At 39.3% G+C, this 526,415-nt stretch overlaps 4 protein-coding genes and 2 pseudogenes across 7 annotated transcripts; 3 read left to right on the top strand and 3 right to left on the bottom strand.

The window, feature by feature from the left end:
- Positions 1–19,537: 19,537 nt before the first annotated feature.
- On the bottom strand, positions 19,538–27,861 carry CYP7A1 (cytochrome P450 family 7 subfamily A member 1). Its single transcript, XM_070392320.1, has 6 exons — positions 27,782–27,861; positions 25,630–25,870; positions 23,711–24,288; positions 22,313–22,443; positions 20,756–20,931; positions 19,538–19,885 (listed from the first exon to the last, which is right to left on the bottom strand). The coding sequence occupies exons 1-6, from the start codon at positions 27,859–27,861 to the stop codon at positions 19,586–19,588; spliced, it is 1,506 nt and encodes a 501-aa protein (XP_070248421.1). The 3' UTR covers positions 19,538–19,585.
- Positions 27,862–44,648: 16,787 nt separating this feature from the next.
- Positions 44,649–73,073, top strand: SDCBP (syndecan binding protein). 3 transcript variants are annotated; one of them, XM_070392287.1, is made up of 9 exons: positions 44,649–44,726; positions 58,700–58,765; positions 63,001–63,079; positions 64,326–64,435; positions 66,671–66,829; positions 68,620–68,795; positions 70,197–70,368; positions 70,930–71,021; positions 71,951–73,073. In XM_070392287.1, exons 2-9 carry the CDS (start codon positions 58,715–58,717, stop codon positions 72,003–72,005), a joined length of 894 nt encoding a protein of 297 aa, XP_070248388.1. In that variant the 5' UTR covers positions 44,649–44,726; positions 58,700–58,714; the 3' UTR covers positions 72,006–73,073. The 3 variants fall into 3 exon arrangements, with proteins under 3 accessions (XP_070248388.1, XP_070248386.1, XP_070248387.1); XM_070392285.1 differs by having other exon boundaries at positions 66,668–66,829; XM_070392286.1 differs by lacking the exon at positions 44,649–44,726 and adding an exon at positions 47,589–47,716 and having other exon boundaries at positions 66,668–66,829.
- Positions 72,439–118,890, bottom strand: NSMAF (neutral sphingomyelinase activation associated factor). 2 transcript variants are annotated; one of them, XR_011468239.1, is made up of 32 exons: positions 118,744–118,890; positions 107,451–107,540; positions 106,000–106,078; positions 105,842–105,909; positions 105,725–105,761; positions 101,345–101,395; positions 98,682–98,753; positions 98,331–98,378; positions 98,174–98,226; positions 95,961–96,090; positions 94,059–94,130; positions 92,058–92,166; positions 90,986–91,162; positions 89,744–89,823; positions 89,100–89,190; positions 88,943–89,006; positions 85,925–85,976; positions 85,696–85,816; positions 85,168–85,299; positions 84,372–84,414; positions 83,908–84,071; positions 82,358–82,457; positions 81,011–81,069; positions 80,617–80,684; positions 79,782–79,849; positions 79,245–79,368; positions 78,336–78,419; positions 76,562–76,712; positions 75,956–76,058; positions 75,542–75,651; positions 73,525–74,398; positions 72,439–73,337 (listed from the first exon to the last, which is right to left on the bottom strand). XR_011468239.1 is itself a non-coding variant. In XM_070392284.1 (31 exons), exons 1-31 carry the CDS (start codon positions 118,800–118,802, stop codon positions 74,304–74,306), a joined length of 2,754 nt encoding a protein of 917 aa, XP_070248385.1. In that variant the 5' UTR covers positions 118,803–118,890; the 3' UTR covers positions 72,439–74,303. The 2 variants fall into 2 exon arrangements, 1 of the variants encoding a protein (XP_070248385.1); XM_070392284.1 differs by having other exon boundaries at positions 72,439–74,398.
- A 56,870-nt stretch (positions 118,891–175,760) lies between these two features.
- Positions 175,761–178,528, top strand: LOC138993546 (splicing factor 3B subunit 2 pseudogene; annotated as a pseudogene).
- Positions 178,529–206,579: 28,051 nt separating this feature from the next.
- On the top strand, positions 206,580–207,297 carry LOC138993489 (ferritin light chain pseudogene; annotated as a pseudogene).
- A 4,042-nt stretch (positions 207,298–211,339) lies between these two features.
- On the bottom strand, positions 211,340–507,738 carry TOX (thymocyte selection associated high mobility group box). Its single transcript, XM_070392145.1, has 9 exons — positions 507,316–507,738; positions 358,784–358,849; positions 339,452–339,694; positions 260,005–260,286; positions 246,668–246,898; positions 234,769–234,849; positions 221,761–222,147; positions 214,084–214,235; positions 211,340–213,697 (listed from the first exon to the last, which is right to left on the bottom strand). The coding sequence occupies exons 1-9, from the start codon at positions 507,415–507,417 to the stop codon at positions 213,661–213,663; spliced, it is 1,581 nt and encodes a 526-aa protein (XP_070248246.1). The 5' UTR covers positions 507,418–507,738; the 3' UTR covers positions 211,340–213,660.
- Between the last annotated feature and the right edge of the window lie 18,677 nt (positions 507,739–526,415).

The raw sequence follows: 526,415 nt of genomic DNA, 5'->3' as shown, positions 1-526,415 counted from the left end.
AGTTAAGTATTACTTGAATTTTTCATTGGATGAATTATCTGTCTTATATTTAGCTAAAGTTAACTCCATCTATGCTTTTCTCCCCATTTTCCTCACTTTGTGAGAGATGTCTAAAATGTGTTTTTCTGTTTCAGTTTTGATCTCTAGACGAAATTCTTAGTCTCTGGAAGTCAGTACTGTTTAAGCATATCCAAGCTCATAGCTGGACTTAACCCGTTTTACTCAGAAAGCAGAATTCTGTGAGGCCAGGCTTTGCTAACCTACCCTTTGTTGTTGTTAATCCTCACCCGGGGATATTTTTCCATTTATTTATTTATTTATTTATTTATTTATTTATTTATTTATTTAAAATATATTTTATTGATTTTTTACAGAGAGGAAGGGAGAGAGATAGAGAGTTAGAAACATCGATGAGAGAGGAACATCGACCAGCTGCCTCCTGCACATCTCCCACTGGGGATGTGCCCGCAACCCAGGTACATGCCCTTGACCGGAATCGAACCCGGGACCCTTCAGTCCGCAGGCCGACGCTCTATCCACTGAGCCAAACCGGTTTTGGCACATTGATTTTTTTAAAGTAATTTTTTATGTATTACATATGTCCCTCCCCCTCATCCCTCATTGATTCCTTCTAGCCCATCTCCATCCACTGCCCCAGGGCTTCAGCACCTTATTGTCTTTTTAGAGAGAGTGGAAGGGAGGGAGGGAGACAGAGAGAAACATCTATGTGAGAGAGACACATCAAATTGTTGCCTCCTGCATGCACCCTGACTAGAGCCAGGGATTGAGCCTACAACTGAGGTACATGCCATTAGGGAATCAAAACCGGGACCCTTCAGTCCTCAGGCCAGTACTCTATCCATTGAGCCAAACCAGCTAGGGCAGTGGTTCTCAACCTTCCTAATGCCGTGACCCTTTAATACAGTTCCTCATGTTGTGGTGACCCCCAACCATAAAATTATTTTCCTTGCTACTTCATAACTGTAATTTTGCTACTGTTATGAATTGTAATGTAAATATCTGATATGCAGGATGTATTTTTCATTGTTACAAATTGATCATAATTAAAGCATAGTGATTAATCACAAAAACAATATGTAATTATATATTTGATATGTGTTTTCCAATGGTCTTAGGCGACCCCTGTGAAAGGGTCATTCGACCCCCAAAGGGGTCGCGCGACCCACAGGTTGAGAACCGCTGAGCTAGGGCTAACCTAGCCTTTTATAATGCAGCGTTATTCATAATCAAACAAGTCACAGAGTCAAGGCAGACTCAAGGGGAGGGGAAATCACACACACACCCCTCAAAAGAGAAGAGTATATTTCACCTTTAGTCTGCCACAGTCTCATTTTCCAGAAACATCACTCTCACTTTTACCTAAAATGACATTTCAAAAAGCCAACATAGAGTCTAATAACGACATATGCAGTGTTTTATCTAAGATACAGGAAGATTCTTGTTTTATTTTGGAATTAAGGGTACCCAGACATAATATGTAATGATGTAGCACAATGGTAATGTCTTATATGGGGGATCTATTTTCCTAATGATATGCCTTCAGAAAATACCCACTCCAGGTTAGGATAAGTTATGTCATTAGAAGTCGTGGGTGGTTGGATAGGGAGAAAAATTAACCCTATCAAGAGTGGTTAATATTTGTATTCATATCCAAAAGTAATACTGAATGCTACAAATAATCTCTCAGGGTCTGGTAGTGGTGCTTTATCTGCATTAATAAACAACTAGTGCTTATTCTTATTTTCAACCTAGCCTCTTAACTAACATCTGAGGACCATCTAATAGCAGTTAATCAGCTGCGTCGCCTATAATGTTTAAGCTTTGCAGGTAAAAGCAGCAAGTTCCAAAACAACTTGACAGAACTGCTCCATCTTTTTAGAGCTGCAGGTTACATAAATTTGCTTTGCCAGCTTTGACTGACGTCACTATCACGTGAACAGATGCCTAGTGGGAGCTTCCCAGCAGGTGTGCCAGGAACGGATGACGAGAGTGCAGATAGTCAGCACTTGGCAAGGCAGTTAGTTGGATGCTAGAACAGCCAGAGGCCATGGACCAATGTCCTCCAGCCTCAAGCAGGCCCTTCCAGTTACCCACATGCGCCTAAAATAGAATTATTTTCTATGTGTACCTTGACAGGGAAATTTAAGAACCACTCACCTGGCTAACAGCTATCATCAAAATTTTAAGTATCCAGGTTGGATGGTCATCTATTCTAATAGCTCGACTAATTTATAACTAATATATGTGTTTTCTAACAACAGCAAAGTTCCAAACATTTTATCTAACCTGTTTATATTTTTGAATTGTGATAAAATGTGCATAACATAAAATTTCCCTTTTTAACAATTTTTTAAAATTTATCTTTAACAATAAGTATTACAGATGTCCCCCTTTTTCCTCCATTGTTCCCTTCTAGCCTGCACTCACCCCCATCCCCACCCCACCTTGCCCTCTGCCCCAGGCCTTCACCACACTATTGTCTGTGTCCAGGGGTTATGCATATCCTAATATGCAGATCTACCAAACAGCAGAACCACTGGTCGCTGTGACATGCACTGACCACCAGGGGGCAGACGCTCAACACAGGAGCGGCCCCCTGGTGGTCAGTGCACTCCCACAGCCAATCTCCCGTGGTCCCTCCCCCCAGTCGGTGGGCCCCAATAGGGACTGGGCAAGATGGCCCCAATTGGCCCCGATTGCCGGCCAGGCCCAGGGTCCCCACCCGTGCACGAATTCATGCACCAGACCTCTAGTATGCATATAAGTTCTTTGCCATGTTAACCATTTTTAGTGTACAGTTCAACAGTGTTAAGTACATTCACATTGTGCAACCAATTTCCAGAACTCTCTTCATGTTACAAAATTGAAATTCTTTACCCTTTAAACAGCTCCCCATTACCTTGGCAACCACCAGTCTGTTTTCTGTCTCTATAAATTTTACTAAGTACCTCATATAAGTGGAATTATACAGGATTTAGCATAATGTACTTAAGGTTCATATGTGTTATAATATATGTCAAAATTTTCTTCCTTTTAAAGGCTAAATAATATTTCATTGCATGTATCTACCACATTTTGTTTAACCCATTGATGTTTTTATTATTGATACAAACTTACTTGACCATCTGGAGTAAGATCAGGGTATACAAAAGCCACTATATTATGATTCATTTTTATTTACTAGCCCTCTTAAGTAAATGCATCAGTTCATAAGTCAGCCACAATATTTGATTTATCTGTCTTGGCAGTGTGTAATGGATGTCATATACTGAAAAGGGGCAAAAACTATTAGAACTTTAGTCCAGGCCAAAGCACTTGAGTGCCTGTGAATGAAATACCTTTGATGGTTGGATTCAGTACAGGATTAGATTAGTGAAAGCTCTAAGTTGCCAAGGATTCAATTGGTATCTTATAGCATCTAGAGAGAATCTAAGGAGTAGGAGGGAGGATTTATTAGAACCACATGAATAGCTGGACCTGTGAGCTCAAATGTCATCAGGATTTTCTCTCTCATATCTATTTGTCTCTTCTCTATCAGCCTCAGCCTTCTCTCTATGTGTATAATACCTGCTCTATGTGATTCCATCTTCACTGTGGAGCAGTGGCTGCTGGGCTTCCTCTTTTCTGAATGGGAGTTTTTATTGCAATCATCCCCAAGCCTTGTTTCACCATGTCCTCAGCAGGAAGTTAACACAAGCAGAACCTCGTGGTCTCAACTTCTTATGTGTCTTTAATCATGCAGCTCTACACAAGATGCTCCTCTGCTTAAATTGGGACACTTACAATGTGTCCCAATAAACCAGTGGTTCTCAACCTTCCTAATGCCGCGACCCTTTAATACAGTTCTTCATGTTGTGGTGACCCCCAATTTCATTGTTACAAATTGAACATAATTAAAGCATAATGATTAATCACAAAAACAATATGTAATTATATATGTGTTTCCCGATGGTCTTAGGGCGACCCCTGTGAAAGGGTCGTTCGACCCCCAAAGAGGTCGCGACCCACAGGTTGAGAACCGCTGCAATAAACACATCGTAAGTTTAAAATATCATAAGTTGAATATGCATTTAATTAACCTACCAAACAGCATGGCTTAGCCTAGCCTACCTTAATCATGCTCAGAGCACACATTAGTGTACAGTTGGGCAAAATCATCCAACATAACAGATACACTGTAGCAGGGGTGGGAACCTTTTTTCTGCCAAGGGCCACTTGGATACTTATAACATCATTCATGGGCCATACAAAATTATCAACTTAAAAAATTTGCCTTCTATATTCGGTCAAACAATTAACTCACCCCTAATGCCTTGGCAGAAAATAGGGCCAGACCAAATGATTTTGAGAGCCTTAAAAGGCCCACGGGCCAGAGGCTGTTCCCTAGCCCTGCTAGAGTATGGGTTGGTTACTGTGTAATCACTTGGCTGACTGGGAGCTGCAGCAACTGCCGATGTCCAACATCACCAGAGCGTACCTTACCGAATATCGACTATCGCTATCTCAGGTGAAAATCAAAATTCAAAATTTAAAGTAAGGTTTACACTGACTGCATATTACTTTCCCACCATCCTAAAGTCATACAGTGAACCATTGTAAGTGGGGGACCATCTGCATTGACTCCTTTGTCCCAGTCTCCCTCCCCTGTCCTTCTTCCCCAGTTGTTTTCATGGATGGCTTAGGGCAGGAACAAAAGACAGCACGCCTCCCTTTCTTCCTGTATGTTTTGTCAAGCCAGCTGGTGTACACCTCAGATCTTTCCTCAGAAAGAATTCCTTCATTTAATCAATGGCTAGTGACTTGAGATGTAGCCTTTGGCTTTCCAACATCTTCAGCATATTAATGCTGGTCTTTAGGCATCTGGTCCTGCTGAGACTCCACACATTCCAAAATTAATAGTATGTCTTCAGCACAGACCCTGCCTCTGAGAGAAAACTGCTCCCATCCCGTAACCAACTGTTACTAAACAGCTTCTGCTCTTCCTTTCAAACCAACAATAGAAGGTGCCGCCACTGCTGGTCGTTGTCTGTGGGGCAGTTGGTGGGGTGCTCATGCCTGCCCTGACCTGGTGCCACCTGCTCACCTGCTTCATCATCCCACTGCAGTCCCGCTCTCGTAAGGGCCCATCGGGGCCGGGAGCCCCTCCACTGCTGCCTGCTGCCAGTGTTGCGTGGCCAATGCCCACCATGTTTCGCACCGCCCCCTAGTGGTCAGCGCACATCATAGTGAGCGGTCAAACTCCCAGTCAAGGGGACAGTTTGCATATTAGGCTTTTATTATATAAGATTCTCCAGAACACATGGATTGATGGATGAAGTAAAGGTCTTAAAGTCTTTAACATTCTCATACTGCAATGATTTGAACTGCACCTCTGTGCCTTCTGTGATGATTGTCTTTAAGAAGCTGGAGGTGGGTCTCTGGCTTCTCCTCTTCCTACACTGTCCAGCCTCACAGGTAAATCATGAGGGCGCTCTCCATGTTTTCTTTGCTGGCAATTGCATGGTTTTCTGGCTGGGAGGGAGGCATAGCCGTACCCTAGTCAATAATGACTTGCAAAGATATATTTACTTTGGCTTCAGTTCTAGCAGAATTCTGTAACCTTGGGCTAAAATGGACAGTTCTCAAATATATTCTTTCTGAAGGGCAAAGTCAAGAGGTTCCCCACCCCCTATTTTCTCCTTAGGAAGAGAGACAGGGAACCATCAGAAACAGGACAAAGCTTCTGCTTCTCAGTTTCTGAGAAGTTAAACATGAAGGACTTTGCACAGTGAGATTGTTGGTTCATCCAGTCCAGTGTTTCCTTCACCTGAGACCTCCGCCATAAGAGGAACTCTGACTGCGCTCTGCTTGGGCAGCGATTTAGAGTTCTGCCATCCTTTCCTTATTTTTTTTTTTTTTTGAGGAAAGATATCTCAATCATTTTTATTTTTTAATGTTTTTATTGGTTTGAGAGAGAGAGAGAGAGAAAGAGAGAGAGAGATCAATTGGTTGCCTCCCACATACACCCCAATCAGGGATCAATTTGAAATCTGGGTTTGTGCCCTAACCAGGAATCAAACTGATGACCTTTTGGTGTACTGGATGATGCTCATCCAACTGAGTTATTCTGGCTAGGGCAGTGGTTGGCAAACTGTGGCTCGCGAGCCACATGCGGCTCTTTGGCCCCTTGAGTGTGGCTCTTCCACAAAATACCGGCTCTTCCACAAAATACCGACTTCTGCTCATGGGCCACAAAGTTTCGATCGCACTGTACGTGTGCACCCACACGTGGTATTTTGTGGAAGAGCCACACTCAAGGGGCCAAAGAGCCGCATGTGGCTCACGAGCCGCAGTTTGCCGACCACGGGGCTAGGGCAGTTCTGTCACTCTTGATGAACCATTTCCTTTTTCCTTCAGTCCTAACTCTCCTTGGATAATGCATTTAACAAACATATTGCCAACTATGTAAACTAGAACTGAAAGTTCTCATCTTTATCCCCATAACATTCTGAAATCTAAAGCATAAAGTAAACACTTGTAATCATAACTAAAACTTCTATAAAGATAACTTAATATTATGCAACATTTTAAACACTCATTTACTCCTAACAGCTCCATGAGGTCAGTGCTTTAATATTACCTTTTTAAAGGTAAGGAAATCAAGGCACAGAGAAATCAAGATCATGAGGCTCATATGTGGGCGAGCAGAGAAGTGAGTGCTAGCGTTTCAGTTCCAGAATCCAGACTCCTAGCTAGTGTGTTAGGCAGCCTCTAAGATGACCCCCTATGGTCCCTGCCTTCTGGTGCTCATGGCCTCATGCAGGAGCTGAAACTGTTGACTTGCTTCTAACAATTCAAATACAGCAGGAGTGATGGGATAGTACTTCTGAGGTTAGGTTATAAAAAGACTGCAGGGTCCATTTTGGAAACTCCCTCTTGCTGTCTCCTGCTTGACTCACCTGGGGGTAGCTAGTGGCCATGGTGTGAAGCAGCCCGGAGCAGATGCCCACCCAGCTGATCTTGCAGATTTCTAAGGTCTGCCAACAACCGCAGAGTGAGCCTGGAAGCAGAGTCCTCAGCCCCAATCTGGCCTTGAGATGACTGCAGCCCCAGGAGAGACCTGAGGCCACAGGAACCCAGCTCAGTTCGTCCGGACTCCTGGCCCACAGAAACCACGAGTTAATGTTTTTCCTTTTAAGCCACTAAGTTTTTGGGTATTTTCTTATAAAGCAACAATACAACCACTAAACTATACCGCTAGGTTTCTGCTTATTTGTTATAAAGTATGCATTATATTACAATGAAAAGTTGCATTTCTTAAGAAGGCCTATAGTTTGTGAGGGTACTTCGCTGTTCGTGGTATGTGTGATGATTGCTTACTTCAAGCAAGTTCTTTCTTTATGTTCAAGCAGAATTATTTCTGTAACAATTTCCTGGTGGTTAATTTTTTTAAACTTATCAAAGACTTTCTGAAGTTCTAAATCTCTTTACTGCTTCTGTTATCTGTTTCCTCTCCAAAAGAAATCCATGTATCATGCATACCTTACTGGAATTATGTGGACAACTTTTGTTTAATGGGGAGTAATCATGCCCTATAGCATAGGCTCCCACCTACACCCCAGCTTGGACGGTATGGAAGTATTAGCCATAATTACCCTTTCCTACCTTCCCTAATTGGTCCTTTCACTATCTTTATTTCACTCTCTTTTTACTTTAACCTCTTCTTTATCTGTGTGTGAGTGTGTAAGTGCATGAGTACTTCTGTGTGTGTCATGTATAGGAAATCTTTTTATAGTCTTCTCATCTGGCAATAATGAACATGTTCTGACCATGATTATTTTTTCCCCCTACATTTCTATAAAAATATAAAATTATTTTCATCTGGGTTCAGTCATTTTTTTCAAATACTTATCAGTTTAGCTTAGAAATACTGAACTGCTAGCATATGATCTTGTCCATCTAATTTGTACATTTCATGAATAAATTTGAGCATAAGAACCTCTTAAACATCTTCTTCAATAAAAATAGAGGTCAAGGGTGTATTTATTCTGAGTCATCACCCTTTCTTCCTCAAGTCTTTGCCCCATAATCATGAGAGGACCCATAGAATCCCCCTTTAAGGATTTGCCAGCACAATTTTGGATGTTTAGAAAGGTCTCCCCACCATGCATAACACTTAGTACTCTGTGGATTTGCCAACTGACATTTGTGTACAGGAGCATGGCATTTACCTGGTGAGTTAACACCAGGCCATCAGCCCAACATCAACATCTTAATTATTTGTGGCAAGTATATTTTGTAGAGGAATTTTATGTTACGGTTGTATTTATCTCTAAGTGCCCAGGGCTACTTAATCTTTTACTGTTATTGCCCTCTTGTTACTTCTTCTCAGAGTCCTTTGACTTGCATCATTTTTTAGTTTGCCAACTAGTCTGAAGATTTTTCATTATTTGAAAATACTTTTTCTCTCTTATTTTATACTAGAGGCCCGAAGCACGAAATTGGTGCAAGGGGCTCAGCCCCCCGCCACAGCCCCCGCCCACCACTGCCACCTTTGCCTTGGCCCCTGCCTGCCTCTGCTGCCTTTGCCTCAGTCCCTGCCGCTGTGGCTTCATCCAAAGGTCGTCCAGAAGGACATCCGGTCTAATTAGCATATTACACTTTTATTATTATAGATGAATGCAAAGTATTTGTGTGTGAGTGTGTGTGTGTGTGTGTGTGTGTGTGTGTGTGTGTGTGTGTTAAACATGCCACATTTGGGCAACCACATCAGGGTGTGTGGGTTTTTTACATTCTTACTGATTAGCCTCACCACTGCCCTTAAGTGACTTTAGATTCAAAGGCTATCTGACTTATAGAGACACACTGATGGGTACACCATTTCACCAGAGGTAACCAAGGTACCAAGGTGAGTGCTTTGCAAACAACTATTGACTCTAGTTCTCCTGCCAAAATTTCAAACACCGTGAGACAGCATTGGAAGACATCCAATGCGAGTTTGTAGCTTGGAGCACTGAGCACTAGGGTTGTTTTGCAGGATTCATATGGCACACAAGGGTTGATAAGGGCAAGAGTTTTGAAAATAAGGCAAACAGTTTCAGAAAAACAACCCTTGGTGTTTTGTAGGTGAGCAGTCAGGTAGAAGGGGCAGCCTGAAGCAGGGCTAGCCTCTAAAGTGCATTTGTCCTCAGACCTGACTGCAGGGTCTTAGGAAGACATCCTCACCCTCTATCACCACCTGCCACTTGAAATCCTCTAATACAGGATGACGTCTGTTTATTCTGCACTTAGAGTTTACATTTTGAATACCCACCCCACCCCCCAAAAAGGTATCATGTTACTTAGATCTGCCCTTCGGTATGTGAGGTATCGGAATTAGATCTTCCCGGGATTTCAAATTGTAGAACTTGAATCTGAACTCCTTGTGGGCAGGGACTGGGTCTCTCGTCTATATAAATCACCATGTACCATGGCTAGTGCAGCCTGACCACTCAGCAGCCCTCAACTCCTTTGTGAATGAAAGATGGACACTGCCCTAGCCTATTTCACTCAGTGGATATTGTTGGCCTGTGGACTGAAGGGTTGCAGGTTAGATTCCAATCAAGGGCACATACCTTGGTTGCAGGCTCAATCCTGGCCATGGTCGGGGTGCGTGCAGGATGTGTGCAGAAGGCAACCATTCAATGTGTCTCTCTCGCATTGATGTTTCTCTCTGTGTGTCTCTCCCCCTCCCTTCAACTCTCTAAAAATCAATGGAAAAATATCCTCCTCGGGTAAGGATTAAAAAAGGAAAAAGGAAGAAAGAAAGATGGACACTGTGAGATGAGGAAGGGGCCACCAAAAATAAGCCTCACTTCATGATTGTGCCTTGCCTTGCTCTGAAGTGTCAGACCAAAATGATGTTGGGTTAGTCCTGCCGTTCAGTGGGGGTTGTACTGGATGCATGAATGCTTTAGGATCTGGGGAGTTGCAGCATTTACCTGTTAGGTTCTAAGGGACCCACTGCTCCATGTAAATACAAAGTACCAAAGGAGGCTGAGATTTGCTCTGTGGTCCCTATAGTCCTGCACTTACCTGCTTACTCAGTGGAAAACAGGAGTGGGGTAGATATGTATAGATATTTACGCTATCTTATTCTTGGATTAGAGTGAACAAATGAGTAAGTTGACCACAAAGCAACAAGGGTCAGGATTAGACCAAACCAAGTTGTTGCCTATGTTCTCACAGGAGAGCTGAGCACTGAGTGGGAGAAAGGGCTCTTAGCCTCTCCTTCCTAGTTCTGAGCAGACACCAGCCATTTCTAGAATGTGCCCCTGAGGGCCTCACTCCTACTTCCACCACAAATAATTGATCAAAGAATGCCGGAGATGGACTTTGGTAAATGCACTTGTCCTTACGTTGTTGCCTTTCAATGTTTGGGGTGACTCTCATGGACTGGCTACCGGTTTGACTTTGATTTTTATTCCAATGGAGCTGGAGTACAACACAGAGAAGGAGGCTGAGAACTGGGAAGTAGACCTTAGATAATCCACTTGTGAAGTTGTTCCAAAGTTTTGGAGAACGAGCTATGTAGTGGACTATTGGGGTTGAGTTAGCACATGGAACCTGCTAGAATTTAAAAAAATATCTTTATAAAAGTAAATGTCAAGGACAATCAGAAAAGAAATAGAGAAGGAAAGAATCATTTAAAAAGTGAGGCAATTTCAATATTAGAAAAAGGCTGGGGTATGCTAACATTTCAGTGACAACATAGTGCAGATTTATGTCTCATTGATGCAATATCCAGTGCGAGTCAGAAGGCCCTTCTGCTTGTCTCTAATATATGATATGAGGTGATTATGGCAAGGGAAAAGAGAACTGGCCGATCTTGAAGGAGGTTTTTAAAGGCAAGCTGGGAGCCTTGCCGGTGTGGCTAGGCTGATTGAGTGTCATCCTCAGCACCAGGAGGTCACCAGTTTGATTGCCAGTTAGGGCACATGACCAGGTTGCAGGCTCAGTCACTGGTAGGTGGTGTGCGGGAGGCAGTCCATCGATGTTTCTATCTCTCCCTCTCCCTTTCTCTCTCTGAAATCAATAAAAACATATTAAAATAAATAAATAAAGACCCACTGGGAGTGGCTTCTAGCACTTGTGACCTCATCCTGTTAGCCAGAACCCAGTCATTTGGCTGCAACCTAACTGCACAATAAGCCAGGACCGTAGTTTTCCCAGGTTTCTAGAAAGAGGATGTAGAGATGGAATTCATTGAACCCACAGCATTGTCTCTACAACAATCCACTCTCTAATTGCCTCACAATGATTCCTTTCTACTCAATGACAGAACACACTCACCCCTTTCCAAGGGACACCCCCTAGGGGCCATGAGTCCCATATCCTGCAGAAAGTATGGGGGCTTCCTAGCATAGACTCCATCAAGTCAGAGGCACCTGCTCTTGATCTGGAGATATAGGAACACACTCAGCTGATGAACCAGGGGGAAGTAGGGGTAGGATAAGGCAAGAAAATACTCCCGTTTAGAACACGAAAGACTGGGAGACACACAGTGATCACTGCCCTGCCGCCATTCTGAAATTCCCTGTGAGACACAGGGAAGACCTTCTGTAGGTTGGGGAAGCTCTTTGACTGGTCCTGGGTCACACTGTCTGGGAGGGAATCCCTTGACCATTGCTCTCTGCTTGCCATGTCTGAAATGGGCACTAGGAAGTGTGCCCTCACTGGGGGCTGCACAGCCATCTCAGCCAGCTTCCTGTTTAATGCTTGTGAAAAATAGGATAAAAGTGCGCTTCACGGAGCCTATGTGTGATGGCATTGGGATGTAGGGCCCTCAGCCCTAGAAAAAGTAAAATTCATGGCAATGAAAATTGAGCCTCTTTAGTCACCCCCCACCAACACACACACAGAAGGCCAAGTTCCATACCCCACTCCACCGTCTACCCCATGCAAAAGCTCCCAGTTCTCTTCTTCCCAACCATCGCTCTGTGCTCTCTGCCCTGTTTGCTTGGCTCATTGGCAGGACTGCAGCCTCCGTAACGTTCTTCTTGTTTCCTTTCACTTGTGTAGACCAAATTGTGCCCCACCCCAACTCCTGTGTTGAAACCCTAACCCCCCAGCACCTCAGAATGTGGTTATATTTGAGATAGGGACTTCAGAGAGGTAATTAAGCTTAAATGAATTCATATGGTTGGGCCATGATCCTATTTGACTGATTCATTATAAGAAGAGGGAGAGACATCAGGGACATACATGCACAGAGGAGGCCCATGTGAGGACTCATTGTGAAGATGGCTATCAGCAAGCTGAGCGAGGCCTGAGGAAACACCGGGCCTGCACACACCTTGATCTTGGACAGTGAATTTCTATGGTTGAAGTCACCCAGTCTGTGGTATTTAGCCCTAAAAAACTAATACTCGGATCTGTCCCATTTTCTCAAATTCTTCTCTACATGCCATTAGCCTTCTCCCTGGCAGCATCTCACCTTTAGTGAGTGACACAGCTGTGAGAAAAGTAAATAAAATGAATAAGCTTTAAGGTACAATTAGAAATAACCTTCTGCTGCTTGTTTTTCTCAGCTGCAAAATAAGTAAGTAAGTATTCATAACTTGGAGACTCTAGGATTCTAAGCCATCTCCTTTGAAAGTACCTAGATAACCCCAGAATCTTTATGTTCCATCTTCCATCTCTTTTGAGACATCTGTTTTCAAGGTGAATTATTTCTTAGTTGATTTAAAATATTCATATTCCACCATGTGATCTTATAGATTAAATTAGCTTTTGTTTGTTTCTCTGGACATTTAAATCCCACTTATAAAATGTAGTTTCTTAAGTAAAATATGTTTGAGTTCTAAATATTTATTCACAAGAGAATCTTTGGAGCATCTGTATATATAAAAGCCTAATATGCTAAGTGTCTGGCCATTCGGTTGACGGTTCTACCAGTCACTATGGTGCACACTGACCACCAGGAGGCAGACGCTCCAACTGGTATGTTAGCTTGCTGCTGGGGTCTGGCCCATTGGGACTGGGTGAGACAATCCGGACTGGGCAAGATGGGCTGGACACGCCCTGGAGCCAATCTCCTGTGGTCCCTCCCTGGCCTTTAAAATATTTCTTCTAATTAATTTCTTTTTAATGTGTAGGAATTCGTGCACTGGGCCTCTAGTATTACTTATAAATTGGGACTTTCTAAACATGGTATAATTGAAAGAAGTCATAAATCTTGATGCTATTTGGCGATCAGCTTTAGTTATTATGAGACAAGTAGCTTGACCTAATTATAATAGGAGCAGAAATCTAAGAGGTGGCTGACATCACAGCTCCATCCTCTAGCCCTAGAAAACTGTAATATGAAGGGGTGACTTCATCATGCCACAAGCCAAGGCTTGATTATAACCAAAAATAGGCCTAGACCCTCAGCAGGCTGAACATTTCTGAAATTTACTTCATAAACAAATAGAGTGTAAATATAGGGTATTCATTAAATTAACGACTGAACAGAAGGGCAAAGAGTTCTGTCTGAAGCTTGCTTAGCCTCAGCTCCACTTCCTGTGTCTGACACTGCCCTCCCTGGTCTCTCTGAGATCTGTCAGCAGTTTGCTCAGCTGTGCTCCGAGCTGAGACCCTCTGCACCTCCACTTTATTTTAGCAAATAGTAAACTGCCCTATCACGCAGTGTGGGCCTGGGCTCAGGCTAGCTGTGTTCTCAATTCTGAGTGTAACTCTTTCTCAATATTTTAATAGCATGGGAGATCAGTAGAGAGAAGCAAAAAAGGTTTGCTAGCAAAGCAGCCAAATAAAACATGGACAACTTGTTGGAGCTTGGACTAAGACAAACAGAGACCCCAGAGTGCAAAATGCTCCACACAGATCATTGATTTACTTCATTGCTGTCTTCAGGCGTCTGAGCTCCTACTATGTGTAAGACACCGATTAGGAGCTTTGGTGGGCCATAGCGTTGACTAAACCACTAACAATCTGCTTTTGGAGCTGCCATTCCCTGGAATCGCTCCAGGAAAGTGATGAAGTAAAAGCACTTCCAGCCAAATTTCTGAGAAACTGACTGCTGACTCTGCTTGATTGTCATGTTTTCGTGGCCAAAGCACACCCAGGGACACCTGCCCTCATGCCTCAAATTACTCAGGTATCTCCAGGACAGCCAGCCCTTGGCAGACACACTGTGTTACTTGGAGTGCTGGGTGCCTCAGTGCGCGTTTTCACCAGGTTCCCTGGAACTTCTCTGTAACCACACTCTCACCAACACACTCTCTCTCACATGCACCAGGCCCTCTTGGTTCCAGGGGATGCGCTCTCCAGTGCCCACATGGCTCACGGTCCTGTGGAGCTCCACATATGAACTAATGGACTTGCATTAGCTTGGATGTTGAACTACACCTGGCTGCAACATGAGACAGAAACTCTGGACACTGACCTTGCTTTTGACTTTGCTAAACTCCCAGCTGCCCCTCTTTCAGGATTGGCTTGGGGTAAAGGGGACTTGGAAACACAAAAAATGTAACTTCATGCAAAGAAAGCCTTTTTCTACATCCCACCCTCCCATCGGGGCTTCTAAAAATGTCTATTTCAGTGGTAATGCAAGAACCACATTCCTACTTCTGTCTGGGAAATCTGGCCCATTAATTCCTCCTGCAACATAACCTTATAGATAAAGATATGGACTTCCTGGAATCTGTGAAACCCAATGCCCCTGGCTTGGAAGATGAAGTTCTTAATGTTAAATGCACCCCAGTTAATTCAGTGGTTATAGTATTTGCCATGCAAATAGGAAGTTTCTAGAGCCAGGCCTGTCCTGGAACTTGCTGTGCAACCTTTCTAACACAATCATTTCTCTTTCACCAAATGTCAGATTCTAATTCAAATGACGGCTTAGACTAGATGACTTTGAGTGACCTATGATCCTCTATGAAGCCTCAGTGCTGTGGGGTAACTTGATGTCACTCTCTACATCCAAGTGTCTGAATTGGTATCAGCCAAGGTGGTGTGGGGAAGCGGCTGGTGAGGATGGTATTGGTGTTCCATTATCTGTTAATGAGACCAATCCCAATGAGCCATAATCCCAACTATTTCAAAAACATCCAACACTGCCCTAGCTGGTTTGGCTCAGTGGATAGAGCATTCGACTGCAGACTGAAGGGTCCCAGGTTCAATTCCAGTCAAGGGCACATGCCCGGGTTGTAGACTAGATCCCCAGTTGGAGGCATGCAGGCGACAGCTGATCAATGATTCTCTCTCATCATTCATGTTTCTATCTCTCTCTCCCTCTCCCTTCCTCTCTGAAATAAATAAAAATATATTTAAAAACAAAACAAAACATCAAACACTGATCCTAGAAGAACAAGATTTATTAATTCCACAGTTACAAGTCCACATTATTGGTGAGTTAGAGGAGTATCTTCCTGTGTGTGTGTGCAGGGGTGGATTATAGTTTAACATTGCAATATTGTCTTTGATTATGCGTTCGCTCCTCACCGGCTCACAGTCATTGCAAGGCGGGAGTCCTCAGCTTCTTGGCAACTGGGAGCAGTTGAGCGTGGCAGCAATGGTGTCCTCGCCCTCTGGCCAGATGACGCTCCCAAGCAGTGGAGACTATAGGACAGAAATGACATCATGGATTTTTATCTCATTGACGGGAGTCAAGATAGTGTGTCACTTGGACTTTCTACAGAGTGAAGAATGCTGGCTCTGGAATCAGAACATCCTGGATCCCAATACTCCCAGCTCTGCCACTTGCCAACACTGTAACCTTAGGTCAGTGACTGACTTAACCTTTCTGGCGTTCCCTCTCTCCCCTCAGTGATACGGGATAATAGTGACAGGCGCCGCAAAGGACTCACGAGGAGCAAATGAGATGACACATGCAAAACGTTTACTAGTAAGCCTGGGCCTGGATCATAGTAACCCTGAGTAAATTTATATATATATAATCTTTGAGGCCTAGTTGATCCTACAACAGGTTATTACCATTTTTTCTTAATTTTAGGGCCTGGTTTCAAATGGAGATCTCTTGCCTAAATAAAATGGTTCAGCCTTCAGTAAAGTTCTAAGTTGTTTACAAGAAAATCATGTGTTATACTTTTTTAATGTCATCTTCTCACATGTGTTTTTAAAAGGTGGAAAAGAGATCTCACGCACTAGTGCATTTTTTTAAGTTGATAAAATTATAGCATCAAATAGGCTTTGAGATTGCTATACCACGGGGGTTGGCAAACATTTCCTGTAAAGGACCAGATAGTAAATATTTTAAAAGGCTTTGCACCTCATGGTCTCCACTGCGATTGCATTGCAAGAACAGCCCTAGACAAGAGCACAAACAAATGGGTGAGCTTGTGTTCCCACAAAACTTTACTTCTGGATGTGGACATCTGAATTTCATAGAATTTTCATACATCAAGACATATTCTTCTTTTGATTCCCGCCCCCCCCCCCCCCCCCCATAATTTAAAAATGTGAAGACTGTATTTGGCTTTCCATCTACACAAAAACAGGTGGGAGGGGCACCTTTGGCCCATAGTTCTATCACTGGCCAACCCCTAGTCCACAAGAATAAATATATGCAAAGATGGCCCTGGCCAGTGTGGTTCAGTTGGTTGGGAGTTGTCCTGTGCACTGAAAGTTTGCCTGTTTTATTCCCAATTGGGGCACATGCCTGGGTTTCAGACTCAATCCCCGGTAGGGCGTGTAGGGGAGGCAGCTGATCCATGCTTTTCTCTCACAGTGATATCTCTCTCTCTCTCTCTCTCTCTCTCTCTTCCTCTCTCTCTAAAAATCAAAAAATCTTTTTTAAAAAAGATATGTATGGGTGCCTCCAGCAAGTTATGAAATAGACTAGAAAACCACATCAGAAATTTAGTTCTAAACCATCCTATATAACAAAAGCATAATATGAAAATCGACCAAACTGCAGAATGACCAGTAGGCAGGGGGCGGGACCAGCAAGCAGGCAGGGCCAGGCCAGCCAAGGCACATGCCAGTGGGCAAAGGGAGGGAATGGCAATGGGTGGGTGTGGGGGGGCAATGACCAACAGCAGTGGAGGGGCAATTGGGTGGGCTGACACTGTCCCCTGATTGGTCTGTCTGGTCGCCTCCCAGGGGAAGCAGGCCTAAGCCATCAGTAGGACATCCCCTGAGGACTTCCAGACTGTGAGAGGGTGCAGGCGGGGCTGAGGGACCCCCCTCAGTGCATGAATTTTTGTGCACCAGGCCTCTATTTTACTATAAAACAGAATTTTGTTACTCTTAAACCACATCTAAATGAGTTTAATTTTCTTGATGTAAAAAGCTATGTAAGTGATAATTCCATGGTAATATGAAATAGCAAGGTTACAAACCTTTAATGAATTTTATGAGGTACGATGGGGATTTTTGAGTGAGTGATTATTTTGCTTTTTCTAAGAGATGAATAATGAACCAAATTGTTGCAGTTTATTGAAGGTGAATGTTTTAAACATTCTGAATATTTAACCACTTAAGAGCAAGGCCAGTCCTTTCCTCAGTGGCAATCAGCTATTGCAGGCCTTTCATGCCTGCAGCTCCTCCTCTACCACAGCCTGTAGCGCCCCAATCCTCCTGTGCTGCAGTGAGGGGGTAGGTGGGGGTGGGGAAGGCTGCTCAAGCCCAGACAGAGCTTTGGGTACTGGACCAAGTGACCAGGACCCACCCAGCTCCACCCACCATCACATGACTTCACCCAACGGTCCTCCACCCCAAGGCACAGTGACTACCTTCTGAGGCTTGGAGTCCTGTGCCCTCACTCAAGTACCCTCCCCAAGAAAAGATGGTCGGTGCAGGGCTGAGTGTCATGACTCAGAGAAATATACTGAAATCCAGGGACGTGAGGCAGGCACGTGGGTGTGGGGGTGATGGGTCATTAAACAGAGGCAGAGAGACAAGAGCGAGAAGAGCCATGATGTGCTGGCTCCAAGGACTGGAGACTCCAGAGCCATCTTCACCCTTTGCACAGGTGAAGGCAGACTGGGCTTTTCTCTGCATGGCCCACAGGCCAGATCTTGTCTCCACAGGGGGAAGAAACGAGGAGATAGGTCCAGTACAATGAGGATTTTCTGCAAGTCATTATAGGAGAAAAACTTTCTCAAATGCATCATCTCCTTTTTGCCACTGAGAGTAGGCACTCCAAGAGAAGACACTAAAAGGCCCTACTGCAATGAGAAGACACTAAAGAGCAAAGGAGAGAGAGATATCAATCAGTTGCCTCCCATATGCGCCCCAACCAGGGATCAAGCACACAACCTAGGTATGTGCCCTGATGGGGAATCCACCTTTTGGTGTATGGAATGACACTACAGCCAAGTAACCCACATGGCCAGCGTCCTATTGGGCCTTTTTTAGTTCTTATACATACTTTTATTAAAGTCCCCCCCGCTACTGTCCCTTACTGCTGTAATTCTGACTGGAACAAACTTTGGTTACTCCAAAAAAATGTTTAAGCATGCACATTCACACTTTTATTTTTGAGTGGTGAATCATTTCAAAATTATCAAATGTTACAATATTTTCTTAATATTTGTAGTATAAGAGAAAGGTAAATATAATTGATATATAAATATATACAGGAATATCAATAAAAATATTACAGCTGATAATTCCCATACTTAAACTATTTTACCAAAGCATTGTTGTACACTAGTTAAACACTATCATATGGACTTAAATTATTTTTCTTTCAATTAAGTCATTTCAAGATAAAAAAGTAATTTATTCAAATAGAATACAATGTAAAGTCAGAAACTCTTCTGATGTTTCATATCCAAAGCTTTTAAATGGTCATTTCCATCCAGTTTTAATTTTAAAAACGTATCACATGAGAGCGTCATTCTTTTCATTGATGCATGTTTAGTAGTACCAGAAAACCTCCCTTCCCTGGAAAATAAAATCTTCTCATTAAGATGGAATCAAATGAAAGTATAAATAAAATAATTGAAACCTGACATAGACATTAGATTTTCTAGAAAGAGTAAGTGAAACAAAAAGGGAAAATATTAAAGCCATTTTAATGTTATCAGGACAACAGATCATTATTTTAAAATTCCTGAATACTGGATCTAAGGAAAACTTAAAAACATGTTCTTTTCATTAAAAAACATAATCCTTTAAAATATCCTTTATAATACACATCTACACCCGAAGAGTTCCACATCTAGTCGAAAAATGATGCAGTTTCACTAAAACGTGAATTTATAACTTTTTCACAATTGTTGGGTGGTTTTTATAAAAGCACTTTCCTTAGGAAAAAAAATCTGCCAATTGGAAAATCTTCATTTGGGAAAACGAAAGACTTTTTCCTCTGAAAATAATGAAGTTTAGTCCCTGGCTACATGAGCTTTCATTAACTTATTCAAATGAAAACACATCATTGTGCTTCTGGAAACTAGATTCTTTCACTAACACAATCTGAGATAGCTTCTGGAAACCATCACCAAAATGTTAGGATTCACAAGCAAGCACCAGTGACCAGCACGACACCACTACATGCATCTCTCCAAGTGGACGGGGGAGTGGTGGCATTCCACACGCTGTCACATCAGCTAATTTCCTCTTGCTCCCAGCCGTGTATTCACAAATGTTTGAATTTATATTTAAACTCGACGTCATTTAATGGTGGTAAAACACCCAAACCTGCGCGGGACTGGTCCAAAGGGGGACATTTAACATTGCTCTCCACAAACTCTAGTTCAAAATAGGAAAGCATCAGAATCAAAAATTGCTTGATTTCCTGGACAGCAAATAATCTTCCAGGACATATCGTCGCTCCTGACCCAAAAGGCATGTAGTAATATTTTAATTTGAGTCCATTGCTGTAGAAGGTGGTCTTTGTCTTCCCATTTTCATCAAGATAGCGATCATACTTAAATGTCTGCAATGAGAATACAAAGAAAACAAACCGATAAGCTAGTTTTAAATAAATGTATCTCTTTCTTGACCTGGACACTCCAAAGGATAATTTTCTTTTTAAAATCCAATTTATTAGTAATTTAGGAAAAACCCCACCATGAATCAGAAAGCCATAAAGAACCAGAGCTTAACAAGAACTGATGGGAACAAGAAAGGTTTATGATGCCTCCTGCCCTGCCTGGGTGACTAGTTGCTCAGTGAGGCAGAGCTAGAAAGGACAGTTAAACTCAAAAACTAGAAGAGTCGGTATATTTATTATTAGTCTCTAAGCCTCTAATTTCCTGAATTTGGGAGCAGGCATTTTTCAAGGAAAAGCAGAGCATGTGTGTGTGTGTGTGTGTATGTGTGTGTGTGTACATATATATTTATACATATTCATACATATTCATATATATTTTAATTGATTTCAGAGAGGAAAGAAGAGAGAGAGAGAGAGAGAGAGAGAGAGAAAGAAACATCAATGATGAGAGAATCATTGATTGGCTGCCTCCTGCACACCCTCTACTGGGGATCATGTGCCCTGACCTGGAATTGAACCATGACCTCCTGGTTCATAGGTCAATGCTCAACCACTGAACCACACCAGCCTAGTGGCAGCAGCTTTATTATTATGGCTGCATATGTAATCTAGCAGAGATTATGTGATGACAAATATCAGAAAAAATGAGTAATTTAGGCCATTGTCTAGGTTTTCCAAAATATATGAATATTTGACATAATAAAGGGGACCTAGGGTTTCCATAATTAAATCAATTCTGTAATGGTAACTTCCTCTTTATTTCCATCTGGGAGATATCACCTTGCTATTGTACTTTGATGAGCAGGCACTTACCAAAGGGTCTGGGTAGATTTCTGGATCTAAATGCATTAACTGAGGATACAGAGCTATGATGTCATCTTTGCGGATATTATAGGAACCGTCCTGGAGGTGCAAAGTGAAATCCTCTTTAGCAGTCCGGATGTTCAGGGAGGCACTGGAAAGCCTCAGCGACTCCTTGATGATACTATCTAAATAGTTTTAAAGGAAGAAAGGAGGTGAGGAAAAGAGGAAAAGTCAGGGGAGGAAGGAGGGAGAGAGGGAAGAAGGAAGAACAAATTAAGTATTTAAAGGCCACATAATATAGAGTCTGAAATACTTCTAGCAGCTAAACAGACTGTGGGAACCTGGCCAGACACAAATTTCCCACTTTTTTCTGTTACCACTATGCTGTGATCAACCACTCAGTTTTGTCTGCATGTATCTTTTAATCTGATAATCTGCATTAATAATCTTTTGAGAAGATATTTTGATGAATAGAAACTAGACTTTCATAATTTTATAGAAAAAATATTCTTATTTATACATGTCACTAGACATCTAATACAATTGGGAAAATCGACAAATCACTTTTCTGTGAATTAGTCCAAGTTCATCACTTTGGGGATTTAATCTACTGATAATACTTTAATATGGAAATGTTTTTCCATATGTTTAATGCAGCTTCAATTCAATGTTTACAAGAACCCATTTTTATCTTCACACTAGTTGATGATGTGTGACAATGCCCTGCTGCCTGGTAAAGACGTCAGGGACAAACAGGACCACCCTGTCAGCAGCTGAAACATACCAACCGACTGAGAAGGTCCAACCTGGCCTTCCAGCCTCTGTCCTTTTAATTGTCATGTTTTGGGTGCTCCTCACAGGATTGTGTGTAAAATAATAGCTTATTAGCCATTTCTTTTACAAATGAGGAAATTGAGGGCCCCAGAAGGGAAGTGACATGTCTGAGGTCTCCCCTGAGGGAGCCCACTGTGGAACCTGTGCTTCTTCCCCCCAATCCCTTCCACTGACACACACGGCCCCTAAAAGATAGCTTGGTTTCTTTCCTACAGACAAAAAGAACAAAAAGAAAAGTCTTTCTTACTATAATAGCATATTCTTTGTGTTTCTATAAAATATGGAAGCAAAAATAAGAAAAATAAACTTCAGTCCCATTACTTAACCCATGCATCTATTTGTAGTTTCTTGATGGTGCTTTTTTCCCCCTCTTGATTTCATGAAAATGAATGATATGCTCCCAATTAACTGTAAAATTAGTGTAAAGGTAATTACAAAAGAGCGAGTATAGAAGTGCAGAGATATGGTTGCGAGTGTGGGGTCAAGAGTCCCATCCACATTAATGTTGTAATTGGTTCCACCATTCCATCCTAGACAGCAGCCTAGCCTCTAGGTGTCGGTCTCCTTACTTGTTATATGGACATAGTAACAGTCTCTAATCCTAGGATCAAAAGAGACAACACATGGGAACTACTTAGCACAATGCCTAGAACAGGCACGTGCATAACCTATACTGACAATTCCTGTTAGTAGGAGGCAGTAAGTGAATGTAACATAGTAAGTTAAGCGTACCTAGCACCGGCATGTCATTCAGTTGCATCTGATTCAAACAAATAGGTTGGTCTTCTAAGCTGATTTTTTGACCAGCACTCTCTAGTGTTTTATTCACTTCTTCAGTAGCTGCTTTCATTGCTTCAGGGCTCCTATTAAAAGTTAAGAGAAAAGAAATGTACATAAAATAAATTTTTTCTAGACCAAAAACTCTGCAAGGTTAGGCTTTTTCCCTATCTTTTAAATGGGTGACCAAGCTACCAGAGAAGGTGGGAAATGGCTATTTCCTTAAAAGGACCTTGCTATGTAGAAGTAAAACTTTGGCCAGATTTTTATGAATAAATGATTTCAGTAAAGATTAAATGATCAAATTAGTCACTGACATAGCAACTGAGTAGACAGATTGCATCCAGCATAGCAATTGTAAAGTCCTGGCTAAATTGTAAATGCAAATTTAAATTTACTCCTAAAATCTGTACCGCAGTTTCAGGCAGAACGACAGCTCTTCCATTTATAACTATTCTAGCACCTTGACTTGTGAAATGAATGCTGCTTCATTTTCATTCACGGAAATTGACTGGCTCCTCAGAGCCCCGGTAAGGAATTTGCATGACATGATTGCAGCAAATGACTCTCAGAAATGCTTGACTGATAAGTATTTGTGAGGTTGCCATTACCTACATGACATTATATTGATGTTGTAACCTTACTGTAAATATGTGACTATGTCCCGGCCAGAGCCCTCTCAAGTAAAAACTCTGGAAGACATTTAGCACTTGAGACAGATTGGTAATGGGTTTTTAAATCTGAAATTGTTTTGAGAATATTTTTTTATATTGCACACATAAAAATATCAGCCATCAGTGGAATTTGGCATTTCCGATCCTAGGGAATAATAATTTTATATCTACGTGATACGAAACATCCAATTTAACTGAAATAATTCAATAAACCATTTGAATGCCAAAGTTCCAAAACAAAGACTTTGGAAGGAAATCACGTTTGTGTAAAATAAAATGTTACATACAGTTGTTTTTCTTTTTTTGCTACATACAGTTTTAAAAGGCAAAATCTAGCTAAACCCCATCAAGAATAATTGATCCACAGCAATTTTAGTTGGTCAAATAAATAGTAAGGCAGAAATGACTGAATGAAAAAAAAAAATTGCCCTTTTGTCCGGAAGTCAGTAACCACTTAAATATACTTTTATGATTATGAAGACTGAACAGCCTGGGGTTAAGAGCAAGGGCTCTGGGCCCAGGTGGCCTGAGTGGACCCTGCACCAGCCTATTCCTCTCCCTGGGAGGCTCTCTGCTTCTATAAGGCATGTTTACCAGTCACAGCTGCTTATGTTTTTTTAATAGCTGACTTTCTGCCTCCTACTGAAAGAAATAAAGAACTGGAGAAGTTGCTAGTTACCTCATCATTTGAAATAAGCTCCAGAAAGTGGCCGGAATGGTGTTTGCTTGTGATGCCCACAGGACAGCGAGTTGCGTCTTGGCCTTTTCCGTGTCGTCTAAGGTGGAGAGCATGTCATTCAGAAACCTGACCAGTTCTGACATGTGGTCTCTCTTTCCCAGGTTCTCATGCCTTAAGCCCTCAGCCAGTTTTTCCCGGGCATGGTGTGCGGCCTTGAACACATGAATGGGGAGGCCTGCTACCAGGGCCGGAAAGATTTTGTCAAATTCCTTGAAGTTGTCGAGTTTTTTTAGAATAAGTGCCTTTTGTGCGTCTTGTCCCATAAGATCTCTGCCAAAGAGCGTTAAGTACCCAGCTTCGAACATCACTCGGTAGCAGAAGGCATACATCCCTTCTGTCACCCAGGTAGGCATCTTTGACTCAGGTGCAGCTGGAGTTCTCATGATAAGTTGCAGGTTTTCCATCATGGCTTCCGTGAGGGAATTCAAGGCATCGCCCTGCAGAGTTCTGATGAAAGCTTTGTTTATGTTATCAGTGGTATTTCCGTCACTTGGGTCAATGCTTTTGTGCCCAAATGCCTGGCGATAAACAAAATGTGTGGAGAAAAAAGAAATTAAACCTGACCTAGTGCTAGTAAATGGCTGAAAAGCAAATTAGGTACTTTCATAATTGGGAAAGTTTCATTTTTTAAAAAGGGGGCATGGAAATTGGCCTCTCCACATACTAAGTTTCATAACATTTTACCAGTAAATGGCCAAATCGTACCCTTTCTTTATGGCCAAGTTTAAACCCCAGCTCCTCAGTGAAACTTCCCTCCACCGCTCTATTTCTTGTTTTTATTATCTAGCCCAGTGGTCGGCAAACTCATTAGTAAACAGAGCTAAATATCAACAGTACAACGACTGAAATTTCCTTTGAGAGCCAAATTTTTTAAACTTAAACTATATATATAGGTAGGTACATTGTTATTAACTTAATTAGGGTACTCCTAAGCTGGCCTTTGCTAAAAACATTCTCAATCTGATTGAGGTTCGTTCACTGAGGTCGACCCCTTCCAACTCTCCCATCCACACTCATCTCGTATACTTGTTTCGTCTGTCTCCTTTTGTTCATCCTCTCTATATGTCCACCCCCAACTTCTTCTAACGCCACTTCTTCAAAATAGACTCGCCCAGGCCGAAAACCGGCTTCTGCACATGGGCCACGAAGTTTCAATCACACTGTATGTGCGCACCTGCACGTGGTATTTTGTGGAAGAGCCACACTTAAGGGGCCAAAGAGCCGCATGCGGCTTGCGAGCCATGGTTTGCTGACCACTGATCTAGGACATTTATTTGTATCTTAATTTGGTACTAATCAATAATGGTTTTTAATCATTAGTTCTCTTTTATATTCTTTGTAGATGAATTTTAACCAGACTTCAAGTTACTTAGAGGCAGACACCATGTCTAATATTTCTTTGCAGGGACTCAGTTAATGTTCATAAATTGTTTTCTCTATAAAAAAGCCTCTTACATTACATCTAAGTGATGCCAAAATATCTGGTCAATTCCTTAATAAGATTAAACAAAGGTATGGCATGAGTGTGGCAAAACCATTGTTCCATGTTCAGTTCTCACCACATGCATTCTGGGTGTTGTATAGACATGGTTGACATGAGTGAGTTTGCAATATCTTACTTATACAGTGTCATCTGTCTCAGTAAAATATTTAATGTTTATTTCACTCTCATTAGCTGGTTAAGAAATTACAAATCTATACCTATTTCAACTTTTTAAATGACTAGCACCAAGAGGTCCTATCTAATTTGATTATAAGACTCTCCTTGTTCCTCAAAATGACTAAGTAGAGTGACATATTAAAGAGTAGAAAATAAACAGCATGTTGTATAAATGCGGTCTAAATGCAAAAGTGGTTACCTTTGCAGAAGTAGTGAAATGAAATTTTTTCCAATCAAAGTATTTCCCATGGCACAGCACTTTCTGGTATGACAGGGGATTTGTGATGAAGTGGACATAGTTTCCCATCAGTTTGCAGGTGAAAACAGGACCATGTTTCCTTTGGTTTGCTCTGAGGAATTCAAGAGGGTTGGCACCAAATTGCAGAGCACATCCCAGGTAAGGGATCAGCCCATTCTCCAGAGGAGGTTCACCCATTTTTCTGTAAGGCACAACAATATGATGGTTATGGAAAAGTACACAGCTTTATATTTATACCAGGTTTTTAAAATTTATACTACTGACTTCAAACTTCAAAACTACAGCTTATAGCTATGTTTTAGTGTTGATGGGGCCCTGCTCTTCTAGTAAAATACAGTGGGGCCTTGACTTACGAGTTTAATTCATTCCGAGACCGAGCTCGTTAAGGAGCTCGTTAACTCAAATTACTCTATCAACTCAATGCAAAACATCGGCCCAGAGACAGCTGGTATCTCAAAAAACTCGTTAGTCGGGACACTCGTAAGTCAAGGCCCCACTGTAATGGGTTTATATTAACCTAGTAAGATGACATGTTGGTGAAAATGGTTACCAAATCCACCCATCCATCCATCCATGCTTACATTCCACAACACTTACTGAATACCCACTCCATGCTAAGTACTTTCCCAGTACTGAGGATCAAAGGCTAAACAAGGCCAACAAGATGATTGCTCTCAGTACAGAGATCAACCTACATTCTAGCATTTATATTTTTTCTAAGTGTCATTTGACCAAGTATTGGATTGTTTTCCTTAAAGATATAGAATACTGAATAACAGAAAAGATTGCAGAATTAGAGTTTTCACAGTATTCATCGTTTAAAGCTATTATACTGTGGTGATTGTTAAAGATAAGAAGAATCTCATTTGAGAAATTAGCTTATTATAAAATAAAATTAAATAAGATACGTATTAACAGAATCATCCATTGTAATTCAATAGTCTTTCATGCTACTTTAAGTGTTTTTATTAAGGATATAAAGATTCCTGAAACTAATATAATTATGTCAACTGTAATTGAAAATTTAAAAAAAAATGGCCCTAGCTGGTTTTGCTCAGTGAATAGAGCGTCAGTGAGCAGACTGAAGAGTCCCGGGTTTGATTCCAGTCAAGGGCTTATGCTTGGGTTGTGGGCTCGACCCGCAGTGGGGGGCATGCAGGAGGCAGCCGATCAATGATTCTCATCACTGATGTTTCTATCTCTCTACCTCCCCCTTCCTCTCTGAAATCAATAAAAATATTTTTTTTAAAAAACATAAAAGAAAAAAAAACCTAGAAACTATCAGGCCTAAATTAAAGCATTTTAAGGAACAAAAAAAAGACTTTTTAAAAGTATACAACACATAACAATCTACATAGCTGAAGATATGCTGTGGGCAATTCTATCTTTGGAGATTGACATAGAGAATATTTACATACTCTCCCCCATATCCCTAAAAATACTCTTTGAGCCCATCAGAAGTTAAACTACGGCTATGCATCTGACTCTATTTGTATTTCTTGCATTCTTGAATCCATTATAAATGACACAAAAATAAAAGCGATGTCACATACATTTAGCAGTTTCTTAATTCATCATGGTCAAATATCTTTACTAAGAAAAAAAATAATAGAATGATCAATGCAGACTCTGTACTCTTGTCTAAACTTAGGCTGAGTCTATATAATGCACAAGAACTAGCTGAAAAGAGAATATTTATTTAGTCAGAGCATCTTATTTGAAGCACGTGATAGAAATCCTTTTCATGGCAGATCCCACTTACCATTGTATCCTTACTAATCCAGATTTCCTCTTTATATACACATATAAAATACAGAAATCTCATACATTGCTGTCAGTTATGTTTAACAAGTTAGTACATTTTTCCATTGCCATTGGTATGCCAAAACTAAAAGGAAAACTATCATTTCATTTTATCTTGTTAGATATAATTAAAAAGATAACACTAAAAATTTAAAGTAAAATTTTTTAATTTGAGAAGAAAATGTTAGTGTATGTAAGTACAGAAAGTCAAATTTATTGTATAACAATGAAAGTAAAAGAACAATAACTGAATGAATTTAGATGCAATTTAAAGATAAAACTTTTTTACCTTCTCCTCATTCCAAGAATAAGCCAAAAACAACAGCAGATTGCTACCACAATCCCCCAGATCAAAGATACGCTCATCATTTTGCAAATCTAATGCAAAACCTCCGAGGAGGAGACTCTGAATAGAAAAGTAAGGATGTAACTGAGCAGAAGCTGCAGCTAGACTTTTATACATGGTAAAATCTTGCACTTGAGTGACCAAAGCAAACAATTAACCATTTGTTCATCCTATTAGAAAAAAAAAACTGGCCTTGAACTAAGTCCACAGGTATCTGAAGACGTTCCAAAACAATCAGAGACCTGCAATACTTGATAAGTTGAAGGTCTCTCAAACACATGTTGACTAAATGTTCAGACCTGGGAATGACAGCTAATATTACAAGGTTTGTATGCTTGTAAAAAAACAAACTGTTTCAGGATGAACCTATTAAATAGAGATATAAAACATAATAATTGAAAGACAAATGAAGATTAGTTATTATCAAGCCAATGATTTGATCTGTTACCTTTTGAAAAATAAATCAATTTAAATGATTTACAAGAGATACAGTGGTCAAGTTCAAAGAAAGAAAACTGGGTGAAATGTTTCTGGGGCTTCATGTTTCAGTGCTTTTACAAAATTATAGCTATTTTACTAGATATAGTAACATGTTACTTACCTAACATCATGAAGAAAGTATCCCATGTAAACGGTTTCAATTAAACCATTTATGTAAGCATCAAAACTTTATCAAACATTGCGGGGGGGGGGGGGGGAGCTATAGGAGGGTATGGGGGGTAAAATGGTGATAGAAAAAATAAATAGCTATTTTAAAAAACGTTATCAATCATATATTTCTAATTGAAAATGTGTTTATTAATTTTTATAATTGTTAACACAATTTTATATCAAATAACTTAAAACTATCTGAAACATATCTGGGTAGAAAGTGAAAGTCAATTCATAATTTACGCTCCTAACTATCCCTCACTCAAAGGCAACCACTGTTAACTGTTTGGTATATATCCTTTCAGACTTTATTTCTATGCACACATATGTATTGACTGAGCACCTATTCTGTGTCAAGAACTCTTCAAAGGTATTCTGGTTACAGGTGTCCATAAGATGGACAAATTCTCTAATAGAGGCTCTATTTCAGTAGAAACAGATAATGAAACATAAGTGTTATGAACAAAATAAAACTAGGTGTGGAGAGCTATTGGGAGATCAGATCAACTTTAGATATGGTGATCAGGAGGCTCTGCAAGGAAGTGATGATTAAGATCTGTATGAAGCCTGGCCGGTTTGGCTCAGTGGCTAGAGCATCAGCCTGGGGACTGAGGGGTCCCAGGTTTGATTCCGGTCAAGGGCATGTGCCTTGGTTGCGGGCACGTCCCCATTGGGGGGTGTGCAGGAGGCAGCTGATTGATGTTTCTAACTCTCTATCCCTCTCCCTTCCTCTCTGTAAAAAATCAATAAAAATATATTTTTTTAAAAAAAGATCTGTATGAAAATGAAAATCAGAAGGAAGAGAATTTCAGGAAGAGGGAGCACCAAATGCAAAGGTTCTGATCAAAAATGAACTTGGTATATCTAAGAACCAGGAAAAGATAGATTAAAGCAGACTGAATGAGAGGAAATGTGGATAAGATATAAGGACAAAAGGTAGTCAAGACCTAGTTCATACACAGGGATGCATTAGAGTAGGGAGAGATAGATTTTGGAAGGCAACCAGTCAAAATACTATTTTGGACCTTTTAAATTTGAGAGACCTATTAGATATCCAAGGATCAATGTCAAATTGACAGTGAGCTCAAGAGTCTGAAGCTAGGGAGAAAAGCCAGGGTTGGAAATAAAAATGTCAAGTCATCAGCATTTGGGTGGTATTTAAAGCCAGAAGACATTATAAGATCACCTAGTCCTAGGGAGACAATAAATCCTGAGAAAAGAATAGAGCCCAACACCAGGCCACAGAGCATTCCATTAATTGAAGTAAGGCAAAGAGCAGAAGGGGAGATGGATAGGAAAGAACCAGGAGGAAAACAAGAAAATATGATGTCTCAGAAAGAAAGAAGAGAATGCATTTGAAGAAAGATGAATGACTATATCATATGCTCCTCTGAAGTAGATAGAGTAAGAGGACAAAGAAATGGATTTGACAACATGTAGCTAGCTGGTGAGTCACAGAAACACACACAGATGGGGTATATGAAATACCTTTTTATGTCATGTAGAACAATGAATACATATTGTGGACATTTCCTGTGCAACACATATCTATGTATAATAGATATACACCTTCATTTTTAATGTGTGTATAATCTGCCATTGACTAAATGTACTATAGTTTACTGATTCCCTACTGATGGATATTTAGTTTGTGCCCAATTTTTGGCCATAGAACCCATAGATTTATTTCATGCTTTTTTCCCCCTCCTTAAACAGAGAACACAAATCATTTTTGTGTAATTTATGATGATAATCATTAATATCAATCACTGTTTTCTTAATTTCATTTACAGATTTCTCATTGTTAGTGTATAGAAATAAACTGATTTTTGGATGTTAACTTTTGCATTCTATAACTTTGCTCAACTTTTTTATTAGCTCTAAGAGGGTTTTTGTGTACATGTGTATTCTTTAAAAATTTCAACATAAGCAAGATTATATTTCCTGAAAATAGAAATAGTTTTCCTTTCAAATATGTATATTTTTTATTTCCTTTTCTTGCCCAACTGCCCTGGATATAACTTCCGATACAATGTTGAGTAGAAGTGGCAAGAGCAGATGTCCTTGTCTTGTTCCTGATCTTTGGGGTGGCGGGGAGGGAGATTTAGTCTTTCACCAGTAAGTATGATGTTAGCTGTGGTTTTTTTTATAGATACCCGTATCATGTTGAGGCAGTGTCCTTTTATTTCTTGGGTTTTTGTTGTTTTTTATTTGTTGTTGTTGTTGTGTGTGTGTGAGGTGTGTGGTGTGTGGTGTGTGGTGTGTGTGTGTGTGTGTGTTTATCATGAAAAGGTATTGGGCTTTTGCTAAATAGTTTTTCTGCATCTACGAGGTAATCATGTGGTTTTTGTCCTTATTGTATTATATGGCATATTTCATTGCTTGATTTTTGTATATTGAACCATATTTGGTAATGGTGTGTAGTGCTTTTTTGTGTGTTGCTATATTCAATTTGCTAGTATTTATTGAGAATTTTTGCATCTGTATTCATAAAAATATTGGTCTGTAGTTTATTTTACTTGTAATATCTTTATCTGATTTTGGTAACAGATAACAGTGGGTGCATAGTGAGTTGGAAGTGATCCCTCCTTTTCTAATATTTGGAAAAATGGTGAAATATTGTTATTTCTTGGTAGTAGAATTAACTAGTGAAGCTATCTGGTTCTGAGCTTTTCTTTGTAGAAATTTTTTAAAATTTCAACTTCAATATTTTTTCTTGTTATAGGTCTGTTCAGATATATTATTTCTTCTCGAGTCAGTTTTGATAGTTTGTGTCTTTCTGCCATGTGTCCATTTTATCTGGGTTATCTGATTTGTTTGCATACAATTGTTCTTAGCATTCACTTATTCCTTTTCCCCTTCTTATTTATTTAATGTAGTAGTAATGTCCCCTCTTTATTGTTTATTTTAGTAATTGAATTTTCTCTCTCTGTATTTCTCTCTCTCTCTTCTCTCTTTTGGTCAGTCTATCTAAAGCCTTGTCAATTTTGTTGATCTTTTTAAGGAACCAACTTTTGGTTTTGTTGCTTGTATCTTTTTGTTTTGTTTTGTTTTTAAATATATTTTTATTGATTTCAGAGAGAAAGGGAGAGAGAGAGAGAGAGAGAGAGAGAGAGAGAAAGAGAAACATCAATGATGATTGAGAATCATTGATCGGCTGCCTCCTGCATATCCCACAATGGGGATGGAATGTGCAACCCAGTCATGTGCCCTGACCGGGACTCAAACCCTGACCTCCTGGTTCATAGGTTGATGCTCAAACACTGAGCCATGCTAGCTGGGCTCTATTTGTTTTTCTATTCTCTATTTCATTTATTTCTCCTCTGGTTTTTATTATTTCCTTCCTATTGCTTGCTTTGGGTTTATCTTGCTCTTATATATTTTTTGTAGCCTTTTAAGGTGAAAGATGAGGTTATTAATTTGAGATCTTTCTTTTTTAATATAGGTAGTTATAAGTTTCCTTCTAAGCATTGATTTTACAGCATTAATTTTTGGTATGTTTTTTATTTCATTCATCTCAAAATATTTTCTACTTTACTCTGTGTTTTCTTCTTTGATCCATTGTTATTTAAAAGTGTATTTAACCTAGCCAGTTTGGCTCAGTGGATAGAGCATCGGCCTGTGGACTGAAGGGTCCCAGGTTGCAGGCTCGATCCCCAGTAGGGAGCGTGCAGGAGGCAGCCAATCAATGATTTTCTCTCATCATTGATGTTTCTATCCCTCCCTCCCTCTCCCTTCCTCTCTGAAATCAATAAAAATATTAAAAAATAAAAATAAATTTTAAAAGTGTGTTATTTAATTTCCACATATTTGTAAATTTCCAAAAATTTTTTGTTATTGAACTCATTCCATCATGATTAGAGAACATACTTTGTATAATTTCATTTTTTTAAATGTATTGAGGCTTGTTTTATGGCCTAACATATATCTGTCCTAGAGAATACTCCTCATGTACTTGAGACTTTGTATTCTGCTGCTTTGTATGGAGTGTCCTATATATGTCTATTAAGTCTAGTTTGCTTATAATGTTGTTTAAGTCTTCTAGTTTCCTGTTGGTCTTTTACCTAGTTATTCTGTATGTTATTGAAAGTCAGATATTGAATCTCCTAATTATTGTTGTTGAATTGCTTATTTCTCCTTTAAATTCTGTAAGTTTTGCTTCATGTACTTTAGGACTCTTCTGTTAGGTGCCTATATATTTATGATTGCTATAATTTCTTGATGGATTGATTCTTTTATCATTCTAGAATATCTAGCAATAATGCTTATTTTTTTCTATTAATGTGCATTTTTAGAAATATGTTCCAACCATAGCACAAACCAAAAGGTCATATAAAAATTAGTTAAATTTTGGTTTTGGGGAGTTTTTTCATTTTTGTCTCTAATGTGCTAATACATTTGTGCGAGAATCTGTTTGGTCTCCTGTTTTAAGAAGTTAGGCTCATATCACCCTCTAGTGGACAACCGTGTGCACTGACACTTCCTCTGTAGTTAAATTGGAGAAAGCTGTAAACCAAAATTACTTTCAGACTTTTAAAGAATAAAAGGCATTTGTCTGAGCAAAATGAGCTGCAGCCTTGGAGACACAGATTTAGGTAGCAAACTAAATTATTTTCCACTTTGACTTTCTCTTTTTATAGAGAAAGTTCCCACCAAAGTTCCCAATTTTATACAGATGAGGTTCCCAAATTGTGCAGTCCAAATTATGCGGTACTGATTGAGGCAAATGAGGATACAATTTGTGTAGTTCTGTTTGGACAGGCAGGTCTCAGTCCACTGGCAGAAGGAGGAAACCAAGGTTTTCCGGCAGCGATTCACTCAAATGCTTAATAAGTGGGTTACGGTGCAGGGACCTCAACCTGAGGTTCTTCCTGGTACACAGTGAGGTGCCTCTGTCAGCAAATGCTGCTAGAATCTTTTTATTAATAACATCTGAGCCCTGGGTTGATCACATGGGAATTCCATCTCAGCAGATAAATTCCTCCTCAGGGTTCACAGAACCATGACCTAGAATTCTAGAAAGCACTGTATAAACCCAACTTAAAGAAACCGAACTCAGTCTCTCATATCATATTTTGGAGCCAGCAAAACCTGGTTCATGGATCCACACTCACCCACTGAGCCCACACCAGCCGGGCCAACCAAGCCACTTTAAAATGGGATCGGAATGCCATCCCAGACAGCTCCTTTGCATGTCTGACACCTCAGACCTTTGGAATGTTAAAACTGGACAAAATAACCTTTCGAGTGGGCTTCAAGCAGCATAGTATTCCAAACTATTTGCAAAGCTAACAGAAAAACAGATATGACTATGGGACTGAAAATGTAAAACATTCCTTATAATTGGCATCGCTATGTTACTTTATCTAAACTCATAGACATTCCTTTCTTCTATTCACATAATTATTCCCCTTCCCTTTCTCATAAATATACCTCTGCCTTCACCTCCTACCTGGAAAACTGAGTTTCTGCCTGAATCAGTGCTTCCCAAATTTTTGTGAATCTCCAATAAATACGTGTTGCCTCTTCCTTTGGCCTTTTATTTTTAGGTTAACATTATTAACTAAAGTTCATAGCTTTCATTGGGGTTCACCCTTTGTATTGCACCGTTCTATGAGTTTTGATGAATGTTCAATGCCATATATCCACCATTACAGAATCAGATGGAGTAGTTTCATTTCCCTAACCCCATGCCCTGCTCCTGCTCCACCTAGTCAATACTGCCTCCCCTACAAATCCCTGGCAACCACTGATCCTTCTACTGCCTCTATAGGCTTTCCTTTTCTAGAATGTCAGAGTTGAAATCATGTATAGTATGTAGCCTTTTCAGATTGGCTTTTTTCATTTACAATATGCACTTAAGGTTTCTCCATGTCTTTGCATGGTTTAATAGCTCACTTCTTTTCATTGCTGAATGAAATTCAATTGTATAGATGTTGTGAAGGTTCATTGTGTATGTCAAGTCAACTGGACCACCAGGTATCAGATACTTAGTTAAACATAATTCTGGGTGTGTCTGTGCGGGTTTATGGATGAGATTAAAATTTGAATCAATAGACTGAGTAAAGCAGATAACCTTCCCCAATGGGGACAAGCCTCGTCTGATCCAAACATGTCAGAATAAAACAAAAGGCTGACCTAGAATTCACTTTTTCCGCCTGAGGGTCTCCAAGCTGGGACATCAGTTTTTTCTGGTCTCAGACTGGAACTTACACCATCAACTCTCCTGGTTCTCAATCATATATATATTTACATATATTTATGTTGTGTTTTTCTGAAGAACCTGACTAATACAGATGTACCACAATTCGTTTATGCATTCACTTATTGACAGACATCTGGGTTGTTTCCAATTTTAGGCAATTATGAATAAAACTGCTATAAGCATCTGTGTACCGTTTTTTTGTGTGAACACAAGTTTCTAATTCACTTGGGAAAATACATAGGAGCAGGCCTAATGAATAATATGGTGGACTATATTTCGCTTTGTAATAAATTGACAAATGCTCTTCCAAAGTGACTGTACCATTTTGCATTCTCATCTACAAAGAATGAGAGTTCCTGTTTTTCCACATTTCTGTCAGTCTTTGGTGTTGTTAGTTAGAACCAGTTTCTAATAGTGCCATAATGTATAGCGACGATGTTTTAAAACTAGAATCCACTGGTGGACAATTGGGATTTTGTACTTGTCTTTCTGCGTGGTGTTTGGATTAAGTGGTTCCTTTGAGTACTTACATCTTGTTGATGAGAAGAACTTACAATAGGGTCCTGAACATTCTTGTGCTTTTTCTGTCCCCAGGTGTGACTGTGAAGAAAGTGGCAATATTGCTGTAAAAAGAAAAAATAAACAAATGTAATTTTTGGTGGTGCACTCCAGGTAGGGCACCCTTCCATAACTGGGCTTGACTCCGTGTTCTGTGACTTACCATGAATTCTTAATTTAACTTTGCACATTATATTGTCATGTATCTTTTAAAAAAAAACACTATTTTTTTAATTGGTTTCAGAGAGGAAGGGAAAGGGAGAGAGAGATAGGAACATTAATGATGAGAGCAAATCATTGATTGGCTGCCTGCTATAAACCCCACATTAGGGATTGAGCCCGCAACCCAGGCATGTGCCCCAACTGGGAATCGAACTGTGACCTCCTGGTTCAAACCATTGAGCCACACTGGCCGGGCCTGTCATGTATCTTTAATGGTAGAAATCACGTTTTACTTATCATTGACTCAGTTTCTAACATATATGCTCAATATATATTAAGTATTTTGAAATAATACTGTGCCAAATAATGCTGATGGCCTCACAATATCCACTCCTTTTTTAATAACAGAACTTTGGGAAATGTGCTTGTCTACTGGACAATATTTCTTAGAACCTTCTGCAACTAGGTATGACCAATGAGATGTAATGTAAGTGTCCTCTGAAGCTTCTAAGAAGGCTTCCTAAGAGGAGGACTTGTGGCTTTTCACCCATCTGCTCCTCCCCCTTCCTACTGTCTGGGATGTGGATGTGATGGCTGGAGCAGAGCAGCAATTTTACTTCATGAGGTGGTCTTCTGGATTTCTTTTATGTGAGAAAAATCAATCTTTATTATGTTTAAATCACTTTATTTTAGATTTCTGTGTGCAGTGGAGCATAATCTTAACCAAATCAAACGTATTTTCCTTGCTTGTACAGAAAAAGAAAGAAACATGGAGAGATGATTGAGGAAATGAGGGGAAAGAGCAAACCCAAACGGTGGTAGGATTCTAGGGGTGGTGTATTCCCTAAAGTCTTTCAAATAACAAAACTGAAGGTCTGTTCTGTTATCACATGTTTCAGCAATGTAAATGAGCTCAGACACAGGGTAAATGGGAAATAATATCAGGGTCATAATGCTGAAGTTGTATTGATTCATACACAATTTTCCCCAGCATGTGATTTCCAAGAAACCAGGAGCAAACCTTCTCCACAATGAAAGAACAAGCCTTAGCAATATGTAAACACCTTAAGAAAGAGATCCTACAGAGCTTACTTCCATTAGAGAAAGCAAAGGCCGGGTTCGTGGTTTCAAGAAGTGCTGTGCATTTATGACATTAAGCTCTCTGATGAAGCTGTGAAGACAGATGAGGAAGTTGCAAAAATATTTCTCTCTGTATTTAAAAAAAATGATGAAAGTTTCTGATTCAGGTTTTTAATTTTGATAAATCTTGTCTTTTGGATGTAATGCCCCTCGGTCTCAAAGGAGAAAGCGCAAACCCCATGTCAGAGGCCGCTAGTGGAGAGGAACTGAGCGCGCGCGCGCGCGCGTGTGTGTGTGTGTGTGTGTGTGTGTGTGTTTGACATAGATGTTTATTGCTTTTGTTGGTCTCTTATAATGAGCAGTGTGGTGTGCCCCAGCCCTATTTATCCCATATGTCTTGTTATTTTTAGTGTATGCTTTTGTAGAGTGCAAAGCTTTAAATGAATGCATGTACGATTTTATTAAAAAAACTGTACTAAGAAAACAATAATTCCATCAGAGCAAACGATGACTAGGAAAATATTTCTCTTTCACATCTTAACACCAATTCTTCAGTCAAGATTGGCTTTCTGATTTCCTTTCCTCTGTAATTTTACTTTCTTTTATCATCTAGAATAAAATTTGAAAGATGCAAAGCTTTAAGCATTTTTACCTTTCATGATCCTTTTCTCAGGAAGCTAGTAGAGGAAGTGCTTTTCCAAAATGAGCGAGTGAAGGAGGTGCTACAGGAGTCAGGGATTCAGCCTAGAAAGGTGGCGTGAGGAGGAGGATGAAGACGATGGGAAGTCCTGGTAAACAGCTCTGTGCGGCTGCTGAAGAGCAAATCGCTCAGATGAAGCTCTGAGAGGGAGGTTCCCGGGGAAATGGAAGTGAGGGATATGCTGGAGTTACATCCAAAGGTATTTTAGACATCTTTTGGGGACACCAGGAAGAATTAGCTACAAGACCATAACCAGAGAGCCAGTTCTAACTGGATTTGAGAAACAATAGCTATGATAGTGCTTGCCCCTCCCACTATGTAGAGTGGATTACACATCCTACACTGGCTCTTAGAATTTAAGAATTAAAAAATGGATGTCATCCTGTTACTTTTCAAGAGTTCCAGTAATAAATCTGTAGTTTTAATCAGAGATTCACTTATACTAAGCACATGGAGTGCTTCCTGCTTTTGTCCCTTGGCATAGCTCTACTTCCCAAAATCCTGGTCAGGAAGCCCCATCTCTGCCCCTCTCACTCGGGTAAATTCTGGTCCTCAATGCTGTTCTTCCTGAGTATCCTTACCCAGACCTTTGGCTTCAGAATAACAACAGCACCTACTTCTCCCAATTTTCTATGTCCGGCCTAGAGCTCGCACCTGAAAGATTCCCCTGCTCATTTTACACAGCTGTTTAACAGATGTTAGGTTTATTGTGATGTAGGCCTTCCTTATAGAGGGTGGGCCTTCATAGAGTCAATCACTGGAGAAGAGGCCAATCCTCAGAGAGGAAACTAGACCTCCTAAAATACCTGCAGGGTGAGATAAGGAAATCCCGCCTCTTTCTGGCCTTTGTTTTGTTGTCTTTATAGGCTATGGCTTCCTACCTAGTGGTTTTGAATTACTTCATTGTGTAGTCCTTTTTGAAGGCATTTTCAAGGACAAAAGGAATCCTAACTTAAGGTAAAAATGAAGCCCAGCCAGTGTTGCTCAGTGGTTGAGCATTGACCTATGAACCAGGAGGTCACAGTTAGATTCCCAGTCAGGACACATGCAGGAGTTTCTGGCTCAATCCCCAGTAGAAGGAGGCAGATAATCAATGATTCTCATCATTGATGTTGTTATCTCTCTCTCTCTCTCTCTCTCTCTCTCTCTCTCTCTTTCTCTCTCTCTCTCTCCCGCTCTTCCTCTCTGAAATCAATAAAAATATATTTAAAAGAAAGAAAATTGTGGGGAAAAATGTAACAATTGGAAATGCTATAAATGCAAATAATGCAACTAGGTGACAATCTGTTCAAGGGGTACCTTTGAGCATGGCTAAAGAGGATAGGTGAGCAGGTAAAGAAAACTGTCACCTCTCACTCTTTGGCCTGGCAGCTGACATAGTCTATTAACATTGATTCTCACAGAAATCTTCAGTTCTGAAGAGTTAAAAGGTGAAAAACAATGTGGGTCCTAGAAACAGAAAAATAAGGAAATTCTAGAAAGTTTTTCTGTTCCTCAGGCATTGTGCCAGGCATTAAACACCATTTGAAGTATAGCCCCGGCATTCAGGAAGTTTCTGTGAGATGAAGTAATGTACAAAAAGGACCATTTCTGTTTACAAGTAATATTACATGGTAAGGACAAAAACAAGAGCTGAAGGATGAGGGTGGGACCCAAAGGTCAAATTAATGTAATCACCCCATTATCCACACAAAAGAAACTAAGCGAGTGAAAGAAATGGCAGTAACTTTCCATATGAATACAGCTCAGACATTATGCATCTTCCTGGCCGTGTAAATACAACAAATATGAACATCTGGAACATGTTTGGCCATGTGTAATTTGGAGCAGAGCCTTTGGCATTCTTTTTAAGGGTGTGTGTATTCACATCTTAGAGAGGAATCCCAACTAGAATTCTACAGTTAAAAGCAAATACAATTTTTAACAGACTGAAAGAGTACTGTCCTGTGTGGTAAGAAACACCAGCCAATGAATTCTGGAACCCAGGGCCACCCAAATGTCAATGTTGTGCTTCTCCTGTGAAATGTGCATGTATTCAGAGAGTTCAATGATTTTACTTTCTTAACAGGACCCAGATGCTCTTAAGTATTCCAGGTAGTATTAAACATTAATGTAAGTGGCCACAAAATATTGTAGTTAGTGTTCCTATGGTGATCATTTTGACCCCTGATGTAGAAAGAGCTGTACCCTTTTACCAACATGGCTATTTCAACTGTACTGTAGTAAATTCTCATATATTATCAATCACCTCTCTATATTTTCTGTTATAGGGATCTTGCATGGAGTAGGCTAACATATTTAAATTTCTGTCCTTGTAAGTGTCCATGAAAGTGTTGGCATCAACTCAACACCAATGAGAATCCCCAATTTGGGATATGGTGAAGAAGGAAACTTTATTCAGTGCAAACAACTCAACTGTGATACGTCATAGCTGTGAGGAGACCCTGGGGCCAGGTGGCCCTTGGGCCAGGCCCTCTCTGGCTAGACAGGTGTGCTCTGCTCCCTGCTGGTCTGCTCTGCCCAGGTCTGGTCTGGTCTGGTCTGGTCTAGTCTGCTCTGCTCTGCTCCTGTGAAAGATCTTTGGTATTTCAGCAGCAGGGGAAACACAGTCTTTAGTGTTCTCTGGAAAGGAAAATTGCACTCAAAGCCAGAAGAGAGCTGACTTATACAGACAGAAGTCCCTGCCCTGTTCCCTGATTGGTTTTTCCTTATGCAAATAAGGATTCCAAATCCAAATCCTTGCATTTGATTGGTCCAAAAGACTATCCTGATTGGTCAAAATGAAACTGCTCTGACTGGATGGTTAAGAAGCTGATGGTGATATAGCTATGGCAGCTCCGATTGGATGGGGAAAGCCTTGGTCCTATTGGTTAAAATAGGATTCCAGGAGCTCCATTATAAGGGCTGGTTCAGATTACCGAAAGACCGTGCAGGTAGGTGAAGTGCAATTTGCCTGAGAGGCCCCTGTGTAGAAATGGCTGCTAGGCACTGGGTTTTTTGTTTCATTTTAATTTAACCCAAGCCACCAGGAGCTCTCCTTAGAAGGTCTCTTTTTTATTTCTCAGGCTCCACATAAATATTACTTATCACTAGAGGCCCAGTGCACTGGGGGTGGGGGTCCCTCAGCCTGCCCTTTAGCAGTCTGGGAACCCTCGGGGGATTCCGACTGACGGCTTAGTCAGACATCCTTAGCGCTGCCTAGGAGCCTCTCCGGCCACTGCCACTGCGCTTGCCAGCCGTCAGCCTGGCTTGTGGCTGAGCAGTGCTCCCCCTGTGGGAGTGCACTGACCACCAGGGGGCAGCTCCTGGGTTGAGCATCTGCCCTTGGTAGTCAGTGCACGTCATAGCTACTGGTTGTTCCACCATTTGGTCAATTTGCATATTACCCTTTTATTATATAGGATGATGAGGGTGAAAGAAGGGAAGAAAATAGAGCCTTGAAACAAAATAAGTGACACAATTGACAATTGAAATCCCCCCCCACCTTTTTTTAAGTCACAAGTCACTTTACCTTTGCTTGAAGAATTTTTGATAAGCTCACACAATATTTCTATTTTGTGGAAGGAAGGATTTTCTAACTATGGTCAAATTTATTTTAATTTTTTATGAGAGCAGAATTCAACACACACCTTTGAAAGGGGAGCCAAATGCCATACTATAAATTAATTTAGCTTATATCTACAAGCTAAACATTGGTATGTCAACCAACCATATTTTTATCACCTGTCAAAGGTGTAGCTTACGATTGTGATGGAATTTTTAGTATAGATGACTACTCCCCTATGGCAAACTCATCTATGTTGAAAGAACTTTTAAAAATAGCTTTGTAAACACTGTAAATACCTGGGGGAAATGATCATTTAGAAACAGAAACTATTATTATTGCACAGGATTGTTTTATTATAAAATAATCAGCTACACCTATCCAAACTGAAAAACTGATATTTACTAAGGAATAATTATTTACTTTCACAAGTGTTATGGCATTACAAAATGACTTATTTCAGTGTTCTTTTTAAATAGGGAACACCTACTTAAAAATGCATTTAAAAAGTGATTGAAAAAATATAACTTGCAGTACATATATTTCTTTTCAGAAACCTGTTGTCTTCTAAGTGAGATTCTCTAGAATTGCATAAACAAATTGGTTCTAGGAATGTCAGCTGTGGAGTGTTTTAAGTGGTGACTTCATTGTTTAACAAAACATTGCTCATAATCTTGTTGATATGAAACCCTGAGGAGAGAAATGTGTTCCGGAATAAAGGCTAACATTGTAAGTTTAGGGCAGTCTGGTTTACAATGTGGCTGAGATTTCTAAAAGGAAGAGGAAGTTACATAATTCAATAGTGCAAGGGACTTGCAAATGACTGACTGTTTTTTGTTTTATGGTAAAATTAAATCTTTAGAAATAACAACAATGCTAATTACAATAGTACTATTCACTATTATTATTTTAGGAGCCTTAAATAAGACAAATTTCCCAGTTCTGAAAATGTAATAAAAATGTAATTATTCTCATCTTTACTCCTACCCATAAACAACATTATAAACAAGGAATAGATCCTTTTAAATAAGAGTACTGTACTTTTCTCATAGCATGGAATATTAAAGATATTTTAATATTTAATTCTCTAATAAAAAGGCAATCAATTTAACCTTTGATTAAGCGTGACCTACCATGGTAATTTTACAATGTATTTATATTTGTGGAGCTATTTTTGTATCAGACCACTGAAAACCCCAAAGAAAGTAATATGTTCTGGAAAATAACTAATTAGCATCTGCATCTCAACTATGATCATAGCTTGGGCCTAAACTAGTAACATGTTGATCTTATTATGCTTGCATAAGGATTATTCAAAGATAAGTCATGTAGAGTGATATGATTACATTTTTGTTCTTGGTCAATTTGCTTTTTTTTTACTGCTTTTTACTCTAATTTCTTATCATTAATTCATCTCCCACACCCAGAAGCAAGAATTCCCCTCTATGTTCAAATATATTACTTTTCTTGGAGACATTCCTCCTAAAGCTCTCCAATTTCAAATGGGACTGCTGCTTTCTAGGCCTTTCGTGTAGTTGTCATCCCAGGTTCTTCCTTCAGCATCGTCCTTCCACTCTTTTTGCCTCTCTCTCGTGCTGACACCTCTGTTGTGGGAACCTTCTCGTCCCCCTATCCTTTTTCTTGTGTTCTTTTTTTATTTTTCGAACTATAAGAGAAAGCTTATTTGGAAAGACACAGAGGTAGGAGAAGTAAGCTGTAGACCAAATAGGCTTAGGAAACAAGTTACAGAGGCAAAAGGAAAGCCCTTGGAGTTTAGGAGAGAGTGGCAAGGAAAATGCACCTGGGGAAGGGGGGTGGGGGAGGCATGGACATGCTCCCTAGAGAGAGTCGCCTGTGTTTTTATTTTTGTGATGAAAGTACATGTTTACTGGCCATTTACTTCTTGACAAAGGGAGCATGAGAGATAAATCATTTGACTCCTTTTATATATAAAAATATCTTTATTCTATTACAACTGAATGTTATAGTTTGGCTCAGTATAGACTTCTAGGTTAGAAATAATTTTCCCTTAAAATTTTGAAGGCACTGCTCCATTGACCTGCAGCTTCAAGCATTTAAAAAAAATTTTTATTTATTTACTATCTTTTTGTAGTTTTAGTTCTCCTTTCTGGGAGATATCATTGAGTTTATCTTCTAAACCTAGAAATTATTTATGTCTTTGTTATAATACTTTTAAGTATCAGAAATCTCTTTTTACAATGTAATATTTTGAACACTAGTATTGCTTAAAACTATCACCCTGTTCCTCTTTTATGAATGCAATACCTTGTTTCTCTCTTTAAAAAAAGATTAGTACTGGATTTTTAAATATTTTGTCACTGTTTCCTCCTATTTCCTTTTTTTTTCTGTTTGTTTCTTCATACTACAAACCTCTTCGAATTGTTGGGAATCTGTAGTATCTGCTAATTTAGACTTTTGGGGCTTTCCCTAACAATAAGTAACAGGACTAAAAACAAAGGTGGGGCATGTTAAGGGAGGACTTCATTATAAGGTGATTAGGTCAACTGTCAGAATCCTCAGGTTTTTTTCACTTGAATTTCCTAGAGAGGTATCATTCAATCTGCTGCCTGTGCAGGTGCATGGGATGACTGCAACCTTAAGCCAATGAACAGATAGGAAAAAGGGATCAGCAGTGTATAGATTTCCACTCATACTCCTTTTGCTAGGGCGTTAGTCTACTGTTTTCTGCAGATAAAGGTGAGGGACACATCAAGGTGATTCTGCAGATCAAGATGTTGACAGGACTGGTTCCTTTTGGAGTTTCCAGAAGAGAATGTTTCTTATCTTTCCAAGTTCTATAGCAGGGGCGTGGAACATCCGGCCCTCCTGCCGTAAAGGCCGGAGAAATCATTTGGTCTGGCCCTGCCAAGGCAACCGCAGGTGGGACTGGAAATTCAATAAATCTAGGAGCTTTCTTCATAGCAACATAAATTTATATTAAGTGAGTTATATCAATTGAATGATATTACAAATATCCAAGTGGCCCTTGGCAGAAAAAAAGGTTACCCACCCCTGCCAGCCCTGTTCTAGAGTCTGCCAGCTTCCTTTGGCTCGTGGCCACATCATCTCAATCTCTGCTTACTTCCTTACATCTTCTACTACGAATCCACCGGCCACCACTGGGAGGGCAGCTGCTTTACCCGTGTATTAAAGCTCTTACGGATTCTAATAAAGCTACCCGCCAGTTCTTTGGAATCAGTCCCGAATGCAGACTGTTGGGGCTTTCCCTAACAGTAACTAACTTGGGTAAACTGTGCCTGTTTCTTTGTATGCGAATGCAGATGTATCTCTGTCATATAAATTGATGTTAAGGACCAAATTAGACTATAAATCAAGGCCTTAGAACAGTGCCTGGAACATAGCCCTCAAGAAATAACAGTTTTTTAGTTTTTGCCTAAGGACACAGCTATTACTTTTGCGCACTACTACACAAACAGCCAAGGACGGACAATGAGTGATAAAAACCAAAGAAAAAAGGTATAGTGCGAAGAGGGCAGGAGTTGAGAACAGTTAGTGGGAGGCATGTTTTTGAGCCCAATGGTGGAAATCCAAGGCCGGCAGAGAAAATCGCCAAAAGGTAGCTTCCCAGGACTCTGTATTGGATGTGATGGGATCCACGTGACCCTGAGCTCAGACCAGCAGTGAGCGGTGGCACCTGGACCCTGGGCACAAACTATACGATTGTCGGGGTGGGGAAGGTGATGAGCTTAAACGGTGGCAGCGGGGATGCTCTATTTCCCAACCCCCGGACAGCAGAGGAGCCCCGCACCGGGCCCTGCTCACCCTGCACCCAGCTGCCCCGTTACCAAGGGGACGGGTCACCTGACCGGGCGGAAGGCGGGGGCGGCGCCGTGACGCGCCTCGGGGGCGGTCCTCCGGCGCGCGCGGCTTTTCTCCCCTCGGGCTGGGGAAGTCGGTGCTAGTGACCGGGGGCAGCGGCGGCGGCGAGCGGTTCCCTGCGGCCTCGGTAAGCAGTCCTGGCGGGGAAGGAGGGACGCTCACGCCGCGTCCCGGGCGCGGGGACGTGGGGACCCCGGGTCACTTAGCGGAGACCGGCCGGGTCGCAACGGTTTTCGGGAGGCGGAGGCGGCGACGCCCTCGCCGCGCTGCGCTCCGCGCCCTCTGTGCGCTCAGCCGGCCCGGGCGGAGGGGAAGTTTGCGCGCACCGCCTGCCCGCGTCCCTGCCGGTTCCGGGGTCCCAACCCGGCCGGGCGGGGGGCCGGGGACCGAGCTGCAGCTCGGGGACTGTCTCATTCCGGTCCCTTTCGACCGTTTTTGTTCCTGTCGGAGGAGAACGAGGCGCGGGCCTGCTTCCTCGGGAGCCCGTGGGCCTGGGGGCTGAGCCTTCTCACCTCCGCGGGGCTGGTCGCGGCGCCGGACGGGATGAGGGGTGTTTGCCGAGGGCGCGGCCCCGATGGGGGGCGGGGGAGGCGGTGCTGGAAGAAAGGGAGCCGGGTTCCAGCCGGGTGTGTTCCGGGAAGTGTCCCCGAGGTCTGACTCAGAGCTTTGGGGCAGGATTTCCTGGTGAGAAGGGACCTTTCCCTTTCGCTCAGTGGGATTATTTAACCCCGAGTCTCCTATGCGCCGGCTTTACTGAAAGGAGTTTCTCGGTTTCTCCGCCTGGATGCATTATCCGCACACACAGTCACTGCCGCTTTTCCATTATGTAAGCCCATCACTTAGAAAGTCCGTTTGGTTTACCACACTCTCAACATTCACTTGCTTCAAAGAAAACACACACAATTGGTTAAAAAGGAAAATGACATTGAAAGACAGCTGCAGTCGGTTCGCTTTATCTCAAATATGTAGACGTGATTCATTTAAACTCAAATTTGTCGTCTTTAGTTTTTATTTGCGGTGTGGGTAGACAGTAAAAAACGTGTTTTGTTTTCTAATTTTATTGTCTCTGCTACCAGCTTAGTTCTGTAAATCACTTTCCTCGTGGTGGATGGAAACATCAAATGACTTGTGCCACAAAATAAAAATAAGGAAGTGGAACGTCTTTTTAAATGTTCAGGAAATAGTCACTGCATTTACCTAAGTATAACTTAGGCAACATTCATTTTTAGTTATGTTTGTGCATTATAAGGATGTAAAAAAACTATGATCCAAAGAGGGAGAATTTCCTAATAGTTGGCTAAGTACACTCAAATGTGTACTGTTAAATTAAAAAGAAAAAAACCACTTCCTTAACCGGAACATGACTCAACTATTTTTTTCCCTGTTTTCGCCAGATTTAGGTACCTTTTTAAGGTAGTATATGCCAAGAGTTTTTAAAAAAAAGATTCCCCCAAACAACTTTTAAAAATACTTCCTACACCCGGTAATAGTTGTATTAGTACGTTTTAATTTCTTTCTAATTGCTGCAAGTATTTTTTGTACAATTCGTTTTTGAGGAGGTAAGCAACAACGTGACTGAAAGTTAAGCAATAAAGTTAAGCAATGGTATATAGTCTCCCATTTAGGTTCCCCAGCCAACCATAATCCCCTTCTGTAGGAGCCAACCGTTTTTGCATTTCTTAGGTATTTATTCGGGGATATTTTGTACCTATATAAGCAAACATCAGTGTATTTCCACCCCTTCCATTTCATTCCCTTTTTTGTTATTGTGGTAAAATACATTGTAACGTAAAGATAACCATTTTTAAGAGTACAGTTCAATGGTATTAAATACATTGATACCAGGCAACTATCACCACCACCATCCATCCCCAGAACTTCATCTTGATAATTGAAGCTTTATACCCATGAAACTAATTTCCCATTCCCCCAGCCCCGACATCAGCCATTCTACTTTGTGTCCTTATGATTTTGACTAAGCACCTAATAGAAGTGGAGTCGTAGAGTATTTGTCTTTTTGTGATGTCTTCTTTCACTTAGATGTCCTCAAGGTTCATCCATGTTGTAGCATATTGCAGAATTTCCTTCCCTTTCAGGGTTGACTAATATTTTATTGTACATATATGCCACATTATGCTTATCCGTTCATCCTTCCATGGACACTTGGGTGACTTGTAAGTGTGAGCAATTGTGAATATTGCTGCTATGAACATAGGTGTACAAGTAATCCCTCAGACCCAGATTTCAGTTCTTGCAGGTATATACCCAAAAGTGGAATTGCTGGATTACATGATAATTCTATTTTTTGTTTGAGGAACTGTCATATCGTTTTCTGTAGCAGCTGTAGCAATTTATACTCCCACCAACGTTGCATTTCCATAGTGATTGGTGATGTTGAGTATCTTCAGGTGCTTATTCGTCACTTCTGTATCTTGGGAGAAATGTGTATTCGACTTTTTTTTGCCAATTTTGTTTTTTTGTTGACTTTTAGAAGTTCTCCAGATATCCTGGATATTATCCCTTATCATATATATGATTTGCAAATATTTTCTCCCATTCTGTGGATTGCCATTTTACTCTGTTGATAGTGCCTTCTGCACAAAATGGAAAATTTTTCATGAAGCCCAATATGTCTCGTTTTTTTTTGATTACCTATGCTTTTGGTGTCATATCCAATAAATCATTGTGAATCTTTTGTCCTATGTTATCTTCTAAGAGTTTTATTGTTTTAGGTCTTATATTTAGGTTCTTGATGCATTCTGAGTTAGTTTTTTTATATGGTGTTAGGTAAGGATCCACCTTCATTGTTTTGAAAGTGTCCTAGGTGTACCGGTTAATAATGGTGGATTTCGTAATCAAAGAAAACACGATAATTTCAAGAGAAAAATCAAAAGTGCTTTATTCAAAGTAATGTGCATCGCTAGCTACACATTTCCCCCATCTTTCAGGTAATTTGTGGATACTGTCCCAATAGAACTTTTCTTGTTTTGAGGCAAACCATTCAGAGACCAAATTTTCCACTTCTTCATACGTTTTGAAGTGCTGCGCAGAAAGTGCGAGTGCCATTGATCGGAACAAGTGGTAATCGGAAGGAGCAAGGTCTGGTGAATACATCAGGTGGGTTAATACTTCCCAGGCAAGACCTTTTAACGTGTCTTTAACTAGTTTTGAAGTGTGTGATGGTGCGTTATCATGAAGCAAAATTACTTTGCCGTGTCTTCTGGCACATGCTGGTCGTTTCACGATCACAGCTGGTTCAAATTGGTTATTTGTTGTCGGTAGCGATCAGTATTAACGGTTTCACCTGGTTTTAGAAACTCATAATACACCACACCTTCCTGATCCCACCAAACGCAGAGCATTGTCTTCTTTCCGAAGCGATTTGGCCTTGCAGTCGATGTTGATGGTTGACCTGGATCAATTCATGATTTTGTGCATTTGGGATTCTCAAAATAAATCCACTTTTCATCGCCAGTCACAATTTGATACAAAGAAGACTTTCTTTCGTGCTGTTGAAGCAGCATTTTACTGATAACTTTTTGGTTTTCCTTTTGTCTTTTGTTCAGTTGATGTGGCACCCATTTTCCTTCCTTTAAAATCGTTCCCATTGCCCTAACCGGTTTGACTCGGTGGATAGAGACCGTCGGCCTGTGGACTCAAGGGTCCCAGGTTCGATTCCGGTCAAAGGCATGTACCTTGGTTGCGGGCACATACCCAGTGGGGAGTGTGCAGGAGGCAGCTGATCGATGTTTCTAACTCTCTATCCCTCTCCCTTCCTCTCTGTATAAAATCAATAAAATATATTTTTAAAAAATCTTTCCCATTGCTTGTAAATGATTGGAAATTGTTTGCTGAGCAACGTTTAATCTTTCTGCAAGTTGTTTTTGAGTTTGACACGTATCTTCATCCAATAATGCTTGTAATTGTTGGTCTTCAAATTTTTCGGTTGACCTGGATGTCCTTTGTCTTTCACATTGAAATCACCACTTTTAAAGCGTTTAAACCAGCATTCACAAGTACCTTAAGATGGAGCACGTTCACCATAAGCTTCCCGAAGTATAGGATAACTTTTTCTTCAAAATAAAGTAATGAATTAAAACTTCCCTCAAATGCTCTTTTTTTTTTTTTTGGCACAAAATTTGACATTTTTAAGTGTAAAAATATCTATGATGTTAACACCTTCAGCAAATTTGACATGAAGTTTTATAGCTTGCTGTCAATACAGCAAAATAGCATACATATCAAATCGCATATATGTCAACATATGTGTAACTCCATCTATTGAAGAAAATCCTCATTATTAACCGGTACACCTGGTATATCCAGTTTTTCCAGCATCATTTGTTGTAAAAATCTTGTGTTTTTCTCATTGAATGGTCTTGACACCTTTGTCAAAAATCAATTCACCAAGTGTCTGAGGGCTTATCTCTAGGCTCTCTAGTCTCTTCCATTGATGTATTTGTCTTTATGCCAATATGTACCATACTGTTTTTATTATTGTAGTTTTATAGTATATTATGAAATCAGGAAGTGTGATCCTCCAGCGTTGTTATTTTTCAACATTGTTTTGGGGTACCCTAAAATTTCATATGATTTTGGCTTTTTTTTCTGAAAAAAAGTCATGGAGATTTTTATAAAGATTGCATTGAATCTGTGGATCATTTAGACTAGTGTTGATATTTTAAAAATACCAAGCCTTAATCGATGAACATGGGATGTGCTTCCATTTATTTATATCTTCTTTAATTTTTTTCAGCATTGCTTTGCAGATTTCATTGTACAGTTCTTTCACCTCTTTAATTGATTCCTAAGTATTTTATTTTTTGATGCTCTTGTAAATTGAATTGTTTTTGTAATTTCCTTTTTAGATAGCTCATTGTTTATGTATAGAAATGCATCTGGTGTGTGTGTGTGTGTGTGTGTGTGTGTGTGTGTGTGTGTGTAGTTCAGGGTTTTTTATACCTTAAACATAGAAGATCGTATCATCTGTAAACATAATTTTTACTTCTTTTCCAATGTGGATGCCTTTATTTCTTATTTCTTTTTCTTTCTTTTCTTGCCTAATTGCTGTGTCTAGAACTCTGTTGAATCTAGGTATTTTATTTTTGATGCTATTGTAAGTGGAATTGTTTTTGTAATTTTTAGATTGCTTATTGTTTATGTATAGAAATGCAACTGATTTTTGTGCATTGACTGTATCCAGCCGAGTTGGTTTATTCTAACAGCTGTGTGAGTGTGTGTGTGTATGTGTGTGTGTGTGTGTAATCCAGGGTTTTCTATACCCTAACATAGATGATGATATCTGTAAACAGATAATTTACTTGTTTTCCCATGTGCATGCCTTTCTTTTTTCCTTTTCTTTCTTTTCTTGTCTAATTGCTGTGGCTAGAACTCTGTTGAATAGAAGTCGTGAAAGTGTGCCTCCTTGCCTTGTTCCTGATCTTACAAGTATTCAGCCTTTCACCATTGAGTGTGGTTTGCTTTGGATTTTTCATATATGGCTTTTATTATGTGGAAGTAATTTCCCTCTATTTCCATTTTGTTGAGTGTTTTTTATTATAAAAGATTGTTGAGTTTTATCAAATGCTATTTCTGCATCAATTGAAATGATCATGTGGTTTTCCCCCCATCCTTTTGTTGATATGACACACTATTTTGATCATCTCACATGTTGAACGATCCTGCTCTTACAGGAATAAATCCTACTTGCTAAAGATACATAGCTGTGTAATTCTTTTAACGTGCTGTCGAATTGTTTGCTAACATTTTGTTAAGGGTTTTTGCATCAATGTTCACAAGGAATTTTGTAGTATTCTTACAGTACCTTTGTTCTAGCCTTGATATCAAGGTAATGCTATCTTTGTAGAGTGAATTAGGACATGTTCCCTCCTCTTCATTTTTTAGCAAAATTTTGAGAAGGATTGATATTAACTCTTTTTAAATGTTTAGTAGAATTCATCAGTGAAGCCATCGGGTCGAAGGCTTTTCTTCGTTGGGAGATTGTGATACTGACTCCATCTGTTCACTAGTTATAGGTCTATTCAGATTTTATGTTTATTTGTGATTTAGTCTTGGTAGGTTTTGTTTCTAGGAATTTGTCCATTTAGGTTATGTGGTTTTGGGGGCATATAGTTGTTCATAGTACTCTCTAGTAATCCTGATTTCTATAGAGTCCATATAAATTTACCACTTTCATTTCCAGTTTTAGTATTTGAGTTTTCTGTTTACTTCTTAGTCCATCTAGATAAAGTTTATCAATTTTGTTAATTTTTTTAAAGAACCAACTTTGGTTTCATCTATTTTCTCAATTCTCTGTTTCATTTATCTTTGTTTTAATCTTATTTCCTTCTGCTAGCTTTGGGTTTAGTTGGTACTCTTTTTCTAGTTTCTTAACACAATTGTTCGCATATTTATAGTACAGTGCTGTAAATCATGCTTTTCTCTCCAGTTAATGATAATATATTGAACCTCTTTCAATATAGTGTATATAGAACTTCCTCTTTTATTTCTTGTGTCCTGCTATTACAGTCAGTGCTTCAGTGAATAAACTTCAACATTTGTCACTTTATGTGCAAATATATTTGTAGACTAAAGACCTGAAGTGATATTGCTGGATTGGAAGGTATTGCATTTATAATTTTGGTAGATGTTGCAATGTCACTTTCTATGAAAATTATACTAGTTTGCACTTTCATGCGTAATGTGTGTTTCTTAAAGCCTTATTATCAGAGAATGTTGTCAAACTGGATTTTTGCCAGTTCAGTAGGTGTGAAATAGAATCTTTTAGATAAAATGAAATTCTTCTTAGAGTAGACTTTATATGACATATTAAAAGGAAGAGTTCCACTGTTCTTCCATGAAATATGTGTCAGCCTGGGAACTATTTTAACTAGTGCCCAGGTAATTCTGATCTGATGCTTAGACACATTTAATAAACATTGCTCTAGATGACCGTTTAGGACTTTAGCGAAGTATACATGTTCTTTGACACTATATATGAGCCATCTGAATGCTTATTAATTCTCAATACATTAGAAAACACAGCCATCACTGTTTACCATTGTGGTCCATTGAACATTTTAAAAAAATACTTTAGGCCATTTTATGAATAATTTTGCAGAAGTGAAAATAAAGAGATAGTAAAAAAAAAAAATTAGTAACAGTCTGAACATAAGAAACCCAGATTTTTATTATAAACTAGAGGCCGGGGCACGAAATTCATGCACTCGGGGAGGAGGGTCCCTCAGCCTGGCCTGCACCCTCTTGCAGTCCGGGAGCCCTCGGGGGATGTTCGACTGCCAAGGAGGCAGGAGAGGCTTCTGCCACTGCCGCTGCGCTCGCCAGCTTTGAGCCCGGTTTCTGGCTGAGCGGAACTCCCCTTGTGGGAGCACACTGACCACCAGGAGGCAGCTCCTGCATTGAGCGTCTGTCCCCAGTCGTTCTGCTGTTTGATCAATTTGCATATTAGCCTTTTATTATATAGGATTTTTCTGGTTTTGAAGGTATCTCTAGCTGAAATGGGCGACGTCTTTTGAGTACAACTAATTGCTCAACTGTCATGAGTGAATTTGGAGCATATACATCTTGTAAATACAATTCTACATACATCTCTAAGATGTTCTAGCTTATATTATTTTTGGTTCTTTACGTACTCAGTTGTCAAAATAATATACTAATTCTAGATTTCAAATAAATCTCTAATAGGTTCTGACATTACTATCTGGTAATTTTTCTACTTGAATTGTCAAAATGCAGTACTTTTGCAAACTTTAATGGCACATCATTTTATTGAGAGGATGATCATGTGTGTTCTATATTTGCAAGTAATTTTCATTTATATTTTTTATCAACATCAATTAGAATAATAAGTGCAATAAGTTTTTAAGAATATCTCTACTGTTTTCTTTTACTCACCTTGTTTGAACATCGCCTTCATTTGGCCACTTACAAATCATATCACGTAAATTTTGCTGCACAAATATAAAAGATTGAAGAAGATGGTAATATCCTTTTGTTACCCTACTGCTTCCTTGCTGGCCTTGCCCTGGCAACATCTGGCACCTTTCATGTGTCAGGTGACCTCCAGGTTCTTGACTCATGCAGGAAAAATTTTAAGACACAACTCTAGGTGAAAGTGAGAGTAAGTTTATTAAGACCTAGCTCAGTGAGGTAAAGGAATGGTCCCTGGGGACAGGATTAGGGGGTAACTCCAGCACCAGCTGCCACTGTCTATTTCTTCCCTGGGTGCAAGCTTCATGGGGACTCTTAGAGCTTAGCTTAGGGGGTGAGGCTGTGCTCAAAGAAGATAGTGCACTTTCTTAGACGTGTGGGTTTCTATAGGCAGGAATATTATGGGAGGTCCCAGGAGAGGATCTCAACAGAATGTTCATTGGATTTCCTGATGTGTAGGTTAGTCTGCTGATGTATAAAAATTAGCATATAGTGGGATCAGGGGTCATTCTCTGGTTAGTTTCACCTCTATCTAATTGTGTGTTTTTGTTGTTGTTGTTATCTATCTTTCTGACTAAGGTTATTTAAATCACTGGCGCTTAGATATCTTTGGTTTGGGAGAATAGATTTAGACCACCTGCTCTTAGATATCTTTGGTTAGGGGGGATGTAGTTTTGTGATTTATCAGCCAACTGTTAATTGCTCAGCCTCAGTTTTCTCATTCTGCTTGCCTGGGAACATTCCTAGTTTCTTACTAACCTGTCCCACTTTAAGTAAAACAGATCCCAGGGACTTGTTTCAGAATATTGCATGATAAAGTTATTCCTTCTGAATGACTGTCTGAATGAAAAATCATTTCTTTTATTAATTAAAGCTATATTGTTTATGTAATGATTCTTAAGTTGAGGAATTTCAATTTTAGGCTTTCGCCACATGGAAACTCATATTTTTATATTTATATGATTATTTTTCTCATCAAAAGAGTCTAGAATACATTTCCTTGTCTCTTTGTGTTCATCTTCTGACTTGTCTAATAAATCTCTTCCTCTTTCAGTTTTCTCACTGCCATCTTGGGTGAAAAATTCTAAATTCTCTGCTGTGTTCAATGAATACTTTTTAGAAAAAACAGCTACAAACATGGTATCTCTACACTTTACCTTCTTGGAAGAGGAGGCAGTACTTTGGGCAATACAAACTGAAGGGTGACTGTTTTAGGACCTTAAGATGGTTTTATGGTTGTACTTTAGGTTACTACCCCGGTATACATTTCCATGATTTCCTATGCAAATTAAAAAGATTTTGTACTGTTTTATTTTTGCACTAATTGAAGCTAATAGGTTACTCCTACGTTTAAATAGGGAATAATTTGACATCCTGGATTCCTGTGAAAATGATTTATGGGAATAGAATGTTTAAGCACTTTGCTGTTGAGGAGTTAAAGCAATTAGCTTATAGAAGATTTTTTTTAAAAAAGCAAGTGTGTCCTAACTTTTCTACCTTACAGAAAAGATTTGTTGATTTACTAGATCAAACTTTAAGCTGAGACCCTGGAAAGCAAATTAAGTTGGTGGCAGAGCTGGGGCTAGAACAGCCGTGGGCAAACTACGGCCCGAGGGCCGGATCCGGCCTGTTTGAAATGAATAAAACTAAAAGAAAAAAAAAAAAAAAAAGACCATACCCTTTTATGTAATGATGTTTACTTTGAATTTATATTAGTTCACACAAACACTCCATCCATGCTTTTGTTCCGGCCCTCCGGTCCAGTTTAAGAACCCATTGTGGCCCTAGAGTCAAAAAGTTTGCCCACCCCCGGGCTAGAACTTGGGCTGTTAAAAATTTTCCTTTATTTTTGAAATTCAGGAATAATTGACTCATATTAGTTTCAGGTGTACAACATAGTGGCTCAATATTTGCATTACCACAGTAGGTCTTGATAACATCTATCACTGCACATAATTACAAATTTTTTCTTGTGGTGAGAACTTTTAAGATGCACTCTTTTAGCAACTTTAAATATACAGTACAGTATTAACTATAGTCATCATGCCATATATTACATCTCCAGTACTTATTTATCTTATAACTGGAATTTTATACCTTTTGACCCCTTTCACCCATTTTGTCCATTCTTACCCCTGTCTCTGGCAACCACCAGTGTATTTATAAGTTTAGTTTTGTTTATTTTTCACATATAAGTGAGATTATATAGTATTCGTCTTCATGTGACTTATTTCACTTAACATAATGCCTTTGGGACCACATGAAGCATAACATCTGCATCATCAGGGTACAAGAAGAAGAGAGAATGTAAGGGATCATGAACCTATTTGAAGAAATAATGACTGGAAACTTCCCTAACCTTGTGACTTCACACAAGTCCAGGAAGCACAGAGAGTCCCAAATAAAGTGAACCCAAAGAGGGCCACAGCAAGATATATCATAATTAAAATGGCAAAGGTTGAAGTCAAAGAGAGAATCTTAACAGCAAGATAAAGACAGTTACTTACCTTCAAGGGAGCTCCCATTACTGTCAGCTGATTTCTCAACAGAAACATTTCAGGCCAGAAGGGATTGCAATGAAATATTTAAAGTGATGAAAAGCAAGTACCTGCAACCAAGGCTACTTTAGTCAGCAAGGCTGTCATTTAAAATTGATGGAGAAATTAAGAGCTTCCCAGACAAGAGAAAGCTAAAGTAGTTTGTTACTACCAAACTGGTATTGCAGGAAATGTTAAAAGGTCTTCAAGAAGGAGAAGAGGATTAGTTAAAAGATATAAGTACATACCTATCAGTAATCTCTTCAAGTTTAAATGGCTTAAATGCTCCAATCAAAAGACTTGGATGGTTAAGAAAACAAGACCTATATATATGCTGTTGACAAGAGACATACCTCAGAATGAAAGATACACTCAGACTTAAAGGTATGAAGAAAGTTACTTTATGCTAACGGAATGGGGGGAAAAAGCTGGGGTAGCAGTTCTTATGTCAGACAAAATAGACTTTAAAACAAAGGCTATGGTAAGAGACAAAGAATGACAGTACCTAATGATAGATATAACCCCTGTAAACATTTCTTTACCCAATATAGAAGCACCTAAATATGTAAAGCAAATCTTGATGGACATAAAAGGAAATATTTACAGTAATCAATTACACTAGGGCATTTTAACACCCCATTGACATCAATGGGTAGATCTTCCAGACAGACTATCAAGGACAAGGAAATGGTGGTCTTAAATGATACACTAGATCAGATTGATTTAATTGATATCTTTAGAGCATTTCATTCCAAAGAAACAAAATAAAATATACATTCGTTTCAAGGGCATATGGAACATTTTCTAAGACAGATCATATGATAGGACACAAAACAAATTAGAATAAATTTAAAAAATTTATTCTAATCAAGCATCTTCTCTGACCATAATGGTATGAAATTAGAAATTGATCACAAGAGAAATACTGAAAAACACAAAGACATGGAGGCTAAATAATATGTTACTAAATAATGAATGGGTTAACAGTGAGATCAAGGAAGAAGTCAAATGATACCTGGAAACAAATGAAAATGAGAATACAACAACCCCAAATCTCTGGGACACAGTGAAAGCAGTCCTGGGAAGGAAATGGATAGCATTACAGGCCTATCTTAAGAAACAAGAAAAACCTCAAACTAACTTGGCATTTCAAGGAACTAGAAAAAGAACAGCAACCAAAGCCCAAAGTGAGTAGAAGAAAGGAAATAATAAAGATCAGAACAAAAATAAGTGAAATGGGGTCTATAAAACAATACAAAGGATTGGTGAAACCAAGAGCTGGTTCTTTGAAAAGATAATGTTGACAAACCTTTTTTTTTTTAAAATATATTTTTTATTGATTTCAGAGAGGAAGGGAGAGAGAGAGAGAAACATCAGTGTTGAGAGAGAATCATTGATTGTTTGCCTCCTACACGCCCCCTACTGGGGATTGAGCCTACAACCTGGGCATGTGCCCTTGACCAGAATTGAACCCGGGGCCCTTCAATCCACATGCTAATGCTCTGTTCACTGAGCCAAACCGGCTAGGGCAATGTTGACAAACCTTTAATCAGACTCATCAAGAAAGAAAAGAGAGAGGACCAAAATAAAATCAGAAATGAAAGAATAGAATAAGAGACACCAAAGAAATATAAAGGATTGCAAGAAAATATTACAAACTATATGCTAATGAATTTGACAATTTGGACTAAATGGAAACATAGTCTTCTAAAACTGAATCAGAAAGAAGCAGAAAATATGAGTAGACAGATTTCAATTGTTGAAATTGAAGCAGTAATAAAAAAAACTCCCAACAAATTAAAGTTCTAGACCAGAATGGTTCACATGTGAATTTTACCAAACATTCAAAGAAGAATCAACACCTATCCTCAAAACTATTCAAAAAAAATTCAAGAGAAAGGAAGACTCCCAAGTTCATTTTATGAGGCCAATATTATCTTAATTATAAAACCAGATAAAGACACTGCAAAGGAAGAAAATTATAGGCCAATATCCCTGATGAACATAGATGCAAAAGTCTCAACAAAATATTAACAAACCAGATCCAGCAATACATAAACAACAACAAAAATCTGAAATACCCATTTCTCTTTTTGGCTTGAGTGTGTTGGTATGTGAGTTATCTCAGAGTTGGTCAGATAACTTCAGTTAATATTTGAAAAAAAAAGCTTGTATGGGAGAAAATTTAGAATAATTACTCAAGTTGTATTTTTTTTTTTTTTAATATTATTGATTTCAGACAGGAAGGGAGAGGGAAAGAGATAGAAACATCAATGATGAGAGGGAATCATTGATTGGCTGCCTCCTGCACTGCCACACTGGGGATCGAGCCTGCAACACAGGCATGTGCCCTGACAGGGAATTGAACCATGACCTCCTGGTTTATAATTGATGCTCAACCACTGAGCCACGGCAGCAGCCGGGCTACTCATTGAGTTTTGAAATGAAACACTCATACAGTTCATTTCTTACAAGTAAAATGTAATCTTTTAGGTTACTGGCAGAACTAAAAATAGAAATAGTATTAGATTACCAGCAGGTACTGAAGGAGCCTGGCTGGAAAAAAATCTCTTTCTCCTCCAGTGTACCTTCAGTTCTCTACTGACAATGCTGCCAGCTGGGAAAAGAGCAATATGTAAAGGGCCCATCTCCATTGCCACAGAACAGCCAGTAATGGGTGGGTGTGGATATAAAAGGTAATAAACTGGTAACCACATCAAGAACCTATGTTAAACCCTATACAGTTTAGGATATATTGTTATATTGGGTTTAAAGAAAGTGCCAGGCATTCATCTCAAAATAGCTAAACAGAATTTTAAAGTATATATCCATGTAATACTTTTTAAAAATGTTTTATACTACTACAAAAAACAATTCATGGTGACTAAAAAAAATTGAATAATGTAGAAATATTTAAAATGTAAAAATTTACCTCTTATTCTTCAGGTCCTTACTCTCCATTTTGTTCATGTCTTCTGAAGATAAAATTATTAATAGTTGTTGTGCAGTGTATTTTCTATATGCAGTTAGTTGACCGTTGATCAATAAGGGTGTTAGGCTCACAGACCACTCTTGCAGAAGAAATCTGAATATAACTTAAGCCGGCCCTCCCCATATTCAGTTTCCAAACTGCAAATAGAAATACAAATTGACCTTGAGAGGTCAACTGTACATATATTTGTATATTGGGGTGGGCAAAAGTAGGTTTACAGTTGTATTAATACAATAATAAATAAATAATAAAAGAATAAACTGTTTTGTGTATTCACAGCTGTAAACCTTTTGCCCACCCCTGTATATATGTATTTTTCCCTTGTGATAGAGGCTTTATATATAGGTAAGCTAGATAAATCACATAACCCTTCTTTCTGATTTCCCAAACTTTTTAAATGAAGGACTTTTATCTGAAGGGAAGTTTAAAATCTCTGGATATAGTTTGATAGTAGTGGTAAAGGAGGGAGAGGAGGTTTGGTAGCCATTAATCAGTAAGCAGTTTTTATATAGCCTGGATGTTCATATTTTCCCATATTTTATGTGTATTTTGCTAGTTACGGGTACTATTTAAGTTTGGTGAGAATTAAATTATATAACTTTTTCTTTGTTTTTTCCTTAGAAAAATCCTGCAAAAATGTCTCTGTACCCATCTCTTGAGGATCTGAAGGTAGACAAAGTAATTCAGGTACGTTTAAGTTGTTTAAGTGCTTTTTCCCGTATATTACGTCATGCATTTTAGTTGCAGGTAAGGCAGAGCAAGAAATTTGAATAGATGTATTTGTTCATGTTCATGCATCATATACTTTTTTCAGTTTATTAATTGCAGACTACATAGTTATAGAAACGCTAGCTATTCCTTTTTATTTTGTTAATGGGCATGGGATATTATTTCTTTAAAGCTGGACTTAAAACTACTCACTGATAGGTATATTTTATGACTAAAATTTAAATACAGCATACATAAGTTGGTATGATACACTCCAATTTTTTGATGTAGTTTTGGTTAAAATTTGAATGTTGGGATCTTCAGCTTTGATCAATCTTTAAAATAATTCTCTTCTCTCTGAAGTTAAAAATTACAGAAATAGTGAAGTATACATGCTGCTTATAGAAGAATAGTGATGTAAAAGCACAAGGAAAGTGTTGCGATCTATATCCTTTTAGATGTAGGCAGCAGACATTTCACACGTTCAAGCTCTAAATAACTGTTAGAGATTACAGTATTATCTCATTAAGTCAGTGATCCTTCATGTAAGTATTAGCTCTGGAGGCACGTTTCTGCTTAAGAAAGTTTGGGGATCAAGTCTTTCTATTTGTAAATTTTTATTATGCTTTTTTTAATGGGTGAGTCTATCTTGATTCCTGTTTACTTTCAATTTTATATCTTACAAACTTAGAATTTTTTCAGCTATTGTTTATTGTTTTGACAAGATAACTCAAACTCCTGTTGTACTTTATTTCTAAAATCTTTTTAATACGATATTCTTTCTGAATTGTTTGGTACTTGAAAGCTTCTTATTACTCTAAAGATTATTTTACTTGAGACCTTGATCTCAGTTTATGTGAAGTGAGATTTACTTAATTAGTTAATGAGCATAAAAATTTTATTTCAAACTTGTGGGAAGTCTTAAGCAACTTGAAGAATACAAGTGTTTTTAGACAAACTGTTAGCCTTTTGAGAGTGAAAAACCTTGGCAGTAATAGTAACATATGTGGCTGAATTATTAGCCTTGAAGTAATGTAATGTAATTAAATGTGGTGGGGGAGGTCAGTGAACATATTTTTCATCATAGATCTACTATGGATATTAAAGTATGGTTTGTAAAATCTCTCAAATCCATTGTTCAGCTGCCAAGGCTTTGATGCCTCAGTTTTAAGTGGCATGTTCAGTCATCTTAAATGCTCTATCATTTCTTCCTTTTTTGTTGGTGTTTTTCTCATGTGGTTTTTATTTCCACAAAGTTCATCTGAACACACACATTTTCTTTTTGAAAAGTCCTTATCTGAAATATTTAGCCTTCAAAGAATAACAGGGAAGCCAGTACTGACATCAGCATTAAGTGATAAGGATTTGCAGATGGATTGGAAAGAATCTGTTTTCTTCCTTTCTGTTCCATTTTATTGAGCTCTAAATTAACCATAGTTGACTTTGAGCAGAGGTTTTTTATTTTGAAAAGAGCAGAAAAAGAAGGAAAGAGTTCATATTGACAAATGTTAGAAGGCTATAGTCTACATTAGGCTGACCTACATTAAGCAGCAAATTCTGTGGCTATTTCTGTTAGAAGACCTTTTATGTTTCCAGCAAAAAACTGCTTAGAGATAAAATAATGAGTAAAGAGGGGGACATATAGTTGTTGTTTTTTTAATTCTCACTGGATTTAAAAGTATTCTTTTTTTAAATTTTTTTATTTTTTGCTAAAAGTATTACAAAGGGTATTACATAAGTGTCCTTTTTTCCCTCCCACCCTTGAGAAACCCCTGCCCTCCCTTACCCCCCAGTGTCTTATGTCCATTAGTTATGCTTGTATGGATGCATACAAGTCCTTCGGTTGATCTCTTACTCCCCTCCTTATTCTTAACTACTAAAGTCTTGGGCAGTTTGTGTGTGTGTGTGTGTGTGTGTGTGTGTGTAGTTCTTTTTACACAGTAATTCATACTTGGGTTTATTTTTGTTCTTGAGATGCCCCTGGAAAGGTATTTATTTTCTAATCCTCTAGCCTTTTACACCACAGCAAAGCTAAAATGCAGCTGTAAACTGGCAGTTCATATATAGTAAACTATTCTTACAATAGCCATTAGTCTGTGTCTTTCCACATCATATAATTCCTGAACCTCTCTATTCATTACAAATTCTTAACAGGAGCCTGTGGTTGCTGTACCTATATAAAATAAGCTGTTAAGAAACAATGACAGAGATCCAGTACTTAGTTTTCTAATGCAGTGAGCAGAGGGGACAATGACAATGGTAGCTTACAAGCATGGTCTGTCCACATGCTTTCTGTAATGACAGAAACAACATGCCCCAGCAGGAACTGTGCTCGTTGGGGGCGCCCCCTTTTAAATAGTTTGAGATTTCAGATGAGTGTAAAAACAGTTTGTACATTTAAAGACTCATAGTCCTTAGGCTCTTGTACCATCTTTCTTTTATTATACCAGATGACATAATCATATTTGGTTGCAGAGAACTTTCTATATACGGGATGGGGCAAAAATAGGTTTACAATTGTGAGTACACAAAACAGTTTATTCTTGTATTATTAATTACTGTATTTTCCATATGAACTGTAAACCTACTTTTGCCACACCCTACATATTCTTACATATTCTTATTTCAGAATTCCTTAGGAATAGTAGCAATGAATGAAAGAATAGAAAATAATAACCAATCTAAAAAGGAATAATTTTTTAAAAAAATATTTTTATTGATTTCAGAGAGGAAGGGAGAGGGAGAGTGGGGGGGCGGAGGGAGAGAGAGAGAGAGAGAAATATGAATGATGAGAGAGAATCATTGATAGACTGCCTCCTGCATTCCCCACACTGGGGATTGAGGCTGCAACCCAGGAATGTGCCCTGACCGGGAATGGAACCATGACCTCCTGGTTCATAAGTTGACACTCAGCCACTAAGCTGTGCTGGCCAGGCTATCTTGTCATTTTTTGTGTCAGTGATAAAGTACATGTTTTGCATACTTTGTAATATTTTTGTATTTAGTATAGTGTAGCCACTTGTTACACTTGCTAAAATGAAGATAAAGTTTATTTCAGTAGAAAATGCCACAATAAATATTAGCAACTTAATATTTAAAATAAATATTTAAATATGTAGGTATTTTTCTGATAAGACTTTTATATGAATACTAGAGGCCCGGTGCATGAAATTTGTGCACTGGGCGACGTGGTGGTGGTGGGGGGGGGGTTGTTGTGTGTCCCTCAGCCCTGCCTGCACCCTCTCCAATCTGGGATCCCTCTCACAATCCAGGACTGCTGGCTCCCAACTGCTCACCTGCCTGATTGCCCCTAATCGCTTCTGCCTGCCAGCCTGATCGACACCTAACTGCTCTCCTGCCAGCCCAATCGCCCCCAACTGCCCTCCCCTGCCGGCCATCTTGTGGCTGTGGGTGCTGCCATCTTTGAGGGTGGGGAAGTCAATTAGCATATTCCCTCTTTATTGGCTGCGGGCACCGCCATCTTTTTGATAGCATGAGGGTCAATTAGCATATTTTCTCTTTATTAAATAAGATGATTGAGCTTTTTTTCTTATGCAGATAAAATATTTTAAAATTCTTAAAAGAACAATGAAAATATAAAATGGGTGGTCATGCATTTTTAAAATATTACTATATTAATTTGCTACATCAAACTATATGGAATGATGCTTAGTCAAGTTTTTTATGATAGTGTTACATATTTAGAATATGAAAAATATTTTTATAGATTTTCTTTGAAAAATGTATTATGAAATGTTTGAAACTAAACTTTCTTGAGTATAACTTTAATGTTTTAGTTTCTTTTTGGGAATAATGAGTTAAACTTATAAATAAGAACTAGAAGCCCGATGCACAAAATTCGTGCACAGGAGGGGGGGTGTGTCCCTCAGCTTGGCCTGCGCCCTCTTGTAATTCTGATCCCTTGCTCCTAACCACTCGCCTGCTCGCTCCTTACCACTTGGCTCTCTGCTCCTTACCACCGCCGCTGTGCTCACCAGCTGTGAGCCTGGTTTCTGGCTGAGCAGTGCTCCCACTGTGGGAGCGCATTGACCACCAGGGGGCAGCTCCTGCATTGAGCATATGCTCCCTGGTGGTCAGTGCGCATCATAGCGACCGGTTGTTCTGGTTGTTCTGCTGTAAGGGTCGCTGGGCTTTTATACATATAGATTTTAAGTACATATATGACATTGTTAGAATTTTCTTTTCTTTTTCAGGCTCAAAGTGCCTTTTCTGCAAACCCTGCCAACCCAGCAATTTTGTCTGAAGCATCTGCTCCCATCTCTCAAGATGGAAGTAGGTTTATACTTTGGATTCATTCTCCTTAAGCAGAAATTTTTAAGCCTTCTTTCTTTGAAATAAGAAATCCAAGATTTAAAAATTTTTATTTAGCATAAAATTGGTGGTTATAGCTTTAGTAGTAAGAAGAAAAAAATGTTTATTTCAAAGCCTAAACCTTTAATCAAGAAAGTGAACTATGAATATGAAGATGTGTTTTATGGCTTAATGAAATTAAGTTAATTAAATTTTAACCCTCATAAGTTCATAACTTGAGATTGATGCATTTATGTGGACTGTGCCCATATTGCTGCTCTTAAACTGTCTTCTGTCTTGGGGGTGGAGGGGTGCTGTGAAATGTCCAATTGCCTTGCCTCTCTTTGGGGTTGAGGAGCTTTCCCAACTCCTAGAATCTCTACTCAGTCTCCATATCCTTCTCTTTGGTCCCCTTTCCTTCTAATTTCATGGGGATTCAGGAGAGAACCCCTAAATATGACAAGATACAAAAGGAGTGTTAAGTACATATTTGTGGCCTCATAATATTTATAACTTTGTTTCTTTTAGAAAATCCATTTTATTAAGTTACAAATAAATCATGTACAAAGGATCTTTTGGAAATAGTACCTACCTCTACTACCAAGTTAAATACTGTTAATATTTAAATATACTGTTTCCAAGATTTTATTGGAATGTGGTTAATTTTTTTTATTTTTTTTTTACAGAGAGGGAGAGGGATAGAGAATTAGAAACATCGATGAGAGAGAAACATCGATCAGCTGCCTCCTGCACACCCCCTACTGGTGATGTGCCCCCAACTAAGGTACATGCCCATGACTGGAATCGAACATGGGACCCTTCAGTCCGGAGGCCGATGCTCTAGCCACTGAGCCAAACCAGTTAGGGCGTGGTTAATATTCTTAAAATGCTATGACACTAAATCAATTTAAAACGTTCGATTTTATTTTAATTGAATTATTTCATAGCCATGTTTATTAAATGAGTTATAAAGTAACTGCCTCAACAAGTAGACATCTTGCTCAATTATTCTCTACTGGAGAATCAGTGGTTGTTCACAGAATTGCTAATCAAATCAGTTTATTTTAAGAAAAAGGAAAGGTAAGATAATTTATTTGGAAAAATTATTTCTACTCTTAGGAATTTTTAGAAGCCTAAGATTATTAACATAAGTAGAAGCCCATTCTAACAGTTTTCATTTTGAATATTCTAATGTTTTTTTCTTTATTCACTCATTTATTTATATTAGATCTCTATCCTAAATTGTATCCGGAGCTTTCTCATTACATGGGCCTCAGTTTAAATGGAGAAGAAATAGAGGCAAATGTGGCCATGGTCCCTGGAGCACCAACTCAGGGGGTATGTATAGTGAACTAATTTTGAATTGTATAAAATCACACTTTATGCATAAATATAAGCTCTCATCTTTGTGGTTAACTCACGGATTTATAACTTTGACATTGACCTCTCTTCTCAGAAATTTTAGACTCCCTTCTGAATATTCTAAGTAGTCCATTTCCTTTGTGCTCTTCCCACTTTTCTAATTTATTAGGAGTTAAACAAGCAGGTGCCTTGACTAGTCCATTCTCCTTTGTCTTCTGCATGTTTCTTATGTTAATTTTATCCATTCCAGTCCTACTATAACCGTATTCAGAGCTTCTATACTATACTTCTACCCTAGATTATTATAGTAGCCTCTTACATCTTCTCTAGCAACTTCTTATAACAAACAGTACTAAGCTGCTGCTCGAGTAATCATTATGAAGTACAGGTCTATCCTATTTGTTTGCTCACAATTAAATACCTGATATTTATCTATCAAATATTTATTGCAAACTTGCTTATATCAGTTAGGGTGCATTTGTAGAAACAAATCACAGTAGATATTTTATCAGCGATAATTTAAGAAATTAGACAAAGAGGTTGAAGCATGGAAAAAAGCAAAAATGGAATATCATTGTAATTGCGGAAAGTCGTTCCACCTCCTAGGATTGGGGTAGCATAGGGAAGAGGATGTAGTTAGCAGAACCTAGAAGCCTGTGGGAAGAAGAGCTCCAGGGAGCTGGGCCTCAGACCTTGGAGGAGAGGCAGTGCTGGTACCTCTCAGAGGTTGCAGCGAGGCTGGTTCTGGGAGTGTCAGTAAGTTCTGGAAAATGGAATTAACTGCTGCTACCAGGGTTAAGCTCTAGGACCAGGCAATGACGACAGTACCCAGAATCAAACAAGACAGAGCACTTGTCTCTCCTCCAGCCTTCCAGTCTCCCTCTAGTGCTTCACGTGGTGGATGCTAACCTGAAACCCGCTGACAAAGCAAAACGTTATTTGCACAGTTCAACCCCCAGCATCACCAAGTAGAGTCTAGAAGGGTGGGTTTGGAGCTAACAGACATATTTTGTTACCTGTCACTGCCTACGCCCTTGACTACGCAGTCTATCCCTACACATCTACAAATATTATAACTTCATATGAAGCAATAACTTTATAGTGTTCCCTTAAAAGATGCAGTTCTTCATAAAATTGTGGTTCAGTAGGGGGAGTGCAGGAAGGAGACAGCCTATCACGTCTCTCTCTCCCTAACCCTTCCTCTAAAAATCAGTGGTTCTCAACCTGTGGGTCGCGACCCCTTTGGGGGTCGAACGACCCTTTCACAGGGGTCGCCTAAGACCATTGGAAAACACATATATAATTACATATTGTTTTTGTGATTAATCACTATGCTTTAATTATGTTCAATTTGTAACAATGAAAATACATCCTGCATATCAGATACTTACATTATGAATAATAACAGTAGCAAAATTACAGTTACGAAGTAGCAACGAAAATAATTTTATGGTTGGGCGTCACCACAATATGAGGAACTGTATTAAAGGGTTGCGGCATTAGGAAGGTTGAGAACCACTGCTAAAAATCAATTTAAAAAAATTTAAAAAATAAGAAACCAATTTTGGTCAAGAAAACTTGAAAACAATGAGAAACTTGAAATATGGTACCTGGCACAAGTCCCTGCTATTCTAAGGCAGTCTGGTTTGTGCCTACCATTGGCTAATCCACAGATGTTTATTAAAGGGGATGAGAAATAATATTTGTGGTGTGCAGCACTCACGTAACATGCCCTTTTCTTTAATCCTCACAATGGCACTGTTGAGGTAAGAACGTTGGCCTTTTATAGAAACTTTAAAAGGGTAAGGAGTTTGCCAAAGATCAGACCATATAAAATAGAACCTCTGGAAAATGTTGCATAAGTTTCAAAAGTGCCTTTTAAGTTCTAGGATCCTACATTTGAGTTGAAGGCAAGCCAAAGTACATATGAAAAATGGCAGTGAATTCAGAAGGCAGCAGGCAGACAGGAAGGCATTGACTCTGTTGAGGTGATAAATGTGGGAAGAAGTGACCTGAGGAATTGGTAAATAAAAACCAGGGTCATTTTTGCATGAATCAAACCATCTGAAGGAAATAATTTCCAGATTACTTTTTGGGAAACCACAACTTGAGTATATTCAAGTTACTCGTTTTAGTTTTGTTTTTTTTTTTGTTTTTTTTCATGGAGAATGTTTGTAAATACTGATACATTGTGTATCTTTTTGTCAGCAGTTGGTAGCAAGACCTTCCAGTATGAACTATATGGTGGCTCCTGTAACTGGTAATGATGTTGGCATTCGTAGAGCAGAAATTAAGCAAGGGATTCGTGAAGTCATTTTGTGTAAGGATCAAGATGGAAAAATTGGGCTCAGGCTTAAATCTATAGATAATGTAAGTATTTTTGATGTCTATTTGTCTAAATAGCTTATAGGACATTAAGTAATTTGTGTTGGAATAATTTAAATTGAAATGCTTTAATAAATTATAATGGTGTATTTATAATTGAGAATACTTTAAATCTAACAAACTTTTCCCACTTGGAGATGCCATATTTTGAAGAAGCAGAGTTGGGACTTCCAACATTACCTTGAAGATTTTTTTCTTTCTTGAGTCCTCTTCTTGGAATAAAGTTCACTGGTCTGTATATAGTATAACATAGTTTATACAAATAGAAATCTGGCATTGAAATAGGGCAAGGGATATGGAAGTTAAGACAAGACTGACCAGTGAAAATCAGTGGTCTTGTGATGAGTATTTTTAAGCCAAAGAATGATTAAGTTGTTATGAAATGGTTTTGCAATTCTGTTATTGCCATCCTTTAATTTGAATTTAATAGGTCATTTTCTGAGCAAAGGTGACTTTCTAATTAGGAAAGCCATTACTTTACCTTTATAATTGCTTCTCATCTCCCCTTAACTGTACTGAAGAAATTAAACAGGGTTACTCTGTAAGGAAGCACTCAGGATTGTTAAGGACTTGCCCTGATGTATGGTTTCGGGTATTGCCTGATTGGGTTCCTTTTTAGTATTGAGACCTCAGCTCATTGTGTCCAACCTTTTCACATAGAAAATGATCATGGCACATACTATTGGCTTATGACCGAGGCTGACCTTGGCAGGAGCCCCAACCCTGCCTGCCTGCCCAGGGGCTGAGGACATCGATGCCTTTGAACATTCCTAGCTTATTGAAGACACATTAGGGTGCTTCTTTGGGAAGCTCTGACTTCGCTCTCCTTTTCCAGTGAATGAAGTATTTGCTGTCCCTTGTGCCAGGGTTTCTTCTCTGCACCTTCCTTTGTTCTAAAGAGACAAGATATTCTTCATAGGCCCCTACCCCCCACTGCAGTTATCCTTCCAGTGGGTTTGTACATTTGGACAAAACTCCGTTGTCAGACCACTTACAGATGCTGCCTAGTTTTCCTGAACCGCCTAAACTGAAGTCGCAGACACATGACAGAGGTCAAGTCTGACCCAGCTTAAGATGGTAGAAAGGGTCTGGTCTTGTAGATGCTTTCATATTGTGTCAGATTCATTCTTCTATACTTGTTTATATTTTATTCATCTGAGTTTGAGTTTATAGAAGTAAAAATATCTTAAACATATTTGAGTTTTCTGTATTTCATAGTGGATTCTTTATAAGAACTGGAGTGGTATTGAATGTGCCCACCTTTTTAGGCTGTTAAATAAACCCTACTCTTAATTATGCATAATTTAGCAAGTGGATAAAGGAATCCTTCAGCTCAAAAAGTGAGGACCTTCTATCACTTCTAAACTGTAAAAGAAATCACAAAACTTTTAACACTTGATTTGCTTTCCCCCTAAATAATGATCATGTGGCCAAAACCTATTCAGTATTGTCAGACTCGGATGTAACATCTATTATAGTAAACCTTTGTTTTCCGTAGTCTTTTTATTCCAAAATGAAAGGAGTGATTGAGGATGGGTAGATGGGTCATGAATTGAGGTATAAATTATTACTGAGATCTGACCTTTTTGCCTTCTTGGGATTCTTGCCTTGATAAAATTTTCAATTTCTTTTTGGGGGGTAACACATATACTTATGTAATTTTTTTTTAAATTACTAAAGTAGACTCCTAACCTAAACAGTTGGTCCTAATTTTCCATCATTTTAAAACTATCATAACAGTGCTAAATGACCAAAGTTATTTTCTTATTCTCTAGGGCATATTTGTTCAGCTTGTCCAGGCAAATTCTCCAGCCTCATTAGTTGGTCTGAGATTCGGGGACCAAGTGCTGCAGATCAACGGGGAAAACTGTGCAGGCTGGAGCTCTGATAAAGCACACAAGGTGCTCAAGCAGGCTTTTGGAGAGAAGATTACTATGACTATTCGTGACAGGTAAGTTGACTGGACAGTTCAAATGGAAATTTAAGACCAGTTTCCCTTTTTCTTGGGCTTTTTGGATTCTGTGAATATAATATTTATTTTGTTGCAGAAAATAATCAAATGTTACTGATGAGCTTTAGAGTCTTAAAATTTGTGCGGTGCAGATTTTTTACATAGTTTGGTTTTTTTTTAAATAGTGTTCTGGTTTTGCATACACTTTTATTTCAGAGCTTACAGAAATTCATCCTCTAAGAAGTTACTTTCCTATCTTAATCTGTTTCTGTAGAAAATAGAAAATGGACATTGGAAAAGTGAGCAGCATGCATCCTGGGGCTCACTTTCTAATTTACTACTTAGACACCCAGTCTCCAGGGTGGAAGTGCCAGGGTCCCTGCATAACTCCAAGTCTCTACAAGTTCCAAAAACAGACCTGGCTTTTTGGCTGGTTATGAAGCTCTAGTTGTCAGGGTGGGAAGATGGGACATTTTATTTAGCAGTTAGTCCGTTTAAAATGGAAACATTTAGCACGTGAAATCTGGGCGTCCATTTATTTTCTTGCCACAAGCCCTCACAAGTGTTAAGGGTGGGCCTCTGTCATATTGTTAGTTAGCTTTAGAGTTTGTCTTCTAAAACAATTATTTCTTGTGTTTCTAGTTTCTCACATGTGGAAGGTACTTAGTAAACATTTTATAGATGAATGCCATTTTTTGCTTTATTTCTAAGGAAAAGAGTAATAGTAATAACGTGGACCAATAGGAAGATATGACTGTTCTGAATTTTATGAAAAGACAGGTTTATCAGAAAACCCATGTAATGACATGGCAGCAGAATTATAGAAAGGTGAGCAAGTATAACTGGCATGGTAGAGCTGGCTGCCTTATTGTAATAGCTACATGTCTTCCTTTCTAAAAGGGAACTTTCTAGAAGCCAGTTAAGTCTTGGATACTTCAAAGAAGGAAATATTAGTAATTTAGGCAAACCATAATGGATAAATTAAAAGAAAAATACAGTCGACCCTTGAGCATGAGTTTGAACTGCGCGGGTCCACTATGGATTTAAATTAATATGGGGACCCGCGCAGTTCAAACCTGTATGGTACAGGGTCAACTTTTTTGAGCCACTGTTGGCAATCTGCAAATGAGGATGGCCGACGATAGTTAATGCAGAGTCAAAAGTTCTATGCAGGTTTTTGACTGCTTGGAGGGTCAGTGCTCCTAACCCCCTGCATTGTTGAAGGATCAACTGTAATCTTTTATGCTAAGATATTCTCTGAATGTACAATATCACAGCCAAATTTAGTTGCTCCTATTGGAAACACTGAGTTTATGATAACAAAACAACTAGTATGGCAGAATAGAAGTCCATTAAAATGTTTACTGTGCAATTTTCAATTGAATCCATTATGTTTTACAGGCCCTTTGAACGCACAATTACTATGCATAAGGATAGTACCGGGCATGTTGGTTTTATCTTTAAAAATGGAAAAATAACATCCATAGTAAAAGACAGTTCTGCAGCCAGAAATGGTCTTCTCACAGAACATAACATCTGTGAAATTAATGGACAGAATGTCATTGGGTTGAAGGTAAAGAACTTGTTTTTTGTCTATTTAGATGTTGCTGTTTTCATATTGACCTCCAAAATATAGCAATACAGTGGTAGATATGTGATGGTGGAATCTGGGGCTCTGCTGTGCTGGCTATACTCAGGCCACTCAAAGGAGTTATCTGGGCTATTACCAGGAATTATTTATTGTTCCTGTAACAAGGGGCTGGAGTAGATGATCTCTGAAGTCCCTTGAACTAGAATTTTATGGAGACATAGGCATTAAAGGTTTGATGGCATTTTTAATGAATGCTTGTACAACTTTTTCCAATTTGGATTATGGGCAACAAGTAATAGTTTCTATTCAAATTCCTGAATAAGACTCTTTTAAGATCTAAAGGATTTCATTATAACCTGCTTATTTTATGAATTTTGGCTGAGGGGATATTGTAATAATCTTAAGATTGTGATTCTACACTAAACTTGGTAAGGAAAACTAGAAAAAAATTGTAAATACCAAGAGTCAGGATTTTAGAGAGATTAGCAAAACATAAGAGGACATATTTCTTTAAGAAGAATAACAATTTTATATTTTCAATAGGACTCTCAAGTTGCAGACATATTGTCAACATCTGGGACTGTAGTTACTATTACAATCATGCCTGCTTTTATCTTTGAACATATTATTAAACGGTAAGTAGACACAGTTTTTTAACTTGATGCTTATGCTAATGTGACTTAAAAGCAAGCACAGTACATATATATTAATTCCCAAACTTTTGGTTCTTTACCTAAGGGGTGACATTGGAGTAAATTAAAGTCATAGGATTTGGTTGGTAAGGATGACCCCTTACAATTTCCTAAGCTTGGAATAAAATTCATTACACACTGGAAATTTTGACATTTCCTACTAGGAAAAGGATATACGAGCAGATTTGGGCAAACTTTCTCTTCAGCTTCCAAAAATGGATTGGTTGCACGCTGCCTATAGTTCCTCTGCTCAGTAGAAATTTACTCGTGGTTCATGATGGCAAATTCTTACTGGATGTTAGGAGTCACAGTTTTTACTCTCTCAGGCATCTCAGGAGGCAGGTAACGGGAAGACTAGAAAGGAGACTAGAAAAGGGGCAGCAGCATGGGTTACCTTCCCTGGAGCTTTTAAAATCCTGGCTCTAGCAGAACTGTTTTTGCCAACTTAGATCCTTTTTTTCAGGATCTATTTTGCATATGGAAATAGGCGCATAATAATATTGTTAGTTTCAGCTGCTAGGTAGAAAGCAGCTAGCTACTTTTGGGGTATAAAAAAAGGAGTTACTGTCAAATAAGCGATAGCTGTCCTCCAGTTTGCCTCCCAGTTCATAACAGCATTTTTTAAAAAAATCATCAGCCTTAATATACAAAAATATACAAAGACTTACTTGTATCTTATCTAACTTTTCTAGCCAAGATACAGATAGCTTTTCACAGTGGACATTTGCAAAACAAGTAGATTACATGAGACCCTTAGATCAGAACTCATTAAAAAGAACCCCCCGCCCCCCAATCCCACTTGATGCTTCATGCTAACAGCTGCTAAGTTTGAATTGGAGTTTTCTTGGATCAACATAATGACTCTCTTGTAGGATGGCACCAAGCATTATCAAAAGCCTGATGGACCACACCATTCCTGAGGTTTAAAAGCCACGACACAATGGAAACTTGGCTGAACTTCTCCAGTTTACTTCTTTGGCAACTTCACTCGATATTATGCACAGGAAGCTTCCTAGGAGCCAGAGAGCATATGCTGCATGAGGTCCTTTCTGTCTTACAGTATGGCTGGGAATCTGTTTGATCTGATAATTGTTCAGACTTCAAAATAGTTGTAGCCTTATCCTGGTTTTACAGATGTGAAACTCTCAATCAAGAGACTTACTTTCATAGATTAGTTTCTCTACTGGATACCTGATGCTTTTACAAGCCATTATGATTAGAATGACTGATGCAGGCTTAGCTTTGTGTTGGAGCCAGTCACCTTTGTCCTATAAAACAAGTAGTGCTGTTACTTTAGCTCTATGGTATATTTGCATTTTTACTGTTACCACAGGACATTTAGAATGATTGCTTTCGATAGTTGTTTTGTTTTTTTTAGTTATCTGTGTGTAGTGTGTTTCTGTAAACACCAATTAAATAACACTGGTTTCATTCCATGTAGGAAGCATTAAACAGTGTATGCAAGTTGTATTAATTATCATTAAATTTTAACTACCTTCACTTAATATGCTTGAACTGCTGCCTTAAGCATCTAGAAGAAAAGCCAAAATATAACTATTGCTGCCTTTCTAACACCCATAATGCAGTTCCATATTAAACTGACATGTACGTTAGCCCAGAACAAGAGCTATATATATAGCGTAGCTGCTTAGTTGCATTTGAGATTTTCTAGTTATAGTCATTGTGTAATGAATGCAACTACTTCTCATAGTTCCTGGTATCATTTTCTGATAAATGAATTACTATATATTTAATGTAAAAACTCTTAATACTAAGTAGAATAAACTTTTGACTTTTTTCCATTCATAGGTTATATAACTTAACTGCTTTGGGATGGTCTTACAAACCATGTTGTCCTGGTGATTTGTTCTATTTCCTGACTTTGCCCTCAAAACAAAATGGCATTGACACTTTATCCTGATTTTTTTTTCCTCTAAGGTTTCTGCCTATTCCAATTAAATATGTATGTATAAATAAAGTCAAAATTTAGCCAGACTGTCTATTGCATCTTTTGGAAACTGTCCATGGCTTTCACTAAACTAGTACATGACCTAGAAAACGGGCATGTGAAATTCACCTGGGACCTGTGGTGGGAGTCCTCTCTGCAGCAGCTGACGTCCAGGGGTCCCGAGAAGGCCCTCTGCTAGGGAGCAGCGTGTCAGGAAAGGTGTTTCCAGCTGAGAAGCTGATGGACAGGTCTGCAGCCCTCAAGGTGAGCACCAGGAACTCGGGTGAGGCTGTAGATCCTCCCTAGCGATACTTGAGACCAAGTAATGTTTAATGGCACTTAAAACTGACTGAAAATTCTATCATCCTAGTCTGACTCAAGTTTTCTCCTATGCCATACTGCCTGCAAGATAAAACTATTTGTAAAGAGTATAGAAAAATTTTAAATCCTATATTACTGTGGTTTAGAAAAGAAAAGTGTTACTGCCTTGCAGCTTACCTTGTTTGAAATTTAGCAAAGCAAACCAGTGTTTCCCAGTTTGATGATCTACTTTGCTGTCTGGACTTGGATCTGAAGATGGTTCCAAGTGTAAGACCAACATTCACATCACTAAGTATGGTTTTCTAGGAGGATCAATACTTGAAGTTCTTAAAAAGTCCTAGTTTTTGTAATAAGAAAATGAAAACGTTGCATTACAGAAAAATATTTTTAATGTAGAAAAGATGAGCATTTAATAGTTATCATGAAATAAACTGTTCCTATACACAGTAAACTTACTGTTGTAAGAACTGCTATTCCTTCCCCGGGTCCTTACAATCTGGGGACAGCAGGTTATAGAAAGTAACCACACCATGAAAACACACCCAAAACCCAGTGGGCAGCAATTGTGTAAATCAGGAAGACAAAATAGTGACTCAGTAGTAGAGAATACTGCACATTTTCTTGGAAAATTCTAAATTGTTAAGTGCTTTCTGAATGTTCCCCAGCCCAATTTAGCATCTCTGCCACTCAAACCTGTCTTCTGACCATCGTCATACTGGGAGGATCATCTGCCTTACAAATGTAATGTTCCTCCTTAACAGTGCTGTACCTTTATCTACCTTTCAGGATGGCAACTAACAATTTTCAGTGACGTCACCATGACTTAGAAAGTTTAAAACCACAAATTTCTTATGTGGTAAAACTTCTAATACTATCATTGCACTTTCACCAGTTCATTTAAAAGTTTGGTTTAAAAACACATTAGAGTTCTTAACATTCAGGAGAGGAAAAGGCACTTAATACTGCAATTTCCAGAACATAATTTTTCTGTCTTCCCCTCCTGTGATGATACTGCTACACTGTTCATTCATCCATATACAGGTCACAGCACCTACAAGGAAAAGACACTGGTTAGGTATCGAGTTGATAGTGTATCTTTGGGGACTGCCTAAGAAGTGCTGTACTCTTTTATCTGATAATAACTGCTTAGTCCGAGGAACTTGTGAGGAATAGAAACCATTTATCTAAGTAAAGCTAAAACAACTGGGAATTATGGGTACAGGACAGAATGCAGGTATTATGTACTAACAAAAATCAGGAAGCAGATAAGGGAAAAGGGAGAGAATTGGTGTTAATCTAATGATTTACATCTTTTTCTATTGGAAAGAGTAAAAATGTTAAAGCTAGTAAGTTGGGGGAAAGGCACAGATATATCACTTTATAAAGTTAAGAAGCACTAACCCTACAAAACTGGGTGACAGGGAAGAGAAGAAGGTGAGAAGTTACTGCTCACAGTGGGAAGGTAGCAGATACTTTTAACCACTGACACTAGAAGAATTCAAAGCCATAAACCTTCCAAATGATCAGGAGAAAACAATGCAAATGTAAGCAAATATAGTGAATCTCCAAAAGATCTAAGTGAAAAGACATATGACACTATTATGCACTCATGCAAATACCCTCTCAACAATGAGACACACCCTGGACTCAAACTGGAAAAGTCCTCTAAGGAAGACAAGTGCGGGGCGGTAAGACAGTGGTGGAAAGTTGACTTAGCTTTTCTCATTGTAGTTCATTACTTTTATATTGTTTTTAACTATTAAAAAATAACATAGCTTTTACAATGGCTTTTAATTCTCCATATAGAAGTTAATGTAAAAACTTCCTTTTTGGAGTCAAATGTCTATCAACATAAATCTAAATTCTGAAGACCCAAGAGATACAGGCCAGCCAGGATGCTGGAGGGGAATGTTAGAGCCCAGAGGGCACAGGGGCTGAAAGAAAAGCAGGTTTGAATATTAACTGTATCCTGCTACTTGACTGAATTTGTTTATCAGATCTAATAGTTTTTGGTGGAATCCTTAGGATTCTCTCTATATAGTACGTCATCTGCAAATAACAGCTTTACTTCTTCCTCCCCAGTATGGGTGTCTGTTTCTCTCTCCTGTCTGATTGCTGTGGCTAGGACTGCGGGAAAGCAGGTTTGAGTTCGATATTTTGGGAAGAAAGGTCAGGCTAACTGAAAACCCCTTACCTTTATGTCCCTGTATTCTCTCACAGAGTTTTCCTCCAAGGAGGTCCCAAACAAGCAGTTCACCAGACTGACTTCCGGATAAAACAGTATTTCCATCCCAGATAAAGCACCTGCAAGAATAATCTCTCAATATAAAAGCCTAATATGCAAAGTGTCCCCTCGGGAGTTCAACCGCTAGCTATGACGTGCACTGACCACCAGGGGACGGCGCAGAACAAAGGAAGTTCCCCCACCAGCAGCCACTAGGGACCCTATCCATGCATGATTTTTGTGCACTGGGCCTCTAGTTTAGAAAGAATCATTTCATTATTCTTCATGAAGGAAGAGCTATATTCTGGCCAAAGTAAGCCCAAAGGCACATGCTCACAAACTTGTGTGTAAATGTCTTCACCGTTAGTAACCCCAAAAATGTACCTCTGGGGCTTGTCGGAAGTCATGGAGGAGATAAGCATTCCTGTCTGCACATCTATTACATTCACACAGCTGTCTTCTCCTGTGCTGAGGACATGGCGACTGTCTGTAACACCAAGGGACACAGATAAAAGGTTATAGCTTCAGAGCGTAGATTATTCTGAGATTTTATTTCCGAGTCTGGTGGCCTAATGTTCATTCTCATTTTCCTTGAGCTCCTTGTTTTACTTAACCAATGACTATCCTCTCTTTGAAATGCTTCTGTTTTGGAGCATTTGAGATCTTGCTCGTCAGCATGTCTCATCAGTTTGGCTCAAATTCTTAGGGACAAAAACAGAAATGCGGTGTTTCTAAGACACTGGGCAGATGCAATTACAAATCTTACAAACTAATTTCTCTAGTGAGTTGAGGAAGAAGTAATAATATCCAATACAGTTTTTCTACTCGGTACAAATGCCACAAGTATACTGTATTCTGCCATGAAGAAGCTCTAGCTATAGGCAAAACTACTTTTATCCGCAAAGTGTTTTTCTTTTTACATTTTTATTTATTTCAAAGTAATAATTCGAGTTCCCCCAGGATCATCTGCATTAAAAAGGACAATACTACCTGGGCTGAAAGCAGTGTCATACACAGTCCCAGAATGGCACGGAATCTGGTGCAGTATGGTGGCCGTCGTGAGGTCCCAGATAGTCACCTTGCCTTCTCTGGTGCCTGAAACCAACAGTGTGCTTGCAGCATTTAAACTGATGGTATCCACCTGAGCAAGAAAACATACATATTCCCTTTAGAATTAGGCTCATAAGCTCTGTTTCCCTAGGCCAGTTCAAATATGTGGGCATAATGATACAGATTAAACTCTATGGTACAGTGTCCTGGTGTAGTTAATGCAGATGTATTTAAACATCACCTACTGAATAATAACTAATCTCTTCGTATGCTAGTGAATAAAATGAAGTGTTATTTGGGGAAATGTAATGCTATTTTAAAATAGCCTAAACTTGTCAGTCTAATTCCATGAATGTTAAGTTGGAGAGATTTGCCAAACTGCCTGAAACACAGCTGATTGATGATTTGAGGAATTTGGGGGGGGGGGGGGGGGGTAATATCTCAAGGTTATACTTAAATATTCATCTTGAGTTACATACTAAATATTTCTTGACTTCAGTTGATCTGTCAACCATGCAAACTAGGCATCAATTCCCAGCATCAAAGAAAAGGCAGTACAGTGGGGCCTTGACTTACGAGTATCCCGACTAATGAGTTTTTTTGAGATACGAGCCGTCTCTCAGCCGATTTTTTGCTTTCAGTTGCAAGCTCAAAAAAATTCGGGTTACGAGCCAGCTTCAGATACCCCACCGCTAGTTGGCGCAGCGAACGTCACAGTGATTTGACATACGAGTAATTTGAGTTATGAGCTCCGTCACGGAACGAATTAAACTCGTAAGTCAAAGCCCCACTGTACTGGGAGCGAGAACCTAGTGGGAACCAGTGGAAATAGCAACGTGAGAAAGGGACCAGGTGCCAGCCTGGTTTTGCCCCTGACTGCACACACTTGGGCCAAATAATAAGGTCAGTGTCCTCTGTGGTGGATGTGCATTATCCTAGAGCAGTGATGGCGAACTTATGACACGCGTGTCAGAGGTGACACGCGAACTCATTTTTTTGGTTGATTTTTCTTTGTTAAATGGCATTTAAATATATAAAATAAATATCAAAAATATAAGTCTTTGTTTTACTATGGTTGCAAATATCAAAAAATTTCTCTATGTGACAGGGCACCAGTTAAGTTAGGGCTTTTCAAAATGCTGACAACGCCGAGCTCAAAAGGTTCGCCATCACTGCCTAGAGAGATGGTCCCTTCTACCTTCTGTGTCAGAAAATAGGAAAGATGATGGGGCACATCTTGTTGGCCCAGATACTCTGAGGATACCCAGATATTCAGTGTTGTGCTCAGGGAAATAGCAAACGGGAGGAAAAAGGACAAAGTAGACTTGGAAACCCAAAGAGTCAACTTGAAGAAAAGAACTGAGAGTCTATGATCAGTAAGCAAAATAACACAAAGCAAAAGATCGTAAACACGTAGGTAAAATCAAGAATCTGGCCCCCAGACCTAACCGGTTTGGCTCAGTGGATAGAGCGTCGGCCCGCGGACTGAAAGATACCAGGTTCGATTCCGCTCAAGGGCATGTACCTTGGTTGAAGGCACATCCCCAGTGGGATGTGTGTAGGAGGCAGCTGATTGATGTTTCTCTCTCATCGATGTTTCTAACTCTCTATCCCTCTCCCTTTCTCTCTGTAAAAAAACAATAAAATATATATTTTTTAAAAAGAATCTGGCCCCCAAGTTCCTGCACTCTTGTTGCTGGTACTCAGTACTCACACTAACATCATGTTCCAACTCGGCCAGTAGGTCAAACTGGTGTCTCTTGGTGCCTGTCATTTCTGCAGGAACACTAGACCACACCTAGGATGGAACAGAGTGCAGAAGATATTTGCAAACATGAATATAAGAGCATGTCTAATACATTGAAGAACTCTCGACTAACCAATGTCCATTGAACATGCCCCAACTACGGAAGCTGCCTAATACTTCTGTTTCCTCTCCCTCAACCAAGAGGCGGCTGGACCTGTGTCTATTTCCATACCTTGCACTTGCTGTCAGAAATATGTAGTTTAAGCATTGTTTGAACTAAGAAAATACGAGTGCATAAGTGTAGTGCCTATTAATGTCTTGAGAAGACTCAAAAAGGCAAGGCACTAAATTACATCAGGTGCAAGCAAGAAACTTATCTACAAGAATGGGAGGAAAATATTGAAAAAAATTTGAAGGAATTCTAATGGTTTTAGGTTTTTGCTTTCTTTTTACACAAATGCAGATTGGAAACCAAAGATGATGAGTACTGGTCTGGTATTCATATATGGTCCTACCTCAGCAGGATAGTGAATAAATGGGCATTTGTATGTTTTAAGTTTAATAAAATGCATTATCTCTTAATGATTCCCCACTTTCACTTGACATTTTCTATTTAACTGATCAATTGCTAGTCCCAATTGTGTTAGATAAAAGGTATTGCATTTCTCCCAACACCCAGTGGAACACACAGCAGAAAAATCATGAAAAGTTCCTATTATATTGAAAAGTGTACATGTTAAAAAAAAAGCAGTAATATTCAATATCCTTATATATCACTTACATGCTTTGTGAAAAATACTGAATTGAACACGTTAACAGTTGAACGGTTTATATTTTTATTATCCAAACATTGTAAGTTAGAAATTATATATAAACCTTCACGGTAGAATCCCACGATGCAGAATACAGCCTGTTGTCATGCCAACAGATCTTGCTAACAGCATCATCATGTCCCATTAATGTGCCTTGACTCCTTCCAAATGCTATAGAATAAAAATAGCTAACATAAAAGATAACGAGAAGTATTAAAACAGCATTCAACTTAATTTTAAGCCTCTTAAACACATATTCAAGAAACATTATGTTGTTTTATACTTACTAAGGCCCACTAGAATTACAAATTACTTGTTCTCATGTTATCATAAAAATACTGAAAATTTTAATTTAAAACTAGAAATTTCCAGGTCTAGCTCTTAATATGATTTCACCTCAATTTAAAACACAGAGAAACAGAGTCCAATTGGAGAAATATTAGACTCAAATAATTATGTTCAAATCCAACAGTTTCATCCTCATCCAATATGTGTTCCTTTTTAAAAACAGTGTCCTGCCAATGGGGGACTCCTTTGCTGCTTGGTGTCCCAGAGGCAGTTACATGTGAGTGGAATGACAAAGAAGCATGCACATACATACACATTATTATCCCAAGAGGAACTTATGACAGTGGCATCTCCTGGTAAAAGTAAACAAGACGATAACGCCTGAAATACAAATGATTCGGCATTAATAATTACAGTAATTAGTAAGTCCCCAACATGGCAAAACCACCATACAAGATTCCCCCAAAATTAGTGCTCAGATTCTGTCTGTTAGCCTTTTGAAATAGACAAAGTTTTTTTCAACTGACTAATTCCAGATGCCATGTTTCCTCCCAATGGCAGGGAAGTCTGTATGTCAAGCGTGCGAGGACCTGCCTAATGCTCAGGGCTCTGCAAGGCCCCGGAGCACTGGAGGGACCCCCTCAGCGGTAGGAAGTCACGGGGGAGGGTGGCCTGGGGACTGTCAAGAATGCGAACACCCTCTCAGGATTACAGATTCATATGGGTAAGGAAAACTCCCAAAATTCTTCAGGGAATTTCAAAATCTTTCAGGTGACTGACATTAACAGTAAAACGCTCTTTCAGAATCACTGGGGTTCTAGTATTAGGTATCCCACCAACTCAGAAATGCATTAAGTTATTTTAGTAGCACATACACATTCATCCGACCGTTCCAAAAAAGGAATGATTTATTATGAAGAATTCTGCTGGGTAGCAGTTCAAGTTGTTTAGGCTACCAATGAAATCACATTATTATGAGAAAGAGGCAACTTAAAAAAAATGTAAATTTAGAAGTAATCTAAGGCATTCTGTCAATATCACACAGGAATCAACAACTGTTTTGGGGGAAACAATGTCACTACACGAGTGTGTAGAAAACAAAGTGCTACATGGATTTCTAGCATAACTGTAAATGAAAATGAACTCACCATATCTGAAAATGATATACTTCTTTGTAGCATTTTGGATTCTGTAGAAAACATTTTCAAGGTGTTATCTAATAAGGAAAAGAAACAGGTAAGAAGGACTTCCTGCCTCTTACAGATGATGACGACGCCGCCTTCCTCCCCAGCAAGCAGGTGGGGAACGAGCTCTTTCCGCCCTTCCCCTTAAAGTTTGGGAAGCCTCAGCCACAGAAAGGCATTCTTCATGACCTTTTGGCAAACCACAATGACACTGTATGTAATATGCCACAAATTAATTGCTCCGAGTTTATTTTATGTGGGGGCAGCACATGCAAGTACAGTCAGTCCCTGACCTGAGAGTCACGAAGCTTGGACACTACGATCCTCGGAAAGCCATTTTTCAGGTGGGAAAACATACCTTGTGACGTCGTAAAGACTGATGAGCCATTGCAAGAGACCGCTATTCCAGTAACCGCCCTGTTCGAAAACAAAGTTTTATGAATGGCCTCAATCATGCACTAGGACACTGGTCTCCTTCAAGCCCTTGGTTTAATTTTACCAAGTTTCTGTGATTTTTTCCTTCACAGCTTGCCTGCTGCATCTGTCCCACCTGATACCTGCCATTACCAAAGCATCACTAGGCAACTTCTAATTTTGTTCTGGCAGGACTTGTGGCTGGAAAACATTCCCACTCTTAGCTTCCTGAGCTGCCACATTCAAAGTGTAACACATTTCTGACAGCTGGAAAACTGCTTCTTCAATTCCCTTTTATTTGACCATCACCCAAGGACTGAAACTCTTATTTAAAATCAGTTCCCCGGCTTGATCACTGAATTGAATTTACCAGCGTCTGCGCAATGATGAGACCACCGTCCAGACAGAACTAGTCTAGCACATCCTGTTAAAGGTTCACTCGTGTCTTCACTGCCTTGGATTCGTGCCATTTAGAGAGGTTGAGAAAAGGCCATTGTTCCAATGAATAAGGAACTATGTATTCTTTTCAGGAGGCTGCACTCTGATTTTAAACCACTAATCTAAAGTAAACTGGCATGTTTCCCCCATGTGATTTCAAAATGTCAGACAGGATGTCCACGGTGGAGGAGCAGGACACAGCCTGGTCTGGGTCTGTGTTGTTGTTTTTTTCATCTGTAACAGGATGGATCAGGTGACTTCAGTGCCTCTCAAGTCTTTCTACCAAAGTATAAAAATATCCTTAATAGAGGAAGACAGGGAACACTTGTAACCCCTCCAGGTCCAGTAGGAAGCCCAATGTCTTGGAAGTACAGGTATTATTTTTAAAATTCTAGGTGGACCAACTATAGAAATGAGAACATGGGAGGCCGACACAAATCCATTTTGTTCCAAAAGTTCCCTTGCCACATTGACATCAGGTGGCTGATCACTATAAACACTTGAAGGAGATAAAAAAAACAATCAAGATGACATTGAAAGAGAACTTTCCCCTTGATTCAGCTTAAAACAATTTTTTAAAAATATATTTTTTTTTTATTGATTTCAGAGAGGAAGAGAGAGGGAGAGATAGAAACATCAATGATGAGAGAGAATCACTGATAAGCTGCCTTCTGCACACCACCTACTGGGGATTGAGCCTGCAACCCAGGCATGTGCCCTGGCCAGGAATTGAACTGTGACCTCCTGGTTCATAGGTCGACGCTCAACCACGGAGCTACACCGACCTGGTTTAAAACAATTTCACCCCAGGCCAAGGCGCCAACTTCTGTGAGGACAACACAGACATTCTTACTCTTTGTGGAGTTTATGTTGCTCGTGCAACTGCAGTTTGGCTATGTTATTCCAGGCCAGTTTTTTGCTTTCTTCAGTCAGGTCCTCAAAAGACTCTTCCCCTGGAGAGAGCACATTAGATTATTGCCAAGTGAGTCAACTCCATCACTAACAAGCATCACAGATAACACGAGTCACAGTGTCTTCTATTAAAATAAAACAACCAAGAAAACAAAATAGCCCACCAAAATGTAATAGCTTTGAAATATGTTAGCTCCATGGTAGTTAAGGAAAAATAATAAAGTACATAGAAATAAAGTAAAACCATTTGGAGAAAGATTTAAAAGTATATTTAAATACTAGAGTATTTTGTTACTTTTATCAATGTTTGCCCCTAATTTAAGAATTTCAGGAAATACAAGCCCGAATAACCATTTTCTTGTCAATAATATTTGCAAACATCAGACGGTTCACTAAGAATGCTGCAGTTGTTTTGGTTTTGCGGGGGAGAAAGCAGAGATGAAAGCAATGACTCCAAGTGCTCCTGGACAGGACCAAGTAATCCTTCACTTCTGTTTTTAGTAGGGCTGGCACAATTACCCTTTAAAATAATCACAAGACAGTGGTGTGAGCCCGGTGAGTAAGCAGAGAACGGTTTTAAGAGGCGTCACAAGATAATCCTATGATCTTTATGACTTAACTCTATGGGGTTATCGCCTTGAGACATACTCCCAGCCAGCCCTGGGTCATGTGACTCTAGTGAGCTATTCCTCCACAGCTGAGAGCATGCTCAGCAGTGTGTGCCTACAAAGTCTGAATGTGCCTGGAACAGAGAGCAGAAGTGGCGATAAGAAGTGATTTTGCTCCCAAAGTTCCATATAATGTAAAAATCCTGAGAGCCAGGAGGTTGGAGGCTGTTTTAGGTGAAACATAAAACACTAAAACAAGGATAACTGAATGAAAGTGTGGGAACATTCCACCTTTTCCAAATACGAGATGTGAGGACAGTGTCAAGTTCGTCTTAGCACCTGGCATATGCCTGGCACAGAACAGGTACTTAGCAAGTGTTTGTCAATTGAATAATACAATCAAATAAAGAAAGCAGAGCACCTTGAATTCAAGGTCTGTAAGCTGGGGATGGAGAGGAGAATGAGAGATGGTGGAAATAATTTTGGGGAAAGAGTGGGGCGGAAGGTAAGGTGACGGTTAAAGCAGCCATGGCCAGGATGTATCAATAGGAAGGGAACAGCTCAGAATCAAACACCAACTTGGAAAGGCACAGAGAAGAAACAGAACCATAACAATCGCAATAAAAATCCTGCCAGGTTTCAATTACCAGAAAATAAAAGTACCGTGTCTTTAAAGTGAATAGTTAACAACAAACAAAACACCAACAAAAACAGGTGGTTGGGGTTTTGTTTTGATTCGTTGTTGTTTTCAGGAGAACCGCAATAAGATGGTAAAAATATTATCTCTAAACAGCACAACATTTGTGTTTCCTCTTCACAATCATTAGAAATGTCTTAAAGAAAAACGAAAGGTGCTCACATTTATTCTCTTTGCAAAATTTACCTGGAGAATCTGCTATGGAAACGTTATCACAGGAGGTTTGGGGCAAACTTTTGACGTTTTCGGTGATCCTTTGAGGATGTGGTGTCACAAAGAGCTGTTTTGGTGTCTGCCCAAATTCCAAGATTTGGGTCAGCATGGCTACTTTCTCATCAGGATCCTCGATGCTTTAGGACAGAACACAAATAATGCCATGAGCCCCTAGGTTCCCGTCTCCTGAAAGCACACATTTCAGATGGTACAGATCAACCAGAGAGAGTTTCAAACACCCACTGTGTGTCAGGATTGTCTAAACCTTAGCACAGATTTTTAAAAAATTTTCTGAGGCTCAGTAACTCACATAATAGTAAAAGCAAGATACAATTCACTGTAAATTTTCCATATCTTAACATTATCAAGTAAGCGCATCAACCATTTAGTTAAAGAGGTATTTTGTTCAAGTCGAAGCTCCTTATAGACGTAAGTACCTGTTCAAGTCCACACCTCCTTCATAGGTCAGGGGATGAAATACTGGAAGGAGAGAAGTAAAGCACCAGTGAGAGATGTACTGTTGAGTTACACACTCTGTTCAAAATTTTAAAACCCAGTGACAACTTTAAACTTTTATTCAAAGTAACTGATGTTCACTTTGCAAAAAAGACTAATAAGATCCAACTTTTCAGTAAATATCAACTTGAATTATCCTTTGCTGAGCAGAAATCTCACTGGCAGGTCAGAGGACCGGTTACCTCAGTGTATTTCTCAGTCAGCTTATCTTCCCCTGAGGGGAAGCAGGTCATCCGGCCCTCTGCTCTGGCTGTGAGAAATCAGGCCTGAAATCAAGCTCCACTTCCTCGTCATCAACCCTGAGAAACCTGCAGGCAGGTGAGAATCAAGACCGATGAGGAGGTGTATTACTGCTGGTTTCTTACAGCTCAATTCAAAGGAAACTCTGTAGCCCTTCATAGCAACTGAGGTCGCTGCTCCATCATGTTCTGATTGAGTTTTAATTGAAATTATTGAATGGGATAGCAAGTACTTGCTAAAATTAGAAGACTTTAGAACAAGACCTCTTGGGATCATGCTGAAATAGATGTTCTTTAGGCAAAAGGACTTCCTCCTCTCTCACTTAGTATCTAACCCAGGGTCGCTGAGCCAGTAGGCACTGTTTGCTGATAGAAGTTTCTGCTGAAGGAATAAGCTTGACTGCTCTGCCCTCATTTTGTTTTTTGTTTGTTTCATTTTCATCAAACACTAAATGAACTTTCAATGACTATTACATACCATTATGGGCCCCAACAGCCTCGCTCCCTTTTTGCTTGTAGCCAAACACTAGGTCAATCCACTCATGAAGGTGCTCGGACACATAATTGCTTTCCAGGGCCTCTTTGCTCTTCTGGAGAAAGTCCTCGGGACCTGGGAGATTAGACTCTGTCAAAACACGGCAGCGTCCACCTTACTTTCTCTCACTTCTGTCCTCTACCCACAGGCACATAAAGCTTCTCGGATAGGCAGGAGGCACATATTTCTTAATGACATTTTGCCCCCATCATATAAAATATAAATTTTGTGGCGAGAAAAAGTGGCAAAATCATTTTCCCAACATTTAGGTCTCTCAAATATATGTCAATATTTTTATAGCCTAGATTCATAGAATATTTTTTTATCTGGAATAGAACTGATATTGCCTCATTTAGGTAGAGAATGACACTGTTATTTTTCTTAAAATCTAGGCAACTAAGTAATTAATCACACTGAAACTGCACTGTCAGAGAAGGAATTTCTACAATGCCACACTGCTGAGGTACTCACTCCGTGCCCAAGGCGGAAGTTCCACATCATCCACCATCTGCCCTCCTTGTCTCTTCCCCAAATCCAACTTCAGACTATTGACTAAGAAGCTGACATCATCACCATAGAATTCTGGAATCAACTGAAGGTGCCAGGTGAAAAAAAAAACAAAAAAACAACAGCAACAACATTTTTTAAAGCAGTTAGAAAACACTGGCCCCATGAATCATTAGCTTTTTAAACCACTTACCTCTTTAAAATCTGTGGCACCATCCAAACAATTTTTCCAAGTTTCTGCAATACTAAATATTAAAAACAAAAAATTAAACTGATTTTAACTCAGGGGTATAGAAACAGCAACCACAGAGCTTTCTCTGCACCTAGGTGTTGTTCTATACTTTACCTATATTAACTCATTCTCTTGTTAACGCAATCCCTCTTTCACAGAAGAGAAAAATTCCCCAGGCTCACATAGGAGACATGGGAGTGAGCAGGGAGTCAGAACAAGGCCCAGATGGAATGTCTCAAAGGCCATGCCAGGAGCCTCTGCACCCATATTGCCTCACTGAAGGACCAATGGAGGCAGGTGCTTAAACACTAGAAAATTAGCACAAGTATGTCAACAGCTCATCTCAAAAAGGAATGATAAACAAGTGTAGAGCTTAAACAAAGATTGGAAAGACACAGACTAAAGATGAATAATGAAAATTCTCTCAGTGTGGACAGATGCCAACTGAACTTTATTTTCCTCTTTTTGTAAAGAAGTATTACTTTTATAATTAAAAAAAAAGTTATTGGGAGTCGACCAAGATGGCGGCGTAGGTAAACACCGGAGACCGCTGCCGCAAACAACCATTTCAAAAATACAACTAAAAGACTGAACGGACATCACCCAGAACCACAGGAAGGCTGGCTGAAGAGAGACTCTACAACTAGAAGGAAAGAGAACAGCAAATCGAGGCTCAGAGGCGGCGCAGTGTGGAAAATACAAAGGTACCGAGGTGCGCGCGAAAGCGGGCTGGTGGCTGAGGGCGCGGTTGTCGTTTTCTGTCGGGACTGAGTCTCAGACTCTGGGCTCCAGATCCGGGCGAGTCTCTAGGGACCCAGACTCAAACGGGAGAAGCGGGATTACCCGGCATCAGTTGGAACCTGAGGGCAGCTTTCTCTCCGAGGTTTGCAGCGGCTGCCGGGGTTCTGAGAAGCAGAGCCTCTGGGAACGGGACTGAGCGTGGCCATAACTGCTCCCTCCGCCCGCCCTGTTGATCCCGCCCCGCCCAAAGCCTGCGCACAGCCATTTGCTGATCGCCTCAGGCAAAGGCTGGATTAGCGCCTCCCCAGAAGACAGAGTTTTCCGCACAGCTGATTACTATAGCCAGCCGGCCTGAGGGTCAAATCCCCCTAGTGTTAACTACAACAATTAAGGCTTGGCTAGAACAAGACTGCGCACAGAGACCACAAGGGGGTGCACCAAGAAAGCATAAAAGATGCGGAGACAAAAAAACATGACAGAAATGGAGGATATGGAGCTAAGAATCGCAATTTTGAGGGCTTGCCATAAATTTGTGCAGAACCTCACGAAAACTAATGAGACCCTCGATGCTACGATAAAGAAATTAGAAAGTAAGCATACACGGACTGAAATAAAGAATATTATACCCAATAGCAGACCAGAGGAGTACAATAATCAAACCAAAGATTCGACAAAAAACACCCAATTGGAAAAGCAAAATGAAAAAAGAATCCGAAAGTGTGAAGATAGTGTAAGGAGCCTCTGGGACAGCTTTAAGCGGTCTAATATCAGAGTCATTGGAGTGCCAGAAGATGAGAGACAGCAAGATATTGAAAACCTATTTCAAGAAATAATGGCAGAAAACTTCCCCCACCTGGTGAAAGAAATGGACTTACAGGTCCAAGAAGCGCAGAGAACCCCAAACAAAAGGAATCCAAAGAGGACCACACCAAGACACATCATCATTAAAATGCCAAGAGCAAAAGACAAAGAGAAAATCTTAAAAGCAGCAAGAGAAAGAGGCTCAATTACCTACAAGGGAATACCCATACGACTGTCAGCTGATTTCTCAACAGAAACTTTGCAGGCCAGAAGGGAATGGCAAGAAATTTTCAAAGTGCTGAATACCAAGAACCTACAACCAAGATTACTTTATCCAGCAAAGCTATCATTCAGAATTGAAGGTCAGATAAAGAGCTTCACAGATAAGGAAAAGCTAAAGGAGTTCATCACCGCCAAACCAGTATTATATGAAATGCTGAAAGGTATCCTTTAAGAAGAGGAAGAAGAAGAAAAAGGTAAAGATACAAATTATGAACAACAAACATGCATCTATCAACAAATGAATCTAAGAATCAAGTGAATAAATAACCTGATGTACAGAATGAACTGGTGATTATAATAGAATCAGGGACATAGAAAGGGAATGGACTGACTATTCTTGGGGGAAAAAGGGGTGTGGGAGATGCGGGAAGTGACTGGACAAAAATCATGCACCTATGGATGAACACAGTGGGTGGGGAGTGAGGGTGGAGGGTGGGGTGGGAGCTGGAAGGAGGGGAGTTATGGGGGGAAAAAAGAGGAACAAATGTAATAATCTGAACAATAAAGATTTAATTAAAAAAAAAAAAAAAAAAAAAAAAAAAAGTTATTTACAGACCCACAGGGAACTGTTTTCAACTCATAGCAAAATTATCAACCTATGAACCAAGAGGTCATGATTCGATTCCCGGTCAGGGCACATGCCCAGGTTGTGGGCTTGATTGCCAGTGTGGGGTGTATGGGAGGCAGCTGATCAATGATTGTCTCTCATCACTGATGTTTCTATCTCTCTCTCTCCCTTCCTCTCTGAAATCAATAAAAATATATTTTAAAAAATTATTTAGAATAATGAAATAATGTTGGAAACACTCTAAATGTCCAACAATAAAAAACAGTTAAAATACATTCTGGCATACATTAGGATGTGATATAATATTTTAAAATATGAGGCGTTTTAAAAAACTTCTAATAACATGGGGATAACTTCAAGATCTAATATGGATACAAAAAGTGGGACAAAAAGTGTATTTAAAATATGTTCTCACATTTACACACACACACAACTAGAAAAAGCCTGAAAGGAATAGATATAACAATTAGTGATTTTTTGCATATCTTTACATTTTTGGCCCTATATACTAGTTTTTTAAAACAAACATATTGTGCATATATAATTAGGAAGTTTAAAAAATGGTAGGTGGGGCATTTATGTCAAACCTGTTGAACATTCTATCTGCATTATCAAATCTTCCATTCTGCAGGCACAGCATATACTCTGGTGCTGGAGGGGGGAAACCGGAGGTAATGAGATACAGATTCACTGAAGAGTCCCCGTGAAATAACATTGACTTGGGGTAATGATAAAGAACCTTACCAATCCTGACAAGATAAAACAGCACGTAACCTGGGGAAGAGTAGTGACTGCCATACATGAACTTTGGCTCTGGCATCTCCTGGTAGCGTTCCTATGATATGTGAGAAAAAAAGACTACTAAATGTTGGCTATAAAAATAACAAGTGACTCATGTAGTAAAAGCCTAAAAGAAATCACGGCATGAGTACATTATACTCCTTATTTCTTTCTTAAAATAGGAAAAGGAAAGATAAAAAGAGGGTGGAAAATCTGAATAAATACAGCATTCCTGTGACGTCTTTTGTTTTTCTTGGCGCAGTGGTAACAATGTTGGGACTGGATTGAATGGAAGATGGAAGGGATTTTATGTGTCTCTTGTGCAATTTACCAGAGAGAACCCTCCATGAAAAGTAAGTTAGTACACTGGTAATCAGGTCAGCCTCCTACTTCCTGAATTGTAGGCAAAAAAAATGCAAATGGTGAGCAGCTATATTCATTGGGGAAGGCAGCAGGCAGAGCGGCGGGAGTAAGAAAAAAAAACAAAACATGATCCCTCTGGACAATGTTTGCCCTAAGCCTTGATGAAATGAGTTTCAGTTACTATAAAAATATAGGCCATGGTTCAGGAAGTTCCTTATAGACCAAGAATCCTTAAATCCACGCACCAGTAGTCTCTCCAGTCGCTCCTTATTTAGGGCCCCTACTGGTTTCCCAAGATCCCGGAAGGTTCCTGGGTTTGACAAATCTACATAAGTAAATAAATTTTAAAAAAATTAATTAGAATAAAGCAAGCAAACCTACACTTAATAACATTACCTCCATGAACTGATTCACATGCACACATTTATTTCCACAAAATAAACAGTTTTAAAAAACTGAGACAGATCCATTAGAATTACAGTATTTCTGGTAGCTACTTATACAGCTGTAAAGGTGAGAACTTTTGAGTTTTAATTTAGCAACATCCATTCAAAAGTGATTTCCAGTTTGAAAACATCATAAATATGGATTTTTTTTTTTTAAAAAAAGGCCTACTGAAACAAGCTATATTCCAAGTAAAACAAAAAATAAAAACAAAGTTTAAAAGCCCATTATTCTTCTACTAAGATTTACTTTGTAAGTTTGAATTACAAGCATAATTTGAGAACTGGGGACCTGAATATTATCAGAGAAATAAATTATCATATTCCTAGAAAATCTGTTATCTCTTTCAAGTACAGAGTTCAATAAGTGAACTGTCCAAAGAAATTTATTGTTCACAACATATAATTTTTAAATATTAAAAAATAAAATCACAATACAATCACTATTTTTGTTAAAATAATTTAAGAGAAGTACATATACCACAAAATTAAAATGGCTACCTCTCAGTAATGTAATAATTGATGATTTTTCCTTTTAAAAATATTTTAGTACATTCTAAATGTCATATAATGAATAGTTATTAGTTTGGTAATCACATTTTAATGTAAATTTTAGAATAGGATAATCTGAGATAATTTTCAAAGTACAGTATTTCAAAACTTGGTATTTATAGATAGTATTGATAATGTGGCTTAAAATTATAAGCATATGGGGTGGGGGTGGCCAGGGAGAGGTCAATGGGGGAAAAGGGAGACCTATGTAATACTATATGTAATACTTTAAACAATAAAGAATTAAAAATTATATGCATATTTTCTGGACATGTCCTTTAAGAATATGTGAGTACTATTTTTTGGGTTAAGAAAATTAAGAGACAGTGGAGAAAACATAAACAACACATATAATTTATATTAACACTAAAATGACAACTAGCAAGCTTTAGTAATAAAGTTAAAATGGATTCTAATCTATTCAAAGATCACATGGTAAGTCTACAAGAGAATATTTTTCTCTCCTTTAAGAAGTAGCTTTGAGACATTTACCCAATTCTGAGCTGCAATAATCACTGATGATCCACGGGAACACCGGGTACTGCGACAGGTCGTTGCAGCTGCGGTCGGCCAGGTTGTTGAGGTGCAGCAGGTACTGGTAGTTGGAGAGGTGCCCGCGCTGCCACTGCAGCGTGTAGCTCTCGGCCGTGCGCTCCGCGACATGGTGCTCTGAGGAGGACAGGCCGCAAGGTCACCACTGAACTTGGCAGATGTTGGCTAAGCATGTAAACACTAGCTACTTTAAGTGTAGTCTTTTCAATGCATTTTTTGAAAAATGCATTTTAAGAAAAATAAAAGTAGGGTACAGTTTGTTTTCGCTATAGATCTCAGAAATGGCTTCACTGTACACCAGAAGAGCAAACGAAATTAAGATGGTATTAATAAAATCCCAACATCTATTTTTAGAAATCATTCTATTCTAGTCATCTAGCAACTTTGTAAACAAGAATAATTACAGTCAGCCATACAGATTAATATATTTATGCGTGAAAAGAAAAATACAGGTGTTCCCCCTAACAAGGGTGGGAAAATTCACACTTTCCATGCAAGACTGAGGAAATACTAATTAAAAGCAAATTCAGTCCCACGGGTACTATATTGAGCCTCGGGGTTCACGTGTTTCTTTGTGTTGTTTTCTAGGTTCAGGATTAAGGCCACAATTAATGAACACAAACATATGACTGGAGAGCTCACTGCCTCTCACATTAAGGAACTGAATCGTGGTTTTCATAAACTAATATAAGACATGACTGGACATAGAAATAATTAAGTGGAGTCTTTATAATCCATTCAATTGGTGTGTTAAAATCCAAAAAAATTAAATATTTTTATCAAGTTTTTAAAACGCACAATGAACTATTACCAAAATTCAGTTATGTTTCCCTTAGTTTTTTAAAATGCCATCTTGCCAACTGTAGTTACTATGGAGAAGCAATGGATAGAACCACAGAGAGGCGATTCTAGATCCAGCATTTTTCTTTTTCCTTCTCTTATTTCCTATCCCGGTTACTTAGGAGTTGAACTACCTTCGTACGAATAGAACAATGAAGGGTGAACACCAGACCTAGATACGTGGCAATATAAAAATAGAGTTCATCTCTATCTTGAGGGTCGTAGAACTTTAGGTAGATGTCAGAACACAGGTCATCTTCTGTGCAAAACACTTCCAATCCCTATAAATTCAGAAAGAAAAGAATAAAACAAGTAGCATTTCATTAATCTTACAATTGCAATATAAGCTATACAATCACAAAAGCCTTCCAATTAAACATCTACATTTTTAACTTGTAGCTCTTGTATTCATATTCTCCAGCTTTAAATTTGATTCAGCAATGCATATACATATAAATCTCCTGAGAACAAGACTTGTATCTTTAAATTTTGTAAATCCCTTTTAGTGTTGATTATTTTTTATTGATAATAACTTTTGTGAATTTAGTATTTTGAAATTCAAAATTGGCTGATCCATGTCTTCACACATCTTCAAATATAAATGTTTAGCTTTCTATTATAATTAAATTATTAGGCCAATCTAACAAACCGATAACTGAATAGCTATTCAACTAATAGCTTGCAGTTATTTTTTTAAATATGTTTTTATTGATTTTAGAGACAGAAGAAGAGGGAGAGGAAGAGAGAAACAATGATGAGAGACTGCCTCCTGCACGTGCCCTACTGGGGATTGAGTCAGCAACTAGGCATGTGCCCTGACTGGGAATAGAACAGGCAGGACAATGCCCACCCAACTGAGCCACATTGGGCAGGGCGACTTGCAGTTATTAAGAAAACTATGAGCTTTGTGAATGTTGTATTGATAAGCCTGAGATAGGACAGGAATAGACAAAGAAATGACAAAAGCAGACTTGTTCTTGGTTCAAATACAGGCTTTTACCATTTACTAGTTAAGGAACAGAGGAAATTAACTCTTAGAATCTCAATTTCTTTATAAAATAGGATATCATCTACTTCACAGGGACTGTCATGATAATAAAATATTGTACATAAATTGCCCAGTACACAGAAGACACTTAATGTCAATTTCTACTATTTTTCTGACTGTGTCTTTATATCCACAGAATGAGATTTTCAATAGTATGCGTCCATAATTCTCTATTAGCACTAGAAATGAAGAGTATCCTTTTAAGTTAAATAGGTAGAAAAGGCAAATTTCACAAATATGAAACAAAAATGAGGAGCTCAACATGCAACAGTGCTTTGGTAATGCTACCTATCAGGTGACTGGTTAAGCTTCAAAGAAGAACAAATGAATTTATACTGATGTCAAATTAAAACACCCTGGAATCACGCCTTATGTGGGGATTGGTTTCCAAGGTCAGCATGTAAGACTAACATAAGTATGGACATATGCCTCCCTAGGGGAATGGTAGGTTATTTTGTTCATTTCTCTCCCTTCCAAGCTGAAGGCTGAATTACTCTAAGCTAACTGAAGACACTACACACCCACGAAAGAGTTAATTTTGTACTAGCTTCCGAATTTTACTCTGAGATCTAGCTGCTATGAGCAGACGGTGCAAGTCACACTGGATTGCTCTGCATAGATTATCCTTGCATAACCCCAGGAACTCTGAGTACACAGGAGTGAGGAACTCAAGGCAGTGCACCCCATCCCTCTTGCTCTTAGAGCCAAAAACATTCCCCACGGCAGCCTTCTTGTGAAGAGAAAGGGGTTATTCTTTTATAAATTTCTAGCTCATCCAAAAGAAAGAGCAGCATGACCCAAAGTCCACTTACTTACAATACAGCATACTTACACTTCTCAGACAGGCCATATACATTAACTAGAGGTCCGGTGCACAAATTCGTGCACAGGTGGCATCACTCGGCCTGGCCAGGGATTGGGGCCGATCGGGACTGGCAGGCCAGGGGGAGGAACTGTGGGAGGCTGCCTGGCCGTGGGAGGTTGGCCATGGGAGTCCACTGACCACCAGGGGGCAGCTCCTGAATTGAGCCTCTGCCCAGTGTATTATTATACATTAATAATTCACCGGTTAAACTGAAACTAGGACAATCATTCACCTAAAACTGACATTCCACTTGAACTCACCAAAGGCATGAGGCCGTGCCTCCTTTTGTAAATGCGGCAGACGTCTTGGAGTGTGATCTGGACCACAGGTTTCTGTAAAAGTAAAAAGATTATCTCAAAGGTCAACATTCTGACACAATTAGAAGTTGATCTTTAGTATCAGAAAGCGGAATCAAATGACCAAGTCTTGCCTTCCTGATGTGTTACATGGTGAACAACTGGAAAGGGAGATCTTAAACGAGGCGTATCTGGTTTAACACTCCAGCCTGCCCTTTTTTGCTTTGTGACCTTGGACAAGTCTCCCTACTTCCATTCAGCACCAAAAATATGGTAATGCGTCCATCTTTCAGGTTATCGCAAGGTGTTAAGTGTTATAAAATGCTAAAGGATTGGTCTAGAGCCTGGCCGGTGTGGCTCAGTGGTTGAGCATCCACCCATGAACCAAGAGGTCACTAGTTCGATTCCCAGTCAGAACACATGCCTGGGTTGCGGGCTCGATCCCCAGGAGGGGGTGTGCAGGAGGCAGCCAACTGATGATGTTTTTCTCTCATCAATATTTCTCTCTATCCCTCTCCCTTCCTCTTTCTCTAAAAATCAATAAAAACATTTTTAAAAAGAAGGATTGGTTATAGATAACCTCTCAGGAATTATGCTATTCTTTTATAGAGCAATGGTTTCCTTAGTCCTCACTCATCTTATTTTAGAATCTTGCCTTTTGTCTCCTTAAAAACTATAGTGTATTAAGGCTCACAAACAATTATAGTATAAGGCAGGGCTTCAAAACTTTTTCTTTCATAAGGAGGGTAATTTTCTTCTTTAAAAACCTTAAAATGCTAGTAAGATGAATGAGGTTAGAAAAGGCAATGAGATTGGCTAAAAGGTGACAAGTTTATTTTCCTATTTCTGAGTGGAAGGGATCAATGCTCATACTATGAATCCTGAAGCTATGGCACATACTCATATTTTTCCAAAAGTTTTTGACCCTGAGCTATGGTAATAGTAGTGGGTAAGCCAATTTTATTGCATGGCTAGAGAATGCCCATCAGCAATGAGTACTGCTTCTATTGGAGGGTTTGGCAAGCGTGCCCCACCACCTGGTGGACAGAATTATTATAGCATTATCTTTCACTTAGAAAAGGATTAGAAGTTTCAGTGCCATATAATGACTGCCATATAATGACAGCCTGGAGTATTTCCAGGGTATAGCCTGTGGCAGGAGACACTCCTGTTCTTTAAACTTCCCTGCTAAATGGTCCAATGGCACCATTAGAGCATATTAGGATTTCTGTTCTTTCAGTGAGCCACTCCCAAAAGGGGCTAGATCTAGATAAAGCAACCCGTCTCTATAACATGTAGTGTGGAGATCTGCGTTATTTTCGGTTATCGGCCTAGGAAGTCTAACGTCGCTGTGAAAGGGAGACTAGTTCCACCGCCACAGAGGCGCCCTGCAGCTGCCCCCTGAGCATCGCTGCGTGCGCCTGCTCTGGCGGGGCCAGGACCACTTCCCACTGCCTTTTTGGGAAAGATTCAGATTTCCTGACTTGGTAATAAAGGAAAAACAAGAAGTACCAACACAGGCATATATGTAAGCAGATATACAGAAAACATTTCTTCTTAATCTTAATGTATTTCATTTGTCTCTTGCAGAAGTGCCTCCGAGTAGAAAGGTAGAACGCTCTCATGACCCTCTATTAAAGTCGGAGGAGCAGGCTTTCTTTTCACAGCACTGAGAGCAAGTGACCCCGAAAGGAAAACAGATCAGAAGAGCTCACACCCAGATTCCTCAGGGAGCCTGTTACAGACACAGGCGGGGGAGGGGCCGGGGAGAACACTGTGATGGTGAAGTCAAGCTCACAGGAAAGAGCATAAGGTGAAGGGCCCAGTGCTAATGGGGTCTCCACCTGCACTGCAGTCATCACGTACCGGGTACCCATTGAGGGGCTGAAAATACAGGGTGGTGTCAGTGATGCACACATGTCCGGGGTTTGTCACCAGAGGGGTCACCATTTCTGCTTTGCATTCCATGTGCAGCTTTTCAGAAACACTTTGGAACCTGATAATTTCAGCAAAAGCAAAAAAAAAAAAAAGGAATCAGAAATCGATCTACTTTCTAGGTTTAACTTTACCTAAGAGAGTTACAGTGTGACTTTGCATAAGATTTGTCTAAATACCGACTTTCTACAAAATAAATAGTAATATAAATCAGTACTGCTTCTACTGGAGGGTTTGGTGAGCATCACAAAAATCGGTCACAAATAAAACTGACATTCTTTTAAATGGTATAATGAAAGTGCCCGGCTAGCTCAGTCGGTAGAGCATGAGACTCTTAAATGGTATAATGAAAATTCAATTTTTAAAAAACAGGTAAGTTTATGTACTGCAGAAGGAAAGACAGAGAAGTAAACGAAGCCAAATAACCCATAAGCTTAAAATAAACTGACGTAGAAACTACTCTTAACATTTTTCTATTTTTTCTGTCATTAAGGCCTACTTTCATAGTCATATAGGCCATTTTTGCATAGGTAGCATTTATTTCACACTACACTTCATAAGACTATGAATACACAATTACAATAACGTGAATGTCAGTTCCGAAGTCCAGCTGACCCATGATCAACACAGTTTGAACTACAAGGATCCACTTACCTAATGATTTTTTTCAATAAATACTGTAAATGTATTTTCTCTTCCTTATGATTTTCTTCATAACACTTTCTTTTCTCTAACTTACTTTATTGTGTAGTATATAATACATATAACGTACAAAATATGCATTAATCGACTTTATGTGATCAGTAAGGCTTTGGGTCAACAGTAGCTATGAGTAGTTAAGTTTTGACTATGCGGGGGTTGTCACCCCTAACTCCCACATTGTTAAGGGTCAACTGTACATTCTTTTGTGGATTTACTACAGTAAAACTAATCAAATAAAGATGATTTCTCGACTAGCCCACTGTAAATTATTTAGACAGTCAAATAGAGAATAGGTTAGTATTAAAGTATAACTATCTTCAGAAAATACACTGTACACTTAGAAAAGCTAAGAGAATCAATAATAATTTAAAAAACCCACATTAGACCAATAAAAATGTAGTCTCTTGGGCCCCATAGTATACCTCCGGAAGGTACCTATCACAATTTGAAGGGCCAAGAAAGACTTTCTGGAAGCACTGACAGATAAGCTGAAATCAGAAGAATCAGAAAGAGTTAGCCAGGTGCAAAAGAGCTGAGTACTCTTAGCGGAGGGAACACGCACTAAGTCCCGGAGGTGAGAGGCCAGGTGGCTCACTCAGGGACTGCATGCAATGCAGAGCTGGAGCATGGAATCCAAGAGCAAGCAGTGACTGGAAGTCGTGAACAAGGACTAGAACATAAGTGGACTGTGCGCCAACTAAGATTAAGATTTTACCCTGAAGGCAATGGGCAGTCTTGAAGAGTTTAAACAAACCAGTGATACAATTAAGTATATTCTTTAGAAATAACATATATTTTATTTATTTATTTAACTTATTATTTTTTGTTAATTGTCACCCAAGGACATTTTTCCATGGATATTTAGAGAGTGGAGGGGAGGAAGAGAGACAGAGAGAAACATTGATGGAAGAGAGGTGCATCATCGATTGGTTGCTGCCCCCAGTGGCCTGCAACCGAGGCACATGCCCTTGACCGGAATCAAACCTGAGACACTTCAGTCCATGGGCTGACGCTCTATCCACTGAGCAAAACCAGCTGGGGCAGAAGAACATATTTTAAAAGTACAATAGTTACCGTGGGGAAAAGGGGATTGCAGAAGGGAAGACTGGTGTCAGGCAGACAGGCTAGAAGCTGTCACAGTGTTCGGAGTGGGAGGTGATGGTGGCCTGGACTGAGGCAATAACAGTGGGAAAAGACAAGTTGACAGACAGGAAGGATGTTAGAGAGCCTCACCTACTGGCCTTTCTGACTGACAGGTGCCAGGATGGAGAGAGTGGAGGAAGCCCCTGACCCGGCTCCTGCACTGAGGTGGGCCATTCCCTCAGATAAGCAGGTGTGGGGTGAGGAGGATGACAACATCAGTGTGGCCATGCTGAGCGAGGCAAACAGATGAAGATGTCCACTGCTTTTATAACCAGTAAGCAAAATCATTAAACACTTACCTGTTCTTGTCAAATGATGTTCTCGCCAAGCGTGACTGCAAAATAGCTGTTATCTATGAAAACAGAACCATTTATAAAGTATGGATATAAGTATTTATAAGTAAAAATCAATACAAGTTAATTCATAATAAAGATACAGATCTTCAGAAACTCTTACCATAGCAGTTTGGTCCCCTAGTTTGTCAAGGCAGGATGCTCTGTGAAGCTACAATATTATAAATATACATGAATTTATTTTTTCTCTCAGACGATATAAAGATATTTCCTTAGAAGCAATGAAATAACAGCAAGCATTCTGTTACTTAGTAACAGTTAAGATCGCTTCTGATGTATGTATGGCTTCTTCCTAATATACAGTTTTCAAATTCAACATCAAGTAAATCTGATTCATGTTTATAAAATAGATTAGGGTTTCAGTAAGATGTATAAATATAAAATTTTTAAGTTTCTGCCTGAGTTTGTTTTGAATTCTCAGCCCAGTAAATGCCTGAGTTAGGCACTGGCTTACCTGAAGCAACGTCTCCACAACATCTTCCACTTTCCCTGAAACATCCAATTCAAAGACATATTCCATTCTGCCCTACCAAGAAGAGAAAAGGATAAAAACAGAGGAAGAGATGAAGCATGTCCAACCTCGAGTGAAGAGCATTTGCAAATCCCTGGCTGAAGGCCACACGCATCCGCCTGGTGTGTCCTCCCTCACGCCACCCAGAAAGAGAGCTCCGGGGAGCAGGGCCCATCGGATTTACTGCTCTATTTATTCTGCACTTGCTTCTGCTAACTTTGGGCTTAGTTTGCTGTTCTTTTTTTAGTTCCTTAAGGTATACAGTTAGATTTGAACATTTGAGATCCTTTTTTAATGTAGGTGCTTATCACTATAAACTTCCCTCTTAGTACTGCTTTTGCTGCATCCTGTAAGTTTTGATATGTTGCCTTTTTGTTTGTCTTGTGATATTTTTAAATTTCCCTTTACATTTCTCCTTTGACTCACTGGTTGCTCAAGAGCGCCAATTTCCACATACTTGTGAATTTGCCTTCTGCTATGGATTTCTAGTTTTGCTTCACTATGGTTGCAAAAGATACTTGGTATGAGTTCAATCTTCTTAAATTCATTAAAACTTGTTTCGGCCCTGGCCAGGGCGGCTCAGTTGGTTAGGCATCGTTCCATGCACTGAAACGTTGCCGGTTTGATTCCAGGTCAGGGCACATGTCCAGGTTGAGGGATCAGTCCCCAGTGGGGGATGTGCAGGAGGCAGCAGATCGATGTTGTGCTCTTGCATCAATGTTTCTCTCTCTCTTCCTCTCCCTCCCTCTCTCTAAAAATCAATATAAAACAGAAAACTTGTTTTGTGACCTAACATGGGATCAACCTTGAAGCATGTTCCACGTGTACTTAATGTGTATTCTGCTGCTGGTGGGAAGAATGTTCTCTATGTTTCTGTTAGGCTCATTTGGCCAATAGCGTTGAATCCTCCGTTTCCTCATTCATCTTCTATTGGGATGTTCTATCCATTATTGAAGTGGGGCATGAAGTCTACTATGGCTGTGTTGCTGTCAATGCCTCCCTCCAATTCTGTCAATGCTGGCTTCATATGTGTGGGTGCACATATTGAGGTTGGATGCCTATATGTTGTGATGGTTAATTTTGTGTGTCCCATGCTCTCCTTTTGCCTTGCCCCCGAGGGAGAGTCCGTGTCGCTGCACAGGCCTCTGTGTGCTGTCCTCAGGGCCTCGGGGCAGCAGCGTGATGCCCCACGCACTCTTGCTCTCAGTGGTTCCAGGCTGGGTACTGTCAATGCTCCAAGGCAGGCAAGACAGAAGCCAGTCCCTCAGGCAGCTGCCCCCGAAGTCAGAACAGTGGACATATGGTCCAGGGTTGTCGTTCCCTCCCCAGGGAGACAGTGGGAGCTGGGCATTGCCTCTCAGTCCCATGGCGCTGTGCTGGGGGCGCTACCATTTTCCCGCCAGCTTCAGTGAGGCTGACCTGCGGTGCAGCAGGCTCTTCATTGGTTTTGAGTTGCTCACGAAGGGAACTGGTCCGTGGATGTTGTTGAAGTCTCTCCATGACAGGAATAAGGGTCTTAGGCTTCCTACCCGACATCACCGTTGATGTCACTACCTCCCCCCTTTTTTAAATCTGAGGATCCTTGGCTTTCTAATTCACATTGGAATAAAAGACTTCTTTGCTTCAACCTCACTCATTTCCTTTGACCTAATTTTTCCACAGCCGGAGTGCAGCTTTGCACTTCAAGGTGGCTATCAGGAGAGCCTTCAGAGGGGGGGCACCCCAGGCAGTGGTTCTCAACTTGGGAGGGGGGCGTGTGGTGCCACACACAATGGGGGAAACAGTGTATTAGGGCTTTCCGTGGGTGGGAATAGGCTGTATGAGGGACAGCCCTACCCAATAAACACTTCCTGCCCCAAATGCCAACAGCACCACCTCATTACATCTCAGTATTTGTAGTTTTGGACTAACTGGTGCATGAACTACTCCTTGTCTATAAAACCCAAAGGCCACCACATACGTAGCTCATGCATCCCACAGGCTGCTGGCTGAGAAACTGTGGGCTGGCCTGAACTGGCCTGAGATCAGCCTGTGTTTGCCCAGAGAGGGCGACTTTTCCTAATTCACAGAGGTGTCAGCGTAAGGAGCACTGGCCCTGACGCCAGGTCCTGGTAGAATTATCCCTTTACTATACATTAAGCTGCAGCATAAGGAATGAAATAAAACACAGAATGGTTAAATGTAATTTCTAAGCTTACTTAACAGATACTGTATTCAAGTCTACTCATAGCTTCTACCCAATTAAGAGAATTTATAAATTATTACTGAGCTCTCAAATAAGGGTATTAAAACCCATATTTCTCAAAAAATAAATTCTCAAAAAAATGTAGTAATCTTAAAAATGATGTATGTTTGATTTCAATTTCTATTCTAATAACCTAAGCTTTTTTTGTCTATTAAACACTTTTTTAAGTCAAAAAGTTCATTGAAATCTCTTGGACTAAAATCTGTGATTCTCTTGGGTAATTTTGTCATAACTGTTGGGTGACAAGCTTTGAAATACCCATTATTATTATATTTTAATAAAGATATTAACAGAGTTACAAAACCTTATTGTTCAAAAGCACTATATTAATTCCTGGGAATAAATAAAAAGCTTTACTTACTCTTTCTATTTTATATGGTGCAACAATGTTGTGTTCTTTAATGAAATATACCTGAGAAAAACAAATCAATATTTGTAAAATAAAAATTTTCATAGTCATACATTACTATAAATTCAATGATGAACTGAATTTAAATCATTGTTACACAATCTCCACTTTCCAAAATCACTTACATTAATATCAGTGCAGGTTTAAGATTCTGATGTTAAAATAACAAATATTAAATTAAAAAGAAATGCATCAAGGCAACAAGGCATCACTGGTACCAAGTAACCAAGCAGACAGGTGAAGGAAGCTAAGGTAAGTGCCGGTTTTCTAAAAAAAAAACGGGTAAAACAAATCACTGGGCATGAAATACATTCATTACCACCAAGAAACTTGTCTTCCCTGGAGGCGATCTGGTCGCACCGTGTTCTTACCGGTCACCTGTCCTTACCCTGCGTGTTAGTAACTGTGTCAAACAAGCAACGCCATCTGCCAGAGCCAGCAATGTCCTCACACGGGTACCTCTCTGCCTGCCTTCTCTCCTGCTGGGGAGGAGGGTCTGCCGGCTCCCAGACCAGGCACCCTCCTTGGGCACAGATATGAACCGCCCCCTCCAACCCAGCAGCCATTCACTTTGCTCCCGTGATGATACACTGCACTCTCTCCCATTGGAAACAAACCACAGTAAAAAAAAAAAAAAAGAAAAAAAAAACACCTCTCCAGGGGGTCACATCCCCTTGCCATGTCTCCATTCCTTTCTGTGGTAAAACTCTGTGCAAGAGCCACTTCACTTTCTCTTGGGTCCAGGACAGGTTTCCACCCAACCACGTGACTGAGAACATTCCTGGAAGGTCACAGAAGATGCACAAGATCTCCACGTCACCAAATCCAGCAAGCGTCCCTCTGCAGGGCGCCCTGGACCAGCTTCCCAGAGCATGTGACAGAGCTGATGGCTCTTCCCTGGCGCAGCTTGCACTTGGCTCCCCAGGCACCTGCTCCTGGTTCTCCCGACCTCACCCGCTGCTCCTTCGGTCTTCCTTCCGACCCTGCTCTCTCTCTCTCTCTTCCCTGCCTCTGAGGTTACAGAGAGCGGCAGGGCCTCCCCAGGCCTCTCTGCCCACACTCGTCTCTGAGAAACCTCATCCAGTCCCAGGGCTTAGAAAGGAATCTGGAACCTGCTGACCTCCAGCTTCTCTGAAGCCCAGACCGGTGCTTCCACCAGTAAATGCTGCCAGACTTCTCCTCTGAGAGGTCACATTCCAAGCAAAGCTGCTCCTTCACCACAATAAAGGGAACGACCACCCACCTCGCCAGTCATTCCCCACGGTTCTCCTCTCACTTGCAACTAGCCCAGCGCACACCTGTTAGTTTTTTCTTCAGAAGTGACCACCCTCGCCCTTCTACTGCTACCATCCTGCTCTAAAACGCCGGGTTTCTGACACCAACGGGTCTCCTTGCTTCACACACACTCGCCCCAACGGCATATCCTCCAGCTGGCCTCCAGAGAGACCTACAAACACACAAGAAGAGAGCGTCCCTCCTCTGTCTAGGCCCTAGGCCAGGGGTGGGCAAACTTTTTGACTCGAGGGCCACAATTCATTCTTAAACTGGACCGGAGGGCCGGAACAAACGCATGGATGGAGTGTTTGTGTGAACTAATATAAATTCGAAGTAAACATCATTACATAAAAGGGTACGGTCTTTTTTTTTTTTTTTTAGTTTTATTCATTTCAAACGGGCCGGATCCGGCCCACGGGCCGTAGTTTGCCCACGGCTGGCCTAGACTCTAGGGACTTTTCTTTGGTGTTTCAGTCTAACCCCTGACTGGCCCCAAGGCCCTCCGTGACCTGGTCTCTGCCACTGCTATCACCTCCCTTCCCAGCTGACTCCCTCGGTCCCGGCTGCACCCACACCCTCACTGCGCCTCCCAGCTGCCGCCTCCCAGCTGCCAGAGATACTCACATCTCAGGGCCTCTCCCAGGCTACTCTCTGCCCCCAAACATCATTTCTTATGATGGTCGCAGGGCTCGCTCCCTCACGCCTTCTGAGAGGAGGGACGACCTCATCTAGGCATCCCTGACCATTCTATCCAGAGGAGCACGTGTCGCTTGTCGTATTCTATCCCTTTATCCCATTTTCATTTTCTTCATGACATGTATCGCTGCCTGACATTATAGAACATAATTGATTCTTGTCTGTTTTCTCTCATGAAAAGTAAAATCCAAGGGGAGAGGAGCTCCAGATATTTTGTTCTTCCCTATATCTCTAAAACCTTGAGTATGATACTTACAGGGTGCATGAATTACAACTATTATTCACACACACACCCCCTCTTTATTCTGCCAGTAAGAGAACATTTGGAAGCCAAACTCTCTAAATCCAAGGGACCTAACATATAGTCATCCCCCCTTTCCAAGGTTTCACTTTCCGCGGTTTCAATGACCTACAGTCAACCTTGGCCTGAAAATATTAAATGGAAAATAAACAATTCATAAGTTTAGAATGTGTGCTGTTTTAAGGAGCATTCTGAAATCTCACACCCTCCTGCTCCACACCGCCCAGACGTGAATGGCCCCTTGGTCCAATATAGCCACACTGTACACGCTGCCCGCCCTTAGGCACCAAGTAGCTTCCTCGGTTATCAGGAAACTGTCGTGGTATCTGAGCGCTTGTGCTCAAGTCACCCTTATTTCACTTACTAATGGCCCCAAAGTACAAGAGCAGCGATGCTGACAATTCAGAGATGCCAAATGAAGCTGGTAAAGTTTCTTTAAGTGCAAGCATATGATGCATAGAAAAAAATATGGCATATGTAGGGTTCAGTACTATCTGCTGTTTCGGGCATCCACTGGGGGTCTTGGAATGTATCCCTCACAGATAAGGGGAGACTACTGTGTTTCTGAAACACTGTGACCTAATAAATAATAAAAAACATAAAAGTTGTATTTCTAGGTTGTGTACTTAACCAGGAAGCTTTAAATGATACTTGAGAGAGTAGCTTGTGCCTAGTCACCCCCTAGTGTTAAGCTGATTTTGAGTTTGTTTAATATAAGACCTCTTCTACAAACTATTAAAAATAGGTGGAAGGATTTGGGGGCTTTATTTCTAAGCCCGGTTATTAAAATTTTACCAAAATGTGTATTTTTTTCTAGCGGAAACCAAGAAAGTACTTCTTCCTTTTGAGATACAGACCTTCTAGAATAAGGCAAAGATGCAGAATGATACTGTAGAAGTAAGGAGAGCACAGGGGCAGCCCAGAATTATTAATAATGGTGTTCCTTCCCCAGAGTAATAGATGGCTGTAACTGTTTTTCATATATGCCAGTTACAAAGCATAAAGTCCAAGGTAGCCTGTGAAATGTTTTCTTCCTTGAAATCAATGGAATCATGGATACAGATCCAGAAAATCACATAATCTGATATCTCCCAGCTTTTATAACAGACTCGTCAGTAGACATGAAAAAGTGTTCCATGATCAAAGGTTCTGGCGATGTGAAAACCGCTGGGAGCACCCTCTGCCCCTAACCATTCGCCTCCTGGACTCTCAATGCACTGCTGTATGTTAAGGCTTTTGAGTCAAGTCCCGAGTCTGTGTGTCTTTGTTCCCACAGCGTTTCCTACACTTACTTGATCACAGACAGATTTTTCTTTGAACACTTCAAGGAACTAGGGCTCTCACTGATAGTTGAGGCAACATTGATCTCCTCTAACCCTTTCATTTTAAAGATGAAGGTGAAGTCAGAGGCAAAGGAAAGTGGTAGACGATCTCTACTCCATTCTTATTTCCAATTTTTCAAATATCTACAGACAAATTAAGTATATAACAGGAGAAGAGCCCTGTTTCACTTTATTTCTGTATTGCCAGTATTAGACACAGTGCTGAGTGCATAAATGCATAAGAAGTGACTTTGGAATGAATAGCAAGTCATGACCCCAAGCGTCATAATTATACAAGGTTACACATCCCGAGTCACTGCCTTGGCTGTCAGCGTGCCTCAGGCTGAGATCATGTAAGTGGTGTGCTGGCCTCCACCTTCTCAATGACGAGGAGGCCATAGGAGGAACCACAGTCCTTTCATTTCAACCCTCAAACATGGCCAGGACTCCTAAAGATGAAACCACAAGCCTGCAGGTTATCACACACTTAGTAAACATTAAGGATCTCATTAGGGATCCCATCTTTTAAAATATATATTTCTCAATGATTATTTAAAAGCATTCAAACATTTATTCCAATGACCTCAATTTGAGATTCCTACAAATAATTATGCTTAAGCCCACATGTGCGTGTGCGCGCTTGCACGCACACACGTGTACACACACACACACACACACACACACACAAGCAAAGTGTTCATTCAGGTTAGAACAAAACATTTACTATGTTACTCTTACCTGACTGAAAATGAGTGAAATCCCCCCAGATTTTGCCCTAAAATGCAGATAGAAGTTATTAAACATATATACTGTTTTGGTAGGCATGAAATCAAACAGTTAGTGATGATGACATACTTTGCAAAATGTCTATTGGTTCCATTTTCTCCATGTTTTCCTATTTTTATACAATCTCTCAAAGGAATCTGGATAAAATCGAGAGAGAAATGTAAAAATAAGCAAAGGTAACATATACACAAAGAATAGAAATGTCTTATGTTTTACAATGCATTTACCTTAATGATGGGCTGGGATATCGCATCTGGTTCAAAAATAACAGATTTTGAACATATTTTTAAGGAGCCTCTGACTCTCCTAGAGATAAAAGTACAAAGGATTATTATTAGTGAACAGTAACAAAAGTCACAAAAGAATCATAATACATTTTAAGGAGAGAGTAGTTGGCTAAAGCATCAACTAATAAAAGATCAACAACAAAATTAAAGAGAAGGGTATGAAAGGTTGAAAAATATAGCAAAATAATTGTCCTCATCTCCTAGAGGTTAACAAAACCTGCATGTATTCTAATTTTGGTGAGCTCTGTCCCATGCACTTCATTTGTATGATGACATTTGGAATTCACAACTACACTGAAAGGAAATGAGGATCAGAAAACTGATCCTTAAGACACACTGATTCTACCCTGTCTCTAGTAAATCCTTTTGACTTTTAATTCACTATATCTAAAAGAACTATTCAGAAGGCAACACTAAATATATAAAATTGACCATGTAAGAGATTTTTTTCACTTATCATAATGGAAAAATAAATAGTTTGAATTTATCCCATAAAGTGCTTTTAATGGTGATTTTGGGGTATGTGGGAATTCAGGAAAAAATTTGATTCATAATTATAAGCAATTTTAAGGACTATCAAGAATGCTTCAGAGGCAGTGCACATGTACTCCATATCAGGAGGCTCGGTGGGTTCAGGTGATGCCAACCTTGACGTATCCACTATAAAATTTCTCAGCAGCTTTTCACCTGCTGGTTTAGCAGCCATTGAAGATTCTGTCTATATCAGCAGTTAGCAAACGTTTTCTATGAAGAGCCAGATAGTAAATATTTTTTTCCTTTGCAGGCCATATGCATTCAACTCTGTCACAGCATTCAACTCTGCTATTGTAGCAGGAAACCAACTACACACAATACATAAACAAATGAGTGTGTGTGTCCTAATAAAACTTTATTTACAAAATAAATGTTTTTACCTAAGAGCTGTAATTTGCATCTACCTAATGAATGTATCTTCATTACTCATTGGAGATTGAAATTTTTATCATTCCTCTGTGTTTATTGTCCAGAATTTCTTAACAAAGAACATTTTTAAAATTGAAGGTACTGATTTTTATACCATTCTGTGTTTTATGATCATTACTTTATAACACCATAACCCAAATAATTGAGTGTTTAAGTACAAAAGGGATCAAGAAAAAGGTGATGGAATGAATCAGAGCCCTAGCCAGCTGATCTGAGGTACTCACAACCTTGAAGGAATTAGTACACACTGATTCTTAGCTTTGGAAAATATTCGAAGTATGACAACAACTTATAAACCCCCCTCTTCTCATTACATTTCCAATACGAACGAAGGGATGAAAAAAACTCCATGATCATACATTTAATTTTAAAAACATCAGACAACTGAAAGGTTTGCTAGTCCATAGAGATACCAAAATCTTCCTTACCTTTCCTTCTGACTGCCCTTATGCTGAATATGATGAGCTGTATGCTGCTCGAAGAAGTATTCCTCCAAGTTAAGAAGGAGCAAGGAAAACCTAGATTGAGGGGCAGGAAAATACCTCATGTTTATTTTTTTTAAGTATAAGAAAGCAGAATATTTAAAGCATCCATTGCCAAAGCGCTTTTCCATTTATTAAATCAGCAAATGCTTATTAAGGGTAGATTATATGCCAGACATTCCTCGCTATCCAGTAGGGAGGAGACAACACACAGACCAGCTGGCTATGCCAAAAATAAATAAATAAATAAATTTTTTACCAGGCAGATTTACTTTTTCTTTAGAAAAACCCAAAATTTCATGACATAAAATTTATTCTTGCCTGAAAAAACTTGGAGCTTTCCCACCTGAGGAGTTTTGATCCTGTTTCCCCATTTCTTCCCCACCACACAGAAACCCTCAAACATTAAGACTTGTGATTAGATGAATTTATCCTGTTACTCCTACAATAGCCCCTGTAATAACCAATCTAACGCTTTGTACACAATGAGTGTTTAATAAATAAGTAAACTGAACTGAATGGAATTCAAGATATAGTTCTTTTTAAAGTTTTGAGTGCTTTAAACTTTTAAAAACAGATTAAGATAAGGAAAAGTACAAATTTAGTTGTATGGCCACAGAAACAAATATATGACAAAGAACTGCAAACAAATGTTTTGTCTTATGGTAAGAAGCAGGAAATACCAACAGCATCTAGAGTTACGGGGAAAAGCTTTCATGAAAAGTGTGGGACTTAAGATGGGTCTTGAAGGTCTGGTGTGTGTTGGAGGAAGATATTTAGATTAAACATTTATTTCTGTTTCCTCTGGAAACTCCACTTTAAAAAGGGGAACAAAAACACTTTTTCAATGGTAAAACCCACAGACTAAAGAAAATTACAGACACATAAAAGCAGATGAAAGACCTCAACAAATTAGTAAGAAATGGAAAGCAGAGAGGAGGAATCAGGAGTGATCTGAAACCAGAACAGCAGATGCCTCCAGAGAAGGTCCGAATTAGGAGAAAACCAAGACCAGTCTCAGGTCTTCCAGAAAGTCCAAAGTTGCAGGTTTCAGTCCTAAGGAGGCAGGATGAAGCATGGGGTGGAGGACGGGGAGCCCGAATGAGGAGTGGTCTAGGTTCCTCCCCTGATGGTTATCCCTATCGCACTCTGGCACATGGTTTTTCTATAGAAAAACTGAACAAGAGGCTTCAAACTACACATCAGCACAGGGAAAGCAGGGCTATGGAGCAAAATGAGGGTGATTAAGCAAAACAAACAAACAAACAAAAACCAGGAAGACAACACACAGACCAGCTGGCTATGCCAAAAATAAATAAATAAATACATAAATAAATATAGCCAGTCAGATTTAGTATTTATAATCATTACTTTATAACTTCCAGCAGCAGTCTGTTGGGTTGTTTTTGGGAAAAAACTAAATAGCAGGAGAAAAAAGACCTATGGATTTTTGAAAGAGCCAGGTTCTCTACAACATCATCCCATAGAGAAGAGCAACAGCTAAGGCCTGCCCAGAGTGACACGGAATTACATACTTCACACTTAAATATGAATGGACAATTCACGATCACCAGCCTCTAACATGAAAGAACTAAACCAAAACAAGCAGAAGAACACAATTTGAAGGACTGAAGACAATGTAGAGAACAGAAGAAAAGGCTAAAGGACTATAATATCCTTACAAAGAAGAAATTACACCCATGAAATAAGATATTGCTCATTAAAAAAATCTGAACCAAAAGAAAAATAACTCACAATTAAAAATAACAAGAACAGGAACCAGTTTAATATCGTAACCAGCAACTCTTATTGGCCTGTTCTACATTTTAAAAACCATGAACAAGAGTTAATCATAGGCTAACCTGCTAGAGCTCAATGTAAAATGCTCACTATTAACACTTTTATCGGGATGATCATCTAGTAAGTTATGTAATGTCTAATCATTGTGGTGTACACCTAAAACTAATGTAATATTGTATGTCAACTGTAATTGAAAAATAAAAAATGATACAAAAAATGACCAGGCAGTTATAAATGACCCAAATAACACTAGAAATGTGTAAAAATACAATAATTGAACTTAAACTAATGGAATAGACAGAAAATTAGGCAACTAGACAGAAAATTAGTAAATTAGAAGATGGATTTAAATAACTCACAACACAACACAGAAAAATAAATATTAAAGAGTAGTTAAAAGGCATAAAAGAACGAGGAAAAGCAGTATTCCAAGAGCTAAAGGCTTGGCTCCAGATAGTTCCAAAACTGTATCAGCTTCAGGACCCCAATCAGTATGAATAGACATCTCTATATAGACAAACATCAAAACACTGTAAAGAGATCATAAAAGCAGACAGAGAAAAGACATTACTTACAGGGAACAATTAAACTTAAATGATATGGGTTTACTGCAGGCTGGTCTCCCAGAATAGACACACAAGCTACATAGAAACCTGCGATGGTCTTGTCCTGGCCAACCACAAGGCTAGGACCCCAGTGTCTTAATCTACCAGAGAAAGGGCTGGTGGTTTTTAACCATGAACGTGGATACAACGAATACTGCCCCATCCTGCCACATCCTACAGACCCAAGTGCAAGGCCAAGAGAGCCCTCAGTCAAGCCAGGAAAGGGGTAAGGTCAACCCACAGCCACAAAAACTGAGCTGGACATGCTGAGCCAAGGTTCCATCGCAGGTTAGCTTTCCTGTATCCTAGCCCAGGCTAGTCCTTGGGATCCAAGTTTCTGCTGGAGTCTGAAGCCCGTCCATGCAGGGCAGCTAAGTGCTGCAGCAGGGGGCCATGGCACATGTGTTACTAACCCTTTCTCTGTTGAACTTCCTCCCTGGAATGCTGCTCCAGCAAACATATTCCCTAGCCTTCGTTTGCACAATTTTCAAAATGCGGAATGAATTATACATCTAGCAGAACTGATTTTTCAAAACAAGGACAGCATAAAGACAGGTTCATACAGACCAAAGCAAACTTAGTTTATGATCACCAGACCCTTATCAGGGGAACTTCTAAGGGCTATTCTTCAGGAAAGAGAAAGTAATTCCAAGTGGAAGATGTGATATGCGAGGAAGAATGCTGAACTAAATACGCATGTAAAACAGAGAAGCATTAACTAGACAATTCTACAGCAGACCCCACCCCCCATGTTGGCAATTTCACTTTCTGTGGTTTCAGTTACCTGTGGTCAACCATGGTCTAAAAATATGAAATGAAAAATTCCAGAAATAAATAACTCATAAGTTGTAAACGGTGGCACTGTTCTGAGTAGCGTGATAACACCTAGTGCCTTCCCCCTGGGGCCAGCTCAGAACGTGAATCATCCTTTGGACAATCTTCTCCCACACTGACAGTCGCTGAGTAGTGGTCTCAGTTATCACATCACCTGTCGTGGTACTGCAGTGCTTGTGTTCAAGTGATCCTTGTTTTGCTTAACAATGGCCCTCAAATGCAAGAGTAGTGATGCTGGCAATTCAAATATGCCAAATAGAAACTGTAAAGTATTTGTATGTATAAGAAAAAACATAGTACCAATATACTGTATACAGGATTCGGTACTATCTGCAGTGGCAGGCATTCACTGGGTTCTTACATTGTGTGCCCCCCTCCCTCCCCCCGATAAGGAGGGAAAACTGAAATGTTTAATTTATAGTTTTCATATACAGATGGAAAATTCTGGACAATGCCAGGTTATAATTTAGGATGGGACAACAGGAGTTAACTATTCCAAGGTCCTTATATTATTACGGAGGATGGTAAAAAGAATGATTAGCTTCAGTATAAACATTAAAATTCCAGGGTAAGCACTAGAAAAACAGAATATGTAACTTCCATATGCTTCAGGAAAAATGAAAGGGAAAAAGCAGGGTTTTAATTCAAACTAAGGAAAAAAATAAGACAAAATTAAAGAACAAAATAAAAAAGTAAAAATGGATCCAAATATATCTGTAACAATAATAAATGTAAATGAACCAATCTGACAAGACAAATATTATCACTACCCTAAGCTTAAAGGGTGTTGAGTGAGGGATACACCCAAGACCTGAGTCCCCAACTCCTGCCTAAATTTGTGCTTAGTCTAGTTATAACAAAAAAAAAAAAAAAAAAAAAATCCCAAATACATTGGACCTAGAAGAATTTTCTTCAGTTCACCAAATGTGACTGCGGCCTACCCACAATGCCTCGACTTGCTTACTTCCTCCCCTCATTGGACTAGTTCCTACAGCATGCTCCATGAGCCCCTTCTGAGCTCCCATTAGTCTTCATCATTATCCTTTGGATGCAAATTCATACATGTGAAGACATACAAATGAAAGGAAGCCCTAACTTCCTTTCCTCCTGCTCGCACATGGCCTTCTGGGAGGTCTTTCCTGGCCGCACTACCTGAAGCCGTGTATCCCTGCCTTCTGCTCACACTGGCAGCCCCTTCCCGGCCTTGTGTTCCCTCCCCAGCAGTGATCATTCTTTAACACACTGTACCCTTTACTTGCTTGTCTATTTTCTGCCCCTACTAGAGTATAATATCTCAATTTTTAAAAATTAAATGGATAAATCATAAAATCCCACCCCAAACGAAAAAATTATCAGAATAAATTATTTAAAAGTCCAACTATAAGCTTTAGAAAAAATATATCTAAAACCTTTGGACACACAAAAGTTAAAAGTAAAAGAATGAAAAATTCTAAATAATGCAATTAATCAAAAGAAAATTGATATAGTTATATTAATATCAGACAAATAGAAAAATATCATTACTAAAAGTGTTCATTATATATTGATGAAAGACTCAACTAAGAAGATATATAAATTCTAAACTTATATAGATTTAATAACATATCCTGAAAATATATGTAGCAAAGATTGATAGAAATACAAGGTCAAGTTTGCATCATGAAGCATCTCCCAGTAATTGATTAGTCAATCAGAAAGAAAGTAATTAAGGAAATAGAAGATCTAAATACAATTAATAAACTTAATATAATGTCTTTCAACCCATCAGCAGTCCTGATTCTGCAATTTATCTCCATTTTCAACACTTGGTATATCCCATAAAGACATTTAAAAAATAGGATGATCAGTTTTAGAAATAAAACAAATGAGTATAACAAACCACTTTGCTCTCTAACAAGTATAATGAATACATAGTCAATTGATAAAATAAACACATGAAGCAAAAGACACTTAATGTCAGCCAAGAAATTTAATATCAGCATAACCAAGAGAATTACACACACAGAATGTTTGAAGCAAAGCTGAAGTCTAAAAAATGCCTGTAAAACTATTAATATAATATGTATGCCCAATATAGAATTCACGATCACGAATGTTTTATCCTGGAATGGCAGCTTACAAGCCGTAGCTAGGAAATTCGTTCTATGACACTATAGAGAGAAAGCTCTGCCTCTTCCCTGGTAGGAACGTGCCTTCACTATCTAAATCGCCACGTCACCCAAGAAGAAAATAGCTTTAGTCCACCCACACCACTTCTAGGCATGAAGATAAAAAGCACTGAACTATTATCCTATCTTAAATCTTAAAACAGAAATATTTTAAATAGCAGCAGTTTGTAGAATATCCTCATCTGCTAACCCACTGTACACATGGGTGTACAACAATTCCAAATGAAGATATATAATTGTCCTTTAAAAATGTTTTCCCTTTATCTTCTTTAACAACTGCAAGGGACATTAAAAAAACAACAACACACACAGTAAAATCAATATGGTTCCTGCCATCTAAATTGTAACCAGGCCCTGGCCAGTTTGACTTAATGGATAGAGCATAGGCCTGCAGACTGAAGCGTCCCAGGTTCAATTCCGGTTGCAGGCTCATTCCCCAAAAGGGGGAGTGCAGGAGGCAGCCAATCAATGATTCTCTCTCATCATTGTTTCTATCTCTCTCTCTCTCTCTCTCTCTCTTCCTCTCTGAAATAAAAATACATTTAAAAATAATAATAAAAATAAAATAAATAAATCTTAACCAGGATACTAGTGTACTTAATTTGAATCGCCAAGTATCTCTTTGTTTTCGAATACTGAAAATGATCAAAGCATCTCTTTATAAACATCACCAATAAATGGCACTACTTACAGTTGTTCAAACCAGAAACCTGAGTACAACTGCTTTGTTTAGTAAATAAAAATGAACCACACCTAGTTAAATTTGAATTTCAGATAAGTTAAAAAAATTTTCAGTATAAATATGTATCAAATATTGCACGGGATATACTTATTATAAAAGATTATTCACTGTTCATCTGACAACTCTAGCTGGAATTCTTCCTCTATTACCTCCTACACAATCCACCACACCAAGACCTGTCAATGCTACCTCTTAAAACTATAAAAAATACATCCACTTCTCCATTTCTTCTACCACCACCTTGATCTAAGCCACCAATCCAAGAATCTGCCAGTCTCTGCTTCTACTTTGTAGAAACATCACTTACTCTAAATGCACTAGCATCAACTTAACAGCAAAAGAAATAAACACTAATTTCAAGTTTTTTCTTTTCTGGGGTCACTATCTGGTAGCAGTAGAAATCTAAAATCTCTAAAGCAGCATGAGAAGGGCCAATGAACTCATAACTCTGAAGAGGTGAGGCCTTTCATAAACAGTCCCAAGGAAAGTAACAGTTCTCTTGGATATATGCCTGAGCCAATGACCCATAACAATCATTCGGCAAATTGGTGTTTATTGACACCAAAGGATTGAGCCATGAAAAATCTGTGCAAAAATAGTAAACTTGGGGCTGAACAAAGTTCGTTGAAATATTCTTGTCTTTAGGCATGAATTCTAAGATTTATAAAGAGACTGCTTGATTTTAGCCCACATCTGATTGTGAGACAGGTTCCTGTCATTCCTGATAGTCTAAGGACATCATCCTGGCTCAAGTCCACCCATCCCAAAGTTGCAAAGCCATGGGGCAGCGAGCATTAAAGAATTAGGGTAAATGAATTTGGCAATGTAGCAGGATACAAAATTAACATCCAGAAATCTATGGCCTTTTTATACACTAATAATGAACTCACAGAAAGAGAAGCGAAAAAAACAATCCCATTTACCATTGCGCCAAAAAAATTAAGATACCTAGGAATAATCTTAACTAAGGACGTAAAAGACCTGTACTCGGAAAACTACAGGACATTGAAAAAAGAGATAGAGGAAGACATAAACAAATGGAAGAACATACCATGTTCATGGGTTGGCAGAATCAACATCATTAAAATGTACATACTACTTAAAGCAATCTACAGATTCAATGCAATCCCCATTAAAATACCAATGGCATATTTCAAAAATTTAGAACAAACTCTCCAAAAATTCATCTGGAATAAAAAAAGACCCCGAATAGCCACAGCAATCTTGAGAAAGAAGAACAAAGTTGGAGGGATCACAATACCAGATATCAAGCTATATTACCAAGCCACGGTTCTCAAAACTGCCTGGTACTGTCACAAGAACAGACATATAGACCAATGGAACAGAACAAAGAACCCAGAAATCAACCCAAGCCATTATGCTCAATTAATATTTGACAAAGGAGGCAAGAGCATACAATGGAGTCAAGACAGTCTCTTCAATAAATGGTGCTGGGAAATTTGGTCAGATACATGCAAAAAAAATGAAACTAGATCACCAACTTACACCATACACAAAACAAACTCAAAATGGCTAAAGGACTTAAATGTAAGACAGGAAACCATAAAAATCCTACAAGACTCCATAGGCAGCAAAATAGCAGACATATGTCGTAGCAATATCTTTACAGACAAAGCTCCTAGGGCAATGGAGACTAAGGAGAAAATAAACAAATGGGACTACATCAAAATAAAAAGCTTCTGCACAGCAAAAGAAACCATCAACAAAACAACAAGAAAGCCCACTGCATGGGAGAACATATTTGCTAATGATATTTCTGATAAGGGTTTAATCTCCAACATTTATAGGGAACTCATACAACTTAACAAAAGGAAGATAAACGATCCAATCAAAAAATGGGAAAAGGATCTAAATAGACACTTTTCAAAAGAGGACATTCAGAAAGCCAAGAGACATATGAAAACATGCTCAAAGTCACTAATCATCCGAGAGATGCAAATCAAAACAACAATGAGGTACCATCTCACACCTGTCAGAATGGCTATCATCAACAAATCAACAAACGACAAGTGCTGGAGAGGATGCGGAGAAAAAGGAACACTCGTGCACTGCTGGTGGGAATGCAGACTGGTGCAGCCACTGTGGAAGACAGTATGGAGTTTCCTCAAAAAGTTAAAAATGGAACTCCCATTTGACCCAGTGATCCCAATTCTAGGAACATATCCCAAGAAACCAGAAACACCAATCAGAAAGGATATATGCACCCCTATGTTCATAGCAGCATAATTTACAATAGCTAAGATTTGGAAACAGCCTAAGTGCCCATCAGCAGATGAGTGGATTGAAAAACTGTGGTACAGCCCTAACTGGTTTGGCTCCCTGTATAGTGCATCAGCCTGCGAACTGAAGGATCCCAGGTTGGATTCCAGTCAAGGGCATATACCTTGGTTGCAGGCACATCCCCAGTAGGGGGTGTGCAGGAGGTAGCTGATCGATGTTTCTCTCTCATCAATGTTTCTAACTCTCTATCCCTCTCCCTTCCTCTCTGTAAAAAATCAATAAAATATATTTTTTTAAAAAAACAACAACACTGTGGTACATCTACACGATGGAATACTATGCCGCTGCAAAAAAGAAGGACCTTTTACCATTTGCAACAGCATAGATGGAACTGGAGAGCATTATGCTAAGTGAAATAAGCCAGTCGGAGAAAGATAAAAATCACATGATCTCACTCATATGTGAGATATAAGGATCAACATAATTTGATGAACAAGAATAGATCCAGAGACAAATGGTAGGGGAAGGGGGGTGGGGTGGGTAGAGAGCAACCAAAGGACTTGTATGCATGCATATTAGCACATCCAATGGACACAGGTACTGAGGCGGTGGGGGCTTGCCTGGGGTGGGAATGGCTGGGGCGGGGGGGGGGGGGGGGGAGAGGGGGGAGGGTGAATTAGGGAAAAAGAAGACAAATGTAAAACTTTAGACAATAAAAAAATAGATAACCTTAAAAAAAAAAATTAGGGGAGCCCTAGCCGGTTTGGCCCAGTGGATAGAGTGTCACCCTGTGGACTGAAGGGTCTCGGGTTTGATTCCAGCAAGGGCACATGCCCAGGTTGCAGGCTTAATCCCCAGTAGGGGGCATGCAGGAGGCAGCTAATCAATGATTCTCTCTTATCATTGATGTTTCTGTCCCCCTCTCCCTCTCCCTTCCTCTCTGAAATCAAGAAAAATATATTTTTTAAAAAAAGAATTAGGGCAGTCAGCAAGTAGCCCTCAAATAAATATAAAATACCTGGCACCAACTTTTTCAGACTACTGGGGCTCAGAAACAGTTGCTGCCTCCTCCCTGATGAATAAATGTTTTGGTTGTGAGAGCTAGTTCTACCTGGTTCTGCTAGCCTGTCACATCTGATCAATGAATCCCGACAAAGCCGACTATACACAGAAACGTAAGTGCAGACTTGTGTGACACTGCAGAGCTGTACAAGTTAACCAAATACAACTCAAATTACTGCCATGGAAATACCTGGCGGATCTAAAGAAAACAGCTTTTCCTGTATGTCCACGAGGCAATGGAATTGTTACAAATGACTCTTAGATCATAGAGCACGACCGGCAATTCAAAGTGTTTCAAAGTTCTTACAATGTAAATGTGAACATTCACGTATTTAACACAGAACACCAGAACGTCCTACTGTGGCTACAGAACAAACTCTATTCAAGCTCTTTCCACGTGAAACAAGCATTACAACCGAAGGCAGAAGAACCTCTGCAGGTGTGAGTACTTTATGGCCGCTATGAGGGGATAAGCAAGGCTTTCTGCGGATAAAACCCAATCGTACTGCCAAAATGTTATTGGGAGCCATATCCAAGGTGATTTTTGGTGTATCTTTATCTCCTTTTCTACACTTAGGGAGACAAAATTTCAGACTACGGATATGCTGGCCAGGCCAACAGTAGAGACTGGAAAGGAATGTGAACGTTTGGTCCAAACAGGCCCAGGCGACATCTGTAAAACAAGGGTGGGTGCTGCAAGCTCACACAGACCTGGCTTAGAGCCTACACTTGCAGGTATCAGCTGCTTTGCTGGTGTCCAACTGAGGTCACACCGTGACAGGCGAGCAGCACTGCGACATAACTAGCTCCCACTGCTCAAATAACATGTGTCCAATAATTCAGCCCCACTTCCTACTGCCCCGGGGTCTCCAGGCCCCAGGATGAACCAGTTGTTTCGGTGGCCACCAATGCTCTGGGAGGCATACTTTGGGGCAGAAGTGAGCTTTCTTATGAGACACTTCCCCCGGAGACTGAGGATCAGGAACTCCGACAGGGCACTGCCCTGCGGCTCTCTGAGCTCCTCCTGGGACCCCAAGTCCCTCCCGGGTGCGGAGGGGACTGCAGTGCCCCCCACTAAGCTGTGTAAGGTTCACCGGTTAAGAGAGAACACGTGGGGGTGGGACCCTGGCTTTTCTCAGAATGAGGCCTTGTTTGTGGCCCTCCTCCTGGCCCATCTGCTTCACAAAGTCTGAGCAAGTGCAAGTCGGCAGCAAAAAGCCCGTGCTGCTAGGCGGGTAGGTCTACACCCCACCCCGGCGCAGCCTCGGGGTCACCGATCCACGAGCGGCCCGGCTGGAACCCCGCGGCGCCCGGGCGGGGGCTGCGACCTCCCCCGGGTCTCTGGGGGCGTGGGGACGGGGGGGGGGGGGGGTGCAGTGAGAACGCGGAGTGTCCGCCGAGCTCGCTCCCACTCCCCCGCTCACCTCCCCCGCTTCCCCGGGACGCAGGGCGCGCGCCGCGGAAGCCCAGGCGCTCAGGTGCAGGGCGCCCCCGAGGAGCCCGCCCCGCACCCGCACCCGCGCGGCCTCTTCCGGGAGAGCCGGGCCGCGGCCGCCGGGTCCGCAGGGGCCGGACGGGCTCCCCGTGGGTTCCGGTCCGGCCTGGCTCCTGCCCCGGCGGCCTCAGCCCCGATCAGGCCCGGCCTCCGCCCCGACGCCGGGCTTGGCCGCGGCCCCCTCCCGGGCGCCGAAGGTGCTGGCGGCCGCTGCTTCGGAGCGGGCGCCACGCCGGGCCCCTCGCTCTCCGCCCGCAGCCCCCCCACCCGGCCGCGGTGGCCCCGGGCTCACCGCTCCTTGGAGTAGAGCTGCAGCTGCTGCTCCTGCTGCTTCTTCCGGATGAACGCCATGGAGGGCGGCGGGCGCGGGACGCGGGACGCGGGCCACCCGCCGCCGCCCGCCCGCTGCGCAGGAGCCGGTCTGGAGGCCGCCGGGAGGGAGCGCGCTGCCCGCCGGCTTCCGTGTGGGGCCCTGGGCGGCCCCGAGGCCCACGCTGCGCCCCGGCCCGCGGCGTCCGGCCGCGCTCACCGCATCTCCGCGTGGGGACTCGGGCGCCGTGACTCAGGCGGAGGGGGGCGCGCGGCCCCGGGGCTGCCCGGCGCCCGGACTCAGCTGGGACCTGCCCTCCACGCCGGACGCTCGCGGCTCCGCGTTTAACCTTTCCCCGTGCGGGCGGAGGCCGGCCCTTAAACGATACCACTTGGCTGGCCACGGGCCCTCAGCCTTTGGGAATTGAAATGCTAATTGGGTGCAAGACTTCTCTTTCTCTTTCTCTTAACTTTATGGAGCTATCACTCACACACCAAGCAACTCACCCATTCGAAGTGTACCGTTCAAGGGTTGTTAGTCTATTCACAGATGTGTGCAACCATCACTGTCATTTTGGGACGTTTTTATTACCCCTCCCAACTAATACCCTTCAGGCATCACCAAGTCCCTCTCCCCCGCGCTAGCAAATACTCAGCAGCTTTCTGCCCATGAAGTTGCCTAGTCTGGACATTGCGTGTACATGCAATCATACAATATGCAGCCTTTCTCTGCCTGGCTCCTGTCAGTGAGCATAATCTTCCTAGGCTTAGCCGTGCATCAGTACTTCATTCTTTTTTTATTGCTGATGAGTATTCCACTGTATGGCTAGGACACGTTTTGTTTATCCATTCACTAGAGATTCTGGGTGTTTCTACTTTTCGGCTATAATGAATAATGCTGCGATGTACCCGTTTTTTATGTGGACATATGTGTTCATTTCTATTGACTACACACCTAGGAGTGGAATTGCTGGGTCATATGGTCACTCTCTGTCTAAACCAGCCGTGGGCAAACTACGGCCCGTTTGAAATGAATAAAACTAAAAAAAAAAAAAAAAAAAAAGACCGTACCCTTTTATGTAATGATGTTTACTTTGAATTTATATTAGTTTACACAAACACTCCATCCATGCTTTTGTTCCGGCCCTCCGGTCCAGTTTAAGAACCCATTGTGGCCCTCGAGTCAAAAAGTTTGCCCACCCCTGGTCTAAACATTCGGACAACAATTTTTCTCCAAAGTGGTCACACCATTTTACATCTCCATCAGCTGTGTATAAGGGTTCCAGGTTCTTCACATCCTCGCAAAGACTTGTTAATTATAGTTATCCTAGTGGGTGTGAGTGGTGTTTCACTGTGGTTATAACTCCTTAATATATCCTGAGTGTGATCCCATGATTGTTTCTCTTTGAGGCATCCTTTAATAATGAACATTTAAATTGTGTAGTAGCCGACACATCTCTAATATTGCCTTACAGACCGGGTTCTACAGGGTTAGGTTTTTTTTTTAAAAGCTTTAAGGCAACTGTGTATTTGAGCTCTCTAGTATATTGTTGGACTCTAATGGGGAAATGGGGGAGCCAAGAATAAAAGTTGGGGCTGGGTCTTATTGAACTTGGAAAAATGATATGCATAATAGTGAGACCCATTAAAGTTTTCTGGAATGAATGAAGGCGCATGGGTCCCCTGTGACTTGGATTGAGTCTCTTCCATGTGACCAAGTGCTGCACAGAACCTTTAACTGTAAAAATGTTATCGGTGGGATGCCCTCTGTGTCCCTACCTGTTACTGGTGGAAGTGAGATGCTTGGGGTGCCATGGGAACAAAAATTTCCTGAGGCCGCCATGAGAGGATGTGGTATCATGGAAAGCTTTATTGATGATGTGGAATTAAGGGAGTTCCCCTTCAAGGTCCAATCTCCCTCCATCCCACCATGGAAAAAGTCCAACTGTATCTTGAGCAGGCTAAGATCAAAGCCACCGCCCAGAGCAGTGATGGCGAACCTTTTGAGCTCGGCATGTCAGCATTTTGAAAAACCTTAACTTAACTCTGGTGCCGTGTCACATATAGAGATTTTTTGATATTTGCAACCATAGTAAAACAAAGACTTATATTTTTGATATTTATTTTATATATTTAAATGCCATTTAACAAAGAAAAATCAACCAAAAAAATGAGTTTGCGTGTCACCTCTGACACGCGTGTCATAGGTTCGCCATCACTGGCCCAGAGCCTTCGCTCCATATTAAAGCACAGTCCAGCCCAGCATCTGGCTAGCTTAGCTTGTGCTCCCAGCTGCAGTCCATTGTGTGTGGGGTCCACATGGCCCACAGCTTCTTGGGCCAGCTGACTATGGAGGAAGTATGGGCTAGTGTGGGTCACAGAGTCAGTGAGAAACAGGAGCACAAGAGAGAACTCCTTTGTCTTGGGGTTATAACCAGGAGCTTAACCAATGAACTTTTTAGGATTTCGTGCTTGCAGTGGCCCTCCCCCTCCAGCCAGGTTAGACTGACAGACAAGCATCTTTCCTACATCACCCCAACTTCACTGCATATACACCCATTCCCTCATCTCCTCCCCGCCGCCCCCCTCCCCTGCCCCACAACAATCCAGGAGCAGGGAAGGGAGGTGTCTGAAGCTGCAGCTTCTTGGTGAAGCTGCCCAGATGATCATGCTTACAATGTCTGGCCCTCCCTTTGCTCTATTCCTGTTATCAATATCAACTAATTATTTGCAACAGTAATAAAAAGATGTTAGAGACATTAACCCAGTGGTTCTCAACCTTGGCTGCACATTAGAATCACCAGGGGATCTTTTTAAAATCCTGATTTCTGGGCCCCATCCTCCGGAAATTCTGTTTCTTTGTTACTAATGTTGTGGCCCAACCCCATAGAGTTTCTAAGAGCTGCAAGGCCCCATCCCTAGGATGGCCCTAGCCTATCTTAAAGTTCTTGCCTGAGGAAGCTCAAGGCTGCCCCCAAATGTACTGTTTGTTCTACCCAACACCAGACATAGGCCCCTGACTTCTGTTTCTTAGAGCATTGACTAAAAAGGGCTTACGAATGTGAGTTCTTTCTCTGTATCTTTGAGATATATCTCCTGCAACTCAGGAGTTACATATACAAGCCTTTCCCATGGACTGGAAAGCCATTCCTTTGGAATGTAATCATGGGGCTTCTGTCTTCCAGTCGCTGTGGGAAGATAACTGCCAACTAGGAGATACAGGTACAGCATTTGCTGTGATCAAGCCTTTGTCATTTTTCACTTCCCAGCTTTGTCTTTGCAGAAGAGGGGGACAAATTGTCCCTGAAAGGATTTTCTTGAAGACCTCAGAAGATAGATGCTTCTGCTGTCACAGAGTTTGTGTTTATGGAGAATTAAGAGAAAACTGAGGTGGTAACTCTCTCATCCTCCCACCACCAAATCATCCAGCCTACCAGCATCTGTTCCCTTGTCTTCATTTCTGTGATTTTGAGGTATATTCGCTCCTATCTGAGGCCAATTTCTTACTCAGAAACTTAGCCTCTGTAATTATCCGTTCTCTCTTTCTTGCTTTGTCTATTTCTCCCTTACTATCAAATCATTTCCTTCTGAATATAAATATAGTTTCAAAAAAATGGTCCCTTTATCCCCCATCTTCCTCCAGCTCCCCATTCTTAGCAAAACTTCTTGAAACATCTGCCTACACATGCTGTCTCCATTTTCCCACCTTGCATTCTTTTCAATTCATTCCAATGGTACTTCTGTTTCCACCATGTCACTGTAAAGGTTCTTATCAAATCACAATGTCTATTGGCCCATTGGTCACTTTTCTATCTTCAATTTTCCCAAACTCTCAGCAGAATTCAGCATAGTTGACCATAGCAATCAACATAGCTCCTTGTTGGAAAACTTTCTCCCCCAATTACTTCCAAAGTCCCACAGTTCCTTTGCTTTGAAATCACCTTGCATTTTACTCTTTCTCTGTCTCCTTGGTTGGTTTCTCTCCTGCTTAACTTTTTCATGTTGATTCTCTGGGCTTGCTGTACATGTCATTCCACCCAGTGTCATTGTTATCAGTGGGGTATCCTCTGTGTCCCATCTGTTACCCATGGAAATGGAGTTCTTGTGATGTTGCAAGGAAAAGAATTTCCTGAGACTCAAACGGGAGGACAAGTGATCTCTATTTCCATGAAATTAAACCCCCAGGTTTCCAATGTGTTTCCCTCCGTCCCGCCATGGGCAAAGTCCAATCTTGTCTTCAGCAGGACAAGAATGAAGCCACTGCCCAGAATCTCTGCTCCGTTATGAAAGCACAGTCCAGTCCAGCATCCTGTGCGTGGAGTCTGCACGGCCCTGGGCCATGCGGCTGCTTAAGGCCACACGGCTATGACAAGAAGACAAGTGAGTGCGGGTCACGGAGCAAGAGAGAGGGAATTCTTTGTCTGGGGATTATTACCAGGAGCTCAACCAATTAATTCATCAAGATTTCACATGCTTGCAGTGTCTCTACCCCGCTAGCCAATCCATTGTACCCCAGGCTAGACTGACAGGCAAGCACCTTCCCGACATCATCCCAACGTCACTGCACATTTGTCCATCTTCCTCTTTGTTCCATCCCTTCTCCCCCGTGATCTGTAGGGAATGGGCTGGGAGTTCCCCTGAGAGTGTGAAACTACCCAGGTGACCCTGCTTATGATGTCTGGCCTTCACTTTGCTTTTTTCCCTTTATTAATATTAATAACTAATCACGATAGCACCATGATTGAGATGGGGTCGGGGAGAAAAAGTGGGGCAAAATCTTCTGTTTAAGTGTGTATGCATTAAATTGAGTAGCAATCTTCCAAGTCTTAACATGTAGAGGCCTACCACAGAAGACAAAAGGAAAAAAAAATCTCAGGATACATTGCAAAGGAAAAGATTTCGGAAGAGGCTGCGTGAAAGATTACTTTGAATTGTATGTCCCTCTGGAAACAGAAGTTTTGGACAGAGCATTGAACTTCCAGCAGGCTTTTCTCAGCCTGAAGCCAATCTTACCTTGATCTTTAGTTGCTGAAAATTGTAGTTTGAGGTAATATTACCTACCTCAAATGAAGGTGATTGCACATCCCAGGAGCTACAGTAAGCTCTGGGAAAGATCTCATCTCCTCACACCCCCACCCCAATTCTTGTCCTCATAAAAGACAGAGCTTTGTTCTCTTGAAACAATTTTAATTCAGAGCTCTTTCGCAATCATAAAACACATCCTCGAGCTCTCAGTGATGTTTTTATTTTCACTTTACAGACTAAGTCTTAAAGACTTCAAAGAGCTTTGTACTCATTTCTTTTTAAAATTGCATTTGATTGCAGATGAGGATATTTATGTACCTCCCATTTGCTAGGTGTCAATCACTAGGTATCAATGTCTTCATTCTGTTTTAAGATAAATATCTTTCACTATGGCATATTCCTGAGGTATGCTTAATTTAATTTTAAAAATCTTATGAAGGCAGAAACATTTAATTGTTGTCCCTTATGTTTGAAGTGGTAGCATACATGTGTTTTACCTAGAAAAAAGGGACAACCACCTTTTTCTTATATGTTACACTTTCCTTCCATTATGCCTGTAAGCTTCCTGTCTTCTCCCTCAAATGTGTTTTTACCTTTCGCCCACCATTTCACCCTGATGAAATTCTACCCTAATTTTGTTAAATTGATGAGAGAGAGAGAAAGAGAGAGAAACATTGATCATTGACTCTTGCCCCAATGGGGATTGAACCTACAACCTGGGTATGTGCCTTGACCAGTAATTGAACCAGCCTCCTTCTGGTGTATGGGACAGCATTCCAACCAATTGAGCCATACCACCAGACAGGGCCTACCTGTACTTTACAGTTGCCACTCAAGACTTTGAAGTCTTCCCGGATGCACTCAGGTGGAATTCATCTCACATGCATTCACTCAGTCCATGTAGTTTACTTTACACCAGTATGTCAGGTACCATGGCGGGTAGTGCCTTCACAAAGCTCACGGTCAGATGGGGATTTTCACAGTGATCTCATTCTACCTTAAATTATTAGGGTCTGTCTCCACATTTATGTTGGAAACTCCTTGGGAACAGGAACAGTGACTTGCTGGTCTTAATACCAACACCACCTCTCGCCACAGTGTCTTGCACTTAGTGGTTGCTCAATAAGCATTTGTTTAATTTTGCACTTTCTTTTGTCACCACTGTGCCTATTAGGATTTGTTGCACTGTAAGTAACAGAAAACTCAATCAACAGTTGAGTTCCTCTTCTCACTGGCATTGTTTGGACGGCTCCGTAGTATGCTATGACTTTTCTCTTAGGCTTGTAGCCAATGGTCACAAGAACACTGTTTCATCACCGTGATCGCGCCTGGCCTCTGTGCAGAAATAAGGAAAAAAGAGTCAGCCTTGTTTGTCCCTTTTACCAGGCAACCAAAAGCACTCAAAGAAACACATTCCAGACTCCCACTTACATCTCATTGCCAGAACTGTTAATATAGGCAAGTCCGTAGCAGCAGTGGAAGCTAAGAAAACAAGTATTTAAATCTTGCAGGCAGTATAGTGGAAAGCAGCCATGCAGAAGGAGGTAGGGAATGCTGTGTACCCATTACTAAAATAAAAATTAGCCAAGGATTCTACATTGATAGTTCTTAAGGAAGGTCACTTTTTTTAAAAAAATAATTCTTTATTATTGAAAGTATTACATATGTCCCCCTTTTTCCCCATTGACCCCCGCCAGCCCCCCTCCCTCCAGGCCTTCAGCACCTTATTGTCTGTGTTCATGGGTTATGCATATAAGTGTACAAGGAAGATCTTTAGTTGATTATCCTACCCACCCACCCTCCCCTGCCTTCCCTCTGAAATGCCACACCCTGTTCCATGCTTCCATGTCTCTGGATCTGCTCCATTCATCAGTTTATTTTGTTACTTAGATTCCACATGAGTGTGATCACGTGATACTTGTCTTTCTCTGACTGACTTGTTTCACTTAGCATCATACTCTCCAGGTCCCTCCATACTGTCTCAAAGGCTAAGAGAGTCTTCTTTTTTACTGCTGCATAGTATTCCATGGTATAAATGTACCACAGCTTTTTTATCCAGTCATCTACTGGATAAAAATCTAAGCTATTGTACATTGTGGTGCTATGGACATAGGGGTGCATACATTCTTTCTGATTGGCGCTTCGGGTTTCTTAGGATATATTCCTAGAAGTGGGGTCACTGGGTAGGAAGGTCACTTTTTGAGATTATTACTTTCTTCTTTATTTTTCTTCAATAAATATTTTGGCTGTTTATTCTATGCTAGGAAATGTTCTAGATGCTTAAGACACAATTGTGAAGAAAAGAATGACTAGCTCTATGGAATTTACATTCTGGTGAGCTTGACAGATTTAAAAAGCAAATAATAAGTACCAGGCAGAGGTAAGTACCATGAAGAAAAATGGAGCAGAGTAAGGGATAGAACATGAAAGGGATAGGTATGTTTTAGAGAAGGGATGTTGCCTGTCAGAAAGTAGTATAGATTAGGTTGGAAGGTAATTAATCTTTGAGCTGGTAAATGAATGAATCTGGAGACCTGAATGTGAAGATCTTAGGAAAAGGCATTCCAAATGGAAGCATTAAAATATCACAGTTCTAAGGACAGTTCCAGTTATCTACATGATTGCTAAAATTTGTGGTTGTTGTGATAAACTGACTGATTTATAAATGAATCACTTTAACACAAATGAGATTTCCTTACCCTATAAATAATAAAAAAATACAAAAGTATGAAAGACACTTTTGTCCTTTGCTACAAGAGAAAAATGGTACTTTATTAAAAGAAAGTTAGAAGGAAAATGAATGGAAATTGATACAAGGAGGTAAAATTTTTGGAGCCATTCTAGAGAAACTAGCCACTAAAAAACTTGGTGATAAATAGGACTACAGACTACAGAAAGACTAACATTTCCTACTTGGCCAACAGGATATTTGAAATAAGAAGAATAATAGTTGGCTAAAATAAAACCTCAAGTTTAAAACATTCTTTAATTCTGTAGTTTTTATAAAGTATACAATCAGTGTAAATAACCAGGGAAAACATATTTTTTACCCATGTAATTTCTCAGCTGCATGTTGCAAACCAGCTGGGTCATGGCCATGGCCATGGCAATGGTGAGTAACAGCAGCTCTTGCACTGACAATTTGTAATGTGGATAATTCACATATGGAGAACGGAGAATTTGTTTTATGTAATTTAATTTTCCCTTTCTACCCAGCAGGGAAATAGTCTGCGATATTTTCCAGAGAAAATGTTCCACGGATTATGATTCTAGAGGTACAGTATTTTAATGCTAGTTAATTGAGCCAATGATTCCCTCAACACTCAGGCTCCACTAGCTGCACACAGAATGCTAAATGGGCCGTAACAGCACTGGCCCAAAAGGGCTGTTGAAGTACTCCATTGCTACACACCGTTCTGCACAATGATAATGACTCGATGGTGATCCAGATGGATGATGATGGCTAGAACTTACTGATGTTGCTGTACCACTGGCCATTTGTTTTACTACTCATTCACTTAAGTCCTGTCACAGCTTGTCTAGTGTCTCATAAATTACTAGTTTAAAAAATATATATATAAGCCTTTTTAAAAAAATTGGGTTAAAGGGTCTATTCTCTCTGAGTGAGAGGCTATAGATGAAAAAATATTGATTTATAGAGATTGCATTGTGACAACTGTTATAGTGTTGCATTCAAGTTAATTTTAGGACACAGGTGTAGATGATTGTGGTTTTGGGTAACTAGTATCCCTTGCCTCTTTTTCATACTAATTTTCTTTTGAGAACTATCTTATTGCACATTGACTTGAATCTGGTAGAACATTCTGTTAGTTGAATGTTCTTGCCTCACCAAGCTAATGACTTGGCACATAACCCAAGCTTGATGGGCCTTCCATGAAATTTAAATCTTGAGCAGTGTCAGAGACTGAAGATGGCTGAATTGATTTATTCTAGCGTCACTAACCAGAGGAAAGCTGTTCTTGCTGCCACTTCATTCCTGCTGCTCTTGTTCACTAGTCCCTGGAGTTACCTGAATTACTGCCCATAAAAACCCTGCTTCTCCAGCCTGCCCATTGATTCTCTGTACTCTTCATATCTTTCTAGAAAACGTCCTTTTTTGCTTAAGGAAACCAGAACGTAAACATCTAGTTTTCGGCTTGCAACCAAAGAACCCCAATATAAACAAGTGTCCATACATGCGTTACTACTATTTAAACCTGCTAAAAGGATTTGTAACTCCATGCTACCTAAAGAGTATTAACCTTAGCCATTTGCAAGAGAGCTGGCATAAATACCCCAAACCATCATCACTTTACACAACTCAAGTATCCATGAGAACAAAGGACTTAATTCAAGAATCATTGTAGAATACTTACTCTGTGCCATGCATTCTGCTAAACCCTAGACCAGACATTGGAAATGTGGGGATAAGGAAAAAAACGTCTGCTTGTCTTCAAAGAATGTATGCTCTAGCAGAGTAAGTAAACCTACACCATTACATAAAACCAACATGGTAAGTGCTACAATAGAGGTATGAACAAAGGTTATGGGGGTCCAGAGGAAGCAGCAATTTCCTTCTGCTTCAAGGAAGAGTTAGGCCTGAAAAGAAATTGGATTTCTTCAGCTAGAGAGGGAAAGGAATGTACCTCAGACAGAGGGGACACAGAGGAAGAGTAAAAAGACAGATCATAAAAGATCATGGCCTGTTTGGGGAACAGTGAGAAGTTTGTGGTGGTTAGAGTGCAGAATCCAGGAGGCATGAAGGTGAGAGCAGGGTGTGTGAGCATTGATGCAGGCTTGAGGATGAGTTTAGGTTGCATGCATTTGGCTGTGGAGATACTGGACACAGTTTTGGATTGGAAAACAGAACCAAGTGAATGATCCATCCTATATTTTAAGAAGATAACTCAAGGAAAATGTAGGCTGGAAAGAAAGGAGACAAAATCACTACAGAACGTACTGGAGTAGATGATGATACTACTAAATAAGATAAAACACACAGGATGATGTGCGAATCTGTGGGAAGGATATAATGATTCAGTTTAGGACAGGATCATATGAGCAGCCACAGCAAACTTCTGAGCTACTAGTACCTGGAATGCATGCCGAGGAAAGGAGCGTGTTAGGGGGACCCAACTCTCCTGGGAGGCAGCTAGGAGACAGAGAGATGGCTCTAAAGACACTCTCATCCATCTCCAATGTGATGCGTGGTTCGTGGCAGTAGGGCCTTATTTTCACTGCCACTAATAGGACAGGGCCCTGTGTGTAGTAGGCATGGAGTTGACATTTGTTCAGTGAATTGGTTGCCCAGGCCTTGAATCCTCCCTTTTTTCCCTCTCTTTCTTTAGGCTGGCTGTAGATAACTCTAATTCACATCAGCCACAAAAGCTAGACACAGTCTCTCTCTTTTTTTAATGTTGGTAATAGCTCAGCTTCCTGATTTTAAATTTTAGTAGAGTTAAATTTGAGCAGTTGAGAATTACGTAATTACTTTCATTTTTCTTCCATTATTGTTATTAATTGATACTAATTAATAGGAGTGGTCAGTCGTTGGGCCCTACTGGGCTTAGTTCATTGGTGTGAGTTATCTGGGTAAAAAATAAATGTGAAGGCCACATTCCACCTACAGACTGGTGGCGGGTTCTGGGAACTAGAGTAAAACACTGTTTTGTGTAGTTATATCTCTAGTAGCTTGGTCTTTGTTTCTTTATTTATAAACTAGAGGCTCAGTGCACAAAATTTGTGCACTTGGGGGGTGGTCCCCAGCCTAGCCTGTGCCCTCTCACAGTGCAGGAGCCCTGTGATCTATCTCCCCAAAGGGGTAGGCCCCACCCACCTATCCGGGGCTTCTTGATGGATTGCCTCCTGGTAATGGATTATTACTACATGAGGGCATCATAGTGTGAGAGCGTGACAATCACATAGGCTTTTATTAGTATGGATAGACTGTTTTCATGGAAAATGGATATATATATATATATATTTTTTTTTTTTTTCTTCATTCCTGCTCCTTAAGCTTACCACTGTGAAAATTAAGCCATCAAAAGAGTCCAGTATCAGGAAAATGGTTTTTGTTTTCACCAACATTTTATCATCCAACAGATGCTAGAAGACAACATTCTTGGAATGACATAATTTCCAAAAGTTTTCATCATTAGTTACTAAAAAGTCACACCATCTATATTGTTGGTGATACCCCCTCACTCTATTCATCATAACTACCTGCTCTTACAGTAAACAATGTGAGTAAATATATATAATGAGGATATTTCAAACTTTGGAGTTTTGCAGGAATTATTTTTGAGTAAATATATCTTGACAATTGTAGATGAGAGCATCAAAAGTCTATATACAGAGGACCAAGTTCTGAACAGCCACATTCACCTCAAATTCACTTATCAATTGATTCAAATGTAATAGTGACCATGTTAGGGGCAGGAATAGAATATTGGGGACTAGATATTAGTTATAAGAAATATTAATCATGTTCTGTTAACTGATTGTTTTGTTCTGATTAAAGAAAGCACATTCTAACCCAGCTGGGAGTTATACACCCTCAGGACCTGGCAGTCAACCTTGGACTTGGGGGTCAGCCTTGGAATGTGGTCCATCTCCATTCAAGAACTGCCTGTTATCATAGAAAAATTAACAACCTTGTTGCCCAAACAATGGAGTCTCCCCCTAGCCCCCTTCGCCCCCACCCCCCTCCCAATCCACCTTGCCTACTTTCCCATGTCTGTGATTCCTGCTTCCTCATGTAATCTTTGTCCTACCCAATATAAGCAGCTGGCTTAGGGGGGGGAAGGTGGGGAGAGGGGGGCCTGTAGAGCAGATTTTTGTGGATGACCTTCTGCTCTCCCATACTGCTGGCAGTATTGGAATAAATGCTCACAAATGCTTAATTGGCTCAAGGGTCTTGTTGGCTGTGCAAAGGGTCTTCTGGATTCATCTCTCCTGGGCAGTGGAAGCCTTAGACGGGCTTCAGTTCATGCTTGAGAAATGCTGTGACTGTATTTTTCATTTACCATTTCTTTTCCATGTTCACTATTGCCTGGCGAGAAAGGCATTTCTAGCCTTATTTTACAAATGAGGAAACCAAAGCTAAGAGGCTAAATAATTTCCCCAAGTCACACTGCTGGGAAATGGTTAAGCTGGCATTTTAATATGGGCTTAACTACAAAACTCAGGCTCTCTCCACTGCCTCATAGGCACCCAATGCTCTGCAGGATTTTCAGAAGCATGGGCAACACTGGAAAGAAAGGCAGTTACGGGGTGAATGGTGTCCCCCTCAAATTCACATGTTGAAAGTCTAACCATGGATATTTCAGAATGTGACCATATTTGGAGATGGTAATTAATTTAAAATCAAGTCATTAGGGTGGGCTTTTAAAAATGTAGATATTTTTATTGATTTCAGAGAGGAAGGGAGAGGGGGAGAGAGAGAGATGGAAACATCAGTGATGAGAGAGAATCATTAATCAGCCGCCTCCTGCAACCCGAGTATGTGCCCTGACTGGGAATTGAACCATGACCTAGTTCAGAGGTCGGTGCTCAGCCACTGAGCACTGCTGGCTGGGCAGGGTGAGCTTTATGAGAAGAGGGGTCCTTATAAGAAGAGGCCATTAGGACACAGACATGTAAATGTGAAAACAGGGAGAAGGCAGCCATCTACAAGCGTAAGAGAGAGGCCTCAGAAGACGCCACCCCTGCGGATACTTTGATTTTGAATTCTTAGCCTCCAGAAGTGTGGGAAAAGAACTTTCTGTTGGTTAAGTTACCGGTTTGTGGTGCTTGGTGATAGCAGCCCTAGTAAATGAATTCAGGGAGTTTGTTGTCACTGTGTTTGTGCTTCTTTGCTGTTACTTTATAATTGTTCTCTTTTCATAGATGCCCATGGATCTGGCAGATTTCCAATAAAATATTGCATTGGCTACAGACAGTGCTTTGTACACTTGGCCTTCTCCCCATGATTAAAAATCACCTACTTAATCCTCAAAACCGTGCCTTCCTATCATATGATGATGTATAGCAGCGGTTCTCAACCTGTGGGTCGCGACCCCTTTGGCGGTCGAACAACCCTTTCATAGGAGTCGCCTAAAACCATCCTGCATATCAGATATTTACATTATGATTCATAACAGTAACAACATTACAGTTATGAAGTAGCAACGAAAATAATTTTTTGGTTGGGTCACAACATGAGGAACTGTATTTAAAGGGCCAGACGGTTGAGAACCACTGATATAGTAAAGGATTATGCCCTTTAAGCTAAAATTCTGCCAATAATCAATGTTAGCCAACCAAATTGAGGTAAAGCCTTAACTCAGTTAAAGATGTTAAGAATATTAAGACATAATTAAGGCTCTTCAGTTGGGATGTATGTCTTAAGAATTTCGGTTAAAGAGGTTAATCAGGAGAGAGATTTCTGATGAAGGGAAACTTTGGACATCTTTTGAATCATCCTCTGGAGTTCATGCCTAGGGCTGACTGAAAGGAATAGTTTGGCAGATGGAGGGGATTAATTCACTCTCCGTAAATTTACTCTCATTTACAATCTCCTGGCTTGTTTGACTTCACTAATTGAATCAATATTTCTTGTGTGTTCTTTCCTCTTAAAAAAAAAACAAACACAAAAATATAGTACTAACCTAATGCCTTTAGGCACTTGTATTTTGTCTTCTGAAGACGTTTTAGTGTTATAATTCCCTCAGCCACTCTGTAATTCTTTATTAAGTTTTAATGTGGTTTAAACTCTCCATCTGTAGACAATATTATATTTCCCCCTCTTTGCCAGCAGCTCTAGTATTTCCCTGTAGTCTGTTTTAGAGCTCCTTCTGGTGGCTTAAAGCTATTATGACACATCCATCTGTAGCATCTGCATCCATTTCATCTCGCGGTGATTGCTAAAACCTGATCATCAAAACAAAATAATAGAAGCTATGTTTGCAATAGAATGCAACAACACGATGCCCAACTTTACAAATTAAGAATAATTACTCAGATTGTGATGGTCAGGAAAAGGACAGGAGAGTTTTGGGAAGCAGGTTACCACCATTCTAGCAAATGGCCATTCTTCCTCCTGTCACTACAAAACATATTCTAAAAGATGCAGTTTATATTTCTATTGTTTGCTAATTTTGGCTAAATTTTTGGAATGGTGGGGAGGTGGAGAGAGGCCTTTCATTTTGTGTGATGTTTTAGCTCATTTAATGTCTCTTTTTAGAACAAGCATATTAGAATGGGGCAATATGACTAACTACTAGCTCCTTTCAGGACTTTTTATTATTTGGTGATGAAACATTAGTAGAAAGAGCTCAATTGCGGTCACAATTGCTCATCCACAATTGTCTTTTTTGGGGTGAAAACGCATGATGTGAAATTTACAACCTTAACCACTTGCAGGTGTGCAGTTTCTGTGCATTTCTGACTTTGCATCTTTTCCTCCCTGTCCTCTCATGCCCTTCTCTTTGGCATTTCATACAAACTATAAAGTAAAACTCAAGTACTGATATTAAAATGAAATAAAACATGTAAGGATTACAACTGGGCTACATCATTATGTGACCAGAAAACCATGTGAAAAACTAAAAACAAAAACCAAAACAAAACCACCTAGATATATATCAAAATGAGTGTTTTTCTTTTCAAAGTTAGAACATTGGGAAGTTAAAAACTTTTGATTTTTATCTAAAACTAGAGGCCCGATGCATGAAATTCATACAAGAGTAGGCCTTCCCAGCCCCGGCTGCCTCGGCCCTCGCAGCCCCGATTTTGAAAAATACTTAAAAAGTTAAGAATAAATAAAATTATGTTTTTTACTTCAGAGAATATAGAATTTTAGTTATATTTTCACTGTTGCAAATAGTCCATCAGAAGCAGACTTGATTTTTGGAGACTGGCAGAGGAGAAATGGTTAATAACATAGATCATCGGTTCTCAACCTGTGGGTTGCGACGCTTTGGGGGTCGAATGACCCTTTCACAGGGGTCGCCTAAGACCATCGGAAAACACATATATAATTACATGTTGTTTTTGTGATTAATCACTATTCTTTAATTATGTTCAATTTGTAACAATGAAAATACATCCTGCATATCATATATTTACATTATGATTCATAACAGTAGCAAAATTACAGTTATGAAGTAGCAACGAAAATAATTTTATGGTTGGGGGTCACCACAACATGAAGAACTGTATTAAAGGATTGCGGCATTAGGAAGGTTGAGATCCACTGACATAGATAATCAAGCTGAGTCATACTTAGGTCAAAAATAAAACTGAACAAATAATTCATGAGATGTCTCTTTCTATATAACTTGTAAATGTATTTTTCTGGGCAATTCCAAAAGATGAAGTTAAAAAAAGTATCTTGGGATATAGCGGCATTTTTGAAATAAATAGGAAAATGTGCGTGAGGTATGTAGAAATTACGAAGTATTTAAACTTATATTTTCTCATCTGATCATGTCAAACTAGAAAAGTAGATGAAATAGATGTTATTATTAATGATTATTGTCCTCAACATGCAGATGAGAAGATGGAGACTTGGGGAAGTAACATGTCTTCCTCAAGGTACTGTAGTGGTTTAATGTGGGAGTGATACATTCAGGTGTAGAGCAGCAAGTCCTGTGGTCTCTCAACTCCACCACCACCCTCTAGTGCAGCCGTGGGCAAACTACGGCCCGCGGGCCGGATCCGGCCCGTTTGAAATGAATAAAACTAAAAAAAAAAAAAGACCGTACCCTTTTATGTAATGATGTTTACTTTGAATTTATATTAGTTCACACAAACACTCCATCCATGCTTTTGTTCCGGCCCTCCGGTTCAGTTTAAGAACCCATTGTGGCCCTCCAGTCAAAAAGTTTGCCCACCCCTGCCTAGTGACTACCTACTCAGGGAGGCATTCTTTGAGCAATAGCTTATGGTATTTTTGTTCTTTAATGAAAATTAAATACCTCCTCATCACAAACCTATCCGTTTTGTAAGATTCAGAAACTATGTGCTAGAGGAGAAAAAAGACTGGAAAAATTTTCCTCCAAAATTGTTAAGTTAGTCAGTAATACAATTTTATTTTCTTCATGAAACAATGAACATGTATGCATTAATAATCAGAAAAAAGTATTACTTGTAAAATCAATTCTAAAAACTAATTGCTAAGTTTACAACTTCCTTCCTTTTTATTAAGATTTTATTTTTTTTATGTTTTAGGTTCACAGCAAAATTGAGAAGGTACAGAGATTTCTCATTTACTCCTTGACCTCACATATCCTATATAATAAAAGCCTAATATGCTAAGTGTCTGGTCATCTGGTGGGTCAACTGTTCAACCAATCAAAGTGTAATATGCTAATGATATGCTAAGGCGCTATGAGGTGCACTGACCACCAGGGGGCAGACGGTAGGTTAGCATGCTGCTGGGGACTAGGTGATGGGGACCAAGCAAGATGGGCCAGACACGCCCTGGAGCCCTCCCGTGGTCCCTCCCTGGCCCAATTGTGCACTGGTGGAGTCCCTCGGCCTGGCTTGTGCCCTCTCACAATCTGGGACCCCTCAAGGATGTCGGAGAGCCAGTTTCAGCCCAATTCTGAAGGCCATTCCCCTCACGGCTGGCGAGCAGCAGCATGAGCCTTTCCGCTCTCTCGCTCGCAACTGATTGGGTGAGAGCACGCAGCAGGCACAGTAGGGCTGGTATGAGCAGGAGCAGCAGGTAGGAGCTGCAGGTGGTTTGGGACTGCAGCATTTCAGCCTGGTTTCAGCCTGATCCCCACAGGCCACCCAGAGGGACCCCACCCATGCACAAATTTGTGCACCCGGCCTAAAGTACATATATAACCTCTTTCATCATCAACATCTCACTCCACAGTGGTGTATTTGTTATAATTGATGATCCTACATTGATGCATCATAATCACCCAAAGTTCATAGTTTATATTACGTCTCACTCTTGGTGTACATTCTATAGGTTTGGACAAATGTATGATGGCATATGTCCATTATTATGGCATCATGCAGAATATTTTTACTGTCTCCTCACCCCCAAATCCTCTGTGTTTTGCCTACTCATCTCCCTCACACCTCCCAACGCTGGAAACCACTGATTTTATTGTCTCCACAGTTTTACCTTATCTAGGATGTTATATAGTTGAAATCATATGGTATGTGGTCTTTTAAGATTGGCTTCTTTTACTTAGTAATATACATTTAAGGTTCTTCCATACCTTTCATGGCTGGATAGGTCATTTCCTTTTAGTGCTGAATAGTATTTCATTGTGTAGATGTTCATAGTTTATTTATCCATTCAACTAGTGAAGGGCATCTTGGTTGCTTCTAAGTTTTGGCAACTATAAATAAAGCTGCTGTAAACATCCGTGTACAGGCTTTTGTGTGAACATGACTTTTTCAACTCCTTTGGGTAAATACCGAGAAGAGTGATTCTTAAGAGTATGTTTAGTTTTGTAAGAAACAGCCAAACTGTCTTCCAAAGTGGTTCTACTACTTTGCATTCCCCAAAGCAAAGAATGAGAGTTCCTGTTGTTCCAAATCCTCATTAGCATTGGGTGTTGTCAGTGTTCCAGATTTGGCTATTCTCATAGGTATGTAGTTTTCTTTCATTGTTGTTTTAATTTGCATTTCTCTGAACTTGCAGTTTCTTTAAAGGAAGTTTTAGGATATTAGAACTGAGCTTTTGGTTGAAGATCAAAAGGAGATTTTTTTTGGTTATAAGTTCTTAAAGATGTGTATAAAGGAAATGATTTTAAACTTCTTATTGAATAAGAGCATATATAGTGGGGTTGGACTTTAGTAATCTTTAATCCATTTTTTAAAACCCTTTTGAAATTCTAATGAAAATTGTGAACTCTCTCACAGGAAAATGTATGTGATCTAAAAAATGTGCCTATAGTTTCAGAGAATTTGTGGGGGTATCTAAACACCATCCATGGGCCATGTATTACCTAATTCCTGTCTTCCCCTGCTCTGAGATTTCTGTCAAGTACAAAAGTTCATTTTTTCATGTGTTAGAATTATAACACCATCATAATGGGTGCAAGTAAGTTAATGGAACTTTTCTATGAACCAAGAAAATATTTCTGAATTACCATGTAGATGAGACTATTTTTATAATTTCTTTGTAAATAATTTCCTGAATGTGCTAAAGTTTTCTTAAGAACCGTAATCAATCTATGTAGTACTACATTTCCTTCCTTTTCTCCTCCCTGCCTCCCTTCCCTCCATCTCTCTCCAGAAAGGACTTAAGGCAGTTTACAGACATGCACTAGCTAAAACAAGGCACATGTAAATATATCTAAGTGAGTAAATTTGGACAAAGAGAGACCCAAAGTAGGTAACATTAGTTGAAATAATGTCGGCTTTAAAGCTCTATAAGTGTATCACCTATTGAATTCTGAGACAACACAGAGAAGGAAATGCAGTGTTTTAGCCAAATCAGTGACCATAAGAGCTAATGGGTGCTTTAGGAGAGGCACATTTATTTCTGGTGCTAAGTCCAGAGAAAATGTGTTTTTTGTTTTCTTCTTTTTTGGGGGGGTAGGGGGTGGTTCTCATCAGGAGGGCAGGTGCAATGAACTGAACAAGGTCTTTAAAAATATCCATACAGAAAAAAATATTCATATAGTAAATACAACAATACTCAAGGCTACTTCTTTTTGAGAAGAGGATCTCAATAGAAATTCATACTGTAATGCTTAACTAGTTCAATAAAAGCAACTTTCTGGGTGAAGAGTCTAAGCAATATGGCCCAAGTATCCAAAACTAGGACACTCTGGCTTCAGGCCAAGAATATATAGATAGGAAGAGTCCAATTGCCTGACCTTTGGCAATCTTACACAAAGATAGTTTTTCCCAATGACTTTTAATTAATATTTTTAAAAGATCTATCAGACTAATACATGCATATGGTAAAGTATCACATAGTAGATAATAGCTTTTACACAAGCAACAATCTTCCCCTAGACCTCCCCACCCTCTAGACTCATTCCTGAGGGGGCAATTATCATACTACTAGAGGCCCAGTGCATGAAATTCATGCACAGGGGTTGGAGGGGATCCCTCAGCCCAGCCTGCATCCCTCTCACAATCCGGGACCGCTGTCTCTTAACCGCTCACCTGCCTGCCTTCCTGGTTGCCCCTAACCACTTTCCCTGCCTTCCTGATTGCCCCTAACCACTCTCCCTGCCTGCCTGATTGCTCTTAAACACTCGCCTGCCTGCCTGATCGCCCCTAACTGCTCACCTGCCTGACTGATTGCCCCTAACTGCCTCTGCCTTGGCCCCTGCCACCAAGGCTTCATCAGGAAGGACATCTGGAATGATGTCTGGAAGGTTGTTTGGCTGTCTGGTCTAATTAGCATATTATGTTTTTATTATTATAGATGCTTAATTCTTCTAGTGGGTACATCTACAACCCTAAATAAAGTACTATTTCTTGATTTTCAAATTTTAGATAATCTCTGAATTTTAACTTTAAATTTAGTGGAGCTATACTATTCATCTCTGATTGACAACTATTTTCAGTTTCTCTGGAAACTTATAGTATTCTATTTTATATTCCATCAGTATGTAATTAGCCTCTCTATAAGATGAATATTAGTACCTCTAAATTTCTCCCCCTTTACTTCTTTTCTTTTGTAAATTATACTTTTATGTTCACATTGTAAATATTGCTAAAGGTTGCTACCATTGTGTTATATTAAGTAACCTTGTTTTTCTTCATATGCTGACTTACTTGAAAATCAATAACCTTATGGTAATTAAATTATTATTCACTTTTTAGACCAAGTGGTATACTAGGGTTATATTTCCTTCTTAATGGGTCACAATCCATAAATCACTTGAGGAAAAATGTTCTTAACGTTATAGTCAACTGAATTTCATTTTTTTTCTAAGCATGTAAAATCATACTACATTTAAATTTACTAAAATGGATCACGGTTTTCTTTTACAGCTTTTGATTTTGCCTAGAGTTTTTAATAAATGTTTCTTTCTTGTTACAAAATAATAGTATTGAATATCCTCACATTTTCACCCCCTTTCAGTTGGCTACCTGCTGTTTTAGGTCCCTTAGCTTTGGCTCTCCTTTCTCAGGGGGAGATCTCCCCCATAACCTTTTCCCCCTGCTCCCATGTGGTCCATGTGTTCTATGAAGCTGCTGAACAGTGCCACCTCTGACTTGTATTCACTGATCAACCTCTTAATAGTTAACCAAACCCTATGTCTTTCTCTTTCTTGTATTTTCTTCCATCTTCAAGTAACTTGCTAAGGAAGGGTATGAAGGGGTTACATTCTCTAAGTTTTTGCATGTCTCAATATGTCATTATTCTGCTCCCACATGTGATTGGTAATTTGGCTGGGTACAGAATTTTAGGTAAAAACCCAGTTTACATCAAAATGTTGAAGGTCTTGCTCTGTTCTGCTCTCACATTCAGTGTTCTAGATGAGAAGTCAGGCATCAGTCTGATTCTTGAGATTTTGTAGGTGCCTGTTTATTCTCTCTTGGCAGCTTTTAGGAATTTCTGTTTATCATTGATTATCTAAATTTTATAGCAATGTGTGTAGATATTTCCCCCACTCTTTTCACAATTGCATTAACTTGGAAGATCCTGTCCTGGATTTATTATTCAGATGTTGAGCCTAAGTAAATCATTTTCTTATATTTCCTCTCCTATTTTCTAGTCTTCTTTGTTCTTTTTCCTGTGATATTTATTCAACTTTATCTCCCAACCTTCCATATTGTATTGATCCTTTGTGCCTCTTTTCTCTTATTCTACGTTTTTAGAGGGCTTCTTTACTCTTCTATTATGTTTTACACACTCTGCTTTTACTATTAACACTCAAGATTTTCGTGGCCAAGAGTTCTTTGTTTTCAGATTGTTCTCTTTCATAGCATACTGTTTTGTTTTGTTTTCCCCTTGAGGGGTGGTGTAATAATATCTCAGTTGTTTCTGTGTATATAAAAAATACATTAAAATATTTATATTTTCTGAATTTCTCTTTGAATTTGGCTTTTCTGATGCTGGGTTTTCTCTTATTCCTAATGATCCAAGATTGACATTCTCATTTAAGAGAAGGCTTAGGGATCCTCAAATGCCAAAATGAGATCAGATATTTACTCCGGGCAGCCAAAACCCACACAAGAAACTTAAAAACTCTCCAGAGAGCATTCATGTTTTTAGTAAATAGTCCTCTGGATTGTTTCCCAGAGTTAAATGCTAGATTTCCTGAATATGTTGAATAGTTAGGCAAGCTGGGGCACTGAAGGTTATATCCTTGTGTCCCAGACCTTGAATAAATTCTCTGTTTCTCAGCCCTACTTCTTACTCCTGCTCTCTGTCAGGTCTTCTGACTCTGAGCCCAGAGAGTCATCTATGTTCCCGAAGGCCGATTTGTCCCATTTCCCTCACAGCACCCTTGGAGCATATTCCCAATGGTTGCTCTCTCTGCTGTGTTTCATCTGACAACACATTCCATCCACTTTACATGGTCCATCAATTTGTTGAAATTTCTTACTTGCTACTGAGCCTTCTCATGTCCATCGATATTATAGGGATATTATAGGATGATTTTTTTTACATTTCTCTAATTTTATTTCATTGGGTTCCAGGAGGAATAGAGAGATATGTGATCATTTTCTTTTCGTAAGTGCTCAATGGCAGTCAGTTTCAGATGATGCTCTGTTATGGTCTCAGTTGAGTTTCCCCAAAATTCATAGGTTGAAACCCTAGTTCCCAAAGATGTTTTCTGGAACTGGGAAGTAATTGAGGTTAAATAAGGTCATAAGGGTGGAGCCCCAATCCAACAGGACTGGTATTTGTATAAAAAGAGCAAGAGATAGCAGAATGCACATGCACAGAGAGAGGGCCCTATGAGGACACAATGAGATTGATCTCTGCAAGCCAAAGAGAGAGCCCTCAGGAAAAAGCAAACCTGATAACACCTTGAACTTGGACTTCTTGCTCTCAGAACTAGTCTATGGTATTTTGTTACAGCAGCTTACATGTTCTTTAAAAAGCACCTATAATATAGTCTATATTACCAGGTACGTGCTAGGTTCATTTCACCTGACACAGTCAAATGAAAGTGAGGAGTCTAAGAAGGACACTTAGGGAAGAGAAGGCCATTATATTTCTGGAGAAATAATTTGGGCTGTGGGTGAATGTATATATATATCTGTATGTATTAGTAACTGGAAGGCTTTGTTAAAGATCATACTAAAAGCAAGATCTATAATGGAGAAAAGTGATCAGCATGATCACTAAAAAAATTTTTTCATGCAAAAGATGAACAGCATACTAGAAAACTAGACAAAAGATAAGAACAAACAACTTACAAAAGAAGAAATACAAATATCCAAAAACAGATTTAAAAATTATAGCTGGTGTAGTATACTTGTACCCAAATAATACCATCTGGAACAGAACTGACTGCAATGCTACTTGTCTTGGAATCATTCCCACTAGCTTTTTGTGTGTATAAAACAGCCATTGCCTATGGTACACTTCAGCTAATAAAAGCTAGAAGCAGAAAGGATTACATACTCTGAGCCGTGAGCTCTGCCATACTAGTGAGGGCTATGCCAAATTACATATAGTTGGCTAAATGTGAAATCCCTTGGCCTCTAAGGTATTTACTTTGTGTTTGAAAATAATTTTTATCTATAATGGTAAAAACTGTATGCAAGTTATAGTGTTGAACTGTGCAAAGAATCAAAGATAGTGCATCACTCTGCATGCTAAAATGCAAATCAACAGCAGTTGTTTGAAGTATCTTAGGAATTGTTTGAAGATATAAAATGTGTGACAGCCGAAACCGGTTTGGCTCAGTGGATAGAGCGTCGGCCTGCGGACTGAAGGGTCCCAGGTTCGATTCCGGTCAAAGGCATGTACCTTGGTTGCGGGCACATCCCCAGTGGGAGATGTGCAGGAGGCAGCTGATCGATGTTTCTCTCTCATCGATGTTTCTAACTCTCTATCTCTCTCCCTTCCTCTCTGTAAAAAATCAATAAAATATATATTTAAAAAAAAAAGTGTGACAGTCAGCTTCTAAGATGGCTGTATTCGTTAACTATGGTTGTTATTTTTTAAAAATATTGCAAACCTGGTGACTTAAAAAAAAATAGAAATGTATTTATTCACAGGTCTGAAGGCCAGAAATCTGAAATATATCCCTGGGCCAAACTCAAGGTGTTGGCAGGCCAGGCTTGCTTTGGAGGCTCCAGGGGAGAATCCATTCCTTGCCTTTCAGTTTCTGGTGGTTCCTGGCATTCTTTGGCCTGTGGCCACATCTTCAAATTTCTCTCTGCTTCACATGTACATGACTTTCTCCTCTGTGTGTCTGTGAAAAATCCCTCTGCCACTCTCTTATAAGGACCCTCGTAATGACATTTAGTGATGTAGTACACTTGGAATGTGCAGAATAATGTCCCGATTTTAGGATCCTAAACTTAGTCACATCTGCAAAGACTTTTCCATAAGGTCATTTTCACAGGTTCCTGGAATCAGGACTTGATATCTTTTTTGGGGGGTTGGGGTGGGGAAAGGTAAGATTCTGACATAAATTATATTTTCCCCCCCACACCACCAAGCAATTTTCAAACACCAGCTGGGTGTCCTACAATTCAACTCACGTCTGACTCTTATGGGCCAGTCCTACAAACTGCCTTCCCTCTCCACCCCCACTTCAGAGGCCAATTCCATTTCTAGGTTGTTACTTGTGCTTCTGACTGACTGGCTATGGAATGGAAGTTCCCATTACCTCCTGCCGGGAGCCGGTCCATCCTTGCTGTTTCAAGGGACCTGGCATATATGGCATACTGTTCTTAATATGTTTGCTCACCTTCTTGGCGCTATGTGTTTTAACCAAGGTCACCTCTCCGAGAAAGGTTGTTTCCTCAGGTAGGGATTTTTCCCTGAAGTTAGGGAGGGGATAAAACCCCTTAACTAAGTGCCAGGCGGGTAGTTAATTACTTTAACTACAAACAATCACACTTAAGCTACAGAATCTTTACTCCCTGGAATGGAGATAAGAAACGCCCTAACCTTTGGAATAGAGATTGATAGGATTGGAATCAACTGGTATAAATACAGATGTAACAAGACAACAGGAAACAGAACCTAGAGACAGAACCTAGAGACAGGACTTGGCTGGAGATCCTAGACAGAACCTAGAGACAGGACTTGGCTGGAGATCCTAGACACAGAACCTAGAAACAACCTAGTGAGAGAACCTGGCTGAAGAACCTAGACACAGAACCTAGTGAGAGAACCAGGCTGAAGAACCTAGAGACAGAACCTAGAGAGAGAACCTAGCAAGAGAACATGGCAAGAGAACCTGACCAGAACCTGGCTACAGAACCTGACTGGAGATCCGGGCTAGAACCTGGCTGGAGAAATGGCAAGAGAACCTAGAGCCAGAACTTTGCTGGAGGTCCTGGCCAGAACTTCTCTGGAGGTCCTGACCAGAACTTTGGCTGGAGATCCTGGCTAGAGGTCCTGACTAGGCTGCTGATCAACTGAAGGCTGTCTCCGAGTCATTCCTTCTTCGCTGACTCCATCCACACCTTTGGGGACCCCTGGACCTGCTGGGGTTGGACCCCTGCAACCTCCTGCTTGGGTTTTGATCAATTTGCTAGAGCTGCTCAAAGAACTCAGAGAAACATATTACTTATGACATTACCCATCTACACTAATAAAATACAAACATGCAAATTGATCGTACCTTCGCTATGTCTTAAGCCATGCCCACCAGCCAATCAGAGCGACTATATGCAAATTAACACAACCAAGATGGTGGCCGGCAGCCGTGGAGCTGAAGCGAGCAGAAGCTTGGTTGCTCCAGTGATGGAGGAAGCCAAGCTTCCCAGCTGGCTCTGAGCTCCACTGAAGGCAACAAAGTTTCAATATAGAAGGTAAATAAATCCCAGAATAAAAAAAAAACAAAAAAAAGGAGAGGCTGGGAGCTTCCGTTGCCGGGGGGCTTGGCCAGCCTGAAAATGGCCCTCAGCCCCTCACCCAGACTGGCCAGGCACCCCAGTGAGGACCCCCCCCCCGCACCCTAAAGGGGGTGTGACCTGCCTGCAAACACCCATCAGCCCCTCACCCAGGCTGGCCAGGCACCCCAGCGGGACCCCCACCCTGATCCGGGACACCCTTCAGGGCAAACCAGCCGGCCCCCACCCGTGCACCAGGCCTCTATCCCATACAATAAAAGGGTAATATGCAAACTGACCCTAACAGCAGAAACACTGGGAATGACTGGTCACTATGACACACACTGACCACCAAGGGGCAGACGCTCAATGCAGGAGCTGCCCCCTGGTGGTCAGTGCACTCCCACAGGGGGAGCTCTGCTTAGCCACAAGCCAGGCTGACGGCTGCCAGTACAGCGGTGGTGGTAGGAGCCTCTCCTGCCTCCTCAGCAGCGCTAAGGATGTCCGACTGCAGCTTAGGCCTGCTCCCCACTGGCAAGTGGACATCCCCTGAGGGCTCTCGGGCTGCCAGAGGGATGTCTGACTGCCTGCTTAGGCCCAATTCCCCAGAGATCAGGCCTAAACCACCAGGTGGTCATCCCTCAAGGGGTCCCAGATTTCGAGAGGGCACAGGCCAGGCTGAGGGACCCCCCGAGTGCACAAATTTTTGTGCACTGGGTCTCTAGTTTATTATAAAAGGACATATAGTAACTTGAAAACAGCCAGATGAAAGAGATGTATGGGGCAAGGTATGGCAAAGGGGCACAGAGCTTCTATGTTCTCTGAGCAGGCTACTCTCTCTACAAATTCATGTGTTCACCAACCCAGAAGCTTTCTGAACACAGTCCTTTTGTTTTTTTTCTAGAGGCTTCATTACATAGGCACGATTGATTGAATCATTGGCCATTGGTGACTGAGCTCAATCTTCAGTCCCTGTCCTCTCCCTGGAGGTGGGGTGGGTGGGGGGTGGGACTGATAATTCCAACTCTTTAATCACATGTTTAATTCCTCTGGTGAGCAGCCCCCATTCTTAGGTGATTTAAGGGCATTCCAGAAGTCACCTCATTAACATAGCAAAAGCCCAAAAGACACTATAATCCTCTCTTAGGAGCCCTGTGCCAGAAATAGGGATGAAGACCAAATATATATTTTAATCCTAAATCACAATACCATACAGGGGCATGATTCTGCTTGTCACAATGGCCTCCGAGAACTCCTGTTTCCTAGTGTTCATAATCTTGTTTAGTTTTCTCCCACATTGAACCAGGGTTGGTCTGTATGACCAATAGCATACATGTGGATTCTTTTTTTTTAAAAAAATATATTTTATTGATTTTTTACAGAGAGGAAGGGGGAGAGATAGAGAGTTAGAAACATCGATGAGAGAGAAATATCGATCAGCTGCCTCCTGCACATCTCCTACTGGGGATGTGCCCACAACCAAGGTACATGCCCTTGACCGGAATCGAACCTGGGACCTTTCAGTCCGCAGGCCAACGCTCTATCCACTGAGCCAAACCGGTTTCGGCTACATGTGGATTCTGAGATTAGCTAAAATAGACTGCAGCTTCTAACTCAGGTGCTTCTCTCCCTCTTCTCTGTCTCACCACTCATCATCCTGGAGGAAATCAGCCGCCATGTCTGGAAGACAGTTGGCAACTCTGTGGAGAGGTCCATGTGGTGAGGAAATAAGGCTCCAGCTAACACCCAGGGAGGAAATGAGAACTCTAGCTAAAAACTATGTGAATGAGCATCCTTGGAAGTAGACCTTCCAGTTCCGGTTAAGGCTTCAGAGCACTGCATCCCAAGCTGACAGCTTGACTGCAACTTCATGAGAGAACCTGAGACAGAACCACCCAGGAAGACTGCTCCCACATCATGACTCTCAGAAACCATGAGATAAGGAGTGTTGTTTTAAGACACTAAATTGTGAGGGTAATTTGTCAAGCAGCAATAGATAACTAATATATAAAGACTAGATTAGTGTGCAGCTAGGATTGGTGGAAATCCATTAATATTGTGATGGGCCTCATAAATATCACTGCAGTCTGTATTGTTGTCCAACAATTGTATGAAATATATCAAGAGTTATAGCAGGAAACTTGCCATGATAACAGGGGATTTTAAGCAGCAAAAAGAACAAAGACCAATATACTATACAATGCTGGGACTACATTGTCAGAAGGACTATGCTATGATGACTCTGTTTTCTTATTTCATTTGCACTTCTGTTTTCTAGAAGGTATCTTTTGAATGAGTATACATGTCATCTAAAAATGCAAATTTAAACAAAAATGAGATACCATGTATTACCTTTTTAATTTGTAAAGATGAAGACAAATTAATACTTGACCTTGATTAGAGGCATTTCGGGTAGGAGTACAAACTAGTCTACTATTTCTCTGGAGGATTTGGTAATGTATTTTGGAAGCCTAAAAATATGCTTAACCAACAACTATACTTTTAAATACTTTAAAATAATCTTAATAATTGAGTCAGTTTATTTATTGTAGCATTGTTTATATGCTTGAAATAATTTAAAAATGAAAATAATCTAAATATCCAAACATGGGGGCTTGGTTAAATACATTGTGACATATTTAATGCTATAAAATTTTCTGTAAGCACTGCTTTCACTGCATTCCCCAAATTTTGATACATCATATTGTTATTTTTACTTAATTCAAAATATTTTTAAAATTCTATTGAGAAATTTGAAAAGATCAACAAAATCGACAAACTGTAGCTAGTTTGACCAAGAAAAAAGAGAGAGAACTCAGATTTCTAGAATAAGAAATGAAAGAGAGGACCTTACTACTCACTTTACAGAAATAAAAAGAATTATAAAGGAATACTCTGAACATTTATATGCTAACAAATGGGATAACCCAGATAAAATGGTCAAATTTCTGGAAAGACACAAACTACCAAAATGGGCTCAATTAGAAATAGATGATCTGAATATATCTAAAACAGTGCAGAGATTAAATTAATAATAATAATGAAAAATCTACCTCCACAAAAAGAGCTAGATAGCTCAGTTGGCGTGGCTCAGTGGTTGAGTGTTGATCTATGAACTAGGAGGTCATGGTTCAATTCCATGCTTGGGTTGCAGGCTCAATACCCAGTAGGGGGTGTGCAGGAGGCAGCTGATTAATGATTCTCATCATTGATGTTTCTATTTTTTTTTCTCTCCCTTCATCTCTGAAATCAATAAAAATATGTATATTTAAAAAAGAGCTAGATGGCTTTAATGCTGAATTCTACCAAAATTTTAAACAATTTTAATGCTAATTCTTTAAAAACTCATCCAAAATATAAAAGAGAATAAACACTTTGTAATTAATTTTATGAGGCCAGGCAAAGACATCAAAGGAAAACTACAGATCACTATCTCTTAGCATATGAATGCAAAAATCCTCAACAAAATACTAGCAAACCTAATTAAGCAATATATAAAAAGAATTATGCAGCATGAAAAAGTGAGATTTATCTCAGGAATGCAAAATTGGATTAACATCTGAAATCAATTAATGTCATGCATCCTATAAATAGAATGAAAAACAAAAATTATATTATCATCTCAATAGATGCAGAAAAAGAGTTTAACAGAATTTAGCACTCAATCATGATAACAAACTCAACAAACTAGAAATGGAAGGATTCTTCCTCAACCTAACAAAGGACATCTAAAAATAATCTGTAGCTAACATATTTGACAGTGAAAAGATGAATGCTTTCCCTCTAAGATCGGGATTAAGGCAGGAATGTCTGCTCTCACCACCTCTATTCAACATTGTTCTGGAGATTTTAGCCAGTGCAATGAGGTAAGAGAAAATAATGAAATATATCTAAATTGGAAAGGAAGAAATAAAACTATCGTTCACAAATGACATGATCATATATGTAGAAAATCCTAAGGAATGTTTAAGGGTAAAAACTATTAGAACTAATAAATTCAGCAAGGTTGCAGGTTATGAGATAAACATGTGAAAATCAGTTCTATATCTACAGTACATGCAATGGACAATAACATGAAAACAATTCCAATTAAAATAGCATAAACAACATACTTAGGAATAAATCTAACAGAAGAAGTGTAAAACTTACGCTCTGAAAACACAAACATTGTTGAAAGAAAAAAAAGAGGATCTAAATCATTGGGAAAATATCCTATGTTAGTGGATTGAAAGACTGAATATTGTTAAGATGACAATACTCAAAGATTCATTGCAATCCCTATCATTACCCTAGCTGATTTCTTTGTGGAAATTGACAGGCTGATTGTTGTTAAGTGCTGGGGACACAAAGTGAATTTCTGTCCCATGGAAGCCAGACATATAATGATGAAGACTGATACTTAAATAAATTACGCCACAGTGTGTAAGTGTTAAAATGGGGTGAGAAGTCTGGACCAGGGTGGCTCAGTTGGTTGGAGTGCCACCCTATGCACCAAAGGGTTTCAGGTTTGATTCCCAGTCAGGGCACATACCCAGGTTGTATGGGAGGCAACCGATTGATGTTCCTCTTTCACATCAATGTTTGTTTCTCCCTCTCCCTTCCTTTCTCTAAAAATCAATCAATCAATCAATCAATCAATCAATCTTATATAATAAAGATGTAATATGCAATTGGTTTTTATGCTGTGAAGTGTAACGACCCAATGCGTCATGACCAGATCAGCAGGAGAGTGGGGCAGGGAGCTACAAGCGGGGTGGGGAAGGGGGTGGCGGAGAGCTATAGGAGGGGGCAGGGCAGCAAGCTATGAGGGTGGGGGGCGTGGTGAGCTACAGGAGGGTGGCAGCGAGCTACTGGCGCATGGATTCATGCGCAGGGCTACTAGTAAATAAATAAATAAATAAATAAAATGGGGCAAGAAAAAAAGTCTTTGAAACTCTAGCAGGAATAATTCTCTAGGATAAATACAGGACTATAAATACTAGGATTCCTTAAAAAAAGAAATAGATAAAAAAATTGGGCATACCCCAGAAGACAAATGTCCAATGTAAAATCCTGGAGGAAGATAATAATATTATTCCCACTTGACTTATTAAAACACTGAATGTAGAAAAATCACCTAATTTGTACTTGACCACACAACTAGGGAGTGGCAGAACATGGATTTTAATTCATTTATTCTGACTTTGGAGCCCAGACTTAAAAAAAAATTATCTTTATTGTTGAAAGTATTACAGGTGCCCTCTTTTTACCCCCATTGACTCCTTCCATCCTGCTCTCGCCCTCTCCCCAGGCCTTCTCCACACTGTTGTCTGTCCATGGGCTATGCATATATGCATTTAAGTTCTTTGGTTAATCTTTTCCTGTCTCCTTCCTCCCCTTCCTTCTGAAATAACTTAGTCTTTGCATGCTTCAGTGTCTCTGGGTCTATTTTGTTCATCAGTTTAATTTGTTCATTAGATTCCACATACAAGTGAGATCATGTGATACCTGTCTTTCTCTGACTGACTTATTTCATTTAACAACCCATTAAAAAAGACAACCCATTAAAAAATAGGTAAAAGACTTGAACAAGCTCCTCAAAAAAGAGAAATAACAATAGCTATGAAGCATATAAAATTATTCTTAACCACATTGATAATCAGGGAAATGCCAATTAAAACCAAAATAAAATACCACTATTATACAGTTGATTGTTTAAAATAAATGATATAATAATAACAACCTGGGTCATGATATGGACCACCAAAAGTTCTCATGGATATGTAAATTTATAGACCTGCTCTAGAAAGTCTGCTGGCATTAGCTAGTAAAATTGAAGATATGCATTGCCCAAGACAGGAATTCTATTCTTATGTTTATACCCTTCAGATACACCTTCAGAATTGTATGATAAGAGGCACCAAAACACATGTATGACCACATTCATAGTAGTATTATTCATAATATTCTCAAATTGGAAGAACCTAGATGTTCACCTACAGCAGAATTGACAAATAATTTATGCAATGGAATATTAATTAGCAAGAGAAATGAGCACATTATATACCCTTCAATGAGCTCATTATATAACCTTCAATGTAAATTAATCTTAAAAATTTTGCCGAAACCGGTTTGGCTCAGTGGATAGAGCGTCGGCCTGCGGACTGAAAGGTCCCAGGTTCGATTCCAGTCAAGGGCATGTACCTGGGTTGCGGGCACATCCCCAGTGGGAGATGTGCAGGAGGCAGCTGACCGATGTTTCTCTCTCATCGATGTTTCTAACTCTCTATCTCTCTCCCTTCCTCTCTGTAAAAAAAATCAATAAAATATATTTAAAAAAAATTATAGGTAGGTAGAAGAAGCTAATCACCTACACACACACGCACACACACACACACACCATATTCTATGATTATATACTTTGGCAAAACTAAAAACTTTGTTTATGGTTACTTAGTTTGAAGCTAAATTATGAACAAAAGAGAAGGGGTAGCCATGGGTCTTTTGGGGTTCCTAAGAATGTTATATTTTACAACTTTGGTTGTAGTTACATAACTGTTTTATAATAATTTGTTAAATTATACATTTATTTCTGTGGGAAAAAACATATCCATTCAGCCTTTTCTGGGCAAATAAAAAATTTGCAGTGCTACAAACATATTTAGTAAGTGATATCGTGTGCTTAAGTACTTAATTTTTGTAATCATTAATATTTAGACATTTCTGATCTTTGATTGAGTCATATCTTTTTTATTGTAAGTGTTGTAGACAGATTTTTAACAAAATTTGTTGACAATGACCATCTGTTATATCAAGTTTTGCAGAAAATGTGGGCCAATTTCTTTTATTATAAACATATGTAATGTAAAGCTAAAAGTCAAGATTTTCCTTAATGTATTTCCTTTTCAGTAAATGCCCCCAGGCATAAGAGGGGCTGAAATGTCTACTGTCAGATTGCAATAAAAACATTCAGAATTTACTTCTTCGACGAGTCCACTTGATGGCACTAAACTAACATAGAATGTGGGCTAATCCTCCTTAGATGTTTGAAGCATTAATCTAAAGGTCTTTTTTGGTTCAGAGCTTTGGATCTATTCAGTAGAAAAATTCTTAGAGAATTAAAGATGGCTTTGGGAATTAAAGAAAGATATATTTAAACTGTCTAGGACAAGCAGAACTTTTCATGTCTTCTTGTCTAGCTTCTTCCACATCTCCAAATTATGAACCCTAGAAAAATAAATAATTTTGGCTCTAGGATTTTAGATCAGACTTGGTACATGTATATATATTGCAAGATTTTAAACTTAACTCTTTTGTGGGGAGAATTAAATGGAAAAGATTTTGCCCGTGTATCTTAGTCAGCTTGGGCTGATACCACAGACTGGGCGGCTTAAACAACAAACATTTGTTTCTCACAGTTCTGTCAGCTGAGAGGTCCAAGATCAAGATGCTGATAGATCTAGTGTTCGGTGAGAGCCCATTTCTTGGTTTGCAAATGAATCTTGTCTTCTTGTATCCTCACATGGCAGAGAGCGGAGACTGGAAGCAAGTTGTGTCTCTTCTTATGAGGGCACTAATCCCATTCTTGAGGGATCTGTCTTCATAACTTAAAGGCCTCACCTCCTACTACCATTACATAGCAGATTAGGATTTCAACATAGCACTTTTGGGAAGACACAGCCATTCAGTCCATAACGCCATGGTTCATGTACTGCAAAGCAGGGACAGGATGGGGCAGACCTCTGTGCTGGCCGTGAGGACACTGTGAACCAGGCCTGGGTTCTGCAGTTTAAGGGAGATATTGCTTTCTTTCTTGAGGGAGCATCTTTTCTTGGATCTTAAAGTGGACGTGGACTACTTTGCTAGGACTCCTCATTTGTAAACACGGGGAATTGATTCTTGAAGCGAATTGGTAGACAGAAGAAATGAGAGAGGCTACTGATCCTTTTGGGCACATTTACTGAGAATTGGTTTCACATTACATATGGCTATAAAAAAATGTCCTACATGCTTCCTGAGTGAAAAAAATATTGCTTTATGTGTATCCAAAAATTGATACTGCAAAACCATTGACAAACCTATTGGTACTACATGGAATACCAATACCAATCATAAAAGAAAGCTACAAGGATTTCTCTTCTTTTCCTGATTTGTAATAAAGTAAGGCATTTCATCTGAATTCTTTTAAAAATTCCCTGCAAGGGCTTCGAAGTCCAAATACTGGTACCTTCTGTGTGGGGACTTAAGGGGGCCATTTGCCTGTCAATAGCCACTGCAGGTGATAGGCTTCTTGAGAGCAGGGTCTGTGTCTTATTTCCATCTCTATTCCAATGACTCAGAATATGATGATTGAATTGTCATTCTGTTCAATCTAAGACCTGATGTTTTATTTCCTTCCTTTCTGTGAAGATTTGATTGTCCAGTCTGTCCACATTGAATGAAGGCCAGCACATCTTAAAGGTAGAAAAGCTGACAGAAAATGAAACACATTGTGTGCATGGTGTTCAATCTAAATGTTGTACTTTTTAAAATAAAGCACCGCTCTGTCCTTTCCTCACCACTTCCTCCCTCTTGTGCTGCAAAGGGTCAGTTTTTTTGTCCATAATATTCTATGTAACACTTATTTCCTTCGAGAATCTGAAAAGGTTGTGATCACTCCTTCAGCATTATTTGACAATTTTAGTTGTCTATTAAGTTTTTAAATGTTTCCCATAAGAAACAAACAAACAAAAAATAAATGTACTACATTAATAGGAATTCAAAAATAAGTAGACAGGTCTTTTAGACTTTAAAATATATAAAAACAAAACAAAAGCCCACATATGTAAAAAACCGAAAAACTAACCAAAAACCTGATCCTTTTTTATAATGTAGGACTCATCTCATCTTTATGTTTCTTGAGTCACCAGCCATTTGTCAAAATGCCAAAAGCAATATTATGCATAAGAGGGATATTAATTTTAACCTTAATTCAGCCAGAAAAACTCCGTGAGCCATTTGTATTTCATGAAGCCCACACATATTTTCTGAAAATATTGGAATAAGAAAACATCACAGTGTATATTTTCATTTTAAACTGTATGTAAGATACAGTTTAAAAGTTATGAATCAAAACCTCCCATCTTCAATGATAGTCTCTCGTTATATAGAAAAATAACCCTCACAGATAAAATTCAATATTGCCATGATATGCTTTGATGAATTTCTAAAACCTAAAATAATTTTATTGTGCAAGAAAAGAATGGCTAAGACTTAATGGTTTTTATGGGTCTTTCTGCTTGGGTATAAAAATATTTTTAAATTTTGGCTCTATATGTTTCTCTATTTTTTTTTATGTTTTAATACATAGAGTAGAATATTACTCATTGGCTGAGTCTGTAAACTAACAAATATTTGAATTTGTGGGTGAAAATTGAAACATGAAATAATCCCTAAACACTGGATTTAGTGAAGACAAATGTCTCCTGACTTGGATGTGTCCTTAGTGCCCTAGCATAATTTCTGGAATGTAGTAGGTGCTCAATAATCATATTGAAAGAAGGGGCCACTAAATACTGTGCATTCTTCTTTCTCTTGAGTTTTTCTATTTATTTTTATGTCAATGCCATTTTCTTAGTTCTGGTCCTCAGCATCTCTAGTCTATTTATTGTACTAACCTATTAAATTGTCTCTCTGATGACTGTTATGTTTTCTCTTATTCATTCTCTACAATATAACTTTGATTATTTTTAAAAATGAAATTAGATCATCATACTAGCTAACATTAATCCATACTATGTGTCAAACATTTTACATGTGCCATATAATTACATTCTTGCAGAAACAGTAATAAGAAGGCATTATTATTTCTGATTTCAGAGATGAGTAAACCAAGGCATGGAGAGGTTAAGTGGATAGGCCAAAGTCAGTTTGGCCATTGCAATTTACCTTTAAGTGATACTATACCATCTGATTTGTTAGGGTGACTAATGATCTCAGTTTTCCTGGAACCGTCTTAGTTTAGCACTGAAAGTCACGTGTCATAGGAAACTCCTCTGTCCCACGTAAACTGAGATAGTTGTTCACCTTACATATAGTATAAGAACTTTATAATAGTACTAGTGGCCTCGTGCACAAAATTCGTGCATGGGGGTGTGTGTCCCTCAGCCCGGTCTGCACCCTCTCCAACCTGGGACCCCTTGGGGGATGTCTGACAGCTGGTTTAGGCCGAGCCCATAGGGATCAGGCCTAAATCGACAGTTGAACATCCCTCTCGCAATCCGGGACTTCTGGCTCCTAACCGCTCACCTGCCTGCCTGCCTGCTTTATCGCCCCTAACCACTCTGCCTGATGGCCTGGTCCCCCCCAGCTGCGGCCCCCCCACCCACTGGCCTGCTTGCCCCCAACTGCCACCCCTCCTGGCCTGCTCGCCCCCAACTGAACCCTCTGCCGGCCTGCTCGGCCCCAACTCCCCCTCCCCACCGGAGTCCTGATCACCCCCAACTGCCCTCCCCTCCTGGCCTGATCGCTCCTAACCGCTTCTGTTTTGGCCTCGCCACCATGGCTTTGTCCAGAAGGACATCCAGAAGGTCTCCCAGTCTAATTAGCATATTGCCCTTTTATTAGTATACTTTCATTTCTCCCCTCCCAACTTTTGTGCTATTTTATCAAACATTTTACTTTTTCATATGTGAGAAACCTCATACTACATTGCTAATACTGTTTTTATTGATTTCAGAGAGGAAGGGAGAGAAAAAGAGAGAGAGAGAAACATCAATGATGAGAGAGAATCAATTGGCTACCTCCTGCATACCCCCTACTAGGGATCGAGCCTGAAACCTGAGCATGTGCCCTGACAGGGAATCGAACTGTGACCTCCTGGTTCATAGGTTGATGCTCAACCACTGAGAAACCCTGGCTGGGCCATTGCTAATATATTTTTTTAAACATTCACTTATTCTTTAAAGAAATTTAAATCATATTTTCTTTATCCAGTACCTAGAAATGCTCTCAAGGCAGGAAGCTGGGCAATTGTAGGGTTAACTTTATCTGTGATCCTTCTCAAGGATTCTTTGTTGCCTGTCTACTGTCTGATAAGCCATTATTTTATATTTATTTGTTTATTGGCTGTTTGAAGTGGAGGAGAAATTTTGGTCTCTGCTTCTTCTTTTTTTAGCTGTAAGTGTGAGTCCAGCCTGTGTTGAAATGCGTGATCATAAAAAGTTTGTTCTGCTTTTTCTGTGCCCCATACATTAGCACACAAATTTAGTGTGACTGTTCACATCTCTGAGCTTACTTCAAAACTGTTTTCATCCAGTCAAGTTACCACGTTTTTGTTTATGTAGATATGATATAAACAAAAGGACTGAAATTAAATGAATAACTATGAAGATTAGCTACTGACCAGGATCAAGAGAAGGAAGATAGCTTTCAGTTTGCGTATTTATATCCATTTTACCAGTTGCTTCAATGGAATTTCAAAATAACTACATTTAATTGTGAAAGTCCTTTCAGATGATCTAAATGTGATCTAGTTAGATAATAAAATAAGAACACATCTGAATGGCTAATATCCATTAATATGGGTAAAATCATGACTCATGTAACTCCACTTAGAGTTCAACCAGTGTTTAGTGGATACATTCAATGTGCCAGACACTGAGCTAAGTCTAGAGATACAGATGGATAATAGATAGCCTCTGCCCTAGAGAAGCTCACAGGGAGACAGAACTGATAAGTGAGTTGACAACAGGATAAGGGCTACAATTGCACTAATTATGGCTTGCTAGGAGAGAACTGAGGTGGGGCACCACACAGCTCAGGAGGGTGTGATGGTTGTGGTTGAGAAACTATAGCTGGTGCCATGGGTTATCTGCTCCTCTCTCCTTCCTTGCTGGAAGAGTTCTGATTTAATGAGGTATTCACTCTCCACCTCCATAGTGAGGCTAGAAAGTGAATGTTCAAGTGTCTAAGCCCATCATAGCCAATCATTGTACTTCTATGTTTGCTTTCAATGACTGGTTTAGGTGTGGGCATGTTACACAACCCTGGGAAGGGAGATGTAAAAGCAATTCTACAGATGGGATGTTGGAGAAGCTTTTCTCATGATAGGAGACGTGCAAGGAGAAACTTCTCTCCTGGCTTTGGTCACGATTGTGTGACAGCATGATCTGGGCTGTGACATCCATGTTGTGGTCATGAAAGGACAGCTTGAGAATGAGCTCTAACATGCTGAGGATAGAAGAGCAGAAATAAGGAAACTTGTTGGGTCCTTGTTGACATCATAGTGTTACTGAATTACAAACCTGGAATCTTCTATCTCTATCTTTTTTTTTTGGTACGTGAGATAATAAACCCTTAATATTTAAGCCACTTTCAGTTATTACATTACATGTAGTCGAAGGCATCCCTACTGATGTGAAAGGTTTTCCAAAGAAGTGAAGCTTGGATAGTAACTGAAAGGACCAGAGATATTTGTTCTTGGGAATTAGCTGGATGGAGGAGAGTGAGAGATGGCCACCACTTGCAGAGGGAAAAGTTTATGCAAATGTTTAGAAACACAAAGAAATATGGAATGCTTGAGAAAGTGCACGCAGTCCTACTGGATTGTTGTCCTGGTAATTCAGGTTTTCTCAGCTGGGCAGAATGTCTTTTGCACTTAGTAGGCCTCCAGTCACTATCTGTTGCCTGATTGCATTTACAACGTTTTCCTTAACTATATCAAATTTGGTCCAAATATGCCTATTGATATGCCAGTGATTTTGCAGGCACACATGGCAGAATATGACTCTCATCTGTGGCAAAAACTAGATTGTCTAGACCAGGGGTGGGCAAACATTTGACTCGAGGGCCACAATGGGTTCTTTTTTTTTATTGTTTTATTAAATTTTTATTGTTCAGATTACATTTGTTCCTCTCCCCCCCCCCCCATAACTCCCCTCCCTCCAGTTCCCGCCCCACCCTCCGCCCTCACTCCCCACCCACTGTCCTCATCCATAGGTGCACGATTTTTGTCCAGTCTCTTCCCGAATCTCCCATTCCCCTTTCCCCCCCAAGAATAGTCAGTCCATTCCCTTTCTATGTCCCTGATTCATTATAACCACCAGTTCATTCTGTACATCAGATTATTTATTCACTTGATTCTTAGATTCACTTGTTGATAGATGCATGTTTGTTGTTCACAATTTGTATCTTTACCTTTTTCTTCTTCCTCTTCTTAAAGGATACCTTTCAGTATTTTGTATAATACTGGTTTAGTGGTGATGAACTCCTTTAGCTTTTCCTTGTCTGTGAAGCTCTTTATCTGACCTTCAATTCTGAATGATAGCTTTGCTGGATAAAGTAGTCTTGGTTGTAGGTTCTTGGTATTCAGCACTTTGAATATTTCTTGCCATTCCCTTCTGGCCTGCAAAGTTTCTGTTGAGAAATCAGCTGACAGTCGTATGGGTATTCCCTTGTAGGTAATTGAGTCTCTTTCTCTTGCTGCTTTTAAGATTCTCTCTTTGTCTTTTGCTCTTGGCATTTTAATTATGATATGTCTTGGTGTGGTCCTCTTTGGATTCCTTTTGTTTGGGGTTCTCTGCGCTTCTTGGACCTGTAAGTCCATTTCTTTCACCAGGTGGGGGAAGTTCTCTGCCATTATTTCTTCAAATAGGTTTTCAATATCTTGCTGTCTCTCATCTTCTGGCACTCCTATTATTCTGATGTTGGTACGCTTGTAGCTGTCCCAGAGGCTCCTTACACTATCTTCACACTTTCGGATTCTTTTTTCATTTTGCTTTTCCAGTTGGGTGTTTTTTGCTTCTTCGGTTTGATTCTTGTGCTCCTCTGGTCTGCTATTGGGTATAATATTCTTTATTTCAGTCCGTGTATGCTTACTTTCTAATTTCTTTATCGTAGCATCGAGGGTCTCATTAGTTTTTGTGAGGCTCTGCTCAAGTTTATAGCAAGCCCTCAAAATTGCGATTTTTAGCTCCATATCCTCCATTTCTGTCATGTTTTTTTGTCTCCGCATCTTTTATGCTTTCTTGGTGCACCCCCTTGTGGTCTTTGTGCGCAGTCTTGTTCTAGCCAAGCCTTAATTGTTGTAGTTAACACTAGAGGGATTTGACCACCAGGCCGACTGGCTGTAGGAATCAGCTGTGTGGAAAACTTCAGTCCTCTGGGGAGGCGCTAGTCCAGCCTTTGCCTGAGGCGATCGGCAAATGGCTCTGCGCAGGGTTTGGGCGGGGCGGGCTCAACAGGGCGCGGGGAGGGAGCAGCTATGGCTGCTCTCAGTCCGTCTCCAGGGGCTCTGCCTCTCTGTCCCCGCAACCGCTGCAAACCTCGGAGGGACCGTAGCCAGACAGTCCCGCTTCTCCCATTTGAGTCAGGGTCCCTAGAGACTCGCCCGGATCTGTAGCCCAGAGTCTGAGACTCACTCCTGATTGAAAACAACAACCGCGCCCTCAGCCACCAGCCCGCTTTGCGCGCGCACCGCCGCACCACCGTACCTTTAAATTTTCCACACTGCGCCTCCTCTAAGCCTCATAATGCTGTTGTTTTTCCTTCTAGTTAAAGAGTCTCTCCTCAGCCAGCCTTCCTGTGGTTCTGGGTGCTGTCCGTTCCGTCTTTTAGTTGTATTTTTGAAGTGGTTGTTCGAGGCAGCAAACTCCGGTGTTTACCTATGCCGCCATCTTGGTTTCTCCACAATGGGTTCTTAAACTGGACCGGAGGGCCGGAACAAAAGCATGGATGGAGTGTTTGTGTGAACTAATATAAATTCGAAGTAAACATCATTACATAAAAGGGTACGGTCTTTTTTTATTTTATTTTAGTTTTATTCATTTCAAACGGGCCGGATCCGGCCCGTGGGCCGTAGTTTGCCCACGGCTGGTCTAGACTCTCCTGACAGGGTCATGATTTTCCACCAGTTAGATACAATACTCAGGACTTCTACCTCAGAAGGCATCCCACTGAGGAGAAAAGGAGAATGTGAGGCATGTATATTGTGTGCGGATGTAGCAGAGATGATGTGTGCTCAGATCTTGCTACTTTAGTGTCTTCCAGATTGTAGGATAGGCGTCAGTCACTGTGATGTATTGAGAGTATTCCCAGAAGCTCTGCCTGGAGTCTGTTTCTTCAGCCCTCCCAACAATTTTGTGAAGTGTGTATACTCCTTATTCAATTCTCTTTGTTTAAGCTCATTGGAGTAGGTGTCATGTCTGCATTTAGGAAACCTGGCTGACACAACATGGGAGAGTCAGCTCTGGAATGTAAAGACCTTAGACTCAAAAGACAGGTGGAGCAGATCAGAGTCATTTTGCTTTGGGATTACAGGATTACAATTTGTATAGCGATTAATACATCCTACTGCACTTTTAAAGCACCTCACTTTTGTGAAATTTAGAGGGCTTCTGTGACATTTATAGGGATTTTATTATGTGTTCTTTTGACAGATGAAGGAATTGAGCCCCCTCCCCCCTGGGAAGTTAGATAAGACAGAAATAAAGTAATGATCATTGAGATCAGAATTCAGGTTTTATAACGCCTAATCTAGTGCTCTTTCCTCTTAAGTGGTCATTTGAAGAATGGGCAGCTCTACAGGGAACCCTACTGGAATTATACCTTTGCATTACTGAAAAATGGCCACATGGTCAGGCCTTTCTAATGAAGATGCTGGACCCACTGACATGTAGGCAAAAAGCATTGTGGCCCATTACTCATCCTTTGAACCATCTAGTCTCACTTTAATAGCATGTTTAATGGAAGCCTGTCAGCTAAATGAGGAGTACGTCAAGTGTTACTATCACTTCCTTCACTACCTTCTTAGAGAACATTTTGTGGCTCCATGAGTGTAATGGAAACATTTCTATTGACAAAGAAAAATGAAAAGTTGCTCCAAAGGTTCAAACAAATTCTTAATGTATGTTTAATGAGGACATACAAAAGCTGTGGTAATAAAGTTTCTAATTGCATTACTATCCTAATGCAAATTTTGAAGGAAAAAAACGGCTCAATTTTTCATATTGTGTTTTGCTTCTTCAACAGAGAGATATTAAATGCTTTTCCTACAATTCCTAGAAGTGCTAAAGATAGCTACAATAAATGTTGATGATAAGAAAAAGATGTGAGCTACGTAAATAGGGAATATTCAGGCCTGCACAATCCAAATTTAACTGGCCAATCTGGTGCTCTGCCAACTCACCACATTTACCAATTTTGACTATAGGAATTGTCAGGAACAGGCAATTAACTCTCCCCTTCCCCTCTTCTATCAGTGTTTCCACTTCCTACCACTTCTCTCCTCTCTTCCACCCCCATGTATGAGATTTATGCACAAGAAATAACTTAAGACTCTTGCTTAGGACAGGTGAGGGTGCTGACACTATAATAATCACATATATATGAAAATATGAGAAGACAAGTATATCTTTATGGTTGCATAAATTACATACACATCTCTGTGTCTTCTGATCTTTGCTGCAAGAAACATTTTTAGTGGTGGTTGGGTTGTGAGGGAAAGGGTAGAAATAACAACATATATGTTGAGACTTACTATAGTCCAGGCATTTTCTCATTAAAATTTCACAATAGCTTCTGAGATAATAACACTCATTATCACTATTATTTTACATATGAAGAATGTACAAATTCAAAGATTGAGATTTGACTGAGATAATAAAATTAGAGTTGTGAAGTCTGTGCACTTTGCCATAAAACCATACTTACTGTGCTGAGTCTTACTGACAAATTGGCTCCAAATGAATTCAGTATAAAGTTGCAGGATACAAAAATCAGTTGCATTTTTATACACTAATAAGGAACTATCTGAGAGAGAAATAGAGACAGCACCCCACTTACAATAGCATCAAAAACAAGAAGATATTTATGAAAAAAATTTAACCAAGGAGGTAAAAGACCTATATACTGAAAACTATAAGACACTGAAGAAAGAAATTGAAGAAGATACAAATCAATGAAAAGATATCCCATGTTTGTGGGTTGGGAGATTAGTATTGAGAAAATGTCCATACTATCCAAAGCAATCTACAGATTCAAGGCATTTTGGTCAGCTAAGGTTTGAGAAGGGCACCGACAACACACAATGAGAAAAGAATATTCTCTTCAATAAATGGTGCTGGGAAAACTGGATAGCCACATGCAAAAGAATAAAACTGGACCCCTATCTTACACATTTCACAAAAATTAACTTGCACATACACTCCCATTTTGGAGCTTTCTCCTCTGGTCATGGGAAATACTCCTTCCTGGGGCATGGCTGTAGAGTTGTCTCTTTCATGTCCTCATATCTCTGACACATCAGATGTGAGCCAAGACAGGGACATCTCAGATGTTTGACCACTTGGGAGATAAGTACCACATTCTTCCTTCCGGATTAAATTTTTTTTAGAACCAACTCTCCTTCCTAGAGGTAAATTCTGATTTTAAATACTTTTTCCCTCCCGCTAAATAGATACCTTGGATTGAAGAGCCAGGACTTAGTTCTGTTCACTAAAACCTATCCACTCGGGATCGGGTAAAAGTCCCTCCCTTTCCAGCACTTTTTCTCTCCCCTCATCCTTCCCAGTCCTATTACCCCCTGGTTGGTAAGTCACAAGAATCTGAAATCAGGACATCAGAGCTTGTTCAGTTTTTGGCTGATTATTGCGTGGGTCTCAGTACTTGGGTTGGCTTCCCATATCACAGGGATAATAAACCCTAGAACCATCTTCCACTTACACAGCAACTGACAGTCTCAGCAGAAAGCCTCCCGTTGTTATGGCGCTTCTTTACCCTCCCACTGTTTCAGACTTTTCCCCGAGAACAATTACAGAGCCTCTTGTAATAATGCAGTCTTAGGAGGGTTATTATACCAGATTAGACAGCCGCCTCTCATTCTGTTTAATTTTGCAGTTATTCAACACTGAAGAGAAATTTCCTGATCCTTTTTCATATTGCTTACACATAGCATAATTAAGGGAGAACAAAAGAAAGCTGACTTATTTAATGTATATGTTTAATTTCATCTAAACTACATATTTACAATGGTAAGATATAACATAAAATATATATGTATATATACGTATATATAGGATATGGCAAAAATAGGTTTACAGTTGTTTGTATGGAAAATAATACAATAATTAATAAATGTAATGCAAGAATAAACTCTGTTTTGCATACTCACAACAATTAACCTACTTTTGCCCCACCTTGGGTGTGTATACGTATATTCATCTTGTGCTATATCTATAGTACAAAAAGCAAGAATAATAATTTGGAGCACCTGTCTGGAGGCTTAACTCATTTTTGCTCAAGAGCCTATCTAACAAAACAGGACATGCCGTGGAATTCAATCACAGCGAGTGAGTTTAGAGTGCGCTTCTGTACTCTCTCCGTTCCGGTTTTAGATTCTGCTTGATTGACTGCCTGTCCTGTGGAGGGAAGATGCTATCAGAATTTACTCCTCTAAAGATATGCTCCTTCTTTATCACAAATTCCAAGGTTCACTTTTTACTATGACTTCTGGAGCAACCGTAGGATGTCACTTTCAACTCTGATGGCTTCTCTGTGTGAGTGTAATGTAACAAAGAGGATAAACCAGATCTCACCCTGTGTCCGTATTGGCTTAGCTTATCATGGGCAGCAAAATTAAATAGCAGTGAGAGAAGAATTCATTGAGTTGTTGCCTAAAAATAATTTTGGGCCAAGGAAAGAAGGTTTGCTGGCATGTTACCGATTATTTCTTGTTTACACTTGGCCTTCTCCCGATGACTATGACTTTGCTCTGCAGGCCCAACTTGCCTCAGGGACATGGTGAGTAGCAGTAAACATTTGTTTCAGGGTGAGTTCTTTCATTCCTCTGCCACATGCACAGTGGTGGTGGTGGTAAATGTTGTGGGGCATTTTGATATGACCTTAAAACAATCCAATTTCTCAGTCCTGAGGAATCAGGGAGCCGCGTTTCTTTCAGCCCTCAGGCATTTTTCTAAGTCAGTTCCAAAAGCAGAGCATGAGTCCCATTGAGAAGACTATCTTTAATAAGAAACATTTTTCTAAGAAATATGTTTAATTGATTTTACTACTGACACTTGAGAATCTAGAGCCAACGACAACGAGTATCCTGCAGAACCTTGGAGTTGACAAGCTACAACCCAGTTATGCTCCCGATTCCTCAGTGAGATTTGCAGGATGAGAATGTACATGTCTCCACAGCTTCTGAGAACAAACATGTGCAGGGTAATTGGAGCACAGTTGTTTGGAACAACACATAATTCATCCAATTCCAATTATCAAACTAATTGGGCCACAATATGGTTACCCCAGATAATTTTAGCATTCATATCAAATTGACCTTTAACTACTGATTTGAAGACTCTGTGATCAGCTTCTATGGCAACCAAGAGAAATACAACCAAGCTGTGATAGATTCAGCTGATCTTTATAAGCCTTGTGGTGAAGTACTGCTAAAAATGCCCATTTGCAGAAAGGCACAGATGTTGGCAATGGTCCATATGAGCCCCGCTCTAGTGTAGAGAATTTCATAGATTCCTTCAAAATCATTAGGACCACTATCTCCTCCTTAATTAACACAAATCCTTACGTCATGTTCTCTTTGGCAGTCTTTCTTTGTTTTTCAGTCATTTCAGAAAGGGTTTTAACATCTACATTTCCCACAAATATTCTTTAATGAGTTTCATTTTTATTCTGCTTTTTAAAATTCAGATATAAAAGGCATTTTCATTATTAATATCCTTTTCACAAAATGTATTTCAGTTCATTTTGAGCAGTCATCCATTTCCCCCCAAGTTTGGGTGGACCATCTCTGCATCTGGATTCTAACATAGACTAAATAAAATCAGGTGATGAGTACGTTTAATCACAGCTGTTCAAAACATAATTATCACCATCACCATCAGCAAATGTTTTACCATACATTACACATGAGGAAAAAATTCCTGAGTAAAATGAACTTACTTTTAAGACATATAAGCAGCCCTAGCAAGTTTGACTCAGTGGATAGATTATCAGCCTGTGGACTGAAGGGTCCCGGGTTCAGTTCTGGTCAAGGGCATGTACCTTAGTTGCAGCCCAGGCCCTGGTTGGGGCTCATGCAGGAGGCAACCAATCGATGTGTTTCTCTTACACTGATATTTCTTTCTACCTTTCCCTCTCTCTTCTACTCTCTCTAGAAATAAATGGAAAAATATCCTTGGGTGAGGATTAAAAATAAAAGACATATAAGCATACTCAAAACCTAAAGTTGGTATGCTATTTAGAAACCTAAAATACTATTAAATTTTTATATTAAAATTCTTTTCTGCAAAATTATCTATAGCTAATGTGGCATATATAAGATTACTGCAATCCTTCTTATGTATATTATTATTTGCTTCTCTTTTGATTGTGTTTTTTTTTTATGGAGGAGGGTAGGTACATAAAATTGTATTTTTAGATTATATAATTTGTTCCGGGTTTTCTATTTCCATGCTTTTTATAGGAAGTATTACATTGTGAGCACCAAATTCCCTGACTCTGTTTCAGCACTGATAATATTTCATCTAAGATATGACTGCTTTTTCTGTCTTCAGGTTTGATGTGGACCATGAATAATAAACAGCTTCGTGGTTCTGGAAAGATAAGTGCTTCTCTCTAGTTCTGCTGTACAATGTGGGTTCTCTCCCTTGTGAAGAGATGAATACAGTGACATGGACAGTTCTTAGCATTTTCTTTAGTGTCCCACAAGCTCAGCATTTTAGCTTCTGTCAGTATTTTGACAACCAAGAACACATTTGTCTCCAAAACCTTTGCTATTTTAATATTCTTCTCGGTCAGTTTCTCAACTCATCTCCTCCCCAAATAAGCAAACCACCCTCCCAGATGCTGATCGGAATGGATCCTATATATTCTATCACCATCATATAAACATTGTTTTAATAAATGCGTAAACATGTAGCACAAGACCCTACAAATTTGGAGGAAGCTTCGGTTCTAGTTCTTGAAGAGGTCAAATCGTAGAATTTCTTGTTCATAATCAGAGATTGCCAGAGGGACATGTATAAATGATACCTCTGATCTGAGCCCACACAGGTAAGATGTCCTTTAGAACTCTAACCCGAGTTCTTACTTGCAAAGTAGCCTGGCCTTGGGGATAAAGATTAACCATTGAAAATTATCTGGAAACCTGACCGTATAGCTATTCTGAGTGCATTTTTAGAATTTATAAATTCTCTTTTGTCCGGCCAGTGTGGCTCAGTGGATAAGTGTTGACCCATGAACCAGGAGGTCACGGTTCAATTCCTAGTCCAGGCACATACCCGGGTTGCAGGTTTGATCCCCAGTAGGGAGCATGCAGGAGGCAACTGATCAATGATTCTCTCTCATCATTGATGTTTCTCTCTCTCTCTCCCTCTCCTTTCCTCTCTGAAATCAATAAAAACATATTTTTAAAAAATTGCCTTTCGCAATCATCAAAACAACAAAAGTAATGATGGCTTCATTGGAGGTGACTGGCCTCATTGCACGTGGGATGATGGTCACCTCCATGGAGAGGAACAGAAACGAGAGATCTGCTGTGTTTAGCACACAGCAGTCTCCCTGTGCTTCTGGTGGGGCAGCGAAACCAAAGAACAATGGTGAGGAGAGTGGCAACCCCATGCTTGGTTAAGTCACTGATTTTTTACATGACAAACCAGGCCAACTTAGTACAGTTATCTGAGAATATCAGCAGTGGTTTCCAGAAAGTATTGTTACCACAGATGTTACTGAAAGATAATCAAAAGAACACATCTAATTTGGGGATGTAGAGGACTTATTTCTGTTGCTGATTCTATCATTTGAAGCTTTCAAAAGCTGAAGGCTTTCATGATTAAGCACATATTATTCTCCTGGAAGATATTTCTCTTTTGGCAGATAAGATAATGGAACAGAGCCACTGTTTGTCAAGAGGAGTTACTATGTCATTAAAAAGCCTTTAACACAATGTTTTCTCTTTTCCATGCTGGTTGGAAAGATTTGAATGCAAAAGCACAGATACAACAATAACAGTACAAAACCTAAATTGTCCATGGAAAAGCTTAAACCAACTTAAAATTTTCCATTTGCCAAATGCTCTTCAGGCAATTTCAATGTAATTCAAAACAGGCACTCAGTAGCCACAGATGTGTGTTGCCTCAAAATGGGCTTTGCCTTAGTTGCATCCAATTTCTTTCTAAAGATTGTCTCTATTATTGCAGGAGAAAAAATACACCCAAAATCAATGACAAGCCCTAGCCAGTTTGGCTCAATGGATAGAGCATCGGCCTGTGGACCGAAGGATCCCGGGTTCGATTCCGGTCAAGGGCATGTACCCCAGTTGCAGGCTTCTCTCTGCTCGGGCCCTGGTCAGGGTGTGTGCAGAAGGCAACCACTTGATGTATTTCTCTGACATCGATGTTTCTCTTTGTCATTCCCTCTCTCTTCCACGCTCTCTAAAAATCAATGGAAAAATATCCTCAGATGAGGATTAAAAAAACAACAAAATCAATTATAAAATTTACATAATTAAATTTTTTCTTATTAATCCTAGAAAATTATTACAATTTATCTCAGAGAATCCTTAGAGTTTTAGCCTTAAAGTCCTAATACTGTATTTTAAAACAGGCCTGGCTGGTGTGGCTCAGTTAGTTGGGCATTGTCCCATGCACTGAGAGATTGCTGGTTGAATTCCAGGTCAGGGCACATGCTCGGGTTGTGGGCTGGATTCCTGGAAGGGGGCATACAGGAGGCAGCCGATCAATGTTGCTCTCACATCCATGTTTCTTTCTCCTCTCTCTCTTTCTCTAAAATATCAATAAAACTATTCTTAAAAACAAAACAAAACTTGACAAGAATGCCAAGAAAAGGCCTTTGCAGTGTGATATTTAGAGTTCTGAACTCAAGGAAATGATCTGAAACACCACTAACGTTGGGGATAGGAGGGCCTTCAATTTTTGCTCATTTGTACAATGAGGCCATCACAACATCTCGTGTCTGCCAGAGCACAAAAATGTGCCCCAGGTATCTTCCAGAAGATACTTGATACTTCTAGGTGCCACCCTGAGATGTCTGTTCTCTCAACATTGAAGCCCCTTGATGAATTTACAGTTTAGAAGATACCTGAATAGAGAAAGTCATGAAAGATTCCTGGGGACCTTTTTTGGAAGGAGGAGTGAGGATGGAGGGTGTGGAAGAGGGGTGCTCATTTCTTTTTTTTTTTCATTGTTTTAAGGATATACCAAAATGAAATTTTCAGAATATAAGTCAAGGTATGATTGGAACTGATTATGCTTTAGCTTTAGCTTGTAGGTCATTTGCTAATTGTCCTGACTACAAACGACCTTTAAGGGACATTATGTGGAACAAAATAGCTTATTATAGTGATACACAGAGATTCCTACAAGACATTTTAGTACTTAAAAAAACATGAACCAGCCAAGACCTACTGAATATGTTTTGGAATTACAGATTTCTGACAGTGTGTAAGAAGCCAATCTTTACACATCAAGGTTCCTTGATAGCTTAGAATGGATTCTCCATTTTATGCAAATTAACACCCCTATCAATGAATGGGATCCAGTTGGTCTTATTGGAACAGACTTGGAGGGAAAACAGACCAGACACATCTGTCCTGGAGGAGATTTCTCTAAAACCCTGTATACTCTCTACCTGATAGAGTAGAACATGCATGATGCATTCAAGCTTTTAGGCTGTAAGAGAGGAAGACTTCCACCACAGACCTCACTGAGGATGTATTAAGGGTTTAGGATACTATATTTGGCATTACAAGGAAACCAGAGCTAAGTTGATAAAGTTCATTATAAATCAGACATAAGCCATTGCAAACCTTGAAAAAAGAAGAAAACTCCACCACTGTAAGTTCTGTTCCTATGTTTTGCTCACTTTTGTATTATAGCCACATTTTTTGGCACAGTACTTGATATACAGGTAGCACTTAGTAAATGTTTTCTGAATTAATGTATGAAATGATCAGCCTATTCACTGTTCTTCTATGGCCTCACATTGCAACATGTTCATGTGCTCACAAAAATCTTGCTACATAGAGTCGTACCTTCTTTGTTTGAGTCCTGCTATTTTCGAGCAAAAATGAGGAGGCACATTAGTTTGCTATTAGTGCTGTATTTGTGAAAATTTCCATAAGAGCACACAGAATTCTGGGCTCTACTGTGGGAGCTACAGGCTAGCTAACTTCAGAGTAAGATATTTAAGGAAAGCAATCTTGTAATTATGTTAGCAAAGATTTGTAAATAGAAAAGAGCTACAGCCTGCCAAAGTATTTTTAAGAAGAGACATATTGTTGATTTGTTCCACATTTAACAACTAATGTAAACAAGAAAATTCCTGCCTTTTGTCATTTGTCAGACATTCTGTCCTCTAGAATAACAGCAACTTCTTTGGAAAACACATCTGGTTTCTGAGCCCAGGCCTGTCCATCAATAGAACAGATGGTTTTGAAAGAGAGACCAGGAGGAGGGACCATGGATTAAGCTTCAGGCATTTTTCTAAATAGAATTTCCTTCTTGGCAATTCAAAGCTTGAGATATTCTCTGAATACCAAAATTCCATTTCATGTATTTACAATGTGACGTGGAAAATTAAAAAATAAAAATAGGAGTGATGGTGGGAACACAGAATTGACTGTCACATTTAAATCCTTAAATTCATAATTGAGGTTGTTTAATCTATATGCTAGAAGAAAAAGTGTCATAAAAATACATTTGTCAAGTTTCACTTTGACTTCCATCTTCAGTAAATGGCTTAACAGCTCTGGTCTTAGCATACTCACCTTCAAAATAAAAGGTGGGGTCCCAAGCTTCCTATCAGCCTTAGCATTCTATAATTCACATATAATCTGATGGAATTTGATCTGCTACAACCGTTCTGAAGAACTATATATAGCACATACATCAAAAACCCTAAAAATGATAATATGTTTTGACTCCGTAATTCCATTTTCATAAATATATCCTAAGAAAAATAAATGGATATATATGCAAATATGTAAAGGCTGTTTTTTCACAGATAAGTTTCTAATAAGAAAATTTTGGAAGCAACAAAAATACAAATTCATAGATGATTAGTATGCAGTATAAGTGCTTATGGTATATCCATAGCTCGAAAAACAAAAGATTTTCTGTCACTAGATGGCATGGCCAAAAAAAAAAAAATAGTGAAAGTATCTTGGACATACACCTAGGATTCTAGCAAAGGAGTCATCAAGGTGGGATCCTGCTCTAGTTGTTAAACATCTTGGGATTTCATGTTGGGCAGGAATGTAGGGAGTGAACTATGGCTTGTCATGAGATTCACTCACTGGGCTACCACTGGGTGTAGCCTGGGTATAAGTGGAGATTCAGGTAGGCATAGCATGGTATTGAAAGAGTTCAGCATTTCTGTCAATAGCCAGCACCAAAGCATCCAGATGTGTCTTCTCAGGTGGGTAGAGTATAGACAGTGATGGGCCAGTACACTGTCAATCAGTGGCAAGGGTCAAGGATGGATGGGATTCAGAAACAAAGAAGGTGGCAGGGTCGGGGACAGGAGAAGATAAGAAAAAGATGGACCACTGTATACTATCTGTGAATGGGGTACATGGAGTGAGAAATACTGTGGAGGTGTGGGAAAGTGACTTTGAAAATCAAGCATAAACTCCCTTTTCTCAGAACAGGTGATGGGGGAAATGAGCGGCCACTCAGACTCAACTCAGAAATCTCACTAGCTGGATCCACAGCTCTACTTTGTTTAATTGGAAGAGCATCTCCAACCTGTGTCCCTAATAGAAGGTCTTGCAAGTGGGAAGCCTGGTAGCACTATGATCCTGTAGTGTGGCCTCTGATCTTTGCTGCTGCCTTCACGGGGAGCATCCTGATACTGTAGCCCTGGCTACATTCGTACAGTCAGTCTGGACAGAAACCAGTTCAAGAACACAAATGGAGCCAAGCAAAAGTTGGTGAGATGATGAATTTGATGGTTCCTTTTTAAATACCAACGTGTTTTTCAGCCCAATGAGGTTTTTGATTTTATAGTTGTTTTTGGACCATCATGGAGGAACAATATGTTTTTATAGGTGTCTACTACATATACTTCCTTCTTTACTCTAAGGATTTGTTTAATTCAACGGATATCTGTTGAATACCTACCATTTGCCCTGGACTGTACCATGCTCCAGAGAAATAAAGATGAGTCTTATATAGTTCTTGCCTGTGAGGTGCCCTCTGTTTAGTCCATCAGTGGCAGAGTGACTATAAGTTTCTAGACACAGGGACCATGTTTTCCTCTGGATTCCCACACGATCTACTGATTCACACATTGCCTCATCTACCATTTCCATGTTCAGTGACACAGAGACTTGACTTAAATATGTGGGCTGCTGCTATAACAAATTTTAACAATGGCTTAGCACGTATGATATTCTGGGCCCTTTCCTAATATTTTATGTTATTAAATCACAGCAACCAAACGAGGCAAGTACTTTTGTTATTCCTGAGCACAGGGGTTAAGCATTTTCCTCAAGGTCACAGTTACTAAGTAGAAATCTGGGGTTTGAACCCAGACAGTCCCATTTGAAAGTATAAGCACTTAACAATTATGCTACATCCTATCAGTAGCAGGAAAAAGAAGGATATAGTTTCTACCACTGAGGAATTTGTAATCTGCTCAGGACAATAAAGCTAAATTGCTGAGAATAACAGTGGATGATAGAGCATGTGATGTCTGCTGCAGACTGTGAAAGGTGTAGAGGTTGAAGAGGGGCGAGTCTAGTAGCAGGGAAAGGCTTATTGAAGCGTGTCTTGGGAAATGGGTGGGATTTGGGGAGACAGAAATGCAAGAAGGTCCTTGGTGGAATGGCGCTAAGTCACGTGTGAGTGGGAAACACTGCCCAGCGCCCTCTACAGGCCAGTACTTGGTACCAGTCACTGGGTCGTGGGGGAGGGTACAGGGAAAGCCAGGATGTGGTTTCTCTTTTTTGCCCTCGGGGACAAAAATGTTTCAGACTAACATCTTTTATTCATGCAGCACTATTTCTGAAAAGCGAAAAGTAACCTTCCAGGGACTTTCAATTTTAGAAAAGAAAATCTTTTTCTCAGAATTTTCAAAAACTGGTAGGACTATTAAAGTTCTCAAACATTTGCGTTTTAAAAAATATAATTGCTGTCCATAATGGGCTCAATGCATTTTTTAAAATCTTCCTTGATGTGTGCAACATTATGAAGAGTCAGAGCAAAAGTAGTCACTACCACTAGGACTATACTTATGAAAAACACATTCAAACCAGATTTCTTCTTTATTTTAAACTCAAGTAAGAGACGCGTGACAGTTGTGGGTTGTGATGACGCCAAAGCATTTGTTCAATTCGATTCACTGAGGGGAAAGTAGGCCAAAGCTAGTGTTACAGCATTAAAAATAAAAAGGGAAAAGTAACATGTATAAAGTACTTCCCACATGCCAAGATTTCTATTAATTTTTCATGCTCTGACTTCTTTAATATTTACAAATACTCTGTGCTTATCCCTATTGTACCCATCAGAAAAGTGAGGTTTTGAGAGGCCAAAATTCCCTAGTCGCATGTGTACCAATGAGAGCCCAGAATCGAATCCAGACTCTCTGCTTCATTGCCTCCACGTTCTGAACCACATTTGGCTTAGTCCCCGGAGGCAGCCTGGTGTGACCCACCATGATGTGATGGCTGCCCCCAGGGCAGCACGGAGACCCTTGGGTTCAGATTCCCTCCAGTATCTCCTTCTGCTGTGCAAATACCAGTGTTTTGGGGGCAGTGAGTGAAGTCTTCGGTGGTGGGGATCAAATATCTGAGAGATTGTACTTTTCAATATTCCCTTGTGTTTGTGCTGTTATACTGGAACATTCAGCAGCCTACTCAAGATTTCAGAAAGAAAACCCAGCCAGCGCTCGGCCTTCTCACTGCTGGACTTTCCCACAGCGTCTCCACAGACCTCATTGCAAGATGTGGCCTGCAGGTAAACAGAGCAAACTGAAAGTAGCCCTCCGAGTCCTCGAATTTCTCTCAGACAGACAGTGCCTGGATGTATTAAGAGCTGGTTGTGAGTGAAAGATGCAGCCCTTCAGGCTGGCTGTGCCTTATGTCCATGGCCCTCTGCAAGGGCTCTGTGAATTCCGAGCTCCTGGAAATTTATCTGTGTCTCTTGTAGTCACATGTATTTTGGCACCTTGTAAAAGAGTTTAGGACATCGTGGACATGAGAAATTGGAGAGACTGATGGCAAAAGAAAACAGTAAGTTGGGACAGTTAGTAAGACTTCAAAATGAAAGGATCATCCAGATTAAGTTGAGATGTCCTAATGGTTGTTTCTAAAAGGAACTTCTACTTCTGATAAGACATTTCATGATATATATCTATCGCAATAAAAGCATAATATGCTAATTAGACTGGACATCCTTTCGGATGTCCTTCTTGACAAAAGCCTGTTTTGTAGCCGAGGGATTGAGGCAGCCACAGTGACCACAAGAGAGGGATCCAGGCAGCCACCACGGCTGTGAAGGCCTATTCTTTCACAAATTTCCTGCATCGGGCCTCACACACGCACGCACGCACGCACAAACACATTGAGTGGTCATATTATTATGACCACCTGACGTTTGTAGGCAAATTAGCTACAATTTTGTGCTGAAGTTGCTAGAGGGCCAGACCATTATAAATAGGGAAGCAGGTTGTTTACCACAACAGAAGTGATTTTTTCCTGAAGATATGGGTAAACAACGTGATTTAACAGCCTTTGAACATGGGATATATATATATATATATATATATAGTATATAGTATATATATATTTCAGGATATATGTATATAACACATTTTAATGTACCTTCCCTATGGGGCATTTATTTTGCAACTTGGGGCTTTGATGGTTAGTCTACCAGGGTTTAGATCCTGGTGTCTCTTTCTAGTTACAAAATATAAATTTAAAAAGATCAAACAAATTGATATTATCTCTTAATTACCCACCCTAAGTGTCAGTTCCACCTGTAAAGTGGAAACAATAATAGTACTGTACCTACTACCTCATAGTTTTTTTAAAATTAAAATACCCATGTGTAAAGATGCTCAGCACGTTGCCTTATTGCTTAGCACACAGGAAAAAAGACATAGTAAATGAAGTTGTCATTAACGATATGATATTGTGACCATTAAAAAATATACATATGTTTATCTCTTTAGTAAATGAGGTCCAGTCTGTAAATCTGGAGTAACTGTACCCTGGTGCCTCTTTTGCCTTTGAGATCTGGGCTCGGGAACTCTGTAGTTCGAGGCTGCGTCTGTCCATTGTGAGTTTCCTGGTAGCTGACATCTCCTGGCTGAGGCCCAAAGCACAAGAGTCAGCTGAATTTTATATGACAAGTCTAGGGCATCCATTTTGATATTTATATATGGATGTTCTTAGGCTAGATTTAAAATCTTTTATTTTGGCTTTATTTTCTTCTTTTAAGTAACTTTATCCACTAGAATGAACAGATTGGAATAATTCGGTTATCATAAGATCATCAGTGGCAAATAGCCTATTTTTTTATGCATGATATGATCGCTCTTGGAAAATGAAACTGACCTCAAATTTGGGGCTTACATTTGCTTTTCTGACATTGTGTCAACTTAATCATGAAAAAACAAACCAACAAAAAACAACAATACCACAAAACCTTGGCCTGATTTTGGGTAGTAGCAGATGCTAATTGTAAATATTTATCTTCTTTGAACCATTGTAGTTTTGCTTCTTTATCAGAGCTCTAATAGTAGAGGTGGGAAATTCATGCATGCAAATATTGTTTAAGAAATGGGAAATTCATGCATGCAAATATTGTTTATGAATATGGGCAGCTCTAGATCCATTTTTAATGAACATGGAACAGTTGGCTTTGTATCTGGTGGTGTGGAGAATAACACCTCCAATCTGCACCCTAGGAGACAGCCAGATGACTTTATCAATACAATGGTTTCACTAACTCCAGGCACCTTCCAGGCACCTGGATTTTCATCAATGGTTCAACTCACTGGTAGCATTTTATTCCCATGACTTTCAGAAGTTAGATATCATTTGAGCTACAGTGGGGCCTTGACTAACGAGTTTAATTCACTCCGAGACCGAGCTCGTTAAGGAGCTCGTTAAGGAGCTCATTAACTCAAATTACTCTATCAACTCAATGCAAAAAGTCAGCCGAGAGACAGCTGGTATCTCAAAAAACTCGTTAGTTGGGACACTCATAAATCAAAGCCCCACTGTAGTTGGGTTTCGAACAGCATCTGGGAAATAAATGCAAGTGAAGTCTTGGAAAGCACATTTGTTAGTGCTTTATTTCACCACTACTCCTCTTTCAAGAGGCGCATCAAATCTTGGGAGCTTGTGATGGCTGCCATGAAATCTAAGGCTTCCCTTTGGCTCACTTCCTATTGGTCTCCAGACACCTTCTTGATTTCCAGTGGGATAAGTCTAATCCTTCTGGAGAACTTAATGAATAAATTGATTATTCCAAGTCAATCTTTCATATTTTTATAAGTAGGTCATAATTATATCTAACATTTATGTGATTTAAGTATCTCTTAGAAAACTCCTATCTGCTTTCAATCTGAGCCAAGTACTCTATTGTTGGAAAGGATCTGTATGGAAACAGACGACTTGGCTTTTAGTACAAAAGCCACTAGAGAGCTTTCGGGAAGTTCACTTGTGCACTTGAATCTTTTGACACTCACTCAGTAGGTGAACTTACATGGAAGAAAGCCGTGTCTAATAGGACTGTCTGATTCTATTTATTTCCGTTATTATCTTGCAGGCCTGTTTTTGGCAAACATTTATTTAAGTTGCTAGTCTCCAAAAAACTGGGTAATTCTATGCAGACCACTTCAAGTTTTCCCTAAATACCTAAAAACTGACATTTTCTATGCAGTAAATTGGGTTTTTACCTTTGAGAACAACTAGAAAGATAAGGAGCGTACCTCTCTTCTAGTCAGTAATTTAAACATTTTTAGGTTTTATTTTAATAAAAAATTACCTTTATTGTTGAAAGTATGAAAGATTTCTCACCCCTCTTCCCCCCTCCCCATTGACTACCTAGTTTTGCCGGAAGCCGGTCCATCCTTGTTGCTTGACAGTCGATGCAGGGAAGAAACATCTGCACAGCATATGTTTCAAGGGACCTGGCATATATGGCATACTGTTCTTAATATGTTTTCTCCCCTTCTTGGTGATATGTGTTTTAACCAAGGTCACCTCTCTGAGAAAGGTTGTTTCCCCAGGTAGGGATTTTTCCTGAAGTTAGGGAGGGAATAAAACCCCTTAACTAAGTGCCAGGCAGGTAGTTAATCACTTTAACTACAAACAATCACGCTTAAGCTACATAATCTTTACTCCCTGGAATGGAGATAAGAAACTTGCTAACCTTTGGAATAGAAATTGATAGGATTAAAATCAACTGGTATAAATACAGATGTAACAAGACAATAAAACACAGAACCTGGCTGGAGATCCTGGCTAGAGAACCTGGCTAGGCTGCTGATCAACTGAACGCTGACTCCGTCCACACCTTTGGTAACCCCTGGACTTGCTGGGGCTGGACCCCAACATAGTTTTATTCTTAAATGTTTATTTAAATGTATTTTGGGAGACAATCAGACACGGTTTTATCGCAGGCATTGGCTGCAACCTTCTGCTTTTGGCGTCCTTAACGCGCTGCGGCTGGGGAATCAGTCTTTCCGAGCTCCCGGGAAGGTAAGTGTCCGGGCCTCTCACACTGGCTCCGGGAGTTGGGAGTCGGAAGGCTAGCGATCTGCGCTTGTGACTGCCAGACGTTGAAAGCAAGCCCTCCGGGAGGGACCCACTTTCCCCGCAGCCCCGCCCCTGCTGCGCCCACCCCCAGCGTCCCGGGGCATTGGCCGGGTACCGTACTACAACTCCCAGAAGGCTTTGCGCCCATGGCAGCCTGCCAACCCGGGAGGGACGTGGCATACCGCGCTGCTGGAAGTTCTGGGGAGTGGGCCCTGAGTCTGGCGCAAGGTTCCGAATTGGCCCAGAGCCTTGCTGCGGCTGAGATGGCGGCCGAACATCCCGAGCCTCCCAAAGGAGAGTTGCAGCTGCCGACGCCACCTCCTGGTCACTATGGCGCCTGGGCTGCCCAGGAGCTTCAGGCCAAATTGGCAGAGATCGGAGCTCTGATCCAAGCAGGGAGTCGTGAGGAGCTAGTGGAACGGCTGCAGAGCTACACCCGCCAGACTGGTCTTGTACTGAATCGGTCGGTTCTGAGAGGTGAAGATGGGGACAAAGCAGCTCCGCCTCCCATGTCAGCACAGCTCACTGGGATTCCAATGCCACCGCCACCCATGGGCCTCCCCCCTCTGCAGCCTCCTCCACCACTTCCACCAGGCCTTGGTCTTGGTTTTCCTAAGGTAGTTGGACCCCGCCCACCAAACTTGGGGCCCCCACCTCCTCTCCGTGTGGGTGAGCCTGTGGCGTTGTCAGAGGAGGAGCGGCTGAAGCTGGCGCAGCAGCAGGCAGCGTTGTTGATGCAGCAAGAGGAGCGCACCAAGCAGCAGGGAGATCATTCACTAAAGGAACATGAGCTCTTGGAGCAACAGAAGCGGGCAGCTGTGTTACTGGAGCAAGAACAGCAGCAGGAGATTGCCAAGATGGGCAGCCCAGTTCCTCGGCCCCCACAAGACATGGGCCAAATTGGTGTTCGCACCCCTCTGGGTCCTCGAGTTGCTGCTCCAGTGGGCCCCACTCGTACTGTTTTGCCCATGGGGGCCCCGGTTCCCCGGCCTCGTGGTCCCCCACCACCCTTTGGAGATGAGAACAGAGAGATGGACGACCCCTCTGTGGGCCCCAAGATCCGCCAGGCTTTGGAAAAGATCCTGCCCCTGAAAGAGAGCCGCCAGGAAGAGATGAACTCTCAACAGGAGCAAGAGGAAATGGGAACAGACTCATCCCTGGGTCAGTCAGCATCAGAGACTGAGGAGGACTCAGTGTCCATATCCAAAAAAGAGAAAAACCGGAAGCGTCGCAACCAAAAGAAGAAGAAAAAGGCCCAGTGGGTATGAGGGGTGTCATCTGAGAGTTCTGGGGACCAAGAGAAAGAGTCAACCCGGTCCTGTGGCTCTGAGTCCTCAGCTGCTGATGTTGAAATTGAGTATGTAACTGAAGAACCTGAAATTTATGAGCCCAACTTCATCTTCTTCAAGAGGATTTTTGAGGCTTTCAAGCTCACCGGTGATGTGAAGAAGGAGAAAGAGAAGGAGCCAGAGAAACTCGACAACCTGGAGAACTCTGCAGCCCCCAAGAAGAAGGGCTTTGAGGAGGAGCACAAGGACAGCGATGACGATAGCAGCGATGACGAACTGGAAAAGAAGCCAGAAGCCCCTAAGCTGTCCAAGAAGAAGTTGCGCCGAATGAATCGCTTCACTGTGGCTGAACTCAAGCAGCTCGTGGCTCGGCCTGATGTTGTGGAGATGCATGATGTGACAGCACAGGACCCTAAGCTCTTGGTCCACCTCAAGGCCACTCGTAATTCTGTGCCTGTGCCACTGGTGTTTGAAGCGCAAGTACCTGCAGGGCAAACGAGGCATTGAGAAGCCCCCCTTTGAGCTGCCGGACTTCATCAAACGCACAGGCATCCAGGAGATGCGGGAGGCCCTGCAGGAGAAGAAAGAACAGAAGACTATGAAGTCAAAAATGCGAGAGAAGGTTCGGCCTAAGATGGGGAAGATCGACATTGACTATCATGATGCCTTGCATGATGCCTTCTTCAAGTGGCAGACCAAGCTGAAGCTGATCATCCATGGGGACCTGTACTATGAGGGGAAGGAGTTTGAGAAGAAGCCAGGAGATCTGTCCGACAAGCTAAGGATTTCCTTGGGGATGCCAGTAGGACCAAATGCTCACAAAGTTCCTTACCCGTGGCTGATTGCCATGCAGCGATATGGACCACCCCCATCATACCCAAACTTGAAAATCCCTGGGCTGAACTCACCCATCCCTGAGAGCTGTTCCTTTGGGTACCATGCTGGTGGCTGGGGCAAACCACCAGTAGATGAAACCGGGAAACCACTCTATGGGGATGTATTTGGAACCAATGCCGCTGAATTTCAGACCAAGACTGAGGAAGAAGAGATTGATTGGTCTCCTTGGGGGGAGCTGGAGCCATTTGATGAAGAGTCTTCAGAAGAAGAGGAAGAGGAGGAAAGTGATGAAGACAAGCCAGATGAAACAGGCTTTATTACCCCTGCAGACAGTGGCCTCATCACTCCTGGAGGATTCTCATCAGTGCCAGCTGGAATGGAGACTCCTGAACTCACTGAGCTGAGGAAGAAGAAGATTGAGGAAGCGATGGATGGAAGCGAGACACCTCAGCTGTTCACTGTGTTACCGGAGAAGAGAACGGCCACCGTTGGGGGAGCCATAATGGGATCGACCCACATCTATGACATGTCCACGGTTATGAGCCGTAAGGGCCCGGCCCCTGAGCTACAAGGTGTGGAAGTGGCTCTGGCACCTGAAGAGTTAGAGCTGGACCCCATGGCCATGACCCAGAAGTATGAGGACCATGTAAGGGAGCAGCAGGCACAAGTGGAGAAGGAAGACTTCAGTGACATGGTGGCTGAGCATGCTGCCAAACAGAAGCAAAAGAAACGGAAAGCTCAGCCTCAGGACACCCGTAGGGGCAGCAAGAAATACAAGGAGTTCAAATTTTAGGTCCCCCTCACACATCCAGCCCTCCTTTAGGCCCTCTGCTTGGTTGTCTGGGCTTCACACATGGGTCCCCAAGAGCCAGCTCTCCCACATTCCCAAGGGCTGGTCATTCATGTTCTTATTTTAGACCTGTTTTGTAAGTAAAGCTGTCTCACAAGGAAAAAAATAAATAAATATATTTTGGTTCTACTTATTTTTCATTATTATTTATGCAATTTTTACTTCTCTGACAAAAAATGAGTTTTGCACATTTTAACTTAAGTCTTCATGTGTGTGTATGTGTGTGTGTGTTGTATAAGCCAAATGATAGCAGTTTTATTTGTGTTTTTGGCTGAGAACTAGGAGACAGACACTGTCTAAGGATTCTAGACTGTTCTCTAACCCTCCTCCCCTGCAAAACAATCTACCCTTAAAATAGTCATCTGGAAGCTTTTGGATCTTACAAATTGATTGATAGAATATTTAATCGCTCCCCCAATATATGTTTACATACTAATTATCTAAGTTTCCAAGTTGGCTTAGAAAGACTGAAATAAATGCCTTTCTCAGGGCGGGCTTCTGCTCTGACCTCCTTGTCACGTGAATGAGTTCATACATCTGCCACTCTAATATTAGAGTTTCGTATTACAAATAACAGGCACAAGTTAAAAAGATGAAGCATCCACATTGAAATACCATCGCATACCTATTAGGATAGCTGCATGCAAAACCCAGAAAATAACAGGCGTCGGTGAGGATGTGCACTGTTGGTGTAAATGTAAGATGGTGCAGCCTCTTTGAAAAACAGTATGTAGGATCCTCAAAAAGTTAAAAATAGCATTACCATTTGACCAGCAATTTCAATTCTGGGTATATATTCTGAAGAATTGAAAGCAGGGACTCAGTATTTGTACACCCATGTTCATAGCAGCATTACTCACAATAGCCAAGCAGTGAAAACCAACCCACATGTCCATTAATGGATGGACAGAAGAATAAAATGTGGTATGCACATACAATATAATATTATTCAGCTTTTAAAGGAAGGAAATTTAGATGTATGCTACAACATGGATTAACCTGGAGGACAATGTAAGTGAAATACGCCAGTCTCAAAAAGACAAAACCCATATGATTACACTTACATGAGGTGGTAGTGACATCATAGAGACAGAAAGTGGATGGGCGGTGGCCAGGAGCTAGGAAGAAGAGGAGAATGGGGAGCTGTTTAATGGATATAGAGTTTTAGTTCTCTAAGATAAATCTGGAGATGGATTGTACAAAAACTTGAACATATGTAACACTACTGAACACTTAAAAATGGTTAAGATGGTAAATTTTATGTTATGTGTTATTTTTTTTACCCCTATCTGAGGATATATTCATTGGTTTTTTAGAGAGAGAGGAAGAGAGGGAGGGAAGGAAGGGGGAAAGGAGGAGGAGGAGAGAAAGAGAGAAACATCAATTACCTCCCAGACTTGCCCTGACCAGGGATCAAATCTGCAACCTAGGTATGTGCCCTGACCGGGAATTGTACCCACAACCCCTTGGTGTACAGAACGATGCTGCTCTAACCAACTGAGCCATCTGGTCAGGGCCATATTATGTGTACTTTACTATAATTTTTTTTAAAAAAGATGAAGTAAAAGATAAATGTGAGTTCTTAATTTTAGATTTTTTATTTTTTTTGCCTCCAGCAGATCATTTTTACTTTCCTCATTCTGTGGGCCATTATTTTTAAAGTGTGTCAACAGGCAGATGGTGATGGACACAGGTCCACACCCTCAGGTCTCCCTTCAAGAAAGGATGCACCACCAGCAGCAGGGAGTGCTCAGTGGACGGTACAGCGGTCAGCCTCTCTGGACCCACCTATCCGTGGAGCACCACCTCGGTGAGGTGACATCCTTCCTGGGGCAGCCTGCACCAGTGACTGAATGTGACGAGGCATGAATGTGAGATACGCTGATGGCCAGCCCTCGTTCCAGACTTTCCCACAGGGGAAGGAGGCTTGGTCCTGTCTGCATTGCAATTCTAGTTCTTTCTCTGCCCAAACCTACTTTTACTTCCTTCCTGTAACAGGTGTGGATTCCTAAGAAAAACTGTGCACCCAAAATCCATCTCAGCATCAGATTCTGGGAAACTGAACTTGCAACAGAGATCAAGATGCTATCAAGATTCTGTAACCAGATTCTTTAATTTCTAACCAGAGTGAGCTAATTTTTAAGTTACTAAGTGAAATGATGAACGCCATTACGTTTGAAGGATGAAACAAGTTTTGAATACGAAAATTGAGGCCTTTTTTTGGTGAAGAAAGACACACACATGAACCAAACTAACATTAAAAATTATGCCACAGAATGAACAGAAATGTTGTCTCTGTCAAGACGATGGTGTCTGTAATTCAGGTGAACCTATTTTCCATAAAGCAGGCACGATCAGACATTAATATTTGCTTGCTTTCCCCAGAAGCACCCCCCACATTGTAAATGTAGACAGTGATCAATGTGCCTGAAAGAAGAGGAGTTGTGCATAAATATCCTAAGACAATAAACAGGTTAGTACTTCATCAGACCAGTTCATGGTTATGGGGACAGTAAGATTAAATATGTCAAAATACGAACTACCAGGCAGTTGAAAATCTTTTAAATATAGTTACTCCCTTTTGAATAATTATAGTTAAATCCTGCTTCTTCTTCCTGTCTCTGTGAAAGTCCCAGAAATCTTAGAATTTCTTTTTAAAAAAAATAAATTTTTATTGATTTCAGAGAGGAAGGGAGAGGGAGAGAGAGATAGAAACATCAATGATGAGAGAGAATCATTGATGGGCTGCCTCCTGCAAGACCCCTACTGGGGATCGAGCCCGCAACCCAGGCGTATGCCCTTGACTGGAATCAACCCAGGACCCTTGAGTCCACAGGCCAACCCTCTAATGAGCCAAACCAGCCCGGGCATGAAATCTTAGAATTTCTATGAGGAATTTCACACATCTGAGGAATCTTTCTAAACATTATAGTCTCGGTAATGGGTTTTGTGCTCATGTATTTTGAAATCATGTTTACACTCAGAAGAGAATTATAGAAATTATGATATAATTGAATTCCTACCTCACTTTGGCTTTAATTATTTGGATGTTATAGAACTTCCATGTGTAGAACATTCTTAAACATAAATATATTTAAAAACTTCAAAAACAGTCAGAAGTCAGTTGTTTGTAATCATGGAAAGAAGAAGAGATATAGAAATGTGAAATAATTTGTAACGCCAAATTTATTAAATTTCCACTTGGTTATTGAATGAGGTAAAACATAAATCTCCCAGGTAGCTCTAAACTGTGATAATGATAGCCAATATTTATTGAACACATACGATGTGGGTTTAACTAGGATTATCTCAGTATTTCCTCAAAACAACCTGCAAAGAAGGAATTATTATAATGCCCGTTTCACAATAAGGAAATACATAGTTTAGAGGATTTAAACAACTTGCCTGAAGTTATAATGGGAATGAAGTGAAAGAAACAGGAGGGAACCCACGTGGCTGGCTCCAGAATCGGAGCTCCTACATGTGAATGTAACCAGCCAATTCACCAATTAACTGTTTAAGTGATGCTTTGCCTTGTACGAACTGGTGGTTTAAGTGAATGTTCTGAATCATGGAATTGTATTACTTAGGAAGGACAGATTTCAGTGAGAAAGTGACAAGACACTTCAATTAACTTTTAAGATTTTTTTCCCATTACAACAGATATTTTTCAGATGAGTTCTAGTGAATGACTAGTTTATTGGAAGAGTTTACTGGAGAGAATGGTGGGGCATCAAATGACTGATAAACTAGTCTCGCTTACTCGGGAGATTATTGTTCTAATTTCCTGAACTTTGACATTTACCCAAATCAATGTCTTGTTGCCTGAAACATCATCACGGAGCCCAGAAACAGCAAACACATACCATCTCTCTTGCCTGTCCTTCCATCTACTTTGTGGCAGACAGAACTAACAGATCAAAGCACCCACCGAGCCCAGATGTGGCCAGGAATTCATTTTGGCAGAGTCCACAGTCAGCCATTTCCAAATAACTAGAGTAAAACTTTGTCAGTACAAAATGTTTTTTAGTCCTCTGGCACTTGGGGGCTGGAGGAAGGGAGTTTGAGGTATAATCAGTGATTTTTTTTCACACCTTTAAACAGTCCCAGTTTTCTCTTTCCCTCTTACATTTTCTAATCAGAGTTGTACCATTAAGGAAGAGAGGTTTTAGGACAAGAGCTATTCTCTCCCCTCCTCTTGAGTTCTTATTAGGTAACCGGACAATTAAAATGATAATACAAGCTCACTTATGTTGATAAGAGCTTAATATATTGGTCTTCTGGCTAATACATTTGCAGTATTAAAGGATCTTTCCCCCCCACTCTTGGCATAAATGAATATGTGCTAGACGTGTTTTAGGTGATTTCAGAATCAGTGGCTCTTGGAAACGAACTAATTGCAATGTTGGTTACTTCAGAGAGCTTGCTCAACAAGCTAAAGGGGACAGTTATTTTGAGACAAACCTTTTGGCAAACCTCACAGAACCACTCATCCAAGGTCCCTTTGCTTATGAGTAAGAATGAACTGTGGCTTACAACTAAATAGAAATAAATGTTCTCAGCAGGGAACAGTCATTACTAATTTAATGAACCAGAGTTCTGGTTATAGCTCTGTGAAGGATCATAATGTGTAAATTTAAATAAAACACCATGGCTTTGGTTTTAAGTGTTAATATGTAAAATATCACTCTCTTTCTGACTTTAAAAGCAAAATGTGTAAAATTTGACTGTGTCTATCAAGTTCACTCACTGACAGGCCCTATACAATGGGAGACCCCATTAAAAATGCAAACAGGACTCATTGGTCAGTTATGTTCCTTTTGTGATAGGACTGATGCCTTTAAATAGCAAAAATAAGTTTAGCCCTAGTCGGTTTGGCTCAGTGGATAGAGCATCGGCCTGCGAACTGAAAGGTCCCAGGTTCGATTCCAGTCAAGGACACATGCCCGGGTTGTGGGCTCGATCCCCAGTGGGGGACTGGCAGGAGGCAGCCGATCTATGATTCTGTCTCATCATGGCTGTTTCTATCTCTCTCTCCCTCTTCCTTCCTTTCTGAAATCAATAAAAAAATATAAAAAAATACATTTAAACATACCCTTATATACACTTGAATATGACACCTTTTCTTTAAGTTGTAAACCCAAGCAATAAAACATCCCATGAAATTTACTAGAGTACCTCATGTAGACCTCTTTGACTGGCTCCATCCATTCTCCTTATGTATGTCTCTGATATTTTCCATTGTCTGTAAACTCCTAGCATGTGGGGATGTGGTCACCCTGTTCATTACCATATTCCCAATGCCTAGTTCCATGCCTGGTCCACACTTGGTGTCTAAGAAATATTTGTTGAATAAATAAATGAAAGACTTTTTGAAGAGTATAACAATTGAACAAAAGCTCTTGTATTAGGACTTCTTTTCTCATAGTTAATGAGTTTAAGTTCCTGAACAACCAGTTAGCTCGATTTTTTTCAATTATCTTAGTTTAATAAATTCAATTATCTTATCTCCAGGGGAATTCTACTTTAGCAGAACTGAGCCAGCTGTCTTCAAACTGGGATTTAAGTCCTTCTGGGGATGGAAAAGATTTTCCAGGTGGTCCATAGACAAAGATCATTTAAGGAAATCATTTTCAGATCTTCAATTTCCACATATATTCTTTCCTAAAATTAATTTTCCTGAGGGTACACACGCAAACCACTGCCATTATCATTATCATGTTTCTTCTACCTTACACACGAAAAGGCATGTTTCTCACTCAGTACGGATCTTACTATGGTGTGTTATCTTGGAATGGAGAAAGTCAGGTGACCGTAAAGATGCCATCAAAACAGGGGCATTCCCGAGAATGAAAGTAGGCTCTATAAATAATTAACTTGGGACAACAATGTAATGTTGACAAAGGTGTTTTGAAGACAACACTATTATAATTCCCCGCCCCCTTCTGAGTATACTACTTTCAAAAAGGTGCCACTTAATGAAAGAGTAGCAGGTAAATTAAATGTTAAATGTTGGTAAAGTTTTTACGGTATTCTCTGATATTGATAAAGTGAATGAATCTAATATGACAGTGATATCTAAAACTTTGTTTAAAAATGAGGATCTTATTGAGTTGTCAGCTGATAGGTCAAAAGAGATGTACAAAAATGTTTATATTAAAATTATTCATAATAGTCCAAAGAGTAATTAACCCAAATCTCCATCAGCAGTAGAATGGGTAAGTTGTGATATAGTCATACAATGAAATCCTATGAACAAACTATCACTACATACAACAGCATACATGACTTTCACAGATATGATTTTAGCAAATATACACTCTATGATTCCATTTTCATGAAATTAATTGATAGACAGAACTGATTTATGGTGTTAGAGATTAAAATAATGCTACCTTTGGGTGGGTTAGAAGCTAGGAGGGCCATAAGTGAGACCACAGGAGAGAAGGAAATGTTCTATATCTTGATCTGGGTAGTAGTTATAGAGGTCTATCTATATTCACATTTTCATTGAGCGGTACCTTTGAAATTTATAAACTTTATTGAAGTTATACATTAATTAGAAAGAAAAAAATGGATTTATTTAATAATAAAGATTTGCTGACTCACACACTGGTAGGTGCTGGTGATACAATAATGAACATAATCTTAAGAAGCTTATAGTTAAGATAACCATATCCTAGTTAAGCACTTGTTTCACCATAATGATTAACATGTATTTGCATTCTCCAAAGTGTCCTGGTTTTGGTAATAAATTACACTATTTCCCTACGTTCCAGTTATCTATCACTATGTAACAAATCACCCTCAAAACTTAGTGGCTTGAAGGAACAATAATTTTTATATGGTTCATGATATGGTGTGTCAGGAATTCATATAGGACTGAGCTGGGTGATTCTTCTCTTTATTGGCCTTGAATATAGCCACTTTGTGGTGTCCAACAAGCAGATGGGCTGACCTGGAGGGCCCAGGATGGCTCCACTCACAGGTTCTGGCGCTTTGGTGGGGATAGCTAGAAGACTGGGGTTAGCTGGGCTTGCTGACTGGAGCGCCCCCATGCGGCCTCTCTAGATAGTGGCCTCAGAGTACTCAGACCTCTCCTGTGATGGCTGGCCAGGTGGAAGCCATGTGGATTTGTATGAACTTGCCTTGAAAGTCACATGGTGTATCTTCTGTCTTACTCAGCTCACATTCAAGAGGTGGGAACATAAACTCCATCTCCACTGGGAAGAATTTCAAAGAATTTGTAGCCATTTTTTTTTTTTTTAAACCTCAATGTCCTAGTTATAAACCAGATCCAAAGAGACTTTACCCAACGCTACATTCTCAATATCTTTTGCATCCTTTTTCTCCTCTCCATCTATAGCGTGACTTCATTTGGATTCTCACAATCTTCCATCTGTACTATTAGATAATACTCTGAATTGATCTGTTCCTAGTTTCTCTCTCTTTTAGTTTACCTTATGGGCTGCTAACTAATGGCCCACTCTGTGTCTGTCAAGTATTCTTCAAAGAAAAATATTTTTAAAATCCCTCTTTATTTACAAACTAAAATCCCAACTTCTTTAAAAAAATTTTATTTATATCATTCTCATCTGAAAGTATGTTTAGAGAGACAAAGAGAGAGAGAGAGAGAGAGAGAGAGAGAGAGAGAGAAACCTATTGTCTGCCTTCTGTACGTGCCCCGACCAGGGATCAAACCTGCAACATTTCTGTGTACTGGATGATGCTCCAATCAACTGAGACACCTGGCCAGGGCTAAAATAAAACTTTTTCTGCCATTCAAAGCCCTTTATTACCTGAAGCTAAACTAACTTCCCAAACTTATCTTCCATAGCCCCTTTTATGTACTTTAATATTCAGCCAAATACCTGTTTTAAAAAAAATTTTTTTTTATTGTTGAAAGTATTACAGATGCTCCTTCTCTCTCTTCCCACCCATCCTGATTTTTAATGTTCCTTCTCTAGATGCCCATTCACAGCCTCAGTGCATTAACTCTCAGTTTCTTCTTTCTGAAATGATCTCCTCACTGACACTCCCCATCCTTATTTCCCCTGCCCCGCCCAAATCGAACAGTTCTCTAAGGTCCTGATAAGATGCTTCCTCATTTGTTCATTCAGCCAAAAATAAATAATGGCAGGGCTTATTTGTCAGGATCTGTTCTAGGCCCTGAAAGCACAGAGGTGACGAGCAGACAAGGTCTCCATCCTCAGAGAGCTTGCAGATCCCTCTTTGGAAGTCATTTTGTCCCTTGATGTTTCACGAAAATTCATTGGTTTGTTTCTTATATAACTTTTACAGGTTGTGTAAGTGGAGTAGCTAAATATCAAGGTCCTGAAACTGTGTGACCTTGAGAAAGTTTCTTACCTTCTTTGGGCCTCAGTTTGTGTTTTTTTTAATGTTTTTATTGATTTTTAGACAGAGAGGAAGGGAGAGGGATAGAGAGATAGAAACATCATTGAGAGAGGAATATCATTAATTGGCTGCCTCCTGCACACTCCCCAATGGGGATCGAGCCAGCAACCTGGGCATGTGTCCTGACTGGTAATAGAACTGGTGACGTCTCGACTCCTGGGCCAATGCTCAACCAGTGAGCCACACCAGCTGGGCTCAGTTTTCTTTTCCGTGAAGTGGGGATAATATAGTACCCATCATATAATTGTTGTAAAGTTCAAACATGTTAAATATAGAACACTTAGAACAGAGTTTAGTAAACAGTGCTCACTAAATAAGCTTTAGTAATTATTACCATTGTTATCACCTTCATCATTCTCAGGTGTATGTTTTTCCTCCTCTCTTGTCCCCTTATTAGATTGTAAACTCACTTTTTTTGGAGCTGGGTAATACATAATATATTTTTATGGTGTTTTGGGAAGAATGGGAGTTTGTAAGTCAGTCAGGCAAAGATATTTGTGTCCAGCTCTGCATCTCCTTAACTGTGAGATCTTGGGCAAGTTACCTTTTTGTACCTTACTTTTCCCATATTTAAATTCTGAATACTAACGTCTAACACACAGAGTTGTCATAGGGATTTAATGAGGTCATATTTGTAAATTGCCTGGCTTAGTGTCTGATACACAGAATGTGCCTCCCAAATGATGATGATGATAATGATGATGATGAGTATAATGATGATGATGCAATTATAACTCTGAAAATTCCTAGTACCTCCTCTACTTACGATGGTACATAACTTGGTAAGTATCCTTTTGGACATTCTATTGCTTTCATAAGCATTATTTTCTCTCATTAGGATTATACTATGTTTAATTAATCTTCTATCATTCACCATAAAGAGTAGTTGTTTTTAAATTTCAACCCATATGGATTTGCTTTATCTTTTAAAATGGTTACATAGTATTTCTTTAAATATGTGTAACATAATTCATTTAATCAGTCTTTTATAAATGAATATTCAAGTGTTTTCCATTTTTCTCATTATACACCACACTATAATCAAATGAATTACATACACACGCTTCTACCTTATCTTTTATTTCTTTAAGATAAATGATTAGAATTAAAATAGCTTGGATAAAGAAAATTAACTAACAGATTTTATGCATGCTGAAAGATTGGCCTCCTGGCTAGTGTTACCTATCACTCCCACCAATGAGGACCACCCCTGTTTTAGACATCTCTGCCCACACTAGACTTGGATCAAGCTTTTATATCTTTGTCAAGATTTATTTTTTTCATCTATCCTTTTTAAGCCATAAATATATTTCTTGTAACATAGGCTTTTAAAAACATATGTGTTTTTATTTCTTCTAGACTATGGGCTTCTTGGGGGCAACCACCCTTGTTCATTTTGGTCATGTCTACTTGTCCGTGGTCCATTTCATTGTAATCTAGAGCCAACACTCTCTTTCCTCAGCAATTAGGTGCTGCAGATCCAGGGCTTAGAGTTGGGGAGGGAGATGGTTTCAAGTGATTAGAAATTAAAATTCATATTTAGAATTTCCTTTCCTTTGAACTATAGCTCCTTTCTTTCCTGTTGGCATTTCCAGAGTAAGATAGATTTAAGGCAGCTGGGCGCTGCACCCACAGCTCAAGAGAAGGATGGAGACAGGATGAGGAGGAGAGTCTGAGAGGCTGCCCGGCAGGCACAGAGGTGACTTCCAGTGCGCTGTCCCCCTGTCCTCTTCCCAGTCCACCTCACTGCCTCTGACCAGCCAGACATAATGCCCTCTGCCCAGTCAGTGTGTGAGAAAAGGCTTTGGCAAGGGTGGTTTCAAGAAGAAAATTCATTTGGGGAAAAAGTGAGAGAAGGTGGCTGATGATGACTATTGGAAGGTTTGGAGGGTTCCATGCTGCCCCTCAAACAACAGTGGTCCAGAAAATGATATAGAAGACTTAGAGAGGTTTCCATATGAGAAGAAGGAAAAGTTAAAAAGAACCCACTCAAGGACTCTTATGCCACTTTAAATGTGTTCAGTTCTCAATATTTCATAGAAGTCCATCCTAGCTAATAATAATGATGCTTCACATTTGTACAGTGCAGAGTTGCAAACTGGAGGTCGCTGGACTACATTCAGCCTCCAAAGATTTTTTGTTTGGCCCAGGCATCTTAGCCAGATAATTTTTAGTGGTTACTCAGATTCTGAAATCACAGAAGAGCTGGCTCTTTACCAAAATACTTCTGCTTCTTCCTGGGCACACACTTTGATTCACTTTCCAGCTGCAATTGCAGTAGTATGTGTCCATGTGACCAAGTTTTAGCCAATGAAATGTGAATAAAAATTTATGGGCACCTCCTCCATCCAGGTGTGGCCTGTAAAAGCCAACCATGGGCGACGATCCTATCTCATCTCTCTTTCCTTGGCTGTATGTAAATATCCAGGACAACCAGTTAAAGATGATGGAAACTTAGTAGTTGGTTTTCCCAGAAGGACAGCGTGGAGCAGAGCTTCCTTACCCGCCCTTTACTCTCTGCATGACCCTGCACCAACCTGGAACAAGATTACGTGCGCAAGAAATCAGCTTCTGTTACGTTTGAGCCATTGAGGATATTGAGGTCCATCTGGAACAACAGTCAGATGACTGTTGTCATGAGGTGGCAGTGGTCATGAGGTGGGGGCATGGATGGGAAGGCCAGGTGGGGCCTGGTGAGCCAAAAGGTGGAAGGAGGCTACTGAGAACTTGTCTTGGGGAGCAGTCTGGAGGCAGGAGCATGCTGAGGCTCCACATCCCCTCTGCATACTCCATTGTCTCATTGGACTTCGCTTATGAAATCCAAAACAAAGATAAAATTAGTAAGAATCACAAGACAGTGACCACAGGGCATTAAACCCCCAAGTGTGGGGCCCTTCTGAGTGTGGGTCCCTATACACCTCACAGGTAGACGCCTGTGCAGCTGACGCCTGTGCCTGACTGTGGTTCTGCCCAACCCTGTCACCACTATAGTCTATTTATTTGACTGTTTGTCTATTATCTGTCCCCTTTCACTGGAAGTAAGCTTCACTGGAGCAGGGACTTTGTGCCCATCCCACGTGTGTTCTAGTGCTTTCAGATGAAGATGGTCGCCTTTAACATCTTGAGGGGGATGGATCCAGTGAATAGTGGCTGTTTAATTAAACCCTGGAATGCCGGTACATGAAACTTAAAAAGTGCTGTTTCAGATCCAATGAAAGGGTATGTGCCTTTACTAAACGAGTCATAGGATGTGGCCAGAAGAACCTCCATGAAGGTAGAAAAAAAAGTATAAGAAGGTTTAAGTAAGATTTGAGTAATTTTCAGAAGAATATGTTCATGCTACTCAGAAATTTTTAAAGCAATGTAGAGATGTGTAAGGATCTTAACCATGAGACCTTCAAAACAAACTGCCAATAGTGTAACAAACCCCGAGGCCACTGCCAGAGGCTTAATCCTGGGTGGTCATGGCCTTTTTTTGGCCTCCCCCCCCTCATTTCCTGTGCTTTACTTCAGAGTATGGCTTAGTGCCCTGGGCATGGCCCTCTGAGAAGGTACAACAGAAATCTAAAACATGATTTCCATCCATACGTAACTTTCAATCAACCTCTGAGGAGATGAACTCATACAGGGGTAGTTTTCACTGAAGTATCCAACTGGAGTTTGTAGATGAGCCGAAGCAGGACCAGAGTTGCAAGATCAAGTCTGTGCCCAGAAGGAAATGAGCAAACCCTTTAGTGACAGGGAGAGGGCTGGGCCCAATGCACACAGACAGGAGAAGCCTATCGGAGTCTCCTTGGAGACAGCCAGGCGTCTCTGCCATATTATCTAGCTCGTGATTTGGTGAGTCTGAGTTTGCAGCAATAAAAATATTCTAAAACCTATTAAGCGTGTAGCATGAACTAAAATCAGTTCCTAATATTTTCTTTTAGTTGATGTTTCAGCTCCTAAAATTCCTCAGACATTATAGAAGAATTAAACAATATACTAAGACAGCAAATACAGATGACTTTCCCCCTTTTCAATAATTGGCTTGAGTGTTAGAATAAATTTTTGAATTAAAGAAAAAGGTCCCAGGCATCTTTCTCTTATAAAATTCTAGGTGTTTCAGCTGTAAGAAGATGTATATATCTGTCTTAAAAGTTCTCATATATCAAGTTTAAAAATAAAAGGAGTGCCAGACACTAGGCAAAGCACTAAGACCAACTAGGAAGATTTTATAGAGAATAAAGAGAAATTGTTCTTTACAACAGAACGGGGAAAACAGAATGTACGTTTCAAATGTTTTTTTTTTAATTGATTTTGTTTTTAAAGAGAGGAAAGGAAAGGTATATATAGAGAGAAAGAAACATCAACATGAGAGAGAAACATTGATGGGTTGTCTCCTTTATACTCAGGGATCAAACTGGCGACCTGGGCATGTGCCCTGACTGGGAATTGAACTGGTGACCTTTTGGTGCATGGGACAATGCTCAACCACTGAGCCACATCGGCCAGGGCTACAGAATGTAAGTTTTAGACAAAACCACCCAAGAAACAAACCAGCAAGGGGAAGCAGCTTTAGTAAACCAACATATCTGAAAATTTAATTTAGATGTAAAATCAAATTTCCTACTTCAGTCTCGTTGTAATCATCTGGTGACTCCAGAGAGATCTTAAATCCTTCTGGATAATCGCTTACAAAGTACTCAGTATAACTGGTGAAGCATATAAACCAGGTGAGGGTCTAATGAGCCAAAAAATTTGTTGATTCTACAGATTCTCTTCTTTGGTTTCGGGGGAGGGGAGGGCTTGGATTTGTGTCTTTAGGGGTATGTTAGTCAGGGTTCTCCTGAGAAACAGAACCAATAGGGTGTGTATGTGTAGATATATATGGTGAGAGGGAGACAGAAAAAGTGAAAGAGAGAGAGAGAGAGAGAGAGAGAGAGAGAGAGAGAGAGAGAGAGAGAAAGAGAGACAGCAAACAGAGGTAATGGCAGATTTACTTTAAGGAATTGGCTCACACAATTGTAGGGGCTGGATAGTCCAAAATCTGCAGGCAGCCAGTAGGCTGGCAACTCAGGGGAGAGTTGATGCTGCAGCTCAAGACTGAAGTTAGTCTGGAGGCAGAATTCCTTTTTCCTTAGGGGACCAGTCTTTTCCTCTTAAGACCTTTGACTAATTTGATGAGGCCCACCCACATTATGAAGGCTAATCTGTTTTATTCAATGTCTACAGATTTAAATGCTAATCACATGTCACAGGTAGCTTCACAGCAATATCCAAATGGGTGTTTGACCAAAAAGTGGGTGTTGTGGGTATTATGCTGACACATAAGTGACACATCACAAGGGATGCAATTTTCCTTCAAGCAGGACCTTCACTGAGCAAAGGGGGAAAGGTGCTCCTTTCAGGCCTTTAGGGGATCATAGCACCCAGCTCTCTGCAGTGTGGGAGGGTCAGTGGCCTTGAGGGGGATTTAGGCAGAGGGAAGACCCAGGCTGCCCCTGAGCCTGGGAGCAGGTCTTGGTTTCTCTACCCTTGTTGGGTACTGGTTGGGGAACAAAGAGAATAAAACTGGCCAAGGAGCATCAGGGCATGGAAAGAGGACAGAAGTGGAGGGGAGAGCATGGCAGGAGGAGGAACACATTTCATTAAGTTTTTTAAACATTCAGAAGTAAAGGAATGAGATGTCCTAGAGTTGTTCTAACAATTGAGAAGTCCCTCCCTCATACTCCCTGTACCTCTGAAGGTCTTAGGCTGGAGGCTTCTTTCTTGGATGCGGGGTACCAGTCAACACCACAGAGTTGGAGGGTTCTATAACTGAAGGGACTTCAGAATCCATGAGTTCAACTCTCTGTGTACTCGGTAGAGAAAGTAACCATTCCACAGTCATAGCTGGTCACCACAGTGCTGGCTTAGAGTCTCTTTTTGTCTTTTTTCAAGCTTCATTTTCTTTTCTTAACCTCTTGACTGCTTCAAACTGCCTTTAAAAAAATTCAAAGCAATTCCTTCAAATTTCAAAGTTCATCGTTCCGTGTTTGTCCTCCTTATCAAGGAAGCTAATCAAGTTGGTTGGAAGTACCAACCTATGAGTCAAATAACTAGTCATCACTCTGGGTGGCTTCTGTATTGGCTCGGGCTATTTCTTTGAAGTTGGACATAAGGAAGGGCATGTGGTATGTAGACAAACACTTCAGGGTGATAAGAACCTCACAGTTAAGCCATGAGTGATGGTGAGCAGATGTTTCCCTTAGGCAGCTGCTCTTTCCAGAATGACACTTGGATTTGACTACAGCCAGGCACAGTTTGCTGTCACCTTGGCAGCGCCTTGTAGTAAATGGCCACATGTGATCTACCTGCCACGACAAATCCCATCTGGCACCTTTCAGTCTTTCTTTTGGTGGCTCAGCCTGCTGTGGTGGAAGTCTTTGTTTTTGTCGTTGAGTAATTTGAAACACACCACCTTGTAAACAAGCCTTCAAGAAAAGATGCCAACATACTCTCCTTCCTTCTGACACTCTTTTGAGTCTTTCTTTTCACTCTTACTGTTGTTCAAATCACACACATTTTTTTATACATGATGGTTGAAAAATGGTTGAAGCAACAGATGACTATTTGTCTCCTGGGCCTCCCGGGGTTCTGTTCCTTGGCCAGTGAAGGGATATATTGGTTTTTTGTTGCCCTGGCATTTTTTTTTAGAAGGTGTGAATTTTGTGTGAACAAATACAGCCGAATGGCATTTGAGCTTTCATCATTAGAACACAAAACTACTGCCTGCTGGAATTTTCTTCATTCCACCTCTAATTTCTCATCCTGTATTTTAGGCAGCTCTGAGACAGTGGTGATCTGCAGAGCAACCAGAATCTTGTTCCACTCAACCTCAGTCAGAGCGGAGTGGTCCCCATCAGCTCCAGAAACCTATTGTTTCCCTTGGTTTCAGAAGGAAAAAGAAAGGCAGAGAAGCTTTGGGTTTTCCTTGTGCCTCATTCGAACAAGGAAAAGCTCTCATGCTTCTTGCTGACTCCTTTTGTGAAGACGGGAATACAATTTAGTATGGGGGCCCCCCTCCCCCGCCAGCATGCGGTCATTACCCACTATGACATCTGTGACCTAAATCTGTGCCTTGCTCCATCTGATCTAGTAAATTTACTATCCTACATAATAAAAGCCTAATATGCTAATTGTCGGGTCGTCTGGTTGTTCGTTCAACCAATCAAAGCATAATATGCTAATGATATGCTAAGGCTGCTCAACTGCTCTCTATGACGTGCACTGACCACCAGGGGGCAGATGCTTCGACTGGTAGGTTAGCTTGCTGCTGGGGTCCGGCCAATCAGGACTGAGCGAGATGGGCCGGACATGCCCTGGAGCCCTCCCGCATCCCTCCCCAGCCTTGATCATGTGCTCTCTCATAATCCAAGACCCCTCGGGGGATGTCGGAGAGCCAGTTTCAGCCAGATTCTGCAGGCTATGCCGAGGGACCTTACTGGTGCATAAATTCGTGCACCAGGCTTTTAGTTCATAAATAAACTATCTCTCCTTGTTATCATTTCTTTTTTCTTTCAATTTGTAAAGTTAAATTGTGAGTGTATTGGGATCAGGATGTCACCTTAACTCTAAGTCATAGGATAAAATAAAAGATAAATTAGAGATTACTTGTGAGCCACATAATTCATGTTGATCAGAGATTGCAAAAAACCCCCAATCCATTTTAGAATATGGACTAGAGTCTTTGTAATGTGATATGGGTGAAAGTCATACTGATGAAGGTAATAGTATTGTGCAAAGACAACTTTTCAATGTAGAGCTTCCATGCCTTTTAAATTGCTCCTCCATCAGTTTTGCTTTCCTTGATGGCTTCTAATATTTTTACTCTACCTCTTCAACGAGATAAGCACTGGTTACATTACAAAGCCATAGCCAATCTTTTAGAGAGCTATCCTTTAGCTGTATGGTGTGATGAATTGAGAAACTCTAACTTGAATGCTAACTCAATGTGAACAAATCTTTAGGCATTTCCTTTCTGCCATTTGTAAAATGGTGTCTACTTGTCTACAGACTGAAAAATATCAGTTCTGTTTGCAATGGAATACTTCTGGAGTTCACAGAATGTCAGGAGACAAACTAGGAAAAATTCATGTGATGCTTTTAAAATGTTTGTTACATAGCTCCATCTATCCTCCGTCTTTTTGGTTTATCTTTGAGACTAGGACTTAAGTGAAAATCAAACAGCAAAATGAAAGGGATGCACTATATAACTCTAGAGACTTTAAACTAGAGCCTGACAATCCTTCAAAAGTAGGAGAAAAATAGATCCCACAACACAAAAAATACATCTGACAATGCGCTGCTTGCATCTAGGCATTGCTGAGAGATGAAGTAGTCTTGAACTGTTAGGTGACATCATGGTCAGGCATTGTGGTCTGGATGTTTAGTGTCTATGAGCATCCTCTACTCACCAGAGGTCCTTTCTTGGAGTATGCACATAGGGATATTTTGATTTATGTCCATGGTTATGTTTCAGTTTTGGTGCTGTTTGCTTTAGAGTGAATTGAAATCATAGATGGGAATATTCTGTTAAAGTTCAAATTATTATGGAAATAGAAAGTTTTAATTATAACCAAAGGCAGATCAAAATGGAACTTTCAATTTCTGTTGGTTAGTATTCTAGGAATTGTCTTACTGTCCCATAACAGAGTGGTATGCCTGATTTTTGTTGCATTGAATTTCTGTAGAGAATATTCTCCCTGTTTCTTTTTTAAAAACATATTTTTATGGATTTCAGAGAGGAAGGAAGGAGAGAGAAAGATAGAACCATCAATGATGAGAGAATCATTGATCGGTTGCCTCCTGCACGCCCCACACTGGGGATGGAGCCAGCAACCTGGGCATTGCCCTGACCTGGAATCAATCTCTGAACTCTTGACTCATAGGTCGATGCCCAACCACTGAACCATGCTGGCCAGGCAATTCATCTTATTTTTGATGACAGAACCCTATTTCAGGATGTGTCTCATTGACAGGGTGGTGAGGAGGAAAATTCCAGCAGCTCTAGCATTGACTGAGACTATTCAGAAGCTTCTGGAGCATTTTGTTGAATATGTTTCTCAAAAAGCATCTGCCGTTTCAACTGTCTTTCTGATAGTCTGGGACTCAAGATCTCCATTTGCAGTGCGGGCACATTTAGGAAGCACTATGTATAAATGGAAAGAGAAGGCCAGAGGCAAAGTAGAAGGCTTGCTGCTAGTGGCAGTTTGATGGCTCCATTTCTAGAATTTCAGATTGCTGTGGCACCTCATTCCTGAGAGCTGTTCCTGAGCATGTCCCTAGGTTATAAATTCCATCAGGTATATAAAAGTGATGCATTTGGGGATAAAAGCTATGCATTTGGGGATTTGTTATGCTATGCAGGTAAGAGATTCCTCCTAGAAATCAGTGTGTATTTATATCGTTAGTCAAATAGAATATTAAATTCCACAGGAGCAAATGATTTCAATTCCTAAAGGACTCTTGGAGGTTAGCTAGACACCCTGAACCACCCTGAACAGCTAGGGGAGGACTGTCACCTGTTGAATGCATGTGGTTTTGCAGCTCACTGTTAATTTCCACGGTCCAGGCCTGTGACTATGAGGGAACGTTTTACATCTGCCAGTGACAAGACCCATGGGTCAGTGCTAACTCCTCATCTATTTAGAGCTTGCTGAGAGTTGCTTTTAGGAATTCAAAATAGACTAGGATCATGTGTGGCAAATGCTATGTAATAATTTCTGGTTTCTTGAATTTCACTCATTAGTTTCAATTTCATTACTAATATATTATGGTTCACAATTTAAAAGGAAGAATTTATGTGCCTAGAGCAAATTTAAAAGTGGACTCAAGATCTATTACTCTAGCAGTGGTTCTCAACCTTCCTAATGCAGCGACCCTTTAATACAGTTTCTCATGTTGTGGTGACCCCCAACCATAAAATTATTTTCGTTGCTACTTCATAAGTAATTTTGCTACTGTTATGAGTCGTAATGTAAGTATCTGATCTGCAGGATGTATTTTCATTGTTTGCTGCGACCCACAGGTTGGGAACCGCTGCGAGTGTCTTTCTTCCCTTGAGCTCACAGGGCTTTGTGGATGATTAAAAAACCTGTATCTTGAAGGGTACTTTTTGATTACAAGGCACAGAGGGCTACCGTTTTTGACTAATTAACTTTAGAGAATTCCTGTTGTAAACTTTTGTCCAATCAGGAAGAGGTCTGGTGGCCAACCACGACACTCCTTATATGCTCTGTATGTGGCTTAGTCCTTAAATTTTTACAAAGCCTGGTGAATTTCCTTCCCATGGGACTCTCTGTTTCTTACCAACATATTTGTTTAGTTTTGGGGCTAGAGTTCTTCTGTGGTGTGTGTGTGTGTGTGTGTACACAATATCCCCAATATGTATATACACACTTTGAATAATTATAAAGGCAATGCTTATTTAAAAAAGTTGGCAAAAACAACCTTATAGCACAAACACTTTTTAAAATAAATAATGGTAGCCTAAAACTGAATATTTTATAAAGTATTATAATATTGTTTTGTGGATAATTGAAATAAAAATTCTCATTGAATGTACCCATTTATCTTTTTTTGCCACTATTCATACTTTCTTACCAGATTTTTAAAATTGGTATTTAAAGCAAAGTATTTCAAAAAAGCTGAAACCGGTTTGGCTCAGTGGATAGAGCGTGGGCCTGCGGACTGAAAGGTCCCAGGTTCGATTCCGGTCGAGGGCATGTACCTGGGTTGCGGGCACATCCCCAGTAGGAGATGTGCAGGAGGCAGATGGTCGATGTTTCTCTCTCATCGATGTTTCTAACTCTCTCTCCCTTCCTCTCTGTAAAAAAAATCAATAAAATATATTAAAAAAAAAAGTATTTCAAAAAAAATGTTTTCAATTATATCTCTTGAGCTGAGTTAAATCATTTCTTTATTAAGTTCATTCTATGTGGTTTATTTTCCATGTCAGGTAAATGACATTATTTTTACAAGTTTTTTTTTAAGTTATATTTGCAACTACAGGTAATGTATTGAACAGAGAAACCTAAGCAATTTGAGTTAAGCTATTCACAGAGAGTCTGTGTTGAAGAATATAAAATAGAATAACCACTCTTGATCGTAAGAAATTTAATTTTCTAGAAATAAAAAAATACATGAGCCTATTTCTGTGTGTATTTTAACTTCTATAAGTATAATGAAAATAAAATTATACTAAATTATGAATGGACAATCAAAACCATTTGTTATTTTCAATAAGGTATTAGTATTACCTTTTACTATATATTACCTAAAATTATTAGCTTTGTTTTTCCCTAATGATTTCAGATGAGTAAGATTTAATCAAACACATAATTTAGTAAACATATATTAAATACTTTTTACAATATAGTAATAGTGCCTCAATATTTTCCTATTTTGCTAGTTGTATTTTAATTTTGCATGTAATATTTTTGACATTTCAGTTGTACATTTGTATGTTGTCAAGCCTTTTTAAAATTTTTTAAAAAAATATATTTTATTGACTTTTCACAGAGAGGAAGGAAGAGGGACAGAGAGCTAGAAACATCGATGAGAGAGAAACATCGATCAGTTGCCCCCTGCACATCCCCCACTAGGGATGTTGCCCGCAACCAAGGTACATCACATGCCCTTGACCGGAATCGAACCTGGGACCCCTGAGTCCGCAGGCTGATGCTCCATCCACTGAGCCAAACTGGTCAGGGCAGCCTTTTTTATGCTTAAAAAGTCCTTTGCATTCCAAGATTAAATAATCACCTCATTAAAAAATACATTTCATTTCCAAATTTGAGCAATAGGTTGTTAAAATGTGTTTTGGGGACACTGTGTGTGTGTTTGTGTGTGTGTGTGTGTGTGTGTGTGTGTGTGTATATATATATATATATATATATATATATATATATATATATATATCTCCTATATCATATACCTATGTCGATCATGCATCTGCATGATCTATATCTATATCTGGGTGTGCCATGCTGGTATGCTCAGGACTTTATGAGCCTTTTGGGGTGTGCATAGGCAGACAAAAGCCCGGAGAGAGGAGGTGATTTTGAAATGAGTTTAAAAAATATGCCTGATTTAAAATCTTCTGTCAGGTCTGGGTGTGGCCCTAATGGCCACAGAGTCTCAGCCTCTGTCTGCTTGAGGGTTTGTAGCCATATGGTGACAAAAAAAGCATTTTCCCTCTTAGAGCAGTTTGTGATCCTCTGTGGAACTTGGACAGTGAAATGCATTCTTAAACAAGAGGAACACACACAGCACTGAGGAGTCTTGGCTCCGAGGCCTTGGCTGCAGAGGACTGCCAAGTGCTAGAGGGCTGTGGTGTTGTTCTGTGATGTAAAAGGTGGAGGTTTGCAAACGGTTCCAGGGCTCGCTAGGTCCTGCAATTGAGTGACACATTTCCAAATATAATCCACATATGCAGTGTCTTAAGTCCGTCCAGAGCTTGCTATTAACCCCTGAGACGCTGGCATTCTTTCCTTATGGAGGAGGAAACAGAGGCTCTGTGAGGTCAACCAACTTGGCTGTGGTTTGTGCGGCTTCTCAGTCAGGTGCTCACGCTCGCTGCACTGGCCCTGTTTACTCTGCTGTTCTGGTGTGACTGTTAGTAGTACTCCCTTTTCATTCACACACATTCCTGGATTCAGATGACATGTGGTCTTGCTTTGGGGTCCAGGCCTCCCCACTCCAAATATGAGCTTCCTCTAATGCCTTGCAAATGGTCTTTATATGTTACTAGAGGCCTGGTGCAAGAAATTTGTGCATGGGTTGGGGGGGGATGGTTCCCTCAGCTCAGCCTGCACCCTCTCGCATTCTGGAATTGCTAGCTCCTAACCTCTCACCTGCCTGCCTGATCAAACCTAACCACTTGCCTGCCTGCTTGATCGCCCCTAACCGCTCACCTGCCTGCCTGATCTCCTCTAACTGCTCACCTGCCTGCCTGATCACCCCTAACCACTCGCCTGCTTGATTGCCCCTAACTGCTCACCTGCCTGCCTGATCACCTTTAACCACTATGCCTACCTGCCTGATTGCCTCTAACCGCCTCTGCCTTGACCCCCACCACTGCAGCTTTGTCTGGAAGGATGTCTGGAATGACATCTGGAAGGTCATTCAGCTGTCCGGTCTAATTAGCACATTACACTTTTATTATTATAGATAGCTTGATGAAGGCAGGTGGCCTTTGTAATCTGGAATGGTCCCTTCCACTCTGAGCAGTGTCCTTGACTCTGCCCAGACCAGAAGCAACCGGCATCTACCACATTTTTCACTAAGGTTTTTTTCCCCTCAAACATGTAGGATCACAAAAATATGACTGGAAAGAAACATTGATGAGAGGCAGAGAGCTGTAAGTTTTTATTAGGTTCATGAAGCTGTCTTGCATTCTCTTGTAGACTCAGGGTGCTTGGACTTGTGCTGATGTTTATAACTGAGCTATTCTGTCTGGTGAGTGATTAGTAGTTTAGATTCTGAAAGCCATCTTCACCCTTCTGCCTGATGAGATACTTGTTGGGTTATTAATTGGCCTAATTTCAATATTGCTGTGTTTCAGGGGACAGGGAGGTCTAAGGAGAGAGAAACAGCTGGGGAACAGCCATTAGGTTAGCAGTCAGAATACTGCTAACACTTATGGATTAACTTAATCCACACACTTATGGATTAACTTTGTCTTATATGGGCATGGTTCATAATGCCTCAAAGCAATTACAATGGTAACTTTAACCTTGCTGATCACAGAACACTGTAACAAATGTAATAATAAAAAGTTTGAAATATTGTGAGAATTACCTAAATGCGACACAGAGACATGAAATGAGCAAATGCTGTTGGAAAAATGGTATAAATAGACTTCCTCAATTCAGGGTGCCATTAACCTTCAGTCAGAAAACACACACATAATATCTGCAAAGTGCAGTAAAGTGAGTATGTCTATATATGTAGCCAGAATCAGTATAGATTATTGTATTTCATGTTTTTAAGTTCACATAATTGATACCAAATGGTATATAACATTCTTCAACTTGTTCCCCCCCGTCCCCCCATTCAACATTGATGCTTGTATCCCTGGTTCATTCTTTAACAGCTGTATTCCATTGTATGAATATTCCTCAAATTATCCATTTTCTACTAATGAACATTTAAGTTATTTTCAGTCTTAGCTATCACGCACAATGCTGCAATGAGCATTCTTTTTATTTTTCCTTGAGCACACATGTGAGAATTTCTTAGAGGATATCCCTAAAAGCCACCCACCACTCTACCTCTCCCAGATGTCACTGGCTGATTCCAATAGTTCTTCTTTTTAAATTCTTCTTCCTCACTCCTGTTTGTATAAAATATCCTGTCACTCAAAATCATCTGCATTCTGTTTTTGGTTGAGCAATTCAGCTCTTTCTAGCCCTCGCACCTAAACTCAATTCCAGGTTCATCTTTGCATATGCACTGTCATTATGACATTCTGCAGCATAAAACCAACTAACCAAAGCCCTGTTTTCTTAGGACCCAGCCTCCTTAGAAGGTAATTGAAATTATAAAAGGAATTTGATTTCTTGGTTGCTTTGGGGAAAGGACTCCCATTGGTAATGATTTACTACAGCTCTTTGCCAGGGACTCATTCTGTTCTTGTGAGATTTTATCTAGAAAAATAAAATACAGAATTCATTCTCTCAATGATCATTTATTGCACATGTTTGCCTGACACTGTACTAGGCATTGGAATGAATCAGATCTAATATGAATAGGATCTAAGGAACTCTCAATCTATTCAGGGAAATAAACATTTAAATAAATACAGTGTTTTTTAAAACTTTCTTCCAAAAATAGAACAGAGTTCTGTGGAAATATTGAGAGAGAAATGTTCATTTTATTGAGAAGTTTATAGAAAAGAGACAGCAACAGAAATAATAATTTCAAGGTCCAGAGCCTGGTAGTCTAATGTGGTTGGGATTGGCAAGGAATTTGGTGGCCAGATTTTAGAATCTTGGATGAAAAATTGAGAAGCAGTAGCAAGTAAGGTAGATTGGTGCCAGATTTTGTGTGGTTGTATTCATCAGGCTCAGCTGTTTAAAGTTTAGTCTATATTCAGTGAAGGAGTCATGAGAGTTTAAAAAATGAAGGCTTTATAATATCATATTTGGGTTATAAAATAGAAACTCACAGGCACCTGTAAGCTTGGAGACCACTTAAGTAACTGTGGTGGTATTCCAGTGAGGAGAATGTAGACGGGGAGGAGTAACTTGAGGGAAAACGGACAGAAAGTAATCCAGGAAATTTGAGAACCAGTCAGGGTTTACCAGTGTCAAATATAGAAAGGGACCTACCTTTGTGAGGGATGAAAGGAAGAAAGAGTTAAAGATAAGAATCCTAGCTTGGCAGGCTAAATAGTTTACATGCCATTCTCCAGGAGTTTGAGAAGACCTTTATTGGAAGGTCATGAATTGGTTTAGGTAACTTTTAATGTCAAGTGGTTAAAAGAAACCAGATAGAGTTGCCTGTCTGTTGTCAGTAGAACTATAGTCTAGTATTTAAAAGACTAAAGGAAGATATTTGGAGGAGGTTTTAATATTGCAAAAGCAGCAGGAAAATAAAAGAAGATGAATGCAAAATATAAAGCATATGGGATTACTATGGATATTTTTAAAGAGTAAAGTCAGTAGTGGTGCAGCAGGAAAAGCTTCAGTTGAGTGAATGGAATTTGGTTTGGTGGACACTGCTAATTTTATTGCAATTATCTGTTCTCCCTGTCTTCCTTACCAATATAACTCTGATTTTATTTAAGGGGCAATGAGCATGTAGGGAGAACATGTGAGATAGTTTTGGCCAATAAGATATAAGTGGAAATCTTTTGGGGATTTCTGGGAAGTTTTTGGTTTCCTGACAGATATTGCTCCTTTCATCTTTCCCCCTAGCTGTTCCTCCTTCTCCCTTCCTAGAATACTAAAGGAGGCAACAGGGATGAGGATGGATGGGTACACGTTCAGTATGATGGGAAAGATGGCATTGTTGAGCACTGGACAGCCTACCTGCCCCTAAAGTTCTTATTGTGTAAGACTGTTCAAGAAGCTTTAATTAGATAACTTAGAGATATATTCGCTGGTTGTGTTTTCATTTTCAGAAGCTGATTCCTCACGTTGGTATTAACCCCAGTCATTGGCAGCAGAGAATCTCAGAGTCTTCAAAGTTGATGGTAAGATTACTTGACGTTTCCTTATATTATTAGTTCTTGAACACCTGCCTCAAAATCTCTTGGGATAGCAATAAAAATGCAGACATTAGGACACAACTCTAGACCAACTAAATCAGATCATCTGGGAATAGATCCTGGAGATCTATTTTTCATACACTAAGGTTTGAGAAATACAGCTTTAATGTATTATTCCTCTATACCACTCTCAGATTCGTGCACGTAGGCATGCAGTCTACAACTATGGTCACCCAGTGAAAGTGACTTTGTGTCCATTATATTGGGGCTAGATGGCTATGCCTATATCTGAATGGGTAAAGGAAATAATTAAAGGGCTAGTTGAAAACCTTGTGGTCAGGCTTGGATGCTGACATGCTCTAGCTTGATGCTATTAAAAAAAATCAATATTTGGTGCCTTTAACATCTCTGAAGGAATGGGAAGTCTTGAGGACTAATGAACAACTGAAGGGGAGATGAGAGGAATGAATCTTCTCATCTCTCTGGCCATTGAGCCCAAAGGCACCCATGATACTTCTGGGGAAAACAAAGTTAACCATTTTCCCACAGAGGTAAAGAGGATGGCGTGGAGGGTAATTGGAAGCCAAGTTGGTTAGTTGACACCAGCTATGTTTTGAGAAATCAGTCGGTTTTCACACTACCACATAGTTCTTGTTGTGAGTCCCTAGAGTAAATTATTATATATTTCCACCTGCCATTTTAATCCTTAAGTAACATCAGGCAATTTAAAAAAAATTCTTGTCTTAACTAAGGAATGGAACATAGAAAATAACTAGCAACCAATATTGTACACCGACTCTGCACAACCACCACAGTGGGTGAAGTTTTGAACTTGTTTATTTGCAGTATTCTGAACAGTCCTTTTTTTTTCAGTATGGTGTGCTGTCCAAATGAAAATATTCTCCAAAGTAATGACCTCAAGATAAAACCAAGATAAAGAACTGGCATCATTACGTTTGGCAGGCATAGGCAGTACTTATGCTCAAACTGAAATGATTGAAACTAACCTCATGGAAAAATGCAAACACTCAAAGGTTGTAAGAAAAGATACATAAATCAGATTTGTAAAGCAATCCTGATGTCACTTTTTTAAAAAGTGAATTCCCTCTTAGGGGACTCATCAACTTTACTTGAATCCAAAGGTTTTTGGGTGGCAGGGATGATTAAAGCCTGAGACATCAGCAAAACTCCTTTATGTCTACAAAAATGAGAAAACAAACCTTTAGGCAAAATGCTAAAAATAGGCTCATTTTGGTGAAATGAAGCTGTTTGAATAAATGAACGTAATAGTTTTTATCTAAACCATCTGTGGTGTGAAATGGGAAGTCATACAGAAAAGTCCTTAGAGACTTCTGATTGCTCTACATTTGGAAGAAGAGGAGGAGGAGAGAAAATAGAGTTTCTCTCCATTTATCTGAGAATTAACAAAGTGATCAGCAAAGTGACAATGGAGGCCAACTTGTGCTGGCTGCAGGCAGTCTGGCTCCCCCAGCTGTCCATGTGTTGAAGGTGAATGTTCTGCGAATGTGAGGCCAGAAACATTTCAAGAAATTGATAGGCTAAAGCAGCAGATTCTTTTAGAGAAAAGAAAGTAGTGGGGGGGAGAGAACCTAACTTAAAACAACACCCCCCACCCCCCTTCCCTGGGATTTAGTGTTGTAACGGACTGTCACTTCTGCTATGTTGGTCTGCTGAAACCACATCATGAAACCAGGTGTTAAAAATGACCCAACTCAACAGCTAGTATGGCTTTGTAGATAAGTATGTTTTGTAATATTTCCCGGAAATTACAGTTTTATTTAGATACAGCAATCTCTTCTCTTCTTGTATGACTCTCTTGCCAAAGACCAGATTTAGGTTACTGCGGGTCAAAAAATCCAAAAACAAAACAAAATTCAAAATCCTCCACAGAATTGGATACAATTTGAGGAGAGATGAAATCTAAAGGATTTTCCCAGACTTGGGAAACTGGATAAAACTAGATTAAACATAAATCTTACAATGATTATTGGCACAAGCTACTTTCATGTGGTATATTTCTACGTTCGAACATACCAGTATGCTGAGTTTCTGGGAGGACTTTATCGGCAGAACACAGGCCATGGGGATAGCTGCCTTTCATTCATTGTTCTCTTTGATTCTTGTGTAACCACAGTGGAGTCCTCAACAAGTCATTCGACCTTCACTTAGTTTATTGACTTTATCATAATTAATCTTTGAGTTAGTTTATTCTATCACCACCCACATTGAGTTTACTCATCTGAGTAACTGAAGAATTATAGGCCAAATGAGAGGCAACAAACCTATAAAGCAACGAAGAAAAGCTTTCTGCCAAATGTTTTCCTGCAAAACATGATAAAAATGGACCTAAGTGATACTACTGCCCCCTTCTGGCCTTTCTTAGATTTTATTCAAAACAATATTGATTTTTTTTTTTAAATAAAAGGTTGATGCTGTATTTTTCAATTTAATTAGCAACAGGTGTGCTTTGACTCCAGCGATGGAGCTGCCCCTTTTGAGTAAGGCCTATGGAAGTGTAAGATCAAAGAGAGAGCGTGCAATTCTGCACAATCCGGCACCTGGCCTATTCTTGGGATGGGTAGGCCCCTACAGTGGTGGCTCTTGCCCTAGAGCAAGTATGTCAAACTCAAAAGCTAACACGGGCCAAATAAATGAGGCATGCGGCCCATGGGCTGCAAGTTTGACAGGCTTGCCCAAGAACATGGCAACAGACCTAGAATACTGTATGATTTGTGGTCATAGATGAATTTTTTAAAAATATTTTTTTATTGATTTCAGAGAGGAAGGTAGAGAGAGTAAGAGATAGAAACATCAATGATGAGCGAGAATCATTATCAGCTGCCTCTTGGACGCCCCACACTGGGGATACAGCCCGTAATGCAGGCATATGCCCTGACCAGGAATCGAACTGTGACCTCCTAGTTCATAGCCTGATGCTCAACCCCTGAGAAACACCGGCCGGGTAAGGACAATGTCTTTTAAACTCACATATCTAAGCTATGATAACACTTCATTTATTTCTTTGGTCACAACCGTGTTAGTTTTGACTCACAGATGAATTTTAAAGCGAATTCTGTTCTCTAGATGTTCCTTTGTCTGTAGCCTGAGCATCAGCAGGACCGGGAATTAAAGGTCTGAGCAATGAGCCCAGCTCAGTGGGGTTCCCTGGGACTCAGTAAATACATATCTTGGCTTTTGTTCTAAATAGTGAGTCACTTCATTTCTCTAATTATAAGAGCTGACTTAGGATCATTTCTTATCTACCTTTCACCCACTATCGTGGTACATGGAAAGGATTAGGGATAGAGTTCTTGGATGTCTGAGGAGTAATGGCAGACTCTTAGGGCTGAGCAGTATGGTTTGTCAAGGTCAGAATTGATCTCAATTCAACTGTCCAGCATCAGACTGCACCAATACCAAGGACTTAAAAAAAATGTTGGGGATAGTGCCCTCGGTGGTCCTGGATCTGTCTCCTGCTTCCACAGTGTTTGGACCGAACAGACCCAGGGACGCCCCTTCTTCCAGCCTCAGGCCACGCTCCTGTGTCTCATCCCGTCACCACCTCAGAACCACCTCCAAGCCAGCACACACACAGGTTTTTTCTACCTTAACTCCTTTTAGCCGAACAACCACGAGCTCCCAAATTCGTCAGCATCATTCCACCGAGGTGGAGGCTGCGGTCAACCGCCCGGCCAGCCTGCATCTGCAGGCCCCACACCTACCTCTCTCGGGCTTCTATTTCCACCATGAGGATGTGACCATGGAGGGCGTGGGCCACTTCTTCTGCGAGTTGGCAAAAAAGAAGTACGAGGGCTCTAAGCGTCTCTTAAAGATGCAAAGCCAGTGCGGTGGCCGCATTCTCTCCAGGACGTGTTGAAGCCTCCCCAAGGTGAGTGGGCAAAACTCAGGGGGCCATAGAGCCGGCCCTGACCTTGGAGAGGAACCTGAACCAGGCCCTTTGGGAGCTGCAGGCCCTGGGTTCTACCTGCGCACACCCTCACCTCTGTGACTTCCTGGAGAACTACTTCCGGGGTGAGCAGGTGAAACATCAAGAAGATGGGCTACACCTGACTCACCTCAGCTGGCTGGCCGGCCCCCAGGCTGGGCTGCGCAAGTATCTCTTTGAAAGGCTTACCCTCCAGTGCGACTAGGGGCCTTTGGAGTCCAGAGGCCTTATGAGGGGTCCCTCTGCATCCCCTGGTATCTGTCTTTTGCTCTAGCCTCTCCCCGAAACTACTGGCCATTCTTTTAAGCACCTGAACCCCTTTCCCATGCATTGGACCAAATGGAAACAATAAAGATTTTTGCAGCAAAAAAAAAAAAAGTTAGTTAGGGGGATAAACATTGACAAACACCTGCCTTAAATAATCATTCCGAAAGCTTAGCTCCTAGGCCAGTGGTTCTCAACCTTGGCTGCACATTAGAATCACCTGGATGAGGCCCAGAAATCAGAATTTTAAAAAGATTCCCAGGTGATTCTAATGTGCAGCCAAGGTTGAGAACCACTGGCCTAGGCCAATTTCCTCCCCTCCCTCCCTCCCCCGCCCACTCCCTACCCACAAGGTAATGGAAAGTGCCGACAATGAAAGGGTTAAGAGACCACTGTTCTTTTAGATCTGCTCTGACAACTTATTCCAGCCCGATGCAACTGGAAAAGATTGAGATTAATCCTTGCGAAAGCAGCCCTATTGGAAAGATTCCTGTGCCTTTCACCATAACACGGGGCTCTTTATGGCTTAATGTTTAACTGCCCTGGAATGTTATTCTTTCCATTGACTTTATGACTGTACTTAGGTTTGAAAATACTGGGTCTCATTCCAGTACAAAACTCAATCTGCCCTTTCTCTCACAGACTTCAAAACACCCAAACCTGCCTTGTTCTACAGGTTTCCACTGAATCAAAATGGGAGGTGCATGTTTGACTCCAAGGGATTTGTCCTCTCTCAGCATCTTGGTAGAAACCTTAGTTCACAGGATCAAGATCCCTGGCCATGAGGAAGTTTTCCTCAGCATCTCCCGGTGGGGTCTTTTCCCAGCGCGGTGGCCGGCAAGGCATGTGCCAGGCTGGGGAAACAAAACATTTGTTTTGGAAATCTGCTGCCTCTAAACCTTTGATCGCTGCTTTCTAAACTGTCTTGAAAACCTTTTGCCTTACAACAGTTGCAAGCTGTGGTTTTGTGTCTGTGCGAAGTGACTAACAGCACCACCATTCTCTGTGTGGGGAATGTGTTCATCTAGCACCCAAAACACCCACTGACTTCCGGCACCTCTTATCAGCTAAGCCATCGGCCAGGAGCTGACATTTCAGCATTCAGAAGCTCCCTACCCCCAACTCAAAAAAAAAAAAAAAAAATGACAGGAGGAGAAAAAGGCTCATTTGGCAATAGTTTGCGCTTGCTGTTTGGCCTGGAGAAAGGCATGCAAAGTGGTAGAAGATTGTTTAGTAACAGCTGGCGAGCACCGGGGTGTAAGGCTGATTTTCAGATATGACAGGCACTTACAGGAATGCTGCCAGATACAGCTGTTTAAAAGCCTTAATAAACAGCAAGTCAATACTAATCTTTGCCAAATTAATCTTTTCCCTGACAGCCCATCAGAGCAATTATGTTTAGGCTTATTGTAAACACACAATTGTCAAACAGGGACGCTGCAGCCCTTAAAACACTATACTTTGGTTCATAGTCTTCCTTTAGAATTTTCTTTTTCTATAGAATTGTAAGTCTTTCTATTTTATTTTCCAGTCATTTTTTTGTTTGTTTTCTGGTCTCGTGTCAGTGTGAATGAAATCTCACTTTCAAACGTCTTTGCTAACAAAATGTGAAATTGTGACAGTGCTGGGCAGTTGCTGGGGGGTGGGGGTGGGGTCCCCTTAATAAGACACAACTCTGACCAGCGCTGAAATAGGACACGTCATTGTTCTCAGCTCCCTGCTGGTCCGGAACCAGAACTTCATCTTCACTTCTTACCAATTTCAATGTCACCTGGCTCTGGAGATGTCGACTGAGGGAGAGATGAGAAGGCAAAGTCTAATGTCAGTACACACGTGGGTTGGGGAGTGTGTGAATGCTGGTTCCCAAGTTACCCCTGCCTCCTGCAGGACTTGTGTAAGGATTTGGAAACTTCTCTGTTCTGTTTTGGAATCTGGTTCCAATAAACCTGGGGAATCTTTGGGAATCTTAGAAAATAGGGCCATTACTTCTTATCCTGGTGTCATTTAGATAAAGTCCAGGGAATGCACTCTTTTATTTACTTCATTTCACCAAGTCACACGAACACTTGGCAATTACAAAAAATAAATAAAATAAAAAGTCAGCACCCTGCTCATCAGTGTTGGATTTAGCATTCCATAAACTGCCTCTTGAAATCTCTCTCCTGCGCTCAACCCTCCCACTTGTCTAGCACCTTTTCTCTCCTTTGCTTCTTACTTTCTCGATGTGACTAGTGGCTACTATATCTTCTACTTTGTAATTCGAAACCCTTGTTCAATTATGTAGACTGAAAAAATAGGGCACAACTCATTTTGAAATTCTTTTTTTTCAATCTTTTTGTAACCTTAGATTTCTTAATGAAAGTTTCCATTCTTCTTCACCTCCTAATGCTCATCGGCAATATTTAATTCCTTTTTGTATTGAAAGGGTTTTCAAATCACCAAAGAAATAGCACACAATTCCTATTGAGGATCATCTGTGATGTGTCATTGATCTTTCTAGATATCATCGCATTTATTGTGTACCTGCTATGTACTATGACATTTCAAATTGCTTTGAGGTACAGAAATTATTCTATTTTAGGGAAACAAAGGGTTTGTACTGTTGGATGGCTCACATGAATTCACCCATTAGGTGACTCAGTATATGACATGTATTTTGGGTTAAAATTTATGATGTGAATTCTGCACTTCTCCTCACCACTATTTCCATGTTCGATCATCAACAAGAGAGGTAAGTTCCTCTGTTTCTATCATTACCTTAAAATGAGAATTATGAATGGAATAAGAAAATGCAGATCAAATCCCCCTTCAACCCTGAACATTAAGAGAACATCTGTGTGTAACAAACTCTTTCATGTTCTAGCAGAGAATCTATTTATTACAAATTTCCACAGAATTTTTTTTTTGCTATAACAAAGAAATAAGAATGTTTATTGGGATTTACTGGAATCTGGTAATTTAAAATATTCTTTGTTAGATTTTATGTAAATGTTTGGATTGATTTGAGGTGGGGCACCTTGTCAGCAACCATAACTGATTACTCCCCGCCCCCCCCCCCCCCCCCCCACTATTTTCTCCTAGGATTTTGTCATTTTTATACACACAAGAGACAAATACAGGCACTTTCATATGGCTCCATCTAATCACCTTTCAAATGGGGGTGGGGGTAACTTTTTGCAAAAGGCGAGAGGTCCATGAAAAAAGAAAATTGGTGTTGATGGGCTTATTTTTAAATTTTAAATTCATAAATTAAAAATGTCTCTTAGTAATGAATCCCAGTCAGGACACACTGTTCTTTGTAGTTATGGCTTTTGATGGATCGCTCGTGTCCCATTCAGACAGGACTCGTTCCCTTTAAGGCAACAAGGTGAACACTATGACAGAGACCAACTTTTATCCTTAGCTAGGTTCACTGACTTGGTTAACTAGAAGTCACTGACTAATTTTCCATTGTCAGCTCATTCGCATTTGAATGGGCCTTGGGCTTTTGGATTCCTCTTTCTTGTGTAAGGTAGAGACACAATTCAACCCTCTCCTACCCTTCCTCATACATAGTTTTCTTTCTTCCTTTCAAGTGAGTTACAGTTTTGGTTTTGTTAAGTTGGTAAAGATAGTTTATATTCAGTATTATTGCCTAATTTATCAGAATGACTTGATTCGAGGGGCAGGGGTCCTGCAGAGAGTACGACAGGGCACCCCATCACTATTCCTTTGAGTCTCAAGCTACAAACTGGCTTCCTTTCTAAAGTGGAGGATTTCTCAGGCAACACATCACCGTACCAGGTTGCTGAGAGGGCACTGTGCTTCAGGAACGACCATCTGTGGCCGTGGAACCCGTGAACCCTTGCTGTGCCTGATGGCTTCTGCCACCAAGTTTATTTGCGATTTCTCCTCTACTGGGTCTGTCCTTTAGAGGCTGATGGATGTCCAGATAGAATATGGTCACACATGGCAAGAATTTTTATTTATGATGTATTCTCTTTTATTTACATTGGTTTTGTACTTTTTTGTTTTTGGTATCGAGTGTGAACACTTTCTCTACCCTGGTTGCACACCTGTTCTAGAAACGCTGTAAAGTGTAAACAACATTGTACTTTCCTGTACAAACCTCCTGTCACAGTCAAAGCTTGCTGTTCTCATCCCAGTAATTACCTTCTCCGTTTAGACTTACTACAAGCGAAAACTCCACTTTCTTATCATATAATAAATAAAAGACATTAGGTAATTAGTGGTGCTGGTATATTTCTGAAATACTAAACAGACAAACAATAAACTGTGAACTTAATCACATGAGTTCTTATACAGTCTCAAGACAGGAAAATTAGAGCTCTCAGCTACAGTCATTTTAATAATCACACTGGATCTGCATTATTTATTAGTTATTACATGCTCAAGTGATTCAAGGTTGTACAATGCCTAAAATCATTCCAAAGCAAGCATACCCTTTGTCTTTTTAATTCTGACTGGATTACACAATGCATATATTTGTATTTAGTTAAATCGTTAAGTTTAGTTCACACATTTCATGAAAGAAACATCAGCCATTCTCTTGATTTCCAACCAGACTAGCTTTTAAAAATACAATCCCCTGTAAGGGATTAATTTGCTAGCTCTTTTTGATATAAAAGCTATGCAAACCTTCAGCCAGATTCTCAATGTTTTTGGTTTCCTAGAAAATCGCTAGTACCCTCAGAATTCCATTGGAAGACCCAGGAATTCTGGAAAGACAAGTAGCTTGTAGAGACACAAAAGACGGTTAGAACCTCAATTTCTATCAGTATCTTTCAAATTTGATGTCGCCCCCGCCCCCCCCGTTTTTTTCTGTTTGATTACTCACCTTTCATTTTCAGATATATTCTTGACAGTATGCTTTCCCTCCCTTCCTCTCACCTCTGGCTCAGTTCCTAAATGTTTCCTGGATTTTGTGAAAAACATGCAGCTTGAGGAATTTTGGATGATTCGACTTTAATTTTTATAATGTTTTTTGGAGGAGGGCACTTTACAGAATTGACTATAACCAGCTGAGAACCAAGAAGCAACCCTTTCAGGTCAAGAACCTGTCTGTTTGGTCTTGGAGCTTGTGTGACTTGTAGGGTAATTTCTCTGTTAAATTGTATGAAGAAAGAAAGTTCTTAAATATCATAGTTTTTCATTTGCATCAACCAACGAAATGTAAAAATAAGGATTAGTTACTTTGATTTGTTGCTAAATGAAAAGTAGGTTTGGCTTTATTCATGTCACCATAAAAACTAAATAATAAAGTATTCACACCAAGCGTGAATTTTTTTTTTTTGCCAGCAAAAGTTAAAACATCAAAGAAACCTCTTTCAAATACTAACAAATTTACTTACAAACACCTATATTTATTATTTCATAAATAGGCGCAACAGGTTCCATAAAAAAAGATTAAATACAGACACAGTATGAAGAAACAATAATACAGAGCCATATGTAAAGGTTATAATTTAGCTGTTTCCAATCTGTTTCTGCATCTAATAAAATACCAGGTAAGCATTTGGCAGTTTTATACATAAAAGGACTTAAATGACATTTACTAACCATTACACAAAAAGTGATACAAAAAGCAATTCTTCTGCAGTACAAAATAAATGTGTTTGCGCTTCCCTTAACATTAGTTTCTTTTTGTCTGATCAATGAGACAAAGCCAATTTGTTTTTAAATTAAAATCATTTGGGAATACGTTTTTTTTTCAAATATTTTGAAAATATAGAACTATTAGTCAGTTGTTTTAAAAATGAAGTAAAAATATGAATGTTTGCCAATTTAACCCCTATTGTGAAATCAATAAACTGGAATGAGCCAGTTTCAAATTACAATTTAGCTACAAAAACATTCACATTTTATACTCTAGGAGAGTGTGACATAGATGCTATTTACAAACTTGCTATGACTGCTACATCAAGCCATTTAAAAAGTCTTTAGTAGTTTCATATAAACACCCATTATGAAAACCAATGGAAAATCCAGGACTTTTATCCGAGACATCTACAGTTGCTAAGGCAGTTACTATAGCGCAGCACTTCACAGCAAAAAACCAACATAAAATCTGAATGGTCCAAATTTCCTTCAGGGAAGAAGAAAAACAATGTCCATAAAGGATTAAAAAAATAATAAAGAAGCATGACTATTTCTTCCAGAGTGGGTGACCCACAAGCTCAAATGGTCCTAAGTGCTTAGCAACTTGTATTTTCTAATAAAATGGAGAATTGCCTTGACTGTACAAAGCAACCCACGGTGAAGACTTCCCTGAATTCCTCAGTGGACAGAAGAGGCGTTCAGATTTTCAGGTAAGGTACAGTGCTTTGTCCCGCTGCATGCCCCTGTATGAAGAGGAAACAGACAAAGAATGTCTTGTTACACACAGGTAATCTCCCTACAGGTGACCTCGGGGCATGTAAGCCTATCTATTTGCTATAGCTTGAAGAATGAGGAAGTGTGTCCTAGGAAAGTGCACTATTAGTTAACCTACATCTCCATCTCCAGCGAACAGGAATCTAAAGGCAGTTATTCTCGGTACGGCTAGTAGAGTGCTTACTCATTTCTGGAGCGGTGTCTTCCGCTTTCAGGAATGAGGGTACCATTCCAGATAATCTTTTAGAAAGCAGCAAGAAAAGATAGATCTTTCTTTCCATGGACGAGGGAGCAGGGCACGCTGGGCATGCAATGAGAGCTGCCCACCACCAGGTGGCGGTGAACGGCCGCTTACCCACTACTGCAGTAGTCGTTATTCCAGTCCACGGGCTGGGCGGCAGGGTTTCTGCACCCAGAACGCACGTACTCCATTGCTTGGGTGACCACTTGTGCAGCTGTGGATGTAGGGTTGATTATAGTCTGATAGTCCGGTGGAAGAGTAAATCCCTGAAAGGGAAAGCAGTCCACAAATAAGGATCGAAGTGCCTTTTTAAGAAGAAATGCACCCAAATATTTAGCCACTGTTTGCAAACACATCACGGCCTTCTTGCTTGTTCTCTGCGAGGGCAAGTTTATCTGAAGGGGCACAGAAAACTTAAAACAAAGGTAGAAAAGAAATGCCTACATCCTCATTGGTATCTTTCCTTCATTTAACCATTTGTTAGAAAACCTTTAATTACACTCTTGAGCAGATAAATTGAATTAAAAAAACCCAATTTAAAATATAGAGAAGCCAATTCAATCCACACAAAGGGAAAAGGACCCAAACCTCTCCAAGTTTATATTTTCTATCAAACTGAAGGATACATTAATAGTTAACTCCCAGAATATGCAACAGAATCTTTTTTGAAGGATTCAGGCAGCAGGTGGCTGAGTGTTTTATTAGACTACACCTATTCATATATTGTTCTCAAAACCCTTTTTCTTCATTCATTCACAAAGGGACCATCTGCCTCTTCTTTTATTTGTACTTTTTTTTTCTCAGCTAAAAAATTTCAACCAAAGCTTTTTAACAGTTGTTGGACTAATATAGGGAAGATTCAAAACAACTTGCCATTGAAAAACACAGAGAAGGAAAAGTGTAAGACAGAGCAAATAATTTTAATTGAAAAGTCTATTAACTGGCAAACAATAATCAGACTTCAGGAAGATTCTTTTAATACACTGGTGCGGTGAAGTATTGACTTTTAATCCTTGCAAAGCTATTAAAAATTCAAGGACAGAATCTCTGAAGAATATATTTATATCTGGTAAATAAAAAGCATTATACACTACAATTTATTTTTAGCTTATCTGGTGAATTCAAGAGCAGCATAAGCAAGCTTTGCTGGAAATGACCAAAAAAGCAACTTAATTAATCTTGTGGTCGTCTCTTTCTATGGCCAATTTCATACATGGTTTTTAACCACTGAAAAAAAAATCAAGATATTTTAAAATGAACCATTCTCCATTTAGTTGCAGGGAGCTTTTAAAGGCATAATATTGTTGAGTTCTTGCCTTTTTTTTAAAAAAAAAAAACTCAGCAGAATGGTCAGAGAATTAATTTCTAACTAAAGATATTTCCTTAGACTTTTATCATGTATGAATGTTCACTAGGACATTCAATGCCCTCTTCTACTCAAAAACACCTATCATCAAATGTCCTCAATTCTCGATATTGGCTTTAAGATACTAATTTATTTTCGGTTTAAATGATAAAGACTTCAAGCCAATGTTCACACCAACTCCCATCAAAGCTGTGGATGAAAGACAAAACTTTGAAAAATTGGAAACAAATCATCGAAAAGTAGGGAATTCAGCCAGCCTGGTTATTTGACCTCACACAGACTAAAGGGAATAGAATTAACAACTGGTTTATGGGAAATACATTTGTTTATGTGGACACCACTTGCAGCTCAAGCTATAAGCGTTTCCCAAAAGAGCAAGATGAAAAGTAAGAGGTAGTACAGGCTGTGGGTCCCTGGTCCTTCCTCTCTCTCCAGAACACTCCCCCATCTGTCTCGCTTCTGCGAAGTGTACTCATTTCATTATGGTCCTTTACTATTGTCTTGATGGAGCCATTGTCCAGCTTTCTTGACTTTTTCTCCTAGTGTCTAGTGTGATGCTGGGCAAAGAGCAGCAAAAAGCTCCAAGAATGAATAGCCTCCTGTTAACTTCCATTTCAGCCCCTGTCTTAAGAGCTGGCCAGAGGGACTTGAGATTCAGAGTGCTTGCCTTGCTCACTGGATATTCACAGGAGTACCCCATAGTAGTGGCTCAATAAACAATGTCTTCCAATGAGTACAGTTTAACACAGAATATTTGAAGTTACTGTTGGAAGGCATGGGGGAGTATAAATGAGTAAATGCCAGGGCTTTCCTATCTTTTTAATGTAAAATTCTCCATATTGGATTTTAGCACAATCAACATAATGTAACCTAAAAGTAAATGGATCTCAAAAACAGAGTATTTGAAAACTATCTCGAATTAGTTAAAAGTATGGGAACATATGAAAAAGAAAAAAATAAAAACAAACCAAACCACTTCCACCTAACCCTGCATAATCAACAATAGAAACCACCATTGCTTCCTGCCCGCCGCCTGCCCCCCCCAATCCAATGAAAATAGTTTCTCAAGGTTGGGAAGAGAACATCTGGAGAACAATAATTTTTAAGTTATTAGTTTAAGATTAAATGGGTAGCTTTAGTTTATAAAACCCAAATTAGCCCTGGCTGGGTAGCTCAGTTGGTTAGAGTGTTATCCTGATATGCCAAGGTTGTGAGTTTGATCCCTGGTCAGGGCATGTACAGGAAGCAACTAGTGGAGTCATAAATGGGTGGAACAACAAAATCAATGTCTCTCTCTCTCTTTCTTTCTCCCTTCCTCTCTCTGAAAGTCAATAAAGATAAAACAAAATAAAACAAGACCAAAATTATGTGCTATCTACAAAGTTCAAAGATTTAAAATTCAGCTAACTTCAGTGCTTAAAGTTAAGATCCCTAATATGAAAACAAGAGAGGGCAAATGCAAGCAAAACCTGAAGTAAATAATTTTACTCGCTTTCAAATTAAAAAAAAAAAAAAAGAGGAAACATTCTCCTGAACACTATATACAGAGATGCTGAGGTCAGACTTAGAGCTAAGAACATTTTTATTATTGATGTAAATATGAAACCACAATGATGATATAAATTTTTGAAAAATGTTGGCTGAGCAGTCTAATTAAACAAGACTGAATAGTTTGCATTTTAATGCTCAAGAGAAAAATCACCAACTGTTTTGTAGCATGCCTGGAATTTTAAATTTCATTTTCTGGTGCCAGATTGAAATAAAAATAGGAAACATGATAAAGATTAATTTGATGTCAGAAGGGACATTTGCTCTTTAATTAGATTTCTGTAGCCCTAGCAGTTTTGTTGTGCCACCATAGCAAGTCCTACAGAGCCTGCAGCACAACCAAACACTGATCCTCATATCCACACTTTACTGGGAACTAATTTCATTTCCTGCCTGTCTGGAGAGGTATTTTCACCAGGCATCAATGTGTTTGTCTTCACAACTGATTTATTCATCAATCTCAATGTGACTTTTTTTAAAACCTTTAAATTACACCCAAATCCTAAAGAAGCTGTTTATTACACAAGGAAATTGAAAATCTGTCTGTGTGATATCATACAAAGATTATTTTCTTAAGGTTATAAAGGAAGTTGACAGATATTAATGATTTTTTTTCTCTTGACCTCATTCGACAATACAGTGAACAGAAAAAAAAGGAAGAAAAACTGGACCAAAACAAGCTGGTCTATGGATTTAGTGTACAAAATATTTCTCTAGAAAAAAAAAAAAAGAAACCATTATTCCTGGTGGACTATGCAATCATTCTGTAGGATACATTCGTTTGCAAAAGGATAATAAAATAGCTAAAGTAATACTGAAATGTGAGCCATTATTTAAAAAATACAGTAGCTTTTTCTAACTTTCTTTCTTTTTCTTTGATGTGTGAATATGTGAACATGGCCCCATGCCCAGGAAGCAAACATCTTTAGGATAAAGGTGCTTTGGTTGATGCATCGGACAGGTGTAATTACATCCACAAACTGGCTCCGTGACCACAGGCTAAGGACCAACTTTGATGACTTGGACACTGGCCCCTGTACCCTGTTGTGATTGTAATGAGTTGAGGGACATCACGGGGTAATGGACTCTTGGATCCTGGTTTTAGGATGAACAACTTGTTGGGGAGGCCTGTCCTTTTACGTGGAGGACCATACTCTGCTGACCTGCCCATGAGTGTGATCTCAATCCCATCAGCCTCCCTTTATTCACTGAGCTCCCACTGGCCATCTCTCCATGTCCTGGACCAGCCACACTCCTCCCCAGAGTGGTCCTTCCAGTCTGGAACCTCTTCTCCTTCCTGCTCTCCTGGCATTCCTCCCACACCCTTCCTACCTCCCAGTATCTTCAGGTGTCTGTGTCAGCCCTGGAGGGGAACTTGCTTCTTCATTCCAGCCAAAGGCTCTGTCATCCCCACATGCACCCTGCAGTTTGTCCTCCTCTATTATTTTTTTCCATGAGACTTTACTAATTTATCTGTTTATTACCACCTGCTACCCATCCACCTCTGATGTGAGCTGCATGGGGGCAGAGGCCTCCTTACCTGTTCTCACTGATCATTCAATTTCCAGAGCCTAGACAGTGTCTGGCACACGTTAGGGGTTCTATTCATCTTTTTGGAATAAATAAAAGTTTTAAAAACTTCCAGGGGAAAAAAAATAAAATAAATTAAAAAGACTTCCAGGGAAATAAGGTTCTGTAAACTACCCTATAATTTCTTCTAATGTTTAAACACTTTTAGAATTCGTTTTAAAAAATGCTCTCATTTGTCCAACATTATTTTATTGACTACCCACCAGGATCAAGGCATTGTTAAAAGTGAGGCTAGTCACTGTAGTTTTTCAGTCTCCACATTGGGTCCATGCCATTTTGTCTTCTCTTACTAATGTAAATTGAAATCAGGTCTTACCATTTTGGTAAGGACACGTTTTGGGATACAGTAATAGAACTGACTTAAAGATTGATGAATAACCTACTCAATGTGATTCGTTCTATTTTTTCCTATTCAGATCTCTTGGATTTTCACATGTGGTCTTATGTAATTCTGAAATGTTGAAAACTAGTCAGGGTCATGACCAACTTACCTAAGGTATTGATATATATATGGAACCATTTCTAATTGGATAAATTAGAAAAAAGGTGTCCTTTCTGGATAGAGCTCTACTCCTCAACTTGTTGAGGGGATTGTGACTTCCATATTCTTTCCCCTGAGAAGAAACTGCCCTGTAGTACAGTACTGTGAGCAAAGAATGAGCCCCGAGCTGCCAGCAAGTCCCCTGAGGCAGGATTCAACCCACACAATGGAAGGTTGTGTCTTTTAAACTATTAATCCTTCACAGAAACACTATTGGTTCCTTAAAATGCAAGGACACCCAGGAGGGTCCCTTTTATTATAAGTGGTGTCTGATGGAAAGACTGGAAATTTGACCCTGTCAGCATCAGTTGCTGTCCACAAACACCACTGTGGACAAGGCAAGTGGTGGAAGTCGGTTTTCCTGAGTCTTCTTCCCTAGTGAGCCAACAACTAGTTTGTTGAGCATAGCTAAGTAAGTTGTCAGAGCTTTATCAATATCCTTGGCTTAGAGACCAAGGAAGACATCCGCTATGCTCTCCATAACCATGTTAATCTTAGAACTAACTAGAATTTAAAGACCCTCCAAAGTCTAATAAGACACAGATTTTCTAATGCAACACTGGTAATAGTCTATAAGAATGATTAAAAGTGAGAGGCAGCAGGTCTAGCATTTAAGAATCCAGGCTCTGATTTCTGAATAGACTGTAGTGTGAATTCCAGCTCTGACCTTATGGGCACATTATTCAACCCTGCCAACCTGAGTTTCCTCACCTGTAAAGTGAAGATAATGCTAGCAGTACCCACATTATAAATTTTCTGAAATTAAGGATAAAATAAAGTAATATATTAAGGTTTGCTATTGTCAGCTCTCAGAAATTCTGTCTATAAATACAGTAATAAAAATGAATTTGAGAGTACTTATATTTAATTCCTCTTTCTGCTTCCTCTCCACCCTCTCATAGTCCAATGAGAAATTCCTCTACTAGGTACATGCCCAGTAGAAGCCAAAAATGACACAGAAAAAAAGAAACACATGCATAATAGAAGCCAAAAGGGGAAATGCCTAATCTGAAAAGAAGACTGAACTGGGTAGGGGGAGGGTCCAACACAAACCTGCAAAGTTCTAAAAAATAAATTGATTAGGAAAAGGGCCTAGCACAAGCCCATGAAAAGAAACATCGATTGACTTAAAAAAACAAAGCCCAAAATAATATAATCAAAATGTAACAAAGGTCTCTCTCTCTGTATAACACACATTCATTGCTCACACATTCTCTTTAACAGCGTTGAGGGCCTAACAGCCTCTCCAGCTGAAGCATGAACTTTGAGAGCGGCTCCCAGTGCAGGCCCGGCAGCCACGTGGACCCAAACGCAGGCCTGGGTACAACAACACAACACTGGAGCCAGCTGAAAACAGAGACTAAACTACCCAAATGGGAACAGAGACTAAACTGGACTCAACATTCACATGGACTGAACCATTAATAGAATTTCTAATTCTAGACTTAATGAAGACAAGACTCGACTTCTTCCACAGCGTGATTGATGGAAATAAGACACTGGAACCTGGGAATAGTCTTTTATTTCTATCCCAATAAATCTTACCACTACACCTTATCCTTCTATACAAGGGCGCCAAAAATGCTTTTCTTGGGACTCCATAAAAGGACCCCATTTCCACCAGCAATACAACTATAGACTCAAATTCCATAGAGGCCTACATATCAATTCTTTTCTTTTTTTAAAACTATATTTTTATTGATTTTAGAGAGGAAGGGAGCGGGAGAGAGAGATAGAAACATCAATGATGAGAGAGAATCATTGATCAGCTGCCTCCTGCATGCCCTTTACTGGGTATGTGCCTGACTGGAGAATCAAACCATGATCTCCTGATTCATAGTTTAATGTTCAACCACTGAGCCACACTGGCTGGGCTAGATATCAATTCTATAGGAAGGCTATGTTTGCATACTTAACTCTGGCTCTGGAAATAATAGAGTAATTTATAGCAGTGAGATAAATTTTATATGTTTGTAGGTTTTACTTTGACCTATATTTTAAAACAAGTTTTAATGATTTTTAAATGCTTTATGCCCAGTTTAGTTTACACCATTTGCTCCTCATTTTCAAATTTTAAAATAAAGCCAAACCCCAAAGGAAAACTTAATTTCAAAGAAAAGTTAAGATTGCACACAAATGGTTTCGATAACTGGGGCGTGGGCAGGGAGTTTTCCAAACCTCTTATATTTTCTAATGTATGCAGAAGCCAGGTATCCATTTTAAAATAAAACTGGCTAAAACATTCATTTCTTAGGACTTTTAAGGTTGTATCCATTGATACTTCTGGGCAGAAACAGTGTGCCTGATTTCATTTTACAGCATTTACTGGACTCAGCAGTTATGCCTACCATGAGTTCCTTATATCTGAGCAATATTGAAAAAAACAGTATAGCGGTCTCAATCCCAAAGAGATCTTTAGTAGCAGTTGGCATCTCAAAACAACAAATGTACTTTACTCAAGCAGAAAACAAGGGCGATTAGAAGGTGAAGCAACATGGACATCATGAGAAGGAAACCAGTGATTATGAAAAGCAGCAGCTATCAATTATCGTGATTGTATAATGCTGCTCATACTCTCCACCTGTAAATTATATTTTTCAGAAAGCAGATATTTGTTGAATATCTTCAATTCTCTCTCCATTTAAATAGAAAACACATATCCCCCTCCTTGACTGGAGGAACAGACCGCACACCCCCTCCCCGCCGCCAGCATTTCTGAAGGGGAGTCGAGAGCGCGAGCACGTACCTGCTGCATGGTGGGTGAGTGTAAGGCAGACTGGACCTGCATGGGGAGCTGGTTCCCAAGGGACTGCTGCATGGTGAGTGGCTGGTGCTGCTGCATGTTGAGATGCTGGTGAAGAGGTGGGCTGATCTGGAGGGGAGGAGGGGGGGACACGGCCATGTTTGCTATAGACACAGTCACTGGCATTTGGTTATTCGGCTTGGGGGCTATGCTCCTGGGGAGACTGGGGTGCATGGCAGTTAGGTGAGGACTCATCCCTGGTTGTTGGTGATAGTGGGAACTTAGGTACAGAGCTGAGTGGGCCTGGCTGGGCCCGTGGAACACTGACGGCTTTGAACTGATCAGCTGAGGAGGTTGAGAGGTCTTCACATCAACAGGTTCGCTGTAGCTCTGTTGGCGAAACAAACAAGAGCAGAGTTAAGAGACCGACCCACACGGTGTGATGTCTGTTAACAAGATGTTCTGTGAGTTTATACCTGAACTTCCATGTGACTCAACACCCATTGCTATTCTTTTTTTGTTTTGTTTGTTTTCTGTTTTGTTAATCCTTACACAAGGATATTTTTCCATTGATTTTTTAGGAAGAGTGGAAGGGAGAGAGAGAGACAGAGAGAAACACTGAAGTGAGAGAGACACATCAATGGTTGCCTTCCACGGTGCCCTGACCAGGACAGGGGATGGAGCCTGCAACTGAGGAGGTAAATGCCCTTGACCAGAATCGAACCCAGAACCCTTCAGTCCACAGGCTGATTGATGCTCTATCCACTGAGCCACACCGACAAAGGCCTCATTACTATTCTTGACCCTCTTACCCAAGAACTCCGCCGCCATTATTTGCAAGGAGGTTCTTCGATCTCTGATATAAAATCTAAAACCATCTATGATGACTTTTTTTCTTTGTATAAATGCTAAGCCTTAATTTGGTGGCTTTTCTCATCCTCCAAATAAAGAGAGAAAGATCAGGGTGGGATGGATGCCATCATTGTCCTAATAGGAAATGCATGCGTAGCTCACTTTGAAAGTAATTCAGTGTTGGGAGTTCTTCTATTGATTTTCTGTTTAGTTTTGTCTTTTTTCTTTTTGTGTTCTCAAAGAGCCTTGGCCTAGATATTTGCACAAAGAAATCAAAGCCGGTTGATGGAAATGGATATGGAAGCAACGAGTTCTAAAATACCTTTCAGAAGTCACATAAAGCCACATTAATATATCTTCAAAGTAACCATAGAACTCATCTTGGTTTTTAAAGAAGTTGATGATGAATTGTCCCCCATAATGAACTGGATAAAAATAATCTCTCTTAGAAATTTTAGACTCCCATCATAAATGAATATAATTTTGCCCTAATTTTTTTCATACCTTCATAGGGTCATTTCCTAATAATCTTTTAATTGGCTGAAAAAGGAGGCATATCAGTGGAAGCTGAAAAGAATCAAGAATCAGCCCTGAGGCATTTCTTTTTGGGCGTGAACCCACCTCCTACTTTGGCTGAGAGGAAGAGGCTGATATAACAAATGGTGAAAGGTGAAACCAGCTGGAGGAAGAAAATGCTAAAATGTCCTCCTGGGGAAAACACAAGGTCTTGATGATGCATAGATGCCCTTATCCTGCGCCCTCCGTGTCACGCTTATTCATTCTGTAAGTCAGAATGAGTTTCTTGTTCCTCCCAGCAATGGTGGGTCCTTCTGAGTTCCTCCTGCTCTGTGCGGCTCCGTCAACTGACAGGTACGCTAGGCAGACTGGTTCATCGCACGTGATGACATGAAACTCAATGTGGGAGCATCATGTAGGCCTACAACATTGCTAGCAGCACAAGTCATTTCCCCTCAATAATGCAGGGGAATTAAATAAAACCACAGTAAGAACGATGCTGCATGTGTGTGCTGACTCGAGGAGGGTAGGCTGGTTAAATGGACTACCACCCCACATACTGTTTCTACAGGAATGACACGACCGACATCTGTAAAAACATGCCCAACCATGGAAATGTGAGGTCCCATGAGACTGAATACTCCATGCAGAGTCTATAGTAAGGTGTATCCAAAGGGTTCAGGTCCCTCCAAAGAATCCTCTCATTGTTTCTCTCTGTCCATGTTGATGCAAACTTCCGAACTAGGAATGGACATTCAGATGCCCTGTCTTCTGTAGCAACATTAAGAATGTCAAAAATTGTTCACAGAAACTTTCAAGAGGAGGCTTCAAACCAAAGAAGCATTATTAATTACTAGAGGCCCAATGCACGAAATTCATGCAAGAGTAGGCCTTCCTTCCCCCAGCTGCTGGCACCAGCCTCCCTCTGGCACCCGGGACCTGGGTTTCCCTCGCAGCCCTGGCTTCGTCTGGAAGGATGTCTGTAAGGGTGTCTGGTCTAATTAGCATATTATGCTTTTATTGTTATAGATAGAACCTAAAAGGTGTTTTCCATTACAAAATTAAGTCAATTTTTTTGCTCCCATTTAAAAAAGTCTTGTTGTTGCACAGAGTAGTGAACAATTCAAGGAAAAGGTCAATCAGGTTAATTCAGGCCATGTAAACACCGACTAGTTCTACATCAGAATAACATGTACTGGGATGATATGCCTCAAACATCATTCTGTACATGCCAAGACGATATGTGTTTATTGTGTCTGTGTGTTTAAGTCATCAGGGAAAGTGTTTTCATTGTGTTTGCATTCCCTCTTCTGAGCCTACTGCACAAGGGCTAATTTCATATTTAGTCACATACTGTGGCACTGTCATTCAGGAAATAAATGATTACACAATGAGCAGAAAGCTATCACACTTAATGCATGTTAGTGCATCTTTACTTTTTGCTTTATAGATGTTTTAATTCAAACAGAAGAAAAATCACTCACATTTACCATATTCTCAAAACTATGAAATACATGTAATGGTAAAATTTTTTTATCTCGGTAGCCAATAATTGCCTCATTATCTACTGATCTGGCATATAGAGCTTTAGATACGTAGCTTGCACTTGCATATACACCTGTGTGTATGTAAACCAAACGTACAGAAGTATATATGACATGTTGTTCAGACAATCGTATAATCATCCCAAGAATTACAATAAATTTATAATCACATACATTTGTTTATTTAAATTAAACAACTTAAGGAAATGTACTTAGGCTACACTAGAAATGACTAATCCTAGTGAGTACAGACACGTAGCAAACAGCAGGCTGGCTTCATGGGTGGATAGCCAGTCCTGGCAAGCAGTTCTAGGTATAACACCAACTTCACACCCCAAAGCACATAGTTTCCAAACTGTATTGAAGGGAGTTTGTGGAAAAATAAATATCTTAAAACAGCCAGGTTCCATGAGAGAATGTGTGGAAACAGCACTGGGTTAGAGAAGATTAAGGGGGTGCCTTCCAGCAGGACTTCTTAGAACCTTCACTCTGCGAATCTATGTCTTGAATCTATAAGAACCACAAAAGTCTTCTCTTAATGGGTCACTTCATGGCAATAGTTTTCAATGAGAAATATTGGTGCAGGAAAATTAATAAATCACACACACATAATTTAAATTGGCAAATAGAACACACATTTCAATTTAAATAGTCATGTTTCTTGCCTCAAACTAACTTTTTATTGCCTCACAATGCATAGTGAAATTTCGTGCATCCAGGTACAATATTAAAATAATCATTATTTTATGTTTCCTGGAATACGATTTGCATAGTGAGTTTCATATTCTAGGCATAGGACGGTGACAGTTTCTTGAAGGGTTTAGGCAGTTGGCAGCTTCCCAATTAGAGCCTAGAAGAGCGAAGGTGTAGACATGCTAATGGTTTTCCTCAATGGTGAATCCAAAATAAACAATGAGCCAAATTCTCCCAAATTTCACTTTTTAAATAACAGCATGTGGTCCACCACATTGATGGATGATAGATAGATGTAGAGGTAGAAGTACAGACTTATAGATAAGTAGAAATAGATTGCAACCTAATCTAAGATACTTGATTGCCAACCTTGTGAAGGCTCTTTTCTCCTGGTAAACACAAAACCTTTTGTCTATTCAGCCATTTCTTTGTCATCTATCTTCTCCCGACTAAGGCATGAAAAGATCAGTAATGCTAAACCGAAATAGCAGTAACTTTTAATCACTGGAAGGAATATGGGCAAACTAGCTAAATAGATTTAAAAAGGAATGATTTAGACAATACTTAACCATAATTTGTAACACAGAAGGAGAAAGAATCTTGGGAAGTTATGTGATTTCTCTTCACTTTCCAAGATATTTAATGTGACAAGATAAATAATGTGTCTAGGCATGTGACTGTACATGGCAGGGGTTTTCTCCCTGTTTTCTCTCTTTAAAACGAAGTCCTCCAGTCTTGGACCCCTCTCCATCGAGGAAAGGACCTTTCTTACAATAGTGATTTGTATCTCTGCATCCCATGCATCTGGCACGGTGCCAAGTACACAGAGCACACCAACATGTTTGATGAATGAGTGAATGAGTCTTCTTGAGCAATACTCCACACAATGACTGTTGCCCTTGCTGAGGCTCCTGACAAAGCATGCTGCTCCTCTTCCCAGGCGGGGAGGAAAGATCTGAAGTCTTTGAAACCTTACCGAATATCAGGGTGATAGTCCACTTTCTCCTTTGCTCTTAGCATAAACCACACCCTCCCAGAAGGGATGAGAAATGATCACCCTTAGCTCTGGCCCTTGGTTAGGTACTCTGCTCTTTATTCCCCACTGGATCTTGGGTGGTGCAGGCAACAGAGAAGTTTACTGTGCTCGACTCATATTTTGAGAATTTGCGTCTTGATGTAAAGGTCCACTCATTCAGACAGGGAAGAAAAACCTACTTCTAGCTTCATTTCTGATTAATTCTTAATCAGACTAATACAACAGACCATCTATTAATTAGAGTGCTATTTTATTATTTTGGAAGATAGGAAGAATAAGTTCATTTTCCAGAACAGTGCCATGAATTCATAATCTGATTAAACGGGAATATGAAGAAATCATAAATTTAATATACTCTTACTCTAATTTTCTTCCAATTAAACTATGAGAGCAAGGCTACAATTTTGCAAATTAATTGTATATGAATATCTTTATACCTATCATTCATAACTTAGAACTATTTTCTCATACAGACTAAAGAATTTAAGATTGTTTTTATTTTCAAACACATTAACTACTTTCATTTTAGGGGGTGTGTGCTTTGTGTAGGTAACCTGATAAATGGGATTTTACTACTGTACACACAACTGAAAAATCAACCCTTAAATCAGACATTTTAATGCAAAAATGGTGTTCTGGCTATCAGTTTCTGAATAAGTTCCACTTCCTGTTTGCTTTTGAAACCATTATTCTGAAAGATGTTCTCTATAAGCAAAATGAGGATGCATGTGTGGCAAGAAAGACCATTGGGTCTTCTCAGTGGAATCTTCCACAAGAGATACAACTTTATAAACCTTCAGGTACTTCTTAGGATCCAAGTTGCTGATTATCCAAGATAGTTTTGGATTTACTCAGTATAATAAAGATAATACTGCAGAGTGCATAAATGCCCCCTCTCCCCCGCCCGCCATTCTGGGATAATAAGTGCCATAAAAATAAAAAAAAAATTGACAAAGCAATTGTTATTTAAAATAGCAAAGTATAAATACAAGACATAAAACTCAGTGGAAGCAACAATATAGGAGTTGCTGGACCAAATCAGATTAATCGTCCATCTAATTTGATTCTTGTTTTCAGCACTGACCAATACTTGATGCACTGGAAATTAAAGAAAATTTATGCACCGACTCAACTGTGCATTGTTGCTTCTGGACAGAAAATTTTTCTTGGTCCTTGCCTGTGATTAATTTACACCTTGAAGCATGAGATTTTATTATCTTTAAATCACAGTTTGGGCTTACAGGGCTGCACATTTTATGTTAACAGTCATAAAATGGTCCATCCCATTTTCAAATTCGGACTTAATATTTGTCTTCATGGCATGAATTCTATAAATTACTTCATCCTGTAAAAAGAAATTATGTCTTTTTTTTTGTTTTGAACTTACTGGCCCTTAATTGAACTGAGCATTGTGATTTTTTATGATGGGTCATGGCAACAGATAACTTCTGTAATTTAATTCAATACTGTCCTATACTGTACATTAAAACAAAAACCCAGCTTCCATTGCCCTCTATAAATTTGGTACAAGGTAGAGACAAAACCTCCTCTCTGGTGTGTGACCTTAAAGTCATGAATCTGATGTCGTTTAACAAACCAGAACATATTCGCCCACATGACGTCCCCTTCCAGGTAGGCACTTCTGAGAAGGTGGACGTTTCTTTCAGTAAAGGCTGCTTTTGCTTGGAATACTGGAGAACTTCCCTACTGGATTTCTCTTCAGAGCCTGTGGGACACTGTTTGACAGATCCTCAGACAACTCTTTGTTGTTTGATGGTGCGTTTGATTTTGGAAACGGCTAATAGTCACTTGGAGCCAAGTCTGTGGATTACATTTGAGTGATGTTTGGGGGAAAGAACGAGGTGTGAAAACAATGTAACAAGATTGACTTTCTAAAGGGGCTCGCAACCTTTTCGTGACTGCAGTTCTGAAAGGGGGGTTTCAGGACTCTTTTTGAACTCGGGGAGCAATAATAAAATAAGTTTGTGGCCTCCCAAGGTGACTACTTTGAATCCAACACTCATTTCGAGAATATAAATTCTGGTCCATGTGGTAAAATGAAACCAGTTCCAATTGCTTTAAAGTTATACATTGTTCTCAACGTAATAATTTAGACCCTTGTCTATGGAAAAACTATATATCCTTACGCTTTCCTTCAGAGGCCAACCCCAAGCGACCTTAAATAGCAAGTAAAACTGCTCCAGCCAGGAAGTCCTAGCTTTCAAAACAGCATATATGCTGGGCCCTCAGACTATTCTTAGTCTCTCCTACTAAAGACTCATAAAGACCATTTCAATTTCGAAACCTGTGTAGATGAGTTTTAAAAATATCTAGACCATTTCTCATCTTTATAAGGGGATGTATCCTGAAACAAATTGTTTCTTGTTTTAATGCCACTTACAGTGTTTCTGTACATCAAAGCAGCCTGGCAGACAAATTGAAAATGTGAGCCAGCTACATTTTCAATCATGCACACACTTTTCCTAGTTCTTTGCACACTTACCAAGGACATTAAACTAAAATTAGTAACAGCAACAATAAAATAGCTGGTAAGAATATTAAGTGTTTCCCCGTATTCAGGATCCCAAATCATGCAGCTTATATAGTTTTTTTTATTTCAGCCTCATGGATGTAGGTCCTATGAGCGTCTCTATTTCACACATGAGTAAACCGAGACTTCAAACAGCTGAATAACTTGCATGAAGTCATGCAGCGAGGAAGCGGGAAACCTGGAATTTGAACCTGGATCCACCTGCCCCCGCTGCCTGTGGACCCTCTGCCCTCTGAGGATCCCTCAGTGTGACCTGAGTGGCACTTTCGAGGTCCCTGATGCTCCCCCTTGACGTCCTGTGGAAGCACAGACGTGGAAGATACCTTACAGATCTCCTACGAACCTTATTTATAAACCCTTGTTTCCTGCTTTTAAACTTCTCTATGGAAAGAAATTGTCTACCCAAATAATTCAAGAGTTTAGTAATTAACTGTTCAGATTAAAGTCCTCTGGCTTCAAATAGCATCTTTTTTCTTGTTCTGGAGCCAGATAAAATGGAGCACCAGTAACCCTTGTCCTGTGTTGAATGCCTGCCATGGGCTTGAACGTGCTTAAGTCTTTGTTTTCCAGACTTAGAAATGTCAAACCCTCTCTTCTCAGCTACTATCTTCTGCCCTTTACCTTTCAGTCACTTAGTTGTTGTTGTTTTTTTAACTTTCAGTTTTCGATGACATCTAACATACAGTATGATACTCGCTTTATGTGTGCAAGTGATTAGACATTTTCATACCTTACCAAGTGCTCACCTCAGTAAGTCTAGTACCCGCCCGGCACCACACACAGCTGTTACAATCCCGACTCTACTCCCTCTGCTGCACTTCACATCCGTGTGGCTATTTGGATAACTGGCACTTTGTCCATCTTAATCCCTTCACCTTTTTCACCTATCCCCTAACCTCTCTCCATCTGGCAACCATCAGTTTGTTTTTTGTCTCTATGAGTGTGTTTCTGTTTTATTTCTTCGCTTATCTTGTTTTTGAGAATCCACATACACGTGAAATTGCATGGTATTTATCTTTCTCTGTCTGACTTATTTCACTTAGCATAATTTCAGTCACTTTCATGTCTTTTTCTTCTGAAATCTGTCCAACTTCCCTGTTTAAATTGAATAAATTATTCCAGAGTCTGACCAGTGTTGTGTTTCAACACTCCGTGCTCTGTTCATGGGTCCTTCAATTCCGATGTGTTTGCCCAGCAGGGCGTGGCCTGTGGCTGGGCGGCCTGTCACAGGCTCCCTGTGGCCAGGCCAGGCTGCTGCACAGCTGGGAGAGTGTGGCACAGAGTGATGCTTTCTAGAGTGTCTGCAGGCCCCAGGCTCCTCTGAGGGCACTGGCCTTCTACCTCCAGCTTCCTTTAAGCTAGGGCAGCTGTCCTCTTAGCTGTCTAATATATAAGAGCTGGCATAGACTTTTATTGGAGATAACAAGAGGTTGTAGTTCTAAGATATAAACTGATGAACAAAAATAGATCCAGAGACATAGAAGCATCAAACAGACCGTCAAACCTCAGAGGGAAGGTAGGTGAGGGTAAGGGGGAGATGGGTAAGAGATCAACCAAAAGACTAGTATGCATGCAGATAAGCATAACCAATGGACACAGACAATAGGGGGGTGAAGGCCTGTGCTGGGAGGCAGGAGCGGGTTGGGAGAGGCCAGTGGGGGGAAAAGGAGACCTATGTAATACTTTCAACAATAAGAATTTGAATAAATACATACATACATACATACATACATACATATTTGGTAATCACTCATGATAGAGAAAACCTATAAGCTTTGGAACAAGACAGCAAGGAGTCTGGGTCCTCAATCTGCCACTCTCCTTACTGTGGGCGAGTCATTTAATCTCCCTGCCCAGGGACTGTCTAGAAAATGGGTCTAAATCTTATTTTGTAGGGTTATTGTGATGATTCCTAGGAATTTACATAAAATGCCTAGCACCGTGTGTGACACATAGAAGCACCTTGGTAGCAAGACACTCTTCTTTTTTTTTTATTTGTGTTATTGGAAAAAAAATTCAGTGTCCTTCTGAGGATGTGTCAGCACCATCATTTTGAAGTTATGACAGTTAGAACAGTCATTTATTATGACAGAGCTTTTTTATTTTTGGTAGATTTCTATTTTATTCAGACCTGGAGTCATGTTAATGAATTTGTTGGATCAGATGGTCTAAAGCAGATTTCCACTAAAACATAACATGAAATATTGAAAGGAGAGGGACACTGTTAATCTTATGCCTCAGTTTCATGGTGGAGCCAGGCTGTTTCTATTTTTGATTATGTTCCGTAAGAAGCAGCTAATTTTAGACTGCAGTGGCAAACCTTTCAAGTCCCGTGAAACGTTCTCCTTTGATGTGCTGCATTCAGCTCGGTGCTCTCAGCACCTAGCCCCGTGCCTGACACGGAGCAGGTGTCGTGCAGCCCTGGGCGGACGCGGAGTGCGGCCTGGACTGGAAGCCACAAGCAGCGGCAGACCAGACCCTGCCGCAGATTAGTGAGGGGAGGAGCGATGGGCCTAGGAATGCAGTCTTATTTGGTGGGACAAATGCATTGCACAGAAAGCAAGCACCCAAATATGCAGCTCTGGAGGAGTAAAGCAAGAACTTAAGGGCATGATGCTCCCTGCCTAGCAGAGTGTTTCCTTGGCCAAAGTGACCTCAGAAGAGAGAGTCAGTGCTCCGCCATGGCTCCTGGGACGGGGGGAGTGTAAGAAAGCAGGTCAAACACTCTGTCTGGACCCATGAGCAGCACGGCCCAGCACAAGGACTGAGAGTGGGGTCAGATAGCTGAGGAAATTCATTCACATAAAGGGACCTGCTAGAAAGATAAATCCCATCATGCCATCCCTACTGAAGCTCAGTCAGTGGCTTCCCTTTATTCTGGATAAACCCGGTTCCTTTCAATGTCCTGCAAGGCCTTGGTGAGTGGCCCCTGCCTACCTCCCCAGCTTCACTTCAAACCAGGCTTCCTCTGTCATCAGCTCCAGCTGCATCGACCTCTCAGTGCCCAGAGCCACTTTGTCCCTGAGCCTTTGCACCTGCTGCAGGCCCCCCTCAGCTCCCTCGGGGCTGCAGTTCCTGTCTGCCTCTGGCTCTCAGCTCCAAGGTCACAACTTCAAAGAGGACTTTGCAGTTCATCCTGTCCAATCCCTTGCTTTCTGTCTTTCTGAATGCTTAGATTCTCAAAGATCTTGGTCATTTACTAGCTTACGTTTTCACTCTTGGTCTCCCAGACGAAAGAGAAAATTCCTTAAGTGCAGGGGACGCATTTGCCTGGTCCCCACTGTGCCGTGAGCCTGGCACAGTGTTTGGTACAGATCACATGCCCGGGGGCTGCCAAATAAACGTATGATTGAGTGAATGGGAACATAAACTGGCTGGTGGGTGTGCTTACCTGAAATGGTCACTATCAGTATCATGGAATGTTTTATGACGGCACCTTTAGATCTTTCAGAATAGGGAAATAATTTTTAACATACTAAAAAATTATCACAGAAAAACATGTGCGTAAGTATAAATGGCTATTATTTTCCTTGTGACAACTTAAAATAGAAATGGTTTCTTTTCATTTCACTTATATGTGGTATCTGAAAAAACACACAAATGAATTAACAAAACAAAGCAGAAACAGACTCATAGATATAGAGAGCAAGCTGATGGTTACCAAAGGGGAGGGGCATGGAGGGTGGGTGAGAATCTGATATAATAAAAGGGTAGTATGCAAATTGTCCCCTCCACTGGGAGTTTTCCGGGAGTTCGACCAGGGGGCGGGGCTGGCCAGGGGAAGGGAGGGAGGACCTGGCTGGTGGCAGCAGCAAGTGGCTGTGGGAAGGGAGGGAGTACCCGGCTGGCAGCCGGCAGCTGCTAGGGACCGTACCAGTACATGAAATTCGTGTACTAGGCCTCTAGTAAATACATACATACATACATGCATGCATGCATAAATAAATAAATAAATAAATAAATAAATAAATAAAGGAACTAAGTACTGTACATGTCAGAACAGTCACAAGAACAAAACACAAAATGAAAAAGAAACAGATTTTTACACACTTCCATCTCAATGGGAGAGTAGGCTGGTAAATTTTCTGTACATGCCTACAAGGTTATACTGCAAATATCCACTCCCTTACAACATCAGAGGGCCGCTTTTTCTAACCTGGAGAGGGTGTTTGTAATTTCCTTCAATCTGTATACACACAATAGATGGCTGTACATAAACACACATTCAACAGTTCCAGCAGAATTCCTGCTGCCAAAGAGAAGAAAAACGTCAGAGTAAGCTGTAAAAAATCTGCTTGGGTTTTTAAATGTAGATATGGCAATTCGCAGCATTTATACAAATTGCCGTGTACTGAGGTTTGCAACTCTGAGAATGAATAGTAAGAAAAGTTGCAGCTAAGAGTAAATCTGAGGGCACTTGTTTTGAAAGCAAAGGCTTAGTCAGTATCACAGCATTCTGGCAATCCTCATAGCATTAACCAGAGGGTTTTGTATGGGGTTTGAGGCATTATGGATTGATTTTCTTGGGTGTAAAATGCTCTAACTCTCTATTTAAAATGCTCAAAAAGAAAATTTCATCTTGGATGAAATCTTATTCCACTTTTTTTAAAGTCCTCTTTACATTTTGGGCACATTAGTTTGAATAATATCAGTGTGACTAATTAACCCAATGGCTGGATGGATCTAATAATTTATATCTTATTTTTTTGCTATGATTTTGTACACATTCTGTGACTTCTATAAATATACAGAAATGTGAGATAGTATCAGCAGAAAATATAAATAGCTTCTAAAGGAGTTAGATAAATTAGGAAGTGCTAGTTCTTTGGTGAGAGAGTACAGGAGAGCTAGAAATTTTTAGGTTAAGTAATAAATAGCATGTTTTTCCACAATGTCATGGCTTAGAAGTGGAATATAAAGTTGTATTAGGCCACTGGCACACTGCAATTTTTATCCACATGTATTTCTGCTCTCTTTTCTGTTCTGCATCAGTATATTCAGCATATATTTTCCCCTATAAAAAATGAATTTATATAATTACTTTGGAGTTGTTAGAAGGACGATGGCTATTTGTGGATAACAGAGAAAGTATTCTTCATGGGTGAATAAAATGAATTCCAGAGCCCCAAGGCACACTGAACCAAATAACAGCCAGATTTAGGCTTGAGATGACATAACACCAAGCACCTATAAATACAGCCCCATCTCACTGAGGTTGCCTCCCTGAGAAATCTATAAAGGGAAATACATCTTTAATAACCTGAGACCAAACAGTCAACTCTTGAGTATTTATAACAGAAAGGACTAGAGTTTAAGATATTTTAAAGCATAAAATATTTTTAAGTGGCATTTTTCAGTTTCAGATGAAATAATGCAAACATTTTTTGGGGGGAGCGAGGACTGGGGAGGCCAGCTTACATCCTAATGATGCTGTAATGAGGCTCAATTTCAACAGTTGGTATCTCCTCAGCAAAGGTCAATGGACGGGGTACGAAGCGGGAGGCAATTTAAGAGCAGGATGCAGAGAAATAGAAAATTGGCTGAGGATTAAGGATGCGCTGTGACTAATCCACAAAACCAATAATCCACAGGTGGACAATATTTCATAGAAGGCTCGGAGGATACTGCTCCGGTCTTTTAGGTATCAACACATATTTCCATAACATACAGCTATATCGCTTTGTTTAGGATTTACTTTTTTTCCCAACAAAGAAGATTGTGCAGAAATGCTAAAGTGATCTTTTATGCCTTTAAATGACCATCACGGTCTGCAATAAGATGGCCACAATCCGACACAATACCACACAATAGCACGTTACCTTGGATACAAGGCTGGCTCTGTATGCTGCTAGTTGCTTCAGGTACTCTTTCTTTGCAGCCTCGGTTTTCTTTTTATAGACCTGTAACAACAACAAAGAGTCTTAAATTAGAAAGTGCATCTGCTTTTGTTCCCAGAGATGTACAATGCAGAATGATAATTGCATGCACACACATGCACACTTACACACACAGAAACACACAATTATATTATATTAATATTATATTATATATATATATATATATATATATATATATATATATATTCAAAGATTGTGTTCTGTTCCTGAAACAGATTTTTAAGAAGCATGACAATAGGCTAGATAAGAAGAAGATTAACAACAATAAAATTTTCCATTTTACATAAAGCATATGAAAGGATTTATCTGGTTTACTTTGAGAGTAGAGGTAGTTGGCTCAGAAAGATACGATTGATGAAGGTTCCCAGGGAAACCACACACGAGTAAAGAAGCCATTCACATTTATATATGAGCAGATAATCCTACAGTCCATTCTAACCCTGATATATACGTTCCATGCTCAATATAAAAACAAGGACAGAGTTTAGCGATGACCAATGATGTCCAATAAGTAAATCAAAGGTATTGGAGCTGGCAGGCTCATCACTATTTAAAAATTTTGAGCCTTAAGGTTCTATTTCAAAGCCTCAGGAATTGGCGATAGAGGTCACAGACACATTTGGGGGTAGGATGGGACCCTGAGTGGCCGAGGACTGCGTGCATGCCCTGCCCTGCAGCCTTCTCTGGTCACGTCCTTTCCAATGAAAACACTGATGACATGGATCTGTGGACTCCTCATGGTGAAAAGGTAAAGATGTTCAGAAATGAATTTCAGTTTGCAAAAGTTTTCATTTCTCAGAGGGGATCATCTTGAAAATAAAAGTAAAATCCTCTTAAATTGAGCAAAAGTACTGAAAAAAGACTTGCTGCTATTCGAAAGGTCACCTCGCTAAGCTAAACGGAAGGAGTCATTAGAATCGAAAATGAAAGATTAGCAAAGTGAACACACATGGTTGTCTGCTACTATTATGTCAATTCTTTCAAGCCTTTGGGAATCATTTTTTAACCATCTTTTGAAATCAGCCTTAAAGAGCAAACTCTTTTTCATCATTGACTGTGTAAACAGAAGTGTATTTTTATCAACAACTATTTTAAATTTCCCACATCTTGAATTTTACAGCAGGGAAGGAGGTTTGGCTAATATTTTTCATGCTGAACTCAAAAACAGACACAGATTAAGGACTTAAAAGTGGCTTTGGAATTAGTCCGACCAAATATCTGCCAAAGTTGGCAGCAGAGGTCAATTTATGGTGCTGAATGCCGAAGAGGGTATGCGGAGCTCAGTCCCCAACTGTGAAATTCAAGATCGAGAGAAATATTATTTACTCATGAATATTTTAATTAAAGGAGAACATTTTACTTAAGGTAAACAATTGACTGACCTTGTGAACAGAATTATAAAGGTCCCTATGAAATAAATGTGCTCTTCTTTTAGGCAGGTCTGCAGCCTAGACTTTTATTCTTGGCATTGTGATGTAATGAAAGGCAATTTAATAAGACAATTAGGAATTCATACAATATTACCATATAATCATTGTGCCATCCTTACTAAAAATGAAACTCAAGAGACTTAAAAGTTGTTTTTTTTTTAAAAAATAAATAAACCAATAAATTCTTTGGCTTAAGAACAAGAGTATTCCAAATTTAGTGAGCTAATTATTGGAAGTCAAATGCAGAGTCTTTTTTGGAAATTTGCACGTGTAAACAAATAACACTAGGGTACAGCAAATGCCTTTGAATAATATGACCCACCCATGTATATGACATGCCTCGTTTCAGCCACAATCAGAAACCCAAAGCTCTCTGCTTTTTATTGATTTGTTTTCACCTTGAGAGACAGATCGCTGTTTCTAGTCTTTTCTTCAACCATCTTCTTCGAGACATAATTTATAATTAACGAGCTTAAGCTGACAATGTTTACATTTACGTTGAATACCTTAAAATATTTCTAGAGGATTTCTCTCCCACACACATAGAAATCCTATTTAGGACTTTAAAGCAAATATTTATTAAATACTGTATATTGTTGATGGTTGTAATGCATTTGAATGCTTGAAGCACTTATGTTTTTTTTAATATGCTACTCCATCTGACCCCCAGGCAGCTAACTGGGGTGGGCTTAACTTCCAAAGGCAAAGAGAACACACCCACAGCATTGCCAAAAGCATGATTTTCTTAGTAGCAGCAGATTCAGACAGGTGGCCAGATGGCCTGATCGTAGCATCTATCCTCGTTCTTGCATTCGGTTTCTACTGAAACAGCAACAGTGTGACTAAAGTGCTACCCCAACACCTCACAAAGTGTTAACTTTCCTGAAATTTGTTGATTAACAACCATAGGAGAAAGGTGGCTAGCAATGTATTTCAGGCTGAATATGTAACCCCTGGTTTCACTTGGGGATCGATGTTGTTACGAGATGCCTGACTAGCATTCAGAGTGCCCTGTTTTCTACAAATGGCTCCCTATTGGCTATTGATGATTGGCTATGTTGGATCATCACACAAGTGCCTAAAGACCACTTTACTAAAGAGAAAACTCATCACTTCATGTTACGTGGACTGATGGATCCATTCTTTCCCGAATAACTGCAGATATTCACAGGCAGGATTCAAAGGGCAGTAATACCAGGAGGTATATGTCCATCATTGAGTTTAAAGGAGAGTAGCCCAGATTGGAATTAAAATCTGAGTCAAGTTTCCTCAACAGTAGTTTGGGCCTCCACCTTTGAGAACTTTCTAATAGTTCCAATATTATACTATATGTCTTCCTAACATTTTATGAGAATGCTTTTTCAATTCCATATTTGTTGGAAATGTCTGAAGAAAGACCTCAAATGTATGAGAGAATGATAAAAATATGTGCATATTCAACATATAGGTGAAGTGGGGAAATTCTTACTTTAGAACATATTTAAAAATCATCACTAAAAAATTTCTCAAAAATGTTTCAAAGCACCCTAGCCATCTCGGCTCAGTATTTAGAGTGTTGGCTCATGGACGGAAGGGTCATGGGTTTGATCCTTGTCAAGGGCATGTACCTTGGTTCCAGGCTCAATCCTGGTGCCGGTAGGGGCACGTGCAGGAGGCAACCAATTGATGTATGTCTCTCACATAGATGTTTCTCTCTCTCTGTCTCTCCCACTCCCTTCCACTCTCTCTAAAAATCAATGGAAAAAAATATCCTCAGGTGAGGACTAACAACAACAAAAATGTTTCAAAGCCTCTGTTCACGGAGGGAGAAAGTCTATTTACTAGTAAAGAAACCAACAATGGTGCTGACTGCCTTTGGCAATGAACAACCCACGGCGGTGATCAAACCTTCTAACCTAGGAGGATGGGTCTGATTTATATCAAAGTTAAGTTTGGGAAAGAAATGGTCTCTCTCTCAGGGAAAGACAAATATTTTAAAGATATGTGATTCATACAGTAAATATTAGTACTCAGTTGAGCTACAAAATGGCTTCCAAATGGTCTACAGCTGTTTGAAATAAAGTGCAAAGTTGGCCAGATGGGGATTTAAATATCATAATACATCATTTATCATTTTCCCCAGCTCATCCAAACACTTTTGAATTCATCCTGTCCTAACTTAGTTATATGCTGTGGTTTGTTATTCTAAGAAAGCTACCATATCCGATCTAAGGTTTGCATCTCAGTGGTTAAACTAAAACATATATAACGGCTAAACTAAAACATACGTAGATAGACATCAAATAGCATTTCTACAGAATCCGTATCCTGTTCATGTAATCTAGTGATTCACTGAATCATTTTTGAAATGCTCTAAATACCAGCAGTACACATGTTTTCACAGGCTAATCATCCCTAATTGAAATCAGCAGTTCAATATGAGTGACTATAATAAACTCAACAAGAAAAAAATCGAATACACTCTGTCATTGTACTCTTTAACTTTCTGGTCTTTTCCCAAACAATCCATCCAACTAATACAAAAAAGCAAACTCTTATAAATACCACTTAATTCCTTCTTCCTTCCTTCTTTTCTGCTCAGGCTCTCAGTTAATCTCTAGTCATACTTTATTTCAATGAAGCTTTTATAGTAATAATAAGAAAAAATATATAATTCTTCCAATTTTGTATTCTTCTCAAACACTATAAAAAATTAAAAGACATTTTTTGGAGGTTGACTTCAAATGCAGTTTTTTTACGGCACTACAAGTTCATATTTATAGAAAATGCTTAGAAATACAGTTATGGATTAGAAATAATAATTTAGCCACCAGTCCCTGCCATATCCTTTAGAAATTAATGTTTGTAGCTCCTTTCAATGCTGTTATTATTTAGGACAGTTAGAGAAAGTACATTTATATTTTATATAGAACTCAGTCCTCAAATGCAGTTAAATTTCCATCTTGTGTATATTGCTCAGCATTTTCCTAAGCATTCCAGAACTCAAAGAACTTTAAAAAGTAGTATTCAGAGGACTGAAAATATTATACAATGTGAGAAAAATCTTGCTATCGATTCTTTTTTGGAACATCTGAATCCATCTAAAAGGCCCACATAATAATGCTGTGATCTGTTTCTGGGATGGTAGGTATCAGAAACAAGTTCCTTTTCCGTTAAAAATAAAAAGGCTACAAAATATATCTGTTTATTTATTAAATGAGGATGACTGGGGCAAGTATGATGTCATTCATTTAACAATATATTGAATGTCTAATATGTGTCTGGTGTGGTGTGGGGCACTGAAACTATGGATTGAAAATCAGCATTAAAAATATGCCTCTGTTAAAAAAATAAATTAAAAAATATGCCTCTATTGTATGCATTTTTTTGTTAAGCACTTTATATATATATTGTGTTTAATTCTTTCAACAAGAATGTTTAAATGGTATTTATTATCCCCATTTCACAAATAAGAAAACAGACTAGAGTGGGTAGTCATTTTACAGCAAGTATGGCAGACCCAGGGTGGAAAACAAATTGATCTGGTTCAAAGTTCTACTTTCGTTTACTCAGGGGCTCCTCCTAGTGGCGAGACAACTCCCTTGATGCCTCTCAGACATGACAGCAGTGGCCTGATCTCTTTTTTACAGCGGAAGCCCCAAGATACAGGGCAGTTCCTGGCACATAATAGGTGCTCCTGGGGATTCATTATTGAGGATATAGTCACTAGTCTCAGCTTTTTTCTTCTGTGAGTCATGATAAGCATGAGTGCTCCTAAAAAACTACTAAGTTGCATCTTCCACATCAATGGAAATAGAGGATTTGATACACAGATACACAGCCCCACCAGCCCAAACATTTTTACCAAGAATACATAAAGCGCCACTGACTTGAATAAGTGTTTTGTTCAAGTTTTCTCCCTAAGAATGTCATGAAAATTTCGAAGTGAAATGTTTACCCCTAAAGGAGCATAGGGTATTTCTGTATGTGGACACGTATGTGTATGCCACATGCAATAATCCCATTTATGTACCAACCATTATGTGTACATACCTGCATCTTAGAAGGAAAATATGCTCACCATTTCATGTAGTTTTAATCGCTCAGTTTCAAATTTTTATGACTATGAACTTTTCTTAGTTTAGAAAATGAACAATTATTTTACATATCCTTTACTCCTAGTTTTAAAAAAAACTGGGAAAAGGCATACTGTTTATAAGGAAATGGGCAAGATAAACACGTGTGAATGCTATATAGTGCAACAGGACTTTGGCTAACCTTAAGTCTTGTTGACATAAAATCCAAATGTTACCCTAAGATAAGGGGGAAAGGGAGAAAAGGGAAATGGTGGCAGCACGTAGAGAGTGGGTGTGTGAGCACCAATGAGGAGTAAATGATTGGATTCCGTGGGCTCGGAGGATTTGTCAGCTGCCTCATAAGTATAATTCTGGCTCTTCATATCCCTGCTGCTTCTAATTTAGCAGGACAGGCTCATAATTGAAGCAAATTAACTATTTACACTTGCCACTTGTACCAGGGGAAGAGGACACAGCAGCGGGAAAGCATGAGTAGGAAATTACATTCTTCCCACTTGTGTCAGATCTCCCCTTATATAAACACATTAACAGCAATTTCATGAGGCGTCAAACATAGGAATAAATACGGGGGGATAAAATAATGAGGTGTTGCTATTGAGCCGAACCGCTATTGCGAATATCCTTGGATATGAATTATGCATCCTGAAAGAAGGCATATGTTACAGTATTCAAACAGTTCCCTGCAAGCGCTCTCTGCTCATTAGGCTCTGGATCTCAAGGTAAATCTACTCTCCTCTTCCATCCACCACATCACTAGCATTTACAAAAATACGCTCGCTGGGCCCCGTGGGCTGTGGTTTCTCCTGACTACATCAAACTCTGAGCAGGCCTTCCACTCCATTTTTAGCCTAACAGCATGTTTATTTAGTTCTTTGGCTGGAGCTTTAAAGCCATTTAATGTAATGTAAACAAGAACATTTTGTTTGTAATTTGCTAAACGTATTACAGCCCGACTGTGTCTCCAATTAGGAACTTAAGGTTCATTTAGTCATTTACATCTGGTTCTGATTTAAGGTGACTTTCCTTTTCCACTTACGAGCTGACTTTCCCTGGCTGAAAAGGACCCAAGAACCCTTTATAGCTCTTTGGACCAATCCCTTCTGCTTCGAAGCTGGACGGACCCTTTAATTGAGAAGGGCTTGATTTGTTCTCTGTTGTCCCTGCGGACCTCAGATCCTAGGCTTCGATGACCAGAATCAGAGGATCCAGAAGGAATGGAGATGACACAGGAAATTTAGCTGGAACCTCATAAAAAAGATGCTGAGGGTTGCCGAAACTCCAAGGAGTACTAACATAAAGGGCGTGATACTGTCACAGCATTGTTTTTCTCCCTCTGTAGTTCCAGGCAGTGAAAGAGAAGTAGCAAAGACCAACATCACAACCACACTTATGTTTTATTTCCCTTTCTCCATCTGGTGCCTTTTAAACAACTTAGCATGCTTCTGAAATGGGCTCTGCATTGTCTTACGATTCATTAGCATTTAAAACTTCCGGTTGGCATCCCAAACACAATTCTGCCCCCACCCCACATTCAGTGCCATCTCCCCAAGTATTTAAACGGAGGGAGTTCTGATACGTGAAGGTTGTTCAGTGGCTTGGGTAGGAACGAGTCACAAGGGATGTTTTGTGTTCCTGGAGGGTTTTTATCGCTTCTTTCAGCTTTCTTGTGAGTTTTCTTCTCTGAGAGATGCTTCACAGGGACCAAAGTCCATATAGTTCTGAAAATAAAGACCTGCGCTCTGCAGCGGCCTGTCGGATGGGTCCGCCCGCACTCCACAATGAGGCAGCGTGTGATGTATGCACACAGCGGCTCTATTAGTCATGTTCCCTCCGGCTGCTAAGAAAACGTTCAATTGTAATCTCACTAATGGTTGTTTTCCCTTAAATATTATAATTTTCAGAGCCCCCTAATAAGCCATCAATAATTTTGTCCATTTCCCCCAGTTTGTGTTTCTCTTTGTGGCTGTTCCTAATTGTGGGCTATTATGACAACAGGATTTTTGAACAATGGTGGCTCATGAAATCCTAGCTTCCTGCTTGAACCAGCTGCCTCCACCATGCCGGTCGCGTCACATGGGGCTGTTGTGTATAACATGCGCATTTGTCCTAAGTTTTGAAGTTTAACGGTCTGCCTCTCATCTGCGCGAGCAACATGCCTTTACAAATACATAGCAGCCTGCGTGCTCCCCAATTTGAATACTGAATGAGAGTAAAATACAATTAATTTAAGTTTGAAACAGAGATATTACATTATGTTGGCACAATGTGTCAACATAAAGGGAAAGAACAGGTGGTAATACACCATAATAACACTTCTGGATATTTTGCTGAAATTCTCTGGATGCTCAAATGTGCATCTTAGGAGGGCATATTCGCTTTGCTGGCAATTCCTGCAAACTGTCAGGGAAGGGCTGCCATGTAACAGCAGAGCCGTGGCCCGTCGATGCATATGCTCTCCGTTGTAAGCGCCGTGTCTGATTCCACCTATTGGACCCTCTTTCTTCTTGTCCCTGGGATGGGCCTGCATTCTGTGTGTCGTAAACCCATACTTTTTTAAACCACTGGACTTTGATTATGGAGTTGCTTTATAATACCCATTGAGTTATATAAGGTTAACCATTATTTAATTTCATCCTTTACTTATAAAACAAATTCTCCAAAAGACCCTCAACTATTTCCACTAAGAGAGAACCCAAAGTTACTTATTAGGCTTGAAATAAAATTCAGAAGAGAAAGAGGAAAACATTTTCCCATCGTATGTCAAAGCTTTAAATGATCATTGTGATCACATCTCTATTAGAAAGTTTCAGCCCCAATTTTGAGAGGCAGAATGGGGCCATGGGAGTAATTTCTCTTTTTACCATGACAGTCAAAAATAGTGACTCTTACATTCTTTGGGTCTGTAATTACCTTATACCAGCGATTTTCAAAGGGTGGGCCACAAGAATTTTAAAACATGCAATACCTGACTATTTAGCCAGGGGCACTGACCACGTTCCTTTAGATTGTCAAATTTCAAAAGTATCAACAATCAACATAACACTAGCCATCCAGTGTGAATGAATCGAAATTATACCTATTTTTTTTTATCAGATTGTGCCACAGAATTTTAGTGATTAGTTTATGTGCACCATGAGATGAAAAAGGTTGAAAATAGCTGCCTTATATGATCAGATAAAAAGACAGTGAAATGGCCCTGGCTGGTGTGGCTCAGTGGTTGAGCCAGCCTATGAACCAGGAGGTAACAGTTCCACTCCCGGTCAGGGCACATGCCTGGGTTGTGGGCTCGATCTGCAGTGTGGAGTGTGAAGGAGGCAGCTAATCAATGATTCTCATCATTGATGTTTCTATCTCTCTTTCCCTCTCCCTTCCTCTCTGAAATCAATAAAAATTATATTAAAAAAAGAGAGTGAAATGTTATCTTAATGTTCCCCTCTTGCTATAATAAAAATAAAAGGCCCCATTGTAATAGAATTAGTGGTTAAACCCTACATATTTATATTTGCTGCCTTGAGGAATTACCTAACTCTCACAATAAGAACATAAATCCTTAAATGTCTAACCACTATGCTGTACACCTGAAACGAACATAATATCGAATGTCAACTGTAATTGAAAAATAAAGAAAGAACATTATTCTTTTCCACCAGAAACATGGCTACAAGTACTGACTTTTTATATTGCTAACGTGAAGGACCAATCATGGGTTAGGAAAGGCCTTTATAGACCTCTGCCTTTTTAAAACCACTGATCTTAAAACCACATGACCTCCTCTCGTGAGGGGGGTGGGATAATTAGGAAAAGGTACCTGGGGTCAGAAAGATAATAAGGAAGGGTCATATGGCCAGTAGTACAGGCAACTGGTTGCTTGAAATACAACTTTGACAAAGTAGAAGCTAAGGGAGCACAGAGGCGCTTGGAATAACACTCCCTGCTGAGTGACTGGGTCAGGGGTGGGGGAGAGGGGCTGAGTCAGGGGTGGGGGGGAGAGGGGCTGAGTCAGGGGTGGGGGGGAGAGGGGCTGGGTCAGGGGTGGTGGGGGAGAGGGTCTGAGTCAGGGGTGGTGGGGGAGAGGGGCTGGGTCAGGGGTGGTGGGGGAGAGGGGCTGAGTCAGGGGTGGTGGGGGAGAGGGGCTGAGTCAGGGGTGGGGGAGAGGGGCTGGGTCAGGGGTGGGGGAGAGGGGCTGAGTCAGGGGTGGTGGGGGAGAGGGTCTGAGTCAGGGGTGGTGGGGGAGAGGGTCTGAGTCAGGGGTGGTGGGGGAGAGGGGCTGAGTCAGGGGTGGTGGGGGAGAGGGGCTGAGTCAGGGGTGGTGGGGGAGAGGGGCTGAGTCGGGGGTGGGGGAGAGGGGCTGAGTCGGGGGTGGGGGGAGAGGGGTTGGGTCAGGGGCTATCAAAGCAGAGGGAGAGGTATGTCTGGAGTGTGTGGCATCCTGGGTGGAGCAGGGAGGGATTGCGATCACAAAAGCCAGAGCGCAGGAGCGGCTTTGGGACTCCTGGTCCAAGTGCATGGTTTCCCATTTAGCGACGTTCTGCTGGGTGAAGGAATGAAGTCACTGCAACACTTTTACTGTGAATGGCCAGCATCAGTTAGGAGCCACACCTCCGCTTTGCGACTGTGAGAGCACATTGATCTGAGTTAGGATAGAAACCAGTTCTAAAATCCTGAACCAACTCTATTAGGTTTTTGATAGAATCACAAACACAATGTCAACTATTCTCGTATTAGGGAAATGGGTGTTTAACTGAGCGCATAGAGAAGGCTTCAGGAGTGTGTGTTCCATCCGGGCAGCACGGTGCTCCACCCAGAGGCCTAGGAAGCCATGCCCTGCGGCTGACAATCGTGGAAAGGGCATAAGAATATGTAGAGAGAGTTCCGAGAGTAAAAGATAGCTTTGGCTTAGAGCAAAGGGATGTTGGAGAGAAGTGGGGAGGTAGGTTCTATGTTTCCTTAGCACCTGGTTTTGTCATTACAACTGTAATTGATGTCAGACTTTGTCAGACAAGAACTGTATGTTGAGTGATACGTTCCAGTCACAGGAATTCTATGTACCAACCATCTAATCTTAGACAAATCACTCAACAGAATAGAAACTCTGTCTCATTCTCTGCTATATCCCCAGTGTCTAGAACAGTGCCTGGGGCACATAGTAAATACTCAACAAATATTTTTTGAAAGAATAAGTGAATGAATTGAACTATCTAGCCCCATTTCATAATCTGCAAAATTTGAATTAAAGTGTCTACAAGTATTGAGCAGAACAAATGGCATAAATCATGTGATAACATTCTTAAAAGGATAAAACACTATATACACCATAAATGCTGATATGTGTTTACAATATACAGGTACATCTAGATGTACATAGGTTTGAGATTTTCTGGTTTTTACATACTTTCCTGGACCTAATGACGAAAGGTAAATGTCTCTATCAAGAATCAAATATGGAACTGATATATCATTAATGCAATTCACTATTCTGTAACAGCTAAAGCTGCATCCACAGAATTGTTTCAATAACTATACTTTAATGATAATGCTTATCTAATTTTTTCTTTGTGACAATTAAATTCTAGATGTTAGCAATGGCAATCTAGTCTCTGGTTTAGAATTATGAGGTCAATGCTGCTTGAGGGGGGCTACATCTATATACTGGACACTTGCTCTCTCTCCTCGGTTCCCATCCTCCTTAAGACCTTCTGGGCTGAGATGCAAAGTTGTCTCATGTGGCCTCCCTAAGTATGGTCCCCAGTCACATCATGGCAATCCGCGAGAGAGGGAAAAAGCAGGCATCTGGTCCCATTTAACGCAGCCTAGAAATATGGTGTCTGTGGGATTTAATAATAACATTCCCTGGCAGTCTTTAGGGAATCGCTAAGGGTAGAAACCCTTAAATTTGAGGTTCATTTAGCAAAGAGCAAAGAGGGTTTTGATGACAAAAGGGTAAATAGTAAGTGCTGAGGAGAGGTGTGGACAGTTTTGAAAATACTTTTAGTACTTTTTTAGTCTTTATGATCACATTGGCAAGATGAAGGAATGAGGTAATTCTGGCTGAGAATATATAAAAGTCCTTCCAAAAGTAACTGCACTATGTAAACTTTGAAACAAAGATTAACATGCTATTTATAGAGGGGCAATAAAGGAGTATAACATTCTGTGAAAGAAAAAGACTCCTGAAATCTGGTTCTGATGGGGCACATTCTTCTCAGCCTTAGTTCCAGCAGCTGAAGAATTCGCCCAACATCCTCAGAAGCCATCTCTTTGGGTTGCATACACTTTCTCAAGTCGTGGTGACTCCCACTCCATTTTGCATCTTACCTGTTTCTGCTCTTCTCCTAAACCATCCCACATTGAAGCCACAATTTTAGAGACTTCACCGAAGGTCGCATTTGGATTTTGGCCCTTGATGGCGGCCTGAGTGTCACGAAAGAACAATGCATAGGCAGACACAGGCTTCTGGGGCTCATTAGGGTCCTTCTTCTTCTTCTTTTTGGGGGTTTTGGGTTTTTTCCCCATGTCAGAGGCAGGTCGCTTCTCTCCGCCATTGATCTGAAATAAAAATAAAATGGGAATTATAGAGGAACTGAGAAAACTTGGAGACACATCGTATTGTTCTGCTTTGAGACTTACACAGACATCTGTACACATCACACAAACACAGACAGTCCAAAGGGACACTTCGTTTTGTTGTTGATGCTGTGTTTCAGATAAAACTTCATATTTCTTGTAGTTTTCATGTTCATCCCTCTGTTGCCTAATTTGCATAGCTTTAAAATAATATTATTGGTTCTTTTTATAATATTACTAGAGACCCGATGCACAAAAATTCGTGCAAGCGTAGGCCTTCTTTCCCCTGGCTGCCAGCACTGGCTTCCCTCTGGCACCCGGGACCCAGGCTTCCCTCCTCTGGCAGGCACCTGGGACTCGGGCTGGCTTCCCCCACTTCCTCAGCAAGGACTGCCGGAAGACATCTGGTCTAATTAGCATATCACCCTTTTATTATTATAAATACTGTTAAATATTACCCCTTAACTCTCTTAACTTTTTCCTTTTCTTATTTAGGAAGCTTAATGCTAAATTGCATTGTAACTATGACAGGTGCAAATTCCTTTTGTAGAAGTCCTACTGTATGAACAGTCTAACTTGTTTTCTTCTGAGTTTATCCTTTTCTTCCTAATTATGACTTTTAAACCATGGTGGGCAACATGCCCAATAATTAAAATTGAATGGCTTTTGATGTTGCACTTAGGTCTGTAGAATGGATGCTCATGGTTTAGAGAATGGCATAATCTGGACTGTAGGTCAGTGATGTCCAATGGAACTTTCTGCAATGAAGGTAAACTCCTATAATCCGCACAATTCAGTGTGGTAGCCACCAGCCACATGTAACAAATGAGCAAGGGAAGTGGAAGATATCACGAATAAGACAAAATTTTATATTTTATTTCATTTTAATGGCATTAAACTTAAATAGCTACATGTGGCTAGTGGCTACCATGTTGGCCAGTAAGTCTAGAATCTAGTATTTCTAGAACAGCTTTATACTCACTTTAAAAATAGATTCTATTTTCTCCCATGGTGTTCGAGTATGAATATTCAGATAATTTAAATTGTTATTCTGACGCAAGTGGAAAAACACACACAATGTACTTAAGACATAAGCATTTGCATATTAACTTTGATCTGAACTAATTATATGTAATGCCACTTTACCCATCTCTATAGAAGGAGTGATTTTGGCTAGGATTTCTTTCTAGCTCTAAAATGATATGAATCTACATGATTTTCAAGTAGTGCTGTTTCTGCAGGAATCCTCTTTCCAAGTGCCTCTCCCACCAACATAAAGGTCCATGAACATTACTTCCTGATGGAGCTGCCACTATCATGGGAGATTCTACACCCTCACCTTCTATTGTTATTGCTGTTGCTTTTTCTTCTCTGTAAACATAATGTAATGTATAGTTTACTCAGATAAATTACTGGCGGGGTTATTTGTGTCAAATAATTGCCATTGTTGAAGAGGAACCAGGACATCCTTAGAGGCCAGTGGGTACCACGTCAGAGGATCTGCACTCATGCCCTAATTTGCCATCTTGGGCAAATTACATAAATTCTCTGGGCCTCTATTTCTTCTGCAAACCAGTTGCAGCGTCATTTTGTGAGATGGTATATATGATACTATATGATCTCTAAAACTTTAAAATGACATTCAAATATTAATCGTGAGGTGCTAGAAACTTCCAAAAAAAAAAAAAATTCCCTGAATGAATGGAAAGGAATGACCTTAGTACTAATTTGTGATGCCATATGGTCACAGTTTAAAAGATTTGTCTAAGAACCAAAACCAAGGCAGGATAAAAACTAAGTGAATTCTTTTTCTTTGTCTTTAGTGAGAGAGATAGTTAAAAGATGACCATTTTTAAGTTGTCTACTGAGGCAGATCAACCTCTCCATGGAGACAGGATGCTCTGAACTGAGCTGACAAGCTAATGTAGACTAACACTAGAAGATAACTTCCCTAGGATGGAGCTAAGAGGTTAGTCTGAGAAATGGTTGGTCCCATGTGAATCTGTCAGAAGACTGGCATGTTGAGATTGAGTCGATACTGGGAAAACTGGTGTAATAACTATAAACTAAACATATAGGCAATTATGACCTATAACAGTGATCTCAAATACGGCTGCACATTAGAATCATCTGGGAAACTTTTAAATAATATCCTGATACCCAGGCTCTCTTTGCATTGATTAAATCAGAATGCCTACGAGTAGGAGACACCTCAATTATACCCTTAACTTTACTTCTCCAACTGGCATTGAAATACTTAGGAAACAAACCAAACAAGCGAACCTTCCCTTTGCCTCAAGGCTACATACATATAGGCGGATCCTTTTTGTCTTCACCACCAGCTCCTCCATGTGATTGTCTGTGCTGCCTGTATGCAGCCTCTGCAACTCACTTAATGTGCCTTATCATCACTAAGCTCTCAACAAGGTTACTACGAGCCACATGGCTGAATGCAATGGACTTTTTGAGTTGATTTCTCACTGTGAGCACTTTCTCTTCCAAGGGTTCCATTTCCCTACATATCAAACTTGTAATTATACAACAATCTATGTATTTAGATCTTCTCCTGTTCCACATATAAGCACAGAGAGGGCAGGCCCACTACTGGTTTTGCTCTCTAGCACTTACGTTTCCTGACATACAGTAAGTGTTTTGTATGTGTTATAACTGTAATTAAAATAATAACAAAATAATAATACAATTCAAAGAATGAATGAATCAAAGCATAAATGGTTTCTGTTACAGGAACTTAAGGCTCACTATTTTACTTGAGTACTTGATGACAATATGTGGGAAGACAGAAAACATGGATAGATTTTTTTAAAAAGTATTTGACATGTTAATAGTAATTTCTTCGGGTTATAAGGCTGAGTCTTTGTGATTTTCCTTTTTATATTTTTTTATAATTTCCAAATTTTGTAGACATGACCATTCCTATATTCTCAATAATAAAATATTTATTAAAAAGAAAAAGAAGTCAAGAAAGTCTACAATAAAGCAAATTAAAAATGGAGTGATCATGATATTGGAGGTCATGTTTCATGAAGGAATGAAAATATTTAGAAATAGGAAACAAAGTATAGAGAAATGAATGTTTATCCATATGGAATATTACTGGGACTCATTTAAAAAATTTATTTATTGTTGAAAATATTATAGATGTCCCCTTTTTCATACCCATTGACCCCTTGACTCCTACCTCTCCTCCTTCCCCCTCCAGGCCTTTATCATTTTAAATTTTAACTAAAAAATTAATGATTGGGCACACTGAAATCTCCATGATTGCAGATAATAGTATATTAATGAGTTTTGGAAAGTAATCAAAAGTCAATCATAGAGATACATTTTTTTTTATGATTCAATATAGATGTTATTATTAAACATTTCCCCAAATTATTTAATAGTTTCTCTCCTCTATTGTCTAAAATTGTGTTTGAACTCCATGCTTCTTTCCTTTTGAAATTGATATTAGGACAGTATGGTGTAAGTTTTAGTTCTACTGGATGTAATGCCCAGCTGTAACAGAAAGGACATATTTGACAACATGGCCCTACTTTCTCGAGATGATCTGAGGAAGCAGGAGAACTTCCTGCTTACTGCCAGTAAGAAGCTCTAAGTATCAAGTGTATGAAAACAACAAATTACCCTTTAGAGGCCATGTACAGCAACTCTGTAGGAAACTCTAAACAATTCCATGCAACCAATTGATTTGGTTCATTGACTGGAGGCTTTCCCCATGTTCCTGGCTTGTGTAGGGTTAGTCAGATCAGCCTTGCTCAACCTGAGAGTTTCATTTACTAGAAGCAAGCATTTCATGACTCAGCCTCCACATTTTCAAGGCTCAGGAGATGCCATTTCTGTGTTATGAAGCATCACCCTGGAGCTTCAACTGTATCTCTGATTGAATACTGGAGAGGCACCAAGCTGTGAAGCTGGGGTGACATCCCCATTGTGGCCAGACTGTCAGCCAGTCACAACATTACATCACTTTGTTCTTTGCCATGCCTGAAAGCAAGAGCATATCGATATACCTTTCTTTTAAATACTCGTGTGAAACTCAGTTTGAATTACCTGCCATCCAAGAAAACTGACATCTAAGAGGACCAACATAAAGAACACACATAAAATATTCATTTCTCAAGATTCACTGCCTTTCCTTTCTAATTAAACTAGATCATTAAAACTGTATTCTTACATTGTAATATTCTGACCATTTACAGAATTTCCCTCATAGAAATGAACTATGATCTAAGATAATACCTTGGCTTTCATCAAAGGCTGATGTAAGAAGAAAAAAACAAAACTATGTATGAAAGATCTCTATTAAAAAAAAAAGTCTTTGAAAGGACTCATTTATTTTATTGCTCAATGTTCTTTGTATAAAGACTTATTGGGTTTGCATCCTAGCTTTGCTTTCACTTTAGGATGCACTATAATGGAATGAAAACTCCCTGCTGTGGTTGGTGTCTAATGTATTCAAGTGCGCGGGCAGTGTTATGAATGGTAAGGCTGTCTGCCTCTTGACCACTGGCCATTACCTTCTGATCTGTGGGGGAATTGTTTTTATTTTGCATTTTTCTTTTGTTTGGGAGGATACAGGAGTGAGCTGCTATTTTAGGTTCTGTATAATGAACTGGGAATGTGTAAGGCCTACTTTTCTGGTGGTAGTTCCATCATATATTTGAAAAACACATGGTCATTGTTCATATGCAAAACCTCCCTCAAGAAAGATACATTATGTAGCTATTATTTGGATCTCCTTACATGCAAGTAACGGACTGCATAATGAAAGATATCTGGCTTTTTTGACCACTATTTGGAATGAACACAATGATGATGAATATGATTGTGGTGGAAAAATTAGCTAAATGGATTTGTACTATGTCTCTGGACCTTAATTTTGAGTATTTTCTGGATTCTAAATTCTTACTTAGATGAATGAAAGTGCATAATTTTATGTCCTAATTTTCTAAGAGGCCCTGACTGCTAAAGTCTAGAGTAGTACTCTCATAGAATTTTCTGGAAAGATGGAAATGTTCTCTGCACAGTTTGAGAACATTTTTTTTTATTTAACTAGAGGCCCAGTGCATGAAATTCATGCACAGTGGGGGTTCCCTCAGTCCAGCCTGCACCCACTCCAATCGGGGACCCATGGGAGATGTCCGACTGCCAGGATCAGGCCTAAACCAGTGGTTGAACACCCCTCTCACAATCTGGGACCACTGGCTTCTAACCACTCACCTGCCTGCCTGCCTGATTGCCCCTAACCCCTCTGCCTACCTGCCTGATTGCCCCTAACCTCTCTGCCTGCCTGCCTGATTGCCCCTAACTGCCCCTGCCTGCCTGCTTGATTGCCCTAACTGCCCTCCCCTGCCGGCCTGATCAAGCGCCCAACTGCTCTCCCCTGCCAGCCTGATCACCCCTAACTGCCTCTGCCTGCCTGATTGCCCCTAACTGCCCTCCCCTGCCAGTCTGATCTTGCCCCCAACTGCCCTTCCCTGCAGGCCTGATCTCGCTCCCAACTGCCCTCCTCTGCTGGCCAATTTGGTTCTGATTGGTCAGTTTCTATGCCAGTCAGTGTCAAAAGCTCCGCCTCCTAGGCAGCCATTGGCTCCTCATAGTTGACCCAGATTTGGTTCTGATTGGTCAGTTTCTATGCCAAAGAGCATCTCTGGGCCTATCAACAGGGCCTGATCAGAAAGGCGGGAAGGTGGGGCTGATCAGCAGCCCCGATAGAGGCCTGGAGAGAAATGGAGGCACAGCTGTTGGCCAGGCCGGGAGAGAAAGAGAGGCAAGTTCTGATCAATGGCTGCCACAGAGGCTACGGATCAGACCTGCCTCTCTCTCTGCAGGCCTCTCTCCGGGCCTGATCCGCAGCCCCCTAGGCAGTCAGTGCTGGGTCAGGGTGCCCAAAGCGGCCCCAGTCAGTTGCCCCAGCCACTGCAACCCAGCACTGCCTTCCGGTCTAGTCGAGCCTTCAGGGTCGTTAGGACCCTGGCTCTTTATTATATAGATTTTAATTAGTTAGATTAGTTAGATTTAAATGTACATGGACATACATGACCAGTGGTTACTGTATTAGACAGTATGGTATTGTGTATGGGGCATTGTTTTAGAGTACAATATTTATAAAGTTATTAGGGTCCCAAGACTGGAGAGTTAAATTTAATGCCAACATCATAATCTTTAGAATATAGAAGAAACCATGAAATGTAAACATATAAACTCCCCACAATGGTAAGCACATTGAAAGCAAGGACCAAGTACCATGAATCTTTTTATTCTCACAGCATCACTATAGTGTCTTACATGCAATGGATCATCATCCATTTCTACTCCTTTATTCTACAGCAATGGGCAAAGGCTTAGAATGACAAAGTGAAGGGCATCTGAAAACACATATAAAAGTTATATGAAAATCGTAGTAACTAAATACATGGCTAGGCCTTAACTCTAATCCTAATACCCCACAGACTCATTTCACAATGAAAGCATACAAAATAAATAAACACATATACCAAAACAGAAAAAAATTCCTCTCATAAGCTTCACATAGTGCATGTGCTTTGGGCAACTTACTTGTAGATATAGATTTACTTCTACAAAACCCCTAGAGGTATCCGTAGGCTTCTGGTAATCCACCTCCTCTTATGTCTTATTGCTTAATTATAGTGATGTATTTAACTTATTTATCACAAGAAAACAATAATTTTTCACTTTAAAAAAACATGTGCTAACAGTGTTGCTTAGATAATACTTAAGAATACAGAGTACAGGAGTTAGAGCTCTCAAGGAAAGAGAATCACTGCTATTGAATTGTCCCTGGAGAAGCTAGAAACGTCTACCAGCATATTTAAAATAAACTGCGGCGGTCCCACAGCCTGTAATGGAGCTGGGAGAGCTGTTTAATGCACACCATCTTGCAGTAATCGCTGTAGTTTAAAATAGATTTTAATCAAGCACCATCTGCATAATAGGCTGAACAAACAACATAGAACTCCACTTATAACCCTTATCATAGAAAGTAAATATTATAAAACCTTCACCATAGAAACTGGGCATATCACAGCACTTTTTGGGATGGTACTGTTTCTGTAAGTGAAAATTTTTGCTACTTAAATCCTTTCTCTCTCTCTTCTTGTCTAAACTATGTAATCTAAAATCCCCTTATAAGAATAATTTCAAATAAGCATGGAAAGTAAGTCATCTAGTTACTGTGAAATCAGCAAGGCTGTAATCCTTCTTTCATTTTACAATCGGGTTTATTATTATCTCTAATAAAAACAGTACATTCAATGACTCAAAACATCAATGATAGAAAAACGTATATGAGATGCTATACTTTTGAAATGATTCACAAGTGTGGGGCGTGGTACTCGTATCATAATTGGTAAAGCAAATTCAGTTTTAAAGATTCTTGATTCTGCTAAACGTAGCTGGTTATTATTTTAGGATGAGTTTAGCAAAGATACTCATTAGCCTTATGGAAGATATTTAAAATTTGGGCTACTGTCCGGAAACATCAGTTTAAAGTGAGAAAGTTGATTGCAATTATATACACCTATTAGTTACATTTATAAATTTTGTTGGATTCACTTGGTCTTATCTAAATTTGCCTATCTGGGGCATCGTGTTTACTTCTTCATATTTTGGATGGAGGGTTTCTCCAGCCTTGCAAAGAGTGCATAGCTATTGTGATAACATTCCACTGGATAAAATGCCAGGTGCCTATGTTTAGCCTCACTTTATTTTTATTCTATGAACTAATCAAATATGCTTAATCACATAAGGTATGAATCATCTAAGAACAAAGACACCTTGAAAATATTCTCCTAGTATACACTTGAATGAATACACTCAAATGAATTATTTGAAATTGAGTATTAACTGGCCATTTGACTGAATTTTATTATTTTCCAAGAACTAGTTTATTAAGTTCAGCCTCAATCAATGGGACACTTTATATTTTATAAGCAAGGAATATATATTTTCTCAATTGCTGGGGTATAAGAAATTCTTCAGAAGTATCATGCACATTATAGCATGTGAAGTGTTGAACAATTGCATAATAAACACAGTTCAAGGTGGAAAATACCAGAATTTGAAGTCCCAATTTTAAATATTCTGCCCTATTGTTAGATAATGTGACTTGACATCTAGCTCTAACATTGTTTGATTTCATTGTTTATAGAAACCCGTCTGCTTATAATTTTTAGTTTATTCCAAGAATCTTCTTGCCTTTAGAACAGTGGTAAATAAGAAGGCTCATGTAATTGTTGCTCTGGTGACTTATCCTATTGCCTTTGAGAAAAAAAAAAACCCACAAAAAACAACAACAACCACTTCTCTTTCTGTTACTATGGAAAAGCACATGTACAGAGAAACTAGCAAATTAATAAGACTCTCTTAAATGCAAATAGTGAATGAAAGCAGGAACCCAGAGAAATAAGCAAAATACCGAAGCCAGCTTTCATCTTGAAGATAGTTGCTAAGCCTGGTGAAATTGAGTTAAAGACACAGTAGATAGAAGACAAAGCTCATTGTTTACCAGAAGTTGGATGTTTAACAGAAGTCTTCCTATTAAAGTAAGGACAGAAGAGAATTACAGTGTCAATGTAAGGGGGACATAAAATGATTTCTCTTGTATGTGCCCACTCAGGAGCTGCAAGGATGATACTGAATGGACAGGGGAAACATATCTCTTGTGATAATCCACCAACAGAAGCCAGCATTTGTATCAATTTATATCCTGAATGCCAGCATTTATAACAATTTACCCAAATAAGGTGATTTGAAGAACTTAAGGCAAGTGTCATTCTAGATTATAATGGTTTAAGATGCTTGGCAGAAGCAAACAGAAATAATCTTTAGAGGAATTCACTTTCAAATAAAGTCTAATAGAAGTCTCATAAAGTCATAATTAATATCAGCTCTCATTTCAAAAGCAAAAAAGCAATACAAAACAAGGCATTAAAACTAAGAGCCAACAGCAATAACAGAGTAGAATCAGACCCCAAAAGACTTCATATATAGGAATTAGCAAATGCTTAAAGGGACAAAAGAGATTAAGTCTATAGATAAAAAGCAAGCAAGTAAAAAAGTCAAAACATATTTGAGAAAGAAACCAAATAAAACCTGAAATGTAAAATAATTGAAATGAAAACTTCAATAGATCAGCTTTAGTTTTAGATTAGGTATTGCTGAAAAAAAATTATGAACTGGGAATTGATTTAAATAAATCAATCAAAATAAATACAGAGGGGCAAGGAAATGCAAAATGTAAAAACAACAAGTCATAGAGAATAGTATGAGAAAGTCTAGCATATATCTTATCAGAATCAAAGGATGAGAATGGAGCAAAATCACAAGAGGAAATATATGAAAAACAATAATGTCTGAAAATTTCTTAGAATTGATAGAAAATAGAAATATTTAAATTCAGGATAAATTTAAAGAAAACCACATATATCACAGTAAAACTGAAGGACAACAAAGGCAAGAGAAGATCTTAAAACTAGTCAGAGATGAAAGACAGATTACTTTCAAAGGAAAGACAGTGATGCAGGAGAATTTTCAAAAGGAATAATGAAAATCAGGATTCAATGAAGTAACATAATATCTGCATAAAGAGAATCACTATCAATCTAAAGTTCTATATCTGGTGAAAGTACTTTTTAAGGTAGTTATATTCCCAACAGATTCTCATGTGATAAAATTTTAAAGGGATAGAGAAAATGATGCCAGATGAAAAAATATTAAATATGTGAATAACTGAAGAAAAAAGACTAAAAATAATAAATAATGTTTTGTGAAGTATATTAAATTATAGAAGTTAATTAAATTATCATTAAACTAAACAACAGCAATAACTGCTCCAGCATGATTTGGAATTAAAGTAAATAAGAAGGGTAAAGATATCGATCAATGTAAGACTTTTATGCATTTGTGTTACAGGGGTAGCTACTAAGTGAACAGAAAAAGTATAAAATTTTCAATATTAAAGTGGAAATTATGGAATGAGCAAAATAAAAACAAATTTAAAGAAGGTAAGAAAAAAAGAAACACAGGACATATGGGGATACATAGAAAACAACATACTTAAATGGAGAAATAAACCAAAATATTTAGTACTGATGTTAATGTAAATAAAGTCAGTTTCATTTAAAAGTAAAGATTATCTAACCATATGCTATTTACAAGAGGCACATACAAAACTTAAGGATATTTTAAGCAGAAAATTTGAAAGTAAAAGGATGGAAAAATATAAATTGTGATTCTTAGCCCATAATTTCCTTAAAGAAAATACTGTGCTATAAATATACTTGTAATTCCAGAGACTTTGTGTCTTAAAGTGTCTACTGTATTACAAGTGCTGGATTACAGGCTTAGAACCACAAGCTACCCAAGTTTATATGTCTTTGATGTTTTACTGTATGTCTAGTTTATGACTTTAGGCTGTCAACACAGCTCCATAGCAATCAGAACTGTGGGTAGTATTTATAAGGTGATAATTTGTTTTACTGATATATTTACAGTATTTCTCTGTCAAAACAAATGTATTTCATTTAATTGTTCAATTAGATAAACGGGAATTAATATGTAATTGCTTAAGAGAGCATAAAGTGTTAAGAGGGAAGCTTTAAAGGCTTCTTTTGCTGCAGTGAGAGTAAATATTCTTTTTTAATTCTCTTGTTAGAAGTGACTTAAATGATCGTTTTGACTTAACGCTATTTCACATTTAAATGGAGCTATTTCAATAGAACACTCCACATAAATCCTGCTCACATATACAGGGAAAAATCCCAGTTTAATCTTTAACTGTGATGAAGAATGCTTGAACATTTTTGTCAGAGGACTGTTTTTAGCCATTTAATAAATATAAGTTGATTAAATAGTAAGGAGGATTTTGCATTAGAATGAAGGTGAAGAACAGTATGTAACCTTGGAATGGGAGGGTGGTTATTCTTGAGATGGAAAATACATGTAAACTAAACATGAGCTTAGAAATATTTCTAGAGACAAAAAGCCATTTTTGACGAGGGCTTTCTTGAAAAATCTATCCCTAAGCCTTCACACATCACTAATTCAAGAATATACCACTATAGAATATAGGTTCTACCATAAAATACTACACAATCATTAATAGTGAGCTACAAATCATTTTGAGAGGTTGATGTTGAGTGGTTGGATATAGGTTACTCACTGGCAAACTCTCACACCAGCTTGGAAGCTCATAACATACAAATTCATGTCTCAGCGAAATGATAAGATATGGACCTTATGGGGCAATAGAAAATGGCGGAATCTGTGAATGTAATTCCAGGAATTTCTGGTTTTTACTCAGATGTCTACTAATTTAGGTTGAAGAGTGTAGAAAGTGTTATGTAAGTAAGAATAATCCTGCATAAACTTTACTGTCAAAAGATGCTACTAATTTTACATCAATTTTCTGAAATTCTAGCAACGAATACTTAAAAATATATAGCCCAGATGTATAAATAATCTTTACTATATATATCTCCTCACCAAAGGATTTTTTATTGACTTGAGAAAGAGAGAGAGAGAGAGAGAGAGAGAGAAATATCGATGTGAGAAAGAAAAATCAATCTGTTGCCTTCTGTATGTACCCTGGCCTTTTGGTATATAGGACAATACTATAACCAACTGAGCCACTCAGCCAGAGTGAGTAGAATATATTGTATTTTTCTCTTGAAATATAGTACATATCACCTATGTTTAAGAATTTAACTTGAATTATTCATGCATAATCTAACATTTAAATAACTGGCCCCAAATTCTTAATGTCCAAATATTCATTGGCTGTTGAATACCATCAGAATGATAAACATTTTCTTAAGAAAATTATGTGAGAATTTGATAAAGAAGACAGTTGGGATGTGGGCTCTGGATTGCTTGGTTTGTTTATCAAAGGTGGGCTTACTGGGGCATCATTCACCACCTCTAGGAATTAGATAGCCTGGGAGGGGCAGTCTTTCCAAGATTAAGGCTCCAAAAATGCCAGAGCATTAGGAATACCAAAAATAATAAAATGTAGCCAACATAGCAGCCTTGTATTTGTTATCAGGCTAAATAAATCTATGAGTCACTATTTATCTGGATTCTTAAAAATTAGTTTACATTAACCATATACAGTAGATCAGAATCCCATAGTGCTGCCTTTGGTGTTGACAAGTTTCATTTCCCAAAAGCAAAATTCTTGCAAAAGTGAAAAGAAATCTAAGGGCTGACACAAGTGACAACTCATTAGTAATATTTAAAGAAGAGAAGGAACTAGAAGTACACATGTACATGTGAGTGTTTTTCATAGTAATTAGGCACAAGAGTCCTCACTTGGACAAATCCTAAAGATGCCTGCCTGAGAAGGAAGACAATAAAGAGATAATTTTGGTTTTTGAATGAGAATGCACTTGCTTTTGGTGAAGTCATTTGAAAAAACTGCCTTGAATTCTGCAATCTAAGGACATTTAAAGACACATCTTCCTATACAGATAACTTAATGTGACAAAGACAGATAGGCAGATAGTCAAACAAACTTAGTGGCATGGGACTAATAATAGGTAAGCAATGAATTGCCCAGCTTTTCCTTTGGAAGGGGGTCGTTAATTTCCTTGCCCCTTACATTCCTCATCCTGAATATGAAATGATTGGGTCAGATAATCTCAACAGTTTTATCTATTAAACACACCACCACCACCACCACCACCACCACCACCATCTTTGTCTTCGTAAAATAAAATGGTTAAATTGAAATTGACTTTTTTGAATGAGTGGCAAATTTAGCTTACTCACTGTGAAGACCCTGTATTTTGTGGGTGCAACTTATTTTTATGCTTAATACATGAAAATTCAAAGGATTTATTAGGGACTTAAAAATGTAATTGGACAAGGTGATTCAATTCACTCAGTTTATAACCTCATGCTTCATAATAAAAGTACGTCCCCCATCAATGTTTCTTAAGTTGGATGACATAAACTTGCACCCAAGTTAGAGGTCAAGGAAGGCTCCAAGGAAAACCGTTTCAGGCAACAAGCATTTCCTATAGATCCTATAAATAATGTAGTCCTACCTTAGATGACTCATCGCCTTCATCTTCATGTACTGAACTGGATGGGGAAGGAGTTGCAGACTTGCTTCCAGGTGGAGATGGTGAGTTGTGGGGGACACTGCTTCCTCCCATATTCAACCCAAGCTGAGCACTCAGCTGGGACTGGTTGATGGTGGTCAGCTGGCCATGCTGCATCATTCCTGGCTGCTGCCGGATGTCTGCAGGCTGACCCCTGGGTCTCATGGCTGCCATCTGAGGATGGGAGCTATATTGAGCTCCTTCTGGGTTCCGTATATCTTGCATCTACAAGAAAATGGATAGGAATAATTTTCACAAACATGTTTCTGAGTAAATTAAAAAAATATTCCTTAGACTTTAAAAATTCTGTAAGATGTCCTGCTGAACTATACACATTTCCATCCCCTCCCCAACCCCCCTAACAGTATGTATCACCCTAAAGGTGCTGTTACCATAGAATTTGAGAGTTCAATCAACATCACAGTTCATTACCAAAGAGCCTATTAATTATATTTATAGTCCTTATTTGCTAATGAAACGTAAACATCATTAAAAATATTTATGGTATAAGTTTCAAAATATTGATGCTTATTAGAGTGTCAGCACTATATAATTATTAGTGATTACAGCATTCACAGCAATTTATGAAATCTTTTTTTTATTGTGATTATTTAAGAAAGGTCTGGGAGTGAAGCATGCTGTTGTTCTCAGTTTAATTATATATAGCTAGTGTTGGCCAAAATGATCTACTAACTTCCAGACTAAGAACGCTCACAGATTGGTATTAACCAATTGATTAACTGACTATTGAAATGATTTGACAACACAGTCAGATTTGAAAGTGATTCTCTAAAGTTGCAAGGTCACCATATTAATCCATTATGCTATCTGGGTCACTGCTTTTTAGCCTTAATGAGACTCACTCTTGTAATTCAAGCAATGAATTTTGTTTCTGCAAGGCTTAGAATTAAAAGCATTGGAGGATGAAGCTCTTAACGTATCCAGAGATCAAATGTGTTGTATAAGAGGAGTATAGTGGATTTCATTGAACATTTCTCTGGCATTTTCAAACTTATGGGGAATGATGGGGAATATTTCATGGCGCTTATAGAAGCAGCTGTTTTTTCATTCTGAGGGACGTTGGAGATTTTATGCAGTTCTTGCTTCATACAACAAGAGAGAGAATAAACGAAAAAATGGGAAAAAAGAAAAGCAATGAAGGGATGTGGTTAAAGTTATATTTTGGAACTAATAAATAAAATGAATAATGTTATCTTTCTCGATTTCATTAAAAAAAAATTCCACATGGTGTCAGAATGCCTAGTAATTACCTGTCTGCAAATGTTATCATGACATGGAAATATTGTAAAAGTTAATTAAATAACTTAGTCACAGATTTTTTTTTCCTTTTGGTAATGAAATCATTTTCTACTAATGCTCTCCAGTCATTTTACCCATTTAGTTTTTTCCATCTGAAACTGACTTGTGACGGAAGAGGTACCTGCCTGTGGTAGGTTTACCATCCTCACTATGAGGTCTCTTATTAGTCAGTATCACCCCTTCAGACCTTTCCAGCTCTTACTCTGCTTCATCTTCAGACTCAGTCCTAGATATTCTAGAACAGTGGTTCTCAACCTTCCTAATGCCTCGACCCTTTAACACAGTTCCTCATGTTGTGGTGATCCCCAATTTCGTTGTTACAAATTGAACATAATTAAAGCATAGTGATTAATCACAAAACAATATGTAATTATATATGTGTTTTCCGATGGTCTTAGGTGACCCCAGTGAAAGGGTCGTTCGACCCCCAAAGGGGCCGCGACCCACAGGTTGAGAACCGCTGTTCTAGAATCTGGCCCTTCTTGGTGAGGTCTTAGGATGGCCCATGGTTTTGTACCTGCTCATTTTCTGGTCCAAATCAACAACTCCCCTCATGCCCCATAATTTAAACTATATTCCTCCAATCCTTCAAAAGTAGCTCATAGTTGTCTTTTGTATGAAGTCCATCATTAAGCAGTCATTACTATTCAATGATACATATTAGAGCTTCAGAGATCCTTAGTGACATTTTTTTTATCTATGGAAGAGAATTATTAGGAGGAGGCCATAGTACTGGCTTGTTGAATGTCTGTAGAATTAAAAAAAAAAATAGATAGATAAATAAGAATGAATAAAGCCCAGAGAAGTTAAGTTACTTCCCCAAGCCACAGAGTTGGAGTTAAAATCAAGATCTCTCAATTTCAGTCTTTGATATTTCCTACAGTATTAAGCAGCTGATTCAACATTTTGTGTTTCCCACAGAGAGAGTTATAGTTAACTAAAAATAATCAAAAACACCTTGTCAAATGTTATCCGCCTAAATTGATTGTTTTTATCTGGTCCATTCATGTTGCCTCCGCTCACATTTACTAAAATAGTTTTTCTTCCTTCTTAGCTGTCCCCAAATTCTATAATCTGACCTTTCATATGAAATAATACTAGCTTCTACAGACATTCTTAAAGTTGTATCACTGTCACAGGGTACCATGAAAATCAGAACTGACTTTTGAAAATGCACAGAAGAGATAGTATACATTAAACTCTCTCAAGTCCTAAAGTCCTATTGCATTTTTTCTTAGATTCTATTTAGAACAACTCTCTCACTGTGAGCCCAGAGTAATGGATGCATATATGGGTACTGTCCTATACATGGCAGCCCCTCTCTCAACCCAACAAAGCACTCACATGCATGTTCAAACATACATGTTTGTAGGAGAATACATTTTCATAGTCTTATAAATTAAAAATGTTTACTAACAAAAACATTTTAACTAAATTATCTTTCCAAAAGTATTTAGCTAACTGATATCACGATTTCTCCTTCACGTAAATCTCAGGTTAAAAGCATGAACAGTTTGTAACTTATCTGTTTGGACCTTGCTTCTTAATCTCACTCTTTCAGAAATATCATGGTTTTCTACATGATACCGCAAAGGATGATTTTTAAGTTAACTTATGTATAGTTTCCAATTCATGACTACAACCAAGGGTCCTCAAAAGTCTAAAACGATCTCACCTTATATCACCCAACTCTCTCATCAGTTTTTAATCTTTTTGATTGTTTGCTCATGTTAATTAGTGTTGAGGGTAGATCACTGACTACTAAAATTTGTGTTCCCACCTTTGGACTATTGGTAGAAGGGGGTGGTGCATGGCAAAAGAGGGGTAAAGAATCAATTCGGGTAGGGACAGTGAAGTACTCAACAGGGCACCTCTTTTTCAACAGACTCATCAGTAGTTGAAAATATCTTATCACCAATGGTGTTAGGCCAGGCAGACAAACAGCAGTTTTAACACCAAATCAAAGGAAATTTTTTCTGTTTAGAGGGTAGTGAGCACAAATTAGAAAGCATACTTCTCTCTTAGGTCTCTGATGCACTTAGAAATAGATCTTAACACCCATGGTGACATTTGTGAATTAGGAGGAATATTTTTATTTTTTAAATTAAAAAAATTAATGGAGAGGAAGAGAGAGATAGGAACATCAATGATGGGAAAGAATCATTGCTTGGCTGCCTCCTGCATGCCCCACACTGGTGATGGAGCTCACCAGCCGGGCATATGCCCTGACCAGGAATTGAACTGTGACCTCCTGCTTCGCAGGTTGATGCTCAAACCACTGAGCCATGCTGGCCGGGCTGGAGTATTTTTATTTCATCTTGCTTTCATAAGAGTCAGTTCAGTATCAGTCACTGTCTAATAGATAATATGGGGAAAATATGGATGGAATCTGATTACTTACTGACAATTAGCTCATGAATGAAAGCCAATGTTTTGATTACTGGCTTCCTTCTAGAAAGATATTGATTTAATTACAGGTCTTAATGTCAAATACACAACCTCAACTTGTAAAGTATTATTTCCAATATTTTTAACTTATTGTGAATAATTCACTTACGTCATGCTTATGACAACTGCTGCTTTCTCGGATTCTTCATGACTCCTCTACTGACTTTTCCTACAACTTCCCACCACCCCTAAATGATTCCCCAACATTCTGTTACTCACTCACATTTCTTCCACCCAGCGAAGATACATCATGATTTTGTTAATGGGGAACGTTTTACACTGAAATGTACAGTTCTGACCAAAACTCCAGGTCTAACTCTGCAATTGCCTGTTAGACATCACTACTGGGACATCACCTCTGCTAGAAACATGAACGATGTTTTCTTTCTCAAACCTATTTTGTACAATGTGTCCAATTTCTGTTGATGACACCTTCATTAGCCATGTCACCTCTACGCAAATGTTCTAGTAACTTTTGATTCTTTCCTTTCCTTTCAAACTCTTCTGAGTTCCATTGAGTCTACTCTAAAATATCCCTCCCATCAGCCCTTTCATTCCCACACCCATTCATGTATTTCAGGCCTTTATTATCTCTCCACTGACAATAGTACTTGACTAAAAAGCATCTCTTCACATCCACCCTGAAGGGGACTGCAAAATTAATCTTCCTGAGCTATAGGCTCAAAAACGTCCCAATGATATCTGCCTACCAAATTAAGTCTAATCTCTGGCATGCCATTGAAGATTCCAAATAAACCTTATTGCCTATACCTGTTCTTCACACACTGTATTGTTCAGCCAAACCCAGTTAATTGCTATTCTTTGCCTATGTCTCTCCCCCTTGAACATGTGTCTTTGTCTATGCTGTTCTTTTAGCATTCATTTTCTGAGCATCTGCTGTCTGAAGTTTCAAAAAGCAGTTTAAAAAATCTCACTTTGCTCAGTGATTTGTGGTTTGCACAGTGTTTTTACTTATTGAGCTTTGTAATTCCCCTTTGAGGCAGCCCTTAGGAATGACTGTTTTGCACAAGTTTATTGAGGATGGGAGAGGTTAAATGTTCTCAGATCTTCCTACCAACAGAGATTAAAGCAGAAATGAAATACGATCATTTTATTTTACATATGTGTTTTCTTTTTACAATACTTTTATATCCAAGCCCTAAGTATATTTTAAAGTCAAGTTCAAAAATCAGCTCATCTCCAAAGCTTTCAGAACCTTTCTACTCTGAACTGGGAAGCATTTCTTTATGGGACACCACTTTTAAATTTCTTAGTCTAATGTGTATGTACTTTCTAGAGAGTAATCTTGATCAGTACACAACTAATTTAAATGAGATATTTCAAGTATTCAAAATTATTTGCTGAGTCATTATATAAATGAAGAAATAAATGCTACAAGTATGAACTTACTATAACCGGTCTGATGATTTTTCTTTTTTTCTGTGACCTTGATCTAGCATTATTCACAAGATGAAAAAATTTGAATGATGTCTATTTCCCTTTATGACAGAAACCTCAAGCTGTACCCTCCTTGACACTCATTATACTTTTGTCCTGAGGGACAGGCCTCCATTATTTAGCTGTCTAGCCAAGAAGCTAGCTAACAGAGGGCATTTCCTACCTTCCTTTGTAGCTTTGTATGGCCATCTGACCAAGTTTTGACTAATAAAATGTAAGTGCAAGTGTTGTGTGGTACTTCTGAGAAGTCTTCCTAAAGGGAAAGATTCACTTTGTTTTGTTCTTTTCTGCTGGCAAAAAGGTGTGATTAGAGCTTGGGAAAACATCTTGGACCTGGGTGTCTATTATGGAGCTGTTATCACTGTAATGACTAGTTATTAATATTAATAAAGAAAAGAAAGCAAAGGGGAGTCGGATATTGTTGGGCATGTTCAGCTGGAAACAGAGGCCTGTCTGCTTCACTAGGAAGCTACAGCTTCACACTCACTCCAGGGACTGGAGCATCGGCCCACCAAGGATGAACCCCCTTCTTTCCATCCTTGATCGGGCGTGGGCAGGGGCAGAACAGGGAAAGATAAGGACATGCTCAGTAAAGACAAAATGGCACAGGAGGATGTGCTGAACCATAGAGGCCTGGGGGTCTAACCTGGGAGAAAGATAATTGCTGGGTGAAAGGGTGAATCTACTGCAAATGTATGAAATCTTGAAAAGTTAGTTGGTTAAGCTCCTGGTAGTTATCCCAGAAGACAAAGGATCTCTCTCTCTCTCTCTCTCTCTCTCTCTCTCTCTCTCTCTTCTCTCCTCCACCCTTCATCGCCATGTAGTCTTAGCAGTCACATGGCCCAAGGGTTTGCAGATTCCACACGCAGGATGCTGGACTGGAGTACACTTTAATATGGAGCAGAAACTACGGGCCGTGGCCTTGATTCTGGCTGTACTGAAGACAAGACCGGACTTCTTCCATGGCAAGATGGGCAGAGATGGGACATTAGAAACCCAGGAGTTTATTTCCACATTCATAAATACTTCTCATCCTTTCGTGTGAGTCTCAGGAAATTCTTTTCCTGGCAACATCGCAAGAAATCCACTTCCACCGATAACAGAGCAACCAAGGCTGAGACAATCTACTTACTATGGGAGTCTTTAATGTGAAGGGGAAGTAAATGCTTATCTTTGTTTAGAATCACTGTCATTTTGAGTTTTCTATTATATGCAGCTGAGCCTAATTTAACTGATATATCCTAACAGATTATAAACTCAAAAAAGCAGGGATAGAACATGTTTTGTTGACCATTGTAGCCCTAGTATCTAGTACAGGTCTTAGCCCATTGTAGGTACTAAACACACATTTCTTTTTTTTAGAATGCTTTTTATTGATTTTTTTTGAGAGAGAGAGAAAGAGAGAGAGAGAGAGAGAGAGAGATCCATGAGAGAGAAACAGTGATCAGCTGCCTCCTGCATGTCCCCTTCTGGGGATCGAGCCCACAATCCGGGCATGTGCCCTGACCTGGAATCGAACCAGCAACCTCCTGGTGTGTGTGATGTTGTCCAGCCAACTGAGCCACACCTGCCAGGGCTAAGCACAGCGGTTCTCAACCTGTGGGTCTCGACCCCTTTGGGGGTCGAACGACCCTTTCGGGGGTTGAATGACCCTTTCACAGGGGTCGCCTAAGACCATCGGAAAACACATATATAATTACATATTGTTTTTGTGATTAATCACTACGCTTTAATTATGTTCAATTTGTAACAATGAATATACATCCTGCATATCAGATATTTACATTACGATTCATAACAGTAGCAAAATTACAGTTATGAAGTAGCAACGAAAATAATTTTATGGTTGAGGGTCACCACAACATGAGGAACTGTATTAAAGGGTCGCGGCATTAGGAAGGTTGAGAACCACTGCTAAGCACATATTTCCTGAGTTACACTGAATAGATGTGTAGGCCAGGTACAATTAGGATTGGTGACGCTGGCTTCACATACACAGTATTATAAATCCTTGATCTCTTGGGAACTACATTTGCTACATTCCCAGGACTCTAATGTCTCAAAGGTCCTTTCTAATATGTGTATTTCTCATGTTGTTGATTTTGAGGCCAGTGAGATTCATTTTTTTTCTCAGCAAAAAGTACTGCATAGCAATGGCATTATAGTTTTGAATGGCTCTTAATATGTATCTTCCCATCAGAGAAACTCAATCCATTAAAAATGGGTGCTAGATTTTACTGTTTGTTTTTTCGTCAGAACTATTTCCTTAGCTTTTATAGCTTTCTATTGAGGACTAATATTGTTCTAAAATTACGGGAACTAAAAAATGTCAATTAAAATAATGGAGGAAGATTATGATGATAAAGAGAAGATTTCATTTGTTTCTTCAAAACCTTGTTCCAATTAATAGAAAGCAAGAGCTCAATTAAAATCAATTAGGAAACCAAAGCAGATATCATATATTCTCCCTCATGACCTGGCTTGTAATTCATGGCTTGATGCTAACACCATGTTCCTTTCTCCTCTTGCCCAATTACCTACAGTGATAAAAACTGCAGGTGGAGGACAGCCCTCATGTGAGAAACTCCAGGCACTCTGATACATGTTTCAGCCTGAGTTTGCCCTCATTTTCCTTGGATTTTCTTGGAAAAGGAAAAAACAATACCCAGGTTGCTCATCTTGGATTATTTTTTTTTTTAAATGAGCAACATATTGGTGTAACTGTAATAACAACAACAAAAAATATATTCTTGGAACAACATCAGTTGTATTAGTGACTACAGAGCGTTAAAACTGTGCACTTGAATGGCACCAGAACTGAAGACCTGCATTGCAGTGTTTAAAGCTGTGCATTTCACAATCTTTCCAGAGTCTGTTTTCTTTTTTCAAATATCAGCATCCTTCCCCGTCCAACATGCGAGCCTTGAAAGCTATCATTATCTCTGCCTCTAGCAGACAATCCATATCAAAACAGTTGTACACATAAAACCCTAACGACATCTTGGCTCGCTGTGATCCAGCTGTTTGAGTGAACAGCAGTTGGTGAACAGAGCCTGGAACATGGGGAGGCCTGAGGCCTATTTGCTAATGTGGCTCACCAGCTGCTGCTTTCTGTGGTCTTTGCAGGCAAGGCCTGGAAGTCTGCCAGTTGCAGCAGGAACAGGAGAACTCGAGGAATCTCTGAAGCCCTTCCATTTACCCCTGTCTGTCAGCGTTTGACACCCTTTGCTGTTGAGTGCTTTCCCCAGGGCGGGGAGGAGACCCTGCAGGCTTAGGCTGAGACAAGTGCTCATGCTCTGTTCCTTTCATACCCACCATCAAACACTAGCCGTCCTTAGCATCTAAATAAAGCCTTCTGAACCTGGCTTTTGCATGATTAATCAGGCCAGGAAGGCTAAGCAGGTCCATTTTTCTTAGGAACAATGCACTCTAAGAGGCTACGAGAAGAATGTAAATGTTGATATTATTTAATTCCCTAATTTGATTTTACATTTTTTTGCCAGGAATTCAATTAATATGTAAATGTATATACCAGAACAAATGTGTGGGTAAATTTAATAATCAAATTTTATGTATTATTTTTCTAAAGGCATTTTCCAAGAGCAAGCTAAATTATTTGTTGTCCCAACAAATTAAATTGTTCCTACATGACCTTCTTGTGTGACCTATTTATTATTTAAAAAAATGTGTACTTTAAATAAACTTTAACATTTTTGCTATTAGACTTCAGACATCGAAGACTGATAATGTCAAAAGAGAGGAAATCTGGAAAATACATATGCAAAGCACATGCCATATTTTGAAAGACTGGGCAAAAAGAGGTTCAAAGAAAGACTGGACATTTTAATGAAAATGTGTGTGTTTTTTAAAAATTCAATATTGGGTCAGGATAACTTGATTTCAACTCTAAAGTTCCAAAAACAACGTTAGTTTTGATTTTAACATTAGGGATCTACTTTTCTCCCAAAAGACAATGTGAACACTAAGGGCTCAGATTTCTTTACAGTACTCTAAAATGGACTATTTGTAGTTTGTAGTTAGTCATTATAAAACCAATTATCACAGGAAAAGAAAACTCTGGAGCACAATTCATTAGATGCTTGTCAAATGAGAGGACATAGCACTCTCTAGAACCCCCTTCTTTGGAGAAGATTCATACCGCCTCAAAATCAAACCCTTATTCTCACCGAAACCTCCACAATGCCTGGCCACCCTCCTCCTTCAAACTGTGGCCTCGCCTCTCCTTACTAAAGAGACTTGATGTGTTAGAGGAAAATATAATTGAGAGTTTTAAACCTCATGCTAAAAATTATACTGGCCATAGATCATTTGACCAGTTTTTAACTTTAAAACTCCCAGGGATGAACCAATGATCAGACACTGAATGTCAGACAGCCACAGAGGGAGTGAGGAAAGCCCACCTCTCCTTGCCGGGTGCTGGCTCACCTCCCCTAGGAAGAGGTATCTTAGTTGCCCCCGTATGTGTGTGTGCATCTGTATTCATTTTTATAAACATAATTCAAAAGCAACTTTATGCCATTTTATTTGATTTCTTTCTCTTCCTTTTTCTAGATCGGAGGTGTTGTCCTAGAGTGGAGGGAACCCTGCTCATGACATCATCAGGTTGGCTCTCTTTCTAACAAGTTGTCTAACTTTTTCAACCTCTGTAATAGTGGCAATAAGTTTTTAATAACAAATATTTATTAAGCGCCTACTATGTGCTAGGCATTGCTCTAGGTACCAGGTAAACCAAGCACACTGGAATCCCTGCTCTTATGCAACTCACTGTCTAGTGGGGAGAAATAGGTAATATGATAAATTAAGTACTTGATGTAGTTTGGTTGTGATAAGCTTTAAGGAGATAAATATGAGAGAAATGTACTGACCTTAAATGCTTACTTTATATTATGATTGTGAGGATTAACTGGGATCATGAAGATATTTTGTCAAATGTAAACTCATTTGTGTGGTGGTTGCTCCTATCCATTACCTTTTGTGGAAGATTCTGATGTTTATCACTTTTTAAAATATGCTTTTTATTGATTTCAGAGAGGAAAGGAAAGGGAGAGATAGAAACATCAATGATAAGAGAGAATCATTGATCTGCTGCCTCCTGCACGCTCCTTCCTGGGGATCAAGCCTGAAATCCAGGCATGTGTCCTGACTGGGGATCTAACCATGACCTCCTGGTTCATGGGTGGATGCCTGGCATTTTTATCATCCTTGAGTCTCTTTTTATGACTAGTTCTAGTTCACAACGAGCCTTGGAAATAGTTGCAACCAAGCATTCTGGTAGCCAAAGCTTGTGTTAGTAGAGGCCTTCTCTGGAGTTAGCTGGACAGCTTATGTCACAGAGCACAGGGTTTTATTGTGGGAAAGTAGATTTAGATCAGATAAATGTTAAACTTATAACCTGGATTTTAATAGCTCCCTGATCAAGGTTAATAGGCTAACCGATAGATACAAAGTTCAAGAAATTTAATGCATTTAATGCATTCCAGTTCGTAGTACACCATTCTCTTCTATCAACTCTGTACATATAATCTCTCCTTTGGATCATGATGAAGGCCAGGAGGTTCTGGGTATAGGCATGCCCTTTAGTCACACAGTAGGAAAGATGTTTTTGACTCACATTGAGGCACATGCCAACACTATTTGTGGCCTACTGTTATTGATACACTATCAACATCCATATTTCCAAACTTAACACTGGGCTTCTCTGTGCCCTTGAAAGGGTCCCTCTGCTCAGATCACATGAAGGAAACACCACAATGTGCAACAGGCAAGCTTGACAATGAGAATCTTGCATAATTCCAGTTAATGGCAGGACATGAAGGCTCATGGACTAAAAAGCTCTACCTTATTTAAAAAGGTTTGGGGGACCAGATGGTCTACCCTGTGGTTCCCAAAACATTCGAATTAGCAGTTCCTACAAATCTGTACACCTCTGGAAACAGGAGTGCCTGAGTCTGCTTTGGCTCTACTTGTGATTAGAGTCAACAAAGTGCCCTCCCCCACACTTTTTTTGTATAAATTGAGTCTTTTGTTTCTGTACTACAAAGTGTAGGCTCATGGGGCTATAATCTTATATTAAAGTGTATTCCAACATGCTGATGTCTGTTCACATCTCCTCTACTTTGATGTGCCCAGGGAAGGGATTGAATAATGTGCCTTATTTTCAGAACACTTTCAAAAGAGTGTGTGCATTGACACAAAAAGGATGGATTGTAAGGATAGGTGATAAGAAAATTGGGAAATGCTCTAAGACATGCCCTATGGGAGTTGTGGTTTACCTATGAGAACTAGCTCTGTGTAGTTATAGCATGACAAGTCAGCTGAAAGGATTCTCTATACTATATGTAAACCTGAAAATTTAACTGAATCCCATCCTTTCCACTGCCATGCTAACAGGATGTTAGTAAAAGTGGAGATGTCAAGTGGAATATTGACTTCTCAACATCAGTTCAGAAAAGTGATTTTTGAGTTCATTTAGAGGCTCTTAAGTCATTAGATACACATGACATTCACTTACAAGTACAGTTCAAGAAGCAAAATTAAAGCCTTATATTCTGCTTCGGCCAGATAGCTACCCTATGCAGACTATTTGTATGCTCCTACCTTATTGGGACTTGAAAAAAAGTACAATTTTAAATTACTATTTTATTATGGAAATCTTTCAATAATCCTTTTAATAATATATTATAAAATGTTAAAATAGCGTGAAACTAAGATAGGCAAAGGCTGGAAATCATCTTCTATTGAGTATAGTATTAATAACTTGGGTAAAATCAGTCTAGGAAAATTACAATGTCTTTTAGTTCCTTTACAGTATCTGACTCTGTAAGTGACCTTAAGCTTCTTTAAAACAATTAAAAAATTTAAATATTTGTCTGCCAAAATTTTATAGCATGTTAGATAATGAGATGAAAGTCGTTTTATGCAGTTTCTATATTTCTGGGTATTTGTAACTTAGTCAATATTAACATTATTCACTCATTTATGCTTTTATACACTTTGAGTCAAATAAGGTCAAGGTCTCAAAACTAATCATAAGAACTACTGACTGCTATTCATGTTAATATAATAACCATTTCTTTAAAACAACTGCCAATAAATTTCATTATAAAAAGTTATTAAAAGGGTTAAAAACCTATTAAATGTCAAAGACTTGCCTGACTCAAACTTCTAATAAAGAAAGAGAATAGGTTTTCTTTTTGAATTATTTAAATCTTTACTGACTGTGCACTGAACCATGAAATTAGAAAAGTGTTATTAGAAGTGTTCTCTGGTTTTTATAAAAGTTGGAGCCCGAATGCATCACGCCATAGTCTTTAACCAGACTGGTTATAGCAGCAGGTTTTTAATCCCAAATTCATGGCTTCTGCTGATATAAAGGGCCTAATTAAAACTCTATCCTGTAACTTGGTGATAATAAAATTATTATTACAGAAGCACACATGTTCGTTTAGAATATGTGAGCTACATGTTCTAATTTTAATTTGGACAAATAGCTTCGATTTTTTTTTTTTTGATCTTTCAATGTCCATTAACATTAGACCCACTTAACCAATAACTAGGTTTTAATATAGGTTCTTTTTAAAACTAAAATTAAGAATTTGAAATAATCTGTCACTTATAGGTTAAACATCTACCCGATATATGTTAAAATTTGACAATTATTGTCTAAAACGTTTTAAAAGATCTTAATTCTGTACGATTATAACCCTAGGTGATGATGACATAAAGTAAGTTTTGGTTTCAATGATAAAAAATAGCAAATATCCTTTACATTGTAAACCTGTTTCTCCAGGAAAGTATACTTATTTACAACCGATTTGAACTGGGAATTACCTAACGAATAGGTAATTATCCACGGGTTAGTCAGTGTCCTCCACTGCGCAGTGCTAGCTAGCCTTTGGTAATTGTGCTCTTACATTGTCTTTTAATATTATCTAATACTTCTTGGCCCCAACTTATATATCGAGCACAGTACTAAGAAGTTTATATGCATTGCCCTACTCAACCCTCATAACAACTAGGTGAGACCATCACACCTGTGAAGAACCAAAGGCCCAGAGAGGGGATTCTTAATTTGTGGGAATTTGTCACAGGTTGCTGGACCTCGAAGCCCATATCATAACAAGAGCACCCGTGCCATGCACCCTGTGTATGATCTGATGTTTTCAGATGTCCCTTTAACACAGGATGGTTGGAAAAGCTGACTTGGGAAGATGCAGCTGGAACCTAGAATGACTGAATTGTGTGCACTGATATCTTGGGAAGGAAATTCAATTAGAAATATTTTCCTGAACACTTACTCGGTGCCTAGTATTATGAAAGGTCCTAAAGGAAAGAAAGACAGATAAGATTGTCCTTGTGCTTGAAGAGCTCACAGTGTAGGGAGACATACTACAATACAAGTCAGAGGGGATTAATTCCTGTAACCAAAAATACATTGCTATAGAGGAAGGAGTGTGACTTCCGAGCAAGGGACTAATGAATGACAGATGGGACTGAAATGTGTAAATAATGCTGCAACAAGGAGCCTGTCTGCATTGCACTGAAATTGCAATGAGCATCTCCGAGGATTAAGAATGCTTTCTAACACAGCAAGGCATTTGAAAAATGGAATAAGTATAATTTAACTCTGAAGGCAATTTGATTGACACTAGACACACTGATTATTGGATGGTCACTATACCTGTTATGTTTTCATAAAAGTAATGATTTGTCTAAGATAATGTGAAATAAAATTGAACATAAAATAATTGTGTGACTCTCCCACTAAAGTAATTAATGATTTTAGGCCTAAATATTCAATACATAATCAAATCATATTTTTAAAAATTGTGACTTAGAGCAATCTGATCGTTTGACTTCTGTTGGGAATTAGTAATTTGATCTTCAAATGTTTTATTTTCTGCATCTCAGGATGGTTAGAGGTACAGTCTTTGGTTTCAAGACTATATGTTAGAATGTATTCTGAAGTATCAAGCTGTTCTCACTGAAAGAAGCCAATAAAATGCACTAACATTTAATGCTGCATTAGCAGGAAGACCATTTTATCAGTCCTCAAAAGTTTTAAAAATAACTTGGGCTCCTTCATTAGATAATAAAAAAATTATGATCATACTATTAGTAGCGATTTTAATCTGGAACTTTACAACATTCATTTCATTAACTAAAAATGTTGCTACATAAATTATGCTTTCACGAGCCACTGACTTAAACATTTTGATCAAAACCTTTCTTTGTATTTCCCCACTTGTCAACCAGTGCCATTCATTTGTTAGTGAAACTTTATCCAGAGGAAAAAAGAAGACAGAACAGCTGCAAGAGAAGATGGGGAGGCATGTCTTACTGTGGGTGTAGCTTGAAGTCTGTTCTTAGAATACCTTGCCAACCTTTCTCCTCCAGTTAAACACCCGGTTCCAAATGAAATGTAATAAATATTCTTTCTATAGTGAATCTTGAAGTTTTTCCAAGAACATGGTTTTCCTCTGGGTAATCACTTTGCAGTGTGGTGGCTGTGCCATGTGGACTAATTGCTGGTCTGGGGACCCACTCTCCCTAGGGAATGCATTTCTGATCTTTAAAATGCTACGTGACAGAAAGAAAAGTAAAGTACTAGTCAGCTGAGAAGTTTGCTTGGTTGACTCATTAATAGAGATTTTAATCTGCCAGGGGAATTTATTTTTAAATTTATTATTTTATTACTTTAATCCATAAATGTTAATAATAGCATTGACCTTTTTTTTAAAAAACAAAAAGAACTACTATCACCTTAGGTAAAGCCTTAAAGCCTATTTAGAGGCTAAATCCATACACTAACAGAGCTATTTAAATAATAAAATCCTGTATTGTAAAAACGTTTACTTGCATTTACTTATACAGAGATTGGTGCCTGAGAAGTGACATATTCATTAAGCACTGGTTCAAAAGGAAAGCTCACCAGGAGCAGGGTTCTGGACACTGGAGTTGACAAATTATTTTAGAATTTGCATAATTTCTAAGCTGATGAACCACAAACATTTCAATGCCACCACAAACATTTCAATGCCACCACAATAGAAAGGGAGCACCATTTATTACTAAAATTTAATTGTAACAATGGACCCCTAGCTGTTGTATTAGAATTTACTTTTAAATACACAAACATTTGTGCTTTCTATACTTTTCTTAAGCAATGCCACGAGACAATCTTAACTTAGGTATGTTTTCCCCAAATGATAGCTTGCATCCATCAAAATAAATTAATTGGCAGAATGACAATTTAAGATAGAATAAGAATCTTTTCACTGGTCAGTTACATACATTCATACTTGTAACTCCGCTGTCCCCTTATTCCCTAATGCTAAAATAATCCAAATAGTAATGTCAGATTGAGTGGCTTTTAAAAGAATGTTAAATATATGTGCTACTGCAAGGCAAGATATTTCTTGCAAGTTATGAAAAATGCACTTTGCTCATGGGTAAAATGTAGTTTAATGATATAGAAAAAAGTTCATGGTTCCTCTGTATTGTATTTACAATTTTGTGTTGAAAACATATTTAATATCTCTAGCATAATTATATGACCACAAGATGACAACTCCAATAAATGGAAAAAAATCTCAATTACATTGATCAACTAAAGAGAGAAAAAACTCCACCATTAAAGTTTAGAGCCTATTATAAGGGAACAAGAAAAAGATATCTACCCTGCAGTTTTTAAAATTAAAACCATCTAATCATTTTTCTGCATCTACATTCATAAAAGCGAATAGAATTTTCCAGTTACAACTTATTTTCTGAAGAAGAAAATGCTCTTGGAAAAGAGAGTCAGAATCTTTTGAAAAAGTGCGTTTCAGTTTTATTTCCCCTTTCACAGTGTCAGGGGATTTTAGGATATATATTAATTTTCCCTCTTTTTTAATCAAACAGGGCAATAGTTTTTTGGGGCTTATGTCTCTTGCCACTCTCACCCCCAAAACATTTATTGGATGTTACTAGGTGTGACAAACACACAGGTGCTGGCCAGGATTTGGAGGGGGTTAGGGAAGGAGGAGTAGGATGGTCAGGGTTGGGGTTGGAGGAACTAAAAGGGAGGGGTCAAGATGAACAAGACTCTTCCCTTCTCTGGCTCAAGGGTCCCCTTCTCAGAGACACTTGCCCTGACAAGTCTACAAGAGGAGACCTGTCCCTCCCATCCAGGCATCTTCTTTATGGCACAATCACAATCTAGAATCGGGCTCTGCTAACTTTAACATTCACAGGAGTTCCTGGGGCTCTTCCTAAAGCATGATTCTGATTCAGGGAGTCTTGGGTGGAGCCTGCGATTCAGCATTTCTAGCAAGCTCTCAGGTAGTGTCAATGTGGCTGGTACATGAGCCCAAGCTTGAGTGGCCAGGCACCAATCAGCGTGTCTCTCCATGGTTTGGTTCTAAAGAACTAAGGTCAGAGAGAATTATGCTGTAGTAATTCAATTGCAGACTCATTTGGTAAAGTGCCAAGTTTTCCCAGGAGAGTTTTGTCTATTGTGGTAGATTCTTCTGCTAATTATCATGCCAGGAGATTGTGGTATGGAATTACCAACTGACAATAGGCAATTTGATCTGGCTTTTCTATAGGCTGGACTGATGATAGTTTTTTCCTTCCAGGTTATTATTAATTAACAGGGGATAAGGAATGGAGGGGCCCCCATCCACCAAACTAGTCAGAATTCATTGGTTAATGTGGAAATAAATTATGATTCTTTGCCTTCAAAAATTTTCAAATTCTAGAGTAAAATCTTTCTAAAGTACATAATTAGTTATTTAAAATTTCTTAACATGTTAATAACAGGGCTGAACTAAATGAAAATAAAATCACAACTAAATAAAATTCGTGGGATGCAGTAAAAGCAGTGCTCAGAGGGAAATTTATACCATTAAATGTATATATTAGAAAAGAAAAAAAGTCTAAAATCAATAACCTAAGCTTTTATCTCAGAAACTAGAGAAAGAAGAGCAATTTAATTCTGAATGCCCAGTGATTTTCAAGGTCAGATGTTATATGGAGAGGCACCCCTATAACATCTGAGCTTGAAAATCGGTGGGGATTCTGTCTGCCAGGGAGGGACAAGAGTCTGCTAGACAGATAGGAACCCTCTTAAAGGGCAAGCACTTAAAATCTCATTCCCAGCCACTCACATTAGGCTCTGGCAAAAGGAGGATGGAGTAGACTAAAGTCATGTGAGGAAAGATTGGGTTTGTGGCTCTGGGGAGAAAGCTGAAGGGACAGTCGCCAGGATATGTGAGCCGTGTTCTTCTTCCTCAATGCAGATGCCCTCTTTCTTGGGTAGAGCACTCCTTTCCATACTGCATCAGCCTGCATGGATGCAATAGCCCCACCTCCTAGACTCCTTGTGGACCTACTCTGAGAGCTCATGCCCTGTTGAGGAGTCAGCTGCCTGGCACCAGGTGTGGGGGTCTGGCCAGACTTAGGGGTGTTAGTAACTGAGTTGTGTGGGTTTGTGGTTGGGGCCATTCCCTCCACTTTCCCTTGAACCTGACAGGCACCTGCCCCTCACATGACATGGTGACATGATTGTCTATGGAGCAAATCCCAAAGAATCAACAACAACAATAAAAACAAACACTTGGAAATAATAATCAAGTAGAGTATGAGTATGCAGGATATAAGGCTTTCTTGTATATACCAGTAGTGAAAAATTAGAATTTAAAATTAAAAAAATGCCATTTACAGTAGCATTCCAAAAATGAAATATTTAGACCTGAATATAACAAAACATATACAGGTTTTATACACACAAACTATAAAACACTGATGATCTTAATAAATTGGGAGACTCCTGGAAGATTCAATATTGTTAAGATGCCAGTTCTTCTCAACTTGATCTATAGGTTTAATACAATCCCAATCAAATCTCAACAAGCTACTTCACAGATATTGACAAAGTGGTTTGAAGTTTATATGGAAAGGCAAAGAAGCTAGAATAACTAACAGTACTGAGGAAGAAAAAAGTTTGAGAACTCACACTTCCTGATTTCAAGACTTATTATAAAGCTACTGTAATAAAGACAGCAGCATATTGGCAAAGGAATAGACACATGGATCAATGAAACAGAATCAAGAGCCCAGAAATAGACCCACACAAATATAACCACTGATCTTTGGCAAAAGAACAAGGCAATTCAATGGAGAAATATAGTTTTTTCAACAAATGATGCTGTAACAATTGGACATCCATATATAAAAGAAAAAAATATGCAAGATCTGTTATTTTAGTATTGGTGGGACTGTAAAATGATACACCTATTTTGGAAGACAACTTGACAGTTTTTAACAAAACATAAAATTTAATGATGAAACTCATAGGTATTTATCCAAATCTTGTGAAAACTTATGTCTAACCAAGAACCTGCACAGAAATGTTTATAGCAGATTTATTCAGAAACATCAAAAAGTCCTTCAATAGGTGAGAGGATAAACAAACTCTAATATAACCATTCAGTGGAATATTATTTAGTGATAAAATGAAATAACACATCTGTTAATCTCTTTCCTCCCTTCCCTCTGAAATTCCTCAGCCTGTTGTATGCTTCAATGTCTCTGGATCTATTTTGTTCATTAGAGTCCACATATGGAACTTATATGAATATATGCATAACCTATGGACACAGACAATAGTGCTATGAAGGCCTAGGGGTGGAGTGGGAGAAGATGAGGTGCAGGGTGTCGATGGGGGAAAAAGGGGATATATGTAATACTTTCAACAATAAAGACAAATTTAAAAAAATTAAATAAGCCATCAAGCTATGAGAAGGCATGGCTGATAAGTGCATATTGCTAAGTGAAGAAGTCAGTTAGGAAAATCTGCAAAACTAGACGTAAACTCTAATTGCCAGACATTTAGGAGGGAGAAATGATTAAACAGGTAAAACAAAGAAATATTTGAAGGTATTAGGACTGTTCTGTATGATAGTATAATGGCGAATACAAGAAATTAATCATTTGTCAAAACCCAGATAACTTTACTGCACAAAAAGTCAACTTTAATGCATGCAAACTAAAAAATATATTTAGGAGACTGGAGAATTCCAAGATGGAATGCAGAATGTGACAAAAGAATCTTGATGTGTAGCAAATACATGGAACAATTTCATTAAAGGAGATGGGTAGTAAGTGGCTGACCTATGAGACTTTGGAAAAGAGCAGAGTTTGTAAAACTAAACATAAAAGGAAATTACTATAAGCACTGCACCCAACTGATTAAGTCGATTCCTACAGGAGTATGGGTTAACGGTTCTGATGCCACCATGCATGTTTCCTCGATTGGAACAATGATGTAAATGGGGAGTGAATGGTGGGGGCCAGGTTTCCCACCATGTGTTGCCGTGGAAGGTTACAGATAAGCAAGGGCAGAAGGCTATGCGGGATTATTAGAGCAGAAGATATCAGTATAAACGAATGTTTAGCTTAATTTAGATATAGATGGTTACTTATAGAAATCTTTACAGATATGTGCATATATACTGTAAGCATTCATACATATATCCCCCTGCTCTGTCAGCTGAGAGATCCTAGAAACAATGAAACCCCAGTAGCAATGAGCACACCTACCACCACCAATATCACGGTTTCAGATACCATTTTCCAATAAGAGGAATCAAGCTTCCTTGGAGAAATGGCCAGTTCTAGGTCAGGATCAGAAAACATAGAAGATGTGCCTGGAGTATATTGTAATGGTAGAAAGTAAGAAAGTGTTCAAAGTACAAAATTAAATAGCAACACACACATATACACAAGATGAGTGTTTGTCACAGGGATAGGGAGAGAAGAGCCAACTGAGAGAGCTCCAAATGGCAAAAGCTGGAGTAATTTGATATAGATGATAGATAGATAGATAGATAGATAGATGATAGATAGATGATAGGCAGACAGATAAAATACTATTGGATTACAACCCAAAGTATAAAAATAAAAACCCACAAGTTCATTCTAAACAAATAAATAATTGAATAAGCAAACATACAAATGATTAAGTAAAGGGAAGAGACCATTCTAATGCAGAAGAATTTCAAATAGTTTATGTAGTCGCCCACTTTCAAGGATGGGAAACGTAATTCCCCACTCCTAACTGTGGGCTGCACATAATGACTTTCTTCCAAAGAATCCAGTATGGAAAGGGAGAATAAAAAAGAACAACTTTACAGTGGGAAACTTGATGAACACTACTTCAGACAGATGATCAAGGTGATCACCAGTCATATGTAATACTGACAATATCAATCCTTGATGTGATCTGGTGAGAAAGGCACTCCATGATTTTCCTCCCCAAACTACATGAATCTAATCTAATCATGGCAAAAAACATCAGATGACATCAAGGGATAGTAGTCCTGAAATTTGTCAAGGTTATTTAAAACAAACAAGCAAAAAGTTTGAGTAACTGCCACAGCCCAAGAAGAGCCTACGGATATACGATAACTAAATGTAATGTATCGTCCTGAAGGGTATTCTGGAACAGAAAATGGACATTAGGGAAAAGCTGAAGATATCTAAATAAAGTGTGGACCTTGGATAAGAACAATTTATTCTTTAGATAAGAATATTGATATTGGTTTATTAATTGTGAGAAGTGTACCATACTAATAGAAGAGGTAAACAAAAGGGAAAACTAGGTCTGGGGTATTTAGGAACACTGTACTATCTTCACAATAACTTTGTAACTTTAAAACTTTTCTAAAATAAAGGAAATTATTAAAAGAAAACTGGCCCAGTTTTACTCCCAGTAATTGAGCTAAATACTAAATAAGAAACAGGTACATTAGTTTCCAAACATGTTTATGCTCATTAGTACTTATTAATGTAATTGCAACATTTATTCAAATAGCTTATAAATTGACTAAATCTGCATACATGCAAACAGAATAGTTTCTATACAAGTTAAATTTAATGCTCTGGAAAGACAGAATAAAGATATACTACTTATAAACCTGCTGCATAATTATGACCTAATGGTGCTCTAAAAGATCATGGAAAATATTGTAAAAAAAAACACACCCATAAAGAATCTTCTTTTGGATAGCTTATAAGAATTTTTAATTTCTTGAACCATTTTTAAGAAGTTTAAAGAGAAAATTCAGAGACAATGTTTTATAGTTGCTGTTCATACTACAAAGACCACACAGGGCTGCATCATAAACACTAAGAGTGCTGGTTCTATGCCAGAATGACCATACATTTATATGCTTAACAGCTTTTTGAGCCAAGTGACCTACTGTGGCCATGTTACCATTGTAATTACCTAGATATTTGTAATAAAAAAGGAGCAAAAGGAAGGCCAGACATTATAAGGATTGCCATCTGGGGAGCTTCATCAGGAAGCTGAAACTCTGCACTCTCCAGGGAACCACTGGCCCATTCCCCACAGACCACCGGGGGAAGGAGTCCAACAAGAGGAAGATAGACACATTTGCAGTGAAGTTGCGGTGACTAGGGAAGGTGCCTTTCAGTCAGACTTTGGAACAAAGATCATGAGCCAGAAAGGGTGGGGCCACTGCAAGACCAAGAACATTTGGGGGTAGATAATCCCCTAAACAAAGGAGCTCGCTCTCTTGGCTTCCTTGCAATTGCCCAGGTGTCCGCCATAGCCAGGTGGCCCTGCAGACCCCACATGCAATGGACCAATGGACTGCAGTGGGGAACACAAGCTGAGCTAGTCTGATACTAGATTGGCTTCTGCTCCAACATGGAAAGGAAAGTCTGGAGACGGGCTCTGACTCTAGCTTTGCTGAAACCACAGCTACACTTCTTCTATGGCAGGGCAAAGGGAAATGGGACCTTGGAAACTCAGAGGTTTGATTCCACAGAAATAAAGCTTCTACAATATCTCATCCTCCCATGCGAGTCTCAGAAAATTCCTTTTCTTGTGATGCTGCGAGAAGCCTATTCCCATGAGCACCAGGTGAGAAAGAGGACCTCTCCCCACTGAAAACATTCATGTTCCTGACTACATTATAAGACTTTTAATTATGTCTAAAAGAGGTTTTGTACATACTATACTGTCACATGCTTGAATCGGGGTAAAGCAGAGAACATGAGTACTGAATTTTTGTCACTCCCCAAGTGGTCATTGAGAAATCATTCAAATAGAAGGTACTAACCTTTCACCAAACAACTCTGGAAGATACTGGTCGTATACTGGAAATTAGTATACCAGGAGTATACCTTACTCCCTTTGGTGTTTGCCAATAGGGGAGACTCTATTTAACTGTTGAGCTGCCAGAGGTTCCCTGAATACTGGACAGTTTTCCTCTATAATCTGTTTTAAGGCAAAGACCAGAGATTTCCTGTGCGAATAATCCCTTAGGAATTCACAACCCGCATGCCAGGTAGCTTTTCTCACCATGATAGATGAAGGCCCACTGTTGGCCACATGTGACAGGAGCTGGACCCTCTCATTAATCTTACTGAATGAAGGCAAACAAAGTTCAGGGTATTCCTTTTACTTGGCTGGAGAGTCTACTGTAAAGGGCTTCACCCATCTGTGCCTGGCATCCATTCTACCAGATTTTTAAGTGCTTGGATGTGTGTTAACAAGTCCATCCATGTTTTTGTTTGGATTTTTAAAACTTTGGTATTAAAATTTTCTTCAGGGAAACTTTTTAGTTTCCAAAGAAGTACAGAAGTGCCTTTTCAGAATGTTGGAATTTTTACTTTGTGTTGGAGAAGGAAAAGTGTGAAGGATGTTTTGAGTGTGTGTGTGGGTAGACAGTGGTAGGAATATATGTGTTCCCAAGAACATTTTGGCTTCCTAAGACTTTGCGAGCACTAAGGTAATGCTGGCTTCTGGATTTGCCTAGTTGAGGCATGTCTTAGCCAAGATTAGAAAATCAGAGCCAGGGATGAGAACATGTGCTATTTATTGAGAGAAGAAAGTCTACTTGTATTAGACTCAATTCCCAAAGGCTGTCTAAAAATGACAATAGAGACTGCAAAATGTTAAAGGCAGAATTCATTTCAATCTAATCTAATTTAAAACAGCTATTATGCCATGAGAAACATTTAGGAGTAGAAGAGAATGTTGCAAAGGATGCAAAAGCATGTAGGGTGTCCAACACTAGAAGGCTGGAATCCTGTTATCACTGGAGACCTTTGTAGATTATGTCTATCATTTCTACCCTGAAGGCTCCATCTCAACACTCAGGAGAGGGATTCCTGCATTTGTCCCAGGAGTCAGTGAGCACAAGAAGGCCTTTGAGTATAAATCACAGTTGTAGTGTTTGGGACTAAGTATAAGACCTTTCTGGCAGACACTTCTGTCATTGCTTCTGTGTCACATGTGGGAAGCCTACTAAGGTGATATTTTACCTTTTTTTAGATGTTTATTTTTGTGAAAATAGGGATAGTATTTCCTAACATGGTGAGCAAGCATGAATTTTATAGATTATTCTGACTCAAGAATTTATCTTCCTTAGAAACTCTTGTCATGTAACTTAAAGACCTCAAGGATGAAGATATTACATGGTGGTCCACCAAGACAGAAGTGCACTAGGATAGAGTAACCCATTAATATTTCCCATTTTCCTTTTGCCATTAAGTTTCTCAAAGATGATTATCTGAGTTCAGAGGTGTGTGTGTGTGTGTGTTTTTTTTTTGTTTTTTTTTTTTTTTTTATCCAGGGCAGGCTCCATGAAAACTTAGACTTAAAAAGTGATTTCCTCTTAAAATAGTAAAACAACCTAAAATAGAGCATTAATAAATAAAAAGGCTATGATTACTAATCTCATGGCTGTGCATTAGTAAAACTAAAACCCAAATTCTTCTGGTTAATACTTTTGATGACATTCTTTGGCAATTGGTTTTGTATGCAGTGAGAAAGTAAGGGGTGAGCAGAGGTCTTGGCTCATGTCTTGGTGGACATTCTAGAGCAGGGGTGGGCAAACTTTTTGACTCGAGGGCCACAATGGGTTCTTAAACTGGACCGGAGGGCCGGAACAAAACATGGATGGAGTGTTTGTGTGAACTAATATAAATTCAAAGTAAACATCATTACATAAAAGGGTATGGTCTTTTTTTTTTTAGTTTTATTCATTTCAAACGGGCCGGATCCGGCCTGCGGGCCGTAGTTTGCCCACGGCTGTTCTAGAGGGTCAGAAGACCTGGACTTAACTCTCGGTTAGCCACATTGGAAATCATACATTGTCTCTAAGTTTCAGTTTTTGTTCTCTAAAATACAGGGGTGTGACCAGATGATTCCCAAGGTTTCCCTCTTTTGGGACTGTAGCTCAGCATATGTACAGTGTATGAATTACAAAAGAATGCACGAACAGCTTTAAGTCAATATCCTCAAGGTTATAATTGGTGTTTAAGACAGGTGTTTTCTACCCTGGCTCTCTAGTTTTTCTAGATTGTTTTTTTTCTCTTTGTACTAAACCCAAAACATGTACTAAAGCTTCCAAGAATGTTTCATTTTTTTCTGTCAGATGGTAATATTTGACTAATAAACTAGGTAAAGAGATAGAGGGATATTTATAAACATAAATATTTACATAACATTCAAACATTAATATAGTTTTTTAAAATTTTTTGAGGAAAATTCTGCTAGATAATGTATTAAGAGAAAGCAAAGTACCTTCAAATGAAAATACAGATATTTACCTAACAATATATAATAGAAATTATATACTTAAGTATTTTTTATCAGCCTGAATTTCATTGCGAGAATTAGTTTGTTCGATCCGGGCAATCTTGGGTATTAGTGGTAAGAACAGAATGTGTTATGGTTTGAGGTGGTCTATACAAGGCCCCCAGACTCAAAGTACCTTGGGTAAAATACATCTTTAGGCAATCATTAATGTGGATTAACATTTTTCTCTTTTAAAATCGCAGAAAACAGGGGCAACCACAATCATTTGCATTTCTGTTTAAATTACTTTTATCTGATTGCTTTTGCTAGTTCTATTTTTCTCATAGAAATGAAAATAATCATGAACAATATACTTTCAGACATTCAGAGAATATTCTGAATTCCATTTACTATAATCTTTTCAGTGTATTATATTTTGAATTTTTAGAAGAGACACATTAATAATTTAACTTTAAAGAGAACTTCAGTGAAATGATGTAGAATTAAAAGCATACAAATGCTGTTAAAATATTTATGGAGACTGTATTTTGACTAACAGAGTGCATTTATAGAATGATTTATGTCCTAGTTTCTGAGATCTCAGTTTATAAAAGGAGCCAAAGCTGGAACCAAATTTGACAATTGTGTTTTTCAGTACAAAATGATTTTCCATATGTCTTCCCTTTCATTAATTATTACAATGATGTGTCTAGATGTTCTATTGCAGCATTATGTATTATTTTAAAATAATTCCTCTATAAACATGTAGACAACTATGTGGTCTTTACAACTTAAAAACAGCAATGGAACAGTGACATACAGTTTAACATAATAAATGCATCAAGCAAGAAAAAAAGAGAAGCAAAATGTTGCGAGTTATAGTTGTATAGAGGAAAGGTGTGGTCTAGAACAAACTTCTCTAAACGTTATTAATTCTGCATTGGTACACTCTGATTACAGTAGATTTATTCACTTTCCCAGTCTTGTGAAATAGAGAATCAATGAGGCTTTTTAATAACCTTCCATCCTTGCCTGCTGTTTACACACACACTTAGTAGAATCACAGCACTGCACATAATCCAATAAAGCTCATACTACCAAAGATGTATGTAAGCCAGGATCTGAAAGGACATCCCTAGGTTAGATTCAGTCTCTTTTAACTTGTACTTCACAAAACAAACAGTCTCTTTAGCCTGAAAGAAAATATCTGAAATGGCTGTCATCAAAGCAAATATGAAGTTGTGCAGTGTATGAAAATGTGCAGGCCTCTCAAACACTTTTTAATCCTGGCAACAGCCTCTGTTTCATTGCAGAAGTAGAGGAATATTTGGAGAAGGCCTGCGTGTTAAAAAAATACAAGTTGCAGATGATAATATTTGAACTTTGCCATTGGTTTTGCTTGCTCTAGCTATGTTGTTCTCATTGCTCAGGGCAAAGAGGATGACAAAACGCTGTTTTACGTTACCCAGCCTCAATTTCCAAACAGGAAGCAGGAGAGAGTCAAGTGCTGATGCCAGGTAACCAAAGGATTCCAGCGACCACCATGGCTATAGACTCACTCCTGGATTTCAGAAGAATCAGATCTGAAAGTCACCACCAGCGGTGAAATCCTCTTTTAATTTATCCTATCTCGACTAACCATTCTACTCCCTTTTTATAGGAAGGTGGAAGCAGGCAATAACTCAGTTAGTTCTTGAAGGAAAAAAGAAACTCTAGAACCTCCTTTGCTGTCACTAAGTTCACACTATCCTCAAAAGAACAGGGAGCAGGTAGAGGGCCAAGACCACACAATGTTCTGTAGGGAAAACACTTCCATAACACCCTTTAGTAAAATCCCCAAAGAAATCTGTTGTAAGAGAAATTTTATAATTTTAGGTTTATCATCTTTCTTCTTAATCATCTTTAAAATCAGTAGGGTTTATCTATTATTCTTTTTAATTTTGTTCTGAAATAATTAACTACTTAATCCTTAGAGGAATGTTGGGATAGAGCATGCCATTTGAAAATAAAGAAATCATCAATCAAATTCCATTTCACAGCAACTACACCACAGTAATGTGTTCTTGGTCAAACATGGTCAGCTTGGTCTGTCTTGAATAAGAATTCTATTTTTCTGTCCCATATTTGGATCCTGTATCATACCCAGAGCCTTTTGGTAGCTTCCAGCTCTCTTCTGATGAAAATAAAATAAGGTTTTTAAAGGTATTTGTTGAGAATATTATATTTTTTGCCAGTAGACAAATCCCCACTTAAGAATTTTATTTGGGTAAATACAACAGAAGGGAAATGAATAAAATCTCATTTCCATTAAGGGCTACATTCATGTGCAAAGGCCTCCAATTAGATTTCTATCAAATCAATGACACTTTGATTCTTGGTACAAAAATTGTACTAGACTATTGACATGATAGCTAAAAAGTCCCGTGTTCCTATGGTAATTTATTTTAGATTGTTTTTCCATTAGGGTGAAAATGAAATGTCAATTAGTGCATATAATTTAGAAATTACACTCAAGTCTTCCAGAATTTTAAGTAAAAATCAGATGTTCTCCCAACAGAATAAAAATGAATTTTCTCCAAATAAGCATTACCACATTTTAAGAAAACTCTTCTAACTCCTACTAAAGACCAAACAAAACCACCAAATTTTGGGAATTGAAAAGTATATAAAGCAACATAATTTTAATCAGTTATTACATTAAACAAATTTAGGTTATTATAAATAAAGAATATGCCCCACGAGTGAACAACCATGTAATCTAGCTGTCTAATAAATTCTTCCTTGTGGTTGACTAGTCCTTTGGGAAATGACGCATTTTACGTTCCCTGCAAAAATCAAAGAAAGCAATTCTTCAAAACAAAATGAATAAAACAAAGCAAAAACCTTAGGTTTGTAGCTGAACAACTACAAAACAAATTATGCCCTATTAGAGCGACTTTCTGTGACAAAATTTAGGATCTATTTTTTAGTTATTTGATCCCTAAGAATTAAAAACGTATTTCCAATAGTGCCACCCACACATTGTATGTCATGTTGGCCCTGGGGCAACCTATATCTGACACTTCTTTACTTTTTTGTCAAAGACAGCACTGAATAAGTGGTTATGTTTTTTTGCCTTCAGTGTCTTTCAAAACTGTTCAGATCTATCTTGGAACATTTAAAATGAAAGACTGGTCCTTCAGGAAATTCATTTCTGAAAGGAACTAGAGGAGCTTACACAGCTACTGGTCTACAATGAGAATTATTCCTGGGGCCTGGGAGGTGTGGACAGAAAGCCCTGAAGACAGGGAGAGACGATGGAGTGCAAGTTCCTTCTGCCTGTCCAGAAGGTAGCAGTCCAGGGGGAAGGAGGCCTATCACCGGCCTGGCAGAGGGAGGCCATGACTCAGTGGAAAAGGTAAGCAGAAAAGGTTATTTCACATCTCTGAGCTCAAAGCTCCTGAAATGTAAGACGAGGGATAGCAAAACCCAACCTCTCGGGTGTGAGAACTAAATAATACATGAAAATCATCTGGCATATATCTTAACAAAGGGTTACTATTCTTATTATCGCCATTAGTTGGAGAGAGTTTTAATATACTTAAGGCTGCATTTTTATATCTGGGCATATAAGAACAGACCAGAATGGCGACAGCTGATTATCCTTAGTGGATACCGGATAGGTTATTTAGGAAATGTAGGCATTCTCTTTCTGCTAGAATAAGACTCACAAAGCTAAACATGCCAAAGCGAAATTGCAAGGAATAGGGGCTGTGAATATGCGTGGGATGATGAAGGAACTGATAGCAATTCAGTGAGCTGAAAACACCCTTACATATACCTGAGATTATCTTTGGATCTTATTACAAATAAAATGTCTATGCTATTCATCTAAGTTATTTATGCTCTAATGTAGCGTTACTTAAGAAGAAGCAACTGGGTTTATTGGGCATACTGAGAGCCTTATTTTTTATCACTTCAGTTGCACATATTGAAGGTGAGCAGCTACCTCAAAATGTGACTAATAGACCAGCTAGCCTCAAAAGGAAATGCACCACCAGTTGATTTATTTAACAAATAATATTGCGGGCCTCTTATACAGGAGGCGTTGCACTGGAGCCTGGGGGCAGGGGTGCTGTGGGACAGGGGGAGTTCAGCTAGAAAGATGCAGAACACAGATACCCAAACTTTAGGATTTCCTCACCGACAAAGTGTTTTCAAAGTGATGGAAATGACAAGTTTACCAACTTTTAATCTTAAATGAGCACATGAGGAAATATGATTATATCTCATCACCATTTTATAAAAGAAAGGGCATTTTAACACTAATAAATTAGAAGGACAACTCTGAATAAAGACTTGTTTGGTAAAGAGAATAAATTTTGATTTATGAGAATCATTTCATACATTTTCCAATTTTTGTGAGGAGAGTACAAACTTCAGGATTAACTAGCACCCATCCACACACGGGCACATGAGAACCACTGACTTGGAGGCTAACAGCTTACACTCCAGTTCAATAAAAATAACATGTATGTCATGCCTCAATATCAGGACTAGCTAAGGGTCCATGGTAATTATCATCTAATTTGATTATGCATCATCTCCATCTTTAACCTAAAAGGTAACTAGGGAAAGCTTGCTACTCACTTTTTTCCCCTGAGGAAGAAATCATTACTCAGAGAGGTTTAGTCACTTGCTTGAGGTTCAAGTCGTTGAGAAACTGCAACTAGAACCCATCTTTCCAGTTCAGTAGCCATTTCAAGATGCCATGGTGCATGCATGTCTAGTGAACCATGACTGGCAGAGAACATAACCACCCTCATTTTCCAGCCACACAATGCCTCACACAATGCCATTAAGAAGGCAGAAGTAGGCTGTCATAACTCATACCTCTTGCTGGAAATCTTGTTTCCTGATTTGCTGACACAGTCTATGTCTTGCTTTGCCTCATCTTGACCTTTCACTGCACATGCAACTACTGTCATACTGGACAACAGAAAGGTACACAATTTCAAATGGTGTTTGAGAATCATTTCTTACAGGTCAAACTTCCTGAACTGTGACTCTGATTGCACAGTAGCTCTAGCTTTCTTAAGAGAACCTGACAAAATGAGTTTCACTGAGGCTGGCCCTGCTTTGCTCTGCCAGCCTCTTTGTCAGCGGTTCTCAACCTGTGGGTCGCGACCCCTTTGGCGGTCGAATGACCCTTTCACAGGGGTCGCCTAAGACCATCCTGCATATCAGATATTTACATGACAATTCATAACAGTAGCAACATTACAGTTATGAAGTAGCAACGAAAATAATTTTATGGTTGGGTCACAACATGAGGAACTGTATTTAAAGGGCCAGAAGGTTGAGAACCACCGCTCTATGTCTTTGAGGACACCTGCGTCTGTACAGTAAGACATGTCACTAGAAACCAACCCATTTCCTCTGAGGACACTCAGCCAATGTCACTACATTTTTGAAAAAAAGTTTGTAAAAGACTGGCTCAACATTAAAAGACCTTTGAACAACCGAATTATGGTATAGGAAAGAGCTGCTATGCAAAGAAGTCAGCTCCCATCACCGAAAGTATAAATGCACAAGCTTGACAGGAGGGAGATGCTGTAGAATATACTATTCTAAGAGGGAGAGGCTGATCTATGAGTGATGTCACTATCATCTCTAAGATTCTACAAAGTGTCCTATGCAAACATTATTTACTCATAAGATCTAACGTTGATGAGGGAAGTATTCACTCTAATTGGAGATTTCATTCTTTAAGGTACAGAAAAACAATGTCCATTTGTTTTTCTGTACCTTAAAGAAAAACATTTCTGAATAAAATCATTAGAAGGGTAAACCATTAGATAAAAGTAAGAGTGTTTAAATGAGAGACCAAGAAGCAGAAAAAGCTCTGCGGTCACAAGTCTGAACCACCTGCTCCGTGTTTCTCTTTCTTTTATTTGGTCTTCTCAGCAGTCTGTGTCCTAATGGCTTTCTCAGGCACCGTAGCCGAGCCAGGCACGGTGTTAGGCTCTGGGGTTACAACTGCAGGATTTAAGGTTCCCATCTGAAGCCCCCATAGGCTGGTCAACACATGAACACACAACTCTAGGCTTCATGTCACCACTGGGCTCTGACCCTCTGACTGGTAGTCATGCCTTAAACATTTTGTGTGGCCACAGTTTTCTCACCAGAAAAATAAAGAACTTTGATTACAGGACCTATTTGTTTCCTTTCTGATAATTATTAAAAATTCTATTTTTAATGTAAAATTTTTTTTCACTCTATTTTCTCTGTGTGACCCATTAAAACCTTAAAAATTTTTACATTAAAAATTACTTATTTCACTATTTTTCCTCTGTGGCTAATGATTAGAATGTTTAGTTTAGGAAGTTTTATTCTAATGAAACTTTATATTGCTTCTCTTCTTTTTTTTTTATTTTATTTATTTTATTTTTTTTTATTTTTCGCTTAAAGTATTACAAAGGGTATTACATAAGTGTCCTTTTTTCCCCCCCGCCCTTGACAAACCCCTACCCTCCCTTACCCCCCAGTGTCTTATGTCCATTAGTTATGCTTATATGCATGTATACAAGTCCTTCGGTTGATCTCTTACTCCCCTCCCTCCTGCCCCCCAACTCTCTCTGGCCTTCCCACTGCAGTTTGACAATCAGTTTGAGGCAGCTCTGCCTCTGTATCTATTATTGTTCAAAAGTTTGTAATGGTCTTTATTATCCATGAATGAGTGAGATCATGTGGTATTCTTCCTTCATTGACTGGCTTGTTTCACTTTATTGCTTCTCTTCTTAAAACACATTTTCTAAATTTACAAATAATCACTCTGCTTTCAAAATTTTTCTGCAAAGTTTTTGATCCCATATGGAAATTAATCATTGTGACAACCTTGTAGAATGAAAACTACCATTTAATTTCTATTTTAACCACTTATTAAAAAACACATTTTAGAACTTGTTTATCTGGTTAAGTAGAAAAAAAAAGTATGGAATGTGGAGTTTCCATAAAAATGGGTCATTTGGATGTTATTTCTTGAAAAAAAGTTCCACTAAGTATACCGAAATTATAATAATCAGAAACAGGCTATAGAAATTGAAACCTCAAAGAAGACATCTGATTGACTTGAAAAATAATTGGTATCTTTCCACTTAATCTACATTAATGTAAACAATAAATCTTCTCTTAAACAAAGATTGTGTGAATCTTCATTTATCTTTTATGACAAGAGAGCAAAGGTTGTAGTTTAATGAATGGAAGGAAGCAACAAGGTCAGTTTCAAAAGCCTCACAGGTCAAATGTCTGACATCACTGAACATTAAAAAACCCACAACCCTAACATGGTAATTTCTATTTGAGCCAGACCACCAGTGTCCAGCTGAGGCTTCAAGTAGAAAGAAAAAACACACCATAATTTAGTAACACAGACACAGGCGATTGGAATGACAATATCCTTTTAGGATATATTTGCCAGCTTTTTAATAAGGTTGAATGGGGTAGATTTTAAAGTAATTTTGAAACTTTAAGTTTAGACAGCTGACAGCCAGCCCTGGAATTGATAAAGGGATTGGAAAAAGAGCAGCATATGCCCTTATTTTACATATGCATTGATTTCTCCCCAAATGGAAGACCTCTGTCATCTCAAAAGGTTATTCATAGATGCAAAGAGCTGATCAGGGTCATTAATAACAATAGTAAACTGATCATCGTTCCAATGGGAGCTGACAAGTTTCTTTTCAAAGTGGATACTAATGTATTGATACCCGTGAAGTTCATTACAGCAGTAATAAATCATTAGTCTCTGCAAAATGATTTATAAGTTGGTTGAAATGCATTACAACAGACTGTCAAAGAGGTCTGCAGGCACAGGATGGCTCCCTGGTGCTTCCACTGAAATTGCGATGGCTTCGCGGAATGGGACGCTAACACCGACACCAACCCTGCAAAACCCGCTGTAACTAAGGTTGTTTTTGTTTGTTTAAAAACCAAGTTTTAACTCAGCACAGCCTTATTCCTGCCTTCAATTATTCCTGTCTTACAAAGGCTTTCAAAAGTCTCTTTTCCTTTGTTTATTCTATAAAGATTCATTGTGACCCTTGATAATTAAATTTCTTTTAGCTTTACTAAATAAATGCTTAGAGCATTTCTTGTTGCAATTACTCCCTAAAGATTATTTGCACGCATAACAACATGCACAGTAAATACATTCTCAAGCATTTAATGTTAGGAACTAACTGTAATAAAGTGATTCAAAGCTGGGCATGGGCTGAAATGTTTATTTCCAAACCTGTGTAACAGTGTCTTTAATATTCCTATGATGCTTTTAGAAGATCAGGTACAATTTGTCCCCCAGAGAAAGAGAAGGAATAAGCTCAAGTTAAATCCATAATAATCTTTTTTCCGAAAACAGGAAGGGCTTTCTGGTAATAAGGGTAGTTCAACATCACAACAGAGAAATGGGTTCCCAATGGGGTCTATTTGTTTAGTTTGGGTGTAGACATAATGAAAAAATTACTGTATCTTCTTTGGTTCCTATGTGTATTGGGAAACATGGCAAAAGGGAGTAATTTTATGGCTACTGCTATCCATTTAATAAAGCACTTAACACATAATTTAAAAAATATTTTTATTGTTTTCAGAGAGGGAGGGAGAAGGAGGAAGAGATAGACATATGAATGATGAGAATCATTGATTGGCTGTCTCCTGCATGCCCCACTCTGGGGATTGAGCCCACAACTGGGGCCTGAGCCCTGGCCAGGAATCAACCATTGAGCCACACCGGCTGGACATTAACACATAATTTTCGTTGAGTACAGTAGTCATATTGAAACCTACCTGTTGTTATTTCTGGCTGAAAAACCGTTATAAGTGTGTTTATGTCCAAAGCATCTCTTTTCAGGGTAGCTTTAAACTGTGTGTGAAATCTCACCTCTTGCAGTTCCGCCTTTCTCTAGTCACCTCGGCTGTTGAACTTGTTCTCACAAAATAAGGTTGTTCAGGTGGGAATAATAATTTATTTGGCTATCTAAGAGTTTTACTATGTTACTGAAAAACAAATTTCAATATGTATGCCTGCAAATGCCACACAGTACCCCAAAATGATTTCAATTCAGATTCACTTATCGCCTATCGTTGGCTCTTTCCGTGATGTATTGTTGTTACTTCATAACAAAGACTGCTCCAGCCCATGGTTAAAAAGAGGAATCCTGCTCTGGAGTGCTGCAGGAGGGTCTGGTGTATTTGGTATGCTTGCCATGGGGATTTTCAGAAGTTAATTATTATATCCAATCTCCAAAGTTTAAGCTTTAATGAGGCCTTATAATATCAATCCTGTACAATCTGGCTGTCAATCCATTAATGCAAGTATAATATTAGAGGCCCAGTGCATGGATCTGTGCACCGGTGGGATCCCTCAGCCTGGCCTGCACCCTCTCCCAATCTGGGACCCCTCAGGGGATGTCGGACTGCCAGTTTTGGCCCAATGTTCCCTAGGGATGTAGTAGTGCATGAAATGGCAGGTGGCCGGGGAGGAGCCCGAGTCTGGGCCAGGCGCCGGCTGCTTCTACTCATCCTGGCCCCTGCTACGCCTGCTGCCGCTGCTGCTCAGTAGTCCTGCCACTGAAGATGGAAAGGCTTGTGCCGCTGCAGCTGCGCTTGTCAGCTGTGAGCCTGGCTTCTGGTGCTCATGGATCAGCTGAGCAGTGCTCTCACTATGGGAGTGCACTGACCACCAGGGGGCAGCTCTTGCATTGAGCATCTGCCCCCTGGTGGTCAGTGAGTGACATAGCTACCGGTCGACCGGTCGTTCAGCTGTTCCATTGCTTAGGCTTTTATATATATATAGATATCCTGAAACTTCAATCAAAATGATTACCTTGAGTAGGACATTTGCAACAACACGGGCTTTGTTGGGTTATTAAATCATGATGCCATCTACAACATACTCTTGAAGTAGAGACCTTGAATATAATTGGATGATGAAGCGTGTTTTCACACACTGGTACACATGTCACAATTTATTCCCACATGATTGCCCCAAAGTATATTCTACCAGTGGATAGCTACTGCCTAGTCTAAAACAGGTACAGATCCTAAGAGGTTTCAGAAGAGAGTGACCTTCTTACTTGGGTAGTCTTTCATCTAGAGATTCTCAACTTGGGCTCAAACAGCCTTCATTGAGCCAGTCATCCCACATATGTTACTTTCTTAACCATCTTACTCATGAAAGTAGCAGATACTAAGGAAAGCTATAATAAACATGAGTGTGATAAAGTTTTATTTTAAAGTATAACTAATTGTAATTATCTTATCAAATTCTTTCCTAAATCTACTATTTTCTGCTGTAAATGCTAATAGTTGAAAGTGTTGACACCACAACAACATCAGGGGAATCGGATGGCTTACAATCAGGGCTACATGTGGACTGTGCATAGCAGTGTCTAGAGTAGATTTCTTCCCAAATGAAAAACAGGAAGTCAAGATCATTGACAGAGAGATCCCTGATTCTATCTGTGGTCAAATAAAAATGTGCCAATTTGGCAGTTAAACATACTTACTTTTTGAAAAGACAATGAAAACATTTTCTTCAGACAAATGTTGAGGGCCAAGTGTGTATGAAAAATATTAATTTATTAATATTAAATTTGTATTTGAATTCCCCTATTGTTTGTAGTAGGTTTACACTAGATATTCTTTTTTTTAAATTGATTTCAGAGAGGAAGGGAGAGGGAGAGAGAGATAGAAACATCAATGATGAAGGAGAATCATTGATTGGTTGCCTCTTGCATGTACCCCACTGGTGACTGAGCCTGCAACTCAGGAATTTGCCCTGACCAGGAATCGAATCTGTGACCTCCTGGTTCAGAGGTTGATGCGCAACCCCTGAGCCATGCTGGTCGGGCATACATTAGATGTACTTTTTTTTTTTAGAAGATTTTTAAAAATATATTTTTATTGACTTTAGAGAGGAAGGTAGAGGGATAGAGAGATAGAAACATCAATGATGAGAGAGAATCTTTGATCAACTGCCTCCTGCATGCCCCCCACTGGGAATTGAGCCTGCAACCCAGGCATGTGCCCTTAGCCGAAATTGAACCTGGGACCCTTCAGTCCCCAGGCCGACACTCCACCCACTGAGCCAAACCGGCTAGGGCACATTAGATATTCTTGAGTTTTTCAAGTACACCACAAAATCATTTGCAAGTAAGCACAGTTTTACCTTGCATGTTTTTTTCCAGTGCTTATAATCTTTATTTCTTTTGCTTAATTATATTGGATAGGAATTTCAATGTATTAAAGGTGGTTGTTATAGGAAAAATCCTTGTCTTATTTTTTACTGTAATGGGACTGATTCTTGTGATACCCTTTGAAACATGAGCCTTACTTTTACGCTGAGATAAATGCATTCTGTCACATTAAGGAAGTATCACTGAGTCTTATTTTATTACCTTTTAAAAATAAAGAATGGGTGTTGAATTTTGTCAAATACTGCTGTGGATTTATCATGTAACTTATGTAAAATGAATGCATTTCTTAATATGAAGCCACTCTTGCATCCTTGGAATAAACCTTACTTGTCAAGATGTAGTCTTACTCCTGATTTCTGTTTGTTAATACTTTAGTTACGCTTTTGTGTTGATATTCATTAATGAGGTTGGTCTCTTGTTTTTTTTTGTGTGCAATTCCTGTCAAATGTCAAGTTTTGGTATTAATAGTATACACACGTCACACAGGAAAAATTGCAGTATTTCCCCCCTGATGTTTTGAAAGTTATTTTTACTAGCTTTAAATATTTGTTGTAGAATTCCTCTCTAAAGCCATTTAGATATGTTGCTATTTTTATGGGGGGGGGCGGCGATGTTCTCATATTCTTCTTTTGACATAAGTTTTTTTATTTTCTATCTTTTCTGTGATCAGCTTTTTACAAATTAATTTCTGAAGAATTGAACAAAGTAATCCCTTATGACCTTCTTAATCCTCTATGTGATTCTGTGTTTATTTTATATATTTTGTGCTTTACTCTTCAACCAATCTATTTTATTATCTTTTTCAAAAACTGGATTTTGATTTTATTCCTCAGCTTTGCTGTTTTTCTGTTTCCTACCTCACTATTTTATTCTCTTTATTGATACATTTTTAGTTTTCCTTAAATTTATTTTGTTGTTTCTTTTCTAACTTACCTATATTTTATTTTTATTTAAAATTTATCTTTATTGCTGAAAATATTACAGATATTCCCCCTACATCCCCCCATTAACCCCCCTCTACCTTGCCTGCTCCAGCTCCCCATGTCCCCCCCCCCCCCCAAGGTCTTATCCATACAATTGTCTGTGTCCATGGGTTATGCATCTTTTAAATATAATTTTCATTTTAATACATTTTATATACTTACTAACATAAATAATTCTTATAAGGCTAAGAATTTTCTTATGAACACAGCATTAGCTACATTTTGTAGATTCTGATATACTGTATTTCATTTTTATTTGTTTTAAAAGTTTCCAACTAGATAGAACATATACTAGGATAAAATATCTCACTTATAGCATGAGTTATTAATTTAATAAGAAATGTGCAAGATAAATCAGAAGAAAATTTTAAAATACTGCTGAAGGACACAAGAAAGGACTTGAAGAAATAGAAATACGTGTTATGTTCTTGAAATAGAGGACTCAATATAATTTACATGTTGATTTTCTATAAGTTAGTTTATAAATACAGTGTTATACTAGTAAAAGACTATTAGAATTTTTGTTTTGTTTTGTTTTATGGGCTTGGGCAAGTTATCCTAAAGTCCAAATAGAAAAATGAACAGAAATAACCAGGAACAGCAATGAAAAGGATTAAAAGTATATATTAAATTACTGGAAAAATCACAATAGAATATTAGCATTGGTATAGAAAGATTATATAAATGAAAATCTGGAAGTAGACTCAACTACATACATGAATTTACTATATAATAGAAAGGGCATCTCAAAAGAGTGAATTAAAGATAGGTCATTTACTTAATATGTAAGATAACTGCTAAGCCAACTAAAAAAAAAGTAAATTGTATTCATACTACCTACCTTACATCAGCATAAGTTCTAAGAGAAACTAACAGAAAAAAGGAAAATTGAATGGCTTTTAGTTATATGAAAAAATATACTTAGATTTTTTTCATTTTTCAGATTGACCAAACTCCAAAAGTTTGACAGAGCTAAGGGAAGCAAACACTCTGTCAAACCTGCAGCCACGGGCTGTATGCCTTGTTTATTTGGACCGTGTTAGCCTTTGAGTTTTACACGCTTGCTCTAGATAATGACAATCTAAATTAGTACAACACATATAGAGTGCAATTTGGCATATTTATTAAAATTATAAATGCACATACATTTTTAATCCAGAAATTGTATGCACTCATACAGAATATCTGTACATGGCCCTTTATTGCAGCATGGTTTGCAATATAAAAAAACTAAAAACTAAATACCTTGCAATAGGAGCTTAGTTAATTGAGTTATGAAGCAACTACAAAATAGCACACTGTGCAAAGATAAAAAAGAATGAAGCAGCTATGTACTCATGGAAAATCTCCAAGTGGAAAAAAAAAGGAGTCGAGCAGCATTCATCTTTTGTAAAAAGTAAAAGTGTGTGTGGGAATAAGAATCTATAAATCTCGAAAGGATGCAGAAGAAACAGTCAGTGGTTATCTATTTTGGTGGTGGGAGCAGAAAAGGGAAGATGGGAGATAAGAAGGGGATACTTTCTGGTATTAAATTATCAGAACGTACTTCTAATTCAAACAATTATATTTAAAAAGATAGGTTAAGAACAATAAAAATGACAATAATGCTATGAAAAATTCATTGGAAATAGATGGATCTCTTGTAGATATTTTGAAATAAGATTTTTACCTCTTAGAAGGGAGCTTATCTAATAGAAATTATGGTTTAAGAAATGAATTGCTGTATTCAAAAGAACTGTCACAATAAATTTTCAATGCTCACATGTCTTGCATTCACTTCCATTAATATTGCTAAATGTGTTTTTCAAAATCAACTAAAGGTACAGTATTAGTTGCCAAAAGTTCAAAATTCAAACTATGACTAAAGTGATCTCTTAACAACATTATAAAAACAAGGCTTCTGATTCAAAAATCTTGGGACTATATATGTTACGACATGTGACTCACACTTTCCCAGATGGATATGTATTATTCACCACCAAAGATTGGGTGTGAAAATAGAAAAATATTTTTTTTTAAAATTATGTTGGTAGAAAATCAGAGAAGTAATGTATAATAATCTCACATATTATGTAAAGCATTTTACTAGTATGTCTACAACTTTGATAAACTTTTTGGGGGGCTAAATTAAAAATAAGATATATTTGGTGATACATCAACTCATTCAATAAATGCGTTATGTACAAAAACATGGTTGGCAATCTACATTGAGGAGAATTCAAAGAGGAATCTAGTGTAGCCATCATATTCAGAGTGCTTACAATATAGCAGAGGACCCAAGACACACATCAATGATGAAGGGCAGAGTGAGGAAAGTGTCCACATGTTATAAGAGGACAGTGGTAGCAGATAGACTATGTTCACTTAAGATCATATTGAACTGAATTTTGAAAGGTGGGTAACATTTTAGTAAGCAAAGGTCAGAAAAGTAGAATATTCCAAGTAGAATTAATTTCAGGTGGGCAGGAAAGTTTAGAAAGCATTCATAAAATGGCAGTGTTTAATTTTTTGTATATGTATATATGAAACAAGTTGAGAAATAAGGTTGTAATAGGAGATGGGGAATAGTTGATACAAGACCATAAGGAAGAGAGGACGATTATGTCACATAGCTCCATGGAGGACAGGGCCAGCCACCATACAGCTGCCTCCAAGGGGTACATACCATATAATGGTAGCCCTGTCCAAGGAGTATGTCTTTTAATTAACGGGTAAAGAAGAATCTATCAAAAATTTCTGAACACTGAAATGTCACAATAAAACTATGCCTTAAGATAATTACTCTGGGAATTTGTGCATAAAGGAATAAAAGAAAAAGAAACACTTTAGGACCTTAACATTAGTCCAAATGAGAGATAAACCCTCACTTTCTCTTTCTTGGAATAGTTATGAATTTCCTACCATGGGGTGCTGGTACTTGGAATGCACAGGACGTAATGATGTGAGCAATACTGTAGAGACAAAAATAGGCTTCGGAGACCACTGAGTGGAAACTGATGATGGTAAGGTTTCAGGTCTTGGTAACTGGGACAAGGGTCGTGGCAAGGGTAGAGTTAGGAGGAGGAACCAGGTGTAGTGAGGAAATTGTTAAATTTGAGGTGTTAGCAGAAAACCTGGGAGGGGTGTTCACGAGGTATGTGAAGTCATCGAATCAGAGGTTGAAAATGAGAGTAGCGTGGGAGACACAGATGTGTCAATCCCCTAAATGAGGTGGTGGTGGAAACTGGGGGACTGGCTGAGAACACAGGAATGAAGACACAGACAAGCAGAACCTTGGGTGTGGGGGGCGGTGTTCATTTCAGACTGGCAGGAGACAAGACATCCCAACAGGAGAGAACCTGAGAGATCAATGTATTTGTTCCCTTAAATACATTGATCTCTAAAATCTCCCCTTCCTCTTTTCCCTCCCTGGCATGTTACAGGTGAGCAAACCGAAGTCATGACAGGAGAGAAGTGAGATGGATGGTCTTCAGTGATTCACAGAAGTGGAGGCCACCTTTGAGACTTAGGGTGGTGTAGGAGAGGGGAGAAATGGAGCCCATACTTTAGTATGTAACAATCTTAGGAACAGTTGTCAATTGTCTTTGAAGAAAATCAGAAACGTAAACACGTTTGTAGGGAAAGGGAGGTCAGCCCAAGAGATTCAATATTTAAAAATAAAAAGGACTCTTGGAGGGTCAAGCATACATTTAGACATGTTGGTTTCCCTGTAATTTTCTTAGATATAATGGACATATAAGCACTGAGAGAAGTTAATCTAAAAAGGAAGATATAGAGGGAGAGGCTGCTGCCTTAGAAGCCTAAGAGAAGGAATAATAAGAGAAATAAGACGGCGTGTTGTGTGCTCTTTGTAATATGTAATTTTGTGAAAACCAAGGCAAGGAGAGCTGTGGGAACTTCCCTGCCTGGCACCCTGGCAAATGGTGAGGGGGGTTCCCACCCATGTGGTCCCCACCCACATTCCTGATCACTCCATCCATGTCTGCATAGGGAAACAGGTGAAAACAGAGAGTACATTAGCATGGGAAAGGGGGAAGGTGAACACATTTTTGTTAGTTAAATATGATTTCTTCAGGAAGTGGAAGTTAAGCTGTATTGTTGAATGAAGCAGCCGGGGGCTCAGAGAGATGGGGAGGCTTGCAATTGACCATGATTTTAAATATAGGGGTAATTCTACTTTTTGCTCTGTTCTTCTGCCCTGGGAATGATCTAGGCTCAGTGTTTTGGGCAAATAGTGTTCCACAAAGCGCTGTGGCCAGCTATCAGTTTTTATTTGCACAGGTTGGCCTCTCAAGATATCACCCAGTTTCCGCCCCCAGCACACCTGCTAAAGCACCCGTATTCATAGCACACCGTGGATGGGATTAGACGGTGAGGCTGATCATGTGTGAGAAGGGAAAAAGCTCCATTCCTGGGTGGGAACCATTTCTGAAGAGCTTACTCATCAAGCTTTTCAGAAATTTCAACAATTTAACTGTTGTTGTAATTGCATTGCTCTCCTTTCTATATCTCAGAGACACACGCTGCCAAAAGCCATTATATAGCCTAGCATTTGGTTCTCATTGTTTCTTCATTTTATGGCGTGCCTTAGAGCAAAGTGAGGCATCCACACAATGCCAGTCAATTCCAGGATATAGAAAGTTCTGAAGGAGGCGGATTGTAAGGACTCGGAGAGAAACAGAGAGAGGGATATTAATAAGAGACATTTCCTTCTCCATTTACAATTAAACTGCTTTTCCTGGCAACTTTTAGTCTGTTGTCTTTTTCTAGCAGGCAATGTAGTGGTTAAAATAAACACAAATAAACTTGAACTGCCCTGATAATAGATTGAAATTCATTTGGATTATAGATGCATGAAGGATGTTACCCATACTATATCTAAAACAGATGAAAATGGAATGCTCATGGCTTTGGGCTCCCCTAAAAGTGTCAGGGCCACAGGAACTCTGCTAGTGCAGGATTTAAAGTACTGAGTTAATGGAGAGAGATGCAAAATCACACGATACTATTACATTTGATTCAGATGTATGGATTGTATTGCTCCCACATGGTGGTCTTTGGAGAAGTACTATAGTAGAAATCAGCTTCTCATTGTTTTCAGCTTCATTTCTGCATTAATTCTGTGTACCCTTGGGCAAACCACTTAATCTCCCAGTTCCCCAATTTATTGAACTATAATATGGGACTACCTATTGCTCAGGGAAGTTGGGGCAATTGTGGGGACAAAACATTAGAATAGCAAAGCTGTAAGCAACCATAATATAAAATGTTATAGAACTAAGTAATTACCTAGTCTTAGAAATTACTAGAAGCAGATGAATTTGTTGGCCCAACACCATATACTTCGGGTCAAATGAAAGTGTAAATGCTCCAACTGCTATTGAACCCAGAAATCTAACTGCTTTGTGCCTATAGTAATTTTGTAAAGTTATAATCTTGCATGGGTATCATGACTTACTCTTCAAATTGTCCCAAATCTCTCTCTCTCTCTCTCTCTCTCTCTCTCTCTCTCTCTCACACACACACACACACACACACAGTGCTATAAATACTGGGAAAAACTGAGATCTAAACAATTTCATTTTCTTTGTTGGGCTGGCTATAAAAAAATATTTTTTTACCAATGACAATATCTATCTTTATCTATTTTCTGAAATTAATGCCCATTCCCAATAGTGCCCATTTCCAGGTGACATTCACTACTTCACGGACCTAAGTAACATGTATCATACTTCCTAGAAATAGTGTTTTCAAAACAGAAAGTGTAATTTTAACATTATTGCACATAACTATTCCCAGTGCACAATTATATAAATTCTTTATTTTGCCTCACATTCAGTGCAATTATTTAAGACTAAGTCTGTTTTACTTGGCAGAAAGTAACAAAAGCTTTCAAAAACTTTACTTCAAGAGGCAACTGAACATTGAGCTCCCCATTAAAATTGTTTAAGGTGCAAATGTAAAAACTATAGGAATGAAAACATTAATTATAAATGCATGAAGTAGAGAATTCAAAATATGCCCTGCTTCTTAGTTAACAGGTAAAATGAAAAGCTTTCCTAGTTATCAGATGGGGAGATAGTCACATTCCCTTTATATACTAATACATTATCCTTATGTTAGAAAGAAGATGTGGTACATATATACAATGAAATACTACTCAACCATAAGAAAATATGAAATACTGCCATTTGTGAGGATATGGATGGATCTTGAGAATATTATGCTAAGTGAAATAAGTTAGACCAAAAAAGTTAGGAACCATATGATTTCACCCATATGTGGGATATAAAACTGAAAGCAACAAATGAACAAACAAGAAAAATAAACAAAAACTCATAGACACAGACAATAGTATGATTTTACCAGAAGGAATGCAGGGGTGGGGGTTGGGGTGGGGAACAGTATAGGGCAAAGAAGGTCAAATATATGATGATGGAAGATTTGAATTTGGGTTGTGGGCACACAATATACAGGTGATGTATCATAGAATTGTACACTTGAAACCTCTATAATCTTATTAACCAACTAGAGGCCTGGGGCATGGATTTATGCACCAGTGTGGTCACAATCTGGGCTGGGGAGGGACCGCGGGTGGGGCCACCAGAAAATGGATCAGATTTGGACTAAATGATCTGTGCAGGTACTTTAGAAACACTGTGGCATTTAGTTCTATTATTTCCACTTTTCAGATTAATTAATAAAGACACTTTGAAGTTCAGTTGAGTTTTAAATATAAGCTTTAAAAAAAATAAATATAAGCTTTACATTTGGAGCTTGTCCCATTTTATTGATATTGATTTTCAAAAGAATAGATAATGTCAGTGCTGACATAATAATGTCTTCTTAAAAGAATAACATATTATTTACCAATTATTTATCTTTTCTAATATGTGCATTATTAACAATTCTGCTTATTTTAAGGTTCTGATTACTTGCAATCTTATTAGATTCTAGTTGAGCATTCTTCCTTCTATTTTTAAAGTATGGCTGGCCTTTGGAAACACAAAAAGACAGAGAATCTATCTCCATAAACAAAAATATTATAGTTTTTAATGCATGGAATTATTTGTTCACAAATAAATATAGAAAGCATTTATTATACTATTTGTTTTTGTAAAAACATATAAAAATGAAACACAAAATATTCCACAGAAAAATAGGAAAGAACTTGGAAGAGACATTAAGTCCTATGGGACACCAGTGTGTCAGTGAGTCAGTTCTTACCACTCAACTCCTAATAATCCTGGGCATGGAGCTTAGCAGTTATTTTGTTCTTTGTGCGTCTAAACCAAGATCTGATTTGACTGAATTTTGTCTGATTTGATTATGAATCTCTGTTTCCCTCTGGGTCACAGTCCTAGGCTTCTACTCAGCAATGATTCCATGCAGTACAATGTCACCATTCCACTTGTTCTTCATAGCATAGCAAATGCTATGGTTGGGACAGCTCTAGACAGATTGCTGGAGAGGTGGGCTAGGTATTTATTTTTACGTACATTTCATTCCTCTGAGCCTTACTTTCTCCATCTACAGAAATTGGGATTCAGTACCTACCTCAAGGGGTGCTGTGAATATTAAATACCGCAATGCATCTACGAAGCAGCCAGAACCTGACAAATGGCAGGTGACTTATAAGTTATTCAAGAGTGATTTCTTATACATCCAGCTCCTCCTCAAAATGGATTTGACAGAGCACGCAATAAATGATAGTTAGACTTTTACCCCTTCCTTTTAATTTTTATTTTTTGGGGGGCAATATTAGTAAGATTCTCATGTTTATATAACATTGATTCACTAAATGTCACTGCTCCCTGTGCTTAGTTATGTCAAAATGTGGGGTGGGACCTTCCTGGCATGATACAGATGGACTAATCAGGCTATAGCCTACTCATCTGGAGGCTCGAGAGACAGAGAGGAGTAGGAGGCAAACACAATGGCAAGAGATGTCACACCCAACTTGGGGAAGGGGCCTCTGCTGCTGAGCCTCCAGAAATGACGTCACTTTTCTAGAGCTGGACTTTGAATACCATCCTATCCCAATGTTTTGAAAATACCTTTTGTACCTGAAGTACTGCCATTCAGGACTTCTGTCTATATAACAGGCTGGGCTTAGTACTATTACCCAGCAGGGAGCACATGACAACTTGCATAAGAACAGGCAAGAAACCCGTTACTTACTTACTCTTATGCATCATTCAGGAAGAAATGCTGAGCTTATTACTGCAACACATTCCTGAATTAGGGGTCAGGCATGTATTCTGCTTCAAGTAGCAGAAAGGCAAATAAGACAGTTTGGTCTTTTGTCAGATGGTTGCTTATTTTTTTAGACTATAGCTCTGAAATTCTATAACTCTTGTACCCTGGAGGTATTTATGGAACATATTCCTAATAATTCTAGAATTACCACTGATGGACTGAAATATCAGGACATTTATATCCCGGTTTATAAAATATCTTTCTAGAGATAGAAAGTCCTAGAAGCAAAATTCACCTCCATGAAGTTACTCTGCTTTTTCAAGATTAAGATCACCATTTTCACTATTTATCACTTACATCATACTTGGTAAACATGTTTATTTTATTTTAAATTAATATTCAACTTAACTCTTGCTATGACTTTCCTGTCTGACTGGCAGAATTCAAGAATTTGGATGTAGAATTCCTGGACACTATGGAGTTAATTAACATGTCAGGAAAACAATACCCTGTGCAGGCAGTGGCTTTAGGACACATTCAGAAGGGCATGGGCTGTATATCATAACCGGGTGTCAACCACAGGCATGATAGAACCTATTGTATGGAAAAATGTATCACTCAAAATCAAACTGTAACATCAACTAAAACTCAGTAATGTGTTCTTCGCTTCTTTTTAACCTTCTGTTGTTGCTTATTTGAAAATCCTGGCAACTTTCAGTGATGGAATATTCATGAGGCTATACTCATTCCAAGACTAAAATGTTAGATTCTGCCACTTTTTCATAGATGGCAGTAGAAGTGCGATTTCATTTAAATAGGAGTCTCTCTTTTTTTTTTAAACACATCCTACATACGTGAGTCAGTAACAATTGTGGTTGAACCATAAATGTAATTTTCATGAATAGTAAATCCTGTTTGCCCTCTTACCATGGATATTTCTAATTTTTAAATTTTTATTTTACTACTAACCTGGCAATCTGTGAAAAGATTGGCTAGCTCCTGATTGCTTCTATGAAAATTTTTTTTCAAATTAAACATTTTTTGTGTAAACATTTTTTTTAAATTTAATATTGATTTCCCATAATCACAAGATAAACTAATAATAGGGTCCTAAACTATAGCAATCACATAACATTTTGATAATATGTTGGATACAAACATACAAATATTTTCAGGCACCTTTCTCCATAAAAAATCCTTTAGCCAGTAAGCACATGGTAAACACACAGAATATATCTCATAATTCTATGCAAATATCAGAAAGCGTTTCAATTTGGCTTTCTCAATAACAACATAGGATTATTACGAGTATAATAGTTTTATGTTCAAGTGGGATTCTGCTGCATTAAATTCATTGTTGATCAAATCAGTCAAGCTCTCTCTGGAATTTCAATTTACACATTTGCAAAATATTAGCAGTGGTTAATGTTTGACTAATTCATATGTTTGATTACTCATATACACCTTTAAAAAGAAGGCTTTCGCCTCTCAACGCTGTATTCTTTTATCTTTAGGGATGGTGAACAACATATATTTTAGTTCCAATAGAATATAATTAACTCTAATAATATAACTGTTAATGCATTAAAAAGCAAGGCAATATTTATTCCATGAAAATTCTGATTTTTGAAAGCAAGTCCTATTTGTTCCGTAGTGTGAAGCATTTGGGCTCTAGTTGCAAAGCATCCTGCCAAAAAGTTTCAGGAGGTGAACGCAGTGGGCCCAAGGGAAAGGTTTCTGGTTGAGGGGGCTAAAGGCAGTGTTTGGGCTCACCCCAGTGAATAAGAGAATTATTTGTGCTCACATTTTTGTTTGAGCCCCTTCATCTTCGAATCTAGTTTCTTCACATGATTCCTCAGCAAAGGAAACTGTAGGGGTGAAATCCGCTACATGCAGAGCAGGTGTTAGAGGTGTTGAACCGCATCTATGCCTTTGTAGCTGCTTGACCTTGGGCAGTCAGTGCATCCTTGGAAGCTCATTATTGCAAACCTATTATTTAGATTTAGATTCTATTCTCATTAATTTAGTATTTATTACATGCTAGGTGCTTTCACACTTTCAATTTTGACATTAACTCTCTGAGGAAGGAGAAAGGCAATATCATTCCCTTTAGAACAAATCAGACTCTGTGGGGTCCAGGGACTTGGCCAAGGAGACATAATCGAGGGGCAGCCCTGACCTATACACTGGTCTTGTCACTCCAATCTGGGGCCCTAGGCAGTAAACTCTGCCTTTTTTAAACACAGCTCCGGCCCCATTTATATCACAAGGTGGATGTGAAAATCTAACAGATCATGCAAAGGGAAGTTCTTTGTAAGCTGTAAAGAGCTGTAAGGTACAGGCTAACACAACCATTACCCCCCACTAACTGGTTAACAAGAGTAGTTTCAGCTTCCTCTCCTCTAACAGGGAAAACCAGTTCTCACTGACAATCATTTTAGGAAAAACACTAATGATCACTATAGGTAGACACTCTCATTTTTCAATTTTTGGTGAGAAACTGGGCTTTCCACACCAGTCTTTAAAAAAGATATTAATCCTATCTGTTCTGAAACGTGCTCAAGCAAAACTGTATGTTAGTCTCACACGCGATTGTGATGAGAGCGTCTCTATATTGAAAATGAGAACGGGGTCAATTATGGAATGCATGAAGAGGGAAATACCACTATCCTAATTTTAGTTAAAGGAGCAATATAAGCTAAACACATACCAAAATAAAGATATGAGGCTATCAGTCGGAAGTTCAGGCTCTAGAGAAAATACTATCAATGAGCGTTAGTGGCTGAAATGACAAACTTGTTTGTCTACACTGATATGTTTCCTTGTTAATTAATTAACCTGTATTTTGGGGGGTGACATTGGTTAATAAAACCATGCAGGTTTCAAGTGTGCAACTCAATAAAATATCATCTGCACACAGCATCGTGCATTCATTGCCCCAAATAAATTAATAAATTCTCTTTCCATCCTTCCATCCCCATTCATCCCTATTTTGCCACTTACATCTTCCCCCTCCTCGATTTCCCTCTGGCTATCGCCATACTGTTGTCTGTGTCATATATATACGAGAGGCCCGATGCAAAACATTTGTGCAAGAGTAGGCCTTCCTTCCCCCGGCTGCTGGCACCAGCTTCCCTCTGGCACCCGGGACCTGGGCTTCCCTCACAGCCCCAGCTTTGTCCGGAAGGTTTTCCGGAAGGATGTCTGGTCTAATTAGCATATTATGCTTTTATTATTATAGATATATTATTTTTTCTAATTTTTAAAAAATATATTTTATTGATTTTTTACAGAGAGGAAGGGAGAGAGATAGAGAGTTAGAAACATCGATGAGAGAGAAACATCGATCAGCTGCCTCCTGTACACCCCCTACTGGGGATGTGCCCGCAACCCAGGTACATGCCCCTGACCAGAATTGAACCTGGGACCTTTCAGTCCGCAGGCCGTCGCTCTATCCACTGAGCCAAACCGGTTTCGGCATTATAGATATATTATTTTTTTCTTGACCCCTTCAACTTTTTCACCCAGTCCCCCCACCCCCGTCTAATAGCTGTCAGTCTGTTCTATGCATTTATGCTTCTTTCTATTTAGTTTGTTAAATTATTTTGTTCATTAGACTCACATGTAAGTGAGATCATATGGTATTTGTCTTTCTCTGACTGACTTATTTCACTTTGATCTGTTTCAACAAATATATTTTCAATGCTCTTTTTTAGTTGGACTATGAAGATTGTGTCAAGGTGGTCATTTTAAGAGCTGGTCCTTATGTTGCTACCTATATGAGTAATTATTCTGTATAAAATTCTTTCCATTTACAGTGATCAATAACATTTCCATTTGACCCCCCCCGCCCCCTCCGCTACTTATAACTATCTTGCTCTGAGTCAAGCTTGAATTGAATAGATACTTAAGGACAAAGAATTATCTACTATTTGCCCAGTGGAATAAATATTGACCCACATAACTCTTTTTTCGACCAGAGATTATGTTATCATAAAAATGAACTATGCACTGAATAGTCAGAAGCAATACATTATACAAAATGGCTATTAAAAATGTAATGCTTGGCATTTAAGTAATATAATTTCCATCCATACATAAGTAGATGAATACATATGATACTATATTTTGTATAGCAAGATAAATATAGTATATGAAATAGTCAAGATGTATATGTAATAATATAGAAATGTAAAAAATGAATAGACAAAAGAAAATTATAAACCAAGTATATGAACTCACATTTTAATAGTTTCTGCTGTAAGCTTTTTTAAAACTGTTTTCTCAATTTTTGGTTGTTTATAGACAGTTTCTCTGAACCTAAGCAGAAGATCTGATTTACTTTAAATTGAAAAAAAAATGCTCAAGTAATATAACAATTTCAAATATGTACTTTTAGTAACTGTTGACACCATTTATTCATGTCATCTGAATGTATTTCTTGAGGCAAGAGACTTACAAGGCAATGTATACAAACCACAATCTAATCATTGCAAATAAGGAAAGCCTAGGAATGAAAGTGAAATATAAGTCTTTCTCCAAGTGAAAACAGCATACTAAGATGAAGATATTTAAGACAATAAAATCAAATAAATTAAATGGGAGATACTGTATAATGGTAGAGTGTTTGGTAAATATCTATACCTTTGTTGAAATAAGTTTTTAGAAAGAAATAGCAAAGAATAAAACGAAAAAATCCATTCTTCTCTTGCTTTTCATTGTCAACAGAATGTTTCTATACTTCATACAACCAAGAAGAATCCACTATTTTAACCTTATACATTTACAGATTCAGTAGAATGTTGAGTTTTATCTAAATCCATTTTTAATTAGAAACCAGCAATGAAATAGCTTATCAAATATTTTATTTCTTCCTTCAAAAATCCACATAAGATTGTTTGGTGACTTTGCTTTGAAGAAAGTGTCTTTTATTACTTATTTTAGTACAACACATTAAAATCAAATATCTCCTGTAGCAAAACGATTCAAGTCCCTGGAACTCAAATAATTTTCTAATAAAAAATGCATGAGACAAATAAATGCACTTTATGTTCCACAAGAAAAGGCAGTTTCAACAGGCTAATGCTCAGAGAAAATTCATTTTATCAACCAGCCATTTCATTCTTTGGTGCTGTTACAAGCTCCTTCCAGTTGCTAGGCAACCATAATTCATAGTACCTTTTAATGGATACTATGCTACTGCTGAGAACATTAAGGTGAAGAGAATAAATGCCTTGGGTGAATCTTGAAATCTTTCATTATGCATGTCATTCTATTTCTGTAATGCTATAATGCTGAAATGTTTCTGTGGCAGGAAACTGAGTTGTAGTAATTGCATATTCCACTCATATATGTTTTGTAAGCAGAGCAGCACGTACTTGTCTAAAATGAGTTATTTCAAACATGATTGAAATTGGACTTTTCTACTTCTAAAGGTAGTAAATAAATCTAAAGAAAGAAAGAATAGGTTTAGAGTAAAATGTCTTGAAACTTCCAGTAAGAATGAAGAAATCTTGCAGCACAAATCAAAAGCAATCAAGCTGGTACAAGCTCGATCAGGATTGTTTATACATTTGTGGAACATAGAGGTTTAAATATGAAAATACAATAGATAGAATGTACTGCAAGCCTTAAGACAATCCAGACCACCTTCATAATCAGGTATACACATGCCAGCAATATTCATGTGTCCAAGTTTTATTGAATCTGGGAATGCACTATGTATACTTTTCACATTGTCAGATGGAAGAGATCTACAATAATAAAAGTGTAATATGCAAATCGACCAAACAACCAATCAGCGGAACAACCGTCTGGATGACCTTCTGGACGACCACACTATGACATGCACTGGTGCCAGGCCAGCCAAGGCGGGTGCAATGTGATTGGTCGGGGGGCCCGCCATCACCCCACAATTGCCCCACAGAGGGAGACCTCCCTCTGTGCGGTGATCAATCGTGGAGCCCTGGCCAGGAGGACAGGGCCTCCTTCTGCTGAGCGATTGATCGCGGAGCCCTGCCATTGATCACCCCACAGAGAGAGGCCCAAGCCACCGGTCAGCGATGCTGTGGCAGGTGTGTGGGGCCAGCCAGCGATCGCCCCGCAGAGGGAGGCCCAGGCAAGCCAAGCGATTGTACCCCACGCCTGTTGCCCATAGAGGGAGGCAACTGGTGGTGAGGTGGGGCAGCGCCGCACAGATGGCAAGCAGTGGCAGCAGCCAGGGCGGGGTCAGCTGGCGGCAGCAGGGGGAAGGAAAGCCCTGATAGGCCCTGATTGCTGGCCAGGCCTAGGGACCCTACCCCAGGGGTCCCGGATTGCGAGAGGGCACAGGCCGGGCTGAGGGACACCCCCCCCCCCCCACCCCATGCACAAATTCTGTGCACCAGGGCTCTAGCATTATATATTAATATAGTTATATTTATTGTACAGCATACTATTTTGGTTTAATTATAAACATTAATTTTTCTAATACCAGTAACTTATCTTTATATTTTTATGTATAGATTATCTTATTGTATTAAAACTAAACCTAGAGTTTTAACCCAGGGCAATCATCATTAGAATGTGTGCACTTTTTCTCTTTTTCCCCTTCAATGTGGAGTACATGATTCTTTTAATGCAAAAATAATAGCCTTCTATTCTGATGGATGCCACTTTTAACTTTTCCTTTTTGTATTTCCTTACTGGTCACCATTAATTTGTGGACTGAAAAAAACCCCAATCATGCCTCTATCTTCATGCAAGAATGAAAAAAAGAACAATTCAATGTACTGTCTGCATGTTGAACCAAACCAGTGGTTCTTAATTGATGGCTGTAGTGAGGAGTTCCCATAAGAGAATCTGTGGCCTCACCCAGAACTCTGAGTCAGAACTCCGGGAAAATGAGTGTTGGTGGGAGAAGCACCGAGTTTGGGACTCAAACCCCGGCTGAGAAAACAATGTCAAATCTGGAGGCTTCCCCAAATGGAGAACGCGGGTATTGTATTAGGTTTCATTTTGCATCTGGGAACTTTTATTATAAAGATACATCTTACCTGTTGCCTGGAAAGCTGAGCTAGTGGATCAGATTATTTTGTCCAAAATGGGATATAAATTTTTCTGTCCCCTGGTCATTTGCATTATTTAAATTCACTTTTCTTTTGATAGCTGCACGAAGAGCACATCTGCCACTTCACAGTAAAATGTGGCTCTTTGTTTCTTCCTCAGTCCATCCTTCTGCCTGAAAATAATGCTGAGTATCCTTCGCAAGTGTTTGAAAATCCAGCAATCTTCACGAACTCCTATGAACACTGCTCAGTATCCTCTTGCTTAGAATAATGCCAGCTCTCCTGGCTGTTGATATGTGTCAATCCTGTTACAAAGCTTTCAAATGACTTTGTACTACCCTCTGTTCTCACTAACTGCTGGCTGGAGGCCCAGCCCGAAGCATGAAAATAAAAATATCTGTCCTAAATAAAAATTAAAAAAAAATCTTTAAAAAACCTGCTTATCCTTTAAAAAGCATCTTGTCTTTGAGTGAAGCCTAACCTTTTATAAAAAGCACTAAATGAGCAAATAGGATTCATGTGGTCCATCCAGGTACTGATCACAGAAATTAAGAATTGTAGAATTAAGTCAGGATGAGACCAGAGACCCTGGAGGGGCGAGGGAAGACATGATTTTGTAAGAATCAGTGCTGCTGAAGCACAGTATTAAACAAGTGTTCCAAGATGGGTGTAAAGGGAATTTACCCTAGTACGAATGTGTAGTGGACACTTGTTTTGACAGGGTGTTAAAATTGAGGGTCTCGATCACATGCCATCATTAAAAATCCCACGGTAAATGTACTTTTTGTAGAAGGAGGCGGGCTAGTCAAAAGCTTCTGGACAGACTCCAACTGTGTAATTACATCCTATCTGAATTCCCTGTGTAGTTTCAACTGGATAAGGTATTTTTCACTTCTAACCCAGAATTCAGATAGAGCTTTTCTCTGCCCTGCTAAACAGCTGCAACATTTCCCCCCAATGGTATTTAGAATTGGACTCAGGTGGGGTTTTCTATCAATTCTGGGAATGTTCATCTTTGCTTTCCAAGTTTAATAAGGGATCTTTTTGAATATTGGCTAATATTTACATGACTAAAAGTCTCATTAAATTGGGGTACATGGTAAACACAGAATTTGTGAACAGGAAGTGACCTCAGGGGTCATCTAGTCTTGCATCCTTCCTTCATGGGAAAAAAACTGAATTGCTAACGAGTTAACATATATCCTGGGCCTATTATGTGGATGTAGAGATATTTAATTAATGATGGCTTGAAGTTATGCAAATATATGATAGCAGATCCAGAACTCTTAACCCTGGACCCTGACCTGGTCACCCAGGGCTCATTTCACTATGCTATTGTGTTTTACATTTTTTTCTAATAAAATGCATTATCATATTCCTGGTTATAGAGGTTAGATAAGCGAGCAGTATCAAAGTGAACCATACTAGTACTACCAACATTTTAGCAATTAAGTAAGAATATATATTTAGGAAACAGAGCTCAGGCCATGCTTTATAAAGAGATGTATGATGTGTTTCAATGAGAAAAACACTCAAGTACACTAATTTGAATGGTTTTCCCAAGAAAGATACTAAAATTCTGGATCGACAAGATGCCACACTATATAATGATTTACAAAATCCTTTTACATTGTTAAATGTGTGACTTTCTGGTATGTGTGTTTAATATCTATCTTTCTTCCTAGACTGTAAATACACAGATGATAGGAACAATATATATTTATTTATTTATATATTTATACACACACACACACACACACACACACACATATTGTTTGTTTGTTTGTTTACTGCTATATGTGCTCCTAAAGCTCAGAGCCTAGTTCTAAGTAGGTGGCACAGTAAATATTTGCTGTTAGATGATTTAGAGGTTTTCCAGGTTACAAAGAAGCACCGTTACATTTATGATTTCTCTCAACTTCAAAAGCATATTGGGGATTGAAGCACCATTTCCACCTGTGGCTGAGCTCTGGCAATCCCTGGAAAAAAATGACATTTGCTGGCATTCTATTGGATCAAAATGATGACTCTACCACCAGATTCCTGGTGAGCTCATAGATAATAGCCATACTTCCACAATCAGGTCCGTGTGGGGTTCATTTGTTTGTTTTGTGTGTGTGTTTTTTTAACTATGAAGCAGTGGTAGCAGAGGTCTAACCATGGTAATGACCCTATTGTCTATTTTTTGTTTTCTCACATTTCATTGGCTAATAATACTCAAAGTTTCCACAAGCTCACTCTGAATTCAACATGCCTGCCATATAGTAGGAGCTCAATAATTGTTATTGGTGAATAAATAGAAACAAAATAACCAAATCTGAATAAATGGAGGGAGCACATGATAAGGGGAATGCAACAGGGCTCTGAGTCAGCACCTGGTCCTCATTCTTGTTTTTCCATGAATCAGTTGTATAACCATTTAACTTCCCAGAACTGGGGCTTTCCCATCTGTAAAATGAGGAAGGAGTTGACTAAACATCAACAAGTCACTTCACAGCTCTGAAAGCATTGACAAGTTTGCCTTTTAAATCCTTTTTGCCCTGTTAAAGTGGTACCTGGTGATAAGCAATATGATAATCCAGTGGCTAGAAGTCAGGCAGCAGATGAATGAGAAATAAAATGTCTCTATTATGCAAAATTAGATAATTGGCCATTGAATCATTTCAAATTAATTTATTTCACTACCAAAGGGGAACAGTTATATTTATTCATCAAATGTCCACTTTTCTAAAAAGTTTTTTCTTTTCTTCCAGAGACAGGCAGTTTCTCATTTGAAACTTTTCTAATTGGAAAGGTGTCCTTTGCAAAAAAAAATATGTTTAATTTACAATTTACTTGAGATGTATTGCTTTGTTTTGAAAATGGAAAATACCTTCAGTACGCCCTAGTTGGTTTGGCTCAGTGGATAGAGCGTCAGCCTGTGGACTGAAGGGTCCTGGGTTCAATTCCTGTCAAGGGCACATGCCTAGGTTGTGGGCTTGTTCCCAAGTAGGGGGCGTGCAGGTGGCAGCCAATCAATGATTCTCTCTCATCATTGATGTTTCTATTTCTCTCTCCCTCTCCTTTCCTCTCTGAAATCAATAAAAAAAATATTTTTTTTTAAAAAAGAAAGAAAATACCTGCAGTACTTAAGCTGTCAGAGGTTGACCAAGGTCATTATCAGGAAACTCTGCCTTCTTAGCTGGATAAGATGTACAGGTGGAGAGTTTTCAGTTAACATAGGCTTTGGCAAATTTGCTTCTTTTTCTATAAATCAACCCAAGTTTCATGCTTTGTGTGGGGATAGACTGGTGATTGAACTGTTCGAGTTCACAATGTGTATCACGACTTGCATTATTCCTTTGTACCGTCAAAAGTGTAGAGTTACTTCCCTTAAGTGAAATAAGCCAGTTAGAGAAAGACAAGTATCACACGATCTCACTCACATGTGGAATCCAATGAACAAAATAAACTGATGAACAAAATAGATTCAGAGACATAGAAACCGGCTGATGAATCTCAGAGGGAAGGTGGGGGTGGGTGGCTGGAAAGAGATCAACCAATGAACTTGTATGCATATGTGCATAACTTATAGACACAGACAATAGGGTGGTGAAGGCCTGGGGTGGTGGGTGGGGATGGGCTATAAGAGGTTAATGCGGGGAAAAGGGGACATATGTAATACTTTCAACAATAAGGATTAAAAAGAATGTAGAGTTACAATTTAAATTTTCTTCTTCATTATGTTCTATTATCCAGTCATCTGATTTTGACCATATGGTAATGTTTAGTCACATTTCTGAATATTCTTTGGGTGGTGTTTTGTCAGAATCTTGCCCACGACAGAGCAAGAAGAGTACAGCATTGCACAATTTCACCTTGTCAACATTTTGAGGCCATTTTCCTTTTAATTACTGTCAAATTCAATTTCACACCTTTTCATTCTCTGTTTAAGGATGTACTTTTCTAGGGAATATAAAATATTAACTGATATTTACACTCTGCAAAAGCTTCCTATTAATCTTCCCCTGTAACAAATTTAACTGTAAGTTCAATATTAATTTGAAGTTGATGGGGATGACTATTATATAAACAGAGAAAATGAATTTCCTGTCAAGTAAACATGCTTTTTTTAAACCTTCCGTTTGGTCCAACACTTGTATGGTAAGGGTCACAATAATTCAAGAACATGAAAAACTAGTATCTTAATTGTGCAAAGAGGAAAAGAAAGTGGCTGTTCAATATCATTTATCAAAGTAAGAAGAAAAACTAAAAACAAGAGACCCATCCAGTGGAAGGTCACAGCCAATAACATTTCTGCAAATAGAAAAGGATGCTGAAGCATCAGATCTAAATTGCTGTTTGCTGGGAATTTTAATGGAGTTCTACGTCACATTATAAAATGTTTAATTGTAACCCCATTTTAATAACACCATCTGATTAAATGAAAAGATGCCTTGCTGATCGCAATTACAATCTGTCAAACTGCATATTTATTTACAGTTTGGTTTTCTAAAACCATAAGATAAAAAAAGAAAACTCTATTCAGCTTGTCAGGAAACTATAATTATTGTGTATCCTTCTGTCAGTTTCTGCATAAAACTTTTGGTCCTAAAATGTATCTAATTATATCTACATCAACATTTTTATAAACGCTTCATTTTTTTTCCCCTCCATCTCAGTGAAATCTTTGTTGTTAACTAGGAAAAACATATTCTCTCTTTTTAAAAGGCATTAGCCAGGCTTGTTTGCTTTCTTTCCTTCAAGATGTTATATAATCAAACATCCTTTTCTAAATATAAAAATATTTGCTTATGTCCCTCTCCCTCCTGGCATGAGATTATGAAAATAACAACAACAAAAAACCCACCCAACAGTTTTTGGCTGTTCTGGAAACACTGTTTGCGATTGTCTTGGATATCATAAAATCCCTTCAGTCTGCAGTAATGAACATCCACGTCTCTTTTCGTAATTATACTCTGACATTCAAGGCCTAGGGCTCCTCTACCTACACAAGTAGGAAAAAACTGCAGGATCCCATGAGGGAAGGAAGAATTGGTCAATGGGGATGTCATTTCTCTGAGGTCCCCTGCCCCCACTTCTCAACCCCCTTGTATTTCTCCTGCTCACCTATTTCCTATGCACTCAGGGGCTTCATTCGACTTGGGGTCACCCACTTTGCCAGTGTAGAAATAATCCAAACACTGAACATAGATGCAATCAGACATGTGTTACAGCTCATCGAGGTGAAAGACTTGCTAATTTCGTCGATATATATTTATGTTAAGATGTTCATGGATAATAGTGGTTAACTTCTGTCCATTGTGGGAATAATTATGGATGTCAACTAAAGCCCAATAGAAGATTTGGTGGATGTGTTTGAAGGAGTGCCAGGACTGTGGCTGTCAGCACGAAGGCAGCACAGACGAGAGTTTAGCATACGGGGCTGAATGGGACCCTCCTTGTGTCCTCCCAGCTGCTGATGTTCTCTAATAGATCACCACGCCATTCCAGATTAGTATAATCAGTAACTACTGAGAATGAAAGCAGGGCAATTCCCGGAGGGCACAAACTAGGTGCCCAGTTTCTTACATAGAAAGCTTATAGGAGGTAAGTAATGGGAATTCCATTTGCAGGATCTCAAATATGCTTAGTGTCTTCAAACACAGTATATAGAAGGATCCAGCCTCAGGAACTGGAAAGAGGAAGTGTAATTTGTTAAACATGAGACAAGTACATGATCTAAGAAAAACTTACAGTAATTGTGTTAATGGGGAATCCAGAGGCTATTATTTCCAACCTTTTACGCATAAACACACATACATGGCACATACGGCCTGGCTGGCATGGCTCAATGGTTGAGCATCGACCTATGAACCAGGAGATCATGGTTCTAATCCTGGTCAGGGCACATGCTCAGGTTGCGGGCTGGATCCCCAGTGGGGGGTGTGCAGGAGGCAGCTGATTGATTCTTTCTTGATGTTTCTATCTCTCCTTCCCTCTCCCTTCTTCTCTGAGATCAATAAAATATATTAAAAAATAAACATGGCACATAGGCCTTTATGATGGGGTTGCTGCCCACCTGGCTGGTCTCCAGCCCCCTCATGCACCTTACACGTTTACACTCATCTCTCGTTTCCCAAACAGGCCACTCTGAACTCTGTGCCTTTCCTTGACCATGCTGTCCCCACCGCCTGGAAAGCCTGCCTTCCTGGTTCATTTGGGTTTCACTCCTCCACATACTGCAAACCCAGCTTTGAAAGTCTGAAAGCCATTTCTAAATACTGCCAGCAGATTCATGAGCAAGTTCTCCTACGTTCCTTATGCAATTTGTTTATACCTCCTCCAAAGCAATGATCATAACATACTATATCTTTGTATGGCTCTTGATTTGATATTATAGGCAATAGCCTTGGTATCAGCACAAGGCCTATGTCTAGCGTGGTGCCTGGAACACAGAAGACACTCATATTTATATTTGCTGAATGTATTAATCCATGAGTCTTGTTCATCTTTTCTGATGGAGAACCACTTGCTTCAAACTGTCTCTTAGGGACAAAATTACTTCAGCCTAAAGCAGTCTACTCAAGGTACCAGCAGGTCAATTTTATACAGTGGTTTGTGTGTTTTTTCTTTTCATACAAAGTTGAAAATTGCCTACAGCTTTCTCGCCATCATTTTGTCCTCCAGAAGTTCTTATTAGCAGGATGACCTTGGCTATCTTCCTTTGTAAGAACAAGCAGGTTTGGAGATTAGTGACTTTCAGAGAACACAGAAAAACCATAGCTTTGTGGTCTTCAACCCTGGTTGCACAGTAAAATCACCTGGGGAGTTTTGAAAAATATACTAATACTTAGACCCCATTCAGGAAGAACTAGATCAAATGGCTTTGATTTGGGGCCCAAGCATTTGCCTCCTGATGAGCACTAAGGCTGGACAGACTAATTCTTCCTGCAACTGAAATTGTGGACCCAGGACTAGCAGCCCAGGCCTCACCTGTCAGGCTGCACCCTTAGACTTGCTGAATCATGATCTATATTTAACAGATCTCAATGATTTCCATTCACATTAAAGTTTGAGAAGCACTGGATATGTCTCTTAATCTCTTTTGGATTTCATGTTTCCAGGATCTTGCTTCTGACAGGTAGCATGGTAAAGGAGGTGGCAGGAATTGACTCCAGCCTCGGAAAGCATTTCTGCATCATGTTAAATTGCCCTCATTGCCCCACACTTTGATATGGTAATACCCAAATTTAAGTTAGGACTGCATTGAGCTATTGCAATGGTCTGGGCATCCATATGCAAACCATATAAGTGTATAGATGTGGCTGACAAAGTTTCTCCAAGTCTTTACAAATGCTATTGAGAGTCATAAAATACAAATTAACTCAGTAGCATTACTGAATCCTTTGGATGTTATGTGTTTTTAAATTAATGAATCTTGAAAGTTCAATTACTGTGAAGTTGATGGAATTTGAGAACTGTTTGAAAATAGGATATAAACATTTGAGGAACCACTAGAGTTAAAATGTTAAGGGCAACCTGTCAAAGTGAGGTAGATGTTTGCTAGATCCTATGTGAACAGAAATAACACGAGGTTTCAATGTCCGACTGGCTCTTTATGCAATGGGTACCCTTTTATGTCCAGTAGATGGCCCACATTTGGTGAGAGAATGTGACAATATGAATTAGATATTTGAGAATTTCCTTTTTCTGCTGGAATACATACAATTTTGATATTATAAAGTAAGTTAATTGAAGGACATGATTTGATTGATCAGAATGTAGTTTGCAAATATCTTGTAAAAGATCCATTTCCTTAGTAGCAGAGTCTTATAAATTCTTTCCAAGGCACAAAGAAATAGGCCTGTAGAAGACTTATTTGTATTCCTCTACTTTAGCTGTATGTGTCCCCTATGGGGGATCCTAGCTCTCCTGTGAAGCCATCGTTGGTGTTTATCAAGGATAGCCAAAGGATAGTTACAAATAAATACAATCATGCTCGAATAATGTTAAAGATCTGAGCACCAGCAGAACATGCATCTTGGACAACTAAAGCCATGTCTTTTCCTAAAAATATTTCTATATTAAATTTCTTGGTGAAATATTTCCCGGGTTATCTCACCTTTTTCTTCAAAGAAGCATTTTTGTGTGTAATGCATTTTGTAGTCTTTTTCTTTTTCACTGTCAAATTACACAACCTCTTGGATATCTTCCAAATTCCCTTGGAGTTTATTTCATGGTTTTAATACAGGACGGCCCATTTCAAGCAGTTTCCTTTGAAAGTGTTGAACGGGGACTGCTTTAAATGGGTCACTCTCAGTTAGGGACAAGGGTAGTTATTCAGTTTAATATCCTGGACATGTAGCTGGAGAGATCATTAGAAATGTCCAGACACTTGAAGCAGAATGGGAATTTATAAATAAAATCAGGAATATCTAGCTGTACCCTAAATTCTATATTATTCTTTTCTCTATTGTAGGTATATGTGTATATATGTATATTGAGAATATAAGTACTTTTTAACTAAATTTACCCTATTTTAATAACATAGGTGTTAAATTCATAAAGTACACAATTACATAAAGTATTATACCATAGATAAACCCTCATTGAAAGTTATGTGTTATTCAGCATTGATTAAATACTGAAATGACTGAACTGAAACTGATCATTTTGAATTGCAATGGAATATGATCAAGTCACCTCTGAGCAGAAAAAAAGAAGAATATGTAATACTCAAGTTCAATTACTTTTCAATTTAACTCTCCTGCTATCACTCCAGCCAAAGTCACAGGCTTGAGCTAAAATGATAATGGAATTTTGGTGTTCCAGAAAGTATCTTTGAAATAGTCTCTGGTTTTGTTATAATTTCTTCTGGTTATAGAACTTTATCCTGACTTTTTGACTTCAAATATTATATCATAATTTTTCTTAAAGTTAATGAATTTGTATTTTAAAAATCAAACAAGTGTGATCTACTTTAATTTATTTCATTCATGGATTTAAATAAGGCTTTCAAATAGACTGTTTGGCCCTCTCATAGGCATAAGGAACTAAAGACTGGATTTAACTCATGTTGTTAGTTATGATTAGCTTATACTTGTGTGTACAGAGCCTAGCATGGTGGCTGACATTAGTGTACTCTAGATTATTGCTTGCTTTCCAGTTTCTCTTCTCCTTTTCTTCACATTCTTAGTGCTTTACCTACAGTGTCCTGGTAAAATCACTGCTTTAGTTTGACTTATTGATGTATTGTTTCCTAGTATGTCATGTTTTTAATATTTTTTACAAGGATAGCATTCTGCCTTGAAGCTAGTAGATGCTTAAGAAATTGCCTGTTACTGTTTTTATTACCCATATTTAAAAATGTGAGGATGTTTTACAAAGATCTATTCAAAAGTCTGAAACTATTTATTGCCAGATTTTTAGATGCTTTTGCAAAAGAACAGTTTATTTGTTATAATGTAAGTATCACTGAATTTTGCTCAAAGTTAGCTTTCATTTAGCCATTTTTTTTTTTAAATATATTTTATTGATTTTTTACAGAGAGGAAGAGAGAGAGATAGAGAGTTAGAAACATCGATGAGAGAGAAACATCAATCAGCTGCCTCTTGCACATCTCCTACTGGGGATATGCCCGCAACCAAGGTACATGCCCTTGACCGGAATCGAACCTGGGACCTTTCAGTCCGCAGGCCGACGCTCTATCCATTGAGCCAAACCGGTTTCGGCCATTTAGCCATTTTTGAGAACAATATAAATCATGTCCTGGTTATTAGAACGACAGGAGATAGAGAGAGAGAGCTGAAAGTGTGCTCAATGGAGTGGAGAGAATTATACGTGACAGGCAGTCCACCTAGCCTCATTCTGCAGTTGACTAAGTCATGGAAACTGGAGTAAGTGGTGTTTGTCAAAATGGTTACCCAAGGAAAACGGTGAAGGTCACAGTTCCAAGCACCGTGCTGTCAATATTAATGCCTCCTTTATCCAGAAGCAATGAAGTCTGATGAGAAGAACCCGAAGACAGAGTCAGGAGAGGCGATCTAGTCCTGTCTCTCGTAGCTGAATAAACTTAGCCAATCCTGAACACCTCTAACAACTGACTTCAGTTGAAAAATGAAGGATTTTGCCAAGTGACTCATGTAATTCCCAGCTCAAGTCTCCAATTCTATGATTGTTCCTGTAAGACTAACACTGGAAATAGGTAGAATCTCCATTTGCTCTTGCAGTGTCCTTTGAAGAGAAGGCCTGTGCAAATCTTTCATCATTGTCCACTCTACATTTACAGAAATTATCGAGTTAGAGCGTGGTTCTCATTCAGAAGCATTCTCCCCATCAGAAGACATTTGGAAATGTCTGGTGATTCCCAAATTGTTACAACTAGAGGGCTTGGCATCTAGTGGGTAGAGGTCAGGGCTGCTGCTAACATTTTACAATGCAAAGGAGAAGTATCCCCATCCGCAACAAAGAATTATTCAGCCCCAAATGTCAATAGTGCCAAGGTTAAGAATCTCTAATCTAGATAGTAGGCTAGATAATAACTTCTCTATGAGAAGTTATTTCCTTGGCATTTATAATACTTCTGGGCACAGAACAAGAGTTCAATATATGCTCCTTAGAACTAAAAAGAAAGTTGTATATTTTTAAAATATCTGATATTTCCAGCTCATTAATCATCCCTTTGAAATAAGATTGTGAAGCTTCCTCTAAAAATGCATCCATGACTCATGTTGGGTGACACATAGACTGATATATTATATTCATGGTCCAGTCATTTATTAGGACATATTCAGCTTTGTGTGGAGACAAGGAGTCAAGAAAGGAAGCAAGAACCACGAAGTGCCCATTCCTTAGGGTCATGCAGAATGTCAAAAGGAAATTCGGCCTGGGCGCTGAAGATTTCTCGCCGTCTCTGAAAGACGTGCAAACTACATTTAATTTTCAAAAAATTATTAGTACATTAAGTGATACAAAATGACTAGGTTTGAAATTGGATTACTAATCTATTGATATTAACAGTGAAATAAGAATTAAATCACTTAAAAGTTCATAAACAACTTCAAACAATACCAAGTCCTATTCCAAGCTAGATAGAAATGGATAGGGTCCAAATTTCATAAACAATTCTTTAGGACATAAATCTATATGACCATTTTCCAAGCCCAGATTGTTGCCTATAGTTAAGGAATGTTTTCAAGAAGAACATTCGAGTTCATCTGGTATTAAGACCCAGATAAATTGACTTGTCAGACTCTTTCAGTTACACTCCCAATATCTCTAATTACTCCAAAATGAATGCTAATTTCACCACATGACAAGCATGCTTTCTCCAACTAGATGGGTGGAAACAGATGTTGGAAAGAAAAATAAGTTTCTAAACTCTTTTCTGACCCTCTCTATATATTTTGTAAACACTTATGCAAATTATTTGCTAATCTGCCAGATCTTATCAGAACTTTTTAACCTGAAATTTTTATAATTGTTTTTCAAAATTAGGTCACTAAATACTTCTTGAAATCTCTGAAAGAAGTTATGTGTTTAGATTTCAAAGCCATTTTACTAGATACATTTTTATCTTAATGTTTATACTTCAAAAGTATGTTGTAAGCCAAATCAATCATGTAGCTTTCATTATTATGATGTTATGTTATCTACACTCCCCCCTCCCCAATATTATCATTCTGGGGAAGTATAATCAGATACCTTGGGGTGGGGGATAAGAGATCCGTGTCATTCCCGTGGCACCTAATTTTTCCTCTCTGCTGCATTAGAGAACGCTGTGGCCTGACACCATCGGAGGCATCTGGCCTGGGAACCATAGCTGCCCCTGGTTTAGTAACTTCCTAAGTGAAGGCGCGATATAAATGTGATTACCAGTGAGATCATTCCTGTGGCTGATACATCAATCTCCCTGGTATCCCAAGCATTTCTGTGTGCTCTCTTGGGATTGTTCTGACTTAGTGCTTTACTAAATTGAGGTTTTCAGGACTGAAATTTAGGACAAAGGGGCAAGGAAAAATTATATTTTAATCATAAATCAGCATTGTGTGGTATGTGTGTGTGTGTGTGTGTGTGTGTGCATGTGTGTATACAAACACACCTACCAAAATCTTCCACCGGCTCCAATGATATCCCTGTTTTATTAAGATACTAGAGGCCCAATACATGAAATTCGTGCACCGGTAGGGTCTCTAGGCCTGGCCGGCAATCAGGGCCGATCAGTGGGGTGACCGGCAGGGCGATTGCGGGGGAAGGGAAGGCCCGCTGGCACTAGCCTTGGCTGGCCTGGAGCCTACGGACTCAGGGAAGCTCCTGCATTGGGTGTCTGCCCCCTGGTGGTCAGTGAGCATCATAGCGACTGGTTGTTCTGCCAGTTGTTCCACTGTTTGGTAGATTTGCATATTAGGTCTTTATTATATAGGGTGAAGTGTGAACATTCCTGGAGTCTTCAATCTCTTAAGGACTTTAATCTATCAGACACAATAGTTGATATCTATGCATTCTTTCAACAACTACCACGTGAGTGCCCGCCCACCATGACTTCTCTTCTAGATGCTCATGATACAGCAGGGATTAGAGAGCCAAGGTTTCTCCCTCTTACAGAGTGAGAGGCAGTGGGAGGGAGATAACCAAATAATTAAATAAACTAGACAATTCAGAGAATGACAACACTGATATTTACTCATTTCTTTCTATGCACTTTACAGTGTTAACTCATTTGATAAAACATGACAATGTGATGGGGGTGAGCGATGAGCACAGTGCCAGTTTAGGCCAGCATTTTAGAGAAGTGATACTTGAGCTGAGAACTGACTGAAGATCTGAGGCAAGAGTATCAACAGTGCAAAGATCATTGGGCGGGAGGAGGGTGACAAAAAACTAGTATGACTATAGCTCATTGGGGGCAGAATAGCATGAGTATCCTATTCATTGACTTGTGTGAATAATGTATTATGGAGGGACAAGAGTTAGGAGAGGAGGCATTAGGATACCATTACTATAATCCAAGGGAAGATGGCACTTTGAACTATGGTGGGAGCGGTGAAGTAAAACACTATGTGGGTAGTTGCCAAATAATACAAGGTATCCCAAAAAAGTATACACACTTTAACAGCTGATAGCTCAATTTAAAAAATGAAATGTATTTTAATAAACACTCTCTTTGTAATTATTCAAAGTGTATATGTCCATTTTGGGGGACATCCTATATATTTTAGAGGCAATTCAGTCAAGATATGTTTGGAGTAAGGGAAAAAGATGAACCAAGAATGAATCCTAGGTTTTGGGTTGAGCATCTGGTATGGGCAGTGATTCAGTTCACATAACAGACACTCAGTGAAACTCCTCACTCCAAAAACATCTCCCCCACTTCTCCTTGTCAATAATCAATCATTTCTTGAGATCCTATTCAAACGTCACCTCTATTAAGCAGCTTGCCCTGATCCCTCATGCCGTTTTATAACTCTGTTATAGTTAAATACTGTCCTTTGCAATGCTGCATGCCTTTTTAAGTACACAACTCATTTTACTACACACTTGAGGGCAAGAACTAGTCCCGTAAAAATTTTGCTTCCTCACCATCAACATGCAGCTAAGTTCCAGTTTCTCTGGATGGTCCCAGTTTTAGGCCTAATCATTATTTGTTACCTGCTTCCCTCTCAAAATTGTATTGGTTTGAATGATAAATTATGTAGTAATCCTAAATTAGCAGATGCCCGGTACCACCTAACTATTGTAAGACTAAAGGTCTGTGCATATGAATGCAACACAAAAAGGAAAAATTGGGGTTCCACTGTGGAATCTGCCAGATTCCCTGGAGCCCTAAGGGAAGAGTCCTCTGATACAGAATCCAACCAAAGCGTGAAGGTGCGCAGTACTGCAGAAATCTAAGCTCCATGTACAAGTAGGCAATGAAATGCAGAATGATGAGTTGTAGATATTCGAAGACCATAGTGCCTTAGACATCTTGCTTTTTTATGTACCTATGCATTTTTGGTATTGTAATTATGTGATTTTCCACTGACATATGAAGTTGCAAAAGATGTAAGAAGGAGGGATTTCCAAATTCCACTGTATGTGTTAGAGTTGTTCTCACCTCTATATTTTTATACTAAGCAGAAGTGGGGAGGGTTTGAAATAAAACTCCCTGGTAACTGTCAACAGGATTACTGTCTGGAATACTCATTCGAGCATTCTCAAGGCAAAGAACCCATGACCAGGTTTATTTCTTGTCAAACATTTGTTTGTTTTCCCCTGGCCATAACCCTAATCACTTTCTCAGCACAAACATGTTATGCCTGAGTGGCATCTTCTTCACAACTTGGACCAAGAACCCTTTGGGCAAGATTATTCCTTCCTGGGTAGAGGGCAGCCCTGTATTCACGCAGGTGCTTATCCAATAGACTATAATAAGGAGAAGCTACTATTTTATGCATCATACAGTTGTCATCGAGGTGCCTGAGGAAACCCTTTTGTGATGCGCGATTCAGAGTTACGTGCATTTGTCTCCCAATAGATATTTGATAGGTTGTCATTAGCAATATATTTTCCCCTACATTTTGAGAGATTGCCCAGGGAGATTTAATTCTCAATTTCTCCTTTTTCTGGCCTCTGTAGGCAGCTACGCATTGGCGTCGTTTCTTTTATGTTTACTTTGCTTGTGTTTTTTAATTTCACATCATATGGTCATTAGATGATAAGGGAAGATATGAGACACTGTTGAGCTCCCCCTCCTTGCTGTTGAGCTCTTCATTGGCAAGAAGCAGCTTCTGGATCTCACACATGGAGGTGCCTGATCCACAGCCACAGCCCATGTCAGTTGGCCCAACTGTATGCCTTTCACCCTTAACACCAAAGCTTTCAATGGCAAGTTCGATGAGAACTTCAGAGGAACTCAAACTCTGCACTAGTCATCATGCTGTTTAAGCCATAGAGAATAAGAATCTATTACCTTTTTAACTGAAAAAAAAAAAGGCCAAAATTGTAAGTGAATACAGATAAGAAAGCATCTGTTGCAAATTATTTTAGTAACATATAGTACAAAAACTTGATTTGTTTTTTTTTAATAAAACCTTTCTGAAAATAAGAAAATTGCAATATTAAGGTACATTCAAGGAAAATTGGCATTTATTACCTGTTTATTGTGTATTTATTGTGGATGAGAGCCTCTGATGATTGGCTTACTTGTACTACCTCATTTAACCCTCATTACAAGAAGAGGAAATACCACATACTAACCATTATCTCCATTTCACAAATGGGGAAATGGCTGAAGTACCCCGAGCCAGGTTCTGCCGCCAAGGAGGGCCCACCTTTCTAATCACTGGATGGTAATGGGAACTTGGACTCAGTGAGGTCACGTTTGGGATTCTCTGGACTCAGACATCCCTGATTTCAAAATTCTTTCCATCGCACCAGTGAGACATACCAGTATTGTCACGATATCATTTAAATTGCCTTGTGCTCTGTGAAGTAGCTCTTTGCTATCTCCTGTTTCAAGGACTATTTCTCCTAAATTTTAGCTTATGTCATCTAACACTCAGGTGCCATTGAACCGTGTATTGACTCCTCCAAATAGGCAAAGATGATGTGTCCCTTCCGATAGCTGTGGAGACCATGCATCAAAGCACCCTGGTTCATTTCCCTACCCTGGTAGATCCATCCTAGGCCAGACCCTGTCTGGGAGACCCTACGGAGGCAGTTGAATGTCTGGGTTAACTCAGACTGTGAATCATCGAAAATCTCACTAAGGCAGACAGGTTCAAACCCAATAGCTCCTCCTCTGAGATAACTAAGCACAGCCTTTGCACGTAAGGTAACTTTCCCATTAGTTTCTGGCCCCACGAGGGGATCTCCATAGTACTGCTCTCAGGCACGGGACATTCCGCAGGCTGGGTGAGAAGAACAGGACCCTGACATGGAGAGTTTTGAAAGTCACACTCTGGCCCTTCCATCCTTCATGCACTAGCTTCTTAGTCACACTCCAGGGTTTATCAGGGAGGGCTCTGAGCTCATGGGAGGGGGCTCTGAGAACACTGCTTTTGTGACCTCTAACCCTAACCCCAGCCGTCTACCTGTCTGACCTGCCTCTGAGTCCTCAGTCCCTCCTGGGCAAGATAAGGACAATGCCACCCTCCCCTGATGTGATTATGGAGGAACCTGTATGTGCCTGGGACCTGGCGAGAGTAGGTGTTCAGTAAATGCCAGCGTGGCCGTTCTTTGAACCTCCCATGGAGCATGGACATTAATAACTAGAAGAGGAATGACAGGCAATGTAAGGAAAACCCAGCCGAGCAGCTGTGGGGCCTCAATGGATAATAAAAGAGGTGACATGAAGCACACTGTATGGTTTTGCTTGAGGGCTTCAGGGGTGTAGACTCATTTAATCCTTATCACTAACAAGGGAGGTGAGAGATGAGAGCTGAGAGAGTGAGGCACAGAGAGGTGAAATCACTTGCCCACAGTGTCATGTAGCCAGTGAGGAGTGAGGGTTTAGGCAGGGTCCAAGTCCAGGCTGCCTTACCCCAGAACCAGCTGGGAGCCCACCACTCACATCGCTGCTCAAGACCCCAACGCCACTGGTCAGTTTCTGCAGGTGACTACCACACTCCCTGGTCAACTGAAGGAGGGTACCCAACTTGAGAACTTGGTCTTACATGGTCTCACATTTCCACATGTTTCGTATTTGTAGTAATCCTCGTCTTCCCAAGAGAACTGTCGGCTCCTGGATTCTAACATACCATATATGTAACACTCAGCAGATCTGAGGCACAATGAAGACATCCAAAAACGCGTGATGAGTGGGGTGAAATGTACAGCAAAGGGCAGCTTCAGAGAACACAGTGTCTCCTGTTTGCCAGGAAACAAGGCCTAGCCCCACGTGCTGCTCTAATGAGGCTGCTTTGGGGAAAGCAAAAACAACTGCAGAAACAAAAAGTACCCTAGGTAGCACAGAAGCTGTTAACCAAAAGTCCCAATTTGCATCTGCCCAGTGGAGGAGTGGCATTTGCTGGCTACTGTTACTCTCAGACACAATCAACATACAGATGTGTGATTACATATGTTCATGTAGAAAAAGAGACAGAGAGATACATGAATATAGATGAGAATAGCATACTTTTATTCAATGTGAAGAATAGTTATATGGTCAAGCCTGACTATCCTCCTTTTCCTATTAATTCTTCAAGAATTGTAAGATATGTATACTGTAATAATAGAACACAATTACTTTAAATGCTAATAATTTTGTCTTTTGATAGTTGTAATAATATATCCTTTATAAATCTACCATCTCAAGAATTGAAGAGGAACTTATTTTTCATTCAGAGCATTTTTAAGTTTCATAATGTATGGAATATGGTCTTATTGCAACTTGGTAAACCATTGTTTATGTCTGCTGGTTAGCAGAGAATGTGATTAAATATGCAACACATATAAGAAACATAAAAACTTTAATAGTGTAAAAATGTTTGGGGGGTTAAATAACTTTTATTAGAAACAATCAACATTTTGATTGGGAAAAATACTCCTTAAATGTGAAAGAATATAATACTCTTAACAATGCTTAGAAAATGTAGCAAATATTGAGACAGTGTCTTGCCTATGAAAAATGGAATTGCTATCCTATATTACAAAGAGTTAGATCCTCCTGTCAAGTAGTACTTAGATTTCCCTGGGGAATTTGTATATGCCATTAAATTCTGAGAAGTTCAACTATCAATTTTGTTATTATATATTTATCAAAATGCTAAATATATTTATTAGGTGAAGGACAAAGGATCTTTTCTCTGGATTATTATGGTATTTGTGATATTTTCAGAGACCTCAAAGAGGAAAGGTGAAGCTACTATTTTTAACGGCCACATGGTTGAAGACCCTCAGCACTCTATGCCTTTTCTCCAATGGCAGAGAAAAGCGTTATGAAAGGCTAATGCAAAAAAACAAACATTGTGTTCTTGTAGGTAATGCTTGTCCACATAAGGGAACTCAGGGCTTTCAAACTGGAAAAAAATAAAATGGAAAAAAAAACCAACAAAAAACAAAACAACCACCACCCAGATCTACTCTAAAATGTTCCCGTATGCACTAGATAAGAATAGTTAATGAATAATGAAGGAAGTGGTGTCTTGAAATGAGTCTGGTTCATTGTTCTCCTGAAAAGCACTTTAGACTAATTCTCCTATGACTCCATGACTAAATGGGTTTATAATAGAACATTTTAATGTTAATAATCTATTTGCACAAACCAACCAAACAGCAAGTCAAAGATTGAATCATTTTGCAATAAAACAAGAAATAAACACTGGTCATATGGGCCAGTGTATAATAGACATTAATTATCCACATTGCTCCTCCTGCCCCAAGATGTTTCTTTAGAAGTCTTGTAATTTTACTCCATAAAAAAAGCTCTATTCAGAAAATATAAGTATTCATCTAAAAAAGATCAACTATGCATTATAATTAAATTGTCATATACATTAGCTCAAGAGTGGTATGGGTTAGGAAATAATTAGTAGTAAGTTGATTAAGTATTAAGGCTACGAGATTAGATGTAAGTTTGGGGCTCAATCTATTTATTTACATTGGAATTATTATAGCAGGCTAAATGCATTTAGACCCCATGACACATGACATAATGTATTTTTTAAAAACTGAAATACTTGTATCAATTTAGAAAACTACACAATTGCTTAGAAGTGTCAGCATAAAAAGCAATAATGATCCTGTTACTGTCTGGGGACAATATATGGGTTTCATGGGGGGACAAATGAGTTCATCTATTTGATCATAAACAGTTAATGAGCTCCTACTATGTGCCATGCTTATATAATATTAATATCAATAATTTCTACAAGAAAGCCTCGACAATGAAACCAAGTAAGCTCTCAGGGTGTCTAGGCTCACTTTTCTGTAAAGAGCTTACCAGTCAGGGCAAGGAGCAAGACACTTCCCTTCCCACAGGGAGGGCATGTCCTGAGTGTTGATGCTGAAAAGCAGAGGACAGAGAGAGCAAGGAGAGTGACACACGGGAGGTGCTCAGCTCAGGGCCTGATGTATAGTCAAGACTTGACACATGAAGTGTTCTGATTATTATGGGGGGTAGTGGGGTGCGTTTGGCACATGAGTTGGACCTAAATGAGGAGGAGAAACAAGCAAAGAGCACGGAGTTGGAGAAGGGGGAGGGAGAGGGCTGGCGGCCAGAGGCACACAGCACATGGAGCCCTCAGGTGCATGGTTTCTCTGCCGAACGGGCTTCTGTTTTAACTTGCTGCTTATCCTTCCTCCTCCCAACTCCTTTCATGCAGGTTCTGTGCTGCTTTTCTCAAACTGCCCCCTCAACACTTCAGGAAAGATTTCATTAACATTTTGGAGGTTCCAGCGAGTGACTGAAATCTCATTGCCCGGCCCGGGATTCTGTCTTATGGGCCCACTTAGAATCTGTTTACCCAAGGACCATTAGGAGGATATAACTATATTTTTCTTCCCTCTCTTTATTTGCTAAGGACTATTTAAATAATGGATACCCAAGCAGAAAAAAAGAGGACTTGAGGAATAACACCATAATGGCCTTTCCAGATGTTTGCCTTTAGGATGTGAAATGAATTACATGGAAACAAGATGGAGAATTGCTGGCTAGATACCGATACAGCAAGAAACACACCCTGGGAGTGAGCAACGGGTCAAAAAACTAAATATGTCAGTAATCGATGATGCTATTAAAGAGCCTATCATCAAGCGTCCATGTGGGGGGCGGAGAATTACTTGAAAAATTCAGAAATTAATCAGAAATTTCACGCTCTGCCTCTCCCTGTGGTCGGCACTCCTTACGATCACAAATTAAAAAAAAAGAAAAAGTTAATTTGATTGAAAAGTTGAAAAGTATGACCTTTGAGGAAAGGTTCAAAGAATTGGGGTTATTTGGGCCAGTTAAAACACAACTGTGGGGCTGACTTAGTAAATGTCAAATTCTTGAATCAACCGTTCCCGAGCATTCAGATGTCTGAAGCAGACATAGGAGACTGAAATTGCAGTAAGAGATTTTAGTTGAACTTTAATAAGGAACTTCCTGGAAGAAATCTAAATCTCTTAGTGCAATTTAGCTTAATGTTACAAGGTTAATTAAACACAAACAGGCTACCAAGGAAAGTTGTGGAATCTTGGCTCTTCGATAGAAAACCACATATCTTAAATGGTTGAAGTTTACCCCTGCCTAGAATGAAGAGACTGGATTGAGTAACTCCCCGAGTTTGCTTACAGTCTATTATGTAACTAGTTTTATAGATTTTTAACTTCTTGCATGCATGGGCGAGGCACAAATCCATAACGAACTCCAGGGTTAAAGAAAAAGTACAACGAGCCCCATATACAAAGTGAATCTTGAGTTTTTTACTTGGCATAAGAAAGGAAAAGCGTTATTTTTAAATTGGCTCCTTTCCTGAACACTATTAAGGAGAGCTGTGGTTGGGAGAAATATTTTATTACAGCACTAAAAGATAGTCCCCAAATCATTAACATACTGAGTCCATTGAACTACTTATCAATACCACATTCAAAGTAGTCCGTTTTCAGCAAAGAAAGGGCTAAAGTAGAACTTAACAACTAACCACAAACAACACTTATTTTTGGCCTTATTAGGAATTTGACATTAAAAAAACCCAACCCAAACCACACACTTTTATTATATATAGTCAAAAATAAGAACCAAAAAAAAAGCCAATTTTTTCACAGTCCTAAAGTGGTTTAGTACATTGCTCTCAGGTGCTGTAATGTTAAAAAAAAAAAAAGATAAATTGTGAAAAAAAAAAAAACAGGCTGTAATTGCTAAGCATTTGATGAATTGCGGCATAATGCTAAATAATTATTGTTCATTTTTTTTCTGTCAAAGTGGGCAAAATCATTTCTTTTTATTGCTTTCCCCCTATTTTTTTTTTAAAGAAACACACCACAGTGACATCCGATCCATTTTAAACTAATGCCTCTATTATTTCATATCTAAATGGGGCTGACGTCATCAGCTCTTGCGTGTCCTGAAAGATATTTTAGGTCCAGTCCACGGTTCCATATTTTATGCATTACATGAAATAAAGTATCCCAAGATTTTGAAAATATTTATTTTAAAAATAGCAATCAAATTGTCTGTAATCACATTTTCTGCTTGGCTTTGAAAGCTACATTATTCAATATGCCAGTGGTCCTTCCCATAATGGCAACAGATTAGAAATTCATGCTGCTCTCATACATCTGACTTCCTTGATGTAAGAGCACTCCCCCTGGACCCGGAGAACACTCCTGCTTCAGTTTTGTTCATCCCGCCCGCTACCTACTGAAGTGATGGTTGTCAAAACAGTGGAACAGTGGCCTTTGAATGCAAAGTGTGCCATGACTGAATGCAAAAAAAATGACAATAAATCTGAATACATATATTATGCTTGCTTTTGTTGCCTGGAAAAATAAGGCATTGGGGAAATAAACCCCCCAATTTTATTGCTTTTAACATCTTTTCTTTTCTTTTTTTTTCCATTTTAAACTCCAGAACTGGAAATTCGAAGCATTGAAAGAAATTGAAATCTCCTTTGTTGCCTTTTCTCGTTGTAAATTTCCTATAATGTGTCATTAGGAACCACACTCTGCAAAAAGCCCAGGTTCTAAATGAATCCTTTCTGTGAGGCCATTCTAAAACTTTGCACGGTTTTTCTTTGTATGAAAGAGCTTCTGTTGACTGCACAAAGAACAAGCAATCGCCACATATACGCCGGGCAGCGAGGCTTGGGTGACTTTATACAAGGTTGCATTTTGCCTTCCACCAATCCATGATTAACCCAGCAGTGAATGGACCAGAGCGGAGAGGAAAAGGAGAGGCTCTCGATTTCGGTTTGTAGGAACCAAAGGATTTTTTTTTCTGAAACCACGAATCGTTAACGTTGACATGTTCTTATCCTACCTTCTCCCCAAATAGCCCTGCAGTTTCCTCCTAACAACAGGAAAACACTGTTCTTTCTCACAAAGCAAAGTCACTTCTTCTTAATGGCAGAATAACATTTTCCTCCCAAAAGAAAGGTTCTATTCAATAGATTCAAATATCTTAATAACAGAATGGGCTTTGGGGGACAGGTAAAATACTGAGGAGCCAAAGTGATAGTGGGAAAAATTACTAAGGAGCTAAAGTGACAAGTTGGGTGAGTCGCGACCCTGCATCACAATTGTGTGGTCGATAGAGAATGAAACACAGGAAAATGCTAGCCCTGTGAAGGATCTCAGTGATCAACTACTCTTGTGGTTTTCCATTTTCTTAAAGCGGGGGGAGGGGTAGAATCCTTTGTTCAAGGGAACTTTTACAAGAAATGTGAACAAGTGAGATAAATAAGAGCAACGCCCTCCGACCCTGGCTGATTCCTGGCTTCCCCTGTCTCCAAGGAGCTCAGCTTGGAGCCCCTCATCTAGCCCAGCCCTGCTGCTATGGACAGGGTGCAATGCACGGCCCATGGCTACCAAGCTTATCCAAGGCAGAGCCTGGTTCTCTGGACTCTCATTCGAGTGCTCGTCTAACCGTACTCCACTCCTTGATCAGTTACCCACTGTCAATTGCCCACAAGGGAATATTGAGAAAATGGAACTTTTACATATTGGATCATGAATGGCTGTTTGAGTTGGACCTGGGAGTCAGAACTAATTGGCACTTATTCGACAGTATATACTAATAGAAATTCTACCCTGGTTTATAGCCCGAGCTGGGAAAATAGGGGCTTTAAGAAAATGGAATCTTTTTAAAGTGCCAGAAATCTAACTTCTTGCAGACTCCTGACTGACTACCAACATATGAAATGGCACAGGCAAGAACATACAGAAAGGAAGCGGGAAGGAGAGAACTGCGTGCTCTGGATGCTTTACCCTCTGTACCTGTTTATGGTAAATTTTAGAAGGCAATCTAGATATTCTACCCTGGTGACCTTTATCCGAAAGAAATTCTCACGGGCTGTATCTAGCATCAAGTGCAAGTCAGGCACTATTTTACAGATATGACCTAATTTAATGCTCATAACTTGTGAGATTAAATATCTTATTATCCCAATTTTATAGACGAGGAAACTGAGGCACAAGAACGTTATATAAATTGCCGAATGTCATACAGCTGGCAAGTGACAGTGCCAGGATTTGAACTGAGGCAGTCTGACCCAGAGATGTCAATTTTAATTATAATAATATGTAAGGACACTCAGTAAAAGTAGAGAGGCTTCTTTGGTTAACAGCAGGCTCATTGCTGTCTTTTTTTTTTTTTTTTTTGATAGGTCTGAAGAAGATTGAGGATTAAAGTATAAATAACTCTTTTGGAAAATCTTCCCTCTCATGCATTTTAACTTCTCTAAAAGAGTCATACAAGCTTGCCTTTCATATTTTATTTAACAAACTTATATAATATTTCCTATGTGCAACTACTAGTCTAAGCAATTCTGACTCATTTACCCCCATGAGGTAAGGATTATTACTATCCTTGTTTCAGACAAGGGAGCTGGGGTATTTGCTGGCGGAGCCACTGAGTAAGTCACTTAATCACTGTGATCCTCCATTTTCCATTTGTGAAACTGGGGTAATAATACTCATTCAGATATTGATTTCTCATACAGAATACGTTTTTATGTCTAGTATATTAAACATTTGTAGGAAATGCTTAAACTAAGTGAAATTGAATCACTTATATTACCACTGGGGGCAAGGGCAAGAAATTTATCTTTAAAACAAAAATCTCAGAAGAAAACATTATATGTAATAATTTATCTTTAAAATAAAATCACAGAAAAGATTATATTATACATATAATTACATTATAAAAGTAATAACATATAGGACATATAATGATGCATATATGTTATAAACATTATAATAACCCCTAAAATATATAGAATATCTAAGTGAGAACTACAATATTTGACCCACCTATGTGAAAATACTAACACAAAGATGCAAGCACTATACTAACAGCAAATAGTTCAGCTTTAATAACACTGAAGAGCTTTTGGAAAATAACATTGGAAAGAGTTGCTCATATATATATATATATATCTGCATCTCCACTTAAGGTGGTTTATATTCACTGGATTTTCAAACTTACAGCAAGTTCATTACATAGGATCTGCAAGTGTTAGCTTTCCTCATTGTTCCCATGTTGTAGGTGGCCTTGGGAGAGGAACTCAGGAAAAGCACTATAATTTCTAGGTGGGCAGCATTTGCATCCTGATTTCTGTAGACATTATTTCCTTGTCTCTATGAGCACTGACCTAAATTGTGCACTATTCATATATTTCAACAATTGGCAAACAGATCAATAGTTGGTTGTTAAACTCTGTGATCACATTAGCAATGAACAAATTGCTACAGAAAGAGTTTTTGGCCATATGTTACAAAGAAGTGTGAAGAGAACATTTTATAGTCCTAAATTTCTTTTCAAAGAAAATAATCCCTCAGTGCCTTTTAAATGTAAAATACGATGATATGAAAGGTTATTCATCTTTAGATCCATATAGAGTTGGGAATGACGTGAAAACAGCTTAGCAGCCCATCTTTCTTTTCACACTGTCACCACTCTGTGCACCTCCTCAACACCTCCAGCCTGGCTATGACAACAGGCTCCTCAGACTTTCCACACCTGCAGTTTCTTACCACTGCTATCCATCCAGGGAGGCGCCAAAAATGTTTTCCGACAACACCACCCTGACTGAAAACAGCCAGTGAGTTTTTAGAATCCATCATATCAAGCCCACAGACCTCTGATTGGTTTTTGAAGTCTTTGGTCAAATCTCTCAACTTAAAATATCTAACCTGCTTTCCAATATGTGTTTTCTCGTCTCTTTACTTGTCCAAATCAAAACCATCTTTTAAACCTTGACTACAGTCTTACCTTTTCCACTAAGTTTTGTAAACTCCCAGACCAGATTACTGTAATCCAGCGGTTCTCAACCTGTGGGTCGCAACCCCTTTGGGGGTCGAACGACCCTTACACAGGGGTCGCCTAAGACCATCGGAAAACACATATATAATTACATATTGTTTTTGTGATTAATCACTGTTCAATTTGTAACGATGAAATTGGGGGTCACCACAACATGAGGAACTGTATTAAAGGGTCGCGGCATTAGGAAGGTTGAGAACCACTGGTGTAGGCCAATAACGGCCCCTCTGCCTTGTGTTAAATGTTCCAAGGGAAATACCATAACTACAGGAAAATACCTAAGCTCGGTTTTGAGCATTCAGTTGGGTGGCGACAGCATAAAGAAATGTTGGATGAGCTGAAGCTCCTGAGAGGTTAAGAGGAAAGCACAGTGGAGGAAGGGTCTGGAAAGTGGTGTGTTTCACAGGTGTGACTAGCTCCAGTCCTGAGCACCATTTGAGAATGGAGTGATTGCCAAGGATGGCAAATCTGGGACAATCCCAGATGCATATTTACTAAAGTTGTACAAGTGTTTCTTAAAGAGTAAATGGTGTATGGAGAAGGTCTAGGAATGCTAAGTAGGTAAGTTATAGAAAGGAAAAGTTTGGGCACTTAAACTATATGTTTGAATATCTCATTATCCCTCCTACGGCCAACTTCATTAGCACTATGAGGAAGGAGCACAGCGGACAAAACTGATATTTTATACACTGTATGCACTCCTCTTCAGTGAATGTGGGTTCCTATAAAGGCATGATCTGGGTGCCTACTGACTCATGAACTGGGTCTGAAGACTTAGCCTCAAAGAACAGCCTGTGATTGTTCAAGGTGACTGCTTTGAAGTACATTATTCAGACTTACACATTTAGCATGTTTGTTAAAAATTCATTCTCTACTTTATTAAGTCATAGTTAATAGTCTCAAGGTAAATCTAGACAGGCAAATATAACATGAAACACTGGGACAATACAGCTGAGTTTCCCACCACTGCTAGTACTGCGGATGGGTTCTTCCCTCTTGGCCAACCAGCTACCTGCCCATCCTTAGAAATCTTACACTATTATGGCGTTAGACTCTGGGCTCCATTCCCTAAAAACACCTCTGTGGGGTTTCTTTCAACTCTACTTCACACACAGGAAAACCTTCTTGTGAAATCATTCAAGTTTATATATCTCCAAATGACTTAGGTAAGTTGATCATATGAAACATTTTTTTTAATCAGAAACAACATAATACGAAGAAGTTAATAAATGTGTTCATTGTGAATATGACAGCATTGTTCAGCGATTTGCAAAAATACAATAGAGTTAGTTAGACTGGTAAGTGATTGAAGAACGGAAATGAAAGAACGCTAACTCAAAGTCATTGTTAACCCTGGAGAGAGTTTTATGATGTGGTAAAAAGCTCTGCCCTTAGCCATATGCCACTGAAGAGATTTTTCAGCACTTATGATATAGACAGAGAAATTAAGTTTTATATGCCATAAAAATCAGAAGGAAGGATTATATGATAAAGTCAGGGATGTTCATCAAAAATACAGATCCCGGGACTCTGGGAATTTAATCTGTGCTAGTTTGCTGGATGATACCCATTCCCACTAAATTTGAGAAACATAGAACATTAGAAGATCCTGAATCCAACAGGCCCGATACACTGAAACACATCGATGGGGATACATTTTGATTGTAAGAATTATACCTCCAAAATAAAAATGAAAATACTTCTGTTGCTTCCATATTAAATAAATTTGTGGAATGTGAGTGTGGAAAATAGGGTCGAAAGGAAGTTTAATAGCAGTTCCTGTTCAGATGGGAAGCCCTGCTCAGGGGAGGAATCCTGCACTGGATGAGAGATAGCACCTTTTAAGATAACTTTTTATCTGAAAGCCAGTAAGATGGTTAGACTTTATAAGAGAACAGTCAGTGTCAAAGAGTATTTAGTACTTTGGGTTATAAATATGCATAATCAAACATGTCATAAATTGATTTTGCCTAGACTTAAATCTAAAATGGAAAAGTGCTTCAGGATTTCACAGGACTTCTGGAGAACATCTTCCGTAGCTTTAAACCTATTTCTAGTTTCAGAATGCCGCGTTATTACAGTGCAGAGCTTCTCGCATTAAATTCTACTTGTCCCCACCATGTCCCTTGCCCCCCACCCCCCTTAATGGGTAAACAGGTTCTTACCACGGAAATGGAGTTGGTAAGCAGTGCTCCGTCCTGTCCCAGCATGTTGGACACGGTGATTTCAGGTAGGTCCATGTTTTGTGGATGAAATGGTAGCAGGCCATTATGGTTCATTGGGTGACACAGAGAGTGGTAACCAGTTTCAACTTCATTCAGGTGCACCAGCGAGTGGTCGGGGAGGGAAGGAGGAGTGATTGGTGGGATGTTGAAGTCCTCACTTTCCAGGCTCGGACCAGGATAGGACTGCAAAGACACAGAGTGATATTACTGCCAATCATTACTTCCTTTTTCTCATTATGAACAAACTCACACACCCCCTTCAGATATTATTACTGGCAGCATTATGGATTCGGCAAAGACATTTCAAACACTCAGATTATCCTGCTGCAGTTTCCCTATTATGCACGGAAGAAAATTGCCTCAAAGGCACATCCACTTCTCATACAAGGAATGCTTCCATTAGACAGTTTTATTTTTCAAGAAACTGAACATAAACAGATTTCCAAAGTCCCATTAAATGTTTCCAGAGTTTTAATCTCGCTTAATACCTTTTTCATAAGAATTGTGGGGAAGGAAGGCAATTTATAAAGTTAATGTTTGATCCAACATGTTTCATAGGACTCCCTACTGCTCAGATCACGAGATGTAATAAAATGAATTCCAGAGGTTCTGGGGCAATTTGCTTTTGGGTTTTGAAAAGCTACATGCTCACAACTGGCAAAAGGCAAGTAATTAGTAAGGAAACAACTTAAGCAATGTGGCATAAGTGTGGTTGCATAGAAAGTTTGAGATATGAAAAAAATTTCACTAAAAATGATTTTTATCACAAGAATTATATCATTAAAGTAAACATAAAGTTAGTTCTTTTTATTTCTGACTATTCAACTTATAAAAGTTAATGTTTAGTTTTCATAAATAATATTGCAGTCACTTAAATTCAGCCCAACCAATTCTGAAAGGCAAAATTAACACAAGTTTCTTATAATACTAATTTAGAAATAAAAGTCAATCAGTGAAATAAATAACAACATAGGTAGGACTTTTTCACATCGAAAATAACTTTAGAAAAAGAGGAAGGGAGGGAGCAAAAAAGGAAGGAAAGATGACATGAAGAAACCCCTGCCTAAAAATGGAACATGGCAAATACTGAAAATCTGAGAAAGAACTGAATAATAAAATATTGCTATCAATTAACGTCAAGACACAGTGATATTGAGCAGGTATCCTGGTATGAAAGGAAACAATTTTGGTCCAGATAATTTTTTGCAAAGCCTGTCTTTCAAATTAAGCGAGTCTTCACAGTGTTTGAGTGCCTGGGTAACAAGGACTCGTTTGTCTCACAGCACAGCGCCTGCTGAAGTGTGCAAGATTTGAAATGAGCAGGCAGAGGGTAGGAGCCAAAGAAAGTAGTGTAAGGTATTCATTGGGTGTTCAGCCAATACGCTTCATGCTCCTGTGTCCAAGAGCCTGGGGTTATTTTTTCCAGATGGCGTCTATTTGTCTAACAGAAAGAAAATCTTCAAGTTGCACTTGCTAAATGTTGTACAACTTTTGATATATTTGCTTAGGTGCTGTCAGAAGACATGATGAAATGAAGAGCTACTTGGAACATCTGGAATTGAGACCTGGTCACACAGAGGCACGTGTAGGTTACAGGCTGTGGGTATATGAAGGAAAGGTTTGATTCATCTGCAGATCATTTCTCTGAAATCACTAAAGTTCTGCTAAAAACACAAACAAAATCACCAGTTCCAAAAGTTCAATCATTACTTAATCAAATTTTCCTCTTTATAGTACATTTCTCTCATCTGAAAAACATATTAGTGCTCTGTGTCAAAATTATAAGTTTGATTAAATTCTCACTATGTCATCTATTTTAGACCTTGTGTCTTATAGGTATAAACCATCAGTTCTGGTACAAATATTCATATAAGAAGCATAAAAGATGTGAAATTGGGGGGCGTGGAGGAGAGAGGAAACATGTTTATTAATGTTGATTTATTATAAAGCACTGTATTGAGTCATTGATGATGTCTTCATTTAATCCTTACAATAATCCTTTGTGTAGCTATTATTACCCTGATTTCCTGAAGAGAAAATTGAGACTCAGAAATTAAATACCTTGCACTAGGCTGATAAATATTCAGCCCAGTACATATGAGGGATGAATGTATGAAGTAGGAAGGCATTTTTATGCTGTAATACTTACAAAAGTATTTTAATTGCTAATATTTTATTATGTAGAATGATATAAAGTTGCCAATACTCAACTGTTTCTGATGAACAAAATTTCATAATTTAAGAATTGGTATTAACATTAATATCAGATCTTTTCTTGTCCCAAATTCCACCCCAATGCCACCCTACTAAAATATTTACTCTATATGAGCACAAGAAATTATAATTTGTCTTTTTGTCAATATTTTAAAGACTGAACTCATTGATACATATATTTTAAAAAGGTAATTGGTATCTCTTTGAAACTTTCCTGGATAAGGCACAATTAATGCCAGCAATAAAGGAGAAAGATGTTTTATAAATGTCATTAAACCTCTGAAAAATCCATGGATATTCTACCCATGGTATACCATAAGATTGCATTCTAGAATTTTTCCAGTAGTTACATCTTAATTTGTGGTGTTCTAAAGGAAGGTTTAATTGGTATCACTTTACATTCAGTGATAACAATTATGCTGCAATTTAACTAAGCTATATGGTTTGCCTTCATGTAATCACACATTAATGTTATTTAATCCACGCATTTATACACCAAGACCACAGATTCCACAACTTAACCAGTAATAGGTAGTTATATGGATCAAGAATTTTAACAACATAAGGTTACCTAATAGTTTCTGTTCTTTACGTTCAAAATCATGGTATTCCATAAGCCTACTAGTATTACAGTGTAACTGATGCCATATAAAAGTATCATGGCAGTTGTATAAATGTCAAAATGTCACATAATCTATAAAAACTTCAGTGACAGACTAATTGCTCTAATTCCTCAACAATGATTTCTATGGCATGCCATCTTTATTTTGATTTTTAAAAACTTAATAGAAATGTTTGACTTAACAGTAAGTTATATATTAGAGACAATTTGCAGTTTTGGGAGGAATGTATTAAATAGGATATGATTCAATATTTCCCCTTATTTTCTGTGAAGCTGCCTGGTTAGAATCAGCATTCAGTGTTTGTTGAATGAATTAATAAATGAGTCAATAAATGAATGCATACATGAGTGAAGGAATGCTAAAACAACTCTTTAAAGGCACAAAGTTTGTGAATATCCCAGCGTTATTCCATGGGCTTGAATACACATCTTGTATTCCCGAGACTTTGCATTCGTCAGTTGACGACATGGTATGTAACGTTCATCTCTCAGCATGTCAGGAAGCAAAAAAATATCCTGTGAGAGATGTAAAGGCTTGAGCAGCCGGAAGACAGCTGGGGCAGAGAAGTTTGGTGCCCTTCTCTGGCCATTGGTCTGTCCCCTTACAATGGCTTGCACCTACCATTCTATAGTGACAGAGGTCCCAGAGGGTTTGGGTCCTCTTGGCTCTCAGAAGTTGTTGGAAGCTAATCCCCATGCAGGTAGAATGTCAGCTAAGGACTTGGTGGAAGCCTTGGTTCCATATCAGATCTCATGGCCCATGGCTGGCCAAGGGCCGAATTACACAAGTGGGCATAGAGGGCCTGGGAAGGTACTCTGGTCATAGAAACAGGAACATTGGTGATGAGACCCAAGGCTGAGTAGTCAGAGAAGGTGACACAGTGGGCCTTCTGCGCTTGTCTACTGACTCGGGGTTCTTTTCTGACTTGGGCTCATGTTTCTCCTGGAAGTCTCAGTGAGGCCAGGAGTTGGAAGGTTCTTTCGTTTTCCAACTCTCTTGGGACCAAAGATCAATTATCCTACCCAATACCCTTGCCTACCCCATGAGACACAGAACCAGGTTTTTGTTGTTGTTCTGTTTTTAAGCTGAGTTAGGGACTCCCAATGAGTAAATCCATACCCTCTAGAGATCTATGCTGAATGCCGGAGAACAAGTGTGGACCTTCAAGATGGTATCATCTTTCTTATCACCCTCTTACCCTTCCCAGTCTAGAGATCAGACTTTTACCAGCAGTCTGAGCCATACAGCTTCCCTTCTCCCCAAGGATTGATAAAAGTCAATGTTGACCATCTACACAAATGGAGAGAAAATATTTAGGAATCATGGTATGAAATTCAAGCTAATACTTTTAATGTTATCTTGGATCTTCACCATGTTAAAGAAAGGTACATTGCAAATAAACATGCAAAGTGATTTGCTCAAAAATATAGCCAGTCTGCAGGATCCAAATGATTAAAAAACTTAAAATTATATTATTGCTACATAACCAGATTCTCCCTGATCTTAAGCTACTCACTGGTCCTAGACACAGGAGAGTCTCATCATATTGCTGGTGCTGGGATATATCATACACTGTGCACCCCTATGTGTCCAGAGAGCAGGAGGCAAGGGTCATGGAACATGGGTTGGAATGGGCTGTACGATCACAATATTTGGCTAATTCTGGAATATATATGAACTTTTCAGGGCCAAAAGAGGAATACTGAAAGCATTAAAGTAGTAATTTCAAAATATAGCATAATCTTCCTAACGAGAGTATTTTTCTAGTTCTAAAGATGGACTCAATGACTATTTCAAGTAATTTTCTTAAATGCTTACCGTAGGAATTTGCATATTGAGCTTATAAAATGCGACATCTTTCTTGATGAGGAGGAGATGGATTTTGGTCTGATTGAGGGGCCTCATAACGATTCCCTCAGTGACTGATAAGAATGGCCACAGAGCATGTCAGAAAGAATTGAGGCTCTGGAGTCTAACAGAAAGGGACTGCAGCCCGGTTCTTTGAAGCATTTATTTGCATGAATTCTTAGGCAAGTTTCTCACTCCTTGTGAGCCGAAGTTTCAAAATCTGCTCTATGGGGTTCTTATGAGCATTGAAAACAAAAACATAAGATAGTTAAAGAGCCCAATAATATATGTCTGCCACAAAGAAAGTTCTTACAAATGGCAGCTTTGGCATAGCTCCAGTTATTGTTAAATGGGTTTATGTATGCCAGAGATGGGTCATATCCAAGAAAGACAACTATGGACAGCATTGGAAAGAATTCAGACATCATTATAAAGGAATTTCAGTACACTTGCTATTGGTCAGACATCTCCTATTGAAGCAAGGTGTACATAACATATTCACTGAATTGCTCCCCATAAACAGCTAGGATAAAATTTCTCCTTTATTTTAAAGAGATTAAATTATAGTTTTGAAATGAGAGGATAAGGAGATAGTGGGAAATGGCGAACAGACGAAGGATGGCAATGACCTCACGTCCAATGTGCCACAACTCTGCTTTTGCAGAGAATTCTGCTGGCAGATCAGCAACTCGGGCTGAGCAGCTCCTGACAGTTCCACTCCTCTCCTCCCAGGCAAAAGGCTAATGAATTTGTGAACCAGAATTTCAGTGTCTAAGTTTGCAACAAAAGCTATCCGTTCTTGCTGTCTTGTGTCTGTAGAGAGGCTACCTTCCCTGGGAGATTCCTGGCAAGAAAGTCAAGCTGCTAACCAGAGGGATCATTTATCAGGCGAGAATCCAGAGACGGGGTTAAGAAAGTAACAGCGGGTCCTTCCGGTGTGTTTTGATTTGATCTGTTTGGAAGCTTCTCCAGTCATTAGGCTGAAGTCATTGTCCTGCCCCATGTCCAGCCTGCCCCAGCCCCCTTCAGTGAAAAAGGAAAGCAAATTTCTCACCTGGTTTCTGGAAGACCTCATTCTGTCTGTTTAATTACACACTCACATGGCTTTTTAATCGTATTGCTTTACGTATTCCATGACCTGAGTATCCTGTTTGCATTATTTTCTCTTTCTGCAATCCACATTTCCTTTGGCTACAGCCTGTTCTTATTTTTTATTCTTATTCTACATTATTACATCTGGAAGTGGGATGTTAATTAGGCTGATGTTTCTTGGGACTACAGAAAACTCTTGTTTTTATACTGTCTAAAGAGTGTGTTAATATATGCTGACCAGGAACAAATAATGGGTAATTTCTTCTGGCCTTTGCCTTTTCTTCTCTTTTTAAAATCTAGTTTCTCCCCCAGAGAAACCTTGCATTTGTGGGTCGCTGTCCACATATTGCAATCATTATATAGAGCACTCAATCTTTGGTGACAAGAAGTCCCATAACTCAGAAGAATTTAAAAATATCATCTTGTACATATCTTTAAGTTATGTGATGGCTTCATGCAATCATGCATACACTAAAATATGGCTATGGTTATAACATTGTAAAATATGTTTCTCATATAGCTCTTTATTTGAAAGATAAATAAATAGCACTGCCATCAAACATATACAAAATGCCTTAATTTTTAATCTGCAACATAATTCCTCAAAGTCCATGATAGAAAAATGCCAATGTTTAAACATGTTTCATCTTCTATTATTGAAAATTCTTGTAGCATGATTCAAAGAACTGAATAGAAAGCAAAGTAAACTAAGGAATTCATTAGATAAATAATAAACTTCCTCTGTATATTTTCAGAAGTTAAGATATTGCATGTAATGGTGATTTCTCTCAAAAGAGTTTAAACAGCATCTCCTTTTTCTTTTGAGGAGACTTTTAGAAGCAGGTAGTTTTCAGATTCTTTTGTCTCTGCATGAACAAGGGTTGATCGCTTGAGACTATAATGTATTACTGTGGAAAGCTTCAGTCTGTTACATAAATCATTTTAACACTCAGCAAGAATTGTTCAACAGTGCCATTGATGTGCTCAAACCAATGATCCTGCAAACAATTTTTTTGTCTCTCTTCACGTGTTGGACAATAGCAATAAATCATCTTCATTTAAAAACACACAATGTACTAATTTTTCAAGCAACAGTTATCAAAATGCAATTTTTTGGGTAGAAAGTACATTTATTTTATTTGTGCTCATTAATGTTTGTAAACTGTGTTGAGTAAAAGGGAAGGGGTGCCTCGTTTTCCACAGAAGCATTTGCGGTGCACCTACTATGTATAAGGCAACTGCAAAGTGTGACTTGAGATCCAAACAATTATAGAAGATGCAGTTTGTTACAAAGGAAGTGAATTAGAAGAGATATGAGTATTTCGGTTCCCAATAAAGAGCATGTTCCAAGTGTCAGGCTTAGTAATATCAGAGTGTAAATAAAAGAGGAATGATGGGAAGCTGGGATGATGAAAGGATTGTTGTAAGCAGATTTACCCTGATAGCAGGGCCTGAAGATCAGACACTTCTGCAGAGATGCACTAAGTGATCAAGGGAGGACCACACAACTGACAAATGAAGGACTCCAGACAATGAAGCAAGGAGGTTCAACAGCAAGCTGAGGTCGTTAATCTTCAAGAAAATGTCAAGGGCAAGATTGGTTTCACCAATCAAAAATTAAAAAAAAAAAAAAGGAAAGAAACACACACACACACACACACACAAACTGTGGGGTACTGGACCCAAGCAAGCCTTTACTGGGTCTCATTTTTTATTGGATTACTAGAGGCCCGGCCCCATCCTCAATCGAGGTGGGGGTGCTGATTGGGGCCGGGCTGCCTGTGGGGGGGGGGGGGGGGAAGGCGGCCGCAGGAGGTCAGTTGGCCCTGCCCCTGATCAAGGTGAAGGGGGCTGATCAGGGCTGGCCACAGGGAGGGGCAGCAGGTAGTTGGGAGGGGGGCGATCGGGGCCCCAATCGGGCCGGTTGGCCACTGCAGTGCGTGTCATTTGGCTTTTATATATATACATGGTTTTTCAAAACCAGGGAATAAAGTTTGAATGGGATCAGAACACAGTGTTAACTTGATGCCACCCCAGAGATGGCTGACATTGGACTAGGATTGGGTGAACTTGGACCCTTGAGGTGGGATTAACGGGCTGAAGCTTTGAGGATCAGAGGTATCCAGGCAGGAAGCCAAGTACCCTCAGGGCAGGGGCAGGTGGGCAGCACAGTGCATATGCCTGTGAATCATGACCCATGCCAGGGCTGCCTCTCTAGGGACTTCCAGAAAAGTCCTTAACATTTACATATAGACCTTGCTCCTGCCACTATTCATTCATGACACTGAAATGGGGAAGAGATGTGTTTCCTCACAGTATTATTTGGGGTATACACGAGTCTCCGAGCTGTAGTTTTAGGGGATATTTTAAAACCAAGTGTTGTGTGCAGTTGTGATAAGGACCTGTTCTCTGGCTAAAAAACACAACCCCCCCAAAAAAACCCACACACATTAAAAAAAAACCCAAACAAACAAACAAAACAAGCTTCTGGGAAACAAATAATGTACTCCCCCACACACAACCCACAACCCACGCACCGATGATTAGGGAGAGCAGACAGAAGAGCAGGCGTTACTTCTGAAACCCTAATGGGGGTCCAAGTATGTTCTTCTGGTAATAGGTCATCATTCCATATGCAGTGTTTGAAGGGGATAATTAAGACATTTACATTTAAGTGTTTGGCATACAATTTTATAAATGCAGTCTACACTTTTTTTAGTTTTCCAAATGTTTTCGATTCTCACATTTAGTTCAAATATTCTGAGATTTAGTTTTATCCTTTTCTTGCTTCATTTTATAAATAATCCATGTTAGCCAGAAAAAAATGAAGAAAATATACATGGAAAAAAAAACAAACCACTCTTAATCCAACTATTCTGGGGGGGAAAACTCACACTATTAAAACATGTGTATCTTTCAAGATTTTTTCCATTCATATTTTGCTATTTTGTTTTATTTTTAAAAGTAAAAGTCAGAAATGAAACATGGAGCTAGAAATGCTACATGCAAATCTCAGTTCGTTTCTTCATATAAGTAGTTACTTAATTCCTCTAAGCCTCAGTTCCCAAAACTGTAAAATACGGATGATAAATATTTTTCAATTCATTAAGGGTATATCAGGATTAAATAAGATAATACAAATAATCTGAGTAATATACTGGCTCATAAAAGAATCCGTAAATGTTAGCTACATTACTATTACACCGTCATACAATTTAATCTGATCACTTAAAATGGATCATGAATAATTTTCATGTCAATTAATATAATCTACATTATTGTCTAATTAGCTGCAAGTTATATCATTGTGTGCATGTTCTATAATTTATTCTATCAGTTTCCTATTACCAAATATTTAGGGTGTTTTTTATTTTTTCCTGTTAAGAAGCATGCTGTGATAAATAACCTTATGCATTTTTTCTTTAAGATAATGTTTTAGAGTACTATATTTATGTTCAAATGGAATCACAGAATATTCACTCAAGAGAAGACCTCAGAGACTATGCTCCCACTTTACAGATGACCAAATTGAGGCTCAAAGAGATTAAATGATTTGTTTGTATTTAGAGAACTAGTTGGGCAGAGGGGAAATCCATAACATCATTATAAATTTGTTTTTTACATTTAATAATTAAATAAAATGCATTTTAAAAAATCATCACCCCAGGATATGTTTATTGGTTTTTAGAGAGAGAAAGGGTAGAGAAAGAGAGAAATATCAATGCGATAGAGAAACATCGATTGGTTTCTCCTCATACACCCCCAACTGGGGATGGACCCTGAAACCTGGGTTTGTGCCCTGACTGGGAATTGAACCAAGATCCTTCAGTGTATGGGAGGATGCTCCAACCAACTGAGCCACACCAGCCAGGGCCATTGGATTTTAATATACTATTTTAAAATACTTAACTGCTTTTGAGCTTTAATAAATTATATATTTTTAAAAAAGGAATTAAATTGATTTTTGCTTGTGGTCAGGTTCTATTTGCTAAATCATATGCAGCAGACAACAGGGAGTTGAACTTATAGTGTTGGCCTATTTTTCTATAGACATAATTTATATGTAAACTAAAAAATACATGCTATGGCCATTCTTTTCATTTTTGTCTGTTGTGTGGAAGTCAGTAAATGTTGGCCTTGTTAACTCACATTCTTCACAAAGGAGCCAGGTTAGTGGAGGAGGGGTCCTAAGCAGAGGGCCTGGTCTCTTGGTTTGGCTCTTCCAGCGAACAACTGGCCGGGAAAAGGAAAGAGAAAGGCTCCCGTTTCTGCTCATCACATTCATGCAATTCCTGCTCCGGAGCATTTACCATGGACCCACTGAAGGGGATATTTGAGGATCATCTCACTTCCTAAAATCTTTGCTACAAAGAAAGCTGAGCGTGAAGTGCAGCTGAAGATGGGGACACAGAAGGAGAAAGTGTTGAATAACTGGAGACAATTTCCTGTTTGATGAAGATAAAATCTGTCATCCTTGAGTTACCGGGAAGTGGGATCCTTGGGGAAGGACAGGAAGAGTGAAAAGACCTCCTGTACTTTGTTAACCTTCTGGAGGAGAAAGAGAAAAATGCCACAGGTGGGAAAAGCCCCGGACCCGGACAAAAGAGTAGTGAGAATACAGAGGGAGCAGGGCAGCAGTGGTGGCAAAGTGTGGAAAAGGCTGGAAAAGAAGAGAAGGAAGGAATCGCTGGTCCGGATGAAAGAAACCAGGGAGAGCAAATAAACCCCTCACCTTGTACAGCTTTTATGGGTGTTTGAACAGAAATTAAATTGCTGCTTTTGCAGGTAAAAGATGGTCATGTATCTACAACTTCATTTGGTTCAACCTAATGTTTTCAGAGCATCTGCAAACACGTAGTTAAGACTTTGTAGTTATCTCAATACTCACAAGGATTGAGGTTAGGGCATCAACATTTCAAATTAAAATGAAGCCTGGCCCTGACCGGTTTGGCTCAGTGGATAGAGCATCGGCCTGTGGACTCAAGGGTCTAGGGTTTGATTCCGGTCAAGGGCATGTACCTCAGTTGTGGGCACATGCCCAGTGGGGAGTGTGCAGGAGGCAGCTAATCGATGTTCCTCTCTCATCCATGTTTCTGACTCTTTCTATCCCTCTCCCTTCCTCTCTGTAAAAAATCAATAAAATATATTAAAAACAATAAATAAAATAAAATGCAGCCTGGCTGATCAAGGATGGGGTGCAATGTGGGTGTTAGGCCTTCCCAGGCCAGAATCCTAGCTCTGATAGTTACTTTTTTTTTTAAATGTTTTGCCCATCACTTTACCTCTCTCATCCTTGCTGAATTATTGTAAGGATTACATGAAAAAAACCTTTGCTTGGTTCCTTGCCAGACACAGGTAGTTGCCAACTGACAGCTATTATTATTGTTAGGGTACTAATTTATTCATTACACTGTGGGTAAGGGGGATGCTAACCTAAACTTCCAGCCAAGCAGAAACTTTCTACTAAAACTTATCATCCTGTTGACAAGCAGGAAGTTTAACTGAAGTCGGAGCATAAGAAATAAACAGCCGGATGCTCATGGTCCAGATGAGTCCAGACCAGGGGTGGGCAAACTTTTTGACTCGAGGGCCACAATGGGTTCTTAAACTGGACCGGAGGGCCGGAACAAAAGCATGGATGGAGTGTTTGTGTGAACTAATATAAATTCAAAGTAAACATCATTACATAAAAGGGTACGGTCTTTTTTTGTTTTTTAGTTTTATTCATTTCAAACGGGCCGGATCCGGCCTGCAGGCCGTAGTTTGCCCACGGCTGGTCCAGACTGTCCCTAAAGGGAACTTCTGTATAGGGCTGCTGGCCTTGCACCACAGCAATCTTCTTGCCTGGCCCCAACCACCATGCCTCTAAGGCAGTGGTTCTCAACCTTCTGGCCCTTTAAATACAGTTCCTCATGTTGTGACCCAACCACAAAATTATTTTCATTGCTACTTCATAACTGTAATGTTGCTACTGTTATGAATTGTAATGTAAATATCTGATATGCAGGATGGTCTTAGGCGACCCCTGTGAAAGGGTCATTCGACTGCCAAAGGGGTCGCGACCCACAGGTTGAGAACCGCTGCTCTACGGCCACTTGCTTGCTTTGTGAGTTCAGAAAATAAACCCACAGTGGGTTAGCTCTTCTTGAGGGAGGGTCTTCTCCTGAAATGCTGAAAGCCCAGCTGCCTTCATCCAGGGAAGCCTTCATTATTGGTCTCAGCTCGTGACCATCAGGAGCTCTTGTTAGTTTCAGGCCAAGCTATTCCATTTGAATACTCTGATGTGAGGACTCAGAAGTCACTTGTTTGCTAGCGAAAGGATCAGTCATCATAACTTATAAACAGCAAGGAATGTACAGAGAACATTTTCCAAGTCACCACTTACTTTCAAACCATTAGGGTTATAGGTATACATTTTTATATCCACACTGAAATAACATTGATCAGAAAAAAACCCAGGAGAAAGAAAAAGAGTACGGATATAGATGAAGATTAAATTGAAACCTTTTTTGTGTTTCTGGGAAGTCTCACTAAATCTGCTCCCAAACCGAGGAACCGAAACTGCAAAGGGAAACTTGACACTTTTTTTAAGGTGTTTGGTTGACAGACGAGGATATAAGAAGTGTGTCTCAGCAGAGATGCAGGTGGGTGGAAAATACCTCAGCTTTTCCAAGCCTCAGTGTTCTTACACTGAAAATGGGCAAAATCGTGTTTCATTGATATATTGGCACATTAAAATTTGAGGGTTTGTTTAGAACAATCTTTAAGTGCCTTGGAAATGAAGACAGATGACACTGTTCAACATATTACTGTCTTAAGTTAAATATTATATTTATTTTTAGACATTCTTTAATGACAGGTTTATTATAATAAGTGCCAGAAAAATATCTAGAATGTTATACATTGCAAAATTTAACAGGAAGGATCACTTAAGTTTTCGTAATTGTTCATGTGCTAACATTAAAAAAAAAATTCCAAATATAATTCTAAACAAGCCAAAGGGCTGTCTTCACAACGTATCAACTGCAGCTGCCTAGCTGGCCAGGCTGTGTACTAGAGCCACGCTCCTCTTCCCAGGGTCTAAATGTCCTGGGGTCACTTGACAGCTTCCTGCTGAGTAAATAGTCCTCCAACTGGAGCTTGATGCTTTGAGAATCTGTTTTTACCACCGTGCTATTCTATTCAGATATTTTTATAATTTTTATCACTGAAATTCGTTTCCCCAATGCTTGAAAATCATACTGTTAGACAATTATAATAAAATTCTTGAGCATATCAGCAACAAACATTCATTTTCTGAAATAAAAAATGAGTCATATGTTCACAAATCCCACAGCTTGGAAATGTATATGATACACAACATTTAACCTGTCAGCAGCCTCATTAGTGTCAATGAGTAGGAACTGGCAATCAGTAGATGGTGCGCTCTACATGTGTTTATGTTTTAAAATGTTCCTGAAATGGCTCCATTAAAGAGGTTGATATAAAACACTTCTACTGGACAAATGAATTTCAGCTTAAATTTTATGGTCTACTTAGATTTGTTTTTGAAGAATTCATATTTCTCGTGTTAAATGATCATGTATAGCTAACAGAGTCAAAACCCAACTAAAAAAATAATAAATAATAAAGACTTGGGTAAAGAATCATCTGAAGTTCACCCTCACCAGTATGTAAATAATCAAGAAAATATGCAGAAAGACGGATGTGTGTTTGACTATCAAGAGCCCTAAGATATATATTCGTATGGTGCCCGTTTTCAGTATCCATACAACTATTAAGACATTTTTATAAACTGTAAGAAATATGTGAGCTATTTCAAGATATAATTCTGAAAAACAGACTTCCATGTAAGAAGCCAATTTAGGAAGAAAACAACATAAACAATAGTAACTTGTGTGCTCAAGTGAAGCATCTTTTTAATTTTGAGTAATGAAGATGTCAAGCCAAATGCTAGAGTAGTTTAACTTAATTAGGTGGCCTATTTTTCCAGGCATCCTTTCATTTCCCATTGAAAACTCAGCTTGTATGCAAGGCAACAAGAGCAATTTTGTCTGTAATGAATACCTCCGGGACTGTGCAGAGTAATCATTTGAATGTTACACTGAAGACTGGTTTGAGTAACTAGTTTGAGCTTGTTAAGATGCCAGACTTTGTTGGACTAACTAGATTACTCAAAGCACAGCAGCTTTGCCATTTTATTGGGTCAATGGTCAAAAAGTCAAGTTGACTTTACTCCGGACATTTCTGCCAAAAGGAACCAATCTAAAAGTAATTGGTCTAATTTATAGTTCAAATTTATGTCAGGATCATGGAAACTTTATGGCCCATAATCAAGAATTTTTTCCCCCAAAATGCTCTTAGAAATATACTTTCTAGCCCCTTTTTACATTTTAAACTGGATAATATTCTTATTAGAAAAACATATAATTAAAAATACGGATATAGTTATTAATATGTTTGCAAACTCAGAACATTGTAAGTTTAATAGATTTAATAAAATAGTGTACAAAAAGGAAGGTGGAGAGTCCTTTTGGTTCTACGGCCTTTGTATTGCTGATGACAAAGAGCAACATGGTATTATTGCAGCAATAACTGCCTACTATTATCTAGTTTAGCATCACACTAATTATTTGAGCCCTGTACTTGACATGATTCTCTGTAAAGGTGGGAGAGCTGGTGCCTTTTGTTAATGTGTAGAGGTGTTGACACCAGGCAGAGAGGGGTGCTAGTAGAATGGAATGGGCAGGGCCAGATTTGCTAAATGTCTGTAATGCAGGGTTGAAAATCATTGCAAGTAGAAAATTCAAAGTATGAATGTGATTTAGAAATGTGCACAAAATATTTGAATTCATTTACTCATCTTTCAACAAAAAAATTGTTGCATACCTCTGATGTGTTATTATAGGCACAGGAGATCCAGAGAGAAACAAGAGTGAGTCCTACCTTCAAAAGCTCATAATCAGGTGGGCAAAAAAAGGAAATTGGTACCAATTTTAGGAAGCTACATGCCACAGAGGGGCAAATATGTGCCTGGGTAACTCCGACTTACACATACTAGAGGCATGGAGGTGTGTGAGTAGGGAAGAAACATGGATCATTCAGCGACAGTGAGAGGAGAAAATGGAAAGGTAAAAGTGGGATGGGATGAAATAAATTAATGAGAAACTGTGGGGCCCAGAACTCAAGCAGTAATTACGTACAAGGAAAAGAGGAGTCAGGTTCAAAAGTTATGCAAAAAGGTGAATCAACACTCATCTGCAATTAACTCAGGGCTGAGTGATAAGGGAGACTGTCCAAGTTTCTGTCTTGGGAGATTGGGTAGGTAGTGTGAACTGTTATGACTACAGGCAATATAGGAAAAAGAAGTGTAGGGGTGAGGGAGCTGGCTGAAGATGATGAATTTCAATTTTGATGCATTGATATGTTGGGTCTGAGCTATTGTCAGGGACAGGTGTCCAGTGAATGAATTCAAATATTTTGCGCCCAAAACTCACATGAGAGAGCTGCCCTTGATCCACAGGCGCTCTTCAGCTTTTATATTCAAAATGTGTGATTTGAAATGTATGTCCAATGCTCAGTTGTGTGATTCTAGGAAAAAATAATATTGCTGTATTTTATCATTGTTGTTTTTTAACCTTGAGATTTGAGGGCCCCGGTAAGAGAAAATTTCAGTGGGGTAAGAGAAAAGAAGCAGAGAGAAACCTGATCACAACCTGAAAATCATCCAAAATGGGGTTCTCAGTTCAGGACATTTAATATTTTGAGTTTACTATGATGCTCAGAATTAACAATAAAAATTTAGTTCATACTTAAGGGATATTTGTTCATGGAAAGAAGGAGGAAGGGAAGGAATGAAGAAACTGTGGGGCCCAGACAGAAGGAAATAGTTTAGTGAAATAGAGGCCAAGGTCAAGGAGGAAGTAAGTTATTGAAATATGTTCCAATCAAGTAATCAAAGCTTCTTCATGACTTGACACCAGAAAAATCTTCTGATTCCCACTATTAAGCAATTATTCCTTATATAAAAAGACCAGTCCTTTTCCACAATTTTCCCACAGGATCCCAAGGGAGGCATGAAGGAGAGGGCTTCCTGGGTCAGAGAAGTGGTGAAACGGGTTGCCAGTGGGTGTGGAAAACTTGGAATAAACAGGTAGCCATGGAAAACAATATTCTGGGAAATGCCAAAGAAGGAGGAGGAAGGAGAAAAAGTAATGGCACATACTGGTATTCAAAACTAAACATACGTAACTCATCTTTGTGCTGTAGGAAGTTCTGACCAAGAAAACCAGACTCCTCCTCTGTTTCCTTTGATGTACGCAATTCAAATGAACATTTATAGCTCGAGTACAAGCATAGGTGAGGCTACTGAAGGTACTATAACTCTAGGGGCTGGAGAAAGGGGCTGGGATTTTTTTAGGGAAAGAGAAGGACCTCATAGCATGTGAATCTGAGTGGGTCTGGGAAATGTGGAGAAGAGTTGGAGCTTGGGCGAGAAGCCCACCCGCTCTGCCTTATGGTTGTGTATGCTGGCACATGGTCAATCAAACATGACAGGTTAGGAATGAGAAAGGGGTGAGTTGATGAGGGACTGTTAGCCACTCTTCAGTCAACATTCCTTTCATTAGCCCACTCACACTGTCCCACAAACTCTACAGGAGGGAACCTGCGATTTCATGAGGTATTGAGCAATGTGGGTCCTCTTAGTCAAGGTCTGGAAAGACACAAAGAAATCTTGCATTGCATGGTTCAAATTCTATCCAGAGTAAGAACTTTTTAAGTGGAGTTTGAATTAAAGCACTGAGTGGCCAGCCCACTTTAGCCATTATAGGAGAAAATAGCCAATATTCCAAGAATGGAACCAGAGAGGAGTGGAAATGTCATGAGTTTTTATTACATACTTGTCAGGCTTATTATGCTGTGGTATATTCAATTTAAAAGCTGCCTATCAATACAAAATGATATGCAAAATATTTTAAGGATTCTATACCCACTCAAGAGGTATAGAATGCATGCAGTAGATAGTGCCAAAGAGCCCTTTGGGACTGTCTAAAAGAATATCATTAATTTTTACAGTGTGCTTCCATTGCTGGAGCTATTCCAGCATTGGCTTTCTATAAAAATCATTTCAAGTTTAGAATTATGCTATTTGCTTGCAGCAACATCACAGGAGCAGTAGTGCACCATATGTTCCTACTTAGCAACTTAGTCTGTAAGTCCCAAAGCATGTACTGATTTGAAAATTGAACAGGAATTATAATTGTTGAGTGACGCTATGAGGCAAGTTGTCTTGGATTACTAAACTATGCAGATGTTTGATGTTATGTAGGAAAAAAGAACAAAACTTTTTTTTTTCCTTTAGGATGACTAAAATCTTATTTATGGTTGCTGAAAGGGGTAAATTGATTAAAAGTCCCTAAAAGAATACCAGGTAATGGATTCTTGACCACACTATATTATAGTAAACAAAAGAAATGCTAAGTGCAAAATTTAGCTAAGGCCATTAAACTTGTATAATTTGTAAAATTTATCTCCCCCCCCCCCCAGAGTTTATATTATCTTATATTAGTCTATTTTTAAAAAGCAGTACATTCTAAAAACGTTTTCATGTATGCTACGTTATTAAAAAAATAGTTTGATTCTGGCACACAAACCTGCCATATCTTACAAAAACAAAGTATTTGGAGCTCTTTACTCCTTCATAAATTTTACATTCTTAGTAACTCCTGACTGAAATGTTAAGAAAAATATTGTTAGCTGTTTGCTTTTAGCCAGGGCTTAATATTATCTGCTGTACTTGAATTTAAAAATCTAAGGACCCAAGCTGTTGTGATGTATATGCTTTGAATTTCTAATCCTTTATCCAAAAGTCTTTAAGAAGGACATAATGATTCTCTGAGAGGGAGCAGCTGCTTTATAACCGCAATCATTTATTGAGTTTGTGTTTCTACTGTTTCAAACAAATTCAATTAGCCCTTACACTTCAAAACCCTAAAGGCACCAAAGAGATGATACTGGGTTGCTCTAATCTAATAGTAATACTAAACTTGTCAGTATAGTTTTGGGATTGATGGTTAGAAGGAAATTAATAGTAACATTTTTCATTTTTTAATCAAACAGTCCTATTCTGAACCACCTATGGATCTGGGAGGCTACTTAGCCGAATGAATTCAGTTCAGTAAGAATTTTAAATGCAAAGCTCGGCCTTCCAAAGGTATTCTGAGTGTGAGCAACTCGGTTGAATGGAAGAAAATGTTGTCTGGATCTTTGAACTTCACCATGACCTTCTCGTCTGAACAATATAGTGTGGTTTCTAGAATGTCTGCCAGAGGAGGCAGTGATCATAATGACTTCTAAATGCAAAGTTCACGCAGAGGCAGGCTTGCCTCTGTTTTGAGTTAAACACAAGACATTTTGTTCTTAGGGAAATTTCAAAGCCCCACAGAGTGCACCCTTTACATATACATTAGATTTAACTCACTAACAACCACCATGAAGAACAACAGAAGTTTTCTAATCCCCTCTGCCCCTACCCCTCCCAGTTAACAAATCTATTTGAGTAGTTATGTAGGTATTGAAATCTACAGCACTATGTTAGAGTTTCCACCATAGTCACTGTTACAGGAAACTCCAAGCTACCATGGTTTTATAGTCTTCTAGGAAAAAAATACATTCAAGTGCCCCAAATGCTCCTATGAACTCACCCTCACTTTCATTCATTCATTCATTCATTCATTTTTGCTTACAATGTTCTTACATATTATGTTATACTGGCACATATTATGTTATACTGGCACTAGGGCAGTTATAATTTTTGCTTTAAATGCCCTTGCTGGAGTCAAGGGCCTGGTCTTAAGTATCTAAAAATAAACAGCCAAGCATTGACTTTTATAAATGTATCCATTTACATTTTCTTTGGACTTTTTGTTGTCACTTCTCATGATTAAATACTGTGTCAATCATTCCCAGTGAAATGGATACAAACGTGCCCTTGATAGATTTTAATCACATCATGCATTTTGGCTTGAAAGTACCCACCCCATAGGTTCTGAAAGCAGCCATATAGAGCCCATCGGCCATGCAATTTTGGTTATAAATATACCATTTTCTTGCCCCAACAGTGGATAATTAAAGCTATTTGTGACATGTGTAGCTTAAAATGATTAACTTGTCTCTAGTCAGAAGCACACATAACCTGCACCTGTAAAGACTTTATTTCCTAAAGGTAAAACAACTGTTTAGGGAAGATCATGCTGGCAAAACAGCTGCTTGCCGTTCTGGAGGGGAAACAAGGTAGTATCTTTCAACAAATGCCAACTCTGGTGTTTTATCAGCTCTATCTCATTAACTGGAAACAAGGCTTAAATGCTTTGTTTATAAATTATGATTATTCCTGATTGCGGCAGTTACTGATAGTGCTACTCATTTGCAATGCAACTCTTTGAATTTGTTTAATTACAATTTGAAACAAGGCAGAGAAGATTAATTAACCCACCTGGCTGGCTGGCACGTAGTCCTGGCTCGGCTCTGTCATGCTCATATACATGTTCTCACCGTCAAACTGCGAATGAAATAATAGTAAACATTCAGCAATCTTGACTGTGTGCAGGGCTTTTTGTTTGTTTGTTTGTTTTTCACCATCAAACTGGAAACTCCAAGCTACCATGGTAAACAGTCGCCATAAAAAAAAAAAAATTACTGTGGTTGGGAATATGGAAAAGCTGTCCTCGTGAGTGAGCCACATCTTTTCTTTGATGTTTCTGTTGTCATCTTCCTGACCCTGGATGTCAGTGATTTGGAGTAATTAGTGCTCTAGTAATTACAGCAAGCAAGCAAGAAATGAATGGTTTCCTTTCATCTGCAATCTGTTTTAAAACAGAATGGCTCATTTTGCATACCCTGTATACATATTGCAGTTCAGTTGTAATGAAGTATTAAATGAATGGCATGATTTCTGGGGTGGGAGGGGGGTGGTGGAAAGATAATGGAAAATAAACTAAGGCACAGCTCAATGCATTCTGGGTTTAGCTCTCAAAAATGAAAAAGTGCAGAGTTTTCATAATAGACTAACACTGGCTTCATCACAATAGCTTTATGATTAAAATTTTTAACTCGATAATAATATTTGAAAAAAGCATGTGCCGCTACATCCATAGCTAAGAATGATAATAATAAATAACAATAAAAATATACAGGCTCGATTCTTAAATTTCCCTCTCAGAAGTTTTTCAAAGGCAGAATAAATAAATGTAAGTATTACGAATGCATAGAAACTCATACACAAGTTTACAAGTTAGGAACAAGATGGGAGGTGGAAATTCACCAGGCGGGGCACTGCTGAACGAGGCAACTGTTTAAGCAAGAGCAATAACAACAACATACTTTCCATTATTTAGGTTTTTGAAAGCAGTAATCACTCCATTCAGACTTAATCCTCAGCTATCTTTAGTCACTTGATAAATGGGCAAGGCATTCCTTTTTTTCGTTAAAGGAAAAATTTTCCCAAGGAATTAATCAAACGGACTAATACAGCCAGCTTCAAAGAGCCGAGAATGAAAATACTTTCATAGGCAGACTAATTTCAGACATGGGAATGCGAAAATCTGAAAAAATTACTTTTTAAGGCAGAAAAGTGTTATTGATGGAGGTGCAAACACAAAGTAATATGGACATACGTTATATGCCATCAAAATAAAAAAAAAAATTGTGTTCTAGATATTGCATTTCATCACCTATCAGCTACTAGCCCAAGAGGGTTGTCCAAACTCTGGGGACACACCAAAGCCTGTGAACTGTAGTCAGCAGCAGTGGGTGCCTGGAGATTCACATCAGCATCAGCTGTCTGAGTAAAGACTGCCCTGAGGACACTGAAGCACTCATGAAGTTAAGTTCAAAGAACTAAACATTTCTTCACCCATCACCCTGCAAATATATTTCATGTTATGTGAACAAACTTATCCAAACAGATATGAAACCACTAATTGAATGACGTGGTTGTTAAGGCAAATAAGAAATAGCACACGAAGAAAAGACTAGCTGGACATGTTGGTGGCTTTGTCATCCGGCTCAAGAGCCCTGAGTCCCAGTGACTTACCCAAGGCTGCTTTTCCATCAGTCAGGTGACCGATCACCTTCCACCCAGAGATGGCCGTAGCCCCAGTCAATCGGCCTGTTATTCCTGACAACTCAAATCCTGACAAAGCATCCTTTAGCATTTCTCCACCCCCACCCACTGTTGGTTTGTTTGCAAATGTTTTTAATGCTAAGATGCCAAAGAACCATTTAAAATATGGACAGTTTCTCTGACTATAACAAACTAAATTGCACAGAAGTAGTGAAGTGAATCAAATACTCCACTGCCTATGCATATTCTATAAATGTGTTACTTTCTATTTCATCTTCTCTAACTCATTTGCTAAATCTGGTGTCGTTTTCAAGCCAACTAAGGCTTTGGAGTTTTGGTTTTAGTCTATCCAAAATGTATGCTAATTAAGCATATTTAATATAGTGCTCTTGATAAGGACTCTTTACTCACAAAGTACCAATGCTTAAGTAATATTGAGCCAAGGCTGAAACAGCATTTTAAAATAAAATTTAAGTTGCTATAGGCATAACTATTTTATTGAATAGATTCTATATCCCCATCATCCACCTGTCTCTTTACATTCACTGATGCATATTATCTGATTCAATCTTCATAAAAACCATGATTTAGGTATTATTATTATTACCTACATTTTACAATTTCAGGTAGAGAGGCAAAGAATTTAAGCTAGATGCTTATGGTTACAAGCTCTTAAAAGGCAGGTCTAGGATTTAATGCCAGGCAGCCTGGCTTTCTAGAACATGCGCTAAACCTCCAGAACATATATAGTCTGAATCATAATGATGAATTAACTATCAATTCTGAAAGTGTCAAAATTATCAAAGCAGGTCATTGGCAATATCTCAATGATGTTGAAATATTGTCCAGAATGTCTATGGAATTGTGAGACTTACAAAAAACATGATCCTCAAAAAACAAAGCGGAAAGTATCATACTCCCTGACTTCAAGTTATATTACAAAGCGACAATAATAAAAACAGCATGGTACTGGCAGAAACAAAATAGACACACAGACCAATTAAACAGAATTGAGAGCCTAGAAATAAACTCACATGTATGTGAGCAAATATTTTTTCACAAAGGAGCCAAAAACATAAAATGGGAAAAGGAAGCCCTTTAATAAATGGTGCTGGGGAAATTGAAAAGCCACATGCAAAAAAATGAAACTAGACTGCTATTTGTCACCATATACAAAAATTAACTCAAAATAGATCAAAGACCTAAATATAAAATCTGAAACAATAAATTAAATGGAAGAAAACATAGGTAATAAACTTATGGACCTTGGTCTTAGAGAGGATTTTATTAATTTGACTTCAAAGGCAAGGAAAGTAAAAGCAAGAATAAATGAATGGGGCAATATTGAAGTAAATATCTTCTACACAGCAAAAGAAATCATCAACAAAATAAAAATGCAATGAAACGAATGGGAGAAGATATTTGCAAACAACACCTTCAATAAGGGATTAATATGCAAAAATATAAATAATTCAACAACAAGAAAACAAACAATCCATTTTAAAAATGGGCAGAGGATCTGAACAGACACATCTCCCAAGAAGAGATACATATGACCAACAGATATATGAAAAGATTCTCAGCTTCACTTGTTATTAGGGAAATGCAAATCAGAACTACAATGAGCCTGGCCAGATGGCTCAGTCATTTGAAGCGATATCCTGGACACCAAAGGTTACAGATTTGATTCCTGGTCATGGCACATACCTAGATTTCGGGTTCAACACCTGGTTGGGGTGTGTATGGCGACAACCAATCGATGTTTCTCACATCAGTGACTCTCTCTCTCTCCACCCCCTTTCTCTCTCTAAAATCAATAAAGACATAACCTTGGATGAGGATTTTAAAAAAAACCTACAATGAGATACCACCTCACACCTGTTAGAATGGCTACTATCAGCAAGACATGTAATAGCAATTGTTGGAGAGGTTGTGGAAAAAAAGAAATTCTCATTCACTGCTGGTGGGAATGTGAACTGGTATAGCCACTATGAAAACAGTATGGAGGTTTCTCAAAAAATTAAGATAAGAGTTAGCATATGACCCAGCAAGATAAATGTAGTATTATTCATTGCAGCATTATTCATGGTGGCCAATACCTGAAAACAATTGACGTATCCTTTGATAGGGGATCGGATAAAGAAAATGGGGCACATATATACAATGAAATACTAATACTAATAAGCCATGAAAGTAATAAAATATTGTCATTTGTGATGAGAGAGGGATTTTGAGAATATTGTTCGAAGCAAAATAAGTCAGATGGAAAGAGTCAGGAACCATATGATTTCATTCATTTGTGGGATATAAAACTGAAAGCAATAAATAAACAAACAAGACAAAAACTCATAGAGACAGACCAAAGTATGGTGGTTACCAGGGGGGAAGGGGTGTGGGGAGGAGGTAGTAAAAGATAAAGGGGGTCAAATATATGGTAACAGAAGGAGCTTTGACTTTGGGTGATGAACACACAATGCAATATACAGACAACATGTTATAGAATCATACACTTAAAACCTAACTAATGTCACCCCAATATATTTAAAAATTTGAGAAACAAAAAAAACACACCCATGAGCCTTGGTGAGCCGCCAATTTAATAATCAGGTTGGTAGAATGTCCCTGGATGCTTTCCAATTAACCCTTAAAAAACCGAGACATGGTATCATCATTAATTGTATGTCTACTTGACTGGGCCACATGTGCCCAGATATTTGGTCAAATATTATTCTCGATGTGTCTGTGAGGGTATGGGGTGACATTAACATTTGAATTGGAAGACTGAGTAGAGAAGACTGCCCTCTCTAATCAGTTAAAGGCCTGAATAGAACAAAAACGCTGATCATTATGAGAGAAAGAGGAAACACCTCCAGCGTGACTGTTGATCTGGGACATTCATCTTTTCCTGCCTTCAGACTCAAACCGAAATATCAGCTCTTCTTGGGTCTCAAGCCTGACAGCTTCTGTCCTGGAACTAAACCATTGGCTTTCCTGGGTCTCCAGCTTCCCCACTACAGATCATGGGGCTTCTCAGCCTCCATAACTGCATAAGAGGATTCCTTATAATAAATCCCTTTCCTTGTCTACTAGTATATACATCCTGTTGGTTCTGTTTCTCTGGTGAACGTAACTAATACAGGTGGCTTCCTCTATTCCTTCTCAAGATATTCATGATTGTTCCAAAAGCTTATTTCTGGAGGACATACAATGTAGAAACACATAAGAGATGGCATGTATTTCACGCTATTGTTTCCTTTAGGGGAGAAGAAGTCATGCGATTTTGCCATGAGAGTCTGTGGTCTCAGAGTCCACTCCCTGTGCCCTGGTGCATCCCCCATGCATTCACAAGGCCTCTTCATTCAGAAGGCCTCCCTGCCCTTTTACTTGTTGAATTCTCCTTCCATCCCTCAACTCCCCTTAGTCAGGGCTGAGCTCTGGTGTCCTGTAGGCAGTCCTCTGGTTCCAGACAGGTCTTGTTAAGGGACTAACTCCACTGGCTGTGAGCTACCACAGGGGACAGGACACATCTTAATGATCTTTAGTGCCTCTGTATCTGAGGGGCAGCACATACAAAGTCCTCAAAAAATGTCTAGTTAACAAAAATTTAATATTTGCTTGATTAAATAGATTGCCTTCCCAGAAAAATCAGTGACTTAGAAGAAGAAAATCAGGCTTTCAGAGAATGGTTTGAAGGATTTTAAATGGAATCAACTCAAAGTTTTACCGTGAATTAAAACTGGTTGCTATAGGAGTGCACGCTTTTAAAAAGAAAAAAAAAATAATGTCCAGAAAAAGCTCAAATGCTAGATCCACTTCCTCCTCAAGATTTTTATTTAAGTATAAAACATTGGCCAAGAATCAAGAAATCCAGATCTAAATGAGTGTATGCCTGCTTCTGACACACAAACTAAACCACGGGTTTGTGTCAGACAGGCCTGTCCATACCCCTTGTGGTGGGACACACTCTTGGACTCAGGAAGAAAAATAAGCCAAGATTCTAGGGGGTCAACCCCTCCCCACACAGACCTTGTCAGGTGAATGTCATCATTGTACTTTTCACATCTCCACCCAATCCCACCCTGTCCAGGAGCTGGTTCCAGGGATCTCGACAGGCCTCATGTTGATGCAACATTCTTAGGATGCAAACTGTGGCACGGGGGCATATCATGCTGTCATTTGAAGTAGAGCTATATAGTGCAATAGAGTCTTAGAATTTTGGTCTTGGAAAGGTTTCTGAAGGCATTGTAGCTGAACTCCTCATGTTATGACAGAAAGAAACAGACTGTTATTGGCCACGTGGTCCATCCGCTAATAGAATAAAGGTCTGGATTTCCAGTAGAAGAGTTGTCCACGCTGACATACTGCTTCATACTCCATCACTCATAAACAGTGGGGAATCAGGCTCTATGGCTGTTTGGGAATGGCTTCTTTGAAGGCACAGCATTTGCATTATTACATCAATGACCCCACTTTATTTTACCTGGACCACATATTAGATGAACCTTAATAATAATTGTTGCAATAACATTGTTTTATTAAAAATTACTAACTACATTTCCTTATTCTTTATGGTTATCACAGTTATTATTCTTAGAGTCAACTGAATTTAGGCATTTTAACTTTTCCAAATGTACCTAAGCATACTAGGACTTTTAATTTCCATGTTTTCTCAATTTAAAACCTGAAGCAAAATTTGAAAAAATAAATAGGCTGACTTATTTGAATCTAAATGTAAATGGCATCCACTCAGGATTAGCCTTTCTGACCAAGCGCTTTTATACTCTTTATTGTGTTTTTATTTCAAAGCACCAGGGGATGCAATCACATAAAAAGTCATTTATAATCTTCTACTACAGTTTTTTGAAATTGTTTTTAGAGGATATTAACCAAACCCATAATCCCAAAGAGCTTTTCAAACTAGGTAGTTATTATTTCTTCTATTTAAAAACCGAGAGCAGACATCCAACACTGTCTGAACATAGTGAATGATGAGCAAAAATGGGCAACATTAGGCTACCAAAACCACTAAAACAAGAAAAATCAAAGATAGAATGTGAAGTGTAAATCAATCATTAGCGCTAGGACAGGAAATGGGATCTTTTTAAGGAAACCATTAGAAGAAAACCAGAAAACTGCTACTGGGGAGAGCGGGGTGTGTGGGAGCTCATGGAATTCTTGAAACAGTACCACATTGTAGGGCCTATAAAAGGGAAACCTTACATTTCTGATTTTTCCTGAAGGAATATTTGATACTTTGATTTTTTAAAAAGAGCTAAAAATGGAAATGCTTGTAATAGGGAGTTAATTTGACATTTCTTAAAAGAGGCATTATAATAAATCATTATAAGAGAGGGTAATAGTCTGAAAATAAAATATCCATTTTTGTATTGCTTGGCTCAATATAAGACTACAAGTCATCGAATTTTTCTTTTTCTTTCTTTTTTTCTTTTTTTATAATGGAAGAAATAACTTCAGTTTGGACCATGAAGTCAAAGACTTAGGCTGTTCTGTGTAGAGCAAGGCGTTGTGAGCACGATGTGAAGGGAGATAATGTACCCTGAGCACAGTTATCAGGCAGCTGACACCCATAGTAACCGATGCTACCATATCCAACGGTAATGTAGCCAATAAAAGCAGAGCAAGGTGTACCCCTGCTCCACTACGCATCCTGCCCTTCGCAACGAAAAAGGTCAGGAGACACTAGAGAGAGAATAGGTGCTTATCTTCCCGCTTCAAGGCTGAACTTGTTCACTCAATGGTCTAAGACAGTCTGCAAGCCAAGCTGGGCAGAATGAAACAAGTACTGACTGAGCACAGTGGGCCAGAAAAGTGGCTGGCAGGGCAAGGCAGCAGACTAGCTGCGTGCAGGCTATCGATACCCAAGGACAGGAAAGCAGAATTAGGCTATCAGTGCTGTGAATGGATGTGCATTACAACCTGGGAGCACACCGAGCTGGACTAGGAAGGAGAAACCCCTCTCAGCTGAGCTCCTGTCACTTGAACTTGAGTGGTGAACACTCTGCAGAAGATCTGAATGCATGGAGAGGACATGTCCTCTGGGCATAGCTTGGCCGCTTGTAAGCTTGGCCACCGGAAGAGGAGAAATCCTACACTACCCACAACTAGAATATCATAACCGCAACTCAGAATCTGGCCTCTGTTTGGAACTGAATTTATATTCTAATTTTTGTCCCATTTTTGTACTTATTTGGGGGGAAATTGCATATCATATTTCCTTTGTTAACTTTGAGAACTGAAATGTTCAGTAATAATACTATGCATGTATCTTGAATCTGTACTCGCAAGTGCTGTCCTATGATCAAACTCAGTGGCGTGACCCAAAGAGTCGTTAACAGTATTATCCCCGTGTTGCTAAGGGTATGGCTGAAATGTAATATTTGTTTGTTTGCTTTGTAAACAAACACACTAAACTTCTTAACTCAAAATGAACACTGTATCCTTTTAAGTAGTCACCTTACAGGCTCCACGTTAGGATAACACCGCTATTACGATTCAAAACAGTTTTAACTTTTGCAGGCCCTTTCTAATTGCATTAAATATACTACGGCATTTCGTTTTCATAACAGTCTTGTAAAAACAAATAGAAAAACTAGACTGTTACTACTCCCATTTCACAGGTGCCAAAACTGAGACACAAAGAGGGTAAGTAAGTTGTCTGAGACAGATCCAGTCACAGGTCATGTCAGCCTGTCTGACCCTCAGGCCTTGGCCACTGGCCTTTGCTTCTAGGAATGACTTTCATCGTTCCCACGGTCATGCAGCCCCAGACACACTCCAAGGAAATATGGCCCTTTGGCAAGCCTTGGCCCAAGCATTGCCTGAGGACTCTTTTTTAAAAAAATATGTTTTTATTGATTTCAGAGAGGAAGAGAGAGGGAGAGATAGAAATATCAATGATGAGAGAATCATTGATTGGCTGCCTCCTGCACGCCCTCTACTGGGGATCGAGCCCACAACCTGTTATGTGCCCTTGACTGGAATTGAACCAGGGACCCTTTAGTCTGCAGGCCAATGCCCTATGCCCTGAGCCAAATCAGTTAGGGCACCTGAGGACTCTTTAGAGAAGTCTAGTTGCAAAGCTGTGGCAGTGTGGAAGCATGTGCCTTCTTTGCCCAGCCAGCATGGCTCAGTGGCTGAGTGTTGGCTGATGACCCAAGGGGTCATGGTTCTATTCCTGGTTAGAGCACAGGCCCAGGTTGTGAGCTCGATCCCCAGTGTGGGGCATGCTGGAGATAGCCAATCAATGACGCTTTCTCATCACTGATGTTTCTCTCTCTCTCCCTTCCCCTTCCTCTCTGAAATCAATAAAAATATATTTATTAAACACACACACACACACACACACACACGTGCCTTCTGTTTGGCTGTCCCTGCCTCCTGGGCTTGCACCCGCAGTGCTAACATGCCAGCTTTCACTACAGGCTCTGATTTCTGGGCAACTTGGACTAAGACAGTGTGACAGCACTCTTAACTGCAATGCTACACTAATCTCATCCCCTCCTCGTTCTGCTTTTATTATATTATTTTTAAGAATCATTAGTTCTATTGTGCAAGGATAGAAACAAACATATAAAACAATAATAAATAGAACTAGGTTTTTCTTATATCATGAAAAACAACAGTTTCAAGAAAATAGAAGCTAGTTTCTAGAAACCTTCATGAACCCCAAGATTCCAACAGAAAGCAACTCATTTTCATTATGCATTATTTAAGAAAGAAAAGAATGTATGGGTAAAAGCAATCACTCCAAATTGACTCTAGTTAATCGAATGGAAATAAGTATAATCAAATCAAAACTCGCATAAAACACACCTTTGGTTTTTACTGAAAGGCCTCCACAAGGTAGGTGTCTGAGGTTGGAAAATCGGGAGCTATGATTTCTGATCCCACATAGGAGCCTTGTTTTGGAAATGAATTTTCCACTAATGTGCAAGTTTCTACAAATTATAAAGCTGTAAAACTATATTATATAGTTGAAATTCAATGTTGTTTCAAATTATTGGTTCAGAACATTTCTTTGAGTTGTCATGTTTTAGACAAATGTTTCTGAGTCCACCTAGTAAAGGAAGAATTTGAGGAGTACGTTCAAACTCACCGGCAAGCCTTACCTAAGCTCACTATTTGTACATTATATCAGTTCTCACCTCACTTACCATGGTAGTAAATCCTGCATAGAAGTGGAATGGAAAGTAAGAAAGACATTACTTCTCTTGGTGGGGGTGGGGGGTAGTTCTTTCATTGCTAGTATTCCCTCTTAAGCACAGTCAACATTTCTTAGTTCCTGACATGTAGAGAAAAAGGTGAGAATGTTTCTCTACACATGTCTGGTCTGGAAAAGCATGTTCTGTTCTGGGAACCTCAAAACCAAAAATATGGAAGAGACTAGCAGAAGTTCAAAGCATTGAAAATGCTATTCAATTTGAATGGCAGATGTCTAAAACAGAGGGGTTAGAATTAGACTGGTTAGGCCACAACTGGGTGGGATAAAAAATACTTTAAAAGGTTTGAGGACACACAACTCTTAAGTAATTTTGAGATTAAAATGGTAGTACCTACCTACAAAAAGAAAGGTACAGAGATATTAAGATGGAGATTCTCACTTCCCTATTATGCTTACTCAGAAGATAAGATTGCGACTATATATAACAATAATGTTACATGAATAGCCTTTTGATAGTAACAGGACAGGACAGGTGTTGAAATATATTTTGGTCAAGTTCAGAATGAACCTGACCACTTAGAAATACGAGTGGTTCTGTCTAGATCCACTCCATTTCCTTTGTGAGATCAGATTTGACATTTATTTTTTTCAGGTCCCAGACAGTTTGTTTTCTAAATGAAAAGCTAATGACGTTTTAAATAAGAGGATTAAATAGCAAGAAGAAATCCAGGCATTCAGCGTGGATTTGTCCAGGTGGAAGGGAGAAGAGTTCTGCTGGCATTGTCTTTCACTTTAAGAGCCTTGAATCGCCATTCCATTTATTTGTTAATTAAAAAGTATAATTTTTGGTTTTTCTTTAACACCTTCAAATACTATAGAGTAACATCTACTTAGCTCCTTTTTTAGTCTCTTTTTAAAACAGTGATTTCATGTGTCTTCCCCTGCTGACTTAGCCCACATTTTTATGATGGTTATGGACCATTTTTCCTTGCTTTGGCTTAAGGCTTCCTGCATAAGATGTCCCCGCCCCGAGGCACATGCATTCCACATATTGATAAATTTCAACTCTACAGTTTCTTTTTATTTTCTCCTTGCTTATAGCAGTTCTAACTCTCCCTCATTCTCCCGCTTCCATTTGACTCTTTAGGGAGTACGGGGTGGGGAGAGTATTCTCCCAAATACTTCTTCAGCCCTTTTGACAACGTCCTTTTCAGCATGTGTTGCCAGGAACACGTTGGAGCTGAAACTACAAGTCTTGTTGCTGAAAACGGTGTGCCCATTTCTACTGAGAGCCTTATTTAGACTGCACGTGAGGGGTGATTGGTTTCCTCTATTTTACTTTCTAGAATGACACCAGATGATGCTCTTTTGCTGAAAATTGGAGAGAATAGTACTCTCAGGGGTGTGCCATATAGCATGGTCTTGCTGTTATATCAAAGTCAATGGTAAGTGACACATTTACAGATTAAATGATTCATTTACTCATTCATTCATCACACCTACTGTGTACCAGGTCTCAGTCTCATTGATAGCAACAACATTTCTTGAATATTTACTGTGTGTCAGGTACACACAGGCACTGACTCAATTTAACCTACAGCAACCTCCGAGGCAGTATTTGTGTCCTTTTACCAATAAGAAGGCTGAAGCTTAAAGAATTAAGTCACTTGGAAGGGGCAGCACAAAGCCGCAATTCCAGGTCTGTCTGATGGCAGAAAAGCACCTAATAAGATATCTGCTAAGAAAACAAATCCTTGCAAAAGGAGATCAATCAACATGCAAGACTTAGATATCCCAAAGTGACTGTAGAATTAGTGGATATCATAACATATTCAATGACTACCAGGACATCTGACTTCGTTCTATTATTTTAGTGACTCTCCCTCCCCCCTAAGGACAATGGGTACCACTGTAAACACATACACTATGTCATCGCCCACTCTCACTGGACCGGAGCAGTCCTCAGCAGATGCAGAAGGTGTGTTGGAGAGACCATGTAGCGGAGTGATTCAGAGTAGGTTTGAGATCCATCCCTGCCTCTCAGCTGTGGAACTTGGGAAGATCTGGCCTCTGTGAACCTCAATGGCCCTATTACAGGATTGTCATGAGGTCCGGACCTACATGAGAGGCACCTAGGATAACACACATGTCTAGCAGATACTCAGAGCAAGTCCCTTACTTTCTCTTTACTGCTTAGTGACCTAGACGAAGCCAATCTTTGTCCAAGAAACTAGTCTTCTTCTTCTCCACTGCTTAAAATTCTTCAGTGCTCCCTATGGTTTCAAGGTAAATTCCAACGTCCTTAGAACTTAAGGCCCTTCCTGATGTGAACAACTGTACCCCTCGTTCATGGCTGGTGCCGCTAACCAGCCAGGGCTAGTGCCATACCAGATGTTCAATATTCTTAACATCACTCCTGTCTGTATCGCTTGTTCCTCTACATTTCACCAATGCTTAATGATTTTCACATGCCCCTCCCCCCAAGAAAAAAATCCCTGCCTTTATTCTTTCCCACCATCTCCTTTAACTGTACACCTTTCACCTCCAACTCTGTTGTTCTCCTCCCTATCTCCTAGTAATAAATAATCACAGACTGTATCAACCAACCTGGAACACTTCCGAGAGTGAAAGGAGCTAGTGCTACAGATTAGGGTTGGACGACAGACCTAAACGAGGACACGCCCAGCCAAGGAGAAGCTGCCCGCCAGAAGGTGAGCCTTGCCTGACCTCACCGATGATGTGGTCTCTGTGCCTGTGAGAGTTCTCGTGGCATCTGGTGCTCGGTGCAGCCTGGAGCTCCTTGCAGTGCCACTGCTGTGCTGCTTCTCTCCTACACTGGACTGTGAGCTCTTTGAGGGCAGGGACTTGCCTGTTTATTTGTCTGTCCCCAGCACTGAGCTATGCCTCGCACATATTACTTACTGAGCAACATTAAATGATGAAATCAACCTAGTGCAGTATTGGGGGAGAACTAAAGGCATTTCAGACACCTCACCATTTAATTATTCTGCAGGAGCATTTATTCCCTGTGCTTTCAGTTCCAGATCAATTTCTGCCCATGAAAATAACTGATCCTCCGGGGGCAGCAGGCAAAAGCCTCCATAAACCAGTCCACATTCTAGGTTTCCATCTCTTCCTGTTCTACAGGGACCGAGATTTAGTCACTCTAGTCAGACTAGTTTGAAAAGAAGCTCATTGTATGAGAGCCGAGGTGAGAGCTGAAAGCTTCATGGTAGCAAGGAGGCCAGTCCAGTCCCCGAAAGCAGTCAGTGCCCATGCGGCTCCAGACCAAGCTAGTTTATGTTTTCACACTGATGTCAACCTGCTGGTGAACATTTTGCTGTCTGAATCATCTCCAAGTCTGTACCAACCGGCTAATGAAAAGCCCACTGGGTTGACAGACGCGGTGTAATTCATTCCTTCCTTTTCCCATGTGGTTTGTGACTAAGTCAGAGCCTCCCCTGTAGGTATAGCAGAATAGGGCATAATTTAGGGGAGATTCCATCAGGGAGTGGGTTTGAAATAGGAAGACCCAAATAAGAGTCTTGATTCTGACCTTCCTAGCAGACTGGTCTTGGAAATAAAAGGAAGAATTATACTCTCTGCCCTGGCTGGTGGAGCTCTCAGTGGATAGAGCGTCGGCTCACATACCTTGGTTGCAGGTTCGAGGTTTGATCTCTGCTCTGGTCGGGGCACATATGGGAGGCAACCAATCGAAGTGTCTCTCTCATGCCAATGTCTCTCTCTCTCTCTCTTTCTTTCTCTCTCTTCCCCCCCTCCATTCTCTCTCCCTTCCACTCTCTAGAAAAATCAATGGAAAAAGATATCATTGGGTGAGGATTTTTAAAAAAAGAATTATACTTTCTAAATACAGTTATTTCAGATTCAAATGAGACATGCAAAAGAATTTGTAAATTGTAAAGCACTAAACACATAAACCCTGTGCTACATTCTGGAAACTGTGGTACTTCCCCCTCATGGCAAGTTTATTTGAATGTTTCCATTATTAATTGGAAAGAACAATAGGCAGAAAGTAGTGGAAAGAATCAGTCTCAGAGTGCCCTAAATTAGCCGGAGAAAGAGTCTTTAATATGGAAAACGATACACAGACCTTATTTTTTATCGCTATATATGTAAATGCAGAGTCCTACTTGAAATATTAGATAAGTGAAAAGCAATGGAGTGAATAAAAGAAAATAGCAGTGTAATGACTAAGTAAATGAAAAGTTTGTAGAGCATCATGCGTGTATGTATGTGCATGTAAATATGTACACACCTGTCCTTTAACTATGTACATACTTATTTACTATGTGTGTGTAAAAAATATTTTTCTCCTGATATACTTTTTATTTGGCTTATATTTAAATTATTTTAGATCACCTAGGGGAGCAGCTATTACGGTATAATCTTAAAAACTGCCACACAAAAGTGCAGGAGAAGTTGTCTGAAAATGCAAAATACTATTGAACTCTACTCTTAAATCATAGATAAAATATTATCCAGCCATGTACACTACAGCATATCACATTCACTACAATTGCTTCAGGCAAATTTATTACCATAAAATGAAGATTTCAGACAATTTGGGCATAAAAAATGCAATGTTATACTTAAATATATTGCAGTATAATATAGGATGGGATAGGTCTTCCATGGCATTTTATTTGCCATACATTTAAGCTTTATGCATTAAGTTATCCATAAGATAACAATTACTCATTACATTTTATGGTACTACATAACAATTATTATTCTAGTTCAACAATTGCATAACCTTAGCTAACCATAGAGACTTAAACTGTTTCAGTAATCAGTTAATGTTCCTTGTAATGCTCACATCAAAGAAATGATGTAATCCCTACTATGCTGTACCCTATCATTTCACCTTCTGTAAGAAACATTACATTATTAATATCTTTTGCACATTTCATATTTGCTATGAAAAAATTCTGGCATAATATATTCTATAACCATTAAGTAAATTAATATTAATGTTAGATTAAGTGGTTTCAGAATTTTTTGGTTGAAATGCCTTCTGAATAGTTCTGAGCAGAATGTACATATTTTAAATATATCCAATGAGTTTTATCTCCAAGAAATCCTTCAATGTTACTTGAGACATTAAAGTTGAAACAAAGAATTTAAACACGCATGGAAGTTAGAATAGGATAGAAACTAAACATTAGAGCAAGATTAAATGATCTCAGATGGATTTTTATTTTAAAAGCAGCACAATGTTGGCATTTCTTCAGGGCTAACGCACTTTCCTCAGAAAGTTGTATTATAGTGCGTATTCCCATTTCTACATAATTTAGGCAACAAAGCTCTTTAGACACATGACAAAAAAATAGCCAACCTCTAATATTTAAAATCCACATTTTACAATGGCCCCATTACTTCCATTTTCAGGCAGTGCAACTGCCTTTGTAATAATCCATTTGTATTTGTGGTTCCAAAAGTTAATGCATTTTCTCAAAACCTGTATATTGTAACCTTTATGGAGATTGTAAACTGTACTTTTAAAACAGTACATTTTCACACCGTTGGATTGTTGAAGAGGAAGGGGTTGTGGATATGCATTTGTAGGGAAGCCAGTGAAACTTCCAGCCTCTGCCATTTTCTCCATAACTCCCCCGTCTATTTTATCCCTAAGCAGTCATTGGAGATTGTTTTTAAACATTCTTTAAGGTGTGAGGCCAACTCAATGAAGGGTTTCTGTAATGTCAACTATATTGAGCATGGAGTTTAAACAATTCTACTATTCAGATGGTTATCAGCATTCCCTTCGATCTTTTTGGATTCAACCTTTCATTTGGATTTTGTTCTTTTCAATTGCTTGGCCATAGCTTTGCTCATTCTACTTAGTGATGTTATGATGGTTATACAATGCAGTCCACATCTTCTGTGGTTTTCAACTTAGGGCGATTCTTCTCCCTCTCTTTTTTGATTGTCACCACTGCGTGGTGCTACTTGTATCTAGTGGGTAGAAGCCAGGGATGCTCTGTACATCCTACAAGGTACAGGGACAGCCCCATAGAAAACAATTATCCAGCACCAATGTCAACAGTGCTGCGGTTGAGAAACCCTGGTCTATGGCGCTGATTCAGTGTGATACTTAGGTCATTCTTATGTCAAACTGTGGGCTGAGAGTGATACTTTGGTCATTCTTATGACAAACTGTGGGCTGAGAGATGAAATACACTATGCAATGATTCACTTGGGTAATAAGAGTAGCTCAAACTTAAAATCAATTAATAGGCCTACTTATAAAACATTTAGATATGGCCTAAGTAGTTTGCACAATGCAATGTAATTGCCCAACTCTTATAGGGCCAATAGCACTATTCCAGGTGTTTCAGGTCTGATGTTCAAAACAAGAAGCGAAGAGCCCTCATCATCCCATGCTTAATCTCCACTAATCAAAATAAACATACACTGAATTACATAAACTTTGGAGTTACAATTACTCTGGGTAACCACAGAATAACAAAATAAATTCTTCAAACTACACACATAAAACCTGCCACGTGTCACTGTTAACACCTAAATGCTGTAAGGAAAATTAGCAATTTGTTAATTAGGATTCTACTTATCATTTCGTGTGCAAAACTAATTATTTGTTTGTAAGCTGCTGCATCTTCATTAGAACCATTAGTATTCTGAGTAGATGGCAGTATAATTTTATAAATGGAAACTCATCCTTGTTTTTCATGCAGTGAATATTTCCACTTGATGTTATCTGTCTAAAAACGACAATTCTTTATAGCAACAAAAAGCAGTTATATATCTAGTTCATAGTATTCATTATTTTTTTAGCAGTTTTCCTGGATATCAAACAGGCATATATATTGTTCTTTGAGAGAGTGATATGTAATACGTATGTATAAGGCTTGGGAGAAAGGGTAACACTATTTACCAAACCTATATCCCCAAAATATTGTTATATTTTAAGACAATATAAAGTCATCTCTCCAGGTAATCTTCCCAAAGAGTAAGAGCTACTAATTTAAAATTAATTAATAAGTAATTTGGAATGCATTCCATGTTTTTAGGCCGCATTTTTATCTCCCCAATTGTCACTTAATTGGTTCATAATGTTCTGAGTTTCATTCACTTTGAATGTGGTGGTTGGACAGTAAGGAAAGTTTCTCAGGAGTGAATAGAGCAGCTAAGGGAAGTCTGCATAGGACTCGAGATGGCCCCAGGCAATTCACAAAGTAGATGACATTCCCAATGGGTAACTGGAGGTGAGAGAAGGGGGCCTAGGGCCTCTTCAGTCTAAGTGGAATCAGAATACAATTAGAAGTGTTGGGAGAGATAGATCTACATAAGGCAGAACTCTGGGAGAAGCTGGTCTGGGTTCCCCTCCACACTTTGAAATGGCAGACACCCTCTGTTCTGCTGGGGCCCACCTTTCACACTGGTTAGGTAACTTTAATGCATAAGGCAAGGAATATGCACACACAGTGCTCTGACAATCAGAGGAAATGAACTACCTACAGTGTGTAAGTACTTAAACACTATTCATTCCTACATAGAAAAAATATAGATTAATAGATTTGCTTTTTAAAATATCATATTGCTTAGATTTTTAAAAATATATATAAATAAGCTTTGGTGGGTTTTTTTTTGAGCACTTTTAAGTTCACAGCAAAATTGAGTGCCAAGTCCTGAGAGTTCTCATACACCCCTGTCCCCACATGTGCACAACCTCCCCATTACTGACATGTCACATCACAGCGGGGCATTTGTTACAATCCATGAATCTACACTGACAGGTCATTATCACCCAAAGCCCATAGTTTACATTAGCATCCACTCTTGGTCTTTCATCCACCACAATAGTATTACACAGAAAAAGAGCTACCTCGATGGCTTTTTTAAAAAACATACTTCGTATATACCATGAAAGCTAAGAGGATCCCTTTCAGCCAGTACTGCCTCCATCCACTTCCAAAAAGTGAGGTTGCTAAAAATAAAGCCCTTGGTTCATCTCCTACTTGTAGTCCTCACCACACTATTAATTGGATTTTTCTTAAATTAACATTAGGGAAGGGTTATGGGAAATGATATGCCTATTTAACACTCTGCTCATTTGACATGATATCTTTCCAGAAATATCTGTAAGTAGATACAGAATTTTACATGAATTAAAATGTCAGTAGTTGATTTCATAAAGAGGCAGTACCACAATTATCCTTTTTGTGCTGGTCTGTACTGAAACTGAATTTCTGGGAACACTTCCAACTCTCCCCAACAGTCTTTCTAGGTTAGTGACCAGGGATGTTTGCAAGTGACTAAATTTACATCATTTGGGCAAAAACTTCCATTTGTGTTGCAGGCTATGTTGATACAAAGTGAAGTAGAGAATTGGCAATTATCCTATTAATCTGATGAATGTGGACAGCCATCCCAGATTATTTCAAACCACCAGATAGAATTTCTTTGTCCCAATGATCTAATTTGTGAACCAGATAACTGCCAAGACTCCAACTTCATTCTCTTCCATATAAAATTATTCATAATTTTTTTAGTATTTCCAGTATCAGCTACTTAAGGGAAATGTATGTAAATGTATGGATATTTTTGCACTAAAGCTGTACTTCTCATTCCATGTTGATGATATAAAGTGAAACAGAGAAAGAACATAGATAGTTATTGCTATTTTTGTCCTGCTTCTCAAATGACCAGTATATATTAAAAAGCAATATGGCATGATGGCTAAGATCAACAGCTTTGGGGCCAGCATGCTTGAATTCAAACGCTGGCTCTGCTTCTTACTATAAGTGACAAATGTCTCAGTTTTTCTCTCTGTAAAATGGAAAACAATAGTGCCTATCTCATGGGTCATTGTGAAGATTAAGTAAGTCAGTATCTATAAACTGCTTAAAACAGAGCTCAGATCATAGTAAACACGGAATAAATATAGTTATTACCCTTATATTAAACTCTCATCCAGATTGGACAAACCCATGATGAATCTTTTAGAAATGATACAGAAATGTCCTAAAACTGAATTTTGTGGATGGTTATACAACTGTAAGTTTAACAAAAATCAATTACTTGCCCAGTTAGCACATGGGGTTTTCATGGCAAGTAAATGACACCTCAATAAAGCTGTTAAAAAAAAAAAAAAGATGGTCTACCTTTGTTGACTCAAAAGCAGTAGGCTCCGAGCTGTGAAAGCCTGTGAGTAAGAAATGAGAAGCAAGGCCCTAACTGGTTTGGCTTCGTGGATAGAGTGTCGGCCTGCGGACTGAAAGGTCCCAGGTTTGATTCCGGTCAAGGGCATGTACCTTGGTTGTAGGCACATCCCCAATAGGAGGAATGCAGGAGGCAGCTGATTGATATTTCTCTCTCATTGATGTTCTTAGCTCTCTATCCCTTTTCCTTCCTCTCTGTAAAAAAATCAATATATATATATTTTTTTAAAAAAAGAAAAGAAATGAGAAGCATGGAAGAAGGGAGAGAGAAAATGTGAGGGAGCTAGAGCCAGTCTCCCCTCTTCTCAATCCTATCGTATGAACTATCTTAAGACAGGAGTCGAGTATCTCAACAGCTGTCTCCTTTAAGCTTCTTCTGAGCCTGTCCTCCCAGGACCCACGAGCTGCTGTTAATAATCTGTCCACCCTGGGAGTGAAGCCTAAGAATTACTCTGCTGTTTAAAACGTGTCTCGAGCCTATTCCTATACTCCTATTTCCTGCAACCCTGTTCTTTAAAATTGAGTACAAATGAACAATCATCACTTTCTCATTCCCATTACCTCATTGACCGATGTCAAAAAAATTCATTCATTCATCCACTCATTCGTTCGTTCATTCGTTCATTCATTCAGCATTTATTATGCTGCCACCCCTATGATACAGAACTTCCTCTCCTGCCACTTCTCCCATTTTTCAACTTCTGAGTCTTCTATCTTCTCTTCCAATTACCTTTATTTACTCATTCATTTTTATTGAATTTATTGGGGGTGACATTGGTTAATAAGATCACGTAGGTTTAAAGTATGCATTTCCCTGATACATGATCTGTACTGCATTGTGTGCACACCACCCAATTACCTGTAATAACTCCACTTCTCTCTGGTCTTTGTTCCATTGACTCTAAGAAGGCGCAGATTAGATGCCAGAGTTGCTCATTTCAAGGAAGCTCTTTTTATTACCCGATTTCATTTAACATCTCTGTCTCCCCTGCCCCCTCTACTTGTCTTATGCTTCCCCAATCCTGGGGAAATAAATCTCACTATCTTGCTTTCTTAGTCCCTGCTTCAAAGCCACATGATATGGTTAGAGATAATCATGAAGTTGAATTGATTAATTGTACCATGCAATCATGTTTCCCTATCTTACCTAGGCACTAATTAGCTCAGCCTTTCTTGGTCAGGGGTGAACCAGATTCAAAACTGCAATTAAGAAATTATTTTCATAATTATCTTGGATGGGTTGCATTAAGACAAGCCTGGGGATAGAAGACCAGTTAGAAGAGTATGGCCACAGTCTGGAAGAGAAGTGATAAGGACATCGATTAGCATTGGAGTAGCAGGAATGCACATTTGAGATCTATAACTGCAGGGCTAGGCATGCCAGGGAGAGAGAACTAGACGAAAGATATTTAAATGATGAGATTTAGTGACTCAGGAGCCTGAGATGTGCCATTAATAAAAAATAGAGGAACAGTTTTAGAAGGAAGAAGAATTGAGCCTTGAACACAGTCAGTTTGGGCTTCTGACAGGATTCTTTGATAAAGACAGCCAGCAGGAAGTAAAACTGAAAAGATGTTTGTAGGTGAGAACTCTTCTTGAGTTTCCATCACCTTCCCCACCTTGCCTATTCCAAGCTTTTTCCTGATCCTCGAATATTCAATCCCTACTGACCTCTCCCCGACAATCCTCTTACTGTACAGAAAAATCTACCTAAATAAGCTGCCTTAATTCTCCTCCTCCCTATCTCCAAACTTGTGCTTGAAACGAAATTTTTAATTTTATTCTTTCCTTTTGGTTTCAGAGGTATATTTCTCTCCCTTCTCAAGAAGCACCGTCCTCTTGCACTCTCAGTTATATCCTCCTCTGGCAATTTATCCAAACAGTTATTTCTCATCTTCTGCCTACAAAAAGAATCAGATGCTTCTTCATTCCTACAAAACAAAGTGAAACTCAAACAAGCAACCATGATTCTTCCCTATACTCAAGCACTCTCTCAAGTTACTAATTTGCATCTCTCCTTTTCATGATTACAAACCTTTTCAGAGTAACTTGGTATGAGTGCTGCATGCCTTTTCCAACCACCTACTCACTTGTCTCTGGACCCATGAAGTCTTGTGCTGGCATCTTCACCCTTTATACTTTGCTTCTCAGTCTCTCTCCCTCATTCAGCACTGACAACCAGTCCTTGTTTCTTGGATCTCTCAATCTTGGATTTTCACACTGATCCCCCCAAAAGCCTCTTCTCTGACCCCACTCCCTTTCCTGGCCTTGAGTGCCACCAAAGAGAATGGCTCCCCAAATCCCCTTCTCTGGAACAAGCTCACTTCTACAGAGAATCCATTGATTCTCAAATATCTTTTCACGAATGATCCCTGTGCCTACATCCATCTTTCCAGTTTTACTCCCTGCTGGCCACCTTCAACAGAAACATCTGTCATAACCCTAAATGACTGTGTTCAAGCCTCAACTCTTCTTCCTTCTAAAACTCTTCCTCTGTTTTCATGCATGGCATATCTTAGGGTCCTTAGTCACCAAATTACATAACTTAGTTATTTTTGGATAGTTCTCTATCCCTGGCATACCAAATCCTGCAGATTAAAGATCTGAAATACCCATTCCCACCACTTAACTTCTAATCTGTATGCTTATCACCTGTTGTCCAGACTGCTCCACACCTTTCTAACTGTCCTTCCATCCATCACTCAGCCTTCTCTTAATAAAGTCTAACCAAAATAATTTTGAGAATAATTTTATAAATTACTGCTTTGAACATGACTCTCCACTGCTCGAAACATGCCCTGGCATCTCACTGTCAATTGAATAAAATAAAGTCTTTTTATTCTGATATCCAAAGCTCTCTGTCATCTGTATTAAGCTCCGTGAAGCTAGAACCACTGCCAAACTGAGCTGCTCCACATACCCTCTGAGCTCACCATTTCCCTGTAGCTGCATTTATTCATGTGGTTCCTGTTAGGAATGTCATACTTCAGCTCCAAATATCCACATTTAACCATCATTTGTTATAGCCTTTCCTGATCTTCAAACCAAAGCTGAACTAGAAAACTCTCCATTAGTTTTTCTGTTACAATGATATCACAGTCCACCTGAAACATGTGTGCTTGTGTCTTACATTATCTCCTAGCCTGGACACTCACTGAGAGTAGAGATTGCAGACTCGTGTCTAGCTCAGTGCCTTTATACACACTGTGTAGAGTGGTGGTCCCCATACATAGCATGAGCAGAATTCCCTATGGGATTTGTTAATACACAGACTACTGGATCACACTTCAAGATTCTGAGTCAGTAGGTCAGGAGAGGGGCCTGAGAATTTGCATGTCTAACAAGTTCTCGGGTGATGTGGTACTGCTGGTCCAGGAGCCACACTTTGAGAATCACTGGCACAGAGAGAGTGAAAGGTTTGAGGCTCAAGTCTATTTTCTACCTCTTTAATGCCATAAAACTTTGAATAAGTAGACAAAGTTTCGAAGCCTCAAGTTCCTCATGTGTAAAAGTGAAATCATTTTATTACTAGTTCTACAGACATCAAAGATGGCTTCTAAAGTCCATCACTAAAAATATGTAGAAGGTCATAAAAATAAATGTCGAATGAAGAAAATAGTTAGGCAATCCACCTCAGAAAGCTAAGTCCACTTTGGTGATATTTTTCTCAGGGCCCCTTCTTTTTTCATGAATGCTTTTGAGTTTATTTATCAGTGAAATAATAAGCTCCATTTTCTCCCATAGTCGCACATCTGTAAGTAGTGCTGAATAAACCCAGTGCTACATTGAAGATTAGATGCAGTAAATGTGTTTTTTTAAATATATATTTTATTGATTTTTTACAGAGAGGAAGGGAGAGGGGTAGAGAGTTAGAAACATTGATGAGAGAGAAGCATCGATCAGCTGCCTCCTGCACACCCTCCATCGGGGATGTACCCGCAACCAAGGTACATGCCCTTGGCCGGAATCAAACCCGGGACCCTTCAGTCCCCAGGCCGACGCTCTATCCAGTGAGCCAAACCAGCTAGGGCTGCAGTGAATGTATTTTAAAAATTCTCCATTTGGATTTGTTGGCAAGGTGCACATGGAAGCAATTTGGTCCATCACTTGAAAAATTCCCTTCACTAGAGATGGATGAGTGACTTGCTTCATTGCACAGTGTCCCTAAAAGTTCGGGCTGTTACTAGGGTGACACCCATTTGTCTCATGAGAAAAACCCAAGGGAGTGCTAAAGAACTGAGTAGTTGAGGTAACTGATAGGTTAGTGCAATAGAGCTTTTTAAAATAATGCAAAAAACATGCTCATGGAGATCAGCTTCATGATATTGGATTTGGCAAAGATTTCTTGGGTATGACACCAAAACCACAGGCAACAACAACAACAAATAGATAAATTGGACTACATGAAAATGGAAAACTTCCGTGCCTTCTAGTATCGAACTAGGGTGAAAAGGCGACCCACGAAATGGAAGAGAGTATTTGTAACTCTATATCTGATAAGGGGTTAATATCTAGAATATGTAAATAATGCTTACACTCAACAACAAAAAACAAACAACCCTGTTAAAAGAATGGGCAAAGGACCTGAGTAGACATTCCCCCCAAAAAGATATACAAGTGACCAGTAAGCACATGAAAAGATGCCCAGCCTGCTAATAATCAGAGAAATGCAAATCAAAACTACAATGAGAGACCACTTCACCACCATTCGGAGGCTATTATACTGCGCCAACCAAACCAAACCAGAAAATAACAAGTGTTGCAAGGATGTGGAGAAATTAGAACCCTTGCACACTCCTGGTGGAAATGTACAATGGTACAGCTGCCATGGAAAACAACAGGGCAGTTCCTCAAAAAATTAAACATAGAATTACCATATGACCTGGCAATCCAACTTCTAGGTATCTACCCAAAGGACTGAAAGCAGGGACTGAAATAGATATTTGTATAACCATGTTCACAGAAGCATCTTTCACAATAGCCAGCAGCTGGAACAAATCCTAGAATCATCCAGTGATGAATGGGTAAGTAGTGTGGTATATACACACAATGGGATATTATTCAGCCTAAAAAAGGAAGGCAATTCTGACACTTGCTACAACACGGATCAACCTTGAGGACACCATACGGAGTGAAATATGCCAGTCATAAAGAGACAAACACTGTGTGGTACCACTTACCTAAGGTATCTAAAATAATCAAACTCACAGAAACAGAAAGTAGAATGGTGGTTGACAGGGACGGGGGGAAGGGGACATGGGAAGTAGATGTTTAATAGGTACAGAGTTTCCGTTTAGGAAGATAAAAAAAAGTTCTGGAGATTATTTGGACAATCATGTGAATGTATATCTAAAAGTGATCAAGATGGTAAAGGTCACGTTATGCGGGCATTACCATAATTCTTAAGACAATTAAAAACTCCAAGATAAACAAAATATCAAAAAGGCAGGATGGGGATAACTTTTTAAGAAATTTGGTTGTGTAGTTGAGAGATCAAATGAACATACACTTTTTCTTGCTGTTTTTCTGCAAATTGGTGAATGGGTCCCAGCGCCTTTGGTTTTTATTTTTATTTATTTTATTTTTTTTATTGATTTTTCACAGAGAGAAAGGGAGAGGGATAGAGAGTTAGAAACATCGATGAGAGAGAAACATCAATCAGCCGCCTCCTGCACACCCCCTACTGGGGATGTGCCCGCAACCCAGGTACATGCCCTTGACCGGAATCGAACCTGGGACCCTTCAGTCCGCAGGCTGACGCTCTAGCCACTGAGCCAAACCGGTTTCGGAGAGCGCCTTTGGAATGATTCCCCATTCTTTGCGCTTTAACTAAGAACCAACATGCTTGGCATTTGCAAGCAGCCCTTCCGTTTTTAAAACCTCCATTTCTTCTGCTTGTGAGTACAGGGCGAGCTGCGAGCACAAAGGGCCATCTAATGACTCATCAATAGTTATCAATCTTGTGAGGGACAAAAACGCCCACATATGTTGATCTATAATTTAAGTGCTCTGATGATTATTCAAACACTAATCCTTACAATATTAAATGGTATGGTTTAGTCTCAGTGACCTTCAATAAGCTCATTTAAAAACATCAGTACGCTGCTTCAACATGGCACTTAAGTGTCCTCACTTACATTCACTGATGGAGAAACAGGGCCGAGCACACTTAGGGGAAGTGGTTCTGCTAATCAGAGGACAGGAAAGAGCAGGGGACTCCTGGTTTTCAGAGCTGGGCTCTAGGGTCCTAGCCATGGTGTCTAGTAAAGATTGCCGCAGGATTCAGAAATCGCTTACAGGTTTCCAATCCTCACTCTCATTCACTGCTACGCAGTTCCACTGGCTGCAACCGAAACCACGGTGAAGCAAGTGAGATTACCGCTTGGCATTTAGTTCACGCAGCTCAAAATAACTTTGAGCAAAGAAGGTCGGGTAAGCCTCAAGAGTCAGAGAATGATGTGATGAATGTGTTCATACCTTCTTTTTGTAAAGCTCAAAGAACAGTTTTAATTATGTCTTATATTATTTCTTTCCTTTGTTTAATAGTAGATTTTTAAAAAAAATTCCCTAATTTATTTACCTTTCATTTTATTGTTAAACACAGATATTGACATATATAGGCAGGGCCTGTAGGAATACAAAGTGAAAGCAATGCCCTGTATGTGGCTCCAGCAGGTAATTCAGCATTTTAGGATTAGCCAAGAGATTTATCAAGCAGCCTCCAAGCGAAGCAGAGTTCAAGTCTGGGCTCATCAATAATACATAAATAAACTGAACAATTAGGTACACCGTGGCTATCTTGTCAGGCGACTTATTAGCCGATAAATGATACACTCACTCGCTGCCTTTGAGTACAGAAAAGAGAAGATGTATTAAGACAGAACAGGGCTTAATAAAAAGGAGAGAAGCAGTGAGCACTGCCTAACCTGCCCACACAGCCTGGGGCTTCATTCCCATGTCATCCTGCTGGGAAGTAAGGCCTGGCATACACACCTTGAGCTGAGCCCGCGGTCTCGCAGTAACAGCCTGCTTGGGCCTCTACTGCAACTGTGCTGCCTAAAGGAAGATGTGAAGGAGGGAGGAAAAAGCTGCCAAGACTGGGAGGAAGTCATTTCTTTCTTCATAGGCCTAGCAGACTTTTTTTTTTTATAGATAGGATAGAAATAATCAAATTGTTTCTCTAGCAGAGATCAACACACAAAGCCTTAGACAATAAACTCTTTTAGCTAAGCTTAGTGCACGGTGCAATAAAGAGCCCTTCTCAGCATAAACACACATCACCTGAGAGACCAAATGGGTACTGAGATGCAGGGTACCCATGAGATTAAGGGAGCATCCTTTGTGCAATGATGTGCCCAATATTTGGTATACAAGTGAACCTGGAACAATGCACGGTTGGGGCACCAACCCCCACAGTCAAAAACCACGTGTGACTTTTGACTCTCCCCAAACTTTTCTGCAGTCATCCCTTGGTATCCTCAGGGGATTGGTTCCAGGATCTGCATGGATACCCAAATCTGTGGCTGCTAAAGTCCCTTATGTAAGATGGTATAGATTAATGCATACAGTTGGCCGTCCATATCCACAGATTCCCAACCATGAATGGAAAACACGGCTTTAGATCCAGGGTTACTGAGTCTGAGGATGTAAAACCCAGGATGCAGCAGACTGACTAAATAGGTATTGAAAAAAAATCTGCATATAAGTGGACCCACACAGTTCAAGGGTCAACTGGGTATATATATTAGCAGCTTTACATATTTTGCTTCTGGTGTTTTGTTCCCATTAACTATGAGCTAAATGTCTGCCTGAGTAATTGTTTCTCCTTTGGTGTTAACAAAAGAACATATGTTATTTCACTTGCATCTCATTAAGCTCTTCAAATATTAGAGTTGTAGGAGTCTTGGTATTTCTACAGAAAAAAAAGCAAGTGTGCTCCCATTAGCTGCATTTGACAGTGTTGGTTATTAATATAAACTAGTTTCAAATGGAATGTTTTATGACCATTCATTCTTTTTAACTCAGAAGGGTCTGTCTGTCATGGCCGCGACTCATAACCAAAGCCCCCACTCAGGTCATCATCCTCGTCGACTCCAGCCAAGAAGAAGGTTGGCCCACAGGAGCCCTATCCACACCTCATGATGAAGAACTGAGGCCAGACACAGGCTCAGCCAATCAGATTTGCCCCCAGACAAACAGTCCTCAGAGCTGAGTCTTAGCAATGGCACTGGTGGAGTGGCAAGGTGGGGGGGCGGGGAGGGATGTTGGGTACCAGTGCCCATGGTTCTAACTTAACCAGCCCTCATGCAATGCCTGTGTTCCACTGTCCCAGGCCCTTTCAGTTACTACCTCTTTTAATAATTATCTCCATTTTTCAGACAGGAAAACCGAGGCACAGAGTAGGTAAGAACTGGCCCAAGATCACACAGGTAGCAAGCTGAAGAGCTGGGATATAGACTCAGACAGGGTTTGGCTCTAGAAACCATGTTTCTAACCATGCTGTGGTGGGCTCCAGTTTCTGTTGTCCTTACCAGACTTGACTTTTTAACTCCTGAATTCCATGCAGTACTCCAGTATCCTACAAAAGTTTTGTTTTTGCTTAAACTAGCCAGAGTTGATTTCTATCACTCTTAATGAAAAGAACCTTAACAGAGGAGAAAGAACTCCTCTCCTTTCTCACTGCCATTTCCTCTTCAAGGCCTATTTGAATGACGTCTCCATCGGTTTCCCATCAATGCCACAGCTGTGCAATGCAGAAGTAATGCGGGCCTGCAGAGATGGGGTGGGGGTGGGACAGAGAAGCCCTTCAGAACGTCCCAGCACATGCAGGCTTGCGTGCCCTTGCTGTCAACTGCTAAAGCTGTGACCTTTAGAGTTTCTTTGTCAAAGCCTGTGACGGAGCCGAGTAAGGCTGGCCCCCACTGCTGGGGTGTCTGGGGCATCCCCCAATCCTTAGCCCATCCCCTCTGAACTGTGGACCACAATTAAGCTAAATGTACCCCTTGGCAATATCCTTTAGAGCAAAAGGTACATTTTCCTCTTAGGTCCTCAAAGATAATTCCTTTGTCCAGAGGTTTTTGTTTTGTTTTTTTTGTTCATCCTCACCCGAGGATATTTTTTCATTTATTTTTAGGGAGAGTGGAAGAGAGAGGGAAAGACGGAGAGAAACATCGATTGGTTACTTCCTGCATGAGCCCTGACCAGGACCTGGACCAGGGAGGAGCCTGCAACCAAGGTACATACCCTTGACTGGAATCGAAGCCAGAACACTTTGGTCTACACGCAGTGGTTCTCAACCTTCCTAATGCCGCGACCCTTTAATACAGTTCCTCATGTTGTGGTGACCCCCAACCATAAAATCATTTTCGTTGCTACTTCATAACTGTAATTTTGCTACTGTTATGAATTGTAATGTAAATATCTGATATGCAGGATGTATTTTCATTTTTTGCCACCCACAGGTTAAGAACCGCTGGTACAGGCTGATGCTCTATCCACTGAGCCAAACCGGCTAGAGCTGTTTCGTTCTTAATGTAACTTTATTGTGCACTTACAGAATTGACCATTTTTCTAAGTGCTTTACCTGCATTACTTCTGTTAAGCCCCACAAGAATCAAATGAGATTTGACCGATGAGGAAAACGGAGGCAGAAAGGATGTGCAGTTAGGACCAAGCTCAGGCAGCTGGTCCCAGAGCCGACATGGTCACACTGTTGACTGTGTGAGAAGGCGCAACCCCGATGGCCCATACCGAGGTGGGTAAAGACAACTAGGGAAACAAACATAAATTGTGATGCTGATGAAACTGGTTGATAATCATGCAATCCAAATTATCCCATTTAATGAAGCTGAAGAGAATTGCTCGTTTAGGATACAATTAACAAGAAAATTAAGCCTTGGCCTTCAAGCTAGAAAAGAGTGGGAATCACGTGCTTCTTCCAGCATCAGAGGAAGTCTGATTTTCCAAAGTGACAGTACTAGTCAGGAAAACTCACACTATCTATGCAAACCCAAATGTATAGTAGATTAATCAGAAGGAAAAACTACAATACCTGCTGGGGGTTGTTACTGGGGATATCATACCCTGATCGCTTCTCGGGACCTCATCAATTCTGTCCTCAGCAATTTGGGGGCACCATCAATGTCTAGTTAAAAAGTGTATTTTCTCCAACTGGCTTTTATTCTCCACAGTAATAATAGGAAACACAAGTGCGATTTGTGACTTAAATTGTTCCAAAGAAACATGCTAGACAATACTCAGACTTGCTCCGAATTTCCTTGTTTGGGGAGAGAGTTTTATCTCTAGCAAGAAATTAATCCTCAAAAAGCTCCGCGAACACACTGATGTTACAAACACACACTAGTGGAGAAAGTGTATCTTGGGGTCGCGAGGAGGGTTAATGCTCTTTCTGACTGTAATCAATGGGAGCAGCATGATGTACAGAATCTCTCCTCCCTGTCAAAGCAGCCCCAGCATATCGACGCCCGGATCTCGGCGCTGGCTGGGCTGCTGGCAGGATGGAGACGCTGCAGTCCTCGTTACACTAGTTGTACCTGGCAGGCCGTGCTGGGTCTGTGCAAGATAAAATGAGAAGTCCCTGGGCAACCGCAGGCTATCTGTCTGTGCTACACGTGCTGCTGCCTGTAGCTGTAGTTACGTAAAAACAGTTGTTTTCTGAAATGGAATGAAAGCCGGGCGAAGGGTGGCAGGCAGAGGCTGCCACTGAGAAAGAAGCTCAAACACAGCGGCCCAAGACTACAAGAATTCCGATGGGTGAGTTGCTTGGTGGTGGACTGACAGCCAGGAGGCAGCCACATCATATTTTTCTTTATGTTTTGGTCATTGTACTTGAATGTTTGCTACAGGTAGAAAAACATCGGTGATTTCAAAAATGGAAATACCATAATATTGTACAGATTTTTTCACTCTTATCTTGGCACAGAATGTCTGTTTCAGCGGTATACAAACTATTCATATCCAGGTAGTTGAGAATGGATTTTTGCTTTTAAAAATCACATCATTCTTTGCTTTGGGAGGCAAACTCCTTGCTTCGCCTGCATAGACTCATGGTCAAATATACTCTGTCATCTTCTGAATTCATTGTAAGAATCTTTAGCATCAGCCTTCTATAGGGGATAATGGTCACTTGCTCTCATGAAATAAAACATTCACATCCCAATCAATCATCTTATTGAAACTACAAAAGACTCTTGACTAAGCAAAACTTCATTTTTAGAATTAAGCATTACACAACTTTTTTTTCTTTTTAAAAAGTATAGTTTTCATACATCATATTAGTTTCAGGTGTACACACAGTGACTCAACATTTATATTCCTTAAGAAATGATTATCATGATAAGTGAAGTAAACATCTGTCATCATACATGGTTATTATGACATTACTGACTATATTGCCTACACTATCCTAAGACTATTTTATTACTAAATTATTGATTTCAAAGAGGGAGAGGGAGAGATAGAAACATCAATGATGAGAGAGAATAATTGATTGGCTGCCTCCTGCATGCCCCTTTCTGGGGTTTGAGCCTGCAACCTGGGCATGTGCCCTGACAAGGAATCAAACCATGACCTCCTGGTTTATAGATCAAAGTTCAACCACTGAGCCACACTGGCCAGGCTATTACTCAACTTTTTAAAGTCAACTAAATAGAACTCTCATCACTGTTAAATTAGCTCAGTGTTTTTGTTTGTTTGTTTGTTTGTTGTTGTTGTTTTTACCTCATTTCTCTTCTTTAACTACAAATTTAAATTTGAAGATGAAGGTGATAAAAATATAAAGAAATTACCTTTCTTGATCTCTGACTGTATTTATTTTATTTAAATTTATTGCTGAATATGGAGTATATGTTCATTATGTAAGATCCCAACAATGGAAGTTAGAATGGGCTCTCCCCACAAACCCAAGTTTAAAGAGCGTGGGAACAGGAATTGTCAGGAAAGGCTGAGGGGTCACTGGGCTCAGGGAAAGCCCGGCACCCTGTTCTGTAGGTGGGTGGAGACCTGGAGGTGCAACCAACACAGACAGCAGGAACTCAGCTGGCAGTCTGGAACCTAAACCAGGAAGAATCACCAATTTTGTTTTAGGGGTTGACAGAAAAGTGAAGAACTTTCTAGCAAGGAGCACTGCAAAATTTCTGTACATGAGAGGTCGAAGGTCACTGTCTTGAAGCTACACTTTCATAGCAAGCATACTGTTTTAACTGAGGATAGATTTCATTCAGGGAGATGGAAGTGTGTGGCCAAGGGATACTTATGGCTACAGGCTCTTCAAGGGGCCCACTGGCTTTGGTGGGTATTAATGAAGTTCCATCAGGAATGGTGGAAGGAGGAACCTGTCATGTAAGCACAGGATGTTCCAAAGCCCAGGCTAGGAATTTGGGGCCAGATGGGAAATGTCTTTCTTACCCACGGGTGCAAGAACAACAAAGCTTTCCATGGAAAGATAATGAATGCATTGAAGACATGTTGAGGCCAGAGTTTCTTCTGAGAAAATAGTGATAAGACCCAGAGGTAAGACCAAACGGGGTCCTAGGGCTGACCAAGCATTTCATTTTAGTCATACCATTCAATGTTCACGCTACTGGATCAGGTTGAGGGCAGGCAGGGAGGGCTAACTAACCTGAGCATATTCTTCTAAATCTAAGATCACAGATTTTACTCTTGAATCACTGATTTTGTCTTTTCATATAATTTGCATTCTTAATTTACTTATAACAGTTCTTCTGGGAAACTCTAGAATCTTCTGTGTTGACCTAAGGGGAAAAAAAAAATCTTACCACAATTTTAGAATACCGAGATCAGCATTCCTCACTTGGCTGGGTGACCAGTTGCCATGGTAGCATAATATATGGTCTAAGTATAGACTTTGTGAAATGTTCTACCTATGGAAAGTTTTCAAGAAGAAAACACAGCCTATTGTAACGTATATCCACAATATTTTCTTGTTAGTATTTATCAGGAGTTTCTAGAACCTGAGCCAAATCTAGAACAGCCAGAAAGCAAGAGAGTCAATAACTGGACATGGCCTTCTTTCTTTGTCAGTGCTTCCATGGAAACCCATATGAGCTTTTAATTTTTCTGTAACGTATAGACACTCGTATAGAAAAGTTTGCGTTTCCAGTGGAGGGGTATGGCAGTTCCTGACAGGAGGAGGGATCAGGCAAATAGTCACTTAGTGATGGGGGAAGTGCAGATTAATCCATTCAAACTTGCACAACAAGGGAATGAATAGAACAGATACTCGAACATATTTCCATTAAGGAAAAAAATTGGTAAAGTTATATACCTATATTTAGATTGTAGGTTTCAAAATACCAAGTTTTTTTTAAAAAAAATTGTTGTTTGCTTTAATTTTAGAAAAGACTAAATCCCCTAGGGCCTTTGGGAGCTCTAAGTCCTTCTTGTAGAAAAGTCCTATTGTCTGGAATGCTGACATTTTTTCCTGGCATGACTGCTAATTCCCTACTGCTAACCTCTAAGTATAGCCCATGGCCATAGTTCTATGGCAGAACTGTGTTACAGAAATAAGAGAATGCCTGTACAGTAAGGCCATGCAGTTCAAAAAACATATATTAAATCAAACAGAAATTGTAAAATACTTCCTAATCTTTCAGAGATGACCTGAAACTCAGTTGTTTCAGAGAAAGCTGTTGGTTTCTCTCCCCTTTTGCTCTGACTTTCATTTCCACGTAGGTGACAAAACCCTCTGGAAAAGCAGCCAGCCTGTGCGAGGTGGGATGCAGCCCGCTGCCCTGAAGACTGCAAGAGCCGAGTTCCTTTCTGGTCCAGTCAGTCATAGTTCTACCCTCTTCCGTACCACTATCCCTTCTGCGCAGTGTACACCCTTCCGTCATTGCGTACATCACAGTAACATTTGACACATTATTTCCACAACTGTCTGTCCTACCAGACTGGGAGCTCCTTAGTGGCAGAGAACACGTCTTCAACTTAATAAACAAAACTTATTTAAATATTTAAATCTTACTTCACCAGTATCATCATCATCAATGCTATCCACCACTAACTTTTCAAAACTTCACTTGATTAATAATTGCTATGATAATGGAGATACAGATCTAACAGTACAGCATTTATTGTTAATATCAATTTATCCCCTAAGGTGATTTTTTTAAATTTTACAAGCTAAATACCAAAAAAGTAGCTCCTTCATACCACAGAGGCTAGGGATTTATTTCCAAAAGAAAAAAAAAAATTCTATTTCAATTTCCCAAAACAAAATGAGTACTTTGAGTTTTTGTTTATGGAGTCCAAATTTATTCTGCTATTATTCTTAAGAAAGTGAACTGCAAACACTTGATGAACTACAGTGCCCTAAAAAGCAAAATAAAGATTGCAAAAAATTGTCTTCTTTCATTTTAGTGTCACAATGAATATTACTTATAATTTAAATCAAATTATATCTTACTTATTATTTATATCAAAATAGTGTACATAGGTACTGTTTATTAAGATCTTTCCACTCCTCCGGATAACACCTGTGACTGAAAATGCAGTATTGGAACGATGGTGCTAGAGATACACTTAAAAGTGATTACTCCCCAAACAGAAAAATAAATGTGTTCATTTTATGTTGTGAAAATATGGTGAATTGGAGGAGAGAAATTGGACCCATCTCTTCCTATGCTGGCCATCTTTTCCATCGTGAAAAATGTACTTTTAGCATTGTGTACCTCAGTGACTGATGTACTTGCTTGAATGAATCCTTACCAACAGGTAAAATATCATTTCGATTACTTTTGTGCCATTTCAAAACCGAGGTGACTTACTCTGTAATGAGATAGAGTAAAAAGCAGTTGTTTTTAGTGGGTTTTTCCTGGGGCAGGGAATCATTTTAATTTACTTGTCCCAGATGCCACATCTCATCTAGTTGGTATTCCCTCCGTTACGGAGCCTGTTCTCCCCTTACTCAATAAATATGGAAATCTATTCCTCGTCCAGTTTGAACATTGTAATTTTTATAGCAGTTTTACTCTTTCTGACAAGCATATTTGCACTCTCCTTTTAGTCCTGGAGAATGTGAAGAGATGCACTCTTCCCCGAAAATGCTTTGCATGTGTAAAATATATTCCAGGGCTCAAATTGTCTGCCTGTACTAGTATGTTTAATTAGTCTTTACAACAAGGCCTCACAGCGTTCTCCCACACTAGGAAGCTAAGTAGCAATCGAGAGTGTGCAGTGACTGGGCAGGTCTGGCTGGGGCCAAGTCCAGTTTCCAGGGTCTTCCCTTCCTAGAGTCTCATTTCTAAGGAGCATCCAGCCCCCCTCTCAGAATCATTGTTTCAGTTCTGCACACAAAGTAGGTTATAACCATTTGCCTTTCTTTACTTTGCCTTTCTGGGAAAAGGTAGGGTACAGCAAAGAAGCAAATGAATGAAAGTAATTTAATAATGAAGGAAAAAATTCATTACACCAATGCCCATTTCCTATAACTTTAATCTACTTCTTTGTGTCCTTTGATACTTGACAGTCTCCTTTTCTTGTACCTTGATATTTTTGATACTTTTGTACTAAATTAGAGCAGTGAGCCCTACTTGAGAAAATGATGATGAAAAAAATATGTATTTTGTAGTTAAATTACAGCTACATTTACCCCCATTAGAAAATGTTCTTGCCCTGGCTGGCGTGGCTCAGTTGGTTGGAGTGTCTTCCCATACACTAAAAGGTGGTGGGTTTGATCCCCAACCAGAGCACATATCCAGGTTGAAGGTTCAATCCCCAGTCAGGGTGCATGCAGGAGGGAAAAGATAGATGTTTCTCTCTCACATTGATGTTTCTCTCTCTCTCCCTGCCTCTCTTTAAAATAAAAAGAAATAAATTAATTAAAAGTAAAATGAAATAAAATCATGACAAAGAACTCTTCCTTAAAACACACACATACACATAACAAAACAAAGTTCTTTGTTTAATAAAAACAATGACAATGAAATCCCATATCAATATCTTTTGAAAAGACCATATCAGTTTCTTTTGAAAATGTGGCAATTTCTTTTGAGTTTGAGTCGATGAGGTGTCCGGGTGGGATTAACTGCAGGCTTAGTCAGTTGGTACATGACAGCCCACCCATGACAGCCCCCTCCCCCAGCCTCCGCAATGGAGACCTGTCTCCAGCACTCTCTCTCAAGCTCGCATAGCTGTGGTGGTTAATTTCCTACCTAAGTATTTTTAGAAATGCACCACGATCTGAAACACACATCTCCAGACTGGTAACCAGAAGCAGACTGACTGACCCCTCTGTCAGCTCACTCTGAAAGAGGCCTTACATATATACAAAGGTAAGACTATCTCCAATGCAAATAAACCCACAGGAGACACAGGCTTCCCCCTGCAAACACTCACAGGTAGAACTGTGAAAGCTGCAGGAGTCCGTGGAAAAAGGTAGGTATCCATGAGCAGAGTCGGTGAGAATTGTAACAAGTGGATGGCTGCTTTGAAAGTTACTATGGAGAGGCGGGCAGCTTAGAGAGAAGAAACGAGCAAGACTAAAGCCAGGCCAGAGACCAGTGAATTAAGACATGAACCAACAGTTCAGGTTGAACAACCCTTGGACCCAATTTAAGAGCATGACTGTCTGGGGACTAGGACTTTGATGAGTCTTTCACTGCTGAAGACTTTCCCTAGGCCTCCAGGCTTCAGTCACAGATTCCCGTCCCACCCAACTGGAACAGCTACATTCATCAGCCTGCCAAGTACAGACAGACGTCAGAGTCGATGACTTAGTTATTCCTCTGCTCCACGTAAGTATTGTGTTTACAGGTCATTATTTGACAAGATCAGACTGAGCATGGAGGGTATCTGAAAATAAAGTTTCAGAGTCACACCCAACAGATAATCAAACTCCTAGTGTACTGGTAGCTTCTTACTTTTGACCCTATATAAAGTGTACATTTAAAATATACATAAACTTTACAATGGCATTGTAAACTTGGAAATTGTTTCTTTTTAGACCATTAATATTATATGAATGCTCAGACTTTAATATCAGCTATAATATCTTGGTCATATTAATATCAGATAATCAATGGTGAATATGTACAAAATAATTTGAGAAAGAGGATTAGCTTTGACCCAATAAAAATATATAGTAAGATTTCAATAATGTTCTAGTTATTAATCAGTAGCACACTAAAAGGTGTATCTGCTCCCCAACAACAAGCAACATATAATCAAAGTTCATGGCCTGCAAAGATTCTATTAACTGAATAATCGATTCAGAAAGTTTTCCTATTTTTAATATGAAATTCCAAAAGTTGACCTTGATCTCAAACAGTACCATAGTCGGAGTGCAAAAAATTAAGTGAATTTCCTAAATCCTCTGAATTCTTCCAACAGAGCATGTTCCAAAATAGCCAGTTACTAATTCATTTTATTAATTTAGTTCAATCTGTTGCTTCTGTTGCTACCAAATGTTTTCTTTGGCACTATGTTTATAATCAAAATGTTTGCCTTAAATTAAAACATTTGTCTTGGTGACATAAGTTTTTAAGAGCAGCAAAGCCTTCCCAATAAATGAAAAGAAACTACACTCAAGTTGTAGAAAATTTCTGCAACTTTCATTGGTAACCAGTCTAGTATAAAAGGACAACAAAATATTTTTGCTTTTGAGGTTAGAGATCTGATTAAAAATAACTACATTTAAAGACAATTCCAGTGTCCAGTTCATTAAAAATTAACCTGATGAAGAAGTCCAAAAACAAATAAAGGCCGAATTCTTTAATCTTAGGAACATTGGTAAATAATTTCAGGAAGAGATAAGAAAGTTAAGTCCCTGCATAGTGTATAGAAAGTCAAAAGAGCAAAGAAAAGAAACCAAGAGGTTTCTGGAAGCTAAAAAGACTAAGTTTCTGAAAGCTAAAAAGCAGGAATTAAAAGGGTTGTCAAGACTATTGTGGAAATACTGTAGAACCTGAAGGGGAAAGGAATAAAGATGTGGAACTATGGGGTCAGTGACTACCTAAGGCATATTGTGATGTAAAATATAAAATGCACACATTGAGGTTTGGTCACTTTGAGATGCTGGTGTAGAGGACACTTGTGAAAGAGATGGATTCATGAGTTTTTGTAGCAGGACTATTCCTGTCCATGTGTGACCAAGACAGGTAGAGCCAATCACTAGAGACAAAAGCACCACAGGTGCAATGGTGCGGTGATATATCTTTTTGAGAAAGAGGTATGGGGAAGTATCAAGTGAGACTCACAAAGTGACTCTGGAGGATTTCTAGAGAAAATCAGATATATTAACTTGAATTAATTTTTATCACATCATGAGTAAAAGAAGAGAGAGTCAAGCCATTTTGTGTGATCAAGGTAGAAACTTACATAGTAGATACAGAGGAGCTAGATTGTATCTTAAAATTCATATTTAAAACTTAAAATAAGGTAAAAATAAATTTTCATTGGAATTGTGCAAGCCCAGAAATCAAGACAGAAAGACCAAAGGAAATTATGAATTTGGATATTTAGTTAAAACATATATCATGTGTACACACATGCACACACACACACAGTTGTGTATCCTTTGAAAATATGTCATGTCTTTACAGGAGGAAAAATTTGATCTAAAAAGATACACAGGGTAGGAGAGTAGGAAATCCTTTGGAAGAAATGAAAAGAATGAATGTGCATATTCAGTTCTTACAGATAATAGCTGAGGGGGTTATAAAATAAAGCTAAATCAAATTGATTGGCAGCAAGGGAGAAGTGATATTAAAGAGAATGTGATAAGAAAGGAAAATCGTGTCTATGGTGATACACTGTAGAAATAATAAAGTAATTATAGTGAAGACACTATGGGAATACCCAACATGTATAAAGGAGGTGCTAGAGGCTACATGAATATTATTTAAAGTTCATTGGGAAAATGAGCTGGATGCAATAGAAAAATGCAATTAGATACTATCTATCTGCTGGATTTATAACCGAGCCAAAGTTTTGCATAAAAATATCTTTCAGATCAACCCGTAGTAACAGAAATTTCTTGTTTAGACATACAGTCCTTACTTAACATCATCAACAGGTTATTGGAAACAGGTTATTTTTTTTTAAGCAAAATGATGTCTAAGGAAGCCAAATGGACCATAGGCTAATTGACATAAACAAGAGCTAAGTTCCTACTGCATATCTCTGGTCACAAAAACATCAGCAAACCTCTAAAGACCCAAAGCACTTCTAATATTAAACACGGAAATGTACATACACTTAAGAAAGATGAATGAAAACAAGGAAGATCATTATTTCCCAACCCAATTATTCTAGTTCGGGGTCTCTGGTGGTGGGAGCCTTGGGTGGTGGGAGCTGCATCTCCTGGCATCGCAGGATGCCAGTAGGACCCACCCTGAACTAGACAAGCTTTCATCACAGGGCCACTCACACCTATACCTCACTCAGACGTGGACAATGGAGTCAAGCCCATTCGCCTCACCTGCACACCTGTGGGCTGTGGGAGGGAACGGGAGGACCTGGAGAAAAGTCACACAGCCCTGGGGAAAATGTGCCTAGAATACTTCTCCTTCCCCGCCATCACCCCCCCCCCCCGCCCCCTTCCCCCCATCAACATTACTATAATGAAATGACACTGAACTAAACCGTGTTATTTGAGGACCTGCAGTACTCAGTTCAGCGAGTTTTTTAATTCCACTACTGGTCTGTATAATTAACTTGATTCACATTATTCAGCATTGTTACTTAGTAGGTAACTTGCTCTAGACCAGTGTTCCTTGACTGTTTTAGTATACCTGTATAGAGAAATGGAGAGAGAAAATTTTCTGTCATGTTTGACATTTGTATACTGATACTATATCAGGAATCAGAAACACACACTTACACACACGAAAGAGATCAAACCTCCACTGCAAAGGAAATTGTCTTTTTGTCACATATCATGACTCATAATAAAAATTCAGGAGACAAAAGAAAATACTGAAATAATTAAAGAAATTAAATTAAAACTAGGTAATTTAATAATGTAATTTAAAAGTACTTTTTAAAAAATCTCATTTGGGTGTGTCTTTCTCTCTCTCCATACTAATCAACCTAGATTTTCTAAACTAGAAAGAGAATATGGACTATTAATAGAATTATGATAGCAAGCTTAGGACAGTTGGTAATTGTTGCAGATTCTGGCATAATAATAATCTCTCTAACAGTCTCCAAGCAGAAATGAGTTGGCTAAACATCTGCAAGAACTAAAAACTTTTATCTGCCTCAGTGTCTTCACCTCCCATGTGACATAAAGGACTTTCCCAGGTTCCATGTGTTTAGACTAAATTTCAAGGTTACAACCTTTCAGATGTAGATTATGATGCTCATACATGAAAGAAAGAGCAAGAGTCACCTGACCACTATTTCTGTCTTTCCTCTTCTAATTCTATATTAATAGTTTTCTTGACATAAGTACTGCTAGATATTGGTGGCTCCACTTCCCACTAATGCATGCCTCCCACCCCACCTTAAACAATTGCACTTAGAAACAGGCAAACATCTAATAATAGGAAAACTGAGTCCAGCAACTCACTGCAATGAATCATCAGTTATGTTGGCCCTTGAATTGACAGGGCTGAGCAGAATTGAGGTCAGGGCATTCTGTGCCTTACTCCATTATGAGATCATACAAGGATGCAAATAAATAGCAGTTGTGAGTTTTAATGACAGGTCTGAGTTTGATGATAAAAATATAGACCTTTAGGGATAGAGACCTGTTCATAGAACGAAAGAAAAAAGAGATTAAAAAGTACTATTCTTTGAGTAACTTTGGTACACCTTTTTGGACATAGGTATAAGGTCAGTCATATGGCAAAATGATATGTGTTGCATTGTTAGTTGCAAACACACACACACACACACACACACACATACACACACCCCTAATCAAAAGAGCCTGAGAAAAATAAGCAATAAAATACTCGTAGAAGAATTACTGTCTTATGCATAATTGGATTATGACAACTTTCCTTTTATCGTTGAAAATATCTCTCCATTGTCAAGGAGAACCATGACAATGGTACAATTTAGAATACTAAAATATTTTACTTAAAAATGCAGGCACATAAAATAAAACTCCAATACTTTAGAATGTCTCCTAACCACTTAATAAGTATGTATATAATATTATCAGGTGAATGAAAAGTATAGGGCTTTTCTTTTGGTTTATAAGTAAGAATATAGTAAATGGGCAATAAAATAAATGTTATGAAATAGTTATTCTTACCTGTACTAAATCAGTCATGAACATTAAGATGTTTGGAGGCAAAATGAATGCATTATAAGTTCAAGTCAACTAAAGCCATTTCTCAATGTGCATAAATTGTTGGAAATGGTGTCTCAAATGAATGAAATAAATACGTGGATGTCTATAATATTTAAGTCCTTATATTTCATTTCCTTATATTTAAGTCCATCTTTCATCACTGCTTTTGAATTTTTAACTTGAGGCTTCTGAGCTGATTACATTTTGATAAAACTGACCTGTGCTTTCATCTTCTTTAAAAAAATAAATGCCATTTATTCATTTTAAATAAACAAAAAATCAAACCAAAACTTCAAAATATTTTTACAGATTTACACTCTTTCATAAAAATAGTTACACTATTAGTTACTAGGTAACAAAAATTACTTTATTATCTCAACATTTTTAAAAAAATAACAAAGACATTGTTATTATTAAAATGGTTATTATTTCCAATGCCTTTTTTTTCTATTTGGTTACTAAGCTTACTTATGTTATATTCAGTGAAATTTTTTTTTTCCTCCAGATCTACTTGAAGAAAGTATCATGCTACCATGACTTGCCAGCTATGAAGTTTTTTATACCCTGCTTTTACTCTGTTCTAATCTGAGTTTGCTCTGTGCTCAAAGATCTACTAGCAATTGGATTTCACTAAGTGGCATAAGGAAGAGGGAGCTTACAGTGTTTATGGAAGTTTAGAATTCATGATGATTATGGAAAAGTACAACACAAGATTTTTTTTCAAAAGTGAAAGGCAGAAAAGAGATGAGAAAAAAAAAAGAATGAATAAAATGTTCAGGTTTTCGGATGTTAAATGATTGAAACAGTTTCTATTTAAATGCAAATTTGACTTTTTAAAAGATGGGACTACGAGTAACTGCACCCTAAATGGTAAAATGAAAATCAATTTGAAATATGGGATGAATAAAGTATATGTGGACTTTCTGGGAATAATTTTTTATTATGAAAACCCTGATGCATTTTCCTTTGCTCAATCCATCTTAGACTTCAGACAGCTATGGCTGGGATGAAATGCAAACATTTTTAATTTGTTTAAGCACCAGGATGGTTGGCTCACCATAAGCTTCCTTGTTCATTCAAATCAGATTTCCCCAAATAATGATCAACAATATGATGTATGTAAAGTACAAGACCAAAAATAAGAGTTTAACTGCAGCATCCTAATGACCAAAAGTCCCTCTGTGTTTTTTATGATGTTGGGAAAATCACTCTTAAGAAATGGAAATCACTACATTCTATTGATTCCAGAACAGAATCTTCAGACATAAGTCAGCAGAGTTGACACTTTCAAATACATAAAATGTGACATCTGCTCTTACAAATGCACTATACAGGCTGTAAATCATCAAGGAGAAAAACAGTTCAATGTCATTTCAGCCACCGTAAGCTATGGTTTACAACTGAGAGATAAAAACAGTCATACTGTCTCTGTGACATCTAAACCACTTTTCTATTGCAGTAGTCCATGTTCTAATTTATCTTTGTGGCTGAATAACGCACAATCAATTGTAAGCAACTAGTATAGTTTGATTCCAGTCAACTGCAATTTTCTGTAGCTTTATCTTTTCCCCACTCTGGTGACTTTTAGTAATGTCCACAACTCACTATCTCAATTTTTGTGGTTGTGTAAGTATATCAAGCTTTTAAGCATCGTTCTAAGGGCTAACTTATGGCACTAATCCATACATGAAACACATTTTAAACACAATAGGAACATTAACACCAGTATGCATTATAATAACTAAAGACTTATAATCCACTGGAAAAAGTTTTTATTAGACGTAAAATAAGACCAGGAAGAGCATGGTCTTTGTAAGAGATTCCTGGTCCCACCACTTATTAATGATGAAAAGTCCAGCAAATTATTTAACCTCTATGGGAATCAGCTAATTCATCTGAAAAATGGGATAAAAATTCCAATCTTGCAGGGGCAGTTTTAAAGATTACGTGAGGCACTCGAAGTACCTAATATAGTGCTTGACATATACACTAGACCACATGCTGAATAATGAGTATTATTATTACTGCTGAGTTATTTTGCTTATCACTGTTGGGTAATAAAGTAGAACACTTTTTCATGCTTAGAGTAAGTAGAAGTGTTTGTCCACTTATTCCAGCATTGAAAGAAATCCAGCATAGGAGCCTCTACCTGGAATATGGGTGACTACATTTTGATTTTAGTTTACAAATCATACTAATATGTAAATATTTCCAGGAATTTATTTTGTGTAATCTTAACATGACAATATTATTTTCATAAGTGGGTCTTCAAAAGCCTGAATTGAAAATGATTACAGCAAGTATGACAACCTAGGTATTATGTGTTTAAACATAATGAGTGCTGAATAGACCTCAAAGGAAGGTAATACTTCCTATAAATTAATAATTGAAGCAAATGGGGTCCTATACATATTGATTGGAATTTTATCACATTTTCGCAATTGTTGAATGATAACATTAACAACTTGGAAAAGTGAAAATGACTACAACAAAATATAGCTGAATCATTTTCCAGTAGAATTCACTACATAATCAGCAACATAATCATCAAATTTCTATGATTTCATTTTAAACGAGCACAAAACAATAAGGAAAGACCTGCTGATCAAGCTTGTTTCTGAAATGACAGCCCTGTTCGTTGACAACCTTCTTGGAATTGAAACACTGAGTCTTTTTCTCTTCACAGTACTGCAGGGAAGCTCCAAGCCCAACCTCCTGGTACCCACCAGCCCCTTGGCTACTGCTGAAAGGGAGCTGCTGTTCTGGGTGGATTTAAAGCTATTAGCTTAGCAGTTCTGATGCATTTTTTTCTCTCTCAAATCTTTTTATTAGGAAAGCAGTACACCACAGGGTATGTGCTTGTCAGACCATTATAGGCGCAGCCTTTGGCCGCCCTCCTGCCTCAGTTTGCCAAATGTGCATAGTTATTGTCTAAAGCTCATCCTGTCATATCCTCTTGCTTAGGAGACAATTTGCTTGAATTCCAGACCATTTAATGTTTGAGTAAACAGACAATGAATTTCACTTTCATTTGTCAGGAAAGAAATGTTCTCTGAACATTCAAGTTTTAGATTCATTGTGTCTGGGCTGCTTTTCTTTAGTGAACAAACACATTTTACATAGAACTCCTAAGCCTCTGGCTTTGCAAATAGATGAGGGAACATACACTGTGAGATTCTTGAGTCTTCAGACATAAGTCAAAAAAGAATAAAAGAAATGGTTTCAGAAAAACGGAATGCAGTTTCATTAACTCTCTGGGTCATATCACTGGCTCTCAAAATAATCCCATGTCCTGATGGACTGACTTCCTCTTTTGGCAAAGTCATTGCTGTGCTGTTGTGATGGACGCTGTCATTGGAAGAAGGAAAGGTTGGAGGGGAGAAAACAAGGTTGTATTTAGGTACCTATATGCTCAGACCTTTTGATCTGAGTCCTGTAATTCTATCAAAGACGTTAGATTGCAAATGGTTCAAGGACAGGTGTCATGGCTTTTCTATACTTTATATTTCTCCCAAAGGACCTAGTGTGTATCTCACCTTCTAGTAACATTCATACATACTGAATTTGAGACCAGCTACCTTCCTTTGAACATAATATTTAACTTTGACCCTCGGTAAACCACTGACTTTTAATTCTTGAGCTACTAAGTTGACATAGTTCATTGTAATAAGTTAATCAAAATTTAGAATGAATGGGATCTTTCTGTGCCTAGACCTCCAGATCAAAAAGTATCTTGGAGAAAACAAAACTCCATTTAGCACAGGCATTTCTGCCTTGTCTTCTAATGCTTGAGTTCCAGTTCCTCCATGAAGCCTCCTTCCTAACTCTACCATGTGCAGCTGAGTGCAGGCATGAGCTTAGTACACACTTGCTGATGGACTGAATCATGTTGGAATTGGGCAAAAGCCTGGACTACAAAGGTTCAGAAAAGATAGACATCCCTGAGCAAACCGCTTGGGCCTGACAATCATGGTTTGCCAGCCCCATGCATTCTCCCAGCTCCCACAAAACAAACCACTTCCCCAATGTTCTCAGAGCTGTCAGTAATCACCACTGCTCGACTGGAAAGGAGGAGTTGTCATAATTTTTTTTTTCAATTATGCAACCTTTTTATTATATTCTGTCATTTGACACAGTTCCATGAGATTCCTTCTTGAGAAATTAATTTAACCTACTGTGAATGTCTAAAAATTGGTAGAAAAAAAGGGAAATGGCACATATAAACAGCAGTGATGAGCTTTTCAGCAGGAGGTAATATGTGTAACTTTTTATGGGGTTGAATACCAGTTACCTGAGTCTGAGAACAAAAGTCCATCCATAGGTGTAAACGAAGGACCATGTTTGGAGAAAAGATGAAGGGATTGGAAACGTTCAGTTGGGGATTGGAATCAATGAACACAATTGAATAATGATATCTGATTAATGGAATTTGTTTACTACCAAGCCACAATTTCAAAAGGAAGGAAATCTATTGTTGCAGGCACAATGGAATCTCCTCCAATTCTTTCTGGAATACTGTGGGGTAATATCAAAAATAAATAAATGAATAAATAAATGAAAGTAGTGCTGACATTTTTTGGCAAACTTGATCAATCATTCTCCATGGAACTGTAGCATAAGCTGACGTCATTTAAATATTGTCTAAAGGCATTAAATCGCATGGCTCGGAACAAGGCTGATATGTCTGTGATAACAGCCGTTGGGAAGTTTACCTAAGAGGGTGGAAGGTTCTCAGCTACAGCACTGATGACCTCATTGAGGAACAGATTTCCTGCTTAGGAAGACTCTAGTTACTTCAAATTTAGCATGATTCTTTTCCATGCACTTATTTTGTTTTTAAATTAGAATCCATGGTTTGGACATTCATGACAGAGAAAGTTTACTAAACATTTTTTTTTCATTTTTATAGATTAAAATTATTTCTTTTTACTCATAGTTTTTGTCAAATGAGAACAGCTGTGATTGGAGTGATTTTTTTTTTCACTTCCCAGGTCAGTTGGTAAAAGACTAGGTACATTATCTGTGTATTCGTTTGAACGAGTGGCCTATGCTATATCCAGATTTACCAGGTACCTTAATGTTCTACATTTTGAAGCTAATTTCGTGGCAGAATACAATATCCTAAAGAAATTGTGCAGGCTTACATTGCTGCCCGTGTGACCAAAATTATTAATGGATAAATAAGAAACTGTGGGAGTCCCACTGAATGCACCCACCTTCCAATAAAGAAAAACAACCTGAGCTTCTTCCGCTTCTTCCACCCCCTGGCAGAGGGGCTGTGGAGCTGCCGGTTGGTTAAAACCTGCCAGGCCTGCCTCAGCCTGGAAAGGACTCTTAATCATCAGGCTTGGTGCTCCTTCATGTGAAGGCGGATCCTTGCAAACAGAACCGCCCCCCCCCCCCCCCCAAACCCAACCCCCACCCCCGCAACCACCACCAAGAGTCATTGCTCTAGAATTGACATGAGATTTAATGACTAGTCCAAAGTCCTGCAGAGTTCAATGAAAATGACACACTCCAAGAGAAGTCTCTCAATGTGGTGGCCTCCTCGAGACAGAAAATTTCTCATGGTGGCGGTCTTGTGACATTTTTTTCCCTTGGAAATTTCACTGGCAATTTGCCCTGTGAAATATGGCCATCAATAAGTGAATTTCTTAACAGAATTTGGTACATCACTAATGCTCAGTTAGCTTGATTTAAAGCTATAAACAATGCTTTTTCTTGGGGAGCACAAAGGGTGGGGTGGGGCCAGGAAGATTTCAGTAGATATTATACTCCAGTTCTTTCTTTTGGCTTAAATTTTGTTTCCTTTTTCATCCCTCCCTTCCTCCCTCCCTCCCTCCTTTTTTCTTTCTTTCCTCTTCCTTCCCTCCCTCCTTCCTTTCTTTACTCATTCTTGCCTTCCTTTCTTTCCTTTCTATTTATTTCTTAGTGAGCACCCTTTCTCATCTCCCGTTTTGTGCTCTCCTGGTTTATCTATCCCCTTTCCTCTCCACCCCTTTCTCTCTTCCACACTCTACCTTTTTCTATTTTTTTTTACTTCTCCATGAGGCAGAGTATTTTCTTTTAGATCCCTTCCTTTTCCACTACAAGCATGGGTCACTGTTTCAAAAAATTCAAATAAGAAGTGACCAAGTCACAGTTTTGTAGCTTTTGCTGCCACTTGGTATCACTACAACATTGTAACAGGAAGATGCGAAGTAAACAAGAAAGTCACCAATGAAAAGTGCATTTAAAAATCTGACCAGCTGAGAGTAATTTATAATACAGATTTGAAATAAACATGGAAGGAAAATAGGTGTTTTCTTTATATTTGTTTGAATTGGAAGATACAGAGGTTCAATCAAAATTATACTCTTGATTTTTTTAAATGATTTTTAAAAGTTTATCTCTAAGATACAAAATCATGTAGAATTTATGAGCATTGGCTTAGAGCTTGGTCTGGATTCACTTTCGAGTTTTTCCACTTAAGTAGACACACACACACACACACACACACACAGACACAAAAGAACTCACCAAAACTTGCACACATTACTTAAAATCTGGAAGCCTGAGTTTTCTCAAGAGTAAAATGAGCATACAGAGTACTTAATCAAAAGATTATTGCAAACATTAAATGTCATGGAATAAAATGTTTAGTAAGTTGCCTGACACTTAAAAAGCAAGTCACACATGTTACACATGTTAGCAATTATTATGACCATTATTATTACTATGTTTTAAAAAGACTACCATGGAAGAATTTTTAAAAATTGGAAAAGATAAAGTATTTTGGGTGGGGAGCTGCTGACAAGATGACATTCAACTTTTGCATAGAATTTTAAGAACGAAGAGGCCAACCAAAATTGAAATGTAAAACCTCTGAGGGTTTTATTTACAGTGAATGGCCATAATCCTACTGGATTCCACCCCCCCTCCCCCTGCAAAGGGGTTGATGGGATTGTGATCCCAGCTGTACCACCTGATAACGGTTTGAGATTATGAAAGCCATTTAACCTTTCTGCATCTCAGTCCTCACAGCCCTCTTCCACACCACTGGGATAATAATGCCGACCACGTAGCATTATTGTGAAGGTCAACTATAACAATGTGTTTGGCAATGCTTTGAAATGAGCCTGCGCTATCGCCCCCATTAGATGCACTCGGGGAATGCAAGTATACTTCACCTGTAGTCACAATCCTTATTAAAAACAAATGACAGTTAAATGAGAGGACTGGTAGGGTTTGTGACAAAGGATCATTGTTCGAATCACCTCCATCAGCCTCCCTGACCAAGTCCAGGTGGCCAGGATGTGTGCCCATTTGCATAGCTGAACCACAGTCTTAACAGTCCCAGGAGTCAGAAAGGATGTTTCTCATCACTGCTTTCCGAAGTGAAATAAAGCCAGCACCTCTGGGAAAAGGAGTCTGCCTGGATAAAGGAAGAACTCATGGAAAAACCATGAAGCTAATTTCAAATATATTGTATTTTAGATCCCCTTTCACGTGGCTCATGGGACATGTCAGTATTGTCAATTACACATCATTTATCTAAAGAACATAAAGATCCAGGTAGTAGCTGGACGTTATTTAACAAAAGCCAAGGTAACAAAGAGACCAAGGATTAGCCTGCCACCAATGTGATTTCAATCCATCAAAAACTCTTTCTCTTGGAGGAAATCCTACTTATTTCTATTCTGTCTCCTAAGCACAATGAGCAGCTTTTCCCTGTGGAATCCCTGCGCCCCAAAGAGGCCGCCTCAACCAGGACAGCCTGCGGAAAACAGCCCTGAGTCCCCCAGCAGAGACCACCGCCCCGGGCACACCTGCTCTCTAACTGAAAAGCTCCAGGAAGGGAGAGAGAAGGATTTTTTGTTTATGTTTGTTTTTAAAAAAGCCTACACTTTCTAGATGCAGCAGTCTCAGTTGACAAAACTCAGTAAATCCTTTTTCAAGTGTCCTGAAATATCTGTATTTGTTGCTCATATCTTTCTTTCAAACGAATTTAATTTTGGGCTGCCGGGTAAAAAATACCCCTGTCACTTATTTCCTGGACTTTGATCAAGGTATTTAACCTCTCCCCTCTCCTCCTATCGGTTTCCTAAATGACAAGATGAGAGTAATAACAACCACCATCATCATAATGCCAGCTCTCTCTGGGGTTTCACTGGGAGACTGAGTGAGAGCTTCTGTGAAAGCGCCTAGCCTAGCCTGCTGCCTGGTACACAATAATAACCCAGATATCTCAGCTTCTCTCCTGCCACCTTGACTCTGGGGCCTACTTACCGGCTTTCTTTTATAAACAGTGACTTCACATGCAACCCAATACCACTCCTTAAAGGACCCTGTGCTCTGCACATGATGGGGACAAAAATGCTACCTAGAGGAATTCATTAATTGCCAAGGTGAGGTTAGATACACAAATCCAAAGGGGGGTGGACTCAATTCCAACATGGCTCGATCACGACAGTTTGAATCATCCCTGGGTCCAGTAAAGCCACCCAGGGCTACAGAACCCCCTCTTCCTCGTCACCCCCCCTCTCAGCAAAATGCAATCAACCTTTAGTTTCTTGGATGTGGTCATAGCAAAAATGCATACATGACCTACCATCCTACTTCAAAGAGTAGAAATTTAATGGCGAGTTCAACCAATAAACAATCTGATATTGGGATTCAGGCAATTGGAGAATCTTCGATCATTAATAGTTTAGAACTAGAGTGTGACCCCATGTTTGGGGAAGGGATGGGGGTAACTCTAAGAAATGGGCATTTTGGCAATAAGTTTGGGGCACCCTGGGGATATTGGGAGGGGTATGAGAAAGAAGCAACTGGGCAAGAGAGGCCCAAGGTACTGGGATATTTAAGGGAGGCGACTGAAGAGACATCGGCACCCCCCCACCCCCCAGAAGGAGCACGTGCCCACGGAGAACTTAACCTGGGCTGACGACAGGCTTCAAGCTCAACCTCAGATCACCCATGAAATAACCTCTTTTATTGGAAAAACATTAATATTCAATCTAAAGTCAGAATCAGGGTGTTGTTTTCACTCTAGAAAAGACTTCTGGAGCTATAACTCCTGGAATACAATTAGGAAATTAATTCATATTCATTTTAGCTTTCATTAATAAAATAGTGGCCATGATCACAGCAGCACTTTTTTTTGTTTAAAGAATCATCTTTCTGCAAATATCTTACTTTCTCTTTGAACTCAAAAAATATCGAGTCATCAGGGGGTCAGGGAGCTCACTGCCTCTCCCCTCTACCCAGAAGGCAGCTGAAAGACAGAGAGCGAAATGACTCGTCTACCTGTGCTCAGCTGGCCAGGGGAGGCCAGCAGAAGCCTCTGGTTCCCAGGCAGGGTGCTCTTGCTGCACCCACATCTGTTCCCACAGCCCGAAAAAGTCCCTAAAATAAACTGAGTCAGGAAACACTGGTGACGAAGACATTAAACCTGTGGTTAACCCTGTGATATATAGTCCTTTGTGATATGCTGGCCATTCTGTTCCTGGTGGTGTTTGAAGCTTACAACTAACAGCTCATGTGTACATATTCCTTCATGCAACTGTGGGCACAGCAGTACTGTCTCAATGCTAGGATATCTAGCAGGCCAGGGGTGAGGATTATTCCATTATCTTCATATACACCCTCTGCTCCCAGGACCTTGCTCCCGCCCTGGATGTTAGAGTCCCATAGGACTTAATGCTAAGCAACATCCGACCTTGGATTTTGTCACTCAGGGCTCCCATCAAATGTATAAGGTACTGCAGCCATAAAGTCGTAAGAAGGAAGTTTCAGATGTTGTTTAAAAAATCATTCCATAATTTAAAATGTTGAAGGCTTTAATTTCTAACTCTCAGATCAGCTTGAGTGAGGCATAACTACTGGTGTGCTAGGCACACCCTGACCCCAGTTTTTCCCACCTGAACTTAACTGTGACTAGAAACCTTTTTTATTTTATCCAATTGAGTTAAGTAGCCTGGGCAAGAAACATGCAGTGATATTGTTGCCTTCCATTTGTTTTGATTAGAAAATTAAGAAATATTTTACAAAATAACTGTGCCTCTCTCTTGAGGGTAAAGTAGAACATTAAAGCACCTTGCCAAATCCTGTAGGAATCTTTTTCTGAAAGCCATTATCCCAAGAGGACTAGCACCATGGATTGCATGGTTTTATTACAGGGGGTTGTAGGGAGAGGAAGGAAACCGTCATTGTTTTAGAAAACAAACTGTAACCACCCGCATATTTAGAGAGTGCTATTTATTAAGTATTAATGTGTAAAACTGTTATTGGTATATTGAAAACAAGACTCTTGAACAATGGTGACGGTGACAATATGTTATTATTCTGTGGGCTACATAACAAATTAATGATTTCTGAAACACACACACACACAACGAGAGTAGCTGAAGCTTTGCTCCTGAAAAGTTCTCTCAGATGCAGATGCCATCAAAAGGTGAACATTGGATGCCTCCCCATAGCACCCCCAGATTCACTTATCTCTCATCAGTGACCGTTTGAAATTTTCCCATCATCTGTTCTCATACTGAGAGTTGATATATATTTTTTTAATTCCCCAAGTCTCAGGAAGGGAGGAGGAATCAAAGCGTACGTTGATATGTAGAATCTGCACTGTAGCTGGAACTGGAAACGCTTCCTAAAACCCAACAAAGCAATCCAAATGGAAGCTACTGTTATGTCAAAACTTGTGAAGAGGAGATAGAAAAATATACTGATGGGAATGCTGATGACCTGCACAAAGCTTAAATATCTTTGTTGCAGGGACAGTGACAAATAGAGAGCAGTTAAGAGTCATCTCAGGTACCAAAATTTCATTCCACTACTGCATTTATTTTTAGCATTTATTATTATTCATTGGCTACTCTTAGAATAATGGTGGTGTGAATTATGCATAGCAGAATGGGATGGGGGAATGGCGTTTACAATTCCAAATTTACAAACATGAGAGAAATTAGGAATACTGTAGTTATCAAAGGAAACAGGTCTAATGAAAGAAATAACTGCTACAAAACCATATGCAACTCCAACCAGAAAAAGACGATTCAAATTTAATGAATGCTTTTAATATTAATTACAGAATTCTTAACAATACATTGGGAAAGCTCTCTTGGAGAATTCAGCTTACTGTTTAACAGTTTCTGACTAATTTTATTAACCTGTACATCTGAGAGGATCAACCCCCTCTGGGTTTAATTAGAAGAAAATTCAATTTAAATCTAAATGTCAACAGTGGTTACTAATTATGGCAGGGCCCTGGACGGGACAGCAAGTCTGTAATCAGGCAGTTCCCTAGTAACAATTAACACTTTCTTTTTGAGTTATGAGTGCGCTAGGATATTTTAAAATAAATACGATTCAGCATGGGACATTGCTAATATCATGAGCCCCTACTGCTAGGTACAGACATGCAGAAGAGGATGCCAAATTAAATTACAGAGATTTCTCAAACATATAGCTGAATAATAAGCAGCTACAAAACTAGGTCAGGGTCGGAAAGCTAGAGCTGAACGCCCCTCCCCCAACATGCAAAATAAATATACCCACTATCTCTGAGTAGAAATCATTCTTTTGTTATGCCCTTTGTCAAGAATACATTATTGCAAAATGATATTTATTTCCACAATCTTCACAGCTGTGAGCACGACTGAATTAATCTTTCTAGAACTGATTTCATTTGCAATTTCATGATTATGATTATAAAATGTAAATTTATTACTTTATTAAAAAAGAAATGATTATAAAAGACATAGATTTTTTTTTTTTTAAAAAAGACAGTTATCTGTTGGTTTGCTTTGCTTGATACTAATGAAATAAATAGCTGACTAACCCCGAAATAAAAACAAACAGTATGAAAATGATTGCAAAAATGTGAAATGAAAACTAAAAAAACAATTTAAAAAGTCAACTATTTTAATGTAACACAGTGATTATGTGGCTCAAAGAAGTACCAGGCCATGCAAATTTGTTCATGAGAAGGCCAGGCTTTAATGGTTTAGTCATCTGAGATTTTTCGATAGCTGCCATTCTTTAAATGTTAGCATTAAAGGTAATACAGAAAATACTTGGGTACTAGTAATCTTTTTTTCTTTTTCCTCAGCTTCAGTTTTACGCTCTTAAAAGATAATCTCTCTAGAAGGCCATTCTCAGACTGTTTAATATTGATGACCTAAATAAAAAAATTAGTTTAAAGAAATCCATATTTATAAGACTTCAATTTTTAGTGGAACTCAGTCACTAAATTGGTCTCCTCTTCTTGGAATATATTGCTTCTCATCATCAATATTTAAGCCCCTACTGTGTGCAAAGAACTACTGATGCCAGGGAATACACAGGAATTCGAAGACAGGCACTGCTGGTTTCAATTATTGCAGGTTAAAGTAATAAAGCTGGGGCTCCTTTTGCAATAACCACAGCAAAATAAACCATTTATTTTATGCACTAACTTTATTTACACAACTCACTTTACCCCCAAAACTAGAGCAACCCATTTTTAAAAGATATCAATTTAATTGTCCCTATTTAAATAGAGACACACACAATGAATATACACTGTGTTATATATAATCTAGTGTCAAATGTCTATTTCCAGAAAGACCAGTGATGATAACTATGGATCAACTAAGTAATAAATGCCAATAAATGCTTCCATAAGCAATTATGCTCCTAATAGAAGCAATCGCACCTTTAAATAAATATTAACACGTAAAACTGCTATTTATCATGTCAACTCAATCAGCAGAGACCATGTGTCCACACCAGCATGGCAGCGGGTAGCTTTCTGCGTTTGCTCCCAATCACAAAGCAAACGCGAACACTGTCACAAGGCATTTATTGTGTCCAATTGGATCCAAACTAGCTGCAGAGGAAAAGGCCATTTAAAGCTTATGTGACAAAATAAGCTCTGTTTGTATGAATAAATTATTTTTTACTGTGTGATTCCTGTCCATTTGCTTTACCTGCCTAAGATTCCGAGTTTTCAATAACATATCTCCACGGATGACTTTTATAGCTTTGTGGAGTGTGAGTCTGGCAGAGCTCTCGGTTCATTCTCCCAATCCAAATATTATCCATCACCTCCTCTAGCGTGAAGGTTAATAACTCTTGGCCAAAGATGTCTATATTGCTTCTTTACTGTTCACAGCCATCGACACTTCCACCGGGAGGAGAGGCTGCCTTCCTCCTTGAAGAATCTGCACTTCACCTCCGGGAGGCATGCTGCCTCCACCAGGCTGCTACCCAGCACAGCGTGCCTGCTTCCACCAGCAGGGATGGGGCAGGTGTCTTACATTCTGCACAGAAACCCTTAGTGGGCTGCAATGCACGTATGATGCTTGGCATTGTCATGTTGCTTAGGAATCCGTGTTTTTTTTAATATATTTTTTATTGATTGAGATATTACATATGTGTCCTTATCCCCACGTTACCCCCTATCCCCCTGCTCATGCCCTCACCCCCCTGTTGTCTGTGTCCATTGGTTAGGCCTATATGCTTGTATATAAGTCCTTTGGTCGATCTCTCCCCCTTACCCCCACCCTTGTTTAAATGCCTATGGAAATTGTGCCTGGATTTCCTTTTTCCTCTTTCTCTCTCCCTTTCCTTCCCTTCCCTTCCTCCCTCCCTCCCTTCCTGCCTCCTTCCCTCTCTCCCTCCCTCCCCTTCCTTTCTTCCTTCTTTTCTTCTTTTAAATAGCATTCTGCATCCAAACAGATTTTTACTAATTCCTTCAGCTTTCTCAATTATCTTTCAAATGTTTAAGTGAATTTTGAAGACACTATGCCTATGTAAATTGTACCTTGATTTTCTCCTCCCTCTCCCCTCCCTTTCTTCCTTCCCTCTTCTCCTTGCTCTCTTTTGAAAATAGCATCATGCATTACAGAGACTTTCACTGACTCCTTCAGCTTTCTCCACTACCTTTCAAAATGCTACCTGAGGCACTGTATCATCCCCAAAGGGAGACAGGATAACAAGTGTGTCTTGCTGGTTAATTGTACAGCTTGGATGTCTGTTTTGAACTAGTAGTGAATGACTTTGCTAAGGATACCTCTGAGATACTTTTCATGTAAATTCCATTATTAGACACCTGTTAGGCGATGTACATCTCAGAAAAACACACACGTGTTCTTTAAGACAAAGTAAAACGAATAAATAAGAACAAGGAAACTAAATACATGATAGACAATAAGACATGTTTCTTTTACTCCCATTTTAAACTGTAATTTACCAGGTAATATGATTCTGAATATTATATTATGAACAGGTGTCTACAGCTATTTTCCTACACTTTTAAATGTTCACTCTTTCTCCCTTCTTAACTGAAGCTTTAGTTAAGATCTCTTGATAACAAAGCGGAAGTTCTGAAACCACAGCTCAATAATAAGGTGAATGGAAAAACAGTTGGTTTCCATCTCTCTCAACTGCTTACCTTTATGTGTTCAGTCAAAGAGAGAAAGAGAGAGTGTGTGCTCTCCCTGTGCCCAAAACCGCAATGGCGAGCCATCAGCACCAAGCGCTGTTTTGCACTCCCTTCTGTCAGAAAGTTTTTGCTTTGCAAATCTTAAGAAAAAAAACTAAATTTTATTTTCATGGAGGGCCATACGTTTCAAACAGAGACTGAGTGGATTTGGGTCACACTGTTCAACAAAATATTTTCAACCATTTTTAAACAGTACAGTTTTAAGGAAAGCAAGCTTTGTTTTACACCTGATCGCCTATTACGGTAATGTCACTGAGAAGCCATTTCTCAGAGGAGCAGGCTTGGTCTTTGTGTGGACAAGGGCCGGGTGAGAAAACAAATGCCCTTTGGCCAAAAAGGGGGTGCCACTGGCAACAGGCAGTCAGGAAGGTTGTGGGCAATTGCTCCTCCTGTTCCTCCCCGCAACCCTTTGCCCTGGCAGTTGAGTTTAGCCATTCCGGAGGGACTTCATGTTTCATTTTAGGATCAGGAAGATTCTAGAATTTTCCAAAGTGGGTTCCACAGCATGAAAGTGTGTTATAGGCTTAAATAGGTTAAATAAGTTAGGACATGCCAGGTTACACAAAGGCCAATGAGCTTCTTTATAGCAGGGCTTCCCCAGGGTCTGTGCCCCACACACCCCAGGTGCTTTTCCAGCTCCTCGCTTGGTCAGGTGGCCCTGCAGGAACTCAGGGCGGCTGAGGGAGCCCAGGACCTACTGGGGATGAAGGCTGACTCGGCTTCCCCACAGGGAGTGTAGCATCCGTGGGCCAGGAAGTTCCACCTTTCCCCTGATTTTACTCAGATGCTTAGTTAATGCCTCTCTCGGGGTATTCAAAATTCAATTGCTTTCTTTAATAGTCAAAACGTAAACATTATAGAATGTGTCCTAAAAGGGAGAGATAACTACATTATCTAGAAAAAAAAGATATAAAATATATTAACAACCATAGGATTCTCCAGGGTTTAAATGTACATGGTTAGATAAAATATCTGGTAGCTTTCAGCATAAAGCCAGGTTATTAACAAACAACTAAGGAGAACAAAAAACACACCAAAAACTACAACCCTGATCTTATGGAAATAATTATAGAGCCTTTAATGTCCCACGAGGCACAGAGGGAACAGGAACGCAGCAGAGGATGGGCAGATAATGGAAACAGACAGAAGTAGGACAGGCATTCTCCTTCTCACACAGCAGACGCAAACTACTGTGGAAAGTTGAAGAGAATACAAAAATGATTGCCAAACCAAAAATGAAATTTTAATCTGTGTCTCAGTTGAAAATGTTTCTATGTAAGAAACATTTAAGAAAAAAACTGTAATTTAATTGGATTGCTCCTATCTTTTCATGTAGATACACAACTGTTTAGATAAACTAATATGTGTGTATGTGTGTGTGTGTGTGTGTGTGTATGTGTGTGCATCTAACTACAGGAAAAAATGAAATGAGAGTATATACATAATACGTGTGTTTTCCTGCTTTGGAATTGTTATGGATTATTCTTTTACTCAATGGACAGTGTATTTAAGGTCCTACAATTTGGTTACATAATGCTTACGTGACCTTGCTATGCGAACTATTCTTCACCTAATGAACCTTGGCTGTATCTTTGCAATGGATCATATTTCTCTACAAGTGTCAACATTAAACAGATACACTTAAAAAGCAACTGCATGGCACATAGTAGGTACTCCGTTTGTAAAATGACTAAATAATGAGTGAATGCATATCTTGCCTATGAGGTTGTTTTTGCCCTTAGCTCAGGAGATAGTGCTAAGAATTTTAGGAAGGTGCTTCAAGGACTAGCCTTTAAGAGCCACAACTTTGTTTCATAAACTATGGGCTTCCACTCAAATGTTCATTTATAGGAAAGGACACACTGGTTTTGTTTATTTGTTTGTTATGTTTTTGTTTTTAATGTTAAAGCCATTGGCCCATGGAGTCATTCAAGGATCTTCACAATTGGTACCACCCCATTTCCTAATCCCCTTTCCTTATATTTCATTGGGACAAGCTGATCTATTTGTCATCCCAGGACTTCCCACCTCCTGGGTAAGACCTGTGCTGTTCCTTCCTGTAGAGAATGCTTTTCTTTCTCCGCTCTGCCTGTCTGGAACCTACTCTATTTTCTAGGCCCAGCTCCGAGTCAATGTTTTCACATAGCTTCCACGCCAAGCCCACAGCTACGATGCATACATATCTGTTAAATTAATACAATCGAGTATTTGAGATATTGTTCCTGTCAAAGCCATCAAATGCCAAGTACTTATATGGAAAGGCATCAACTAATTGCATCATCAGACATCTTAGGATTTTTTTATATGTTTCATCTGAAAAGATTACCATATCCTTCATGAAGCAAGCATAGTAAGGTTAAATGTAAACTACATACTACAGACCTTTGATAATTTTCAACTTTACTTAAAGTATCACACTTTACTGAAAGATGCATCTGTAGGAAATAGTTTAGGTAATACTAATTATTCTTATGTACAGAGGAAGTGTGTTTTTTTTTTATTAAAAGAGTAAACTTATAAACTAATTTCTTTGAACAAATGTAACAACAGAAAATGTATCTAAAACTTTCTAACAGGAACAATTCATTGTCTGTTAAAACAATATCCTATGAAGTTAAAGTGCTCTCGTGTGTACTAGCTCCTGATGGAGAGCTGGCGGTTCAAGAGAGAGAAATACTGTGTAAGATTCCTTGGTAGCTAATAAACATACAGCTGTTGTCCCTGAAAACACTGCCATCTGTTGTCAGAAAAGAAAGGTCACTTCTGAAATTTTGCCGGGCAACAGGATTTCTACAAGTGCAGAAAAACATATCTGAGACAGTTTCTTCACAGAGCAGGTCATCCGCAGGACAGAAAGGTCCCTATGGGAACTATAATTTCAGAGACATTCAAAGTCCAAGAATATATTGGTTTTCTCCACTAGTGAAAACATTCTCTAAAACAAGATGATTCTGTTATAGGCAGCTCTTAATAATTACCATATATGGCCTATATGATTTTCATTTTTAAAAAAATATATGCAAAGAGCCAAAAGCATGATTAAAATTCTAACCATCACACCTGGGTTCATACTATCTTTTTCTTTTTTTTCAATATATTGATGAGAGAGAATCATTGATCAGCTGCCTCCTGCATGTCTCCCACTGGGGATTGAGCCCGCAACCCAGGCGTGTGCCTGGACCTGGAATTGAACTATGACCTGCTGGCTCATAGGTCAACACTCAACGACTGAGCCACACCACCCAGGCAATACTAGCTTTTTCTTAATTTTTCCTCAAACTTTTCATTACATTTTATTAGGTGATAAATGCTACAATATTCCCCTGGATCTACTATTTTAGAAAAAAAAAGAAGAGAAATCCCCCAAATCATCATCTAGTACAGTGGTTCTCAACCTTTCTAATGTTGCAACCCTTTAATACAGTTCCTCATGTTGTGATGACCCCCAATTTCATTGTTACAAATTGAATATAATTAAAGCATAGTGATTAATCACAAAAACAATATGTAATTATATATGTGTTTTCCGATGGTCTTAGGCGACCCCCGTGAAAGGGTCATTCAACCCCCAAAGGGGTCACGACCCACAGGTTGAGAACCACTTATTCTAGCCATTCTGTGTGTAATGGATTTTTAAAGTCTAGCTGTAATGTGTTATTTTCTGTTACAAGTAATTTATATCTGCTAAGAAGGGATCATTACAGAAGCTGTGAGTCACTTATCCACCCTCTGAAGTTTCACCATTTTTAATTAGGAAATTCAAGTTTCACCCCAGATTAAATAGAGAAGGTGTTCATGAGCCATCATTATGTCAATTTAGATTCTCTAAGTTAGACTGAATATTTTACCTATGACTTAGAAACTCTAATGATACAGTGAAACAGAATTAAACCCAAGTTTAGTAAGTTTTGCGAATTTCATTGGAATGTACCCCATCCTTAAATTTAGCCATTTTCATTTCAGTCACCCACAATTATCTCACTAATGAAGGGGGAGGATCAATGTAGAAAATCCAACAAAAGGCCCCTACAGCAGTATGGTGCGATGGCTTTACACACAGTCCTTTAGTCCACACAACTGCCTGAGCTGGCTTTCTAGACCTCATTTCCAAAAGAAGGAAGAAGTTATGCATCTGCCCTAATGTCACACAGCCAATGACAGCAAAGTCAGGATTCAAACCCTTGACACTGTTTCCTAGTGTGCATGGTGATTGATTTGCTTTTTCTTAAACTATTTTTGCTTCTTGAAATACAGCAAGTGGAATCACCTAAGATGTCTAGTGGGGAGCAGATCACCAGCATGGGATTTTAAAATGATGACCAATGATCAGTGAAGTAGAAATATAAACAGGTGAGCAACCAGGGTTAGGTGTGAAATGCTAGTAGGCCTGAATATTGCATGCGGTGGCCTTGACTGTTGATTCATTTTGCCTAGAGGGGCGCTGCCATGAGATGTGACAGCAAAGCCCAGCTTGCTGTGGGGAATGAAATTGAGACCTTGACTACGTCTAGGAGGAGGGGAAAGGTGAAAAGCATCTATGAAAAGCACACACACACCATTCCCAAATGGCCGGAAACTAGCTACTATTATGAGCTCAAACTCCTGTCACTGACGGTTATGTTTAAATTATGAAAATCTCAGTGGTGCATGGCTTCCTCCATGCAATTTTTTGAAGTTCACACTAATGATGTCGAGCAAACCTGCTTTGAGATCCCATCTTGCTGAGAAATGGAAGGCCTTTGTGAAAACCTTTGAGCCCACAGCTTAGCTCCTGTGTGTTCACTGCATCTTATACGATTTTGAGAATAATTTATGAATCTGGTTCAGTTAATGCCCTACCTATGCCTATAACTGTGATAATCCATAACCTTAGAAATAATGGTATGAATCCTTCAGATTCTCATGAACTGTGAAACTACCTGAATAGACTGCTTGTACTAAAAACCATTTAGAGGTATGCTATGACTCTGGTTTTCAATATTTGAGAATCATGTAACAGATTTTTTTAAAAATTGTGTGTCTCACCTAGTCAGCTCATTCATTTTAAAGTTGGAGAAACCCACTCAATGAGGTTAAGGGACTTGCTCACAGTCCCACCACCATTTAGTCATAGGACTCATCATTGAATATATTCCAAATAAGGGATCTTAATATTTTTTTATAGGTGAGAAGTTCTGACTGACATAATGCCAGTCACACTACTGCTAAACACCAACACACCTAGTTTCTCTGAATCTTACTTTCCTTACCCATAAAATGGGAATCATATTGAATCCAACATGGAGTGTGTTGTGCCCAATAAGTGGGTTGTTCTCCGTGAAATAAAGTAGCACATCCCTGTTGAGGGCCATTTTGTTGGTCACAGAGCTTGGGCTTGAAAAAAATAAAATGAGATGTGTTTGAACTCACTAAACTCTTACTTCCAGCTATGTTATTGAGAAATCAGAGAGCATTCCAAGTTGTACATATAAAGACAAGAGTTTATGGTTCTTGCTCTAATCAAGACCATATTTAAGATCATCACAGGTAATGAAAAGAATAAGCAATCCTATATAATAAAAGCCTAATATGCTAGGTATCCGGTCATCTGGTCATCTGGTCATCCGTTCAACCAATCAAAGCGTAATATGCTAATGAATGCTAAGGTCACTCAACCGCTTGCTATGATGTGCGCTGACCACCAGGGGGCAGATGCTCCAACTAGTAGATTAGCTTGCTGCTGGGGTCTGGCCAATTGGGACTGAGCAAGAAAGGCCAGACATGCCCTGGAGCCCTCCCACAGTCCCTCCCTAGCTGGCCAACCTCCCACGTCACTCCCCTGCCCTGAACATGCACCAGTGGGGTCCCTCATGCACCAGTGGGGGCCCTCTCACAATCCAGGACCCCTTGGGGGATGTCAGAGAGCCAGTTTCGGCCAAATCCCACAGGCCAGGCCAAGGGACCCCACTGGTGCACAAATTCGTGCACCAGGCCCCTAGTAATAACAGAAAAAGAATAAAAGGAAGAAATAGCTGTCTGGGACCTGCTTGAGAGTATTTTTTCCTGGACTTCCTCCTCCCTTACCTCTGAGGTCAAGGCTGAAACCTCTTCTTTGTCATTTCGAAGAAGTTAACACAGCGCCTGACATATGAGAGGCTCCTTGATATTAAGAGATGAACTGTCTGGGTAGTTATCTTTTGTGTTTAGCTCAGAAACAACAATGTTTTAAAGCATTCTGAACATTTTGGATGTAAATACTTATAAAACAAACTATATAATCATCACTTTATTAAAAAGCTTACTTAACTTAGTGGGGTTTTTTTTTTCATTGATAAATCAGAATGTTTATTGGAGCATAAATTACTATAATCTGCCATAAAATGATGCTATTCTCAGGGGCTGCTCAGTTTGTGCCTGGTGGTGTATAAATGACCACAAACCTTTATGCTTCCTCAACTCCTACAAATGGGTTTGTTTTTTTAAAGTTCTTCAGGGTCCTACATTCCTATCAGGTTCCCACGTTTTTGTGGTCAGCTACAGGCCTGACACTAGTAACTCAAAGCCCGCCTCACAATTTGCTGTTTCTAAATGCAGTGGTCTAGGGAGTCTTATCTCCAACCCAGCTGGTCTGTATATAGAACATGAGTTTCAGATAACCTGGATTAGACCTCTTCAGGCTGCTACTTTTTGAAAACTAACTTCTGTATATTTGGTTTTATTCTCCTCCCCCCAAAACATGTCTAAGCTCGAATAAAATCGGGGTGTTATTATCTCATACAATCTAGAGAAACAACCACATGGCCAAGGATCTATTTTGTTTTCCAAGTAAAGAATATTAAAGTGGATACAAATTCCAAAACAAGTGAAGTTTGTCCAAGTTTTCAATGAAGGGGACTACTAAAGATAGCAAAGTGGCTTTTTTTAATATCAACTGTTAGCAGAAAATGATAGTAGCCATTGAAATTCCTTGTTATTTTAAGGAAGTTCTAGCAACAGACTTCTACCATTCTGATACTGCACAGACACAAGGATTGTATTCTAGCTTCATATTTTTTGATATAAGAAGATACTCAGTGGAAAAAAAAGTTTAAGCAATATGATTGTTAGTTATATTTTTTTAAAAAAATTAATAAGTACATGATAGAATAGTAACTATACTTGACCTGGACTCCAAGGACCAGGCCCCAGCCCTAATGGCACCTAGCTTGCAGCTTTGGGCAAGTCACCCAGTATTATGTGTAAGTTTTGCATTCTGGCCAGAAGATCTTAAAGTCTTCTCCCAGGATGCATCTACCTGATGCCAGGGATTCTATGCTCTCTCTCAAGTAAGATTTAATTGCAATATATTTGTATATGTGTAAGGGGGGTTATCAAGAAAGAGAAGAAATAGTGAGTTTTTCTACAGATTCATTTAATTTGTTAGATGTTCCTTAATGACCAGGCACAGGATCTTCATGGCTCTATCCCAGTCCACCTCTCTAGCCTCCTCTGCAACTATTCTAACTCTATAAATGCTGCTATGTTTTAAATACACCAATTTGATTGCCTTTGCCAATGAATATCCAATACAATTCCCCATGCCTTTGCTGACGCTGTCCTTCTGCCCTCTTCCCCATGGCTCTCACTCTGCCTGTTCTTCTTCAAGGCCCAGCTCAGATGTCATCTTCTCAGCACCAGTCCAGCTCTCTCTTCCTCAGACAGGACTATGTGCCTTCCCCTTTATACTCATCATTACTGAACTTGATGGGGGGGGGGGGGGGTAGTTTCCATCTCATGTTTATAGGACTCCCTCCCCCAGTAGGAGGACTCTTCAAGGACAGAGATCTTTATCCAACTTTATCTCTAGGACTAATGGAGTTCCAAGCATGGAGTTGGTGATCAAAAATGTTGAGTGAATAAAATTAAATTGCTGTGACAGATGTGGCACATGAGGCACTCAGGAACGTGACTCTATGAAGGTGTAAATTTTCAAGAGTGAAAAAAATGAGACACAAGGTTACATACTCAATCTTCACTCATTCAAGGCATCAATGAGTTCTAGATTTGTTTCAATTAATTTTACTTATTTATTCAGTCATTCATTCAACACGTTAAATTACCCCACATTAATAATATTGAAACTGCACAATATCTGTATATACTTTCAATCTGTCTTTTTTTCTAGCGTAGTCCACAGTTCTACATCATTTTGATGGCTTATGTTAACATGCTGCTGGCATCTTAGAGGGCATGGTTTTAGTGATCAGCAAAGCCATGGACCAACAGGAAAGCCTGAGAGGCACATGTAAGAAAAGCAACAGAAGCATGAAATTCAGGAAGCCATGAATAGAAGTACCTCACTTTTTTCAACAGTAGCTATAAAAGGAGAGGGGTTAAAATGCAACCGGTCACTTTTCCAGCCTACACGTGTATGCACTGCACAGTGCAGGCTATAGATTCTGCAAGGTCTTCCTTTAATCTGATAAACGAGCTATTTTCCTTTGGCAATCTGGGTTTGGATAAGAAAGCTTACAAGATCTAGAATCCACTATTATTGTCAGCTCTATAAGCCTGTAACCCTTGGACACTGAGAAATGCGATTAACAGCACTTGCCATTTGAGTGACATTCAGATACCATGTACTGAATGGAGTGATCCTATCATTTCACTGCTCAAAGTTTCAAGTTGCCAGAAAGAAATACATTTCACTTAAGTTCCAATCTTGAACAAATGTTAGTTATCTGCCTCCCTTGCCCCAAGAGCACCAAATACCTGGATGCAAAATTTCCATGAGAACATGGGGCAATTTAATACAGATACAGGATTGCTGTAAAAACAAAACAAAAACCAATGCCCCTGTGATTAGGCCAGAAGACATGAGAAGAGGGTAGGAAGGTGGGGGTGATAGCTGCTGAAGGCTTCATGATCACCCCAATCCCGCTGCTGATTCCCTCTCTGCACCGTTGCACTACTTCATTTGTGATCTCACAGTGAAAACTACACCCGTTAAAGAAACAGACCGGGTGCAGGCTAAAACGAAACGCTTCTGGTTTTTGGTTCAATGTTAAAGTCTTGTCCAGATTGCCTAGTCCTAGGCCCTGGAACATAACTGGTGAGTAAACACTGGTGATCAGAAGGCTCCAGATTTTTAATATAACATTATATACACATATATGCATGTATACATACGTATTTTACATATGAACACAAAAAAATTAATAGTACATAAAGTTATGTATACAGATATACATACATATACATATATACATATATATATATATATATATATATATATATATATATATATAAAACGCAGATGCATCTCTGTATCTTAGAGATATTAGAATTACATACCATGGAATCATCCTTTAACTGCACCTCAGATTTAAAAAAATGGGACCTTTGAAATTTGCAGCCATTTTTGCAGTTGACTGTCTTTGTTTCTGTTAGTCATATGCGACGTCCTTTTGTAACATGAACAGGTTTGTTTTAATTTCGCGTTACTTGAAGATGCTGCAAAGGATGGAAAGGGTTTCTTTCTAAAACCACCTTTCTGGCTGACAGCAGCAACTGGTTTGAGTCTAAGTACCTTTCTAAAACATTCTTGATTTGTTGCACAGATTTATATCTTTTCATGTTCCCTCTCATCATTAAGCCAATTATGAAGGAATTATTACCTTTGCTCAATCTGATTTTTTTATGGACCTCATTGAAATGTCTCATCACTCACAATACACTCAGGAGATTGGTCCATTGCCCAGAAGTGCACAAAGGATATTTCTGGTGAACTCCCCTTAGCCTTATGAGGAGTCACCCATATACATATGATCCTCATCAAGAGATGGATAGACTTCTATATATTTTAACTTGGTAATAGATCCCTTCTTGCAGAACTGTGACTTACTGCTCTTTGTTCATGTGCTTGTTAGCCAGTTAAATTTAGGAGGGCTTCATATTTCACTGCTATCCCATGTGAATTATTAGGCATCAACTCCCCAACATCAGCTCTTACAACTCTGTTCAAAGCAGAAACATCTTTGAAATCTTTCGAAGCATGACTTCATTAACAGATGATAGACTAAGCATTACAATTAACTCTGTGGACTTGTATCTGTTACCATGAATTTGGATGAAATAGCAATTCCTTTTAATATTGCTAATCAAAATATTTTTATTTCTGTTATTAAAACAACAGCACATGGTTGACCCAGCCATGCTTAACATCATTTCTCAGTAAGAAAATAAAGTTATTATTTTCTTTTTAAAAGGAAGTTTATAAATATGCTAGACACATATTTCTAACTCTTAATTTAAAACCGAGGGCTATAATAAGAACTACAAAAAATGAAATGTTCTTTGTTCCTAGCCATAATTCAGAAAGAGGGTTATTTTACAAAGGCTTACAAAGTGTATATTTCTGTATCTCTTAGACACAGAAAATGAATTGTTTGCAAAAAATTCATGATATATGCTTCTGGCTATTTCAGCAAATGAATAGTATTGGGACATCATATATATATATATATATATATATATATATATATATATCCATAACCTATGAGCACTTTTCTAAATAATACCAGAAGTCTCCTTTATTTGGCTGCAATGGCAGTCAAGGGGAAAATTACATCTTTTGAAAGAACTTTCCTGTTTTACACTTAGGTTTTCAAATAATAGCAGATTTCATAACTGATATTAATACAAACAATATTACATTATTCTGTAATAATGTTACATTAAAAAGTTATTTAAAAAGTTAGTATCTGATCTACCGAAGCTAGTTAACAGATAACTTTAGAGACAGTATGCTAACCATAAAAGATTTTAAGTTGTTATTATTGCTATAGTTCTTTGCTTGATTAGCAAATAATTATCTCTGCACACCTCAAGGTTCACCAAGTTGTAAAATTTTGAATTAAGGACTTGGAAAATTTGTTTGGTTGTTAACAGCATATTAATAGATAATTGCTCGTTCTGGGGCAGGAAAGCTTTGTAACTAAAGTCCTTTTCCCCGAGGGAATCATGCTGTCATTTGTTTTTATTTTCAAAATGAAAACAAATGGCGCTCTAATTCCTAAGGGCAGAAATGACTTGAGTCCATTTCTTTTCCTATACACTCTCATCTATTCATTCTTAGGTAGATGAAATATAGATCTAGGCCCCACCCCACCCCCATGACTTCCATTGCCACAAAATGTATTCACTTGCTGTACAGTAATTAACAGCTCTTGACTGGAAAACTGCCAGCATGTACAACGTGACACTCTCCCTTTGAACACTAACAAAGTGCATAAGTAATTTATGTTGGATTAAATATCCCTAACAGGGACCCTTAAGTAACCCAATCACTTTAAACAGGCTCCACATGCATGCTCTGGTGCAGTGAAAATGTCAGACAGTGATAACCCACTAATAGCACAATTCTAACTATATTCCAGCCATTAGCATTTTATGACATCAATCCTCATTAAACCTGGCAAGGCAAAAGATACTAATGTTTCCCAATTTTATAGCCAAGGTGGAAGAGAAATGGAGAAAATGTAGACAGGTGCTGTCTCCCAAAAAGGATTAACATTTTTAAAAATGTGGTAGCAATTTTCTGTTAGTACCTTTGTTTGCATTGAAAGAGAGACAACAAAGAGGTAATGGCTACAAGGACCTCGATGGAATTCAGCCAAGAGTGAAAGAAAAGACTGGTATTTCAGCCATTGTGCTCACTGCTAAAGCACTGTGCCAACTCATCTTCCAACCCATTATATGAAATTTAATTTAACCTGCTATGCAATTAATTCAGATGTTCAGCCTATTTTTCTCATGGCAGAATCCCTCACACAATGCCTTATTTAAATATTAATCAGTCCTCTTTCAATTAGGACTAATTTGCTTCACAGGGTTTCTCTCATCTTCTGATTGCAGAAAAATGGAGGTAACTTGCAACGTTTGAGGATAATTAACATGGTATTTTTATAATACTGATACATCAAATGGGACCTTAATGAACCCCGCTGATTCCATTTAGTAAAGCATGCCTCAAAGTTATAATCAAGAGGAAAGCCATTGCCATCTGTTTAAAATACTAAGGAGCACAATTTAAACACAAAATGCTTATTTCTCTAAACTGTCTATTGTAGATGTCTGCAAAAGTCATTTTTCTATGCAAACTAATTGTACAGTATTTTAATTTGAACCTTTTATTGCACATATACAAAACAGTGACATCTTAAGATGTAGGGGCCCTGTTTTAATTAAATGTTGACAACCACAGAAATAAGTAATGTTTGTCAATGTTACTTTTTTTTTTTTTAACACGCTGCGCAGTTGCCACTAGAGCAAAGGCAGTAAGTTTTACATTTCTAATGAATCCAGTATTTCACAGCCTTTTGTTTAATATTTGAAGAACTTTTCTTAACAAAAGCCACCGAAGCTCCACGAAACGGAAAAACATAAGCATAGGCTGTTGGTTCACTGCCTCTCACGTCACAGAGTAAACAGGTTAACATTTACACATGGCCAGGTGTTCACAGTGTTCCATCTGCTTCCAGGCAGGTTGAAGGTCAACGTTTTAGGCTTTGAGCTGTTCTAGAGTTCCTTGGTTACATCTCGGTTACAGAGGCTATTGGCTCCCAAGGTCATTATCAAAGCACTCACCATGTTCCAATGGTAATAAAACATGATTGATAACAGATTGCTTATTTACAATGTTTACACTGCGGCCACAAGGATTTCCTCTGTTAACTTTTGCGAAAGTCGGCGCTATCTGTGTATGTTTTAAATGAGAATCAGAATCTCCCCCTCGTTTTCTTTAGAAATATGCTGGAACATTATGTCAGAAGCAAGGTAGATCAGAACTTCGTGGTAGAGACACAACCAAACTTTTGATGTGAAATATCACATTCATCGTAAGCCTCAGTCAGTCAATACTACTGTCAACTGAACGCTTACAAGGTGTTTACCATATGCAAAGGAGAGGTTACTGGGGGTAAAAAGAAACACAGGCAATCCTCCACGTCTGGGGCCCCCAAGGTGTGAACACATTCCAGTTAGGCCAGACGGAAAGAGCAAGGGAGGCCATGGTGGGAAAAAGCAAAATGAAGAGATGAACTAGGTTGGAGAAAGGCCATTAGATTGAAGCATTACAGAAAATTTAAAAAAAAACATAGCTAAAGTTCTGATATTTCATTAATCACCATGAGTAGCACATTGAAATAGTTTCTGTGTTTGTGACTTTCCTGAGTTTGAAAATTTCTGGGACAAGATATGCATATTTCCCATCTCAGTGCATACTGCAGCGCCGTGTGTCACAGACTGGGCACAAGTCAACTGCTTATTGAATTTAACAAATTCACGTGCTCATTTGGCAAATACCTACTGAGCAACACCGTGGTGTAGGCGCTGGTATAATAACTGTGTATAAATTGGTGAGCAAAAAGATGATATGTGTCCCTGCTCTCAAGAAGTTTAAGTTTCAGAGGGGAGAGAGAGACAATTTAAGAGGAAAACAAGGAAGTAGGATAATGTCCAGTCATATTAATCTATGAAAAATGCAAAGTTATGTGTTAAGGGTAGAAATTGAATGGTGGGGGCATTTTGGATTGAGTGGCCAAGGAAGACCTCTCTGAGGGGGTGACATTTAAGCTAAGAATTTCATGACAAGCCAGCTTCCAAGTAGATTGTGCCGGCCTTAAAGAGCACTTCAGTGGTGACCATGAGTCAGGAATACGCTTGGCCAGTGGGAGAAATATTAAAAAGTAAAAAATAAACTAGAGAAAATCCAAAGTGAGGCTGGAGACATATATAAAGGCTAGAAAATGCATGGCCTTGAGTTCATGAAAAAAAATTGTAACACCCCCGCCCCCCCCCGCCCCCCCCCACCCCCCCCCCCCCCCACCCCCAGTGCAATGGGAAGAAACTGAAGGAGTGTATGCAAAACATGACATAATTTGACTTGGGTTTTTTCTCTATCTTCTGTGTGGAAAAGGGATGGTAGTAGAAGAGTCATCAGAAAATCAAGAAGACCAGATAGGAAGCTCCTACAGGAATCGAGGTACAAGAGACCCATGCTCTGGTCAGAGTGGGAATGTCAGTGCTGGAGAGAAATAGATGCAAATATGGGAGTGAAAGAAAGCGTGAGATCAAAAATGACTTCAAGGACGTTGCTTTACATAATTGGGTGTCTTCGTGATAGAAACTCCAGGGAAGGAATAGGTTAAGGGAAAAACCTAGAATTCTCTTATAGTCACTTTAATTTTATAAGTGGAGCGGTGACATAGTATAATCAGCTCATCAAAATAATATTTAAATCATTTACTATTATTAGTGACTCTATGAATATTCTTTTCAGCTTTTGCAATGGTTACTGCCTTTAGTCTCCCTAGCAGAGCATGCAGTCTGTGCCTTGGAAATTTTGCTTATGCCAGCACCTCTGCTCTGTCTATCCTTCCAGCTAATTTCTACCCTTTCTTTAATAATAAAGAAGGTATTACTTATGCTTGATTATTGAGTGCCAGGCACTGTGCTAAGTGCCTAGATGACAATATTTCACTTAAAGCTCTGCTAGGGAAGTAGTCTGAGGTAAGTAGTGTCTCAAGTCTATATAATAAGAAACCAAGGCTAAGAGAATTTAAGATTCACTTTGAATGTCTCTCTTGAGAAGCCTCTCCTGACCACCAAGGCTTGGCTAGGCCCTTTTGCTCTAAGTTTTCTGGGCATGTGCTATGGTGGCTCTGCAGATTGAAAACATGGCCACAAGTGGTTGGACGCGCCTCCTATGAGAACCTCGAGTGCAGAGATCACATCTGATTCATCTTGCTATCACCAGGCTGGTGTTCCTAGCACAAAGCAGGCACTCAGTACAAAACAGTTGCTAAAAATGAACCCTCCATCACGGTTACAAGGGGCTTGTGGAGGGGAGAATGGGGAGGTGCTTGATGGGTACAGTACAGTGCTCCAGCTTGGGAAGATGAAAAAGTTCTGGAGATGGATGGTGGTGATGGTTGCAAAACAATGTGAATATACTTAATACCACTGAACTGTACGCTAAATTTTGTATTATGTGTATTTTACCACAATTAAAAGCATGAACTATTTATGCCTGGTCACCACTATTGCAGGAAAGGAGGTATCAGCTGGAACTTATTCCAGAACGTAAAAGTCTACTGAGCTATGAGTTGGAAGGAGAATCTACAGTAGAAAAAAAAAGGTATATATTACAGAGTTGAGGCAAGTCATACTTATATGTCTAATTTCTGCACCATGTCAGTGGAAGGACAACTTTTTAAGGCAGACCCAGCAGTGAGATGCATGTAAAGGTTGTGTTCGAACAGACTGGCCAGCCTCTTGAGACACTATTCCATAGGAAGCAAAGACAACCGAGTGAGGTTGCTCCTATGATCTCAGCAGATTAGGCCACCTCAATAGAGATTTTCATAGTAATTTCTCAGCTGCTCTGCCCTTTCAGACCAAAAGTCCTTGGAATTCTCAGGGAAGCACCCTGAAAGAAAATGTCCCCAAATGAAACGCTCAAAGTAACCAAGACTTTGATTAGCACGTGTACCATCTACAAAGGGACTTTCCAGCCATCGGCCAGCACTGCGATTCCAGTCTGACCGACAGGGGCCGGATTCTTAAAACTCTTTCCATAATGCCCAGGAGTTCTTCGTGGTCTCCCATCCAATTACTTATCCCTCGCAGGTTGAGAGATTGTATCGGTCTCACAGTTTAAAGACAGAATGGCTGCCAACAGGCCAAAACGATCATTAATAAGTTAACTGTTACCAGATAAGATTGAAATCTATGCCAGTCCTATTTTAAAGTAACCTCTACTATAATTACTACACAAACTGCTGCCAAGACGCCGACTCTGACGTGGGAGCGTGGCGATGAGGTTATGTGTCCAGTCACGGTTCAACAGGTGCCTATGGCCGTAGTATGTGTGCCCTTACCAGCCCCATCCTCCCAACCCCTACGAGGAGCACATAATGCTTACAATGTATTAAAAATTAAATAGACATTTTACATAGCTTCCCATCCCTAAAAATCAAAACCTATATTATTTTACTAACCAATGTCACCCCAATAAATTTAATAAAATAAAATAAAATAAAAACTAAAACAGAATGGCCTGGTTCTGTTGGTTGGTTGACAGAAGACAGGGCCATTGCTAAGAGCCACAGGGGCAAGGACCAGCCAGAGTCCCCTGCACCCTCAACCTAAGCAAATCAAAAGATGAACTTCTAACCAGCATTCCACTGTCACTCCACCATCAGCCCATTTTGCATTGGGATTTTTTGAGCAGGAGAAGAAACTAACATATCAGAGAAAGAAAAGGTGATGATAATTATAACAACAAATGCATAGAGAGCACTCAGCATGTGCTCTCTGTTGTTCAAAAGGCACCCAGCCCTAGCCAGTTTGGCTCAGTGAATAGAGCGTCGGCCTGTGGACTGAAGGGTCCTGGGTTTGATTCCAGTCAAGGGCATGTACCTTGGTTGCAGGCTCCTCCTAGGCATGGGCTCTGGTTGGGCACGTGCAGGGGGCAACCAATCGATGTGCTTCTCTTACATCGATGTTTCTCTGTCTCTCCCTCTCTTTTCCACTCTCTCTAAAAATCATTGAAAAAATATCCCTCAGTGAGGATTAAAAACATAAAACAAAACAAAGGCTTCCAAACCTGAATTCATTTTATCCACATGATTCTGGGAGGCAGGAGTGATTATTATCCCCATCTTCTAGGTGAGCAACGTTAGACAGAGAAGTTATGAGCCAGAAACACAGAAGCATGGAACAGACTGTGGAACCTCAGAGGGAAGGCAGGGGAGGGTAGGAGGATGGGAAGAGATCAATCAATGAACTTGTATGCATAGATGCATAATCCATGGACATAGATAATAGGGTGGTGAAGTCCTGGGGCGGGGGGCGGGGGCAGGTTAGAAGAGGTCAATGGGGGGAAAAAGGAACATATGTAATACTTTCAATAATAAAGATTAAAAAAAAAAAGAACCAGGTCAAAGTCTCACAATTAGTAAATGGGAGGAAAGAAAGGAGGGTGGTGAGCAGGGACCCTGGAGAAGATCCAACAGGGAAGGAAAACAGCAGATAGGAGGAACATGGCACTGGCCCTCATGAGCAACTGAAGCCACCAGACACCCAGCTTGTCAGAAATATTTTCAGAGAATGCTGCAGTATTCTTTATGAGTCTACTCTTGTGCTGAATAATTAAATATTTGTCTAACTAGATTTGCTGGGAAAAGTAATAGATGAACATGTTAAACCTGTTAAATAGTTCTAAAAGACACAATAAAAACCATACTCCCCCCACCCAGAGCTCCTGGACGGGGACCACTGTGGAAATTGGTGTGTGTCCTAGCACACATTCTCAACACTCATTAAACCTTCTCTCTAAGCCCACTTCTTCCTGTTCTGTTCCTCTCGGAGAGTAACAAGTTAATACCATCCATAAAAATATAAGCCCATGTACTTAACTTAATAAAAAATAGAATTCTATTGCTAAGCAATATAAGTGGATATGTAGTTGAAAATTAGAACCAACCACTTAATAACAGTTATGGTGACTCCAGGAAAGCGGCAATTCCCAGATTATACCTAATTTGCATTCCTATCTTTTATTTGCTTAAGCAAACAAACAAAAGCCATGCATTCCATTGCTGACATATAGTCTCCCAGACTATTGGCTGAAAAATAGCCAATCTCTTTTCTATCATCTATTCACTTTGTTGACTATACATTTAATGAAGAATACTATGTGCCAAGGGTGCTCGACTCTGAAGATACAAAGCCAAAATGGCATGGCGGGAGATCTCTTTGCTGACATCAGCAATATAGCACTGTATGAGGGGCAAGGAATCATAACTATGGTGATGGCGCAAATCAGGATGCCTACGATGGCTCACACTCACAGGGTGTACTGTGTGCCGCCAACAAAACTGTTCAAATTGCTTCATATACAGAGTTGGGCAAAAGCAAGTTTATAGCTGTGAATAAGCAAAAGCAGTTTATTCTTCTATTATTATTTATTGGCATTACAATTGTAAACCTACTTTTGCGCACCCCTGTATGTGAACTCATTTCAGTGTTAATACTGCCTCAGGAGGCTGTTACTATTATCCTCATTGTTCAGAGGAAGAAATGACCCAGAGGGGTAGAAACTCAATCACACCCCCTTGGGTCACACAGCTACTGGGAGGCCAGAGTGGCCTTCAGGCCCAGGCGCTAGCACTAGTCTTTGTCCCTACCTGTCACGTGGTATTGTGCACACAGCAGTCCTGTTCACAGTGTTCTAGAAACTCAGGAAAAGAAATGCATAGAAGAAATAGCACTTAGGTGGTAGGAAAAGGGCATTAGGAAAACTTCCAGTTGTTGCCCCTTTTAAGGTTTTGCTAAAACTCAACATAGACTTGGACTGTCCAGCTATCTACTCTCACCTTCTTCCTATGAGTTATTACAGTTTAGGTTACTGGACTCATAATTCTATGCTTAAAGCAACAAACATAAAATAAAGGCATCTTCCTCTTTGGCTCTAAAAATGGGTTAAATGTTTTTTTTCTTCGAGTATGATCCTCACATGCCACTTCTCCTTTCTTAAGATTCCCAAGACACATCAAATTTGTGTATTCATCTATTCTGTCTTCATGTTGAAAAAGTATCATAAAATAGCAACATGGCATAGGACGAACATAAAATATGAGGACAGTTATAGAGAGGGCCGAGTGGCCTTTGACTTTTGAGATGTAAGCTTTCTCTTTGGGAGAATTTCCTTTATAGTGGTGCCAATGAAATCCTGAAGTAGATATCCACTATGAATTGCCTGGTAGTTTATGTGTACCTGCTTGAAGCATACACTATAGTTCTAATGGTAATCTCGGGCAATTTATTGTAACAAAAGACTTCAAAATATTAAATTTCATTCTGGCATAAAGGTTAACATATTTTGCTCTAAAGAAAGAACTATTTAAATTTCTTTCACAGTCTAAGGCAACCTGAACACAAAGTTGAGATCATTTTAAACTTTCATTTCAGTCAGATAAATATCTATGGAAGACCAAGAAGGTAGATGATAAATAGCAACAACAAGGTTAGGTGTTTGTTTGATTGTGACCATTTTTTTCCACACCCTTTTAAAGGGAAAAATTATCAACATTTTCCTCACATTTCATCTGAGATTTTCAGCCCATAGAATCGTTTTTAACAACAGTCGCTGTTTCAGAGAGATTACCCTTTTATTTGTCCTCATTGTGATAAGGCATAAACCACAAGTGCTTTTAAAAGTTAAGATTATCATTGGAAAACATAACATTACATTAGAATTTTAAAGCTGGAAGAAGCTTTGATTTCATTGGATTCAGACTCTCCCTCTCTTTTCACTATCTGCCCAAGCTCACTAATTAGCAAGGACCCTGGAGACAGGGCTCTTGACTCTCAGGCTGGTGCTGATTCTCCCACATCACACACCTCTCCCTTCATAGGCAGTTTTGATTTGTTCTTTAAAAAATAAAAAAAAGTTACTTATTTTCTCTTGGGTTTCCTGGCATCCCACTCATTTTCCCTTCAGGCCAAACATTAAAGAATCTAAATGGCTGAAAAGGGTTTGTTTGTTTTCCATCAGAAAAAAAAAATATTCAGCAATAACTTATACTGCTTTGATATATGTACCTTCTGGTTTGGGACAGAGAAGAGCTGATTCAAATACATTTTTTAAATATTATACTCTGACAGCCAATAAGTTGACTGGAAAATGGTAGCCAAAATGAAGGAGTCTTTTTTGAATCTACTTGCATTTCTCCACTATGGCCCTGAGATCCCGGAGCAGGGTGGTGTGATGAAATCTCCCTGGACTGGGGGAATGTGAATAATTCCTAGGCTGCTCCTAACCAGCTTTGGGCCTTAGGCAAAGGCACTCAGCTTCTCCAGGGTTTTATTTTCTTCATTTCTGAAATGACAGTTGGGCTGACTGACCTCTGACCTCCCTTTCCTGCTTTTGAATTAAAACAATATTCCCAAAATACACGGAAGCCACTCAAGAACTGCACTACGGTAATCCTACATTATGTCAATTCACATCAATCATTCATTAGCAGGACATATCTAAAAAAGTCTGAGCAAGCTTGATTAAGCAAAGAATGTCAAACTCAACCAACCCTAATCAAACAGATTTGATATGAATGGAAAGTGTATTGTTCACATACCTGGTATGACGGAGAACAACTATTATCAAAAATTTTCCAAATTGTCTTCTAATGAATCAAAAAGATTGTTTATATAGTTGAAAGAACTACTGTTATACTTTTATTTTTCTTTCCTTTTTTCTTACCACAGTTGCTTTGGGTTATTTACCATTCAATAGTGTTCTATACTTCCTCATGTGGTGAAGAGTAAACAAGCAGTTTCAGGAGAAAGGGTTTTTGTTTATATCCTCATTATTTCCCTACACACAATTCATTTCCTTGCTCGTTTTCATTAATGCTCCCCTCCTTTCTTTATTTCTTGTTCCCTCTCATTATTCTTCTAATAGGATAATGTCCTTCCATTGTCCATTTTTCCTCATTTGTCTTTTATCATTACCCTAACTACCTCATTCTGGCATCCCTTTAGGCCAAATATTAAAGAATCTAAAACACTTGTAAATTGCTGAAAAAGGTGTTTTCTTTTGTTTTTTCCTTCAGAAAGGCCTTTATGTATTTATCTTCTGGTTTTGGACAGAGGATTGTTTATTCAAAGATATTTTTAAAGATTTATTTTCTCAAAGAAGAAAAAACACATTATTTATTTAGTGAACACTTGATACCGAACACTTATTCCGATTTACTCAGTTTTACATCCATTAAAAGAAAAATGAAAAAGTCCCCTTAAATTATAATATTTCTAATGTTCCTTAACTTAAGAGAAATTCACATGTAGGAAAAACAATTTTGTCATAACTGGACTCTGAGAAGCATCAGTTTCCTTCTATCTCAAAAAATTTGGAATCTGCCACCTTAGACCATCAGCAACAACTGAAGTTCAAGTCCTCTCAGAGTAGGTACAACAGTAATCTCCCACCCACCAATGGTGGGCATCTCGTCAAGCTCAAGAACACTAATTTGAGTGCTCATATTTTATGCAAAAAACTCTTACTCATTAAATTAACAAACCACTTGAGTGTACAACTGTCAACATGACCAAATTCTGTTCACCAAGAGATCAACCTCATGCCCTGGCCAACCGCTACAGGGCTTCAGACCTAATTATCCACTGCTGCTAAGTCGCAAGGGCCCCGTTAGCTCAGCACTCACAGAGCAGTTTTTGACTGTAAAATCTAAACGCAGTTTTGAAAGAGTCTCAAATCACAAGTGCCTTTGGAGCTTCAGTGCCACTGCCTTAGGAAACATTTTTGCTTCCTCTGGGCTGGGATAGACCTTGCTGGTCTCCCTAACCCCTGCCTCTCCCCTCTCTGGTCCACCACCTCTGGCTCTTCTGTTATTGCGGAAAACCATACAAATGTGATCAGGCCACACCCTCGCTTCTAAACTAACACTGGCCCTCTGCGACCAGGTGAGGTCAAAACAAGCTTTAGCAGCAGATGGAACTTGTCACAATCCCATGCTTCAGTCACTTGCTAGCAGCGAGATGTTTGGCCATAGGCAGGAAGGTGGGAAGTGCCTCATAGGAGGGAGGAGGGAATGAGCACACTCATGCATGCCTGTGTATAAAGCATTAAAGCACCTAGCATTTACTAAGTATAATGAATATTACTTTCCTCCCTTCCTCCTTTTTTAAAAAAAATAGATTTTTATTGATTTCAGAGAGGAAGGGAGAGAGAGATAGAAAAATCAATGATGAGAACCATTGAGAATTCTGCATGCCCCACTCTGGGGATGGAGCCCACAACCCTGGCATGTGTCCTGACCAGGAATTGAACTGTGACCTCCTGGTTCACAGATCAGTGCTCAACCACTGATCAATGCACCCCAGCCGGGCATCCTCCCTTTCTTCTTGATTGTTGGATTGATTTTAAATTTTATGATAGCGCATAGTCAGCCCTCACCATCTGAAGCAAATCATGTTGCTTCAGTACCTTCTCAGTCCACTAGCCACCCCCACTTTAGAGACGTCAGTGCTCCCAGACTCACCAGGCACCTCCTGGAGTCAATGTTTCTTACCTAGGGTGCCCTTTACCCTTTTTCCCTTTGGAAATGCACACTCATAATTTAACACCAACCTCTTGTGTCTTTCCCCAATCAGTGAGTCCCAGCTCCCTTCTGCCTCTAAACATATTCATTTATTCTTTCATTCACTCACTCACTCACTCACTCGCTCGCTCGCTCACTCACTCACTCACAGCAATTCCAGTTTGTGATTAAGAGTGTGGACTCTAGAACCAGCGAGCCTGAACTGAATCCCAGCTCGGCCACTCACTTACAGTCAAACTTGAGCAAGTTACTTAATCTCTGTGGCCTGGTGTCTTTAGCTGTAAATACTAGTTAAAAACCCTATTTTAGGAATATTTGACATATTGTAAAAAAACAAGTATGGAAGAGAGGAGACGTGTGTTCTTGTCTGGGTTCTGCTCTGCATTACATAAATGAATTTTGGCAAGTCCATGGAATCAACCCTAACTGTCAGCCTTACTGAGTGATCCACCATTGCCTTACATGTAAATTGAGGGGACTGAACGGAATAGTCTCTCGGAGGTCTTGTCTGTGTTTACAATTCTAGAATTTTCTCTTAATCTGTTTATTTATAATCCTTCAGAACTATTTATGTAAGTTTTTCTTGCATTAGTGTGGCTGTAATTAACACATTGCCAGACCAAATGCCACTGTAGGAAAATTCTGTCCAGTTTTCATTTCCACATAGTGTGCTTCCTTCAGACAGGAACACTTGTCCTACAGTCAAAGGATTTCCAATAAAATCCAAATTATGTGCAGTATTAAAGGATTCTGATCACTAATGATAAAGGGTTAGGAGCCCAACAAATCCAAGACTGCAGGAATTTGATATTTATGGGTGTTTGCATTACTTGTCAAGGAGCCCAAAGTAGTTCCTGTCAAGGATAAGAAGTTGGTGAACCAAACATCATTTCCTGTCATTCACATCTACGTTACCCTCCAAATGTGAATACTTGATACTAAAAGCATATAGACATTTCAGAGCTTATTGAATCAAAGAATTTTAAAGCCAGAGGAAACTTTAGCATTTTTAAGATAAATATTCTTGGTTGGTGTCAGATACAACCTTTATATATTAATGCATAAAGTTAACAAGGGAAGAACAATAAAGAACAAATTAATTCCCTACAGGAACTGGCTTCAGTTTTATTATTATGGAAAGATTGGGGAATCAACATTATCACATCACAGGTATGAATAAATTAATTTTTACTGATTGTCAAGAGTCCATATACCTAGTTTTTATTATGTAGCTTTAAATTTACTTTCAAGTGCTTGTAGATGTCTTGATCTAGCCTAGACCTAATCTTATAGTAAAGTTGTCATACAGCTGAAGCCATAAATGATCTGTGACTCTAAAGTATTGACTAATTTTTAAGCAAATATACAGAACTTAACCATAGATATTAGCTAGTCGGTCTTTAAAATACTGAAGTCACTTGATAATATTCTAGTGGGTCTATTTTCATCTCAAAACTCCTGTTTTGGAATTACCTACCTTCCCTTATGTCCTGATGTGGTGTGTGTTGGTAGGAACATCTTGTTTTTAGGGTGAATTATTTGGAGAAACTATCAAAAAGCCAGTCAGCTATGTATTAGAGCTATGTATTATAGCAAGTATAGCAAAATGTTATGGTGGAATCTAGCTTCGTTTTAAAATCTTTCAACTTTGCTATATTTAAAACATAAATTGTAGGAAAAAAATCAGACCTAAACTTATTGAATAAAATAGATAATCTTTTGGGTAACAGGATGATTATAAAATAATGTAAAGTAAATAACTATATTCATGGTTCATAAATATTTTTCCTATAGAAAATTATAGAAGAGGTTTCCCAACTTATTTCAAACAATGGCAGTACTTTTGGATGAATTGTGTAGTGTTAAAGGAGATATATCTTATTTGGGTCTATAGATTCCTGCAAACATATTCATGATGGATACATGGGATCAATTCTATGACTTCCTCCACTAGCCAGGAATGCCAGATCCAGGGGGATCTTAAGGTAGCTCTGTCATCCCTCTATGCTTCTTTTTTGAAAGGACTAGACAATAATGGAGATTTGATCAAACATGTGGAACTGATTGATGCTGGCATTCAGCCCTGAATTCATTTAAATTATGATACCAAATACAGTAGAAAGGACTGAAGACTTATGAATGGATACTTCCTGTCTTTGAGCAGCACTCAATCCCAAGGGGTACCTAAACCATAAGTCTTGCAACCGCAAAATCTACTCTTCCTTTTTTCTGTTCCCTTTTCTCTTTTGGAACCCATCAAATCCTCCTTACATAGCTATTTCCTTGCGCCAGTTTTGGTATAACATTTTTTTTTTAAACCACAGAATTATGATGGGAAGTTAGCACCCATTCCATGATAAAACTGTGAAACTGTTTCGAATTCAGAAAAACTATGGTGGTATCATCAAAAGCTCAGGAAGGAAAAAAAAAAATTCCAATTTCCCTTTCATGGAACTCATAAAAAAAAAAAAAGTGGATGACAGCCACCAACCCTGTGTGAAGCAACAGCTCTGCCAAAACTGTGAATAATTAACAGATTTGAAAATATAAGTAGCTTAAGCCAATCACACATTTGGCAGAGGTGAAAGTTGACTGTGGCAACTTGCTATTACAAGAGCACTCTTCCTCAAAAACACTTTTTCCCACCTGTTCCTCGCTGCCTACAGGGTCAATTCCCCGTCCACATTCCCAGAGGCCATGATGGTGCATCGGAAGCCCCAGTGGAGATGACAGGACATTTTAACATTTAATATCCAGACCATTTCAGTTCGTTTCCTGAAAAAATTTTGTTTATGATTTTAAATAAATTAGCTTATTTCTCCAGGTATATATTCTCCCCCCTCCCCCCAAACACACTTAGAATAGATAATTAAAAGTATCCAAAGTTCACTTTTTAAAAAATTATAGTAGAGTGTTGTAAAAGTCTACAAGGGAACTCTTTCAAAACACGACACCTTTCTTCCTCATACATGCATGAAAATACACAAAAGTTGGAGTGTGTACTTTTAAGAATAAGCGGTGTCACATCAATGTCCTCTTTAAAGAAAAATTATACATTGAGTACTTATTAAACACAAGAAAGCATAAAATGAATAATGAAAAGATTAGTAGTACGTAGAAATAATTGGCTAGCCACATGTTTCTGCTTTTAAAAATTCACTTTAAATTATTAATTGTAGAATGGCCCAGAAAACTTAGGTTACCAGTCCAGCTAACCCTGTCCATATCATTCTCCTAACCAAAAATGGTACACATCCACCTTTGTACAGAATTATCTTAAACTGAAAGAATGATGGGATTTAAAAAGTATTTATTGCCCTTGCTGGTTTGGCTCAGTGGATAGAGCATCAGCCTGCGGACTCAAGGGTCCCAGGTTCGAATCCAGTCAAGGGCAGATGCCCAGGTTGCGGGCTCGATCCCCAGTGTGGGGACATGCAGGAGGCAGCCAATCAATGATTCTCTCTCATCGTTGATGTTTCTTTTTTTCTTTTTTTTTAAAATATATTTTATTGATTTTTTACAGAGAGGAAGGGAGAGAGATAGAGAGCCAGAAACATTGATGAGAGAGCAACATCGATCAGCTGCCTCCTGCACATCTCCCACTGGGGATGTGCCCGCAACCCAGGTACATGCCCTTGACTGGGATCGAACCTGGGACCCTTCAGTCCGCAGGCCGACGCTCTATCCACTGAGCCAAACCGGTTTCGGCATCGTTGATGTTTCTATTTCTCTCTCCCTCTCCCTTCCTCTCTGAAATAAATAAAAATATATTTTTAAAAAAATAACAAGTATTTTTTATTTGCCTGAAAATCAGGTTCATTTTTTTCCTATACAGTCTCTTTCTCTTTTCAACTATTTATATTTTCTTTTCTACTTTCACATGCTTCCTTTTTGTAATTTTTACTTCTTTACCTGTAGACACAATTTTTTCTTAGTCACTGCTTAAATGAGCTATATTTGGAAACAAACGCATTCTGTTTATTTTAAAATATGAAAGAGAGCTTCACCTTTGATAGTACACATCTGTTCTTTTCTAAGCTTATGTGATGGTGGTAATAAAAGTTTTTTCAAAAATGTCTCAGAGCACAAGAATATATTTTGTCAATAATCCATAGACGAGGCTTGTAACTGGTGCAAAAATAATTCTGCTGCCCAGATGCAAAGAAAGCCTTTTTGATGTTTACTAGGGAGGATTCCATTTCCTACTCATGGTTGCTCTTTGAATAATAGCACAATCTAGATGCATAGTGGTTAAGTCTCTAGAATACAGCAAGGTCGCTATGAATTCTAGGGAGCCCCGAGTCCCTGCACAGTCACTCACGTTAAAACGAGTCCCAATCAGTCTTCCCGTGCAAAGCAAGACACAGCGAGTGTTCAAAAACATCCAAATCAGATGAGTAAAGTCCTGGGTTCTTGAGTTCCATCCTACCTCTGTTCTGCCTGGGAAAAAAAACACTAATAATCTCATCTAATTCAGGAAAGGATTCAATAATGATTTGGGAGAAGCTGACTTTTCTAGAACTAAAAAAAAAAAAAAAAAATATGCACTGGCAGATTATCTGTGGCTATTGTGGAATGAAGCCAAAATGTGTGAAGGGCTTCTTTTGCCCTTGGCTTCAGAGAGATTTTGCCAGGAAGTCAGAAATTAAACAGGGCTCTAGTGGCATCACTGACAGTCACTCAAGGCGCCCTGGGTTGAGTTCACACACCTTGCTAGCCATTGGCCACCACAACTCAGGCCTATGTTTGCACCCAGTGGTGATTGCCATCATCTAGAGTCTAGTCAGCCGTGGGCAAACTCCGGCCCGCGGGCCGGATCCGGCCCGTTTGAAATGAATAAAACTAAAAAAAAAAAAAAGACCGTACCCTTTTATGTAATGATGTTTACTTTAAATTTATATTAGTTCACACAAACACTCCATCCATGCTTTTGTTCCGGCCCTCCGGTCCAGTTTAAGAACCCATTGTGGCCCTCGAGTCAAAAAGTTTGCCCACCCCTGGTAGATTCTAGACTTAGGGTCTCAGTATACAGTCTGTGTGTACTGACACTTAAGGAACCATAACAGCTACAGAAACATGTGCTATGCGGTGATTTTTACCCTTCACGTTGCATGATTCCATTAATTATTCATTTGACAAAAACACAGGTTATAATGACATAAATCCCATATATATGGAGAGCCTCCCATGTGCCAGGCCATGGTACATTCCACGGATATACAATATGACTAATCATGGCATTGCAGAAGCTTCGTATACATTAAATATTTAATAGGGATTTTAAAAAGAAACACAAAAAACCTCTGCTATTCACTGTTTATTTTGAGACAGCCACATTCTCCCAGTGCTCAAGCAGCATCAACACTTTCAGTCCTGAGGGTCTGATGGGTGAGTTGCAATTTCTGAGACTTAAATAACAACCTAGGTGTTCAGGAAACTCAGGATTGCCGAAGGTTCGTCATTGACCAACAGGGAGCAGTTGAGGCACTGAAGGGACAAATGCCCTCTTCCTGTCGGAAAGAAATGCTCTGGCCTGAGTTGAAGTCAAGTGATGTCACTCATACCTCGGCACCATGTTTTTTAAATTGCACATAGCACAGCACCTATTCCGTGGCTACCACTGGCAATAATCCCACACCCCGTGGGGTAGGCCAGGCTAGAGGAGCAATGTGTCCATGGAGAGAGAGAGAGAGAGAGAGAGAGAGAGAGAGAGAGAGAGAGGAAGAAAAGAAGTTCCAGCTTTCAAGTATTTCTCCTCACTGCTGGCAACAATACATTCATACACTCACTGTGAAATTAATTAAATGCAGTCTTTTAACAACATGCTAGTTTATATTGAGAATTCCACAATTAACCCGGGGATAAAACTGAAAATTGTTTTGCAAACAAAGCACTTAGACACAGTTCAGAGAATTTTTAAAAAGGAGCCAAAAACAAAACAAAACCACCATCTAAACAAACTCATTGCAAAATACCACAGGATGAAATAATAAACAACATTAATTGAGTTATGAGAAAAGTAATTGCAGTCATTAATGACAAATTTTATTCAGAATTTCCATCTCTGCATTATGAACAAAAAGAGAGTACTATGTTTAACAGAGAGTTTCTGCAATTTAGTGACACGTGGATTTTAAAAAATCCAGCCATAATTTGGACTAATACTCAGAGTGGAAATGAATTCGATAGAATATAATTGTTGACAGCCATTGTTATTACAGTAATGCAACTTCAGGATGAAATCTGAAGTAAATGTTTATAGAAAACCACTATTTTCCTAAGGGTAAATGAGCTCTATTTCCTTCTGTCAACAAGGTCAAATGAACATTGTCCCAAAGGCTGCAGTCACAGCTACTCGGTACCTCAGAATCAGAAAGCATTTCAAAGTCAGCCGCCTGCATTCTAAAGTCTTCTCTTTTAGCCCAATGAAAGTCGCTTTATATACTGGCAGGTTACAGTTCGATGGTAACAGGGAAATTCTTTCTTTGCCATTATCGATAGCAATAACCAGGAAGCCGTTGAACTGACCAACCTGCTCCGTTGCCTCTCGCCTTCCCTCCTGTCTGTATCTTCAGGGACCTCCCAGTCTACAGCCCAGGCAGATTCATGCCAGCTCACCATTTGAATGAGCACTGTAGATATTTTCCCATTTTACTGATTAAAAGACTAAAACACCAGGTAGCTAGGGAAGGCACCCCCAAAACACAGAATTTATAAATAGTACAGCAAAATTTCTGGTCTTCTAACTTCAAGTTAATATACCTTCTTGCAAAGGGCAAGGAAAGAAAGGAGCTTTTGCCCTAACTGGTTTGGCTCAGTGGATAGAGCGTCGGCCTGCAGACTGAAAGGTCCCAGGTTCGATTCCGATCAAGGGCATGTACCTTGGTTGCAGGCACATCCCCAATAGGAGGTGTGCAGGAGGCCACTGATTGATGTTTCTAACTCTCTATCCCTCTCCCTTCCTCTCTGTAAAAAATCAATAAAATATATTTTTTTAAAAAAAGAAAGGAGCTTTCTTAGAAGTGTCCTCATTTTTTATGCTATCATGAATGAATTGAGAAAAAAAAAATGAAACCCATTACTGACTACCCCCAGACATTAAGTAACACCCTCTATTGAAAACTAGAGGCCTGGTGCACCAATTCATGCATGGGTGGGGTCCAGCCTGCTCGCCCTGATGGGGGTCAATTGGGCCTGGCCTGCCAGGAGGAGGGAGTGTGGGCAGTTGGCCAGTTGGCCCCGCACCCTGGTTGATCTCCCAGTTGAGGGGACAATTTGCATATTAGCCTTTTATTATATAGGATAATTTGTATTTATATCATGTAGCATACTATTATGCTTATATAAGTATGCATAAACCTAATAAAGATTAATATATAAATATAGTTATTTCAAAAAAATAAAAACACTTTCAAAATATTTTAATTCACTCAAGGTCCTAAACAAAATTAACCAGAAGCTCTTTTTAGCTAATTTGGAATTTATTCCATTGACTCATTTTCAAATGATGTTATAAGCAGATTAATTTATCTATCAATTATTATTTGATCAGTTAATAAAAACTTTTAAAAAGCTGGTGACACAAGAGAACAGACATGCTTTAAGCATCTTAACTGTATTTGAATCCACACTATAAGTAATTTTGCTCTTTCACAACTTAGAGACAGAGCAGTTCATTAATCACTCAACTGCTAACAAATGTTGCTCAGGCTTCACTTGGCAATTATGTGGTCACTCAGAGAATCAAAGGCAATTAAGTAGCTGATCAATAAACTCTCCTCTTCAATGGATGACAAAGGTTTTATTTCCTGTTCTTCTAAATAAACTAGAGAAAACATACATTTTTTTTACCTGCAGATTAGACTGAGAAGAGTTGAAATTTCCATATCGTTTACAACTTTTTAATATAGACGAAATCCAACGTGCAAATGATCACATCTACAATATAACAAAGCATCAAGTACTAGAAACCAGATTTAGAGGAGAAAAATCCCTTCACTGAATAAGATAACTAAAGACGACCGATAGCTACGCAATTATGCAGCCAACTAAAAACAGCACTGTGGTGAAGTGGCCCAGCTCTCTGGTTTTTCTAATCTATAAATTATTTTAAATCCTCTGTGAAAAGATTTCAATAGAATTTCAAACAATGGTTTTCAAACACTCAGGTAGAAGGATATTTCTGCTGGCTACTGATACCTTTATGAACTCCCGAGTTAAACCACTTCTATGGATCACAGAGTGCTTTATAGTTTCCAAAAAGAAAGTGAATCTGTTTGAAATCTGAGTATTTAGAAAGTTCGCCTCTCTTGTGGAATGTAGTCACAGAGGAGAGTGGAGTGGAGTGACGGGGGTTTCTGCACTAGGCAGGCTTTGAAAAGTGAAAGAAAGAAGTATATGTTCTCATATTAGACAGTCACACTCAGAAAGGCAATCAAACAGGTCCGGGGGATGCTTCGCAGGAACAGTCTCAGAAGCCTGGTACCGGTGCCCAGATTCTTCCCCAGTGAGGTTGCCTTGCAGTAACCCGTTCCCTCGTGCACTTACTACCCATGCCCTCGTCTAAGCCTCCTGCTAAAGATAGGATGGCTTAGAAGTTCGTGTTCTGTGACGATTTATTGTAACTCATGTCCCACTGTCACGTTTGCATGCGGTTGGAATGAATGCAAGGGCAGGAGGAGAGCAGACCCAGTGAAGCAACATCTCCGAGCTGATGGGGGGATTGGACTTGGAGTTGGGAGGGAGGAAAGCCTTTAGTCTCCCTTCCAGGACTATTCTCAGGATGAACATAGACAGTGTTTGTGAAAGTGTCCTATGAATGACACAAGACTACCCACATATGAGAAATTACAACTCAAAGAGTGAAACACCCACCTACAAACACTTTATTTTCTTGATCCAGTACTTAAAGAGCCATCAGTCTCAGGAATTAAGTAAAATCTGAATTATATCATCTTTAATTGAGATTTTCCCCACACCACAAAGTTAATCATAGTTTAATTTAACTCTACTGTACATTTTAAAACATTAATGTAAAGAGGAAAAAGCCCATACTTGTACTTCATCCTAATTCCTTGTAATAATATAAAAATACTGAATATATTCTAAAACCTTTGTGTAGCAAGCAAGAAGTTCAAAGTGACCTTCTGGATTTTACATTTGAATCACCCAACATTTGTTGCATGATAAGTATTTTTTATCCTTTATGCCTTCACTTTGACAGTTTGAATTGTTTTTGTTTTTGCTGTGAAACAGCTGTAAGAACAAAACTGAAAAAGCTCAGCTGCATTATGTGTGTTGCATTCTGCAGTATTTCACCAATGTGGAAACTTTCCATTATTCCTGATAAAGTACTAAATCATTCTTTGCTTGAAAGATCAATCATTCATCATCAAATATTTATGGGAGTCTATTATATGAGAGGCGCCATACTAGAAACTGGTCATGCAATATATATATACATATACATATATATATATATATATATATATATATATATATATATATATATATATTCTTACTGCTCTCTGGCATAAAATTATCAGCTGACTCAGGAAGATTTTAGATGACTTTAAGAATAAAATAAGAAGGGTTGTTGATGATATATCCTTAACATTTGACATCAACATATAGAGAGAGCCATTTGTAATCTACAAAATAACCTTCATACTACTTAAGGGAAGGGGGGTGCATTATACTGAAGCAAATGAGACAGACTTGGTTCCTTTTGCAAAGGAACTGATTTCCACTCTCTGGTAAAGATGTAGCTTCCTTTACTCAATGTATAAGAAAGCAGCAGTTTAAGAAATATTGAGGGCAATGAATAACTCCAAAATAAGTCCATAAAAAAGTTGGGATTATATCAGATAACTCAAATAGCTATAGAGGTTTTAGTATCTTCTGGACACAAATACAACCGGTAACTTTAAAACAAACACAAGTTGCATATTAGTTAAAAATTGTACCATTTTTCCTGGTATATCCAAAGTGTCTCTACTCGAAACAAATAAAGAAAATCTATTTTGAATTTTTTAGACTTTCATAAACAATCTTGGCCACTGTTAGATGTTTTAAAAATAGCTATTGGGTGAAACTGAAAGTTTAGATTTCTCATGGAAGCCAAAAAATGGTACAGATGATGTGAAAAGGTGAACTGATATTTAAACTCCCAAAATTGCCCTGACTTCAGGTTTTTCTCAATTGAAAAATTGAGTGGAGATTAGCTCTATTTAGTGAGTCGATATCATAAGCATATCTGAACAATCCTACTTCTATTTTCCTACCAGCGGGTATGTTTGCCAAAACTTGTGTTTTGCTATTTTATTTTTCCTTTAGAATCATAACCCTGTTAAGAATTTACAGATGAAAAACTAAAACTAAGGGATATCAATCTGATATAATATCAAAACGACAAAGAAAACTGGGTGAAATCTAAATGTCTGATAAATTACCTCATAATAATTTTACATTACATTCTTTTATAGGGGTGAGAAGATGTTATGGATATGCAGTGGAAGCATGAAAAGTCATTATAACATTATTTTATATGTATAAGGGTTTTCTTAGAATTACACTTATAATCATGCCAAGAATATATCCTCACATATTAACTCACAATTTACTTAAGTCATTTTTCAATGAATATTTAGTGCGTCTGCAAAGCATGCAGTGAAATTCTAGACTATGGGACAAATCATTTAAATAAAATCAAATGTAATGTAGTGATAAATCACATTATTAAGGCTTATTTCTTTTAGAGAAAAAAATAAGCATTTACCTTTTCTACTGAAATTTATTAATAACCTACACCTGAAATGGCATAGCATCAATAATTCAGAGATTTAATTTTCAAAATTAATTCAAGCATGGATTTTAATTGACTATTCTTAACAACAGAAATCCCAATTTCCCGTTTACCAGTAGGCTGTGAGTTGCTCCACCAGCAGTGGTCTTATCTGGAATAAATATTCATACCTGCTATTACGTTTTTACTAAAGGCAACATAGTCCATCCACATCCCAGCCCAGCTGTGCCACTCACCAGCTGGGTGACACTGAGCACATCACTTCATATCCCTGATCCTCAGTTTCTTCTGATAACATAGGATTGACATACTAGCCTACTCCTCACAAAGGTGCTATAAGGCTTAAATGAGTTAACATTTGCGAAGTTATTAGAAAGAGGCCTGACATATAGAAGCTCCAAAATAAAAATTTTAAAATATGCCCCACTTTAATATCACGTATAGGACCAAAATCTGAATCCGAGTAGTGAAGAATGTAGTTATAAAGAATTCAAGACTCATATAGGTCTAAATACTTCTTAGGAATTCACATGACAATAAAAGTAATGATGATTATGCCTTTCAGAGGATGCCCTTGGCATTTCTTGGATAAAGAAAAATCACATATACTATCAAACAAACCCTGTGTGGTTCCGTGATAAAAATAATTTTGTTCAAAAGTGTTTTGCTTACTGCACAAACATATACCCTCATGGACTAAGCCATTCAGTGATAACATTAAAACACCCCAACACTCACTACATTACCCCTCCCCCCCAAAAAAAAATCGCAGAAATTCTCTCTCCCTTTCTATCTTTTAATATGTTACAATGAAAAAAAGTTACTTCCCATAAAACAATAATGCCTTTAAATCCCTAGTGAAAAGATCCACAGAACACATGGTTTGTGTTTGCCCACATTCTGCGGCAAAGAAAGCTTCTCTCCACGCACTGCCTCTGGTCTCTCCTCGGGTTTGTCTGCGAAATATATTGGTCTGTCTCAACTAGAAAAAACATAAAACATAATCTTGACTGTTGTTTCATTCCTCTTATAAGACTAATAATTCAGTTGTCTTATATCCAGAATCGTAGTCTTTATACCATGCTCTGTTTTGTTCTGGCATTTTTATACCATTTTCCTTTAAATGTCATGTATTTCAGACGGCTTTAGAGGAAGAGTTATTGCCCAGGAGGTTCCGCTTCCCTTATGGAATCCCGGGAACGTGGATGGATGTGCAAGTGGTATTGAGAACACATGGACGCTGGTTAAGGATTGGGGCCTTAGCGTAGGTCTGGAGATATCCAGATACCTAATCTATTTCCATTTAACAGTCAACTAAAAAGAGATTCTTTCATCATGTTTTAATGGCACTCTTCTTAGAACTGTAGTCATTCAAGACCAAACCTACTTCATATAAAGTGAAAAAATTTTTCTCAAGTCTAAAGAAGCATATATTATATGTTGTTTTTTTGTTTCACAAAAAAATCATGCATACCTTTATTTAACATGGTTTTCCAACTTCGCATCTAGAGTCTAGAATTACTTTTTTTTTTTTTAAGCCTCACCCAAGGATATTTTTTCCATTGATTTTTCAGAGAGAGTGGAAGAGTGGGAGAGAAGGGGGGAAGCAGAGAGATAGAGGAAAGAGAGAGAGAGGGGGAGAAACATGGATGTGAGAGAGACACATCAACTGGCTGCCTCCTACATGAGCCACGACCTGGGCTGGGGAACAAACCCACAACTCAGGTACGTACCCTTGACCTGGAATCAAACCTGCGACCCTTTGGTCCAGGGGGTGGGGGTAGGGGCTTTAACCATTTAGCAACACTGGCCAGGGCTAGAATTACTTTTTATCATATTAGAAAAAACACTAAAGAACTGAGAAAGAGTGGTCAGTTCCAGCACTGGAACTAACTTGGAAGTTACTCTCCTGTCCAGTGTTCATGGCTCAATGAGTGAAAATGGATGATAAAAATGAACTAACAAAACTCTCCAGCCTTTTAGAGTTATATGTACCTATTAGCCATTTATTGAAGTAGTAATCAAATCCTTACACTATAATGCCCATAAATAATTTAAGCTGTAATCAATCCTACCATAAACAGCTCATGAACAAGCACGGGTACAGAGGAATCACCCGAGCTTTGCATACTCCTCTCTGTCCTCTGGCAGAAAGAAAACATTTTTAACTACGTGACAATGTTAAAGCCTTGTCCAGTGTCCCCAAATGTCAGCGATCAGACACTTTCTTTTTACCTTTCCAATCTCTCCTTACAGTAATGAGTTCACTGGAAATGGTGTCTATGATTTGTATCATGTCATTTGCAATTGTCAGGAGTCGGTAATTAAAAGGGAGAAAGGTTTGGGGTTTGGTATTAAAACTTTGACAGAGACAAATATATTGTTTCAGAAATATGTTTAGCAACTTTTCCAGGAACAACAACACTAAACAAACCAAAAAAAAAAAAAATCAAACCAAAAAACCCAACATAGTTCTGAGAATTATATTAAAGACTAGCCCGTTATAACTTTCAAAAAGGAAGTTTCCTCGCCACAAACCAAATACATTCCTCTAAGTGTGCACTCTCTTGTAAAGTATAGAGATATTCTCTACCATGTACCACTAGCCACCACAGCTGAGAGAGAGAGAGAGAGAGAGAAAGAGAGAGAGAGAGAGAGAGAGAAGAAGGAGGAGGAGGAGGAGGAGGAGGAGGAGGAGGAGGAGGAGGAGCATCATGCCAGCTGAGCTGAGTGAGGACCAGTTTGCTGCCTTAGGGTGTATACTCCTGGAGTTGATACAAAGGGTAGACTCGCTGTGATCCCATGCTCAGATCAGCTGCAAACAGACCCCAGGGGACAAACACTGTTGTAAACCAATGGGAGCCTTATCCTGGATCAATAGTAGCACGCTGGGGCCAGATGAGCTTATTACTCTGCTTGAGGCAAACCAGAGGAGGGCTTTCCTCTACTTACTCCCAGCAACCATGCCACTTTCTCATGCCCCGCACCTCCCTTTAACCTGTTAGCATTAGTCCCAGGAACAAGGGAGGCTGTGGCCAGGAGGCCAGGGCTGGGAAGTGAGATTTCAAATGCAGCCACCAGGAATGAGCACACATTACACCGGAATGGATCAGACCAAAGAAAAAGCCCAGAAACCCATCAAACTCTAGATGGAAAATCGAATCCATGATAAAGGTGCCTTTATGGAAAAATGCCGGATTCCTGCCTCACACCAATTATGTTGAGGTTTGTTGTTGTTGTTTTGTTTGTTCAGTCAAAAATAAATCATTACAGGATTACATAATTTAAGGGAAAAATAAAGTGGAAAGTACTTTAATTTCCAAGTGGGGAAGGCCTTTCTGAGAATAACACAAAATTCTCTTGGAAGGTCTGAATTTCTTTTCTGAACCGGCCCCTGGGTCTGCCTCCCCAGCACACGCTGACTTTGTCTAACCGCCAGGCTGTCCCATCCTGCAGCTCCAACCGGACACAGGGAAAGACATCTCAGGAGACAGGAGCAGGGCTCTCCAAACACCCTTCTAGGAAGGCCTTGGCAACACAATACAAAAGCTGAAGTTGCCCCTTAGAAGTCCTAAAATAATTTTACTTAAAGTAACTGCCAAGCAACACCGTGATATTGGACACTGCTCATAAACATTTCTTTTGCCAAAGAGATCAAAACATTTTGCTAAACATTCTATACCAATTAGTAAAAGTAAATAATTGTTAAAGTTTTCATTGGAAGTTTTTCCAAACCCAAAGCCCCGAGAATGATACTGATACGACTACAATGAAAATCAGAAGAAGGTGCCTTAGTGAAATGTGTGAGAAGAAAATGTGTTCAGTACGTTGTTTCCAATGGCCCTAGGACTGTAGGTAGTTATTGTCAACCCCAACCTTGGATGTGAAAAACAGAATCTGTGAACACTGGTCATCTTGAATTTTATCGTATGGAAATCCAAGAAAAAAATATTAGCTGCTGTCATGTGTCATTCATTATATGAACAATACATCCACGAATGCAGAAATCCGCACTATATGTTAGACTCACTGGAAAGCCACATTCCACCTGTATAGGAAGTATCTGATACAAAAAATGAACTGGGCATCCTCTAGAATCCCACCCGAGGAGTAAGTAGGAAAAGGCAAAAGCAGCAAGTCTTTGTTTACAAGTTAATTTCTCTCCATTTTAATTCGCCAATGGTGAAGTGCTGATAAGGTCATGGCATGTGGAGATAGACACTGAGCTGATTTTGAACAACAGATAATATGTGAAAAGCCATTTCTAGCCTTTATAAATGTAAGAATCTGAATTTCATCCCTTTAATAGAGAGTATTAAAGATATCCTTTAATTTTTATTTGAAGACATTAACTAGTAAGTCTAAATAAAAATATCATTCCGGGAAAATGGTTAAACATAAAATGAAAAGTATGTTATAAAGCGTCCTATTACTATATATAGCTTAAAAAATAATCACACGCCAATAGCTAGTACTTACTATACCTCTGACACTACACTAAGCTCTTTATAATTATGCTGTACACACAATGGAAGGCATAGTGTCATAAATCAGACCTCAAGGGTTTGTTGTGAGAACTAAAAAGAGTCATTATGTAAAAAAATGCTTAGAACAATATCAGACATTGGAAGCATTCAATAAATATCAGTTCCTAGTATCTCATTTAATCCTCACAACAAACACCTGAGGCTAAGCAATGTAAAATAACCTGCCTACAGTAACACTGTCTTACCTAGAGTCTATGCTTATAATTGCACTCTTTCTGAATATAAATAAACTATAGAGTCCCAGTGCACGAATTCATGCAAGAGTAGGCCTTCCTTCCCCCGGCTGCCAGCACCAGCTTCCCTCTGGCACCCGGGCCCCTGGCTTCCCTCCAGCCACTGGCAGGCACCCGGGACCTGGGCATTTCCCTTGCTGTCCCAGTTTTGTTCAGAAGGTCCTCTGGTATAATTAGCATATTATGCTTTTATTATTATAGATAGTATATTCCTTCTCTCTCTCTCTCTCTCTCTCTCTCTCTCTCTCTCTCTCACACACACACACACACACACACACACACCATACAGTCTATATAAACAGAACAGTCTGGATATGAGTGAGATAAAGTTATATATTACATATATAAATAATGGAATAAAATGCATGCTGAGTGGTAGAATTCCATATTTTATAGCTTCATTTCCCATATTTTCTACAAGTAACAGACATTCCCGTAGTCATCATCTATTTTATAAAGATCCTTAGAAAACTTAAATCATGAAACGTTTAGGCAGTATCAGTGCCTAATTATTTACCATCAATATCAGCAAAGATTCTTTTCTGAGAAGCAGTGATTATGACAGCACATTATTCCTTTAAGTGCTAAAAACTGCTCTAGTAAATACAAAGAGTTGGATTGCACCCTCCTAAAGCTCCTAATTCCTCGAGGGGTAACAGCAGAACTACTCTACGAATGTTATTTACAAACAGCCAAAGGGCGCCACAGAATGTGGACAACAGAGAGGTCAGCCCTGCTCTGGTGGGGGTGGGGATCATATTCTGTAGATCTGAGGTACATTTCACGGTGCTGTTTGAACAGGTCTTCCTTTAGACCCTGGTTTGCTTGAGAAATGAATTAAGCAACTAAGCATCTCACATGTCACTGTGCTTTACCGGGTCAAGGAAGCTAGAATAGCTCATCTCCCCTAGGTTGACCCATGGTGGCTTCCTGGGACAGCTGAGCTTGGGAAAGAGCTTGGCTTTGGGGAAAAGAGTGAAGCATAGTTTTCAGGAACACATACTCAAAATGACAAGGAGGTGGGAGGGGAAATGGCAGAAGCAGGTTCCTTCAAGTGGCCCAGAACAAGCAGTGGGGGCGGGGGCGGGGGGGGGCGGGCAGGGGAGAGAAGGGGCTGAGGTCAGACCTGGCCACTGAGTGGAAGGAGCTGGATCCACCTGCTCGCTTCTTGAGGGAGGAACCTGGATCCTTTTCTTTCTCCCCTTTCCTTTCTGGAGATACTAAGCTTAGAAACAAAGATGGCCTCACTTGGGATAAGCCCCAGCCAACGGTGCACAGGCCCGAGTGTGAGAAAACAGCTGTAAATCCCTAAAGCTCCTGCCGGAAACCTCCTGCGGGTGGTGGCGGGCTGTCTGCTCCAAGGTAGGAAGCCTGACCTCCCTGCCTGCCAAAGGGCAGCAAGCTCCCCGATGTCATTCCCCGCCCGCACCTCTTTTCCTCACAGCCACTGTCTAGCAAGAGCCTTCTATACCAGAGCCTTTGGCCTGTTTGTTGGAAAGGAACAAACAAAAAGCCAGGTCTGCAGTCCAGTTCAACAAGCACAGCCTGACGGCCATCTTCTACACAAGGTGAGGACAAGACTGGGTTTCCCTAGAGCCCAGGAGGCAAGAAGGTACAGCACTTTGAAAAGTGAGAGGAATCTGGCCAAAGAGGAGTGACTCATCCAGGGTCTGGTGCACTGGCAGCTTTTCTGTTAGTGTTTAGAGGGGGAGTGGGGGAAGGGGGTATGGACAGGTATTTTAAACAAATCATGAGTCTAGGTAATGAGGAAAGTAAGAACTGGTTAGCTATAATTGTTTTCTAGAGTGTAAATGGAACAGAAGTTAAAAAGTATATCTTTTTATTCCCCTCCCCATATGTCCCCGAAAATTAAATAAGTGCACATACAGGTTGCCTTTCTGAGAGACTGAGAAGGTGGGGCTATCTCTGATGTGTAACTAAAGATCAGGTGAGCCCCTACAGGCTCCCCGTTCCAGATATGGGGAGAAAATAATTTAATTGGAAGATAAAAAAAAAAGAAGAAAAAATACTCTAAAAATATTTTAGGAAGGAATATTACCTAGTTCGTAAAGATACAGAATGCAGGGAAAAAAGATCTAGGAATAAACATATCCCCTTTGAACAAATTAATACTAACATTGTTTCTTAAATCTCCATACAGTAGTCTACTGTCAAATTAGATAACAGGGATTTATATTATTATTTGAGAAAGAATTCCCTATCAGGAGCCCCATATTTCAATGCAGAAAGGATTGCATTATTTTTCAAGGAAAGCACATTACTCTTTGAAAAACAGAGAAGTTGACATTGGCAAACAGTTAGTGAAATTGTTCTCGACCTGACTTCCCTTACATGCAGTGTGTGGGAGGGCGCAGAGTTAGTGCTGCTTTGTGGCATTGTTTCAAAAGAACTCTCATTATTGTAGCCAGAAATGAGTAGAGAACATCAAGAAAATAGTTCACATTACAGTGTTGGGAAGTGATTGAATTCTTGTTTCCACCCTTTATGTTAGGCAGTAAAAAAATCTTTTAGAAGGAAAATCACCTAGATTTCGATAGTAACTAGGTACTGGCTTAATGTATATTTATCTCTTCCCCTTGATCGATCATAGTCATTTTTTCCCGTAATCAGAGACAAATAAAACTAAGCATTCATTCTGTGAAAAGATTTTAAGATTATGTAACTATTTCCCATTTCATTGGGATGCTATTACCTTATAATTCAGCTCTTTGTATAGCAATTTATAATAGAGTGTTTAATTTTTGTCAAGGCAAAGCTTTACGTCCCCATGTACTGCTGTCTTTGCCTGTGGGTGACTCACATCTATCTCAAGATTAACTTTTCCCAACTCTTCTCTTCTTAGCCCTCTGACTCCCAATCTCACTACTGTTCTTGGTGTTACCATTTTATCTGGTAATAATAACATAATAATTGCAATAGCACATATTTGTTGGGTGCTAATAACATTTTTGAAACAATCTTCCTGTGTTACATCATTAATTTCTCTCAGCAACTTCATAAATTAGATAATGCCATTGTCCATACCATCAATGAGAAAACTAGAGAGATGGACTGTAACTTGCCAGGATCACAAAGCTCTTAATGGGTAGATGAAGGACATTGATTTCTGATTCAGAACGCCGACCAAGTCTCTATGAGGGCAATCTGCACCTTGTTGTTTAGTGCCCTTCACATTTCATATTAAAGATGAGAAATTAAGTCACTCCTGGGGAACAACGCTGCTGTTGGGGAAAAACGAAATGAAATTTTTCATGCTGAATGTCCTTCCCTTTTGTCACTCCCCCCTCAAAATCCACAGTAAAGCTCTAGCCTTTTCTATTTACTGAGAAAAAAAATGAGTCAGCAAAGATGACAGGAGATTAGCAAGAGGTTGTACAGTAAAAATGATGCTGACAAAATTTTTTCAAATTGCAAACAAAATCTGTATTTGTGTGTGTGTGTCCACCCACATCAAACTGTGCTAGTAAATGACTGGATCGAGCTATTATGAATGGCAATGCTTCAGCTTCTAAATGATCAACATGGAAAATCAACAATGAATGCAACCAAAGCAATTGATACTGATAGTTTTGAGAAAAGGCATTGGATTTTTTTTAAAAAAAATTATGAATAGCAATGCCATGAACCAGTTCACCCCCTGTGCAAAGAGATCCACCTCGTATCTCTAAAGATAATGTGCAGTAAAGGTTTAGTAATTACCTGGCATTTCCTCTCTTTGATAGTCTCCGTGTTCTGTAATTTCCTCTACCACAATTTTTAAATAAAATTTTAAAAATGTTTATTGGCTAAAAATCCCCTATTTTCCCCTACCCCATAGTCCCTCACTACTAGCAAAACTCCCACCTGGCCTTTAAGATTCCTAACAAGTTTCACAGTTAGTAGCCACGTGATCTGATAAAAGGACAGCAAGTCCTTGGATAAGGCCGGTTCCTTTACTTTGGGTCATTGCACCATTTAACCTAAGCCCACATAAAGCAACCTAGATAACAAGGAACCCAGAAGGCTTGGAATTATGTCCTCTTGGCCATCCCCATATAGGAAGAAGGCAGAGCTTGAGAAAAGCACTCTAGTCCTCTGCCTGACCGGGAGCCAGAAGAGGCCAAGTAAATTAGCATCACTTTTTAAATCATCCTTCTTAGCTCTTTCTTCTCTTATTCCCACTCATATTTAAAAATAACTTTAAGCCTCACCTGAAGATATGTTTATTGATTTTAGAGAGAAGAAGGGAGAGGGAGAGGGAGAGGGAGAGGGAGAGGGAGAGGGAGAGGGAGAGGGAGAGAGAGAGGGGGAGAGAGAGAGAGAGAGAGAGAGAGAGAGAGAGAGAGAGAGAGAGAGAGAGAAACTTTGATTAGTGCCTCCATGTGGGCCTGACTGGGGATGGAACCCACAAACTTTTAGTGCAGGGACGATGCTCCAGCCAACAGAGCCCCCAGGTCCGGGCTTTTTAAATGTTTAATTGTATTAATTTCTTTTTATTCAGATTTTACAAATTCAAAACTTTGTTTTGAGGAATAATTACTCTTCCTAAACTAAGCCCCTCCAGCAGAGGCCCCACTGCAGCATTTCTGGACTCTCCATTATGTCAGCACCCCAGAAAAAGCTGCCAGCCACCTAAATGATCCCTATTAACAGAACCAAAGGGTGTTGTTGTTAAACCCACCCCTAAAAGTAAAGTTGAAAGGAGCTAAAAATACAGAAATAGCACCTATTACCCTCAGGGCAATGTGCCCCTTCTTCATCCTGATCCATTCATTCTTCTCTCCTCTCCCTCTCTCCTTTTCTTCCTCTGTCACAACTCCTGTCACTACAGATCTTTCTCGGGGATTCCTTAAATATTTATTTAATACTTACCACTCACCAAGCACCTTGCTAGCATGGAGGGATTTAGGCTGGGTAGGACAAATATGTCCAGCCTTAGGAATTCAAGTCAAGAAGATAAGACAAGTACCTACAAAACAGTACTGTAATGGAGCGGGGAAGCATGGTATGAGTTGAAAGAAGGAGGTCCTAACTTCCCAGAGGTTGGGGAAGCCTTCCTTAGGGTAAATCCTTAAAGGAGACTGAAAGAATGATAGACAGGGGAGATGTCCAAAGAAATGAGCTTTTAGAGTATTATCAACACAAGGGCAGGGCGGGGCGGGGGGATCGTCTACTCAAGAAATCATAATAATTTTATAAATACAGACAATTTAACGGGATAACTAAATATAAATTAAGTTTGAATACCTCATGGAAATAAGGGAGGGAGGAGGCGGTTTCTACTTAAAGTGTTGCTATCAGTGTGTGTCACCAGAAAGACTGTTCTGTAATGATGAGCATTACCTGTTTCTGAGTAGACAGCTTTAAAGGGATACGGCTGACAGGTCATCTTCCCCATTTACAAAAGAAAGTCAAGCCCTGGTCGGGTGGCTCAGTTAGTTGGAGCGTTGTCCCTGCACCATAAGGTTGTTGGTTCAATTCCCAGTCAGGGCACATACCTAGATTTCTGGTTTGATCCCCAGTTGGGGACTATAGGGGATCAATGGTTTTCTCTCTCTCTCTCTCTCTCTCTCTCTCTCTCTCTCTCTCTCTCTCTCTCCCTTCATCTCTTTCTCTAAAATCAATAAAAACATCCCCAGGTGATGATTAAAAAAGAATAAGAAATTCAAGAAGAGGTGTCATTGTTTTATATTTGCTACCCAGTGGCAGAGGTTGAAACAACCATAAAATTTCACAAACCTTTGCTCCTTACTAGTGACGTCAAGGCCACCTGTGTACCTTCTTGATACCTCAGCAATCACACAGTCTATGAGGATTATTTGCAAAAGACAAAGGGTGTGTGTGTGTGTGTGTGTGTGTGTGAGAGAGAGAGAGAGAGAGAGAGAGAGAGAGAGAGAGAGAGAGGAAACTTCTACAATAAAAGGAAATCAGATCATCTATGGTGAAGCTTTAAGTCTATTGAAAGTCAGTTTTTTTCCTGATACTATAGATTAACTTATCTAAATGATTTGATTTAATACCTTTAACAAAAAAATATAAGCATAAGAATTCTTCTCAATAAAGGAAGAAAGCTTATACATTTATTCTGTAACTTTTATTTGTGTTGCCTGAGTAAAAATGAGCTTGCAAAAATTCTTCAGAAAAGGCAATTTGGGTCTCAAAATGGACATTTTTAGCTGATACTAATTACAGGGTGCTAGCTACTGAAGGCTGTAGATTACTCACTGGAACTACTTACAAGTTAAGGACTAAGAATGTGAGAAGCACAAGTCAACATCGAAACTACCTGTGTATGAGACATAGGCCCAGCTAGGGCAGGGATTTGCTTGTTAACTGAACCTATACAGGCAAATATCCTGCAAACACTATAGAATAAGTGCTAATAACTGCTCGTTTTTATTCCTCATTTAGTAATACAATTTCCAAGTCTATTTTGTTCCAAAGATTGAAAGTTGGCCAGACTATTTTAGGTAATGATGGGATTACTTGACTAAGGATACAGATTTTTTCTGAGGGTATAGCTTTAGACTTCATCTCAACTCTAAGAGTATTTTGTGTTTCTGAAAATCATCACTGTAAATCATACAAGTGGAAATAAAATATATTTAAGTAAAGAAAAACATTCTTAATTCCTTTACTGTGATGAATATACATATGAGCTATGCCATACACTTAAGGATCAATATTGTACTAAATGTATTATAGAGAGAATAAACGACATTGGAAATGACATGGGTTTAAATTCTTTTGCCTAATTCCACTGGGATTCTTGTAGTACTTGGAAGGGGAGGAGGTTGAAAGCAAGAATAGAAAAAAGACAGATATTAGTGCTTGTTGTAATTACTATGTTCCCCGTGGTCTAAAATGCTAAAAATGAATGTTTCCTCTATTACAAGAGTATAAAGCTTTCTCACTGCAAAGCTATTAGCATATATAATGCACATGTCTGGAAATCATGCCATCTTTGTCATTCTTTTGAGAACTTTAGGGACCTGGGTTCTTGTATAGTCCTAAATTATAGCCAAAGCATAATTTGTAGTCCTCTAGTTTTCCAGCATATTTTAAAAAATCATTTAAAGCAATTTACTCATATTTAATGGCTCAGTCTTTTTCTACAAATTAAAATGTTTGTACTGTCTTAACTCTGGAGAAAAACTGCTATACAATTTACAAAGGAAAACACACATGAATATATTTCATCAAATGCCAGCAGTTCTATCAAGATAACTTAAAAATGTAATTCTAGAAATTTATTAATGTAATATTTCTTTAAAAGTAAATAAATAAGCTTCTCAGAAATCCAAACACATATAAAGTCTTGGTCTGCTTACACCATTCTAGGGCATGTAAAATCACAAGGAAATGAATAACGTTAATTTGTACCTTTTGCACAAATACATTTTCTCCTGTGTTTTGAGGGCAGAAATTGTACCTTAACCTATTCTACATTTTTTCCTCTGACTTCTGTTCTTTCACTGCAAAGGCAGAATAAAACAAGAACTGTTATTTCCCTTATTCAGTTTTAGTTCAATTTATGTCAATTTAGCATATTTTAAATAGTCTGTATACTTCTTAAAAATAAAAGGACCATTCTAATGTTAATTTGGATCAATCTTCCAAACTTATGATTCTAGGTTTCTAAATGGGGCCCTCTTGAGGGGGGCTTTTTAAAAATGAACAAAAAAGCACCCTGAGGCTGCCCCATTCACATTTAACCTACTTACATGAAAAAAGAACCGCTTTGGTTAAGACTAAACTTCCACCAGCTCAGGTTCAAGCTAAACACAGCAGCATATTAGTGAGGAAATGAGACAGCAAATAGTAACTCCTTTCATACTAGTAAAAGCATACTGTATTTATTTAAAACAGTTGGCCAAAATTCTCATTTTAATTAAATTACATTTACTGAAATAACATTTTCATAATTAAAAACAACAACCCATTTCTCCCAAAGAGCTAGCAAAAACTAATCACAGTAACTTCAAATGGGCAAAGGGGTAATGTGATTGTGAGAACAAATGTGACTAATCTGGATTACAATTGCGCATTAGTTTGCTGTATTTCAGTGATTCAGAAGCCAAGTTTATCCTCTGTTGCCATGTAAAGTTAATACCAAGTAGATAGCAAGTTTTGTTATTACTGATGTTTAGAGGAAGTAACTTAGTACAAGTTTCATGTCATATTATATTTTTATTACTTGTGAAGAAAGGGGTTCAGAACAGGCTCCCCCAAGACATGCTATTTTGGCATGTGGGGTACTTTGAGCTGAGGCAGTTGAGATCATGAAGTCTCAGGAGAAACGTCTCCCCCTCCCCTAAATACCTAGAACAGCCTAAATTTGGGGCCTTGCCCTGTAATAAGTGTTATCACTGTAAGAGTTATCACCAGAAGCAACTATTATGACCTATCTATAGGGCAGGGCAAACTTCCAATTACTGAACATCTGCTTTTCTTATTCTCCTGTGAATGACCTTCCACCTTTCTGAAGCCCCAAGTGCCTTATCTCATCCTTAGCTCAGAATATCATATATACCCATGTTCTCTTTTATCCTGGAATCTCTCATGTATGTGGGGTTCCCATATGCACTATATATATAAAACCCTAATATGCAAATAAAATATTGCATGCAAATAAAATATGGCGGAACAACCAGACAACCGGACAACCAGTCATTATGACTTGTGCTGACCACCAGGAGGGGGCGCACACAGAACATGACAGGCCTCAGCAGCAGGCAGCAGAGCACGGAACATGGCGGGCATTAGCGTGGAGGGATGGTGGAGCAGGTGAGCGGTCACTGTCATCGGGGCAAGCCTCTGCTGGTTACTGAAAATTCTTTGCTCCCGTGTACCACAGGCCTGCTGGGTGCTCGCTCCTGCTGCTGGTGCTAGCCCTGCTCGCACCCATTGCTGGCGCCGAGCACCGGCCCCAATCACTTGACACTGTCAGCTGGTGTGAGCAGAGGCTGCTGGCCTTGATTTCCCCCAGGGCTTCTTCACCTCCCCTGCTCCTGAGGCGCGATGGGGGCAGCAGCTGCCGCTCACAACCACTGACAGCACCAGCCCTGCTTGCACCCACTGCTAGCACCGCCCCAATCGCTCTGCGCCATCTGAGGGTGCAAGCAGGGCTGGTGCTGTCAGTGCGTGGGAGCGGCAGTGGGAGCGGGGCTGCTGGCAGACATGGGACCAGGGGTCGCAGTGGGCAGGGCTGCCCTGAGACCCACGCTTGTGCCCACCGTAGCCTCGTGGCCCACAGTTCCTTTCAAGGTGCACGGATTCATGCACAGGGTCCCTAGTATATAATAAAATGGTATTTTCTTTTATTAATTTGTCTTGTGTTGATTTAATGATTAGGCCAGCCAAAGGAGCATAGAACAGTAGAGGAAAATTTGTTTGTCTCCCAGACTTGTATATTAGAATCCTAGAATATACATTTAGATCAGATTAAAGATATCATAATCAGACCTGTTCCTTTTACAAATAAAGAAACTGAGTCCAGAAAAGTTAAATGACTTGTTGTCAATCTTTAGTTAGTTAGAAGGACTAGTTCTGGAACTTTGTGGTTTCCTACTGTACATCTCTGTCACAGAGCCAAACATTTATACCTTCATAGATGACAGAAGAAATAGAAAAGGAGAATGCTGCCCCATATATGTGGTTAGGGTAGAAACAAAATCCCATTCCAAGCCAAGGTTCAGTTTCTTTAACTCCTATTTCCTCCCTTCTAAAATTTCACATGGAACCAAAGTTCAAATCCTGGAGGCAACGAAAATTGTCAGATAATCAAGTTAAGTCTCATTTCTCGTGAATTGACAAAACCAGTGAGGGAATATGTTTTTATGACTTACCAATGAGTGAGAACAAATTTTTCCATGGGAAAAAAAAGAAGTGTGTGTTTTGTTTTTGATTTTTTTTAAAATGATGAATTCCTGCAAATAGACAAAAACTTGTTTGATCAACATCAGTCATGGAAGTTATACAGGAAAAAAAAGGAAGAACATTTAAATGAGCAGGGAAAGCATACCAAACCATGGGGAACATGGAACCACCCTCATCCTTCTTGGACATTGCTGAATGCTGGTCTTGTGAAGAGTAAAAAGCATTATGTGGCATAGCTGTGCCAAATAGAGGTTCTACCATTCAGAAAACGACTTACAGTAGTTTCATACATGTGCATTTGGATAATTTATGAGCAAATATGTCATGATTAAAGCCTAGACAAATCAGAAGTTTGCTGCACTTGTACAAAAGGAACACCAAGGAGGTTCCATTAACATCCTTTCTCATTATCAGGTGAAAAAAAAAGTTCAAATAAAGGAAACAACCACGCAACAGCTGCTTTTTGATAACAGACTACTGCTGTGTTAAATGCTTAACTAGTTGTAGTACAAACATCAAGTAACAAACACAAGTTAAAACTAATAATATTGAATATTTGCCCCAATGACTTGCAAAACAGAGCCCCTGCTCTTTACTAATTATGGATGGCCTGCCATTCGCCCTCAAATTATGTCTCAGACCTCAATTAAGTAAATCCCACAAATTCTTTGCATTGCAAAAACTTCCCCCAAATTCTTGCAGTAACAAACTATTACTTATTCTGCTCTGTGTAATGTTGAATTGAACCATAGCATGAAGGCCATTTAGACTCAGAGGCCCCAGCTGTTGTTAGGAAACAAACAAACAAACAAAAATTCTCCCTCGGAATCTATTTTGCAAATTAATTTCCTTGTTCACTGTCAGTTATTTTCAATTTACAAGCTTGCAGGTCAAACTCATTATGACCAAAACCTCATTATGACTAAAATACAACGAAACTTAAATTTAATTAAAAAATCCACTACATTTCATAAGACTGAACCCAAACTGGTAAATACACAAATATTATGCAAATTGTATTCCACAGATCGCTAATGTGCCTGGAGATAGGAATAGATAGTGGGGTAGAGGAGATGAGGATTTCAAGAAATACTAAGTTAAACTCAGCTGAACTTGTGCCTCTTCTGCAGACCCTCTTAGTTCCTCTTAATCTCACTGCAAGGGGGGTTGGGTATGCTATCATTTTCCAAATTCACTTAAGCATAGAAAACCAAATTTTCTAGAATCCATCTTCATTTGTGTAAAAGAAAACCAAAAAGCATCCTTAAAGATATAGCTTAGCTAATGTTCCAATTGAAAACTACAACAATAACAAACACAACACATTCTTATTTCTAAACACATTCCCTACTTCCAAATGCATTGTGGATGCCACAAGCTTGGTTGGCCCAAAGCTATTCGTTATAAATGGTGGAGACAAGAATTCATTCCAAGGATCAGACTCCTTCCGTTACAAAAAAACAGAGAAGCTTATCTCCTATTAAAAACTCCATCCTAGATTAGCATTGTGAGCACAAGTTTAAAAAAATATTTTACCTATTTAATTTGTATATTGGACACACTAAATATTTTTTCTATGTTTCTCTGATAAAAATGACATTTCTTTGTCTTTTACAGCTATATAATCATATCTGTCATTTATATTCTATTATAAAAAGGTATTACAATAATAATTATTATATACAATTATTATACATAAAATAAGTAATATAACTATGTGAACTGAAAAAATAACCTGAATATGAGACCTTACAAGTAGGGACAATAATGGTCTGAGTTAGTACAGACCATTCCTGACATATGGAAAGTGATAGATAGATGTTTGACATTGTTATTATGCTTACCATGTATTTACATAGAACCTCAATTCTGGCATTTTTAGCATTCACACAGGTTTCCTGAAGACCTCTGTATTTTATCATCAACACTGAAACATATTCACTAACTCTGATTGGTAAAAATAGTAATTTTTTAAAGGTAGAAATAAACAATACTTTTTCAATGTTCAATAAATAACAACATTCTCTCTGACAAGCACTGGAACTGAAAGTTGCATTCAGGTTCAAGGGTACAGTGCATGTGAGGAAGTGTTGAGAGTAGGCACCTGGGAGGAAGCTAGGAGTTCAACCAGGAGGACCTGTGTTGACAGGTCAGAGGCACAGAATTGAATATAACATAGTCTCAGTACTCATAGAGGTCAAGTGGGGGAGACGGTTTTAAAGGAAAGGGAGGATGAGAGTAAAGACGAAGAAAACAAAGGGATGAGAGGAAGAAGAAAAAGAGGAAGAGGTGGGGAAAAAGGAGAAAGAAGAAAAAGAAGATGGCTAAAAGAATAAAAAGAAAACCAACTTTTATTAAGACTTTTTCTTGTATACCAGACATTCAAAGTGTATTACATGTTTTTTTTGTTCAGTTAATCTTTACAACAACCCAGTGTGGTTGGTAGTATTATCTCCATGTTTAGGGAAGGAAACAAGGCACAGACAGGTGAGGTTAACTTGCTATCATGAAGTGAGTGTTGGAACTTGCTGGAACTCCAGCAAGACTGATTGTGGAGCTTAGATCTATAACCACTTCACCAACAATTACAACATCACCTACTGTCCTAAGGTTAAGATGAGGTACACAGAGACAGCTATGGGTTCAGAGGAAGCACATCGAATGGAAGCTGGGTCCAGTGGGGCCATTAAGGCCTCTTAGAAGGGATGATGTGGTAAGAGTTTGCAGGAGTCAACCAGGTGAAGCAGAAAGGGGTTATTTGAGGAAGAGAGAGTAGCTAGCCCATGTGAATTCATGGTGGCTTGGAACTGAAAGTTGCATTCAGGTTCAAGGGTACAGTGCATGTGAGGAAGTGTTGAGAGTAGGCACCTGGGAGGAAGCTAGGAGTTCAACCAGGAGGACCTGTGTTGACAGCAAGAAGGATGGCTATTCAGGTGACCCAGCGAGAAGTGATGAGGGTTAACCTCAAGGAGAAGAAATAGCAAAGGAAATCAGGATGGTGAATAAGAGAGAGAATGAGTTCAAGAACAGAGAGGTGTTAGCAACCCAATGCATGGAGAGGACACTAAAGAAGAAATAATCAAGAATCCCTCCCAGGGTGTTGGCTTGGGTGAACAGGCAATTGGTACAATTCTGTGTATTAGAGATGGCAGCAAAGAAACCAGCAGACTTAGGAGGAAAGGTGTTATGTTTGAATCTCTTGATTTTGAGATGGAGGATATTTAATTACAGATGCCTAAATGGAAATTGAAAATAGAGGTTTAGAAACCCACTATAAAACATCAGTTTATGAATAGTGGTTGAAGCCATTTGTTCTGGAACAGTCATCCTGGAAAAACATGTTTATAGAAAGGAGGTCCAAGGATGAGCCTTGGGGAATGCTAGCAGTTATAAGCTCTTAATCTCTGTTCAGCAGCTCAGCACACTTGATCTTGAGACATCTCCTAATTAGACTATAATTTTTCATGAATTAAAAAGCACTGGCTCATTAATCTAAGAGGTCAGCAGAAGAAGAGGAAGGGAAGAAATAGCCAGAAAGGCACAAGAAAAAAATATAATTTATTGTACAGGGAGTCAGATACTGAGAGGAAAAAATTGACAAGGAGGTGTCCAGTGGATTTGGCAACATGGAGATCATTATTGATCTTTAAGAATGATAAGGGCCTAAGAAATGTGTAGAGCAATCAGGAGCCAAAACAGGTGAAGACAGTGTGTAACATGGCCTTTCAAAAAGCTTGGTTGGAAATGGAAGAAGATAGGATCAAAAGCTTAAAAGCAACTTGGGTTCAAAGCACCTGTATTTTTAAGATGGAAGAGGCATGAGCATGTTCAGAACACAGGGAGACTCAAGATTGAAGTCATGGGAAAGATGGATCAAGAAAGAGCATCAAGAAAGGATGAACAGTGGGTACAAGCAGGCTGTCCAATGTTATGACTAGGAGGAAATACTTGTTCACTTAGTGACCTCTATCTTTCTTCTGAAGCATGTTTCAAGGTCATCTTCTGAAAATGATGAGAAAAGTGGGATAGAAAGTTTGAAAAAGAGGTAAAAATTATTTGCAATTATCTCTCAGGGGAAATCCAAGAGGTGACTAATACTATCACATGATTGTATCCTAAACAAAAGCAATTTAAAAAAATCCTTGTCAAGTAAAGAATATTAATCACAGATAAAGTTAGAAATATCTTTTAAAGTGAGAAAACACTTTAAAACAGTGTTTCTGATTTTTTTCAGCTGGGGACTGCATCTATAGAAGAGAATGATTACCAGCTATATTATAAATTACAGTTTGGTGAAAATATATTTTTGCTTTTGTTCTTCTATCATAAAAGTCCACCAAAATGGGAAGGGATTCAAGGGTAAGGCAAGTTTAGAGTCTGATTAACTGAGATTCCATTTAAATGAAGGGAGGAAATGAGGAAGAGTGGGAATTTTGGGGGGGATGTGGTTGGAGCAGAAAGAAAGCCTCAGAATGCCCCCAATCTAATTCACACTTGTATTAACACACTTGCCATCTTTTTTACATGCCCCAAAGCAGCAGCTAACTACTTAGGTCTTAGGAACTGAACAAGTTTACAAAACTTTATGTGAAATGCTCTCCACGCAGGGTATCTTTTTTCCCTTGGATATTAATCCCTGGAAAAGAAAATGCTCAATTATCAAATTCTAATGACAATTATCAAATGACAACGGGTCATAGCTATGTTTTAATTTCAAGAAGTATTACATTTAAAAGTAAAAGACATAAAAAATTTCTGGAGAAAGAATTGTATAAAGATTAAAACACATTAATTTTAGAATTATGAGATATCAAACTTTCATACACTATTTTTTGAGGGGGGGGGGGGGTGGTGTTACAATACCGTGAAGTGTTACAACATTATGGTTGTGGCCAGGAAGGCAAAATTGAAAGGACACTTGAACAATTGCCATTGAACTTCAACCAGGTAAGTAGTTTTGAACCACAGGTGGCTATGAAGATTTATGGCATAAATGTCCACTCGTTGAGTAGTCCAGAGTACTGGCTCTGTTGTGCTGTAATCCAGGTACTTAGAGCTATGGCCAAAGAAGTTAAACCTAGATCAATTATGAATTTAAAAGAAATTGCAAATTGTTTTCAATAAATTTTCTATTCTATTTTCTTAAAACTGTATATTTACCCTTTGGACAGGGTATTATAGAATTCTTTTATAATTTTATCAATTAACCCAAAAAATGTAATAAAGAAATAAATAGAAGGGTAAAATTATACAAAGGAGATCACTTTTTTTAAGTTCTTGAAAGGCCTGAGCTTCCTCTATTTTTCTTATATTCTCCTTCTCTTTTCCTCAACCTCATCAAGGATTAGCAGATTACACATTATAGGTATTCAGGTAAATGTTGAATAAATTGAAATCCATTGTAGTTCAAATATATGGTTGTTTGTTTAATTTGAGGCTATCTAAACAAATAGGTCTAAATGCTAACCATAAAAGGAAAAAAGACTTCTGCATTTCTAACCAATCAAGAATGTGTTTCCGTGACATCCTTCCTTGATCGGCAAGGCATTCTGACATAGACACACACAGAGAAAGATCTTTTTGCAATAAGGCTTAAGTATATTGCCCTATAGATAGAAACTGCTGAATTTCTTTTTCTTTTCTTATCACTGGTGTTTTGTCACTGCTGGACTGCAGGAGACTAATGACATCATCATATTCCAATGATGCAGGAAGGGTTCCCACTCAACAATAAAAGCTGAGGAAACTGCTTTATGTAGAGGACAATTTTTTAATTAACATTTTAGGGAAATAAACAAATCATGCTAATATTCAGCTGGTTATACAATGATGAATTAAATAATTAATTGTTTGGTATCTTGCTCACTCTGAACACAGCCTCATAGTTGGATATCACAAGAAATTTGAGACTACAGAGATCTTCGTAGACCATGAGACTATCTTTTGCAGCTACATAGTGTATTACTTACATTGACTAAGCATGCATGTCATTATCAGTATTAGTAGTTCTAATTCTTCCATTATTATATTATAGTTATCTCAAATGCTATAAATTTAATGATACTCTTTCTAGAGCAAAATCTATTATTTACAGCATTATAAGAGATGATAATGATTTCATTTTATATTCACATTTTTACGAAAATTTCAAAAATATTTTTATATTGCTTGGCATTATTTAAAATTGTTGGCAAACTTGAATACCTGTATTCATAATCCTGACTAAAAATAATTAATCTAATTTACACCAAATATATGACAGGGAAGCTTGTACAAATAATTTTACAAATAAATCATTCTCCCACATTTTGTCTCTCTTCTGAATGGTTAAAAAGTATAATTTTAAATGAAAAGTTAAGGCACAATACATGCACTTTTTATGGGTTTCTTATACGTATACAATGATAAAATGGAGTTGAATTCCTCAACTCATGATACAAAAACTCATATAAATGACCCTAGCTGAGAATATGAAACCTCTATCTAAATTGTGTGCATCATCTTAGAAGAGATGAGAAACAACTTAGGGGTCAGCACCATGTAAACACTGTTAGATGCTGTAACATTATAACATCTGCATTGTATTAAATATTCCTTTCCTATGCCGTAGAACCCATCAGGAAAACCTCAAAAATGAAAAAAAAGAAACACAAAAAACCAACAACAACAGCAATAGCAAATACCCAAAACTTTATTGAGCAAAAACACACTAAATACATTGTTTGAAACCTAATAGCTCTTGGGGCTTACAGGGGTATGGGGATCATGGCTAGTATTCAGAGAGCAATTTATTCTGAAGCCAGCAAAGATAGTAGAATATCTTTTATCTTGGTTTTTCTATCACAGAATTTGAGTCTTCAAGACATTATCATTGGAAAGTATCCCAGAAAACTAAACACAAATCTCTGAGCTAGAGAAGAATGTTCATGGTCTTCATAAATCTATTTAATGGAAATCAAGAGTCTTCACATGGACAGATTTGGAAGATCTGACTTAAATAATATTGTGTTCCATCTAGAAATGATATAATATAATGCTATTTGTTCCTCTGCCCTCCAGAGAACCCCAAAATAAACCCCTGAGTTGTGACCAAGCACTTCCCTCAAAATCCTTCATCTAAATAGCATAGGTCCAAAGTGGCTTCCAGATATTATTATGCAAAAATAAGGCATTAATTTTCAAAGTTCATTAAACATGCTCTTATTTTCCCCTCTCCTTGATGTTTATATATTTTGCTTTTTTAAAAGCTTTGTATTGCCTGAATAATAATTTCAATTCTCCATTTCAATCCATGGCAATAGCGCTACCATAGGAATAAGTCATCTTAGGCAAGTTACATCATCTCTCAATTCCAAATTTCTCCAATAATAATCTGTCTGCAAACATGTCATATGTCAGTTCTCTGAACAAATATCTATCAAACTTCAATTGAAGAAAGACAAAGAACTTGTGTTCTCTGCTAATATTGCTATTCAAGTACTCACAGGATGAATGCACAAGAAATATATTGATACCTAACTAGTAAATGTACTTTTTACAATTTTGATTTCTTAACAAAATATTGAATATTTGTAGACTAGAGACAAAGTAGCAGGTGAAGAGTGAAACACCTTCCTGGTAAGAATACTAATGATAGGTCAAGCAATAAACATTAAATTAACATTTCTCCACCACGTGTCCTATAAAATATTCACATGGATCTAGATGGAAAATGTCTGGTCCCTAAGAGCTGAACCTTATTGTTGAGACATTATCTATTCACACAAAAATTATAAAGTGATAATGAGATGTAGTAAAAAAAAATAGTGTAATATTAAGTGTAAAATACAGTTGACTGCTTCTGAATGTTATAAAAATTGAAATTAGAGAAAAATTAAGGTGAACTGGGATCAGGAAAAGTTCGGAGGGAAGATGTGGCCCTTGAATCATTGCTACATAGGAGGTAAAGAATTTGGGTCAAGCATGAACTTTCCAGGTAAGAGCCAGTAGCATTTTCTCATTTTATAAGACAAATAGAAGACAGAGAGTCAGAAAGGGTGGATTCCCAGAGCTCCTGTAGGACCTGTGTTCCCCACAGAGTTTGGACCAATGGTATCAGAACCCCACTGACTGCAAAGGCAGCTCCGATGTGGGGTGACGTCTCTGAGCCTTGTCCGGCACTCATAGAGGGCCACTTTTCCTGCAATTACAAATGTTCAGCTTGTGTTTTTAAGTCCATAACCATGGGAGGAATAGATCTAAATCTCTGTTTTGAGTACCTTCTTTCTACTAATGAGCATACTATTTCCTAACATGCCTTCAAATGCCCAATGTCTATGCCGCAACTCCAGCTCCCTCTCTCCCTGGTAAGCTTGCACATAAATATTTCACCTGCTCTTTAGAACTCATGGAAGTTTACAGCGTCTCCTTCAGTCCTTCATCAGAAAGACTGCTGAGCAAAGCCAGGCCCTGCTAAAATGGAACATGACCAGGAGAAGCACGCTGCATATACAAAGATAGATGTGACTATTGTGGCACAGAAAACAGCCCCGGCCTGATTCCCTCCTGGTGGGAGTCGAAGGGTCCGGATAGCTGTGATGAAAGACTAAGGCCTTTCCAGACGAAGAGCCTATACAATTGACATTTTATTTACATGGGTGATACTGAATGAAGTTCAATGCTTATTGATTCTTGCTTGTTTGCTGAGGACTAGGATTGTAGAAAATGTGTTATTAAAAAAGGACTATAAAGAATAAAGGCAATTGAAAATCTGGCAACTCTATGTTTAGAACCACCATTGTGGCCCCTAATTCATGATAAAACAAATGTTCAATGTAGTAAGGGTCAGCTTGTTGCTTCCAATGTGGCCTCGGTGGCACTCGGGGATGCATGGATTGTCACAAGGAGACAATGAATCAACTTAGGAGAAAATAAATGAAGAAATAAAGGAAATGGAGCAAAAGTATTACCCACACAAACAGCTAAATTAAGATAAATATTAGTACTATCACCAATAATCATAAGGCCTCATTCTACTTGTGCTCTACAGGGGTGGACAAAAGTAGGTTTACAGTTATTCCTATGAAAAAAAATGCAATAATTAATCAATAATAATACAAGAATAAGCCCTGTGTTCTGCCTACTGACAACTGTAATCCCACTTCAAGGGCCAGTCTAGGGACTTTGTGACAGAACAGGGATGGCAAGCAAGTGGCCTGAGCAGCCACCCATGCAGAGCATGGGAAGCTGTGACAGTCATCAGTCTTCCTCACAGAGCCTGGGACAGCAGCCCTGCTCACTGGGCGGAATTCACCTGAAGGCTGGTGGAAATGATCCATCTTCACCAGCTGTATCTGACGGTGCACATGGAAGGTTTTTAAATGGGAGGAACTGGATTCTTGTACAGAGAGGGAGTTTTCAAATTAATTCAGGATCACAGCACGAATGAGTTGAGAAATTGAAGAAAATTAGGTGTGGCTCCTAGACAAGGTTCCTACAATTCCCTCAGCGATACAGACTCATTAGCTTAAGGTGCTCTGTATTTCTGTTATTGTGCAACAGGAGAGGAACTCTGTGTGTCTAGGGTGGCTTTTAAGTTTCACATTTTGGTTGCATGTTCAGAGCATCATTCATTACCTCTGAGGAGTCACATTTGAAAAAGGGTCTTTGCATGACGTCTAAGAGAAGTAGAATAAAACACCTCTGAAGGTATTGATCATGTTACTTGGGAAAGCTCTAATAATTGAGATTTGTCAGGCAGGATAAAGAACTGGCTTCCTTTGGCGTCATGTTCAAAGCAACCGTGAAGGAGTGGATGAAATTAAGGGGAAAAAAATATCAGGTAACTCTATCCTGTGTTATAAAGCCATAGATAACTGACAATTGGGAGTTATTTGAAAAAAGCAAATGCTGTATGACAGACTTTCCATGGCTACTGTAACACTAGACCTTCACCCCAAAAATGTGCCTGTATTTCTTTCCATTTTCCCGTCATTTAAATTGCATCATTAAATATTTATAAAGGGAAGATGAGATAAAATTATTTTACCTTGAGCCATAATAATCAAAGAAATCTGTTTTAATTTGGTTCTCTGATCTGAGTGTTTCCAGTCAAGAAAAGCAGCGATTTAATTCATTCTGACTTCTGTGGGGAGAGCTTTTTTAAACTGCAACATCCTTTTAGTGGCGTTCTAATCTTGCCCTACTCTTGTTAATATCATTCGAAAGGCCCATAACTAGTGATTGTTGGGTATCTGTTTAAATTTATTTTGTAACACTTTTAATTTCTTTGGTTTGATTCTAACTTGGGAAAGGTTTATCTTCATTTATTTTTCACATGGGAGAGCCACTCATGCCTTAAAAGTCTGCTTTTGAAGAGTATCTTCCACAGTGAATATGTGAATTGAAAACATCACTTTTTAGCGAGTCAGTTTGGCCAAACCCTATGCATGGGGTCTTTGGGGCATAGCACTGTGAAATTTACTTACAACCAGGACTGGGGGGTTGCTTTCAAACAGTATGATGACACTGCTATCACTACCTTGATTTCCATTAAAATTACTTAATTAATAATGCCTCTGCCCTGTACATCTCCACCTTCATACATACATTAAACACGTATTTATTTCCTTCTGGGGGTGGACACGATGCTCTTTGTAAAGAGGAAAAGAAAATGAACAAGATATGGATTTTGCCCTAAAGGAAAAATGAATCTACAATGTATGGTACACCTGCCTTGTGTCATACCCTAGACTGTATCTTCCTTACAACTAAAATGGTTCTGAAGAATAATGTTGAAACTTTGTCAGCTGATACAATGGCCTATAAGTTTTCTCTCGAAGCGTCTTCATTAGAGTATCTCCACCCTTGTAGATTTTGTTATTTCTCTATATATTAATGGGAGAAGGAAGCTGTGTCCCCCATCCCTTCCCTTCCTTTATTCTGAAGTTAGGGAGGAAAAGAATCTCACATTCATCTAATCTCATTTCTTCCTACCCCACCCCCATCATCATTATTTTAAAGAATTCACAGTCAGTCAAAGATTTGCACTGAAGAGGCTATTTCTGGACTTCTGCTGCTCTAGGTGGGGGTGGGGATGGGGGGGGGGGGGTGTGCGTAGGCAGAGAAAACCTGACTCCAAGGACAGGCTTTCCTTTGTACCTCAATGGACAATCAACAGACTAACTCAGGAAAGGAATTCCAAGTATAGTTGTCTTAATGGGCTCAAATTGAAAGGGGTGGGTGGTGAGGAGTAGGACAGAGGAAAGAAGGAGTGAAAAGGGAGGGAGAAAGGCAAGGAAAGGCTACATGAATGTGCTTTGTGAAATCTTCCTCTTGGAACTCACATCTTATTATAATATCTATTTAAGCACAATTTCAAATCAGTATTTAAATCAGTAGCTGTTCCTGTTTTAAATCCTTTTTAGTCCTATATATCGTGTTAGTGGCGGGGGGTTGGGGGGAGGAAGAGGGCCTTAACAATCAAACAGTCCTCCTATTCAATAATTCAAACACTATTTGAAGTTATTCTAATAGATTTGGTTATTAGACAGTTTTACTGGAAAAATAAAATTAAAACGAGTACCTGATCATTTCTGTTTTTAAGTCAACACTACAAGGACCAGTTATGGAAATGGAAATGAAATATATTTGCAATAAGAGTGCTTTGACATAAATGCTAATAAGAAAGCTTAGGGAAGAATATTTTATTTCAATAGAAAAAAAAACCAGTTGAACTTTGCTCTTGTCTTTTGTTTCAACATCATGTCTCTTTGTCCCTCCTCCTCTTGTAATAAATATTCTCTTGCCAGCCCCGTTACTGACAATAATGTAGGTGAACTCTGCACCGTGTACATCTGTCATTATTAATGACCATGGGAGAGAGAAACGATAACTCACTCTTTTAGGAACCAAGAGGGCAAAACGCAAGAAATTTCCTTTTGCGTTTTCTGCTGAAAGAATCTATTTGCATTTATTCCTTCTAAATTCAGAAACAGGCCTCAGTAGCAGAATAGAAAACAACCCTCCTATTTCTAACCGGGATTGAAAATTGAAATGTGTGAATACAGAAGACACTTGTTGCTATATGAAGGTTTTTACGAAAACCACACTATAGTCAATGTTTTAGGCCTATAATCTTTTTAAAGCTCATGCTATAAGAAATTTTATGGTAGAAAACATTTCTTTTAATCGCAGGCTTAAATAGCTTTCAATATGACTAGCTCCAAATACTTATCATACTCACTAGTTTATAAAGTGTATATTTATTTTAAAGTGGGCCTTGGATTCTAAAAGAAGCCTTAAAATCTTATGTTTGTATTATCAAAATGTAAACCAAATACTCTAAAGACAAAGAAAATGATAGAGATATGTGATTTTTTTAAGAACAAAGAGCCCTTATTCACTTCTTAGAAAAATGAGAGGATGATTGTGTTCATGCTGGCCTGGAAAGTAGCTATAAAAATCTGTCTTAGACACTTTCTATGGAGTGACAGGTTATATTCTCTAATAAAATAAAAATATACCAATTCATGCAGACATTTTATTCCAAACTAATTCTTAAATAACAACTTTCTATCTGCTCTCAACTTTTACTACTATTAAAATATTTTACTTCTCCTTAGCATTGAAGCCAATGAAATGTTGTCATGAGGGTTATTTTGGTTTGTTGGAAATGGATTTTTCCAGAACATAAAGTTTAAGATTTCGATAGACTGGGAGGACTCAGTTAAAGCCACTAACATGCTCTGCAAATTCTCTCTTTTCTTCCCTTTGTCTCCTTACACTGTTTCATTGACATGTGAAAGTCTAGAAACACCAGCTTTTGTCAATGTTACAGTCTACACTGTTGTTAGTAGCTTTTTAAGAAAGTACAAAGGAATATTAGAAAAAATAATATTGTCTTTTAACAGATTTTTACACCACCATAAAATATCCACACATTTTAAATATTCTTTCTCCAATTTCCAAACTGAAATATACTTTTCCAAATGTAATGACAAGTATAAATGTAATCAGATATGCCAATGAATATTCTAGGAGTAAGTCCAGATTTTTCATCTGTTTAAATGATAAATCATGCCAAATAATAAACAAACCAAGCAAAGAACCATAAAACATGGAGAGTCAGAACTGGGCCCTCCACATCTGCCTAAAAAATGTCAGTCTCCTCCAGATACCACCCTATAGAGTTGACCACAATCTCATTTGATCTGAGAGATATTCTACTAGCAATCCCCTTCATTTTTGTGTACACAGTTCAATGAATGAATGAATGAATGAAAAATGGTCATATTCCAATACCGTAATTTTTAGCTACCAGAGAGTCTGCATTCAAATTCTAAATAATTTTAATTACATTCGCTTTTAAGAAAAAATGAACCCAGGCAAACATGTTAGATTTTTTAAAAAATTGTATGATGCCAAATAACCAATGTGAAATTCTTTTCAATTTCATTTTTTAGTTCAAATGTAAATATAATGAAGGGGGCATCAGGCTTTATGTTGAGAGATGGCCCCTTGTAGTTAACCAAATGATCTCAGAATTTCTCTTGTTATAAAAAGGAAAGGGAGGGGTGAGGCTTGGGAGAAAAAGAATGAGCAGGCTTTTTTTTTTTTTTTTTTTTTTTAACAAACCTTCCTTCCTCTTAGTCTCATTACAATTTTCAGAGTGAATCAAACTATCCCACCAAAGCTCACAGGGAATAAAACCTTGTTTGACTTTTGGGGTGCGGGCAGCTGTGGGGAACACATTCCTCTGTGCCCCAATTATACCCTTGTTCTTATCTCTCCCAACTTGTTCATGCCCAGATGACAGAATCAGGCCAACTACATTTGTTTCCATTTCTCTCTGTTATTGTTTTTGCAAATAGACGCCCCTCCTCAGTATGATAAAGGAGCCTAAGCCTTAAATTTTAAGTCACTAAAAACGAAGAAAGAATTTATAACATCTGAGGGACATAAAATCATTCAATTCAACACACTGTTCTGAATCAAATTAGTATGAAACACTTTATTCTTAAGTCTGCAAAAACATTGTGATACTAAATATTCAATATTATCAGTCAGACAAATTGGCCCAGGTCAAATGAGCAAATCTAAAAAATGAGACTGCTAAATTTCTCGGCTTGATAGCTTCGTAATAAATAATGTGCTTCTATTCAATCTGTACATTAAGTCTTTTATGTGGCCTTAAGGCACTCTCTGATGGCTATGCCCATTACAATGTAGCCATAGAAACTGACACATTTATTTCTTGGATTAGTGTGCCATTGAAAATATTAATATGATGCAGTAAATGGGGACTTAATCTAATCTACTGATGGTAGGATGAAGTTAGTAAAAGGTTGAGTGCTCTCACGGAGAAAGATTATATCTGCAGAGAGAAGCTTGTTATTGGTTACAAGGATCAACTAAACAGACTATGACATATTATGCACTTTCTACATTTAAACAGACTTTGTCAAACTCAGCAGGGAAGCTTTCGGCAAGCTGAAGAATGCTTTTTCAGATATACATTCAAAGATTTCAATATTCAAGCAGAAACACCTTTCATCTATAAGCATAAACAGAAGAGCACAGCTCTCCCAACACTTTGGGAAGCATGGCACCCTGAGCCAGGCTGCGGTGCCCCAAACCATTCTCATGACATTTGCTTTGTTTTGATTTGAAGGCATTTGCTTAGCCTTTCATCTTTGCTAAGGATTAAACAATTTTTAAAAATCAGAAGAACTTCATCAAAGAAAGTGACGTTTATTTAACATATTCTAAGGAAATGCAGCTAATCAATTTCACTGTTGATTTTGTTCATTTCTACCTGGAAATCAGATATCGATAAGTATTCCTTATGTTGTGGGATCGATTACATTTTGACTCTGGTGTCTCCCAATAATTCATGGGACTCCAGGTCTGTCCCCCTTTTAGTCTGCAGCACACTACATAAATTTCAAAGATATATTCTGACAGATGAGGCATTGTTGAAAAGCAAAGTACAGCACTTTGTCCTTGAAATGTTAACATGTAATGCCATAAAGTATTCAAATAATAATTTACTCAATCTTTCAGGGTAATTAAAATGCTCACGATGTTTGAGAAAATCACCTTGAGCTGAGAAGACTGGAAAGCCCCCCTCTCCTCTCTGCATGCAAGCTGCCCAGCAGACCTACCACATGCTTTCCCAGTTATGGGGTTTGATTTCAGAAGATAATAAATAGCCAGGATCTAATTTTGCCATGTCACAACCGATTATGTTTCACAAGAAAAGGTGGAGTGCTCACCTACCAGATGAAGGTGAAATATAAAACCACTTTTATTTATGTCATGTGTCCAAATTCGACTCAACCTGGCCCTGGGTACTGGGAGTGTGTGGACTTCCACTGTCACGCGGATTTATGTACCTTGAGAAAGTGTCAAATATAAACATAAATTTAACCAAAGGGATGGAAACCTTTATTATAAAAAGAGTAAAACACATTTTTGACGTCTAATATAAATTATTTTAATGTGTTTTTTACTACTTCTCAGAAGGTCACAAGGAAAGAATAAGACATGAAACAGATACAGCCTATGACTGTATCTTCATTCAGGTGGTGATTAGCAGTTTAATTTAGGCCCAGACTTATTTCTAAAGGTATCTTTTTTACTTTCAAAGTTAATTTTAGCTCACTATCTGAATCAATTGCACTCTATAGTAGCTCAATTGTATACTTATCCATGTATAAGTAACTATGTAAAAAATAGATCATAAAAATGTATTTTTCCAATGGGAATATGACCACTCTTTGAACCTTCAAGTGAAATGAAAGACTCTAAGCATTTTCTGGATAAGTTAGGCCAAAAATATGTTCCTCAGTCATGAGTATAATTGCTCTAGAATTACATTTTGGGTGCAGAATGAGAGGCAAAGTTTGAACATCAGAGTTCCTGTTTCTGTTCATGTCAGGAGGATAAAAACAGAAGGCTGATAACAATAGATTAACAAGCTCTGGGTTTTACTTAGCCGTTCCCCTCAGTTGGATAGGCTTTGGGCAGAATTTTAATGATGAAAAAAATTGCCTATGATGAATAAGGATGTCATTTTCAATTAACATGAACAAAAGATCATTCCCATATTTGGCAAATGAGGTAGCTGTGGTGTAAGAAAAGCTGGAGCGTTCACAGACAATGCATCACCTCTTGCAAATCAAAACAAACTGATGATGTTTGGATACTCTTCCACAGCGACATGGCTACAGTTTTTAGGAGGCACCTATTAGCCACGAGTTATAGATCACATGGAGAGCCTCCTATTAACGAAAAAGAATACTGAGTTTAGTATTAACAATTAGTGAAATGAAAGATTTAAACCTAAATGGACTGCAAAATGTGTCAGCACCCAAGTTTATTTAAGATAAAATAAGTATAGGCCTAAAAATAACTCATAATAGTCTTCCATGACCAACTGGAAATTGAGAACTTAACAAAGCTTAACCTCGTTGAACTCACATTGCAAAAAGCCTGCTAAGAGAGCCTAATGCTGACAGTACAAATGGCAAACACACCCGGGACATGGCATACAGGGTTAGGGTTGTATATCACAGACATTATCTCTCAGTCACTTCCTATGGTGTGTTTTCTCACTTTAGGAGGATAAAACAGAAGGCTGATAACAATAGATGAACAAGCCTCAGTTATTAGTCGGCCGTTCAGTTGGTTGTGGGACCCTCATAGTGACGTCTTTTATCCCTTCAGTAATCTGGGGGTTCAGTCAGTTAGAATTCTTGCAAGTCCCTCAAGTGGCCCTACTAAACAGTGGTGCCTATTGGAAGTGACTTCTCAGATTTAGTGACTACCATGGGATTCCATTCATTCCTTGGTGGCAATGTAAGAGCTTTCGGGAAACAAGACCAGCCTTACTTAATTCAAAGCCCTGGCGATCAGTACTGCGAGCAAACACTGCCATCTACTCTGGAAGACTTTATGTCCAGCACTGTCCAGGGATGGCCCCTCAGACTAAAGTCCCCACTAGACTCAATTTGCTGGTCATTGACATGGTCAGGTGCTTTCCTTGTACTATGGCCAAATACGAAATCATTGTTTCCCAAGTGTGTTCTACTGGGTTACACAAAGTTATACAAATAACAATCCAGCATGACTTCTTAGAGCCGTTTATAAGCTAAAATGTAGTGAGTCTCTAAAAGGAAAATGTATGCTATGATGTTTTGATTTGTTTTACCTAGCACAACTTTGCTCTCAGGAACAGCTATTGAAAATGTCACAACACACTCATATTCCCAGCAAATATTCCATAAAATTCTGTTGTAGACATCTGAAGTAAAATTATCATCAGCATGCTAGTTACACTGTAATTTTTTAAAGTTTTGCCTTGATCTAAGAGCTTGTACCATCATGGCACAACCAAATTGCCTAGTGACATATTTTTCAGGATGTATCCCTGTCATTAAGTAGAGCATGATTGTATGCTCAAGTCTCTCCTATCCAAAACCGGTTGGCTTTCTGTCTCCCCCAACCACTGCTCTATCTCTTTCCTTACCTTCTCAGGTAAATGTGTTGAAGAGCCATCCATACTCCAGGCCTGGATAGTTTCAATTCCTCTCAGTCCTCAGTCCACCACTATCTGACTTTGAGACTCAGCACTCCATTAAACCTATTTTCATCAAGCTACTGATGGTGTCCACATTGGCAAATTCTGTGACCATGTATCAGTCTTTATCTTATTATAATATTCACTATTAAGAGCACGCTCCCTAGAACTCTCTGTTCTCTTGGCTTCCATGACATTACTCTATCCTGGTTCTCTATGTTATTTCCTTCTTTCTTTTTTTAAATCTCTTCCTATTTTTATCACAAAGTTTGGGCTGCCCTTTGATTCCATTCTTGGCCTATTATTCTTCATTCCCAATAAGCTCTTCTTGAATAATACAGATAGATCTGGGTTTTAGCATCTCTCTTATAAGGTTGTTATAAGAACTACATAATTCATGTACTCAGCACAGGGCTTCATTCATGCCAGGTACATGGTATCAATCAATGTTGTTATCATGTTGAAAATGATTTTCTTTCTCAGTGACTAGCATCCAACCAATCATCCACATCTGATTTTTTTCCTCCTGCATACATCACCAATCTTTCCATTGATCTCTGCCATGATAGATCAATGCTGCCACTTCATTCTCCCTTCATTTTTATCTAGATCAATGGTTTCTAAAATTTGTTCCAGCAAGCCCTAGGATTCCTCTTTTTCTATCTCCAGTATTTATTAAATTTCAGTGTAAGATTTGTTTTTATTTTTAAAGCTTTTGCTGCTATTTTAAAAAGTTGGAAAATTATCAGTCTGATGGCTTTCGAATTGGTATTCCTGCTTTCCATCCTGATCTTAAAAATCTACTCACTATACTGAAGCCAGAATAACCTCTCTAAAATATAATTCTGATAGGTCACTTCCTTAAAAAAAACACACACCTTTAAATTGCTTCTTATAAATATCAACAAATAATGCCAAGCTCTTAGACATAACCCATGAGGCTAGAGTCTACCCCCAGCCCTCACAATTGTTGTTCTAGCAAAACCAATGTGCAAGCAGCTCCCCAAAGTTCAGGATGATTCATACCCACACCACTGCTCATGCTGGCCTCTTCCCATCTTTTCACTTGGCTAATTCTTGTTGATCTTTCAATGCCTAGCATCTCCTCCAGGAAGTCTCCCTTGAAGTTGAGGCTGGATTGGGGCCTCCCTTTGTCCTCCCTGTGCATTATTCTACGTTAGCTCAGTCTACAATATTGTAATTCCCTACCTATGTGTCCATCTGCCCCCTAGACTGTGAGTTTTTCTAGACAGTAACCATCCTATTTCCCTTTAACTCTCCATGCCTAAAGCAGAACAAGTGTACTAAAAATGTTTATTACCCTGATATAATGGTGTGTGCTTGAGAAACACAGTGGAAAGAGCATTGGACAGGATTGGCAAGCAGGTAACCAGTTGGATAAAAAAAAAAAAAAAATCAACAAGTGAGCATCTTGAAGTGGAATCTGAGGCTGTGCCTGAGCTAGCAAGAAAAGTCAGAAGCCGAAACCGGTTTGGCTCAGTGGATAGAGCGTCGGCCTGCGGACTGAAAGGTCCCGGGTTCGATTCCGGTCAAGGGCATGTACCTGGGTTGTGGGCACATCCCCAGTGGGAGATGTGCAGGAGGCAGCTGGTCGATGTTTCTCTCTCATCGATGTTTCTAACTCTCTATCTCTCTCCCTTCCTCTCTGTAAAAAATCAATAAAATATATTAAAAAAAAAAAAAAAGAAAAGTCAGAAGATCTATTAGCACTTTCGCCAAGGGCATGGGATGGGGTCATGGTAGAACCTGTGCAATTGACACTTCTATCCTTCCTGTGTAGGTGCCAAGGTGACAGCCTCGTTCTGATTCCGGTTTCATTACTCACTGCCTGAGCTTCATTTCTCCAGAACAGTGTCCACTGCTAAGAAATAATGTAGGTGAAAGCATTTATAGAGCTTAAAAGTCCTTGAACAGCCTGTGTCTATTCTTATTATAATTCCCGGTAGAATCAAGCAAAGTTGGTAAGTGCTCAGTCAACACCCATTGAATGAGTATTGTGTACTGTGTTATATCTAGACATAGATTAAGTGCTAAGTACATTACTTCCATTTGAAATATTTCAGTTGCTAGAAATCCTTTTGAGCCAACTCTTGTGAATGCTGTTACTTCAGTAAATAGATCTTTTAAGTTTAATAAAATAATTAAATATATATAGCTATGTCTACAACTTTATAATGAGGAGTACCTGTCTAGAAAATTCACATGAAGTCATCTCTCTCTCTTGTAAGGTATAAACTTTTCTGCTCAGTTTCACTTGCACCTAGGACCTGTTTGCTTAAAAATACACTCTCGCTTCTGTATATATGGTTTTAATTAAATCGTAGACTTGCTTGGTAAGTTGAGTGTCTTAGCTACAAATCTTATTTTCTTTCTTATTAATTCAACCATTTTAAAGCAACACAGAAGAAATAAATTATAGACTTGGTCTACTTTTGTTGGTGAGTGCCAGTAACAAAGCTTTTCTCAGAAAATGGCATATCCTTTGCACTTACTCATCAGCTTGTCACATTAGAGAAGAAAAATATTCACTTGTAACATAAATTCTCAAAAGTGATGATAAATTATTTACTAAAAAATTATAATAAGCAAAATAAAACAATACAAGAGAGCATTATTCTAACTTGGTTAAAATTAGATGTTTTACAGAGTCTGTAATGCTTAATATACTCAATATGTCTCTAATGATGTAAATATTTATGCTTAAAGAAAAATAACAAAGGCACACACTAAACTATTAGCAAAGGTTACTTCTTGGAGGTGGGATTGGAAGGGAAAGTAGTTTTTATTTTGTTTACTTTTGTATGACTTAAAATATAATATCTGCAATAAGTATCAAAATTATTATATAATTATTGGGTTTGAAAAGATTTATAATAATGAGATTTTTAATTATTATAAGTCATAATAATAATTGGGTTTGAAAGACTTTGTAATTAATTTTTTTTAAAGTAAGACAAACCAATAATTGGCATGCATCATGGTGTAGGAGGATTTCTGAATTGGGAAGAAATATTTAACAGGCCTGACATTTCTGAAGAATGAGCAGTATTCTTTTCTTCAAAGTTATCTAAGTCCCCAAGGATGTAGACATTTTCATGGACAACTCTATAAGGGAGACACATATTTTAGTCATCTTGCCTCTGGTTTCTAGAGAAAGGATACTCAAAGAGCCTTTTTGTCTCACTGATGTCACTATATTTGGTAGTAGCAGAAAAAAAGTCCACTGCTACATGATATCCCAATATAATGGAACAGGGGAAGACTAGATAATGATGTCTTCTCCTAATATTTAGATACTATTATTCAAATTTTACTAACATTTGCATTTTTTTTTTCTGTACCATCACTAACTTATATCCTCATGATGCAAATTTCTTAGACAGCCCATCATGTTCTAAGAGCCTGAGGGCAGGAATTATATCTGATCATTATTGTCTTTTCTGTGGTTTTGCTAATTTTTGTTGAATTAAGTAATTGAGGTCACTTGTTTTAAGACAGAATTTGACCTTGCAATTAGATACATGGAGGAAACATTTGCTTTAAAAGCCAGTTTTCTGGCTTTCCATAGAAATTTCAGAGATATGTTTTGCCCACATTCCAACACATCAAAAAAATTACACATGAGATTTCTAATATTCGCTTCAAGGAACTTTCTTGCATTGTCAATCTTGACTTTAGGTGCATTCAATTCTCTCAAGAATATCCTGCAAGGAAAGTCATATTAAAAATAACAAGGAGAAGCAGATTCTTGCATATTCCTTGAAAATAAGACTTCGAAAGGTGAAATAAATTAACATTTCCTTAGGTGTTCTCACTGAGCCAATGATTTGAATGTTTAGGCAGACATGCTGGTTATTATCACTTTGCTTCAAAAATTGTAGAATAGATACGTGGAGATGTATTTCTATCAGCTCACTCATTTAACCCATCCCTATTCGGTCATTTAATAGCCACATGATTTTAAATAATTCACTTAAGTGCTTTAATCCTCAGTTTCTTTAACTGTAAAATAAAGATCCAAATATCCCACTCCCTCATCCCAAAGTGTGGTTATATATTTCAAACATATGTAAGGAAGGCCTTGAAAATGATAAGTGGCAATGTCAATTAAAGCATAATCTCATTATCAGTTACTATAAAGGAATAAATTGAATAGTAATGTCTCTTTCATGCTCTTATTTTCACCTGGTGTAATGGGCTAATATGGTTAAAAATGACTTTAATTAGTTTAATTTTTAGCACACATTAGCACTCCTAATATTAGCGGTTTGAAGAGCTTTTGTTTGATCGTTAATATGCAGGTAATTACTGGCCCATCTTATCTCCTTTGCACTTTGTTGATTCACTTTTTTACTAGCTGAAAACCAAAGCTAAATGTCATAACAAATACAGCCAGTGCATACCCTCAACTTAGAAGTCAGTTCCTCTCACCGTTCATGGAATGCATAATAGTGAAACTGCATTCAATGAAATCCAGACTGCCCTGTATGTAATCTCCTAGAATTCTCAAACTCTGTCACACACTCACACACACAAATTATGAGTCTATATTTTAGATAAATGACTAAAACTCCACCCAGAAGTCTACAAAGATAATGTGGCTCCTGCTTCGTAGACAAAGGTCATAACATAGTTTCTGGTCATTGTAGAGACAATAAAAGATCACAGAGGCATAGAGTTTCACAGGAGGAGCCACTTTCTGTGGACTCTGGTGGATTTGTGACCCCCTCAGGGGCAACCGCAGGGCAAGCACAGCCAAGAACCAGGTGAAGTGCTTGGCTGGGGACCTGCCATCATTTCTTTGAGCGAAAGGCCTCCTGCTCTCTCCGTCCTTGTCCCAATGGTGTGCACTGTGCATAAGTCTAGAGGCATCTTATTAAGGTTGAAACGTTTCTGTTTGACATCTCTTGGGGCCTACGGTGTCAGTTTACTAATGTGAAAATTTAATCTAAGCGAGTTATTCAGGGAACAAGTCTGGAGGGCTCTCCCAGATGAGATACACATTTTACTGTGGCCAACTGGAGCTGATGTGTCAGCTTTTGTTTGGGGATTTGACCATGACTGAAGGTGCCCAGAGCCATAGGTGAGGGAGCTCCTGAGGCTCAGGAGGCCTGCTGGCCCCTTCAGGTCAGGTGTCCCTAAGGCGGTGCCCTCTCTGGGATGGTTCTGACCATTGGACCAAGGTGATAACCGACTAGGTTTGTGCCTGCACTGGTGTGATCCTCCAACAATACCGCTGGTTTCGACACCAGTCTGTGGGCCCCCAAAGAAGCCTGGTCGATAAGTTTCACAGGTGTTGGAGTCTACAAACAGCGTGGAGTCCTCTGGCCCTGGGTATGTAGCCAGAGTGACTTTTGCAGCAACAGCTACTAACATTTGCTAAACACTCTGCTTCAGGCAGCCTGGCACCATAAACCCTATAAAGGAAACCCTATTGTTTCCGTTTTGCAGGTGAGAAAACTGAGGAACAGAGAAGAAAAGAAACTTGTCCAAAGTGTTCTCTGATGCCTCTCGAAGCTCCATGCCTAGGACTCTCTCTTATTTGGGTCCATCCTACAGCAGAGCTGCTGGGAAAATCCATCTAGGTAATTCAAATAACTCAACAGCACTCAATTTCTGCTGTGGCCTTAGGCTGAATGGCTGTGTGGGCTGGTATAGAGGGCTCAGTGCTTTCTTGAGGAGTTGAAAATAAACTAAGAAAACTTCAAAAATATATAAACGCTGTTTCATGAACATGATTTTAATATTTTGTGTCATGTGCCTTATGAAGTTATCTTCGATACCACTTTAACTAGTGGTTGTCAAGCCGATTTGTAAGTTTCTTCATGATAAATTTCTAAACTTTGATCAAAATGTAAAATGTATCTTTTCCTTAACTGAGATGAATGACTTATGGCGCTACCAGGGGGAGCGTTGACGGGACCGGACACGTGAAGCAGCCAGGAAATGCCACTGAGCAGCCGGTCCTATTGCAGCTAAGTTAGAAGGTGCAGGAGCAACTATGGGGCAATGTCAAAGAAAAAGGGCAGCTACTGGAACCGCCCAAAATGTGACTTGATGGGTACCTGGGAGAATGCCTACAGCCAGGCTCAATGGCGTGGAGGATGCGCTAGGGAATGGTATAACTGAGGAAAGTCTTCTTTCAATTTTCTGAAACTTTGTTTTGAAGGCATTGATCTATTAATTCTTCAAGTACAGTGTCAGAAATTCTGGAATATTTGCTTGTACATGTGAACCAGAAAGGTGAAGAGTGACTGGCTGAAGATCTAGGGCTAAGAATGTATTTTCTCTTTCACGCTATCCTCTCTAAATGTTTTATTTTTCAAGCAGAAACTTGTTTTTTCCAACCCTGAACTTTGTGAAGTCAGGAACTCTGCCTCCTTGTACCCTGCTGACATTATATTTGTGAACGATGGAGCAGGGTGATAGAAGGCAGGCCCATTCTGAAAGCCTGCACACTCTCTGCTTAAAATAAAGCTTTCAAGTTGCCTGAAACAGCAATGCTGGTATTTGTTAGAGCAATGTCATATTCCTAATAATGACGATAACACACTTATGAGTCGGGCAGGGAACTGCTTGAGTTCAAGATGCGTGGATGTGAATGCCTGGCTCTCTCCTCCAGGCTATTCCCCAACTCCCTGGGACCGCAGCTGCCCACCTCCAGTGACTTCTGATTTGCCAACTCCTTTCCTAACTTATGATCTACGACATGCCCTGCTAGTGCACTTGACCCTCGAACAACACTGGTTTGAACTGTGTGGGTCCAACTATACCTGGATTTTTTTTTTCCAATAAATACATACAGTACTATAAATGCATTTTCCTTACGATTTTCTTAAGAATATGATCTTTTTTTGAACTTACTTTATTGAAAGAGCAAAGCACATAATATATATAACAAACAAAATATGTGTTAATCAACTTTATATTATTGGTAAGGTTTCCAGTCAACAGTAGACTATATTACTAGTTAAGTTTTTGGGGAGTTTAAAGTTACTCTGGATTTTATACTGCGTGAGGGTCAGCACACCTAATCCTCACATTGTTCAAGCGTTAGCTGTACATTAAATATTGGAGAAACATTTTCTCATTTGCTACTTTAATATAAACTCAAGTTTCCATTAGCCAAAATGGTTCAGGGAGAGCTCAATTTTAAGAAGTGACATTTTCGCTTAAGATAGAACTGGTTAAAATCATGCTCAGTGTCTGCTCTAAGTTTTAGCCCTTGAATTTACTGTGCTGTGCTTTCTATCATTAAATTGATGGAGTTATGATGGATCCTGGAGAGCTATGTAATAAATGACAACACCGTTAGGTTTGGTGTCTGTAATAGCTCTGGTTGCTTTTATCCACAGGACCTCTTGATTTTATGGAGCTGACTCTTTGATAACTACATGGAATCCCTTGATTCTTTGGACAGGGAAGAATTTTACTTATTTATTTATTTAAATATATTTCCACTTATTTCAGGGGAAGGGAGAGGGAGAGGGAGATAGAAATATAAATGATGAGAATCATTGATTGGCTGCCTCCTGCCTGCCCCCCACTGGGGATGTGCCCTGGGCATGTGCCCTGACCAGGAATCAACCTGCAACTTCCTGGTTTATAGGCAACACTCAACCACTGAGCAACATGGCCAGGCAGGCTTTAGATCAAGCCCTTAGTGTTAGAGAAAAGATGAGAAATAAGTAACTTGTCCCACATCATGTGGTTTGTCCAATAATTGGCATCTAAGTCCTAGGATTCCCTTTCCATCTTCTTTCTACCACAGTAAGCTACCAATAGGACTACTGAATGAGTTGATTTCATTACCATTACTAATGACCAACAAAATTATAAGAAGTTACCTGGAAGACAGACACCAAATTATTTAGTATCAAATAAATTAACAATTATTTTGTTTTAAAAAGTAATTGATAAATTTAAGCACTGGATAAAATCAGAATATGCAATCAATTATCTGAATATTCCAGAACATTGGACATTACAGACTTATATGAATACATATACCTATAGTGTATTAGCATATGACTCAATTCTAATTTTTCAAAAGGGGAAGAAATAACTCTGTTGGCATCTGACAGCAGGAAACACATAAGGTGATTATATTTTAACTAGTTTTAATATAGTTAACTAGTTTTAATATAGTTAACGATATTTTAATATATATATTAAATGTCAAAACTTTATGATAGCCTAATACGTAGTTGTTCTAGTGTAAGTAAGTTTGTGAGTGAAATAAAATGGTAAAGAAAATTTCATTAAGGAGGGTAACAGACTGTACCATATGGCTCTCAAAGTCAACCAAATCTCTTTTTGGAAGACTCTCAAAGACCATAAGCACTGGCTTTTTTTTTTTTTTAGGAGAATATTTCTCTTTGTATTGTAAAAGAAAGGTTTCTTGATTTTGTAGTTAAATGTAAATGTATTCCATATTTGAATATATGGCACTCCAGTTTCCATTTAAAGACACCGAATGGAGTTGCATCATTTTCCCCCATAAAAAGCAATTACGGAGAAAAGAGCTTGTGAGTGAATTATTTGAAGTAGAAAATCTTAAACAGCCTCTTTCAGGGAATAGGAGCTCCAACATTGGGTGACATAATGCTCGGGTTGCTACAGACACAAACACACTATGAATATTGTGTCGTTTTCATTTTCTTTTCTCTTGGACAAAGATCACAGATAAATATCCACCATCCTAAAACACACACACCCCTAATTCCACAAGCTGTTCTAATGAAGTCTTTTGAATTATTATAAATGCTTGAACATTAAAAATTCATCAGCAGGAGAGAGGGGTGCTTTCTGTTTGTGGTGTTCTGGGTTTCAACACAAACGGCTAAGAATGGATGATTGTCCCGAGGAAGCACTGCTGACAGCCATCAGCAGGTCAGGGCGAATGGTGTATGGAAAAGGTAATAAGAGCTCCGGGAGTATATTTCACCCATATAATAAAGTAATTGTGAAGGTGTAATTGCAGTCTGGTCCCATGCCATATTAGGGGAAGGCATGAGATGGTAAGAAAATAGGAGATCCGCGGAATTATTTTGTAAGCAATTTCAGCAACGACTGGGTCCCAGCATACGCAGCATTTGTCAGGAAATGCATTTTAAAGTGCACTGTAGTGTTTACCTTTTGAGAACGATTATGATGTATCTGAACAAAATGAACATTGATGATGTTACCATTAAAAAAACATCCTGGACTTATGAACGACTTCAAATGGTGCTGCATGTTAAGCAACTGATTTCAGCGCATTAAAGCAGTATTAAAAATTGAGCATACACTTCATTCTTTATGTTTAAATGATGCTTAATTCAAATTTCCAAAGATTTAAGTATTTGCATAATTAGAATTTCAATTTTTAAAAAAATGCATTCCTTTGGCTACTCCATAAACAATCACTATTGGCTTCAGGTACCAAGTGACCATGCCCCACAGGCTATCAGTTGCTCTCATAGCAAGACTTGAGAAAGGGTAAAGGATGCTCCTTCCACTCTCAGCAGATCATCTGGACTAAAAAAAGGGAAAGGAGCAGGGAAAGTAAATGCATAAATGAACACAGGGAAATTCAGAGCTTAATATAAATAGTATTTAGGTCAGATATTAAAATTGTCCATTTGAGTCTCAGGTCACCCATCTTCTTTTAACAGGTTATTTATATCACATATAAAATTGTTACCTAAGCACACACTTTTTTTTTTTCCTTTTTCTATCCCTACCACTTAGCACAGTTTCTGGTACCTGGTAGTCACTGAAAATATTTAATGAATAAATTAACCATATTTGCAAATGCCATGCTGCTGGAAGCAGAGACTATAAAAACGCTGTGGCATGGGCCCTAACACTCATGGAGAAATAGGCGATGGAATAAAAAAATAAGAGATCGATCTGCTTCTCTTTTTTATTATTTTTTGTTCCACTTTATGGGACTGTTTGTGGGGAAAAAATGTACGTAAACTGCAGACATATATTATGTTCATTCCCTTGACCTGCTATTTCAGATGAGACTACAAAAGATATTATAGCCCTGGCTGGTTTGGCTCAGTGGATAGAGCGTTGGCCTGCGGACCAAAGAGTCCCGGGTTCAATTCCGGTCAAGGGCACCTATCTTGTTTGTAGGCTCCTTCCAAGCCCAGGCCCTGGCTGGGGCTGGTGCAGGAGGCAACCAATAGATGTATTTCTCTCACATCCATGTTTCTCTCTGTCTTTCCCTCTCTCTCCCACTCTCCGTAAGAATCAATGGAAAAATATCCTCCAGTGACGATAAATAAATAATTAAATAAATAAAAAGATATTATATATGGGAAAGGTTCCTTGATTTGGGTAAAGGAAAAATCTTAAATGCTCATCTGCCTAAATGGAGTTTCTAAAAGAAAACATGTATTTTTATTATTAAAGGAATTATCCATTATTTACACATTCCAGACCATTTACAAAGTATTTAAAAACCAGCTTAAATGAAATTAAGGGAAAACAAACCAACCAGATTTAATGGTGTGATATGGACAGCAGGTAGATTGGCATTTGTTAGGAAATCTTGCACACACATCCCTAAAATCTATCCATCTCATCTTGCATAACCAGAACTACTGTTTTCCAAGAAAAGTCCAGTCCTCTGAATTGTGTGCTAATGATGATGAAGAAGTAGGAGAAAATGGCTGCTGGGAAACAGAAGCCCATTGTAGACAGGTGAGGACATAGATAGGAGAGCACTGGTAAAAGTCATCTAAAAAAGTAAGTTTAAAGAAATCTTGAAAATGATGTCAGTCAGCTTACAAATTATGTCTGCTGTGATGGAAGGAAGTGAGGAAGGGAGACAGGGGAGGAAGGTGGGAGCAGGGAATCCAAACCTGGGCCAATTGCTGTGTTACAGGTCTTGCCTTGTCTTATACCTGTCTCTACCCACCTCCAACCACCAAAATAATCATTCAGTTTCTTCATGATCCTGTCCTTTTCTTGGATTTTCTAAATGCTTTTCAGGTTAGGTTATATGCAGATGCCTACCAATATACCACCACTCTTGACTACCTTCCTCCATCAAAGAACATCACCAAGTTTGGCCAGTACTATGAGATTTTTCTCTTTCATCTACACATTGGATATTTGACTCACTCACTCTTCCGCATATTTTTCCTTTAAACATAATGTTACTATGGCCATGGCACCAGCAATTACTGAGCCCTAGCTACACAGTCCTCCATTTTAGACTAAGCTCAAGTGTTTTGTTAAGCTTTCTTATAAAAAATAAAGACTTAGTGAAAGCCGGGGAAAGAATAAGCAAGAACAAAATGTTCCATTCTCTGTGGGAGAGATGACCTAACAAAATAAACTTATGCAAGGCCTCTACTCTACCTATAATAATAAAAGCATAATATGCTAATTAGACTGGACAGCCAAACGTCCTTCTGGACATCCTTCCAGACAAAGCCACAGCAGCTGCGAGGGTGATGGGGGCGGCGCCTTCCCCTGATTGCCTGGTCGCCTCCCACAGAGGGCCATACTGCAACTTAGGCCCCCTGAGGGCTCCCAGACTGTGATAGGGGGCAGGCTGGGCTGAGGGAGCTCCCCAGTGCATGAATTTTCATGCACCGGGCCTCTAGTTTCTTTATAATAAAGACAAAAGACCATTATGTTATTTCATACTTCTCAAACTCATACCCCTAGGAAAGGAGTGATATGCTAGGGCAGTAGAACTCTAGACTATCATGGACTATCTTCCTGGAACATAGAGTGGCCTCAATTGTAAGTGATTTAAAGTATCATATTTACCTTAAGGCAGGCATGGATGTGTTATGGCACATAATATAAATCTATATATTTCTTTTTTAAAAACATATACTGTATTGATTTCAGAGAGGAAGGGAGAGGGAGAGAGAGATAGAAACATCAATGATGGAAGAGAATCATTGATTGGCTACCTCCTGCATGCCCCTACTGGGGATCGAGCCTCCAACCCAAGCATGTGCCCTGACCGGGAATCAAACCGTGACCTCCTAGTTCATAGCTCCATGCTCAACCACTGAGCCATGCCAGCCAGGCTACATATTTCTTAAAGATGAAACATCAGCCCTCTAAGACCTAAGTAGATTATAGAGGCACTTCTGGGGTCCTCCTTGTATAAATTCATTAGGGTACTTGCATAGAAAAATTTGAGGACTTTGCTATGAGGATATTTGAAGATTCTGAGATACCTTCAAAACTGCTGATAGACATTTCTGAATATGTTTGGACACTTAAACAGGCTTCTCACATTTACTAATAACAGTATTTAAATTTATCACTGAACAAGAAATGTCAGGAAAGTGATTAAAATAACTTTGGATGTTAATTCAGCACATATACTTCTAAGACTACACAAAGCATTAATATTCATTGCTAATGACTGGGCTTAGTTAAAAGAAAGGATTTTCAGGGCCCTGGCTGATAGCTCAGTTGGTTAGAACATGGTCCCAATATGCCAAGGCTGCAGGTTTGATCTCTGGTCAGGGCACATACAAGAAGCAATCAGTGAATGCATAAACAAGTGGAACAACAAATCAATGTTTCTCTCTCCCCCCCTCCCCTTCCCACTCTTTCTTTAAAATCAATAAATAAAATACTTTAAAACATTAAAAAAAAAGAATTTTTAGGTAGACAACAACACTCCCGCATGCTTTAAGAAGTTAGATTTTTATATAACTCAACCTTTTGGCTGAAGCATAAAACTTCTACACTTGATCTTAGCCAAAAGGCCGAGAAGCGGTAAGCATAAAACTTCTAGATGCTTATCATTCATTTATAATTTGAAAAGTCATCAAAAAATGGATAAATACCTGATCATGTAATTCTCCCAGGTAGTCTTCTCTGATACATTCTTATTAGTGTAGGACATTATCCCCCTTACTATAAGCAATTTGAATTCCACCCAATTTCTCCCAACCCATTCTCTATAATGACAACAGCTACCTTCCTAAAACACAGGCCTGATGCTTCCATTCTCCTTGTTCCTAAACAAACTGTCCCTGGTTCTCTTCCTGTTCTTATTCCAGTGAGCCCCTCTTCCGTCATGAAGTCCCATTTCTCTATCACTACAGGTACCTCAGGCTCAACCCAGGTACATCAGATTACTCCTCAGATAACCCTTGATGTCCGACTTCCCACATGTTTCCTCACTTTATGTCTTTTGCTGTCTTTTACTAGAGAAAAACTTTTTATTCATGAAGAATTGGTGTCCATAAGTATCTCAGATATCAAAATTCTGTCACTCAGTGTGTTTCTATTTTTGCTCTGACTCTGAGAAAGCAAGAGCCACATCTAATGTTTAATTATAGTGATGATACCAAAGCTAAGAAATATGCACCTCCGCTTCCAGGCTATAACATTCTGCGTTAAGACCAATGATCTTAGTCTTATTGTATGTGTTGCTTCTTATTTTAAGTTGCCACAAGTGATTTTGAAAAGAGAAAGTCTAAAATATAATTCAAAAACTAGGACTCACTTTCCCCATAACCATTGCCCAAATTTGAAGGCCAACTTAAATGCTATTTCCTCCAGGAAGCAACCTGGATTCCCTCACTTCAACTCATTACTTCTCCTTCTATTCCCCATAGCACTTGGACCATAGCCTTCACACCACATCAGTCACACTACAGCTGTGTTATGGTTATTTGTGCTCCTCTCTTGATTAGCCATGTGGAAGCAGGGTCCACAGTTTACTCATCTCTGTGCCTTTCAGTCCCCCCTCCCCCGGCCACCCCAAACCCTCAGCATAGGGCTTTGCACACAGTTGGTGTTCCGTAAATGCTTTTCAATTTCTAAAAATGAATTAAATGTGTCTTATTAACAAAGCCCAGAGATTCTTTAGAAGTGCATTCCAAATAAAGAACCCTATTTCTAAGCTAAAATATTCTCATTTCATCCCTGTGCAAATATTTGTTTGGGGACTGCATTAGAGCTACCTGAAAATAAGAAGTTATAATGGAAATGGTGACACAGCCTTAAGTGAGGCAACTGAAAATAGGAACTACTTTAATACTTTTACTGAAATGTTCTCTGCTTGATAAAGTTCATTACCAGAATATCATCTTTAAAAGTGAAATGCATTCAGCTGAGCACGTTTTTTCATTTTGTAAATAGATTTTTCCTTGCCTGAGCTCTCAGTACAAAGTACAAAATAGTCTTCCATAACATTAGAAAAATGTCACCTCATACATAAAGTTAAATTTTTTAAATAAAATAGATTTTCTTCTTTAGCATTTTAAAGGTACAGTAGAACCTTCATATAGCAATCACCCTGGACTGCATACTATATTAAGGGCTGAATCATCCGCCTGCTATGTGATATGTTCTAAAATGTGTTGAGATAACATGTTAGAGACCAGAACAAAGTCAAGTCCCATGGGATATCCTAAGGCTATAAAGTCACCATCTTTTCAACATCATCCTACTTATTACCGTGGTTCTATTTAAAATGACCGTGGCACTAATCTTTTTCTCGCCTATTCAAAATGACATAGTAAAGTAGCTATATGCTAAATTTACAACCCAAATGCCAAGTTTTCACATCACATCAAATGAAAAATTAGACATAGCATGCTTATTACAATTTTTTTCTTTTACATTAATAAGTTCTGGACCAGTCTGGGGTTATTGTAGCCAAAGTTGCCTTACAAAGTAAGCTTGGCCCCACCCTGACAATCTCACCTGTATTGGTTTAGATATCTTAATAAGACAAATGGTATAGCATCACCATTGCATCTTGGCAAAGAAGTGATGGCAGAAATTAATCTTTGACCTTTACATTTTCAGCCAAGGAGTCATTTTTCTAAGAAATGAACATTCATATATTTATTAATGTCATTTTACAATAAGCACTGTATTTTTAACCAAAACTCAGAAACAATTTTTAAGCAAAATTTAGAGACAATTTTCTGAACTTCCCACCTCTCAGAAATATATCCTTCTTCTCCATCCCCCCTCCCCCCGCCCCCAAGACCTTTTCTAAAGATTGCAAGTTATAGAAAGGCAATTGACCTCAGTACATTTTTCCACTGGCTTACATTTTTTTTTCTTTCTTTTCAAAGTATTCTTTAGGGAGGGAAAAAAAAAAAGGAAAGACAAACACTCTTCATATAACAAGTGCCATAAGAAAAATATGTTCTGGCAGACTTTTCCCAACTTGTAGCTGAAAAAAAAATTTACATCATCCAAGTATAAATGCAAAGAGTAAAAGAAAGAAATCTCAAAATGGATTTTTGTCCCACTTTCAAACTCCAAGGCTAAGGGAACACAAGTGTTTCACGTCAGAAATGAATAACGAATGACTTCAGTACACATACATCTTTCTCTTTTTGGAAAAAATGCACATAAAAGAGCATTTTTTGGCACGGCTGACCTGCAGAGATATGGAGCTAAGCAGAGTCATGAATTCACTCACTCTGATATGCACACATGATACGCAATTAAAATCTCCATTCACATTCCTGCCGGGTTGTCAATCATGAGGAAAGCCTTTTTGACAACATTCAGCGAAGCGTACCGACTAACCGCTCAACAGGAACTTAAACAGTAACAGCTTTTGTTTCTAGCAAGAATGAATTTTTACCAAGATTAGGTTCCGTTTCTAAGAAATCATTATGCTCTGAATTTTAGGACCTTTCATTAAAAATGAAAATGTGTCAGAAATATTTTGTATGGCAATCTATGTGATGTAATATCTAGAAAATATGATATAAAACAATTCTAGCCTTTTCAACAGGGGGAGTCTTTTTTAACTTTTCCCGTTTAGAACAATGAACAGTGATCTTATAAAGCAGTTCACTGGCCGCAAATGTGACATTTCTAATTCATTCTGAAGTTTTTCACTAGGATTTTAAAACTTTCAAAATAGGTTGGGACTCTAATCTCACTTGAAAAGTGACAGACCACTTTATAAAGCAATGGGAAAGTGACTTTTTTTAATGATAAGGAGAATATTTACAATATGTAGTTGATGTATTATAGAATTATACACCTGAAACCTATATAATTTTATTAACCAATATCACCCCAATAAATTCAATTTAAGAAGTATAAATAGAAAGATAAACATAAATATTTAGCATGTCAGAAATATTGCATGTATCAAACCTTTCCATTTACAAAACTCTATAGAAAATATGATGCACACAAATTCTTTCCAGATGAACCTAGAGGGTACTCTGCTCATAACTTAGTTTCTGTTGAACATCTAATCAAAGACTGTGCCCTTCATAATAGCACATTAGTGTGCTTTAAAGTCATAAATCCATAAAAACAGGGCCCTGTAAAATTGAATACAGGATGCTTGTTAATCTGCTGCTGTGTCTGTTTTTGAGCAACTAACCTTGGATTACAAATTTGAAACAAGTTAATACTATCAGATACTGAAATATTTGTCTTCTTCCTTATCATGCTCTGTAGCTGAGAGAGCAGATGCATCCTGACCATTAGCAGTCATGACAAATTGCCTTGCTAATGAACGTTACACACTGAAAGTGCCATAACTGATTAAACTACAATTTCCCACTACCAGATAGAGGGAGAGCTGGGGACTCCAGCAGTGGGCAGCTCTGATATTCTGCCAACAGGCCTTCAGGGCACAGTGTGATATTTAGAAAAACACTCTAAATTCCATATGAACATCTTCTAAAAGCCTATTGTATACAACAGGTTTTTAAAGAACATTAGATAAAACAGCTTAGGTTGTAGCTGATGAGCCATGAAAAATGGATGTCTTTTAACTATTTGGTATCCTTGCAAGCATGTGTTGAAGAATATTCTGTGTGGGTTTTTCTCTCTCTCTCTCTTCTTCCCTTTCCCCGCCCCCCCAAGACATTGCGTGTGCTTTGCATTTCACATAAAATCTTTCTTTTGTCAGTTCCTTTGTTGGTGCAAAATTGGCAGCAGTTCAAATTCAAAGTGCTCCTATTCATTTACTGACCAATGTCATGCTAGTTCACATCAGCCAGCGAGCTAAGCTCTAAAAACATAAAAGACTTGCTTCACCACTGACGAATAATGTGTACATTTTTACAGAGCTTAAACCTTAATGCTTTCCCTGAAACTAACAATACAGTATATCTTATCATTCCTTTTTCACAAGCAGGCAGCTGCTGAAACGCTTGCCACTTCAAAATATCAATTGCTTGCCAGAGTTTCCCTCAACACACCCTGTCAAACTCATGTATATTGTGAATGAAAATGGTGCAGGGCTGAAAGCTAGAAATTGTGTCAAATTCTGCTATAAGGGTATGATGTGCAAAGAACAATGTATGACAACCGTAGAGACGACAAACAATGGCACTGGAGCCAGGGACTTCATAGATCACAACTGCGCCTGTACATATTTTATTGTAGGCATTATATATTTAAAGCATGACAAATGTACCATTGTACATTATGTGCAGCACAAATAGAAGCTCCGCCCCCCAGTTTGCCTTCTGCATCTCTCCTGATGATGGAAACAGCTGAGTTTCATTCCTTTTCCTTTTCTTAAAAACACTTAAGGTTCTCAAATCATAAGGAAGAAGACACACACCCGGGGTTATCAGAATGATGAGTAATAGAAAACAGAAGACAATAAGACAAGATGAGAAAATGAGATCTTGTTCACTTAACACTTTGGCTCTTCTCTGAGCACACAAAAGCAAGGATTACTTTAAACAGGAACAGAGGGTGTCAAGAGGACTATACTACCACTGTGCCTAGAAATTGTTGTCTACCTCATTTTAATGCAGATAAGTGCGGACGTATTGATTTGCACAGTGTTCTGGCCAAATGGAAATCCCACATGAATATGTTCTTTGTGTGCAGAAAATATGGTTTAAGAAGCTTTTACTCTTATTGCTTTCCTATGCCAAAAGAACAATTAAGCAAATAATATTTCACTACTGTATCAGGTTTATAAACTAACACTGCTTCCTGTCTGTTTAGATGTTTAAATATCCCTTCCCATTTCTCAAATCACTCTGTTTACTTCAAATGATCCTGGTTATTGAAAAGTTGTGTTTCTTCCAAATTCTCGTTATATAACATGTGGAATCTGAAAACATTCTCAATGTGGAACACACCTACTTAATGATAAAGGGGTTCCAGGCTATCACAGCCCTACACCAATTTAGTCAATGAGTGGGGCGATGGAAATACGTATTGGAGGAAATTAGTTTGAATATATATTCATCTCCTCCATGACCTAGCTTAGGTAACAAAATCTTTATCACACAAGTAGTTTTGAGTGGCATTAACTGACTCTGAGGCGAAGGAAAATGACAGATATGTACTTAAGGTGCTAGTAAACATTTTGGAAAGAGAATAGTAGGTGGCTTAGATGCTGAGGGGGTGCTGACCTCCGGTGTGTTGATTAGTGGGACAATGATGCATTATTAACACACAGCAGCTGCACCTGAGCTGCTGCCATGAATACAGGGTGGGGCAAAAGTAGGTTTATAGTTGTGAGCACTCGAAATACAGTTTCATTTTTGTATTATTATTCATAAATTATTGTATTATTTTCCATGTGAACGAGTGTACACCTACTTTTGCCAAAGCCTGTATAATAATAGCCTTTTATAGCCATCAGCGGAGTAAGGTGGGAGGCCTGTATTAACCACTACACAAGATTAGCACATTCTGTGAACTTTAGTAGGCAAATTATCTCTCAATAAAATATAATGTTGGTTATAACTAACTGTAAGCATGATTTTTAAAACTTCTCAGTGAACACCAACAACTCAGTGTTTCACTACCATTCAGTTCATTATTGTCCGGTAATCGACGAAAACGTGTTCTATTGTGGGACATACTTCTAGGAGCTGAATTTCAGCTCCCTGAAGGCTGACTTTAAAATTATTTGGCATTACAAGTTCAGGGATATTAACATACATGCAAACTTTCTCTAATTAAGTAAAACTGTTCGTGAACTAGAAAAGCTGCTTTGGAATCTTTCTTCCTCTTTATTTCCTAAGCAGTTCTTAAAAGATTAGTTCTGCAGTAAATTTTTGAGCGTTACCTTGAAAAATAACAGCATAATTTATTTCAAAAAAGCTTAATTTGGGGAGAGAAAAGATTATCCCATTAGCCTTAGTAACTGAACACAGCGCAGAGAGTCCATTATGAAGAGTCTTTTATGCCCTGGCAGAAAGTCATTAACATAAAATAAATCATTAGCTTTGATATTAAGCTTCTACTGTCTGCAGGTTTCTATGATTAATGCTCATGACTGCATCTGCCAAATAATAAAATATACTTTTTGTCGAAAGGTTATCCTGCCTCTTTATTATTAACATTTCCCTTTATACAATTGTTACTGGCATTTTTTAGGCTGAGGAATATTGGCATGGAAAAGAAGACTTGGGTTTTACAATGGTGTAAAGATGCCAATGCATATACATAATACGTTACCCATCATTTTTTTAAAAATTAACCATTTAATTGAGTTAAAAGACTTAAGGAACTCGGGCGGTACACAGATATGCTTTCAGTGTAATTGGACTGTCTTTCAGACCCAGTGGTTCATTCATTCATTAATCCTGCCCATTGTATTTTGCACCTCTGACCTACATATTGGAGGAAGATACAGAGGGGCAATTCTCTTCCCTGAGAACTACAAGAGGGTGTTTTCCTCTGAAGCAGTTATTCTCAACTTTTATTTGATCGTTTCCACTGCAAAACAGGCAACAGCTCCCATCAGTAGCATCTCTTATTAGGTGCATTGACTCTCAACATGGAGAGGGGGAAAGAGGCCCCCTGTGGGACTTACTAGTATCCGAGGGAGGGAGATTGGGAGATTACAGACTGTACTTACACAGACCCCATCTCCCCAAGTTCGCCTTTGACCCTATAGAAAGGTTATCCCTTCCTGAAAGAATCACTAGTTCTACAACTTTGGAAAACACATTCCACTAGGGTAGCAGAAATAGAAGAAATGGCTTGAGAATATAGTATTTTTCTAGGGCCTACCATTATTTGAATTTTTGAATGTCTTTCACCACAGGATTTCAAAATAATCTATCTCTGTTGACTCCTTAATTCTCAGAAGGCTTCCTGATACAAACATAACTTATTTTCTCTAGGGGAAGCATAGAAGATTGGGACACCAGTGGATTAAGGTTTTAGTGTCAGTAGTTTTAGCAGACAGAGACTGAAGTCAGCCTTCTAAAGAGAAAGGGGAGCAGATCATATACTTTCACAGGACTATTTATTTTGCCTAGGGAGTAAGTCAACACAGCTCTAAGAGCCCTGAGTTTTTATCTCCAAGCTTCTACAAAAAGGAGTCCTTTCTTGAGAAAGGCCGATGGTTTTCCTTGGAAATATCTAGTTCCTTAGTCTTCCTAGGTTATAATATGTCCAATTCAAGCCCCGCTGTTGTGAAAGCATCTTCTCCCATGAAATATGGCTAATTTTCTCAAAACGAAGTGGTATTCCTACTAGTCACTAGGAGTTCCTTTATTGTTCTTGTACACATTGGTAGATTCTGCCAGTTATGATAAATTCCCATGTACTTATGGCTACAAATATATAAAGGACCATGAGAAACACATTAAAACACACACACACACACACACACACACACACCTATTTCTCTGACTAGGTCACACCCAGATAGAGTATCAAAGACTTTAATCAAAAGGCATTTTATGCAGAAGCTGACATTACACTAATGTGGGTCAGATATGTATAAACTGTAAGTCTACATGGTAACTTGAAATACTTGATATTTTCTTGGTCACTAGTAAAGCTTCTACCAACCAACTATGGCCTGAATTTAATTAGGAGCCCTTTCAAGAGAGTTTCTAAGTACATAACTCGGGAATGAAAAACAATAAATTCTTGGCTAAAGCAGAACCATTAAAAAATCCAAAGTGAAAAACGGACAGACAGAAAAGCATTATTAGTGACATTGGTTTTATGATGTTTAGTATTATCCTATGTAATAAAAGCCCTATATGCAAATTGACCGAACAGCAGTCACACCACAGATCAGCTCTGATCACCGTCCAGTCCTAGGGATCCTACCCGTGCATGAAATTTTGTGCACCAGGCCTCTAGTAAATACATATTAGTGATCATGTTTCATGAGTGAAATGAAAATCTAAAGATAGTTTTTAAAAGTTAACTTTAAAATGTTTAACCAAGTAAGGCGAACTTTCTTGAAGAGGTCTGGGAAAATATTGGTACCTCCTGCATGACAGAGCATGGGGATTCTTTCTGGCATCATCCTTCCTTTTCTGCTGCACCATCAATATCCAAGCACAGAGCAATATAATGTCCCCATTTTCAAAATGAATGCTATAAGGAGAAACATGTTATAACCAGGAAAAGCTCATTCAGGTTAATGTGAATTCCATGTCCCAAAGTATTATGGAAGAACTCACTATAATTAACAGTCTGTTGGCACTTCTGTTATAAACCACATTTCTAAGCAGTTTATAAATCAACTGCTTTTCATGAGAAATTGCTCTTCAGGATGAAACTTGGCATGTATGGTTTAAAACAAAAAATAATCCTAAACTTATTAAGTCATATGTGAGCTGAATCATTTCAGTGTTCCGATTTCCCAGTGGGCAGTCCGTTTAACACAATTCACTATCTACTGTTGCTTCTATCAATCAGGTATCTAACTCTGAAAAATGCACCTTCAAAGAATAAGATCCATTGATAATATATCAATAACACCAAAGTGGAAGTAACTGAAAGGAAAGGATATTTAAAATTAGTAAAAGTAAATATTTCCATATTGAAATGTTGTTTAAATTCAATTGAAACAATCAAGGCAGCCTTCAAACATTTCCATGGGATGCTACTTATAGGCAAGAACTAGAGTTATGATTCTTGGGACCACAGTATTTATTAAGTATGGCTGACTACTATCTTATTTCCTCCTCAAGGCATACATTTTGAAGTCTTGGATTTGATTGTATACAATCTAAGCTTTATCTTCAATAATTGATAACATTTTAAAATGTAATTGATAGCATTTAATCAAGTCATGATGATTACATTTCAGTTTTATTGAGATAAAAGATAAATAATCTACCTTATGACTTCCCAGAACCCTTAAGATTCACATTCAGATAGACAAAATCCTATATACTAAAAACCTAATATTCAAATCGACCAAATGGTGGAATGACCAGTAGAACGACCAGTTGCTATGATGTGCACTGACCACCAGGGGGCAGGAGTTGCCCTCAGCCTGAAGGCCCCAGGCCAGACAAGGGGGGTGCCAGCAGGGGCCCCCCCCAATCGGCGCCGGTCGCCCCACAGGGGGAGGCAACCAGCATCAGCAGGGAGAGGTGGGGCCCGCAAGCGGGCGATGCTAAGCCGGCCAAGGCAGGTGCCAGCAGGTGTCCACCGATTGCCCCACCAGTCGCCCCACAGATTGGCCCTGATTGCTGACCAGGCCTAGGGACCCTACCTGTGCGTGAATTTCATGCACCGGACCTCTAGTGTAGAATAACAATTATCTAAATGTGATTTGTTAAATAAATTCTTTATGTTCACTATTCCCATTTCAGTTATCTATGCATATTCTGCTGAGAACACAGAAGTTAACCCTTACTAACTCTTACTGTAACTGCAACTCACTTAATTTACTGTATGCCAGCTAAAGATCAGGTGATCATAGTTTCACTTTCATACTATTTTAGTGTCTAAACTATAAATAAAGATTTCTCTCTAATAAGAGATGTTCAAGGGCCTGTTTCCAAGCTCTGTACACACAGTATATAAAATGTGGTAGGAGCCCTGGCCAGGTGTCTCAGTTGGTTGCAGCTTCAACCCATACACCAAAAGGTTGCAAGTTCGAATCTTGGTCAGGGCACATACTAGTTTTGATTACCAGTCGGGCCACACACAGGTGACAACTGATCCATGTTTCTCTCTCACATCAATATTTCTCCCTCTCTCTCTTTTTCTTTCTCTCTTCCTCTCTCTGTAAAAATCAATAAAAACATATCCTCAGGTGAAGGTTTAAAAAATATAGCAGGAAAGGGGGAAATTGTGAGAGATTAGAAACACCCACCATAGTTATTTTTACCCTCAGCAGTATATCTATGTTTTGTTGGTCTATTATTGTATGACCCTACATTATTGGGGACTTGAGGAAAAAGAGAAAAGCCTAATTCAGGATTTTAAAATGCGGATAGGGGCCTCAGGAACTAACAGATCAATTTCCTTCACCAGCAATAAGGTCAGGTACTGGAGGAAGAATGGATATGTTAACCAGATTATGATAACAATTGATGGTGAGAGGAAAAGAGAGCATGGCAGTCAAGATAAACACAATGGTGGGTCAAGTACTGGAGGAAAGGGAGGAGCGTTCAGATCATAGAGTACAGGCCTCCCAAACACACACAGATTAAGATTGTGGAGGGGTGAGGAGGAGGGAGGGAAGAGGCCCCGGGCATACAGACAGGCCTGCTGCTGAAGGCAGGTGTCAGTCAAGATAGGAAGGCTCACCAGTAGTTGAAAAATATTCCCAGGGCCTTTCCAAATTTCTAATATCCTAACCCAATGTTGGAAAACACTAGAATAAACCATCCTTCATGGCTAAATAAAATCCCCCCTCTCCAGTTCTCTAAGTTATTCTTCTCTTGAGTTGAACCCATTTCCCATAAAAGCATGATGACAAGAAATAGTCCCACATACTAAGACCAACATTTGATACCCAGATACCAAAAAAAAAAAAAGCCATGTTAAACTTGGAACTTTCTCTATTTCTTCTAGTTTCAAGTGCCTTACTTCTTTCCTGTTCTTAAGCCCTTTGCAATTATATCATTTTTAAAAAAAGGATCTACAATAAGCAGTCAATTAGATAATATTTAAATATCAGTTTCATTTTTCTAACTAAGAAAAATATCAAAATGCTCCTTAATGTCATCATTCAGAAACTTATAAAACATATGATAAACTGGGAGAATACTAAACCATGTTTAAAGTAACATTGGATAGCTCCAAAGCTCATAATTATAATTTTTTCACAGACATGTATAATTGGAATTTGCGACAAGGAAATACACCACAAAGTCAAGAGAACTACACTTAAGGTTTTTGCATGATAGCTGATTCAGGGCCACAACTGTATGATTGCTTGGTTTATGCTCTTTCTTATCTATAAATTTATTTAATACCTATTTAAAGACCTGAAAACTTATGAAAGATGCCAGCTAATAAAGCTCCCAGGGGAGTTTTAATTATACTAATGATGTCCAAAGTATCAACTACGAATTTCCCAAAGTCCTAGAAGTTATGGAGGTAGATAGGAAACTAATCAAGTGTGATGCACTAAATTGCTTATAACCTTCTCCTTCCTCCTCCTCCTTACCCCATCCTCCTCCATTTTCTTACATTTATTAATTAAAGTAGAACTAATGACTCCATCCTAATGCGCTTGTAAATCCTGTATTGTATGTGTGACGAGTTTTGCCACATGAAAGTACAATACATAATACTCTAAATAGGAAAATAAGCTCAAGGGAGATTTTGCAGGGATGATCATGAATCTTGTTTTTCTCAAAAGTTATCAGATGTCTAATGTTAGCCCTGACATTTTAATGCCGAGGTTCACCGCAAATAAGTCCTTCCGCCAGTGTTTATATGAAAAGATTGCGCACTGTCCTTCCTCATTTCAACAGCAAAAGCCCAATATGCCAAATGCCCATTATTCTTTACTCTGTATACAGCTGGTCTTAAGCATGGGTTTGTGTTTTGGACTTCCCTATGTCTAAATCAACCAAAGGAAGATTCAGGAACTGTTCTACAAAAGCAACCACTGAGAACAGTAAAGACCATTATTTCCTCTCCCACTGCTGGCAGAGGTCAGCATCCCTGTCATTAGCCATGTCATAACATAATTGTATTACTACTCCTTATGTGGGCAGATACTGAGCAATAACTGAACACATCACATCATTGCAAAAATGAAAAAGTGCCATTCTTTGTCCCAATTTAGCATAAAATCAGTGAAAACAATCTTCAGAAATGACATTGCACTAAGAAACTGAAAGGAACTGTTATTACTCGGTAGGTTATATTTAAACTGATGCTCTGACATCCTCAACTAGAACAAAAAATGGGGCTGTATTTTACAACTGAACTCCAATGGTGAGCTCCTGCAATCCAATTTATTTGTGTAACATTCAGTTCAATGAAGGGATACAATGTTACTTAAAATAGTCTTAATTAGATGAAGCACGACTGTGGTACCCATCTCTCAATGGGTGAAATATTACCCTGCTTTAAGTTACAAGAGGTGGAGTCTAGGGCTTGCAGCCTGCATGCTTCTGTCCAGTCTATGAGCTACACTGCATTTCAAAGGCTGACCTATATACAGCAACAGCCATCCGTCCTGGCTGTTTGTGTAAGAGATGCCTCGCACAGTTGCCATAACCAATATCACTGGCATTGTTCTCACTGTCTCCGGCAATGGGCTATGTAAAAATGGAGGCCAGTTTGCACAGTGATGTGTTCCGAACGTAATGCGCTTTTGCAACAGAGCCATGCAAGATTAAACTGTTTCCACAAAAATTCCTCCTACAGAGTTTATTAACTGAAAAATATAAAGAGGTATTTTGGCAATCTACAGAGCAGCAGTGCTAGAAAGTGTTAGCGGAGTAAAACCGCCACACTTGAGTTTAGAAAAGCTTCAGGAAGTGGATATTCATTTTCTCGATTAGGGGGTCTTCTGACACTGAAAAAATGGCATTGGGGAAACTAGTTACAACTGCATGATGCTGAAGCACAGGAAGATACCAGTTCTGCGGGGATTTTGCGCACCAACTTTAAGTAAAGTGTTGACAGATTTAAAATAAAGATAATTAGTAATTTATGATCTTATCACCCTATTAAAAACACATAACCTGACAAAGTGACTGTTTCTTGTAATGAACTGCACACTCACTGCACCTCTGAAAGATACAAGGTTTACACTGCAGTCTTGTCTCTTTAAGGAAGTCTGCTTCAAACTTGTTTTTACTAAATGTAGACACAGATTTCTTATTTCATCTCTTCCAAACTTCTGCCCATCCCTCAGATCCTTGCAGATCCACTCAAGTCATTGCAAAAAATGAAGCTAGTTGACTACATTAGAAGTAATTAAAAATGTGGAACGGGACAGAAATGTTGTACCAATGGTAATCATGATGGAGTAGGAAATACTATGCCTGGGCTTTCTGGGGCCTAGAAAATCTACTCAGGACATTCAATATAATCAGGGCTCAGTGACAAATGCATTTGATGGACCGCTACACAGAAAAGGGCAGGAGAAAAGGTCCTGCGAGAAACATTTCATGAAGTCTCTTCCTACTATGACAAGTACATCTTATGCCTTTGCATCCTTAAAAATCCATTATTCCCTGGGTAAGTTAAATAGAAGACTGGCAACTAGTCTATAGAAAGGGTTACTAATTTGCATTTAAAAAGAACAGTTTGCTCCTCATACACAGGGTGACTGAAAAGGAACTTCAGTGAGCTGGTCAAGAAATTCTGAAGACTTTCTAAATTAATTTATTCAATTCACACAGCACAACTCACTAAAATGCTTTAAAGCACTTGACTAGAAAATGATTTAATATATTGGAGTAATTCTTGATTTTATAAAACATTTGGCTTTTAAATTACATTTGACCCCACTATCACAAGAGTGACGACGGAAACGTGTACCCAAGTCATTACCCTCTTTTTGGAGCCTAACATCACTGATAAATTTGATAAGATGTGTCCGGAATCATTGCCAAAGTGGTTCTGAGCTTTTGGTTCAGTAACTACTGTGGAATATGTCTTTATTATCCAAGATAGGACTGCTACTTTATTATTATTTTGTATTCATATTAGCAAAAGCGTCCTAAGCAAAATCAAACGCTACAAACACAAAAATACTCACTCGTGAGGGCAAAACAGATTTTAGAATAAAAGTACTATGTTACCAACTAATTGTGAAACTTCAGCACACAAAATTCTCTTGCCAAAGTTCCCAGTGCCTTCCAACTTGCCCGGAGCTAAAGGGGTCCCTGTGTGATGAACAGCCTTGCCGCCTTGCCCAAGACCAGATCTCTCCCTTGTTTCAAACTTGCTCGAACATCACAAACACAACGCTCATCCCTGTTACTGGGTCTCCCACTGTACACAGCATTGAGGAGCTTCTCCGTGGGGTGAGAGCTGTGGTGCACTTAGCTCACAGCTGTGTGTGTGTGTGTGTGTGTGTGTGTGTGTGTGTGTGTCCATTGACCAAGTGGATTGAGTGGTGGGGAACCCGGGGGCTGAGGATGCAGCGCGCTAAATACCTGTGTATCACATATCACATTTTTAAAAAGCTGTTTGATGATGACTCGCCACGGGGCAAATGTTAGGGAGTCCCACCGATTTATCCAGTGGAATTCACTGAGGGGCCAACAGGGAATTGCTTGCAGGGACTGTGAGTATCGGGCAGTTTTACCACCAAACTAGGGCTGGGCATCGAAACCACTCGCCCAGCGTTTCAGAAAACTCAGTTCTCCCCGCTGATGTCCACCCGGTGGGACAGCTGAACACGTCCAACAACCCCCAAGCAGGGAGGGCCTGGGTCCCACGGCTGCGCTCAGGAGGCCTGCCCCTCCTTGTTCTCCCTCTCAGAGCTGCGAGTTCGAGAAGCCCAGAGGGTAACCCCCTGCCCAAGCAAGCACCCTGACTTCCATCCCCGGGACCAGCGGAGCTCGGCAGAAGCTCGGGCAGACGTTCCCACCCTGAGCCACCCGCTGGGTCAGCCTCGCCCCGGCCCCCTGGTCCCCCGCGGCCTGGGTGTCTGGGGTCAAGGAGCTGTGCATACAGCCCAGCCTCGGACCCAGCTCCAGCCCCGTGCCGAGTGCGTGGGGGGGCTTTGGACGTGAACCGCAAGCTCTCGCCGGGCTCCTAACAAACTTGCCATTTCCGCGCGCACCCCCCAAGCGGAGCTGTCCCCCAGACCCGGCTCCCCAGCTGCACCCCGGCCCGCACACCGGCATCCGCACACCGGGCTCAGCCGCCCGACCGGGCTGGTGAAAGAAAACAAAAGAGTTGTGGAGCAATTTTCCCGGCGGGGGGCAGAGGTGTCTCCGGGGTCCCCGCACCCCGACTCCCGGCTGCTCCCCTGGCAACTAATCCCGATCCGGGAAGCGGTGCCCCGAGCCCCCGCTGTCTGTGAGAAGGACGTAGGTACAGAGAAGGGGAAACTGGAAAATCCACTGAATTCTCTCTGTCTCTGCCTCGGTTCCGGGACACCAGACACACCCCCAAAGTACACCGTGGTTTTCTCCTAATTTTTTTTTTTTAAAACGCCCCCCGGCAAACCTAGGCAGGGATCCTTAGTCGCGAACAGCAGGAAGGAAAAGATCCGAGCAAATCGTGTCACTTTCCGCACAATCGCTGTGCTTGACAAACCCCCCGAGCCGCTCCGCAATATTTACTACCGGAGCGCACGCAGCTGCCGCGGCTGGCGAGCCGAGCGCCCGGGACTGGCCTCCGCCGCCCGGCCCGCCGCCGCCGCGCTGGCCCGGCCGCGCCGCCCCCCTCCCGGGATCCAGCAGCGAGAACACGGCGGAAACAAAAGCAGAGCGTTCACCTTGTTGCAATAGTAGGGGTCCAGGCAGGGAGAAGGTCCCAGACAGGGCGCGTCGGGCGCAGCGGCGGGCTGGGCTGGTGGTGGATAAAATCTTACGTCCATTTCACTCTCACATCAAGCAACTCCTTTTCTTTGCCTTTTTTTTTTTCTTTTCAAAAAAAGTGTTCAGCAAAACAAGCTTAGACGGAACAGAGAGAGGTGTCTGGACTCAGGAGTAAAAGAAACACCTTCCTTCCCTCACATCCGTTTGCGGTTTGTTTAAGAAGAAGAGGAGGAAAAAAAAAAAAGAAGAAAAAAAAAAGAGGGGGGAAAAGTGCTCAACTCTCCCCAAGCCGCGGCGCGCACCCGTCCGCGCCGAGCGCGCAGCCAGCTCCGCTGCCGCCTCCCGGCCCCGCCGCCGCTACCGCCGCGGCCGCCGGGCAGGTAACTTCATGCGCTCATTGTCCCCCCGCCCGTCCCCCCCATCCCCGCCTCCCGCGCCCCTGGCCGCCCGGCACACGCGTCCGCGCTCGGGCTCTAAGTACGGGGCGTTTGATGGGAGTCTCTGAGTTGCTCTGCTTTTAGTTTATTTTCTCCACCTCGGAGGCCTGGGCTGGTGGCGGGGAAGGGGGTCGGGGGTGGAAAGCTGGGGACCAGGCGTGAGGGTAGTGAGCGCCCCGGGCCGGCTCGGGTGGGTGCGCCGCAGGACGCGGGCTGCTCGCGGCCCGATGGCTGCTGCTCAGGCCGGGGGCGGGAGGAGGGAGGAACGGGGAAGCGGGAGGACAGCGCGGCCGGGCCCGGGACGAGGCAGCGGGACCCCAGGGAACCTCCGCTGTGCCCGAGCCTCGCGACTCCGGACAGCGCGCGGTACACAAAGGGGCTGGCGAGCCAGAGGCGCTGGCGGCCGCGGGGCACGGCGGGGAGCGCGCAGCAAGGGGGCGCTGTGGCGCACCCCGCCCCGCAGCCCCGCCCCCGGGACCGCCCCGTCCCCACCCCGCTCCCACCGCCCCTCCACGGCGTTCCACTTCCTTCTCTTCGTACCCCAACTCCCCGTCGGTGGCGTTCCCTACCCCGTTTCTGCGCCCCCATCCCTACTCCCAGTCCCTGGGAAGGTGACTGTTCCCCGCAGCGCTGTTCTTGGGGACCGGGAAACCCGCAGAGAACGCGAACCCTCGGGGCGCTGTGAGTGGGCCACTGTCCCAGGGACCCGAATGGACCGCAGGGTGTGAGTGAGCTGTTACTCGCTCGCTTCTCCAGCCCTCCCCTCCTGGTGATCTGTGCTCCACCGGAGGGCTGCGGAGGCTAAGACTACCTTAAGGACTCGCAAAAGACCACCTGGGTTCCTCAAAGGGTAAACAGGGGAACAATTACCAGCACGCACAATAGGGCTAGAGGGGAAACACCGGGACCTGTTAGTTGTCCATCATGGGATTCTTGTCTTTTAATAGTGGGCAGCCCAGGAATGCTCTGAGAGGTCCACGGACAACCTAGAAATCGGTCTCCCCATTTTTCGGATTGGTAAGTGGGATGAGGAAATCCCCAATCATGTTTTCCCGCCTTAGCCCTTAAACCCGGAAACTTGCAACCTCGTGTTTTAGGTGTTTGGAAAGGTTTAGGGTTCCTTGGCCACGGTCCAACAGATTCATCGCTGGGACTCTGTCCTTGGTGGGAAGTCCACGCAGAAGTGGGTAATATTTACCTTCTCAGGAGGGAGCAGCCCCACACACTAGGACCCAAGACCCTGCAAAAGAGCTTGGACATACTTCATCTGTTCCACTTGTTCCTGGCACCCAGAGGATACTACCATTTGGCCTTCTTAGTATCCTTAATGCACGTTGATGACCAACTGCTCTGCAACTTTCCCACAGCTATCCTGTTTCCTCTGCAATTGAGAGCTTGTGCTAGCAGAGAAGTGGAAGAAAATCTATGAAGACAGTATTAGAAATGATCAAAATAACATGGTTGGGCATCCATACATGGCTCCTTTAGGTGCCTTTTGTTAAGCATTGCTTTCTACTCCTTACAACATTTGTCTGTTAAGCCAGTGTTTTCTTTCTTCCCTTCATCATTTTTATAAATAGCAAAAATCCAGCTTTCTCTCTGTCTTAAGATTGACATGGTGAAAATTGGTGTAAGAAGAGAGAATAATAAGAAAAAAGAGTTCCTCTCCACTGGATTCAGAAGAACCTCCATAGTTACAGATCCTTCCAGGCACAAAATAAAAGTAAGAAATAGAAAATAGGTTCTCCCCCTTAATAAAGGTCTTTATAATAAAATTTAAATGAAGTTTTGTGGTTTGTAACTTCAGTGTTCAGAATTTCAATTGCAGATGCTAAAATGTGCCTTCCACAATTTAAAGAAAACAAACACCCCTTTAGGTTAAAATTAAATATTTCTAAGCTTAAATTTTTGTCATCGATCCAGCATTTATTACCAACACCTTTCATCATTTTAAAATTCAAATTTTAAAACTCCACTGGAATCCATAATTGCTTTCTATTTGATGGTTCTGTGACTATCAGGAAGGTGAAGTGGTTTGGGGTAGGAGCAATACCATTTTCAACATCTTGACATCTGGGGAAGATAAAGGACATCTCCACTTTGCTCCACAGACCTTCCACTTTGCTCTGTCTTAGGAAACCCCAAATGCATGAGACCTGTGTGTCCCTCTAGTTAATCAAGGACTTGGCTTCTTCTATAGAGTCAAAGTGATAGGTTTGTGCATGGAGTGGTGTGATGGGTGCAAATGTGAGCTGTTGGTTTAAAAGCTCTTAAGTCCAATCACTCATACTAGTACATGGGAGAGTAGACCTGAAGGTCAATTTGGGGTGGGGATGAAAATGGAGTTAGTTAATGATCGATCATACCTACATGATGAAGTCTCCATAAAAATCCCCAAAGTACTGGGGTCAGAGAGCTTCTGTGTTGGCGAACACGTGGAGGTGTTGGGAGAATGGTGGTCCTGGAGAAGGCATGGAAGCTCAGCGCCCCTTCATATACACCTGGTCTTAAGCATCTCTTTTATCTGGATGCTCACCTGTATCTCTTATCATAACATTTTATAATAAATTACTAAAACTGTAAATAAACTATTTTCCTGAGTTCTGGGAACCACTCTAGCAAATTAATCTAACTCAAGAAGTGGGTATGGGAAGTTCTGATTAATAGCCAATTGGTTAGAAGCATAGGTAACAACCTATGTTATTGGTATTTGAAGTGGGGTTGGGGGGAGGAGGATAGTCTTGTGCAACTGAGCCCTTACCCTGTGGGATCTGAGGCCCCCCCCCCCCCCCCCGGTAGAGAGTGTTGAAATTGAGTTAAATTGTAGAAACCCCCAGTTGGTATCACAGAGTTGCTTGATGTGGAGAAAACCCCCACATATCTGGTATCAGAAGTGTTGTGAGTGTGCTAGTAAGGTAAGAGCAAAGGAGACATACAGGAGGAAGACCCAGTTTTCCCCAGCTCAGGGAATTGTGAGCATTGCTTTAAAACAAACAAACAAACAAACAAAGCTCTGCCTGGCTGGCATGGCTCAGGGGTTGAGGCCTATGAACCAGGAGGTCACAACTCAATTCCTGGTCAGGGCATATGCCTGGGTTTCGAGCTCGACCTCCAGTAGGGTCCATTCAGGGGGCAGCCAACTGATGATTCTCACTCTCATTGATGTTTCTCTCTCCTTCTCCCTTCCTCTCTGAAATCAATAAAAATATTAAAAAAAATAAAAGCTCTAACTCCAATCACTCATCCATAGAGAATAGACCACAAAGGCCATCTCAGTGTAATCTGAAAAAATACTCTCATTATAATGCTCCACCAAAGCCTATCATACATTGAATGAGTGTAGTACCAAGAAAAACTTGGGGAAAGTTCATTAGCTAAACCTCTTAGTAAACCTTATTAATTTGGAAGATAAACTAGTAGAGTGGCATGTTACTTGTCAATTTCTAGGACATTCAACTCTATATCCTGGCTAAATTAACTCATTTATTTGTCCATTCATTCTTTTGTAACATTATTCAATGAAGACAGATGAGCAGAGCAAAGCACTATGCTATGTATTGTGTATAAGTTGACATATTAAAAAAAAATTAAAACAGTTTCTGCTTTAGATGTGTATATAGTCTTCCAGAGCAGTATTTGTAATCTTGTCTGGTCAGTGGAGTCTCCCTAGAACCTCTGAGAAATAGTCATTCCTGGGCTCCTCCCCATAGATTCTCATGTAATTCATTTGGAGTTAGTGTCTAGGGACAGGAATTTTTCAAAGCTCTCTAGTGGTTTTAACTTTTAAGAAAGATTGAGAAACACTGGTCTAGAAGGAAGGATAAGATGGGCACAAATGTACTGTTAAAATTTCAGTGAATAATATTTTGTGTTGGCTTTTCCAAGGGGGCATTGAGGGTCACCACTCCCACAACCCTGCCATCTGCACTGCCCGGTTAGATAATGAGGATGGCAATTTACTCAGTTATTATAACTAAACACAAATGCATTGTTGTATAGGCCCAGATTACTATTTGGTCATCTGAACTTGGAACTTTAGAAACTCTAATTACCAGAAAATGTGTGTCCATAAACAAAACATCTCCTTACTAGTATTGATGTAATGATTCATGAAATGTCTACGATGGCCTAGACCTGGCCTTAATTTCTTTACATTTAATTTCACTGTTTCATTTAGTTCTACAAATTTCTTTGGAAACCTAACCAGTAATTACAAGCCACACTTAGCATTTTATTTTTTGCCCTCAACATTACTCATCTTCATTTTAATTCTAGTTTCATAATTGTTATGTTTTCAACTTTGCAATTGTTTTCATTGCCCACTTTTATGTTTATTGACTCGTTGTACTAAAAAGGTAAGTCCTAAATCCTGTAGTAATGCCTCCAAATTACATATAGAATGTGTTACTTTAGGGAAAATATCCTCTAGACAGTTAAACCTACCCGTGATTTATGAGAGTCTTATACAACTCATTAAACAACAACAAAATGGCACTTCTGGAGGGGTATTTTTGGTTAGTTTTTCTTGACAGGTAGAAGTCCTCACATATTGACTATGGGAATGGAGCATGTTATAGAGGGATTTATTTTGAAATGCCAAAATTAAAACTAAGCTCAAAGCATACCATATTTTATAAGGAAATAATTTACAACCCTTCACTGTCCTCCTCTTCAATATGAGCTTTCCAGTAATAGCTGATGCCTCAATCTCTCCTGTAGAATAAAGCCTCGTTTAAAAAAATATTCCATTCATTTAACATCTCATATGGGCCACACTGTATTGTAAGGTATTTTGTTATTGTGTTTATAGATTTGCCTTTCTAACAAGATCATGGGGTGAAATAGCTATGTTTGTTTCCTTAGAATTTAACCAACACTGAGTCCTACATATTCTAAAGGTTTGAAAAATATTGCTTGGTTTTGATGAGAAATGTTTATATTTTTCCAGTTTGCCAGTTAGAATTTACTATTGTCCAGAGTTATTCAATATTTTTTAAAGTATTTTAAATTGAAAATAGAATGACATGCAAAAAATATCATGCAAAGGTAGGACATAGAGCACTGAAGTTTATTTCCTGGGGAGACTAATGAAAAAATGACTAGATTGTCAGTCTTTCAACCAGAAAATAAAGGATTCAGAATGATAAGAAAAGTTTAAAGGAAATAATATAGGGCCCACAGATATCTCACATGGTACTAAATGACTCATAAAATGCAGTATTTTTTTTTTTTTTACATAGTATGGGAAGTGTGCCATGCTTGTACCATTGAGTGTGGTACAGTACTTTGATCTGCAACAATATTCAACATTTGTGGCATAATAGCTATAATAGGACTATTCAGCTATTTTACATGGCAATAATCCAGTTCTCTCTCATCAGGATAAACTGTGAGGACAAATCCTTTCAAAATCAGAATTAGTTCCTTGTAGAAGAGTGAGGCACAATTATCCCTTAAATAGGAACAGCTGCAACATGGTATCGGCCTGGAGCAGAGCAGTGAAGTGTTTTTCCAATGCAATTAAATGGATTTTTTAATGCAAACTAATATTCTATAAAAAAGTCAATTGGAAGGTGAGTAAGTGTGGAATTGCTGAGATGAAAGGAACAATCATTTTGCTTATGGGAGTTAATATTCCTGCCTTAATAAATGCTATTTTTGGTGAAAATGGATAATCAAGGCTCATACTTTCCCCAGAAACAGGTCCCAAAAGGGAACCAGAGCAATACAAAGAAAAGATCATTCTGGTTTCCTTGTACACTGTGTGTTCATAGCTATGTTTTGTTGTTGTTTTTCAAAAAAAAAAGATATGGTGAGTCAACAGCCACACTTCAATTTAAAGAGGAAAGGTAGCACTTGGGTGGAAAAATATAAATATAACTCATAGGACTTATACTAGTCAGAGCCTATGTCCAGAGAGACACAAAGAGGGATGGCAACTTTGTGTTTTTACCACAGAGATGATTAAAGGATTGAAAAATAAGACCTTTAAGAAAGATTAAAGGACTCGCCTAGAGAGGGTAATACTGAGAAGCAATGTAATATCTTCAAATCGTGTATCTCAAGAGTTCTTTCATAAACAAGGAGAGAGCACCTCCACTGCAGATAGGACACGAGGAAATGGATGTAATACTAGAGCATTGAGATTTAGTCACATGTGGAAAGAATTTCCCCCAGGGATCTTTAATGCAGGGCCGAGGGAGAGTGTGAGCTCTCCAGAGGACTAGTTTTAAAATCTCTGCACCCAGGGAAAGTTTGTCAGCTTACCCCTGACCCACGAACACCCCTCCTTTTCTTGGCACAAGCCTTCTTTATATGTAAAAGATCAGCTGGGCAGAGGGTTTGAACTTAGCTCCAATTATCTAAAGGGTTTCATTGCTCATAAATTTTGGATAGCCTAAAGTGAAGTTCACCCAAACAATGAGCCAAGATGTCTCTTATAGTTCTTTCAAGTCTAAGATTTTTTTTTTTTTTACATTACATTGTGTTCCTCAGCATTTTCAAGGAATTTGGTTACAAAGAAAAATAGCAAGCATCTGATTTTGCAGGCAAAATTTAAAATGTGATATAACCTGGGAATTAAAATATTAAATAATTTAGTGTTCCTTTAAATTAAAACAAAAAGAATACTCTCATATGATGGGGATGGCCTTTTAGGATGATCTCAGAGACAAAGATGAAAGAAAAAGTATCCTTGTGCTTTCCTATGGTATATTTTCATGTGTAGCCTTCATGACACTAATGCAAAAATCACACTTTAAAGACAGACTCCCATTCAGGCTGATAGTTTCAGTGAGCTCCCACTCCTCCCACGAAATCTTCCAGCATTGATTAGGTAAGTGACTCTTCGCCCTCACCCTGCCCAGTTTTTACGTGCAGTTCCTGCTCTCCACCCTGATTAGGTACTCACTGCTTCCTTCCACTATAAATCCACTTATGCTTGACCTTTACATAATGCAATTACCTGTCTATCTATGTATTGCTTTAATGTTTCCATTTCATTCCTAATGGCGGTCCAATAAGTCTGTCTGTATTAACATGTTTGATGCTGACTATAAGCTCCTAAAGGGAGAGGATAGAATCTCTTTAAATTGGACTGGTAGTCTGTATATCTCAATTCTTTTTCTTTTTTTTAATTTGATTTGAGAGAAAGTAAGGGGGAGAGAGAGAGAGAGAGAGAAACATCAATCAGCTGCCTCCCACGGCTTTCTGATACCAAAACATACCAAACCATTTGCTTTCCCACAAATAAACGCCACATGTGCTTGCCTTATTTTCAAGCATTTGCACCTGCTGTTCCCTTGGTCTAGGAAGAACACATAGTCACAGGGCAGATCCTATTACCTTCAAGGGACAAATCAAATCTCACCTAGGCAAAGCTGTGTTAAGCCCTTTCCCCCCAACAGATACACTGTATTTCTTCATTACTGTGTTGCAATGATCCTATCATCCCATATAATAAAAGGCTAATATGCAGATAGGCCAAACGACAGAACAACCAGAACAACTGGTTACTATGAAGTGTGCTGACCACCAGCGGGTGTGTGCAGAACATGGCAGGCATCGGCTGCGGAGGGATGGTGGAGCAGGTGAGCAGGGGCACCAGACCAAGGCAGGGCACCACTCACTGTCATCAGGCGAGCCTCTGGTGGTTACTGAAAATTCTTTGCTCCCATGTGCCGCAGTCCTGCCTGGCACTCGCACCTGCAGCCAGCACCGGTCCCAGTTGCTTGGCACCATCAGCGGTTGGGAGCAGTGGCTACCAATCCTGATCACCCTCGAGGGCTTCTCCACCTCCCCCTGCTCCTGAGGGGCAATTGGGGCAGCAGCTGCCACTTACACCTGCTGATGGTGCTGGCCCCGCTCGCACCCACTGCTGTCGCTGGCCCCAATTGCTCCGTGCTGTCAGCGGGTGCAAGAGGGGCCAGCGCCATCAGCGGGTGGGAGCCGCAGCAGTGGGAGCAGAGCTGCCAGCAGACAGGGCACCAGGGGCCGGGGTGGGAGGGGCCAGGCGGGGGCATGGAGGATGGGCTGAGACCTGCTCCTGTGCCTACCACAGCCTCTCAGCCTACAGTTCCTTTCAAGGTACACAAATTCGTGCAGTGGGCCCCTAGTCCTAATATATAAAAACCCTGGGTCATAAGACCAATAACAACTGAGGCTCAAGGCTGGACCAACCAGAAGTCAGCTTGGTGCCCCAGCACTGACTGCTGAGGGGGCTGCGAATCAGGGCCAGAGAGAGGCCTGAAGAGAGAAGCAGGGACTGATCCATTGCCTCTGTGGCAGCTTTTGATCAGCACTTGCCTCTCTTTCTCTCCCAGTCTGGCCAGCAGCTTGCCTCCATTTCTCTCCAGGCCTCCACCAGGGCTGCTGATCAGCCCTGCCTTTCTGATCAGGCCCCGTTGATAGGCCCAGAGATGCTGACTGGCATAGGAACTGACCAATCAGAACCAAATGTGGGTGCTGTGAAGAACCAGCCCTGCCTAGGAGGCAGGGCTTTTGACATTTATTGGCATAGGAACTGACCAATCAGAACCAAATGTGGGTGCTGTGGGTAGCCAATGGCTGCCTAGGAGGTGGAGCTTCTGATGCTGACTGGCATAGAAACTGACCAATCAGAACCAAATCTGGGTGCTATGGGGAGCCAATGGCTGCCTAGGAGGCAGAGCTTTTGACAATGACTGGCATAGAAACCGACCAATCAGAACCAAATTGGCCAGCAGAGGAGGGCAGTTGGGGGGAGATCAGGGCAGCATGGGGCAACCAGGCCATGAGGGGAGGGCAGTTGCGAGTGAGATCAGGCTGGCAGGAGAGGGCCATTGGGGGAGAGATCAGGCCAGCAGGGGAGGGCAGTTAGGAGTGATCAGGCTGGCAGGCAGAGACAGTTAGGGGCAATCAGGCAGGCAGGCAGGTGAGCAGTTAGGAGCCAGTGGTCCCAGACTGCAAAAGGGATGTCCGACTGCTGGTTTAGGCCCGATCCCACAGGGGACCCATAATTGGAGAGGGTGCAGGCTGGGCTGAGGGAACCCCTCCCCCTTTCATGCACAAATTTCATGCACCGGGCCTCTAGTATATAATAAAAGGCTAATATGCAAATCGACCAAACAGCAGAATGACTGGTCACTATGATGCGCACTGACCACCGGGGGCAGATGCTCAACGCAGGACCTGGCCCCTGGTGGTCAGTGCACTCCTACAGGAGGAGCACCACTCAGCCAGAAGCCCTGAGCTGGCTCACGGCTGGAGAGCGCGCTGGCGAGCGCAGCTGCAGTGGCAGGAGCCTCTCCCGCCTCCGCGGCAGCACTAAGGATGTCCAACTGATGGCTTAGGCCCGCTCCCCTTGGCCTCTAGTGCACCAGACCACTATTTTGTTTATAAATGCTTTTGTTCTAAATTATATCTTAATCAGCTTTGTACTTCTAATATCTGGTATAGAAATAAGTACAAAAAAGCTACGTTTTTAAAAAACATATTGTTTTTGGTTAAACCTTTTACCTTTAGCACCCAGCCCTCACTTCCCTACCCTCTGAAAGCTAGTTTTGAAAGGGCAATTTTTTTCTAATTTCAAGGTGTTATTTCTAATTTTAGATGTTACTTGGGAATATGTCATTTTCATGGTGAATACAGTAGTTTAATAAAAGATTTAGCCACTTCCTTAGCAGTGGTTTATCTCTCCCTCAGAGAAAACTAGAATGGGTTTTTTAATACAATGATTGAAAAGGTACACTGAATCTTCAATTTAATTATTTCAATTCCTGCAAAAATAGGTCTTTCAGAAAGGCTGCCGCTTGGTAAAATGTGATAAAGTTCCAACACATTCTTGAAAATTGTAAATTAATTTATAAATTTCCATTCAAAGTTTAATCTGTTATTTTCACATAAGAAAACTCATAAGGTTGCTTCCTATTGATGTAGTATCTTTGCATCTAAAGCTTCAGCCAGTGTTTAATCTGTTTCTAGAAGCTTCCAGAGGCATTTGGTACATATCAGTGAATGTCACCTAATTTTATTGATTTTGGAGTTAAGCAAGGACTCCATAGCCAGTATTCTAGACCACAGATTGCCAGTCTTTCTTTTCTTAATTTTTGTGTCTCTACCTGATCAGATCACTTCATATTCTTTTAACATGGCCTGACTTTTTCTGGCTTCCATGTGTTTGTTAGTGGGCACTGTCTCGCCTCGGCCCCACTTCCTCTTGTCTTCATATCCCTCTTGCTTCTGTTTTCATCTCAACTGACACTCCTTCCTGAAACTCTTCCTGGACCTCCCACCTGGACCTGGGCTTTCCCTGCTCTCATTCCTGAAGCCCTTATTGATGACTCTTTGATGAGACTTCTCATATGTCACCTTGTGCTACAGTCATGTGTGTTTTTTAATATCTCCCTTCTCAACAAGTTGTTGGGGCAGGATAACCATAGTCTGTTCACCTCGGAGGCTCCTGCAATACCACGCACAATTTCTTAAACATAACAAACACTCAATCATTCATTGTTTAATTGAATTGAATTCAGGTAAATTGTTTCTCCTCATTCTGTGTGGACAAAATAATTATAGCAAGTTCACAATCACAGTAAGCAGTAGAGCCAGGATTTGAACATGGACAGTTTACTGCACTTTATCCCCGGGGGCGTTGCTGCCTCTACAATGGAAAGAATAGCTATTGGTCCACGTATATAAAATAGCTCTAATCAATAAAACATAAAAATTCTCCTAATGAGACTGAACATTTTCTCCTTGACAGTATGTGAGGAAAAACTGTATTCTGTCTGTGACATTGGTTTTAAAGAATGAGAACATATTTAAGAGCATCCCTTTAATAAACTTATTTGAGGTTCTCAGCTATTGGTTATCTGAATTCTTTCAGGATCGATACATACAGGTGTAAAGACAGATAGACATAATTGCATTTACTGTATACTATTGGACTGAGTGGCACAATGTGAATTCCTGGACAATTGAGACTTGCTCAGTGGCTCAAAGGCTGCAAAGGTGAGTTCAGAGCCAAGGACATGGGATTTGTAATAAGCCTGGCCTGGAGCTCAGCGTCTTCGAGCTTCAATAAGCTGGACAAAATAAGGGAGCTGCAAAACGTCTCTTTCATCTCAGTGTTGGACTTGAAAATTAAAAAGGGGAGTTTAAAATATAACACTGACTTAACCTGTTCCCACATAAAGTAACCACTTGTTCTAATTGAAAGCACTATTGCATTTATTTATAGAAGGTGAGAAAGAACTGACAGAAGCAATGAGGCAGCATCGAAGGCCCCTTTCTGCAGTTGGAGATACATGTCAACCAATTTTTCTTTAGTGGCTGGGCCTTTTCCGGGGACGGAAACAGCCGGAAGTCTCCTCTAGAATGCCCTTTAATAGCTGTGTCGAAGTTCCCCTGAATTCCCTGCAATTGTTCCTTGTTTGCAGTTGAGTTTATTTTTACCATTTGATGTTTCACATCGGTGTGCACTTCTCCAAGATCTTGTTGGAGAGAGCTACCTTTCAGCTCAGCAGTGCTCTGTTAAAAGTATCTTAAGTAGGTTTTCTACTTTACAAACCAGGATACAGTTTCCCGTCTGTAAAATATTTTGAGTATATGAGGTTCTGGCAGGATAAAGAGATGACAACCCCGATTAAATAATAACCGTTATCAATGATCAGACAAAAAAGGAATGGGACAGACGAAAACTCGAGACCACGTTGGCCTCTCTCCGTGGCGCTTGTCCACAGTGAGCGCTAGGTACTGACTGGAATGTTGGCCCCCTGCTCCAGACCGAAAGAGATCACACCAAAACAACGCCAGCAAGCAAGCTTGCCTTTACATTTGGTCTATGGGCAATTGCAAATAAAGGTAGGTCTATGGTTTCATTGATCTGGCTAATTAAGTAAGCTTACAAGAATACTGTATGTTAAGGAATATCCCCCCCCCCCCTTTTTTAAGATGACACTATTTGGCTTTGTGTGTTTTGTGTGGTGTGTGTGTGTGTGTGTGTGTGTGTGTGTGTGTGTGAAACTACCACAATGCAAGCAATAATTTCTTGCATTGGGAATAGAAAATCCGCTTCTAATCTCTTGGTTAGTGCATACTTTCTGGTGGTGGAGAGGATGGCAAGGAGAGTAAGAGCCCAGGCTCTGGTGTCCACCAACCTGGGGCTAAACACAAGCACTGCTCTTTGCCAGACTTGGGGAGGAAATCCATCTTTTGAACCTCAATATGACAAGGATGCTGATAGAGTGCACAACTTATGTAAGTAGACTCACAAACACTGTAAAATTTATGTACACTAAGACTAGGCACTGGTTTAAACTCCTTATAGGTATTATTATATCCTAATTTATTGGAGAAGAATTTGGGGCACAGAAAGATAATGTGGTCAAGTAGGGAAGACCCACAGTGGGTAAGTACCAGCCAGAATTCCAACCCAGTTAAGCACCTCTACACGTGGACACTTCTTCACTATGCAAACTGCCTTTTCATAAGCACAGCCAAAGCAACTCCTGTGCCTCCAGAGCACACAGACACGTGCGCACTCAATATGCTGAGTGCTCCTGAGCTGTGCCCCCAGGCACAGGGACTCACCCAGGGTTACAAAGGCCCACGGTTCATCACCTGCCTGTGCAGGTCCTGGGTTGGGCGTCTGGGAGAAAGTAGAGTCCAGAGGCTAGAGTTGGGCCTCTGCCACCTTTCTGAGCCTGCTCATCTCTGAGCTTTTCCTAGAAACCTGATTGGGGGGCAGGGGGAGAACCAATTTTCTTTCCCTGTTTTTCTGTACTTCAGCACCTACCATGCTATCCTTAAACATCATCAGCCAAAGAAATAAAGGAATACTACTGAGGCTGCTTTCAAGACTCTGTGGGCAGGGAGACTCTAATGAATGTGTCTTGTGTGTTAGTTAGACATGTTCTTTTGGCTCACCTGATGGTTCAAGATGCCCCACAAATAATACTCTCATTGTGAAGTCTTCTCTCACCTCCTCGCCCCAACGTGAGTGTTTGCTCCTCTACGATGTCTTCCACATGCTGCTATGAATTAGATAGATTGCATTAGGGACTACTCGAATATCATTTTAATTTAATTACCCCTTTAAGGACTATCTCCAAATACAGTCACATTTTGAAACCGGGGGTTATGACTTTAACATATAAATTATGGGGGGCACAGTTCAGCCCCTAACGAAGCTATACAAAAGATATTGGAAGATACACAGATATATACTTGATACATAGAGACATGCTTCAGAAATAAACTAAGCGGAATAAACTCCAATTTGTTAGCAATGTTTACCATCAGGTTTGGAACAAGATAGATAGTATTGGCTTTTTTAAACTTTAAAAGACCTGGAATTATGCATGACTTGTTCCGTTTTGAGTTTTCCAGGATTTCTAAGGAATAATAATAACATATACTAGAAATATCACATAAAGAAAACATCATTATCAAAGACACAAGCTGATGAGATATTCATCATCAGTACTGTTCCTAGCTCTAGGGACACAAGGAAACTACACTTCCCAGTTTCCCTTGCAGTTAGATTGAGCCTATTTGACTAAGTTTTAGGCAAACAAATGCATAAAAGACAATAAGCCACTTAACAGATTTGGCCTTAAAATATCTCCCATTATCTCCTTATCATAACTGTTTCTTTCGTGGGCAGCTCGATAAGGAGAGAGGATGTAGTGAAGGAATTCTGAGGCCACTCTCTGAGGTGGCAGGAGCACATGAAGGGAGGAGGCTGGGGTTCCTGAGTAACTGTGTGGAGCAGAGCTATTCAAATTGGTTTTCTGACCTGTATCTGACTTTCTTTGTGTTAAACCACTGTGTTTTAGTTTATCTGTTCCAGCAACTGGCATTAATTACACTGACAAATATGTCGCCAATACTAGCCTCTTTCTAAATAGAGTACATTTAGTTTATGAGAATGAAAAATGTATGCACCCTTTGAATCAGAAATCATCTTCCTAGAAAACAAACTTTTACTATTAAAGCCACGAATAAACAAATATGTGCTTGTAAAGATATGCTTGCACTAGGAAAAAGAAGTCAACTGTATTCTCACCTATAGAGAAATGGTTAAATTATGACACATTGATTACAACCTATGCAGACATTGAAAGAAATGCTACATATACTGACCAAGAAAGATGTTATGACCTAACAAACCTGGAGATAAATATAGCATGATTTATTTTTATTAAAGTTACATTTAAGGATCTGATAAACTTAAGGAAAATTTAGGAAGAAAAAAATATACAACTTTATTGGAAACAATTGTTATCTGTTAGTAGAGAGATTTCAAAAATAGCCCCAATTCTTTTCCCCACTCTTTTATTACATTTTTTAAAAATTTTATTTTATTGTTTAAAGTATTACAAATAGTAGTACATATGTCTCCTTTTTTTCCCCATTGACCTTCCCCCAGCCTCCCCTACCCTCCAGCACATGCCCTCACCCGCCCCCTCCAGTGTCTTGTGTCCATTGGTTATGCTTATATGCATGCATACAAGTCCTTTGGTTAATTTCTTACCCCCCTCCCAACCCTCCCCAGCCTTTCCGCTGTAGTTCGATGCTTCTTTGCCTCTGTATCTATTTTTGTTCATTAGTTTATGTTGTTCTTTATATTCCACAAATGAGTGAGATCATGTGCTATTTTTCTTTCACTGACTGGCTTATTTCACTTAGCATAATGCTCTCATCCATACTCTTTGCAGTACAACTTTGCAGTTCCTCCCATCAGGAGGGAGAGTCCATTTTCCTTTTCCTTAAGACTGGATTAACAGTGGACTTTGCTTTGTACATTGAAAATGGTGGAAACTATAGTTTACACGTCTCAAGCCCAGAACTCAAGAGGCCCTGCATCTCCTCCGCCCCCTGCCACGTCCCCCCCCCCCCCCCCCCCCCCCCCCACACACACACACACACTCTATCTCTATCTCTCTCTTAGCTGTGCCACCACCATTAGAACAAACTCAGTTTAGTATTCTGGAAGAGACCACCCAAGAGTAACAAGCTGATGAGAAATGTACAAGCAAACCCAGCTGAGACCAGAGGGCTGCCTAGCGACCTGTACACACCTCTCTTTTTTCTTTTTTTCTCCTACCCCTTTCCTTTTTTTTCTTTCTTTTTTTTCTCTCTCTCTCTTTTCACCAAATATAAGATTTCTTCCATATTTTCAGAAATGGTGTAGGTTACTCTGATAGCCTATCATATCTTCCAGGACTAGGCTTGTAGTGATTGAGATCAAGCAAAAACACTTGTTAGTTCTGGCAACCTACAAAGCTAATAGACCCTCCATGAAGCCAATGCACTGGGGGAAATAGTGTAAAAATGATCATAACAACACACAAAGAAATTTTCCTAAATAAAACAGCTTTTTGGTATGTAGTCTACTTTTGTTCTGCATTAAATGTTATCTGGTCCTATTGTTTGATGTGCAAATGTGTATATATTGCTTTTGTCCTCCAGTGCTGGTTACACAGACAAATGAGCTGTGTGCACCGGTTAGTCTTCTTGCTTGCAACACACATGCTCAACTGACCCCTTGACTCTGGATGAAAGGCAAGGAAAGGTGTAAAGCTTTTTATCTGAGACCTGAAGGAATGTCCTGTTGGGGATATCACACACTGAGATGGCCACCTTCTGCCCTAGCTGGTTTGGCTCAGTGGATAGAGTGTTGGCCTGTGAACTGAAGGGTCTCAGGTTCGATTCCCAGTCAGGGCACATGCCCTGGTTGCTGGCTCCATCCCCAGTGTGTGTGTGTAGGGGGGGGGGGCGTGCAGGAGGTAGCCAACCCATGATTCTCTCTCATCATTGATTCTCTCTCATCACTGATGTTTCTATTTCTCTCTCCCTTCTCTGAAATCAATAAAAATATATTTAAAAAAAAAGAGATGGCCACCTTCTCACATGAGTGGCCTTCTCTCAGATGAGAAATTCTTATGAATAATAATTCAGTGAGAATACAAATGAAAGACTGTTCCAAGGAATGTAATACATGTAAAGTACCTTTTTAGAAGGCAAAGGTTAATTTCTTAAGAATCTGATGAATACAACTAAGAAAAAAGCTGATGGTTTTACCAGTTATATTAAACTGCAATAGTTCATTAAATAATATCTCAGAATTCCTTTAGGTGACAATTAGCATATCCTCTACTAGAGATAATGGATAGAAGCAATGGAGTTGAGCAAGATGTTGGTACACCCCCTAGGAGCCGTGAGGCAGGAAGACAATATTAACTATAAAATAAAATCACTTAAAGTCAGATTTCAATACGCTATTTACCTTTTTAATAGAAAGCATGAAATAACATTGAGATTCATTCTGATTATTCAAAAACAGTGAAGGAGGATCTTTTCTTTAGTACAGCAGCGGGTTGCTGAGCAGAACCCTTCATTTACCGCTACATTTCCTCGCATCTTTATGTAATTGTTCCCTTGTATGCCAGCTTTCCATGGGCATTGAGAGATGCTGGGCTGCTGAGCTAATCCTTAGTTTTAACACAATGCTGTGCTCAGAGGAGGATTCACAAATATTTTGAATGAAGAAATGAACAAACCTCCAAACTGGATAATTAAAATCTCCTGATATTCTTACAAGGGAATTGGTTAAACACATAGCACACTCAGTTCATGTTTAACCTCATGAGTAATCAGGAAATGCACATTAAATCATCAGCAATACATCACTTTTCACCTACCACACTGCACTGAATTGTAAATTGCTACAACCTTTCTAGAAAGCAATTTGGCAAAATGCATCAAGAGCCCCCAAAGAGTTCATACCCTTTGGCAGGAAAATAACACATCCAAGAATCTAGTCTAAGGAAATGATCAGAAATAGATTTTTAATACAAAGATATTAGTTGTGACACTATTTATATAACTATAAAAATATTAAGATTTCTGAAATCTTAGTGTCTGAAAACAGAATTCTTAGCTAAATTATGATAAAATTGTATGATTAAATGCTGTGGAACCAATATAATCACATGCTAGAAGAACACTTAATGACATGCAGAAAGGCTCAAGTTAGCTTTTATATTCCGGTTTTGTGTGCATATGAGAGAGAGAGGGAGAGAGAGAGAGAGAAGGGGGGCAGATAGAGAAAGAGAGATTGAGGGAAGAAAGATTTTTTTAGAAAATGCCCTCCTGGTATAGGCAAAAAATGTAAGTGCAGCTGTATAATATATATAAACAGAAATATTCTTAATGCATGATGGAGCTTCTGCAAGATAAAACTTTAAAAAAAAAAGAGAATTAAAGGATTGAATTTCACAGAAAGGGCAAGAAGGGGAGAAATTATGTAATACATAATAAACACAGGCTTGGGAATAGCCTTGTGTAGGGGGTAGGAAATAAACCACAGGGCTGAGTAGGCTAAAGTCAAACTGGAGAAGATAACACAAAGAGAGGAATCACTGCCCTACCAGTTTGGCTCAGTGGATAACAGCGTCGGCCTGTGGACTGAAAGGTCCCAGGTTCTATTCCAGCCAAGGGCACATGCCCAGGGTTGTGGGCTTGATTCCCTGTGGGGGGTGTGCAGGAGGCAGCCAATCAATTTTTCTCTCTTATCATTGATGTTTCTATCTCTCCATCCCTCTCCCTTCCTCTATAAAAATCAATAAAAAATATTTTTTTTAAAAAGAGAGGAATCACTAAAGGGCACTCCCCAACCCCACCCCCCAATCCATGGTAGATAGAAAAAAACACACTCCCTGGAGAGATGGTGAGGATGTGTATCTATCTGGTCTTTGACTCTGAGTAAAGAAAAGCAAAATAGGAGCGGGGGGGGGGGGGGGGGGGGGGAGGAGAATAACTTTCCTTGAGTAAAGGTATAAATTATAAACTTTGCTTACACTTACTGGGGTTGAAGCCTAAATTTATATTACAAGATGAGTCTCCAAATTCCCAAGATAGAAGTGTTATGTGCTGATAATGACCTCAGAACCCAAAGTTCTATTTGCCTCCCCTTCCTCCATTGGTGAAGGATGGTTTCCCCATCCCAGGGTAATGAGGATGGCTGAACATGGGACACTCAACCCGAGACAGAAGGATAGCAATTTCTTAGGCACATATACTGAGAGCCTGGGGAGGAGGACACTGCCATTCAGGGTCACACAGGGGTTGCACTTGAAAACAGAGTGAACAGACAGGAGCTGTGAGAGGCAGTCTCTGTAATATTGAGAGGCTGGGATGCCCCTGTTTCCTGTAAGAAGATGCAATTGGCTTGTTTGAATAACTCTGTGGGCTCACAGGGGACTGACACCTGCTTTTCAGGGGTAAGCGGGCATTGAGCTTGGTCTCCATGATAAGGTTGTTTGGCTAGGGAATCTTATCCAAAGGAGTGGTATGTGAAAAGAACGTTTCAGTTAGGCCATTTGAAGCCCTCTGGATTTCAGATCTCAAGGCAGTGCATAATATTGAGTGTTAATTCCAGGCCTTAACCACACCCAGAAGAAGCAAAAACACATTCTCTCTGGAGAAATGCATTTAAAAACCAAGTTCAGGGAATTCATACATCTAGAGTGTATCTCTAGACAAGGGAGGAACTGAGCTATCTGAGTGACAGACATACTAGACAAAAAATTGTAGAATCAGATCTTTAATTACTAGATGTTAAAATTAGCTGAATA

This window comes from Myotis yumanensis, unplaced genomic scaffold (genome assembly GCF_028538775.1).
Source record: "Myotis yumanensis isolate MYYU_CA2020_CCGP unplaced genomic scaffold, mMyoYum1.0.hap1 SCAF_15, whole genome shotgun sequence".
In the NCBI taxonomy this organism is placed as follows: Eukaryota; Metazoa; Chordata; class Mammalia; order Chiroptera; family Vespertilionidae; genus Myotis; species Myotis yumanensis.
The sequence above is the reverse complement of the archived record's forward strand: the minus strand, read 5'-3'. Positions and strand labels throughout refer to the sequence as shown.

Excerpts from the sequence above, each read along its gene's own strand:
- CYP7A1 (XM_070392320.1), bottom strand. The coding sequence starts at position 27,861 with ATGATGAGCGTATCTTTGATCTGGGGGATTGTGGTAGCAATCTGCTGT. Across the intron at positions 25,871-27,781 it reads ATTCTTGGAATGAGGAGAAG|AAAAATGGGTGAACCTCCTC; the intron begins GTAAAAAAGTTT and ends TGTGCCTTACAG. Across the intron at positions 19,886-20,755 it reads AAATCTACCCAGACCCTTTG|ACATTTAAGTATGATCGCTA; the intron begins GTAAGTGCCTGC and ends TTCTCATTGCAG.
- SDCBP (XM_070392285.1), top strand. The coding sequence starts at position 58,715 with ATGTCTCTGTACCCATCTCTTGAGGATCTGAAGGTAGACAAAGTAATT. Across the intron at positions 63,080-64,325 it reads TCCCATCTCTCAAGATGGAA|ATCTCTATCCTAAATTGTAT; the intron begins GTAGGTTTATAC and ends TATTTATATTAG. Across the intron at positions 71,022-71,950 it reads TTTGAACATATTATTAAACG|GATGGCACCAAGCATTATCA; the intron begins GTAAGTAGACAC and ends ACTCTCTTGTAG.
- NSMAF (XM_070392284.1), bottom strand. The coding sequence starts at position 118,802 with ATGGCGTTCATCCGGAAGAAGCAGCAGGAGCAGCAGCTGCAGCTCTAC. Across the intron at positions 84,072-84,371 it reads GGAGGTGTGGACTTGAACAG|CATCGAGGATCCTGATGAGA; the intron begins GTACTTACGTCT and ends TCTGTCCTAAAG. Across the intron at positions 76,713-78,335 it reads AGTTGGAACATGATGTTAGT|GTGGATACCATCAGTTTAAA; the intron begins GTGAGTACTGAG and ends TTTCTTGCTCAG.
- TOX (XM_070392145.1), bottom strand. The coding sequence starts at position 507,417 with ATGGACGTAAGATTTTATCCACCACCAGCCCAGCCCGCCGCTGCGCCC. Across the intron at positions 358,850-507,315 it reads ACCCCTACTATTGCAACAAG|TTTGACGGTGAGAACATGTA; the intron begins GTGAACGCTCTG and ends TTTCATTCGCAG. Across the intron at positions 213,698-214,083 it reads AACGACTACTGCAGTAGTGG|GGGCATGCAGCGGGACAAAG; the intron begins GTAAGCGGCCGT and ends CTCTTCATACAG.